The 576,716-nt window shown below is 29.5% G+C and overlaps 1 protein-coding gene across 2 annotated transcripts; it reads right to left on the bottom strand.

Moving 5' to 3' along the window:
- Positions 1–320,208: 320,208 nt before the first annotated feature.
- LOC129972200 (thyrotropin-releasing hormone receptor-like) lies at positions 320,209–565,946 on the bottom strand. Of its 2 annotated transcripts, none has more exons than XM_056086233.1 (4): positions 565,713–565,946; positions 497,753–498,724; positions 331,480–331,668; positions 320,209–320,519 (listed from the first exon to the last, which is right to left on the bottom strand). In XM_056086233.1, the coding sequence occupies exons 2-4, from the start codon at positions 498,611–498,613 to the stop codon at positions 320,361–320,363; spliced, it is 1,209 nt and encodes a 402-aa protein (XP_055942208.1). In that variant the 5' UTR covers positions 498,614–498,724; positions 565,713–565,946; the 3' UTR covers positions 320,209–320,360. The 2 variants fall into 2 exon arrangements, with proteins under 2 accessions (XP_055942208.1, XP_055942209.1); XM_056086234.1 differs by lacking the exon at positions 565,713–565,946 and adding an exon at positions 539,536–539,750.
- Between the last annotated feature and the right edge of the window lie 10,770 nt (positions 565,947–576,716).

Here is a 576,716-nt window from a genome sequence, read left to right as displayed (position 1 = left end):
AGTTTTGGCATTCAATTTCATTCAAAACATTTGAAACTAGGACGTGAAGAGATGCCATGAGTAATAATAATATTTGATATTTTGTATCAATATATATGCAAAATAGAATTTTATCAGAATTCTTACGAAATGGTAGCTTGTTTACTCAAAATATATATGCATTTTAAGTAATAACATTAATTATTTTAGGACTTAATTTTATGTAAATAAAATGGCAGGAAATTATTTCAAAAAGTAATTTCTTGATTATCTTTGCAAAATTTTGTTTCTGTTGGTAAAACGGAACATAATAACATAACAATCGTTTTTTGTTGTTTCTTATGGCACTTGCCACGGACAAGCCCGCTGTTTAAAGACAGCCGATTTAAGCCTAAAGGGAAGCGCCTCTTGTTTTTATTGTAGAGCCATCTTGGGCCAAGAGTACGACTTGACTACTCACGCATCATTCATTCGCTTGCACAACTCCTTTTGACAGGAGGGCACATTCACACATCTCACAGATAGAACAGGAAGAACAACCATGCCCAAACCGGGACGCCCAAATTACGGGGAAGATGCGCTACCCCTATGCCAGGACGCCGACTAACAATCGTTGAGTGTTAATAATTAACTTCGTGAAATATATAGATTGATAGGTAACAAATTAAATTGAAAGTTAAGAACAATTATTATTTGTTCATTGGATAGTTACTACACTGTTCAAGCAGTACAGTTTCATTATGATAAAGAAAGTACTTAAATCGTTAAAAGTTTCAAGCTGAAAATTTTATTGAGTATCAACATTTTCGATTCTCACAAAGTGTAAGCCCTAAGAAAAAGCCCACTTAAAATTATGACTGTATTTTTTGTCGATGTATATGTCTTATTATTTCAGTAAAACGAGCTAGATTAACAAATTTAACTATGTGAGCGAGAAAGTACACTTGTGAACTATGCTACGTTTCGAACCATATATCTAAAAATTCATTGCACAAATCATTTTTCCATTCTTTTCACTGTAATATGAAGTTAATAAAATAAAAGAAGCATATTGAATTCTTTCAAGTCAAGTTTTGCTTTTTCTATTAAAAACACATTAAGTCGATTTATATTGATTGCATTTATTTACTTACAAGAGCAGTGGTGGTTCGACAACTCAAAATCCAGTAATGCTGCAAAAGATATAAAACTGAAACTTAAAACTTCTTAAAAACTGAAAACTGAACTTCTTAAAACTTAAACTTCTTAAAAACTGAAACTTAACTTCTTAAAAACTGAAATACACTGCCTATTCAAATAAATGGATCTATTAAAATTTTAAGATAACGAAAATTTTCTATCCCACCTCCCACCCTTATAAAATACAATAAAAGCCCATGTCCTGAAGGAATTGATATACAAAAGAGGAAAAAGATGAACCTGCTTAGCTGATGGCTATTAAAATATAAATTATCTGATAATTTTTGAAATTTCTTAGTAAACTCCTCTATTCTCCAAAAACATCTGAGAAAGTGTATTTAACGAGCAAATCACGCAGTTCGGACATTCAATCAATCACACTTAATGAAAGAGAGCGGAATCTTGCAATGATATCCAGGCGTCTCGGGTGGCCACCGTAATTTCGTTGAATGGACATCAGGTGTCTTTAAGTACTGAGAGACATTATATATAGAGGATTTTATTTTTTTCGACAGAAAAAGATATAGCGACCAGGTTCCAATATTTCTTAACAGAGTGATATTTTTAATTTCACATGCATGAAGTACAAAAAGAGAAAATAGTGTCATCGTCAAAAAATTCGATCTAGGTTTTGACGAAATTCCACATTTCAACCCACCTGAATCCGAAAAACACGTTTTTGGAATTAATATCTGCTTGTGAACATAGTAACTAAAAAGCGGGTTGGGATAGAGCAGTGACCCAGGTAGCACTGCATGTTGCACAATGTTGTACAATATTTCTTGAGTTTATATTATATTATTCTATATTCAATAATATTATTCAATATCGCGAATATTATCTAATATTATATAATATATGTGAGCTACTGAGGGATATTTGGTATTGTATTCTTAAAACCATTTGAATTTTGAGATTCAAACTGATTTTTATTGAAGTTTGTACTAAACCCTAAGAGGGCCGCGGTGACCTGGTGGTAAGGTATCGACTAGCGAACCGTAGGGTTTCAGGTTCGAGACCGATTCCGCCGAAGAACCGTCGTGTAAGGATATCTGTTGCACATTAAATCAGTCAGAGCCAAACATCCTCCCTCTGATGTGGTGTGGAAGTTTGCAGGGAGGAGTGCCAGCTCAGGTGTCATCCTCGTCATCTGACCGCTGTTCAAAATGACGAGGCCTGCCCGAAAATAGTCCTAGTGTTGCTTTGAAACGGGACGTTAATATAACTATAACTAAAACTGAAAACTAAACCCTAAGGAATGAAGTCTGTCTATCTGTTTATTAGTATATCTGTGACACAGAACAATTGAAAAATTCACACAGGTATATCGATTGAGATGGTATCGTATGCATATTTATAATTAGAATTCTAGATTTGTGTAAAATCTTGTGCATTTTGTTTAGGCGGATGCGATAGCTGAAAAAAGAACTATGACTTCCATAAAAAAACATGACGTATCTTTATAAGGCTGGAACTGCAGATTCGTATCGAAATTTGGATCTAATTCTGTGGAAAGGAAGTCGACGAAAACGCATATTCAGTTTTCTTCATTATTTTGGGAAAAACAAAACGCACTATTTTGCTTCTGGGATGCTTACAGATTACTGTGACTTTCAAGAATGCACTGGTACTCTATAACCTGTAGTATGTTCAAGGAATGATGAGGAAGATAGGAGACCATAAAAGAAGATATTGATGCAAGTACGTAGGAGAATAGATGGTGGGATACATTCTATAAAAAAACTTGACGTATCTTTATAAGGCTGGAACTGCAGATTCGTATCGAAATTTGGATCTAATTCTGTGGAAAGGAAGTCGACGAAAACGCATATTCAGTTTTCTTCATTATTTTGGGAAAAACAAAACGCACTATTTTGCTTCTGGGATGCTTACAGATTACTGTGACTTTCAAGAATGCACTGGTACTCTATAACCTGTAGTATGTTCAAGGAATGATGGGGAAGATAGGAGACCATAAAAGAAGATATTGATGCAAGTACGTAGGAGAATAGATGGTGGGATACATTCTATAAAAAAACTTGACGTATCTTTATAAGGCTGGAACTGCAGATTCGTATCGAAATTTGGATCTAATTCTGTGGAAAGGAAGTCGACGAAAACGCATATTCAGTTTTCTTCATTATTTTGGGAAAAACAAAACGCACTATTTTGCTTCTGGGATGCTTACAGATTACTGTGACTTTCAAGAATGCACTGGTACTCTATAACCTTCAGTACGTTCAAGGAATGATGAGGAAGATAGGAGACCATAAAAGAAGATATTGATGCAAGTACGTAGGAGAATAGATGGTGGGATACATTCTATAAAAAAACTTGACGTATCTTTATAAGGCTGGAACTGCAGATTCGTATCGAAATTTGGATCTAATTCTGTGGAAAGGAAGTCGACGAAAACGCATATTCAGTTTTCTTCATTATTTTGGGAAAAACAAAACGCACTATTTTGCTTCTGGGATGCTTACAGATTACTGTGACTTTCAAGAATGCACTGGTACTCTATAACCTGTAGTATGTTCAAGGAATGATGAGGAAGATAGGAGACCATAAAAGAAGATATTGATGCAAGTACGTAGGAGAATAGATGGTGGGATACATTCTATAAAAAAACTTGACGTATCTTTATAAGGCTGGAACTGCAGATTCGTATCGAAATTTGGATCTAATTCTGTGGAAAGGAAGTCGACGAAAACGCATATTCAGTTTTCTTCATTATTTTGGGAAAAACAAAACGCACTATTTTGCTTCTGGGATGCTTACAGATTACTGTGACTTTCAAGAATGCACTGGTACTCTATAACCTTCAGTACGTTCAAGGAATGATGAGGAAGATAGGAGACCATAAAAGAAGATATTGATGCAAGTACGTAGGAGAATAGATGGTGGGATACATTCTATAAAAAAACTTGACGTATCTTTATAAGGCTGGAACTGCAGATTCGTATCGAAATTTGGATCTAATTCTGTGGAAAGGAAGTCGACGAAAACGCATATTCAGTTTTCTTCATTATTTTGGGAAAAACAAAACGCACTATTTTGCTTCTGGGATGCTTACAGATTACTGTGACTTTCAAGAATGCACTGGTACTCTATAACCTTCAGTACGTTCAAGGAATGATGAGGAAGATAGGAGACCATAAAAGAAGATATTGATGCAAGTACGTAGGAGAATAGATGGTGGGATACATTCTATAAAAAAACTTGACGTATCTTTATAAGGCTGGAACTGCAGATTCGTATCGAAATTTGGATCTAATTCTGTGGAAAGGAAGTCGACGAAAACGCATATTCAGTTTTCTTCATTATTTTGGGAAAAACAAAACGCACTATTTTGCTTCTGGGATGCTTACAGATTACTGTGACTTTCAAGAATGCACTGGTACTCTATAACCTTCAGTACGTTCAAGGAATGATGAGGAAGATAGGAGACCATAAAAGAAGATATTGATGCAAGTACGTAGGAGAATAGATGGTGGGATACATTCTATAAAAAAACTTGACGTATCTTTATAAGGCTGGAACTGCAGATTCGTATCGAAATTTGGATCTAATTCTGTGGAAAGGAAGTCGACGAAAACGCATATTCAGTTTTCTTCATTATTTTGGGAAAAACAAAACGCACTATTTTGCTTCTGGGATGCTTACAGATTACTGTGACTTTCAAGAATGCACTGGTACTCTATAACCTTCAGTACGTTCAAGGAATGATGAGGAAGATAGGAGACCATAAAAGAAGATATTGATGCAAGTACGTAGGAGAATAGATGGTGGGATACATTCTATAAAAAAACTTGACGTATCTTTATAAGGCTGGAACTGCAGATTCGTATCGAAATTTGGATCTAATTCTGTGGAAAGGAAGTCGACGAAAACGCATATTCAGTTTTCTTCATTATTTTGGGAAAAACAAAACGCACTATTTTGCTTCTGGGATGCTTACAGATTACTGTGACTTTCAAGAATGCACTGGTACTCTATAACCTTCAGTACGTTCAAGGAATGATGAGGAAGATATATTATTAACATCGGTAATTTAATTATATATTATATAACAGTCAACATCAATTTCGGATTCGAATTCTTTTTCTTCACAATAAACAAAAATTGTATACAAAATCTGATTAGGAATTGAAAATACATTAGGATAAAATTTAATGCCTTCAGAAGAAAGAAAGCATTAATTGCAAGAAACATTTTCTTAAAATCTTTCCAGTAAAAAAATATTAAAAATAATGAATGAATCAATTTCAATGAATTTCTTTCTAAGATTAGACTCTTTTTATGTTATTTCAAACAACACTTAATAGCATACAAATACGTTCTTTATTTGCATTAACAAGTCTGTCGCAGTTTTAGGACCTTTAATATCACAAATAGATTGATTTTTTTTCAGTTGATTTATTGAAGTTCTTTTTTTGCTATCTACAATTAATTCTCTTAAGGAATTTAATACTGCTCTATGTCGAATGATTAAATGAATGAAATTTTAACTGAAGTATTACCTTAATTTCTAAGATTAAGAATTTTTCTGTTAAAAATGAGTAATTTCTTATGGCTTCTTAAATAGTGATGAGCTTTTAATGGATTTCTCTACTTGAAAGACTTTTAATGCTTTTTGAAAGTATTTTCGCTCAAGGCTTGTATGTTTAATGAGATAGCAAGTCTTATTTACTGCAGTGAGAATGTGACGATTTCATTAAGTCCAGGGAAATTAATTTTTGGTCCCTGGTGAGGTAGTTAAATCAATGCAACAAAAATTATCTTCAGTTTAGCAAAAGAATTCTAAGTTTGTATTTGTACGTTTGAAATGTAGCTATGTTGCATAAATTCTTGTGATGATGATGTCGTGTCCACGTTACCACGGAGAATGAAATGCAGTTGTTCCTGAGGGTAAAGATTCCTGAGCACCCGAAGACAGAAGTCTGACTTCTAGCTTATATGAAGATGACGCTCACACACTTGCTTGCACAACCCCTTTTTCCGGGGGGGGGGGGGCTCCTTCACACACCTCACAAATGGTGCTCGAAACTGGTGCTCGCAGATCACGGGGAAGACGCGCTACCCCTAGGTCAGGACGCCGGGGCTTAAATTCTCGTAATAATTTTTAATATTTATAGAAGAAAGTACAGTTGCTAAATCTGCATTTGAAATGTTTATTTGTTTTAAATGGTCTCTTGCAGAATATCAAATTAACTCCACCGAAAATAAAAATAAAAATTTAAAAAATGCTCTAAAAAATTGAATAAATATTTTTTCCCATATAGAGAATAGAGATAGGAAAAAAATTGTTCTAGTAAATAATTACAATTTTACTTGGAAAAAGTTACAATCTGAATAAATCTTTTGGTGAGCAGAAGTTTGGTATAAATACCAAACCTGTTCTGTACGCTTAGATTCATGTTAAGTATAATCATATCAAATGGCATAGAAAACAATCAGTTACATAATAATCACAGTTCAAAATCATAAAAATCCGGCAGAGTGAAACAGAAATTTGTCATACGATTACAATAGTAATCATGAGATCGCATACCAAATTTCATTTAAATAAAGAGTTGCATTTTTGAGTTAACGCGTTTACATTTATTACAACGCATTGACTAACAGATGGCAGATTCTTTGTAGGATTCGGTACAAAAATTTGTAAAAATTTATGTTTTTGTGGCTGTATCTCTGTACTATATGTTTTTTAAATCTATCTGTTTTTGTTCTGTAGTCGTTGTATTTACATGTGCGCTGATAGCCTGACAGACGACATGCAGTTTGGTCAAAAATTGATAGTAATCTATAAATTTAATAGAAAATATGTACGCAAAATTTCATTCTTCTAGTTATCAAGTTCAGAGAAAAGCATAATATCGAAAATGTGTATTTTTCGAACTCAGGAAGTTTTGAAATGTGGAGATTCCTCAAAATCTTGAGTTCGAATTTTTTGAGTATTGCAATACTTTTTCGTCACTTATTTTGTATACACGAAAATCAGAGTGCTGGACAGCCTGGTTTGTAGGGCACTGGATTCGCTTCCCTTCGGTTTTGAGAGTCCTCCGGTCGAAGACTCTCCGTGTGTGTGGTGGCTGGCTCACGTATAAATCTGTCGTAGCCGTGATGTCCTCTAAGTCGAAACAATACCACTGTGGGTACTGGAACACAAGGGAACGTTCTGAAATTCTAAGAAACGTGAATGAAATGTATGAATGAAGTCCGTTCCGTGAGGAGAGCTGTGAAGCATGAGTAGCTAATACCAATGAGTAGCTCTTGACTCTAGATGGCGCTACTGAAACAAGAGACGCTAAAACTTGGCTTAAAAGTGCTCACTTCGTCAGCGGGCTTGATTATGACAAGTGCCATAAGCAGCAACAGAAACAACAACTAGAAAGTGAAGGAGAGCGGTAAGGAATCATTTTATAGTATGAACGCATGTAGTTGACAATAAGATCCATATTAATTTGATGGCATTTTTTGCTGTTATGTGAAATTGTTTGCATAAAATGACATTTCATCTTTCGTAGACGCGGGGAAATTTCTTTTTAGTGCATACTTCAGGGAAGTTTTATTAAAAATTTAGTATTTATTCCAGGAATATTTATGTCAGAATTGATGACTGCGTAAATAACGTCTACTGACAGTTTTGCTGAAGTTACCTCACATGTTTGACTTATATGTTTTTCAGGAAAACAATTCTCAACTTCCTAATCATTCGACGTTTCAGATGACAAGTTTATTTGAAAAAATAAAAACTGGTTGAAGCTATAATCAAATTAAAAGGTGAAAATTAAACAATAATGAATCCATTTTTATTTGCATTCATTTATTTTTCAAATTTATTCCGAAAATTGCGAGTCCAATTTCTTTTTATTCGTGTTAATATTACACAGATTTCTATGAATATTATTAGGGTACCCCAAAAGTTTATTTCCCATCGGGCTATGAATAGCCTTATCTGGCTCTGCTTGAGAAAACATACAGGCTTGTATATTAGTAATCTATGCCAACGGGTTTCCGTCGTAGCAGAGCTCTATTTCATGCCAAGCCGGGACTACATCCCAAAAAAGTTCTTTTGTTCATTTGGTGGGATTGGAAAGGCGTAATTTTCTAAGAGTTCCTTTCTCAAGGCTAAACAATTAATTCTACTAAATGCTGTCATTAATTGGGTCAATTAAAAGCTGCCATAGCAAAAAAAAAAAAAAAAAAGCAAGATTTAATGAACCAACGAGGTGTTGACAACGAGTACCATCGTGACAACGCGAGATCACATATTGCATTAGTCTTAAGAGAAAAGCTCTAACAGTTTGATTGGGATGTGTTTACCACACCCTGCTTACTCTCCAGAATCTCGCTCCATCTGATTATTACTTCTTTCTGTCCTTAAAAAATTCTCTTCACAAAAATCACTTTAAATCCATCAATGAAATAAAAGCCCATTTCGAGGATTATTTCTTTTCGAGGACATAGAGGTAGCACGTCTTTTCCATGATATGGGCGTCCCGAGTTCGAATTTTGATTCGAGCATGGTTGTTGTTGTTCTTCTTCTATGTTCTATATGTGGGAATGTGGATCCCGAAAAAACGGGTTGTGCAAGCGAATGTGACGCATGAGTAGCTGAGTCGTACTCTTGACCCTAGATGGCGCTACTTAAAAAACAAGAGACGCTCACTCGGCTTAAAAATGAACCCCCAGCTGTTTTGCATGAAGTGACTTTATAAAAAATTCGAGAATCTCTCTTTTCTATCTCGTTTTATGAAAAATGAAAGAATTGTAACTGTAAACGTGTGATTTAATGGATATTTAATCCTCATATCCCTTCCCCCAGATACATAACACATTTTGCAATACCGGCCTTTTGAATTTCATTTAAGAAAAGGAGAAAAATAAAATAAATTATAAGAAAAAACTAAAAGCTTAATGTCAAGAATAATTAAGTTAATTACCGATAATAAATCAAGCTTGATTCAAATTCATCTTATTCCCCACTTAAACAAAAGTGTAAAGTGAAAATCGTGTAATTCGTATGCGACGTAAAGACAATAATATAATTGATGTACTTATTTTTATTTGAGATGTTTCATTTTCAGCATTAGGTGGTGGCAAATTGGAGATTGATCCTTCTAATTAAAGTTCTATCATATGATCACTCAGAGTCATGTACAGAAAAGACCGAAGGGCTTAAAGCTAAATTGATCTGATTATCAAATCAGTAATATATCTTCTTTTTCTCCTAGAATAGCGTCGGTGACTAATTATGATTTTCGAATTTCATGTCCCTATCCTCCTGGTTTGATTATTAAGTGTTGAATGCTATCGAAAAGGGAAGGCATTATTCAAGGCAAAAAGAAAAAAAAAAAATGAATGCTGTACTCAAATGAAATTTGAACACAAAATGCTTTTATAGGAAATAACTTAGCATTCTCATGCATTTTTCTACAAACTGAAATAAAATAACCGAAATACGAATTTACAGATATTCAATATATTTTTTTCATCCCACTTTTTAATGGTTTTCTCAAATTCATAATAAAAGAAAATATTTATTTGAATTTATTACAAATATTAATATTATCTAATTCAAAAGAATATGTCGATAAAATTTCATTTCATAGAAAGGCATCGACATTTTCGACATTTTATTATAAATCTAGTTTCAAATAATTTAACTGAAATAGAAACCAGATCTTGCTATGTATACTAAAAATAAAATTCTTTCTATTTCCTATGGACATACGTTGTATTCCTATAGGAAATCTGAGTACATGTCTGCAGACATTACAAATTATTTACATCTTTTTATTGAAATAGTTTTAAAATTCTTGGAGATTTTTTTTTACATTAGATTCATTCGATTTTTAAAAAAAGCTTGAAATATATTATTGATTTAAGCTAAAAAAACTAACCATGAACAAGTTTGTTCTTGCAAAACTTTCCTCAAAAGATTGTTTCTTCCTATATAATTTTTAACTTTATACCCAACTTTATTATTAAGATTATAGTTAAAGTTTCAGTTCTCATATAATAAAATGTAAATATATTTTATACTAATATAGTTAGGCTGAAACAAATGAAGAATATTCTGAAAGGCAAAATCTCACATAATATAATAAAAGTCAATGTAAATATATATTACTTATTAAAAGATCGCAAGTAAACAAAAATTATAATATTCTCTTCTATCCTCTTTATGGTGTTTTTTCACCTTTCACTTTGTAGACGTTTTCTAATAAACTACAATATTAAAATATGTAGATTGGTAATTTCAGCACCAGGATTTCTTATTGTTAGTTTGTTTTTCACATTAATTATTCTTTTGATATCGAGTTGTCTGAATAAAAGGTTTTGTCAACTCGCTAATCTCAGATTAAATACCAAACTTCACTCTGTACGATTTTTTCCCCTTTTTTTTTCTTTCTGAAAATGTAATGTTTGTTGTACGACAAGTTGAATGGTTAACACAATAACAGCATTGTTGTGATTGGATTCGGATAATGTCGTTCGGATAAAGTATCCGCATTCCGATAATGTCATATATCTCACAAAATTTTGAGGTACCAATGGTTATGGCAAGAATGCAAGTAACAAAAAAAAATTACGAAATAGCGCTATATGACATTGTCTGCATGAGAGCAGATATAAAAAGGCTCTAATATTTAGTTTAAAAAAAATTGTGTGTGTAAAATTCCGTTTATTTAGGTAAGACGACTATGTAGATAAACTTAAAATCAAAACCTTATCTAAATATGAAATGTGACTCAAATCGTTAGATCTGTGTCTGAGATACACGAAATAAATTTATATATATACAAAAATTGCTCGTTTAAAGTTATAAGATTTTACTTGTTTTATGTTAGTACTAACTTTTTTTGGTGACAAGCCAATTTGATTACTAGCTGTCAACATTGGATATGTTTATTTTCAACTAAATCTCTTGTGAATGCCTTAATACTTATAATTCCTTCCGAAAACGTGTTTTAGATTGTGATAAGTATTAATACCAGTTTAATTACATAAAGTTATATCGATTATATTGATTGTGTATATGAATTTCCTTTTGGAGACGAGACAGACGATGTCATCATGCCTTTAAAAATGCAATTGTCCGAATAATCTATCTTCTAAATGCATGTTGTCTTTTCCTGTGTCGTAACTTCACTTTCTTATTACTCACGTAACCCACGAAAAAACAAACAATATTTTTCTTTAGTTTTCAGCAAATAAAAGGAAATCAAAAGATTCAATATTTCGGGGCACAATGAAAATGATTCAAATCTCACTATTAAAATGAAATCTCATGATGAAAATTATGCAGAAAAAATTAAAAACTATCACACTGAAAGGAAAATTACACAATAATGGAAATATTTATTTTTAAATCCTAAACTTTCTAGAATATATTTTTAAGCGATCATATTTCTGTAACTTATCAAAGAAAACGCCAAAATCTAATTTATTGTTTATTATTTAAAATTATAATTAACTTCTTAAAAGAGTGGAAATTCCTATAATCCTAAATATATTTGTACCAACCTGACCTGTAGAGTTTTACACTCGTATATAAGCATTTCCGTTTATTATTATTAACAGAAGTTAAACAGATTTTAAAAGAATTTTTCCAATTAGCTAATGTAAAAAAAATAATAATGTGCTTTCATCAAAGGCAAAGTCAATTCATTTCCTGCTCTCAAAATCATTTCAGATTTTTTTAGAACACACTCTCTTACCTTATTTCATTTTTTTGTATTATTTTAACAGCATAAAAACATAAATATTCGGTCGCTGTTTCTAATGCTCTGTTACAAACGATATTTACTTCATTACCCGGAATTCAATTACCAAGTATATTAATAAATTACTTCAGCAAACATAAGTACAAATAATATTCTTCCAGAATGTGAAACACTATTGTTTCTTTGAATTTAATATCTGTATATTATCCTAATGTCCCTGAGAGTATTGTATAAAACCCGCGATGAATAGTTTCCATATGGCTTATTATTTTAACCATCACAGTTTTCTCTTGTAACACGTGAGGGTTACATTTGCATCTTAATAAGAAAGAGGGCATTCAAAAAACATGAGTTTTCTACTTCACTTGTTCGATAGAATATCGTAAGAAAGAAGTATGTATGATTCACAAAGAAAAATAATAAAAATGCATACGGCTAAGATTATAAAAGAAAATGCATAGTTCCGTTAGCTTTTCATTACGTTTCTCTTATGAAATGTCATATTTATTCTGAATAATTAAAAATGTTCTCATTAATTGTTGTGTAACATTTAATGAATATTTTGTTCTCGAATTCTCTTTACTAATACAATACGGTTCATTTTTGTTAACCTTGCAGTACAGTGTAGTAACCTTGCAGTATTACTATTTTTACTTGGCCTTATAGTATAGTGTAGATTTTTAATACGCGATGGATCTTTCCCCATTACATCCAATATTTTACAAAAATCTACATTTTCAATAACTATATATCTTTATTTTATAAATACCAAGTTGTTGAGCATTTATCAGATCAGAATATAAACATAAAATAGATAGATCGTTTTGTTTAAAAAATTGTGGTTTGATATTAAACACAAATTTATAATTTTATGTGTAAAGATCACAAGATAAAATTCATATGCCCAGCTTGTTGCATTTTCGAATTTCATTTTTCATATACAAACTTACATGACCATGACGTGTTGACTATTTGCTGATTACAGATATATCAGCAAATAGCCAACATGTCAATGAATTCAGTTGACAATCTGATACCCATTTGAAACTCTAGTAATAAAATCGCATAATAAATTTGATCTATTAGATCTGTATCGTTTGTGCGATCATCTTCCCATTTTTGGGACAGAATTTTATTTCGCACATTTCTTTCCAAATTTATCCATTTATTCATTTCATTCCTCAAACTGATTAAAATTTAGAATTATTATTTCAACAGACAGAAAGAAAGCCATAATTTGAAAAAAAAGTCTCTCACCCCCAGAAATCTAGCTTTTGATAGTTTCATTTAATTCCAAACTCTTAGTTGTAAGAATTTTTCCTTAGTTAAAAGCCTTTATTTGCTTCCAAGAAAGTGAACTTAATTAACAAACAATACATAGTTCCATGTAACAATGATTTGATTACTTCCGCCTTTTAATCTTATGCAGCATTCATTTAATTTTTTCCGCCTTTATACATTATTTCATAACACGCATATTTTATTTTTCCATCGTTCCTAGAGCACTTAAGAGGAAAGCTATAATTAGAAAATGAATATTTATCCACATTTTACATTACTTTATCTATGAAATGCCACGAAACCTATAGATTCGTCAAAAACTTGAATGAGAATCTTTTGAGAATTCCAGTGCTACCTTGGCTTAGTAGATACGTACTTGGCTGCGGATCTTCAGGTTGGCGGTTCGAACCTGAACCGAGGCTTTTGAATATTGGTGTGTTTTTACGTTTAATTGCCGTCATATGCAAATTAAATGTATGTAAATTTAATTTCATTATGTGTGAAAATAAACTTAATTTGAATATTTAATTCTTCAGTAGTATACAAGGAGCTGCTATCAAGCTGTTGATGGCAATTTAGTTAGCTGAACGCGTATTACTACCATCGAGCGTGAATAACGGCTTCTTCCTATTCCAATTTGGCCTAATTTGAATTGTGCATAATTCAATATTGATGTATTATTGAATGATTTCATTGATCATAATTATTTACGAAGTGGCTTATTAAGCAACTAACTAGCAGTTGAGCTGTTGAATCAGTAGTTTAAATAGATTATCTGATATAAAAGAACCGTAACGAAATGAAAAGGGCTAGAAACATCTAGATAAATTCATCATTGCTGCTAAATAAGCCGATTGTGTTTGATCGATCCCAGGTACAGTGTTTCTTTGTTCATTCATTCTTTTGTTTATATTTTCTGTTATCGATATATTTTATCGGAAGATTTTAAAAAAATAGAAGACCAACTTAAATGTACATAGAAATTTTCAATAATCTAATGTTGCCATGTTAAAATAAAACACTTAAATCTAAAATTTTCAATATTCTAGGCCTAATTCTAGATTTAAAAAAATCTTAAGATTTTTTCTTTGCAAAAAGAACGGAGAAATTTTGTCTAAGCAAAATTTATGCTTATGAATGAATAAAAATACTTCAAGATTATTTATTGAAATGTTTTGATTAAGGAATTAATATATTTCCTGGAAAATTCTCCTGACAAGTAAATAAGAGCTTAATATTTTCGGTTTTTGTTTAAAGAAAATTCCCACAGGTATTTGTACTTCATATAAGGTCTAAACATCAACAATACATAGCAGTTTAAGAAATCGCTATGCATTAAAGCAAGGATTTTTCCAATATTTTCGATTCCTAATTCTATTAAAAAAAATCAAAAGCATCCACATGCGAATTTCAAAATTTCATTTATTTCAAATGTGTATCAACTTACTGATTGAAATATTTATTTTAAAAATAAAATAATATTCAAATTATTTTTCTAGCCAATATAAAGCAAATCTAGGAGTCAATGGAGTTTCTCATATCAAAATGTTTAATTTGTTTAGATGATTTTAAAAATTATAGTTTTTTTAACATAAATGTATGAATATTCATTTGATGGAATGGATGAACTATGAGAGCCGTCAGTGCGATACCTTGTTATGTCCGGGATACTTTTGTGGCAACTTGTGCTTTCCTCCGTTTAGCTTCGGTCTATACAGAAATCAATTATTAAAATATCGAAATGGATGTCTTAATTACTTTTTCAGAATAATAGTGAAGAATATAAACAGAATTTGCGGCATCATTTACTAAACAGCCAAGCAAGTAGGAAAAATTGGAAATAGGAAAAGCAAGTTTCTGAAGAATCAATAAAACCATTTTTATGAAGTCTTTTTATTAATTACTTTTTTCATAATAATATTAAAGACCATAAATCAACATTGAAGAATCGATTTTTAAACAAAGGATACATTAAAAGTATATTTGGGGAGTATCAATGAATCATTGAGTAGAAAGGCAGTTCATTGGGACTGTAGACCCCACCACTCTTATAAATTGCACTTGAGAACTTGGTTGAGATGCAGTTAAGTGTATTACTTGTGAAAACAGAAAAAGAGAAAAATAGCTCTGCAATGCTTTAAAATGGCGAAGCATGGCAGATATCTGGAGAGATGTGAAGACGTAGATTTTGGTCCATATTGCCGATATGACTGGGAGAGGATATGGGTCTCTGGACAATTCAGTTCGAGGATGGCAGCGGGAAGTTTTTTGATCAAATTAGAGTCAGTACATGAACTGGAGGCGTGCATTCTGAGGAAAGAGATACACAGGGCAACGGTCAAGAGACAAAGAGAAGTAAACAAAAGGCAAGTGTCAATGACTTATTTCATATCCAGATACATTATTTTAATTATTCTCTTTTATTATTGTAATAAGCTGACAGAAGTATAAGCTCATTGTAGTTTGACGGCAAATCTACCATTTAGGAATTAAAATCCTATTGAATTGAGACTGATGTATGTTAAAGACTGCATATTAGTACATTATTAAAAGTGTTAAATGCTAACTCGAGAGCTGGGATGTTGAATTAGGATCTTCGTTTGAAAACGGTGGAATGGTGATAAAATCTCAAATTGGAGAAGGGATGATTCCTTCCCCAAACGTTCAAAATGCCAATGTCTCACCAATGAAGGAACTATGTAAATGGACTTGGCTCATATTCAGTTCATTCAAATTAATACTGTTTTCATTGGAAATGTGGGCTGGTAGGTGTCGGCTCAAATATCGTCCTCATTATGTGTCCACTGTTCAAAATTACGAGGTACATTCTAAATAGATCTGTGATTCCTTTGTAGTGGAACGTAAATATAGCTAAATTAAACAGTTCTCTCCTTATCTGATTACAATTAAAAGCAAGTAAATTAACCACAAAATTTTTCTTGAGTAGATGCAGATAGGTCGCTGATAAATTGACGGAAATAATTACCTTAATTGATTTCTGTATGTCAGGAAAAAGTACTTCATCTATATGGGTATTGCCAGAAAGGAAATGTCAAGGAAAAAAAAAGATGCTTTAGGATTTCGATTTTAACAAGCAATTTCTTCATCATAATAATTGTATATATGTATACATTGCAGGCACATATTCTGCAATAAATTAAATAACAATATAATTAAAGTTTAATTATATTGTTACTAATATATTACGTTAACAATATAATTAAAGTTTAATTATATTGTTACTAATATATTACGTTAAAAATATAATTAAAGTTTTCATTTTCACCAAGATGATGTCTCGAAGATACAAAGCTCTAAGGAATAGAGCTTATCGAATATGGAAATTTGTTATTTTGGAGCAAATCGTGGCTCACAGCGTATTCTTAGTATTTATGAATTAAAGGAAAATTCCAGGATCGCTCATCTAGAATTTTAAAGAAAAATCTAGACTACTCAATATGCTGAAATAAATAATTATCTCTATTAACACTAAATGCCTAAGAATGTTGTCAAAAACTTTATTTAAAATGTAACATTCAGAATATTGAGCAATAGAGTGAGATATCGTTTACTGTTTAGGCCTGATAATAATAAAATACTGAAATAAATTACAGTACTGAATAAAACAACTATGGTTCCTTTTAGAATTGGTGATCAGCAGTTTCTCAGTCAAGCCATTTTTATATTAGTCAAGATGACAGCTGATAAGGCGTACTTGTGTGAAAACATTATTATTTTTAACTGAAATTTTCTTTAAAATGTCAGAAATATATTTTTTCTTTCCGTTTGAAAATAAATTTGCTTTTATAAATTCAAATCAACTATAAATCTACTTAAAGAAGCAGTCTTAAATTCGTGCGATGTGTTGTTTAAATTTTACTGTTGCCAGTTGACAATAAGTAATAAGAGCAATTTCTATGCTAAGTAGGTTAGCGTTTTATATATACAAATTTTCATATACTGCAAATGTGTGAGAATTTGACCTAGATGGTTTACGATACATTAGGGATACGTACATAGTGGATATTGAATAAAATTGAATCTATGATCATATGTTTGTGACACCCATTTAGTAAATTAAGGCAAAATCGGAAATTGCATTTTTTGAAGATAAAAAATAAGCAACAATCCATGCGTAGATTAATGCACTAAAATCTGATAATACCCATTGCAATAATTATAAAAAAAATAACTAACTATTTGAAAATGTAATTTTTTTTAAAAACAGATAAACAGATTTTACCTGGAGATTTCTGTAATAAAAATAAATTCAAGACGTCACTGGAATCATCTTATTTCTCAAAGACGTTTACTTTTTGAACCACATAGTAGTTTTTGAATTAATGGACCAGCTCTTTAAACAAAGCAACGGACTGAATAATGGAATTTCTTATATTTTATTAGAGACATAATTTCATTCAATTAAGCAAAGAACCTTTCCGTCACGAAAAGAAGGGAAATTTTATTACTCTTAATATTCAAGTCATTTTCTGCCTTCATCCCACGAGCCTGTCCAAACCAGCCGAATTAAAAACGATTTCTATGTATTTGGAAAATAGAAAAAATAACGCATGGCAATTGAATTAGTTTTTGGATAAACGAATGGCATAAACTGTATAAGAAAAAGGAACAATATTTTTAAATTTATAAATAGAAAAGTTAAAAATTCTACTTTAGTAAGCCATATTGTTTTATTAAAATATTCTTCAAAGAAAAATGTCAATTTTATGAGAAGAAATTTTATTAAAATATTCGTAAAAGAATGTAAAGTCTATTTTTTATATTTTTATAGTATGGAAATTTTCAAAACTAATATTTTGAAAGTAATTTTAATAACATGAAACTAAAATATATTTTTTAATTTATGAGTTTATATAAGGTTTGAATTTAAATTTAATCAAATATTTTGATTAACAATATTTCTTTTTTTAATTTTGAAACTTTATGAGAGTTTTTATTTAGTTCGAATCGCTAACATAAATAGTCAAAAAATGAAACTAAACTTCCGATTTCATTTAACTTATATATATTTATGATCTGAATATGTTTACGATTTTCAATGAAATTTCCTTATTAAAAAGCCATACATAAATACTCAATGTAGTACTGGAGCATTTTCTTTCATTCATTAACATAAGTATAGCATATAAGAAAGTTAATGCTATTGTTAATTAACTTTCTTAATGCTATATTAACCTTTAAAATTTAATTTGCACAAATGTAAATAAGAAAAAAATTATTTCAATATCATTATTTTTTACCGTGTTCAAATTCTTAATTCTTTTAACGTATTCAAATCATTGTTTTCAAAATTTTTCGATACTTAACCTAGGGAGCCTTTTTAATCGCGTTTTAACTTTGGAATCATAACACAAACTATCATCATATTTATAAATATTTTATGAAAACATGAAAAAATTTGAAGAAAACAAAATGAATAAAAATAATCTTTATCTTATCCTTCCCTTTTCTTTATTAATTTGACTCAATCGAAAATCTATTGAGCAGCTTAAAGAATTTGCTACACATAAGCAACCCAGTAAAAAGTCCCAATTAATTGAAGCAATTATCTAAATAGATTATCACATAATAAGCTGTGAAACTGAAACAACTAGTGAAAATCTTGGAACTGCATTGCAAGACGGAATTCATAATAAAGATTGCCCAATTGAGCAGTAATTGCCATAAGTGAAATTCTTTTATTTTTGCTATTATTTTTGTTTCATTTTTTTTTTCGAAAAATATCATGAAAAAGATTATTTATTAAATTTTTGATTAAATTACCTTAAAATACTTTATAATAAAATCATATTTCTCTAAAAAATACTATTTTGTGCTATCAAATTTTTAAAAAGAGGCATTTTTCCCATAAAATTTCCATGATGTCGGTCCCTATTGCATTTATATGTATAGTATATAAAAGTTGTTCACAAAAATCTTTCTACATCCATTTACCTTGAGAATGGGGATAACTATTGCCACAAACTTGACATTTAAATATAGTAAAATAACCATGCGCTATATGGCGAGATAGGTTATAGCGCCACCTGGCGACACACAACCGAGTTAATCATCTTATCTTTAAAATGCACAAAAGATACCAGAAACAGTCAATTACAAAATTGTTGAACATATTTGAATATTTGATTTAATACAAAGCCGCACACTCAGCGAAATAATACAAAAAAAATCTAAAATCTGCATATGTTTGATTGTGATTTTCAACACCCTTATGCCAGTAAAATGTTAGAAATACAAGCATAGAATTTGTTTTTAACATAGACTTTCATTTTCGGAGTACCGAATGCTTTCTGTCAGTTCTGCCATCGTCAAATTGCTTATTGCTGAATAGGTAATTTTTTTCTCCAGCATGAAGAGTTATGTCACAGGTTTGGAAAATGTCTACCAACAAATGCACTTTTTTTTGATTTTAGATCATTGTGATTTAGATATCTTTTCACGCTTAATAGGAGACCCTCTATAATTTTTTAAACTGATATTTTTCCTCTCTTTCTTTTATTATATATATATATATATATATATATATATATATATATATATATATATATATATATATATATATATATATATATATATGTGTGTGTGTGTGTGTGTGTGTGTGTGTTTATTTGTTCTCATTTTATTCCAGATTCTAATTTATTCCCAAATTGCTTTATTATATTTATTAGGAATGTATATTTGTTTTTACTAGAATTTATTAATAGATTTAAACATTACAAATGGGCTAAACGATAAACAAATTTTAAAAAAATAATAAAATAATATCGTAACTAGAAACGCCCAACTTTTTAAAAAAATTCAAAACTACACCACACGAGGAAGTGCATTGAAAATCCAATAATAGGGGTTCAAAAGTGGAAAAAGTTTATAAAATCATATCAGGTTTTGATATAACCTTATTTTATTTTGATTCACTAAGAAAAGAGAGATAAAGTTGTATCGCTTCAAATTTTAGTAGCTAAATTGAACTTTAGCAACCTATTGCCACTAATTCACATTTTCTGTAGTTCAACTTTTCTCATAAATTTTAAATTCGATTTTCTCTAAGTACCTTTCGAAACAATTGTCTATCATTTTATATAAATTTCTAGGATTCGATGTATTTCCAGCCTCCTATAGCAAAATTGCCAAAAATATTTTCAGAAGATTAACCAATAAACTTCTCAAAAATACAGCTCGATCTACGGTAAGAATCGTTATTAAGAAACAAGATTCAATCACAGTTTTTGGTGCTATTTAATTTATTTTGGAAAGACTGAAAAGTTCCTCCAGATTATTGAATTTCTTTTACAATCTATTGCCAAAGGAAATTTGATTCTTCTAACGTATAGATAAACAGTTAAAAAGAATTGGAAGTAAGCTTATACCTTATTTGTCTATAGCAGCCTTTCGATTGCAGCAATTTTTCTTTGAATTCACTTGGAGCCAAAAGTCTTTTTATGTTTTGTTTTTTTAAAGAGTTACGTTCTCTACATTTTGAGTAACAATTCAACCTTGTTCCCTGGGTTCTTTTTTTTCAAATTATTTCACATTTTGTACAAATGTCATTGCATTATTATTATTTTATTTTGAATAAAATTGGTAATATTACAATGGAATTAATCTTTTAAGTAATATGTATCCCTTTATGTGTACCTATTTTAATCATTTTATTCTAAAAAAAGTTTTTTTTAAAAAATAATCAGGTGACAGTTAAAAAATAAACTTCATCTTTAACTTGTATTTTCATGAAGATCATTTTGGAAAAAAAACTTTAAATGTTTTGGATATCGTTTTTTGTTTAAGAAAAATTTATTAACATTTTTGAAAATATTAATAAAACTTAAGTATTATGGCTAATTTAGTATAAAGTAAAATCTCAGAAAGAAGTGATGTGTAGAGTAAAATAAATATCCAAAAACTTCTGCTACAAAATTACTTGAAGGTGAATGTTTTCTTAAATATCTAAAATCACCTGAGCACAATTCAGCATGTTCATAACTGTTTTATATTGCTGAAAAAACGATCATCTCCTAAACAAAAGATTCTTTAAAAAAGTGGATTTTCTGTCACATCTAGTCAAAATGAATTAAAAAATAACTTCATGGAATTTAAAGAATTTTTACAGTTGTTAAATTTATGTTAGCTAATCATGCTTCGTACAAATGTGAGTATATTATTTTTTAGAAAAAAAAAATATTATGATTGGATTATTTTTTTCCCAATAATGTTCATCATTTTATGTGTTTCTAGTTTGAATCACTTTATTCCATAAAAGTGGAAAAAATGTTCTGTGACAGTAAAAAAATAACAATCATTTTTAAACGAAATTGCATAATCATGAAGGCTATTTTGCAATAAATTTTTAAAAAGTTTCGAATGCACTTGATTTCCAAAGAAAAGTCTATTAAGGATTTTGAAAGTATTAATAAAACCCATAAATATTAACAAAACTGTATAAAGAAAAATAGCAGTAAAATGTGATGAGTAAAGTAAAACAAATAATCAAAAAGAGCTGCTACAGAAATACTTGAATGTGTTTTCTTAGTTAAGTGCAATTTATTTCTTTTGCAATATTTTGATACTATTAAGAAATTTGGTACTACATTATGATAGCAAAAGTAAAATTACTCATATTAATAGCGTTCGGCTCATTTTCTTCGGAATTCGTGATTTGCAGCAAAATTATAATGATACATAAAATAAATTAATTATAAATTTAGTTAAATAATAATACAACTGATCATTTAAAAATGATTCCCAGATATCAGTGTAATTCAAATGAAGAAATAATTTGCATGCATAATCATTAAGTTATAACACTAAAAAGACTTTGCTAAAAGCTCAATTATCTACAGATCACTTTTTAACCTCATTAATAGTAGCCTCGAAATATGATTTTTCTTCTAATCGTTTTTCGAAATCCTATTATACACTGAAAAATATGGAAAAAAAAATCATTAGCAAAGACAAAAAGTGGATTATAATTTGAAATATTAGAATGACATATCTGATTCAAGAATTTTCTGCTTTCAATATGAAATCGTCAGGTACAACGATATTGCTCATTAGCGTTGTATTGTTATAGGGCAGGGACACACACGATGAATAATTTAGAATATAGGTAAGATTATCTAAATTTATATCAACACATCGTTATTAAGCAGAAATAATATTGCAGAAATGCAATTATAAAATTGAAAAGTTTTAAAAATTACTTTGAACAAATAATAATATCGTATAGCAACTGATGTTTGAACGGATAGGATTTCTTTAATAATAAAAAAAAAGTGTAACTTAAAAAGTAATTTGATAAAGAGAAGAATGTATTTAAATTTTAGAAAAAGAAAGTTTTTAATAAAATGAAGAATTAGGATAATTTTGATTCCTGATGGTGTCTTATTTCATGTTAAAAATTCATTCAAGAAACTACTTTTGGATAATTTCAATTAAAAATGTGTGCTAAATTGTATACGCCGATTAATTATTTCTCTTTGATATCGATCAAATTCAACCAATTTGACTGCGTTTAATTTTAGGCTGCTTTTTTATTCAAAATCTATTCATTAGTTAAAGATTTTGCTATTTCCCCTTATGCTTATGAAACTTGATACCATTTTGAAGAGCACAAATAAATTTAGTAAAAAAAAAATAATGCAACTGATCTTTCAAAAATATTCTCCTAGTACCACTCAATATAAGTGAAAAAAATAATTTGGAAGTATAGAAATAAATTTGCAACATTAAAATAATATTCATAATCACGCGATTATCTGAAGAACATTTTTAACGCACCTTAGCAATTGACTCAAAACACAATTTTTCTTCATTTATAAAGCGCCTTGAAGAATCAGAATACTTTTGACATGGGATGGTACTTCGCTCCTATTATTATCCGAGATTCTTATTATTCGACTTATATTATTCACCTAGAAATGTTTCATCTTTATATCAACATATTGATATGAAACGAATGGATTATGCCCTAATGGTCATAATCCATTAGGGCAGCGTTTCTCAACCTTTCAGTATTCGCGGCCCAGTGTTTAATTCTAATTTCCATAGCCCTCCCGCTTACAATAAAATGTATACAACAATAATGTATATTGAGTATTTTGGATTCTGTTTTTAAATTATTTTTAACTGCCAAAATAAGAGTAAAAGCGAGCCAACATTGGCGAGAAACCACATCTTGCATTTGGGACAAGCGGGCGGTGAATAGATGAAGGGAAGGAAAGAGGGGAAAATATAAATATTATATTTGAAATGAAAACCAAACAGGGAGATAACGTTAAAAGAATATGAAAGTAGAAAAATTCATTAATGAAAGTCAACCTAGACGGGGTGAGCTAAATTTTGAAACTGGGAATACATTTTTTCTAATAATAAAAGAAATAAAACAGAAGCGTGACTAAACAAAAGAGAGAGAGAGAGAGAAAAAAAAAAGTAATGTTTGTGGAAGAAAATCCACACGACCGATGCCGTCTCGAGCATGCGCAGATGTTTTCTCATAGGAAGAAGGAAAATGTTCGACAACGCAAGTTTCAATTCCAGCCAGTCTCATTCGAGTCGATCCTTTTATCGCTATCGAATCTATCTTGAATGTGTTTTTTATATATGTTTTCGTGTTAATTGCAATTCACCAAATTAAATATTCACCGCAGGAGATTTATGCAGACTCATGGATAAAATTTTTAAGGGGAAGTAAGCAAGCATTAGACGATAGTCAAGCACAGACGAGCGTGGTTCCGAAAATAAAATCAAGAATATAGTCTCAAGAATACTTAAATTGTGGGTTTACCAGTACTGAAGTAAATTAAGAAGAAAGGCCCCTGTGTATCCTTTTCTCAAAAATGTTGGCTGCAGACAGCATGAAACCTAACAAACTTAAACGACATTTGGAAACGCTTCATGGTACGTCAACAAACCCAGATAATTTTTCGAATTAAAATCATATAAAAACCAAAAATCATTTTTAAAGAAACTTTGTCTGTGAATAAAAAAGCTTTAATTGCATCTTACAAAGTTCATATAAAATATTCAGATGTAAAAACCTAACACCATTGGTGAAGAGCTTATTTTGCCAGCAGTAATTGAGATTGTAGAAACTATGTTTGGAGATAATTTTTCAAAACAATTGCAATCCATACCTCTTTCAAACGATACTGTTGCTCGTCGAATTGGCGATATAGCTGAAGATGTACAGTGCCAACTTTTCTCGAAGTTGCGTAACAAATTGTTTTCATTACAGCTTGACGAAGCAACAGATAGTAATAAAGATGCTCATTTAATTACCTATGTTCGAATTTGTGATAATATGCAAGTAGTAGAAGAGCTACTTTTCTGCAAACCAATAGAACTCAAAACAACAGTGCTCGCATTATTTGATATTTTAAATGATTTTATGAATGAGGCAAACATAGAATGGAAAAATTGCCTCCGAATATGCACCAATGGTGCTCGTTCAATGTCCGAAAGATTCCAAGGTATACAAGCACTTGTAAAACAAAAATCGCCTCAGTGCATGATACACAGAGAAGCTTTGGCTTCGAAAAAAATGAGTTCTGGTCTGAATATTTTGTTAACTATGTTTGTAACCGTAGTAAATTATATAAAAATGAGACCCCTGAAATCGAGAACCTTTTCGCACTTTGTAAAGACATTGTAAAGTACATTCAGCGTTACTATTTTATTGCTAGGCAAGATGGTCATCACGTGGGCAATTTTTGTAACGTGTTTATGAATTAAGAGAAGAAATCGCCATTTTCCTACAAGAAGAAAACAGACCGGAGGCCGAGAATTTTAGCGATGGTTTATTTGTGATGAAATTGAGGTACTTGATCGAGAAATTAAATAACTTGAATCTTCACCTCCAAGGAGCAAATACACATATGTTGGATACGAGTGATAAAATAATGCTTTTTGTGGAAAATTGGAATTGTGGAGCAGAGATTTAAAGCACAAAACCTAACAATGTTTGCAAATGTGGATGATTGTACTAAAACTTACAAGGCTGAAGCAGAACATGCAAAAGTTTTTTTTGTAATCATTAAAAATCATTTAGCCATGCTGGCAAAGAATTTTAAATAGTATTTTCACGTTGACGAGAAACTGATAGCAAGTTACGAATGGGTTAGGGATCCATTTCATAAGACTCCCGAAACACTCTCAATTGATGAGGAAGAAAAATTCATAGACTTCACGACAAGTGGCGAAACAAAAAGGCAATTTAGTAATAAATCACTATTTGAATTTTGGGCAGGAGTAAGGATGATTTTTCTGCTATAAAAACAAGGGCATTTCACATTCTATTACCATTCAACATCCTACCTTTGTGAAACAGTATTTTCTGCTGTGTCTTCTTTGAAGACAAAATATAGAAACAGAACTGAGAGTGGCTATTTCTAATATTAAGCTTTCCGTCGAAAAACTTTGCTCTGCAAGACAGGCCCAAAGAAGTCACTAATAATTATTAAATTTATTTTTAATTTAGTAAGTTTTGATTTTGTAAGTTTTTCTTACTTTAATAAGTTATTAAACATGTTGAAATGTATTTTGTTTTCTATGTGTATATGTGCTTTCCTTTCAGTCAGTTAAGTAATTTTATAATTTTTAAAAATAATATTTTCTCTTGGATATTCTTGCGCCCCCCTCTAGTATCCTAGCGCCCCACAGGTTGATAATCGCTGCATTGGGGAATAAACCACTCAAAATGTCACATATATTATGACTCGATTTTTTAGTTATATCATGTGATGAGGATCATGTTAAATAATTGTTATTAATATAAATCAGTGCGATGCTGCTTTGACAGCCCTTCCTAAGATAACTTGGGATATAATAACGGGAGTTATTTTCCTAAAAAACTATCCGGTTATTTTATTGAGCAAATTATTTCAAACCTAAATTTTTAAGATCATTTTGATTTTTTGAAATGAAATCTAAATGTTTTTATTATTAGAAAATTATGTAGAAAATTTCTAAAGATAATAAATACTCTGTAATGGGGGAAAATATAGATATGAGGATAATTCATCATTAACATTTAATTCATCATCGATATTTTTTATGTCTTTCAGAATTAATTAATTAAGAATATTTCCTCTAATTCAAACTTAGTGACCATTAGCGCAAAAAGTTTTCTTAAAATGTATCTACAGCAAAATAATGTAAAAATTTTTTAATATGGAACCTACCAGAATTGGAACTAAAGATTTATAAACGATCTGCCATACATTTTTCTTATATCTTTGAAAATTTTCTAGAAAGAAACGCGATAATTCAAACTTCAAGAGGATAAATACATATTATTTAGCTTTTATTACGAATTTAATCCAGTTTTTCAAAAGTTCAAGCCAGTTTCCAGTTTCAAGCTTTATGATTAAATTTCATTGCAACTAAGCTACTGGATTTTCAACTAAATTATATGATTTATAGAAAAAAATTGAGAATGTAATACAATGTATATGTCGAAATAATACTTTCTTATGATTCACTTAACATCCATTATATTATTACCTAAGAATTCCTTTCACAAAATTTGAAATAAAGGAATTCTGAATATTTCTGGAATAATACAATGTTTCCAAAAGTATCTCTCAAGACCAAGACTCGTACAACATTTCAACAGAAACGGCACGAAAGACCAACTAACTGGCACAAGTTAATCCCAAAGGGACCCAAATGACAGAGCAAAACAGAATTCTTCTATCTACGGAAGCTCTGGTATTAGATCTGGAGCTTTTTTTAGCGTCTTTAAGACCTTATAGACTCGTCACGTTTAGATGCGAGTTTTTTCCTTATTCCTGTATTCTTGTCTTACTTTAGCTTCGTTGATAAAATTATTGCTTTCATTCTTGCGTTTTATTGCCTTATTTGTGCTTCTAAAAGATAGACAAATGTTGTTTTTTTATTTAATTCTAATTGTTAAAACCTTTTAATGTGTTTAGCGCTATTTTTATTAAAATTTAAAAATGTGAAATTTTTTAATAAATTTAATTTTGGGTATTTATAAAAAATTAATAATATTAAATCATTTTAATCAGTTGACATGTTGTTAGTAAATTTTATTAATAATAGTTTTATTTAATGTTTTTTTATAAAAATTCAATTGCATTGCCACATTTAAAAAAGAAATGAAATAATTAATGGGAAAAACTTCTACGCTTACTTCCATTTTTCTGAAGTGACTAAATGCACATAGATTAAAATTTAACAGTTTAAAGAAGGCTAGTCAAATAAATTAAATAATATTAAAGAAATAGAATCATTTGCTGGCAGTATTATGCGAAAATGATGAAGTAAAATCTGCGCATGCTATATCTTTTTTTACTTATATATTTAATCTTTATCTACTATATGACATGATGAATGTTTTTGGAGGTATTTTTTCTTTCATTTTACCTTTAGAAATAATTCATATTTTCTGAAATTGATTTTCGTTCCTCGATAATTAATAATTTTTAATACCCTTAATGTATTAGCGGCTAACATTTTTCTCATTATTTATGCACACATGAAGATTATCGAATGGCAAATGAGTTTTTAGTTTTATTTATATTAACTTCCCGTTGTAAAGCAACATTAGGGTTATTTTGGAACGGACCTCACAATTTTGAACCGCGGTCAGATGACGAGGACGATACCTGAGCTGGCACCCCCTCTCCACGCCACACCAGCGGGAGGACGTTTGGCATGACTAATTTAACATGCAACATACCTCCCTACACTACGGTTCTTCGGTGGAATCGGGCCTCGAACCTGAAACCCTACGGCTCACAAGCTGAGACCTTACCACCAGGCTACCGCGGCCCACAACGGCAAATGGGAGGCTACAACATAAACATAAATCCTTTTAAAAATGAAACAGTCGCATGGAAAGTAAAACATTTGAAGCATATGAATGATTTTTAAGAATGTGGGCCTTTAGAATTTTGAAATTAAATAATACAAACATTAAAATATTTTTTTAAAAAAATCTAAATTTTTATTACAAAAGTACATATGTTTTTGAATTGCATTGAAAAAATTCATTTCCTGAAAAATTTCTAAAATTTATGGAAATACTGTAATAAATAAGATGATGCAAATTATTTGGTTAAGGTTTAATATACAGTCATTTGGCGCCTTTCTAGGTTGACAATTTTTCGATGGCGTTTTGTTTGGGGTTACATTGCAGCCATTTTTCTTTTCTATTCTACGTTTACTACATTTTGCTTTTTGTCGCTCTTCTACTGTTACTACGTTTTCACGTTTATCCGATTACTATATATTATCAAATATTTATATGTGTTACTTTTAAAATGGAATATTTAAATAATATTATTGCCAAATACCAGTTTCAAATTACCTTACCATTGGTTCAGAACTTTACAATCAGAAACCCTATTTCTTCCGTTCGCGCCACATCCGGGCATTTCGTTAAAATTTGGCGACAAACAATTTTTTGGCGAAAATATATCAAAGTTGTTCCAATTATTCTTCTATTAAACAATACGATTTGAACTTTCTAATGGTAACAATAAGATTTTTATAGTTAATTCTTTTTTATTTTGGAGAAAACTGTTGCATACTGACAGCAATAGTGATTTTAAAAAAAAACTTATGTCGATGAATATATTTTCATAATAAAATCTTGAAATAGTTTGGAATTTTTAATAATGTTTTAAACATCATTTGTGTTCGTTTATTTCGTATAGCTAGTTATAAATAGTTGTGCTTGTGTCTTTGTTATTTGAAAGTCTAATTTTGCTGTGGATTTTAGTGGAAAGCAACAGATACGCGCTACGCTCATTTACTAGATTTTCTAACCAAACGACTATTCCTATATAGGAATTTCTACTATACAATGCCTGCTCTGATATCGTATGAAATTAAAGTTTTCAGATTATTATTTTTAGAAAAAACGTGTTACTCTATCAGAAAGAAAAGTATCATTATATCTATCATATTCTAAAGTTTATTAATATTGTAATTTTTTTTGGTATGTTTTCGTTCATATCGCTCCTACATGAATCAATTTACATTCAGCCATTTATCACATAATTCAATATTCATTATGGCAGAATTACAATTTTCTGGAATTTTATTTAAAATCTGATTAAGAATTTCAATCCTCCTAGTTATTTTTTGCCAATAATCTATATCATTTAAAGAGAAATAAACAGAAAAAATTTCAGAGTAATTTAATTAAATTTTTATCTAAGTTTAAAATAAAGTCAACCCTATTGTAAAATTACGTTGTAATCACTATTGCTGAATAGATGTTTTTTATAACTCTCTTCAGGTATAATTTTTACCTTAATCAAAATAATTAAATTGAAATAGAAGAATAATTCAATAGAATAATTCAATTTATTTGATGAATATTTATCACATGGAAAAAAGATTTTCAACCAAAATTTTTTTATCTAAACTTTATAGGATTTTTATAAATAGAATATGATTAAAAATTAAGTTTAAATTAAGATTTTCTACCATTAATTAATATTATTCAGACATAAATAAAGAAAATAAATTCGAGACAACTTAATCACAATTTTTAATGAAATTTTTAAATCCCGTCACCCATATTTATACATTTTTATTACAGCTACTATTGCTAATAAAATAGTTCTTGTAACACTCTTTAATTGCGTTTTTTTCCTCTCCATAAAAACCAATTTAAATAATTAAATATTCAATTAATAAAATAATTTTATTAATGAATTTTAACTTCATGAAAAAAAGGTTTTCGATTAAGAAATTTTATCAAAAATTATTGTATTTTTAGTAATACATTATAAATAAAAGTTGTTTAAATTAAGATGCTTAATTGTTTTTCTCACATTAATATCATTCAAGAATTTAAAAAAATACATAATTAAGATTGTAAAACATGCATGAATTCATACCATGTTGACATTATTCATAAACTTTAGATTTCATTTAGTTTGATTTTTCTTCAAATATTGTAGTCTCATATAAAAAAAATATTTATTATAAACATAATAAATTATCTTATATCTTAAATAAATAAAAATTAATCTTTCTTCAATCCATTAAGATGCTATTTATCATCATCCTTACACAAATTTATTTCTCACATGACTCATATTTTGCAATCACCAGCATTTTGAAAAACGAGAGGGTTTGACCATCTGGATTTATTTATTTATTTTGTAATGTGCAATCGTTAACTTTTAGAAAAGCTGTCTGAAAATTGTTCGAGCTCCAAAACTTTTATTGCCAGCAAAAGAATTGATATTAAAAAAAAATATACAAGCTCATTCTCATTTTCTTCTCTGTGCTTTTTCGGGCAATAACGTTTTACGCCCCTTAATTTTATTGGCCAGACAGGAGAATCAGGTACATGGTGGACATTCGTTTCAAGTTGCAACCTTTTGTTTGCGGTAAGTAACCAAATGTGGAAACTTTCTATATCATTTTCTAATAACTCTAAAGGTGAAAAATTGATGCCTCAAAAGCGATAAATCGCCAATTTTTTGTCCATGCGTTTTAGGGCTTCCAAAATTCTAAATTAAAATAATATCATGCTCACACATAATAACAAATTTATGAAACTAGTTCTAGAAAAATTCAGATAACTTTTGATCATCCACTTTCTTATCTTATTAAAAATTATTAAATACTTTTAATCACAGTTAAAAAAGAATTATTTTCAAGCCTGCAAATACACATATGAACTACTGAGCAATTTGTTTATATAAAAGTAACTTGTGAAACAGAAATCTAATTTCTTAAGTCATTAAGTTTTTTAATGCAAATAAAAATTGTTTAGAAGAATTTCTTAATAGAAATTCAAATTTTTGTCATCATTTTATCCAGTATTTGATCGTATGATTTTCTTTCAATATTGTTAGTCAAGAAAGAATAATTCTTTTATAATATGCGCGATTTATATGAGAAATAATAAAAGGAAATTAGAGAAGTACAAAAGGTATAATGTAATTAGAAATTAAATTACCTGCATAGTTAGGTTTTGAGTGACAATATGATATTATAGGCTTCATTTGTAAAGTTCATCAGCACATTAAACAGAAGAAGTGTAAGGCTGTTACAATAAAATATTTGTACATCAGTCGGAATTTGATGCTTGAAAATGCTTTGTTGCCTGAACCGTGATATTTCAATTGTTGATTGAAACTAGGCAATGTCAATATTCCTAGATTACCTGTTAGTTGCCAAGGGTGGTTGGTTTTAGATATAATTAAGACAGGTCCAGTGTGAATCGAAAATAAACTTTGACATTATTTTATAATTTGTATATTTTTTATACTATAGAATAACAATTAATCCTCAAAAATAGAGCTTTATGGATTCCAAGTAAGCGATTTCCTCCGATAATCGAAAACATAGTTCGGAAAGTTCACTATTCCTGTTTTATGACGTCATCTGTATGAACTGGAAAATACGAACATCTTCCATCAATCGGACTCAATGAAATCCATCGTATTAAAATAAAAATGAAAACTCATAAATGCCATTTTATATTTCTAAAAAATAAATCAAACTTTTAGTTAAATATACATATTATAACATAATAGTTCTGCATTTCTTGGGATCCTGACTTTGCATTATTTTAAATGCATATTCTTCCAATAAAATTTCAGTTGTCTTAATAACCTATTCCATTTTCTTTATTGACTGATTTGATCATTTTGCAACATTAGGCAGTGTATATGATAAGGTCGCACTTTTAAAGAAATGATAAATTTAGTTTCAGATTTCAGTACATGTTTAACATCTTAATGATTTATTTTAGTTAGAGCATGTATTTACTTATATTTATCTGTTGTGATTTCAAAGTACCTTGTATTTAAGTTTATACACCATATTATTGAAGCACATGTTCAATTTTACAAATGCTGAAAAGAAAAAACTAAGTGAAACATATATATTTCATAAAGTCTTAATGTTATCTAAACATTTTATCACCCATGAAATTTGTATTTTTACAAAATTTTGATTCAAAAACTGGAAAATGCAGTTTTTTAATATGCGCTCAGCGACCAGCGAGATACTTTGTGTGAACTCAGGATAACAGACAGCATAGCTTTAAATAATAATCTGAATTTTTTTATGCGTCTGATTGTAATAATTTTTGGTAGCATTTTTATTTTAAAACGTTTTGCATTGGCTTTGCATTTTTTAAATAAATTAAGGGAAGACTACAAAAAGTGACTAATGCACTTTTATATTTGCAAATTTGTAGGAGAAGAGACAACAGTGGTGATTTTCCTTAACTTTAAATGATAATTTGAAATTTTTAAACATTAATTTGCAATTAATGTCGTAACATTTTATAGTTTTTTTTTTTTTTTTTTGAAAACGTAATGCATTGACTTTTTGTTTTCCTTAAATAAAGAAAGAAAAGACTGGAAAATGAATCGTTATTGAACTATGTCACTTCAAATTTATATTTTTTTATTATTGCCCCAATTTCTCTTCCAAAACGTTTTATCGTTTATAAAGACTATATATTAGTAATCCGATGTTAGTTAATTTTTATTCTAACCGCTTTAGTCTATTAGCTGTTCGCATAAAATATTGATTGAATCTCAAATAATATCTTATAAATAACTTTACAATTCTTTCCTTTCTATAAAGTATTTTATTAAAATTTACAAAGTACCACAAATTATTTAATTATCAAATTATGACAATAAAATTTATGCTATTTTGTTTGCTCAAGATATACTCTGTTTATTGTGTACAAACCTTTCTTATGAAGTCGAGTCCCATGATGAAAAATATTGAAACTTAAAAACTGCAAGTGTCTTAGCAATCTGTTCGAAATTTTACGTTGATTTAAGACAATCTAACTTAACTTTCTGGTTTCTCATGCCAACTATGCAGATATTTAAAAGCATTCTTCTTCCAAAGTTTTAAAAGTAGAAGAACATCTTGCGATTAAATTTGTGATAAATCTATGAAAATAATTTAATTCCATTGCAACAATCAAATCTATTATTCAAAGTTTTATAAAAATTGTTTCTTAAATATTGTCAAATTAAAAAAAAAAAAAGAACTCCGCAATTCAATTAACAATATTAAAAAAACAATTTTCAAATTTGAAATTGGTGATAATTTTTTTTCAGCAATAAAAGTATCAAGAGTTACCGTATACAAATCCCTAATTTTCATTTAATCATCAATTGAATTTCAAAAACTCACTCCTAGTTACACAATCTTATATTATATCCGTACTAATTTGACAGATCTAGATCAACGATCTGATCTGATGAACAACAACTCACAGATTATTATATAGCAGAAATTTTATTAAATTTAAAACGATGTGAATGTTATTTATATACATATTTTGATTTTAGAAGTGAAATTGTTTGCAAAGAATGTAAAAAATTTTGCTGGTAAATGCAACAAGATCTTCTTTATGATTATGAAACTTGTCCATTCTGTAAACCATTTTCGGAAATCATCTCCTAATTAATGTCTGGAATAGCAAGTAAGCACAAGAAAGATTTTTTTCATGATGAAAATTTTCAAATAATTGTCAACTTTTGACGCTGTGCAGGATTTAGCTACAATTTATTATCCAACAGAGGCATTTATTTTCCTCGAAGGACAATTTATTATCAACATGGACTTCAACAATAAAATTTCGAAGAAAATTTAACGGATTATTCTAAATAACATAAAAGGATTTTTTTAAAAAAAAATAACTGATGCTTAGAAAGTTCTAACGAATTGTGAAACTTTAATAAAATGAGATCAAAATATAATTTCATCAATAACAGAATTTTGGAATCCAAAGGTTTTTATAGATAGATCTTCTAGTTGAAACCATTACATGATAATACAACGCTACTTATCTGTCACTATAGTAATGTATAGTTATAAAAAGCAGGGAATTGAAAAAAAAAATCATTAATCTAAGTATTTCAAAATAACTGCTAATATAAAAATCTCTAACAAACTTCATATAATTTTTGAAGAATTCATAAATACATTTTTGAATTACTTAAATAAGTCTTACACCGTGCAATTGGAAAAAACAACCAAGTATATTTAATTATCTGAGAATATTTTATTATTTATCTCTAAAATAATGTGTGTTTACAGAAAATATCATTATTTTTGCTTTCTGAACATAAAGAATTTTCAAATCGGTCTCAACTAAAATAAAATGTAAATTATTATCTTTCCATGCCATTTTTATTTATTTGTGCTTATTTGCCTAGCTTTATTTGTATATTTTTACTAGCTATTTTATTTGCCTAGAATTTGGCAAAACAGGAACTTTATGCTTTCTTCATTTATTGTAGTAAATGGAGATATCATTGGCAATAAAATAATAAATATAAGATGTGATTTCAAAAGTTCAAAATGGATCAGAAAATACAATAAATGTTTGGAAATTTATAACAATTTTTCTAAAATTAAAAAAAAAAAAAACCCGAAAGCAAGATATATTTATTCTTTCAAATAATATGTTTCTGCCATAAAATAGATTCATTCATTTATGAATTAACTGAAACAATCAGTCAAAAATATAGCACAATGAATCATGTTAAGATAAGAAAACATTTGATCTAAGAACCAAGGGGATTGTTTGTCAATCTATTTTCTCAAATATTTGGCCAATCAGTCCCTTCTTTTCTGTTCTTCTTCCACCCTTCTCTGCATCTCCTGAAGGCATAGCAGAAATTGGGGCAGAGAAGAGAGGGAGATGGTAAACCCTCGTAAATCTCAGCAGTTCGTAAGCGCGAATAGCTCTCCATCGATTACCGCCTATAGGGAAGTGGTATCATTCATTTTCAACTTCCTACTACAATGCAGAATCATATTGTTACTCACACCTCCATTTTTGTTCTTCCAATTTCGTCTGCTTTTCTTGGAGATATAGCGAGTTAGGGGTAGTGCAGGGTGTTGGGTTGCAAACCGTCGAAGTTACATCAGTCTATAAATATAAATGCCCCTCCTACGACTTCCGTTTGTGGTAAGTGACACGGCTTGATGCATTTTGCATGGAGCAGTCTTCTATATAATAAACACTTTTTTTATTTATTCTTTCAACTTTGTCAACGTCCTTTGGAAGAGTAGTCAGCTATAGGGTAATATAGGGAGAAAAGCAGCAATCCTCGAAGTTCACAGTATTCCATAAAATGAATGATACTTCCCCTACATCCACCTACAGTGACACAGTAAAATAAATTTTGAGATTATTAAAGAACTGTTAAATAATAAGGGATTAATTAAAAGACTAAATAATACAGTATTTAATGTAAAGAAATATTTAGCAAAGGAAGTTCATTCGTATGGAATCATGTTCACAAGACGAATATCCTTTTGCATGGCATCTAATACCTGGAAGATCTATCATAGCTTCAAAATAGTTTGTTACACTTTGATACTATGTTATGTCTTGTTTTGTTTTAAATAGGCGTAAAAAGACCAAAATATAACTGATGCCGTTGATTTAATCTGTATGATGTTATTATAAAATGATATTATTAGTAATAAATGTGGCATATTTGTTGCATAAGAAATAAATGCACGGTAATATTATGATGTATGGAATAAAGAATGTCATGTAAACATAAATATTAGCATTTTGATGAAAAAGGTGAGAAAAATTAGAACTCATTAGAATTACTGTTCATCCTGGGATTCTGAACTCCCCAGCATTTTTGCGCATTCCTCTGGAAGAATTCATTTAGTCAAAAAAGGGATGAGAGGAAAATTTCAAGGAGATGTTTATATTTAGCAATAGGGTGAATTCAGATTATTCGCAGCAGTAGAAGGCGTCATTACCGCTTAACTTTCTGCGAACTACCACTTCTTAGCGAAGTGCTAATGTCTAAAAGAGGTAGTCTTGGAATCCTGACTAGCACTTTAATTAAATTAAAGCTCATTCATTGCACAAAATAAAATCAATGAGGGATATTTTTTTTATATTCTATAGCAGAATGTATTTTAAATATGAACTTATTATGCTGCTTCTAAAGGAAATAGATATGTCGCCTTTTAAGGATATTTCTTTTTCTTCTTTTTATAATTTTTTCTGAGGCTTTTTGACTTTTCCTATTTCTTTTTTGTTAATTTCCTATTCTAAGTCTAACATTACTTAAAAATTTGTTTTGTAATTTGTATACGAAATCTTTTTAATTCCAAACATGTTTTCGAAATTTTAAATGTCCAGTTAATTTAAGAATTAAAAAATCTAATTAGTCGCGAATCAAAGAAAATTATCTTTACTCTTTATAGCATTATTAAAATTTATTTAATATGGCTTAAATTTATTAAAATTTATTTAATATGGCTTAAATTTTTTTAATGATTCAAATAAATAAAATAAATTTTTATCTAGTTATTTTTTTAAAGAATTTTATACTTATATACATATAGAAGCTATTAGGCCATTGTAAATATTAAAACTCTTATATATATATATATATATATATATATATATATATATATATATATATATATATATATATATATATATATATATATATATATATATATATATATATATATATATATATATATATATATATATATAATATAAATGAAACTTATCGTCAATTAAATAGTGCGGTCATCGACATATTTACTTTTTTTGAAATTTTCACTTCAGATATTTGCACTTATTACTTTCAAAAGATTTTAATATAAAATAAATAATTATGATAAAGGCATTGAAAAAATAATAAGAATATTTTGTAGTCCGAGAATAAGAACAGATGTTCGAAAAACAATAAAATTTTCTTTTACTTGAATGCTCACTTTTTTTTCTTCCATTAATTTAGTTTATGCATTTTACATTATGAATAAGATATGGATCTTTCATTTTATAATTTATAAAAAAATACTTAAGACATATTTATAGATATCAAAATTTTTTTAATCGAATTATAACGTATCTGAATGATTTATGGTAAATGGTTGAACATGTGGTACTCGGGTCAATCATTAATTAGTCAATAGCAGAAATTCAGCTACGATTTCCTTCCTGATGGAAAATTCACAATCAAAGCAGGAAATTTCTGACTAATGTGCCCTGTTTCAGGCATCGACACATTTCTAGCTTGGAACTACAAGTGTGAGGTGCAGAATATTTTAATTTAAAGCATCTTTCGCTGTCTTTCTTCTTCAGAAAAATCCTGGCATACACCCCTCAAGTGTTAGAGTATTGATTCCAGGCTCTTTCAAGATAAATTTATTCCGCAAAGCACTTCAGACACCAGTTTCAACTGGGGAGAAAATATTCCCGCCAAGTACCTTAGCAAGCGATATGATATCCAAAACTGGCACGGATTCGAAATTAGGAATTATGAGTAGACCCCACACTCAGCATTTCACCCTTCGTGCATTCGAATCCGGTGATGGGAAAGCAAAGATATCTTCGAGGAAAATATTTATACATATAAATATGTGATGTGTGGAAAATATGCAAGTTGAAGATGAATGCGGGATAGCTAAAGAAAGAAAATATTTTGCAAATTCATTATTATTGATTTAAAGGATCAAGCGATAAGTTATAAAAATATTTTGATAGTCGCGAAAATATTTTCAAATTATTTTATAAAATCAAAGGGAAACAACTGTAAAGAATAGAACATTTTTATTGGAAGTAGATTATAAAAAAGCCTCTTCTACTTAAAAAAATTTTCAATATCTTAAATAAATAAATGATTCAAAACCTCGGAAATATGATATTAACCCTGGTCATAATATAGTAAAATATTTTTAGGAATGAGACTGACTTAAGGAAAGTGATTCATTTAACTTATCAGATAAATTTAATTTGATTAATTCATTTATTGTGTTAATTAATAATTAAGTAACAAATCAAGACACCATTTTGTGTAAGACAAGGAACTGTGGCACCTAAGTTTCTGTCTTATTGAAAAATTTGTCAGAACTTAAGCCAATCTACATCATTTCACCCAAAGATAGATGAATTTGGTGGGAAGCATACTTCCCATTGCTTTACAAAGGGTTAATACTTTATAGTGTACTATTTATGCCATAAGTATGGAGAATCTGATAAATTTTTAGCGATTTTCCATTCTTTTTTTTAGCTTGTTTGTAATTTAGCTTGCTTTGTAGGTTATTTCTCTAATCCATCTATACCCATTATTTTGAATATCTTGATGTGATAAAGAATTTTAAAGAACACGTTCTTGAATTTTACGTTTTATGATATACGAAAGATATAAATTTTCAAAAATAATATTTGTTGTTTCTAATGGCACTTGCCATGGACAAGCTCGCTGACGAAGTCAGCGATTTTAAGCCGAGGATGCTTCTCTTGTTTTTTAGTAGAGCCAACTAGGGCCAAGAGTACGTCTTAGCTACTCACGCATCACATTTGCTTGCACAGCCCCTTTTTACGAGGGGCGCATTCATACATCTCACAGATGAAGAATAACCACGCCCGAACAGGGACTCGAACACAGGACGCTCAGATCACAGGGAAGACGCGCTACCCCTATACCAGGACGCCGGTTCAAAGGTGATAAGTGCTGTAAGTAGCATTTTCTTTGTTGTAACTTTTTTTATAATCTTCCTATACACCTGAAAATAAGGTGCAGTTGGCATCACAAGAGTCAAGGATACTAATAAATGAATAAAATGTTACCTTGAATACTTGACAACTCTGTTGCTTAATAATTTCATGTAAGACTTTCATGCAGTAGAAGCTCTTAAAAGGATGTTTTGCATCATACGCAGAACCCGTGTTATTATTGGCTGTTGCTCTAACAAAAGAACTCAATGAATCTATCATAAGATGCTCTTTACAGTTTGTTAACCTGTGCATAACATTACCAAGTTTGTTAAAAATCATCATTTATATATGTATGCATCAAAATAATACGATATAATGATGTAAGGATGAAACTTTTGATTCCTTAGGAGAATGAGGAAATGTAATACAATTAAATTAGTCTATTTAAATTAAATTCCTCAATAGTTATTGCTGTATCATGTTTTACTTCAGGATAAGTGTTGGAATATACACTACAAGTGTTTCAACCTGGGCTTGGCTTTTAATCGTCTCATCATAACATTATGATAATACTTTCATTATATGATTGTGAGTCCTAAATGAAGCATACTTACTCATATGCAATACATATAGGTGAAAATTTTCGATTATATTTCTTTTCTTTTAGCAAAACTACTGGAATGCAGATCTTTGGCTCTTCGGACAAGTTTCGTCTACAAATGCTCTTATTGAACGTCCGTGTACACGAGATACATTTCGGCACTATATTTGTCACATAACTGTGAATACTAGATAAAATTTTAATGAAGTTCCTGTCTGGGAAGTGGGTATTTTAATAAGTTCAATCAATAATATCGTCAACTTTTCTTTTGGGAAATGTAATGGAGTGGAGGTATATGCTCTCCTAATTAGGGTTTGTTTAAAAATTTGTCATCAACATTCTATGTATGTATTATACATTCCAGCTCTCCAGCATATATATCTTATAAGCACATAGATACTAGATAAAGCATTTTTATGATATTTTCTCTGTAGATATTGCATTAAATTAAAAATCTAATGCCTTTTCATTCAGAAAATTATTGCATTAGAAATTGCATCCTCTGTCAAGTATAAACTCGACCTATAATCGTACTCAACGACGATTCATTTACACTATATTTTTAATCGGGGCTTTGCTTTCAAATGAAATTTTAAGGTAAATGGAAGTGAGATTTAACAATGTAATGGCTTTTAAAATAGAATTGAGGATAAATATTTAAGTATTTATCTTCAGGCAAATTACTGAAAAAATCCATTTAAGAGTTTCATTTGAGGAAAGAAACAAACTTTCAGAATAACATTCGGAACATGTGTTCCCAATTAGAGCTATTTTCATAAGACTTTGCAGAAAAGTTCTTACTTCTGTATTTTCCTAAAATAAGTTACAACGTTATTAATAGTCTGCTGCGCAATGCTTTGAATTGATTCAGTTTTCAACTATACACACATAGTTATTTAAATAGTAGTTAATTCCACTTAAAGATTGTTTCCCAATTATGAAGCACTTTAAAATCTTGTATTATTATTGTCTAAATAATCCCGAATCTTTTGAGAATTCTCCGTCACATTTTCTGGAAAAAATGTTGCGATAAATGAAATGAAGATGAAATTCAGTAATGAATTATGATATTCTACTGTCTTGTTTACTTTTAAAGCATTAACTTGAAGTACATAATTAATTTGAATCTTCTCCATTTTTTTTCCAAGAAAGTTAAACTGCATAATTTTCTTTAAGCCAGAAGTACTGGTAGAAAACAAATTAGTAGCTTTTAACAATGTTGAATTATTTAAGTCGCTTGAATTTTGATTTATGGTTTTTTTTATAAAAAAAATTCCAAAACATTTTTAATTTGTTGCATTAACAACTAATTTGAAAGATTCGCTATGATGTCCAGGGATATATGTATCTTGTGAATTATTATCTTATTGGAAATCTGAGGCGTGGTAGGTTCCTCCAAACCTTTCATAACATAGAATCGAAGGTGTTCGACCTATAAAGCAAATTTAAATTTTACGATGAACCTACCTGTGCATGGAATATATTGAGTAGCATAGGTAATCGACTTGAATTTCTGCTCATGCGGAACTGCTTGTGGATTACCTTGCAATTTTACTCCTTATCATAGATATTTAAGGCGAAAGTTCTTTTACAACAATTTTTGCCTTCAAAGCGTTCGACCAATGAATGCAGATTTAACCTTAAGCAATGAAATATGTATGTACTGAACTACATCGCTTAAAAAATGCCTAAATATCTGCTGCTGTGGTATTGCTTTAAGACATACATTGTAATTAGAATCATTGTCAAAAAAAAGATATCTGGTACACAATTCTCCTCTCGAGTCTTGCCTGTTAGTAGATGATATTATATTAAATAAATTTATTTAAATAACAAAAATGTTTCAGATAGTTGAAAATTTCCACAAAAAAAGAATGGAATGAAAATGTTCTGGAAATGTTGGCCTTTGACGTCAAATAGCGAGAAATACTAAATTTCGAAAATATTTCTTGTAAGTATATTTGAAAATATTTCTTGTAAGTATATTTGAAAATATTTCTTGTAAGTATATTTGAAAATATTTCTTGTAAATATATTTGAAAATATTTCTTGTAAGTATATTTGAAAATATTTCTACTAAAACATTTCTTGTAAACTTCTGTGAACTTACTAAAGAAAAGCAGAAATATCCCATTTAATTTCTAATTAACTGAATGATAAATTAACCTTTGAATTTCAGATAATTTCCAGCAATCTTCCTCTTGTCTTAAAGAATAAGTATTCAATGTTCAAATACAATTGATTCAGTATTTTAAGTGGAGAAATAGAATGTATATATATCACACATAGTGACAATGATTTTTATTCATACTAAGCTATGTAATTAGTTGACCGTTTCATTTTAATTGAAGCATATATCTCATTAAATAAGACTCTTCATATAATGTCTTAAAGAAACTTGCCCATGCATTTATTTTAGCAAGAATTCACCTCATTTCTCGCGAACTTTAGCTCCATTAATTCATTAATATCACACGTCAATAGACAGGAGGGATCTAATAACTTCCTAATACCATTAGAGGCTTGCTGCAGTTAATATTGGAACATAGCAGAGGCTCTAATTCACGACTCATGCCCATGTTTACCTCTCCGTTATTTTAGATTTGTAACGGATTAACATAACTTCAGGTTTATCTAAATCCCATATTCTGAGTTACTTTATTTCGTCGTCTTATAAAGCAAATTACAACAGTCGATATAAATGTGGTACTAAAATGAACTTTTATTTGTGGAATTTAAATAGATCTGTTCGCTTTATATATGAAAAGATTGTGTCTCAAATATGGTTTATTTGGGTGTATTTTATTTCAAAATTGACAGACCAATTTAAGAAAGCTATTGGAATTTAGTTGTAAAGATATGAGTATATATTTAATTTTCAATTAAAGTTTATGGGAAGTATATTTACTTTCAAGAATTTTTTTTCATTCTACTATCGTTTTGAAACTGCATATAATGGATGTTTTTGAGACATAATAAAGCCTTGATGAAGAGATAGATGCGTGAATCAGTATTCTTACTGCCACAATCACACACTAATTAAGATAAAACAATATAAAATAATAAAATGAGGAAATGTATCGAGGGTTGACAGATTTATCTGGTAATTACCTATATTGTATACATTGAAACTTACATGGTAGGGGTTTTTTTAAGTGGAACGTTCTTAAACCTAGATCATTTCATTTTCTTGAATATCCATCTCCAGGCCAAATATGTACTAAAAGATATATTTTAATGTGATATTTTTTCATATAATTGTTTTTCTAAAATCTCATTTTGTAATTTTATTCATCAAAAATAAACCAAACGTAACTTAGAAACTGATAATGCGATTCACGTAAGGGAAGAAGCTGTGTGAATCTTATTGGTCTTCTCAATTTTAAAAATGGTAATAGTTAAACTACAAAACATTTGGACAAACAAAATAACGTCTTCAAACTCTCAAGGCAACATTAAAAAGCATCAAGTTCTTTAAAACTTTATATAAGAGTATCGAAAAATGACTATTTAAATATATTATCGATTTCAGAAAAGGAATTCGTGTTTTATTAGAAATTATCTTCTAATCGCGGCCAAGCATTCTAATCTACTCCGTAAAAGAAGTTCTATATCCCCCTGTATAATTAAATCATGGACAAGGCTGCCAATTCCTTGCATGGTGAACAATAGTAAAAAAATATAGATGATCTTTGTTGTAAATCTAAAATTTTTATTGAATTTTTAGAGATTAATCCCAGGCATATACATAATAAGCAAGTACGTATTCTAAACACATTTCCCCTTTCTACTGAAAACAAACTTTGATTTAGAATTATAGTTGTATTCATAAAATCACATACGAAATGCCATCAATTTAAAATATTGCATTTTTGCAAGTACAGACCAACAGACTATCATCTTTCGAAGATTTGGTTCAATCTTTTATAATAATCTGCCATTTAAATTCCAAGCCTATGTATTAAACTTTCTCTAATTAGCCTTTTAAGTTTTATAGTTAACGAAATTACTTGTTGAGTCTACAGATTTTCTTCGAATTGATTTCATTTAAATCTATGCATTTCATGTAAAGGCTACATGTTCAAATTTCATCCGTTTTGCTCAAAGCGATCTCTGGTTATGTTAATCAGAACAAACATACTGACAAAATTACAAAAATGTATTTTTCGAATTCAGAAAGGTCTGAAAAGCGGTGATTCTTAGAACTCCAGAGTTCGAAATTTTTGACGATTATAATACTTCCTCCGTACTCCGCATACAAGAAAGTAAAACGAAATAACTTTAAGCGCATATTTTATTCTAACATGAGACGCCTTTGTTCCACTCCATATCTAAACAAACAGTATTCTTCATTTAAGTTTCAACATCCAATTTATTCAAAAGTTCCATTACTTCCATCCATAACAATTTGTCACGTCACAGTTAATTTAATTAACAACTATTGTTTAATAATTACTTCAACATGTCAAGGTAAATTTAAAATTCTTCTGTAAAATGGCTTTGCACTAATGTCTCATTAGCATTCTTGATTCTACCTTGTTTGAAGTGATTATACGTGCTGCTGCTACTAATACTACCACCGTGTACGTGGACTTATTAGCAGTTTCCCAAAAACGGTTGCTTAAGCAATTCTTTCATAATGCTTCTCTCAACTTATTATAATGCATATTTAACAGAAATCCATTTGCATTTGGATTATCCTTAAAGTACAAATTTATCTTATATCTGAAAATATTTTAAACCAAATTGGTCTTGAAATGGTATTCGTTATCATAAAATATATTATTTATTAATCCCAGTTTCTTGCAGTCTTTTATTATAGAAAAGTTGCTTATATCCTACAAAATAGAATGTATAACAAGTTTTGAAACTTTTAAAAGTTATTACAATATTTTAAACAGCCATTATTCTCTCTGGCAATCAAATTATTGCTACCTATTTATTGATAGCGGAAACATTCATTGCAAGGCCAATAGACTTTTAGGAGTATCTGAAAAATACAAGAATGGATGCATGAAGGAATACATCGGATTACCAAGGAAAAACTGATAGATTTTTTTTATGTAAAATACCTTTTATTTAATAAAATCCTTTCTTGATAAATATTAAGTATATCCGGTTACCTTACTAACAAAGTAAAGGGGCTCTTAAGTAATAAAACTAAGAGGAGGATAAAAAAAGAAAATAATCGTTCTTTCATTTTGATTATTATAAAGCTGCGATTATAAAAAATTTTACAGTTATTTTGTAAATTTAATAACTGAATATTTTTCAAAGATTATTTAAATAACATATTTAAACTTTAAAACGTAAAATTATATATGCTATAATCAACATAATTAATTTTCATATTTAACTTATTTTTAAAAAAATACAATCTACTTTAGAATGTAATACATTGATATTGCAATAGTAAAAATAGAAAAACTAAGAAGAGACTGCAGTTTCCTAAAACTTATTTCTCTGTAATCATAACGATTTCTGATGTTCTATTCTGTTATTTTTTGATCGGCTTTTTCCTTGTACTTACAGTTTAGGATTTTTATACTAAAATGGTTCCCAAAATTTTCTATCAAACATGTTTGAGCAGTATTGTATTTATTTTTTAGATTTTGCATGCTTTAATGACAGATAAATTGTCTTTCCAAATAAATGAGAAAATCTACCTAGATTTTTTTTTTAAAACCTTGAATCCGTAACATTCATTCAAAGTCCTGTTGAATTATTACGTAATGTAAACAAATCTAAGCTATTAATTAAAATCCCATACTGAAAATTACTGGAAAACGAGCAATGGCAATAATTTGTGGTTGATGATGTATCAAATTCCTAATAGTTTCCACTACAAGAAAAACAATTTAGAGAATACCATATGCTCCAAAATCTAATAAATCCACTTTCGTAACCCCAAAATAATAGATAAATATTATTACATGAGAATATTTTTAACCAAAGTTCAAATAGCTAAAAATATTTATTCGTCTTTAAAAGTTTAAATAAAGTATTTAATTCAAATGCCAAAGATGTTTCTTCTTTTTTTTCTATTTCTAGAAAAGAATAAAATAGAATTCCTCTTCAAGATCATTTAAATTATAGATTTGAATATAATAATTGAATAAGATTATGTATATTGTGTACACATTAAACTGTGCTAAACATATATTTCAAATTTTAATTAGATGTGTAATTAAAATAAATTTGCATAAAATAACTTCATTTAAGTAATATGGAATATAAATTTTAGATTTCACGACAGAAAGCCTGTGTTGAAACAAATTAAAACAAATCCAGTGCAATACCATTGCTTTAGTATTGACAGTTAAAATGTCTACTTAAAAACCCTTCATTAAGATATTTTTTAAAATTATATCTGAAGAGCAATTTTTTTCTTATAACAAAAATGCACATTAATAAGTTCCTTACCATCTTTAGTTTTCCTAAGTAACTATAACTGCCGTCTTACGGCTTAGTATGTAGTGAAAAAAAAGTACGCCTCACCGTCAAAAGTAACTGAATTAGGAAACTTTCTGAATGTGGTATTTCATGCAAGTCCCTGAACTTACTATCAGATGTTTCTCGTTTGCCATTGGGCATAAAGTATTAATTAAAAAAATATATGGAAAACCAAACTTCGCTCAATAGTTTTTTTTTTTTTTTGGAAAATTGCGGATTTTTTCAGATAAAATATTTAGATACGAATCACATAATGATTACTTATGAATATATTTTAATCTTACCTTTATATAAATTAGTTGTTTAAATACAAAAAGAAAAGAAGGAATGATCTTTTCGTTCAACATTTTATTCGAAACAATCTTATATTATAGTATTTAATTTACAGTTTATTTATCGTTACTCATATTTTTGAACTTACGTTCAATTTTACCAAGAGTTCAAGAGGGCAAATAGGACACTTTCAGCATGAGATCATATTGAAAAAGTCTTTAATAGTTAATTATAAAAAAATGTGCATGTGTGTGTGTAAAATCATTTTTTTTTCAGAAAAGACGCCTATAAAGATAAACTTAAAAAATAAAAATATTAAATAGTAATACATAAATAAAAACAATAAAGCAAAAAGCACGACTCGAACCGAGAAGCCGCAATACACGCATCATTCATGTTGTCCTGACTGTAAAATCGTGTTTTTGAGAAAAGAAACCTATATAGATAAACTTAAAAAGCAAAAAATTATCTAAACCTAAAATTTTATTCGAATAATTAGAACCGTTTCAGAGATACACGAAATAAATTTAAATGGACAAGAATTGCGCTATAAAAGCTATAAGATTAGCCTATATGAATAAAGAAGAAAGATACTGCTTCAGTTTTATTCGGATATTTCTTTGTTAATAAAAGTAGTTTGTCATTTTATTCAATTTATTTTAATAAAGAGCAGATTTAGACTTTTTACAATTCTATTCAGCGTACAGTGTAAGACTCTCCTTTTAATAAACTGGTCAGTTTTTTTTTCATTTCAGTAACTATATAATTTACCATAATATTAATAGTTTGCTTTAGGTTAATTGTTCTACTTTAGTAATATTTTTACTATGGTTTTACTTATTTATTTTGGCTCGCTGAATGTGGGAAATCTTTGTTCATACATGTTATTATTTAAACAGAGCTCTATGTTTATAAGCACAGTATATTGTTTATAAAGTATACGGTATTTAAAACTACAGTACCCAAGTAAATAGAACCAAACAGACGAGAACATAAAAATTATAATAATAATTTTAGACAAAGAGTCAATATTATCCTAGTGTTTTCTATAACGTGTATTCAAAATTTTATTATTTGAACAATTAGGCCAATAATATATTTTTAATTGACTTGCATACGACTCTTCTCAGTCCAACGTATCTAGATACCTAGTGATAGTGATCATGCTGTTTTAAAAGCAAAAAGGTTTTTTATTGAACAACGCATTTTCCATTTATATTAGTAAAGAAAATGCTTCAGAAAATCAATATACACTAAATTACAATAAACACTACTAGGAGAAAGAACCAAGAATTCACAATTAATTTGCAAATTCTTAAATTAATCTTCAAATTTGCTACTATCTATGAGCATTGCAGTGTAATATTTGCCGTACATAAACCTTAAAAATTCTTTAGTATAGCTATCCAATAAATGTTAAATGAAATGAAGCCGCCAATAGAACACACTCATACTGGAAAAAAACTTGACGTTCAGAAACCGACGAATGGTAAACCGCCTTATGATGAATCACCTTAATCTACAGTTGATATACATGAGTTGGTTAGCTATCAGGGTTTATCAAACTGTCTGTCATGTTACAGGCGATATAACTAGTACGATAATTAATCAAATGCTGAATTTAATTCAACAGAATTCCATTAATTATCCATGTATGTATAACATAGACATATTAATCAGTGTCATAATTATTAATGTAGTACTATTTGAAGTAAACATTTCATTTTTAAATTTGGTATAGCTCGAAAACATGTGAGGGTATTTGTTTTATCAACCATTTGATGAAAACTGAAGGTTAGAGGATATAATTCATAAGTTCATATATAATTAAACTAGAAATCATAGAATGCAGGGTGTTTATAAATGAATATTCCTACTTTTAAGGTCTGGTAAAAGAAAACAAAATGGAATATCCTCTTGTTATTTATCAATAATCAATAATAATTGTTTGAAATGTAAATTCAATACAGTTATAAATGCTGATTGTTCAGGTCCTCCTCTAGAAATTCGAAAATAATATTGAATCAATAAGATAGCGCATCCCACAATTTTTTCTGTATGTCTGGTGTGAAGCTTTAAACGATTCAGATAAGGTGTACGGCATTATTTGACTTTTTTTTTCTTTGTGGCTACTTCAAACAGTAGATGTTTGTTCTACCGTTATCAATTACTACATCAAATAGTAGATGTTTGTTCTACCGTTATCAATTACTACATCAAATAGTAGATGTTTGTTCTACCGTTATCAATTACTACATCAAACAGTAGATGTTTGTTCTACCGTTATCAATTACTACATCAAACAGTAGATGTTTTTTCTACCGTTATCAATTACTACATCAAATAGTAGATGTTTGTTCTACCGTTATCCATTGCTGTATCAAACAGTAGATGTTTGTTCTACCGTTATCAATTACTACATCAAACAGTAGATGTTTGTTCTACCGTTATCAATTACTACATCAAACAATATATGTTTGTTCTACCGTTATCAATTACTACATCAAACAATATATGTTTTTTCTACCGTTATCAATTACTACATCAAACTATAGAAGTTTTACCGTTACCAATTGCTACATCAAACAGTAGATGTTTGTTCCACTGTTATCAATTAACGTCGACAAACTTAGCAGGCTTTCAAATCAACACTTCAGAGATGCTGAAAATGTATTGGATGAATTATCGTATCACCTTGTTGTCATTAATATTTTATGTTGTATTTATAATGAATACTTATAACTGTGTTGAACTTAAATTTTCAACTGTTATTTGTAATTTACAATGAAGAACAAGGTTACACTTTTCTTTTGTTTTCTTTTAATAGCTTTGGTATATCATTTATAATCACCTTTTTATATATCTCAAAAAGAAATGAGTTTAAAAAAAATCGCAAAAGAATATTTTATAATAATTTAATTAATGCAGTAAATACTAAATAGCATTGTAATTGGATTCTTCAATTTTTTTTTATATTAGACAAAAAAAAAACTTTTCAAAAAAAATAGTAGGCTTCAAAATTATTTTTTAAATGATGATAAACATCTTTAGTTAATATAAATAAGTTTCTAAAGTTATTTTCACTATAGGAAAAATAACTTTATTTCTCAAAAGTATTCAGAAATATTCGAACCCATTTTTCCAAATTTTACTGAATTTTCTGAAGGCTGAAAGAATTATTTTTAAACTTCAACCACGTAAAAAATTATTTTTCGACGCTCAGTTTACCGTACTGATTTAGTGAATCGACTGAAATTAATGAAGAGAAATCAACTATATTCAATAGAGTAGAGTTTCATATAAAAATATTGCTGGTTTAAAAACTTTATGAACTTTCAAGAATGGTTTAATTTTCTTTAAATATATGCTTATATGTATTTTCATAATAACACTACATAAATTCGGACAAATATAAAGAATTTTGCGAAAAAAGCTCAAATTTCTCCGAAAATGTTTTCTTGTATGTTTATCTACATAACATTCTTTAAAGTAGATGTAAAAATGTCTGGATAATTTAAATTATATTGTAAGTCAACATGGTATTATAAATGTAGTGATTGTGCAAATAATAATTAATAATATAATAATTTTCCATTATTTATAATGTTTCTTTTGCTACAATTTATATTGCATACTATTTTTTAAAAATGAAAAGACATTTAGTTTATTTTAAATCTTTTATAGAATTCAGTATAACTATTTAAGGATTCATTTTAAAGAATACCAATTTGTCAGATTCCTCAGCAACTGGCTTTTCTCGGTGATCACATGAAATTCAAATCGCTCCAATGTACTATTTTTGTATTTTAATGGTATCCAGTTTGAACATTTATATAAGTTGTTCTATGTATATTTGGTTTTGGAATAAAAAATATGGCATATTTTGAGCATGTGCAGCTAAGTATTATTTTCTAAAACACTCATATTTCTTAAATATTTATATGATGCACTTTTAATTTTAATATAATGCCTTAAAAATGCATTGATGCATGCTATGTTTGTATAATGATTAGAATGTCATATATTATATGAAAAAACAGAAATAAACGGTCAGGGTATTAAAATTAGATTATAATGAAGACATGAACATTTAAAAATAGTTAATCAGTTTAAACAAACGAACAGATTAGTTGAATATTAATATGTTAGCCTAATATCGAAGTAAATAAGATATATTTTTCGAAAAGAAAAAGAATTTGTAATCCATAAACACATTATGCTATTCCTAATTCAAATGTCTCTAAAAGTACATTATTTTTCGCTTTTGCATATAAAAAGTATAAAGAAAGTATTGTAATTGTAAAAAAAGAAAAAAGAAAAAAATCTAATTCGAGAATTTGAGAAATTTCAGCGCTTTAGCCTTCCATTAGTCCAAAAAAACAAATTTTTGGCATTATGTCTCTTTGACTATCCGTGATTACGATAAATCAAAAATGCTTTGAACTAAACTGATGAAATTGGTATATGACCTCATTATCAAATTTATAGATTTCTATTAAATTTTGAACGAAATCCATTTTTAGGAAATCTGGCTGTTCGCGTACAAGAGAATTCACTAACTTCAAATGCAAAGAGCTAAAATTATAATATTTAGTATACAAGCTTAACGTATAAAACGTATACGTTACCAGAACCAGATAACGTATATATAAACCAGATAACGTATCATCTGTTATCTGGTTCAAAATTTTTTTATAAAATTTTGAATCAGATAACAGATGATCAGCCGTTTGATAGATTCGTATATGTGTAAACGAAATAATTCAGAAACTCAAAGAATTAATTCTGCAAATTCGATATGCTATCTTATGACTACAATTGAAGTTTGGCGCCAAATTTCAGTTTCAATTGGTTGGCATAAAGGAATCCAAAATTCATATTTTCACGTTAGCTAAAATGCTATATTCCTGCCAAAGATCCATAAATTATAAGTTACGTTCATTAGTATTATAAAAGGTATTCATGCCTTTACCCAAGGACCATAACTTTATGCAGAGAAAAAGGAGAAAAATTTATTGAATAATATGAAAAGAAGTATCGGGAAGACAACTCCATATAGTTTCTTTCATAAGGGAAGGTATACGAAGCAACATTCTAGTACCGGTCGGTATTATTAAGACAGTTGCATATATATATATATGTATGTATGTATGTATGTATAATGTAATGATATTTTAATGCTAAGTTCAATTTAATTAATTTCTAAGATTTTATCTTAATTTAGCCCATAGTAAATTCATTCTAAAAATATTCTCTTATTTCGTGATCTAATTCCACAGTCGGTTTAAAGAATCCCTTTGTAAAAATAATGCGCCATCAGTACTACGTATCCAATGTAAGTGATGCCTTCGCTGCTCTTGAAAAGGTGTCAAAGGTCACCACGTGTATTGAATTGGCTCGTGGCCAGAAATCCTATTTTATATAAGACTAGTGATTTTTGTTTCGCGCTCTTCTTTCTTACTTCTGCTTTTGTGCCGTTCTGCGTCTGCTTGTAAATAATTATGCTTTCCTGGATGGTGGTAGAGAGAGAATAAAACGAAATTGAAAATGCAACGTCTCGTCTATGTCTTCAAACCTGCCTCCTGCTGCAAACAAAATAATGTTATATATAATTTTTTGCCGACAGGATTCGAAATCCATTACACATATATATAGGATTTAATATTATCTCAGTATATTTATTTTATAAAAAAGCAACTATACATTTATTTATATCTTAAATAACTAAAGTAGCTTATTTTTCGTTCGTCACTTTTCATTTCTCCTTTTATAATAAATCCAATTCATTTTATCGTCTTTGTTTCCCGGAAAGGGTATTAAAATACTATGTAAATAATTTTGCGAATAAAATTACAAACTGTCAAGAAGCGGCTTTTTCTTCAGCTTCAGTTACTCTATTTAATTTGCATGGAAATGAATCTGTTTCAGTACTAATTAATGCTGCAAAGTGTAATGAACCAATTCAAAATAAATCGGTAAATCGAGAAACTTCTTCAACAGTATGAGAAAATCTCAATTAAATGTTGTCAACAACAAGTATTTAATGAATTATTTCAAAACTTAGTGAGATTAAATGCGTTCGCATGAATGCGATGAAAGCAATGAATCAGTAAATAATAATTAAATATTCTGGGAGTAATAAAGAAAGAGTGAAATCTGATTTTGACATTTTTCAACTATAAATCCCCCTGTTTTTCGACGTGAATTTGAAGAAACTTTTGCATTTAAACAGGTAAGTGATACTACTAAAACAAATGCAAAAATATTTTATAAAACCTTTGAGTTAAAAACGTAGCAATTTGTCGGTTTTATCTATAAGAAACATTAATTGATTTAGTTAAAAACTTTTAAAGCAATTTTTTTTCTTTCTATTTTTTTTAAATCTTAAATTTTTGTTTCCATAAAATCTTTTTCCAAAAAATATTGAAAAAAAATGTTGTTACAAACCTGTAATATTGCTTCCCAGCACGGTTGGTTCAATCACTGGAAAGACCGTTTAACAATCAGCTTTGTTAGGTGCTGATAGGGTGCCGCGTCAGTTAAAATGAGCTCCGCGGCAAACTTGGTGATCATTTGCAACTTAGGCGATAAAATAGATAATACTGGAAACTTCCAGAATTTTAGCAATTCAGCCAATAGGAGTTGAGATACGCCTAATCGGTCCATAACCTTCTCTGCCCGTCTCCCGTGAACTATAAAAGACCAACAGTCTCAAGCTGCAATCCGTCGTAATCGTGTATCGAGTCGTCGGAAGGATAACGAAGGAATATCTTCGCGGAATATCCAGCGAAGAACAAGCGTTGTCTGGATCTCAAGTGATTGCCGAACTGAGCTGTGTTGCCGAGACCTGGGGTTTATCGTAAAAACAGCATCGAGTCCTTTGTGGAGCAGCCAGTCATGTAGTATTGAATCGACAATTGGGTACAGCTAAATGGAGGGGGCAGTGCAGAATTGCAGATGCTTGGAGAGGTCGTAGAGAAGCTACGTGAATTCCCTTCTTCTACTGAATTCTGTCTAGCCATTTTGTGTGTTGTGCTTATTATTGCCTCCGATTACTACTTGTGGGCTACTGTTTGTTGTAGTGTGTTGCCTGTGTTCGTCTCGACTGTATATTTGTCACCTTTGTATTAGTGTCTTCGTGTTTAATAAAAGTCGTCGTTTTTTTCTACTGAGGCCTGTCGATTTTGCTTATTTAATTGATCAACAAATTGGAAAAGAACCCCGATCTGTAACATAATCTATCTGTAACATAATCTGTAACAATATTACAGACAATTAAGCTATTCTTTAACATATCCTTTCGAGGCTGAAGGAATCTGCTGGTAACATCTCGACTACCACTCCAAATAGTTCTAAGCTCGAAGTGAGATCCTATAGAATATGACCCATGTAAACAGGCTTGCTAAAAACGAATTTTGTCGCTGTCAAATGTTGACTCAAGTGCATGTGTGTGTGCAGTGGCATGACAACACAAATCCAATTCTCGTTATCTGCCCATGGCTCAAACTTACGAAGTGTGGTAACACTGGAGGCCAACGGGTCTCTATAATACATAATGTTGCTTTTTACTATTTGAGAGACATAAAGACAATCGCTGGACTAGATAATTGTTGAAAACTTCAAATAGAAATATTTAGAGCTCCAAATGTGCAGCTAGTGAATTTTCATCACGTTGCTATCATCCGAATGTGTAAAATGGGGATAGTTAAACGACAGGAAATCAGCAGATCACCACTACCCAAAGATTAGCTTTATGAAAAGCGAGTTTTCTGAAAAAGAAATGATAAAAAGAGAATAATTCAGAACTAAATTAACAGAGGGATTGTCAGAAAGGAATCAGCAGAGAAATGATCATTGTTTCTTAAGAGATTTGAAACAAACGAGTGATTACAATACTTGTTCAAACTAATGCTATCGACGAATGAGATAGAAATTTGTCCAACAGCCTAAGTAGTGAATTACTAATAACTAAATAGAGGTTACTATTTGTAATAAATAAGCTTTCATCTCCACTGAACGGAGAGCAGGTGGCATATATAACTCAAAAAGTCGAAGAAAAACACCTCTTCACTATTCCTGAATGGTTGGAAATTGGCGGATGTAGCTTTATGTTTTCAAGAAGCGTTTCTGCACCATATTTTGAGTGCATTCATCATCAAATCCATGCACACATCGATTTTTTGCAGATCATATATACTAATATTTGGGTAATTTTTCTGGATCGGATGGAAATGATTACCAATTGAAAGTTACCAATTACCATCTAGCAAGAAGACTATAAAATGTGTTATTTTGCTAACATTATATGTGAATGGTTTAAAGAACACGCAGGAAAAATAATTATACTTCAACAATCCACAATTCAATTTCCGCATACTTTATCCCCAATCCAGACAGTGCAGAACTTTGTTGGTTATTTTGTTCATTCACTAGATCATCGACATCTAACTTGTACTACTGCAGTTTCAAAATTATTATTGTGTATTAACTGGGTAAGTCCAGTTATTGAATGATCCGTAGATGTATTTGGAGTAATTCCTTTCATTTCCTTGGAATATTTCATTTTACTTTGAATATGCTAATGATTTTTTTTTCCAGAAAATATTTGTTATTTTAATAGTGTTGAAGGGAGATTATTCATATATTATTAAGTTTATCATTTATATAAATGGTAAAACTGGGGCTCATTTGTATTGAAGAATTTCTATTATCATTGCATAATGAATGTGGAAAACATAAAATTTAAAAACACACTAAAAATAAAAATACTTAAAAAAATTTCTGCCATACTCTTATTAATATTTTTTCCTTTAAAATATTCCCCTTTTGATTGCATTCGTTCTCAATGCTATATTATTTTTTTTTATATCTGTCATTTTTTTTATTGCTGATGTAACTCTTTAGATAATTATTCTTTTTATTCCATTCATATTCACATTTTAATTAATTTTTTATCTTACTGTTCCATTTTATTTAGAAATTCATATTTTAATTCATCCCTTTTATATTCAAATTAATAAGAATATGGAATGTAAAAAAATTGATAGGCATGAATTTTTTCCCACTATTTAATTTAAATAAGCAATTCCCCAATTTATTATTCATGGTTCAAAAAATCACCTTTTCTCCAGTCATAAATGGTTTTACTTGAATTCAATCAACGTTATCAGTTAATATTCATTAAGTTACTGTTTATTGAAAGCTATTATTAATTTCATTGATTTACCACTTGGAAAATTAATTTCTTAATTTTTCTTGCTGTCTCACGTGATAAATAAAAAATATTCCAAAAACAAAAAAGTATAACATGTATGATTATTCTACAGTTTCATTTAACTCCGGATATTATGTACTGATCAAAATATTACATTTTTTCCAATCAAAACATTTCCACTAGAATAATTTTCCACATAAACTTTTCACTTAAACTATATTATCATCATATTGATTTAAAAAATGTCGTCATTTTTATTAATTTACCTTTTTGGAAACAAATTTCTTAATATTTAAACAAAAAACATAGTTCGTTATAGTAATTAAAAAGATCTAAAAAAAGCATTGTAAAACATTTTTTTTCTTGATTTTTTTTGATCTTTTGAATTCAGATGATTATTTAATTATGTTATTATTTTTATTCTTAATATTTTAGTAAGTATAACAAAAAGTAAACGAATGATTTTATACTTTACATAACATTTTCAACGAGGATGAAGCTTTGAATTTTAATTGGTATCAAGCAAAAATGATTTTCTTTGCAATAATTATTTTTCAAATGGGTACTTATTAAATAAGATAGTTTTTAAGAGATTACTTTTAAATGTTATTTTGAAATAGCTTGTTGATGTCTGATACGAATTCATTCATGGAATTTAAATAAAAAATAATTTAAATGTATGTTTTTCTTTATCTTTGATAATTAATGCTTATCAAAATGATTCTTTTTTTACGAAATAATATTTAATTTAAAGAAATATTAATTAATCAATCTATTTTTAACTATTTAAAGGGCCCAATTTTTTTACTTCTATTTCATATTTGCATATATATAGAATATTTGATCCAATCGCTGCACTATTGTTATTTTTTAAAACATCCAAGTTTGGCATGCGGTTCTAAATAGAAGTTTTTCTGTGAGGGGACAGTGGACTTTGAAATACCCGAAAATATAAACTTTATTTTTATTGTTTTATCATCAAAATATATATTTATATTCAACTAAAATGACGCTATAAAATGTGTTATTGAATGAAATTAATATCTGAAAGATCCAGAAAAAAAAGTATATTTTAATAATTTTTCTCAAAACGATCTTGTAATTGGATTGAAATATCTTTAAAATATTCTAGGGTCTTAATTTTTGTGGAAATTAAATAAAATTAATATTAAAGATTTCGGCTAAACATTGAACAAACACAAGATATGTTTTTATTTTTCAAGTTTTTTTAGACAGTTAAAATTCTATTTTATGTCATAAAAGTATAAAACTCTTAAGAAAATGCAGTGAGTGTGCATGGAAAAACTTTTAAAAAAATTAACTTTTAATTGAAATTATAAAATTATGCACATTATTGTTCTAAATAAATTTTTAAAGGGTAATAGTAAATAGAAAACAAATTAATAGAAAAAAATTAAATATTAAGTCGCCTAGCGTATTCTGAAATATTTAAAAATTATACATCTTCTTCTGATTTTTAAAAAATAGTGAATTTCTTTTTAAAGGTTTTTTTTAAATATTTGATTTTTATTTTATATATGTGTTATGTATTTATATTTTAATACATGTGCCTAAAGAGTTCATAAACTTAATTGAATAATTCATAAAAGAGCATATTTGAATTTTTCAGAAATGGTTGTCCTGCAGGAAAGAATTACGATAGCTACCCTATTGTACAGTCCTAGGAACCAATTAATCACATATAGTTAATATTCTTGATCCACTAACATTTTAAACAAAAACAAATCTTTCCATCTTCAACGATCAAGAATTTTCTGTTATGAAGTTTTGTATTTCATTACTTTAGACTAATCATTGATCTTTTGAAGGAAGTGAACTTTTCCCACTGGATGGCCTTTATGAGACAGAGTTAATATGGTCTAAAACTGTTTAAAATAATCCTATTCAAAGCTTCATAATTTGATTGGTTTTAGTTGTTGAAGAATAAAATTACTTTTGCTTAATATATGAATGCGTCAAAACATTTTTACTAGATTCGATAAAAGACATCCGAATCGCACAGGGGATTGTAAAAACTTAGTTATTCAACTGTGCATCCATTTACGGAAAAGGCATAAAATACAATTCTTTAAGTCATTTAAAACATATTTCGATCCGAAACAATATATCTATCTGTCATGTCTCTAACCTCCATGTAGCTGTTCCGGCCCCACTGCTTTAAAGAGATGAAGTGAAGAAGAAAGGAAGAGGAAATCGCTATAATGTGTGGCAAATACCGGTAAGAGTGTGTGTTGGTAGTAGCTCCAAGAAATGAGCTTAAATTTAAATTGAATTGCATATATGTAAGTAGTTATCGACAATTTAATCCTTAAAATATAATAAACTTGTGTTGCCAAGAAAAGTGCCATCATTTGTATGAAGGCATGCGACACTATTTTCGTCAGCTTTGAAGCATTGTAACAAACCACAGTTTGAAGGGATGTCTTGTATAAAGCACATCAAGAGAAATCCTTCCTATAGCGAAAAAAATTCGCCCCCATTATCTGAATTCAGCTCCGCAATGCAGATGACTTTAAGTCCGAAGAACATATTTTTGAAATATCGTTTCTTTGTTTTTCCATCTATTAATATAATGACTAAAAGCGGAAGAAGCCAGAAGAATAAAATTTGGCGATATTTTAAAACACAATTTCAACATACACACTTAATTTGAATCTAAATCTCCACATGAAAAATGTATGTCAATATTTTCGTCTCTGAATATATGTGAACACGATAACCGAAAACAAAACTAAGTAGAAGAATGAAATTCGGGATGTAGATTCATTCCTCGAAAATTGATTATCTCTAGCGATTTGGATTACATTTAAGCGAAATCTGCTTGTGTATATCTGAATTCATAATTGATGTATGTGTACCATATCACACTTCATATCACACTTCTTTTATTACAAGAAATCTGGATTCAAATAAAATGCGGGTGAGCCGGAGTTTAACCCCCTTATTCGCCAAGTTGCGATAACGCGCCAATAATGGCAACCTCCAGACTGGCAAACATTATCTTTCGACTTTATTATGCGCTCTGATTGGAGATCTGCTCCCTCGCTTTTGAACATTTCGCAAAACAGGGCGCAAGACCGTTGTTGGCGAGTTGGCGATTTTTTAAAATTGTGCCAAGCAGGGGGTTAAACTCCGGTCGTACCTAAAATACCTAGGTAGTAGTGTTATGGCGATGTAAACATTGAAAGTAAAGTTCTATTGGGCAATTGCCTATGGTTTCCTTGTTTCAGATTCCATAACCGTTTGTATGAACAGTGATGTAAGAAAATTACAAGTTGCCAAGAAACTACTTGAAATGTTGTACTTCAACTTCAGTTCCTGTTTAATTTGCATTGAAAAGAATTTATTTGCATCAATAACAAGCTAGATGCAAGAATTATTCTATATTAGTCGGTACAAACCAGAATATATTGGTAAGTACTTAAATTTTGTTTGATGTGTGTGTGTGTCTTTTTTGTTATGCATTGTAGATATACAAACAAAGAAATATTGTTTCAACGTGCATAATCGATTCTATTCCCCAAACTATGAAGCTAAATCGAAAATATATTTACGAACAGTACTTCAACTTCAGATACCCTGTTTAATTTGCATTGAAAAGTATTTATTTACATAAGTGACAAGCTAAATGCAAGAATTTTTGTATATTAATCGGTACAAAAGACAATCTATTGGTAAGTACTTACTTTTCCTGCCGGCGTCCTGACATAGTGTTAGCGCGTCTTCCCCATGATCTGGGCGCCTTGGGTTCGAGTCCCGGTTGCATTGTTGTTCATCTTCAGTCTTCTATCTGTGAGGTTTGTGAATGTGCCCCCCCCCTGTAAAAAGGGGTTGTTCAAAAAAAATAAAAAAGGTGAAAAGGGCTCTTGGTCACAGTTGCAGTTACTGAAAAACAAGAGACGCCCACTCGGCTTAAATCGCTGACAGATAACTGTCAGCGGGCCTGTAAAGTGCCATAAGTCACAACAACTTGAATGTTCCTTGGAGTGTGTGTGTTTGGTTATGCATTGTTGACATAGTAGCAAAGAAATAGTGTTTCAACGTTCATAATCGATACTATTCACTAAACTAACCGAAAATATATTTCCGAAATATATAAGGGAAAACGTATCCATTTTTTTTTTATGTCTGCCATTCTAATAATAATTTCTTAATATTGTAACATCCCATTTCTTTAACCATTAATATAATAGAAGTCCTTCATTCATGACTAGCTGTTATACTTCTGATAATCGCTTTATTCGGCTCTTTGTGTGATTGCAAGCACTTTAATTCTGAGGTTTCAAGTGCTCTTGTATCCCAGAGGGACTGACAACACATACCAGAGTCGTATCCCCAGGCGACCTTGGCGATATCTTTTTCCTCTCATTTCTCTGTCATTTATTTTTTATGTTTATTTTTTTCACAACTAAGCCAAAGAATTAAGGCGAATGTTTACTGTTGTGTGTTGTTTATTGTGAGCCCACCGACTTTGGCGGTATGCATGGTCTTGTTTTATGTGCAATGGCTTATCTTGGAGAAACTTGTTTTTGATTGCAAGCGAGTTTTTTGGAAAGATACATAAGGTTTGCTTAATTTTAATAAAATCTCTTATCTAATGCACAATTTTAATGATTCCTCATTATTCTTTTAATGTTTCTCCATGAATTCATGTCTTTGACCTAACTAAAATATGAGTATTAATTTTAAATCATTATTAAAACTGATGAAAGTTTAATAAACCAACATATTTACGAATTAAAACATTATATATAAATATATACTATATATATACACACACATTTTAGGATCGGAATTAAGTATATATTCATATATAGGATATAAATATACGATTCAGAACAAATTAAATATATTATAATAAAAGAACAAAATTTCAAGCTGAAGAGTTGATTTTATGTTTTTGTATATCAAATTGTAATGAAGGAAAAAAATTAAATATTTAGAGATGGATAAAGTATAAAACTTCGAAATGTGTATATATGAAATAGAAGTTTATATCAATAAAGATTATGAAGCAATAGAAATAAATCCATCTAAACATGCCATAACAGCGTGCATCAAAAAATATCTGCCCAAGATATGATAGCATTTATTGTTGAATATCTTTTCAGAATCTTCATAAAAATGTGAGATAATTTGAGAGTAAAAATTTAAGCGATAACAAATACCATCGAAATTAGTGAATTTTGGTTCTGCTAAATTTTATGCAAGTTCCAAGTTGTAACAAAGTCTTTGCTTAAAATCGTATTTGAAGATTTTAGGATATTGATGCCTATCAAATGATCATAAACTGTGTTGATATAATTGAACATAACTGTAAATATTCTGTGTTTCATAAATTTAAGTAGGGTTTCTCAGAAGAAGTGTAATTATATTATCAGCGATAGAAAAAGATAAAAAAAAAATCATAAATTTTTAATATAATCTATGTGGTAAAATTTCTCAACTTTATTGACGATTTTATTCTTTATTGGTTCTATAGCCGGCGTCCTGGCATAGGGCTAGCGCATCTTCCCCTTTATCTGGGCGTCCCGGGTTCGAATCTCGGTTCGAGCATGGTTGTTCTTCATCTGTGCTCTTTCTATGTGTGAATGTGCTCCCCTGTAAAAGGGGCTTGTGTAAGCGAATGTGTCAGTTTCCTCTTCATATGAGCTAGAAGTCAGACTTCTGCCCTCGGGTGCTCAGGGGTCTTTACCCTCAGAAGCTACTGCACCCCCTTTCAGTGGTAACGCGGACACGCCGACATCATCATCATCATTGGTTCTATATCCTAAGTATCTACGCTTTTTGGAAATTTAAATGCCATTGAAGGAGTTAAGGTTGCAATATTATATATATGAAGAATTACATCACATGATTTAATATCATGCGCGATTCTTGTATTTCTCAAAATTCAAAGAAAGCATTCGTTTTGAAATAATTGAACTTATTATAACAATCTTATTTAGCAAAAATACTGGTGAAGTTCTTACTGGCTACTTCCTGTGGCTTATTTTTACGCAGAATGCTTTTAGTTTATCACTACTTGGGACAATTATAAGACACTAGAGAATAATTTTATAATTTTTTACAATACAACACAATCAAATAAATTAATATTTTTTTATATTATATTGTCTTAGATGTGATAAATATTAATATTTGTTTCTAGAAGACTAATCTTCTCATTAATAATTCTTTGACATTCTAATAATGGCATCTAAAGATATTGATTTAGACAGGTTTTATCTCAGTTTTTCTATAGTTTTGAACACATTTATTATTTATTTCACCAGGATCACGATATATAAATGCAAACCAGAGTCAGGGTGGATTTCATAGCAGTAATAATTTCAGACTGGTGCTGGTCACTCCACATCTTTTCCGATTTTTTTAAAATCTGTTATAGTACCTTTATAAAACATTCCTTAAACCTTACTTTCATTATTAAAAATCGTGATATATATATATATATATATATATATATATATATATATATATATATATATATATATATATATATATATATATATATATATATATATATGAGATTTTTCGAATCCTGTCGGCTAAATAATATGTAATATTTTTGGTTAAAGCAGAAAGCACGTTCAAAGCAGTGAAGAGACTTTGTAGTTTTAATTTCGTTTTTATTCTCTCTCTTCTCTCCCAGGAGACAAAAATGATTATTTACGAGAAGGCAAAAAGAGAAAAAAGGACGAACGAATGATCACTATTCTTATATAACATTGGATTTCTGGCCAGGCGCCAATTCAATACACGTGGGTGAGCTTTGACACCTTTTCAAGGGCAACCGAAGATATCACTTTCTCTTGATACGTAGTACTGATGGCGCATTATTATTACAGAGGAATTAGTTAAACCGAAAGTGGAATTGGATCACGAAATAAGATAATATTTTAGAATGAAGTTACAATGGGCTAAATTAAGATAAAATCTTGAAAATTAATTTCGATTAAATTAAGAGTTTAAAATATCATTACACACACACACACACACATATATATATATTGCAGCAACTTGACTCACAATATGGAATGTTGTTAAACGACAAGGGATTATTTGTTACTTAAGTAACGTTACGATAATATGTCAGCAATATGAATTTTATTCATTATATACTTGATTTCATAAGCTATTCTGATCGGCAATCTTTATAATTTTTGCCTGAATTGCAGATTTTACATAAATGAATTTTTTCAAACTTAGTTTTATGGTTGTGAACAAATTTTAAATACAACATTAAAACCAGATTACATTTTAGAAGGGTTCAAAAAACGTTATGCAGCCTAAATTGTCATCTTCTCCATCCTAAGATAGTTATTAAAAAATCTTTTTCCTTCGCTTATTCGTCGGATTAGATGATTTATTTCTTACCAAAAGTAGTAGTTTTCTCTTCATAGTTTGCTGACTTGCAAAGCACTTTTCACTGATTGATCTGTTAAAATGGAACTCATTATCAGTTTTCACCTTGACAATTTTCCTGCTGGTATTTTCCTGCTAGCTCCTGGAAATAAACTTATTTCCTGCTGACTGAAATGTAGTTCCTCTTTCTTTCAATCGGTACCTCCTATCGAAGTACCTTGAATAGCATTTTTGACCTCCCACATATGCATATCTGTATTTTCACCAACGATTTTATTAAGACCTTACCGTTTAATTAAAAATAATTTTCTCTTCATAGTTTGCTGACTTGCAAAGCACTTTTCACTGATTGATCTGTTAAAATGGAACTCATTATCAGTTTTCACTTTGACAACTTTTCTGCTGGGATTTTTCTGCTAGCTCCTGGAAATAAACTTATTTCTTGCGGAATGAAATGTAGTTCCTCTTTCTTTCAATCGGTACCTCCTATCGAAGTACCTTGAATAGCATTTTTGACCTCCCACATATGCATATCTGTATTTTCACCAACGATTTTATTAAGACCTTACCGTTTAATTAAAAATAATTTTCTCTTCATAGTTTGCTGACTTGCAAAGCACTTTTCACTGATTGATCTGTTAAAATGGAACTCATTATCAGTTTTCACTTTGACAACTTTTCTGCTGGGATTTTCCTGCTAGCTCCTGGAAATAAACTTATTTCCTGCGGAATGAAATGTAGTTCCTCTTTCTTTCAATCGGTACCTCCTATCGAAGTACCTTGAATAGCATTTTTGACCTCCCACATATGCATATCTGTATTTTCACCAACGATTTTATTAAGACCTTACCGTTTAATTAAAAATAATTTTCTCTTCATAGTTTGCTGACTTGCAAAGCACTTTTCAATGATTGATCTGTTAAAATGGAACTCATTATCAGTTTTCACTTTGACAACTTTTCTGCTGGGATTTTCCTGCTAGCTCCTGGAAATAAACTTATTTCCTGCGGAATGAAATGTAGTTCCTCTTTCTTTCAATCGGTACCTCCTATCGCATTACCTTGAATAGCATTTTTGACCTCCCACATATGCATATCTGTATTTTCACCAACGATTTTATTAAGACCTTACCGTTTAATTAAAAATAGTTTTCATTGTATTTTTTTAAAAAAATTATTTTTTTCACATTTATTTGCTCCTTTTATTTTTTGTTATTGTTGTTGAGGAAAAATATCTGTGGAGTGATTCTCTCCATGCAGGACTTGCATTCATTCCACCCAAAGTATAGTCATAGTCATGTCACTGATTCTCCGACTCACCCGAAAGCACACGAATAAAAAAAAACTGAATGACCGGACCGCTGCAATAGCAACACTGGTGGGAACTGTGGTTCAGTCCTAAGGGCCATCACCGACCACGGTACAACCCTTTCAGAAGAAAGTACGTCCCGTCATCGATGGGAGGAGCCAGATCCCCCACCTTTTTGTGTATCCTCCAGGGTGGCGAGATCCAACAACCATACCAGAAGCATCTCATCCTCTTTTTGAGATGCCCTCCGGGGGTCCCAACCGATAGCAGTCGGCCACAACAAATCCTGTCGATACTGCTACGTTCAGTGGTGGCGGGGTGGTCGGCTGTACGCAAGGCGCAAGAAGAAGGGGGTCCCACCCTAAGGAGCATTTTATGCCGACTAATAAGATACAGGGCAAATTTGGCGTAATCAAATGAATAAATCAGATTTAAAAAATTGATCTCAAATTTGGGTTATCTCACTTTTGTTATGAATCATTGGTTATGACCCTGCTCTGTTCAATGCAAATATCTGAAAAGTCATTGGCTATGGTCATTAACTATTGTTATGGGGTTCTCTTAAAGAATGCTCAAAGCTCATGCATATATGAACGACATCTACCTCGTTCGGAAAGCCTTTCCGACCAAGCATTGTGCTTCCATGTCGTCCAAGTATACCTTATCACTCCTAGAAGTTTGAAACCCTGGATTTAAGGCAACAAGCATTATAAAACATGCTAAATTTTAAAAAGCAAGATATTAAACAAATAGATATTCTAAGGAAAATATATTCCGAAATACTGTCAATGCAATTCAATCAAAAATGCATAAAACGGTTTAGTTATACGATTACTCTTGGTTCCAATAACTAAATGTTGGGTTTTCAAAAAATAGCAATTGTGATATAATAATTCTTTTTTTCACAGATGCACTTCATATCTCAAAACTTAAGAAAGGCTTAGACGAAACTTTTCTATAGATATCAAAATTTCTTTTTCGTGACGCACAAAACTTAAAATAAATGTCCGAAGAAAAAGGACTTTGATTTTATCTATTATAAAATTTCTAAAAAATAAATTGATTCTATTAAGTCGTATTCAAGCATTTCAAAAACTCCTTCTTAATGGATTTAATAAATAAATAAATAAATAAAATGAAAACGGCAGAAACGAAATAAATGTTCCACTTTGACTATCAAGATAAAAAAAAAAAAAACAAGCCTAAAGTTTTCAATTGAATCGAAATACTTGAATGTTCCTTTTATAAATTTAATTAAAATTTATTTTTACTGAATATTTGTTATTCAAATTCTGAGATACGTTCTTCCACTTTTTTCGACATCTGCCATATATCTCACACATAGATTATCTCTAACATTTAATAAATAGTTCACAAGAAGAATATTTATGAATGCCATCTCATAATAAAAAAGTTCTATTGTATTATATTTCAAAACTTTGATTACTATTTTGACAAAATATTAAATGAAATAGTTCAATTGAAAAACTAATAAAGTTGACTTAAAATTGATTTAAACTTATTTGGAAGTTTCGAAATAACGAAGTAATTACAGTCTTAAAATGAGCATTTGAAATCCTTTTGAAATGTTTTATTTTTTAATATGATCAAACAAAATGAGTTTTATATGATGAAAAAAGCAAATTAGTGTAGATTAATAATGTGTTATTTTTTAAAAAAACGTTTGGATAATGTTTAATGGGGTAAATTACACCAGAGGAAATTATTTCAAATATCTTGAACGGAAGAAGGAAGTTTCAATTGTTCAAGATTGGATAGCAGCGCTTGTATCAAAGCTAAATTTATAAAATATAGCGCCTAGCTCAATTTGAGAGAAAATTAAAGGTTCATCTATTTTTTTCTCAACACATAAGCATAAGATAATTAAATATTGAATCTTTGTTGTGTTTCATATAAATGAACAAATTGTCTGATTATTTGATAGCTTACTGCTAAATTATAAACTTAAAATATATGCGATGATTTTATTTTCATGAAGTGCTAATTGTGCTCTGTTATTGATGTGGAATCTCATATTAGGATACGACAGCATCGAAATAAAAAATTCCATTTTTTTTTTTTGAAAACTATTTTTAATCTCTTGTATATACAAAGAGAAAGTACTGGGATTACGAATGTGCGTCTTGCGCATTTTTATAATGATGCCTGTCTATCTTTGTGTTAAATGGAAGAACATTTTGTTCTTACAAAATGGTAGGGCCAGGTTGGTAGGGCGTTGGACTCGCATCCCTTAGGTTGTGCCGGCCAAAGACTCTCCGTGTGTGTGGTGGCTGGCGCACATATAATTATGTCGTGGTCACAATGTCCTCCATGTAGAGAGTAATACCACTGGGGATATTGGTTCAGAGGTGACCGTTCTCTGTTTCAGGTCTACATTACGATATGGGAATGAAATGCATGAATGAGGTCCGTCTCGTGGAAAAGGTTGTGACGCGTGAGTAGCTAAGTCGTATTCTTGGCCCTAGTTGGCGCTACTGTAAAAACAAGAGACGCTCACTTGGCTTAAATCTCTGACAGATAACTGTCAGCGGGCTTGTAAAGAGCCATAAGTCACAACACAACAACAGCAAAATGGTAGAAAAATTAAATTTGTAGATTTCTATCACATTTTGGAACAAAATACAATTAGAAGACTTTTGCATGTCTGTATATTTGAAAGAAATGAATATGATAGTAACAAAATATAAAATGCTAGATAGATAAATTTTGGTACATGGTTAAAGTACTTTTCAAGTGTAGATCTTTGTCAAATTTTCAATTACATTTATCAAAGGAATAACTCTCAGTGGATCTATGCATTAGAATGCTTGTAAACGCGATAAGTTAAGTAATTGTGCCTAAGTAAATTGAACTTGATAAGTAACATCGTTAATGAAATTGCAGTTATGTGTTAAATTTTGGCTTCATGCGGTGAAAAAAAGGCATTCATGGTTTTGTTTATTATGCTATGGCGAATGAAACGCTAGTAAACGTTTATTAAATTCAGATTAGTATTTTGAAAATAAAAATCTGAGCATTCCTGACAATAGTCTTGTCCAAGATCCGCAACTTCCATGTGAGGGAGTGAGATAACAGTTTTATCAGAAAAATATGAAAGAAAGTTTCGGAAATACCACTCCCGTTTGCTCTTCTACTAAGTGATTACAAGGATGTGCAAAAGTATGCAAAGATATCCAGAGAATTTACAATTAATTACTAAATTTTCAAAGTTAAAATTTTATATTTAATGTTTTCTTGTTAGTAAACAGGTGTATATTAACTTATAGAAATGTTCAATTATGGGAACAAAATAAATAATAAAAATATTTAATAAAAACAAAAAAATATCAACATAATGAAAGGTTTATTAAATAATGTTAGATGAAAAAAAAAATTGAGACAAATGCCATTGCCTCTTTTTCTATAAAAAAATAAATATTACTGCTGATAAAATTTTCAGAATAAGAAAAGAACTTTTATCAAATTTGAAAGTTAAAAATTGCGCATACTTAATTGTCAAGAAAAGGATTTCATCTTTTTTACGATTAATAAAATTCATATGAGTTTATAAATAATTGTATTCACTTGTTATTCATAATTTACAAATATTACATGCTTAATTGTAATAAACAGGAGGCCTTCTTTTCTCCGACAGATAAATTCCAATCAAGTTTATATAAATTATTTATATTATATATATATATATATATATATATATATATATATATATATATATATATATATATATATATATATATATATATATATTATATTACATTAATAAAGAGATATCATCATTAATAGCGGAAAAGCAAAAAAAAATCGTTTCGAATTTCATTATTTTTTTCTTAAACGCTAAAATATATTTTTTCTTGAAGAATTCATAACTATTTTTTTTCAGCATTTCTTTCATCGTAATAGATTATGAAGCATTAATTTCTACACATTTATGCATTAAAAAGTTTATAAGTTCAAATTCCTTAAATAGATATGCTTATATAAATAGACTCCATTAAAAACAATATATGAATAGTAATATGTAAATCTTAAAAAGCGTTTATTTTTTAATTTAAGAATTTTGAATTAATAAAAATTTATTTATGCATATATTTATAGAAATTAAAATGTTTCGTGATATTTTACGATAAAAGAAATATGTATGAATTCTTCAAAAATAATAAAGTAAATAAATAATTTTTTGCGATTAAAGAAAAGATAATGAATGCGAAGAAAAAAAAATGTAAATAAAAAGAAAATAAAATTAAAAATTTCGAAGTTAAGAAAGTTTATTAAATTTATGAGCAAGTATGTTGTCTATTAATTAAAATTATATACTCACGCTTCAATAGAAATTAACACAACGAGTAATACCACTTGAGCACAAAACATATAAACATTAAAAATTAATACCTCTTACTCAACATGTAAATAAATAAGAGAATGAATATGAGATTTTGTGTTTGGAGGATGCTGATAATGAATATGTGGATTTATAGCTTCCAAACGTCTTTCTTATCTATCTCAAGAACTAAAAAATAAAAATATCATCGTCTCTTTGTAAGAAAATCCAACGTTCTATTTTATTAACGAAAGAAAGCTACTTTCAATGAAACCAAAGAAGAAATCTGAATTCTTTTGATCAAAAATCAGTAACAATCTCGCCATGTTTGTTTGGCCAGAAACTCTTTGCCTTTTTTTATCAGATATTTCATCAGAGATGGTGGCAACAGTGATCAATAGTTTTCTGATTTCTGAAGACGTGTTCTATGCTGTTGAATAGAGGAAATTTATTGTTTGATCTTTGATTTCGAGAAGAGTAAATAATGAACAGATTTCCTCTTTTATTAGGGTTTTGGAATGAAAGGATCTCTCCACTATAAATACATTAAATCTTTCTTGGGGCTTAAAAAAAATCTAAATCTTACCATTGTTGTACTAGAACATATTTCGGAAGTATCGAAAGGAATATATCATTAAATCCTTACTAAAAGTAGTATTTATTTCCTTGCACAAGTTTCATACGAAATATGTTTAAGGATTTGTCGAAAGTTAATCATTGTAGGAAAATGGTCGCTTGTGATAATACATTGAAAATGTCTAACGCTTCTACTCGATATACTTAGGGAACAAAATATATACTTTTAAAAATTAATAAACCAAATTGATAAACCCTAATTATTTGATTAAAATTTTAAGCTACTATTATTTTTGAGCTGCACTAGAATGTTTTATGTTTAGTTTAATTAATTAAAATCTCTAAAAATGATTTATTCTAGGCTTTTATATCGTTATCACCGAATTTATCGAATAATCACACCACAATTTTGATAAAATTGAGAAATATATTGAAATTTAATTAACTATTATTTCTAACTATTAACTATTAATTCTTTTTTGCAAGTTGACTTTCTGTGAGTATGAGTGAATATAAAAACATCAAAATATAATTAAATTTCGTTTTATGCTTATTTTAATTGAGTAAAACTCCAAAAATGGTTTTATTTTAGCCTTTGACATATTATCACGTAATTTCTTGAATTACCACATCAACGTTTTGCTAAAAATTAGAAGTGTTCAATTAATTAATTCTTCTAGTTTCATAATTAAAATTAACTATTTTAATTGTGAATTTAGAAGTACTCTACTGATAACATGCTGATATCAAAATGTTCTATTATATAAGCAATTTACTATTCGAGGGAATATGGTTTTTCATATAATTTGCATGTTCATAAAAAAAAAATTTGAAACTTCAATTTTTAATTTTCGTAGCTAGCTTCTACTAGATTTGACATTTAGCTATTTTTCCGTTTAAATTTAATCAATCATTTTCTTCAAGAAAAAAAGAAACTCTTATCAATAGAATCTTAAATTATATTAATATCGTAGATAATAAACATAAGAAAATTGGGTGTTTTGCTAAAAATAGAAAACTTCAATCATCTTCTTGAATTAGTCAAAATTAAGGAAATAAGCAATATGACAGACTCTTCCATAAATTATGCACCCATACCTACTTATTCCCTAACTCTCTTCAGTAATAAATTTCCAATCAAAATACACTTCAAAACCTTCCGCTTACACAGAAACATCATGCCTCCATTATTGTTGGTTTTTACTCAAGCCCATATTATAGCATGATCTATAACCGTCCCTCAAAACCCACAACCTTCACGTCATACCATACCTAACCCACGTCATACCATACCAGGATTCGCAAACTTCAGACGACTAAGATCTGTCAACCTTCAATCGCAACTCATACCATACGATACCACACCACGATCCTCAGCCTTGACTTGTAATCCACGCCGCAACATACCAAGATCCTCAATTTTCACTCATAACCCAGGCCGTACTATAACTTGAATCCGCAAACTTCACTCAAAACCCACACCATGCCCCACCAGGATCCACAACTTTCAGTCATAACCCACGCCATACCACACAACGATTCGCAACCTTCAGTTGCAACCCACACTAAGATCCGCAATCTTCACTCGTAACCCAAAACATACGATACCAGACCACGATCCGCAACCTTGATTTGTAATCCACGCCGCAACATACCAAGATCCTCAATTTTCACTCATAACCCAGGCCGTACTATAACTTGGATCCGCAACCTTCACTCAAAACCCACACCATGCCCCACCAGGATCCACAACTTTCAGTCATAATCCACGCCATACCACACTACGATTCGCAACATTCAGTTGTAACCACGACCTTCGTAATACAAAGCCTCACAACTCCCAACGCGTTCAGCACGTGACGTCACGAGTTTGGATGAATTTTCTAGAAAATTCTAAAGGCAGCTGGTGTAAAAGAGTGCGGTTACTCACGGTAGATGTTGGCGTAGCGAAGTGCGGGTAATGTGTTACTGGTTTTATTTAAAAGTTTTCTGATCTTTTTTTCATATTAATTTTAATTTATTGTAATAAAGATGCCTAGTGCGTGCTGTGTTCCTAATTGTAAAAGTAATTACACGAAAAATAGCCCCAAAGTTTCAGTATTTTCGTTTCCAAGAGATGAAAGCACTAGAAGAGCATGGATCTCTGCAATAAAGCGGGACAATTTCGTGCTAACTAAATATAGTAAGGTAAGTTTGATTCTTTTTTGTACAGTTTTTAGTTAATTGATTCTCTTGAACTGTGAAACATTTAAAATTATATATAACTTCCATTTATCTTCTGTCATTTTGTTTTCTCTACATTTAGTTGCTTATGCTTCCAATTACTTTGGTATTGTTTGCTTGAGCTCAATAAAATTTTCTTTGTTTTATTGTTACTTCTCATAGTCTTTTTTTATTTGTTCTTAATATTTAAAATGTTTTGTTTCTGTATCTTTTTAATTATACTTCATATATATATTTTAAAATTTGACTTAGGCCTAATATTTGTTTCATATATGTAAGTCTGTGCTAAACATTTTCCAGAAAATCAGTTTTTAACTGTTAGAGAAGCGTTTAATATCAGTACAGGAGAACTTATTCAAGTACCAATGGAGTGTAAAAGGTAAGTGTTTTTTAGAAATATGTAATAATTATCACCAAAATCTTACAAAGTACGATTTACTGGTATTATACTCTTATAAAAAAGTTTAAAATCATCTAATGAATAATAAAACTTAATTTTTAATTATATATATCATGACTATAGATTGTAGCAAATTAAATTTATATTTTGTTCTAAAATATTATGTAAAAAAGTTAGATATAGTTGTAAAACAATATGACTTGCATGCTCATATAGGTTTAGAAAATGTAGTTTTTATTTGTTTATCTATAAATCCTCAGATTATATATAAAACAATTAATATTTATTATTTTTAAATATCATTAGTTATACACAATCTTTAATTATAAATGAATGCAACTTTTACAAAATATCTTAAACTTTTTTAAAAAAGTAATGAAAAGTTACTGTTTTTAAATCAATTTTTCATACCTTGTAAAATCAATTGATTAATTCATGTAGAATATTGTATTACTTGAATGGTAGTATAAATAATGATTTTAGACATTCCAACACAATATTGAACTATTTATTTTGGATGAATGAATGTTTCTGTTGATTTTAAATTTTATTATTTAATAGTATGATTTTATTTAATACCAACATACGTTAGCTTTCAGTTTATGCATTATAAAATTACTAATTTTTTTATCTAATGAATTCCACTTTTTTTTCTAGGCTTGTACCTGGTTCTGTACCTTCAATTTTCCCTAATTTACCCTCATATTTTTCCTCGGAATGAAAAGCAAGAAGAGAAACTCCAATGGATAGGGCAACACGTAAGGATATGGAAAACTAAAAAGCAGCTTTAAATAGCAGTCTCCAGGACATAGCAAAAAAAAAGGAGTTAGAAAAAATCAACACTTTTTCTGATTTAATTTTAAAATTTAAAAACTTTGAATCAAATATATGGAGTGTAATTCAAAAAGCTAATGAAATAATTTTTATTTGTCTAGGCACTTCTCAAGCTCCTAAGGTAAGTCATTCTTTATTAATTTCTTCCAAATTAGAAGCCCATTCATATGTTGCAGATCATGAGGTTAGAAGATTAGGCAATTTTTCTTTTCCATTAGTCATAAGTAAATCAGGTACAATTATAGAAATTCTAGATCATTTAGAAAATTTTATGTATGAGTTAAAAGGGAAAATTGAAGTAAAAGATACAGTCCAGTTAATATGCGACTTATTAAAGGCCCTTTCGGAAAATTCTGAAGTTAGCTCGCAAGCAATTAATTTTTTGATGGAGCAAGTTTCTTTTCTTGGAAATAATAAATATGCACGCAGATATTCATCTGATATAATGATGTTTTTATCTTTACTGTATACTATAGCACCATCTGCATATAAATTCCTAAGACAAAGTGGATATTTGGTTCTGCCTCATCCAAATACTATAAATCATATGTGCTCATAGTGTAAGCCCACAATTAGAACAGCTAGATTCATATTTTTTGTTGTACATAAAACAGAAATTTAAATATTTGCAGGAGAAAGATAAAATTGTGACTTTATTGCTAGATGAAGTTCACATAAAAGAATATTTTGAGTATAAAGGTGGTTGTGTAACGGGCATGTCGTGTGATTCTGAAGCTTCTGCTTCTAGTGCCCAAGTTTTTATGGTCAAAAGCATTGCATCCCAGTATAAAGATGTTGTTCATGTTCTGCCAGTGCATTCCATATCAGGGGAAATTTTGCATGAATTTATTAAGAAAATCATTATTGGATTGGAAGGTTTTGGGTTTACAGTTATTGGTATTATTACTGACAATAATTCAGTTAATAGGAAAGCTGTTGGACTTTTTATTGATCCGCCAGAATTATCTTATTGTTATTCTCATCCAGTTAATAAACAAAGACCTCTGTTCTATGTTGTAGACCCTGTTCATTTGTTCAAGTGTATGAGAAACAATTGGTTAAATAAAAAAAAATGATGGCAAATGCTTCTTCTATCCTAATTTTGATTTGGTTCCTGAGGTAAAAGATATAGCTAACTTTAAAACAGCTCGATTTTCAACTATAAGAGATTTGTACAACTTAGAATCGGATAGCTTAGTTAAATATGGTTTTAAATTAAGTCTTAAAGCACTTGCTCCATCAAACATGGAAAGGCAAAATTTCAGTTGGTTTTGAGTATTTTTAATGAACATGTTGCAGAAGCTCTTGTTGAATTAGGAGAAAGGAAAAATTTAATCTATTCTAAGGATACGTCTGAGTTTTTAAAAATCATTATTACATGGTGGCAAATTGTTAATGTTAAAACACCGAATAAAGGTAAACGCTTAAACAATAGGTATCAGGAGCCATTCACTTTTGATAAAAAAGACATTAAGATATTATTTTTAGAGAATTTTTTAAAATGGCTTGATAATTGGGAAGACATGAAATTTAATACTGGGACATTTACAAAAGAAACAAGGACTGCTTTAGTTTTAACTACCAAAGCTGTAATTGAAATTTCATCTTATTATAAAGATAATTTTAAAATGAGTTTATATTCTCCCTGGCAAGCTTCAAACAGATGACTTGGAAAGTAGGTTTGGCTGCTATCGCAGATTAGCAGGTTGCCAATACAACATTTCAACCCAGCAACTCTTTGAATGTGAAAAAAAATTAAGAATTCAGTCTTTGTTGAAACTGTCTGTTCCCAGCAAATCTTTCGGCACCTTTAAAATTACAAATTTTGAAACAGATGATATCTTTCCGGATTATAATCCAAGCTCTTCAATTGCTTTCATCGACCTTAAAGTAGAACCAACAGACATTTTGAATTTGAAAGAAAGCCTTCCTGTTTTAATGTATCTTGCAGGATATTGCATTTTTTCTGTTTCAAAAAAGTCTAAGTGTACTGCCTGCAAATATTTACATCAATTAGATAAAGAGATAGAATTATCCCCAGAACATGAATATTTAAAAAATTTGGATAGGGGTAAACTTTCTTTCCCGCAGGAACATATTTTAAATGCAGTGCTCTATAATTTTACACTATTTAAAAATATGCGACGAATACGAGTCTGAATTCCTAAAACTTCGCGATCAAAGAAAAATACTTTCTTGCCTTACATATTCTATTCTAGAAGAAAATGAATTTTGAGATAGTGGCGCATGTGATGAAGGTCATTTGTTTAATTCCATTATCTGGAAAGTTGTTTGGTGCTCCACAAATATATTTTTAAAAAATTATGTTAAGAAAAAAAATGATAATTTAGCTAAAGCTTTAGTTCAGAAAAAAAACCTAGCTGTAAAGAAAGCAGAAAAAAGAAAGGAAAAAAATTAAAAATTACTAACTTGAAAAAGAGGAGGGATGATAAAAATATTTAATATTAAACTTTCAAGCATAACAAGTAATATCAGTTTAAATTGTTAATTGACTTTTATCACAATTGCTTCCTTTAATATTGTTATTAACTTTTATTTATAAATTTGTATTTTAACTTTATTTAATATTATAATTATTTTCATTTGTCTGTGTGAAATTTATAATAAAGTTAGGAAACAAAATGTATTTTGTTATTGTCTCTCTGAAAATAAAATGTTACGATTCAAATAGTGTGTGATTTTTTTTTATTTGTGTTATCCTTTACTGTTACTTCAGATTAAGTATAAATGCATTGAAATGTGAAATCAGATATAATAAAAGCTAGTTTATTAAATTGTATGAATTACTAATATATTAAATGAAAACAATTCTTAATGTGAAAAAACAAGGTGTGAAAGTAATTCTTTTTTATCAACAGAATTAGTTGGTGTAAAATTTAAATCTTATATTAAATACATTAATATTTTATTTGAAAGTTCATAAGTAATTTGAGAAGTAAACAATTATATGTTAATTTATGAAATACATGTATGACCTGTCACTACAATAAAAAATTCATCTAAAGCTTTAAAAAGTCTTAATGATTAATTTAATTTCAAGCTTTAAAAAATATTTTCAAAGAAAAAATAAAACGATTTTTAACAGCTTTTAATAAAATAAAAAACTCCATTAAAACAAGGAAACTAACAATACCTCAATGTATATATCTAATAAATTTACATCTTCGAAAGTTTGAATGTTATTAAATGGTCAATACGCTATGGAGGACTTTTAAGATTTTCTATCATGCCGTTTCTTTTATTCACACGGGAAAAAATAAATCTTGAATTTTATGTAAGATTAATGTCTTTATATTTGGAATAGTAAGTTTTTTTAAAGTGAATTTAAAATATACCTAAACATCAAGGAAGAAAGCAGGCTTCTGCTCACGGCAGGCAATCATCCTACTCGTGTGAAGTCACAAACTAGTTGTGAGGCCTTGTATTACGGAGGTCGTGGTTGTAACGCACACTATGATCCGCAACCTTCATTTCAACCTTCACTATCGCCGATACCGAAATTAGCCGGAGGCTTGGCTTAACGGTAGCGCATCTTCCCCGTTTTCTGGGCGTCTCGTGTTCGAGTCCTGGTTCCGACATGGTTGTTCTTTACCCTGTGTTCTATTTGTGAGGCGTGTGAAAGAGTCTCCTGTAAAAAGGGGTTGTGTAAGTGAGTGTCGTCATCATATGAACTAAAATCAGACTTCTGACCCCGGGTGTTCAGGGGTATTTATCCTCAGAAGCTACTGCCCCTCACTCTCTCCGATAGCTTTGAATTGGTGTTCAGTCCAAAGGGGATAAGCAGCAACAACAACATATCGAAATTATACCAAATTTCACTCTTAGTACATACTTTAATGAATAGTATTCAATAGAATTTACTTTCATAATGCAGATGTTTGAAATTTAGTCTAAAGTCTTTGGTCCTAAACATCGTAACAGATTGTTAAAGCATATAAAATATATATTGAGAGTTTTATTTTTTATTGAATAGTTAAGTATATTCTTCATTATATGTTTATAACAAGGCATCCTTAATGTCAAACAATTACTGTTTCATCAAAGATCTCTTTTTACATTCATATCGTCTGTGACAAAATTATGATGTCCTCCAAGAATTTTACTAAATGCTTAAAAAAACGTGAAAATTACTCCAGGCATCCTCGTGTACATGGAGCTATGTACTATTTATACATGGAGCTATAATTCGCACTTGAATCTTCTGAAGTATATTGTGTGCTTGAAGAAATATGCGCATAAAATGTATGCTAAACAATTAAAACGTGGATTATATAATCATCCTATTAACTGTTGCAAAGTAGAAACATTTATAATGGCTTGGAACATTAACCTTCTCTTTTCAGCCTATTACGGGAAAAGAATTTTAAATTTCTACTATAAATATAATCAAATAAAAATAAAGTGTAATTTTGTGACAAGAGAAAAAATATGAAATTAAAATAAGATGAACCTAAGTTAAAAAAGTATCTAACAGAAGAATTATTTTCTTTCAAAACAAGACGAAGAAAAATATGTGTCATTTGAATGCATTTTGTTACTGAATGTTTCGTCTATATTTACTTTATATTCTATTTAAAAATATCAAGATATGAGAGAGAAAAATAAAGTTCTGCCTTCAAGGTGTTTACGAGTTTTAAGAAAATAATAGTAGTTCGGCAAAATTCGAGGAAAACTATGCACAAAGTCGAAAAATTATGATTCTCAAACTGACAATCTCCCTCAGCAATCACGGCAGGTTTAAAAAATTAGCCATATATATATTGTTACGAATCTGTAATTCGGCTTCCCAGCATAGTTGGTTCCATAGGAGGTTCCAGAGCTTGGCGACGAATTTGGCGTCTTTGGCGCCAAAATAGATTATACCCGAAACATCGAGAATTTTCCCGATCCGTCCAGTATAAACGGAGATACGCCTCGAACGTTCCTGATTGGTTGAGAGGCTTCTAACCCCGCCTCCTGAGACCTATAAAAGGAAGCACCTGCAATTGCCGGGCGGTCGTGAATTGAGTCGTGGACCAGTGGAGTCGAAGAGTAGTCGGAAGCGACGGTGAAGAACTCGTCTTCCAGGGACTAGCGGAGCAACGACGGAGTAGAGCTGCTGTGTATACTGTTGTATGCTTCACGTCTGGGCTAAAGATAATCGTCTTTTGTACTGTATATAGTTGTCGTCTTAGTGCTGTCCTGTGTGTCTTCGTGTAAATAAACGTCGTTGTTTTATTTTCTACTGCCGGCTGGTGATTGAGCGTTCTTCACACCATATAACCCCACTATCCAAACGAACCCGGAAATTTTGTAACAATATGTATTTTCATTCGTACACAAAATACAATAAAACTACTTTCAAAGACATATATTTTAGGAATATGTGAAGATGCAGCAGTTGCAATAAGAATATTTTGCTCCCGTCTGAGTAAAGATTGTACTACAACCCGTCTGAGTAAATAAATACTACAACATTTAAAGATATGCATTTTGATTTGAAAATCAAACGTAGAATTGCTTATGTACATAATATATAAATCATTACGTTTTGCAAATATCAAAACCCATCAGCGTTTAGGAGGAGCGAAAATAAAATTGTATCGTATTCTACATAAGACAGAAAAATGCAACTGTTTAAAAATATGTGTATCACTGTACAATAGAGTGGAACGAAAATGGCCTTAAATTTTTCTTTTAGATTTTAGTTCGGTAATAGTGTGGAAAAGCTGCCTTTTAGGTTCAAAAACATTTTTTTTACAAATTTGGTTGCAATATTACATTATCTTGAGGTGCCACAAAGAGCTTAAAATATGTAAAAAATTTTAAAAAATAGAAATTTTTAAAAACTTATTATTATTATTTTTTTAGATTTTAGTTTGGTAATAGTGAAGAAAAATTAACTTTTAGGTCCAAAAAGAATTTTTAAAAATTCTGGTTGCAATGCAACAATATCTCGAAGTACCGCAAAGAGCTTAATATTTGTAAAAAAAAAAAAAAATTGAAAAATTATAAACTTTGAAAAACTATTTTTATGAATTTTTCGCTCATATAATATTACAAAAGATGATTTTAAATGCATATATAAGCATTAGAATTGCAAAATATTATTAATTACAAAGTATAATGATAAAAAAATAGTTTTTATGTCAAATTTTGCGTTTCTTACTTCAGTATCCGTAATGATTACAAATGTTACAGCTGCAAAATATTTGTTTCTACGTCATTGCCACATTTAACTGTTTTTTGAATTAAATTTCGGCATATTCACACGTGATTCAATTTATCTCTTATGTATCCTTCTCTTGCGATTGAACCTCAGACATTTTGAGCCAATTCGGTCACCAGTTTCATAGATTTTTCTACTGCTTGCAAGTGACAAGGAAGGCTCTGAAAGTCTAAAACTGAGTCCCCTATACTACTTTGTTCAACTTCAGATGCCTTCTGTATAATGTCTTTGAGAGAGTCAATGGAAAAAATGTTTTAACAAAGAGGATTCAGTTACGTCTTTTTCAAGCCATGAGACCATATCGATGTAATCCTTTGCATCGAAGTTTATCTTTGGAACTTTAAACTACCTGAAGCTGTCTTTACTTTCTGTTCTTGCTTTTAAAACACATCATACATCAAGTTCTCTTTGAATGTTACGTTTATTATGTTTATTACTTAGCATGGACAAAATGATATTTCCTGGAAATTACCCTTTTCTTTTGAATAATCTGATCTATAACGTTTTTGGGATCGTCAGAGAAATAGCGTGGATATGAGATAAGATTAAAAATATGTTTGGAACCATAAGTACATGAAAGATAACTTAAAGTTAAATTAATATTAAATCACACAGGCACTAGTAGTTTCTTCTTGTCTATTTGATGGATCTGGTTGATTTGGCTCTTGTAAAGAACACTTTTGTTCTTCAGCGTTGTCATTGTCGCCAGTAATCTTTTCTGATGCACTAGTATTTTTTGTCCGTTTTTGATTAAACTTAACGATTCTCTGTAGTTCTTCCTCAAAGTTCATGTGTTGTAGTTATGTCAATATTACCTATAGCAATTTTCCTATTAGACCGTTGGTCGTTTAGAACCTTTTATTCCATAACTGGCACTTATTTTTCTTTTATAGAAGTCAGCAATATCAAATAAGCGTCTAGTTTCTCTCTAAATTCTGTGAGGTTGGAATGTAACTTATTTGATCATTTTCTGCTTTTAGACTTTAATAAATTCCTGTATTTAGCATGATAAGCTCATATCACTTGTAAAATTCTTTTGCTAGGAGCAACGGGAACAGAAGCTCTTGACCATATTTGTTCTATAATGGGAAATAAAGTCTCACATATTTCGCTTACAGAAGGATCCTTCTCTGAAGCAATTTTGAGTTTATGTCTAATATAACAGTAGCACTAGATTCATCTGTAGTGAGTTCAACTTCAAGTAAAACACTAAATTTCTCAAAAATAGAACACTCCGATATTTGTCTTATCTTCACTAACTTAGACTGAGCCATTTTTATTCACAGCAAAGCACACAAGAGCAGAAACTAACAAATCTGTTACACCATAGACGGAGCGGAAACGCCAACTCAACTCGACACAGCTACTGACTTGAAACCATTGAAACTGTGATTGCCACCGGACGCAGACAAACTCTGCCTTACATCAATAACAACCACTCCGGCGACGACTCAGTGCCATGCCAGTGCAATAGTAAAAATGTTTTTATACTTTTATTCATATGATAAAGCCTATTTGAAGATTTTTATTTCATATTCAAGGCACATTTAAAAAGTTGTAAAAAGTGTGTTTTTATGAAACTAATGTCCTTGCGGCACCTCCAAATGTACTCTTGTATTTTTTATAATTTTTATTTATCTTATCTATATCAAAAAGTAACTTTTCCGCGCTATTACAAATAAAAAATCAAAAGTAGATTATTTCGTAAACTTTAATACGTAGCAAAAATTTCAATTTTATAAAACTTTAATTACTTGCGGCACCTCAAGACCTACGCCAATATTTTTCATATTTATAATTTATTTTATCTACAACACAAGGCAACTTTTCCTCGATATTATAAGTTAAAAATCAAAAATTGATTTTTTCATTTCGCCCTACTGTATAATTCTGTTATGATACAGAAGAGAAGTCTAATCAATGGGGACAACAAACCAAGAAAGGAATCTTAAAGCAGCAAGAAGAATTGCGCTATATTCTTCTAGCCGTGACTAGATTTTAAATTGTCTCACAATACGCAATTGAAAATTTTCCCCAATGTTTATAAGATGTTTTCCTTTTATCAACATCGACAACCCCACATTCACAACTATTGAATTATTGATTGATAAAATGTGTCACTCAATTGTACGAAAATTTTCCAAAAAAATTAGACACCTAGGGGTGGTTGATTATAATATTATTGTTGAATAAATGACAGGAAAGTTATAACTTGATAGTTTTTATTAACGCATCATGTTCACAACTCACTTTCGAGGACGCAAATTTTCAGTAACAGTACATTTTTAATGCACTTCAGCCTCATGTTGGAACTTTCTGATTATATTCGGGATCACAAATGGGAAAGTCCTTTCATCCTCAAGCTATTCCCATTTCTGACTTTTTTCAACCATATTTTGATTAATAAATTTAATCATATTTATTTATGTAAATAATTTCAATAGCAGTAAGTAAACCAAAAACAATCTTAAACTTCTTTCTAAACTATGGGCTTTAAATGTACACTTTTGTTAATATAAGAAACATTGCGAAATCGTATTCTGTGTGATAGGAAAAATAACAATGATTATTTAAAAGACATCGTTAATTTTGGAATATTTTATTTAATTCCATTCTATAAATTCCATGTCCTTTCGCCGTTGTGTTGTGGCGGGGAGAGGGGGAGTGCCAGTTCAGGTGTCGTCCTCGTTATCTGACCGTGGTTCAAAGTTACGAGGACCGTCCCTAAATAGCCCTAGTGTTGCTTTACAACGGGACGTTAATATAACTAAACTAAACTATCAATTCCATAAAGAAACATAAAGCAAAGATAACTGTTTTATGAAACGGCTTTCTATCAGAAACATATTAAAACATTTATACTTTTTAATTTACTTCATTCTCCGTTTTTAATTATTTTTTTCTGGAACTAATGCTTTTAATGCATCAAAATGAGGTATTAAAAAAAAACTCCTTTAAAATGGTATTAGAATAAAGTTTGAAAATTCTCTTTAACTCGTCGGACATATATATTTTTTTCAATTAAAACAAAGGGATAGTCGTCAGGTTTTGAAATAAACGGAATAAACCCTGTCACGAACAGAAATATATATATTTTTTTAAATTATCTTTCTTTCGACCCAATTATTATTGCATTAACATTTTTATTTTTTTATTTTCTAATTTTTCTTCAGTTGTCAAGAGAATAATTAAATAAGGAAATTAATGCAATTCGTCTTAAATAATTGAGAAATTTATATATAAATATGATCGCACAGCTGCATTTTCGGTTTATCGATAAAATTCAAAATAAAACTTGCTATATGTGTAGAAATATTTATTTTTTCATAAAATAATATTTTAATAAACTCAGAAACAAATATTCATTAATTTTAATGCTAATAAATATTTTTAAGAATACGTAACCATGAAGATTATAAAATGATGAATAAGATTATTATATTTTTAACTATATTTATTGACTTATTTTTTATGAAATTCCAACTAAGAAACTCAGATCTGTCAAGTAACATTTCAGAAAGTTATTATTGTTCTTGGGGAGAAAAATAGTTAATAAATACACCTATTGCAAATGTTAATTATTTTTAATCCAATCAATACCATTTATTCTAATTTGTTTGATGAATTTTTGAAGATAAATACTGTATTAATTAAAATGCTTGTGTTTATAAATTGAAACTTTACAATCAAGTTTATAAAAAGACTTTTAGATGTATTCAATTAAAAATGCTATGGGAAATTTCATTGCTGTAGCATCCGAAGCTTAAGATTTAGATGAGGGAAGATAGAAATTTTTTTCCTTCAATATGGCTTTGATTTTTTTTATTCGACGAAATATCTTTCTTCCATATCATGAAAGAAAAAGAAATGATATGGCTTTTCCTTTTCATCATGATTTCTCGTATACGAAGTCCTCGAAGAGAAAGTACTGTAATGGTTCAAAAATTCGAAGAGAACTTTACAAATCTTCACATTTCAGGTAACCATGAGTCCAAAAAATAACATTTTGGAATTATGATTATTTTGCCTGCCTCTGAACACGAGAATTTAAGAAGGCTTTGGACTATACCTAAGAATTAACGCCAAATTTGTTGACTTCTTGATAGAGTTTCAAAAAGAAATGAACTAAATGGATAAAATATTAGGCCTCAGTAGAAAACAACGTTTATTTACACGAAGACACTAATACAAAGACGACGAGTACACGGAAGACAACTATTTACAGCAGAGACGAACACAGTAGACAACAGTAGCACACTTCAGTAGACAGCAGCACACGAAGCGGATAGACAGAACCCAGCAGGAGAGGGGTTCCTGGGAACTTCGCTCTACGGTCTCTACAACGGCTGAACTTCTCGCTTTAGCTGCCGACTCCCTACTTCCCACAACTGGTATCCGACAATATCCAATACAGATGCTTGGATATTAGTCTTTCTTGTGATAAAGCGGTCCCTTGATATAAAACGGTCTTTCTTGTGATGACACTATTCGTACTGGGAAGCATAATTACAGGTTTGCAACAACATATATATATATATATATATATATATATATATATATATATATATATATATATATATATATATATATATATATATATATATATATATATATATATATATATATATATATATATATATATATATATATATATATATATATATATATATATATATATGACTTATTATAGGTTGAAATATTATATGCACAAAATACAATATATGAATCCCTTCTTCTCATAAATAAAACTAGAAAAGTAAAGTAATGGAAAATAAATGATATTTTTCTAGCTATCCTAGAATGTATATTATATAAATGAATTCTGGAAAGAAAAGGGAAGAATAATTAAATAGAATTTTAGATTAAATAAACAAAGAAAGAAGAAGAATTGATGCTTTAACAGAAATAATTTCTATTTAATAATTTCTAAATGTCTATTTTTTTAAAAGAAAATAGACATTTTAAGTAACAAGCATTAATTTTAAAAACCTATATAAGAACTCCCTCTTAAGTCATTTCCAACCAGTTTTGATCCTCTCCTTCACTTTGATAAGTATTGCCACTACATAATCATTAAACTTGAAAAAGGAGACATAATAATCCTTTTTCCGCCAATGAAATGACTTTATAATTCAGTCATTATTTCTTTTGAATCACTCCTGTGCTTTAGATGGGATAAAATGTTTCAAACTGTAAATCCCTGGAGAAACAGAAATAATCCTATATAAATTTATTTCTCTGAATCAAATTTCTCTCACAGAAGAAAAGGAAACCTAAAGAGCAGAGGGACTTTTAGAAGACTTAGAGGTGTTCTTTATACAAATATGGTAAAAGTGAAACTTATTTAATTTGAGTAAATTTACTTTGGATTTTATTTCTTGTCATAAATGACTTCCTTTTGCAAAAGGGAACCACGATGGGTTAGTGGTATAGTATAGATTATATTACAGAAATGCTGCAAGTGAGATTAATTGTGAAATATGATATAACCGAACATTCGTCGTATTTGAGAATCTATTACTCTCTTAAAATTGCTGTTCTGAAGTGAGCATTTGTGACACACTGAGTGATGTCACTATACACCATTCTATTTTTCATTTGTTCATTTAAGATATGCATGAAAAATTTAGGTCATGCCAATGATTTACACAGTCACTGACTTACAATAAATAAGATAAAAGCATAGTAAAAGTTTTACTAAAATAAAATAAATTAAAAAAAAATCAAATCTGCTATCGCAAATTTCAAGTTATCATTTGAGAACATAATTTTTTTTTTGTGACGTGACGTCATTCCGACAGAAAAACATCATATGACTCATGTCATGTTCTCACATGACTCATATTTCTCAAGCACCAACATTTAGAAAAGCGATGGTTTTTGACCATCTCAATATCATTTTTTTTTCGAGGCTAGAATATTTTTCGTGAGAAACCAGTTTAAAATAATCACGTGACTATCAGATTACCCATGCGTCAATATTTAGAAAATGATGCTAATTTTTTCCCACCTTAAAATCATTCGAGCTCCAAAATTTTATGTTGACGTCAGATTTTTTTTTCACGTGATCGCCATTTCATTCATTTCGCCTCATTTTCTTCTCTGTGCTTCTTTGGGCGGTAACTTTTTACTAACCAGCCCTTTTTTGACCAGACAGGAGAATCGGGTACATGACGGACATTCGCTCCAAGTTGTAACTTTTTGCTGGCGATAAGTCGAATAACCCTAGAAGTGAAAAGTTGATACATCAATAGCGATAAATCTCCAGTTTTCTGCCCTTGCATTTTGTGGCTTCATAAACTCCAAACCAAGACAACATCATGTTCTCACGTGATAATATAAAACACATTATTAATATAATGATGAGTTAAAAATTTGCTGAAATTTAAAACAAAACTGACCAGTTTGTTTAAAGAGGGGGCTCATTTTGTGCATTGCCTAGAGCCCAAAAAGACCTAAATCTGCCACTGACCACATTACATCCAATGATATGATAGACTAAGTTTATTAACAAAGAAACATCTACATGAAATTGGGAGAAACAATTTGTTTCTTTATTTAAACAGAAGAATTTTATCATATACGCTATATAGCCAATAGCGTATAGACAGTTAAGCCAATAGTAGTAATAAGCCAATTATAGCCAATAGCGTAAATACAGTTAATAATTAGTTCAGAGACTTGTATGAAGACAATAACATTTGAAAAATTTCATAATTTGAGTGAATTTTTTTTTTTTTTTTTTTTTTTTTACTAAGTACCGAAAAATGCGACTATTATAAAAGAAATGGGAAGAGCTGAGAAATTGTCTTTGATAAAGATTTTATTGATGTAAGAATTTTCTTCTTTTTGAAGAGAAGAAAATGAAAAAAATGTCAACGAAAAAATGAAATATACTTCCCAAACAGTTACATCAAAATCTCTACGTTATATATAAAAATATTTAAACTAAGGGAAAAATTGATTTGTAGATAAATTTTTGCATTAACTTTTGATTTTTCAATACTATTGGAGTGATATTTTGCAGGCTTTGTTTTAAGTTGATTTATGCATTCAGTTGCGAATGAAAAAATTAATTTTTCACATTAACAAACGGGAAATAATTTAAATAAACTTGATCTTATTTCGTAAAAGTAGTTTTTTCATGTGAAAGATTGTGTGACAATGGAATTAATTAAGAACATATTTTATAATTACGAATAACATTTCTATATAATTTATTATTTAAAATATTTTCATATTCAAGACCAGGTTGAACTGCAAAGGTAATCCCCAATCAAGTGGATTTCAGCTAAATATGTATTCTAATAAGTCGAGAGAAACATTATGAAATACATGCTTAAAATAGTTATTTTTGGAAAACTTCTAGTGAGCCCACGAACAATTTATTGATCCAAGAATTAGTGGCAACATCATGTAAAATCACTTGAAACAAAGTAAACTGAGGGATGCTAATGACACATTAGCGGAATGTCAATTCACGCTAGAAGAATTTCAAAATTACCTAAGCATATTAAGGTAATTCTGAAACAAGAATATGTGAAACTAAATTAACAATAATGTGAGAAATTAATATTAGAAGTAGAATAAATTTTCTAAGATCTTCCATAATTTTGTTTTCAAGAAATAATGGAGAAACTAGTAGAGACAGTTTTAACAAATTAGTTATTGATCTTGTAGAAAGCAATTTACTCATATATGAAATAAAAATAAACATCTCAGTTTTTATTAAAAAATTTTTTTAATAAGAGATGACTTCCACTTCTTATATGAGCTCTTTATTTCATCCCTTAAAAAATGCGCTTAATTCTATCTCTTTTTTCTAGTAAAAATTGAATGTTTTTTTTTCTGAAATTGATTTCAAGAAATATTTATTTTATTATTTTATTTCAGGACATATTTATATTCAAAAGAAATTTCAAAATCGAATTATTCTCGGAAAGTTTTTTTACAAATGTTAAATTGACTTCATTAAATAGGTTTAAAATTAATTTTTATGCAATAACATTTTTGGAATTTATTAACGGTTAATTCTTAGTTCTTTGAGTGTCACAACACTTAGCAGCTACTCTGTAGAGGATTCGATAAATATGTTTGATTTATGCCAGACACTGCTTCCGTGACTAAACCAATTATCGTGGAAAATTTAAAAGGCTGATAAAACACAAAAATGTAACCATGCTATGCAGAAATACTTCGAAACTTAGTGGTGATACTGACGATAAATCTACATTTCAAGATCAAAATTTTGATATAAGTAAATGCGAATTTAATCAAATGGAAAAAAAGCATGGAAATCCGCTATTACATTATTATAATATAAAGGCTGTCACTTTAATACTATGGAAACAAAATGTGAATAAACTTTTATAAGTTAGCTAAATTCTCTGATGATACAAAAACACTATTACCCATGTAAAAATTCTGTACAGAAAGCTCATTCTCTATTTTTTTTGTCTTGTAACTAGAATACGCTCATAAAAGTCTATTATCACAAAAACTGAGAATCTATTTTTCAATTGAGGCAAGATCTACTTTCAAATTTCTAATTATAATATTTACTTTCTACTATCTGAGGTGAGAGTTTCTATTTTTCCATTTTGCTTCTGTATCCTTATAAGCTCATCGATTGTCAATTATCTGTTGTACGAGTCGAATAATGACTTGGATCATTGTTTTTATTTTCCAAATTGATAAGACCGGCCAGATTCACAGCTTGCTTCATCACGTGAGCAACTTTATCAGTTTCAGAAGTTACATTTGATTAATATTTGTAAAATAAAATAAATCAAATTATAAATTGAAATTTGAGATCAAGAATTGGATGAAAAAATATATCCCCATGAATATATATCCCTAGATCCCTATTTGCCCTGTAAATGGAGATTCAAGAAAAGGAAATATTTTCGGTTTATGAACTTATTCCGCTGAAAACAAAGTTTAGATGCAGATAATATAAGTGAATGCGAGAAAAATTAATCAACCTTGAAAAAATGTCCTCACTATATTATATAACATTTTTATAATTATTTAAGGGGAAGGTGAGCTCTATTAGACACTTTTTTTTGGAATTATTCAGTTAGGGCTATGAAATTTTTTTATGCATACGCATTAAAATTACGTCAAATTTCTTTAAAAACATTTTAAAATAAAATATATTATTTTTAAAAAGTTTAAAAGTTATATATTTTTTTAAAAATTAAAAATATTCCAGCGTCTTCATTTTTAATTTTTCTATTATTTTTTTTATTATCAATTGTAAATTTATTTGGAACAAAATTACGTATGATTTTATAATTCCAATTAAATGCTAATGTTTTAGAAATATTTTAAGAACAGAATTTTTATAGAAATTTTATATTTTTCCCAACTAAAATTGACTTTTAACTATCTAAAAAAACTCAAAACATAAAATGCATACCCTATTTTCTTTTAATGTTTGACTGAAATATTTATTATCAATTTCATTTAATTTCTTCAAAAATTAAGACACCTGGAACATTTCGAAGATATTTAAATCTAAATAAAATATCATTTTGAGAAAAGTCATTAAGATGTACTTTTTGTCTTCTTAACATTTCAAATATTTATTTTACTGAACAATACATTTTGAAACACTGTTTTAGTTGAATATAAATATATATTTTGGTAATGAAGCAATAAAAATAAAATAGCACGTTTTCGTCCATTTTTGCTTATTTCAAAGTCCATTGTCCTCATAAAATTATATTTAAACTGGGATTTTAAGTATGGCTTTCCTATATTTGTTGGTTTTATGAGGTTTGTCTGAAAACAACCATTATATAGCTTTAAAACGTAAATATAGCAAAACAAATACTTGAAAGTGAATATTTCCCACGCATTTTATTTTTTAGCTGAAATCGATGTACGCAGTTTTACAACAAAGTGTCAACTGACTTCTTAAATTAATCTCTGATTCTTGAAATAAAATACACTCTAATAAACCAGATGTGGATATAATTTTAATAGAGAAAATATTCATAGTTAGATCGAGTAAGTTGAATTAAATTCTAGAATCCCAACTCGTTTTAGATTTATATTTATGTCGTCTATTGTAGTTTTCAATAAGAGAAGACATTAAAATAAGATTACTGTGATATAAATAATACACGCTGTTGCACAATGAACTCAGAATACTAGATCCAAATAAACCTGACCTACGTTTATCCATTGGAAATCTAAAATCACCGAGGGATAAACATGGCATAATACGTAATTTAGAGCCTTTGCCGCATTGCAATATTAACTACCACACATCTCTAATGACATTAAGAATTTATTAGATCAGTCCTTTCCATTGGCATCTGATATTAATGGATTAATGGGGCCGTAGCTCTCAACGAAAGGTGATAATTCCTGTTAGCACAAGTCAGTGAGTGATAATGCTTCCGTACGACTTTATTTTAAGAATCTTACTTCGGTTTACTTCAGTAAAAGAGTCAACAAATTGTAATAAATATAAATAAAAATCATAGAGCCTATATATGTCTATGAATATCCCCTGCTAAACGACTTGGCCGATTTGAACTAAACATTGTTCATTTATTTTTTAAGACAATATAAAGAATACTGTGATTTTTTTTCAAAAAGCAAAAGTTAGTTAAATATTTAGTTAATTAGAAATTAACCGAAATTTTTCCGTTTTTCTCGTAGATACTGAGAAACAAAATATCTTATGAGGAAAGCTTAATGACTTCGTAAATTTAAAAAAAAAATTATATTTTCAAATTACTAAATTTTTTAAGAGTAATTTTTTACTTCTATAATTATTTATTCTTTTTATAATTTAAGGGCAGATGAGTTCGAAATAAGATAACAATAAAACTTTGACCTACTATACCAATATTTTTTTGAAATATATGTTTCATATATTTTCAAAATTTGTTTGTAGTTTATAGTTGCTTAGGGATGTATATGTCTAAAAGTATTGAAAGAATGATATAACATTCAATTTCAAGAGATCACAAGTGATAAATATTTAAAAGTAACCAATCAAGTGGTGTGCTCTAATAAGTATACTGGGCGTGTTATAGCAATTTATTTATAAATACATTATGTTTAAATGCATTTTATATATGACCAACATTAGATACATTAACTTACACTTTCGTAAATGTCATATTGATAGTATTTTTTTAAATATTACCATAATCTACCATTAGATTTAAAGTATTTTTGAAAGAGAAACTAAACAGTTGACAATTATAAATAATGTATAACATTCAAATAGTTCATTCTAATATAGACTCAAAAAATAATGCCATTCAGAAAAACATTATAGAAATTATAAAATGGAAATTTTTAAAACTTTATTTAAATGTATTTCAATAAAATTTCTTTTTAACGTGGAAAACAGTTTTCTTGTTGCAATTCAATCTAACAGTCCAGAGCGCTTCTCCACAGTACGCAACTGTTCATTACTTGATATGCAAAAAAGTGGTTCTTCTCCTGAGCTGCACGGATTATGCATAAAAACAAAAAGAAAACTGTGTTTTCAAATGTTTCCCTTTATAACAAATATTTTTGCTTTACTAAATTAATGTGTTAAAGGCAACTGCAATTGTTTTTCGAACAATAATTACAAAACGACAATGAAAAAATTATTTGATTTAGGAGACAATAAGAGAGGAAGATAATAATGCAGTCAGTGTAACTGCAAGCTTAAAATATATGTTCAAACAATTTATTTAAACCTTTAGAAATGGATCGCCTTTCTTTACCGCTTAATACTAGGTATCAGATTGCCCAAAATTGTTTTAACTATCAGTATAGTCTTAATGGTTTGCTAACTATGTGTAAATGTTGCAAGCAATAGTTATTTTTTAATTAATCTTTCATTTGGGAATAAAAAACACTTCAGGCACAATAGCAAGTCAGCATCACTGCCATTCATGTAGTAGGAACTGATAATGAACTCATTTTTTCCCTAATTTCTGATTGATTTTCATTCACAATCTAATAATTCACATGTATTTTTCTTTATATTACCTAAATGTCTAACTGTAACCTGTAGTGACTACTTTAGTTACGTTTGTTTAGTTTAAAAAAATTTCTAGTATACGTAATACGAACAGAGAAAATATTAGAATAGCAAAAAAATTAGCCATGATATTTGGGTGAATTTACTTTACTTTTTTCCAGACTTTTCTTGTATTTTAAAACTGACTTTATCTAATGATTCCTATGCATATATGTAGTTATTACATGCAAGTGCGAACACGTAAAAACCTAAGCATATAAAAGCAATCTAAAATTTTATAGGAGTTTTAAAATTAAATTGCAGATTTTTACAAAATTTTGAATGAAATCTGTGAAATAAAATATGCTCTTTCCTTGGATTAGTTAGCTCCTTCCTGAAATGAAAATATATGAGGTTACTTTCTTTAACATGCAGGTTGTATGTTAATAACATGCATCATTGTACTGAAGTGGAGGTAAGATTTCATATGAATTTTTGATTAATGACAAAACTGTTACTTGCATCCAAGACAAAATTACACTCATTTTTAATTATCTCATTTATTTGTCCTGAAAATTCCATCCAGTGAGAAGATTAAATACATTTATTTCTATTCAAAATCATAACAAATCTTATTGAAGATTTGTGGAAACGTGGGAAAAATTACACGAAAATCAAACTGTTATCAATAAGTCCCAGTTCATCTAGCCCTGATATCTGGATTCATTTCAATGATTGTTGTCCTGACATTAATATTGCAGTTCAGGTCAGAGTTTCTAAAAGTCACTTTCACACCCTCTCGCAAGAGATAACTTTCCTGATAAAACAAACGAGAATACCTTGCATACATATCTGGTAATTTCTCATCATTATTCGCAAGGGGTTCCAGTCCCTTTTCCGGCATGGCGACATCATTGTACTCATAAATTTCGTAAAAGTTGTTTTTTTTCAGTTAAAAGTTTCCGAAAATCTTCATTCGAAAACATCAGATACATAAAACCAAAAAATAAATGGGCAAAACTCTTTCTATAGAGGCACAACTGTTTCGAAAATATTTGAAATGGCTTTAGGGAATTACTATAGGAAACAATTCAGATAAATAGATTCAACAACTCGCAGGTTCAATCTTTATTACTATCGTAGCTTATAAGTGAGATTAAAATCTATGAGTTCACAAAAATGTGAATGGTAAACGTTTCTGACTTAATATATTATACATGATAATTTTTTTTTAAATGAAGAAAAGTCTGAGAGTTTATTCATAACAAATGAGTTCATTCTTCTCCCTGTTTAATATGGATTAAGAACAGAACAATACGCATTCCCAGATTTAATTTACTAAGATGAGCCCTTCTTCTGCTGGAGGCTAATTAAAGACTAACAATATTAGATACAACCATTTATTCAGGCTTATCATCAATACCAAAGTAGCCAATCACATGGTATTTTCACAATGTTCCCAAAAGTGTGTTTATTGCTATTAGTTTTATAAATCCCTTAAGAAAAGCAGTATAAAAGTGCTTATAAAAAGGTTTGGTAGCTGAAGAGTATAATTTCAAAATGTTATTTGAAAAATAAGGCAAAATTTATATATTAAATATTCGAAAGGGAAATATTTTTTTAGTTTGTTTATTTATTTATTTTTTCGTTATTTTTGATTTCCATGAAAATTCCCAATGATTTTTTTTCTAGAACTTGCCAATTTTTTAAATCATTTTGGATTTAAATACATATTTTAATGCAATTGAGTCTACTAAAAGATATTTTCACTTTTTTTGTTATAATGAGACGTTTCTCTTAATGTTATAAAATTGAGAAAATATTTGTTGATTGCTCTGACAAAATCGAATTAGCGTAATAAATCCATATAAATTCCTCTAAAATTCAGTTACGAATTTTTCTTTTCTTTGCGAATTATTTAGGGTTTAAATATTCTTTCTCGGAAATATTACTAATTGGAGACCTAGAAGGTAATCCAATAAGAATTTAATATGAAATGAGAACTTTCAGTAAGCTCAGATTATATATACTCAAATTCTAGATTAGCACTCCTTTTAGATTATCACTCAATCGAGTTTCTGCATTAGAATCCCTCAGTGGAATTGTTAGGAACATTAATAAAACTCTTTAAAATTCGATAAACATGAAAGAATTTTTTAAAAAATATTTTTTAAAAAGAATTTTATTATTTTTTTTCTGAGTTTTTATTGAATGAAAAATATAAGGGATTAACATACATTTCTTTTCGGAAATATTACTAATTAGAGACCTAGAAGCTTATCCAATTAGAATTTAAATATGAAATGAGAACTTTCAGTAAGCTCAGATTATATATACTCAAATTCTAGATTAGCACTCCTTTTAGATTATCACTCATTCGAGTTTCTGCATTAGAATCCCTCAGTGGAATTCTTAGGAACATTAATAAAACTCTTTAAAATTCGATAAACATGAAAGAATAAAAAAAATATTTTTTAAAGAATTTCTTTATTTTATTTCTGAGTTTTTATTGAATGAAAAATTTAAGGGATTAACATTCATTCCTTTGTTCGATTTCAGGCAATAAACAGTTAAATTATTCCATGTTTCAAAATATGCAATATATAGGTCCATTGTATCAATTTGAATTCACAGGACCTCGTTAATTCTCTATCATACAAGGGTTTGTAGAAGAGAATTTGGTCTCAGATGTCTTATTTGACAATGAATCTAATTACAAATCATAGCAGAACAATGATTCAGGTATTTAATTATTTGATACTATCCAACATATAGATGGCTAAATTTAGAATTAAATCTGCTTTCACTTTCTCTGTAAGGAAATAACTTTGTGAGGTAAATTTTCCTTCAGATATCCTCTATGACAAGGATTATAATTTCAAGATAAAAGAACCTTAACATTCTCGCATAAGCATTTATTCATTCTTAATTATCTAATGATGTGTTGAATTTTTCATGCACAGATTTTGAACCCTAAAACTGCCTTAATGGGTCAAGTATCTTTAATTATTTATTACACAAAAGTTCCGAAAAAAGTGTCTTGCCTAAAATTTCTTGAGGGATAATTTCATGATATGTCCCAAGCCATCGTCACTTACTTCAAAACAAATTGTTAATACAGCAAATTAAAAATGCTTCGAATATTGTTTCATAAAAAATGCCCGTTAGAATTCAGATTTAAATAAATCAGTATTTTTAAAAGATGGTAAAAATAGAGAATTTTTTTCCTATTCGATTACTACCAGCATTTGGGGTTATATATATAAAAGAAAATGGAGAAAAACTTCCTTCCTTCCGTTTTCCTAAAAATTAAAAATAATATATAAAATCATTCTGGTGAATGCTAAAAAGGAATTGAAGATGCAAAATATATTTATTGACTACTATACATATTTATTTAATCTTTCGAGCAATTTTTCCCTCAAAAAATTTCCGAACTGAGGAAATTCTTGAAAAAGTTGAGATTCATTAGAGAAAGCCAAATGTTGGAAGATTTCAAAATGCTTTAGAGAAGGTAAAAAAATTGCAGACTTGAGTTAAATAAAGTTTTATTGATTTGGAGTTCAATATTTCACAAATAACTATGTATACATATTTTTAAAAATTGATTCATTTTCAGACCGTTACACAGCAGACTCTTAATAACTAGTAACTTGTTTTAGAAAAATGCAGAAGTATTAATATCTGTATAAAATATTATGAAAATAGCTCTGTTTTAAAATATGTTTCAGACGTGATTCCCACGGTTTAGCTCTTGTTTGTATTTTCTTATAAATATGTTTTAAAAATATTTAATTATGGAAAGTTAAACAGTGAAAATTCTCGTTTTCTGAAATGAAGTAAAACAAGTGGTTTTTCTTAGCAAGTGGCTCAAAAATTAAATAAATATTTATTATCAATTCTATTCTAAGAGCTATCCTGTAGTTAAATCTCGCTTTCATTCATTTTTAAATTTCATTTGAAGTACAAAATTTCGATAGGAATGAATGTAGTGTAAATGAACAGTCGGTGACTTTATTTTTAGGCTGATTCTTCATGTAAATAAAAGTTCAATTTTGACTCCAGTTATTTTCTGAATGAAAAAAGATTACACATAGCAGGTTTTATTTAATGCAAATTCTGCCAAGAAAATGCCATTAAAACTTTATCTTATATTCATGCACATATTGGAAATATAGTGCTGGTATACATACCATGTACAAATAATATTAATGAGAAATCTGCAAGTAGAGCCTGGATGGAAGAGCTTATATTTACATTCAATTGTTTTTTTTGTTTTTTTTTCTGAAAGAAATGTCTATGACATAATTGACTGAACTTATTGAAATGTCTTCTGATGATCTTCTTTAAACTTCTGTCAAGTGTTCACTCGTACGTAATGAATAAACAGTGGCTCCCAAAAGTGTTCGTACACTAAAGAAATTTGCAGAAATTGTGTTCTATACTTCTTAATAAAGCATTTTATTAGTTGGTTTTTTTAATTAGCATCTTTAAATAGTTCTTAATAAAACTGAACAAATATTTTTATAAAAAATTAAGTAGTATTGTTCTAAAAAATAAATAAATAAAAAATGTCACAAAATTAGAACACAAAAGTCTTCGTACATTCAAACATTATTTAAATTCATCATAAAAATATCTTTTGCGGCTTATTTTTCTTCTAATTGAAAAATACACTAAAATCGTTTGATTTCAGTATTTAATATCACAATTATTTATTCTACTTACTTTATTCTTAGATATGACGCGCATTCGTGAAGAAACGAGTTTAGACGTACGAAAATTAATTATATTTCATTTTAAAGCTGGAAAATCAATTAGAGGCATTGCAACTATAACTTATCTACCTCATTCAATGATGCAAAGCATAATAAAACGTTACAGAGAGAGAAAAAGGATTGCAAACAAGCCTCGTAATCGTCGCCCTCAAATTCCGTCAGCTAGAAGTCAAAGAAATATTGTGAGTAAATTTCTAAAAAATCCACGTCTGAGTGCAATAAAGTTTACTTCACAATATAATGAATCAAATGGAACTTCTATTTCCAGTGAAACTATTCGTAGAATTCTTCGGAATGCTGGTATACATGGCCGCTCTGCACGAAGAAAATTCTTTGTAAGTCAGAAGAACAGAATTGCTAGGCTTAAATTTGCCAAATCTAAGATAAACCAGCCAGAGAGCTATTGGAATCGTGTCTTATTTGCAGATGAAAGTAAATTTAACATCTTTGGGTCGGATGGGAGAATCATTGTATGGGAAAAAAAAAACGAAGAACTTAATCCCATGAATTTAGTTGGAACAGTAAAACATGGCGGTGGAGGTGTCATGGTTTGGGGGTGTATGTCAGCGGCTGGAGTAGGCAATTTAGTATTCATTGATGGTATAATGGATCATAGAGTTTATATAAATATTCTCAATAATAATTTAAAAGTGTCAGCACAAAAATTGGGCATTTTAAACAACTTTGTGTATTACCAAGACCACGATCCTAAGCACACGGCCATGAATGTTCGTCTTTGTTGCCTCTATCATTGCCCTCAAACCCTTAAAACACCAGCTCAATCACCGGATTTAAACCCTATAGAACATATTTGGAAAGAATTAGAGGTGCGAATAAAAAGTCACGACATTAAATCGAAAATTCAACTGAAAGCAGTAATGATCGAAGAATGGAACAAGATCGGTGCAGAAGTAACCGACCGTTTAGTTAAATCTATGCCCAAACGTTTAAAAGCTGCTATAAAGAATAAAGGATATCCTACTAAATACTAAACATTTATAAAAATTTAGAAAATTTCATATTTAGTGATGCTTTTTTAAAGTTTTTTAAAGTGTATGATCACTTTTGTGTCCTATTTTTGTGCAATTTTATTTATTGTCATTTTTAGAAAAATAATTTGCATCGTAATTAAAATTTATTCTTCACTGCTTTATTAAGAACTGTAAAAATATGCTATGAAAAAATTTTCATGTAAAAATAAGAATATATAATGGTAAATAATGAGGTTTTTAATTGATTCTTGTTGGTGTACGAACACTTTTGAGAGCCACTGTAGTTCCAAAATGCATATTTTTACACGTACGATAGCTAAGAGCATTTGTAAGTGAACCTAAGCTGAAGAGCCTATGGTCTTCATTACGATACTTTTTCAGTAGTTACACTTAATGTATGAAAAGAAATATTACCCAAAACTTACACCTAATGCTTACTATGAGCAAATATATTTTAGTAGGATTTTTTAAAGATTTTTACTCGTTTAATGAATATAATAAATGATATGTATAGTCGCAAGATAATTGTACGAAAAGCCCATATTGAAGAACTTGTTATTTCTATTACATCAATTATGCTGAAACTAATCATAATACGTACAACAAAAATTAAAGTATGCACTTAATTAAAATACTTTAATTAAAATATATCTGTTTTTCTCATATGAACAGAGAATTTTCATCAATATAGCATTATATATTATTGATATGAATATGTAAATATTAATTATGATAGTCATGAATTTAATAATACTATATATAAGAAATAATACGGGAATTACGAATGATGCGTAATAGAACCTAATATGAACTTCTACAGCATGCAAATCATTCAGCGGGAATGTTCATTATCGGTAGAAACGCCATTAAAAAGCAACAATGTTTTTATGCAATCAAAGGGATGATATATTTTATTAGCTTACTTGATGAATTACTTGAAATGAATTTTTCAGTGGAATAAAACCTTTGCAATTTCTTTTGAAGAAATATTATATTTACTTTTCGTTTTATATTGATAGCAGGTGAAGTGTTAAACAGGATGTCACGTCTTGAAATGACGATTAGAAAGAAAAAAAATGTAAAGTATTACAAAAAAAATGCAAAATGTTTTTTAAAATTATCGAATTTTATGCTTTGATTGGGTAAATAGTAACATTATTTGTCACTATAAATTATTATTTTCCTTTTTCAAGGATTTGAACTAATATTTTATTTGTAGAATCGAAAGATTTTTTTTTTCAAACGTTCACTCAAAGAATTATTTTTTATAATTTATTTTCACAAAAATTTTCTTCTTTATAGTTGTTCTGCTTTACGTTTTAAAAAAAAAAAATATGGAAAATATTCACTTTACAATCAAAATTTTCTTGTAACGTATCTCTTGCAATCTGCAATCTATAGTAATATATTTGCAAAATATTTTCTTTCTTTATCCAGCCTGAATTCAAATAAAAAATTTTATTTGAATCGTCAATTTTCATATTTTCTTCACATCACATTTATACTTATATAGATTTTACACTCGAAAACGATGTCAGATTTTGCATCAGGCAATTCGAATCCGTGAAGGTGAGATACTGTGTGTGGGGTCTGCTCATAAATTCTAATTTAGAACTCCTGCCAGTTTCCAGCATCATATCTCTTGTCAAAGGAGTCTTAGAAAGTCTTGGGAGTATTTTCTCCCAAGTGCAAACTGGTGTCTGAAGTGCTTTGTGGAATAAATTAATCCTGAGAGAGCCAGGAATCGATATTCTGACACTAATAAGGTGAATGTCAGGATTTTTTAGTAGACAAAAACCGACGAAAGAGGCTTTTAATTAAAATCATTTGAACCTCATACATGTGGTTACGAACTAAAAATGCTTTTATCCTAGAAACAGGATACAAAAGTCAGTAATCTTCTGCTTTTGTTTGTAAATGTTGAAAGAAATATGAGAAGAATTTCTGTGATTAACCAATTAATGATTTATTAGAATGCGCATGTTAATTTATTTATTAGAAGTATTAAATTTTTATACTACAATATATCAGTAACAAATTACATGATATCTATAAATATGAAACAATATACTTTGGACTCTATACTGAAAGAGCTAGAGATTATTTACGAAATAAAAAAATGAATATATAGTAGAAAAAATTAGCACTTAAGAAAATTTTTACTGTTTTTTAACTATTCTTTATTTTGTTTTTTTGGCAGTAAAAATAGTTATATCAAAATTAATTGTGCCAAAACGCTCATATCATTTAAAAATATTTTAAAATTAAAAAGTAAAAATTTCTAAAGAAAAATTTTTAAAAGAAATAAATGTGTCAATGACAATTAAAAAATATTATTGTCATTTTATTGTTTTAATAAAAAAGCATGTAGTTATTGGTTATTTTATTTTATATATCTCATCTTTCCGTTATTTTTAATTAATATATTTAATACAAAAATTGACATTTAAGGCATCTTAAATATTTAATGGACTCATTATTTAAGAGAAACGAATTGATTTATTAATGCAAAAAAATATCTTGTTTTAGATTTTATAAAAGGTTCTAGAAATATATTATTTAAATCATCGTTACAGAACCACTAAACAAATATTTATTCTTATATGTTGATCATTTTGAGACAATAGTTGAATATCTCTTTTGTAAAAGATTTGAACCGAATTAAATAAACTATAATAATTCCATAAAGAGTAAAGGTGTTTCTTCTTGATTCCCACCTAATTGATTTAATTGATTCTAAAATTAATTTGATGGTTAGAATTCCTAGGAAATGTTCGCAATGAAAAGATAAATTCGAAACAGGCAAATTCGAAAAAGAAAATGCATTTTGAATCAGTCTGAGAATTCCAACAAAAAACTAACAGAAACAAATAAGGAATATTCAAATTTCTAAAAAGAAATTTATAAACAGAACTTAGGACTTAAAGGAAAAAAAATGTCATTAAAAAGCCACAAATATTAATTTCAATTGGGATTAGCTCAATATATCCTTATTTTTGCATACTGAGTATTAGATATTACGGCATAGATTCTATTTTATGCGGAAAATGAGAATTTAATTCTAAAGTATTATAATTTTGCTCATACTTAAAATGCCTGTATTTGAGTTCAAATGATATTCTATATTTCATAAATCGTTGATAGTTTTATATTACATTTGTTTCTTAAGCATTAAATATTTTACTTTTAAAATGAATATTATTATTTCATACTAACACAATATTATTTAAATTTGTGATTCGGGATAAATTTTGTATTCCTGACGCATTTTATTAAAACTAAAATGACACATCATCGATATTGATAAATTAATCAGCAATTTATCTGCAAAAAAATGAAAATACCTCTAAAAAATAAATCTTAATTTATTTCAGAAGAAAGTTTTCTGAAAGTGCTTCACGTTAAAAAATCAATAATTATGAAATTTTCATTGAAATATCCATTGACTTAGAAATAAGTGTTCAATTATATTAGGAGTATTATACGTGAGTATTTTGTATTCAGTTGAATAAGGTTTAATTAAAATAATTCGAAAATGCATTTATGTTTAATGCAAATGCATGTTAATGTATTAATGCATGTTAAATGTATTAATGTTGTGAATTACTATTACACTCCTTTACTAATTTAAATTATGAGTTGTTTTTAATTATTTAAACAGCAGTGTTTATTTGATTTTTTTCAATAATCATTAATTTCTTATAATATTTAAGTATGGTAACGAAATCAACAATCTTACATTTTCATGCCATAACTTCAACTTGATGAAACAGTTTATATTGCAAAAGCTTGTTAGAAAAAGAAATTATATTTTTTAACCGTATTATATTGAAATTGTATGCTTTGTTATAATTTTCCAAATATCCACGCATTTTAAATTCCTTTTATATTATTTAGGATAATCCGTATACTATTTTGAGATACTGTCATTGAAATAAGTAAAAAAATGAAATAACTTTCCCATCGTTTTAGAGCTTATGTTGATGATAAATTATCTTTCGAGGAAATAACTGCTTCTCTAGAATAATAAATTGCAGTTTAATTCTATACAATGTCAAAAGTTGACAATATATTTGAAAACTTTGCATGATGAGAAAGACATTTCTTACACCCATTTGATATTCCAGTCATAATTAGGGTTTGTATTCCAAAAATGGTTTACAGAATGGATTATTTACATCGATGTAAACAAGATCTTATGTTATAGATCGGCAATGAATTTTAGTGCATTTCGGAAAAAAATTACTTTTAAAATTGAAATATTTATAGTAAAAGCTAATCTTTAATTAAACCCATGAATTTTAAATCATGGCGCATTTAAATTTCCATTAATATGAACATGCGTATGTTTTGACACTCAACAGAGCAAATCATATCATATAAATTTAAAAAAATATCATTTATAATAGATATAAGATTTAATATAATTTAATAGATATAAGATATTTATAGATATATTTAGAGATATAAGATTTGATATAATTTAAAGATGAGAATACGCACAAAGGTGTATTTTTTAAATTTAATTTATTATTTTTTGAAATTTTATTTAATTAGAATTGAGATAACTCACGACAGTATTAATATTTAATATTAAACCATTGCACCTAACTTACATAAACAGATGACCAGAAATTTCAAATCATTGAAAGAGTTTTGAGATGAATTTGAATTTTATGCTAGCATTCCAATACATTAATAACGCAGGAATATAAAATGTGAAATAAAATAATAAAAAATTATATTTCAGAAAAAAGTTGGAAGTGACAAGATGATATGTATGACAGATATACAAAATCCTGCAGATGATAAAATAAAACAAAGATCTACTGGGAATTCCCGTTCGAAGAATGGTTCTGTTGTCTTCTGTCATCTCGATATTAACCATTGCCACATGGCTGGTTTTTTTCCCAACGTTTTTTAGAAAGACTTGACTTTTCTTTCAGATTCTTATTCTCGAGAGAAGCTTTTACACAGATGACATTTTTTGACTTACTACCTGCAGTACTTCTTTTGGTTAAAATTTGTGTCAGGATAATGATGAGCAATATCTTAATGGATTGGATAAAAATTATTTTTCGTATATTTAACTTAAAAGATGTTATTTCTATATTAAATAATTTATTGTATGAAACAACAATGCTTATAGAAAATTATCTTAAACTGAAAAAAAAAACAAAGTTTATGAATGAAGTCAATAGTGTATGAATTCATGCATGGTTGATATTATTAATTCTTAATTGTGCAGTTTAAAAAAATCTTCAGAGTTGTTAATCTAAGAAAATCAATTAAGTGACTTAATTTAAACAACTTTTATTTATCATCCATTGCTAATAATGCAATAATTTTTCAATAAAATTTCTTAATTGAAAACATTTCTTCGTAAAATAAAAATTCATTGATTAAATTGTTTTATTAATTTACTATTTAATTCTTCAGATCAATTTTTTTAGGGAAGAGCAAAAATATAATTCAAGAGTATTATAAAATTCATCTTATCAGTATTAGTTGTTGTAATGAAAGTTCATAAGTACTTTTGACGGGATTTCAAAATTTGATAAAAAATTTCGATTAAGTTTCCCCGAATTTATTTTTTTTATTTCTATTTGAATAATATTAATTAACGTCAGGAAGTACTTAGTATGATTAAAATTCTTATAAAGTTTTTAATTAACATTACTGAAAATTACAATTCCGTCATGAAGAAAAATTAATCTACTTAATTAGATAAGGATTAATTTTGGAACGACATAAACGGAAATTTACTTTAAAAAAATTAGAATACTAAATAAAATAAATAATAAACACATTATAGTAAACTAATACAATATGATAAAATAATAAATAATAAATAAAAATAATCTCTTTATAAATTTTTCACAGCCTCTCAGAAATTTTTTAAAACTAATTCGAAACTATCGTCTCGTCTTATAATAAAAAATTATATATTTTATTATTTGATTATTTTTATTATATTTACTAGTTTTTTTATAAAAAGACATTTATGCTGAAAACTCATTTATATGTGCCATACGTTTGCTTTCCCAAGATATTTATATTTATATTGTCACATTTATATTTATGTTCCCTCACATTTTTAGACCGATAAATATTAATTAATGTGCACATTAATAATACGAAAAAATAAAATTTTATCAAAAATAAATTCAACTCAATAAAATAAAATAGAATTAATTATCATGAAGAAAATAAATTTTAGAAAATATGAATTATTTAAAAGCTAAAAGAAAGAAATGTTGTTCCCAAGACGAAGATTAAATACATAATTAAAATAATTACAGAACGTGCAGGTTCTGTAATTTTCAAATAATTTTTATATAATATTTGCAATAAATGTTTTTTTCTTATTATTTAATTTATCTGACTAATTTTTTTCAAACTATTAAACTTTAGTCTACGTGCATTTAATGATTCTTGAGAAAACAGAAAACAAACGTAGAAGTTTTATTAATTATTTAATTTTTTAATGTGACAATATTATAAAAATAAACGTAAAGAGGTTGATACTAAAAAAATTAGCAAAAAATATTCAAAGCATTACAATTATTTAATAATATTAAATTTTAATAAAAAGAACATCAAATACCTTTAAAAGACTTAGCATTATTAAATTTATTAGAAAAGACATAACGCAGTAAAAAGTTTCAGGATTATTAAACTTTAGTAAAAGAAAGGTACTTTAAGGATATCTTTTAGAATTCTTTACAAATAAAGCAATAAAACTTAAGAACGAAAGCGACAATCTTAGCAACGAAGTGACAGTAAGAAAAGAATACAGGAATGGGGAAAAAAAGCTCACAGCAATACGTGACGGGTCTACAAGGTCTTAAGGACACTAAAAGAAGGCATAGATCTAATACTCGGAGTTGCCGTAGATAGGAAGGTTTTCTTTTTTCTCTGTCATTTGGATTCTGCTGGGATTAACTTGTGCCAGTTGGATGTTCTTTCGTATCAGTTATGCTGAAATGCTGCACGATTCTTCCCGTCCATGTGAAATACTTTAAAAAAGATGGCGTCATTCCAGAAAACAATAATAATTCCCGCTCAAATTTTGTGAAATGTATCTTTAGGTAATATTTTAATGGGTAATAACTCCAAACTCATTTTTAAAAATGAAAATTATTTTAAAAATTGTGTTTTGTGCTCGAGAGAATTAGTGTATTTGAGTGTTTTATAAGTCCTTCCTATTTCGCAATTTTTTTTAAAGGATCTCCTAGTCATTAACAAGGCAAAGTAGTTTTACACTCATTTTTCTTAATATTAATTATTCAGTTTTATCTATATCACATATTATAACCCAAGTCATAAAACCTATGACATTTAAACTATTTATTTTCAAATTTATTAAACCAATATTTTTTAAAATAGCATTGAGTTCCCTCAAGATAGCAGAAGAGTATTTGTATTCGAGCGATCTTTAATAAACACACAGTCTCAAATCTAGAGGAGTTAAATCCTGTGAATGAAAAGACCATTTCATTTTTACTAAATGTGTCCAACAGAATTTTTTTTACTGGGTGAATAAATATCTCATATCAAAGTTATTTAAGTTTGCGCAGCTTATTTAATATTTCTTTATCAGCAATTGTTCCAGTCCATTCATTTAAAAACAATAAGCAATGAATAAAGAAACCTGGACATTCAAAATACTTTTAAAAAAAAGTCCGATTTGCCTCAAATTTGATTTCATAGTCTTTTATGGATTATTTTTTACGTAAATATTTTTTTACTGGAGAAAATTTAATTGTCTTTTGATTCCATTCGTTAATGCATCCATTGCATTACTTTTAATTGCCCATTATAAAGGACTTTTAGAGTTTTAACGAGCACGTGTTAAACTTATATTTGGGCAATATTATTTTTGTTTGATATGTATGAATGTATTAATAAGAATTTAATTAATCTTTGTTTATACTGCAACTTAATCAACATTAGTGTTTCAGTTCTATAACAAAACTGAGCTAGGGAGAAATGTTGGCCAATGTTGAGAATTTCATAATGAAGAAAAGAAATGTTGGGATCTGACATGTTATTCTAATATTTCAAAATATAACCAATGTTTTCTTTTACTAATAAATCCTAGATTTAGTGAAAACTTTCTCAGAATATAACAGGAATTTAAACAGCGAATAGAAGAAAAAACACATTTCAAAGCTACAATTAATGAGTTTTAAAAATGGATCATTAGGTACTTGCGCAATTAGCAATATTTTTTTTAGAGTTGTAACTTAGTTTTTATGCATGCAAATTATTTATTTATTTGCATTACACTGATACCTGAAAATAATTTTTAAATGATCAATTGTATCAATCTTAAACTAAATTTAGAATTATCTTGTTTGACGTCTCATTATTATTTTACTGCAAATCGCTAATTCCATAACATGTGCCGAACACTATTAATGCAATTAAACGTACACTTAATATTATAAAGATGTAATAAATTTCTTAATAGTATTAAACGGTTGCAAAAGAAATAAATTGCCATTCATTGTCTACTTTGAATAACTTTATGGTTATCATTATTTATTTCATTCACATTTCTAAATTAATTTCCTTGATTTTTTCGTAAAATTGTGGACGAAGAAAGCAATGAATCATTTGAAAAAGAACTCACATGACCTATGGTCAGCAATGCCAACTATTTTTGCTTCTCTTCCTCTTAAGAATGGGAAGAGGGTTCAGCATTCCTTTCATTCCCCAAACAGTGAAACTATGCGTCAGTAGCACCTATTCAACAACCTCTCCCCCCCCCCACAATCTATGAATCAAGCACTGTAAAAAAAGTCACGGATTACTTTTGGGCAAACAATAGAGCTCCTGTAATATTTAAAAAAGCATAACATTTAAACTCTTTATTATTCATTTTATTTAAATGCTAAAAATAATAAATATTTTTATTGCTTTTCGCGGCACGAAAAATACGTATATTTAAGCATTTGAAAATTTTAAGTGCAAATTAAAAATTGAGAAATTAAGTATGAATTCATTTCGCATTGTGTTACAATGCTTCAAAGGAGTCTATAAAATCTGTGAAGTATCAAATACTTTGAAAAAATTGTTTCTCTTACTGTCATATGTCACAAACGCATTAGACTCTTTGTAAAAATACCTTCAGTTCTTTGCTCTTTTTATATTAAAAGCAAAGTATGATTCTTACAGTCATATCCTCATATAATTAATAGTATGTTTCTTAAAATGACTTCATTAAACAGTTATTATTCAATAAAATATTTTAATTCTTTTGACTGATATAGAGAAACAAAATCTCGATTTCAGATTCTGCTAACAAGAATTTAAGATAGAGAGAAAAATCAACCATCAAATTATGGTGTGTGTGTTTTTTTTATATATAAAATTTAGAACTTATTTTTTAAGAAACAAAATTGTTTATTCTTTTATGTAATAAGACTCAGAATAAAATAATAATAGAACAATTTTAAAAATAAATACTTCCGCCGTTCTAATAAAACAATTAACTAGTTGTAACTAGTTTAAAATATGTTTAAACAGTTAATTAGGTTGGCAAACAATTTTCAATTAAATGTCAAATTGCAAGCTTGCAAACGGTATTACTTATTAAATCAGAATAATATCTAATATATTTTTTTTTACTACAATCGAGAAAAAGTTGCACAGCTTTTAATTAATTAAAGATCTCTCTAAACATTTGAAACTACCAACAAATGTAAAAAAGATTTAAAATTTTGAAAGTGCATCATTCTTTACTAAAATAATAGAAGTGTTATGCAATTAAAAGAAAATTTTGACCGTAATACGCATTTGATTTAAATAATGAATAGAAATTCCTGATAATAAATAATATCTAGTGCAATTTAAATAATTATGTTCCTATTTTCTATGCGAACATTGGCAAATTTCTTTAAATATTGTTTCAGCTAGAAATTAAAATTTCTTTATAAAATAAAAAAGAATTTCTTGAGTTGCTATTGGACCGCGGTGGCATGATTGTAAGGTCTCGGCTCGGCTAGGATTTCAAGTACGAGACCCGATTCCACCGAAGAACCGTCGTGTAAGGGGGTCTGTTGCACGTTAAATCCGTCATGTCCAAACGCTCTTCCGGTGGTGTGGCGTGGTGTGGTGAGGGGGACTCCACATTTCAACCTCTCTGAATCCATCCAGCTCAGATGTCGCCCTCGTCATCTGACCATGGTTTAAAGTTATTAGGTCCGTCCCAAAATAGCCCTAGTGTTGCTTAAAAAGGGAAGTTAATACAACTAAAAACTAAAAAAAAACTTTAGATGCTATTGAATGTACAAAGAAAACTTAAATTCCTAAATTGTAATTAGTTTATTCTTATGAGGATAATAATTATTTATTAAAATTAGTTTAAATTGTCTTTGCAAAGAGTGATTATGATAAAGTACACAGAATGCTTCTGATAAAGAAATTTGACTTTCGGGAGGATTAAAATTACAGGGATGCAAACCTCTTTTTTTCTTTGTTATCAAGAGCTTAAAACATTTAAAAAATATTGTATTATAATACTACACGAGTATAGAAAATGTTAAAATGTAATCATTTTAAGAACTAAATTTATTATAGAGTTTGAACAGAATTGAATTCGTCCATTTTGGCTATAATTTTAAACTTAACATTTTTTAATGTCATCAATACTTCTCTAACTTTAACTTGCCTATATATTACATATGCTTTCAATTATTTACCGCCTAAATTGAAGAATACAAGACAATTCACGTATTAATAAAAATGATAGAAATCAATCATGCAACATACGTTATATAATTATTTAATCCTTTTCTATTAAAAATAAAAATGGCGAATTTCTTTTCTTTAATTCTTTGCCTTCTTTGTGTTACTAGAAATGGAAATATGTAGTATAATAAAAAATTTGCATTTTTTTTCCGAATTTTATATTAAATTATTTTGTAATTTTTAATGGCAAGAAAAATTTATTCTTTTCATTCTCTCAATCTTATTTAAACTAATATAATCCTCATTATCTTCATTAAAAAGCAAAAAAATATTTAAAAACTGTTTTTCTCTATTAAGATCATAACTCCGTATATTAAAATATTGATTTTACGATTGAAAATCCATATAAAATAATGAAGCATAAAGAATCTTATTTCTTAAATGAAATTGAATCAGAAAGTAGGAAAAAATTACAAAATTTCTTCTCAAGAATTCGAAATAATTATTGCCGAATTACTATTTGTCGGTATTATTATTATTTGGTAATTATTATATAATTATGATTGAAATATTTATGTAATCAAAATGTAATGTATCCATGTGCAATAATTATTTACAATCCAATGTAAAACAATTCATTTAACTTCGAAAAACTTCACTATATAAGATGTTTTTAAACACTTTTTGAGGCCAGGATAGCTTGGTTAGTATGGCGTTGGATTCGCGTCCCTTGGATATCGAGTTCGAATCAAACTGACCGAAGACTCTTCGTATGTGTGGTGGCTGACGCGCGTATAAATATGTCGTGGTCACAAAGTTCTCCATGCCGACAGAAATATCACTGGGGGTACTGGATCAGAGGGTATCGCTCTCTGATTCAAATCTAAATTAAGGATAAGTGAATGAAATGCATGAATGAAGTCCGCCCCGTAAAAAGGACCCTGACGTATGTGTAACTAAGTCGTTCTCTTGGTCCTAGTTGCCACTACTGAAAAAACAAGAGATGTATCCTTTGCTTAAACTCCAATTGACTTCTTTAAGTCAGTGGGCTTGTCCTGATAAGAGCCATTAAAAACAACAACAACACTTTTTGAGTAATTCAAACTACATTTTGTATAAAAATGTATTCTGAATTCTCCTATTATATTATTATAGTAATAGTATTGAACATTCTTGATTTCAGAAAATGTACTATTTCTAATTATTCACTACTTTGCAGTTTAAACAGCACACTTAGTAAATCATTGTTGATATTAAATCAATTCATGGATTCTAGGTATTTTCACCGGAGATTCTACCAACAAATCAAGTCCTTTGCTTTCCAAACGCATAGTAATTGGTCTTTAAGAGTGATCTGAATGAGACGACGACATCTGTACAACTACTTCACTGAATGCAGAAGTGAGATTCAATGCCTTCCGAAATCTTTGAATCATCGATTTTGAATTTTAATCGAATAGCTTTAGAAACTTTATATGCGCATACATTTGGAAGAATAGTTTCACTCTTTTTTATTCTTTTTTTTTAAATCTCTAAATTATAATATTTGTTTTGGTTTCCGGACTCTGCAATTTCGAGGGACAAACATTTTTAAATGAAGTGAGAATCTGTAAAAGCAATCTTTGCTCCGAGTACCTTCGAATAAAATAGAAGTCCAGAAAAATGCCCCCCTTTTTTTTTTCTCTAGCAGCAACAGCAGTTCAAATAAACAACATTATCAGGGCATGATCGGATATTACATGAATTAATAGATTTTACTAGACTTATCTGCTGAGCACAATTAGCAATTGGGGTTCAACACCTCACTTCGTTCAAATTGCTTCATCCAATTTGATAAGGTTTCAATTATGAAGACATGAATTATAATTATCGTGCTTCAAATAAAGCAGTTTTAAAATGAACTGAATATGAATAATGTATTTTTTTATGTCCAATTAGAATTCGACGGGCATGATTCTCAAATAACTTTCGGCCTCTGTCTCCTGGTGGTAAGGTCTCGGTTTCGGAACCGGAGGGTTTCAGGTACGAGACTCAATTCCACGGAAGAATCTGCCATGTAAGCGGATCTGTTGCATTTTAAATCCACTGGGTCCAAACGTCCACCAGGTGGTGTGGTGTGGAAGTTTGGAGAAGGGTCCAGCTCAAGTGTCATCTGAAAGCAGTTCAAAATTACGATTGCTTTGAAACGGGACATAATTATAATTAAACTCGAATAATTTTCTGAGAATGAGTAATCGTGTTGCACTGAGTTAATACTCTAAATAATGGAAATCCCAAATGTTTGCATTTCTGAAAAAGCAGAAATTGGGGAAATTTTGCCCCTTATTTAGATTTTGGGACGAACCTCGTAATTTGGAACCGCGGTCAGATGACGAGGACGACACCTGAGCTGGCACCCCCCTCTCCACACCACACCACTCCAGCGGGAGGACATTTGGTCATAACGGATTTAACGTGCAACAGACCCCCTTACACGACGGTTCTTCGGTGGAATCGGGTTACGAACCTGGAACCCACCAGTTCCGAAGCCGAGACCTTACCACCAGGCCACCGCGGCCCCATTAACTACTTATGAGAAATATGGGAAGACACACCAGTGAATAAAATTGTGTCGTGTAATTCCAAAATTGACCATTTTCATTTTTAAACAAAAGGTTTTCTTCAAAAATTTTAGGTTTAGTTGATAACTTTTACCACTTGGGCGACAAAAACTGTTAAAATATCAGACATATACAAGCTTAAAAATGTGCTTGGAAATCAAGGAATGCTACAGAATGAGTCATCTCAACTAAAGGATGTGGATTCAAAACCGGCCATTTCCGTTTCCATGAGTAGCGCAACTATAGCCTCTCGAAATTTTTCCAAACTCAGGATTAGAGATGGTAATGAGGGTGTTACAATAAATTCGACTTCTGTTTTCTTGAATAAGTTTCGAAGAACATAGACGAAAAAGAAAATGAAGAAGTTCTTCCTCTTCAGGTGCTGAAATGTAAAAGTGATTCGCCTGTATAGCAAAATAATAATGGTAAGTTCTATTCCTAATAATATATCTAATTTTACATCCACATAATGGTGGATATGAAAGATAAATGCAGGACATGACGTGGAAAAATACCATGGAGGTGTTCGATGTACATCTGAATTAAAAACAGAAGTTAGAATTATTCTTTCTTTCTTCTTCTACGACTTCTTCTTTACCTTTCAGTTTTTGATTAAATTGCACAGTTTTCAAAAAAAGAAAAAGAGAAAAAAAAGAAGTAATGTGTGCAGATTCTGTAAGAAATCAGATATTCCACTGTGTAAAAATCCTCTTTGTCCATAAAACAAAATTATTACACAATAAATAATTTTAAGAAATTTAAATAAAAGCAGACAATAGTGATATACAGGGGACACTTTGAAACAGATGGAAAATGCTGAAGAAATATATATAATATTAAGAAACTAACAAGTTTTTTAGTAAAAAAGAAATTATTAATTTATTTAATAATTTAATATCAAATTTAACAGAAATGACAACAATATTCTTCACAACGAATTCTTCCTATTGTTTATTTTCTCCTCGGCTCCGTTACCGAGTATCCTATTACCACCAATATTTTTCTGTATTTTCCCCTACTTATTTTCTCATATTTTTTCTGTCCTTATTTTCTTTATAACGAAATAACTAGTACTAGAAATCTCAATAAAACAGTAATTAATACGAACAATTACCAAGACATATCAATGCATCAAGATAATGAAATAAATAGTATTAGAAAAATAAATAGTATTAGAAATCTCAATAAAACAGTAATTAATACGAACAATTACCAAGACATATCAATGCATCAAGATAATGAAATAAATAGTATTAGAAAAATAAATAGTACTAGAAATCTCAATAAAACAGTAATTAATACGAACAATTACCAAGACATATCAATGCATCAAGATAATGAAATAAATAGTATTAGAAAAATAAATAGTATTAGAAATCTCAATAAAACAGTAATTAATACGAACAATTAACAAGACATATCAATGCATCAAGACATATCAATGCATCAAGATAATGAAATAAATAGTATTAGAAAAATAAATAGTACTAGAAATCTCAATAAAACAGTAATTAATACGAACAATTACCAAAGACATATCATTGCATCAAGATAATGAAATAAATAGTATTAGAAAAATAAATAGTACTAGAAATCTCAATAAAACAGTAATTAATACGAACAATTACCAAGACATATCAATGCATCAAGATAATGAAATAAATAGTATTAGAAAAATAAATAGTACTAGAAATCTCAATAAAACAGTAATTAATACGAACAATTACCAAGACATATCAATCATCAAGATAATGAAATAAATAGTATTAGAAATATAAATAGTATTAGAAATCTCAATAAAACAGTAATTAATACGATCAATTACCAAAGACATATCAATGCATCAAGATAATGAAATAAATAGTATTAGAAAAATAAATAGTATTAGAAATCTCAATAAAACAGTAATTAATACGAACAATTACCAAGACATATCAATGCATCAAGATAATGAAATAAATAGTATTAGAAATATAAATAGTATTAGAAATCTCAATAAAACAGAAATTAATACGATCAATTACCAAAGACATATCAATGCATCAAGATAATGAAATAAATAGTATTAGAAAAATAAATAGTATTAGAAATCTCAATAAAACAGTAATTAATACGAACAATTACCAAAGACATATCAATGCATCAAGATAATGAAATAAATAGTATTAGAAAAATAAATAGTATTAGAAATCTCAATAAAACAGTAATTAATACGAACAATTACCAAGACATATCAATGCATCAAGATAATGAAATAAATAGTATTAGTAAAATAAATAGTATTAGAAATCTCAATAAAACAGTAATTAATACGAACAATTACCAAAGACATATCAATGCATCAAGATAATGAAATAAATAGTATTAGAAATATAAATAGTATTAGAAATCTCAATAAAACAGTAATTAATACGAACAATTACCAAAGACATATCATTGCATCAAGATAATGAAATAAATAGTATTAGAAAAATAAATAGTACTAGAAATCTCAATAAAACAGTAATTAATACGAACAATTACCAAGACATATCAATGCATCAAGATAATGAAATAAATAGTATTAGAAAAATAAATAGTACTAGAAATCACAATAAAACAGTAATTAATACGAACAATTACCAAGACATATCAATCATCAAGATAATGAAATAAATAGTATTAGAAATATAAATAGTATTAGAAATCTCAATAAAACAGTAATTAATACGATCAATTACCAAAGACATATCAATGCATCAAGATAATGAAATAAATAGTATTAGAAAAATAAATAGTATTAGAAATCTCAATAAAACAGTAATTAATACGAACAATTACCAAGACATATCAATGCATCAAGATAATGAAATAAATAGTATTAGAAAAATAAATAGTATTAGAAATCTCAATAAAATGTAATTAATACGAACAATTACCAAAGACATATCAATGCATCAGGATAATGAAATAAATAGTATTAGAAAAATAAATAGTATTAGAAATCTCAATAAAACAGAAATTAATACGAACAATTACCAAAGACATATCAATGCACTTCCTTCAGTATGAATGTCTAAAACTCGTTTCAGAAAGAGTTTTAAATTCATTATGGCCAACCAAAGCAAAGTGGCATATATACTCAAATGCATCGAGTTGTAAACTTGTAATTGTCATCTGACTACTAAAGAAAGTCGTGAGCAAACTTTGATGAGCTTGAAGAACAAAATAAGATGAAATATAAAAGTATCGAATATCCCTACATTTTTCTGAGTATGTGGGTGTCAAACACTATTTTTGTTTCGAATGCCTTTTTCGGCGTAAAAGGAGGTTGCTGGAAGTCATGCCATCCCTAAACATTTGCGTTTTTTATGCTCATTTTCTAGGCATTATTGTGTTCAAGGTTTTTCTTGTACTAAAACAAAGACATCCTTCTACAATTCTGCGATGGATTATTTCCGTTATCTCGTACTATTTACGAGATAAGAAAACTAACTCATTTGTTTTCAGCCAGGTAACGCTATAAAATACTTCACTGCATATCACATGGTTACTTTACTATACCTAAACACTAGGTTTGTGGCAATAGTTGGCATTGTTCTTAAGTTAATTCATAGAGGGCCTTTATCGCAGAAGCAAGTTAATTAAGAAGGCGTTAATATTTTATAAATATTTTCCTATTATTTTCGGAAATGCGACAGAATGTCAAAAATATTAGGAAAATAAGGGAATAGGCACAACTAGAAATTCTTCCCTACGTTTGAAACAATGCTTTTTATCAGAGCTATCAAATTTTTGCATACTTTTATAAATATTGTATTGCCCTGCTTTATTTCGTCTTGATTGATCCTTGTAGTTTTATTCTTGGATTGACTGTATTTATATCAATTGGCCCAATATGTCCTATCGATCCTATCTTGCTTATACTCTGAATTTTATTTCTTAGTTATAGGAAATCGATTTTCTTATTCTGCTTCTACTACAAGTCAATGTGCATATTCTTTTATGCATTTTATCTTATCAAGTTCAGACTTTACTAAGATTTATTTATATTTTACAAACTTAAAAATCATAATGATGACAAAGAAAAAGGTTGAAATATAACAAAGTTTTATTTCATTTTGTAAAAAAAAAAAAAAAAAAAAAAAAAATCGTGTTTTGAGAAAATTGTTATAAATATGATTATATTTTGTATTATGATCGTTCGTATCAAAAAGCGAATAAAAGGATGTTTATTATAGAAATTAAATATCGAAAACTATTACTTGAATACGTTAAAAGAATTAAGAATTTGAAGCCTTTAATAGATATTGTTATCGAAATACAAATTTTCCCAAGATATATTTGTGCAAATTTAACTAAAATTATCTTCATTTTCTTATATGCTATGCTTTTGTTAATGATTGAAGGAAAATGCTCCAGTAATATATTGAAAACTAACTATGCCTCCATTTTCAATAAAGTTAAAAGCATTAAATAGTAAAAATATATTGGGAGGGGGGGGGGGAGGAATGAGAGCGAAAGTTCAGTTTTACTTTTTGAATACGTATACTTACAATTGGAACAAAATAATTTTTCTCAGAAAGTGGCCAAAATTTAAAAAAAAATATTAGAAATAAAATAAAATTTAAAAATTTGATTTAAAAATAAGATTCAAATACAAATCATATATAAATTCCCAAAATTATGCATTTTTATATACACAATAAAATTTCATTAAAAACCTCCAATTAAAATCAAACCATTTATAAACTCATAAAATAAAACCATATTTATTTTCATTTTAATATTGTTATTTCTAAAATATTAATTCAAGTATGGGAATATACAAAAAAATATTTTATATTCATTCAATAAAATTTTATAAAAAAATTTCTTAATGCCGTTTTAAAATTAAGTAATTTTTTTTGAAAGATATTTTGATAAAACAAAATAGACTAACTGCAGTAAAATTTATAAAGTATTTCATTATTTATGAAATAGAAAGCATTTTTATGCGATTTTTTCATCTTAAAAACAATTCCATTTCAGAGCATTATTTTTTCTATTTCGAAAATACATAAAAATCGTTTTAAACTTGCTTATTTTGGGCAGGCCCATGGGATCAAAGAAAAAAAAAATGGTTCGTATATTACGAGCAATAAAAGTTCATTTCTCTTCATAACGGAACGTTTCTTTGCCTAATTGAGTGAAATTGCATCTCTTGTAAAGCTAAACAAATTTATTACTCACTCATTTGTTTTGCTTGGAGAGCTGGTTCATTAATTCAAAAATTCCTAAGTGGTTCAAAAGATAAACGTCTTTGGGGAACTGATTCCACTGATGCAATAGATTTATTTTTATTACAAAAGTCTGCAAGGAAAAAAAAATGATTTTTTTTTCTAGAGGAGAAAAATTGTTTTATAGCATAATAGCATTTTAATGGATTTCAACCTCTTCGGAAACTTCAGAAGCATCAGATCAGTCTCATTCCACCGTTCACCAGGTTTTCATTTTTCATTTCAATACATAATTAAGTTCCGAAAAGGGTACAATATTCAAAAGTCTATTAAGGGGCACATCAAGGGAAATCACAAATGACTAACTACTCCGACGAGCCGGAAGGCACACGGAAAAACTTGAATAACCCTTGTGTTTTAGTCCTAATGGCCATCACCGGCCACGACACAACCCTTCCCTAAGGAACCATCGTCATACCATCGATGGGAGGAGCCAGGCCCTCACCTTTTCGTGTACCCATAGGGGTGGCGAGAATCAATCACTTCACCGGAAGCTTCTCATTCTAAATAACGAGGTGTCCTCCAGTGGGATGCAATGTCAATGGAAAAATCACTTGAAATGATCACCACTCACAACTGAAAATTATCTAAAAGGGAAAGAAATATAACATTTGTTTTGAATACATTCAGTAATCCATATATGATATATCGGAAGAAACCGGATAAGATTTCAAAAGCTGCAAATATTAGAAAACTGAAAGACGCATTCGGATTTATCGAGATAATGAACAAAATTTTATTAAAAAAGAAAGGAATGAAAAACTAACATATGGTTTTGTATTTTATTATTTATTTACCACTTGTTATATATCTTACCATTTTATTTTACCAAATCAGTTTAAATAATCAATATCCTTTTTTTTTTATAAATATATCCGAACTTCTAATGATATAATTTATGTAAAATACTTTCATCCTGTTGCATTAAAAGTTTTATAATCACACAAAGCTACTCCGCCCTGCCTAATTATCGATATTCGGATTAAATCTGAATGACCGGACCACCACGACAGCATTGGCGGGAACTAAGTTTGAGTCCTAAGAGCCATCATCGGCAACGATACATCCCATCCATTGGGAATCAAATCGCGTCATCCAAAGGAGGTGGTCGATCCCCGTCATTTCTGTACCCATTCGGGTGGCGAGAACCGACCACCATGGCAGAAAATTATCATCTTTATATCTCAGATGCCGATGAGCGTTACCGATGATGCTTTATACCGATGAGCGTTGAAGGTTATATCAATAAATTAATCTAAATTGATAATAACGTTCATTGAAAACTAAACTCAGCTTCTCCACAAATTAACATGCTACCCATTCCTGATCTACTAAACTTTGAGGGGCAATAGGATAAATTTTTCAAATTTTTTTCTCGATTCCTGCAATTGGTGAGGAAATTGCATTTTTGATGAGTTAATTTGTTTTTAGTGTATTGATTGAATCACAAAAATTTCTTTTGTAGTGAATATTTATTTAAAATTCCATTTCTGTACACTACAAATACAAACGAATTTCATGATCTGAAAAAGACATGAATTTGAATTATCGTTGAGACATTCTAATTGATTTAGAGTGTTACAATTTGTTTTTAAATAACAGAAAGTTTTGTGGTAAAAATGCTTATTATTAGTTTAATGAAAATATACTATAAAAGGTGTTAAAAAGACTAAATTTATAGGCCGCCCGCCCCTCAAAATGTTAACAGCAACTCCTCAGAAGCTTGAAATGCTAAAAAAAGTGCGATAATGATTTTGCAATCAATCTATTTCCCCTTCTTGTCATAAATGTTTATCTACGGATTGATGGATTGCAGTAGAACAAGCTTTTGCTTTTGGAAAAGTTTGAATAATTAGTAACTTCAGATATTTAGGTACATTCTGTTTCTCTATAAAGAAAATCGCATTTTCGTGTTTTGATTTATGAGATAAAGGAATATAAATGCTTAATATACCTAAATATTTATTCCACAATTACAGATTTCATCCTATATGCACCAAAAAACAAAGAAAAATAAAGTATGGAAAATGATGATAAAGTGTGAATTTGATGAATATTGTATGAAGGAAATTACTTGATGAATAATGTAAGGATAAAAAAAGATGATGATAATCACATGCGACAACATGCAGTCTGTTGTCTAAGATTAAAAACAAAAGCAAAATAATTTCTTCTATCTCAAGAAAAGAACTTGAAATTAAATGAAGCAATAAAGATACTTTTAGCTATACTAGATACCAAAAAGAGGTTTCTTTAATTCTTCAATTAAGTAGAAATAATGTCTTCCATAAAAATAATAATAATGCAGAAAAAGCATTTAAATATAAACAAAGACAAGATCCTTTCATATTTACAGGTTGCCCATTTTAAATCATGACCCATGGCTAATGTCTAAACTGTTAAAGGTAGGTATTTTTAGACATTTTTCTTATAGAAACTTATTATTATTTTTATAGAAATAGGATAAATTTTTATAGAAACTTCTTCTTTGAAAAATGATCTAAATGACTTGCAGGATTATATTCTATATTATCTGAGTAAATAAATGTACTGCAGAAAAAGAAATGAACATTTCGAAATTTTTGTACAATCTTTCGATCAATATTTTTGGGGCATTACCATTTTAAGCGAAAATGGTTTGAGTTTTTAAGTTTGTATTTCTTTGTTATTAGACCATCTCGAGAAACTCCTATAAACCAGTTTATGACGTTTCTTCGAAATGACCTTTAATTGACCTTAGATGATTTTAAGAGTATACAGTATTAAAGCAAGCAAATAAGTAAGTAAGTGATAATTGAGTATTAAAGTAATTGAGCATTTATAAAATTGATTTTATTTTTATCTGGTCAGTTATTCCGCCACATGAGGTAGATTAAATAGAAATCTAACGTATAGTCAATTCTATATTTTCTACATAATAGTTCCTTTTTCTCAATAATTATTTGTGCAGTTGCAGTCATTATAGTGCTATATGTTCTTATAATTTTTTTTTCAATTCTAAATCAACTTCTGTAGATAACCAATGAAGTATATATTTTTCTATTTTTTCCCTTAAGGGCAAGTTCATTATTCTTAATACAAGAAATCGGGACATGAAAACAATACATCTAGAAATAAAATAAGTAAAATTGAATCTAATATATAATTAATATTTAAAAACGTTGCAATTTATTGACAAAAGAAATGCAAAAAAGTATATACCATTGAAATCAATGTTTCAAATGGAAGATGTTTTTATTTTAACTATATCACTCTTTTTCACATTAACCCTTAACTGGGGACATGCGGTCTGTGAGACCGCTAGCGATGGATTTCCGGTCACCCTTATTCTATTTTTAGCTAAATTGAATGGTTTGACCCGGTAGTTTCCTGTTTTGTGACCTTCAATACACGTGCACTTTTTCAACCGATTTCAGCGGATGCTTTTTAAAATAATTCAGTTATTTCTTCGTGCGCGGTCTGTAAGACCGCATCTCCCTATTAGTGCCCCAGTCATAAACAAGGCTTAACAGATGGCGCTAAAACTTGGGCCCCGAAATATCATCCAGTTTGTTGATTCTATTATGAAGCAGTGCTCCAGACACTTTTAAATGAAACAGAAAGTGACTTTAGTGATAAGGATAGTTGTACAGAAGAGCTTTTCCATGAGAGTTCGCATTCAACTGATTTTGATATGTATGCTCAAACATAATTAATTTTTCTAGTGATAATGTATTTTGAAAAATTTATAAAATATATTAATATACAAAAAGATATATATACAGAATTTACAGGTCGATTTTTATACTAGTTCTTAACCTATATATTTAAAATGCTCTAGAAAACCGTGCTATGAAAGTCACACAAGCTGATAAAAAAAGGACCAATTTTACCTACTGTCATTTTTTTTATTTTTCATATAATTGTTGAATTTTATATTATATTGTCTTCTATATACCTTCATATACTGTAAAAATAAATATGATTTAAAAAGTAAAAAGTAATATGTTTTTTCAAGAATATTATTTATTATAACATGCAATTTGAGAAGAAAATGTATGTTCCAACTCATTTACTTTTTCAATGATAATATATTTTGAAAAATTTCTAAAACATATCTATATATTAAGAAAAATATCTGCAAAATATATTGGCAGTTTTTCATACTAATACATTCATTAGAAAATTTAATTTGAGTATAAATGAAATACGGTCTCGTAGACCGCACCTCCCCAGTTAAGTCCTAAAATTTCACCTCCCAAGTTAAGAGTTAATACAAAAAAAATGCTTCAGAGGAATCTGTTTTTCTGTACATGTACAATATAAGGAAATGCAAAACATTTGTATCGGCAACGAAATTCTTTCTTCATAAATGAAAGAAATTACTTTTGTAGAAAAAAAAAAGGGCCATTCATTATACATAAAATAATACACAAAATAAAACTAATTATACAATCTACAGAATATATAACTTGCAAGCAATAAATTATCAGCTTCCATAAATTTTCAAAACGAATTTTCACTATTTGAGAACTGAAACAATGTAAAAAGTATAGAAAAGCATTTTAGGTTAATTACATGTTATTAACTAAGCGTCCTTGGAAAAAAATTAATAGAAAATCTTCATAAAAATTATCCATCATATTTTTAATTTCTAAATATCTTGGGAAAATATGTTAACCATTTTCTTTAAACATAATCTGCTTATGTATAAAAAGTCCAACACACTTAAGAACAGGAAAGAAGATTTTAAATGCAAGAGATTATTTACTATGTTAGGAAACGTCAAGGCCAGACTTCGCAACATTCTTGTTATGTCAAGAAACTTAATTACTGTTTACTGCTTATTATTTTTAACACATTTACTAGAGTGCGATTAATCCTATTATATTTAAGAGTGTTTAATTAAATATTTTTTCTCTTTCATTTTGTGCAAAGGCACTTCTGTTGAAATCCGACTTCCTAATTCATTTATTTACTTGAAACAGCGTTTGCCTAGTAAAAAAATGCGATATTTATTACTTGTAATAGAAATATTCCTTCGGTACATAAATTAAATGGAGTAAGAGAAGCAAAAATAAATAAATTGGATACTGTTATTTAGTAGGCATTTTTTTGTGTGCTTATAATAGTAACAGCTGTTGCCTCAAAAAGATTGATGTTGTGTAATATGAAATATTTAAAACAATGTGCACATAATTTTACCCCCTCTAATTAATTGTATTGCATCAATGCCTCTATTAAGGAATTTTTTTTTATCGCACCGTTTATTGTAAACTTAGAAAACATGGTTTTAGCCATTGAAGCCATTTTTTTCAAAGAAATGTATGAAATCCAAACATTAGGCAAAATCAAAACACTAATTAGTTTAAACAAACTAACTAGGTAACCAATATTAAGACATGATGCATTAAAATCTCAATAAGATAATAATTTATTTATTATATTATAATATCTCCATTTCTGGAATCTACTTGCAATAGCTTTGCGTTTTCTGACAACTGTAATCTCATCAACTTCTTATCGAGGTAAAAAAAAATGTATAAGTAAAAAAAAAAAAGAAAGAAAGAAATGGTATAAATAATTATGATTTCGATTGTATTAACAGATTTATTTAAAATCAAAGCTGGCATTAAATAAAAAGTCATGAGTATTGAAAGTGAAACACATTAAGAAAATCAGTTTGAGAACAAATCAATTATAGGATGAATATAATTCATTTCATGCCAGTAAAAATTAAGCAATGAATTATCATCTATTTTCTATTTTTATACATATATCATAACTCAATATGTATAACTCAAAGTATTTTAATTTTAATTTGCAAATTTGAGGTACTAATTTTAAATGCGTTAAAAATTTAATTACAAGCTAATAATTTTGAAAACTTCCGGCAGGAAAACATACAAAAGGTATGTATGTAGAGTTAAAATAAGTCCAGTATAATGCGTTTCATACATCATAAACACAAACATTTCATACATGTGACTTCCGTTTTATCCACATAAAATTAAATTAAAAGTAACTTCCGTTATACGATTTTTTTTTCAATTTCGATCTCTTGCAAGCATCTTTCGTAGAAATTTCTCTTAGTGATGGTCATAAATAGGGATCCAACGATATTTAGCTCAATGGGAGAAAAGTTATTCTTTATTTGTTCGAGAATCCACCGGGTATCACCTCGAAATGAGGATGAGAAGCTTCCGGCATGGTGGTTGGTTCACGCCACCCTGGAGGGTACACGGAAAGGTGGGTGTATGCTCCTCTCATCGATTCCTTAGGGAAGGGTTATACCGTGGCTGGTGATGTCCTTTAGGACTCAACCACAGGTTCCCGCTAATGTTGCTGTTGCGGCGGTCCAGCCATTCAATATTATTTATCCGTGTGCTTTCGGGCAGATCAGAGAGTAAGTCATATGACCTTATTTTCTGCGAGCATTGAAATTGAATGGTATAGATATCAAGAAATCGAGCAGCGAAGTGAGATAAATTCTCCTCGATTTATTATTTTTAAAATGATTTGATTTAGTAATCATGTAAGGAAGTATTTAAAAAATAATGGCTTGATTAAGTCATATTAAGGCCCCAAATATGGGCCTTAATGGATCAGAGAGTAAGTCATATAACTTATCTTCTGCGAGCATTGAAATTGAATGGTATAGATATCAAGAAATCGAGCAAAGAGTGAGATAAATTCTTCGCGATTTATCATTTTTAAAATGATTTGATTTAGTAATCATTAAGGAAGTATTTAAAAAATAAAAATATGGCTTGATTAAGTCATATTAAGGCCCCACATATGGGCCTTAATGTGGGATATAAACAAACAAATTTAAAGCCCATATGTAGGGCACATACAAATAAACAAAAATAGTTACATTTCATTAGTTTTGTTCGCACGTTTGAATCCCGATTAGATGGTAAGGTTAATATCTGAGTTGTTAGACTTTTTCTAAACTAAAAATACATGTACCAGAGCGGAAGCGTCTGTTCAAGGTCAGCCTTAATGTGTATCATGTACGCATACATGCATCATCTTTCCATTGCATTGCCTTGCACTTTTGGATTATTTGGATTAACATAGTTACATTACTTTAACATAACTTTAATTGGATTACATCATTACGTTGGATTTTGAAGCATGGAGCTCTTTTCTCTCAAAACCATCTTGCCATGTGACCAAAGAAAATCAATATAAATTTAAGAACATGGCAGATGATGAACAAAGTAATCTGACAATCGTTGTCTCAAATTAAAAATTATTCATAAAATTTCTACGTATATTTGAATTTTCATCGGTCATGAATATGAATTATGAATTGGTGGAAAATTATCCAGAAATAATGAAAAGGGCGTTTTAATTTATAAATGTTTTGAGATCATATATACAAATATAATATAAATAAGTATATTTCTTAAAATGAAATATAAACCCATATAGTTAGAACTTCTCATATTAATTCTAAATGACATACTATTTAAAGAAATCCTCATAAATTCCATTGGGAAAAACAACTTCGAAAACATCTTAATAATAATGAAAAATGTAAACATCTTAATAATAATGAAAAATGTAAACATCTTAATAATAATGAATAATGTAAACATCTTAATAATAATGAATAATGAATAACTTAATAATAATCTTAGTAACTAAATGCCCTGAAAATCTTTCAAATGCGTGACTAGATAATGAAGTAAGAGATAAAATAAATCTCTTTTTTTTAAGCCTTTTTACTACTTTTTCTTCAGGTTTTGGCTCTCGTTTAAATTAAAAGAAGAGTAAATTCTGTTTTCATAAATTCAACAAATTTTACACGAGCTCATTGTATTTAAATGGCCTGCTTTCTCAGGCAGTTAAGATATTAAAAACACTATTTTTTACATGAGTACTGTTATGAATGAAAAATAAAATCTTACGGACATATCGGAAAATATTTCAATGATCCATCGGCGCTCCATTTCCATTTTTTTTTCAAAGCGAAAACACAAATAAATTAAAAATGCACAAATGGATAAGAAGAATGTGTGACATCCATTTTAGGATTCAGTTACAAATAGCATGAAATTTAAAAAACGTTGCAGATTTTTATTTATTATTAATGAATTATTTATGTCATCACTTCATCATCCTATGAATTATTTGGGAAATGAATGTTAAAGCGTTTGAAATATTCCTTTAATAATCACATCCGAGACCTGTTTCCTTTATTTTTCTGTAGCTGACGAACGTGCTCAATTATGAAATCCGGAGATCAAGTCATTATCCTCTTGTTTTGATTCTTAAGTGCAAACTAATGTCAAGAGGGGAAAATGTGCTCAATTATGATTTCCGGAGATCAGGTCATGATCCTTCCGTTAGCAAACACATTGGTTAAGTGCAAACTAATGTTGAGAGAAGAAGTAATTATGGAGACCAAAGTATTAATCAGAGAGTACGATTGTTGTTCGTCTTGTTTATGAATACTTATATTCATGAAATCCGTACCTTTTTGCTATCTGCTAAAATTTGAAAGAGGTTTGTCCTAATCGAATACTTATATTTTTCATTCCTAACCTAAATATCCATTTAATAAATAGCATTAGTGATACTACTTGTCCACAAATAGTAAGGGAATGTTGTATTTGAAAAGTTGGAAAATAATCATCATAATCAATAAAATAATTCATTTTTTGACATATATATGTAATAATACTTCAAAATCTAATTAAATCCTAATTAATTTCCTTTTTTTAAAAAATTAACCAATGCTAACTTCATTCTAAAATAGTCCCTTATTTCCTGATCTAGATCTAATTCCGTTTCTTTTATTTAATCAATGCTACATACGTTCTATAAAGCTGCAAGTCTCAGCAGGTTCTCACCTCAAGAGAGAAGAGATGAAAATCATTTTCCCTTTCCTATGACTATACGTGTCAATGAAATCTCTATCAAAATCTCATGGTAAAACAATTGAAGAGAAATATTTTGATCCATAAAAATGGATCAAATGGAAAGAAGAGAAAACTCTTCTGCTCTTGTAACGCGATGTAGACTGGCGTATTTCTTACCACTTATTCTTAGTCTGTAAATTATGCCTCCCATGGTGAAATAAATCAGAGTTCTAAAATTTCAAAACTTTCTTCTTCTCCACCACACTACTCTTAAAATATGTTTTACAGATATTTGTGTGTGTGTGTGTGTGTAAACATAATGTTGCAAATGCGTAACCGAAAAATTTTTTTAACTACGACTTATTTCTGCATAAGATACTACATAATTTGTACAAGAAAGTGGCGATAATAAAATAAAATGTGTTTACATCGCAACACAAGAGCAAAGTGTCCGATATTTATCTATTCACTGATTTTACTATAAAATTCTGATATAAGTATTACTTTCCCACGTGTCGATCTTAGTGTGAGGCAAAAGAATCTTAGATATCTTTTTATAAAGATGGACAGATATTAAGGACTTTTATCGCTTTTTTCCTAGCGAGGGAACGACGGAGTCAGCATTTTTGCTGATGGCGTGTAAGAAATATTTGAATAAATGAAACGGGAATTGCATCAGGATTAAGAGAACATTTTAGAATTAAGTTAATATCACACACACACACACATACGGACACGCACACTGTAGAGCTGGTTGTGTGTATTTAAGCCAAGGAAAGATGCCTTCTTGTCTCTTTTCTTATTTATTTTGCACACACACACATATAACAACACATGGACGATGACTTCACATATATAAGGTAACACATAATACTATATACAATTAAAGTAGAAATTGCCGCTAACAAAGAGCGAACGAATACTTTTTGCCGCTAACAAAAGAGCGAGCGGTGCCTACTTGCACCAGTTTCACACCAACTCTCAGGGAGAAGTGTTTACAAAAACAGCTTAAGTGCGCCTCCCCCACATTCCAAACATACATATGGGTTAGCGCATACTGCGCCATCTATGTTCAGTATTAATCTTTACTGTATAAATAAATATACAAAGAATAAAAAATACAAATAAAGTAATTAAATAAAAACAAAATATTATAAATAATAAAATCACATAAACACACACGCACACGCACACGCACACACACACACACACACACACATAATTTCATCTGGAACAAACGCATGTGTCGAGAAAATTTAAAATGATAACTGTATTTCATTAATTCAGATTAATATATTAATATAAAATGTACTTACTATCTTTATTTAATTTTATATGTTTATTACTTATTATACAAAGCTAACACAAAAATTAAGGCCCAGCAAAGTATAGAATCTTTTGTATTAGTAACATGTGTCTTGCAAACTATCCTATTATTACAAGTAATTCTATTCCTGAAGAAAATACGAGTAAATTTCACTAGACATTATAAATTGACTGCATTATTTAAACGAAATAGTTATAAAAGTCCTTCCAGACTTTATTTTCCTCTAGCTTTGTGAGACAAGAAAGAGGTTGTTTGCTTGATTGAAGTAAAAATCAAGCAAAGAAAGATCATCCTTTCAAAAATTTCTAGAAAAAAATTGTTTGCAGGTTTATAAATCTTTAATTTTATTTAATTTAAGCAGTAAGGCTGAGATTAAAGCTGGGATTCTAATATAAAATGTATGAAAGCAAGTTTCATTCGTATAACTGGAATGAAATTTAAATTAAATAAACTAATATTCTTGAGTACTGCACCTTTTATATCATAGTTGGAATCACTGAAGATATGAATTTTGTATGAAAATACTACGCATAATCAGAAAATTGATATTTTTCAATGTGAATCAACTATATATAATTTTTACATTTTTATTTGTAAAGGATAAATAAGTAATTTGAAAATTATATTGTGCAATTTTTAGATGTTTATCCGCGTTAATGTGAACGTATTCTTTTTTCGTTTCATATTGCTTATTCCATTTCAATTTCAAATTGATAATTTGTAGGTGTTATATCAACCAACGACACTATTTGTATCCTCAATGTCAGTGCTCTTTCAGGAGGAATTGTTCTGATGGGTACTTTTTGCAATATAATTCATTCATAGAATAGACTGAATTAAAACAGAATCCTAATTAATAAAAGATTCAATTTTCATTTTTTTGGTTTGCAACTAAAAAGTGTGAGGATGATTACATGGTTTACCTTTTCGCTGCTGTAGGGAAAGACTGGAGACTGAATCAATAACAGATATTGCTGTGTACTTGAATTTGCGCTTGAAAACTTGCCGTCTCTTATATTAGGTCATTTGAGAGGGCTACAGTAATTAGGTAGGGCGATATGACGACGCAATAATTTCTTTTTATACATGAAATAATTAAATGTAATAATATTTTGCGTGATTTTGAATACATCTTCAGAACCCTATGATGTTTTTGGTAGACATTAATTGGTTCTAGGTGTTGGTTTTTCTTTAATATAATTTAGTTTGCTGGAGTTAATATATTTAGAAAATTATGCCTATAATTTTCAAATAAAATAATTAAATTTCCAATTCTGACTGTCCCTTTAGCATAAGCGATTTCCACAGTCTTTATCATGGAATTTTAAAGAACCCTTTCCATGTATTAATTATCCAAAATTTGGAGTTAAATATTTTAATCATTCCTTTGATAATATAAAAAGAATCATCAGAAAAATTTGGAATTAATTATTAACAAAAATTCAGCTTTCGTTAGAGAAAAATAAAGATATGAATTTCCTGTACTCTCTGGATATAAAATAAGATTAGCTCAGTAAGCAAAGGCTAGTGTTCTAGAAAGCGTATTTAGGGTTCTCCTCCGACTGTGTATGCTACTTATTCTTCCTATCTGCTGCATTTTTAAAATAAAAATTCGGATTTTTAAAAAGCTTTGATTTAACTTGACTTTTTGCATCTTTGTATAGATTGTATTTTGTAATCTCTCACTTCCTAGTGCATAGAAAAAAAATCCATGAATTTATGTTTTCTTAGTACATGAATACTGCTTTAATATTTTAAAATTTTATTATCTTTTAATTTTTAATAAAAATTTGATTCCATAGTAATAGTTTTAGCTCTAGTAAGCTTAAAAAACAATAGGACATAACTAACAATAACAGAGGTCGAAAGAATAAAAAGCTGAATATAATTAAAATAAAATATCGGCTGCTTTGTACACTAAAAAAGAGAGTTTTTGGAAATATTCTTTTATTAGTGCACTAAGCAGCTTTAAACAAAGCTTTTATTGTATTAAACATTTTGTTTAAAAAAATGTTTAACTGCAAAATTAAATATTTCACTTGGTGTCTACTGCTTTCTTCTAAAAACGAAATTGAGCATTTAGACTATCTATAATCTTTGTTTTATTTAATATCTTAAATTTGTCAAAATTAATATGATTATTATAGAATTTTTATCGAGCGATCAATACGGCTTCTTAATATATATATATATATATATATATATATATATATATATATATATATATATATATATATATATATATATATATATATATATATATATATATATATATATATATATATATATATATATATATATATATATATATATATATATATATATATAATTATATAATTTAATAATATTATAAATATACTTATTATATATATAATAAATTGTTCTTTATAAATTTCATTCATCCAAAATAAGCAGGCTGCCGCATCAAATTCACAATAGTTTCATTCTTTTTCTAATTTTAGCTTAGTTTAATAGTAATTCAAAATAATTCAATTTTTTATTTCCTTACTCTCTTAGTTACAAATATACGAAATTGAAATGTATGAATATTCATTTTTAGGACCTTTAAATTACACCATATGTAAAAAATTAACTATATTTTTAATGAATTTAAAATCTTAAAAAGTTTTATGCCACGGTACCACTTGGAAATAATAATTTGTTTCTCTATAGATACAATATTTGAAACAGCCTTCAATATCTTCAAATGAAACTATCTTTTATATTAGAATTTATTTTATTGCATAGCAATTTATCGAGAACTTTTTAATTATAATTATTTATATGAAAATTAATTTGCATTCTTATTCTTTGTAAAAGAAGCATTGAGTTCTTATAATCCGCTAATTTTATTTTTTCGATGAAATAATAAAATTATCATATAATATAAATAATATTTTACAGGAATTTTAATCTTACTATTAATTATTTCACTTCTAAATAATTTATTGTTTAAAAAGAAAATCTGTTTCACTTTTGAAAATGAAAACAACATTTTGCAATTTGAATAAGTATTGTTTTTTGAAGACAAAAGAGCTTAATTCAAAAGCCATTACTTAGTCGAAAACTTTGATGAAAATTTTACAAATAAGAAATCGTTTGGTGAAATATATAAGCTAATATGAAAAGAAATTTTGTCGTTTGGTGAAATATATAAGCTAATATGAAAAGAAATTTTATCCAGCCAAAGATTGTTATTTTTATTACATATTTTATAAGATTAACCAAATCTACGATGGATGCTCTGAGAACTGTACAGTGTCAACTTTCTTCATTTTTAAAGAAAATTTCTATACGGTAGTAATAATCTGAGTTTTATTTCTAAAATTTTGAAATATTACTACATCTTTGATGTTTCTAATATTTCGTTGTAATTTAAGTGAAATTATTTCGTGATTCAAAATTAAATAAGAAGATTCTTCTGGGAATGAAGATGAAGAAAATAACCACTTATAATGAGAAAACATTGAGATTTTGTTGAAGCTAATATCAACATGTTGCTCCAGAGACCTTCAAAGTGATGTATAAAATCTGTAACAAGAAATTCCTGCATGGTTTATTATACTAAACCTCACAGTTTTTTATTGCAACGCATGAAGGCTGCATTTGCATCTTAATAGAAAAGAGAACATTTAGAAACATGAGGTGTTTTTCTTGTCTTTTGAGATAGGAAACTAAAGATAGTAAAAAAAAATAGAAATGATGACAAAGTGATATATAGTTGCTTTAGATATTCGTACAAGTTCCATTAAGAAGTTTGAATATTTATTTAAAAAAAAGTAAAGATATAAACAAATACTAAAATATCTCATAATTTAAAAATATATAATTTTTCATTAAAAGAGTAATGGAATGGTACGATGAATTATTATGAAAACTATTTAAATCAATTGACTTCAAATATTACTGAAATAATAATATTCAAAAATCAAAACCTGATTTAAAAATGTAACTAACCCATTTTAAATTCGTAGTCTTAGAAACATTTTAGACGATGTAATCGACTAAATTATAAATTAATAATAATATTTAATAAAATTCATGCCACATATAACTAAGTCGCTTATCCTCTCATATTGTACCCAGTTTACAAAGTTTAAAGAAATAACAATTTAATTGAATTCTGGTGAGTTCTAATCGTTTTAATCTTAAAATATCATGTTTCTACTTTTTTATATACGTAATATAGAGATAATATTGGAATCAACAAAAAATTCGAACTCGAAATTTTGACGATTCCTCACATTATAGACTTCCCTGAGTTTGTAAAACAAAATATTTTTTTGAAAATATCGAACTCTCTATCTGTCTGTGACAAAGATAACCTAAAAACGCTTCGAGCTGGATGAATGAAATTTGGTACGTTGCTTTACTCCACATTTGTAGATTTCTATTAAATTTTGAGCAAAATCCATTCAGAGGAAGTTTGTCTGCAAGCCTGTTGGAATAAAAGTTAACACAATTACTACAAAACGAAGAGAGCTAGATGGACAAAATTCAATACATATGTTTAGAATCCATAGTGCAGAAGCCTAGCATAATTTGGGCTAAATCCAACGAGGTGTTGATCGTCTGTCGGTCTTTACTTTCAGAAGCATGTATACGCTATAATTTAAAAACTCAAAAACTTAAATATATCAAATGTGGTATGGGATTTTTGTGACAACAATTATAATTCTGTGTCAAATTTTGATTTCAGTAGGAATGAGAAAAATTCATCTATAGCGCTGTTATACCATTTTCAAATACTGTTAACTGCTGGCAATTATTAATCATCAATATCTGTCATCAATTATTATCGTCAAGGATCACAGGATAGATTCAATAGAAATGCTAAATTCATGCCAAAAGTTAATATTTTGTAACTATTGTTCGCCAATACCATGTAAGGCAATCTCTGGGATAACACCTATATTATAGACTAAGCGATAAAGCTTGGAGGAGACCTTTCCTGTTGGTTTATACATAGAACAAGTGGAATATGAAAATGTAAAGGAAAAATTACGGTATAACTTGTCGAGTTTCATTTTTAAGAAATGAAAAATCATGAATAAATATGAGAAAAATATCAGTTTGTGGAGGAAGACATAAGACGACAGTATGAAAATTTAATGAAATCTAATTATTAAGGTATTGGCTTCCAAACTGGAGAAAAATATTATTAAACTTTTTGACTAATCGTATCGAAACACGTTTTTAAAATGTACTACTATTTATTTTATAATATTGTTAATTCGATCATGTAAAATCATTCGAAAATTGATATGAAATCGCCAGTAAATCTTAAAGAAATCAATTTCCCACATTGCAAATAAGAAATAACTTTTATAATTTAATACAAGACATTCATATAACAATATGAATATGCATGTTTGTGTGTGCTTGCGTGCGTGCTTCGTGTGCGGTTAATAATTTTAGTTTGTTCATTCTTTGAAATTAATTATTTTCTAATAACTCGAATTCATGCTTGATTTCAACTTTTGTTTAGCACTAGCTTTTATTTTCCACGTTTCTCGAACAGAACTTTTGAAATATGGCTCGGTAGCAACAAAGAATGGCAGTCTTTGATTCTGCTTTAACCGATGGATTCATAACATATTCAATGCACCACTTTTCGTTGAATTCGAATTTGATACAAATGACTTTTTATTACTAATTGATGGATTAGTATAACTTGGAAATTTAACTCATCTTCAGTTCCTTTGAACAAGATGTGTAATTTTTAAAAATATTTTAATATATTTTTTGCATGATTAAAAAAAGGAAAGAAATGAAACTCATAGTTGTGTTTCATTATCTTTACCTTAAAACTCAGACACAAACTAAAGAATCATGAAAAAATTAATTCACGTAAAATTCTTTTAATATATAAAAATAAAATATTGGTTGGAAAAAGAAACTAAAGCTTAAATCTTAATCTAAAATGGCTTAAAATAATTTATTTTAACGAAAAGGCTGAAAATACTTATTTAAATGAAGTACCAAGATTTAATTTTCAGACTTTCATTGTAATTCTAATGTTTTAAAAATTCCCATTTTACAACAGAATAATAAAATTTCCAAAAAAATTCAGCAAAACATTAATGTTTGAGAAAACCATTTTATTTACAAATGGAAAATTATGGTGAAAGCTTATAAGCCAATTAACAGCGACGCTATCCGAGTAATTGCTTTTGTATCTTGGTCATGTTACTAAGCTGCAAACCAAAAGGTCCCAGGTTCTATTTTCACTCTTCCCTATACGCCACATTGGTGACCTCGGAAGATGAACCTTCAACCTTCATACAGCTGTTGTGGCGCAATCTATCCGCAACCAAAGTCGTCAGCCTCGTTTGATGCAGCAATCCAAAGTCGGCAGACTCACTTGACGCAACAATAGCAACCACTCACCCACACACGCTCGCCATAACGCTTGGCGCTACTCAAATAGGTACAGGTGCATTAGACTCAACAGCTAATAAACAATACATCACCACTCAACAGCCATATCGTTCGTCTCACCTCCGACTCACTGGAGGGAGAGTCTGTGGTGAAAGTGTTAAGCCAGTTAACAGCTACGCTACCCGATCAGTTGCTTTTGTATCGTGGTCATGTTACTAGGCTGCAAACCCCAAGGTCCTAGGTTCCATACCGCAATTTGAAAGAACACCACTTAACTGATGGCTATAGCAAATGTATGTATGAACATACGAGCGAATATTGAGCGTGTTCTTCAAAAAACTCCCTGTCTAATAAATTCACCTGCATGAGCGATTTTAATCAACAAAGTACGTACCTCAATTGTTCAATCAAAAATACCTAACAAAAGGGTTAAGAAATTTCTCAGGGACAATCGGAAGTTTCGGGCGTCAACCATAGTTTCTTTTAGCTGGCATTTGAGACCTTTCAGTATTCATAAACACTAAAGTAAAATTTTCATACCTTATAGTTATTTTTAATCATATTTTCAACTTAAAATACACTTAAATACAAATGAAAATTCGATTTAATAACAGTGAATAACATTGAATATTAGATTTCATTTTATAACAGCATGATTTAATTTAAAAATGCATATCTTCTTACATTTTCATGTTATTTATTTCGCGTCATTCAAAACATATAAAAATGCTTTATTCTTTTTCAATATAAATTTCAGATTATACTTTTGGTATACATTAAAAATTAAATTGAGACTATTATGTTTGAGGAACAAATTAAGTCTTTAACTTACCCTTAAAGTTAAAAACTCAATTTTGTCGATAAAAAAACACACCATACTCTTAATTAAATAATCCGACTAATAATTTCTGTGGACTAAATAACATGCTTAGATAAGTTATTTCTTTCCGAGAATTTTCTTAATAGATTTTCACTATTTGAAGTCTGAAGCCGAGATAAACATTTTAGCTTAATTACGTATTACCTACATGTGTTCTTTAAGCAAAATCAATAAGAATTTTTCATAAAAAATTAAGCTTTATAATCTCTAAAATCTTAGGAAAACACATTACACTACTTCCTTAAAGTATAATCTGATTAAATATTGTAGTTTCGGCACATCGACTGGTGAAAAAGAGGGTTTTAAATAAAGGAGATTATTAACATTGTTGGAAAATGTCATATCCAGATTTCACTCTTTCTTAACTATGCTCAGAAACTAATTATTATTTACTGCTTTGTTGCTTTGAATGTATGTACAGGAACTCGATTAATTCTGTTGTATTTCAGAGCATTAATTAAATATTTTTTTTTACCACAATGCACAAAAGTATGTACTGAAATATGTTTCTAATATGCATATTTAATTGAAAATAACTTTTGGTTAATGAAAGCTGCAATATTAATTATATGTAATGACAGCAGAGTTATTCGCGAGAAAAATGAACTTAATTGAATAGTTTTAAAAAGTAATAACATTGTTTTAGATATTTCTTATTGAAAGATATTTTTCTCATTCCAATAGTGATACTAATTGCTTGATTAAGTTTAATATTGTAAGACACATACTCATAAAATCTGGCATTAAAGTTAAATTATATGAAGGTCACAAGTTAAAATGAAGCAAAAGTCTGAAATATATGAGGAAAGGTCATTGTGGGGAGTAGTTTCCCTTCCTAACCCCATACGACAGTGCATTCCCGTTGCTTTGAAAGTCATGCAGAAAATATTTCTTATTTGCTTGGCAGTCAAAAAAAAGTTGACGTCCACGTGGAGTGTGAGCGATGAGTAGCTTGCGAGGAAAAGTAGAGGAAATTTATTTCAACTATCAGACGGATAACCAGCTAGTTTCTTGTGAAATTAGTGGTTTATGAAAAAAAAAATATAGTCTTAAAGAAATATTCGTAACCGCGACATGGAATTGCTTATCGAAAATTGCATAAAAATAAGGAGTGGATCGATGTGTCAATAAAACCGTTTCCTAATTTTTGTTGCTTAAAATCTTATATGCTTTGCAAACAAGAGCATAAGGTGTGTGCTCACGAACTGTGCAGATATACTTCGTAAGGAAATGTCCTCTTTATTCGACAGTCATTTTTATGAAAGAATTTCAAAAGAAACTGGTACACATTTATATTTACTTGTGAAGGCACATTCTAGCAGCCAGTAGAGCCACAGTTAGCATTTCATTGCTGAAGCTCTCATTCTAGTAGTTTATGAGCAACGACAACTAACAAATAGCTGTCATTATTCATACTGTACTTCCAATAATTCATAGTCTTCTGTCATGTCTTAACAAGCTACATTATTAACTAACACTTGCATCTTTATTATTACTATATGTAATCAGTATTTTTAAAATAGGCGACGAAACACCTTCATATTTGGAGGATATACATTTCAGGCAGTGGGAAATTCAATAAAATAAATTAGTTAAAAAAGGGCTCCTAGTTGAAATGTGACGCTGCGATCGGTTTAAAATAATAAATATGAAACATGGCACCAACAATAAAGGACAGAATACGAGGTAAAAATGTAATAAACTTTACTGCACAACACAAATTTTCGTTACTACAGAACTTTCAGATAGTAACAAACGAAAGACAGCAGAAATAGCAAACAAATGTTTCACAGGCGATTTTCAATGTACCCATTTTCCTTTAGGGTTAATATGTTATACTGTGTTAAAACATATTATAATGTTATACTGTGTTATAACATATAACTGTGTTATAATTTGTTATACTGTGTTATAATTTGTTATACTGTGTATAACATATTATAATGTTATACTGTGTTATAATATGTTATACTGTGTTATAACATATTATAATGTTATACTGTGTTATAATATGTTATACTGTGTTATAACATATTATAATGTTATACTGTTTTATAACATATTATAATGTTATACTGTGTTATAACATATTATAATGTTATACTGTGTTATAATATGTTATACTGTGTTATAACATATTATAATGTTATACTGTGTTATAATATGTTATATTGTGTTATAACAAATTATGGTCATTCAAACAATGGTTTATTCAGTAAAGTTATCTTGGCAATATAACGTTTCAATATTTTCCAATGAAATTTATGTTATAGTGCTCTGAATTTCATTGTTTTTGGAAAATCAATAAATTATTTTAGATAAAATCTCAGGGAAAGTCCTTGGGTTGATTGACATATTTTCTTGAAGACAGTCGATAAAGAGGTCTAAAATCGAGCATTTTTATAGAACAGAGACATTAAAATTTACATAAAAATCAGTTTTAATTTCAAAGGAGCGGAATATTTTTTTTATTTAAAATTTTAGTGTCTCAAGAATACTTTATTAAATAGGACTCGCATCAGGGAATCTGTAAGTCATATTTAAAATTACTAAAAATTCAAAATTTGTAATTCTCAGACTACTTATTGAATGAAGTTGCATAAAATGCAATTATTTCTTTCATTTAGGTTACTTTTTATTAGATATATATGTCGAATAATGAAGTTTTAGAAATTGACTTTTGGACTTCAAACAGAATTTAACTATATATGTCTTAACTAAAACTGAATTATTAAGTTTATAATATAGCTACTTTAAAACTTCACAGAAAAATTTTCCCGGGTACATTTTTTAAAGATAATAATATATTTTGCATTTATTTCATTCCATTCAGATATGTGTTGAACATTACACTTTCCTAGGTTTAGTTTGCAACAAGATATAACTAATTAAGGTATTAGTGCAAAAGAAATTGAGAAACTGAATATTTGATGAGTATATTTTAAACTATCCAGATTCATAATGGCATTCCATACACTAAACATAATGGGAATCTATGAGTCTTATTTTATCATTTTCGTCGTATACGTCTTATGAATCTTTTCTTTATGAATCATACATACTTCTTTCTTAGATTTTCTGTCGAACAAGTGAAGTAGAGAACTCATGTTTTTTGAATGCCCTCTTTCCTATTATGATGCAAATGTGACTTTCATGCGCTACAACAGAAAACTGTGAAGGTTAAGATAATAAACCAAGTGGAAACTATTCCCCCTCAAGTTTTATACAATACTCTCAGGAAATCAGGGATGTTATATAGAAATTAGATTCAAGATTCCTTTTCCACAAAGTTATTGTTTTCACCAAAGTTTCCAGAAATACTTTATTTATATTCTTTGTATAATTGAATCTTGAATAATAGAACAAATTATGGTTGGTAACATATTGTTATAAACACTATTCGAATTATACTATTGCGTCTGTTAAAATAACATATAAATTGTATTTCATAATAAGAATTCTGAAATAATTTACAGAATAGTTTATGAAATGTTTTTCTCATATTTCGAAAGACTTGTTCATCATTTCTTGAAAGCATGCAATTTCCTATTTCTTTATATAAAAAAAATCTTTTAAAATCTGTTTAATATCTACTAATAATAAGGGACAGAGTATTTTTTAATTCTTTACAAGAAAGTTTGACCTTGAGATACCAAATTTAATACAAATATAATATGGAAGGTAAAAATGTCACATCTCTTGAAATTTCAGTTTTATTTTTAATTAATAATAATATTAATCGAGAGTTTGGCATTTTGCTGGGGTAACTTACGAAAATATTATGAAATACATTTCTACGCCGTTCTAAAAGTTTTATAAAATACATCTTTATATTTGGTGTGTAGTGTTTCTTTAATTGCTAAATTTACTTTTTGCTTAATAATAAATAATATATTGCATTGTTATATTGAGATTTAAACCGTTCTCTCTGTTTCATGATATATTGAACTGCTTAATTTTCTTCTTTTGTAGTAAAATTTAAAAAAAAAATCGTTTATAATTTCTACAGGTTACACGAAAAATAAGAAAATAATGTTACAGTACAGGTAAGGACAACGTGCAATTAAAAAATTGATAATTCAGATAATTACATTTTTAAAGGCATTATGCTATCATTGGTCTAGTATTCATAAGAACTATTCATAGATACAATCAAATGAATATGTAACCATAACCATGATCGGCTTCTCCGTCCCACCCTAAATCTGAATGACTGCACCACCGCGACAACAACAATTGTGGGAACTGCGGTTTCAGTCCTAAGGACAGTCACTGGCTACAGTACGACCCTTCCTTGAGGAAGTACGTCTCATCATCATTAGGAGGTAGCCGACCCAGACCATTTCTGTACCTACCATCGTACCGGAAGCTCCTCATCCTCATTTCTTAGGTGCCCCCCCCCGGTGGGAACAAAAGAAAATTATTAAAATAATTATCTAAACATTAATGCTTACCGTAGTCAAATGCTTAAAAATACTTTTTTTGAAAAAAATCATGGACAAAATTATCCCTTAAAGATTTAATTGGAAATAATCTTAACCACATTTTTTGTCTAAAATCAGATTGGTATCAAAGAAGCAAGTATATTTTGTTTGCTCCTGAAACTTTCTCTCACACTCTCTGATTAAGAAATTTTCCTTGTCGAGGCATAAAACTGCGAAACTTGGGCATGTCCATGAACATCGCATGGGCATAGATCTTCATTTCCAATTCCGAAAATTTTGTGATTCGTAATACAGTAAGGAAAATCAGTACTTGTGAATTAATTACATGTCATTGGTGTACAATAATTAAGAAGGACTCTTCTTTGGCTGAATTCAGCATTTTTACTGAACCTAATGTGCTATTTTTTAAATCTTTGATAAAGATTCCAAAAATCGAAAATGTATTTTCAACTATTTTTTTCCTCACCAAGTAAAGGCAAAATTTGATCTGGAATTGTCATTGTAGTTACAAGAAGCACTTATCAAATATTATTTGCTTTGTCATCATCACGTCTTTGAATTGCCGCGTCTACATTTATGTGAAAGCGCAAATTGACAGGCGGTCAAACCCTTGACAAATTTTGTTCTGAATTTTGTGCGAATCTACAATTTAGATGATAAATTTGTATACCAAATTTTATTCATTTAATATTTTGAAATTTATATTTATCATGATTAGTTGTACTCAGACGTTCGGACATACAGACTTTCCTTGAATAAATTTCGTTCAAAATTAGATAGTAATCTACAAATTTATTTTAAAATCCATATATCAAATTTCAACTATCTAACTCAATGTATATTTGAGCTATCGTGTTTCCAAACAGACAGATAGAGAGACATGAAAAAATGTTTCTTTTTTCGGACTCATTGAAGTCTAAAATGCGAAGATTCGCCGAAATCTAGAATTATTTTTCTACGATTACTATAATTACCCTTGGATATTTCGTATACTAGAAGGTAGCAAGTAAAACAATATAAATTACTCTGAGATTCAGGCGGGAGAAGAGAATCAAAAGAACAACTGATATAAAACTTACTATCTATAACTGAATACTAATGAAGAAACACTTTGAAAAAGTATACGCTTGAAAGGCAAATATACTGTAAACATCTAAGACCCTGATAATTTATTTAAAATATCTACAAAATGAAGTTTTTCGTAACAAAAAACGAGTTTTGCTCTCTTTGTTTACGTATGGTCTTATAATAAAAAAATTATATCTTCATTGACTTTTGTTTTATTATGGGTGACTTTTCTCTTTTAGAATGTATTTAATTTAATTTGCTCGAACATAACTGTGTCAGTATAAATCTCGCCTTATATTTTACTATATGAGAAATACAATATTTATAATTTTAATGGTAAGAAAAAGTAATTTGGATAGAGTTAAAAATTTATATAAGAAGGAATAATCTCGTAATTTATGTTTTGTACAAGAAGGAATAGTCCCTAATTTGTTTTTAGTTCAATTCAGCAACATGTCCCATGTCTTTCTAAAACTAAATAAGTCTAATCTAAAAGGTATTCTCCAAGGATTTAAAAACTAATTTAATAAAATGGTTCTACTAATTTGTTATGTCTGCAGATACATACTCGGATTTCCTACAGGAATAGAACATATGTGCACTAAGAATTATAGTAAATAGAAACTATTTCATTTTTATTATATGTGGCAAGTTCTGACTTCTTATTCAGTTTAATTATTTGAAACATAATTTATAAAGAATAATGTACCTTCATGCTATTAAATTAAATTTTGTTGACATATTCTTTCGATTTAGATTGCATTTGTAGAAATTCCAACAAAATGGTTTTTTTTACTCTTTTGAGGAAATCACAAAAACGTTAGATGAAAAACTTATTGAATATCTGGAAGTTCAAACTTCTACATTATATTTCATTTTTATTTTTATGAGGATGTATTGGAATGCTTGTTTATTTTATGATACGCTTTTCATATGTGTTATTAAAGTTGAGTTTCAATTGAACTACTACATTCAAAAGTCTCTGGAACTTTTTTTATTATGGAAATAATGTTGACAGGACCATTTATTTAGAGTTAATCCTGCCTATTTAGAATTTCTATGTTGTAAATAGTTTATGAAATTAGGTATTTTAGACATTCCTGAAAAGATATAAATGTAGAAATTAGGATTCCTTTCTCCACTTCTAATTGCATCTTCACATTAGTGCAACAACAAAGTGTTCAAAGTTTCACCTTAATTATGAAACATGAATTGAATTATTTTGCACGTTTATCATTATGAACATTTAACACTTTCTTTTTTATAATTTTTCGTCTGCATATAAAGGTGTCCAATAAAGTTCTTGTCATATCATATTAACTCACGATAACTCTTGCCATAAACTCGATGTTCGAGGGATAGTAAAGGGATCATGTGAGATGCATAACATCATGAGATCGGTTACAGTATTACCTAGCAGCACAAAATGTTGGAACATTTCCAACATTCTTATAACAGTAAAGTGTCAATAACAAAAGAGAAGAATTAATGATGAGTAGATACTTTTATTTCGATGTTCTAAAGCTCTACATCATTGAACCAGCATTTTTTTTTTCAAAAAAGGATCTCTTGTCCTGTTGTTTTGAATTATTTCGTCAAAGGTTTGGAAAATTGCAAAAAATAAATGTGCGTTCTATGCGTTTTGTTCTTGTCATTACTACTCTTACGATATCTTTTAGAAGTAAATCGAAGACACTTTGCAATTTTGTAATTTACCTTTTTTGTATGTGTCATATTGTTTTCTGGATAGGTGGGACCACAGAGACCTGTGATAAGGTTGGGCCTCGGTGGTTTGGTGGTAAGGTCTGGGCTCGTGAGTCGTAGTGTTTCAGGTTCCACCGAAGAACCGTCGTGTAAGGAGATCTGTTGCACATTAAATCCATCAGGGCCAAACGTCCTGCCGCAGATGGTGTGGTGTGGAGTGGAGAGGGGGTGCCAATACGGGTGTTGCCCTCGTCATCTGACCATGGTTCAAAATTACGAGGTCCATCCCAAAATAGCCCTATGTTGCTTTACGACGGGATGTTAATATAACTAAACTAAACTTCTAGATAGGAATGCTAACTCCGTTCTTTAGCACCAGGTGGCACTTTAAGTGACAAATTAAGAATGACTATAATATATCTGGATACTAAGTTTGTGCCAGTAGATATCGCCGTTTTCAAGTCGGGTAAATAAGTTAAGTGTGATAAAAGGTTAAATAAATAACTCGTCTGTACAAGATATATATAGTGGACACCCTATATATATCTTGTACATATGATATTTAAATTCGATGTTGTAAAATCTCGTTTTACTTCATATTATAGAAATAAGTAAATAGGGAATTTTCATGAAAAAAGTATTACAAAAATTTTGATTCTTATCAAAGCTGATTTCCTAAGCGCTGACAAAATCTTCGGTTTATTACCGTGTTGCAATCATCAATCCTTCTCTCATTTTCAATTACTTTACAATCATGAGCTGAATAATTGTGCCTTTTGGCGTGTTTTTCATTATTTACTTATAAATATAATTACTATTATGTTAAGAAATAAATTAGTTGAGAAATTACCATTCCATAGGAAAGTAGTTTTTTTACTCAAAAGTTGAAATCTGTAATGCATCATGTCAAGAATTCATATTGAGTTCGCAAATGTAATGAAATAATAAACATTAAAATACTTGTATAAATGTGTGATATTATAATTATAGCGATGCTATATTAATCCAATTATAAATATCTTTCTAAAACAAGTTCTTGTTATTGATGTTGATAGAGATAAATGATATGGGATTATATTTAGAGGTCTACGATTCTATTTTTAAGAAATATTAGAAATTAAAAAATATATATATTCGACACAAACTTACGTAAATTACTCTAAACCGTATAATTAATTGAGACAACAATTTGAAGAAAAGAGAAAATGGAAATACAAACTTTTTGGAAGGTTTTGAAATGGAAATACAAAAGGTTCTATTTTTAAGAAATATTAGAAATTAAAAAATATATATATTCGACACAAACTTACGTAAATTACTCTAAACCGTATAATTAATTGAGACAACAATTTGAAGAAAAGAGAAAATGGAAATACAAACTTTTGGAAAGGTATTGAAATGGAAATACAAAAGGTTCTATTTTTAAGAAATATTAGAAATTAAAAAATATATATATTCGACACAAACTTACGTAAATTACTCTAAACCGTATAATTAATTGAGACAACAATTTGAAGAAAAGATAAAATGGAAATACAAACTTTTGGAAAGGTTTTGAAATGGAAATACAAAAGGTTCTATTTTTAAGAAATATTAGAAATTAAAAAATATATATATTCGACACAAACTTACGTAAATTACTCTAAACCGTATAATTAATTGAGACAACAATTTGAAGAAAAGAGAAAATGGAAATACAAACTTTTGGAAAGGTTTTGTAATGGAAATACAAAAGGTTCTATTTTCAAGAAATATTAGAAATTAAAAAATATATATATTCGACACAAACTTACGTAAATTACTCTAAACCGTATAATTAATTGAGACAACAATTTGAAGAAAAGAGAAAATGGAAATACAAACTTTTGGAAAGGTTTTGTAATGGAAATACAAAAGGTTCTATTTTCAAGAAATATTAGAAATTAAAAAATATATATATTCGACACAAACTTACGTAAATTACTCTAAACCGTATAATTAATTGAGACAACAATTTGAAGAAAAGAGAAAATGGAAATACAAACTTTTGGAAAGGTTTTGAAATGGAAATACAAAAGGTTCTATTTTTAAGAAATATTAGAAATTAAAAAATATATATATTCGACACAAACTTACGTAAATTACTCTAAACCGTATAATTAATTGAGACAACAATTTGAAGAAAAGAGAAAATGGAAATACAAACTTTTGGAAAGGTTTTGTAATGGAAATACAAAAGGTTCTATTTTCAAGAAATATTAGAAATTAAAAAATATATATATTCGACACAAACTTACGTAAATTACTCTAAACCGTATAATTAATTGAGACAACAATTTGAAGAAAAGAGAAAATGGAAATACAAACTTTTGGAAAGGTTTTGTAATGGAAATACAAAAGGTTCTATTTTCAAGAAATATTAGAAATTAAAAAATATATATATTCGACACAAACTTACGTAAATTACTCTAAACCGTATAATTAATTGAGACAACAATTTGAAGAAAAGAGAACGGAAATAATGCAGGGAAAGAATTTGAAAGGTTTTGAAATGGAAATACAAACCATCCTGCAATATTTTGAAATATATTCGAGTGCTATCGGGTTTTATTATAAACAAAAAGTCTTTGATGACTAGTTAGCTTGCTTGAAATATTTGATGTATTTACATCCAATTGTATCTGTTATGGATAATATAATTCTCATGATTGCTCTAAGAAAATATTTTAAAGCCTTAAATTGTAATACTCATCAAAATCATGCTATTTTAATAGTCTTACACCAGTTTGTTGTGCATATGAAATATCAAATAGAATCCAGTACCTTAATTTCATTGAATTATTAAAATCGTAACTGATTACTGGGTATTTTCATATTATTGTAACTTTCTCTTCTTGTAAATTATATGAATATTAAATAGAATCCTTCTTCTATAGTTTACAACAACAGAAGGAAATCATAGTTTATATAGTTGACGGATGAATGAAAAAGGTTTTAATTAGAATTCAGCAATGGAATTTATTGTAAAATTTTCGAATTTTTTTTTTTTTTTTAACATGCCAAAACTTAGAGAAAAAAATTGCATGGCAATTAATTTTATATCATTTCAAAAACGCATTTTCAATTTTAAAATGGAATAAAAAACAGTCACAATAGAAAAATTTCATTTATTTTTTAATCAATTAAATTATAATTTTTTTTAAAATTCAAATTGCGCATTTAATTTCTTTACTTTCTTAAATATATCAATTGCAGAGTTCTGGTTCAAATGATCTGTTCGTAGAGCGCTAAGCCCCTACACATTTATCTTTATTATTAGTAAAGATAAGAAAAATTAAATTTATATAATAACAATAATGCATATAATTAAATAAAAAAATTCTTATTGATTGAAAAAAAGATTTATTAATTAAATTAATTAAATTTTTATAATCTGACTCACTTGAAAAATTGAAATTTTTTCCCTTGTTGTTGTACATGTTGGCGATAATACGCCTTTTTATATACTTCATTAATCCCTTATTTGCATATTCATACCATTTTGAGTAATATAAACACGGATGTAAAGAAATTGTACAAATAATATACCAAATAAATTTTAAAATTAATAAATGCAAAATGCAATTAATTACTGTTATAATGCTACATGTTAGCTTTATTACAGCTTCAATTGATTTTTATTTCTTCTAAGAAATTTCTCGTCTGAAATTCTGTTTGATTAAGAAGTTTGAAAATGTTTGTCTGTGAAACATGTGACGCATATGAAGAAACGTCCAGTAAACCTGTCAGAGAGTAATAAATAAATCAAACCTGTTAGAGAGTCAATCTGAGTAAATATCAGCAAACTTGCTATTTACTCAGATATCAATTTTGGCATCAATATTTCTGGAATAAGTATCAAATATGTAATAAAATTTCTTCACGGTATAAAGGACTAGAGAAAAACTAAAACAGAAATTTCTCTACATTTACGAAATATAGAGAGATAATTCTCGTATGCTAAATGACATAACATTCAAACCTGTAATTAAATTAATAAAGAAGTCATCTTCACCTGCTTATGGGATGCTTACTTACATCCTGTAAAATAAATATTTGCCGTTCGTCTTTTCTTTCTCATATAGGAAGCATACAAAGACATGTACTGTAATTGTCAAAAAATACGAATTTTGCTCATTTCAAACCCCTGAGAGTACAAAAACACATACTTGGATTGTTTCGTCTGTCTGTGTGTCTATGAAGAAGATATCTAAAATGTTTTGAGTTAAACGGAATAAATTTGTTATATAGATTTAATACCAGTTATAAATTTCTATCAATTATTTTCAATTTGAAACGAAATCCAATCAGAGAAAGTCTTTCTGTCTAACTGGAACAGGATAACTACAAAATGTAAAAATTAACTAAATATTGATACGTGGGTTTACCGGTTTACCATCTAAAATATAGATTCGTAAAAAATTGTGAAATTAATCTCTCAAATGATTGCTATTATCTTGGTCAATATTTTAGCATGCATGCAGACGCAATAACTGAAAACCACAATATAGTAAATGAATTAGTCACTTGATCCTATGTTAATTGTAGTTCTGTGTTAAGTTTTATCACAATATTTAACACAGAGTCAATAGTTGCGGCCTGTTGAAACACAAAGTTAGTTTCAATTGATCTGAAGAAAGACTTATATGATAACAAAAATGAAATAAAATAAAAAGTAAAATTCTGGATAGATAGTACTTTACACAGTTTAATCCTTCAGAATATAATTCCTTTTAAAAATTTAAATCAGATCAATCAGTAGATTTACAGTCTAACGGTCTGGGCATAGAAATGCATACAAAAACTCAAAAATTGAGTATTTATAATTACTAAAGTAAATGAAATTTGTTATGTGATTATGTAAAAATATAGTTGCGTTTTTAATTTTGGCTTCAATCGATAAAAAAGGATATCCAAAATGAATACACGGTTTTCTATATTATGCAGTTTTTCATACATGAATATCTCAACTTTGCAGGGTTATAAAAAGAAAAGAAAGTAAAATATAACCTTATTGTTATGTTAAATTTAAAACAACAGTTGAAAATTTAAATTCAACCAAGCTATAAGTTTCCAGAATTTCAGAAATACAAGGGAAATCAGGTTGTTCAATATTTCATCCCAAGCTTATTTCCGTTATCTGTTTACAACCATTTAGAAAGAAATTTCTTAACAGAAAATAAATTAAATCTCAAAGCTAATCTTTATTACTGGGATAAACCTATTTGAAGAAAACGGATTGTAACAAATGGAGTAATCCTTTAATGGACTTTTTCTACTTTTTTTTAAGTAATTGTTAGACCTTTCTACTGTGTTACGAAATGCATTTCATTTCTTAAAACAAAACAAGCAATATTCAAGCAGATTACTTTAATCACTATTTACGAAATATCTTGGTATTGAAAAATAAATTAAGGATGACTTAACCATTCTATAGTTTGACCGAAAATTTTCCTATAGAAATATTTATTTTTTTTAGTTACTCATGCATTAGTAATTGATTCAAGCATATAAAAATGGATAAATTATAAAAATAAGTTACGAAAATATTAAGGTAATTGTTCACCTGTTTGGTTAATTTTCAATTTTTATAGCTTGACTGAAAAATTCTTCTGAAGTAGTATTTAAATTTCGTTTAGTTCCATGTACTTTATAAATCAATCCAAACATATAAAAATGAATAAGTTATGAAAATAAGTTACGAAAATGTTAGGTTAATTGTTAATTTGTATGGTTAACTTTCAATTTTTACTATGAAACATTTATAAAAATATTGTTATTCTTTTCAGATGTTACAGTCTGTGCATAAATCTAATTAATTTGTATAAATTTTCCTAAACGAATGTATTTCACTATATCTACGAAAAGCTCGTTTTTAAAGTTTATATATTTCATATTTTTTATTAACATCATTCCTATAGCTACAAGCTTTTATTAACATCATTCCTATAGCTACCAGCTTTTATTAACATCATTCCTATAGCGTTTTATTAACATCATTCCTATTCCTATAGTATGGAAGAAATTCATGTTCTCAGATGCAATCAATTGTTTACAGAACAATCATTCATGAATTAATCTTTAGCTAAAAATAATTTTATTCACTGTTATTAAATAATCAAAAATAATTTAAAGGAAACTTGAATCTATAGTAAAGAACATGAAAGCATGATGATGTTTTTGTGTTGACACTTCCATCTTAATTTTTTTAATAAATTAATCTTAATTACGCAACAGTGATAACAAGCTTACAAAATATTTTACATTGTTAAGGAAAATCCAATTTTTGGTGAGCGAATATACAGTGAAAAAATTTCATCTGGCTCAATGACGGATGAACATGTTTTATATTGCACGAATTCATAGAAGCAAATACAAACAGGGCTTAAACAAAACATTAAATATTAGTACAGCATTAAATATTAGTACAATTAAATATTAGCAGCAATGTAGACATGCAGCATATTCGTAATAAACAAACGTAAAGAAATAAAGCTTTAGAGAGAACTCGTCAAATTATTTGTTGGAATTCAACTAACTAATTAACTGCTTTCAGCTCTGCCTCTTGGCTATTTTAACAGCTGCCATTATAGAGGAAAGAATCATTTAGAGCAAACTCCTCAACTGAAATCCTAATGGAGCTATCGTTGATATTTTCGAATATTCTTGGCTCTTTTATTATGTCACCAAAGTCGCCAAATGGTCATCGAGTCTGTCACTACATAAGGTAGGTAAAAACTGATCTTGCTTCCATTCAGTATCCATTAGAGCTATTGTAAAACTATTTTCCTTATGAGAAGACTTATATATATATATATATACTTACTTATATACTTATAAGACTTATATATATACTTATATATATATATATATATATATATATATATATATATATATATATATAGTTAATTTTTATTAACTAGAAGTTAAAAGTGAAGCAAAAATGATTTTTGACAAAAGATATGCCCCAAAATTAAGGAAAAAATATAACATTTGGATTAAATTCAAAATATAAAACTTCGAAAAATCATTGCTCACTGAGCATTCAACCACAGTAATGTGCTTTGCAGAGTGTTTTGCACTATTTTTTTTATTACAGAATTTAGAGATACTATCCAGCCTATAAATTTTATAATGTTAAAAAGAATCTTAAGCGCCTTATGATTTTGAAATGCGATCATCATGAAATTGATTACGCTAATTGTTTTGACTAGCCATTAAGCTACGCATGCAGAATTCCGTTTGACATGTGTGTGCATAAGGATCATGATTCATGTTCACCAAGAACATCATCAAGTTGTAACTTCTGCAAAGCATATTTAAGAAGATGTATTAGAATTAAAAAAATTTCCATCTCTATCACTTATATAGCAAAGAATATTTGACTATTCTAAGTGTATCTTTAAAGGCGCATTTGATCTTTTAGTTTCTTATGGCACTTGCCATAGACAAGCCCGCTGACAAAGCCAACGACTTTAAACCGAGATTTTTATCTTCCCTTGTTTCAGTAGGGTCATTTAGGGGCAAGAGTACGACTTAGCTACTCATGCGTCACAACCCATTTTAAGGAGCGTATTTCATTCACTCATCCACAGATCGTAATTTAGGCCTGAATCAGAGAACGATCACCTCTGAACCAGTAGCATCAGTGATATTGTCTCGACTAGTAGAACTTTGTGCCGATTTGTACGTGCACCAGCCTACTTATATACGGTGAGTCTTCTGCCGGTGGGATTGGAACTCACTCTCCAAGGAATGCAAGTACAACGCCCTACCAAGCAAGTTATCCTGGTCTCCAAAATAAGTGCAAGAAAAAGGCATTCGAAAAGTGGAGATCAAACCTCGCTCACTGGTTGGCAGCTTTGCACTCGGACCACAAGACAACGTACGAGTCTTAGTCAGCGATTTTAAGCCGAGTTGTGCAGTAGCTTCTGAGGGTAAAGGCCCCTGAGCTCACGAGGGCAGAATTCTGACTTGTAGCTCATATGAAGATGGCACTCGCATACTCGATTGCACAACCCCTTTTTACGGGGGGGGGCTCTTTCATACATCTCACAGATATAATACAGGATATAGAATACAGGAACCCAGGGCGTCCAAAACAAGTGGAAAATACGCTACCCTTAAGCCAGGATGCGGATCATTTAAAAGCCAACAGCTTGCGGTGGTCTTTGCCCTTATGCCATAAAAAATGTAAGACAAATGAGCAGTTCACATGAAGATTAGATAACTGTGGATGTTTTTCCCCTATAAGCATTAAAAATTATTGCAACAATTTCAGAAATTCTACTGTATTCTATTGCAAAAATTCTATTTATATTTTCAAATAGAAATAGCCGTGAAATCACAATTCCCAATTCCATTTGTTTAATTACATACTAACCAGTTCATTTGCTATAATAAACGCATATTCCATTACAGCTAATTAGAGTCTGAATGTTATGATTTAATGTTTATGAATGCTTTGTTTAAGATTTAATTGTTTAAAATGTAACTTTCCATACATTACAACAATTTTATCTTTTGCATTTTCATTTAATTTTTTACCAATGCTGCGATTTTATAATCAAGAATCATAAAATTTCCCTAGAAATAATGAAAACGCCATTTTCTCAGGGCAGTAAATAAAACTAAGTTCTTGCATCAAATAAACAAGAATCGATCTGAATTACTTTCAGAAAGATTAACTATTTTTAAGGAAAATAAATCCATTAACAATTTATCAGCACGTAATAAGTTTTAAGAAACTATTTGCTTTTATCAAAAAAAATCTCAATCCTAGTGATTAAATAAATATTTACAGGTTTATTCAGTTAATCAGTCAACAGAGAATACTATTTAATTTCCTGTGTTCTGTTATGTGCATTAATTATAGCTAACAAAAAAAAGTTTAATATATCAGCTGACAAATTTTAATCTGCTTTATGTCATTAAAGGCCCTAAAACAGCGACAAAGCTGTTAAAATAAATAAATAAAGTATTTGTATGCTGATAAATGTTATCTGAAATAAGAGTGATTAAAAAATCTTATCTTAGAAAGAAATGTATTGAAATTTTTATTTTCAATGCATTTTATTGGAAAGATTACATGGATTTTTTCTTCCTTAAAAAGTTAAACATTCTTAGCAAATAGCAAACAATTGAGCGGATGCGGGTGTTCCATATACAGAAACTCTTGGCTTCGTAAATATATTAATTACCTCTGTGACTTATTTTATCTTTTGATATATTTGAAATAATATATACTCTTAGAAATGTATATGTAGTTTATCGTATCTTCTTAAACTAGTTTAAATATAAGAGGTTAAATTTATCAAGACAATCTTTCGAATATCGTCTTATATAAAGAAGTAGACGAAAGCTTTCGAATATTTTGTTTTAAATAATAAATTAACTAATTTTCGAATTTTCATATTTTAAAGTGAAATGAACATGAATATAAATATTAAGTAGCAAGGATTAAATTAAATTTTCTATTACATTTTTTTGTGTGTGTATCGGTCTTTATTTCCTACAACAGTACATAATGATAAAAAAAAACTGTGCTATTTTTTTTCTTTCGTTTTTTTAAATTGTTTCGATCGCTTATAAAACTTTTCTTTACTTTTTTAACTAAACTTAAGGGGTCAGTGGACTCTCTATTAGACACTTTTGGGATTTATTCAGTTAGCGTTATGAAATTTTTATGTAGATATATTAAAATATAAACACGTCAAATTTCTTTAAAAAAACATTTTAAAACGAAATATATTATTTAAAAAAAAATTTTAAGCTATAATTTTTTTTAAAATTTTAAAATATTCTAGGCGACTTAATTTTTAATTTTCCTCATGTATTTTTTTCTTATTACCCAATGTATTTTTATTTGGAACAAAACTACACATAATTTTATAATTCCAATTAAATGCTAATTTTTTTAGAAATAATTTTATGTAGTTACTGAATTTTCATAGGAATTTTATGTTTTTCTGAACTAAAACCGACTTTTAACTAGCTGAAAAAAACAGGAAACATAAAATGCATACCCTATTTTCTTTTAATGTTTGACTGAAATCTTTGCTATCGATTTCATTTAATTTCTTCAAAAATTAAGACACCTGGGACATTTCCGATATTTAAATCTAATTACAATATCATTTTGATAAAAGTCATCAAGGTGTACTTTTTTCCCTCTTAAATCTTCAAATATTTATTTTGTTGGACAATACATTTTATAGCATTATTTTAGTTGAATATAAATATATATTTTGGTAATGAAATGATAAAAATAAAATTGCATTTTTTGTCCATTTTTGCTTATTTCACAGAACTCTTAAGTAGTAATTAATGTAATCGAAAGAGAGGTACCACCGAAATGCTATAGTTTTCACAATGCAACAATGACTATCGCCACGGCAGCAGGGAGTGTGGAAATCAAGGTTGTTCATCACTGCTCATGATGCAACTTTTCACGTAAGAGGTACGCCCCATCATTTAAATGTAGGGTACTCGACTTCACAACTTTAATATGCGCACTCAGGAAGCGAGAACCAATCACCCTATTGGTTCTCCAAGTGAGAAGAGACGTGGTTTCCCATTATTTGAACTTATAACTTGGTTTTCGTTACTATTCCTATGGTCACTAGGAAAATGGGAAAGGAGGATGGTATTGCAATTTAAAATAAAACTAGCTTTCTTCACTACTAGTTTCAATTTAGTAATTGTTCCTAGAAATGACATTTGTCCTGTATTTGAGAAGCCATTTTCTCCTCGACACTTTTGAAATATTCATAAAACATAAGAGACATTGACAATTTGACAGCATCGATTTCTTTTTGGAGTTCAAACCTAGTATATTATGAGTATAAAATGTGAATTGAAATGATATGTTTATTCAGGGAAGATATGCGTACTGAAATGCAAGAAGGTCCCATTTGAAGTGAAGTTCCCATTGAACATCATTATCATTTGTTATAGAACTCTTAGAATATCAGCAAGGTTATGCTTTTATGTCCATTTCTCGAAGAAACACTCAAAGGTTTCTTAGTTAAGAATATGGGAATAAAGTTCAAGTAAAGCAAGATTTTTCTTCTGAATTTTTTTTGATAAACTGATTTAGTATATATATACAATTTTCTTTATTTTTAAAAACTTGATAGATACAGATAAGTATAAAGATATAATTTAGGAAAGATAAAAATAGGTATAACAGTTGCTTTATTATATAAAATTTGCCTAAAAAATAATCTTTAACAGAGGATAAGTAAATTAGGAATATGAGAAATAGTTATCATTATTGATTCATATTAATAAGTCCTGAATATTATTCGTCTTATATATCTTACTTTAAATAATTTAAATAACATGTCACTAAAAAAAAACCTAAACACTGATTTATTTTGAAACTATATGATAATGATATTGTTTTATTCACCACTTTGTACAAGGTGGGGCAGAAAATAGCGGACAAACAATTTTTAATATAACTTTATTAAAAATAAATTAATAAACAAAATAATAAGAGTAGACTTTTAACAATCAATAAATTGAATTGGTTTCAAAGTGCCCGTCTTTTGCAGCGATGCAGAGGCGCAAACGCTTATTGAAATTTTCAGCAATGGGCCGCAGGTCTTCTGCCTTTAATCTATCCCATTCCCACCGAAGCTATTGCTTTAGAGAGTCCAAACTTTTGTGTGGTTTAACGCAAGTCCTAGACTCCAAAATGGAACATGCACTGTAATCCATGGGATTGAGATTCGGCGAGAATTGTGCTCACCCTCCAGAAGATATCATGTCAGGAAAATGCACCTTGCACCAATCTTGTGTCTTTTTGGCCTTGTGAGCTGGTGGGGAGTCTTATTGAAACTTCTAGTTTACATTATCAAAGTGCTTTTGGGCCCACAGAAGTACAATAGCTTCTAGAACGTACAGCTAATACATTTTTTATTTATTTTACACCCCCTCACTCACAAAAACCAGAGGAGGTTTGCCACTTGCCCAAATTCCCATGTCCCAAACCATGAGCGACTTTGGATGTTTCGGTGTTCGACAATTGACGAGGTACTTGGAGCGTCTACAGACCAGATTCTATTGTTTCTATTGTTCTGTGAGTTATGAGCTTGTTGGACGGTCAAGAGCTTCTCGTTAGAGAACAGGAATCTCTCCCAGTGCTGACTTGCGGCCTGTCTCAAACGTTTTTGACATCTTTGGAACAGCAGAGTTTCTTTTCTTCAGTGAGACGCTGAACTTTTTGGAACTTGTAAGGCTTTAGTCCAAGCTCTGTTTTTGCCATTCGCTGCACTGATCGGTCACTTATTCTCATTCACGAGTTATCTTTCTCATGGAATTTCTCAGACTTCGTTGAACTCGCTTTTTGATGGTCTTACAGTTATTTAAAACATTCACCATACGCTTTCGTTCATTTCCAGGACGTCGACCATCATTTCCAAGCTTTTTGAAAAGATAGATTACATCAGACACTGTTTGCCGAGGGACATGACATAAACGAACGATTTCACACTGTCGTTTTAATTGCTTAAACAGTTCTAAGTAGCAGATGTTTTATTTGACATTGTAAAAAAGTCAAGAAACAATGCTAAACTAACAGATACATTATAAAACATATCTTATAATTGATTAGATACATTTCTTATAACTGAAATGGTAAATAAATAGAAATTAACACAAATTAAAAAGAAATTTTAACTTCTATTCTATGATACAATAACTTTGTCCGTGTCTTTTGCTACACCCTGCATATTCCGTGTCATGTGTCATTTGATTTTATTTAACTCCAGACATTTTTTTCGATTCATAAAGTAAACTACTGATAAGATAATGGAAGTTAAAGTTTGCACGATTATAGAATAATAAGCACATAATAAAAATAAAATTTCAGTAGTTGGAATTTGAATACATCAAACGAAAAACTGGAAGATACTTTAAATTTTGTGAAAGTAAGATATAGTTATATGTGAATGTAAGTTAACTATAGCTATATGTGCATATATGTAGAAGTAAGATAAGAAATAGTTACTTCCAAATTTATAGTTGGACCACTGGGACTGGACCATATGGTTATGTAAAGATAAGTAAGCAAAGCTGGGATAAGTAGATTTTGATGTAACAGAAAGATAAAGGAAAGAGAGATTTGCAATCCTTATTTCTTATCTTCACCTAATCATATCTTTAACCTTTGTATTCTATTAAAAATGTAAAATATCTAAAAATACAGTTATCTCTAACCAGAATGTGATTTCTAAATATCGTTAACATTTCAGATCTCTGTGCTGATGTTAAATGGCAATTTGGCTTCATATATATTGTATTTTTAAAGTAGCTATTGCATTCTCTTTGTATTTTTTTATTAGGATTTGCGCGTTTTTAACAAATATCAAATGTTTGGGTAAATTTTTATTTAAGTCTAATTTAGTTTATCTAAAATATTTTTATATAACAAATTCTTAATTTTTTAATCCAGTTGCATTTTAAAACTTCACCCAATAGATTATTTTACAAAATACCATTTTCAAGAATAAACACTTTTTCATAAAGTTACTTATGATATATAGAAGGAAAGTTTATTTATTATATTATATTTCATTCTATTTGTTTATTTTACCATTAGCTGTAAATTCTTGTAGTTTATCTAAACTCTCTTTGACAGAGTACAAAAGTAAACACAGAGTTCTTTTAAAGCCCTTAAGTAGATTTAATTGCATTTTCAGGTAACAAATATTTTATTATTATAAAAAATAGTAAATTATAGAGGCAACAAATATTGTATCATTATAGAAAATAGTAGACTATAGAGGCAACAAATATTTTATTATTATAGAAAATAGTTGATTATAGAGACAACAAATAATTTGTTATTATAGAAAATAGTAGATTATAAAGGCAAAAAATATTTTATTATTATAGAAAATAGTAGAATATAGAGACAACAATTATTCTATTATTATAGAAAATAGGGGATTACAGAGGCAACAAATATTTTATTATTATAGAAAATTGTAGATTATAGAGGTAACAATTATTTTATTATTGTAGAAATCAGTAGAATATAGAAGCAACAAATATTTTATTATTATAGAAAATAGTGGATTATAAGTATGACACATATTTTCAATTTGATTTGGTTTTATATTTTAAAGATTATCTGTATCAAACAGAAAAAATCTCATATCTTTCTTTTTCAAATAATCAACTCTAAATCTTCGATTCATAATCTTAGGTAAATAGAGTCATTCATTTCCAAATATCTTTTTTCCTAGCCTCCAAATTCTCTATCTGATTTTTTTTAACATACTTATCAGTTAATGAAAGTTTTCAATCTATTTATTCTGTGTAGAACTTCAAAAACAGTGATTCCTCAGGAAACACTCTCTAGATACCGTTTTTCCATTATCTCTCCTCAAATTCTGACAGCTCTATTTTGTAAAATTCTAGAAACCAAATCTGTTACATAAAACATATAAAAAAATAAAGCAAAAAAAAAACCCTTTGCTTTTGTTAGTAAATAGGTTTTTCCGAGACAGTGATGTTTAATTTTATTTTTGAAATATGTTTATATTTAGAATGCAGATTGCTGTTGACAGGCACTTAAAATTCCATCGAACAAAAATCGATCCTGTACCCGAAAATAATACAGGTAACACAAGTTATTTCCGTTTTCTTTTTCAAGAAGTTTTGACAAGATTTAGATTAAATTCTAAATAAATACATAACTAATATAGTTATAAATATCTGCATCCTGATTTTTCTTTAGAAAATAGCTGCTTTCAGATATTCCTTTAATATGAAATATATATTTTAAATATGATGTCGAGTTATATTTTTGTTGAAATTATTTCTGTTTTATTGCTCAACCTATATCTAATAAATCAAGTTTAAGGTTAAGCCAAATGATTTGTCTTTTTATCATAAATGGGAAGAACAGCCAAATGTAAGAAAAAAAATCAAGAAACCTAGGGGAAAAAAACCGTATAAAAACCAGCTACATGGTGTTCCTTAAGCAGATGTTATGCTCAATAAAAATCGCAGATACGCAAAGGGAAGTTTTTACAAAAATGCAGGGTGTTATAATTACACTTTCCCTATAAACAGCATCCTACAATACAAACGGGTCAACTGATTGCAACGAAATTTGGTATGCAAACTATACATGAGATACGCTCACGGAAATTCGAAAAAAATTTTTTAGTGCTAAAATGTTCATCAGAGGATGATTTTTTCCGGAAAAAATATTAAATTTAACACAATAAACGACCGAAACGGAATACAGAAACAGTATTGACATTTATTGACTAGTCTCTGATTACCTTGTCATCGAACCACATTAAGTAAATATAAGGAAAAAATAACAGTACGCTGTTTGAGTGGGGAAAAAAATTCAGTTTGGAAAAACAAGACCAAAGTAGGACGAAATTGCACAAGAGGAGAAGTTGATAATCGCGTCGATGAAAGGAAACATGCTTGTGGCCACCCTCATTTGCCTGCAAAATTTGTGCGGCAATTGCTGTCTTGACGGAATCAATAAGTACATGTGTGGCAGGTTTACAGCCTCTTCCAAGTTGAACTCCTACTGTCCCTGTCGCTTCAAATTTCTTAATAATGGCCTGGATACCTTTAGTAGGTATTGGTCCACCCCGTAGATTCTTTACACGACGAAATTCACTAACTGCAGCAGAAGCATTCCCCATGTTTTCGTAAAACAACTTCACCAATAACGCATGTTCAGCTAAAAATACCGTCATCATTATAGCCGGAAACATCGACAAAAAACATGACAACTACTGCAAACGTTTCTTACCCTAATCCGTTTTGCATAAAGCTTCCTCTTTGCAAGCATGCAAATCTCGGCATTTTTTTCCCCTAGAACTAACAGCTTTTCTCGGTTTTACATTCTTGTTCCGGAATGTTAATATCGTTTCTGTACTCCGTTTTGGTCTTTATTGTGTTAAATTTAATGTTATACCGGAAAAGGCGCCTTCTGGTGGACATTTTAGAACTAAAAATATTTTTTCGAAATTCCGTGAGATTTCGTGTTTAGACTTTATACCATATTTCGTTGCAATGCGTTCAACCTATTTGCGTTGCAGGATGCTGTTTATAGGGGAAGTTTAATTATAACCACACAGTATATTTTGCCAGGAGACCTTTAAACTATTTCAGAGATATAAGTATAGAAAAAGCGATGGAAAACTACAACGGCATAAAAAAATTTAAGCTATTTAAAGCTTTTAAAAAAAGAATGTCATATTGTTATGCTGACTTGCTTATTTTAACTGGGCAAACTTAAATAAGGGTAAAGACATGGAGCAGTAGAAATAATTCATAATGTAACCAACAAAATAAATCCTTCTCTAATATGCATGTAAACGTTAAAAGAGTTTCAAATAAAAACTTGATATCTCATAGAGATTCTATTTCTAGATGAGATCTAAGACTCTCAACAAGAATGTGATGATATATTTTTATTCCATATGTTCAAATTTTATGTTTATTCAAATAATGACATTTTTCAAAAACTGACCCACTACCAACTTTCAAAAAATGTATGTATTTAATTTCCTAATGAAGAAAGCATTCCATTTTTTTACATTTTATGCATAGATTTTCAAATTATATACGCTTATACGCTTGTGAAATCTTATTTCACATTATTCTAAATCTCTAATTAACTTTCAAACAATTTATTTCGAATTTAAATTCTCCACTGGTTTCAAATTTTTAAGAAGCGTTTTCCATGGTTTTATGATTAATATTTACTAAAAGCATTAAAAGAAGAAAATAATTTATATAATATTAAATTTCAAGAACATTACAAATTTTAGCTTTATATCAACTTCATAACAGCTTCTAACTAGAGTTAAATTTCTATAGTTGATATCAACATTTAATGACACGTCGTATATTTTTTTCATAATTCCCCATTGCAAACTGGTTTATTTTGAATGTAACATTATTTTCAGATTTTCATTATTTTTCTTAGTTTATATATCTCGGATTGAAATTTGATTTCAAGATTTTATTAGATGTTTTTCTCGAAATTCTTATGTCAAAACTTGTGACACTATGGAGTATTAAATAGCATTCCTTTAACCTTTCGGAATCACTTTTTATAAATAAAACATCTAAAAAACGTATTGAGTTACCATTTTCTCAAAACTCAAAACACACATAAGAATTTTTCATTCCTCTAGTCGAAATATCCGAACACAACCAATAACAAATTTTTCCCCGCTACATTTTCTTCGGTGGATTTTGAACTAAAAGATAACGTATAAATCTTCGGGTTTACTTCCATTCGAGAATAATTCGTGTCTTCGGATTTTCCACTCCGGTTCAGGTGATTTTGAACTGAACTGAAAAGCATGTTCTCCACCTGTCCTGATATTTCCTTTCGTCATCAATCAATGCATAAGGCAAAGAAGGTGGATTCGGAAGTTACAAATCTGGCCATGCGGAAGTTACAAATCTGGAAATGCTTCTATTTTCTAAAATAAGAGATAATATTTGATAGAAAAACAGCTGGATGTATGAAAGACTTGTTTGTAAGTGTCTAAGAGCTCATGCGAGTGTAATTTACAGTTATGCTGTTTGTTAACTGCAACTTTGAATTTGATTATATTGAATTATGATATAACTTATTGGAGAGTATATATTTATTTAAATGGGCAATTTATTTCTATTTATACTAATAACAAAGATAAAGGTGTGTGTTTGAAGGCGCTATACAAGCCTTTTGATCAATAGTTACAAAATTTGGCACATGTATACCGTGGAGGGGGAGAATGTTCAATTTGAAGCGATTTTTTTAATTAATTAGAATTTTAATTAAGAATTAAGCTAAATTTAGGCGTTTCTATGCAATCATTTCTGAAAATATTACCGCAAAAAAGTAAATTTAACATTGTTTGAAAATTTTTAAAAAAAATTATCTTTTTCATTTTACCAATTTAGTTGTAGTGGAAATTTTTGTTGAATTTGGCAATTTTATAAAATTAATATTTTGTCTGATTTCCAACTGCAGATTACATTCTTGTCCTTAAGTTGAAGCCATTTTCTTTGTTTTATCAACTTTCTTATCTCAGGAGTTTTCTTTATATTGCTAAGAACTAAAGAAAAAGGTTTCTATTTAATACCTGAGTTATTTTTTTAGATGTGTCAGAAAATTATGTTATAACATATCAGAAGACATATGAGCCGAATATTTCGATTTTAAACAGCAGCATGATGACATGAGATCGATTTCCATAACAAAGTACCATGTCCAAAAAAATGGAACACATGTATGAAACTTTTAAAATAACATGACTTTAATGTCTGATAATTTGGTGAAATTATTGATATAAAATTATATTTACAAAACTATTATTAAAAAATTAAATACAACCAATATTCCCAGCGAATCTCCATCCGGTGACCATACCATCTCGTAACCGAAAGCGAGTAACTTTAATTAAAAAGAAAAATCTACTGGATTGCGATTAAAACTGTGTAATATATGAAAATTTGGTTGTTGTATCGTATAGAAACGTTCAATTTTAGAACATTCCATTGATTACACCCAAAAAGATACCCAAATAACGTCCAGAATTTCCCCACGGTTGAAAGACTTACGATGATGAAAATGTTGAATTTCCTAAAATTAAAATATTTAAAACTTCATTTTTCGGTCAGATTCAATCGCAGAAGATAGAAAAACATTTTACTATTATTATTAATTAAAAGTTGAAATGCCATTTATATTTCACAGAATATAATTCTTTTGGACCAATGGATGGTATAAATTCAGACCATAATTTTCGTGCACATCATAATCTTGGAAAATTGTGATAACTTTATTTTTGTACTTGTTTGCTAAAAATGTTCACAATTTTAAAATATATAATTAATTTGGAAAGAATAGGAACGATTATAACTGAGGAAGCGCATGATTCATTCATTTTTATTTAAATTTTACTTCTTATTAACCCTTTCTAGGGCCGTGGGAAGTATGCTTCTCACCAACTTTATCAATCTTTGTATGAATTTATGTAGGTTGGCATCAGTTCTGACAAATTTATTTAGAAAGACAGAAACTTATAAGCTTTAGTTCTTTATTTTACACAAAATGATGTGTCTTGATTTGTTACTTAATTATTAATGAACCAAATTAATTAATTAATCAGATTAAATTTATCTAATAAACTAAATCAATCCCTTTTTTTATTCTAATTTCAAGCCTAAAAATATTTAAACATAATATGACTAGAAAAAAAATGGCCCTTTAAAGGGTTAAACAAATAAAATTGCATTTCGATTTGTGGGCCTCTACTATGCTTCTATCTCTATATTTATGTGTGTGCGTACGTGTCTGTTTCTTTTAATGTTTTGCCTTTATTTAATGCAATTTTTTAAACCTGTACATAAGGAAATTATTTTATTATACGAATTAAATGTTTTGGTGTACTTAATTTCTATAATCTGAGTGCTTTATATTTGCGGTGAACAATAAGTAGATAATATTGAGGTGCTAAAATATAAAACAAATAAAAGTTGTAAGGCAGGAAACCACAAAAATAGGAAAAATTTGTACTCGTCTTTACGTTTAGCTGTGTTTGAAAACTTTCTTTTTTCACAACAAATCAGTTTAAGTCTACGCGTCTGTAAAACTCACTAGATTTCCCATTTTCAAGGGCTGTTCCAAGATAACTGTGACGCTTATGCTGTTCCTTTTGGCTTTAATTACTTATCTACGAAGCCTGCATAGATCGAAGGACAATTTATTAAAAGAATTTCCTATTATGATATGATAATGAGGCTCTTTCATCATAATTTCATCTTGATTATTCAAATTTAGAAAACAATGCCTAAGAAATAGTCATGGAAATTAATTGTAACATTGTAAAAAAAGAAGAGTTCTAGTTAAAGATTTCCTTTCAAGATAATCACATTTGAAGCTTAATCAGGTAATTATTTTCTCGATATTTTCAAATTTGAATCCTGTTTGGAATTAATGGGGGAAAAAACACTTGCACAGTTCTACTCTTACATTCAATGTTCAGATCTAAATTATCGAACTGATTCATAAAAAAAAAATTTAAAAAAAACCCTTCGGAATTGTCTTGCTTGTTTTCACACCATTTTAATTGATTTGCATTTATTTTACTCTCCTACGCATTTTCGAGTTCTAATGAGATTTTTTTTTCAATTTCTGTTCATTCTCAAGAAAGAGAATTCTAATTAAATCTGAATCTGTAAGATAGAATACAACGGAATCTTGCTTTTCTTGGAACTCGTTTGTTGAGAGATTATAATTAATCAGTAGATTGCAATTATTTAAAAGGTAATTTTACATATTTCTCTTGGGTCTAGAAAAGTGTTAGCATGAATTTTATTTTGTTGTTCTAAATAGAATTGACTTTACGCTACATTCAATGTGGAAAAATTTTAAATGAAGAAAAGTCCAGAATAATTTTGAATTTCTTGCACTCCATTTTAATATTTAAAGTGCGTCTATATGAAAAGAGGAATTCTGCTTTAGTGTCATTGTATCAAATCACAGTGGATTAATGTACTGAATGTATTAAATAAAGTCTTGTTATTTTATCCTTTCACATCTTAAAATCAGGGTGAGAGTGTTTATTTTAGATTCCCATGCATATTTAAATAATTAATACTCTCATTTTCGTTTTCTTTCTGTTTTTCTCATCCCTCCTTGATCTTAGACTGGGGTTTATAGCAAGGCGGTGCTTTCTATAACATCACAATAATCTGCAAGCTTGTAGAATGGCACATTTTGTTCTTCTTAAAATAATGACAACTGAATATGCTTTTGGTCACCTTTCTATCCTCCGACTGGATATGAAACCTCAAACGGATCTACAATTTTGACCTCATGTCAAATTTTATTTATTAAAACCTTTTACTCCCGAGGGGCACCTCGAAATGAGGATGAGATGCTTCCGGCATGATGTTTGGATCTCGCCACCCTGGAGGGTACACAAAAAGGTGAGGGATCTGACTCCTCCCATTGATGACGGGACATACTTCCTACGGGGAGGGTTGTACTGTGACCAGTGATGGCCCTTAGGACTCAACCACAGTTCCCGCCAATGTTGCTGTTGCGGAACTGTTCAGTTTTATGGTTTAAATCCGTGTGCTTTCGCGGCGGGTCGGAGAGTCATATGGCTGACTTATTGAAACCTTTCCTTTTTTCAATTTTTGCATTCAAATTCATACGAATATTGTGTGCCTACTGTGGTTTGACTGTATGCTGATTATCTAATACATTAAATTATCATTATTTCTCATCATTACTATCAGAAAAATAGTTTATTGAAGATTCTTGGAAAACTTCTTTCTTGGAAAATGATAACTGAAATATGATTCTACGAAATTTTTCTTGAAATATCATTATTTTTCATCGGTACAATCACAAAAGTGGTTTTGCCAAGATTCTTGGAAAATTTCTTTTTGAAATGATTTAAATTGCTTAATTTTGAAATTTTGCTATTTCGTACGAAATTACAACAAAAAATGGTCAGTATTATTTCTTAGAAATGACAGTCTTTTGAGTAAAGGTATTATCAGTACCATAAAAGTCATAAACTTCTATCTAGTAGATATTTTGTAAAAAAATATCAAACGTGAATATCATTTATGAATCTATTCACATCCTAGCTTGCAGTGTTTTGAATGAAATCAAATTTGAATTCTTTACAGTGAGTACATGCAATTTATTTTTGGTCGTGAATAAATTTGTTTACTTCTCGATGTTTCTTGATTGTAGCTTATGGTGGACGAGATTAAGGTTTCGAGATAGATTTCACAGTTCTTCTCGTCGAATTAAATATAAAAAAAATATTTTTCTGAAGTGCTAGCTGTGAACGCAGTTTTTCAGGTGTATGATACTGAAATTTGCACCAAAAGAAGACTTTTCGATTATCTCAAAATAAATCAAACAGTTATGAAAAAAAGATGTAAATGCTAAATAATATTTTAGGTATTTTATAAAAGTGAAATTGTAGGTATTTACATAATATTCAAATGGACATTAATAACTATAACTGTGTTATTGTCAATGCATTAAAAATACTATACGCTTTATAACAAAATACATTATACAATATTTTATCTTTTACTATATTTTATCATTAATTCTATTCTATTCATTATTTTGTCATTAATTATATTTTGTCATCATTTTATCATACACTTTCTTATACTAATTTTAATAACTGTAGGCTCGTGCTTTATAGGTTTTCTTTTTAATTCTATAGTTTGTCTCAATATATATTATTTTATATAATATTATAAAATTATATATATATGGTTACAAACCTGTAGTTTTGCCTTCCCAGTACGAATAGTGTCATCGTAAGAAAAACCGTTGTACGATCTGTCCTGTGCCTGCTGAGCGGGTGCCGCGTCAATAACCTCTGAGCTTGGCGACGATCATGGCGACCATTTGGCGACTTGGCGACGAATTTGGCGACAAAAATAATAATGCTGGAAAGTTCGAGAATTTTCAGGATCCATCCACTAGGAACCGAGATATACCCAGATACGCCCTGATTGGTCTGGAAGATTCTAGCCCTGCCTCCCGGAACTATAAAAGACAGGCACTCTCAAGCTGTGGAAGCCGTGTGAGTGAGTAGTCGGAGTTGCAGAAGTAGTGAGTAGTCACCCAAAGCGAAAAGAAGACAGCGAGAAGTTCAGCGGTTGGAGAAACCATAGAGCGAAGTTTATAAAAAATCAGTTTTTAAATATATTTAAACACGTAATATTAAAGCAATCGAATGTAACAAATATGTACAACTAAGTGAAATCTAACCATATTAAGCAATTGAAAATTTTATTCCATAGATGTAATTTAAAAACTATAATCTTTGTATGTTAGATTCTGTTTAACCACGAAAAAATCTAACGTCAAATAAGAATTAATATTTACTAACATATATGTAACTTTAAAAAAATCGAGAGGAAAATGGTAGGCGTTTCGTTGTTTATAATTATTGCTTTATTTTCATTTTTAAGTTAAAAAAATGTATAATATATAACTACTGCAATTAGTGTAAAATAGGTATATCATCATAAATATATTACATTTTGCATATATTTGCATTAAGATGTTTACTAACCATGATAATTTATTTTTTTTGATTTTTCGATTTTTATTTGCACAGAAGATTAAGTCGCAACTACTAATTTATAGAATCGTGTCTTCAATTTAGATGCAAGAGGAATATTCGATGATATTAATAAAATGGGACAAAGTTTATCTATTACTTATTTTTAAAGAATTTTATAGCTTTTATTGAAACTGTAAATGAATTGATCATTTGAATCGGCTGTATAGTTTTTTTTTTTTTTTTTTTTTTTTTTTTGCCATGAGCAAGGTAATTTGCATCTAAATGTTGGATCAGCAGGTATCTTTTTAAAGTCAATAAATATTTTTTATGCTTTATTCAATGTGCACATCTCTGACACCATTAATAAGGGCCGCGGTGGCCTTGTGGTAAGGTCTCGGCTTCGGAACCGGAGGATTTCAGGTTCGAGACCCGATTCCACCGAAGAACCGTCGTGTAAGGGGGTCAGTTGCACGTTAAATTCGTCCTGACCAAACGTCCTCCCGCTGGTGTGGTGTGGTGTGGGGAGGGGGTGCCAGCTCAGGTGTCGTCCTCGTTATCTGACCACGGTTCAAAATTACGAGGTCCGTCCCAAAATAGCCCCAGTGTTGCTTTGAACGGGACGTTAATATAACTAAACCTAAACCTAACCTAACCTGACACCATTGATTGCGAACATTTAATTTTACTATGGAATGCTGAATTGAAGATGCTCTTAAAATCCCGAGTATGTGCAACGCCTTCTATTGTATCTAGGAAGCGTTTCCGACACAACATTACTACGCGATCTCGAGCCCAGATAATTTACTTCTCATTCTAGAAGTATGTAACCCCGTTTCTGCATTTTACTTCTAATGTTCAAGTAAAAAAAGTTTGCATATATCATTATTTGTCGATTCGAATAAAACACGACGTTCCAAATGATTTTTATATTTGTATGAAATCTTGCAATAAAATTATATGAATGGCCAAACTGAAATCTTATTTTAAATATATGACTGTTTATTAAATTTTATTTCCATCAATCAACCACTCCTTTCAGTTGAACCGTATATTATTCATAAATCTCGATTTGGCATTCAACACGCATATGCATTAGGATGTCGCAATATCTCTAGTGGGATATTATAATGATTGCATAAATGTAACATACTAAAAGCATTTTCAGACATGTAAACCTGGTACATGTAAGCATGATGATATGCATTATTTATCAATCTGACGTCTTTCATAACTTTGTGATGCAAAAATATTTTCAGATGGAAAGATTTTGATTGCAGAAAGTTGAATGAAGAAGCAGTTCAAATATACAGAATGAGAATTGAAGAACATTTTTATATCCATCCCTTTTGATTTAATTGATTTCACATATTAGTTAACAAATAAATAAAAGAATCTCGTTTGACATAGCAGGAACAAAATAAAACCATAGATATCATATGGAAAGATATAAATGCTCAAGCTTTATTTCTGCAGTATAAAGGATTTTTTTAAACATTTTCTTTATTACTCTTAAGATTTGTTTTGTAAATTATGATGATAATTGTTGAATTTTACTTTTTTATTTTATTTTTTTTATTTTTGAAATATATAAAGAGAAAAATTTTGTAACCGTCAAAAATATTCGGAATCGACATTCTGAAGCAATTTCCTCCGAGACCAAAAAACACATTTTTGAAATTATATATATCCGTATGTATGTCTTCTAACTCGATAACTCAAATATACTTTGAATTAAATGGATGAAATGTAGTATGTGATCTGTGCAGAAAACTTGATAAGTTGATTTTTCATTAAATTTTGAATGGAATTCATTCATAGGAAATCTACATGTCTGATTGGCCGAATAAAAGTGAACACTATAACTACAAAATGAAAAGACAAACGTGGATAAAATTTACTACACATATAATACACATGTAAAGGTATCAGTCAACCATCTAACTCTCCGACCCCCCACGAAGGCACACAGATTTAAACCATAAAAACTGAATGACCGGACCGCCGCAACAGCAACATTGGCGGGAACTGTGGTTGAGTCCTAAGGGCCGTCACCGGCCACGGTACAACCCTCCCCGAAGGAAGTACGTCCCGTCATCGATGGGAGGAGTCAGATCCCCCACCTATGAATGTACTCTCCAGGGTGGCGAGATCCAACCACCATGCCGGAAGCAACTCATCCTCATTTCGAGGTGCCCCTCGGGGGTAAAGTAAAGGTATAAAAAAAATTTGAAATATATCATTGAAAAGTATGACCGTCCAAGCTTCTGGATTTTCGCATGTATGTAAATATGGTAACTAAGAACCGCAAAAATGTAAATGAAATTTCTTACAAAGTTTTGTTCGAAAGAACAGATCAATATCTTTTACCAAATCTGTTAAAGAATCGGACATTTTCACTGTGCACTTTCACATGCTTTAATGTAAGGTGACTCAATAACTCATCTATTTAAATAAAATGAGTTTAATATGTAATCTTGTTGTCAAAATTTATTCTGTATCACATTTTGGTTTCAATCGATTGAAAAAGAAAGATGTGCTTAATATCTATTCAGTTTCCTTTTTTATTTTACGAAGAGTAAAACATTCACGTTTTGTAATCTCAAAATCGAAATCTAAGTGCTTATAGTCTTGTCAAAGTTCTACAAAGAATGGGAGGTTACATATTTATTAAAATATGCGAGAATGTTTCAGGGAGATTACTCTCTCTATCAGTATTCTATCAGAATGGATTTACGTCATTCATCTCTTCTAAATTTATTCAAGTGCATATCGCTTATTAGAATTTGTAGAATTGTTTTTATATTACTTGCAATGACTTGACCCTATCAATCTGTTCCGCATATTGTAAAGTTTACTGTCGCATTATGCGGTGCAAGATAGAGAATAAGTTCAAAATTCAGTGAGAAACTGGCAGAATTCATAGAAACAAGTTTCTAAGAGATTTACATTGTTACGAATCAGTAATATTGCTACCTTGGGCAACTGATTTCCCAGCTAGAAAAGTGATTTACAAATACCTTAATAGATTCTGAGTGGATAGAAGGACTGTAAATCCTTGGCGACGAATCCGGCACCTTTAGAGGTAAAAATGGAAGTTGCATAATATACAAGGAATAAGATGATATCTGTATTAGAAGCTGTTATTCGGAATTCAGTAATTTTCTTGCAATGAAGTCTTTATGAGTGTAGGTTCGTACATGATTGGGAGATCTCTCTGTGAAGTGTTGATCGCAGAGTGAGCTTTCTAGTTGCCCTCTGAGCACTTATTGCTGTTTTTTGTTAGTTCGTGCAGCGAATCTTTACAAGCAACTGTCTATGCTTTATAAATTCTGTGTGTCACAGTTTTTGTAGAATATAGCGTTGTTTCACATTATGCAGACTGTCAAACTTCTTTCGTCGCACACCTAACTGGAGTTTTTTGTAGCAATATTTAAAGTCAGAAATATGGAAAATGTCCTATTAAGCCACGAATTTAGAAGAAAATTATGTATATAATATGGATTTAACAATCCATTTTTGAATGCAATATACAGTTATGTTTATATTGCAGAATATAAACATAAACATATTGCAGAATATAAACATAAACATATATAAACATATTGAATATAAACATTTATATTGCAGAATATAAACATAAACGCTAACGTTTTGTTAGTGTTTATGTTATTTTATTTGAAAAAAACGAGATGCTGATTGACATTTAATAAAAGTAAAAATATATCAGCTCCTCAAAAATATCAAAAGTCATAATCATATGCTACATCTTCCTTTCATTAATAACATTTTAAATAATTTTTTTTTAAAAAAAAGGCAGTTTAGTTGCAACTGAAGAGGCAGAAAAATTATTTTTCAAATGAAAATGTGTCAATAGGATAGCAATTTATATTTTTGAAATGAAACATAAAAATGTAAAAGAAGAAATTGGCACACTCTTCGGTAATATGCTTTTTTCACTTGGTTGAAATTGTTATCCGAAAGCTAAATTTCCTATAACAAATGGTATGTTGAAGACAACAAATTTTTCATCGGTGGATTCAAATATAAATAAATTTTGAATATCTACTCGAAAGAAAAATATGAGTTATCTCAGAAAGAAAATATGATGATACTTATGCTCGGGTTTTACTAAAAGTCTTGCTCCATAATAAGTAATCTGATACACACTGGATTGAAGTCGATTCACTTTTTTATTGCAGTAAGTTAGCAATAAATTCTGCGCAGGTTAAAAATTTTGGCACAGTTTTCTATAATCTTCAGTGATGAATCCAAAATTCTTGTAACAATTAATTAGTTTCAGAATGCATAATTTCTTCGAGTTTCAACTCATAACTGATTAACTCATTTTGTATTAGTTCAACTTATCTAATATTCTGAAAAGAAAATGTGTACTTTTTAATTTTTAAAAATATTACATAATAAAATGGAAATGCATTTAAGAATGAAACATATTATCTGCGCCATCATATTTAAATACTTGGACAGAGACGTTTTTATTCCATTTTTCTGCTTACTTGGAGTAAACACAATTTCAACAAAACACAAAAAAAGACATATTTCAGATTTTATTTCAACTTTAAGGTTTATTTCCAACTTAAAACCATAAATATCTTCATGGAAATCTAAGAATGTCGAATGTTTCTTTCCATGAAAAAGACAAAACGAAAAAAAAAAGATATGCAAATATCTGAGAAACATCTGTTTCCTCGAGATACTCGGATTTCATTCCTGGGATCTTCGAGCTCCGACGCTATGCAGAGGAGAGATCAGAAAGTGCAGATCCTTTAGTTTCGATGCGGAAAACTTACACCAACATTTCATTTTTACTTGTAAACAAAAGAGAATGTTTTAAGTTTTGTGTTTGACTTTCTGAAAAAACAAGACGGGAAAAATCATTTGCATATTTTTAAGGGTATTGAGTTTTTCTACTTTCTTTTTTCGAAAAATATGCAATGAGTTACTTTATTCGAAAAAAAAAATATTTAATCTCTGATTAGAATATATTTTAAAAGATAATAATTTCAAAATCATTGATAATAAAATTTCTGATAATTTATGAAGAAATGATTTCTTATGTTATACTGAGATACATTATCGCTGAAATGACTTCTGAACTTCATTAAAGGATTCTCAACAGCACGTTCTTAATAAAATTCTTAACAAAGCCTTCCGGTTCTGAAATTTTATGAATAATATATTCATGTTTCAGAGACTTCGAAAGATTATATTCATCTCCCTCTAATTTCTAGGACATTTAAATTTAAAGAAATTTGAAAACAACGGCATTTTTCAATCAATTCAGAAGATTCAGTTTTTGTGTAGTAGATATTTATATTTGTAATTTTCCACATTAGAAACTGTATCTTTAAAGTTTAAGCATTTAAATTTAACCTTCAAAGCTTGCATAATAAATGATAATGGATACTTATTTAACTTAAAAGTCTTTTTAGGAAGATATACATATATGGATAAAGAAAAAAATGCGAAAACTCTCCGAGCTTTTTCACATGAGCTAAATGGCTTTAATTTCACCAATATATGTGAGATTAAAGATGGAAGAGTGTATACTTATATTTACAATACAGGAATTTAAACAGTTATCAACATAAATAAAAAAAAACATAAATTCACGCAAAATCTGCAAGATTGAATAGCCATTCTCTATTACTAATAAATGCGAAAGTATGTGTTCATGCCTTTTCATATCTGTATGTGTGTGTTTGGTTTGGTTTTTGGCACAAGGGTCATAGATGTGGGCATGCTGCGCCAGAGTACGTAAAATTCTTTCAAGTTAAAATTTCGAAATTCTTTCTATATGTGTGTATGTATAAGCGCTTTAAAGGACAGACTATTTGATTTAGAAGTACCATATTTGTGTATATATAAGATATTTGCTGTATAATGTTTTTAAATAATATTTACAATATTTTAAGCTTATTTTGCAGCGATATTTTTCATTGCTGAAGTGAAATTGAATTTATTTTTGTTACCGCCTCGTTGGCGCTCTTTGTTAAAGAATGTAGCAACCATGCGCTGACTTGGCTTCAGCTATTAAATTTATTGTAACCCTGCTGACATGGGATCAGCTCTTAAAACAGTCTCGTACTGAATCGTCGCGGGGTCGGTTGAACCTCGATGAAATAAAAAGTTGGCTTTCGAATTGTCGTTTGATTTTAAATAAGATTACAGTCCACTTATTAAAAAATTGAAATGAACCAGCTTAAACTTATGATAAATTCGTACCAATTTTCATTTTTATTACTTCATTTTATTTTTTTACCCACTGTTGATAATCAGATCCGGAGATTCGGCGTATTTTTCAATATTGAGTTTTCAGAATAAGGTATACTCTTAATACAAAGTTTCATTATTTTTCTTTCTTTTTTTTACATTTAAAGTTCAGCCTCAGATCCAAACAATGTTGGAAATTTTCTTTCTTAAGTGCATCCATTTTTAAATGTTACTAATCTTTACAATTTTATAATTGGATGTATAAAGATTTATATAAAATTTAGGAAAATGCATAACACTGCAAAACACGATGAACAGAATGGAGTAAGATTTCAAATAAAGTGTAAGCTATTTATTTCTGAGAATTTGATATTTAAAAATATTCTGTTGAAGAAACCAATATTTGATTAAAATCTTTTGCAATCATTAATCCCGGCGATCTATATGGTAGCTAAATGCGGCTAGAAAATAATCTATAACTCTAGAAATAATCTAGAAAATAATCTAGATATAATCTAGAAAATAATCTGGGCTATTTATCTCTGTAAATGTGATATTTAAAAATATTTTGTTCAAGAAACTAATATTTGATTAAAATCTCTTGCAATCATTAATCCCGGCGATCTATATGGTAGCTAAATGCGGCTAGAAAATAATCTATAACTCTAGAAATAATCTAGAAAATAATCTAGATATAATCTAGAAAATAATCTGGGCTATTTATCTCTGAAAATTTGATATTTAAAAATATTTTGTTGAAGAAACCAATATTTGATTAAAATCTTTTGCAATCATTAATCCCGGCGATCTATATGGTAGCTAAATGCGGCTAGAAAATAATCTATAACTCTAGAAATAATCTAGAAAATAATCTAGATATAATCTAGAAAATAATCTGGGCTATTTATCTCTGAAAATTTGATATTTAAAAATATTTTATTGAAGAAACCAATATTTGATTAAAATCTTTTGCAATCATTAATCCCGGCGATCTATATGGTAGCTAAATGCGGCTAGAAAATAATCTATAACTCTAGAAATAATCTAGAAAATAATCTAGATATAATCTAGAAAATAATCTGGGCTATTTATCTCTGAAAATTTGATATTTAAAAATATTTTATTGAAGAAACCAATATTTGATTAAAATCTCTTGCAATCATTAATCCCGGCGATCTATATTGTAGCTAAATGCGGCTAGAAAATAATCTATAACTCTAGAAATAATCTAGAAAATAATCTGGGCTATTTATCTCTGAAAATTTGATATTTAAAAATATTTTATTGAAGAAACCAATATTTGATTAAAATCTTTTGCAATCATTAATCCCGGCGATCTATATGGTATCTAAATGTCTCTAGAAAATAACAAGTACACAATTATGAATTAAAATAAAACAGTGCTGATTGCTCAAAGAAAACAAAACGAATGTAAGAGCTGAAAAAGTTGCACTTAATGGGACAAAAATGCAGTCATCTCTGGAAATTCGCTTATCTGATTACGTGCCACCTATCTACGGTGTAAAATCGCCGAAAAGCAATCATCTCAGGTTCATGAAAAGGGAAATATCATTTTTTCAGTCACTAAAATGTAATATTTGCCCAGACATTTTCTTCATTCATAGAAAATCCAATTAGCATTCAGATGACAATCTCAAACTAAAATTCTTTCAAAGATCTTTCATGAAGGATTTAAAAGATGAGTTTTGCACCTGAAGTATCCTTTAGAAAGGTCAGTGTAGTGAATTAGGCAGCTTCTTAGGTGCCCCACAACTTCGTAGGGCCTCCAGTTATTTTTAAGAGTAATTTGATTACAGTACAGTATTTAATTACAGTATTTTTAAAAGTAATTTAAGTTTATACATCCAATGGATTTACAAAAAAAAAAAAAAAAAAATGCACTAGGATTCGCTGAGATTAAATTTAGAATGTTTTAAAAAGTCTTTTTTTGTTTACTATGATTCATAAAATTATTTAATGCTTATTCTGTATTTTTTTCCCGCAATATAATGAAACCAACTCTGTTGAAAATGATGCAGAATATAATCTTTTACTATTTCACTTTTTCAAAATGCACTATTTAAAGCTGTTTATATGGAGATTAAACTAAAATCAAAGAAATAAGTCTAGTTTTGAAAGTTAAAGAGAGTAAGAGGGGCTTCGATATATACAGTGTCTAATATCCCCTACTGAGCTTAATCGGGCCGTAGTCACAATCAAGGAGACCAACAAAGAGGTTTAAAAAGAAGCCCTGTCACGACAACACTGTTCAAAAATAACTGAGCGACTTTTAATGCTTGGAACGACTTTTGTTGCCCTATTCATGTAACTGAGATGTTAAATATCTGTCTGTGTTGTTGTCATTTTGTGATGACATTATTTAATTCTGCTCATCATGTTGTCTATCACATAAACTGCGCTGTGCTTTATTTTATCCATTTATTTATTTTGTATTTGCGTACAATCTGAATTTCTGTGTTTACGCTTTTTTGTTGAATATTTAAACCAATATAAAATTTGCAATGCTACTTAAAATTTCGTCTAAACATTTTGCAACTGAACATTTTGTCTAAACATTCATGTAACTGAGATGTTAAATATCTGTCTATGTTGCTGTGATTCATGTAACGGATATTTAGACTAATGTAATTGTGGTGTTGTGATTCATGTAACTGTGATGTCGTGACTCATGTAATTATGTTGTTATGTGTGATGGTACGATTCATGTAACTATGTTGTTATGTGTGATGGTACGATTCATGTAACTATGTTGTTATGTGTGATGGTACGATTCATGTAACTATGTTGTTATGTGTGATGGAACGATTCATGTAACTATGTTGTTATGTGTGATGGTACGATTCATGTAACTATGTTGTTATGTGTGATGGTACGATTCATGTAACTATGTTGTTATGTGTGATGGTACGATTCATGTAACTATGTTATGAATCATGCATGAACTTTGATACTGTCATGTATCCGTAATGTTGTGATTCGTGTAACTATGATGTTGTTATTCATACATCTGTGATGTAGCTAATTTTAAAACCATTGAGATATGCATAAATAACCAGATAAAAAATACTTAAAATCAAACACAGAATTACAAATTTTGTTGGTACAATCAATACATGTAGTGCTGAAAAAATTATAAAATATAAATTTTTATACAGTCGCATTATTAAAAATTTAATATCATAACGTTTATAATTAAGTATATTCCATTGCTTCCTAACTAAAGTTGATTACCAATTATAAAAATATATGGGGATCGTATACGAAATTATTTCAGGAAATAATTATAAGGTTTGTAAAAATTCAAAATGTTTAGAAAAAATTAGCATTGCAAATTTTATACTGGTTTAAATATTCAACAAAAAAAGCGGGCCGCTGTGGCCTGGTGGTAAAGTCTCGGATTCGGAACCTGAGGGTTTCAGGTTTGTGACCCGATTCCACCGAAGAACCGTCGTGTAAGCGGGTCAGTTGCCCGATAAATCCGTCATGACCAAACGTCCTCCCGCTGGTGTGGTGTGGTGTGGATAGGGGGTGCCAGCTCAGGTGTCGTCCTCGTCATCTGACTGCGGTTGAAAATTACGAGGTCCGTCCTAAAATAGCCCTAGTTTGATTCAAACGGGACGTTAATATAACCAAACCAAACCAAACCATCAACAAAAAAGCGTAAACACAGAAATTCAGATTGCACGCAAATACAAAATAAATAAATAAATAAATAAAATAAAGCATAGCACAGTTTGTGTGATAAACAACATGATGAGCAGAATAAAATAATGCCATCACAAAATAAAATATTATTTAATATATAATTATAACGAAAAAGTATATAATTTGCGATAAAATTTACTTTTTATAATATTTTGTCAAAATGATTTCTTTCAACTAAAATACCGAAATGCACTCACTGGAAGAAAAAAAAAATATTATCTCAAAATAATGTATTATTTAAAATATAATTATAACGAAAAGATATATAATTTGAGATAAAATTTACTTTATATAATATTTTGTCAAAATGATTTCTTTCAACTAAAATACCGAAATGCACTCACAGGAAAAAAAAATATTATATGACTAGAAAGAAAGACGGCAAGTCCAAATGTATGTTAGTAGAATAAGGTATATCCTCAACACCGAAAATGGAAAATAGCCTATTTCTGCAGTTGTTCAAGTATAAACACGAATATCTTGATGTCGAAATAAACTCTCCGCTTTATACTTGACTTCAATCAACTTTTCAAAAGAGCTCATGTTTGGGTCATGAGGTATAAAAAAAAATTCAGACAAAACAACAATAGATGCAAGTTTCATATTTACATACATTTTCCTTTCGCTTTTGAAATAAATATATGTACAGGGCTAGGATAAATTTTAAATCAGGAATATATTTTTCTTATTTATCCTTTTGGGCGGTTTTTTTCTCCATTAAGAAATTGCATCTGTTGTATTAAAAATGCATGAAAATTCATTTGAATTCCAATGATTTCATTGGCATATTAAGGATAGTTGTGATAAAATAATTATTTAAAAAAATCCCCCACTGCATTTCTCGAATGTCTGTGACTTTTATGAGGATATTAAAAAAAAACAAGTGTTTTAGTGATCAATTAAACGTTTTCCCTTTTTAATGAACTCAAAAAGCATTTATATCCAACTTTTAAATTTAACATATTTTTAAAAATATCCCATTCTGAATTATTAATTGCTTCATAATTCGGTAATCAAAAGGATTTAAAGGAGAAAAAATGTACTGTTTATCATTTTGTTTGCCTATCATAAAACATTCTTCAAAACATTGAAAAGCAGGGACATAACATTTGCACATAAACAATAAGATGTCTATTTCATTATTAAAAATGTGTTAAATTCAACTTTGAAAATAAATTATTTATATTAAATAACAAAAATTATGCGAAGCTTTGAAATTTCCTTCTCTGCTTTTTATGAATAACCTTTGAAATAATTATTTAAAATGATTTATATATAATTTTAATGCAAAAGCGATCATTTTTTAATGACGTCAAATTAAATAAAATAAATTATTTTCTAAATTTTAATACATTTTATCAAAATTAATTCTAAGCAGAATTTCAAAAATTGCTCATTTTATCTTATTAAAATCAAAACAATATTATTGTTTTGATTATACAATATTTGATTTGATTATACAATATTGATTTGATTATACAATCAAATCACGTTCTGATGTTAATTTAATTATTATCCAACATTGTGTTTAATTTTCTTTTTTTCTTTTTTAAATTTTAAAATTTGATGCATCTTAAGCAGCTTGTAATTGAAACTGCAAAATGATACAGACCTAGATTTTCAATGAGCAGAAAATAAAAAAATAATAATGATAAGATTTGCAGGAAATTGAAAATCATAATTTAAAACATCAAAGTCGTTGCCAAGAAAGAATCCAAGAAAATTTTAATACACATCTATATTCTCTTTCTAATTTATATTACTGAATATTGTAGATGTGAGTTATATCTGAAAAGCTATTTAGGTATATTTCTAATGAACTACTATAAGATAAGTAAGTGCTTAAGATTTTAATCGTTTAGCAGATCCATAAGATATATCCCAAATCAATTCTTTTCAAATTTACATTTATTTTTAAAATCAGTAAAACTGAAACCTTTTATTGTGTTTTTGGTAGGATTTCTTACAAGCTTATGGAAAATGTTTGATGTATTTATTAACAAAAGACCCTTTCATTCCAAAATTTCCTTTTTTTCCGAAAACTAATAGTAGAAGAAATATGTTCATTATTTGCTATCCTTCAAATAAAAGAATCAAACAACTATTTGCTTGTATTCCGTAGCGTAGAAAAATTTTCAAAAACCAGAAAATTGTGGATTATCGTCGCTTGCGGCCGTTATGAAATTCCTTCGTCAAAAAAGAGGAAGATCTCTAGACTGAAGAAACTCTGTAAAATATTTACAAATTTTTGATTAAACGAATGCATAGATTTTTCTTGGTTTATTGAAAGTAGTAGCTTTCCATTAATAAAGGTTTAGTTTTGAAGATTTTAACCGAAGCATACGGATATTTGTTTGACTTTGTTTGTGTTACATAAAAATAAATCATTTTCATTTTCAATAAATCATTTCAATCATTATTAATTCATCATTTGAACATAGACTTTTTTATTACTAAGTTACAAACATCGAGATCATACAATCCTGTTTTTATATTTATTTTTATTATCGGTCTGGAAACAGATATTCTTTAAGATATGTTTGGTATTCAGCTATTGTTATACATTCTGATTAATATTGTCCTCCTGATTATTATTTTCTTTTAATCTTAAGAAAAAAAAGACATTGATTCATACATTTGATAATTTAAATATTGTTTAATCCTTAAGAAGAATTACTTTTTTCTTTATCTTGCGAATAGTAAATGATAAATAATGTTTATAAATTCTGAAGTGAAATTGAGATCATGATAGCAGGATAGGAAGTTCTCAGCTTTAATTTTTGCTGTATTCTGTTATCAGATATCGAATCTATGCGAAACATTGTCTCAAAAGCTGAGAGAAATGATCGCAAAAGGAGTGAATCAAATTTATTCTAGTCAAATGAAGTGTGGTGAGGCAGGGTAAGGGGTTAATTAACTGTTATTTTTAACATTTTATTGTAATTTAAAATTATGGTGTCCGTCCCAAAACAATCCTTGTGTTACTTCTAAATGTAATGTAACTACAAATAATTTAAATCGAAATGACGAATTAGCTTTATTGTTTAAAATACAGTTAGCTTGAAATGGATATAAAAAAACTGAATACTGAATACTGAATTTGTCATAATAGGTGAAAGATAAATATCATCTTTTTTCTCATTGGTATCGTGTGAGGATTTGAAAAAAGTTTTATTTTCCTACCTAATTTTGTTATGAAAATTTAAATAAATATTATCTTCATAGCAATAGTTATCTTTCTTTACTTCTTTTTGTAGTTGGATAATATTTTTAAAGTAAAACAAAGGCCATAGAAGAAAGTTCAGTGTGTGGCCTGAGTCTTAGAGACAAATAAGGTCTCAAATTACATGCAATGTTCCGTCACTCTTTTGAAGGGAACTATCAATTCATAGTCACCTACAGAACTTAAAGAAAGGCATTCTCAACACATTTGAACAAAATGCCATAAACTTATAGGAATGTGTATAGAAAGAAATTGAACACCGATTGGAAGTGTACATGTTAATAGGAGTATCTACCTTGTACTATATGTCTGAGAAACAAAACATTATAAATTGCCTTGTCATATATTGAAAACTGTTTTTTATTATCTAGAAATATTTTAAAGTTATTAAAGTCTAAATTTGTAACGATAATTTATAATTACCTAGTAATTTTTATTGTTTTAAACTCTAAAAAGAGGAAATGAAGTCTTAAAATTTAATAGAATTCTTTCTCATTAAAATATTTGAAATATCTTAGAATAATAAGCTTTCGAATTTTCGAATAATGTGGAGATAGGAAACTATGAAAACAGATGGGTAGCTTTCCTGTGAAAATATGTGCAATCGATTATTTATTCTTTGATCCAACATATTTATTATTCGATCTGAAGTGTTTTGAAAGAATTTTCTTTATACAGAACCCTTTTAAAGGATTATAAGGAATTCAAGATCTCTAAAAGCGCTTCCTTATTTATTCTGAAAAGATATTCTGAATATATTGAGCAAATCTTATCTCACGTATGTTGTGGAAATTTTGTCATGATTAAATAAGCTTCGTTTTAAAAGCATCGGCTTACACTAACCAAATTATACAGTATACCCTTCCCAGTTTTTAAAATTTAATGGAACGAGTTGAGTCAATTAGAAATGCTTACTTTCGCAAAATATTAAATGATTTGAGCTCTTGGCGGGAAACTTAAATATCATATGACTTGTTTTAACATTTTTCTCGCGATAATCCTTCAGAATATTATATTTATAAACATTTATTTAAAAAAAAACGTTTTTATTTAGTATGTATATATCTATGATTTCCAAATAAATTTATTGCACTGGCATTGACATAATTTGGCACATATGTAATCGTAATAATATCTTCATGCATTCGAAGCTAAAATTTTAAATTATTAAAAAAAAATCTTATTTAACATTTTTTGTGTGTTTAGAGATATTTCACAGGTGTTTTCTTACGTAGTAGGGTTTCTAAATTTTGTAGAAAACAATTTTTTGTACCGTGAAAAATAGCAGTTAACTGCCATTCTAAAAGTGTTTTTTTGCACTTTGACAAAACTTGATAAATTTTTCTTTAATTGCAAAATTTAATAAGTTAAACTATTTCGAAAAAATTATGAATAAAAAAACTCTTCTATTAATTATAAATACAGGGTGTCCCGCACTGTATGCAACATATAATATTTGCATATATTCGGATAGAACACATCGAGAGGAGTATTTTTATATATAACACGTGGGGTCCCCGAATATGGCGTTGTGGTGAAAGCTTATAAGCCAGTTAACAGCTACACTGCACGGGCAATTGATTTTGTATTGTGGTCATGTTACTGAGCTGCGAACCAAAAGGTTCCAGATTCTATCCTCTATCAATTCAATCCGCCACAGTGTCATAGTCTAATTGCATGAAGAACGTTAGTCAAGAATCCGACAGTTTATATTCCAAATTACGATGTATACGACGATTGCATAACATGGAAGTTTCCCTACGTGACTATGTAAATTTGTGGCAACCAACTAGAGGAAAAGTGAGTGTGTAAATGAATATTCAAATTCTTATGCGACTCTGTCTCCTTTCAAAATTCAAATCAATCTCCATTTACCGATTTGGATGGAAGGAGGTTTGATTTTGCAGGCATCATGATTAATAGGTCAACCATCTAACTCTCCGACCCGCCCTAAGGCACACGGATTTAAACCATAAAACTGAATGACCGGACCGCCGCAACAGCAATTGGCGGGAACTGTGGTTGAGTCCTAAGGGCCGTCACCGGCCACGGTACAACCCTCCCCGAAGGAAGTACATCCCGTCATCGATGGGAGGAGCCAGATCCCCCACCTATTAGTGTACCCTCCAGGGTGGCGAGATCCAACCACCATGCCGGAAGCATCTCATCCTCATTTCGAGGTGCCCCCCCCGAGGGTCATCATGATTAATAAGATTGAATGTCTAGAAATTGATTTGAAATTGATTGAGACGCGTTTCCATCTCCAAGGATATGTTAATATATACATCTGGATCACTGACAATCTTCATTATGCAATTGTTCAGCCTCTACACCCACTTAGGCTCATAGTTTGATGTGCGCTATCTGCCGAAGGCGACATTATACCAGTCTTTTTATATCGAAAATGTCCCCGGTGAAGCTTATTTTTAACGTGTTGAATGATGGTGTCATCCTATTCTTGCATGATATAAACAAGATAATCGATTATTGGTTTATGTAAGATGATGCTAGACCTGACCACCCTCAACGAAACGTCGATCTTTTCGCGGAACATTTTCACGATAGACTGATCGGGTTGTATTCCTTTATGAGAATAGGAAATGGTATAGAGTGGCCACCTTACTCGCCAGATCTTAACCCTTGCTACTTTTTTTATTGGAATGCCTGAAAGACACAGTGTATCTTACATAGCCCTTATATTTGGACGACTTGAGAGCAACAGTTGAAACCAAGGTCAAGGAAATTGGAACAGATGTTTTGCAGAAAGCAGTTCCAAACTATTCCAGACTACACCATGTCATTTGTTCGAAAGGCAGACATTTTGAAAATCTGTTGTATTGAAAGTTCTCACTAAACATTGATTTTCACTTTTTTTTCTCACTCATTTCTTGAGGTTTTTATGACACAGGATTCACACTTTAATTAGACTATGACGCTATATTCATGGACCCCACATGTTATGCATCAAAATCTTCATCTTGAACGCATTCTATCCGAATCTGTAAATATTAGACGTTGAATACCTTGTAAGACCCCCTGTGCTTAAAAAAATCATTCTTATGCTTATGCAAGAAATTAACACTACGAGTAACAATACTTGAATTTATTATATATAATATTATACAAATTATTAAATAAATACAATTTTGTACAAATTATTATATGAATACAATATTATACAAATGATTATAGAAATACAATATTATGCAAATGATTATAGAAATACAATATTATGCAAATGATTATAGAAATACAATATTATACAAATAAATTATATATAATAATATTCTAATTATCTCTACACTTGCAAAAACTTTTAAATCTTAAAAAGTTTGTAACATTATTAGTCTATTATGCAAGATATAAGACAAGTAACAAGGAAATGAAATTGGAAACTTCGTAGTTCGGAGTTTACTGATGAAAAATATATTAGCTCCTGTCGTCATAAGATATTCAATACCTTTGCTAGCATATCTCAAAAACTAATAAAAATAATCATATTTATTTGTAATAAAACGCAACACTGAACATGATTAATGAAAGTAAATCACTTCCTACGAAAACAAGAACGAATCTGAATTCTTTTGATCAAAAAGCGGTAACAATTCCCCTGGGTTTGTTTGACCTGAAACTCTTTGCTATTTTCATCAAAGAAATTTCATTAGGGGCGATGGCAACAGTCATCACTAGCTTTGTGATTTCTAAAGGCATTTTCTACACTGCTGAATTGAAGTAATTAGTTGTTTGGCTCTTTGATCCGAAAAAGAGTAAACTATGAACATATTCTTTCTCTTATTAATATTTGGAAAAAAAATTCAATAAAGTCATCCCTTGTTCATAAATGTATCAAATACTTTCTTTAAGTTTATTGAAAAAAAAAAAAAAAAAAAACTTGCGATTTTTTTTTTTTTTTTGTATGACATTTTTCAAAAGGTATCGAAAGAAAATTTCTAACAAGCTGAAAACTTTTTAAAAAAATATACCTTATTTGTCTGAACAAGCTTCATGTGGACTACATTTCATGGTTTTGACGAAAAAAGTTTAAATTATGCAAAATCTGTTGCTATGACAACATACAGAAAATCCCTGAGATTCTTATTTGGTATACTTGTGGAATAGAAATGTGGTAGCTAAGATAAAGGGACTAAATCGAGATATATTGCATTTATTTTATAAAATCTTTAATTAAAGTATTAAGTTTTATACATTGAACTTTTATTTTTGATTAGCATCAAAATGTCCTCTTGAGAACATGAAAGGTTAAAATCCCTTTCATGCATTGCCACATAATTACTTTAATTTCAATTTTTTCTAAAAAAAATATCGCGTTTAAAAATATTTTTGTTATTACATATTCAGCAGAAATTCTTGTCTTATTAAATTCATAACTATGTAACTATGGCATTTGAAAGTTATAGTTTGAATTTTCATATAATCTGCATGTTCATAAAGAATTTTACAAATGACAATTAAATAATTTCTAACTTTCTGAATTCTTTATTAACTCTTAATAATCCATACTTTATTTGAAGATTACTCCGGAAATATTTTATACTTACTTGAGTAAGTTAGAAGTTAAAAAATTTAATAATTTTTCCGCCATTTATTGATTGAATCGTTTTCTTGAGAATTCGTGAAATCATTTTCTTAATTCTGTTGATTATTCTGCAACTAATAAAAATTCAAATTGTACAAGACTCATTAAAATTAAGAAAAGCTTCCATTATTTTCAAGAATTTGTCAAAAGAAGCGAAAATACAGCCTTAAGGAGGGCAATGGATTTCAAAATTCTAATGTAAATCAACTTTTGTGTGAGTTAGAATATAAATATATCAAACCAATTTAAATATATTTAAAATTATATTTTAGCAAATCTTTTAAAAATATTTTTTAAATCTTCTGAAATTTAATTTTTAAATTAAATTTCAGAGAATCCCCGGGGTGGTCTAATTTTTTTCATTTCTCCATTTTTAAATAAAAATGCATTTAAAACCGATGGGTAATATTCGGTATTTTATCTAAAGATTACTCTGGAAATATTTTATAAATACTTACCGATCCTTTTTTCTTTCTTTTGTCAAAACCTAAAGTGAATGTTAATTATTTTTCAGCTAAACTGCTGGTCACAATAAAGAAAATAAATTTGATATTTATGTTGGGTAAACATTTTGAAGACAGTCATTAAATATATTAAGAGTATAAATGATTTATCATCGCATTTTGTGGATTTAAAATTTTTAAATTGTTTGATTCATATATTAAAATTTAATTGTCATGAGGCAATATGTATGAATGGAGTAATGAATTTAATGAAAAATGTATTAAACAACTGTACAGACCCCACAAATTTCTGCGAACGACATGAAAAATTCTTATTTAAGTCTGACTGAAATACACACGGAAAAAATAAATTAATTTAATTTTTCAAGCCAGTGCTTTTTGTGGCTGTCTGCTAAATCTGATTTCCTATCTGAAATTCAACATTAGGAATTATTTTATATATATAAAATAGGAAAAAATAAATTTATTTTGTAGAGACAAAAAAATAGAGTTCTGTTTCAATTTTTTAAAAAAGAAAGACAACTAACGCTTTTCTTATTAACTTAAAACCATTTCCCTTGATGGTAATTGTCATATGAAAATTTAAATTAAATGACAAAAGATAGTTCAGTGTCTTTAGAATAACAATGTTTCATTTTTCAAAATGGATCTCGTTTTAGAATACAAAATAAAAGCCAAATATAATTTTTATTTTTTCATTTTCTGCTTGAAATAATGTCTTCTAAAATAAACTTGATGTCAAAATAATATAATCTTTGTTGCCTTCTTTCGTTTCTATAAATAAAAGCAATACAGTAATATGTAAATAGCCTCCACGGCAGCTGCTTTTTGAATACTTTCGAGTTTCATTCCCCGATCTATTTATAAATGCGATGTCAGCGGTAAAAGCCGATTTCAAAGCAGCTGTTCTTTTCTTTTGTTGAGAAAAAAGAAACCATATTGATATTTGAATTTTTACAGAGACAATGACAATGGAAGTATGGATTACGAATTGAGCGTTTTACACAATGCAGCAGAAAATCAATGTGAAAATGTTGAATTTTACAACTTCTGACACACTCATGTATTTTCTGAGTAACATTTATCTGAATACAATCAAGATTTCTAGTTTCAACATGAAAAACGAAATTCAATTTTATTTATAGATAAATTTATAAAATGTAAAGTAAATTGAAACATAATATTAAATTTCGACAAACCTTTCAGTTGGAAATTATGCTAATCATAATTGCATTTGAATGATATAAATCAAACCTTATAGAAATTGCAAATTGTACAAATAAACTGTGAGAGCATATATAGCACTGCATTGTGCCAAATTAATATTGAAATCCTTTTCGGAATTTTTTTTTCCTTTCTTTTACCATTAAATAGTTGCAAAATATGACAATGGAAAGAATTTGAAAATTCAATTCCTTAGAAACGAAAATTGAATTTCTTTAAATTATTCTTTTTACAAAATATATGTAATATTTCATTGCTACGCATCGAAGACCAAAAATGAAAAGGTTACAGACAACTACGAATCATTGAAAAAATGTTTGAGTTTAGTTTAGATATATTAACGTGAAGTTTGAAAGCAACACTAGGAGTATTAAAGGACGGACCTCGTGTTTTTGAACCACGGTCAGATGACGAGGACGGTACTGGCACCCACTCTCAAAACTTCCACACCACACCAGAGGGAGGACGTTTGACCCCGACGGATTTAACGTGCATCAGACCCGCTAACACAATGGTTCTTCAATGGAATCGGGTCTCGAATCTGAAACCCTCTGGTTCTTAAGCTTACCTTACCAACAGACCACCATGGCCCTGAAAAATGTTTGAAATAAAAACTCAATAGAAAAAATTTCTGAATATTAACCTCTTTTTTGGTCAGAAATGAAAAATCATAAACTAATATTATTTTCTAAGATATATATATACATAAATTGAACCTAAATTATGATGGGAATAGGTCATATCTGGAAATAAGTTGCGAGATAATAAATATTAATGAGCCGATATTAACCCTTTGCACTCAGATGGTGCCTCTCACTCACCATTCAAGACAGTGCATCATTTGAAGTTTTATTTATTTATTTTTCAATTTTGTTTATTAAAAACTCCTACAAAATGGTAAAACGATGTAGATTAATTTTTCAGGGAGATTCAACTTAAAACAATTATATGTATGAGGATTGGAACTATGATAGTGGCAACTATTTATTTACATGGAATACAAAAATGATTCATGTCACCATGTTTCACAGTCCTTCAATATAGTCGTCAGCATTGTGTACAACCCGTTTCCAATGACGTGGACGTCGCAGAACACCTGTAACAGCGCCTGTTCTGTGGATAGTTCGAATGGACCGTCAATTGCCGAAAGAATCTCTGGAATAGTTTTGAAGCGAATGCCACGAAGTGGTTCCTTTTTCTTAGGAATAAAGATAAAGTCACAAGGGCTTAGATCTGGGGAGTATGGTGGATGGTAAAGTACTTCCTAGCCCTACCGACCACAGCTTGCTCTGCATGCGGCCGAGCATTGTCGTGCAAAATAATAGGGACGTTCTGCAGAAAGTGTCGCCGTTTTTTCCTCAAAGCTGGTTCGAGATGGTGCTCCAAAAATGAACAGGAATACTACGCATTTACGGTCTGCTGTTCGGGAACGGTATGCGTTAGAATGACACCATCACAGTCGTACACGGGAATCGCATAACTTTCACATTGCAGGGGTTCTGAAGAAATTTCGAACTTCGTGATGACCTGTAATGAAGCCATTCGTTTGATTTGCTTTTAAGTTTTGGCTGGTACGATTTGGCCCAAGTCTCATCCAGCGTCATCATACGGCGTAAAAAATCCTTTCCTTCACGCTCATAGCGCTCCAATTGGGTTGGGATCGTAGTCATTTCTGCATTTCCGTCAAATGATGTGGAATGCATCGTGAAGCAATTTTTCTCATGCCCAGGCGTTCCTTCAGAATGTGCAGCACAGTCGTATGCGCAAATTCTGTCTGTCGGCTCAACTCACGAATGTTTTGGCATCATCACTGTCCATTAGTGCGGCAACAGCATGCACTTCTGCTTCACTGACATTAGGACGACCTGGCCGATGCCTGTCTGCCACATTTTGGCGTCCTTCATTGAAGGGTTTTACCCATCTTGCAACAGTTCTGTGAGGCAAAGCAAATTCCTCGCAAGCCTCCTGATGCCTCACATGACATTTCCATGATGTACGACGTCTGACACATTCCATTTTTATCCAACTTCGTTGTTCTTGTTTTGAAAACATCCTGACAACACTTACTTTAGACCGCAAACTAATACACGGATCAGTTCTTCGCGTCACTCCGCATGCGCGTATCGTAGGAAGGACGAGTCTTTTTGCTGAGAGGTAAGGTAGGTATGTAGCTAACGTGTGGTATACGTGACATTCTTTGGTTTTGTTGCGTGGTGTTTTTACAGCAGTGTTACCACTATTAAAGTTCCAATCTCCGTATTTATTTTTCGGAGTAATAAAGAAGCCCTTGTATTAGGTGAGTAAAGATGCATCGAATTACTCTTCCGAGTGCAAAGGCTTAAATGTCGAAATACTTATTATCTGAGTAATTTGGATCAACAATTATATTTTATTACTTTTTCACATTAAACGTCATTCAAATATATATTTGAAAGTAAAATAGTTTAGAAAAATGGCAAATATTTGTTACACCACTATAATTTCGATTTATTTCTGTATTTAGTTTCAAATGATGCTTTATTACTTATTGAACAAATATAATAATTATTGAATTAATATAACAAATATAATTCTTAGATGTCGTGATATGTGTCGTAGGCTGAAAAATACTGTTCTGTCGATGGCAAGTAATTGTCCCGATGGGACAACTACAAGCCGCTGTATTTAACTTTTTCTTACTGCGCATGCGTTTGTAGAATTTGGCAGATTTTTTGGCGTGAAAAAATTGATAACTTACCATAGATTAATTCTTATATTTTTTGCTCGTTTTGATGCGAGGTTGTGTTCTTTTTTCATTTTATTTGCCACTTCTTCTCTATAGTTTTCCGAATTTAGGTATGTTGATCCTTTTTTTTTTATTTTACCATGTTTATTTGTGTAAATATCCATCATTTTAATACGATAAGCAGTGAAGAAGAAAAATTCAGGGACGCCAAAACGGCAATTTATATCCAGGCATGGAATGCCTGAATCTATCTTATGAAATTGTGGCAAACATAAATCAGTTCCCTTCTACGCATGCGCTGTCTACTGGCCGAGTGTAAACCAGGCATTATTTAATCCTTTTTTGTGCCATTTTTTTGTTACTGAATAATGGTGTTGTGAAAAGTAAATGCGACTTTTGTATTTTAAAAAAGAATTCCGATTCGTTTGGAATCTTTTACTTTGTTTTCAAGAAGAAATATGCAATGGACATCAAAAGTAAATCAACAGCTAGAAAAAATAAAGGTACGTCCTTTTTAATTATATTAATAAGTAACTCTTTTGAAATCTGGCGGATGAGTTATCTTAAAAAATCTTTGATATTTTCTTTCAGCAATCTCTTAAAATAAAATATTTTCTTTTTCTTGAACCATTTTTTAGAACTCCATTTCCCAAGATTTCCGAAATGTTTAAAAATGTAAATAATATAATCTCTAATTTTTTTTTCGCATTTCATTTAAAGTGAATCATTTTTTCTCACTTTTGAATCAGATTGCTGATATAATTATTTTTATAATTATACTTTTATATTTTCCTTCTGTAATGTTTTCTGAATATTTTATAAAATATCAGCTGATATTAAAATGACAAAAATGGATTATAAATTAGACTAATGGTAACTGGATTTCTTGCAACCATTTAAGAAACTTGGTGCGCTAATTGCTTTGTGTTTTTCTTGAAATTTTATGCCATGTAACTTCTGAGGGTCTCAGACATAGAATTTTAAATGCCTCTGGGATAGTTACACTTTTATGACATGCTTTTATAAATTGTCACATGGACAAATGTTTTAGCTCCTATTGGAAGAAGTAATCGTTCGATCTTCATGAGTATCAAACTAATGCATGTGAACAAATGGCTGATATATGAAATTCGTAATTTAAAAATTTCCATGTTTCCTAGTTTTGGACTCAATATATTGATTCAAATCGAGAATCTTGAACAGTTATATTGTAATTCATAATTATGCATTAATGTATTGTTTCCTATATACATGGACATTTTGTATTGCATTTTTTTAATTCTGAGTCAAATATTGAAGTTTTGCTAAGTAATCTTATATGTCTTATAATGGATATTTAATATCAATAGAAACGTTCCCGCTGCTAATCCAAGTTAACATCAATCGTGTTTCATTCAATTTAAAAATTAACCAATTTATAACAATATAAAGGATTCATCTCTGCAGGTTTTGTTTCTGTTTACAAGATGCAGGTGTTGTTTATGTTATTGAGATTACGGAGATGAATGTATTCCAGATTATTAAGTAGCTAACCTTATGATAACAGTTATTATTTCATAAGTTCAGCATGAATCGGGTAAAAATTTTGCATAAGATCCCAAGCATGAAGTTTACTCGCCCCTCAAGATTATGCATCAGTTTGAGGTTTTATTATATTTTCAATTTTGATTGTTAAAAACGCCTACAGAATGGTAAAATGCTGCAGATTAAATTTTCAAAGAACTTTGATTTAAATCAATTATCTATATTTATTTTCTGGAGCATTAAACAAATCTTTCTATTAGGTGAATAATTATGCATCGAATTACTCCTCCGAGTGCAAGGAGTTAAACTTGCCTGACAGCTCTTTTGGAATGGTAGTGGTAATTTCGATTTATCGCCTCTTCCAAGGGCAGTTGTCGACCAAACAACATGTTTTTGAATACTAAGAGATAATAATAGATATCTTCCTGAATAATAAAAGTTTTGAGCCTTTAACAAAAAAAAAGCATTTATTAGATGCAAGACAAGTATAAATAAATGCTGCAAAATTAATATTTAGCTAATGTTTGTATTGCTTGACATACGATTTTATTTAACTTCCGAATTAGATAACGCATCCTATTTCAGATATTTATAGTTATTTTTATTCTTATACTAATATAAGGGGCATTTAGATATTGAAATGATTCTAAGTGATGATTTTTCATTTTTAAATGCTTATTTCTGTCGCTTAATTCCAGAGTGAAAACTAAAAATTCAGTTATTCATTGCACGTCAAGGGGTTAATATAATAAAGACTTAAGGTATTTAAATACTCTGTTTGAGATAATATTGCGAATATCCCACAATGACCTTTCTGTTCAGACATCATTGTAGGGGTGGGTACAGTTTCATTATAAATGTGTCTTGGTTTTTCCTTACAAGCCTTACAATATTTGCAAATACATACATACATTTGCATGGATACCAGAACTTAAAATTTGCCATAGACTGATTACCGTCGACGTTATCGGCTCCGCCTCGTAGACCTAAAAGGTACAAATTGTATCAAGTACTATCTTTTTGTTTATACCTAGATCGAATCTTTTACCTTTTGGAAACATAACTGTAAAATTGCTAAATACTTTAATTTCCATTTTTTTTTCTTTCAACATCCTTATCCAAGGGAACATTTAGTAGAGAAATATTACTAAGAGATGTCAGCATTCAGACAACAACGCAGCGAATTAAATTTAAACGTTTCTAAGCAATACTTAAATTGAATATAACTAATAAAGTTTTAACAAATTGAGCAATAAAGATTGAGATTAATTAAATTTATTAAATATTTGTTCTGCTATATATTACGGAGAAAAAAGATTTTTAAATGTATTATATTCATATATTTCATCTTATCAACGCATGCTTATACATTTATGATCTATTTATGCTCATATTCATGCTAAGATAAATAGTGTTATTTTTAAAAAATTAGCGAACCATAGCGAACAGTTATGAATGCTTTAAAATACAGTAATTAAAAATGTTTAATGTTTTAGAGTGCATCTCACAAAAGATATACTCTAGTTTACTTATTAATAAATTTGACTTATTTATATGCATACTTATTAATAATACTTATGCATACAATGCTTATGCTATATTGTATGCTTAATTATTAATAATTTCAGATAAAAAATAATTCACTAGCGTTGTTAAATCGTTACTTTTTTAGATAATGCATAAGCTTTTCGATGAAGCAGATAACATAGGCTCCATTAATGTATAATCAAACAAGACAAAATATTTTCCCCTAGAATATCTCATTTAACACAGGAAATTAAATTTCTGAAAACGTAATTCTTAAAAGGGAATATTCTTTACGTTAATCTTCTTTTCTCAATTTTTAGGTGTCATCCTTTGTTTATGCATTAAATTGTTTATCGAAATTTTATTGATCTATTCCTGTTTCAAAATTTTTTTAATGAATATAATTTTTAACAAGAATGGGAAAGTTACACATTTTTCTTTTATAAAATGTTGAAATATTTTCGAATTCCCTTAAAATCGAATTTTAAATCGCATCTTTTCATAGTAAAATACAAATAACAGGAAAACTCTCATTTAATAATATATAGATAAGATCATGGTTATCAATAAAATATAGCATATTGGAAAATATTTTTTAAGTTAGTTTTATTAATATTACTTTATGTATATTATAGTATCCTAGTAAATTTTATATATTTATTACTTATATCGTATTTGTAAAGGTGGAGTTTTTAAAATTGATGCTTTACTCACTGTTCGATTTTTTTAAAATTTTAGAAGAGTTTCTCGATGATAATATACTATTTCAATATTTCTAGAACAGCTAATCGATAAATTTGATAAAATTTTAATTTTTTAAGATGCCATCTGGTTGTGAATTTGAGATAAAAATTTATATAAAAGTTAATTATATTAAAAACTATTCACTTTAGACGACTATCCTGTTCACCAACTCATATTTGTTTTCAGACATATCTTTTTGATCTAATTCCATATTCATGATTCGGACAAATTGCCATTCTTTAAAGCAGTATTATTTTAATTGTCTTAATTAAGTTCTGTTTATTTCTAAAGGAATATCAAATATTTTTCCAAAGGGGATAGCCCAGTAACATCAAAGCGATATTAAAACTGGAATTGTGGGATTCGTCTATATTTTAAATTTCGCGATATTATAATTTTTATTTTTATTTGTCATGTAAACTGCACAGATTTTCAACAATGGAAGAAAATCATACAATTAATTATTTAATGAAGTAATAAAAACGTTTCGAATTTCTGAGTCATAATGAATGTATTGTTGGAAATTTGCAAAGAAAATATATTTAGAAAAACATCAGAGTCAGCTTAATTTTTGATTAATTAAAATTTCAAAGAAATTCCTGCGCAGTACACATTCCTACTCTCCAAAGTATGTATGTTTCAAATTTCTTAACTGTAGGTCAAACAGTCTGGCCTGTAGAGCGTTAACACATACGCACATTCATCTTTAGTATTAGTAGAGATAGCGGATTATAAAATTAACCCTTATGTTCATTTTGTATAGTATACTATACATACAACTTTATAAAAATATACTACCACTATAAAATAAAAATATATAATATATATATATATATAAAATATAAAATAAGCTACCTATATACATTTTTTTTTTGCTTTTCTTTAAAAAAGCAATCTTGCCACGATAAGGGTTAAATAAACTTGGAATATAATTAAAATAAATAAGAATTCCAAAATTATAGCCCAGAATATTGCAGTCTGATAAACGGGTATAAACTGATATTCAAAGGTCAACTCGTCTAAACTAAAAATTGCATTACTCTAATCTTTATTGCATCGTCTGAAATTTTCTCTTAATTATGCAGCAGTGATAACATGTACTCAAAAAAAATAATTTAATATCGTTTGATCTCGTGCTTTTATGCACGCAATTATTAAAGAAACGAAAAATAATTTAAAATGTAACAATTTAAACTTGAAAATTTTGGCAACTCTGTATCTAACAGTCTTCGTTATAGAGCATTTAAGACGCTGTGTGCATCATGCATATTATATTCCATAGTTTACATTATAATAAAATATAAATTTAAAAAATATGTTTAAATCTTGAAGGTTTGATTTTAGTTGTTTTGATCTAACTTTTGCATAATTTTTAAATTTCTTGTAAAAATGTTTTTTTTTCTTGTAAAAAAATATTTCGTTCTTTAAAAATGTCTTTTTGCAATAACCCACACAAACGTAAGATTTATTTAGAAAGAAGTGTGATCTCCAGGACATAAATGCTCATTAGGGCCGAAAGGGTTAAAAACTGTTTTTACTAAATATAGATCATATTCTCGCCGTAAAATATTTTTTGGTTCCTCTTCAATCTTATTTATTTTTAATCTTCGAATTTCTTCCCTCGATTATAATTTTTTAAACTTTTATATTTTTTTTAAACATGAAGAAATAATTCCACCTAGTTACTCATTATTTAAACATTCATATTTCTAAAACAAATTAAAAGAAACTTTAAATAATATATCCTATAAAAAACTATGTTAAATGTTGCAAATTCACTGTAAAACAAAGCTAAAATAAGATGAAAATTTAAAATTTTCAGTCATATATTGCGAAATAATTTTTGGAAATATGATGCATTTTTAAAAATATACAAATATAAAATATAAAAACAGCTCCCAAAACATTTGTTTCCATCTGAGTGTGGCAAAGTTATTTCATGGTATGTTAGCCAATACATGAAATCGACTGCCAAAAGCAAATAAAGCCTATAAATTTGCCTTTTTTGTTTCATTTTTATCAGTAATTTCAGTTATTTCGTCATCCACAACTTTCTTTTGCCAAACATATTCTTCTTAATATATCAAAGGTAACTCTATAAAAGATTTTTTTAAACCGATATATTTACTACTTTCTTTACTAAAGTTTATGCAATCACTGTTACGACACAAATATTTCGAAATCATGATGCTGATGCTAAATGGATATCTGTTTATGATTTGTAGAAAATGCAATTTAGCTGAAAGAGCGTTTCAATGGTTGGGGCAAAATTTCATAGCTTAAATTTTTATAAAATGAAGAACTATAATCTTTTGATCTTCTATTTCAAATAATTTTATTGTATGAATTCATGTATAAGATTTCATATTTAGATTTATATTGTGTCGAAAGTTTTGTTGTATTATGTTTGGTATATTTTAAATAGTTAAGATTTCACAAACTATTCTGAACATTTGCGTGCAAAGGATTTTAGTAATTATTAGTATTTTATTCATATTTTACAATAAAATATAAATTTTGGCAAACTAAAACTTCTGCAAAACTCTTTATTATTTATTTTTTTAATTATTTAAATTATTTTTGATTTTATAATCCTTTAGGATAATGTTGCTGTAACTGCACTTTTACTGAAATTTAGTGTATTCGTTAATTCAAGCATTTTCAAATTAAAATTACAAGTATGGAATTTACAAAGATTGCGAGTTTGAATCAATATTTGATATTTATTAAACAGTGTTAGAAATCTAATGTAATTTTTTTATGAATTTAAATATTTTTTGAGTTTATATTTTTGTTTAACCTGAATTATTTCTTGTTTGCAAAAAAGAAATTTCGTAATCGATTTGTTACTTAGTTCTTGGGGATTTTAACCTTTAAAATTTAAAAATGAGCGTTTATTCCGAACTTGTGGCTCTAGTTGAGTATGAGAAAATAATTGAATACAAGATACCTTAATATTTATAATAATTAATTATAATCTAAATTATAAAATAAGGGGGAGGGGGAGAGAGAGGGGGAGGGAGAGAGAGGGGGAGGGGGAGAGAGGGGGAGGGAGAGAGAGGGGGAGGGGGAGAGAGGGGGAGAGAGAGAGAGAGGGAGGGAGAGGGAGGGGGAGAGAGAGAGGGAGGGAGATGACTCTGTATATGGAAGAAATAGTACTTACCATTTTAAGTTCTTATCGGGGAATTCATCTACCATTCTTTTATAAAATATTGTCGATGTAGACAAATCTGAAATAATTTTAGATGAAATTGGGAATTAGGGGCCACAGTGGTCTGGTGGTAAGGTATCGGTTTGTGAGCCGTAGGGTTTCATGTTCGAGACCCGATTCCACCGTAAGGGGGTCTGTTGCACGTGAAAATTCATCAGGGACAAAGGTCCTCCAGCTGGTGTTGTGTTGTGTTGTGTGGTGTGGAGAGGGGGGTTCCAGCTCAGGTGTTGTCCTCGTCATCTGACCATGGTTCAAAATTACGAGGTTCGTCCCAAAATATCTCTAGTGTTGCTTTAAAACAAGACGTTGATATAACTAATCTAAATTTAAGAAATCAGATATAATTATATAGGTTATTAATTGCGGCTATTTTTTATTAATAAGACATTTTTCAAAAATTAAAACCAAATTATTTTCAATAAGCAAAAATTTGTAACAATCACATTTTCTTTACATTGTAAAATTATTGAAAATCTTTAGATGAGTAATATAAAAAAATGTGCCGTGGAAAAGGCAACACTTTCTTTTGATTAAAGTATCGAAAAGCTTGTGCGAATATTTCTTTATCATACCTTATGATTATCCTTATTATTTACGTCTATACATATGTTTGAGATAGAAAAAATTGCAGAATGAAAATATAAAATCAAAGCTTATAAATTATTTCTACGTATTTGATTTAAAATTTCAATTTTTATGAAAATTTCATAAAAACATTCTTTTTTATGATAACAAAAATGTATCTCGCTACATAAACTTATATTTTCCACCAGAAACTTTAGCCAACTATTGCTATGCGGAAATAAACATTTTGAGTCTCATCGAAAAATATTTTGCAGTCTGGAGTAGTCAATACTTCCGTTTCAGTAGTTTACATAAAATTTCCTTCAGAATACTTGACCTTGAGAAAGGTCTGCATGCAATAATCCCTCTGGATTTATTTTTTTTCACCAAAATATTTACATTTTACAACTACATTTTAGAATCGTGAGATGATTGAAAAAACATGTTTTGATTGGAAACTAAAGCAAAACGACATGTTTTTCAAATTCTGTAAAGCTAAACTGGGTCGAAAGATTTATTTGAAAAAGTTTTAGAAAAAACTATTCTTCATATAGCTTCTTATATTACTAATGATGATACATAATAAAATCAAATCAAAAGTATCTTTAAAATAAATACAAAACAAATATCAATTTATTTATACTTTCACCTACAATATATTCGTTCGGGAACTGTGCTATTTGCATTTTTAGATGTTTCCATGATGCAATCCATATTTCATAATGGGAAATGAAGAGCAAGAGATGAGATTCAGTAGATAGAACACGAATGTATGTAACAGGGGATTCCGAGATTTCTACAGATATTCCTAGAACTGGTTTGGATTAGAATTCATCAGATTGATTCCGAGAGAACGCCGTTAAGAGACTATATCCATCCTCAGGCCTAAGACATTCTGATCGTAATTCCTAAATATGAAGAGTTTGTAAATTAATAATTTATAAGATTATTATTTACATATAACTATATTATTATATATTTAATTTTTTTTTTATTTTAAGGACAATTATTATATATGATAAATAATCCTGTTATTAAAATGAAATAAATAAATATTTACTCCATGTAACTGCACTGATCGCACTCAGTATTTACTTTGTGATCCTGATTATGCTGTATATCTAAGAATATTACACATAGAAAAGTGTTGCGAGACATCTTCATTTTTTTCTTGAATTTCAATGCTTTAATTGGGAATTTCTGAAAAAAAAATTATTTTTAGTTCCTTGAGAAAGAATGATTTTTCCAATTCAATTTGTACGACTGTTTAAATGCATGTGGATATTATAATTCAAAAATAAATAATAAAAAAAAACATGGAAGAAATTCAGCATGTAGTCGTAATTAGTTAAGGCTATTCAAACTAGAGTATATTTTCAGAGAAAACGAAATTGAAAAGAATTTAATTACAAGCAATTTTACCTTTCGCTTTTGTCACTTTGGCAAAGAGCAAATTTTGAAACTTTGGGATACTGTGGGGAATTCTGCCCCCATCCTATTTTCTCTTTATTCATTATCTGTCTTTCTAAATAGTTTTACTTGTATAATTTTCAATAGCTTTGTTTAGTAATCAATTTTTTTAAGCTTTGAAATACTGGTCAGAATTTAGCCCAATTCTATTTCCTCTTAATTCATTTTCTGCTTCCTTCCTTCATTATTTTCGTTGATCATTGAATTTCCAATATGGAAAGCAATCAAATAATATTAAATAAGAAAATAAATTTTAAAATTATTCCAGGGTGTGCTTCAGTTATGTATTGCTAATAAATGAACCATTCCTGGTATCTATACCAAAGAGGCCTATTTGATAACTTTTTTGACTGACTTAAAGAAGATGTACTTTTCCTAAATATAATAAAATAAATGTGTGGGCAATTTTGAAAAGATACTTCAATTTCCTTTATTCGTCGACTTTCACAATCTAATATTTTTAATTTGATTATCTTGACTCATTTTTCCAAACCACCCAACATCAATCGCATTAAAACTCTTGAACTAATACTTCTGTAGTTTAACACTTCGAAAAAAGTAAACTTCCTTGCGAGTCGATAAACGCCTAAAAGGCGAGGTCAACTACTTATTTCTCTGATTTATGTTCACTAACACACAGGTGCGCTTCTTTTTACCGCAATAGTGATTATTCAAATTCCCTTTAAATGCTATTACAATTGTTTTAATTCATATTTATTTAAAAAAAATATGCATTTGATTAAAATAAACTGATTTATAAATTCCAGAGACTACTAATTCCTTTAGCAGGTGGCTCTATTAGAAAATGAACCTACTTTTTCCATTTAGATTGTGTGTGTGTGTGTGTGTGTGTGTGTGTGTGTGTGTGTGTGTGTGTGTGTGTGTGTGTGTGTGTGTGTGTGTGTGTGTGTGTGTGTGTGTGTGTGTGTGTGTGTGTGTGTGTGTGTGTGTGTGTGTGTGTGTGTGTGTGTGTGTGTGTGTGTGTGTGTGTGTGTGTGTGTGTGTGTGTGTGTGTGTGTGTGTGTGTGTGTGTGTGTGTGTGTGTGTGTGTGTGTGTGTGTGTGTGTGTGTGTGTGTGTGTGTGTGTGTGTGTGTGTGTGTGTGTGTGTGTGTGTGTGTGTGTGTGTGTGTGTGTGTGTGTGTGTGTGTGTGTGTGTGTGTGTGTGTGTGTGTGTGTGTGTGTGTGTGTGTGTGTGTGTGTGTGTGTGTGTGTGTGTGTGTGTGTGTGTGTGTGTGTGTGTGTGTGTGTGTGTGTGTGTGTGTGTGATTAATTTCCATATAATGCATTCCAAGAAACAAAAAAAATCACCGATATCAGAAACAAAAGTGATCATATTTGTTGGTATAATAATTTTAATTATTTTTAAAGAATATACAAATAGTAAAAACATAATAAACGAAAATACTTTTTGAAAAAGAAAACGCTTTGATTAATGTATTGAAAAGGGAAAAAACATAATCAAAAATTGCAACATTAAAGAAAAAATCGTAAAAGAAATTGTAATTTCAAAAAGAAAATTGTTCAATATATTTAAATTTTTTATACACTTAAGAATATTTAGGATTTTTTTACCCCTTCAATTGATTTTCGCTCCAAATATATTTTATAATTCTTAACATTCCCAAGGTTGCCCCAAAATTCTTCTTTCTTAATTTATAAAGGTGATTTTTAAATACATTTTAATATTTATTAGCTTTCAGTTTAACCTATTTTTCCTGTCGTATTCATTAAGGCTTGTGGAATGCAAAAAACCTATGTGAGAAACAAACGCAATCGCGTTGATGATGCACCGCATTATACAATCCACTGAACCGCATCTAGCGAATATTTTAAGTTTACTTCTAAATAGACCTATAACATTTCTTCGCGGAGACGATTATTTTTAATTAAACTAGATTTCTAAGAATAAATAAACTAACAATATTCTTTACACAGTCCATGAATTTGATATTGATTTAGAATAGTAACTGTTCTGGTTTATATTAATAATATTGGTATAAGATTTTTTTTCCTTTTTATATCACTTTGTTTTTTTTACTTTAATTTTTTAACAAAAATATATATGGCGAAGCAAAGAATTAGATGAATGGGGTTATTAAAAATATTCTAGTTAAACTGGAATTTTAGTCAAATTTATGCTGCATCTTAATTTTTAATGAATATACAATTTTTTTAAAAATTGCATTATAATTATAAAATATGGCTTGATTTTCGAAAAATATATATATATTTTTATTAGAATAATAAGATGGTGAATAACCCTTTTAGTTTTAAAATTTTCTATTTTTAATTTTTAGCATTTAAAATAATTCATTATTAAATAAATTATAGAATCTAAAATTCGATATTTTTTAAATTAATTTTTAAACTGTGCCACTTCTATAAAATCAATTTTTTCTTAATATATTAATTGATAATATTCAGCTGTCACAGAGAACCAATAATTGCACAAAGTTTTGAAAGTCTAGCACATGAGAAAAGGAGAAAAAGAAATATGTTGTGCAGTATTCCATTCTTCCAAGCATAAAATTTGCAAGCATTCCGAGCTAAAAAATAATTTTAAAATATTAAACTTTGTAATATAAGTGATTGTTCAAAAATATGGGAAGAATTAGGAATAAAATGACAATTATAATATTTCTTATAATATTGTTACGAATTTGTAATGCGGCTTCCCAGCATAGTTGGTTCCATAGGAGGTCCCAGAGCTTGGCGACAAACTTGACGATCATTTGGCGACTTGGCAACGAATTTGGCGACTTTGGCGCCAAAATAGATTATACCCGAAACATCGAGAATTTTCCAGATCCGTTCAGTAGGAACGGAGATACGCCTCGAACGTTCCTGATTGGTTGAGAGGCTTCTAGCCCCGCCTCCTCAGACCTATAAAAGGAGGCACCCGCAGCTGCCGAGTAGTGGAGAATTGAGGAGAAGTCGGAAGCTACAGATCAGAGCAGAGTAGTGGTGAGTCGAGTGGTGAACCGGCGGTGAATTGAGTAGTAGTCGAAAGTCGTCGGGATCGACGGGGAAGAACGAGTCTTCCAGGGTGAGTAGCTGTGGACCAGTGGAGTCGTCGTAGTTGTGAACCGGAGGGTGAATTGAGTCGTGGACCAGTGGAGTCGAAGAATAGTCGGAAGCGACGGTGAAGAACTCGTCTTCCAGGGACTAGCGGAGCAGCGACGGAGTAGAGCTGCTGTGTATACTGTTGTATGCTGCACGTCTCGACTGAAGATAATTGTGTGCTGTATATAGTTGTCGTCCTTGTGCTGTCCTGTGTGTCTTCGTGTAAATAAACGTCGTTGTTTCATTTTCTACTGCCGCCTGCTGATTGAGTGTTCTCCACACCATATAACTCCCACTATCCAAACGAACCCCGGAAATTTCGCAACAATATATTTCTTTTGGGTATTGAATAATGTCAGTTCTAGTGCAAAATCAAAATAAAAGATTTATACTTTTGTAGCAAGAATTACGTTTGTGATGAAAATATTTTTTAATGAAATAATCTTTTAATAAAAGTAATGGGTATAACATTGCATTACAGAATTCAAATCAATTGGGAGATTCAAATTTGAAATTAATTCCAATTCTTCAGTACGAAAAAGAAAGTGGGAAAATCAATTTTCAGAAATCGGAAATACATTAGAAAGAAATTATGGTAATTTATTCAATTAATAGAAGAAAAACTAAATATTTTTTGTTTCTGTTTCGGAATCGTTTTTGTCCTTTGGATTGTGAAAAAATGATGTTTTGATGGGAAAAGATCATTATCATAACGTAATTGAAAAATAGATGTATAAGTTTCATTATTTTTATGTATTTATTTAATAAGAATGTAATAAGAGATGAATGAAAAAATATAAAAGTGTCATTTGTCCAAAAAATATTAAATATACCAAAAACGTTTAAGAAGATAAAATAGTTTATGGTAACTAATTTTAAATACTTATATGGCACAGTTAAATGTCGTTTTTTAATGTGTTTTAAATAAAATAATTCTAATTGTTGTAGTTTTCAATTTCGTAACATTTGGAACTATAGGCAATCTCTCTAAATGTTCGAGCACAAGATAGCAAGATAACTACAAAACGCAATAATCTAGATAGATAAAAAAAATATACGAATTTAACATTTAAAAGGAGATCTATATCAAATTTGGAACCACATTTACCAAAGAATTGTACTGTAATTGGTCTGTACTTGCGCATGCGTATAAATGCGATAACTTTAAAAAAAGTTATTTAAATAAATGATTTTGTTGGTTTATATATATATATATAACATAATATGGGTTTTGTAATATTCTGTCAAATTATTTTTTGTTAATTTTGTATTAACCGCATACTAACGATTAATCGCTAAACAATAATCGCCCAAGATCGCTCTCTGATATCAGTAAAAACGCCAGACTCAAGTCAAACATATATTTTCGTTAAAGATTGTTTGCTATCACTATGCATTAATATAGAAGTAATGGCTTTTTTGCAATACTAAGAAATACACCACTCTCATGTATGCTCAAAATATATCTGCATTTATATTATTTATGAACTTGTCCAATTTTTACAATTTTATGTGAAGGTGGCATAATTCCTTTATTAAGAAATTCGAAAATGGTTTGAAGAGACGCTGTTTTTCGGTGATACCATTATTTATATTTTATATGAAATTTCCCATTTAAAACATTACGTATCATAATATGTACAGAACATCTACTCTAATCATGGCTTAATAGATCATTGCTATTCATAGTTAATAGATAATTGCCATATATCTGGAAATGAGAATGCTTCTTTTTCGATCTAAGGTATCAGGTTCGTGACCCGATTCCGCCGAAGAACAATCGTGTAAGCGGGTTTGGTATACGTTAAAACCGTCCGGGCCAAACGTCCTCCCGCTGGTGTGGTTTGTTGGTGAGAGGGGGGTACCAGCTCAAGTGTCGTTCTCTTCATCTGACCACTGTTCAAAATTATGAGGTCCGTCTCAAAATAGCCCTAGTGTTGCTTTAAAACTGGATGTTAATATAACTAAAATAAACTCTATGACTATACTATTTGACATACTCTGACATACCATTTGTAATGTCATTCTGATTTGTTTTTGATACGGATGAAATCGAAAGTTTAGGTGTTTTATTTGTAACAAAGACTATATCTTCAGAAGGAAATTGACTATATCAGAGTTGACTGTATCAGAAATCTAAGGCATCAAATAAGGCACTTTTTACTTTCTCGTAAACGCAGTATAGATAAAGTGTAGTTATCGTCAAAAAATTCGAAATCGAGATTCTAACGAATCCCCACGTTTTAGACCTCCCTGAGTTCGAAAAACACATTTTTGGAAAATGTCTGTCTGTCTGTCTGTGACAAAGATAACTCAAAAGTGCTATGAGTTATGAAATTTGGTAGGTAGACTTTTTATACCAATTTGTAGATTTGTTACATTTTGAGCAAACTGCGCTAAGAGTTTCAATCCGCACAGATCCTCAGTGTCGGTTCGAATATAATTTAACACGATAACTCCAAAACAAAGAGAGCTTCATAGATAAAATTCGATGCACAAAATTAGCATCTAAATTATAGATAGTTTCCAAATTTTGAGTCAAATTTAACAAGGAATTGATCATCTGTTGGTCTGTACTTTCAGAAACATGCAAATGAAATAACCCAAAAACGCAATGTCTCAAATATATCAAATTTGATATGGGATTTTGTGACTACAAGTGTAGCTCTGTGTCAGATTTCTGTTTCACGCGGTTGGGAAAAACGCGTCTAAAATACAAATTCGATTTTCGGATACTATTAATTACATTCCAAGGAATAATCGCGGAATAATTTGGCAATGATGATACGATAGATTCAGTAAAAATTCTGAATTCGTTAAATATTTCGTAACCATTGTGCGCCAATGTCAATTAAGGCGTTCTCTGGGATAACACTTTTATTAGAGAATATGCAAGAAAATTTCGGGGAGACAACTCCAGCTGGAATGATTAAATTATGAACTATGTTAAGTGCAGGTTATCTACAAACTCTTCATTTTCCTTTGAAAAAGAGCTTGTAACCCTACAATTTTCTCCTATACATTTTTGAAAAGTTTTTTTTTAACAAGTGTTATCCTCCCCCCGCTCAGCATAAAATTGTAGACATAGGTCAAGGCCGTGAATGCTTGCTTGGAATATGCGAAACATAGTCTCGAAATATTGACATCGGAGTGAATCTAACATTATTAATGAATCTATCATAAAATATATGAAGATTTTTTTGGCGATTAATCTATGGCATACGATTAATGTTCAAGAATCCCAAAAGAAAATATGTATATTGGACATCTTTTTTTCCTATATATTTAAACCAAAATTTACATGAAGCAGCAACTGTAGTCACAAGATCTTTTAGCGAATTGAGATGCGCGAGGATAGAACCTGGGACCTCGGGGTTCGCAGTCCAGTAACATAACCACAATACAAAAGCAATTGCTCGGGTAGCGTAGCTGTTAACTGGCTTATAAGCTTTCACCACAGACTCTCCCTCCAGTGTGTCGGAGATGAGACGAGCGATATGGCTGGTGAATGGTGTTGTATTAGCTGTTGATTCTAATGCGCCTGTACCCATTTGAATAGCCCTCAAACTTGCACAATCTAACATCAAATTCCGTTTATATAAATTAATTACTCTTTTGAATGATCACGTGTACTTGCATGCCAAAGAAAATACCAATAGAGGGTTAACCTCTCGTTTAACATTCGATGAAGATTTATACTTCAGATGTAAACATGAGTACCAAATATTATTCAACTAGTCTTTAACGCTTTGTAATTATAGCGATTGCTAGAACTCTGGCAACAGATTTTCTCTGATTGAATTTCATTCAAAATTTGATAAAAGTCTGCATATTTGAGGTTCACTCCATGTACTAAATTTCATCCATCTGACTCCGAGTTTTATAGTTATCGTATTTACAGTCAGATATAGATAGAGATACAGATAGAGGCGGCCGGGATAGCCTGGTTGGTAGAGCGTTGGATTCGTGTCCCTTAGGTAGAGAGTTCGAACCCCGCCGGCCGTAGATTCCCCGCGTTCTTGGTGGCTGACGCGCGTATAAATCTGTCGTGATCACAAAGCCCTCCATGTCGAGTCCATGCCATGTCGAGTCAAAGCCCTCCATGTACTGGATCTGGGGTGATTGTTCTGATTCAGGTCTAAATTACGATCTGTAGATGAGTGAATGAAGTCCGTCCCGTAAAAAGGGTTGTGACGTGTATGTAGCGAAGTCGTTCTCTTGGCACTAGATGGCGCTACTGTAGAAACAAGAGACGTTCCCCCCACCGGCTTAAAATAGCTGTCTTCGTAACAGCGGGCTTGTCCATGGCAAGTGCCATAAGAAACAACATCAATCAGATATAATTCCAAAATTGTGTTTTTCAGATTCATGTAGACCTAAAATGTAAAGATTAATCAAGATAGAAATTTTTATAGTTATTTTTTTCTTTTTATATAATTCGTATACGTGAAAGTAACAATTTATTGCAGATTCAAGCTTTTTATATTGTATTTCTGGCATTATAGATCTATCAATGTCCACGGTTTTATGGCAAAAAAACCTTCTATCTTTTTAATAATTTTCCAGTTGCAGTATATTTTTGGTCTATATTTAATATATATCGGTTGCTTCATAAAACGCGAATTGAATGTTAATGTTATTGATTAACATATTTATTAAATTTTAAGGCAATATTTACATTACAATAAAAACATGACATTTTTCAATTTTTTTGGAAAAAAAGTATATTTAAGTTAAGGATATTATTTTGAAGCCATTGCATTATATTTTTGAATGGGATTCAAAAACCGTTACACAGCAATTTGTAAGCCAAGTATGAATCATTTATTAAGTAAATCTAAACATTCGCAAGTTCACAAAACTATATTTGCTGGAAGAAATAGATTTTTTTTTATAATTGACTTGCATACTTTTATTTAATGGATTTGACTTCTAGTATTTCTCGAAATGGGGCTGTCAGAAGTTTTGAAGAGAGAAAATGGAAAAATGACATCTGGGGAGTGTTTCTTGAGGAATCACTTCCTTCGAAGTTCTGCCCAGAATAAATTGAAAACTTCCATTAACTGAAACATAATGCCAAAAAATTCAGATACAGAATTGTAAGCATATGCGACATTTGAAAAGAAAATGTCTGTTTTTTTCAAAGATTTATGAAGTAGCTTTGTTTTATTTTTACTATTTTTCCAAATGAAAGGATTATATTTTTTCAGTGTGATATTACTGATATTTTGTGAATTGAAAAAAAAAATGCGCTTTTAATGAAATTAAATATAACGCTGATTCCATAATATTCTATATTTAATTGAAAAATATTTGGTGAATGGAAGTTACAGTTACATCAACATAAGTTTGCTGGAAAACATAAGTTATTTACTGGGTCAGAAGCATTGGTCAATTTTTGAACCACGTCTTATTTCTAAATTGTATTAAAGAGAAAATGGATAAACTGCAAGATGCACAAAAATATCAAATTAAAACTTCTATGAGAAGCAAAAAAAATTAAAATATATACATCATATTTATCTGTGCAATTATGTCATCCTTTGTCAAGTGGAAGTTTACGATGAAATTAAATTTAAAAAAAAATCCAAATTCTGATACCAATGCAGATTGCAGAATTTTGTTTAAGTTACAGTTTAACAAAGACTTGTACAAACTTTTCACACTTATTGTTAAGATATACTTCATGAAAAGAAAATCATATCGCTATTGCTTTTTTTTCCATCTGTCTGTCGACAGCTGAAACTTTGAATCAGTCATCCTTTAACATCCATATCAAGAACAGAAATATTACTTCCAATTAAAAACGTCAACGTATTTCTGGATAACAGAATGCTACTATACGTTTCACACGTTAAATTCCTTGTTTGTTAACGTTTCACACGTGAAACGTAAAATTGATTGCTAAATTTGATAATACATCATCAAACTTGTCAATAATCGGCACTGAATTTATTCATGACCCACGATTATTCGGTTGACTAGGGATGGGTGACTCAGGATATATAATTAATTACTAATCACAAAATCGTGGTTAAATAGCCCAAATCTCACAACTTATTTCTTTAAAAAATCATTACTTTACAATCACTAAATACCATTTGTGCTATTTTCTTTCTCTCCCATCATTTTCAACATAACATTCTTATCTTCGTTGAACTATTATAATTTCGATCTTGTTCAATTACATCAGCTTGTACAAGATTATGATTAGCACCAATCAAATTGTGGACAAACGAGCTGCAAAAACGCATTTGGGCAGTAGAAACAATTTAATCAAGAATAAAAAAAGTTAATTATAATATATTTACAACCTGATCCCCAAGTCAGTAACATCGAATTAAAAATTTGAACTAGACACAATGTTAAAGTTCGATGACCAAAGTAGAATCATTATGAGGCGATTTCTCTCGACTCCTGTCGAATTTTTATTGCAACCATATAAGCCGTTTGCTACCATTTCTTAAAACAATCCTACAAATCAATCTTTCGATGTGTGTTTGGCATGTCCTGCAAGCGAGAAAATGGGCGCAGATCTTCAGTCTTGAAAAAATGTGCTTGTAATTTTTAATTACAAAATGCAACAAGTACCAAAACTTAAACATACGACAGAAATGAATAATTCAATTCATGATACATTTTCATCAGCAATTAGAGTAAAATTAATAGATCAGTGAGCGTATAAGTCATCTTGCATTTATAACAATTCATCTAAGACCGTTGTTCTTGATGCCCCTGTTAATGCCATGCCAGACAAAAATTAAGTAATAATAGATTACTATGCTTATCATATCAGCATAATATTTTTATCCTGAATAGCAACGGAAATTTTAAGACTTATAAGACGTTAATATTTAGCAGGCTATTGATATTCTACTGTTGATGTTGAATGTTTACTGTTAACAATTATTTACCCTCCTAGTTTGAAAATTTTCAAATTTTCATACGACATTATCTTCCTGTTTAGCTCCACATAAATTGGAGCAAACCATTATGTGTTTTTATGATATAATACTGTTACGAACCTGTGAGGCGGCTTCCCAGCATAGTGGGTTCCATAGGAGATCCCAGAGCTTGGCGACAAACTTGGCGACCATTTGGCGACTTGGCAACTAATTTGGCGACTTTGGCGCCAAAATAGATTATACCCGAAACATCGAGAATTTTCCTGATCCGTCCAGTATGAACGGAGATACGCCTCGAACGTTCCTGATTGGTTGAGAGGCTTCTAACCCCTCCTCCTGAGACCTATAAAAGGAGCTGCAGCTGTCGGGGAGTCGACGGTGAATTGGGACGTGAACCAGATCGGAGAGTAGTCGGAAGCGACAGAGAAGAGTAGTCTGGATCGACGGTGAAGAGTGGCCTTCCAGTGAGAAGCGGAGCAGCGACGGAGTCAAGCCAGTGCTGAACTAAGCTGTGCGCTACTGTCTGTCAGTCTTATTATATGTTGCTGTGTATATAATAAGAGGTCTGTCTGTTTTCTGTGCTGTCGTCTTTGTGCTGTCCTGTGTGTCTTCGTGTAAATAAACGTCGTTGTTTTATTTTCTACTGCCACCTGGTGATTGAGCGTTCCTTACACCATATAACTTCCACTATCCAAATGAACCCCGGAAATTTCGTAACAATATTTATTCTATTAGATAAAACAATACCGAGATTCGCATTTGGATAGTTTTTAAAATCATCTTCTCCAAAATTCTCCGAAGTATATTCTTCGAAATAGGAAAGATGGAGGAAGAAAAGGGATGTTAGGTGCCAGGCAGATAATATATATTATCTTTACCGTCCTCTTTTCATTCTGATAGATTCCTGTAGGAAGACTACCTGTTGCAATGTTTCTCATGACAAGATTTTAGGAAAATTTCTTCAGTGCTTCACCGATCATGATTCCTTGAACTCGGCAACCTTTCGTTCAAATGTTATATAATATATGCATATAACGCTTTGCCCATGTTATCTTATAAACTGGATAACTAGAGTAATTTTGGTTTTATTTTAACTGGTTGGAAAATGTTGTTAGAAATGTAAAAATCTCGAACGAGTTCATAAATGGACCATCTAGCTTTAGAAGGGTGGAAATAGTGGGGGTTGGAATTTTCATTTCGCTATTAGCTTTATTAATATTGAAGATAGAAAAACAAATCCAATAAGCAAAATTAGTGTCTCATTAAGGCGAACAACTTTTATATTTGAAGCTTCTCGATAACTGCAACATTTTAGAGGTTAGGGGCTGAAAAGGGAATTTCAAGTCATAATATTGTTTCTTATAGCAAAAATTGATGATGCTAGATAATAATTCTTGTCTTCCAGCTTGCCCAGAGGAATTTTTTATATTGGATTTTTAAAATAAATATACATTTCCATAATTTTTTCGGCCGTCATAAACGTATAATTTATTTATTTGTTATGTGCTAGCATTTGAATTTGATATATTTGGTCTTGAGCAGTAATTAAATCAACAGAAGGACATATACGTTGATTCTTTTATAAAAAGTGCATATTCAGGAGGGAAAAAAGAAAAATTCAGCTACAAGGTTTCTTTAAAAAAGCAAGAATAAGATTTATTCAAATAGAAATAGAAAATGCATGCAAAATTTCAAATAAAGAAAGTATACAAATGCGGATGATCTGATGCTGACGGAGTTTCTATATTACCCCCAAGAACATACCAAATAATCAAACGTCCTCCAGCTGGTGTGGTGCGGAAATTTGGAGAAGGAAAGGGTGCTCGTTCAGGTTTCGTCCACCTCATATGATAAAGGTTCAAAATTATGAGGTCCGTTCAAAAACAGTCCTAGCTTTACTTTAAAACGGGATGTTAATATATTAATCAAAATATCGTAAGCTGTTAGCAATCTTCGGACCAAATTTCTTGGTTCTTCGTGCCATAAATATGCCTCAGTATTGAAAATGAACATAAATATTTTCTTCTGTAACTATAAATATCCGTATTTCATGTCCCTGTAGTCTGTAGAATAATATATTTTTACACATATTTATTAGAAAAACGAAAACATAAAACCGCATTTTATTCCTTTTGTAAAGTTAAGTATTTGAACTGATAAATATTCTTTAATTTATCAGTTACAAAATATTTCAAATTATATCATAGAAAATAAAAAAATTCAGAGAGGTTTTTCATAGTCTAGACAATTGAAATCCTACTTATTTATGAAAGAACTGACATTGAAGCACAAAAGCTAAGGCTTTTAGACAGTCTAGATGACAAATGATGGTGTCGCAATTCTTTAGATGCTGTTTACAATTTAAGAGAAGAAAACTCTTATTTCAGTATTATATATCCCTGCCGAAATAAAATGTCTCGATTGCGTAATTTACACTCGCTGCGTGGGATATCGTTTCGAAAAAATATCGATATTATTAAATAGTAAATGCATTATGATTTTATCTATGTGTATTTCGAAAGCGCTTTGAAGAAATTTTATACATGCGAGTTTCGAAAGATGCTTGAAGAAAAATGCATTTACGTTTCTTTCTAAAAAATAATATTGGACATATTTACTGTCTAAAAATCAATAATGTTAAGTAAGAAATCAAAGAAACCCAATTTTATATTTCATATTAATATTGTCAAGATTGAAAGATAAATATGATTTTAAGTAATAAAATATGCCCAAGGAAAAAATTCATCTGATATTATTTTAATCGCTGCAAGTCAATAGTCAGCACACATTTTAACTAGTTCGATGGCCTCAAAACATGTTTTATTTAATACATATTTTCACATTTTTTTTAATCAAATTCATAATTTTGTACATATACATAAAATGAAATGCTAGACATAATTTTGATTATGTCTTAAAAGCAGTAAGAAATTTTATTTTGTGTAATAATGAAATTAATCGTTGCTTAGAAGAATGACGTAAAAAAACCTTCTATAGAGTTGCGCAATTAGAAAGAAAAGCTTTAATTTTAAAATGAAATTGCGCTAAGTAAATATCTAAGATTTGATTCCCAGCTATGCTAAAACAACGTTAGTGTGAAATTGAATAGTCGGTACAAAGTAATTGCCTATAATTATCTTAATTCTTTAAGCCTTATTCCCAGTCCTTTTTTCATACTTTATAAAATTTAATTATACTTTCATTACGCATTCTGATTTTTTAAAAGCCACTTCGATTTCCAATTGCATTATATTAATTATGCCTCTTCTGATCCATTATAATTTCCGAAATTTAGGAGCCTTTGAGTTTTAGAACTTCATTAACTAATTGTATAATTGTAGGTAAACCCTTTAAAAATTATTCTAATCAAATATATAAACAATCTAATCATATATATAATATAATCAATATAATCAAATATATATCTAATTATTATAATCTAAATTAAATCTCACAGTGTGTGTTTGTTGACGCTATAGAGGTGAGACAGTCCAACCTAGATCAACCAAATTTGGCATTTAGACATATACGATATTAAAGGATAATAAGAAGCATTTCTGAATGAGTTTTTGAAATTTTAATTTTAAATTTTGGCATTTTCTCTAGAAATCTTCAGAAAACTCATCTTGATTTAAAGTTGACTGTTCGTAAATTCTCAATATGACAAATGTTAAAACATTTTAAATAATAATTTTTTACTAAAAATATTCCTAAAATGGTTACAAAGACTTTAATAAGCCATTATCAATTTACATGCGGACGTCAAGAAATGTTGTACTAGAAGTCTTTTTTTCTTGTATATTGATTATCAGCAATATATCTTTGGAATTCTTGCCCTTCTTGAAACGAAGATTTGTGCAATCATGTTCATGATCAACATGATAATTCGTGCTATCGAATATTTCTCTGTATGTTGTTACAGTACATTAAATAGTTAAAAATGTTTATTCTGAAAGATCTGCAATGGATTTAGAAATCAAAACGGAGTATCGCAGTTTATAGAATCATTGAATTATTAGAAACAGTATGAGATTCAGTCTATCAGAATCAATATTAAAAAATCGTTTTATTGGTATTGAAGATTTAATTTATCATAACTACTACTAAAGAATCACTTTATTAAATAAAATATCTGTTGAAGAATTGATTTATTAAAATATCTGTCGAAGAATGGCTTTATTAAAATATCTGTCGAAGAATGGCTTTATTAAAATATCTGTCGAAGAATGGCTTTATTAAAATATCTGTCGAAGAATGGCTTTATTAAAATATCTGTCGAAGAATGGCTTTATTAAAATATATGTCGAAGAATGGCTTTATTAAAATATCTATCGAAGAATGGCTTTATTAAAATATCTGTCGAAGAATGGCTTTATCGAAATTTCTATTGATGAATCAGTTTATCATAATTTTTCTTGAAAACTCAATATTGAGAATTATATTATAATGAGTATTTCTAGTTTATTTGTAGATCAGTATCAGTCGTTAAGCAGAATCACTATTGAAGAATCAGCTTATCAGAATCACTATTGAAGAATTGGTTTATATAAAAATGGAGCTCGTTCTTTTTTTTTATGTTCTAAAAGAATGTAATATAATAGATCTTCAATCTGAAAAAAAATCTATTGAATTTTAATATTCAAATTCAGCTCGTTTATTGCTAACTGTAACAGCCGTAACTTTTACTATAAGTTTTGTATCATTAAAAGCGGTTAGGGCAAGGAGCAATAATTATTTAAATTATCAAATAGAGCTAATTATTGATGGTATTGGGAAATGCCAAATGAAATGGAATTAACAAAATGGAAATAAAGAGGTTAAATAAAATTTTCTAGCATTTATTTCAACTTGTTAAGACAAAACCGCGCCTTTCCAGCACCATTAAACTCAAAAGTCTATATTTAAAGAAGCCAATGAAATAATTGTGTATTTTAACTCCATAAGATCGGTTTCAAGCATAACCACTACATCAAATTGGCGAGTGATCCTACTAATTAGAACTCATCGCCAAGAATCATTTGCAGAAAGGGTAGAAAGGCTTAGAGAGAGATTCCGCTTCTAATCGCACTGTGAATCTCTTTTCTTCCTCGAGTGGCGAGCGTGTCCAATTATGATTTCCGGAGATTGGATCCTGATTCTCCAGTCTTTATTCTTAAGTGCCAACTAATGTCGCGAAGAGAAGGTGTTATGCAGATGCTTGCCTTAATCACGGCGGCGTAATTGGTGCGTTGCATCCTGTTCCACTTATGGCTATTTAAGTGGAATTGATTTTTCTATTTTATTTGTCTATTGGCAAAAAATAATAATAATAATAATAATAATAATTCACGCTTACACGCTAATTATCCTTTTCTACTATATATGATAATATAATTCTAGTTATATAATTTCAATTAAAATTTGTTTGTTTTTATATCCGTGTGTATTTTAACAATCCTAGATGTTTAATCATTTTATGAGCATTATTAAAGAAAATAATAAATTGAGAGTTGAAAATTTCGTTTTGTAATTTTCTAGATGACATCAATAAAAAAATATGTATATAAAGTATTTAAAATTATATTTTAATTCCTACTTAGCAAATTTTGGGCTTTTAAATATAACCACAATAGCGTATATTCAAATAATTTTTTTTTTTTTATTCTGACTGGTGACTGGCGGCGTCCTGGATAGGGATATCACGTCTTCCCTGTGATCTGGTCGTCCCGGGTTCGAGTTCCGGTTCTTGCATGGTTGTTCCTCATCTGTTCTGTGAGATGTGTGAATGTGCCCTTCTGTAAAAAGGGGCTGTGCAAGCGAATGTGATGCTTGAGTAGCTAAGACATACTCTTGGCCCTAATTGGCGCTACTAAAACAAGAGACGCTCTCTCGGCTTAAAATCGCTGACTTTGCCATCGGGCTTGTCTATGACAAGTGCCATTAGAAACAACAACATTTTTCTGACTGGAAGATTTTAAACGAACAAAACCATAAACTAAATTTAATTGTATTTTCTCATATTCTCAAAAACGAGTTGTCATAACTTGACTGATGTATCCCAGATTTTGATGAAAATTTATAATAATAATGCAAAAACAAAATAATGAATTACACCCATATAGGTCTTTGCGATTTTTAATTACTGTGTTCAAATATTCAAATTTATCTCTAATGATATAATGATTGAAAAAGATTTTAAACATGCATAATTGATTCATCTGAACCTGCATAGAAGCGATTTAAGTATTGCAGGGTGACTACTAAATGACAAATAATGAGTGATTTTATTTTGCAAATAAAAAAATTGGAAAGTTTTATTTGTCTATTAAAACCAGGCCATTTTAATTTTTTTTAAAATTTCAACTGAAGAAAAAAGCTCTTTGACTATTATTCTTTGGGTTTCCATGTTTTAATATAGTTGTATAATTTTTACTTTCCGCAAAAAATTGTTTGAATTTGGAGAAAAAGTAGCTAATTATGGAACTAAAGAAAAAAAATATTTTTAATAGAATTTGTTTTGTTTCTTATGGCACTTGCCACGGACAAGCCCGCTGTTATCAGCGATTTTAAGCCGGAAGGGGAGCGTCTCTTTGTTTTTTATAGTAGCGCCAACTAGAGCCAAGAGTACGACTTTGCCACTCACGCATCACTCATTCACTTGCACAACCCCTTTTTACAGGAGGGCACATTCACACATCTCACAGATAGAACAGGAAGAAAAACCATGCCCGAACCGGGACTCGAACCCAGGACGCCCAGGTCATGGGGAAGACGCGCTACCCCTATGCCAGGACGTCGGCTTAATAGAATTACAATGCTTACAAGCAACCCTGTATAAACTTGATATTTTAATTCGTAAATCGAATAACTGAGATATCAAATGTGATTCATGCATCGAGTAGCTCTATTTTTTTTATTTAAAAGGCTAAAATTAAAGCGCTCATAAACGTTAAAGTTCTATACATAAATTATGTGGAATCAGTAAACATTTCCAGTGAAGGCATGAAAGAGCATCAAAAAATCATAATAAAATATCATATTTTAATTAGCAATTGGAAGATGGAAACGAATTTAAAGATTATATTCCGATAAAAACAAAACTGGAAAAAAAAACTCTATATTTTTATTTTCTAGTATAGAAAGAGATAAATTATTTTAATCATCAAATCGACACCGTGGCAATCTTCTCGTTTCGGATCTCTCTAAGTCAGAAACAATTTTTTTTTTTAAATTATGTCTTTCTGTTAATAAAACAATTCTAAAAACCTACTCAGATAGGTGAAGGAAAATAAGTATAAGATCTCCACATTAAAAGTCTAGATTTCTGCCAAATTTCGAAAGGAATCTATTTGCAGGAAATCTATCTGTCCGGATGCTCAAATAGAAGGTTACACTATAACTATAAAACGAAAACTTATAACAATAAAATTTAATACACTATTCTATATATAAGATTTATATATGTAATGATATTTTAAACTCTTCCCGATCCCCTTTCACTTTCTATTTAATTCAACTGAAGCTATGTAAAAATTACTGCGTCATCAGTTGCCCTTGCCAAGGTGAACACGAGTATTCAATTGACACGTATCAGGAAATCCCATGTTATATAAGGTTAGTGATCATTTGTTTCGTCCCTTCCTAACTTCAGCTTTTGTGTCGCACTGAGGCGGGCGTACCTTGTCCGCGTGTCTGCTTGTAAATAATTATGCTTTCCCGGGATGGATTAAAATGAATTATAAAATGTCTCGTCTATGTCTTCGAACCTGAATTCTGCTTCAAACAAAATAAAGCTTGCATATATGGTATAAAATTTAGAATCAAATCCGTTAAGGTATCAATTGCGTGTCGGTCTTTTTTTTCATAAGAATGTAGAAGTGATTACTTAAAATGTAATGACTTAAATTTATGAAATTGATTACGCCATGTTGTGATTACAATTGTAGTTTTATACCAGATTTTGCTTTCAATCAGTGGCAAAATGGGCATCCAAAACAAGTGACGGATATTTTTACAGATGGATCCAAAATCGAGGGAAAAACCGGTTTTACCTACTGCGTATTCCAAAACGAACAAATTACTCATCAGTGGCTCGGCAAACTGAACGAAAATAATGCTGCTGGCCATTAAGGAAGCACATGTAGGCCACAACGGAAACGAGGTTCCGTTATGTGTTGCAGATTCCCTAGCCAAACAGGCCATTTCTGCAGGTACGCCCGTTCAATACCCAGCTCCTAAAAGCCATCTGAAAAGTATTGTAAATGAATTGAGCCTACAGCGATGGCAAGAAGAATGGGACAATGGCTCAACTGGCAGAAACATCCATCAAATCATCTCGAAAGTGTCCTCTAACCCATCATCTTGGAATAGGCTTGACATTATCTTTGCAACTGGCCATGGCCCTTTCCCTTTATATTTCAGGAGATTCAATATTCAAGGATCGGATCAATGTGGCTGCGGCGAAGTAGGCGATCCCCTTCATTATGCCACTAGCTGCAATCTCACCACCTTTTTTCATCTCAAAAAACCCACCCACGACCTAGAAAATATCTGGTGGACCAACGTTATGATAAACAAGATGTCCAAGGTTAAAATTAGAAATCTTGTGCGGTTCCTACAAGAGAACAAGGAATTGATTTCTCCAGACCCAAGCCCAGTATAAATTTTCGTTTCATTTCTCAACCAAGCTCTTCTCCAGAATATATTACCTTCAATAGATTTCATCTACTCATACTCCCCACCGAACACCTCCTTCATCATTATAATATTGTATATAATTACTTTTTATGTGTATTGATGATTTTTTATGTCTTTTTATGTGTATTGATGATTTTTTATGTCTTTTTATCTGAATATTGATATTTTATGTCTTTTTTTTTGTGCATATTGATATTATGTCTTTTTTTTTGTGCATATTGATATTTTGTCTTTTTTTTGTGCATATTGATATTTTATGTCCTTTTTTTTGTGCATATTGATATTTTATGTCCTTTTTTTTGTGCATATTGATATTTTATGTCTTTTTTTTGTGCATATTGATATTTTATGTCTTTTTTTTGTGCATATTGATATTTTATGTCTTTTTTTTGTGCATATTGATATTTTATGTCTTTTTTTTGTGCATATTGATATTTTATGTCTTTTTTTTGTGCATATTGATATTTTATGTCTTTTTTTTGTGCATATTGATATTTTATGCCTTTTTTTTGTGCATATTGATATTTTATGCCTTTCTTTTGTGCATATTGATATTTTATGCCTTTTTTTTTGTGCATATTGATATTTTATGCCTTTTTTTTTGTGCATATTGATATTTTATGCCATTTTATGTGTGTTTCTTTTATCTTAATAAATACTCCCACGTATATCCTTTCAACCGACAGGGAATCCTAGGGATTCCAAGTTCGGGGATATTCTGTGGCGAAAGAACGCATTCCGGTATTTCAGTATGAATCGCATCTCAGCGATAATCGTTAACGATCACATGCTAACAAGCTGTTTCATAATAGTTTCAAAATAGCATGTAGTTAATAATACCATAAACATTCCATTTATTAGAGTATAGTGGGAAATTTTGAGAAAACCATTCCTACTGATTTTCATTTGTTTTGCTTTGACAACCTAACTTTATATGAGATGTTTTACTTTGGTAATTTGAGATGTTTTTTTTTATATTTAACAATATGTATATTTATTATACGCTTGGTGAAAGAAAATGAGTTTCTATATATTTTCTCTTTCTTCAAATTTCTGATTCAAGTATGTCCCAGAAAAAAAAAACGGAGATAAAACTTTTACAAGTCTCGAAATTTAGCAGGAGAAAAATATATTCAAAGCTGTTGATCTAAGCAATACCATTTTGAACATTTTTAGAGAGAAAGAACTGTAGAAGATAATGACAATTTAATGATGTGTTAATTAATTTCCAAAGAATTTTCGAATCCAGTTTCCGGACTACGATAATTAAGAAATTTTTGTCAAATTTAGTCTGTGGAATGACACAGCTATTTTGAATGCCAAACAATTATTAACGGAAAAGTTTCAAATTCAAATATGATAAATATGAATTCAGGTACGTATGAAAGATTGAAGTGTGTTTTAGTTAGTTCTTCTGTCAACAAAGTATTTATTATCCAACTTGAAAGACAATATTGATTTTCTTTCAAGTTGGATAGTTCAATTCCATGTAAAAGAAATAATAATTCTCTCTTGAAATTGTATTCTATAAGTGCTTCTATATTTAGTTACATAGGATCTTACATGGCAAATGAGCAATTCCAGTAACGCCCAAATATTTATTTTTTACTTTGGACTCCCTAAAAAATCGCAATCGTCAAATTTCCTAAGAGAAGGGAATTTAGATTCAATAATATCAATACTAAAAACATTCTCAAATAAATATTTATTTTAAACAAATTATCATAAATAAAAGCAATTGCATGTTCTTTTTTTTTTCTTTTCGAAATAAAATAAATTATGCTTTGAGAAGTTGGTATCTATGAATAAAATTTTATAATATATTAAACTAATCTAAAAAATTCCTTTGCTTCTGATAAACTGAAGTCATTTTTATAGTGTCTAAAATATCGACAATACAAAAAAAAGAAAGAAAAACCCTTAGAAAATAAAAGAACTTACTACTTTTATTTAACTATATTAATGTCACGTTTTTTAAAATGGTATGAGTAGTATTTTGCGATGGACTTGGTAATTTCAAACCATTGATAGATGATGATAACGACCTCTGAACTGGAAATTATCTATTTAAATTTGCATCCCAGGTAGGGATCAACTTATCCTGACTGATTTAATTTGCACTAAAGAAAATTAACAAGTGAGTTTCGATGGAATATGGTTAGGAACATGAAACTGTTTGATTCCAAAGTAGAAGCCATACGCCCGCCAATTTATGAAAAAATAACATTTACAATCCTTGAGTGAAAAAGAATTTCGATTATTTTTAAAGACTTTTAATTTCTCATGATTTCATGCTTCAAATTGCCACTTTATGAAAAGTTGAAATAAATATTTAATTGAAAACACTTAATGCGCCGTCAAAATTATCGAAAAATTTCCCCTAACCCCATGCGGATAGTTCTAAAAATTTATTCCGATAGTTCTAAGAAATTGTGATTGTGAGTTGCATGTAACTAGAAGAAATTATTTTATACTTATTAGGACTTTAAAAATGTGGTATATTGAAAAGATTTAAATTATTATTTTCTGTTCAGTCTTGCGTATACGAAACTGTGTAATTAATTTTAAATTAACTTCACGGTTAGTTATGCAAGATGACAAAATTTATAATGAGCATAAAGAAAATGAATTATTATTTCATTGTTATCCATTACTGAGCCTTGTTTGAGGATTTCAATCTCTAGCTCGTAAAGAAGTCAGTTTACAATCGATTGAACAGTTTGTACTGAATAGATAAACAAACATTCGGACAAGAAAATGAGTTAAATTATTGTGTTTTTATTAGTTCGAAAACATTCCGTTAAAACAATTAAATCGAAATCATGCATTTTCCAATTCAAAAACAATTTTTAAGACTTAGTAAGACACAATCCATTACTATAAAATAGACCGTACAATGATTGTTGTATAGCTATTTTTAAAAAAATCCGATATTTGCACAAAACAATATACGTTTGTTAGGCTTTTTGAAACATATTTCATGACAGGAATGATGGCATGAAAAAATACCAGATGATATCGCGATAAATTAAAAAGAAAACCTGTCGTAAAGATGACAAAATCAATAATGAACACCCATCCATAATACTCCAAAACGTATGAAATTTTGAAGTTGTTTCTTTAAAAAATATTCTAAGAGTCTTTTCATAATAAGGCGCAATACAATACCACGCGTGAGACAAGAAACAGCCATTGTGGAACTATTCTAGACGTAAAAAAAAAGTGTAAACAAAATTGTATACATTTTTAAAGCTTTTCAAAACATCTTTAATGGTAGAAATAATGTCTTCCTCGAAAAATGACGGTTAGTAAAAAATAGAAAGCGTCGGCCATAAAAGTAACAAAATAAACAAAACATATACACCTATGGAAGATTTATAAGCGGATAGAATTCAGGAGTTGCCTCTTTTAAAAACGGATGCTGTAACATAACGGCGTCTTACTCCCTCAAATTGCGTTCAGTGAAGAGTAAAATGAGAATAAAAAAGAATAAAAATGAAATGCGTTGTTTATATATGGCCTTCGTTTCGCACGATGATGATATCGGATTACAATTTAAGATGAGATTTACATCTTTTCCAACAATATAGTTTCTTTCAAATCGTATAAATTCTGAATCTGGAGAATTTAGTTGTTTTAAAATATCCTTTGGAGAAATGGAATTCAAAGTCATCTCGTAAATGCGCCAATTTGACTCCAAAATATTGTCCTGTTTGTTTTGATTCATTTTCCAATAAATGTAACGATAGAGACTGTGTATCAAGTAATGAGGCAGTAGAACTTGAGAGATGGGTGAAATGCTTTCTATTAAATTGTATAAAATTATAAATTTATCTGTAAAAGAGTCATTAATGCCTTGCATTATTTTAAGTTATTTTAGATCCGAGGGATTTATCTTATAATTGCTTGACTTCGTATATAAAATAATTTAAAATCTAAATAATCAAAAAATGTCAAAACGTAAAAAAAACAGTTATGTTTGGTAGCAATGTAGTAATTTAAGTTATTCTGTCTCTAAATTCCATTTTTTATTTTTTTAAAATTATTTGTTTAATGAATGATTCGTCCTTGGAGGAATGACTATAATCTTAACATTGATACTATAAGATCATAAGTTTGAGACCAATAGATACCTATAGGATCAAAAGTTCGAGACATAGATGCCTATAGGATCAAAAGTTCGAGATATAGATGCCTATAGGATCAAAAGCTCGAGACCAATAGATGCCTATAGGATCAAAAGCTCGAGACCAATAGATGCCTATAGGATCAAAGGCTCGAGACCAATAGATGCCTATAGGATCAAAGGCTCGAGACCAATAATGGATGCCTATAGGATCAAAGGCTCGAGACCAATAATGGATGCCTATAGGATCGAAGGCTCGAGACCAATAATGGATGCCTATAGGATCGAAGGCTCGATACCAATAATGGATGCCTATAGGATCGAAGGCTCGATACCAATAATGGATGCCTATAGGATCGAAGGCTCGATACCAATAATGGATGCCAATAGGATCGGAGGCTCGAGACCAATAATGGATGCCAATAGGATCGGAGGCTCGAGACCAATAATGGATGCCAATAGGATCGGAGGCTCGAGACCAATAGATGCCAATAGGATCGGAGGCTCGAGACCAATAGATGTCAATAGGATCAAAAGCTCGAGACCAATAATAGATGCCAATAGGATCAAAAGCTCGAGACCAATATATGCCAATAGGATCATACTGTTGTATTCTCGTGGACAAAATGCAATACTGTAGCTCGGAACCTTTATATAGGCCATTGTGAAGAATTTTCATAACCAGAATCAGAGAATTACGATCCAAGTCCTAGTTTCAAAAACGATAACTTTATATAAATATGCTTATTAACAAAGATTCCAAATTGGAGACATGGTTTCTAAGACAATTTCAACAAATATGTAGGGGACGTAAAAACAATATTAGCAATGAAATCGACATATCACAGGTTCGAGATGTGGTTTGTTTCTATGATACGCTGTATACTGGAATCTTGTGCACATTAAATCCATCAGGGCACAATTTTGAGAAGAGAAATCGGTATCGTAGTCAATTGAAGATAGTTCAAATTGATAAGGTCAATCCTAAAATAGCTCCAATTTAGCTTCCAATTATTAATCCAATAAAATTACATTAATAAAAAGGCTATTGTTTCCAGTTGATGAGTCGGATGGTATTTCGTCACTTATATTAGTATGAGTTGTACTTTACTTCTTATGTAAACGCCATTTCCAATGTATATCAATCACTAACTTGTTATAAAGACAACAAATAAATTTACTTCCATATAATAATAATTATTCAAAACGATTGCAAATGGCTATAAAATTTATTACCGATGTTGGGAGGAAAAAATTTAAACACATTACAGAAGCAAGTTAAAAAGTTTACTTGTATTCTTAGAAATTAACTTACATGGTTTACATTGATAAAAAGGATGACATTCATTGAATAGTTTATTTCAAGCCAGACATTAATAGACATAATCACGGACAATGCAAATTTAATAGTCATATGCATGTGCTACATGTAGCTAGCTATCAAAATCTAAAATGTCATGCAATGTTCTTTATATTCTTTAACACCTGCTAGGCACACAACAGTGGTCGAATTGAAGAAGCGCATCAAAAAGGCTTCATATGGAAGTGTTCAAGCGCTTTTCTTCTCGTTTGTAAGTGGAAGAAGAAAAGAGTGGGTATTTTTTTTATCAGTGCAATTGTTTTGAATAAGTTTGTACTATGCAACAATTCACATCAATTTTGCGAATTGCAGTTGTTGCTGCTGTATTCATAGCTGCGAATTATAATTATAATGTTCAATAATAAAAAAAGTATGAAAGGATTTGTTTGTAAATTTTTTCATGTTCAAAATAAATGCTAATAACTGTATTGCCCGTCGTGCAGGTGCAAGCAATAAATTAACCAAGTTGTATCACAATCAGTTGAATGGTACGGCAGCGCATAAAATACGGATAAACCTTCCTTTTTATATATTAGATGACTATCATGAAATACCTGGGTTAAAAATAACTACTATGTTTTCAGAATTTAAAATATGGAAACACATATATCAATGTATGTGTTTGCATGACACTGTTTACTAGCATCAAACATCTGCTAAATGGTTCTTTTTTTTTCAAAAAGCATAATTTTAATTTTTATGTTTATGAAAAATCGACGAATGATAGAGAAATAAGATGGCAACCATACCAATTATAAAGAAACAGCATTTTTATAAATATTTTCACGAAAAGATTCTGAAAGTTTTCCTATTTAAAAAGAATTCATCTTTTCATTTACCTCTTTTCGATTTAAAAATTATGAGGGATCTCTTGTATTCTGCGATATCAAGAGAAAAATGTTTCCCACGTGCCTTTTACATCTTTTAGCATGGAATTCATTGAAAGTGCTGAACAAAGAATGCGAACAAAAGATAACGAGTATTAAATTATTTATCCTCTTTCCTAATTAATATATTTTGATTGAAACCACTGTAATTAAAAAGGCAATTAATTTCTCTTAACCTACATTTTATTCAGATAAACAAAAGCGAAGAAGAGAAAACGTTTCTTTTCCTTTAAACAGTGAATATCAAATATAATTCAAAAGAATAACCAACTCCTTAGAGAATCAATTACAAAGATTCATTAGAAAAATTCATTTTTTAAATTAGAAATGGGTATCGAAAGACAAAGAACTCATTAAGATTTTTAGCGAAAGTTGGGGATGAGTAAACGAATGAATAAAGGAAGGCGATAAACCTTGAATTAATATTAAACTCATTTTAAAAAGTCGGTAAACTAAAGCTAGTTATGTATTTGAATTATCTAGAATTAAAATTGTATTTGCACATGTTAGTTTTAAAAGGCAAAATTTCTATATAACAGAATATGCCAATTTTAATAAAGTGTAGTATCGCCTGTTTGCGAAAATGAATAAGATAAAGAAAAGTTATTGGATTGAAATGATTAATTAAAACTGCATTTTTAGATGTTAATTTTAAAGTGCAAAATCTTCTATATAATAGAGTATATCTATCCATTATATTAAGGTATGGTATATTGTCACATAGATGCTACAGTATAGAACTGAATGGCACACACAAGAGGTAGAGCTAAACCAATTTATTAACTGAACTCTGGACTGAGAATACAGTAACTGACAAATCCTCTGCTTTTATATTAGCAGGGAAAGTTCCAGAATACTATTCTGGAGACAGTAAGAAAGGTCCAGAACACTTGTCTGGTAAACTAAAGAAATGTCCAGTATCTTCTGGAACATGAAATAAAGGAAAACATAAAATCGAGGAATTAAATATTCGCATTGTCTCTAGCGGGATTAGAGCCCTGGTCTCTTGATCATGAGACCAGTGCCATGACCATTCGGCCATGGAGATTCAACTGTCTTTCTTCAATGTGGCAATATATCTGAGGAAATGAATAGAAGTTATATAGGTAAAAATTCTGTCCTCTGTATCTACTCTTAATTAACTTTATTCAATTAATGGTAAACTCGTATGCTGTTTGACAATGAATCGCTCTTTAATGGTGTACTCATAGCTGTAGACTTTCCGAGTTATTACAGAATTTTATATGCGTCTTCAAAGTTAATGATGAAACCTCATATTACATTTCTTTTATCTATATGGCTTTACTCTTGATTTTTATTTAGACTAAGACATCTTGACAGATAGTCCTTTATGCTTTATTCTAATATTTAATTCAAATTTACAATTCTGGCTACAAAATTATTTATCCATCTATATAGCTTCGATTTTGAATTACCATATTCATATTTATATAGAGACGAGCCGATAGATGATATATTTTGCATTTGTTGGATTATTGACAAAATTTGGAACGTAATTACAAATTTTATTACTATTATACCAATATGAATTATTCTAAAATGCAGACATTATTCTAATAAATTTAATAAAAGAGCTCCCGTTATAATTATTAGTTGCTATTTACTGGTAATAATTATTACTTTTAGTAATAATCAAATTATTTCTAAAAATTATTTTTATTTCCATCTTCAAATGTACTTTTTCTCAAATTCAGAGTCAGGTGGCGCCAGTGGTACGAAAGCAAAATTTAGTTACATTTAATTAATAATAAATTAATAATTGAGTGCTGAAAATAATTAGATATTTTGTATACGGTGCATACAAAAATTCACAAGTTCTCAAAATTCCAACTTATCAGAAAGTTATTGAAAAATATATTTTTAAAAATTCAATTTTTGCAAATGTATTGTAAAAGTTAAACATCTCAAAATATTGATATAGTTTTCATACGAGAAAGAAAATGAATAAACGATCCGAAATCAAGCTAGTTCTTCAATGACTTAAATAAAGAAAAGAAACAAATGCGCATTTAATTCGAATATGAAAATATGGGATATGTACTCAAAAGGAAAAATAAACTGCCATTGTATGATATTGAAATTAAGATTTGCATTGTTTGTAAAGCAGATATTAAGAATGAAATTGATAAAACGATGAAACGGGACAATTTTCCTCGGTAAATGTAAGCTTTGTGTATGGATTATTTATCTGGAGCTGTAAGCCGTATATTTGAATCTACTATGTTTGAACTAAAACCAATTTTTGAACAAGCAGGAAAACATTTTCATGCTTGAAATCTTCCAAAGTCAGCATAAACTTTCAATATCACCTACACTTCTTTTCTGTGTTGGTTTTATATGAAAGAAAGGAAAGCATATTAAATGAAAAAAAATATTCTCTGTAAATCTTTTGTCTGAAACCGAACATCATTTCAGATTATCAAAATTTGGAATCTATAGATACTGCTATTTGTATTATTGCGTCTTGAAAGAGAATTTTTCTTTATTTTATTTCACAAATGATTCGCATTTGGTTAACTGTAAAATCATACTTGTATCCCATAAGGATATTGAAATTTTAATATTATTGTTATATGCTTAATCGAGTTATTTCCGTTAATTTGACAAAAATGATGAATACTTATTTTAGTTATACAAAATACTTCATCAAAACAATTTTTTAAAAAACTGCTAATAACTACTCCATTATGAAAAACCTCAAATTCAGGTTTTATAATATGTCTTCTAATAGAATCTAACTTTTATCACAGTCATATAAAACTCGAGATCTTAGTTCATATTTTGCTATTGTCTTAAATATTTTTATATTTTGATTTTTTTTCTTTGTTAATTTAATAGTTTTTTCAAACAATTTTGAAAAATACTGATAACAAGGGATGAGATATTGCAGCCGTTGTTTACGTTTTTTAAAGTCGAAGGAAGTGGGAGTAAGTAAGGAAGATTTCACTCCTAATTTCAAAATAAATAAAAATAAAAAAAATAAGGCCTACTAGGCCTGATTATTTGTTTACAGCTGTGGGGAGCCTAAAAACCACTCCCAGTGTTAAAATTTTATAAGCATCTAGTTGATATACTCAACACAAATAGGAATTTGAATTCTTTCATTTATAAAATTTTAATGTAAATACTAATTTTGTATAAATTGTCACAATGTATGCAGTCCTTTTATTACAGTTACATGATTGACTGCTATTGAACGTAGATCATTTGTAATCTCTTGGAAATGAAAGGTATATTAAGGGTACCTTTCAGTTCTTTTAGGCGCAATTAATCAATAAAAAAATTCCTAAAAATTTTTTAACTAAACTTTAAATTAATAAAAAAAAGTTCCACATGATATCAAACAGGAGTTTCAAAAAAGAATAGCAGAATACATCAGCCTTACTGTTACTATATTTCAAAAAATTTTCTCTGCTAAATTTCTACTAAATGAACAACACAAATTGTTTAAAAAAATTGCATAGAAAGAAAGTTGACATTTATTAAAAATATAAAATTTTGAATTTTTTGATAATATTAAACTATTTCTAGTAAATTATTGAAACTCTGCAGCTGTAAAACTATGCCAGTTATTTCAATGTTAATTTTAGTTAATTACATATTTTATTGATTAGGAATTAAATTTTACACTTTAAAGAAATACTTTATATATAATTTAAACGTTTAGTTGAAATTGACCCAATCATATAGAAGAAGATATGGACTTGCATATATACATAGCCAAAATGACTTTTATTTATATAAAGATGCCCTTGGGACATATCCGAATAAATTTTGTGGGCGTTATACTACGATACTCTGATGTTTCGAATAGAAACACGTCAATAGTTTGCTGCTTTAAGAATTAATTCATGAAGTAAGGCATTTTAAATACATCTACCAAGAATTATCAGGAGGTAATTAAAGGTGGTAAGCTTCTTTATTACTGAAATTTAAGAGTAAAAATATATTTAAAGCATAAGTAAATATATTCCACTTTATTTTAAGGAAACTTAAATGATTAACTTAAAGTTGTTAGTATAAAGGCATGAAATCTCTTCAAATAGTTTAAAAAAATTTTAATTAAGCTGATTTTTAAGTTCATTTTGAATTTCATGGGATGTCTAGGGGTGTTGCAATGTTGCATGAAGATAATATTGTAAGAACCTAGTATAATTTTGCTTAATGGCACCTTAACCACTTTTTGTGAAGAGAAAAAAAAACAAGTATAAACTACAGAACTTAAACATTCAATACGCCGAAAATCAAGTCGACATATTCAAAAGATCTAACAGAGGTATCTCGAATTATGCGAACACCTACTGCATCAACGTTTTTATTAAGTTTTGATAGCTAAAAACTGAATTGAAATTAAATAAATTCAAGAAAAGTTACTGATAATTAAATGGAGGAAATTTATCATAAGGGACAAAATACGAAATTCTTTCATTTCTGAGGAAGTATTCTTAAGTTGAAATTGATTAACAAACGCTGAAAATCCCTCTCAAGCGAAAGCATTCAAGCCGTAATCGCTAAATGGTAAGCATATTCATCATTTTTGAATTTAATTAAGTTGAAACAAAAGCATATTATTTTCCTAGGATGTTATTGCAGCTTAGTCGAATGCTAAGCATTCAATCAGACTTATCATTTTACTATATTTTTTGCGACATCTGTACAAATCTCTCATCGATTGTAACTACATATAATAAAGATGTATAATAATAGATTAAGGTTAAAGAACGCGAACATTTTCAATGCCAGTGTCATCTGTAATGCCAGGATGTAATCATATTAACCTATTTACTTCTCGAAGATGAGGATAAGTCGAGAGCTGCCGAAGATCTGAAAACTTTTTTAAAGCTGGAAAAAAAATTAACTTCCACATTATTCATTAACTGGTAGTTAAGGTTTCTATAGTAGGGCGGACAAAGAAAAACTTTTTCATGTAAGAATACCACGGAAAAGCTGCTACGAATTCGCGACATGAACCTGGAAAGTGAATGTCAAATAAAGCTAATATATTTTTATACCTATATAAACTTCTGCTATATAAATACAATTAACTTGTTGCTGTTCATCGATAAGATAATGCTAGAAGATTATGTCGATGATAATACCCCAAAATTTTGTTCTGAAGAAATTTTATATATTTTGCCAATGTTGGAAGGAATGCACAATTTTGAAAAAAAAAAAAAAAGAAATCTTTTTAGTTTTAAACAAACGAGTACTCAAAAAACTATTATAAACAGATAGAGCAAAATTTTTAAATCATTGAAAAAAAATTTTTTTACTGTTTTTTCTGTTTCCTTATTCTGACCCTCCCTCCACACCTAAACAGAAGATATTAATCAATTTTATTACCCTCTTTCTCAGTTTATTTCTCAATAATTCGTCACTTTCCTTTGATGTATTGGATCTGTGTGGTGTAGTTAAAAGATAAATTTCATTTTCCTTTGACTCACACTATTTTGTAGCTTAGACAACAGTTTTATAACATGCTCCAGATAATGGGAAATGTCACTTTCATAAAGTATGTGCTGTTCAACTACGAAGCTATGCTTTATTTAAGTAAAATTTTTATTAGCTAAATTTAAAATAATACAAGTATGTTGAAGAGACCATTTTGGTCTACAGCCGACTGCTAGAGAATTTGCTTAAATATGATGATTAGTTATGTTCAGATATGCTGAATTAAGGAACCCCATTGAATGCGCATTTTCTTTAAAGAATATTTTATCAAATAAAATTTATTCAGACCGAAAATGCTTTGATTTCATAATTATCTAATTATATATATTTAATAAAGAACTCGATGCATTTTTATTTTCTACCGCTATTTTAAGTTATCGAAGGAGCCTAAAATAAAATTTTATCTGCAGTTATAGAACCTATCCCCTCTTGATGCTCAGAAGCTTTGGTCTTATCTCTATTCGCGGCCATTTTAAATTTGAAAATCTTCCGGCGGCTCGCGGGACAATACAGAATAATACGTTGAGCGTCACGGGCAATAAAAGAGTACTTCGTTTCAATCTGATGGTTTATTCGTCATTTTTGTTTTCTGTGGAAGAAAATTACTTCACTTTTGAAGCTGAAAAAGTTTGCTGATACTTACCGCCAGTTTATTTTAGAAAGCTGGATTAAAATATCCAAGTCCTTTCTTCACTATTTATTTTTTACCATATGGCAGAAAATTTAATGCCAAATAAATATTACTAGGATACACTTTTCAATCTTTCCGATTTTATGTCGTACACGGTAAGGCTAAAGTATAAAACCTACATATGACTTTAAATTCTTCTGTATCGCTATTGGGAAATTTGTTCAGCATTTACACTGAATGTTGTTTACTTAAAAATGAAAATGCTTTAAAAGTTTGTCCTTGCAAATATATACATACATTGGTATTTTTAACTACTCGTAAGTGTTGTAGTATTAAATATAAAGATTTGAATTTTCAGGAGGAACCTTAACAACCTTTCAGGAGCTATCTTTGGCGTGTTATGGATTGGTTCTCAGATTTTAAGGAGCATCATTAAAATCATTTGACGTCTATTTTTAGCACTTTTTAGGGAATTCTCATGAAGCCAAGTATAGAAAGTAGTTTTCAATAAATATAAACCATTCATACTCAATGTTATTTAAAGGGTCATCGTTTAATCAGAGTTCGATTTTATGGTACACAATTTTAAAAAGTCATTTGCAAACTTTAAGAAAGTGACATTTTTTTGCCACAGAAATTGCAATTGGACGTTCAAAAAAGGAGCAGCTATATGGGTTTCTTTTATTGGTGTATTAAGTATAAAAGCAGTGTACCGGGTAAAATGCACACAGTAATACATTTGGATAAATGAAAACAATGCAACATCGCATGCAGCATGGTAGATACGATAGTGTCAGAAAAAAAAAAAAACCTAATACCACAAAAACAAACCATAGTGAACTTAAGTATTCAAAGCACTTACTATTTGATGCGATGCACGCTTCCCACATTGTAATTCGTTCGATTGTATAATGCTATTTATTATAACTATTTATTTTATTATATGTATTTTACCTAATGCATTTTTTTTCTTCCAAACCGCCCTTGATATCTTAAACGCCAATTTCAGGGCATTTTCACATTCGTTGAGGCCACGGTGGCCTGGTGGTAAGGTCTCGGCTTCGGAACCGCAGGGTTTCAGGTTCGAGACCCGATTCCACAGAAGAACCGTCGTGTAAGGAGGTCTGTTGCACGTTAAATCCGTCATGACCAAACGTCCTCCCGCTGGTGTGGTGCGGTGTGGAGAGGGGGGTGCCAGCTCAGGTGTCGTCCTCGTCCTCTGACCGCGGTTCAAAATGACGAGGTCCGTCCCAAAATAGCCCTAGTGTTGCGTCAAAAGGGACGTTAATATAACTAAACTAAACTAAACTAAAATTTCATATTCGTTGACGAGAAACGTGAAAAATAGATATAAAATTATGTAAATTCTTGCCACATTATTAAAAAAATATCTTACTTGGTTTTTATGTTTAGAAACGTTTTTGATGTTTGACTACTTTTAAATCCTCTCGTATCTGCTTTTCTTAGTACAAACCAATGAAAGTAATTACATAAATACTTATAAAGCTAGGAGAACAGTATAATTCACTTATTTGAAAATGATATTAATTCCACTAAAATACGTAATTTGTAATCATCTTATCTCTCACTATGCCATTAAAAAATATTATTCATTTTGGAATATTAATTATATATTATAAAATTTTCTGAATTTATATATAATATAGGAATTTTAAAAATATGAACATTTCAAAAATGAGTAAATATTTTCGAAATGAACAAATTCTTATGAGTTTTTAAGAATTTATATTCTTTGTATTTATTATTTCTTTAAATTTAAATTAAGGTCTAAATAGATCAGATGAACAAAAGAATAAAATATTAAATATTTACATTTTCTAAATTAATGCCTTTCTAATGTTGACATTTTCATTAATTTCTTAACTCCCTGAAATCGCATTAAATTAAGGATCTAACTTTAAATAGAACTTTAAATTGTTAAAGAGCGTTTTGATAAAAACAAAACTAAACAATGCTTTCATATATATGAAACGTGAAAGTCTCATACAAGTGAATTAAATTTATCAGTTGTTTAAAAATCGAATGAATTAGAAAATTTCAAAGGGAATTCATGAAAAGAAAAGAGGTCACTGTAAATAACTTTCATGAAAAGGGGGAAAAAGGAATTGTAAAGAAAATAAGAACATAAATTAGCTTTAAATCAAAGTAACAAATTAACCTTTCAAAGAGCTACAAATTAAAGCTGATAGAAAAAATTTTAATTATTTTTTTAGATATACTGCTGCCAAACTAAAACTAATTTGTGTACATTTGTTAGAATTGAAACAAAATATTATAAGGTTACATGTCTTAACTAATAAAGACGGGTGGCACGACTCTAACTTTTTGTATAATCGTAAATTCATAGATGATTAACGGTAAAGTCACTGTATATTATAAGCATTTATTCGAGCAGAATTTTTTTATGGATTCTTTTTTAAATTTAAAGAAAATATTTGGAGATAGTTAACTAATTTTGAAGTTCATGGAATCACCATGAAAGTTTAAATTGTACAAAAATTCGAGTGCAGAATCTAAAAGAGTATAAAAAAAAAAGTCAAGAATATATTTTAACATTTTGAATTTAAAATTAACAATTATTTAAGTATTAATTAAACATTTTATGAATAATAAATGATTTTATAAAATAAAGCTAAATGTATTAGATTTGAAATTTCTTAATAATTTTAAACATGCACATTTCAATATGTAAGTAATTTATTTTAATGAGCCATCAGAAAAGTGACATCCCTGGGCTCCGTATCAACTGCGGGAAATATCCACCCCTTCAATATCCATTTTATTTTAATGCAGAATAGTTGTGAATTATAAAATATATAATATAAGGTATGACTAGTAAATTTATTTTGCAATGGATTTTCATTAAAATTTGGAATTGCTCTTATTTCAAGTAATCAATACCTTCGTGGTTCAATGTTTGTGTGCCGGCGTCCTGTCATAGGGGTAGCGCGTCTTCCCTGTGATCTGGGTGTCCTGGGTTCGAGTTCGGGGTTCTGGGTGTCCTGGGTTCGGGCATGGTTGTTGTTCGATCTGTGAGATTTGTGAATGTGCCCTCCTGTAAAAAAGGGTTGTGCAAGCGAATGAGTGATGCGTGAGTAGCAAAGTCGTACTCTTGGCCCTAGTTGGCACTACTATAAAAACAAGAGACGCTCCCCTACCGGTTTAAATCGCTGTCTTCGTAACAGCGGGCTTGTCCATGACAAATGCCATAAGAAACAACAACAACAACAACATGTTTGTGATGCTTGATAACTTAATATGTCATGGAAAATTTTTGAACAGGCATGATTTTAACAATCATTAAATGACTGCAGAATTCAGGGGGAGTGCTCTCTTCAAAATTTTCTATCATGTTCTCTTATAAATGTTTTATCCTTCAGCCTTGGAAAAAAATTGTCTTTGTATAAGAGAGAGAACCCCATATTAGTGTACTATAGTTAAAAATATAAATCTTTAGCATTTTTATAAAATTGATTTTCTGATGATCAGTTTTTGGTGATTAATAAGTGGAATGCGATTACTAGCATTCGAAAACCAAATTTAGCTTTTCCTTCTGATTGAACTACTATTGTGGCCGCCAAATCACTTATAAAATATATCAAATTTGGTATCTTTGAGTTTTTGAGTTATCACATTTATATGCTTTTGAAAGTACAGATCGACAAATGGATAAATATCTACACTGTAGATGTTAAATATATCAAATTTGGTGCCTTTTGAGTTTTTGAGTTATCACATTTATATGCTTTTGAAAGTATAGATCGAGAAATGGATAAATATCTACACTATAGATGTTAAATATATCAAATTTGGTGCCTTTGAGTTATCACATTTATATGCTTTGAAAGTATAAATCGACAAATGGATAAATATCTACACTGTAGATGTTAAATATATCAAATTTGGTGCCTTTGAGTTATCACATTTATATGCTTTTGAAAGTATAGATCGACAAACGGATAAATATCTACACTGTAGATGTTAAATATATCAAATTTGGTGCCTTTTGAGTTTTTGAGTTATCACATTTATATGCTTTTGAAAGTATAGATCGACAAATGGATAAATATCTACACTGTAGATGTTAAATATATCAAATTTGGTGCCTTTGAGTTTTTGAGTTATCACATTTATATGCTTTTGAAAGTATAGATCGACAAATGGATAAATATCTACACTGTAGATGTTAAATATATCAAATTTGGTGCCTTTTGAGTTTTTGAGTTATCACATTTATATGCTTTTGAAAGTATAGATCGACAAACGGATAAATATCTACACTGTAGATGTTAAATATATCAAGTTTGGTGCCTTTGAGTTTTTGAGTTATCACATTTATATGCTTTTGAAAGTATAGATCGACAAACGGATAAATATCTACACTGTAGATGTTAAATATATCAAATTTGGTGCCTTTTGAGTTATCACATTTATAGGCTTTTGAAAGTACATATCGGCAAATGGATAAATATCTACACTGCAGATGTTAAATATATCAAATTTGGTGCCTTTGAGTTATCACATTTATATGCTTTTGAAAGTATAGATCGACAAATGGATAAATATCTACACTGTAGATGTTAAATATATCAAATTTGGTGCCTTTTGAGTTATCACATTTATAGGCTTTTGAAAGTATAGATCGACAAACGGATAAATATCTACACTGTAGATGTTAAATATATCAAATTTGGTGCCTTTTGAGTTTTTGAGTTATCACATTTATATGCTTTTGAAAGTATAGATCGACAAATGGATAAATATCTACACTGTAGATGTTAAATATATCAAATTTGGTGCCTTTGAGTTATCACATTTATATGCTTTTGAAAGTATAGATCGACAAACGGATAAATAGCTGCACTGTAGATGTTAAATGTGTGTACTAAATCTTATCCATCTAGCTCTCTTCGTTTTGCAGTTATAGTGTTAACTTATATTCGAACATCCGTGCAGACACGCTATCTCCGAATGGAGTTTACTCTAAATTTGATAAATATTTACGAATTAGATGACAAGAACATGCCCCAAATTTTGTTTGTCTAGCTTAAAGAGTATTTGAATTGTATCTATCAGAAATAGACAGATAAACATAATGCTAAGCATGTTTTTTTCCTAACTCAGTGAGATCTAAAACGTGGAGATTTGTCAAAATCTCGAGTTCGAATTTTTTGACGATTGCAATTTTTTCTCTATACTTCATATACTAGAAAATAAAAATACAAATAATGAAAATTAAGAATGATGTACAATTTTGAATAGTTTTTAAACAATGATATATCGTAAACAATAAGACAGTATTATTAAAAGTACCTTTTTTAAAACTCCTTTTATATTATCATTTCCTTAAATTCTTTTTTATCCCAGTTTAAATCCAAAATGCAAGAACTCACAGCTCAGGCCACAACTTTTCAAAAACAAAAATTTTGAAAAGAAGCGAGCTAGAGAACTATATATGCAGCGAAAGGATTATTTATTTCTGGAGCTAGTGGACGAAAATATAAATAACTTTAGCCATGAAACCCTCTCAAAGATCTATGAAAAATTCAGAATGCTTAAAAGCACTATATTGTTTACTCTACATAAATAATATCAGTAAAGGAAGAATATTCAGCGTAAATCTTACGCCTAGAACTAAACAACACCTCAGATCTGTCAAAATTTTTCATCCGTTTTGAAATGCATGCACACTTTATAAATCATTGTATACGAAGACATGCAATTTTAGCTAAATTTAATTTTTCTGTGTTGAATTTAAAATGCTGACACATTTTTTTTTTATTTCTCAAATACGAAAAATACAAAAATTATTGTAATTGTCAAAAAATTTAATGCATTTCTGAGCTTTCACCTCCCCGCATTAGAGAAAATAGTTTTAAAAACTATCTTTCTGTACACATGATAAAGATATGAGATAGAGTTACAAGAATTAATTTAAAATGCGGTGTTTCTACTAAAATTATACAAAATATATGACGAAATCTGTCTAGGTTAAGTATGTTAATCTGACCATCTTTAATCATTATCTGTCCATTATAAAAAAAAACTATCCCTATATATGAGACTATAACTACAAAACCCTTCTCAGAAATGGAATAATATTTTTCTTCAAGGTATTTTAATATGTTCGCTTAAGAATCATATTAAAAAAACGACCGTTAAACACTAACATTTACGGTTACAGTGACAAAATTTTCTAATGGCAACACCAATATTTTTTATTGGAATGAGTTCTCCATATCGAAAAACCACAAACAGTATTAGAATGGTACCTATAGCACGAAAATCACCAGCGGTGGCAGACTAAAAAGAAAAGAGAAAACAACCAATAAGGGCAGAGAAGCAATAGAAACTAAAACATTTATTTGTGTTTCACAAATTATCTTCTTGACATCCTTCAACTACTATGACTCTTTGCATATGGCAGGTAGTGCCTAATACCAAAGCATGTACCATAGCGAAAGGAATTTGTTGAGTTTTACATCTCTGGTAGGCACATCACAGTTGGTTTCCCTTTTCTCCTTACTCTGTATAGCACTGGTGATTTTCAGGCTACAGAACCGTTCCAAAGCTATTTATTGTTTTTTTTTCTATGGAGAATACATTCCATAAAATGTACTCATTCCATAAATTTTGAAATTTTGTACTGTAACCCTAACCGTTAGTTTAGCGGTTGTTTTTCATATTGCATAGCGCATACCTCAAAATATCTTGAACAAAAATTTTATTTCATTTTTTTTAACAGTATGATAGTTACGGACTCATATATCAGGATAGTTTATTTTATAATCATCAGAACAGATCTAGCCATATGCCAGATTTTGTGATAGTTGAGAGGTTTGGTTTGGTTTAGTTATATTAACGTCCCGTTTGAAGCAACACTAGAGCTATTTTGGGACGGACTTCGTCATTTTGAACCACGGTCAGATGACGAGGACGACACCTGAGTTGGCACCCCCCCCCCCCTCTCCAAACCACGCCACACCAGCAGGAGGACGTTTGGTCATGACGGATTTAACGTGCAACAGACCCCCTTACGCGACGGTTCTTCGGTGGAATCGGATCTCGAACCTGAAACCCTCCGGTTCCGAGGCCGAGACCTCACCACCAGGCCACCGTGGCCGTGATAGTTGAGAGAGGCAAAGATCTAGATAATGAAACTGAGCGTAAGATTTAATCATCCGAATTGTATATATGTATCAAAATGTGGTCGAAATATATTAACATATGGACCAGCTATCAAAAGCTTTTTCTTGTGTTTTTGTTAGTGTGCAAACTTAAAAGAGCAACGATGAATGACATTTAATATGTCGATTTGTTATGAAAAGTGAAAACCAGCAGGCTTCAGAGCTATCTTGCTTACTCTCTAGTGAAGATGTGTTTTTTTTTTTTTTTCCCTTCACTCCCCGCACAAGAATTGTGGATTTGATTAATATATAATTTTATTCAACATTATAAGCTGTTTCTAACCAACACAAATATAATTCCATACTTATTTTTTTTGTAAATATTATGAAAGACTACTTTGTAATAAAAACTTAAATCTTTATTGTATCGCTTTCTAAGGTTTATAGAAAAAAATTTCAAACGGAAATTTTTTGCTATAAAATTCTTATTCTATCTAGATGCTCCTGATATTTTAATTCATATAAAAACTGTTTTAAATTTAAGATTCTTAGCTCATCTCGTGGGACAGTGACGAATAATAGTTTGAAACTTACAATCAATAAAGTGGCATCTGTTTATTTTTCTGTTAAGAAGAAAGAAGTTATGGTAAGGTGGGATAAATGGATACCTATTTTATGATAAACATTCCAAAGTGACTTTGAGTTTGAATTCTTTTTCTATAATTTTCTCCTCTAATCTCCCGTATAGAGTGTAAAGAGATAGTTTTGTAATTGTCGAAACATTCGAACTCAAGATTTTGTCAACTCTCCATGTTATAGTTTCCCTGGGATCAAAAACCACATATTTGGCATTATATCTGTCTGTATGTCCATATGTCCATTTTTGTCTAGCTCAAAAAATCTTTGAGCTAGATAGACGAAATGTGGCATATGAACTTTACATCAAATTTTGAGCGAAATCTGAATGAACGAAAAGCGTCTCTCTGGTTAAGCAAATACAACTGAATTTGGTGACTTCAAAATCTGAAAAACTAGATAAATAACTTTAGTACACAAATGTAGGATACTAAAATGTAGAAGCATGTTAAATTTTTATCAATCTTAGTCAAAATTTTGACCGTCTGTAGGTAGAAGCAGAAGCATATTAAATATCTGTATATAGCATATTAAATAGTCTGTAGAAGCATATTAAATTTTTATCAATCTTAGTCAAAATTTCGACCGTCTGTAGGTAGAAGCAGAAGCATATTAAATATCTGTATATAGCATATTAAATAGTCTGTAGAAGCATATTAAATTTTTATCAATCTTAGTCAAAATTTTGACCGTCTGTAGGTAGAAGCAGAAGCATATTAAATATCTGTATATAGCATATTAAATACTCTGTAGAAGCACATTAAATTTTTATCAATCTTAGTCAAAATTTCGACCATCTCTAGGTAGAAGCAGAAGCATATTAAATATCTGTATATAGCATATTAAATACTCTGTAGAAGCATATTAAATTTTTATCAATCTTAGTCAAAATTTTGACCGTCTCTAGGTAGAAGCAGAAGCATATTAAATATCTGTATATAGCATATTAAATACTCTGTAGAAGCATATTAAATTTTTATCAATCTTAGTCAAAATTTTGACCGTCTCTAGGTAGAAGCATATTAAATATCTGTAGAAGCATATTAAATTTTTATCAATCTTAGTCAAAATTTTGACCGTCTCTAGGTAGAAGCATATTAAATATCTGTATATAGCATATTAAATACTCTGTAGAAGCATATTAAATTTTTATCAATCTTAGTCAAAATTTTGACCGTCTCTAGGTAGAAGCATATTAAATATCTGTAGAAGCATATTAAATTTTTATCAATCTTAGTCAAAATTTTGACCGTCTCTAGGTAGAAGCATATTAAATATCTGTAGAAGCATATTAAATTTTTATCAATCTTAGTCAAAATTTTGACCGTCTGTAGGTTCGTAGTTTCGCATGTATGTAAGCACAATAACTAATGTATCTTTATACGTCTTTAATCCTTCTGCTCTGGATGCTACTTAAAGCAGTTACAAATATATATATATATAATATGTAAGCATTATTTTATGTGAAGCAGGATCCAGTTTTGAAGACAATGAAAAGACTTTTTTACGTTTTTAAATTCTTTTTAATATCCATCCGGGAAAGCATAATTATTTGCAAGCAAAGACGCGGACATTGCAACGTCCGCCACAGCGCGGCACAAAGCAGAAGTGGGGAAAAAAGGGCCGACAAAAATTATCCCTTGTCTTATGTAACATGAGGTATGGATAGGGAAAATATTTCTTCATATTGCTAATATATTAATAAGATTCTGGTGGGGATTTCTGACGCATGTCAATCACAAGTAAAGGAAACACAGGGATCTCTTAAAAAGAATGTGCGTACTGGACAATTTCCTATCGCTTCAACGGAGTGTGGGAAAGTGTCGGCGTTTAGCCGATTCAGCAATTTTATAAAGCTTCTCTTGAATTTATTAAGTAGAGAAAGTGGGATCACGAAATAAGAGAATGAACTTACTATGCGCTAAATTAAGATAAAATCTTAGAAATTAATTAAATTGAAGTTAGAGTTAAAATATCATTACATATATATATAATATGTGTGTAAGGTTTTTGGAATCCTGTCGGCTAAATAATATGTAATATTATTTTGGTGAAGCAGAAGGCAGGTTTGAAGACATAGACGAGACGTAGTATTTTTAATTTCGTTTTTATTCTCTCTCGAGAAGCAAATATGATTATTTACAAGACGCAGCGCGGCACAAAAGCTAAAGGCAAAAAAAAAAAAAAAAAAAAAAAACCGGCCGAACAAATGATTACTAGTCTTATATACATAGGATTTCTGGCCAGGCGCCAATTCAATACACGTGGTCACCTTTACAAGGGCAACCGAAGATATCACTTTCTCTTAATACGTAGCACTGATGACGCATTATTTTACAGAGGAATTAACTAAACCGAAAGTGGAATTGGATCACGAAATAAGAGAATATTTTAAAATGAAGTTACGATGGGCTAAATTAAGATAAAATCTTGTAAATTAATTTGGGTTAAATTAAGATTTTAAAGTATCATTTATATATAAAAATTTTTAAAAGTTATAAAACATATTAGCAAAAATAAACATGAGCTCAGAATATTTTAAATAAATGAAACTGTGTGGCATATCTTGTTGCAGTTTTACGAAACCATCTCATTCAGTGATTGAATGAGAACATTATTCTCCAACAAAATTTTATTCATTGTAGCATAAAATGAAAAAGTGGATTGAAACGTATTGTTTATATATTTCATCCTTCCGCTTGGCATTGACATAAGCTTTAGATTGGATATACATTTTGTCGAAATTCTGAGTAAATAGTCTCATTTCAAAACATATGAATTTCGCATCAGGGGAATTTGGATGTCTCGGAAATGTCCTGCGGAAAAATGCAATTCAAATGTTTTTCCTCAATGCAGCGATTTATCTGGACAGCATATATCCTGTTTGTCTCCGTTGACGTAATAAGAAATATAAATGTATCTGAAATAGTATGACTTTCAGGTACGTTGATATGTTTTCTACTATTTTCCTACAGATAGTAAATACTTTTAACAAGGCATATATTGCCATCGTGTGTTTATTTTGAAGTATTACAAAATCTCGAAATATTATGATACATCTATATCTATTTAATTTATCAATTTTTGAAATCTCGCAACCTGGTATGATTTTAATTCACATTTGTTTTCCAAAACTAACAATGATGGTTTGAATTTCTTGGTGAAATTCCGATTCTCTCAAACAAGTTCCAAAACAAGATGCCTCAGTTTCGAGCAAGATGAATATATTTCAGAGTCTAAATTGTCTGTTGAGTCCATTAGGTTTCGTAAGTGAAATACAAGCTATAATGATATTTTTCTGCTTTGCAACAATTGGTTGTAATGTTTTATCGTAACCCAGTTCCAAATATTTCGCTTCTAAGGAATCTCTAAACAAATCTTTTAGGTTATTGTGGGCCGTAATAGTTTATTGGTAAGGTCTCGGCTTCGAACCGGTAGGGTTTCAGGCTCGAGACTCTATTTTAATGAATAACCGTCATGTAAGCGAGTATAGTGCACATTAAATACATCGGGGTCCAAACCACCCACTGGTATGGTGTGGTGTGGAAATTTTGAGAGAGGGGTGCTAGCTCAGGTGTCGTCCTCGTCATCTAACTGGGGTTCAAAATTACGAGGTCGGTCCCAAAATAGCCTTAGTGTTGCTTAGAAAACAGGATGTTAATATAGCTGATATGAACTGAATTGTACTCATAGGTTATTTCTCATCTTATAGTGAAATATTGATATTGTGTTTCGAAAGACTGGTAGATTGCTTAAAACAACACTTTGTTTAGGGGCATGTGCATCTATTTGTCATTTGGCTGCAATGTACCGTAACTGATATCACTAAAAATTTAGTTTGTTTTTCATTTCTTTAAAAATTCTGATGAAAATATTATTCATTTTGAGTGTCATATTACAATATAAATAAAATTTAAAGAAAATGTAAGAGTTGGCCTATTTCTTAATAAATATACTTTTGATAACTTTATATAATTTTCATGTCATTGGTTTAAAACATACGAAAGTAGAAGAAAAAAGAAATAATTTTTGTTAGTGTTTTCATATTTAAATTTTGATTGGCTCCATAATGTACAAACATGCATTTCATGTCTTTTTAAATAATATATTCAAATAAGTGATGAAAAATATAAGTTTTCATGATATTTTTCCGTAATAAAAGATTTTATTTAAAAGAATTTAAACAATACATTTATTTTAAAAATGTACATCGGGGCAAACAAAAAAATTATAAATTGATTTTAAAAATCCATTTGTTTTTTGTAAACTTGTCAAAGTTTTCAATGAAAACCAAATAAACTAATATTAATAATCTTAAGGAAAAAAAGTTTTTAAATTATAAAGAAAAAAAAAATTTTGAAATTAAATCTTTAAACAGAAATAATAATAATTTTTAATAAATTAAATACTGAAATTGAAAAAATATAACAAAATATAACTATATTTGATTAGCATGAGATTTTTGAAAATTAAAACCAAAACCAAAATTTAAAGAAAAATGTATTTGTTTAGTTCCTTAAAAATTGAAGACAATATTGTTATGAATTCGAGGTTATTTCGGTTTGCTTTTCGATGAAGAAATGCAATCAACAGGGCTTAGTAACAAACGACGGCTTTTATTAGCACGAAGACGAGAATACGCAGACAACAAATTCACAGCCCAGACATCCTCAAACAACACACTACAACAAACAGTAGCCCACAAGTAGTAATCGGTAGTAATAACAACCACAGTATACAAAGCGACGACACAGAATTCAGCAGGAGGAGGGAATCTACGTAACTATACTCTACGGTTTATCCAAATGTCAAAAATTCTCCACTGCCGACTCACTACTACGCGACTACCTACTTCACACACGACACGATGCGGCTTCTATAATAAACTCCAGGACTCGGCACACAGCTCAATTGAGCAATCGCTTGATCTACATACAACGCCTGCTCGTCGCTGGACTGATCCAACTAATCGCCGTTGACTGTCCACGACTCAACACAAGACTTAATACACGACTGTCTTCGGCTTCAGACCTCCGGCCGTTTGTAGTTTCCCGAGCCGTGCAAAGAACGTTCTGGAACAATCAGGCATGACTCGCTTCCTATTGGCTCTATCATCAAAATTCCGGAAGATTTCAGTATTCTGTTTTTTCGCCAAAGTCGCTGAATTCGTCAACAATGATCGCCAAGCCCTGAGATCACTGATTTTCCATGCGATCAGTACCCAACAGAGCTGATCATAAAACGGTCTTTCCAGTGATTGAACTAACCGTGCTGGGAAGCAACATTGCAGATTTGTTACAATATTTATGGAATATAATCTTTTCGTAATTAAATACATAACTTAATCCTAATTATTTGTGAAGTCTATCATTCCACTTCTGAATAGAGCTTTTATTTATGAGCGTTTAAACATATTCACGCTCATGCTTAATGGAAGACTTTCATCTAATTTCTAAATTCTTAGTTACTTTTGTCCGCATCTTTTCCCTCTTCTCTTTAAAATTAGTAGTTGGCATTTTAAGTCAAGCAGAAGATTATTTTATAAATAAATCAATTTTTAGTTCCAAATAGGAAAAATAAAGATACTTTTTTTTTTCCTTTTAAATAACAGTTTTGAATAAGGATATGAACAAAATCACAGATTAACGATCAGAAAAAAATTTCAAAATTGAAATTAATCGGTTTTCTAAATTGCAATTATTTAGTAATCTTATTTAAAGGAATAAATCAGATTTTATATCACGATTGTGTAAAAAATCATCAGAAGAGAGCACTTGAGAAAAATCCATCACAAGATAAATATACATGCAATGAACGCAATATTTGGAATTAACTGATTTTTTTTATTTGTCCCACGAAAACTGAACTATCTTTATGCATGAAAACCTTTCAAGTAGCATGAAAAATTCAAGAGATTTAAAAGCAGCTCTGCATTTATTCTACGTAAATAAAAGTAAATCTAATCACTAAAGGAAGAATATTCCGCTCAAAAGTTTGGTACTCAGCAACAGTTTAGGCATGCAGTAATCTCCCATAAGTTTGTGAACTTGTATATGCTTTATAAATTATTCTTCAAAAACTGTTTTGTTAAAAAAAGCATTTATTTTGCATAAGATTTTTGTTTTATTGAATGTAATGAATCCATGTTCAGGTGTTTACATTTTTCATTATGAATTTTCTAATCTGTTGTGATTTCTTTTAATTGATGTTTCCAATGTTAGGACACATGCTGCATGCTAAAATGTACAATTATTTGCTAATTGAATTGAAGCTTTATTATGTGTTAAAATATAATAATATAGTACTTTATGTGAATTGAATTCATATGAGTGAGATAATGAATGAATATGTAAAAAATGTTTTGTTTAATAATGCCACAACTTTAATTGAAACAAAATAATAATGAATTATCTATTAATAATAAAGGAGAATGTATGTGTGCGTAATGACCATTTAAAGGGCAGCTAATTTATTTTGGCATAATCATACGCGGAGGAGGGAGGGAATGTGCACTTCGGATAGTTTTTAATATTAGTAGAAATAAAAAAAAATCAACCGGGATTCTTGTATTTTTCTGCAAAAGAATTAGAGCATCTATAACGATTTTTGTACAATTTTAAGTTGAAAAAATTGGTAGGAATTTAATTGCTGAACAAGGTTTTTCCTGGATTTTGGCTAGTGTTTAAGAATACTTTTCGCAAATAATAATTTTCATTATTGCATTGAAATTCAACTCATTTTCCTTGTTTCATCAAATATGTAATCGCATGATTTTCATTTATTGTTGAAAGTGAAGGATTCTTTGAGTTATTTGTACTGTGCTACACTATCATGTCAATTTTATCTTTATAAACATATTAAGCCTTAAAAAAATACATTTAAGAAAATAAAAGTCTTTGTTTTCCATCAAATATCATTGGCAGAGTTTCCTACACAAACTGTCAATTCTGACTTTATAAGCATCTCAGGCATTTAAAAAAACATTTAGAAAGAGAATTTTTCGCTTTGCAATAAACATCAGTGATGCAACTTTATACACAAATGGAGACAGAAACTAATCTCAAATTCTTCTTTCAATTCATTTTATTTGCGCGATATTCACTTAAAAGATAATTAAAACTGCAATATAGTCGTGAAGAGGTGCAATTCCTTTAACCTGTCGTTCTAACTTGAATTTTAAACAGCCCAACTTAGCAGATAATTACCGATGCTAATTTAATTTCTGGAACACGGTTGACAAGTTGTCTGCTAACAGCTACGAAGTCGCTTTTCAATAATCGATCTTCTACAGACGATTGAATTGGCTGATGACGACAATTTTATTAATTGGAAAATTAACTGCATTTTTAATGTTCTTATCGATAGAAAACTTCGTTATCGATATTTTAGTGTAATTGAATGAATGTCCTGTTTTGCGTGAGGCTAAATTCTTGTGGTAATTTAGTCCGTGCTGACATCTAACTTTAGGTTCAATGAATATGTCATTAGTTCTTATTTGAATTGGTGCAGATAAATTTATCCGAAAGTTTATAAATCGGGATTTGATATTTAATATTTCTGTGTTACATTATCATATGTATGTGAACTTTATAACTTTAAACGAGCTCTTCTTTTATATATAGCATGCTCTATAATATAATATTTCGTGTATTTCGGAAACCGTTATAACGATTTGGATAACATTTTATATTAGGAAAGTTTTTCTTTGTTTTAATTTTATCTATACAGATGTCTTTCCAAAAAACCCCTACGATTTTGCAAAAAACAAACAAACATGCAATTTTTTATAACTAAATATTGACATGTGGTTATACATGACCTGAATAAGCGAATCAGAGATGGAGTAGTGGTTATGTCAATCAAATTTCAATCAGATTTCACTTATCTTAACTTTAAACGAACAATACTTATATATATATATATATATATATATATATATATATATATATATATATATATATATATATATATATATATAATAAATTTGGTTGAAACAGGAGGCAGGTTTGAAGACATATACGAGACGTTGTATTTTTAATTTCGTTTTATTCCCCTGGGAGACAGGCATGATTATTTACAAGACGCAGTGTGACACAAAAGCAGAAGTAAGAAAAAGCGCGAAAAGGGTAAAAGGGCAGAAACAAATGATCACTAGTCTTATACAACAGGGGATTTCCGGCCACGCACCAATTCAATACACGTGGTGACATTTGATACATTGGCAAGGGCACCGAAGGGATCAATTTCATTTGATACGTACATTGATGGCGCAATACTTTTTAGACAGCTTCAGTTGAATTAATTAAACCAAAAGTGGAATTGGATCAAGAAATAAGAGAATGAAATTGCTATGGGCTAAATTAAGAGAAAATCTTGGAAATTAATTAAATTGAAATTAGAATTAAAATATCATATATAATATAATATTGTGTATCTCGGAAAGGGCTCCAATGATATGGATCAAATTTTATATTTAGATCAGATCATTCTTTTTAAATTTATCTATATTAGATAAATAGAAAATAATATAGATATATTATTATCTAATAAAACATTTTATATAACTAACAATTGGAGCTTTTTTCTGTCTGCTCTCATGCTGGCAATGTCATATAGCGCCATCTCGTAATTTACATTCTTGCCATAGGATGATAACCCACAGGTAGCTCAAAATTTTGTGAGATGGCATTGAGATTGGGTGTGAGATAAGAATGGAAAAAATATTGGTATGTAATCCATATGCGACTTGTATATAGCTATTTTCTCCGAAAAAACACAATTTTACAAAAAAAAAAAAAAAAAAAAAAAAAAAAAATGCCGAGCGAACTTTGGTCTCTCAGATATTTTCTATACATATACTTATGATAAAGATCTGTGTGTGTGTGTGTGTGTTGCGCTCTACATGCCAGACCATTTGACCTACGGCTATCAAATTTGTCACATGTATACTTTGGCGGTCAAAAATGTGCACTTAGGAGAATTTTTTTTAATTTTAATTAATTAAAAAATTAAGGGACATTTTGGCTTTTTCAGCGATAGCTTTTGAAATATTATAGCACAAAATAATTTTTACATCAATTTGCAATTCAAAAAAATATTTTTTATGATACTATTAAAAGACCAAGGCGCATTAATATTTAATTGAAAATTTTACAGTTAATTTTAAAAAAATTTAATTAGTCGTTAAATCAGCTGGTTACCAAAGGCAACTAGTTTATAATAAAGATAAAGGTGTGTATATATGTTGTTCATGCTTTACCGGTTTGACCCAAGCTACTATATTTCGCACATGTTCTGAAGAAATATATCAAATAACCCTGTTTCTTCTTTTTCTATAGTTATATTGCAGTTCTCATAAGAAATATATCTCATAGCGTTTTAAGAATTTATTTAATACATTCTATAGTTATTATTTCTGAGCAATTGTGAGAGAAAGTTACTGTAATTCTTACTAATCTGTCATAACATTTAATGAAATAATAACGAATATATTATGTATTATTACTATTGTTACCAGGGATTATAAAAGCAATGCCTCTTAAAATCCAGAAAATTATAAATGAAAATATGACACTTCAGGAAATAAAGCATAGAAATAGATCTACTTTAAGTCAAATTAAAAGAAATATTTATTATAATCTAAAATACAAATAAAGAAGCGATTTATTTTCGCTATTTAACAGAAAATAGAGTAAGATTTCGCTACACTTATTAAACCATCTAATTAAAATCTTTGTCTTGCCTATTTCATTCGCTTATGCATAATTTTTAACTTAAGATTCTTATGTAAAAGAACCCAAATAAATCTTCGTAACGTAACAAGTTCCAATACAGCTAATCTTCAAAAGATAAATTCTGTTGTGATTAGCAAAGTTCTTCCAAGAACTCGTATGAATATTGCAAATATCTTTATTAGGAAAAATATGAAACGAATGTATAATTAATGAGAGAGGTTCTTGATTTAAAGGGTTCACTGTTTAATTAAAAACTGCTTTCCAGTACAGGTCACTAAATAAATCGAAAATGGATGCATGATTCTTTCTGTCGTAGTTAATGAATTTATTAATCCGAAATGCATATAACTATTAAGATAAGGGGATCTTAAGTTCAGGAAAACGAATAAATACTTGAATTTTAAGGAAACAATTGTTTTGAAATTTTAAAGTAGTTCCTTATATGTATAATTATTAAAAAGTTTGAAGAATGTGAAAAGTTTCGTTCTCCTGGTTAAAGTTAAGGTTTGTAATTTTTATTCAAATTAATGCAAGAAATAAAGACTTTGGGAACTCCAATATATATATTACTTCCTTGTACTAATAGCTTATCACTAAATCTCTAAAGACATGTAAATGCTAGTTTATTTTCGGTATTTAGGACATTCTGATATAAACAGCTAAAAATAAAAAAAAAATTCTAAGCACGAGCTGAAAGTAAAAATAAAATAAAATAGAACACTAACAATAATTGTAAGTAAAATTAAAATGAAATCTGCGATCACAAATTTCAAGTTATCATGTAAGAACATTATTATTTTTAAGTCATTATTTGCCTTAATTAATTTAAGTCATTAACCAGTTTAAAGCGGTTTGAAACAATCACGGGACTTCTCTATTTCTCATTAGATAATATAATTTTTTTTTAACTTTCATTTTCAATTTTTCTAGCTGGCAATGTTTTGCAGCTCGACGGATTTTGAGATGAAATAACAGCTACGATGTCATTATTAGTTCTAATCAACCTTTCAAAAACGCATCTGCTGTCAAAGAACCATATGTAATAATAAAGCAATACTGGTAAAAGCGGGTCAATCTTTTCAAAATGCATCTGCTTTCAAAGAAGCATACTTAATAATAATGCAATACTGGTAAAAGTAGGTAAAAAAATATATGCGATTCAAAGATGATGATGAAAATTGCCATTTATGCTTTATTCATTGCCTACGCGATTTAGAGCTTCAATATTCATTGCCTACGCAATTGTGAGCTTCAAATACCCCTAACCAAAACAACATCATATTCTCACATGATAATAAATATCGATAAAAATTCAAAATATGGATCTACTTTTTACTTTCTCGTATATGTAATATAGAGAAAGTACAGTAATCGTCAAAAAATTCGAACTCGAGATTTTGACGAAGCTCAAAACGCTATCAACTACCCGATTGAAATTTGGTAAACATTCTTTATACGAAATTTACAGATTTCTATCAAATTTTGAATAAAATCTGTACTGAGGAAATCCATCTGTCCGACTGTTCATATATAAGTTACCACGATAATTACAAAAAGAAGAGAGCTAGACAGATAAAATTCGAAACACATATTTAGCATCTTTATATAGACATCTCATAAATTTTAGCAAATCCAACTAGGGGTTAATTCTCTACCTGACTATGCTTTCAGGAATATGAAAACGCAACAAATCAAAAAAGTGTCACTATGACGAGGATGATACTTGAACAGGCACCCCCGCTTCAAACTTCCGTACCATATCATCGGGAGGACGTTTGACCCCTACGGATTTAACATGCACTAGATCTGCTTACACGACGGTTCTTAGTTGGAATCGGTCTCGAGTCTGAAACCCACTGATACCGAAGCCGACACCTTGCCACTAAGGCAACCACGGTTCAGTCAGTCTGCTCAGATTTCATCGACAGTGAATATATCTGATATACTGTCAAAAGTCATCCTTTTATTTAAACTTCTTGATCAATATACCAGAAAGAGTTGTCTCCTTGAAACTTTCTAATCTGTTGTTCTTCTGAAGAGAAAATATTTCGTTCCAGAAACATTTATTTTGGTGTGATATATTAAGATATTTTTATCGTCCCCTCATAGATTGATTCAGATGAACAGAACAAAAGAAATGAATGTCCTCTGTTTCTATGACAACATTACACCATTGAATTTGTTAAGTTGAATACAACTCCCTAGAGGGCGCTGGTATAGCTCAATTTCAAATAGCCAGATGCAATACATTTTGAATTAAAACATTTTGATCAGTATGCATACGTCATTCGTGTGAATTTCTTGTGCGAAGATTATATTAATAATTTAAACTGACGTTACGCGATGCGACGAGCGCATTCTAACATTGGGTTCTGAATAGTTTGCAGCACTGGTGAAGGGACATCACCAAAAAAGATTTCTAATGTCAAATGTCGAATATTCATATATCATTAGTCTTCAGCAAGAAAAATTGATACCTGATTCAAAGAAATTGACTCGAGCCAAAAGAAAACATGAAAACATGTGGGTTGAAAATATTTTATGAGCTAATCGTTGGACATGCGCCAATCGTATTTATTTTGTGAGCGAAACTCAGTAGTAATAGTTTAAAGTGATATTACAAGATGCGATTAAAGCCTTCCAAATCGGAGTTTGGATAATTTGTGAAAGAACTTTGACCTACCAGCTTTTGATGTTAGATGTAGAATATTCATAAGACAAGTTGATCCGATGGTTATTAGTCTACAACAAAAACTCCAATACCTAAAGCAAAGAAACCGACCTGAGTTGACCCTTTCTAGGGCCGTGGGAAGTATGCTTCCCACCAAATTTATCAATCTTTGTATGAAATTATGTAGGTTGGCATAAGTTCTGACAATTTTTTTAGAAAGACAGAAACTTAGATGCTTTAGTTCTTTATTTTACACAAAATGATGTGTCTTGATTTGACACTCAATTATTAATTAACCAAATTAATTAATGAATCAAATTAAATTTATCCAATAAGATAAATGAATCCCTTTTCTTATTCTAATTTCAAGTCTAAAAATATTTTAATATAATATTACTAGAAAACAATGGCCCTTTAAAGGGTTAAAAGAAGTCTTGAACAATGCGTAATGACTTGAAAGTATTTTGTGCACTGATTAATGGGCATAATGCCAATCGTGTGGATTTTTTGTGAGAAGATCAATATTATGGTTTAAGCTTACGCTACAAGACAAAATGAATGCCAACATTGAAGTCTGGGTAATTTGTAGTACTGTGTAAAAGAACTTTGACCTACGAGCCTCCGATATCAAATATCGAATATTCGGTCCGATAGTTATTAATCTACAAAAGGAAAATCGATACCGAGTCAGTGAACATTAATCTGCGTCAAAGTAAGACACGAATAGTTGGGTAAAGCCATTTTTTATATGAATACGTGTAGCTGCACTACATTTTCATTTTGCTTCCATTGATTTGGTAAATAATATTTGAAAGTCTTTAACTATCAAATCGTAAGAAGACAATTTTACCCTGAGGGTGCAACTACTGCAACAATGTCGCTATTAGATGGCTCATTCAATCCGTCCAACGTTGAGTTAGTATTCACCACACTGTGTAGCAAATACTTTTGACTCAACTGATGAGTCAGTCACCAGACTTAAACGTTGGTTCAGAAGTGGAGTTTCGACTCATCCTGTAGTATCGCCTTTAAATTGCATGTTATATATTTAGTTTGTTTTTTTAAGGTTAACTAATTAAACATTCAAAAGACAAACTACAATCTTATGTGTGGACCTATCAAAAACTATTTACATTTAAAAGAAAATGATGCTCTCTAAAATTCAAATACATGAGTTTTCCCAAGGGAATATCTATATTTCGATACAACTAACTATTCCAATATTTAGCAGACAGAATGTATAAGCTTCATGGAAATTTAAATATGTATTATTGTACCTTGGTCATAAAATATTTCATTGAATTTAAAGCATATTCATAATAAGGTTTTACATCATAGTGTATATGTATATAATATGATCTGAAGAATAGAGCAGACAGTTTAAATATTGAATTAGAAGCTGCTTCTAGATCCACTTAAATACGCTTTCTCAAAGTCACTGTATATTTCTGAGAGGCTTTTACATCTGAAATTTGGAAAATCTAATTTTTACTGTGTAAATTTATTTGAAATAAGGGAGACCAATGCTTGAAATGGCAAATATTCAATTCCATTACTCAGTTAATGTGCTAAATGAAACGGTGTAATTTTCCATAACAATCTGAAATATAGACGTCTGCTATATCCTATCATCATAAATTATGTACAACTTATGATGAAAGGATTCATTTTTAGAAAACGTCCCTTGAAACAAAACCCACGGCATTCTTTAATATGTCTCATACAAAAATTATATATGTTTGAAGTCTCATTGAAGGTGATTCTAATTTAGTTTGTTATAAGTCCTCAAGCCTAATGTTTCAAATTGATTTAATTATTAAACAAGCAGTTCATTCGTAATTGATATATAGATCTTTAGAATATATATTGAACATCATGTTCTGATAGATAGTTAAGAATATCTGGTAGATTCGGGGATTAATTTTACTTCAGATAAAGATACAAAAAGCAAACATTTTTTTATTGCATTCTTGAAGAATGGAATTATTAATTTCTGATCCTTCTTTTAAGTAACCTTTAAAACCTATTGCGATATTTATAATTTTAATTTATATATTTTTTAAATGCCTCTTTCATTGATTCAAAATCAATGGACGTATTAAATTTTTTAAGTATCCCCAAATAATAGTATTGTATGGATGACTCAAACTTTGAAGTTTATACTTTATTACTTTAGTTATACTAATGTTCGGTTTTGGAGCAAAATGAAAATTATTTAGGGATGAATCTCATAATTTTCAGGTACTAATACCAATATCGCTTTCAATTTCCAAATAATTTCACCTTACCGATGTTTATATTCTTAAACGCTATGCTTTTCTTTATCTAATTAGATATTACTTCTTTTTTATCGGGAATGTGTCGTTTTGCTGATTTTAGTGATTTTAGTGCTGATTTTTGCTCTTAGTCGCTGTGTCCCGGCATCATACAGACACCAATTTTCTTTTCTTAAACTTAAAAGTTTGGATTAATTCCTTCTAAATCCCTATAATTCAATACAAAATTCGTGTACTATCTATAAACACCTCAATTATTCTATAGATTCTTAATTAAATCAATGATAAAGAACATCCCTAAGCGGAACGTGCCTTTTAATTAGATAATATATCTAAAATAGTTAAGAGATTAAACATCCATAGAATTCTTGAGGTGTTTATGGATTATGTGTAGTTATAAGATCAAAATATAGTGGCTTTTAATGACTTCATTACCAATTATTATGTTTGAGAACCTCTAATTCGATACCCATATGATACCTGAATATGATGATTAAAAGGTTAATCTAAGATGTCAGATTTAAATTGCACTAAGCTAAATCTACAAAAAAAAATCATTAACGAAATAGTTTTTAGAATCTTCAGGAAGAGAATCAATATTTTACTTACAGTGTGCCTATAACTAAATTTAATAAGATCATGGTGAAATTTTGAGTTTTTAAAGAAAAGCTTCTAATGATTCAAGAATTTTTGATATTTATGTGTATTGCAGTTTTCTAAAGAATGTATTAAATAAATAGTTAATGTCCCAATTTCATTAATATTTTCATATAGTTAATCAATCGTAAAATACCATCAATTTATTGAATCGAACACATTATTATTATATTTTTTAATTTAATGCAATTTATTTTGAGAAAATGAACCAGCTTCATTTTGATACCAAATAAATTAATTACAACGTAAGAAACAATCACTCATTTTCTGCGGGAGGTCCGACTTTCGTCCAAAGTATTGACCTCTAGTGACTCGAAAATCCCAAAAAATTATGGTTTGTGATAAGAATTGGAATCATAAAATCAAATGCAGTAAATATACACAATAATAAGCAAAATATTATTTCAAAATTTTAAATCTAAGCAAGAACACAGCAAAAATGAATCAAACCAAACTACAAAAGGACAATTTAATCATAAAACCTCAAACCTTGCAGCTTTAAAAGCTGGAAATTTGAATTTAGTTTAATGTTCTGGGTCTGTTCTGATGGGTTTATTTTCTACGCAAAGTTTTTCAGGAATGTATTTGCTTTTATAGTTTAAGTTTTATGATTAAACTATCTTTTTGTAGTTTGGTTTCATTCATATTTACTGTGGTTTTGCTTAGATTTAAAATTTTGAAATAATATTTTGCTTATTATTGCGCATTTTATTGTCTTTAATTTTATGATATTAATTCTTATCACCAAAACCTCAATTTCTTGGTATTTTCGGGTCACAACGGGTTAATATTTTAGACTAAAATCAGACCCCTCACAGAAAAAATCCCTGATTTGAATCCCTGTATGAGGGTAGTCCTTAAAAAAAGCTTTCGGAATGGATTAATAATTTCTTTTTGGTTCCATTTTTACATTTAACTTAATATTTATCTATTTCTAATTTTGTTAATTACAATGTCGTAATTTTTGCCAAAATATAGAATTTGATTTTCTATTTAAACACTTTCTTAATGCATTACTGTTTCCAAATTCGATAATTGAAAAAGGGCAAAAGCAGACAGACAAACCAGTAAAACGAATTCTATTCGGCGCCGATGAATCTCCTAAGATTCTGATTATCTCTACTAAGAAAATCAAAACAAACATTCTATTTCTATATCTTTATCCCTTGGGAATAAATGCCCTCATTAAATCAAATATGATTAGAAGTTTCTTAAAGTTAAAGAACTTTTTTCAGTGAGATCAGCTGCATAAGACAGATAGTAACGCGATTTTGATTGGAAACGTCTTGCTTCTATTCGTAGCTGTTTCTAAAGATGCAGAACTGCTATCTGCTGCCCAAACGAGATATGCAAATGGGACATTTTTGCTGGAGTTCTTTCCCGATCCAAATCTCGATTTTGTTTTATCATGGACGTACTTTTAAAACCGCGATGGTTTTATTATTTTCTGAGCAAAATAATGCATATAAACGTTTTTGAAAAACATTTTTACTTCATAATATTCAAATGTTTTTTTTAAAAAAAAGAATTTTTATCTACATTTCTTTTCCTCTGTTTGTGTCTTTTAATGATCTATAAGTAAGATCGATCGAATTTATGTCTTAAATTTACCATATTTGGAAGAGATATTCTTTAGAAAATAGGTATAGACACTTGGGATTTTTAAAATTTTTTAATTAGATTTTAATTTAAAATTGTCAGATAGTGATGATTTATCTTTAATTTTCAAAAATAAAATGAACTAAAAATTGTTTTTCACCATCTTAACACTAAAATTATTTCCTGTTTCATTACACCAATTAATTACCATGCAAATTTCACCTAAATTTTGTATTTTTTGAAAAATTATAAATAATTTAATTAAATAATTTTCAACAATAGTTTTTCTGTTGTCTCCATGACATTCGAATCATTTTCACTTTTTTCACTAAATATGTAATCAAGTGACTTTTTATTCAGTGTTGAAAGCCATGGAAATAGTTGCTTATTATCTGTAGATCACATACAGAATCAAAAAATGAAACTACATTACCATAAGAGACGACATACAATTATATCCTTCTTCCCTTGATTCGGTTAAATAGGTTCATGTAAACATTAAAAAGAGTAGGTGTAAGACTATTGAAAGACTAATGCTTGTCATACTAGGATGTTCAAAAATACTTTTTGAGGGAATTATAAGCTTCCATATACTCTCATAGATATTTAAATTAAATTAACTTATTAATACCCCTGGACCCACCTGGCAAAGACAGCTATTAAACAATATGAAATTCGTAGTAAATCGTGGAAACGTGGGATAATGATTGAAATATTGAATAATCATAAGATCACTCGAATTCAGGGATCTAAGAATAATGGAACGTTCGAGTGATTCGTTCCATATATAAGAAAAAATTATCTACTCCTCTCAAAAACCGTAATTACAGCCCATATTCTTAAGGGTTGATATTTAAAAAAAATAAAAGACTACTCCACTTAGCTAATCGCTATGTAATGTTTGCTTTGGACATTCTTTGATATATCTCAGAAAATATATCTGTTCTGTCCCGCAAAGCTATCTTAAAGACAATTTCTAAAAACACTAAGAACGCACTTTCAAAGAATCAAACTTTACGAAATTTGGAGTCAATTTCTCAGCGATAGCTAGACATCTCGGGCGTCCTCCATAACGACTTGAACGGCCTAATGGAGCCTTTCAATATATTAGATTTATGTAGATTGTGATTTTTATGATATTCATGATGCATTGTAATTTGTTAAACAATATAAAGGAACATTTCATTGTGTGTTAAAAAACATTTAATTGCCAGATTTAAAGATACATTTTAGGAGTTTTTTCTTTTACACAACATTGAATATGACTTTTTGAGCCCAACGATTTTAAATTTTTGATTTGACACTGACAAATTTTTATGATAATATATATTTCCTAATTTTAATAAATGAATTACAGAGTTTTTTTTTCTCTTTATTTTTAAATTTTTCTTATCATTAATACATTTATAATTTATTGCAATATATTTTTTGAAAACTCATGTTCAATAATTTTCAAATTCACTGCTAGATTTCGTCCTTGATATGTAACTAAAATTAAGATAAGATCGAGTGAATAATTGATTTGTGAATTTTAAACTTTTATATTATTGTATTGGTAAAGGGAAAGCACAGTTGTAAATAATTTCTTACCTCTAACACCAGGAAGTGTATGGAAAACTGAATACAAAATTCCATCATTAGAAACATGAAACAAGTCAATTAAAAAAAAGCAATGTGAAAGCATGTAAGCGTGACGTTTATAAATATAATAGAAATTACTTGTACTAGATTATAATTGCTAAAATAACCTATATTCTTTTCTAAAAGTATAATTTTTAAATTAAAAAAAATTTCTTCTAAAGATTATTTTTGAAATTAGAAATCAAACCAAATAAAAATCAGAGTGTTTGACCATAATAATCCTGATGATTTAAAATTTATTTTGATCTGAAGTTGTCCAAGGTAATCCACTCCTAAAATTGAAGTAAAGTAATTATCATCAACTTTTAATGCGAATTAAGTAAGCATTTTCTGATTTAAAATGCTTGAAGAAACATTTTATACAAATATTAGCCAACAATATTTACGTGTATACTTTCTTTACAGATAAAATCTTTCTGCTAAAATGAATTATTCGAATAAAGTCCTCAGACAAGTGTTGACGATAAGAACTTATGTTCCATGCCTAATGAGGGTTAATCTGCTTTAATGCACCCCCCCCCCCGGAAAAGACACCCATAAAAGACATTTCCAGCATAATAATTGCACAATCCAAAATTGGAACACATAATCTCATTTAGGCTCCAGTATCATTTTGGGTAAGTACACTCATTCGTAAAGATTGAATATGTCTGGCGGAAAAATGTATAGTATCTTTATGAACGAGTAATATATACCCCGAGTAAAAATTTATTCATAAATTATAAATAATTTTGAAAATAATCATTGCTTTGATACTATACATCCTGTATTTTCTGATTTCAAAGAATTAAGAAATAATGTTGTAATCTATACTTATAATAAAGCTCAATGTGTGTGTGTGTGTGTGTGTGTGTGTGTGTGTGTGTGTGTGTGTGTGTGTGTGTGTGTGTGTTGGCGCTCTACAGGCCAGGTCATTCGACATACAGCTATCAAATTTGGTACATGTATACCTTAGAGGTCGGGAATGTGCACCTGGGGTCCTTTTTTTTGAAATTCTAATTAGAATTTTAATTATTAATTAAAAACTAACTTTCCCGCCAAAAAAATCTTCCATTTTCCCCACCGTCAACTTTTCCGCCAAAAAAATCTTCGATTTTCGCCACCGCCAAATGAGCAAGGTTTCAGTTTTTTTTTCTCCCAACAGTAATGAGGCTAGGGTTAACATTTTTCGGCGGATTATTTCAAACGATTCTGTTTATTTTCTTAATGCTTGATGCATTTAAAATTAAACATTGTTAATGAATCGATCTTTCAGATTTATTCTGAAGAACTTTTGAATTAAAATAAAACTGAATAAAGGAAATTAAAAATGTATAATCTGCATAGCATTACTCCAACCGGCGTAGAAAAATTCACGCATTTGCGTTACGTAACTGGCAAAGAAAATTCACGCATGCTCATTCTGTTCTGACTGTTGTCATGGCAACCATTATCAGCAGATGATTTAAATTATTTTTAGGTTAGTTGCATGCTTTTGTAATTAAAGTGTATTTATGTTAGTTATATATTTTTTGTATATGCTTTTAATTTTAAGTACATCGTTTTTTAAGTAATTTTTTTAAACCTGTTTTAGGCCGATTAATTTAAATGATCCATTTTATTTTCTTAGTGTTTGATGCATTTAAAGTTAAACATTGTTAATGAATCGATCTGTTCATGATTAATCTGAGAAAATTTTGTTGACAAATTCTTGAGATATTACATAAATTAAAAAAGTTATTCTTTAGTGCCCATAAAGTTTAAACGCTGAGTGACTCTATTTTCATTAATCAGTTTATAAAAAAAATGCTTTGTTTCAGTAAAAAATATTATTCTATTAATTGCAGATTAATTCTTTCCACTTTAATTTATAGCATAAATTCTACGCGTGCTAACAGAAAATTAGAGAGATACATATTACGTTATGACTGTAGGCCTTTATAATATTATGAATGAATTATATGGCAATCAAAATTTGAAGTTTTAAAATATTTTGATGAAGAAGCTATTAAAGTAGGAATTGCATAAAATATTCAAATATAAAAATTTTAACGAACATTAAGATTGGCGAACCGGCTGGTCGACAAATTCTTGAGATATTACATAAATTAAGAAATATTTTTTAGTTCCCATAATGTTTAAATGCTCAGTGACTCTGTTTTCGTTAATCATGTTATTAAAAAAATTAACATTTATTGACAAACACAAACACACTGATATTCACCGTTACTCTGATTAGATATTACAAAATCTGAATAGATAAACATAAACGTGTAAACAGTTGTGCGCCGGTTTCTATGGCAACACAGCTGGAAAGGGAAAAGAAATGTCTAAGACAGAACATCTGCTTTACCTAATTTTATAGAATAACTTTTCCCCTTTTTCGTTTCATTTTTTTAAAAAAATTACTTATTTAGTAAGAACACCTGCTTTACCCAATTTTTTAGAATAATTTTTTCCCTTCTTCGCTTGCTTTAAAAAAACATCTATACTTATATATAAAGTTCAATGTGTGTGTGTGTGTGGTGTGTGTTGGCGCTACACAGAAAAGACCATTTGACCTACAGCTACCAAATTTGGTACATGTATACCTTAGAGGTTGGGAATGTGCACCTGGGGTCCCTTTTTTGAATTTTTAATTAGAATTTTAATTATTAATTAAAAGCTAACTTTCTCGACAAAAAAATATTCATTTTCCCTACCGCCAAATGAGTAAGAGTTCAGTTTTTTTTTTCCCAACAGTAATGATGCTAGGCTTAAGATTTTTCGGCTGATTATTTCAAAGGATTCTGTTTATTTTCGTAATGTTTGATGCATTTAAAATTAAACATTGTTAATTAATCGATCTTTCAGATTCATTCTGAAGTACTTTTGAATTAAAATAAAACAGAATAAAGGAAATAAAAATTTCTAATCTGCATAGCGGTACCCCAACTGGCTTAGAAAAACTCATGCACTTGCGTTACCGTAACTAGCATTGTAAATTCACGCATGCGATTTGTGTTCTGATTGTTGACATGACAATCAATATCAACGGACGATTTAAATTATTTTTAGATTAGTTGCATGCTTTTGTAATTAAAGTGTATTTATATTAGTTATATATTTTTGTATATGCTTATAGTTTTAAGACCATCGTATTTTAAGTAGTTTTTTTTAACCTGTTTTCAACCGATTATTTTAAACGATTCATTTTTTTTTTTTAGTGTTTGATGCATTTAAAATTAAACATTGTTAATGAATCGATCTGGTCATGATGGATCTGGTCATGAGAAAATTTTGTTGACAAATTCTTGAAATATTACATAAATTAAGAAAGATATTCTTTAGTGCCCATAAAGTTTAAACGCTCAGTGACTGTTTTCAATAATCATATTACAAAAAAAAAAAAAAAATACTTTGTTTCAGTAAAAAATATTATTATATTAATTGCAGATTAATCCTTTCCACTTTCATTTAAAGTATAAATTCTATGGGAGCCAACTGAAAATTAGAGAGATACGTATTACGTTATGACTGAAGGCGTTTATAATATTATGAGTGAATTATATGCCTATCAAAATTTGAAGTTTTAAAATATTTTGATGAAGAAGCTATTAAAGTAGGAATTGCATAAAATATTTAATTATTAAAATTTTAACGAACATTAAGATTGGAGAACCGGCTGGTCGCCAAAGGCGGCTAGTCTTTAAATAAAATTATCCTAAATATTCTGAAGAATTTACATTTCAGACTCCACTGAATCTGAAGAACAAACAGTTTTGAATTGAAGTCTGCATGCATGTCAATACGATAACTCAAAGCATGTATATCTTTCAGTTCGCGTGTTCATGAAAACAATATTTTACGAACATAAACAGCAAGATTAACGAGCATTTAACATATACGTTAGAGTATCAATTCAATGAATTTGAATTTAATAAAGTTTTAAATTGAATGGATATTTCAATAGAAACTTCGATATACTATATACTCTTCAAGTTATAAATTTAATAAAGTTTATCCGTCAAATGTTTTAGCAATATTTTATCACTTCTAGTATTTCGAAATTTCAGCAAAATCAACCAAATCGGTTGCCATAAAATTGATAACTTTTAAAAGACATGGAAGACGTAAAAAAAGATATATTCTGATATATTTAAACACTATGACGCTGAATATCCTAGAGAGCGTGGCATTTTATAATATACAGCAATAGGTACAGAAATAATAAATATGGCATGATTATTGTACAGAAAGAGCTGATCAAAATGTTGATTGTACTTGTACTGCTGATAGGTTCGATTTCATCCAATAGAAATGTTGATTGTACTTGTTAGCAGATCAAAATGTTAATTGTACAGAATTAATAAATATGACATGCATATGGCGTATGAATGCCAATTCGACATTGATATGCTATATACCTTTTTAATTTTAATCGTAAAAAAATCCTTAAAATGTTTTTGAAATGTTTTGCTACATCTGGTATGCAGAAATTCTGACCAAATCGGCCAAATCATTTTCTATGAATAATAACTTTTGAAAGACGGAAGATGTAAAAAAAGATATATATCCTGATATCTTTAGACACTATGACGCTGAATATCCTCCAGAGCATGATATTTTACAAATTATTACAGAATGCAATATAGGCAAAAAAATGAGCAATGCAGATGGTAACAAAAAGATTATCAAAAAATAAATAACAAGACGAAATGGCAAAATTATTTGATACAATACAGAAGGAATTACAACCTTAAAAATAGGTTGCACATGATGTGTTTCAATCTTAAGAATATGGAAAAAGTGTTTATGAAAAAAAAAAATATTCCTTATTATGTAAATATTTTTTCATTCCTGGATATGAGGTAAAGTGAATTAAGTGCGAAGGATTTTATGTATTTTTCCTACATCTTCTATTTATTAATTTCTATTTTAAAAAAATTTTCATAGTGAAATATCCAGCAAGAACAATGAAATACCATTAAACAGAATTTCTATGAATGATTTATAGATTTGTGAAAAAGCTTGAACGAAATTTCTTAGATTTTGTTTATGTATCTGCCTATTCGTACATACATAATATTCTATGCAATAGAAGAAAAAATAACATTACAGTATTTAAAGATAATATTTTTAAAATAATCATCTCATCAACAGCTATGTCACTAAGTTCAAAATGTGGAGTATAAGTGTATCAAAGACTGCTATAGGAGAATAAGGGAAAGTTTGGAGAAGTACGCTTCCAGAATAAAAACAAAAGATTTTTTGGGGAAAAAATGTATTATTGAAACGATATTTGAAAAAGAAATTCGAATTTGAAAGGACATAAAATACCTGGATAACATACAATTCCATGAATTCCAAGCCTACCTTTTTTCAGACATTCCAGAAATTTCGAGACACTTTTTGTATGCATTCCAGGAATTCCAAGACGCTTTTCGCAGACATCTGAGGAATTCTAGACACATAATTCTCAGAAGATTATTTTTATTTCCGTCTCACAGATGTGTCAAATGAGGAAATTCATCCAAATCTCGAGACGAAATGTTTATACAGTTACAATACTACCTGTCGGAAGATCTTTTTTTATGCAAGAAAGTAAAACAGAAATACAAAGTATAAATGTAACAAATAATTTAAGTTGGGATTATTTAATCTGGGAATTGTGTTTGTTAATTTCTATCTTGTATACTTTTTACCTAGAGTGCTAAAGTTAGAAATTTTCTAGAAAGGATAGAGACAGAAATAATTTTCATCGCCCCACTTTCTTTATGCATGAAAGTAACAAAGAAATTCCTTCTCCCATGTGTATCTACTCTCCGTCATGTTACGAGTGTTCGGTATACAAGCAGCATTCGTTTATGTTTTGAATTTTTGCATAACAAAGAATTTCATATTTCACGGTCTCAGGGGGACGATAGAAAGGAACAAAAATGGTAAAGGAATCCCTAGAATCGGTCTCAAAGATATTGTTTTCAAAAGATTTTCTTCTTTAAAAGATATTCGAATGAATTTCAGCAAGACATTTTATTTTATATTATATTTTGTCATCATACGTTGTTGTTGAGGAATTTAGTTTATAAAAATTCACGTTAAATTATTTTAATCCTGGTAATTCTTAAAGTGTACGTACACACTAGAAATTTTTTTTAAAATTTTAACTTTAAAAATCCATTTTTTTCACAGTAGTTCATTAATATATGTTTAAACTCATTTCAGTGAGAAAAAACCATATTACACTAATTATTAATTAATTAAATAATATTTAATGAGCTAATTAGCCTATTTTTTGAAACATGATATCTAATATGTGCAGACACACATTTCTAGTTGGAAATGATTCCTAATATTAGTCTTCATATTGTCTGCCTCAATCCAGTTATAAAAATATATAGTTTTTTTAAAACAATTTTTTCATCAACGATGAATAGAAAAAGCGAGATTTGTTATGTAATTTTAACTTTTAAATAGCTATTAAAAATTTATTTCTATAAATATAACTGATTGAGGCACAAAACATCCGCTATTTCATACAGATTATTTTGATATATAAATAACTGTATTTGGTTAATTTCTTGTTGAGTTATGATTGTTTGAATGAAGCAACATAGTGGGAAAATATCATTCTTCATAAAATCAGTTTTAAAAACACCGTAACTAGAGTTTTGAATGAAATCATCTCAAGAAAAATAGTTGTAACTTGAGAAATATTTCGAATATTGACAACATCTTGGTACCGTTTGAAAGCTAAAGGACCAGAGAACATTATTAAGCAATAAAAAATCGATATTTCGAACGATTTTCGAAGTTTCAAGTGTGTACATACACCTTAATACAAGTATTTTAAATGTAAATATTACTAAAACGCAATTTCACTATAGAAGATTCCAAGTGCATATTCAACAAAACCATAGTGGTAGCCAGGCGTCTGGATTTGGATGTCATTGTAAAATTCCATTCCATTGTGATTCATTGAATACTGGGGACGCTTTTTTTGTACGCTATATATGCTTGTCTAGATAGGTTTTAGGACAGGGAAGGTGTCTTAGATCTTTCAAAGGATATCCGAGAACATAAATCTCTATTAATATTTCAAAATTAATGGTATAATATTAAAAGATTTTACAAGTTAATATTATAACTTTCTACTAGTTAAGTTTCTACACATTTATAAAATAGGAAAATAGCAATATTCAATATGCGAGCATTAACGACACTGGGGTTTTAAAAAAATAGTCTAACTTAAATTTACTTTAGAGAGAAATTATATTAAGCAAAATAATCTTCTTCTTTAGATTTCTAACGCTTTGTGAACGAGAGGGAATAGCGAATACAAGTAGGAAATGCAAGATACGGGAAAACTATAAATTTCCATCCCAATAATATTTTGATAAATACATTTCGGTTTTCAGCGTAGTTATTTATTTATTAATGACTCAATCCAACGATTCGTGCAACAGAAATAAAATGACCGGGATTTAATAGAAAAAAATTATGATCTTTTATTTAATTCAAGGATACAAAGGTGTTTCAAATTTTATATTCGGTGCATTTTTATGAATATATCATTCAATAAATAACAAAATTAGGCATTATTAGGCAAAAGAGGTAGTATCCAAAATTTCTACATCATTTTTTCGAAAGAGATAAGAGAAGTTTACCCCCTCTTATTTTGTTAGAAATCTGCCACAGATAAAGAATGTAGAAACAACTTTTAGGACTTTTTAGAAGCAAAAAGAAAATTTTGCAGCAAAAGAGATTCCAAAATTATAATCTCTGATTCAAACTAAAATGGAATCACTCAGTCGAATACAATGAAGAATAGATGATGCATTCCACTATTAGTCGAGGTGCTATGTTAAAAACGACTTTGCCTTTCAGTAAAGCAGTCGTTGTTGACCATTGAAATCATTTCCTGTTGAACCGTTATTGACCGGAAATTCACAGAAATATGGAATATTTGTCAGGATTTGCCAGATATTACCATAATGTGGGTAATCGTTTGCTGCATAGATAATTTAAATTAAGAAATGAGCTGTTCTCTTCAGAAATTCTCTTAAGATGAGTTACAAAATAGCTTCTAATGCACTTTCATAATATTTTGAGAACTTAAATTGAAAAATAACTTTTGGCGACGGAATTCTCTTAAGATGAGTTAAAAATAGCTTCGAATGCAATTTCATAATAGTTTGAGAACTTAAATTGAAAAATAACTTTTGGTGACGAAATTCTCTTAAGATGAGTTAAAAATAGCTTCGAATGCAATTTCATAATAGTTTGTGAATTTAAATTGAGAAATACGTTTTGGTGACGAAATTCTCTTAAGATGAGTTTCAAAATAGCTTCAAATACAATTTCATAACAGTTTGCGAATTTAAATTGAGAAATACGTTTTGGTGACGAAATTCTCTTAAGATGAGTTTCAAAATAGCTTCAAATACAATTTCATAACAGTTTGCGAATTTAAATTGAGAAATACGTTTTGGTGACGAAATTCACTTAAGATGAGTTTCAAAATAGCTTCAAATACAATTTCATAACAGTTTGCGAATTTAAATTGAGAAATACGTTTTGGTGACGAAATTCTCTTAAGATGAGTTTCAAAATAGCTTCAAATACAATTTCATAACAGTTTGCGAATTTAAATTGAGAAATACGTTTTGGTGACGAAATTCTCTTAAGATGAGTTAAAAATAGCTTCGAATGCAATTCCATAATAGTTTGTGAATTTAAATTGAGAAATACGTTTTGGTGACGAAATTCTCTTAAGATGAGTTTCAAAATAGCTTCAAATACAATTTCATAACAGTTTGTGAAATGGAGAAATACGTTTTGGTGACGAAATTCTCTTAAGATGAGTTTCAAAATAGCTTCAAATACAATTTCACAACAGTTTGTGAATTTAAATTGAGAAATACGTTTTGGTGACGAAATTATCTTAATATGAGTTACAAAATAGTTAATGCAGTTTCATAATAGTTTGTGAAATTATCACTAAAAAATTCGACATTTAAAAAATTTTTAAAAAAATAAATTCGTCTAAAATTAATAATTCATCTAGCTTAAATGTATATTTCTACAATGTAAAAATATTATTGCATTTTAACAATTATTTTAGTACCTAAAAAGATTATTTTTTGAAAACGCACTCTAATAGTGTGATAAAAAATACTTTTAAAAATTTTAATTTTATTTTACTTTTTGGTTTTTGATTCATAACATATTATTATGAATATAAAGTATTCAACTCGTTTGTTTCGTCAGTTCTTGGTTAGGTAACACCACAAATGAAAATTAAAATTTAGTTCATTAAACGAAGATTAAATGTTAAAATTATTAAAATAGTGTATTATCATAAAACTAAGCAGTAGCAAAATATTTGGAAACACACTGGAAAATAAACACAAAAAATATGTCGATTCGAAAATTTCGTCTTTTTATATATGAAACTACTCAAGTTAAAGCGTTTTAAAATACAACGAAACGTCTTTATTTATATTTATGGGATGGATTTCTATGGAAACGACAGCCATACTTATGTGGACGAGAAACATCAATAACAACCCATGATCTTCTAGTTTCTTAATTAATAAGTGACCAATATAGAAAAATTTCAAAGAAAAATCATGTCACAATAATATTATTTTTTCCTTAACGTTAAAAAAAATTCTTATATTAAATAGAATGGCAAATAATAAAAGGAAATAATGCTAAACAGACACAAAACTTAAACCATCATCCATATACAGAAATATAAAATCTTAATAAGAATCAAGACCTTATATATATTTAAGAAATTAGCATTTTTTCAGTACACAAATATATGATTCTAAACTTTAAATTAATATTCTATAATTGAATCTAATGAATATCCAAAAATTTATTTATATTTATGGCATTTTTAATTGCATAGTATGTAAAAAATCCAAAGATTTAAAAAAAAAATCCTTTTTCAAAAAGAAAGTTTAACTTATTGGGTATGTTGATTTTTTTTAATTCCATTCAGTAAATTATTTAAATAATGAAATCAATAAGTCATTAATTTAAGTAATTTGGATAATTAGAGATATTGATTGCATTCCATTTTAGAAAGGCATTTTTATATTCGATTTATAAAAAGCCTCTATGAATGTTTCAAATTCAATCATATGAGTTTGCCACAAAACATTCGAATTAAAAATAGAATAAAAAATTAATATTTAATCTCAGATTTGAATATTTCATAACATTTCTTTGTGCGCCATTTTCAAGAAGGTAGAAAATAAATCATTAATATTTTGGTACAATGTTCGTAAAAAACTTTGATTTTTTTATGAATATTTGCTATTTATGAATCTTTTTGTATCTTTCTCAATTATGTAAATTTAAACAAAAAGATGCCTTTTATTATTTATGCCATTAATTTTATAAAACATTTCTAATTTTAAATCCAAAGGCAGATGTTTTACACCAGAAAGAAATATTTTTAATTATTTAAGATCGTAAAAAACGATAATTTTTTATTCCTTATATCATATATCATTGTACAAAAGACCTCTCAAGCATTATAATGTATTATGCAGTGACGGTTAAAACTTTAAGTGTTATAGTAAAAATCGTCTGCAAAGGTGTAATTGCTGCTTTTTTTAAAATTATGAGTTTTTCTCCCTTATTTCTGTCTGTGCTGTCTTTTAGAGGATTTCGGTATATACATCTTTTCATTGATATTTATAATGTTGTATTGTTAGTTTCTTTGTTTTAGAATGGGAACTAATAAATGAAATGGGATAAATATTGAATTTTTATAAATTATTTCTTAATTTGACCAAACTAGATAATATAGCGAATTAATAACTTACTAACTTTCGGTAGAGTATATAACCTCGATTCAGATGAGAAACTAATGATATGTTTAATGATTTAGAAACTAGTTTTCAGTACGAACTAGATCCCGCAAGAATTTATTCTCCCATAGCACGAGACATCCATTCTATTACAATGAAGTATCGATGATAAACTGGAAGATTTATCTCGAGAAGACATCAAAACTGCAGTTAAACTTCCGATCCATAAAACTGTCGTTATCACCCAATGAAAGTCTCTCTCTAGATGATCGATTATAACATCTCTAAATTGCAACATCTAAGCTGTCAGCGATGTCCCAGAAATTGAATTAGCATCGGCAATTATTTGACGGATTCGCTATTTAAATTTCAAAGGAAGTGACAGGTTAAATGCATTCAGAACTTCTCAAATCAATTTCTCTTCTTTAATTATATTTATGAGTATCAAAACGACAGAATAAATTCAATGAAAATTTGAGAAAATCAGTATCTCAGTTTGTGAAAACAACTATAATGTTTATATATCTTTATATTACGTTTTAATTTTTTGGTATTTTCAAAGTTTTTCATTTAAGGTTAGGAACCATAGTTGTAATGAGATACAAGTGTGTCCAAAAGCTCAACGGAATAAAAACAATGATTGTTTTTCACTTTCCCGAATACCTATAAAGAAAAAGTGTTGTAACGTCAAACGTTTTTGAACTCCAATTTTTGACTGACATATCAAATAACGTTCACCTTCCTGATTCTGAAATATCGCATTTTTAAAACGATATCAGTCTGTGACCACAATAAGTCAAAACTAGTTTGAGCTAGACGAATGAAATCTGATATACAGACTTTACCTCATATTTGAAAATTTCCATAAAATTTTAAACAAAATTCATCCAATGGTTGTTTTTCACGAGTGCACACGAGAGCTAGAAAATGACAAGAGATAGACTGATAAAAATCTGTACACCAGTTTAACATCTATACATAGTATAAAATGATATCTCCTGAAAGCGTTTGTATGTTGAAGCCCTAGAAACTCGAGAAATACTAAACTAATTTTGGAGATATGTGTATCATTTTGTAGAGAATTTATCGGGGAAGGTTTTAGTACATTGAAGTCATATTAAAATAAAAAAAGGATTTCTATAAGTGCGATTTTAATTATTTTCCTACTACAATTCGCGCATGCGTAAAGCAGCAGTATCTTAGCTTTGCACTTATCCGCGCGTGAGCGCAAATCTCAAATTTCGCATGTTTAAATAGCAAGATCTGTGGTATTCATATGCGATACATTTCTTTGTTTACGTTACAGCCTTACAGCGTTTCAAATCTCATTATCTCCAAAAGAAGGAAATTCAACCGGAGCACATTAAATGCCAAAACTCTTCGTTTGTTGCGCGATAATAAAAATGTAGACAAAACAAACGTTAGGTTAGCGAATATCAGAGAAAGAATGTCCACACTTTCTTCAAAGGAGGTCTTCTGCTGAACGAAGTAACAATCTCTCTTTTAAATCGCACTGCAATTGAATGGAATGTCGCCTGTCTGCTGACAGAGAAAGACATTTAAATTTGAGACACAGGAGAAGTGAAAGAACAAACGTTCCTGATATTTGGTCCAAAAAGGAGTACACCACTCTGAATTTCGATCCATGTGTGGATTACAGAAATGATGCCTCAGTTTCAATAGGAACAATGTCTATAGTCTGTCCACATTGTTCAACTGTAGGAACAGCTTTGATATACAGTCATTTTCGCCAAAAAATAATTTATACCCAAATTTCAGCGAAATGACCGAATGTGGCGAGAACAGCAGCAATAGGGTAACGGTAGCAAAAGTGACAGCGAAAATTGCCAACCTCGCAAGGCGCAAAATGACTGCATATCAAAGATCAGCCAAGCTTTAAAATGAAAAGATGAATCAAAAGGCATGTGTTGTTCACAAGGGAAAATTGAAATCATTTTAAGTCTAAATATGGAACAGCATTGATATACAGTCATTTTCACCCAAAAAGTTTATCGCCAAATTTTAGCGAAATGGCTGAATGTTGGCGCGAACGGCAGCAATAGCGTTTTTAATCTAAAGGTTCTGCAGCAAATTAACGGAAATATAGAAAAAAAGTCAATAAATGCAGTAAAATGAAATGCATGCAAACAAATTTAATCGAAAAAAAATGAAAGTAAGTAGAAGTATGCGTAGTAAGAAAAAAATCAAAGGAAATGAACAGGGAAGATCAAAATACAGTAGCCTTCAGCAACATAAAAAAAATGGCGGCCATGTAACACCAAACAAAGCGTCACCGAAAAATTGCCAACCTCGCAAGGCGCCAAATGACTGTTTATGAAAGCTTAGCCCTAAATATTTCTGAATATGTGCTATAAAAAATTGTTTTATAGTTATTTTTGATGATTTCTAAATAACTTTTTGATCCCGCATGACATTCCCATGTTATATCGGGTGAGGTTAGACTTAAGTCTAAAGCTATTTTTTCCTCTTGGATGTTATGTAACGGGCAACGTTGTGTAGGTACTGCTAGTGTAAATATATTTCAAGGATGAAACCAAATCCCTTCCAGATGTTGACAGTCAATCGGATTGTAGTTTTACAAGCATTTAATAATGTAATAATTGTTGATTATTACACAATATTAATAATTAATTATTACGATAATTCAAAAAATAATTACTTAAGAATAAAATTTGGTATGTGTTCTTGTGGCTTCAGTTATAGTTTTATTATAAATATTAACTTCAGTCAGACAAAAAGCGGACAAAATACATATTTGATTTTTTTTTAATTTTTGATATATTAACCCCATCCAAGCAATCAGTCACCAAAGAAATCTTCAAGCATACCACACTATTAAGCTCTTCCATAATTATTGTCTTCCAATGTCATGTTGGAAAGTTTCCATGAGGACTTGATTTTTTAAGTACTTTTTTTTAAAATTCTCTTTATTATTCAATTTAAGCGAAATAAATAAAAGGCACGAGTACTCTTGCAAAATGAAACAACGATTTGTAAATTGACATCGAAATGGATGCGATATTTCCCTTTAACATAAGAGCGTTTTATTCTCAGCTTAAAACCAGCATAGCATAAATAATTATCTAGAACATACAATACAATATTATGAAACAAATTTGTCTTGAAAATATTTTTTCTGTTTCTTATTTTTGAAGAGATTTTTTTTATAATGCTTAACTCAGTTTAAAGGGAATAATATTGTTTTAAATAGACGAAATATAAAATGGGTGCAACAGTATAGTGTATATCTTTAAAACACATGTGCTATAACTGTTTCTCTAAAACATACTAAAAACTTCCCGATTTTACATATCTTTATATTGAATCATTGTACTTTGATGAAGAATTTTCAAGGAGAAACTGGTCCACATTACTACTTTGCTTCGCGGTAAATAAGAAAAAAAAGCATTTAACAGGTATTTAGACAGTACTGAACAGCTGAATGTTGAAATAAATATCATTATAAGAGTTTTAAAATAATTCTTGTTAGAAACATAGTAAATATATAGAATCCAAAAGTTTAATCTTCAAACTTGTGCTCCTCATATAATCATAAATGAGGAACATGAACCTAGGAAAGAAACTTTTAGTCTGAGAATCCTGAAAGATTCATTTTAATTCTCTAGACCATCGGTGTGAATATATGGTGCGTAATATTTTGTTACGAATCTGTGATGCGGCTTCCCAGCATAGTGGGTTCCCAAGGAGGTCCCAGACCTTGGTGACAAACTTGGCGACTTTGGCGCCAAAATAGATTATACCCGAAACATCGAGAATTTTCCCCATCCGTCCAGTAGGAACCGAGTTACGCCTCGAACGTTATTGATTGGTTGAGAGGCTTCTAGCCCCGCCTCCTGAGACCTATAAAAGGAGCTGCAGCTGCCGGGGAGTGGACGGTGAATTGAGTCGCAAGCCAGTGGAGTCGAAGAGTAGTCGGAATCGACAGCAAGAACTGGCCTTCCAGAGATTAGCGGAGCAGCGACGGAGTCAAGTGAGTGCTGAATTAAGTTGTGCGCTACGGTCTGCATTAGAGTCTGTTGTGTGCTGTTGTCAGCACGTCTCGGCTGAAGATAATTGTGTGCTGTATATAGTTGTCGTCTTTGTGTTGTCCTGTGTGTCATCGTGTAAATAAACGTCGTTGTTTCATTTTCTACTGCCGCCTGCTGATTGAGTGTTCTCCACACCATATAACTCCCACTATCCAAACGAACCCCGGAAATTTCGTAACAATTTATATTGGTTGTATATGGTTGATGATATATTGTATATGGTGTAAGATAGCATAATATTTATAATGGTACAGAACATTTAACCAATTTAGAATTATATTAGTTGCTAATAATTAAGAAAATTCTGGAAATTTCCTTGTGAATACTATGGTGTTATATTGTGCAAATAAGTTGCAGTATGAATTGAAACAAACACAGTAATATGACGGTCAATCGCACCACTTTTAAAAATACTTATAAGCTTTATTTTTCTAAATGGTATTTCAAAATAGCTATATTGCCCCCAAGCAGAATTTGTGTAATTCGAATTAATATATTTTGATCAGAATGGTTGTAAAATGCATTTCATGTGTCAAATGTATATCGGTGATAATATCGATAATCTCTTATCAAAATGTATGGATGTCAAAACATTAAAAACGATAAGATTCTGTTACAACTAATAACTAATAATTAGAAATTATTTATTAATTTTATTTTTTGATAAATATCCATGACTTTTTTGCATCATTTCTTTGTGTATTAATTTCTTTACAATATTAATTGCTTTTCGATTAAAACAGGGATTTTATTTACCTACTTATTACCATACTAATAAAGCAACTTTGAAAATTTATTATTATTTTCCACTTTTTAATCTTTAATGTATTTCATTATTCATAACTCAAAATATTATGAAATCTAAAAATAAGCATTCCTCAAATTAATCTCCAGATGACGCCATTTCTTTGAAATGCATTTTTAGCTAAATATTATATTATCTGATAAGAGCACGAAATTATTTTATTTTCTCTTTTTGAAAGAAATCAATAATTATACAAGATTTCTGAACTCGAACACATTAGGTAAGTAAGCGTAATATGAAAAATAAAATTCCCTCTTTAAAAACGTGAAACATGGCAAGTTAATTCAATCTTTTGATGAAACAGATGCGTAAAATGTTGCATTATATAGGAAAAAAAGAATTTCAAGTTTTAGCAAACATTGACAAAATTTCTCAAAATAAGATTTTTAATTTTAAGTAAATCAAATAAATTGATGTTTCCATTACCTGAAGGGACTGTTCCAAAATTATTACATTATTAAGTTCCCAATTTGTGTAAAAAATAACTAGTGATTTGAGTCTCAAAAATAATTTATAAACAATGTACATTTCCTTTCTTTAAAATGCGATGACGAATTCTATTTAAGATGCTTTTAGCTGCTAAGAAATGAGGAAAATTCTGTTTGGATTAGACGAGCATGTATTTAATTAATTTCAATAAAAATTATGACCTTGAGAGAGAAGAAGATTTGGAAATTTAATTCAAAATATTTATAGAAGCTATAACTGATGTCTTCTTGAATTAGTGAAAGATTTATTCAATCGAAAATTGGGAAAATTTAAAAGAAGTGGAAATAACTTGTGTATATACATGATGCATAGATGCAATTTCAATTACAAAATTACACTTGCTTGAAGAAAGTTACCTTTTATGAAAATCCCTTTTTTAAATTTATATTCGGTTTTGTCATACTGGCAACAAAATTCTTAGTAATTGATTTTGATAGTTAAATATTTTACATGAAAATTTACAGCAGGTAACAAAGATTCAGAAATGTAATGCATCAGTGAATTATTAAAAATTGCACTGTGTAGATGCCATAAAATTTATAGATAGATGGAATTCCAATATATTTTCGTTTCGAATTTGTAAAAATCTAAATTATATGATTTCAGAGATATTATTCTGTCGAATAATTTTTTTATACTACTTCTTAAATATCAAAGTTTTAAACTTTTATTAGTAACATTAAAAATCGAAATTCAAAACAATTACAGTAGTAATTTCCATCAATAATTCATTGGTTTTTTCTAAAAATCATACAATTTCAACTCCGTTTAACTTATGAACTATTGTGTTCCAACAGATAGTTTCTTTCTGCTAATTTATATCAAAGCAAATTCATCTGATTGGATGAAAAATATAATAATATAAATCACTGTTATTCTAAGAATGAAAAATGAAATATTAATAAATTATCCACGCATTATTAAAACATTCAATGCCATTATTGAAATTCAAAATACTTTTTATTGAATGTGGCAAAATTGTTCGAATAAACAGTAGAAACAAAAGCCATTTTGTAAAATGCATGGGAAAAGTTCTCCAGTTTTGTTTGCAGAATGTTTATTAACTTTTCATTGATAAAAAAATATGTAATTCAGAAATAAATATTTAAATTATATTTTAAAAAATCAGCATATCATATAATCATCTCAGTCACACTTCCCTAAATATCATTATGCAATACTACTTGATGATAAATATCTTCCTCTTAATTTTCTGGTACTATCGAGTTCAGCTGACCACACCTCAAATTAGCCAGTACTTGTAGTATCTCGATATTTTCCGGAATTGATGCATGAAAAGTCCCTGTACTTCAGCTGAGGACCGACTGTTATTGATTCCTGGAGCATCCCTCTCTGGAATTTGAGGAATGGCATCCCTTCTTCGATAGAACGTAAGTTAAGACAGAAACTTCTCGCGTGACTGATAGCAGGTAATCCATTACAAGAGGCTTTTGGTGAATATTTCGGAATTAAATACCGAATAGTTTTCTGAAACATGGTCAATATTCGATGAATTAACTTTAAATTAACCTATTTTAAATGCCACTTGCAATTTCTAATGTACAAATAGGAAGATGTTTGGCTATGATTACAAACATTCGCTCAGAAACCATCAATAATTTCTACAAATAATGAAATCTCATGTATATTTAATATCCTACAGGGCATGCCATTTGACTTATAAGTATCAAATTTGGTACGTTATCTTAGTGTGGAAAGACATAAACGTTTTTTACATTTTGGAGTTAGTATTAATTAAATGTTATGCAATACTTTTAGTGTTTTTCGCCAAAAATACAATCACACAAAAGTGATTTGACTTATAAATGCCAAATTTGGTACATTATATTAAAAGGGAGGAAGGCATAAACTTTTTTTTTACATTTTAGAGTTAATACTAATTAAAATTTATACAATACTAAGTGATATGACTTATAAATATCAAATTTGGTATAATATATTAAAGGATAGGAAGGGATAAATATTTTTTTTTTATTTTTTGAGTTAATACTAATTAAAAATTATATTATACTTTTAATATGGCTCGCCAAAAGTATAATCAGACAAGTTTATTTGTTTTATAATTTTTAATATAAAAATAATCTTTAGAATTATCCATATGCTGTTGGCGTTCAGTGTTTTTTTTTTCTTTTTTTTAAAGTAACTATGCACTGTTATCAATAATATTTTCCCTTTTTGAAATGAAAATTTAGCAATTCTCAGTAGTTTTACGTGCATTTTATCAAATAATTTCCTTCCATTGTTGACATCTGGGAGATAAATATCTTTTTTTTTATCTGTTGTTATATGAGTAAAAAAGTCATATTTCAGTACTGTAAAATGCTATATGGTGTTAGAAAATACATCGCTGGCTAAAACTGTTGGAGTTTGTTCTGTGTATTGGCAGTTCATGCTGAAAAGCACATAATTCAGTCAGCTTAGTTTTATGTCATGATGATGCCTCAAAATTTTATTTTATTTGAAATTTTCATGTATGCGATGAACCGAACAAATATATTACAAGATATAACTAAAGCCATCTGCGCATAGGTTGTATATGATTCCTTGGGGGGGGGGGGGTCTTCTATAGCTCCGTAGGATTACCATGGTGAAAACTCCATGTCTCTAATATTTATAGTTTACGAGATATAACGAAAACCATCTGCGCATGTGCGGTAGATGACTCCATGGGGGGGGGGTCTTCTATAGCCCCATAGGATTACTATGGTGAAAACCCCATGTCTCTAACATATATAGTTTACGAAATATAACGAAAGCCATCTGCGCATGAGCAGCAGATGAATGGGGGGATCTTCTTTAGTCTCGTAAGATTACTTTGGTAAAAACCCCATGTCTCTAGCTCATATAGTTTACAAGATGTAACGAAAACCATCTGCGCATGTGTAGTAGATGACTCCATGGGGGGGGGGGTCTTTTATAAATCCATAGGACTTCTATGGTGCTTTGTAGGGCTTCATCGGGAGGATAAAAGCGATAATCCGCCAATTTGTTGCCTACGCATTTTGAGGCTTCAACAATCTGTAGCCTTCGCAAAAACCTCAAGCCAAAACCTCATGTTCTCACGTGATAAAAGAAATGCGCATCTGTTATATTCTGAATGCATGCATGAAAGGATTTTAATTCTGAGCAACGCCAAGAATATCAATTAGTTATGAATAAAACTATTAATGATTAAATTCGTTGATTTGATAAGTTTTGTTATTCTGATTTTTGTTTACCTTTATTGCATAAAAAGGGGAGAATTTCGATGGTACTTCGTGTTAGTACTTTATAACTAACACGACCTAATTACCTGAACTTTAATCTACGACATTCTAAGAAGTAACATTAGTAATGGCTGAAGAGGAAACGGGTTTAGATTTTGAAGTTGGATTGTAAAAAATAAATATAAAAAACACCTTTAAGAAATTGTAAAAAAAAGAAGGAAAGAAAGAAATCAAGATACACCAAGGATATATTTATAATATCTTTTTAATGTTTTTATATGAACTTTATAAAGAGAAAACATAATAGTCCAAAAATTCGATATTAAGATTTCATTTTATATTCAGATATTATACTACTTAGAATTGTTGACATTCCACAATTTTTAAGCTTTCAACATTTTGACAATCCTAGATCTGTCCAAAAATAAGTGTTTATTTGTATATTCAATCTGGTGATTGTTTTTAAAACAACAAAAGTCAAATTCAATGCTAAGCTGGTTACTTTTGAAATATATCAGGCATGTAACATTATTTGAATTAATTTTTTTCAATTATCACACTGAAACAAAGAAGCTGCTGGTATAGAACTTTTACAATTTAACTGTTTTGTTAAAAAGACAAAAGAGGCTGCATTTTCCGTTTGATTCCAAATGAAATTTTTAATAATTATTTTTAATGTCTACCAGATTCATCGAAATATTTTTCAGGAGCATGCATTTTTTATAATCTTGAGAAGAAAATAAAGACTTTGAAAAAATTGTTCAAAGTAAACAGTTTAAAAATTGTCATTCCTGTAATAACGACACTTATGTCTGCAACATTTATAAATGTATTTGGAAAAGGAAGTAAAAACTCTACAAAAGCTTTGTCAAAAACTGTTGCGTTAAGTCACATCTTCCTATTGAAATTTCATAATATTCTCCATTTCGTCTTGTTTTAACCTTATTTAATTTATCTAGAAAACCAGAAAATAGACTGTCTGGACAACGAAATTCCATTTGGAGACAAAGATGGCGCTAGTGCTTTTTAAAAGTCCTTTTCAAAGAAACACAAACTAGTCTGTTTGTGTGCAACTAGCTAAAATTTAAAACATGTTTACATTTTTTGGACAAGACCACGTACTAAATCTGCCTTTGAGTACATGTGACTAGATAGATAAATCTGAAGTAGAATGTTATTAACAGAATATGAGAAAAATATCAAATTTTCGATCAGTTTCGGAAACGAATTGATTGTTTGTTGATCGATATGTCTGCATGATTCGGAAGCAAAATTAAAAACACAATGATTAGGATAAATAAATTTTCTATAAGAATTTATAACAAAAGGTATAAATTAGTTTTAAATTTTGGTTTCAATCGGTCATGAAAAATAAGTCCAAAAAATGCACTGCTTTCTACATTTGCTACATACTACGAAACATATACTGGGTTATGCTGTGTCTGTTTTCAACAAATGCTGCATGAGTGGGATGCGAAAGAGTGGAAAATATTCCTACTTGCCTACTTTGCAAGTAGGAATATTTCCTTCATGTGTTTGCCATTTCTTTCCCTATCCTTTCTGATACATTCCGAAAATTAGAATGATGTTGTATTATTTAATACATTCGCTAACATGATTTATATCTGCGATTTGATTTCACTTATATAATTAGATAACCTTTTCTTTCGTATCTGAGACTCGTTTGAGAAAGAGTCATCTAATTAGACAAAAAGTGTGAGTTACTTAGACAGCAATTGCGAATCATGGGCAAATCATGCGGCAAACAAAGTGCTATGGGCAAACAAAGAAAATTGAGGCCAGTTTACTTCTCTTGACTCAGAATTGCGAAAATTACCCGTATTTGAATTAAAGGTCAGAGGCAACCCTCTCTTATTATTTTCCAATTATAAGTATTTCGTAAAATATGTACTTATTGTTAATGAGTAATTGATTCGCAAAATATGTGTTGATTGTTAATGTGTAATTACTTTGCAAACTATGTTCTGATTGCTAATGAGTAATTCCCAAATTATGTTCTGTTTGCCAATTAATAATCATTTCGCAAAATTTGTTCTAATTGGTAATGAGAAATTAGTTCATAAAATATTTATTGCTTGCTAATAATAATATTAAACAGTAAAATATGTTGTAATTGTATGTAAAATATGTTTTAGTTTGTAAATAAGTCGTAAAATATGTATTGAATGTTGAGGAGCAATTATTCTTTTTTAATTTCCATTATTTTCAGAATTCCCAAATCAAATAAAGAAACAATTAAAGAAGCTTCGTAGTCTGATAGTGATTTAGGTTTGATTCCTTTGTCTTGATTGGAACAACTGTTAATTAATTGCTCATTTATTTTTACAACACGCTATATATAGAAAGAAAATCAATCTTAAAGCCTTATGGAATTAATTAAAGCAAAAATGAAATTTTTTCTTTAAGGTTAGTGTTAAAAAAAGTCGATTTTTTTTTCATTGCAGTAACATCGGCAAAAGCCCAAAAGTAAAAATACTATCTACGAAATAATGATATTAATTTGAATTTTCTTACAGCTATAAGTTTCTTGAAATAGTTTGCTTATTAATTAATATTTAAAGAACGCTTTAAAATTGAAGGAAATTAGTGCAAGAAATAAATTTGTAATCAGCGAATATTCTATTTTTTCAAATCTTAAAATGGTGTTAAATTTGATTTATAGACTAAAATGCCAGCTTGTTATTCAGGAAATAGTTTAATATATAGACAGATTTTAATGAATTAAAAAACTCGTAAATGTTTAAAAATCCAATTTTAGTGATTATCTATAGTTTATTAAGTAACTACGTGCCAAATTTGGGAACTCTAGACCTGCATTATAAACACTATTAACAATTATGAGCCATTTAGGAATCATTTATCAAATAATGCATAAAATAAATAATGCCATCCATTTAGTGCATATTTACTTTAAAGTCGAGAGCATTTTTCTGTACCTTGCAGTCCATTTTGTCCATAAACATCTTCCAATTACATTTTTAAAATTTATTTTAATAATTCTAAAGATTTCTCTATCATCTATTTTTTCCAAGAGAAAGTATTTTAGAAACAATCTAATAAAATATAATTTTTGTTTTGGCCAAAACTTTTGAAATACAATTCGTGAATAATTGCAACATATCAGATTATTTCACCATTTCGATGTTTCCGAGTATTGAAACTCAACTCTAGAATTTGTTTCACAATCTTTAAAAGAACATTTCGAGAACAAAAAAGAATTATTTCTCTGCCTAGACATTCCGGATAAAAAAATATAGTATTATTGCAAAAAGCAAACTTCCGATATACATGCATATGCAATTTTTAAAAAATATATCTAGCTGCTTTCTTTTTGTTTTGCTCATTTAAGCTGCTTGCAGTTTTCTCTTCTTCAAGTAGCATTGTTAAAAATGAACATTTATTGATTTTTTTTTTATTTTAGTTCCAAAGATATTGCTGATGATATGATGCTAATTTTTTTAAAAATAATTTTTTTACTTACTCGTAAAATGATTTTTTTTTTTATCTGTCAAAAAAACTCGGCCTTGGAATTTAAAAAAAAACTTTTAACTGAAACATTTTTTTGAAAATCCGAAAAACAATTTTTTATAGAATTACATCTGCCCGTATATTTATGGACATAATAACTCGGAGCCGCTTTGAGAAAAACAAATCAAATTCGTTATGCGATTTTTTTTACGCCAAATTTTCAGATTTTTATTTATTAAATTTTGAACAAAAGTCTTTCAGAGGAAGTCCGAATGACTGAATGCAAGTGCTATTACTACAAAACATTAAAAGCTAGATGGGAAAAATTTGGCAAACAAAATTCAGCATTTGTATCACAGATTCGTATCCGATCATGGGCCAAATCCATCTATAGGTGAACCATCCGTCTATCTGTACATTTTCAAGCATATAAACACTATAGTAAAAAACACAATTACTTGCCCGAATAATATTTGGTGCGGGAACTTACATGCACAAAATATTGTAGTAAAAAAAATGATTATCTAAAAAATTTTGATAAGTATCAATGCTTTTGAAAATTTATATACCCTACGTCTTAGAATCATTTAATGAATTGTGATTATTTGAATATATGTCGACGTGCTTGGGATAATATCGATTGACAATTGCAATGCACCAAATGGAGTAAATATGGTATAAAGATTTTATACAACTTGTACTAGATATCAATTTAAGGGAATACAGCCATTTTTGAAAAAAAAAATGTTTTATTTAATACGCGTCATGTTAATTACAGGGAATGAAAACATAACATTTATTTTTAACTAGTTGACTTTCGTAGGCAAAAAGTTCATGGAGAACATCGTATACAAACAATGCAATTAAATGTTTAGCGCATAACTAGAAGTCCATGGTTTGTTTCAACAAAATTTGTGTCAACAAAATAAATTTAAGTAACAAATTTTGAACTTTGAAGCCTTACTCTTTTAATGTGGTTATACTTTTCAGTTTAATGTATATTTGAACTTTCCTAATGGAAACGAATCCCATTACATTATAGAACCATTAAAAATTTAAATGTCTCTGTACTTTCTTAGAAACTACAAATTGCCTTGTTCCGTAATGTAATCTCACTTTTTTCCACCTCTTACAAACTGCATTTCTATTCGAATTATTTTTATTCGTTATATTTCTATTTCAAAGAAGGGCAATTAATTGTGCAGAGAACTGAAAATAAAATACTAACAGCTGATATTGCAAATAATACTGTCATGTTATTAAACTTAGATATTTTAATGAGCACCATTTAATGTACACAAAATGAAAATAACAAACAAAGATATTTCCTTTATATTTTAATGAAAAATATTCTTTTCCTTTTCTTTTTCAATGAATAAGCGAAATATTGAAAATATGTAAATAACTTTCACGACAACTATCTGATCCTCAGTGCTTGCAAAATTTATTCCCTATTGCACTTAAAAAAGCAATGTCAACGACAAATGATTATTTCACTACAGTTTTGCCATTGTTTTGGTATGGAAAAACGATACTGATATTTGATTTCTCTTAGGGGAACAATGAAAACAGGGAAACGGGGACATTTCTCTAGTTACATAATATAACAGAAAATCAATGCAATAATTTGAATGTCAAAAGTTTTATTTGGTTATTTTGTGGATTATACCTAAGGGAAAACAGAAAGATGACTGCATTTACAGAACTAAGTTTATTTGTTCTCGCAACTCGTAAACTAGATATACATTTGATTAGATTTCGAAAAACCATATCGTAGTGCTCTATTTAAAAACATTGCAACTGTGAATTCATGGTCAAATGGCCATATAAGAGCAATAGAACCGTACCTTCGACGTTTGATTTTATTATATACATTTATACAAGTTAAATTTATGGAAGAAAATCGCCTCTCACTGAGGTGACATAGTTAATTGGTAAGGGATTGAAGGTCCCAAAACAGGTCAAGTGTATTTCAAAAACAGAACATGTACTAAACTAATCATGAATTTACTAGCTACACAATGCTATTTATTATTTAGGAAATATATATTAAGAGAAGCGAATTTGAAATGAAATAATAACGAAACAAGTAGCCTTCATGTAAATAAAATACATGTAAACGGCTATTCAATTGGTTATGCTGTCATGCATTTCAAACATCTTTTTGTACTATTCTTTTGTACTTTGAAACATCTTTTTATTCATGTTGGTCTTGGAGTACATCTGTTACATAATTACAGAGCAGAAATTACCGAGATTATCGTTTCTTTTAAATATCATCTGTATATATGTATGTGTCTAGTGTGTTAACTCAAGATAAATTCCATCGACAGAAGCATGACGTGAACTTTTGGGACGTTTTTTTGACGTGAATCCATCCTTTGTTGTTCCAACCTCTGACCGCTGTGGTTAAATTCATGCTTAGTTGTGAAATAACCCTTGTATAATTTCTAAACCAGAAGGATATCCAAAAGCCACATACTGTTACTATAAGCATAAGCTTTTGTAAAAACAACCTATTTAATGTATAAATTCACTTCCGGTTCCTTTTTTGTTATTGTGATTATCTAAAGAACCTGACTGATTCTGTCTACTTTTTTGTATGTTTCGAATAAGAGAAAGTAAAGAACATTAAGAAGGCAATAAATAAATATTTTTGAAAGGAACAACACATCATTATGATTATTAAACGGATTCCTAAGATTCGAGTACGCTTGTTAGCCATTTGGATGGTATACTCATACTACTTACTACCCATTGTAATTCACATTTTTAACCCTTTCTAGGGCAGTGGGAAGTATGCTTCCCACCAAATTTATCAATATTTGTATGAAATTATGTAGGTTGGCATAAGTTATGACAAATTTTTTTAGTAAGTCAGAAACTTAGATGCTTCAGTTCTTTATCTCACACAAAATGATGTCTTGCTTTGTTACTTAATTATTAATTAACCAAATGAATTAATTAATCAAATAAAATTTATCTAATAAGTTAAATGGACCCATTTTCTTATTCTAATTTCAAGCCTAAAAATATTTTAACATAATGACTAGAAAAAAATGGCCCTTTAAAGGCTTAAAGAAAGACGACAAGAAAGTATTTGCTTTCTCAGAAAAAGACAAATGTATAAAATTATGTTTATATGTGACCTTCAAAGTATACTATAGCAATACATGTTAATAAAAAAAAACAAATCTTATGATAATTAGATAGACCGACAGATGGAGGAATTTCGGAAACCAATTAAAATTCACTTTTTTTTTCACACTCGGTACTAACTTGTATTAAAATTAATACACATAACAATTAAAAGCACATTCAAAATTAGCAGAATATTACTTCTAGTCCTTTCACATACAGAAAACTTGACGTAAATACTAATTATTACGTAACTCAAAATCAATGTTTTCTGATTAACAAAGGAATAAAAAGAAACTGAAATACACAAAAGCTTCAGCGATCAAAATGATACAAGAATAAAATGCAGGAACAAAAGACTTATGTAATACATTGCAATTTCTTTCTCTGGCATAGTTTCTTAATTGACGTTTGCACAATGCCGCTTAAAGCACATTAAACGTCGCTCACGCACTCATTCTGTTTCGCCTCAAAAACTAAAATAAAGACGCTGATATTTTGTCTTCATAATGCCCTCCGTGACCTGTCTCCAGGGTATTTGGACTTCCCCCCCCACCTCCGCAGCTGCGTAACTGAATGTATTTCTAAGATTACTTTTTGCAACGTTATCCTAACAATGCATTGATTTTGAAACGCGTCTTTCGTTTCTTTCAGTATTGCAATTTGATTTTCATCGCCTTAATTAAAATACAAGAAAATGCAAATAAGTAACCTCAAATACAAATCAGCAGTTTCCACAAAACACTGATTTTTGCCGTACTCTAATTACACTCAACAAAGAAAGCTTATCGAGAAAGATGCAACTGGTTATTATTAGAGTCCCATAAAATAGATATATAAAAAAGCAGAACAAAAGAAAACGTAAGAAGAGTTACAGAATCAAATGGTATAGTTAATTTTTAAAAAAATAATAATCAGCAAAATTAGACAAGAAATTGCTCCACATGTTTTATAACAAGTGAATATTATATTCTTAGAAGCTGTTTAGTTGAAATTGAAATCAGATTCGAACATTGTTCCTGACTTTATTATCGAGTAAAATAGGCGACGTTTCAAGCATTTCTCAGAGAAACAAACCTGTCAAAGTCACATGGTGAAAGTTCGAGGCTCTATAGTTAGTGGTCCAACACTGCTCACTTAAACTTATTTGACTTGGTATTTCCAGGAAGCAAAACCGCTCCAGAAGATTTGAAAACGACTGTACCAGTCCTGCACAACTCAACGAATGACAGTAAATGTTCTCAGTACAATGTCTATCTACATTTGATGATGCTCTTCTCGAAATGCAAAACCATTTGCCACTAAAATGTGAATAACAATACCACATTGCCCGTACATTAATCTCAAATATGATGCAAGTTTGATATGATAAGACAATCTTTTGCTTGCCGATTGATACTGTTAGCAGGCCGCGACCCGTATATTGCGTCATTCAATCGCGATTATCTAAATCAAGTCCATTTTAAGATAGAGGTTGTATTTTTCCCCTCCAGTTTTATCTATATACATATTAATTTTTTTGAAGGGGGGGGGGTAGGTAATGTCAATCTCAGGTAACCTAATTTGAGTTTTACAAATTTTAAGTATCAATTTTTGACAAAATGAAATAGCAAAACTTTTAGTTACAAATCACTTTCTGAAAAGTTGCTTTTAATCTATAAAAAAAATGCCAAGATGAATTTGAAAATTTTAAATAAAATAGATAAAAATATAAAACTATTTTAACTTAGTCTAGATATTATTTAATAATAGGATTGGACATATTAAGAATAACAAACTGCCACATTTATTTATTTAGGATTATAAAATAGCAATATAAAGCTTGCAATTAGTATTTAATGAAGAATGCTTCTAATGCTCCAAAATTAATTAAAACAATATTTGTTTCTTAATAAATAAATTGGTATGATTGTTATAATTAGTTTAAAACACAAGTAAAATTAGTTTTAGCACAAAATCAAATAATTTTCAAAAATGCCACAAAAAAATTTCGAGGGCTAGGGACCTCCTTAAATATTGAGGCATCTACGTAATTGCTTTCTTTTCCTATTCAATAAACCATCCCTAAGACTATTCCATTTTCAATTGATCTGCCCTTATAAGTGTAACTATAAAAATGTCAATAATAAGAATGCCGACGTTAACGAATGACAGTATGAATACGATTGGATAATTTAAATTGTAAGATGGCTTATCACAAATAGATGAAATGTTTTGTTTGGTTCCTTTGCAAAACTTTTAACTCCGAATACTGGGCCAGATTTTTAAAGTATGCAAAGTAAATGATGAGATCCAAGCTCTCAAAAGTTTTTGTAAAGTTTTCAGAATTTTATATTTTTTTTTATTTCGTTTAATTATGAAGGCTGTATAATCGAATTCATTGAAATAAATTTCAAACATTGTTTAAAGTAATTTTGGAACAGTATTCTAGTTATATTCGTAATTAATTGTCACTTGCAAATTTTATGTTTTTGTATTTCATGATTCTAAAATTTGTAGTATTATACAAATTTTAAAAAAGGCTCGATCTTATCATTCAATATTATTTAGATTGTGTTATGAAATTTATTATCAAATTTTTGTTTTTACTATTCATTTTCAAATTAATTTTAAATCATTTTTGTTCATGGTATACTAAAACCAACTTTTTAGAAAGTGACTTTCAGCAAAGCGTTTTGCTGTTTCAATTTGCCAAAAATTGGACCTTAAAACCATTTATACTATTAGGATTTAATTAAAACCATAAAAAAATGATTTTCAAATTTTGGTGGTTTTAGAGAGGAAAAAGGTCCCGAGATTTGTATCGACTAAATGCCCATACAAGGCTTAATCGGCCCTTTTCATATGAAATGCATGATCATCTGACGTAAACAGAAATGCAATTTCTGCCAAGAGAATGACCGAAATGAGTGGTTACAATTCTTGTGAATTGGGAACAGGAGATAATATGAGTTTAGGGTTGGACACATAAATGAAGAACATCATGAGGAAACACTGACTAAACGATAATCAGATCAAATAGTTCGGAAGATGCTCTGTTGACATTGTTCACACCCATTACATAGAGAATTTGCAAAAGATAATCTCCTATTTTCTGGGTATCGCAAATTATGCTTTCAGATTATTTGGTAGATAAAAAAAAAAACTTTTTTTGAGATGACAACGATTTTGATCGAATGTTGACATCACGGAGTTATTAAACGGTTCGTAGGAGACGTCACGGAATTTTATCAGAATGGTATAATATACTTGATATTTAATCCAATTAGAGGGATAAATAATTTCCACAAAATAAAAATATTTCTGTTAGAGTAATTTTTTAACTATTCCAACTCAATTTATCCGTTTCTTAAAAGAAGCGTTAATAGGAATTTGTAGGAAAAGAATTCAACTAGCCATTAAGCCAATAATAAAAAGTGAAATTTTATGCACATAAATAAAAAAAAATTCCAAATAATTAAAATTTATTTAATTACAATTAAAATTTCCCTGCATCAAAACATTTAAAAATGGCATGAAATAAAGCATAAGAACTATGAAAAAAATAAAGGAAAAATAAGCTGCTGTGACAATTTTTCAGTTAAAGTCCGATTGAGCCAAACTTTTGTTTCTGTCAAACGAAAATTACTGCATTATACCGTAGCTTAACAAATAATGCCAACTATCTGAATTTTTTACAAAATTCCTGGCGATTAAGAAAAATTAAATTTCCTTACAATCAATAACGAATAGTTCGGACTTCTTTGATTCACAATAGGTATAAATCAATAGTACGTTATCTCGCATTCCTTTCTGAAATAAAAAAAAATATTTCAACTATTCTTCCTTGATTGACAAGTATTCAGTATTTTTCCCTTTTTTTTCCCCCCTTCAGAAAATTGAGCGGTGCTACTGCTTGTAAAATGTCATATGTTATAACACATTCTATTATGCTCTGTTTCATTTTGCATCAGAAAAAATGTGCGCTTATTAAGTTCAAAGACTACTAGTTTCACTGTAACAGAAGATAGATAGAAGTGGTGTTAAAGATTCTAGGTATGTGACAATGTTCGGGATATACTTGAAATATTCAATGTTTTTCACATTGTGAAACACTAAAATAACTATAAAATATTTCTAAATGAATAGATTACTTATTTTCTATTTCAGGAACTGCAGAACATTGAGAAATTATTATACCAAATTTAAACACATAATATGTATTAGATTTTAATTTATAAGATTTTTCATAAGAAAATTCTATCGCAGATTCAAATTTGAGAAATATCATCTAAAGATGCAAAATAGTAATAAAATATACGTTGATTTTTATATTTTCATTTATATAACTTCTACAAAAAAACATATTTAGAAACAAAATTCTAATGGTTTTATAAAGAATTATGTTCAAACATTAAGAATATTATACAGAAAATTTATAATTTCTCAAAAATTAAATGTAGTCACCTAATTTAGAAGTTCATAATCAAATTTAATTCCATTTGGAACTTCCAACTAGGATATTTTTGCTATCTGGATTCAAATACTAACACTTTCTTATCTTTACTTCTTTCATTAGAATCTATTATGTAGATATTTTGAAATTTAAAGGAATATCGCTTTCGAACTATTCGATAATAAAAATACAAATCGATTGCTACTACTACTATGCAGAATCGATTCATAAACGAGAAATAAATCTCCATTTTGAGTTATTTCGTGTTTTTGAATGTGTATTTGGAAAAGGATTATTCTGCTTTCATCAGATATTACAATCTTTTATTATTTTACTAACTAAAATATATTTGTGTACAAAATAAAATAAGTTTCCACTGAATTTGCAACACGAAAGCTCGCTTAGAAAATTGGTGGATTATCAGCTAATTGTAACTACTGGGCTTAGTTACAATTAACTGATGTATTAGAAATCTGCTTTGCTTTAGTCATATAGATAATGCATATTTGTCTTGAATAAAAACTCGTGTACCTAACATATTCAAAAATCTTCGTTGTAATAACTCATTGGAAATAAGAAAAGAAGAAAATATTTAAAAATATTTGCATTGAATTTTATTAGACTAGCTAAATTCTATTTTTTTTCTTGGGATGAAATTTTGATATCTTTACTTTGTCTGTAAGAAATAAATAAACAAAAAAATTTATTCTTCAACAAATCCAGCCTGCAGCTTTTAATAAAACTACTGGTTATATTTATTGAAAATCCATAACGCAAAAACACATTTTTGGAATTATGAGCATGTTTCTGTAAATACGATAGATCAAAAATGTTTTGACCTCCGAAAATGAAATTTGATATGTAATCTTTACATGAAAACAGTGGATTCCTCACACATTTTGAAGTAAATCTGTATTCTGGGTATCTGTCTGTTTCTCCAAGTACGAAAGAACATCGTAACTATAAATCGCAAAAAATCGATAGGCAGTAAGCTATATCACAAAGAGCTGGATAGATAAAACAATTTTATTATCTATAGGTAGATCCATACTACATTTAAAATCAAATCCGTCAATGGGCGTATATCAATCCGTGCCTTGGTTTTCCTTGTATGTAAGAATGAAAACTGAAAAATGCAACCACTGATTTACAAGAAATTTATTATGTAATCTGTCGTTTGAAATCGTAATTCTGTGCAAATTTTTGTTTCAATCTGTCAAAAAAAGTTGTCCAAGGTGTGACTACAAAACACTCATTGGGTGTCGGAAAATAAAAATCTCAACATTTGTGAGGTTCATAACTTGACCAAATTGTACAAAATAGAAAGTGTAATAACATTTGTATTAAGAAGTGTCTAGGAAAGGTTCCTCCGCTTGTTTAATAATGAAAAAATTACATTTAATGGATTCAAACCGATCTCATTTTCATACAGTAAAACAAACGTATTTATATGTTATTCAGAAAATTGAAAAGCGAATCCGTAAGTTGATACTTGGTAACAGCTTACATAAATGTATGGAAATTATGTTACGTTTTAACGAATCAATTAACATTTTACGCAAAGGTTCTGATCAGAAATTTATCCATTATCTCATAAGATAAGAAGCAATGTAGAATCGATTATTTAATATTACGATAAAAATCCGATTTATATCAATGCCAACAATAATCGATAACTGGACTCAACATTTTATTTAAAATTTATATTGTAAAAAGTAATTAACCTTTTGTGCAAATATGCTTTTGTAAACTTTGCCTACCAGTAATAACTCCTCCACCACAAATTATGCAACAAGAAGCCTCTAACAACTATCTATTAGTAGGATGAGTTTCCATTATATAATTAAAGGTATGTGTTTCCCACGGAGACCGTCAACCACAATTGATTGCCAAGCAGTCTCATTACTGGTCAGATTACAAGATGAAACCACTGTTTAAACATATAATCGCCTTCAACTAACAAGGCTCCAATGCCTCGTTCAGTTGAAGCACGCGCGTTTAAAAGGAATAATAGGATAGTAGAAATGACTTATCGTAATTTTATGAGCCCAAAAAACTATTCCCAAACTAAACATTATTAGGTTAATGACGCGTAGTATAAATACAATCAACAACTGGTGCTTAAAGATTTTTTTTCAATTGTAGCATATAATAAAAGAGAAGAAAGAAATAACAAGTTAAATGAGCATTTGAAGCGATTCGATATCGTGTGATTCTTGTCATTTAATTCTATTCAAACTGAAAGCAATTTTTATATTTCATATATTGAAAAATGTTACTTTAGATATTTAATACTATTACTTACGTTTTATAATATTTCATCTATTGAGCACTGTTTAATCTAATTTTAGGTATTATGATGATCTGTATTTCTTAAATATAAAATTTGAAGAGAGTTTTATTTTTATTGATATGCTTAAAATGATGAGTAATTCAAAGATAACAGTTGAGATAATTCTTAGTCCAGTATTTTCCACTTTCATAACTTTTGCATCTCACAAAAATCAAAAACATTTTTATTTTGTTTTTCTGCACCACTTGTATTCAAAGAGCGCACTTTAATCGTGGTCCCTTAATTAAGTTCTAAATTGTTAGAGAAAATAAGATAGTTAAATGTACTTTTAATTAGAGAAATGTTTTAATATACCTTAAGAAATAAACGTACTTTACTTTATTAAAGACAGTAAATGTAAAGTTAAAAACTACCTAATTTTATTTTTATATAGCCTCTACAGTCCTACTAATTATATTTAGCAAAATATTTTGATACATTAACATTTTAAACAGGGCCACCGCGTGGGTATTAGGCGAACTTGTTCAAATGGAAATTTTGCGCCCCTTTATGGGGTTCTGTTGCACTGCTGCAAATTATATGTGCTGCATCATATGATTTTCTCTCTATATACTATTTGAAAGTCGAAAGGCCCATTTATGTCCTTTGCTACTAAATAAAGATTCATATAACGAAACTAATTTAACTAAAATTTTAGAAACAATTTTTTTTTTTTTTTTTACGAAAAATTTATTTCTGAGAATTTAATGTTACATTTTTTCTTCTTTCTGCTGATTCAAAATATTTAAACAAATTAAACCAATATTCATACAAATTACTAAAAAGCATTTGTTATAAGCAATTGAATTATTGAAAACATCTCGGGTACATTATAAACTTTTAATGAAAAAAAGCTATAATTATTAGTAATTTTTTAGAATTTTTCTTTCGATTATTTGGAAATTGTAATTGTATATCAGAGATAGATAAATCAAATTCTGCCCAATTAAGGGTAAGATTTATCTGGGTTTTATAGAGATAAGTAAAAAGTTGCTTCTTGAATTATTTTGTTAATTTCAAAGACAAAAGTTTTTCTTAATGAATTGTTTCTTTTTATGAATTTTTACTGCTATGAAAATAATACTAATAATATATTTAGATTGTTCATTTACCTCTAAATAATAATCTTATTTTTTAGAGTAATTATAAACAAAAAACGATTTGAAAACAATTAATAACAGTACTTTGCATCCGAAGCAATGCACAGAATGTACACACTTTATGAGCAGCGACTACGCATATGATTAAAAATAAAGGTATTCCCTGTAAAATCAAGGGCACACATCACAAAAAAAAGGAAACTAAACAACGACGTTGAGCCGCAACAGCTTCATAGCACGTAAAGAATAAATATATGCCGATACAAAACATTCCCAATTTCTGTTGTTACATGATACAAATTCTTAGATTTTTAACACGTTCCGTGTGGTAGCGCGAACTCCACACGGAACGTATTTTTTATTGTTTGTATCGGCAATCAAATTTGGTTTTACACAAACGAAAACAGCTCGCAGAAAGGAAAACAAAAGTAAAATAATATTAAAATATAAAATAAAATCTCATTTTATTGCTTAGAAAATATAAAGCATGCAAAATTGCAAGCGTATAATTAACAACTTTATTTTAAGTAACATTAAATTAAAAAAACTGTAAGTACTATAAATTTTGACGCCCCCCTGGCCCAGGCGCCCTTGTGCGGTGAACAATTTTGCCACCTCCCCGCGGCGGCCCTGATTTTAAACAAAGGTTGTTGCACTTTCATCACTAAAATTTATCCAGTTATGAAGCTTTGGATTTCATTACTTTAAATTAATTAATGAGTGCCTCGAAAAAGCCTCATCTATTGATTGAAGGGTCATTTCAGAGGTGGCCGTTGAAATATTTTTAAATCGTCTGAAATATAATTAGTTACATAACTCGATTTTCATAGATGAAAAATTTTGACGTTTTTATTTTCTCGTGTACAAAGAGAAAGGATTGTAAAAGTCGAACATAAAATTCGAATTCGTGATTTCGACGAAACTCCACCTTTTAGACCTCTCTGAGTCCCTAAAAAATATTTTCTGGAATTATGTCTGTCTGTCTTGGCAATTACGGAAATTATAAAAAAAGATATATAAGCTAGGTGGAGGAGATTTGATAAATAATCTCTACTCAAAGTTTGTAAATTTCTAACAATTTTAGAACCAAATCTATCCGAAAAAAATCTTCCGAATTGTTTGTCCGGCTGTCTGAACACAAACGAATATGATAACTACAATAGAAATATGATTATATGGATTAAACTTGGTGCACAAATTTAATATCAACATTGCAGATATACATCCAATTTAGAAATACATCCTTCAGTAAGTTGACCATGTGTCAATCTCTGTTTCTTCAAACACATTAACTAAAATCTGTGATTTTATATGTAATTATGTGATTGCAATTGTCAAATTTGGGTTTAATCGATCTGATAAAGACTTAAAAACACTCATTCGGTATTTCGGTGCTTATTAATACCATGTTCCAACGAATCGCCAAAAAATCACCAAAGATCACACGCCAAGAGTCTCCTTTCTAACTATTTTTTGACAATGGCACAAAGTTAATAATACATAAATACATTTATAAGAGAATATGCGAGCAAATTTCTGGGTTCAGTTCAGTTCAGTTATATTAACGTCTCGTTTAAAGCAACACTAGGGCTATTTTGGGACGGACGTCGTAATTTTGTATCTCTGTCAGATGACGAGGACGACACCTGAGCTGGCATCTCCCTCTCCACAACACGCCACCCCAACGGAAGGACGTTTGGTCATGACGAATTTAACGTGTAACAGACCCCCTTACAAGACGGTTCTTCGGTGGAATAGGGACATGAACCTGAAACCCTCCGGTTCCGAACCCGAGACCTTACCACAAGGCCACCGCGGCCCTATATCAAATTTCTGGGAGGCTATTCCTATTTATTTTTTTAACTTGAGAGTAAAAAATATTTTACTAAATATATCTAATGAGATTTGGGGATAGTATAAAAATTAAAATCATTTTTAACATGCAGATCATTTTTAACATTTTTAGAATGGCATTTATTTATTCCATTTATTTTATTTACTACATTTATTTATGTACATTTAATTTTATACGTCATTCAAAACATTTTTTTTTTCAAATTGAAGTGCAGGCCTATCTTTTAAAGTTTAGAAGTTAACTATTGTGCCATCATTAGAGTTAATACCTTGTCTAACATATAAATATTTTCCTTTATTGCCAATGGCCATGCTCAAAGCAGACCTTCTATCTAATTCATGAAACACTGCGCATATTTTAAACATTCATTTTATTATTGAATACGATAACTGATATTAATTTTATTTACAATTCCTAGTAAATCCTTTTTTTTTTAATTTTTTTTTTATATTGAATAGAATTATTTTCTTTACAAGGTTTTCGTTGACTTTTTATCCGCTTTTCTTTAGATTCTAAATACTTAAAGATGGTAAACCTGCGTACTGGAGTAAAGTTTATATAGAGGCTTTTCCTTCGATTCATGCGGGATTGGATACCAAAAGACCAGCTGATGATGATGTCGCCTTAGGTAAGAGGTATTTTGAACTCTTAAAAATATTCTTCCAAGGAGTTTTCGAGGAAAATGGGCATTTAAGACTCGCCTTGAATTATTATTTCAAAGAAAAAAAATTTAATCTAAAGAACTTGATTAGTTGAATATAACCAAACTCCAAAAAGGTGTAAAGATTTTAAGCCATAAATATTTATAATATTTATTTGATAATATATTTTTAATATTTACTTATAACATTTTTAATATTTAGTAGCCGTTTCAGCTTTTCACTTATTATAAAAGGATCATTAATTTAATCACTTCTCCCAATTTTAATGTATTACATCATTTCAAATTAAAACAATATTTTGCACTTTTGTAATATTTTGTACAAAATAAATAAGGAGATTTTAGTTTATTATCTATGGAAGCAGTATCGAATATAATTAGCAAATAATATTGCTGCAGCCAATCAAGGTCTTGAGACTCGAATCTCTTTTACAATATTTCTCAAAAAAGGAGGGCACAGATAAGCTAATTAACCATTGAAACTGATTTAGACGTGAGTTTTCATATCAAATAAAAATTGGTGAAATGGTTCAGTGTTGAGGCTGAGGGGGCGATTATACCGTGTTTTCTTTTTAACAGAGAAATAATAGCAAAGTATTATTTTTGAGATTATTCTAAAATGGGAGATGATGGAGAACAGACAACAATCTATGGTATCATGAGCTTTCTTATGAAATAAAAATTGTGGAGTCAATACAATTACTGTTTCTGGCGTTTTTTAATTTTGCAAATTTTTTAATGAGATTAGAGAGATGATGAGACGGATTTTTTAATACTTTAGTCCATAAATTTTAAAAAATATATAATCACTCAAAAGCAAAGGAAGATAGTACTAATAAACTGACTAAATAATCGTTAACTGTGGTTATATGAAAACATATGATCATTCAAAGTATCTTTCGAAAATGTATTCAAAGTTATAGCGTTTATAAGCTCCTCATTGAGTGATTCACAATATATAGCCTATTATCCCTAAAATATTGTTATAAAAAAAAATCCGTCCGTTTTGGAGAAAATTTCAACAGGCTTAGCAACTGATAGCAACACTTTATTCTACACAAAAGCACAGAAAATGCGTACATAAAAAACAATGGTAAATCAGTAACACAAGCAGCAAATAATTACTAAAAATTGCAAGAGTACAAAAGGAATCAAAGAGAAGTTGTTGAAGATCAATACTTTAAAGAGATCAATACTCAAGCTTCTCTACTCGATTACTTTTTTTATAGCTCCCGTGACAGGACATAAAATGTTCAGGAACAAATGCCAGAATTCGAGTCTTAATTGACATAGTGTCAAAGTTCTCGAATGTTCTTAATTTTTTTTGAGAGAGAGTGTCGGGATTTATTGACGAGATATACATTCAATAGTCATTAAAATATCTGTAAAACTCTCTTACGCATTGAAGCAACAGTTAAACTTCGTAAAAACGTTGTTTTTAAAAATATGAAAATGATTTTAATTTCAGAAATAGGTTATTAAATTAATTAAAGCAGTTATAAAACTCCAATTTTTTCATCCAAAAGATGCTTATACGACGACTTGGGTTTTTTGTTCCACTAACTGTCATATATGACTTAATTCCAATTTTTTTAAATTTCTATGCTCTGGGTAAGGAAAAGGAATCTTTCTTACTATCTATTTTAAATGTATCTCTATTTTTAAATGTATAAGTGAACCACGGTGGTTCAATATTATAATACAAAATAAATTAATAAGTAACTAAATAAGTTAATAACCTTAAGAATCTTAATTTGCATAGAGTAAAGAAAACAAACTATCATCCTGAAAGTGGCAATCAATCTACGTTTACTCACATATAGTATTCAAACACATTAAAAACAGTCACATTTTGATATGTTTCACTGCAGTTGATTCTCCATTATTAACTTATTTCTGAAGTAATTTTCATTATAGAACATTTAAATAATATTTTGAAAAATGAATTTGTAAAGACTCAAGACATTATATCATGAAGTAAAAAGACATTTTGTCATTAATCAGTTACCGAGACATCTTGTCTCAAAGGATGAAATTCTCTATGCTTGAGATTATTAAGCAGTTAATAAATATTTCATCCCATAGTGCCACAGCTGGTGTTGCCAAAGATTGCAATCAAGAGACCGATGATACTGTTAAATTTAATCTCCCATAGTCATAGTAGACTCATCTAAGAAGAAAAAGGATAGTTAGCGAATCATCATTTATTTTCCAATAATTATAATGATAAATTTTCCCTGCATACTATAGAACTGGGAAGAACTGATGACTATTCTGAAAGTTAAATTTTCGCTATATCATTATGCCTGTAAGCCGTTGGTTTAATGACCAATTATTTTCAAGGTTATTTGATAAAATGCCTCATTATTGCTAGCATGGCCATGTATTCTCATCTGAAATAAATTAAATACTGCTTTATTAAGTTACTTGCCTTCACTGATCTATTAAATAATTTTTCATATCAATAATGTAACAAAATGCCTCGGAAATATGATTCTTTCGTATCTAATGGTCATCAGTGGTTTAAAAAAAAGTAAATAACACATAATTATATTACTTTTAAGTCTTTATAAAAATCTTCCATAAAAAGTAACAATAATGTGTTAAAGCTTTTTTCCCATTGTGTATCTTATAGTGGCCATCCCTGCACTTTCTTACCCTTAGGACCTCGGTCGTTGAACTACTACTAATTAAATTTCTTTTCTTTAGAAAATTTTCAGAAACGCAGTTCTCTTTATTAATGAGCTACAAAACAGGTTATTATTAAGCTACTCTTTCCTTCAGTTTATTTGACTTTCCAGGCGATCTTGGGAGCAAAATAAAAGGTGCGTGTTTAAAGTGAGAAGATGATTCTCACTTCATCTCGCCACATCACTATATGCTCCGTCTTGTTCAATGCGATTATTTTTTTTCCGCTCTCACCGCTTGATTGTTCTAAATAGGAGTGGAGAATACATTTACGCTCAGAGAATGATAAAAACTATGAAGTGAAATTTTTCATAATTGATTCCTTTTTTATGGGATGATGTCTCCATTACTTGTGATTGACATGCGTCAGAAATCCATATCAGAATCTTAATAATATATTAGCACTGTGAAAAAATATTTTCCCTATCAATATCTCATGTTATGTAAGACGAGGGATAATTTATTTCTCTTTTCTTCCCGACTTCTGCTCTTGTAACGCACGTGTTTTGTTCGCACCTGCTTGTAATATAAGTAATCATGCCTGCCACCCGGGAGAGAATAAATCGAATTTAACAATGCAAAGATTCTTCACTGCTTGTCGCAACTGCATTCTGCGTCAAATAAAATAATGCTTATATATATATATATATATATATATATATATATATATATATATATATTATTGAAACAGAATCGTAGCCGAAGAGAGAGGAGATACTTTGAATTTTTAAACTTTGCTTCTATTCCAATCCGGGGTGCATAACCTATGTACAAGCAAGAATCGACGAGGTACGTCACTTCACAGAACGACACAAGAGCGAAAAGAGAAACAGCGAATGAAATACTTATCCCTACGATTATATATTGTGAGATTCTGCAAGGGATTTCTTTGCTCGGGTCAATTTTGATAAAGGATTTAGAGGGATCTTTTCAAAGAATTTGTTTAGATCGATACATTTCTATCCCTTCACTAGGAGTGTGGGAACTTGTCAATTTCAACAATTTTACAGACTTATATTGCATTAATTAACCTCTTCGTCATCCGAAACGTGTCTAGCGCGTTCAAATTAAATTTTTGCAGGGCGGCCACAACGCGCTTCAAGTGTTACTCTACATTTTAAAACATTTAAACATTTAAAGCGCTTTGTAAATGTTTACTTGTTTCAGTTTTTATTTTTGTTCTAATGCGGCGAAAAACAGAGGAAAAATATAAATTTTCGCGTTAACAAATTTATTTGTTAACGGCGAAAGCGTTAAACAAAAAAAGTGGAATTGGATCAGAAAATAAGAGAACGTTTTAGAATGGCCTACATTAAGATAAAAATTAATAAATTAAGTAGGATTTAATTTAGATTTATATAATATATATCAAGTATAGTAGTTCTGGCATGTTCTGTAGGGTGACAATACACTTCCATACATATTTTATTAGAAGTAGAGAGATCAGGAAAATTAACTATTAGCCATCTATTCCTGAAAACACACACAAAAAAATACTGTGCGTTGGATTTTAATAAATTTTATATGAAAAAGGATTCCAAAATTAAAATGATCTTTAGTAACATTCGGTAAGAACAAATTAACAAATTATTCTTGAAGTACGCATAAACTAAATAAATTGCTCTACAAGTACAGATAACACGACAGAGGTTCTAAAATAGACATGTTGCCAAAGAAGGGAAACTCATCTTTAACAACATAATGACAGCCATCTGTTGAAATGTATTCTCCCAAGAGCCGCATTAGGAGCTACGATTACAGCACAAACCGCCGCACTCTAAACACGTAATCTCATTTAACCCAATGCGATCTAGTGCCTCATTTTGTTGTTGCACACTCATTTTCAGAGCTACGGATTCTTAACTGGTATGGGATGTCATATTTCCGTGAGTGCAGCAAAATGCGCTCCGAGTAAAAGAGTAGAGAATTGATGATAAGTTATAAGACATTATAAAATGGGGAATTTTAAGAGTGTTGAAACTTTCAAAAAGAGAGGAGAGCTAATAATAAATGAATGAATTAATTTTTAATGGAACTAAGTTTCATTTTTCAACATTGTCATTTTCGCCAAATCCTATGCTTGAATTCCTTGAGTTTTAGTTTATACTTTTTATCTATTTTCGCTCATAGTTATGGCTGTAGTTTTCTTATTTCCTGTAGAATGTATTTATTTAATCAGAATAATTTGATTGATATATTATAAATTTCTATATTTATAACATGGAAAAGAAAAAAAAATGTTTTTATCAATAATAAAGAAATATTTATTAATCGATTAATTTCTATTAATTCATTATAGACTTTCTAAACTAGATAATTATAGATTTTTGTATTGTATTTCATTCAATAGATTGATCCTTATAGGAAGACTACCTATTATAAGGGTTCTCATGACAAGACTTCAGGAAAAAAATTTCAGTTCTTTACCGATCAAGGTCCCTAGACCCTAGAACCTAAAACCGCTCTTCCTTTAAAATTTTATATATATAATATTCTTATAACGCTTTTCCCGTGTTCGTATATGATCCAACTACTTCAAAGGGGGTAGGAATGGTGGGAGGCTGAAATATTAATTTCGCTATAACTTTCCTAATATTAAAGATAGAAAAGTAAATCTAATTATCCAAATTAGTGTCTCATTAAGACAAACAACTTTTGTGTTTGACGATTTTCGATAACTGCAATATCTCAGAAGTTAGAGGCTGAAAAGAGATTTTCAAGCCTTAATTTTAACTGTCTCTAACGACAACAATTTATGTTACCAGATAGTAACTTAGATGTAAAAAATCTACTTTTGCCATCCATCTTTCTGAGAGATATTTTTTCAGTATGTATGTTTTTAGTAACTCAAACCTTAATGAAAGTTTACATAATCCATTTTCTATCCTTCTTTGTGACCCATTACGGTTCGGACAGCACCAAAATTCTCTAAAATTGTTTATTTTTATCTAAATTATTTTACAGAATTTAAGACAACGTTATTCTTTCATAGATCTGCATATAAACTTTAGTTTCATTCCGTTCATTATTTTTAGCTAAAGCTGGGGTAGATCCTAGCACAGCCCACCTCTTGGCGTCTTTTTGAATTCTTGCCAAACGAGTGGCGATAACGTCGCCAATGTGGCAACCTAGACAGATTTTTTTTATTTATTTTTTATTATATTTATTTCATTTTATTTATTTATTTTATTTTTAATTTTATTATTTATTTATTATTTTATTATTTATTTATTATTTTATTATTTATTTATTATTTATTATTTTTTTATTTATTTATTATATTTATTATTATTTCTGGCCTTCAAATATGGCTTTTAATTGAAAAAAATAATAATAACAAATATTCAATTAGTACTCAACTTGTCGAGATTTCAAATAAGACGCCAAGAGGTGGGCCCATCTAGGATTTTACCTAAAACTGTCTAAAAGCAGGGAGAGCCAATTAATGGTTAGTGCTGAAATCAGTTAACTGCTTTAAACAATTAACTAAGTGCTAAAGTGCAGAAAGCAGTTGATCTACAGATTAACTAGCTAATTTGCACATTAATGCGGTAATGCGTTAAAGTGCAAAAAATTGTTTCATTTCTAAAATTTCCTAGGTAATCTACAAATTACCTAGATAATCTGCACATAACTTACTAGGCACTCGTGAAAATGAAAATAAGATCTTTGCTGGAACTACAGCAATGTTTCTGTACGCTTAAATTAAATATGTTTTATTTATTTTTCGATATCTAAAGACTCACGTTAATATAATCAAGCGAACGATAAATTAGTTGATAGAATCAATCATAAATCAATTGAAAAACTATAATACAAAAAATCAAAAGGTTTAACATATTAATATTATTAAGGAAATGAATCAGCTAAACGTATGACAAAATTATGATTGCTTATTAGGGCAATTTAAATATTGTTGGCACACTGAATTGCATAGCAAATGTTTTTTGCGACATGCCCAATTATTTGCGGTACATTTAGATTTGCAGTCACTTATTTTTTGAAATTACAGCGCTCTTACAACTAGAAATGAATTTGAATATAGAATTAACTATGACATGCGCTGGCAACAGATGCAAATTATAAGCATTTAAAGCAACCGGCGACGATCAAACACTGGTGAAGCCAAAATAAAAGTGGCGGGAGAGGGGGAAGGAGTAGGGAAAGGAAATAAGAGAAATGAACTTTTATACGTAAACTAACTTTTGTATAGATATTTATGTTAATGTGCACATTACCTAGTTAAAATGCAAAAAAAAAAACCCTTGATTTCGCATTTTAATGCATCAATTCAATTGATCTGTATATTAGTTAGGTAATCTACGCATTATCAGCCTTTGAGCTTTAACGGTAACAATTATTCTGTTCTTAATTTTTGAATACTTACTTCATAAAGGAAAGAAAAAATATATAAACTTTAAGCAATTATGAATTTTTTCAAAAATTTACATTTTTCTTTTTAAAAATAAATTAAATGAAAAATTTTCGGAGGCACTTATTCGCCAAAAAGCATTTTCTCTGCGATCCAAGACAAAACTGGGCATTTCCTTACAAAACGAAAGTGTTAAATTATCAGATTGATTCCCCAACCAAATTTATGCGCATACGAAAAGGATGCATTCAATCGATGACGATGAACCATCGATGAAGCAGTCCTCTCTCCGAAACTATATTAAAAATGGCTTTACCTTGAAACAAAATGATCGATACAAAGTAATGTGAATCGTATTCGTGAAATCTATTATTGTAACTGAAAGACGTCACCTTTGATGGTCGGAGAGGAAGATTTTACTGTCAGGATGTCATAGAAATTAAATTAGCGCCAGCAATTATTCGTCCTGTGGGGTATTTCAATTACGGTGCAGCCGACAGGTGAGGAGGCCTTCGAGTGCTGTGTATATAGATGTTAATTAATTTCTAGAAACATGAAGATAAATCAAATGCATTTCCGCGGAAATTTGCGGGGAGTTTTCTCTTAAAGCAACCAATAATTATAAAATAATGTGAAGTTTTTGATAGTTCGATCATGAAGAAATGAAACAAAATTCAATGCATCAGATGTAGTAACAATTTGCGAGCAAGAAATTTGAATTTATACAAAATGGAAAGAAAAGAAAAAAGGAAATGGCTTAAATCTTCAACTTGGTACTGTATATTGTTACCAGAATTGGTTCTGTTGAGTAAATTATGCAAGAGCTCTACCTAGAAAATCTACGGTAGTGCCACAAGAAAACACGAAACACAGGAGCCAAGACTTATACAAAGACAGCACTTGCAGAAATCAGAAACACGCTCTGTAACAGCATATCGTTAACTCATTAAGAACACGAAGTGGTTGGTGTACCCACTATTAATGCGATAACACTCCAAAGAGAGGAATGACTTAACAGGTGAATGTTAAGTTTCCTTATAATCACTCATCAGATATGAATTTGTCTAGAAGACTCTCTAGATCTCTGCTCCTAACGCACATAGAGCCATAATTTTAGCATTTTCTTGTCTTGTAAATGAGAAGATTACTAGCAAGAGAAAAATTTTAAATAGAACATAAAAACAATTTTTTGAATTTTATTTCGGCATCGTTAATACTTCTGCGTCGATTCAATGAGAATTCAGAATCAGATGATGTACAGGATGTACACAAAGTCTTACACAAATAAAGAAATTTACTTAAAAAAACGTTTCGGATATAGACATACTTCTTTTTTATTTTCATCCTTATTTCAAACAATTTTTTTCTTCTATATTCTACAGATAGTCCTTTTCTTATAAATCAGCGCTTTATATCTTATAGTTCAATGAAGAAAACCGAATATGCCTTTTTCATGCCTTTTTTCTCGATCAAATGAAACTACAATTTGATATAGAGGAACAATATTATGCTAAATGTCGGTGGATGACATGCTAAATTTTATTTGTCTAAGTCGGTGCGTTTTAAATTTTTGGCGTCTACCATGCTTGCAGCTATATAATCCAGCACAGGGCCAACCATTTAACAGATTTGGTTTAGGATTCGATAATAATAGAAACTTAAGTTCCTAAAAACTGTGAAACAAAGTTTATGCATTTAATTTATTGTGATTTACTCAATTATCGATTTCATTTGTATTTGTACGCACAAGCAAATTATATATTAATGTATTCCTTCCAAAATTTGACAGACATTTATAAATTTAATATAAGATATTACACGAAATTGAATTCCTATAAGTCAAAGAATTTTTTGCATGCTTTCTAGAAAACTACCTGTTTTCTTAAGCTTCAAAATATAGCTTGCAGAGAGCATCTAAAATTCTTAAAACTAAAACAATACTCCAAGCAATTTAGAATTCCATCGGCTTGTTTATTCTTTCAACATAACAGCGTATCTTACAAACATTGCCAGATTAAAGAAGGTTTACAATTGATCATCAGTTATTTTACAAAAAATAAACGAAATAATATTAACAAAATATGTTTATCAAAGAAAAAATCGTTTGCTTTACTTTTTAATAATATTTTAACAAAATAAAAATAATAGCAGTTATAAAATGTCTGAAAAGGAATCGTCTGCTAAATGTGTATTAACAGATTTAGATTATGATATTTACCTAACACATTTTATCGACAGACCGATATACAGACATAATTCGAACTTGTGTTTTTCGGAGGCATGGAGGTCTGAATTATCTCGTTTTGAAATTTTTTGACGATTATAATACTTTCTTCTTGTATACTTTTAAAAAGTTGGTTTTTTTTTAAAATGAAGTTTTCAAGTTACCTACTCGCTGTATGTATGTATTCTATTAAGTCGTAGTGACTGAAAAATCTTAATATAAGTAAAAGCCATTGTGGCTATGTATGTGTGTCACACATGTACACCTAAACAATGGGGCATAATTCAACCAAATTATGCACATTTATTATTTAGGATATGAGAGACAATGTCAATTTTTCGAAGTAAAAAATAATTGATTATAATTTTGAAAAAAAAAATAATTTTAAAATAAATTTTTAGAAATTAATAAAACTCTTGCATTTTTTAAAATTTTGAATTATTCTGCATTTTTTTTTAAATTCCTCTTTTATTTATTCTAGAGTAGTTTTTTAATCATGTTTAAAAAGTAAGTTTAAGTGAAATTAAGGAAAAAGTGTCTTATATTTCAACATTTGATGAAAAATTTAGTTATTCAAATTTCAGTACTAATAATTACTTAAGGAGAAAATCAGCGATCGGCGTTTTTAAAAACAGTCTAGTTTAATTGATATAGCCATTTTAATTTTAAAAAAACGTTAGAGACGATAAAATCATTTTATACATTATAATATTTTGCATAAAATTAATTCTTACTTTAAAAATACTATACAAGAATGGGTCTTAATCATGAGAAAATCAACACTACTTCAAGAACAAGGCAGTTTGCAAAAACTGCTTGAATATAAGCCATAAATCTGCAACAATATTATCTCTCTACAATATTATCTCTCAATATTATCCTCCATAATTTGCAACACACGAGCTCTGATAAACTGATACACTGATACGCTTAGCTATTAAAGTAATATGAGTAATAAGTTATATGAGTAAGCTACCAAAAAAAAATGTTTGAAAATTGTAGCAAGTAAGTGAGGCAACTGAATTTTCTATTCTTTTTTTTTTTTTTTTGTAATTAAAAGAACTTAAAATTATATAATAAACACTAAATTGAAACATTATATTTTCTAACACCTTAAAATAAATCCAATTATTCTACACTTTTATAATTGCAGGTAATCAATCTTAATTTTTAAATAAGTCCAATTATTTTTAAATGAACCTTTATTGTATTTCACAACCTTCAAAATAATTTAAAACATGCTATATACATCCATGCCATCACAAGGTTAATGACATAATATTTATTTTACTTTCAGATTAATTCATTAATTATTTCCACTTTTAATATTTTACCGCGAAAGTTTCCCTATCAATATAAGGCTTTTAAAATAAATGACGATCCGTTGGCTCCACTTGTTCCTCTCTTAACTATTTAATACTGCCTTATATTGATTTTTCACGTGGACTACCAATTTTTGGCTGCAGCCATTGCGATATTAACTCTGACACTATGGAATGAATTATATATCGTCTGCTTAATTACCGTTTCCAGCTGGGTACTTGTAGTATAGCCACTTTTGTTTCAAGGTACCTTCTAAATCCATTAAATCCGAAAACCGTCTTTATATTTAAGGATAAAAGGATTTCTAATCTATAAAATAAGATTTGATTAATATTATTAGATAATGAAAATGGCTATAGAATAATAAGCTCTACTAATAATAAAGGAAAATACATGAAAGGTTTTATATGTTGGTGCTCTTCTGAGTAGATAATTCGGCTTTGAGCTGCTAAATTCGGTACAAATATATTTGGAAAGGTGAAAGTGTGTATCTTCGAGCGAGGTTTTAAAATTGTAATTAGTGCAATTTGTAATTAAATTCTAAGTTACAAGCGCTAAATTTTTCCTTGATAAATTCTAAAAGTATTGTTACACATAATTCATTTTTACAGTGTTACAAAACTGCAATGATTTTTAGTTTTGGTAATTTAATTATTCTGTAATATTTTTTTCTAAATATTGACTAGTTTTTAAAGGTATTTTTTAAGTGATTTAAAACATTTTATTTCATTGTTGCAATGAAATACAAAAATTTATTTTTCCATTATTTCAAAATTTAAAAGATTTTAATGATTCTAATTTATTGGCACCGTATTTTTTTTTCTAAATATTGACTGTTTTTTTTTTTTAATTTTTTTAATTTTTTTTTTTTTTTTTTTTGCAATTTTTAACGATTTATTTCATTGCTGCTACGAAATACAAACTTTTTAATTACTTATCACATGTTTAATCACGTGACTTTCTACTACCTTTGAAAGTTAAAAAACGATTGTTTATTATTTTTGTATTTTACATGAGGAATCAAAAAGTGTAGTTTCTGAAATGTGATAAATGACGTGCAGTTAGAAGATAAATTATCTGAGCAATCATGGAACTTCACTTCAAGAGACTATTCCATGTATTCAATAATGGGACAAATATGAAGCTATGAAACTAATCAAAAAGTGTAGTTTCCGAAATGTGATAAATGACGTGCAGTTAGAAGATAAATTATCTGAGCAATCATGGAACTTCACTTCAAGAGACTATTCCATGTATTCAATAATGGGACAAATATGAAGCTATGAAAATAATCAAAAAGTGTAGTTTCCGAAATGTGATAAATGACGTGCAGTTAGAAGATAAATTATCTGAGCAATCATGGAACTTCACTTCAAGAGACTATTCCATGTACTCAATAATGGGACAAATATAAAGCTATGAAAATAATCAAAAAATGTAGTTTCCGAAAGCCGATAAATGACGTGCAGTTAGAAGTTAAATTCTCTGAGCAATCATGGAACTTCAATTCAAGAGACTATTCCATGTACTCAATAATGGGACAAATATGAAGCTATGAAAATAATCAAAAAGTGTAGTTTCCGAAATGCGATAAATGACGTGCAGTTAGAAGATAAATTATCTGAGCAATCATGGAACTTCACTTCACGAGACTATACCATGTATTCAATAATGGGGCAAGTATTAAGCTACGAAAATAACTCATTTCTTATATTATTTAATGCCCAAAGTTATTTTTTCAAAGAATAATAAATAGTAAAGTTGTACATAAAAGATTTTTGGAAAATAAACACAATAAATTTCCCTGATAAACCAATTGATTACCACAAACAGCAAGTGTCATACAATTTTGTTTTTCCCGAATAAAAAATCTATTTTCATTCGTAGCACAGCTTATAAATGACTCTTCGATCTAAATTAATATGAGGTTCATAATCAGCCATTCCTTTTATAAGAGATTAAAGTAGATTTTTGTATTTTAAATATTATACTGGGTATTCATAATTGAATATCCAACTTTACATGGATAATGAAAAAGAACATAGACTTATCATTCATTTGAAATCAAAAATAATAGCTGAAGGTATAAATTCCTCATAAATTATACGCCTTGAAGTTGATCCTATCCAGAAATGCGAACGATACCGAGACTATACAGTAACTCCTTATACACTTCTTTTTAACAGAGCTAGTGTGAGGCTTAGAAAGATTTCGCAAGTTCGTAAACATCAATAGGTAGCTATAGAATAAACGCCTATTGCTTAATATAGCTCTAGAAAAAGAAGTGGACTATCTCTGTATACACCAGTCGACAATCTTTCAAAACTTCTTGAATTTAAACTTTCAATTACTGTCTTTTATTTCAGATAAATAATAGCCTCGTTTCTTAAAAAGAGAATGGGACGTTAGTAAACTAAACTATACCAAAATTCCGATAAATAATAAGGTTATTTTTTCCTTTTTTTCTCTCTTTGCATGAATTGGTATAACATGTCTAAAATTCTTGTCTTTAAAAAAATTGAATCGTAATTTGTTTAATCTCTAATATCCTTGTAATAGTTTTAATCACCTATCCAACGGTACCGCTTTATTTATGACTAGCCGCCTTTGGCAACCCCAGCCGGTTCGCCAATCTTAATATTCGTTTAAATTTTAATAATTAAATAGGTTGAACCGGAGTTTAACCCCCTTCTTCGCCAAGTTGCGATAATGTACCAAAGCTGGCAATCTTTATTATGCACTATAATTGAACATCTGCTATTTTGCTTTTGAACATTTCGCAAGTCCGTTGTTGGTGATTTTTAAAAATTGTGCCAAGCAGGGGATTAAACTCCGGTCGTACCATTAAATATTTTACTCAATTCCAGCTTTAATAGATTCTTCATCAAAATATTTTAAAACTTCACATTTTGAGAGTCATATAATTCACTCATAATATTATAAAGGCCTTCAATCATAACGTAATATGTATCTCTCTAATTTTCTGTTACCTCCCGTAGAATTTATGCTTTAAATTAAAGTGTAAATGATTAATCTGCAATTAATATAATAATATTTTTTACTGAAACAAAGCATTTTTTTTAATAATATGATTACTGATAACAGAGTCACTGAGAGTTTAAACTTTATGGGCACTAAAGAATATCTTTCTTATGTAATATCTCAAGAATTTGTCAACAAAATTTTCTCAGATTCTTCATGAACAAATCGATTAATTAACAATGTTTAATTTTAAATGCATCAAACACTAAGAAAATAAAATGAATCGTTTAAAATAATCGGTCAAAAACAGGTTTAAAAAAACTACTTAAAAAACGATGTACTTAAAACTATAAGCATATACAAAAAATATATATAACTAACATAAATACAATTTAATTACAAAAGCATGCAACTAACCTAAAAATAATTGAAATCATTGAAAACTGGTTAAAAAAACTACTTAAAAAACTATGTACTTAAAACTATAAGCATATACAAAAAATATATATAACTAACATAAATACAATTTACTTACAAAAGCATGCAACTAACCTAAAAATAATTTAAATCATCCGTTGATAACGGTTATCATGGCAACAATCAGAATGCGCATGCGTGAATTTTCTTCGCCAGTTACGGTAACGCAAATGCGTGAATTTTTCTACGCCAGTTGGGGTAACGCTATGCAGATTAGACATTTTTAATTTCCTTTATTCTGTGTTATTTTAATTCAAAAGTATTTCAGAATGAATCTGAAACATGGATTAATTAACAATGTTTAATTTTAAATGCATAAACATTAAGAAAATAAACAGAATCGTTTGAAATAATCGGCCGAAAAATGTTAACCCTAGCCTCATGACTGTTGGGAGAAAAAAAAACTGAAGCCTTACTCATTTGGCGGTGGGGAAAATGGAAGATTTTTTTGGCGGGAAAGTTAGTTTTTAATTAATAATTAAAATTCTAATTCAAAATTCAAAAAAGGGACCCCAGGTGCACATTGCCGACCTCTAAGGTATATATGTACCAAATTTGGTAGCTGTATGTCAAATAACCTGGCCTGTAGAGCGCCAACACACACACACACACACACACACACACACACATTGAGCTTTATTAAAAGTATAGATAATATTAAGGAAGAATGGAGGGCTGGGGGTAAGAATAGCATTTCGAAAATGGATAAAATCTCGAGATCCGCTCGAAATGTCTTTTCCGCTGAAATTACTATTTTATGAAATTACTAGATATATTCATGTTTTCCTTTTTTTAAAAATCAAATACATTACGTTGTTTTATTAATTGGAATGAGAAAATAAAACGTTGCTTTTCGATATCTTTCAAAATTATTCAAAAGAAATGCAATAATTTGATTAATAATTTTACATGAATTTTTTTATATAATATGTGTAAATACTGCTTATTTAATCCCCTTGATTTGTTGCTTTTACTGGAATTATAAAGCATTTATTGCTCTTCTTATGATAAAAGTGTGCCGAAACAAAAGTGAATTCGGAAATTTATTCAGACATTCTAGCATTTCTTTGAATTAAGCTCTTGTATCTAGTACAAATACATCAGATTTCATTTTTTTAAGTATAAAAAGAGTTTTAAAGAATTCAGAATTCAAACTTTTTTTTTGACAAGGGAAATATTATTCTTCAAATTCTCTTACAGCGATTTTTTTTATTCATTTTCTGAAAAAAATTCAATTTTAAGAAATAATATTATCTTTTCCGCAAAAGGAAAAGGAAATAAAATATTTTTTCTCCAATAAAATGCTTTTCATATAATTTTGAATATGTATTTCATAAAAAAAAAAATATCTTATCTTGAATAAACTAAACGCATTTAAAAAGTACCTAGAGAATTTTTTGACAGCTATGACATGAATTTCTTTTTACGTTTCTGTGTTTTATTTAATAATAAAATATTTAACTTTCTTTCAGTCTTTCTTGTTTCATCAATTCCCGATTTCTGTTCTGAAAAAGTTCGGAATCGTTGATAGTTGAAACTGTAGAATTATAATATTAGTTTAATGTTTCGTTAAAAAGAACTAAATGCTTTTTTTATTTATTTTTAATTTTTATTCACCGAAATTTAGCTTCTTTTTTACATATTTCTTGAAAGCAAAAGATTTTGAAAACTTTTCGGGAAACTAAAATGTTTCTATAAACGTTTTTCAAAGTAAAAACTTTTATTAGGGTTGTGGGTAATATAATTAACTCGATAATGTTTTTATCAGTTAAAATGGTACTTTGAAAATTTAAATAAAAACATTTTATCACTTTAATATATTAAATAAATATTATATTCCTTAATTTAATATATTATTGATTAAATTGCATAGTAATAAGGATGGATAATTAGAAAAAAAAACTGATTGGTAAAATTTTTTAACACATCGTTTTAAATTATTAATAATAATTTTAATTGTCGAAATAATTTTGCAAAAAGAGTTAAAATTTTTATTTGAAAAAAAAAATAAGTAATCTAGTTATTATCTATTCTTAATACATAATAAAATCTCGAGTACCTGGGCTGATTTGGTCAGTGCTAATTTCGTATAATCGGAAACTGGATTGTTAGAGAATAAATATGAAAATAAATTTCTTTTCGACAGGTTTAAAATATTGCTTAAATGAAATCATGAAAATAAATCTGTAAATACTTTCACATACAGGGTGGCCATAATTAAACTGACAGTGCTCACAGTGTTCTGTAGCGCGATCTATTTGCGAGAATGACGCCACATTTTGTAGGAAGATTAAACAAGACGGGGGACAAAGGATTCCGCGAAAAAAAAATCAGTTCTAAAAGTCACAGCTAGGGGAAAATGTGGCGCTGTGTAATAGAAAATAGTGTTAACAAATGCAAATCAATACGGAAATAAAATTACCTTTTATTTTGCACATTTGCTTATTTAGTTCAAGTACAATATGACACTTTTAAAAAAGCGAAAAATTTACATAAACACCGATAAAGTCTCTTTATCTGCAATTACACTTACTGGGTAACAGAGAACGCTGAGCGACTTCTGGCTATGGGGTTACCTTAAGTCCAAGGTCTATCAAGGAGTTGTCCAGGATCTGGCTAAGTTGAAGAATAACATATCAAGGACTGTACGGGAGATTCCTGTAGACATGTTACTTTCTGCTGTTGTGAATACTGTGCACAGAATGCAATATGTGGTCCACAAACACGGCAGCCACATGGAACATGATTTGAATGTGCAAAATAAAAGGTTAATTAATTTGATTTGCATTTGTTAACACTCTATTTTCTATTACACAGCGCCATATATTCCCCTAGCGGTGACCTTTGGAAACAAATTTTTTTTTCGCGGAATCCTTTGTCCCCCGTCTTTTTTAATCTTCCTACAAAATGTGGCGTCATTCTCGCGAATAGATAGCGCTACAGAACACTGTGAGCGCTGTCAGTTTAATTATGGCCACCCTGTATTTACAATTCAATAATCTCTCTTATTTATTATGAAATATCTTCCGTGCTTATTTTTGTAACTTTAATCAGTTTTGACTGGAAAATTTGTCAGTGTTACTAGTTATGTCGATAATTATCATTGTTACTTTGCTATTAATTATCCTATGTATTTCTCTAATGATTATTTAAGGGTGTTCTCAAAAATATGCTTTCCTTCGCTCTGCAATCGACATAGTGGCACATTTACATAGAATAGCACTTTCAAAAGAAATGCATGGAATTTGTTCACTCCTCTCCTGGAATGCTAATGAATGAAATTGAAATTTTGTTTATTTATTTATTTACTTGTAATTCAAGAATTTATTTGGAAATATATCGCATCATATTCTGTCTGTTGATGTATCTATGTCTGTTTGATTATCTCTTATGAAAAATTCGTTTATTTCTTTAATTGCTATGGTATATTATAGTGCACCAACGTCTGCAACGCTCAGCGGAGTTAAAACTATTCCCGCTGCAATATATTCATTTGATAATAATGCATATCAAATTAATATATTAATTTATTATGAATTGTTATCGAATGCGAGATCCCAACTTCTGTTTTGGCATTTCGTATATGAAACAAGCTTTTCTTATATTTAAATTGACTGATTGATCGGCGCGAATGAAACTAAGCAGGAATAAATAGCAATATTCGGTGAGCTGTGGTATGCACTTTTTATTATATTAGATTCACTATATTCACTCTTTGTAGATCGAATTAAAAATTATTACTAATATTTTCTCTTAATTTTTTTTCTTCTTTTTGTAATGGGTATTTCATTTTTTTTCTTTTAGTGGATCACTATTTCTTTCAATCGATTTTTGTGATTAGTTTTGATTTGAGTAACCATGAGCCTTATAGACAGACATCTCATTGGAACAAAACAAAATTTACATCGTTATTATACATTTAATATATATCTAAAGTGTAGTGCAAATAATGTATAGAAACATACACACACATATATGTAACATATTTTAGTTGAAGTAGAATGTATAACAAGCAGTGAATAAACTTTGTATGTTTAATTTCGTTTTATTCTCTCTCAGGAGACAGGCATGTTTTTTTTACAAGAAGCCACAGTACGGCACAAAAGCAGAAGTAAAGAAAAAGCGTGAAACAAATGATCACTAGTCTTATGTAACATAGGATTTCCGTCCACGTGCCGATGGAATACATGTGTTGACCTTTGACAAGGGCAACGGAAGTATCACTTTCATTTGATACGTAACACTGATGGCGCATTATTTTTACAAAGGAATTAATTAAACCGAAAGTGAAATTAGATCAGGAAATAAAGCAATATTTTACTATGGGCTAAATTAAGAGTTTAAAATATAATAAAGAAATATGCATGCCTATATGCAGACCATGATGCATATATATAATATGCATCATGGACATAAAATTTTCTACTACAGCATTCTTTAGTTAATTTGTAGCAAACATGTCTATTTTAAGAGGATAACAGCCTGTCTAGACGGTCACATCGTCTATCAAAATAATAAAATTCCTATAGCAGAAAATTCGATTTTCTTGTACCAGTTATCTTAAAAGAATCCACGAGGCTCGACTTTGTAAGAAAACAACCTTGAAGTATGTAATGCTGTTTTAGTCATTTCATTCCATATAAGGATATATATTTATATTTCTGAAGGAAGTATGTGTCAACTATCCAGATAAATCTATCGCAATAATAACAGAACAATTTGGCGCCAAGATAATCGCAATGGTTACTCACTGTACCTAGAAGCTCGAATTTTAAAATTAACTGTCAAATATTTTTTATTTAATATTTCGTGTTTATTTTTCTTTCTATTGGTTCGTAATACTTTTTTCTACTATATGTAGAAACTAGCAGGTGTCTTCCCGAAACTTTCTTGCACATTCTACTAGAAGATTTTTAAACCCCTCTCCCAGCATAAAATTGTAGACCTTAGGTATGGCCTTGACTACCTCCTATGGCATTAATCAGTGATAGTTGCAATTTATATATTTTTGTTATGAATCCAGCGGTTTTTCTGAACTTATCGCGAGAAAATGTATTTTGGAGCCCTTTATGCGAACTGATTGACAACAAAATTTGAGAAGGAATTACAGTTGTAGTTACAAGACAATATACTGAATTTCATTGATGTAAGTAATTGTGATTACATTCATGCGTTTATGTATTTTTGCTTTACATTACAGACCAATAAATGGTCAATTGTTTAAAAGATTTGGTTCAAAATTTCATAAAAAATCTATATTATAGATTATAAATTCTAAATCTTGAACCCAAATTTTATCTACTTAATATTTTGCATTTTGCTGTAACTGAATCTGTAGTTATTTAATTACCACGTACTCGAAAAGACAGATTTTCTGTGGAGGAATTTCATAGAAAATTTAACAGAATTCTACAAATTTTGGGGAAAGCCCATCTATCCAATTTCATTCGTCAGATTCAACGTTTCGTACAGACGAACATAATGCCAAGAATGTGTTTTTTGGACTCGAGTAAGTTCTGAAATGTGTAGGTCCTTCGAAATTTTGAGTTCGAATTTTTTGAGGATAACAATGTTTTCTTTTTTCTTCGCTTACAAGAAAATAAAATATCAGTATTTCATCGAAGTAAACATTAGTAGTTCTAAAGAAATGTGTTTAGAAACTTTGATAAAGTTTATTAAAGATTGAAAAACTTCCAAAGAGTTTTAAGGTACAGAATCAAAATTGTTGCATCCGATTTTCTAATACCATTAACGTTTTCAACTTTAATCAAACACTTTTCTCTAATTTTGAAACATGAAAAATCAAATACAAGTTTAAACATTAATTCCTAACTAATTGTTTAGAGTGAGTTGAAAGATAGCGGAACATAATGTTTTAAGCTTATGTCATTATTTACATTATCCGTTACATTCTGTGTACAGCGATTTTTACATCCCCAGACATGACTAAATAATGTCAAATTTAAAATATTGTCATGTCAGTTAAAAGATAAATGAAGAAAATTATTTATAAAAAAAGTAAAAAGCAATAAAAAAAATAATTTCTTTTATCTGTGCCTCAAAGTTGCCAATGCACGAAAGTGAAATATTATGAATCATAGAAATGGTTTAAGTTTCATTACAACAATATCCCTAATAATAAGTGGTATCCCTAAAACATTCTCAATAAAGCTGTTAAATTCCCCATTTCCTGCATACAATTTTGAATCTTGGTTAAAACCGCAAATGCTTTTTTTGGCATTGTCTAACAATACATATGAAATATAGATATTTGGAGTGAATCTTCAATATTTATTAATCTGTCGATCGAACTTTGGTGTGTTTTTTTGGGGGGCAATTAATATTTGGTTATAGATTAATACACAAGCACCAGAAAATCGAATAGTATTTTTAGATCCCTATCATCTTGTTTTTATATTCTAAAAGGATTTTTAAAAAATCTATATATTTTACATAAAAGTTCACAGGAAGAAAATTTCCTCCTTTTAATTATACACATTTTATTGGGAGAGAAGCTGTAATAAAAAAAATTAAAAACCAAACGATTTCCATGAAGTGCAGAAACAGAATATTTCTACTTTATCCTCAGAGAACTTAATATGCTGCAGATGATTCGGACAGAGTGAAACCATAATTTGATGCAGACTAACAATTGTGAGGGCCGGGATAGCCTTGTTGTTAGAGCGTTGGATTCGCGTCCCTTGGGTTGCGAGTTCGAACTCCGCCGGCCGAAGATTCCCCGCGTGCTTGGTGGCTGATGCGCGTATAAATCTGTCGTGGTCACAAAGTCCTCCATGTGGAGAGTAATACCTACTGGGGTACTGGATCAGGGGTGATCGTTCTCTGATTCAGGTCGAAATTACGATCTGTGGATGAGTGAATGAAGTCCGCTCCGTAAAAAGGGTTGTGACGTGTGTGTAGTTAAGTCATTCTCTTGGCCCTAGATGGCGCTACTATAGAAACAAGAGGCGCTCCCCCTCAGGCTTAAATCCGTTGTCTTCGAACAGCGGGCTTGTCCATGGCAAGTGCCAGAAGAAACAACAACATAACAATTGTAACCGCACGATTTCATCAAATAACATCTATTTATACTATCGAGTTATTGAGTTATTATAATTCCATATGTGCTAAAATACTGACAAACAAATGGCCAACCGTTAAAAAGATGAGAAACTACGGTTTATATTCTGAAACTGTGGATGAAATTTTATTCGCCTATTTCTTTTTGTTTTGTAGCAATCACGTGAATTTTTATTCGGGCAGACGAGCTTCTTCTGAATGAATTTTATGAAAAATTTTATAGAAATATGGCATAAAGTCTCTATATAAAATTTCGCAATCTGAAAACATTTCTTAGTTATCTTGTTCGAAGACAGACAGATGTGCCGCGGTGGCCTGGTGGTAAGGTCTCGGCTTCGGAACCGGAGGGTTCAAGGTTCGTGATCCGATTCCACCGAAAAACCGTCGTGTAAGGGGGTCTGTTGTACGTTAAATCCGTCATGACCAAACGTCCTCCCGCTTGTGTGATGTGTCAGCTCAGGTGTCGTCCTCGTCATCTGACCGCGGTTCAAAATAACGAGGTCCGTCCCAAAATAGCCCTAGTGTTGCTTCAAACGGGACGTTAATATAACCAAACCAAACCAAACCAACCGAAGACAGATAGACATAATTCCAAAAATATGTTATTTCGAATTCATTGAGGTCTGAAATGTAAAGATATTCAAAAATTCGAGTCCAGAATTTTTGACCACCACAATAATGCATTTTTTTTGCATTCTTTATATGTAAGAATGTAAAAAGTACTGTTACAAATTTTTCTAATTAACTTTAACACATTTACTGAATTTTAAGAAGTGGAAATTGCATCTAAATAAAATCTTTACAATAAAAAAGTTGAATATTAAAGTAGAATTTCATGCAGTAATATACTAAATAGCTACTGAAGAAAAAAGGTTTCTGAATTTTTAATTAATTAAAATTTTAAATCAAATATTACAAACAAGTAATTAAGTATCAAATTTGATTATTCTGGTTCAATAGTGCAGCGTACGGAACATTACATTCTGTGCGTTGTGACTTTTGTATCACTCGAAATAGGCCAATCTAAAAATGCTAATATGTTAAAGGCAGTTTTGTGATCATGCCAAAAAAAAAAGACATCTAAGACATAATTTTTTTTAAACATAGAACAGCCACTAAAAACCTTCCACACTAATTAAATCTGTCTACTCATTAATTTTATGCCCTTTTAAGAAACAAACTACGGCGTGAAACAAAACACCAGACCAGCCAAGATTCACTCCAACCAAATAATTAACACGGAGAACGAAATAACTAGAGCCCATAATCATTTCAAGAAAATCCAGTAAAACATTAATTATCTCTTCCTATTACCAGTGATAATGATCTCTATGGCACCATAATGAAACCGGCCCGACTTCAGTAAAAATAAATGAGTCGTTCCGTAATGAATATCAATCCTGAGCGAGAAGTCTACTCTTTAAACTAATGATGACTGATCGCCTTCAGAAAACCCATTGTCTTAATCTAATTGAAAGGCATCTGCTTTGTTTTGCCTTCGCCAAAAAGGACGTTAATTGCATACTTGGCGATGAAGGAATCGGTGGAATGTGCAAGAAAACAATGTAAGTGAAAGGAGGTTTTTCTAGTAGGTTGAAGTAGCAATTTTTGGTGAAAAAATTTATGATATATTATAATATTAAGTAATAAGCCGCCTCTGACGACCAGTTCGTTTGCCTAGTTTATCGACTGTTTAGGTTGTTAAATAATTAATTTGTTATTTGAAACAACTGAAAAACAGGAATTCAATCAGTTTACTACAAATTAACAAAGTATATATACTACGAAATAAAAACCGAAGTGAAAATCCTACTATTCAGATAATGACTGGTAAAAACACGCGATTGAATATTTTGATGTATAGTTTGAATTCCTTCATAGCATTTAAAAACATATTTTTTCCAAATAATGTATCAAATTGAATTAAACATATTTCTTTTAAGGAAAATATTGTGCAGAAATGAAAATGATATCTTTAAAAAGATAATTTTCTGATAATTATCTTAATAAAAGGATCATTTTTTATAAGATAATTGTTTTATAAAATAAGAATATCAATTTCCCAAAGAAAATCATAACGATACGGGTAGACTTAATATTAATATACGGTGGCCAAAATTGAAATATTTTGAAGCGATTTGTCTCCAATTGGTTTGCAATTTCTAAAAGCCATTTGTTACCATTTCTGGTATCCATCCAGAATAGTAGTTTTTAGGCAAGTTTTTGGACTATTGGTACGATTTTGATGTCCTTGTCGAGAAACCGTTAATTACTTTGAAACCTTAACACGATTACTTATCTCGAGATGGTTAAGTCTATTTTTGCGTTCGATTAAACTTTGTGTTTGAAGTTATTTCTTTATTTCATTTATATCTTCTCTCCTCTAATTGAATGTACTTTCTTGGTGAAACGTCAAAACACCTCCAGAATATTTTTTATAATATTTTGCAGCTCCATTAATTAACTGAGCGAAGCATTGGATTTACTGCGCCTGTAAAAATATTCAACGAATGAAGTAGTCTGAAATTCCTGTGATGATGTGTTGATGTTTGAATGTTGCCATTTTACGGTAAATAATAAGTGCGATTTCTGTACCACGTATATTAATTGGGTTTTATTTATAGAGATTTTTTAAAGATATTGTTAAGAGCAAACTTCAACATAATGATTCTGAAGAAAAATTTATTTTTTAGTCATCCATACACCACTTTTTAAAATCCTGTACAATAAAACTACAAAGTAAGCAACTCTAATGCAAAATCAATACTCAATGGCCTGTTATAAGAACTCTGCTTATTGGTGCGAATCTGTAATATTGCTTTCCTACGTAGAAAGATTCTTAATAAGGAAAATAATTTTATAGATTTAACAATGATTACTGAATGGATACCGAGTCAATGATCTCCGGATTTGGCAACAAAAATTACTGACCCAGAATATTCGAGAATCTTGGCGATAACTGTATTAGGACTCGAGTTCAAAGTTGCTACAAAGCATTTTTTGTTCTGTCATGGCGGCTATAAGATAAAGATTGAGGCAGAACCGTTAGATAAGTCGAGAGACATAGATGTATTATTGGAGTGTGTCTTTAGAAGGCTGATCTGAGTTTTGTATGAGTATTTTGTCCTGTAGTGACTGTTCAGTAGTGGGTTGCTACTGTTTAATGAAACTTCTATATTTTGTCACTGTGTATTAGTGTAGAATAAAGGGTCCTTATCTATGATTGAGTCTGTTGGAGTTTGCGTCGTACACCCACCAGATAGGTTCTTCTGTAACAGAATTAATTATAATGTTTCGAATGTGACGCTACCTATTTGCAAATGAATTAGTTTTGATTTGTGTAGTGACCATAGTCAGGAAGTTTTCTTTAATTTACTATTATACTTTGGTAGTGTGGGATAAATATAATTTATCATTCTTTTCAAATATGTATATATTACCTGTAAAAGTAATTAATTTATTCTTCTCAATGATCCTTTAGTTTGAATTACTACAGGTAAAATTGATTTATTTATCATATTGAACGGTTTTCGTTAGTAATACTTTTAATAATAACCTATTAATGTGATATATTTGTAATGTATCGCATTTATTTGTTTAGAACTTAAATTCAAATTTTAAAAAATGTTTCTACTTTCACTTTTGAATTATAGTGGAGTTCAGTTTTTGCCATGTTTCTCACTATTGTAACTTTAAATGTTTAATGACGAAGTAAAAGTTTAATGTAACTATATAAACAGTTTGAATTTCTTCTCAACCATAAATGTCACTGTTAGAAATTATCTTTCAAAACTGAAATAAAATTCTATTCTAGAAAAGCTATTTTTTTTAATTTAAAAATGATGCAATAACTGTTTTTGTGAAATTATATGATAGACTTTAAAATATCGGTTAATTTTTGATTAATTAAAAATGAAATTATTATTTTGTAAAACTTTCTCTTAACTTTTCTCACTTCTTTATTTAGTCTGACTACTGTTGAGCAGGATGCATCGCTTTCACATTCCTGTTGGATAATGAATATTATAAATGCTACGTCAAAGCAAAAACTTCAGCACTGAATTTTAAACATTATAGCAAGCTGCATGCATTTCTGAGATTTCTTTGCACTAAAAGGAACCCCTATAATCATACATGTGTAAGAATGCGTTTCATTAATTTCGCAGTGTAAAGTCTTAGCATTATAATGACGTTTTGGGCAGATTTAGATGATTAAATACTGACAATTCAAATTCGACGGGGAAAAAAAACCCAGTTTTGTTACTAAAAGGTTAATGAACAACCAATTACTCAAAAAGAATCTCGTAACAAATTAATATCAAGTTTCCAAATTTGATAATTATAGAACATATGGTATGAAAAATAGTATTGGCATTTTGTGTTTATTATATTTATATCGAAGCATTAACAGCATGCTATACTAAAAAAAAATAAACTTAACATTTTATGGCTCAAATCATTCGAAAATATTATAGTACTCGACGAAACCAGTAAAATAACTTAGTTTTAACATGATCTTGAAGTTTTTTAACAATACATATATATATATATATATATATATATATATATATATATATATATTCGTTTTACGTAAGTTGTGTTTTGGTATTGGAATAGTATATTGTTTCTAAAAAATAATCTAAGTCTATGGTAAAAAATTAAGTTATATCAAAAAGCGAGATATAAAGTTTGGGAAATTCAGTATTAAAATACATTTTCATGCTATTGCCATTATAATTTAATTCTCATGCCACTGAATGAATGCAATGCAAAAAATGATTTTTTTGTCTCGCAATATATTTCTTTCATAATAATGCATGGAAAAAGATGCTTTGTGTTGATTACCTTCTCTTTCCCGAGCAATGACTTTTTATTAAAATGCAATCATATTAACGGAATTTCTTAATATAATGTCACATGAACAAACATGTCTGTGCATGCCATTTAAAATCTGCCTATTGTTTTACGTTATAGAATGATATTACATTCTACTTCACAGTACAGTGTAAGTAAACATTTTCCAAACATGTCACGAATTCATTTGTGTTTTTTAATGTTTTTCAATTACCTTGTGAAAAAAAAAATAATCGGAAATAAACTAGATAAGTTATAAAAATCTAAGTATGTGAAATAATAAAATATAGGATTTGAATCTTTTTTAAAATTTAGTTGTTTAACTTGTGTCTGCTATTTTTGCTCATCCCACAAAATTTGAATTATTCTTTCATATTTATTAATTTAAAACTTATTAGTTCTGTAAAGTTAAAATTAAAAATGCATAGAAAAAAATGAAATGTCCTCGTTTTTAAGACTACTGCAATTCCTTCAATTTTTAGTAAAATGAATGGGGGTTTTTTAAATGTGCTCTTATCAATAATGTAATCAATCCACTAATATTTTGTAACATCTTATTAATTAATAATGTAAAATATTAAATATCATCCTATTAAGCACTTTTTTGGTTCAAAATCTTGATATTTTTTTCAATTAAAGTTCTACATTTTCAAAGATTTTGCGTTTCTGTCTGTATATTCTAAACAATCGAGAGAGAGCTTTATGAGAAACCGTTAAAAAAATAACAAACTATTTGTGCTAACTACTTTTATTTACACATTTTACATGCATAATTGAGAAAAATAAATATACATATTGTGCTAAAATTACACAGGTAAATCATGTAAATTACACTCAGAAACAGTTATAAATATTGATAAATTGCATTTAAGGAAAATTCAGTCAACAGGTTTTAAGGAAAACATGGTATATTGTCTTAAGTTTTAACAATATAGGTTAAATGTCATTTTAATCTCAGGAAAAAAAGCAGGAATTCAATTTTCATCTTAAAATATGTTATAAAACCTTTTTATACAAAGTATGGAATAAATACATTGATTTATATCCTTCTGTTTCAAATCTATTTAGTAATTTAATACCTGATAATAGCGATAATCATTGAAAATAATTAGTTGAAACTTTTGTCTCTAATGCTAAAATGTTCATTTTCAAATGTTCAATGCTATTTCATTTTCTAATTCAGGTATGAATAAATTTGAAATGGATAAATATAATCTATGAGCAATAAAAATAAAATGTTTCCTTTTTAGGTAAAATATATTCTTAACTAGAATTTAGCTAATTTTTTTAAAGAAAAATCTGGTAAATATTTTTGTCTTATCAAGCAAGAATTAAATTTTAGAAAAAACATTCATGTTCTTTCCTTTCGTTTTTGAAATAAATATTGAGTATTCTAGTCTCATAATCTTTGAATTTAAAATTACAAAGTGACAAAGTAAAAAAGTTTTAAACCTGTTTTCAAGTTTTTCCAACATGTAAAAAATCCTATGCATGCGATTATGTTAATACTTGATTGAACAATTACATTGATATATTTGAATACAGTTCTGTAACAAAAATATGCGACACATTTCTCACAAATTACAACTTTTTTGTTGAAACATAAATTTAAAATTAATTTTTATCGTGTAAAATTTTCTACAATTCTCAAAAATATAAAATTTTTATGTTTCATACTTTTATAATTTTCTTTTAGTTTTATTATGATACGTAATTCAAAATTTATGCAAAAACCATGCTAACTGTTTAGTAGCCTGAAATAAATTTATTACACATGGAAAAACTCTGGAGGAAATATATTTCTAACACATTTGCTATCAAGGTCAACTACATACAGAAAAACACAACATTTCAATTGTATTCATTTTTGATATCAAAGATACATGAAGCTTCATCAAAGAGCACTACTGCTGAGATTCAAGGTGATCCCTAAAGTATACATTGAAAATGATAATGAGAATCACCGGTGATTCGCATAGCAACCAACGTATTAAGCAAACATTTCTTAGAATATTTTTGTATTTAATTAAAATATATCTAGCTTACGACAGAATTTTATTCTAGTTAAGGCTTAAATTAATATGAAATTGTAATTTTTTTAAATTTAGATAAATAAAAATGCGTGCAATTAATAATATAAAGTTTTATATTCGCTGTTACACATAATTTAATAATTAATAAAATGTTATTCAAATTTGTATTTGCTACAATTATTTTTATGTTGTTACGGAAAATAAATATTGATTTTTCGTATGATTAAACTGAATAGTAAAATAATAAAAAAAGCAAAAATGAATACGATGAATAATTAATAAAATAAAATAAAGCTCTTTTGTTTAAAATAATAATAAAAATAACAGTTTTTGTACTCTTTAGTGCAATTCCATCTTTTAAACAACTGCGCATTTTTTGCTGCTGGATTACAAGTGCATTGTTAACAAGTTTCACACACACGCACACACATATATATATAGATAGATAGATAGATACCCATACTTGGTTGCAGATAAAGAACTCTTAAATATTTTAAAGAATTCGTTAAGAATCACATTTCACAAAAATATTAAATAAACTTTTAAAACCATGACAAAGCAAACAAACTTAAAAATATTTGTGCATGAATTACATATTCAAAATACATTTACGAATCTTACAGACACTTATACAACATTTAGAACATCAAAATACTGAAAATGGATTTAAACAGTCTTAGTAAGGGATTATATTTTACTTTACTGAAATACTCATTTTTATGACTTTTATACAATAATACTGATAAATGCTCATTGTTTCCAAATAAGTAAATAAAATCATTCATATTTTTGCAAAAAAAAAAAAAAAAAATTAAAAATAACAATTATAAAATTTATAATTTTTTTTCAACCAAATCAGGAGTTAATTTACAAATTATTCACAACTGAATTCATAGCTAAACATTTTGAAAATTTGTTAAATCAATCAATAAAACAACTTGCCCATGAATTTCCAATTTCGTTATCGATTAATATTTTTAATAATATATTAAACTGTCCCCTCAAATTCATGAGAGATTTTTTTTTTTTAATTTGGTGAGCAAAAATTAAAAAAATAAAAGCAAGCGATTGGCTGACATCATTTTTAATATTATTGCAAAGAAAATAAAAATGTGAATAAATGCTTTATATTTAATCTGAATCTATTTATAAATAGTTACAATTTACATTTTTCCCTTCAATAAAATAAATAGCTGTTGAACTGCTTGTAATCTACATGTGATAATACGTGCTTTTTAACAAGTCGTAAAATTTCGGGTAATCTAATCTATTAGATTATTTCGCCTGTACTTAGTTTAAAGGACATATTTTTATAACATTTTTCTATTGATAAGGCAGATAGCTTTATGTTCAACAAATATCCAAATAAAAAATAAAGGAAAAATAGCGATAGAAATAAAGCGGCAATTATAACTGCAAGCACTTTGTTTCAAAGGTCTATAGAGAAAAAAATTCCAGTCATTAAAATGAATAAGTGCCACAGAAATGTTTATATTAATCTAAATTTGCGCTAAGCATCTAAAGTGGATGCATTTCACAATTGATAATTGGCTTATTTCTATTTTTTCCTGTCTTCCTCTTTTTATTTGTTCTCATTCTCTTTATCCCTATTTTTTAACCATTTTAATACTTTCCCAGTGAGGGAACATCGAGATATTTTGATTTTAAATCACGAATTCAGATATATAGTCAATTTTCTATAGATAAACGCCATTGAAGAAAAGATAAACCACTACTATTAATGACAAATAAAATAAAATTTTAATACAATACACTCCCGAGTATGAGTATTCGGTGTAATGTGGCGGAAGTACCGGGCGGATAACAAAAAAAGTCGACAGGTTGGAGTTCTAAGATATCATTTTTTGCCCACCAATACCTGAAGACAATGTTTTTATAACAAAACTCACTGTTATAATAAGTATTTTCTCATTTCTTATTGAGTACTAAGCCCTAAGCCCTCCATTTGTCTCAATGTGAACGCAACCATGGACCGGTGAATGATAGAAGGAATTGTTGTAACGTGTCCAGTTAAAATAGAAGGCTCTGTACTGGTAGTTTATATATGTTTATATACTTTCTTTCTTTTGCCACAGAATATCCCCGAACTTGGAATCTTTAGGATTCCCTTAATATGTTCATATACTGCAATGCACGTTTCTAGAATTTATTAGAGAAAAATTCAGTTAAAGGATATAAACTGTTCACATTTTAACATAAATTCTGTAATGCCCAACTTAAATGCAGAAAACATGAACAGAACATTTACCTAAATCGTAAAACTAATTCTTAAGAAAATTTGCTCAAACTGATTTTATTTTTCACTGATAAATGATTACAGAGGTATGAAAAGGTAGTCCTAAGAGGCAAAACTTATCGTTTTTAGGTTTTGAAAAAATCCTTAATAGATGTCTTTCCTTCCTCATTTAATTACGATAAAAGAAAACTAGTTCGGATAGTACGGAAACTGGATAGTCACGGACCGGATGCTCGAGAGAGTACTGTATTTCTGAAAAAAAGAAATGTTTATTTAATGCTTCAAGTTGGGGTGACTCGTGCATGGGCACTGAAAAACTGCACCACCCCCAACTCGTTTCAGTATATAAATAAAATCGCCAATTTAATTTTGCGCTATCAATTATTCAACGAAACTTCTTTTTAATACTTTCAATCTTAAGAGAGACAGAGGCAAAAACTTGACGAGAAATTTAATTATTTATGAAAATATTCCCTTCTCTTCATAGAATTAATTTTTTTATTGGAAAACCTTTTTCCCCGTTTCGCAATTTCATTCTCTTGTGTATGCTTCGTAACAAAGAATAGCTTTTTTGCCTATCAAGATTTTTCGGTGAAAAAGACAGCAGAAGAGGGTCCAGAAATGTTAGGTTTGAAACATTTTTTAGATTTTAAACTAGATTTCCTCTCCACCAGTTGTGGCTTGAAAATTCTATTATTTTTCCGTAATTCATATGAAAATAATCAATAAAAAAGAACCTGTTTTGATAATTTCTCCTTATAAAAAGTATCCCAAAATGATGATTGAAAATTAAGATTTGAATTTGCCACCATGCGTGCAGTAAAGTGTGGACAACCCTTTTAAAAAACAATTTGACAGCTGATATTTTAGGGTTAGTAAAATTAGACTATTATACGATAGAACAACGTGTTAACGCAAGACTTGAATTAAATTTTTAAAAAATCTTGTTTTTTTTCCCTTTAAATTGTTATATTTTTATTAAATCATAAAATACATAGAATAGAGTTATGTATGGAACAAGAAATGGGGCAAATGACCATCATGGCTTTGCTGGTATGTATGCACTCCTTTGTCGTAATTTTCCTTAATCATGTTGCATAAATGGGATAGAATTTCATTGATGCAGCGTTGAATTTCCTTCTTCAATCCACACGTGCTTATAGGCTTGTTGGTATAGACTTTGACTTCAAATAATCCTGTAAAAAGAAATCCAATGGTGTTAATCACACGATCTAAGGAGCCAATTCTCAAAATTTCGAGCTAGGGCCGTGAGAATTTTATTATTTTTGAAATACTCTTCAATAATGAAAACACGTTGTTCTATTGTGTAATGCTTCATTTTTATTGACACTAAACTATTAGCAGTCAAACGATCTTTTTTAAAAGGTTTGTCAACACGTTACTGCACGAATGGGTGTAAATTGAAATCTTATATTAATTTTGGGGCACTCACTATAAAAAAATGTCAGCAGTTGCAAATTTGAGTAATATTAGGGAAGAAGTAAAAATCAATTTCTTTTCCTTTATAGGACCAAAGCAATATTATCTCTAATATAGGGATGATAAAGCTCGATTGAAATACTATCAAAAGTGATAATTTAATCAAATTAAAATGTAAAAAGGTGAATTTTAAAATGAAACCTTTTATTTAAAAAAAACCGATTTCTTCAATTTTTGAGTAATGTTTTTATTATAGTGCTTTTTATTTAACTGAAGAGCTATCACTGCTAAAAGTATAATTTTTTTAAATGAGCAAAAATATTTTCTAAGGAATGATTTAGAAAAATATTGAAATTATCAAGATTCAGTATGTTTTTTTTTTAATTTTCTTATAAATAAGAGCTGTTACCATCCAATATTTCATATGATTAGCATTTTTGGCATATAATGTCTAACACTGTAAATGTCAACTGCTCATTTACTAAAAACCTGAAGAAAAATTATTTGATGATTCAAAACTGCAGAACTACAAAGGAAAAATTTCGATCTTATATCCAAACGATTTTTTTAAATATCAGAACAAATTTTAAAATATTAATTTAAAAAATATTATAATATTTATAAGCAATGTCAAATAATTTTAAGCAAATAGAAGTTTAAGAAAAATATTTAATTTGAATAAATATGACAATAAAACTGATAAATTTTTCAGCTATTTTAATTTAATTTAGGACATGGCAATTATGATCATGGGCAATAAAATAGTATTCCGTTGTGACAATTAATAATAATGTATCTGCAGTTAAGAGAAGTAACATGAAATGTGCATTTCTAATTGAAAATCCCATCAAGTAGAATAGAAACCACCACTTAAACACATTTGACACAGTAAAAGAGGTTGCCATAGACACCAATTTCTGAATTAAAGTGTTTTATCCGGATTGCAGTGAATCGCATCACATCACAGAATTTGCATTTGTTCCACTGTGCATGACGTAATTTGTGACGTCACAGTTTGATGCTGACGTCGAACGAGGGATCCAGCAACGCTGATGTACGGTCCCCGAAATTTTCGCTTGGTTTTCCCGCAGGAGAGCATTATTTTAAATGCTCGCCGGAACTGAAAAAAACAAACACATAAAAGCTTTTAAAATGTAGGTGCAAAAATGATAAAGATAAAACTTTGTTATTAGTAAATAAATTAAACATAATGAATAAAGTAATAGGTAACAAAAAAGCGGTAACTAATTGCTTTATGTTATTTTGCACTTTCTTATGTATTAACACACCAATTGAATCCAAAATTAGATGCAACTCTTAAATTTTGATCACTACTGAAATCAGAGTAATTAATTCTTTAACAAATTGGGTATATATGGAAGTGGCTCGAAGAATGCAATGGAGAGGAATATATGTCCTCTTCGGAAAGTCCAGGATATGCTCGGCAGAGGATTGCTGACCGCAACTTTCTGCCCTCTAGAAAGGAGAGACTTTTAGTGAGGAGAGGCGCTTGCCAATCTGGATATTGTCGTTCGAGAAGCTCTGTCACAACTGAAAGCAAACGAAGAACCCGGCTCTTTGCCCACATACCAATAATAATATTTAAGTGCATTTATTAAACAAAAGGCGTGTATTTTGAATAACCATTTCATTTGGCTCGAAAGGAGCATCATGGATATCAGGTTATTCATAAAAAATTTAGCTGAAACTAAACACAAACAAAATTTTCAGTAAAACAGCTGGCAGTTAGTAATAATATAAGAAATGATCAGTAAAACCATAGAGAATGTAGCGCAAAACTTCGATTTATTGTTGTTTTCGCGTGAGCCTAAAAAATGACAATGCTTGTTTGCGATCTCTCAGTTATTTTGGAATGTTTTTTACAATATGTGAGTAGAAACTTACAATATCGAGGATATGCAGAATTGCTAAGTCGACCTCAGAGAGACATGCCAGTGAAGAGACGACTTTAATCTCTCTTCATCATAAATTAAAAATTTTCTCTCTTGTGAGAATGAATCTTGTGAGTTACTAGTCTTGCAAGGCATTTATCTTAAACTGTAATATTGCCGCATTAAAAAGAGACAGTCGACTCCCCATGGCCGAATGGTCATAGCACTGGTCTCATAATCAAGGGATCGTAAGTTCGAATCCCGCTGGAGACAATGCGACTCACTGTTTGTGTAAATATTTAATTCCTTGATTTTATGTTTTCCTTTCTTTCATGTTCCAACAGATTCTGTACCTTTCTTTAATTTACCAGATAAGTGTTCTGGACTTTTCTCACTGTCTCCAGAAAAGTATTCTGGAACTTTCCCTGTTAGTATAAAAGCAAAACATCTGTCACTCACTGTGTTCTCAGTTCAGAGTTAATAAATTGGTTTAGCTCTACTTCTTGTGTGTGTCATTCAGTTCCACAATGAAATCACCTACGGGACAATACTATAAAAATACATTGTCTGACGTAATATAATTATGGAAATCAGACTACATATCATATTTTAATGAGTCGTTTTGGTTTGAGTTATCAAATTCACATGCAAGAAAATATACAAACAAGTGGACGGTCAACACTTTCATCAAATGAATCCGAAATCTGATATACAATTATTATTCTACTGGTAAAATTATAAGTTAAACTTAACCCACCTATTTGAATTTGTGAATTATCGTGTCCTTATAGACATATATGAGCGAACAGTGTTCCTTTTAAAGGTTTTCATGTAAAATGAGATGGATAACTGAATTTTTGGTAATATTTCGACACATAAAATTTCTTTGCAAATTTTAGATGTTATAATCGCAGATAGACATAATTCCAAAAGATGTTTTTTAATACGCAGGAAGTCCTGAAACATGGAGAGTCATCAAAATTCTGAAGTCAAAATTTTACATTTACAGTAACTTTACTTGTAAATTTCATTAATTAAAGAGAAAGTAAAATACAAATTATAAATAACGTCTCGAATATAGACTTTTATAAATCCGGCTTTTTTGTTTCCAATTATCTATTCCGCTTTCCGAAAAATCGACATTTTGTGAAAAGTATAATATCTGAAAAAATATTACCATTTTTCCAGTCATTCTCAACATACATTCAAGATTTTTACCGCTTCAGGAACAATTCTTCTTATTTGAATTTTTTTATTTGTAATTCTTCTCAGATTTATACGATCTTTTTTTCTTTCGAGACACTCAAGCAAATTCCGATATTACCGACCACTTAGCGATTCAAAATAAAATAGAACCTGACAAAGTTTTATCATTATCTGTTATAACATCCATCCTAACACACTATAAAGGAATGGCCTACTATTTAAAGAAATACTACAGCAAAAGCCCATAGATACAAATGCATATTTTAAAAGCACTCTTTGCAACAAGTTTCCTAAAATAATGATGCCCCTGGGAAAAATTCAAAATTGGTCTTTATAACTCAGAAATATATTATTCAAATAATGTTCCATAGAATCCGGAAACGGTGCCTTTAATATATCCTGGAACAGCAATCCTCAGCAGCCAAATGTATATTCATACCCTGACTTTTAAAACATATTTCCATAAAATACAGCAAGTGAATGCTTGAACTAGGATTGCTTTTCCTCTTCATTTGAACTTAGTAAAAGATGAAAAGACTGTATATGCATAAATAATTGGAAAGTATAATATTCGCATGTCATTGTTGCTATTTGCATTTAACTTTCGCTTGCTCCATTGGTATTTTGCTAAAATAGTGTAAATTTGTTTCATATGGAGCCTTACCCGAGTTTAGCATACATTTTTAATAAATCCTTTCCGGGAATTATATCAGGTAATAACTTTAGCTGCATCTGAAACTTCAAGTTTCTCTTTATGTTACTTTAAAGCAACCAACTATAATCATCTCAGTATAAGCCTTCTAATATGTCTTTTAATTTACCGCTTGAAAACAAAAATGTCATATTTAGATTATTTCTTGTGGGTGTTTTGTCTCATGGGATTTCAACTTGGTTAAAATGAAGGAAGCTATATTTTTATACAATGATCGTGAAAGATAAGTTTTGTATCTAATACAGTTTTTGAAGACCTAAGAAATATTTATTTGGAAGTTATATTTTATTTATCTATTTTGAAAGCACTATAGATACAAAAAAAACAACAACAATGTAAGGTACCATATATCATAACACAAAAAAATGATGAATAACCAAAAGACAAAAGAGAGCGAGTTATAAATATATATCAACTTTGAATTCAAATAACTTTTAAGCGCTGTAGATAATATTATAAACATTTTATATTGAAAAGAATATGGCAAAAGAATTTGTGAAATACGTTTCGAAAAAGAATTTTCAGATGTTACATAATATTGTAATTTCGTCTGAGAATCGTTAAATAAATGATAGAAAGTTTTTTTGTTATGGCTCTATAACACTATTAAGTTTTTTTTTCAGTTTGTTTTAAACTATATACTTCATATGGCCAGAAGATTAGAAATCTCATGGTTAAATATAAGGTGAATACAATGGAAAATATAGCGTATCAACATAACAATAGGAGTATTTACAGAAGAAAAGGAGTGGGCCTGTAGTGAAGTAATTTCTTTTTATATCCTCTCTCATTGTATTCTTTCGTAGAGACATCTATTGAGAACTCAAGAAGTTATTTCAGTTTGAATTTATAATTTATTGAAATGCATGCTTTATTAAAAAACATTAGTGATTTAGTTGTACAAAAGATATAAACAATTGGCATAAACGTCTAAATGCAAATTAATATCTAATATAATTTGTGTATAATGAAATCTCTAAATCTAAATTAAATCCTAATTTATACCTTAATTAACCCATATTAATTTCATTCTAAAATACTTTATTTCCTGATCCATTCCACCTTTTTTATTTAATTAATGTTATACGAGCTCTATGAAAATGCCTTAAATTAGCGGTTTTCACGCTCCGAGTGAAAAGATAAAAATCTGTCATGTAAGCAAATTCTTTTAGAAATACCTGGATTCCCCAATCCTAAAACTACATTGCAAAGAAATCCCTGACAGACCCTAGTATAAAACCACAAGGAACAATATTTCTGGCCTCTTTCGCTCTTTTGGTTTTGTAACGCTGGTGAACGGACATCAGTTTTGTCCGCGCTTTACATACATAATTATGCCTCCTGGGATGGAATAAAACGAATTTTAAAAATTCAAGAGTGTTTTTCCCCTCACCCACAAAACTATTCAAATATATATATATACTAGCAGACCCGGCCACTCGTTGCTGTGGCTAAGGTTTTTGTAATATTATATAGTAGTAAACTATTCAAGGGAAACGGTAGGAGAACACCAGTCATGGGGACCACCATGCTTTTTTACACAGATGCCATTTGTAAAAAAAAACATGGGGACCTCCATGATTGATTTTCTACTACCGTTGATATTGAGCAAAAATCAATACAAAAAAAATAAATTTAAATTTCTTTATTTTTTGTTTTCAAGTTTGTAACAAATGAGTACATTACAAAGTTGTTAGTAAAAAAACACATAACACTTAAACTTATAAATGAGGTAGGTAGGGCAGATAGTTTTAAATCTTTTATTAATGTTTATTAATAAAAGATTTAAAACTATCTTAATGTTTATTATTTTGAATTATAAATACTTTTAATTTCAATTTAATTTAGCCCTAATCGGTGCACAATATTTTTGGTTAACCTGTCTTTAGCTAACTCAAATAGATTTGACGGTTTTCCTACACGTGAACATTCAACATATAGTTGCCCATGAAAAAAACATGGATTTTCCAAATCTAAACCACAAATGGACATTGTTTGGCCTTGAGACTTATTTATAGACATGGCAAAAGCTAAACGAATTGGAAACTGTAACCTTTTGAAGGGTATCGTAGATTCTGGTGGTATCATCGGAACACGTGGCAACAGGACCACTTCTCCTTTAAACTTTCCAGTTAAAATGGTAGCTTCAAGTATATTTCCGGTGATCTTTTTGATGACTAAACGCGTACCGTTGCATAATCGAGATGGATTGAAATTACGCAGGAGAATAATAGGTGAACCAATCTTTAATCGAAGGTTATATGGTTAATTTCGTCAACATCAACATTTTTGGCTGCCAAAATAGCCCGATAACTGAGCCAGTTATGATTCAAGTAATTACTCTGTATATCCGGAAAAATACTCTGAATCAATTCATTTTTCCCTCAAGAACAGTGCAGAAATTGTCTGGCAGTTTAATGCATTGCGTATTTGGTTGCAGTTCTATTTTACCGTTCCCAATATCTAGTAATTATTCAGAAAATATTTGTGCAGATGGATCATTTTGCAATTGTACGCGCATGTTTATGGCCAATCGAAGTGTTTCAACACTTCGCCATAAGAATGATTGTTTTAGACATGCATTTTAATTAAAGATTGTTGAACAATGAAGCACTAATAATTAAAAATCAAGAAGAATTGCACTGTATTACTTTTACTATAATATGAATTCAATTTATACTTCAGTCTAAATAACACGTGGTCGGCTATGCTAATACCAAAAATTGAAAAAGTAAGAACAATTGAATTTCATTGTATTGCGTTTACTACGAAATAAATTTAACTTATACTTTAGCCTCAGCAACACGTGGTGGTTATGCCATTAAATTGTAGCTTATGTGAAACGTTGGTACTTTTAACACAGCGCCATCTGTTAGAATACTTACTCAATCCAGTCAACAGATACCGCCATCTGTTAGAATCGCTTGGAGCTAACAGATAATTGTGACTGTCAAATAATGAACAAATAATTTGTTCCTTCTTAAAACCTTCCTTCTTAGTATAAACCCTTTATGATGTATAATAAATCCTCTAACTTCAGTGATACCGATTCTGGCTTCCTCAGCTTAAAGGAAAGATTTTTTTTAAAAAAAAGTTCTATATTCCACACATGAAGTTGCCATGAGATTTATTCCGTCATTGATACATTTGTCTGTTGCAATAATTCAGAATTCATTTACAAAATGAAATCAGTTTCAGAAACATTTATTAAATAATGATAAGCATTGTAGCTGAAGTGAATGATAGCTGAGTTGATAATAGCTGACATAACTTGATACGTACATGCAGTTTATTAGTAAAGAAATGAAAAACTGAAACGATTATTGTAACCATTTTTTATTATCATATCTTCAATAATTTATATAAAAAAGATTAAATTTCATTTAGCATACAAATGATTTAATATTTTTTTATTATCCGATTAGAGGAACTTATTATTGGCTCGTTCACTTACCTTTTTTACGATATGCTTAACAAAAGAAATAAAATCATTTAATTGAAAATTCAATGAAGGTAACAATTGTTATTGCCGTACAACATTTTTCTTAGTAAACAGTCAAATAAAGAATCGGAATTCATTCAAAACGAAAAGTAATAATTATCCGTGTGCACCTCCAAGTATTTTTCCAAACTTCTTTAAAATTAAAAAAAAGCAGAATTTTAGTATGTTATATTAATCAGTGATCCGTTAAAACGTTTGTAATTAATCATTTTCAAATAAAATATCTTATTTCTGAGAATTGCCACCGTGCACAGTAATACAAAATTCAAACATAAGATCGTGATACTTTATCCGTTGCAACGTATCAAATTTATTGTATGCATTAAAAAATAATTGTGGAAAATGATATCTTATTCCTGAGAAACGTTTTCGGATAGGATCATAAATAATTCGAACATTCGGATTCGAAACGTAACGCAAATGCGTGAGTTTTTCTACACCAGTTGGGGTAACGCTATGCAGATTCGAAATTTTTAATTTCCTTTATTCTGTTTTATATTAATTCAAAAGTACTTAAGAATGAACATTAAAAAAATAAATAGAATCGTTTCAAATAATCAGCCGAAAAATCTTAAGCCTAGCCTCATGACTGTTGGGAAGAAGAAAAAAAACTGAAGCCGTACTCATTTGGCGGTGGGGAAAATGAAACGATTTTTTTGGCGGGAAAGTTAGTTTTTAATTAATAATTAAAATTCTAATTAAAAATTCAAAAAAGGGCTATCCTATCTTTTAAGTTAGATCAAACTGCACACGGTGTGCAAATTTGATTAAAATCGGTTAAGTAGTTTAGGAGTCCATCGCGGACAAACAACGTGACACGTAATTTATATATATTAAGATAAGATTGGCGGTGGGGAAAATGAAACGATTTTTTTGGCGGGAAAGTTAGTTTTTAATTAATAATTAAAATTCTAATTAAAAATTCAAAAAAGGGCTATCCTATCTTTTAAGTTAGATCAAACTGCACACGGTGTGCAAATTTGATTAAAATCGGTTAAGTAGTTTAGGAGTCCATCGCGGACAAACAACGTGACACGTAATTTATATATATTAAGATAAGATTGGCGGTGGGGAAAATGAAACGATTTTTTTGGCGGGAAAGTTAGTTTTTAATTAATAATTAAAATTCTAATTAAAAATTCAAAAAAAGGGCTATCCTATCTTTTAAGTTAGATCAAACTGCACACGGTGTGCAAATTTGATTAAAATCGGTTAAGTAGTTTAGGAGTCCATCGCGGACAAACAACGTGACACGTAATTTATATATATTAAGATATATAATATGAAGGGTGATTATAATTAAAGTTCCCCTATAAATAGCATCCTACAACGCAAACGGATGAATTCATTGCAGCAAAATTTGGTATATAGACAATACACGAGATGTGCTCACGGAATTTCGAGAAAAAAAAAACTAGTTCCAAAATGTCCACCAGAGGGCACTTTTTCCGGAAAAACATTAAATTTAACACAATAACCGACCGAAACGGAATACAGAAACAATATTAACTATCCAGAACAAGAATTATGAGTAATAAAATGTAAAACAGGGAAAAACTGTTAGTTCTAGGAAAAAATGTCGAGATTTGCAGAAGAGGAAGCTTTACAGGTTAGAGTTAGAAACAATTGCAGTCGTTGTCATGTTTCTGTCGATCTTTCCGGCTGTTATGATGACGGTATCTTGTTGCGACGGTGCTGCGATTTTGAATGACTTAACACTTTAAAGGGCCATTTTTTTTTCTAGTCATATTACGTTAAAATATTTTTAGGCTTGAAATTAGAATAAGAAAAGGGATTCATTTAGCTTATTAGATAAATTTAATTTGATTGATTAATTAATTAATTTGGTTCATTAATAATTAAGTAACAAGTCAAGACACATCATTTGTCTGAGATAAAGAACTGAAGCATCTAAGTTTCTGACTTACTAAAAAAATGTGTCAGAACTGATGCCAACCTACATAATTCCATACAAAGATTGAAATATTTGGTGGGAAGCATACTTCCCACGGTCCTAGAAAGGATTAAAAAAGTCCATAACGCTTCATGTGCGAAGCATCACAACTGATCAGTTACGATCTGCTGTTGAACACACTGTCCATCGACTTGAAATCTTGCTCGTAAATGAGGGTGGTCACACGGAGCACCTTTTCCTACATCATACTCGACACGATTAACAACTGCTCCTTTTGTGTCGTCCTCATATGTTCTTGTTTCTGCAAATTGAACTGTTTTTTTTCCCCATCAATATTAACACAGTGCACTTACTTAATGTGGTTCGATGACAAGGTGATCAGAAACTAGTCAATAAATGTTAACACTTTATTTACCGAATTATGTTGCCATCAATTTTTCAACTTCATTTTTGCACCAGTAGTTAAGTTTTCTTGCAGAATAATCCCAGGGAACCCAAGAAAAATAGTTTAATAGAAATATCTTAATTAATTTAATCATTAATTAAATATTTTCAATTCCTACTTTTAGCTTATATTAACTTCTTGCTATTTGGGTTACATTCACCGTGTTCTTTAGAGTACAATCTGCAAAAATTGTCATATTACGAAGAAATTAGCCAGATTTAAATGGTACTTTTAAGTACCATCAGTAAATAAAGGGTTAATACTGTTTCTGTATTCCGTTTTGGCAGCTTATTGTGTTAAAATTAACGTTTTTTCGGAAAATGCGCCCTCTGGGGGACATTTTGGTACTAAAAATGTTTTTTCGAAATTCCGTTAGTGCATCTCGTGTTTAGACTTTATACCAAATTTCGTTGCAATCCGTTCTCCCGTTTGCGTTATATGATGCTGTTTATAGGGGAAGTTTAATTATAACCACCCAGTATTTATATATATATATATAATAATTTCCTTTCTTTCCCTCTTATTCCTATACATTTCCTCTGCCACTAATATCGTAAACCATTTACCAAACTGTTCACAACTTTGATTACTCACATCATTGCATTACTTTGAATAGGATTAAATAAATTAAGCGCCTTTATAAGAATTCACTAATCTGCTTTGTGCAAGACTTAATAAAAGAAGACTATTATTATTTCTGCGGTACTTTTCTAACAAATAAATTTAATTTTTGAAATAGGCGGGAAAATAGGATGCAAATAAACTCTACTAAAATAGAAAATGAGATATTGTTTATGTATTGGCACTCGATAAAGCAGATCATTAGACTTACAGCAACTAAACATGGCGCGTATATAATTTGAAAAATGGAAATATGCAGTTCAGAGAGAATTTTGAAATTTCAATTGATGAGATTGAAGTGTTTTTCTGCGATAAAATTCAAAAATATTATTGTACAAAGTTTATTTTTAAAAGTCAAAAAATTATCATTTTTATAGTACTAATTTAGTTGCTATGCAATGTTTTCTTGAATTTCAGAACTTAAAAAAAATATTTTCTCGCCAGTTTTAATAATAGATTTAGCTGTTGTAGGAAATTCAAATTCGTTTCATTGTTTCATCAAAATACTGTTATTTTCTACCATTAGGGATGGGAGAAAGATTCTATTACTAATATTTGCGCAGTCTGCATGCCAAATGATAAAATGAAATTACGTAATCACAATATAAGAAGTTCGATTTTAAATAGATTACTCAGACATTTAAGGTTTTAATAGCATTGTGATGTCATGGGACTGAATTTTATAAGTTCACATACAGAATATCATAACAGGAGTAAAGCTATCCAAATAATGATTCTTAATATCTATCCCATGTTGATTCTTCGATATTATTTGTTCAGGAAATTATGAGCATCAAGTTTTGCATAAAAGATTTAATTGATATTAAATGCAACCAATATTTCCGAAGGACCAATTGATGACTAAAGGTGATAAGTTTCTATAAAAGTTATTTTCATAAAATCTCTTAACTTCTATAAGATCGTTGAAATTGTAGGATTATTATTTTACAGATTTAAATTCTATGAAATATATCTTTTGAACTCAAATGCGAAACATATATACAGCAACAAATAATCTCGTCATTGCTGGGTATAACAATTAATAGTTTTCCGCAATGCAAACACATTTACAAAATAAAATAATGTTCATATCCTGCATAAAATTTATTGCAAATAATTTTCCATAACAGTTGTTTAAAACTAAATTCTATTCAAATACAGAATCATACTAAGATTATTTAATTTGATGTTTTAATATCACTCTTTACTTTCCTCTAATTAATTCCAAATTTTTTTTTAGATTTTAAATGATTTTAGTGAATGCTGATTTTGTCAAATGTGCCCTATATATTTCCAAGTATTTATTTTTTTGCAAAACATTGATTTTTCTTTATTTTTAAGTAAAAATAAACAAAAGGCATTTTAAGGCTTATAAAAATTTGTTGAACCAACTTTAATAATAATTTATCAATGGAACGAATTACCCGGTTAATCATAAAATATTTTGTCAAATCATGGAATTAAACTGGACCCAGTGAGAACAACTACCCAGACGGAGGGCAACTGCCAAAAAATCCAGCTTTACGCTATTAAGTAGCAAATAAAATTAAAATATTCTTTTAAGAAGAGATATTTGTCATTTTTAAAATGTAATACTCAGTCTCAATAATAAGATGTGGTAAATGTTCTACAAAATTACTGCGATGCAACTGATAAAATAATTTAGATAAAATATGAAATTTACATCTCGTTGCATTTTTTAGAATACTTTGAGTCGCAATAACCACTTCTCTAATTAGCAATAAGGGCTGTCATTGATCGTTATCTATAGTGAGTAAAATTCTCACCTTGATGGACATGACATTGTAGAGAATTGGATTTATGGCGCTGTTGATGAAGATCATGGTCTTGCAGAACATGAGAAACCAGAGCTCCATATATCGGTGAATAGCAAACGAGTTGTACACGACCAGAACTCGGTACGGGAGCCACAGGGTAGCGAAGACGGCAACCACCACTGCCAACATTTTCACCACCTAAGAAAAAAAACAGAAGAAATTCTGAACAATTGAAAAATAACAAAGACAAACAATGTTAAATTAGACTTGGTTACCAGTTATTTCATGCTAGAAAGGCACAGAGAAAGTTCTGTACAACTGAAAAATAACAAAGAGCAAAAAATATTAAGTTAGAATCAGTTTCGAGTTATTTTATGCATCTTCACGGAATATTCAAACTTTAACGTCATATATACATATTTTAACATTAACGTTTGTATTAACATTTATTAATTACACCATATTTATATGCAGGAAGCTTCAACGGGATGGACTATCAAATGGGTGATCATTCCATTTCAATGTAGATGCCATACCACAAAAATGAGCAGCCTCGAGAATAGACTTGAATATATTAATTTTATACCATAAAATAATATATATTTAAAAGAATAGAAATTGCTTTAAAAATTATCTTATGCTTCCAAGCAATATTAGAAATTCGAAAATTAATGAAAATAGATAAAACATCGTGTTTTCCCCTTGAACATAATGCCATAAAGACTGGATATAAAAAAAAGTTTTTTCTTCAGTGGATTTTAGTTTTTACGTTCAAACACTTTTGTTAGCAAAAAATAACCAGCAGGAGTATTCTCCCAGAAATTGTTTCGCATATTCTCCAATCCTTATCTCCTTTACTGTCAAATAAAATAATAAGGACAAATACCTTGCATGGCAATAGAGTCGCTAAATACATACGTATCCCTATGGCATTATTAAACGAGAATCGCTCAATACATACGTATTCCTATGGCATTAGTAAACGAGAATCGCTCAATACATACGTATCCCTATGGCATTAGTAAACGAGAATCGCTCAATACATACGTATCCCTATGGCATTAGAAAACGAGAATCGCTAAATACATACGTATCCCTATGGCGTTAGTAAACGAGAATCGCTAAATACATACGTAACGCTATGGCATTAGTAAACGAGAATCGCTAAATACATACGTATCCTATGACATTAGTAGACGAGAATCACTAAATACATACGTATCCCTATGGCATTAGAAAACGAGAATCGCTCAATACATACGTATCCCTATGGCATTAGTAAACGAGAATCGCTCAATACATACGTATCCCTATGGCATTAGAAAACGAGAATCGCTCAATACATACGTATCCCTATGGCATTAGAAAACGAGAATCGCTAAATACATACGTATCCCTATGGCATTAATAAACGAGAATCGCTCAATACATACGTATCCCTATGGCATTAGTAAACGAGAATCGCTAAATACATACGTAACGCTATGGCATTAGTAAACGAGAATCACTAAATACATACGTATCCCTATGGCATTAGTAAACGAGAATCGCTCAATACATACGTATCCCTATGGCATTAGAAAACGAGAATCGCTAAATACATACGTATCCCTATGGCGTTAGTAAACGAGAATCGCTAAATACATACGTAACGCTATGGCATTAGTAAACGAGAATCGTTAATTACATACGTATCCCTGGCTTGAACGTAGCATTTTTATTAAATCTATCACGAGAATGTATCTGACCTCATTTTGATGGTCCATTGACTTCAAAATATGATACGAAATTTCAATTGTACTCGCAAGATATCATGCCGTATTTCATCGATTTAATCAATGCATTTATGAGTCATTGCATTTATATGCCTGCGAAAGTACACACCAACACAAGTCAACCATTTCATGGATTGTTTTAAAATTTAATAAATATATTTTTAAATGCTAAACCCGTGTGTCAAATTTCATTTTTCTAGGTCTTTGTGTTTTGTAGTTATTGAGTTCATTAGTAATCAAACAGTCACACATACAGATTTCCTGTGAATGGATTTTGTCATAATTCCATATACCTAATTTCAACCGTCTGGTTCAAAGCGTTTTAGAGTTATTGTGTTCTCAGACTGACAGTGAGACATAATCTTAAAAAAATATGATTCAGGAAAATATGAAATTTGAAGATTAATCAAAATCTTAAGTTCGAATTTTTTTGACGATTTTATTATTTCCTCTATACTTCATATATGAGAAGATAGGAAGGTATATTTACAGATCCCCATTTATTCCTTCTATTCAAGGATATCCCCTAAATAATTCCTGTGGAAATGTAGTTTTTATATCAGAGTGCATAAATAGAGCAAGTAATCTATTTAATCTCGCATGCGATGTCTAAATCCATCAACAATCTAATACCATTCCTTTCAGAGTTATCCTATTAGTAAAAATACAGGGAAAAACGACTTACTTCCCTTCATAGGAATATAAAATTTCATAAAGAGTATTACGATTCCGAATAGCGCCGATTTAATAAAATCCAGTATTTCAAAGAAAATAAATAAGGATTACAAATTGAAATTACGAAATATATCCCATAAAAAATATAAAGTTAGATATACAGATATCCCTCAAAAAGTATTTTATTTAATGATATAAACTACTTGAAAATAAATTTATATGTAAAATAACAAAATATGTATAAATAGAAATATGCAACCCCAAAAAGGATTCGAGTACAATAGAATTTATTTATTACGCTTTGTATTCGAATTCCAGACCGACGCGATAACAAAGAAAATCGTGAATCTGAAAGTATTGACGTGGGATATTCGTAGAAATTTTAAAATTTCTGTCTAGACGAAAACTCATTTTTCCACCTGTCGTATAGATCCAAGCCAAATATTCCAAACGGAATTAAGTTTTCTTTTCAATTATGTCTCCTTGAAGATGTTTTTGTATATCTAAATATCAGCTAAATTCCATAAACGTCCTTTTGGCTTTTGTAAAATTTAAAAAGTTGATCAAACAAAAATACTCTTGGGATATGGAGTTGCATCATTGTTATTTAAGCAGAGTTTGTCAAAAAGATAGTAGTTAGAATTACAGGTTCGGATTCAACCGATAAACGTCTAAGGATGATCCTACTTGAAAAAAAAATAGCTTTTGCCATAAAAAAAATGTGTTGTAAACTCAAAGATGGATCTCTATAGGTGGCTCAAGGTATAGGAATTAAGTAAACTAAAGGAATGTAATGGATAAAAAATATGATTCAAATCGATGGGATACAAAGTCACAAGAGAACAGCAAGACTTCTATATGATCAACGGCAAAGAAATGTGAATCGGTTCAAACTGAAAGTCTACTATGCCCTTTATTTTTTGGATATAGTATGCAGAATTACGACGGAGGCAGAAGAATCTAAATATAATTCAACATCACCCACCACACAATATCTAACAACATGAATTCACTCAGGGCTTGTATGGTGATGGGATACCGACAACATGGGTATCATAGCTGACTTCTCCGATACGCCTTAAGGCACATGGAAAAATCTGAATGATCATAGGCCATGATAGCATTGGCGGGAACTGAGATTAATTTCGAAGAGCTATCACCGGCCAAGGTACAACCTGTCCTAGGGGAGACATATTCCATCATCAGTAAGAGGTAGTCACCTCACATCATTTTAGGACGGCGAGAACCAATCATCATTCAGGAAATTTCGATAGACGATAATGCCAGAATTAAATTACTCTAAATGTCTGTTGTTGATATGACGTACTGTTTGCCATTATATTTGTCGAATTTTGATGATGTTGCTAATGCAAGATTACAGTAGCAAATCAAGCATTCTCATTTTGACGCGGCTTAGAAGTTTGGAGGCTGTGGCGAAACCGAGGATATTGTAATATGATAGCGTGGATTATTCCAAAGAAACAGTCCGATTTTAAAACCGAATTGGTTTATTTCTTTTTTGAAACATAGGAACAATTACTACATTACACAAATTTACAAAGACTAACATTTAAACATGAAACATTTTAAATTTTAATAAACTATTCCTTCCGGTGTTCCCTTTTCACGCACACCACATCATTCCGCTCCACGCTTCTTTCTCCACGTTGCCACTCGGCACCAACTAAATTTAGTTTTTGTCGCCATCTCACCAAAGTGTCTAGTCCTTCAGTACTTTACAATATCATCATCTAAATATGAGGTCTACTAGTAAGTATGAGATCTGTTTCAAATAAGTTTCAGTATCTTTTATCAAATAGATATGAAAAATAGTTGTAGGTAAATATTGTAATAAAGACAGGATGAAACTTTCACACACAATTTTCTTTAATCAACTAGTTTAGACATGAAAAGAAGCAAATCTCCTATTTAAAAAAAAGCTATGTACTCTTCTTTCTGACCTAACTTACTATTTTCCATAGCGTGATACCCCTTCGCAGAAATTATTTTAGTGCATTATTTTTCATAGTGTCCTTATATTTTGACAATGTATTTTTTTGTAAATAATGACGTATGCAAAACAATAAAAGTAAATTTTCATTTTTGATTATATATTGGTCTACGATTGATTGGTCTTTGATTATATATTGATTGATAATCGGCATTTGTGAATAGAATCTAAAAACCTCTTTTTTTCTTTCTGCACTTTTTTTTCGATTCATTTATTCAAGAAAAAAATTAAACGTGAGATCATGCATTTTACTTTTTATGTAAATTTTAGTTGCAATTTTCTAATTGATAAATTCCATTTGGATTGGGAAAAGAAATAAGATAACATAACTATATAATTTAACTTCTGATCCTATTTGGTATAATCCACAAACATCCAAATATTTAAATAATGTTGTTTTTTTAAAAAATAAATCATGGCTTTTTTTATATGTATTTGCCATGATAAAATTTTCAAATCTTATTTACGACGTGCGCTTATGCGAGTTTATCTAAACAAAAAATAAGCCCGTAATTGTCCCGTAATCATTTCTAAAAGCAGATTATGGTTAAATGCATTTTTAGTGTATATTTCATTACTAAACCTAAACATCCATCCATTTTTATTAGCATATGGCATTTTCGTTACATATTTATCTGAGATAAAATGGGATTCCTTGTTTGCGGCTGTTGCTGGAAGAATGCAATAAAAATATTTCAGTTTAAAAAGAAATTAGTAATTTCTAACGAATATTTTAAATCTGAGCACGGAAGTTGGTAAAAATGATGTTTCTAAATTTATATCATATGTAAAATGTTTCTAATAATCTTTATAGTCTCGTTATATCTACAACTCGGAAAATATTCCAAAATTCTTCTAATATAATTGCGAGTTATTTGACCAAATGTCGGATTACTGGTATATATTCATTCTATGAAAGTCAGTAGCATTGCAAATTGGATTACCGTTTGAAATCGGAAAAATTGATCCAAAAATAATCTAAGATCCTGCCTAGAATCTGGATTCTTGCTGAGTCAGAAAGTAGTTGTGGGAATAGTTAGTAAATAATGACCAAAACCATTCTGGGACAAAATGTTGGACAAAAAGAAATAGTATTTGTGGAAAAGGAAATCTAGTATATGAAATTCTGTATAGTGATCCACCATTATTTCAAAAATAAAACATTTTAGTTTTGGCCGGTATTGGTAGATTTGGGTACAGCTGAAGAAGATGAATCAGATATATAAAGTCTACCTTCTGGTAATACACTTCATTAATATTATTCAAAAATTGGAAGACTGAGTGTTGAAGCATCAATTGTTTCAATCAGATTGGATGTGTATTTCCACCTGAGCTGAAATATTGAGGCTATTAAATCTATTAATCACCAATAGGCATATTAATAAATTTATAATTAAATATACATATATTTTTTTTTCAAATCTTATGCAATTTTCATTTTTGCCATTATCTATTTATTAGTTTCGTTTGAAATAAATACTGAAATGCAAATATAAATATTTTGTTTTTATTTCATCTAAAACTTAGTGTTGTAAAAAAAGGGTTGTTATTGTTGATGTGTGTGTGCGTTTAGTTCTGTTTTTTTTTTTTCTGTTTTTGTTTTCTTTTCTGCCACCTTGTTTCAGTTGCGTTAAACAATTTTTTTACAAGCAAAATTTATGTAAAATCCATTAATCGTTTGCAGAGTTTTATTATTGTTTCTAGCGATTTGAGTTTGTCATTTTCTTTTTTGTTTGCATTTTTAAAATTGAAAAAATTCGGTCTGTATATAAACGTTGTTATTCTTTTATATTATTGATGGTTAATTGATAATCACATTTTTTCATTTTGTTATATTCACCTTGCGAAATTAATGTAATTTTTACAATGTCTTTATATTTGATGCCAATTTTTTCCACCTTGTCTTCTGTACCACCACTAATGCTTATTAATCTTCTTCCATTCTGGAGTATTCTTTAGCAGGTGGGTTGGTTAATTTGTTTAATCTAAAGAGTTCAGAAGGCTTTTGTTACTGCCAAGTGAATGAATGGAAATTTTCCAATTTTTTTCTGAGAGAAAACGCAAATGTGGATCAGTTTCCCTGGAATGACTTCCCAAAAAAACAGCTAACTACTAAATACTGGAGTTGTCAGAATTACATTTTAAGTATAACCTAAGTGTTCCAAAATCACTGTTACTTGCAGAAGATCAAAATATTCCCTTTGTCTTGATTTTTTTTGCTTACGAATTTTTAGATATGTTAGACAAAGTGGGATTAGAAAAATATTAGCGATTTTTTTTGTCTAAACACGGGGATGATACAAATGCTATAACATTCAAACAATGGGATTTCTCTTACTATTATCAGCTAATATGCCTTTTATCTAAGCATCCTATAAATAGTTTTGTTTTCCTTGCACAATTTTAATAATCCCTGAAAGGCGGTTTGATTATTTGGTGTAATAGGAGAAAAACTAGTAGATTTCAGATAAACAATTGGATTACATATATTGTTAATAAATGACTGAAGAAGAAGAGAAAGTAATTATTTTGTTTCTTTACAAGATTTCTTATTTTAAAAGGGTATTTTTTTTTTAATTTGTTGCACAGATTTAATATCTATAGTATAGATACTTGCCAAATTTTGAACCAAATCCAACTACGGATTAACTGTTTGTAGGTCTGTCCTTTCAGAAGCATGTAAACGCTATATTCAAAAATGCAATGACTGAAATATACCAAATTTGGTATGGGATTCTGTGACTACAAATGCCTACTACAAGTCAAATTATGGTTCTAATCAATGAGAAAAATGTGTCTAGGCATCCAGAGTGCAAATTTGATTTTCGGGCACTTGTGTATTAACTGCATGTAATGGATTAATTGCCAAAAATCATTACGACAGATTCAGTAAAAATGCTAGATTCATGCAAACTATTTATATTAGTGTTATTTATCAAGGCCATACAAGGCATTAGCGATCTTACTAAAATCCAACCATTTTATGAATATTTATTACAGATTATATAAGAAAGTGTTGGGAGGTTTTAGTTAGTTATATTAACGTCCCGTTTTGAAGCAACACTTGGGCTATTTTGGGACGGACCGCGTCATTTTGAACCGTGGTCAGATGACGAGGACGACACCTGAGTTGGCACTCCCCTCTCCACACCACACCAGCGGGAGGACGTTTGGTCAGGACGGATTTAACGTGCAACCCTTGCACGACGGTTCTTCGGTGGAATCGGGTCTCGAACATGAAACCCTCCGGTTCCGAAGCCGAGACCTTACCACCAGGCCACAGCGGCCCCCGAAAGTGTTGGGAGAGTTCACTCTTTGTTTTTGCATCGTTTAAACCATCCACTTGATCTTTATTAAAATGGTTGTTAACAAATCGGATGAAACTATGCATAACTGAAAATTTATGATTGATATTTTAAGGTGACACAGAAGCATCTAAATATTTTTTTTAATTTTAATGTTTGGAGTTATATTTTTAATGCATTTTATGTAGAATAGTACTCTATAATTATCTTCAACAAAAATTGTTGAATTATTTCTAAATGTGTATAAAATTATTATTTTTAAAAATTTTTAAAAAAGTTAAAAAATTTAAATTTTTAAAATTTTTAAGATTTTGTTTAAAAAAAATGCTTATTTTTCTGCAAAAATTTTTCCAGGTAGCTAATAATATACAACTTCCTCTTGCTAATGATATTTTAGCTTTTATAAATTTTTTTTATTATGAAATACAAGAAATTCTGAAAAGGTCATTAATTTTGACTTGAAAACTTTTTAAAGGAAGTACGACACATCTTAATTTCGAAAAACAGTATGTAAGCAAAAACACACCAAGGTTTAATATGAATTTAAAATTTTCATTCGTCGACATCATGATATAAAATTTATCCAATTTGCCTGTAAGTTCTATAAAATGTTAATTCATTTATTCTAAATTATTTAAAATATAATGTCGTAAAACATTTATTGAAATAAAATTCTATACCTGTATAATGAATATACAAAGAAAGAAATCTACAAATGATTAATATTTTTCAAATCTTAATCATAACTTTAAAAAAATAAATACGTATCTTTGAGTTGATTAAATGTATGTTTCTGCTACTGACATAAATTAACATCTTATACAAAAACAGAAACACATTAATTTTCATTGCTTTAAAGCCTTTGTGTGTCAAAAATTATAAACAAACAAAAACTAAAAAAAAAAAAAAACCTTGAATTTAAAACTGATAAGCAAAATTGTGTGTCGACAAAACTGGCTTATTTCATTTCAGTTTAACTATGTGAATTTGCAAATGGTGGAAAAAAATAAAGATTAATTTATTTTTTTTTATTCGGCTCTAGCAGATGATCTGAGAAATGGGCGTGGCGATATTGTTCTCTCTCCCGTCATGTATCAACAAATCTTTATACTTCAAACACTAACAAATGGCCCAGTAACCGCTTTAATTACTTATTATCGACTGGCAACAGTGAAATGTAAATAAAATATCGTACGAATTTCAGATTGTTTCATTGATTATATTTACAGTTTCATTGAGTTGAGCACTTCACTAAGTTTATTGATGGTGCTGAAAAATATTATTAAATGTTTTGGAAAGAATTCGCCATGTCATCAAAAAAGTTCATTTAATTAGAAGAAAGAAGCGTCACACAGAAAGATTAATCGAGTGCAAAAATAGGCTTCATCGCATCGGTTGGGTAATTGTTGACTTGCATTTAGAAATTGTTGTTCATATCTTCCTAAACAATTATCGTACAAAAAATGTCTTTGTATCATTTTAAGATAAAAAAAAATTAAGGAAATGAAATTGATTTCTTTAAATAAGTAAAATTTTTAACTGTTAATTTTAATATTGTTTAATTCAGTTTGATACACTATGTATTTAAATATTATACTGGAATTTAAACTTATGAATTAAAACATTCGATCGCTTGCTTTTTCCAATCATTTCATTTTCTCTTTTATTTCACTAATATATATATTAATCTGCAGTAAATTTATTGAAATGAATTTCTTTTTCAGTTCATATTAAATATCAAGGCGATTTGTTTAAAAAAATACGTTCTATTTCAGATAAAAAAGTCAAAAATCTAGACAAACAAGTTGGTCGCCAAAGGCAGCTAGTTTTCAATAACTTAATAAAAAATACAGAGACAGCTTTAAAATTTTGCAGACACATTAAGAATGATTCAATTTATCATAGCCAATAATTTTTTTTTTTCGATTTTTGTATGATGTTTACATGATTACGATTTAATACATTAAAGAACTGTATTGCCCCAATGTATTCAAAAACGATATAGATAATTTTTTTTTTTACTTTTAGGAAAACACACACTTTCTTTAAAATAAGAATTTCATACTAATGATCTTAATAACTAACCAGCAATTAAAATAACTCAGTAAATGAAACTCTCCATCAATATTTGCATTCCATGTAGGAGTCTAAGATTTCACTCCGAAAATGCAACTATAGAAGAAAATCTTCCCATACATAATGCTAGGGCAGAAAATTTATGAAGTTGGTAAAGATGGAATTAAGCTTCATAATTAAAGCACTTCAAACACAAGAGCAAAAAGAAAATATATAAAGAATCTAGACTACATTTTTTAAAAATTAATTAGAAGAAAGCTAATACCCAGTTTCTTTGTAAAGGAATTCGCTTCATTAGCGAGGAGGGGTAATCTTTCTTTAGGTTTTTGAAACAAAGTCTCAAGTTAAACATTCTCGGTCTGGCCATGTTTGAAAAAGCATTAAATGCTTTTTTGGATTTATTTTGTGTTTGCTTATTTTATATTTTTAATTAAAAAGCATTCTGATAGGGTCTTAATGAGGCGTTGTCTTAATTTTGCTGTGATTGTTAACTTTGAGTTAATTTATTTAATTCATGATATTTAATTATTAATTGAAATATACAGAATGCCTATTTATATTTTTCTCGTTTATCATTAGATTCGTCACAATCCTTGATTCATTAATAATCATTGCAATGATAAAATATTTGTTTTATACAATTCAAAGGAAAAATAAATTCTTCGTTTCCCCCTTCCTTTAAAGATATAAGAGCCTTCATTAAAAATTCTAAAATTTTTATTTGTCGGAACTCTAGTAAAAATTATATTCAATGCATTCACTTCGATTCATAATGGTGTATTTAATACTCAAAAACTGCAGGTCAAATAACTATTAATGTTCCTTAATTAAATACCTAATTGCATGTGCATAAATAGTATAAAATAAAAAATGTTTAATTAGTACTCAAGATGTGCAATAAAAGTAAGGATTTTCTTACTTTTACGATAAGTTTTTTATTTTAAAATTTAATTGTTATTTCCAATATTATGTAACAACATATCTTTGAAAAATTCTAAATAAAATTTAATTTTTTTTAAATAAATAAAATTTAAACTTTTAAATGAATTTGTATTAGTTGCATTAAATTTGATTATTAAAAGAATTTTGATTCTCTTGAAAGATCTATAAAAGGCATTTCACTGTATTGAAATATTTCGCATTGAATATATTGATTATCGTTTTCTTTTTGAGATCAAAAATTGTACGAAAAAGTATTAAAATGTGTCCAAGAATTACCGCAAGATTTGAATTTGCCATTATTCGCACAGCAAAGTATTGACAACCTTATTTTTTTTATAAAACCATTTGATATCTGATAGTTTTTAGGTTTTGTAAAAATGGAGCGTTACAAGATAGAACAACGTATTAACGCAAGATTTGAATAAAATAAAAAGAACAGTTTTTTCTTTAAATTGTTATATTTTTGTTGAATCTTAAAATACACAGGATATGGTTATACGGAATAACACACAGGCTAAATGGCCTCCACGATTTTGCTGGCATATACGCACTCTTTTGTCGAAATGTTCCATGGCCTTTTTGCATAAATGTGGCTGAATTTCGTTGATGCAGCATTGAATTTCCACCTCCAATTTACGCGTGCTTGTGGGATTGTTGCCATAGACCGCTGACCACAAATAACCCCATAATATGAAATCCAATGATGTTAATGATCACATGATCTAGGGGGCCAATTCTCAAATTTTCGAATTGCGGTTGCCAGACTTTCATTATTTTTGAAATTTTGTTCCACAATGAAAACACGTTATTCTATCGTGTAACACTTCATTTTTACTAACCCTAAACTATCAGCTATCAAATGGTTTCTTTAATAGTGTTGCTAATATTTTACTTGCACGAATGGTGGCAAATTCAAATCTTGCGTTACTTTTAGGACACCTTTTAGTAAAAGGAATATCTTTTGAAGAATATAAATTAAATATTAAAAAAAAAGAGTTAGGCATTCTGTTCTGAAGATAATAAAAATGCCACTGAACTTAATTTATTAAATATCAATCATAATTAAAGAAATTACTGTTTCAGTATTAAAACTGAGCACAGAAAATATCCCAAAATTTATTACATATTGATATTTTTGTTGAAAATCTAATTGATATACCAGCATTTTCGTGACTAAAATTTTTCTTATATAATATTCTTAACGTAGAGACAACTTATGAATAAAATGCTGTAATATACAAAAAAAAACTTTTCTAAGAAATATTTAAAATAAAATGGATATAAAATTAGTTATAGAATAGTTCAAAATCTTAAGTTGCACAGCATAAAATTACCTATAAATATCCACATTTCAAGAACACAGATTTAGTGTTAAATTTTCTAAAAAATTTATAAGAAATGAAAGAAAAGTTGCACAAAAATGAAATTAAATAAAACTAGTATTGACGAAAGGTTAAAATTTTTTTAATTTTAAGACAGAGGAAATTTTTATTCGTAATAAATTCCTCAGAAGCTTCTGTGGAGAAAAAGTAAAAATATAGTTTACTTATCATAGCCTGTAGATGTTTCATTTGCTCGCGTTTTCTTGTTCCCATTTGAGCGATTGATTTTTACCTCCTTTTAGTCATTGTTAAAGTACTAATCAAAAACAAATTAAATTCTCATAAAATGATATGCAATAAAATAAAATAGAAATTTATAATAATAGTGGTAGAGTAGATCAAAGTTAAAACTAATTTTAATGCTACAGTTTTTTTCAAGAAATTATAACAATTGAAAGAAATACTGTACAGAAAAAAATTAATATCATTGAAATGGTAAAATTTTGAATCTTAAAATTGCTTTAAAATATGTCTTATGGAATAATTTACCCTGAAATGACTCTGGACAAAACATGAAATTTTTGCCAATTTCTAATTTACTGAATATTTAATCTATTTTTTTTAAATTGAAAAATTTTGTATTATTTTTTCTTGTGATTTAAATACTAAGTGTGCAAAATTTGTTTGAATTGTCCGTCATTATTTAAAAGGAGAAGAGGAGCATATATTCATATATTTATGCTGAGTCACAAATATTTTCATTTATATTAAGATTTTTCTTTGCTTCAAATGTAATCATGTGGGAAATCATTTGCTTATTAGCATCATAAATAATTTTATTAACCTTTGTTGCTGCCTGATAATGTATTTTTGATTTTTGTACTTTTATGGATTATACTTTTAATCTGTATTTCAAATTCTCTTATGAAATAACGCTAAGCCTTCGTTATCGAGCAGGTTCGCATTTTTGTACCGTACATCTACCAGACGAATTTATTAACGCTCCAATGAAGAAAGAAACTATGATAGGAAATATTGCTTTTTTAATGCATTCGTTCATAAACTTTCTGCAATTATAATTCCATTTATTATCTTTCTCTTTAAAATATTTAATTTTTTTTTTCACTTGAAATATTTTCAAACATTCTGATGGGGAAAAAATTTATTTTTTTTACATGCTTTTTAACAAAGCATAATACTGATAAAAAATCTTAATTCTTTCGCTTTTTTAAAATAATAATTTTGAATTAAAATCACTAAATAATGTCTTTTTTATTTGTTCAAAGTGTCTTAATCCGAAAAGAATTAACATAAAGAATAATCACCAATGCCTCCCGGAAAAGTTCAAAACTTTCACTACATTGCCGAAAAGAACTTGCGTAAAATTCATTTTCAGACAAGATATTATTTTTAGAGCAACAGTTTGTGACAGCGCCATCTTGCGGCTGGCAAGATACTGCTAATGAAAACATTTATTGTTTTTCATCTTATTCGAAGAGCAAATTAGTTTTCTGTCCAAGTCTTCAAAAATCCAAAACTGGTTTTGCTGACAACAGCTTCTGGCGAATTTTTAATTGATTGAAAAATCTTTGGTGGTTAATATACGTTGTTTATCCTGTTTCGAATCAACGCATGTGTATAAAATTAGAATAGAATGATTTTTTCTTATGAAAAATCTTAAAGAATTAATAAAGTTATTTTCCAAGTTGTTGGGTTTTTCCGTTCCTGTTAAATGATGTTTGATTAAATAGCATTAAAATATTTTTTTGACTAAACACCTTCGTTTGTTAATATTTACTTAATTTCAAGAAACACTAAAATTGCTAGTACAGTAGCAGAAACTTCTATAACGATGGAAATTACTAAGCGAATTTAAATGGGCTTTTATAAATTAAGATTTTAAAGAATTACAATAAGTAAGTGCTAATTTTTTTTAATAGCTAATACTCTTGAACAAAGAATTTCATGAAATATCAACATACACAGGGTGATTCAAATTTAAGTATCCCTATTTGGGACGCCCTAGCGAGAGAACAGTCAAAGTATCGCCTTCATATTTGGAAGGTATACATTTCAGGCCATGGGAAATTGACTGGTGCAATAAAAAATTAATTCATAAAAAGTTCACTAGATGAAATATGGTTCTGCGATTGGTTTAAGGTGTACGTACACACTAGAAGATTTTTCTTTAAATTTTAACTTTAAAAGTCCAGTTTTTTCACAGTAGGTCATTAATATATGTTTAAACTCATTTCAGTGAAAATAAACCATATTACACTAATTATTAATTAATTAAATTATATTTAATGAGCTAATTAGCCTATTTTTTGAAACATGATATCTTAAATTCTAATTTATACAGACACACAATTCTAGTTGGAAATTATGCCTAATATTAGTCTTCATGTTATTTGCCTCAATCAAATTATAAAAATATATAGTTTTTTTTAAACAATTTTTTCATCAGCGATAAATAGAAAAGGCCAGATTTTTTCTGTAATTTTAACTTTTAAATACCTATTAAAAATTTATTTCTAAAAATATAATTTTGATTGAAGCACAAAACATCCGCTATTTCCTACATTTTATTTTGATATATGAATAATTGTATTTGGTTCATTTCTTGTTGTGTTATGATTGTTTGAATGAAGCAACATAGTGGAAAAATATCATTCTTCATAAAATGAGTTTAAAAAAAACCGTAACTAGAGTTTTTAATGGAAGCACCTCAAGAAAAATAATTATAACTCGAGAAATATTTCGAATATCGACAACCTTGATATTGTTTGAAAGCTAAAGCACCAGAGAACATTATTAAGAAATTAAAAAATATTCGATATTTAGAACGATTTTCGAAGTTTCAAGTGTGTACATACACCTTAAGATAATGAATATGAAACCTGACACCAAGAATAAAAGTCAGAATACGAGGTAAAAATGTAATAAACTTTACTACACAACACAAACTTTCGTTAAATGTTCTGTTCCACCTCTATCCGTGCCAAGAAAGTTAAAGCGAACGTTTCATGCGTATCGTTGTCGATTGGTTTTAACCCTTGCAAGCGATGGATCTTATACGGATAGGCTTCAAGTGTTATCCGTAAGCACCTTCAAACTTAGTGTATAGAAACTCCAGTTGATACGACGTGAGCACTAGATGTCCCTGGTATTTAAAAATTAACTTGCTTAACGACAATCATTTGCGGTATCCGTGTTTTACGTAAATGGCCTGCTTTAACAACAAAGCTGCCTGTTTCCTCGAAATGCTTGACCATTCGCAGCAGAACTCAATGTGTTATTGGACCCGTACGTAAAGATTTCTGCCCTCGGTATAAGCAAAATGCTTTGGCAGTGTTATTACTGTTTTGGTAAAATAACTTAAGTAGCACTCTCCGGCAAAGAGAGAACAATCGTCCTAGCCTAAGAATGTTCGGAAGACCTTTTGTTCACCTATTATGCAGATTTTGTTTTCCAGTTCAGCTCGCAATGTCGAATATTCGAATTTTCATCTAGCTAGCGATGTTTGTGTATTAGCAATGCAATAATGGAGTTTACTATAGATACCTCGTCATTTTTCGTTTATTTTTGGTATCATATTTCGTATTTATTACCTTAAATCAATAGCTGCGCTACATTTCATCCAATAGGCTTTCTTTAGACTAATTATTTTATTGTACCAAACAATTTTCCAAGACCCGAAATGCCTATCCATCAAATATGAAGGCGTTATGTTGACTGGTTCTCTAGCCAAGGCGTCCCAAACAGAGATACTTTATTTTGAATAACCCTGTACTTTACCAAAATGACCCTTTTTAAAGCAAAATATTAAATTGGGTTGTTTTCTTTAGGCCTAAGACAGTTACTTGGTGTAAGCTCTCATCTTCAGTCTTGGTTAGTTCCAGGCTCGAATTTTGATTTCAACAAATATCAGCCTATGAATATGAGTTTGGTACTATGTCATGGAGTATCAAATTTGACTTAGAGGGTTAAACTTCCTTCCAAAATTTTGGTATGAAAATTTAGAAATATAAAGCAAATTACATTAGCTTTTGAACCAAAATGGTGTCAAATATATGTCTATTTAAAATAAATTTTGTTTTATATTTTATATACCGGTGTTTACATTTTAATACACATATCATTGGACTGTTTTCTTTAAGTCTAAGAAAATGACTTAGGGTCTCAGTTTATACCTTGCATGGTTCTAGGTTCGAATGCTGATTTGATAAAATATCATAGTGCGAATATGTGTTTGGTGCTATGTCATGGAATATCAAATTTGACTCTGGAAGTTCAAACTAACTTTCGCAAGACTAATTAAACACATTTTATGCACATTGTATTACAGTCTGATAACTTATGAAAATTGGTGCCATATATATATATATATATATATATATATATATATATATATATATATATATATATATATATATGAAGGAGCGTGAGAAGGTGTCGGCGTTTAGCCGCTTCAGCAATTTTATAAAGCTTCTCTTGAATTAATTAAGTAGAGAAAGTGGAATTGGATCACGAAATAAGAGAATGAACTTACTATGGGCTAAATTAAGATAAAACTTTGTAAATTAATTAGAATTGAAATCATTTAAACTAACATATATATAAATCCTGTTTTCGTTTATATATTTATACACAGGTGCCAACATATTCTTACATTTTTATACACATATATTTTATATTTTTAACACTATCATATATTTATTTTCATGTAATACTGTAATCCAGATTACAGCATTACATGATGTGGTACTCATGTGTACATGATGTGTACTTTTATAATGAATAACTGTGTGGTTCATTATAAAAGTATTTAAGTCTATTTGCTAGTGTTGCATGTTAAAATGTATTTAGGAGTCTACTTCAAAATATCATAAACCAATTTTAATAAAATTCTCCACCATTCTCAGAAACCACGACATTGTTTTTCCTAATCTAATTTTAAAATGTCTGAAAAGGACTGCTAGATTTTCTTACGCGCTAAGTTTCTTAAAAAAGATTTATTACTTAAACTCTTCCTTCAGTAGTTTAGACATTTCCTATACCCAAATTTCACCATCCCCAAAATCTGTATTGTGAAATATATGCGTCAGAAGTCGGGGGTTTTGATATTATTAGCATACAGCTCACGATTCGACTCCTGATTTTTGCATTTTTTTTTATCTCCCTACAACCAAATGGCGACTGGTGCCCGATATAGTTTTGCGGGCTGATTTAATATTAAATTCTGAGTTCTTGATGCGGAATTTAAACCAATAAGTTTGTCAGTGGGGGTTCATTTTTCGCAAGGGAGATTATTTGTTGAATTTCTTGGGGAAAGAATTTCCCATGCGAGTTTTTTTTTTCCAGTTTATATATTTTCTTTGGCTTAGAATAAGGCGAGGGGGAATGGGCATTAGACGGAAAATGACGTCTTCTTATTATTTTTAAGAGAAGAGTTATTTTGTTTCAATCTCTTGAACTGTGAAAATGGAAGCGAATTGCTTCTGAATCGAAATTATGGAAAAGTCAAATATTAACGAACGGGAAACTGAAGAAACTTTCTCGCATATTTCTTAATATAGATGCTATACCCCCCCCCCTCCAATCTCCTTGCATGAAAACTGTGGGCTTTGGTAAAAGCCAAATAAATTTTTTGGAGCATTTCAAGTTAGATTCTTATTATATTTTGAACCAAATACATAAATGGATTGACTTTGATGTGTGTTTTCACATGCGCTTAAATGCTATCATTTAAATGCGCTGCTGCTGCTCATGATGATATCGTGTCCGCGTTACCACTGAAAGGGGGTGCAGTAGCTTGTCAGGGTAAATACCCCTGAGCACCCGACGGCAGAAGTCTGACTTCTAGCTCATATGAAGATGACACTCTCACAGATAGAACACAGATGAAGAACAACCATGCCCGAATCGGGATTCGAACCCGGGACGCCATGTATGGCATTGGCGAGTATAGTTACGAAATACAGATATTTGGCGTAAGGCGTGCGATATTTGGCGATTAACCCCTTGGCATGTAGTTAATACACAAATAAGCGAAAATCGGACATGCATTTTCGACATCTTTTCTCCAAAAGATTGAAATGAAAATTTGACTTAAAATTACAAGTGTAATCGCAAGATCACACACCAAATTTCATAGAAATAAATTATTGCGGTTTTGAGCTTTTGTGTTGATATGTATGAGAAAATATAAAACGACAGACGGTTACCGGTTTGACAGATTTTCCAAAATTTAATAAATATCTAAATTTTGAATGCTAAATCTGTATACCAAATATTATCTATCTTGCCCTTTAAGTTTTCTAGTTATCAAGTTCATAAGTTCATTAGTTGACTAATTTACTGTTACTTTGACAGTTGGACCAATAAACTACTTTTGAATGGATTTTGTTCAAAATTCCACAGTATCTATAAATAGGGTTGAAAGAGCCCAGCCCAAAGTTCAACCATTTAGCTAAAAGCGTAAAACCTGTAGTGTTATCAAAGCAGGCAGAGCGAAAAACATAAAATTCCAAAAATGTATTTTTCGGTCGTAAAAAGGTCAAAAGGGATTAGGGAGGGGTGTTCTTCGAAAGTTCGAATTCTATTTTTTCCCCCTTTCTTTCTTTCTTTCTTTTTATGATACCACTACTTTCTTTTTGTGTATCTCGCATAAAAGATATTAAAAATTGCTGTGTAGATGCATATTACACAAGGATCTCTAGAAGAAATAATCAAGTATTTATTCGGCTCTTGATTGTTTAACACTTTATAGGGAAATTTTTTTGTATCATATGTTAAAATATTTTTAGGCTTGAAATTAGAATAAGAAAAGGGATTCATTTAGCTTATTAGATAAATTTAATTTGATTAATTAATTAATTTGGTTAATTAATAATTAAGTAACAAATCAAGACACATCATTTTGTGTGAGATAAAGAACTGAAGCTTCTAAGTTTCTGCCTTTCTAAAAAAAAATTATCAGAACTTATGCCAACCTATATAATTTCATACAAATATTGATAAATTTGATGGGAAGCATACTTCCCACGGCCTTAGAAAGGGTTAATAGAGATATGACCTTGTTCATCACCATGGGAGCGTGAAAAGATAAATATGCTAACGCATTTATTTCGTCTGCATAAAAGTATTAGAGAATTAATAGAGTTTAGTTGTCTCAATTTGTTTTCATTTCCTGATAATAATAAAGAAAAGAAGTAGATTATTTTCTTTATAGCTTTTTTCTGAGCCAAAGAAGATGACTGTATATGAATTCCCAAGGAAATTAAAAAGTGGAGGAAATAAAAAAAAGGAATAATTCGTAAAAAAAGAACAGAAAATAAAAATAGAATTTATTTTCTTCCTGAAACCAATATTTGTGTATACTTTACATTTAAATTACTTGATGTATCCTTTTGTAACTGGTGGAGTACTATGTTTACCTACAAAAAGATAGTGAGTAAAATAACACTACTTACAAACTGAAATATATTATTTCCTATCTAGAAAATCAGTACTTTGTAAGATCAAAATGCACCACACTGCATAAAACTATTGAACAGACCTTTGGATCTAGAGCTATTAAATTTGGCTAATAGTTATATCTACAATAATAAGTGCTTATTAAAAATTTTCTTTTTAGAATTGTAATAAGACTTTTTACTAATTAAAAATCAACAAAATTATAAGGCTTTTAGCAATAACTCCAAAGCATATTCTTCCGCAGTATATATTACAAAACATAATTTTTTCACATTTAAATGTTTGAATCAAATTATTTTTGATGATTTTCAAATTTGGTTAGGGAAAAAATTTGAAGAAAATTTTAATATTCTTATTAAACCTAAAACCCCATTGTTAGAATACTTAGCTAATTTCACAAAAGAACAATTAAAAAAACATTAAGCCTTTAGTAAAATTAATTACAAAACAAATATTTACACTAATTAAGACATTAATAAAATAAACACTAAAATTCGATGATTCATTCTAAAATATAATGAAACATCACTATCCAAATAAATATATTCAGGAATAAATTCATATTTAAATGAAAATTCAAAAAGTGATTTTTTTTAAACGAAATGAAATGAATTGCTTAGAAATTTTTTATTGAAATACTAATAAAACTTTATATTAATAATTGTAAACTACAGTACACTCCCGATTATCCGCGGAATTGGGTGGCGCGGCCGCCGCGGATAACAAAAATCGCGGATAATCCGAAAAAAGCTAAAAATAGGTATAGCAAAAGAGAAAACAGTCATTCCAACTTTGAAAAATCGTTTTATGTACAATAAAACGTAAAATAAACAGCAGGAAATGTTTAACTAATGCTTAATATTTTAGTATATCAATCAAAACTAACCTAAAATGCATTTTGTGAATGAAAACAGAAGAGTGCTTTGTACTTACGAGAGGCATCAAGGATACACAGAAAAATTAATACATATGTACTGTTTTAATACTGTAATGTACTATGTAATTACAAAAGCATAACTGTAAAACTACACCTTTTTGAAGAAATCAGTCATTTGTGTTTGCTTCTTGATTTCGAAGTAGTTTCTCTTTGCTTAGAAGCAAAAAAAAAAAAAAAAAAAAAAAAAAAAAGCTTAGCGCGGCAGGCGCGGATAACCCGCCCGCGGATAATCGGGAGTCTACTGTATTTCAATTACAGCTATTAGTAATTACAATAAATACATACTTGCAACTGCTAGAAATTTCAATACGTTTTTAATTACAATCATTTTTAATTGCCAAATATCAACAGGGTTTTAGTAATTTATAGAGAAAAATATACATTAATACAAATTAAAACGTTGTTAAGTGTAACAAGGTTTCTTAAATTATGCTTATTCATTATATTAGATTGAGTATTATTATACGTAATTATTCTGGGATTAATTAAATAGATATATTTTTGAAGGTTTCCTTTTAAATTCTTCTGAATACCTATTGTATTTCGATTTGGAATATGTAACTAGATAAAGGTGTGACGTAAAAACTAACTATTATCTGACGAATCTATTTTGAATAGTTCACAAAATGGACATGAATCAACATTTGCTTCATTTTACTATCTTTCGCTCCTTCATAAAATGCATTTAAAGATATATCAATAATAAAAAATAACTCTTAATATTGTATGCAGTGCAACTCAGTTGCATTTGTTATGGCTCTGATTCCTTTGCGATCAGCCTCGCATTTCATTCTTTTCTTCGTATCAACAAATGCACTTATAAACAATAAAAAAATTTGTTTAATTTATTGCTGAAAAAAAGATATTTAGTTCGCAGATGATAATTGCAGATTAAAATAAATTCTTATAAATTATTTTTCAGAAAGGAAAAAAAAATACATACATAAAAAAATGCCATAAGTATTAACTTTAAATACTTTATTTATGAACAAATTTATTTCATAAATAATTATATATTTAAATATAATTAAATATTATTTATTAAATAAACCATAATAATAATTATTTATTCATCAATTTAAATATATTATTATATAATTAAATATGTATTATGCTTTATTCAAAAATATATTTTCTAAAGAAATAAAAATTTTGGTAAAACTCATTAGTTAAGCAAAAAGTGCATATTAGTGGAATTTATCTTTTGCTTTTTTTTTAATTCTAACAATATTAGAATTTTTTTTTTTTTGTTATTTAAATAAATATAAAAATATTACTCTCTTTACAACAAAATTTCCACCCATTATTAAATCTTGTAGAATACAATTTCAAAAAAACTTAAAGACTCAGAAAAACGTTCTTCTTCTTTTTTTTTAATTTTGAAGATATATGAAAACTAAATAATTTTAAAATTATATATAATAACCATCTATTGGAAATTTAATTCCGATAGAAATAAATTTATATGTATTAAAATTTTCTTAATAAATAATAATTTTAATTATTATTTAAAATGTTACGAAAGCTAATGTTTTAAATAATAATATCAAAAGAGAGGCAACCTAACTTATAATATTTTGATAATTTTGTCATCTGATAGCCTTTCTGCAAAAGTGTCTTTACTAACTTTTCAAAGAAAAACTAAGAAATATTTACTAAAACTATAGAATTTCAATCAACACTTCTCAGAAGTATTTTTTCTGAAAAAGTGTTCCTGACACATTATCTCTAAAAAAATCAATCTGATTGCTTTCTGCCACGAAAGCAAAAATTAAATAGCTTACTATCTTATAGAAGTACTTTCTTGAAACAAGTATTGACTTACAGCGGGCTGGATTTTTTTATTGGATGACAACTAACATTCAGACTTGCGAGCAATCGATTGAAATCTTCTCTTACAGTCCGAATAAAGGCTTAGTTAAAAGTTTTCAATTGATTTTTTTTTTCTATATGTTTTTTCCCATATGTTGAATTCTCAAATACAATTCACCTGTTTTAAAAGACTGAAAAAATGTTTTTTTAAATGTTTCCGACGTTTTTCGATTCATTTTCATAATAATAATTGTTATTATTATTTAATAAATAATGAAATACTTATTTGAAAATTGAAACAAGTTTTTTTTTTTCAATGAAATATCTTAATACCAATTTCAACTATTAGTCGTTATTTTCGTAACTTTAAATTTAAAAATATTTGGATAAATAAACAGGTTGGTAAAATTATTTGTATTATTTGAAAGAGAATTTAAAGCTCTAAGAGATAGTGTATTTTTATTTTATTAATTTTCAGTTCATTAAACTGGGATGTCAAGTAGATAAAAATAAGTATTTCTAATACCATTTTTTTTTTTTTTTTTTTGCATTTTAAAGACAACTAAGAGATTTGTTTCATTTAAATAAAAAAGAATTAAGCATAGAGTCGGAACAACAAAAGTATTATTAAAAAAAAAGTAAGTAAAATCTAAAATTAAAAAAAGTAAAAATTAAAGTGTGATACATTTGAAAAAAAAAGAAAAGAATGATTCATATATTGAATTCAAATAATATTAAAAATTCCAACAAAAACGTTCTCATTTAAAAATAAATATGCTGAATAGGATTATGCAATGGAACATTTTGGATTGAATAATTATTTATTAAGAGTTTTTCAATTTTTTTATTTTTTATTTTTGAGGCTTTTTGGCAAAGAAGACCGCTTTTAGTTTATAATAGTTTATTTAAATGAAACAAATCTCTTAGTTGTAAAAAAAAAGATTTATTGAGATATTTATAAACATGGAAAATATGAAATATATTGTATGGATTAAAAACATGGGTGGCGCGTTTCATGAGTCAGCTGCTCTCTGTTCATGACACGGCAAATTGCGTCATGACTCAAATGGCGTTTGTTAACCTAAACAACTAACTTCTTCCCAAAATTTATAGTTTATTGTCATGATTAATAAAAAGTGCAATGGCATTAGTTTTCTTTAAAATCAATATTAATTTTATGACTCATTTCCATCTGTTAAATCATATAATACATTATGAATTTTATTAAATGATAATATAAAAATAGAAAATATTGTACAAAATGCTAATAGTACACAGAAAAAAAAGGCCTATTCAATGGAATCCTCAAATAAAAAGATGCAGTTTTAGTTAATTTCTTAATGTTAAAAAAATCTATTAGCGTAATTAGAGAAGATGATGAATAATCTTTTTTACCAGTTACAGCTTCTAGTAAATTTGCAGTAGATAAATTAAGAGCTTGGAGTCTACTGAAAGCTGAGGCTGTAGATTTTATCATAAAAAATACACAAAAGCGTTTACAGAATTTTATAAAAACTGTGATTTTCACAATCCAAATGTAATTAAGCTTAATTACCGTACAATTAAATATTTGTTCCAAGCAAAAAAATGAATAGTTGTAAATGAGATGTTAGATGGATATGCCTATCATTTACCATGTAAATTATTTTGTTCAAAAGATTCTTTTGCTAATTATATTAAAAATGGAGAAAAATATAAAATTACTGAACACTAAAAAAAGTACTGAATACAGACAACGTAAAAAACTTTATTGATAGCTATTTCTTCACGAAAAATTTATCCTGCAATACATCATATGCACATAAATGAGGTAGAGTATTCCAAATTTTGCTCGCATTTTTGTATAAATTACTGAACAAGAAAAATAACCAAATTCAAAAAAAACCAATGACTTTCTTCTAAGAATCTATTAAAAATGATTTATCGGAAGAGCTTAGTGAAGAATGTGTTAATTTTGTATAATTAGCCCTATCATTCGAATTAAAAGAAAAAAATTCGATTGTTTATTGGAAATTCTTAAGCCTAATTTTTAAAAATCAATTAGATTATCCTTTTTGCCAATTATTAATACATTTGGAGACAGATCTTCAGAAGAATAAACAGTTTCCGAGAATCTCTTTACTAGAAAATAGACTTTTGATTTCGGCTTGCATTGTTGTTTTTTTTTAATTCTGAGCCTATTCAAGTTGTTGAATTTAATGATATGATTCAAGATTTCGCTACTTCAAAGACATATCAAGTTGACATACATCGAACTCTGTAATTATTTATTTAAAATATAAGGAATTATTAATTAGTCATTTATATGATTATTTTATATGTCACATGTGAAATCCTGCTAAATAATAATTTTTAATATTACATTTTTGAAAATTATATTTACGTTAATTTTCAAGACATTTTATAACTTAATATTAAGATTAATAATATTATATAATATAATTAAGATGAAAATATAATATTAAGATGAATAAGTAGATGAAATAAAATATACATTATCTGAAAGTTATTATGGCAAAAGAATAATCTAAAATTTAAATGTTGATTAAGTTAAAAATATATTTAAACGGAAATAAAATTGTTGAAATAAAGCATCGCCATTTTTCTAAATATGTTTACTCCGGTGCCGACTATGAAAATCGGGTGAATGAAAGTGATTCCATACATGATATTGCAACTAATTGCCCACTTAACGATGCAGTAACTAAAGTATGAAATTAAGATCAAAATCAGAGAAACTTATTTATTTCAACATGAAAAAAATGCAGTGATGAATATTTATATATTAAAAACCTGCATGTGTACAGGTGACAAGCAGAACAACTACTGCGCATGATGTTAAAAAATAATCTTTTGAATGATTAAAATAATTAATTGCTAAATTGTTCATCAATAAAGTAACTGTAGTTAACATATTCAAATGAAGTGTATGGGAGACACAATTTGGTAGATACGTGCCCCAGAAGATGACACTTTTGGAATTTAACTTTGATTTATTTTTACACTGCAAGCATAACTTGTAGACTTGAAATAAGACAAAGACAAAGGTGGAATGCTCCGTTCGCACCAGCAGACAAGAAAGACCAAAGTGACAGAAACTTCTCACCCTAGTGATTTCGCTAAGAGATTCTGATAAAAATTTCTTTGGCACGTGTCAACTTAAGACATCTTTGAAAGAAATACGTAGATTTAAAGATTTTTATCACTTCGATAGGAGAGGGAGAAACTAAAGACAAAGCAATTTTTTAGAGCGCGTTTTAATGTGTGTGTGTGTGTGTGTGTGTGTGTGTGTGTGTGTGTGTGTGTGTGTGTGTGTGTGTGTGTGTGTGTGTGTGTGTGTGTGTGTGTGTGTGTTTTCTATGCATATATATAGAGAGAGGGGGGGGGAGAAGTTGGGAGTTAAATAAGAAAAGATATTTGGGTCAGGAAATAAGACAAATTCTAGAATAAAGTAACATAGACTAATTTAAGATAATCCAATTTAAATCTTAATTAATTTGTAAGAGATCATGACACATATGTGTGTGTGTGAGTTATAGTTAATGTGATTAATAATTTATAGCCAATTCCATTATCTCTAAAGTATATATAGTATTTTTATTAGTTAATTTTAAACATTTTATAGACTATAGCTTTAGATTTATAACAAAATTGACCGTTTTAGATAGTGTTATTAGTGAAAATCTGAATATATATTAATACTTTTTAGCGTTTATAAATTCTATTTCATTAATTTTGCTTAAATTATTCAGAATATTACATTTTTCTCAAGATTTATTATTAAATTTGCATATTAATCTGTTGATTATATTGTTGGAGTTAGACCTGAAAAATCACAGAACATAGTCTGATATATTCTTAAGATTTTTTTTTTTTGGACATTTCTGAGTCTATATTTTTCTGTAATAATTCAGATTGGTTAAATTCGTGTAGCCATAGTCTTTCACTTTATAACAACAATTTCTTTTTTCTATTCAAAAAAAAATGTTTTAAATTGAGACAAATATAGGTTTGTCTTGTGACTGAGACATCCTTTAAGTTATTTAATTACCCCATCTATTATAAAACATCTGAGCAAAGTTTTCCACCCAACTACTACTCGCATCACAAGGATTCAACATTTTTATTAGGGTAAATGGCAACATTATTTATAAAAAATAGGAACAGTCCCATTTTCTTCTACATAGCATATTTAAAAATCCATTATAAAAAACCATTTAAAATTTCTCCGTGTAGAAATGTTAATTCACCTTATTCATATTTTTAAAAATTCAACAATTAACCAAATATAATTATTATTTGATAACAGAATCATTAATTCGCTCTATTATAAGGTGTATGTTGTTAAAAAATCGGAACGAATTATCTTGAAAAATGTATCATATTATATATATTCTAATAAATTATATAGATGTATTATATTATATATACACTTATTTCTTTCATTTTTGAATAAAATGGGTTGATAAATTTATGCAAAAAGGAAAATAATGGGTTATATCAATTAAAAAATAAAAGTGCTTAGAAACATGAAAGAAAAAATATGGTTTAGCTAACAGCTGATATAAAGGGAAGGCCTTTTCGTTTGGAAGTTTACCAAAAAAAATTCCAAATTCTGTTAATAAGAAATAATAACCTACTTAAAATATAAAAAATAATCTGTGATTTTATCCAGTCTTAAATAAGTGTTCTTCTGATAAATAAAAAGAAATTTTGAATTATTTTTAGCATTATAAAACATTAAAAAATTGGCAGTTGTTTCGAAATGAATAGATTTCTTGTTTTGTTGTTCAGAAATTACTGAACATATTGAGAATCACTGTACTATACCAAATTCGAACAAAAGAATGTATTATTCTGTGAGACTTTCGTTAGATCTTACCGAAATTTAGAGTTTGAGGACACAGAATTTAAAAATGTGGAACAACATTTAAATATATGCAATACAAGAATAAAAGTAATTGCAACTTTCCAAAGAATAATCAGCTTTTAGAAAAGAAATTCAATAAGCTTCATAAAGAAAGCTATTCATACGTTAAGAATATTGAATGAACATTTTCGACATTCTCTCCAAAAAATCGACCTTAATCATGAAATCAGACAAATAATTTTTCTACTATCAAAAATGTTTCGAAAGTCAGATGGAAAAAAAAAGCTACAACACATTACTTCTTTCGTTACAAACTCAGAAGAAAAATCTCACTTACTCGGCAATTTAATACAGTTTCGATAATTTTGATATCTGATATGTGACGATGTTTTATTGGAAAAAATGAAACTTCTTAGAGTGAGATATATATATAACACACGAATTAATATCAAAACATAAGTTTTCAAACAGCAGCTTCGCAGACATTTTTTTTTCGAACAAACGAATTCATAGCCCAATAACGCTGTTCAAAAGAATAAAATTGATTGTCGTCTGCTACGAAAGCAAAAATTAAATAGCTTACTGTTTTACGAAAAATAGTTCTCGAAACAAGTATTGACTTACATCTAGCTGTCTGGATTCTTTTTTACCAAATAATAAGATTGAAACTTGCAAGGCAATCGATTGGAGGCTTTTATTACAAACCGTATAAAAGATTAGATACTGGTTTTCAACGGATTTTTCTAAGATGCGTTGGTCACATATGTCGAATTCTCAAATGGAATTCACCGCTTTAAGTTTGAAGGAATGAAAAGGAAAAAAAATACAAAAAAGAACGCTTTTTCAGCATTTTGCAAGAGTTCTTTTAGAAATGTTATTAATATTGGAAATCTGTAGCAACAGTGTTATCTTTTTCTGTAACAAAATTGTATTTATTAATTTGTTTTTTATTCTTCACGAATATTTCGGATAAAAGTATATAAATTATAAAGTTCTCTTTTGGAATTATTGTGTTTTTATTCTATTTTCTAGAAAATTCTTTTGCTTTTTAATATACTTCGAAATTTTCAAAAATATCGAAGTCGAGAGAATTTTAGAAAATACTTTATTTTAAAAGTAAAGGCATTGTTTAAAAATATCAAAAATGAAACAAAAATTATTAAGAATAAGGTATCTTGTAAATAGAGCATTTACTATTAAAAGACGATATATTATATAAAGAATTAAATAAATTTTGATGCCCCAGCTATCTTATTCTAATTTTGACCTAACAGCTTTCTTAAGCATCAGAGATGGCCTTATACATAGACTTGGAAAAATATTTTAAATCATGTAAAAAAATATTTTTCAGATTGTTTAATCAATGAATGCATTTCTAAAATATTAAATTATCTAAATTTTATAAGTCTTCCGCCGGGATTATTCTAGTTTAGTAAAATATTCTTGAACATAAATAGATTAAACAAAAGGAGTTCTATACTGCTGCGACTAAAACTGATAGAGCTGTAAAAGAAAACTTTCTTTTCTCTAAGCCAATTAACAATGAGCTTAAGAAAGTAAAATGTGTTGAAAAGCAGATATCTTTTGAAGAGGGCATTTAAATAGGCTGAAGTATTAATATTGAAAGCTTCAGAAATCTTGAAGTGTCAGAGCAGTTTAGTTTTAGAAATTTCTTTTATACGTTTTAAAAAAATGGATATTATAATATGCAGGAATTCTTTTCTATCTGGAATTATAAAGAACTTTAATAATACTCGTTGCATTTTTATGTCACAAATTGCCAATTATTTCTCAGAGATATATGATACAAACATTAAAAAATTGCATAATAAAATTATATACGTTTTACTATTGTCTTATTATACTGATGCTTAAACTTAAGATTTTTCTCTGTGGCTATATATTCTATGTCTGTGCAAACTAGCGCAAATACATTGTTACGAATTTACAATATTGCTTTTCTGTGCATTACGCTTTCTAGTAAGGAAGGTAGTTTTAACAGATAGCACGAACAAATGCTAAATATATGCCGGATCAATGATTCTCTGTCTTGGCGACGAATTTGGTGGCAAAAATGAACAAATTATTTGAGAATTGTGAATTTCCATTAGAATTCAAGTTTCTGCTCTAGAAGCTGTTACAGAAACTATAAACAAACAGCCGAGAGTCATTAATCAAGAGGCATAGTCAGTTGAGTTGAGTTTAGAAGAGTAGTTGAGTGAAATCTCTCCAGTAAGATCGTTTGAGAGTTTTCTACTGTTGTAGTTGAAAAATAGGGATTTATTTCTTAAATATTGTTAATTTCTACAAGTGTTATTTTATATATGCTTTTCTGTGTTTGGTTGCCTTGGTTTCAGTTAGAATAAAGTATCGTTTTCCTTTACTGAACCTGTTGGAGTTTTCATAGTACATCTCGGTCGAATATATTCCCGAACGTTATGGGCTCATAAAATAATATAAGTTCGTTGGCTCATTTCTAAAAATTCCTTTATATCATGAATAACGAAATCTCCAGCATGTATTGTTACCTTTCGATGTCTGTAAAAAATTAGTATTAATTCTGTTAGTTAGTAAAAAATTAATGTTTGATTTTTAATTCAAACATCAAGTAGTAACGAACCAAAGTAGCAAAATCAAGTAATAGCAAGTCCGATGTTGTAGAGGGAGTTTTTGCTATCATTTGCAATACTCGCTATATTAGTTGACTACCAAGACAATTAGTTTACAGGAGTTTTAATTTTCACTTCAAATTTTTATTTCATCATCGTTAATGTATGCGATTCCTGCTAGTGTTGTTTCATATACGCTTTATCAGTGTTTGGTTAACTGTGTTTCGTGTTTTTATCTAGAATAAATTGTCGTTATATGTTACTGAGCTTATTGAAAATTCACACTACACCTACTGGTTTTGAATTTTTCCGAAACATTGAAGTCAGAAATAGGATCTTTTAAAGAGAATATTTTAGTGCGAGATTCTTTTTCTATACTGTACATTTCCGAAAATAAAGGGATTTCTTTTTCTCCTGTCCATATCACGTTCTTCTTCAGATCTACAACAGAATTAAATTTTTGAAGTCCAAGTTCAGAATATAGGAATCGATATTATCAGTCGCATAGATTCTGTGTTGAAATTTACCGGTTTCACATTCAATTTCTGCATCCAATTATACTTTTTCATCAACGGCAGTCTTTGAGGATGATATGTTAGGAGGCGTTCAAAAAAGTTTTCATTTCCTCACATACTAAGTATAGATAAAGTTCTGCAACCGTCAAAAACTTCGAATTCACGATTTTAACGAACTTCCTCGTTTTAGACCTTCCACAGATCGAAAAATACATTTCTGGAAAATGTCTGTTTGTCTGTCTGTCACAAAGATAACTCAAAAATTCTTCGATTTGGACTAATGAAGTTTAATATATGATCTATGCACCGAATTTGTGATTTGAATCAAATTATGATGAAAAATCCATTCAGAAAAAGTATGTCTGACCAGTTGTTCGAACATAAGCTAACTCGATAATTATAAAACTGAAAAGAGCTAGATAGATAAAATTCTATGCACATATTTAACATCTATAATATGGACATTTATTAAATTCTAAGCCAAGTCCAACAAGTAGTTGACCATCTGTCTTTTTGTACCTTCAGAAACATGCAAGCGCAATAAATAAAAAACGCAATGATTTAAATATATCAAATTTGGTATGGGATTTTTTTTACTACAAGTATAGTTATGTGACAAATTTTTATTTTAATAGGTAAGTAAAAACACGTTTAAAGCAAAAATTAGATGTTTTGATATTATTAATCACATGTCAGAGATTTATCGCCAAAAAAAACTCGCCAAGGATCACATAACAGATTGAGTAAAATTGTTAAATTCACACCAAACTTTAATATTTCGTGCACATCATTGCCATCCAAGATATTCTTTGGAGAATTGCACCTTTATAAGAGAGTATGCGAGAAATTTTTGAGTTAATCAATCAAATTTTCTATTAACGATTTTTTTTTTAATTTTATAGAACTTCAGTGTCACAAATTCAATCAGTTTACATAATTCTCAAAATAATAATCTTTTTAAATGTTGTTTTTAGTTTTAAGATTAATGTGTTTTTAAATTATATCTCTTAAACCTATATTTATAAACTAGCATCTTTGGCGGCTAGCTGTTCGCCAGAATGGCTGCATTTCAATTAAATCTTTTGTACGTAATCTAATGCTTATAATTCTCTCCATGAAGAATTTTTAAACATCGAATAATGAAAGGCATTGTTAATTTAATAGATTTACTCTTGTTTAGTTTATTATGTACGAAATCCTTGTCATGAAATCAAGATTTATGATATCGTGATACAGTTAAAACATAATACAGCCGTTCAAGTGCGTGGGTAATTTATATTTAAGCTGCACTCTTTCTTTAGCGGTAATATAATTTCACTTTCTAATTTCGCATATAAACAGGCGCAAGTAATTAAAAGAATCTTTCTTCCTAAGTTATTAAAAATGGAAGGAAGTAAAAGGATTAAATATTTAATGAAACGGTGGAAATGGTTTGAATTTTATAGAAATAATGAAATATAATATTGATATTAAACGTAAACGAATGCAATTAATCAAAAATCGAAATTAATGAAACGTTATTAAAAAAATTTCAAAATTCAGGAAAACAATTAAGCAGCAATTGAATTAATACTGATAAAAAGACATTTTTTTATAGATAAAAAAGTGGTTGCAATTTTATATGATGTATTTTCGGTATTTACAGAGAAAAAACGTCAAAATCTCGAAAAAGTTTTATTAATTAGAATTTAAATTGAAATCTAAGTAATTTGCTTAGAAAATCTCTCCAATGTACTATTTCTAAACTCCAAAGTATATCTGTGCCAAATTTGGTAACTTTAATTCGAGCTTTCAACCTATAGAATGGCAATATGTTCTCCCTTATTATTATTAGAGATTAGTTCAGTCATTTATAAAATTAAGCATCAAGTCATCCATTATTTTTAGTTGAAATTTAACTTTTCCCCATTATTCGAAATATAAGTTTGGTTTGGTTTCGTTATATTAACGTCCCGTTTTAAAGCAACGCTAGGGCTATTTTGGGACGGACCTCGTCATTTTGAACCGCGGTCAACTGACGAAGACGACACCTGAGCTGGCACCCCCCTCTCCACACCAGCGGGAGGACGTTTGGTCATGACGGATTTAACGTGCAACAGACCCCCTTACAAGACGGTTCTTCGGTGGAATCGGGTCACGAACCTGAAACCCTCCGGTTCTGAAGCCGAGACCTTACCACCAGGCCACCGCGGCCAAAATATAAGATATAAATCCTTATACATTTTCTCGTTACTAATCCGTTAAGCATATCAATCCTACATAAACATTCCTTTCATCAGCATAACTACAGAATTCCAGGTGATGACACCATTTCTTGTTCTGCACAGAATAAATGGGGTTTTTTCACAAGTGAGTCTTTCTTATTCAAGGTAATTAAAAAACTGAATTTAATTAACGCCACTTAACTCAACTTTCGAAAAATTCCTGTTGTATGCAATAAATAATTGACAAGCAATTCCTTTCATTTGGTGTCTTAATTAGCTTACATTTCCTTTGTTATGCTATGTTATGTTATCTTATCTTATCTTATTCATCTTTCATTTGGAATGATCCATTCGTAAATACCCGATTTATACCATTATATGGTTAGTTTAGTCATAGATCTGTATTTTATTTTAAAATCTAACAAGGGCTTTACTGTATTGTAAATTATAATTATGAACCATTTCTTGAAGACTAGGAGGTGTTGCTGCGGCTTTGTGATAATGCTATATCATCGTGGCAGGAGGGCGTCTGGTTCGAATCTCAATTTCACTTAATATCAGTTATGTATGTGGATTAAAGTCAGCTGAGTATGTAAATCAGATTTAGGGAGCCAAATGCCCTCTCACTGACGCCATGCAGAAATTTGAAAAGGGGGTTCAAAATTATGAGATCCATCTCAAAATAGTTCTAGTGTTGCTCCCAAGCGGCGATGCATTTTTACAATTAAATTAAATTTAAAGACGAAGAGAATGTATGACACGATATTTTCATCTCTAAATTTCTATGCCATACCAGTATAAGGATATTAGACCTTGGATGATTTAACGTATACTGACCAGCACGCTTAGTGGTTTGAGGTCAGGAAATTGAGTCTCAATTTTCGTAAAAAAATATTAATTTGAGAGTTCAAATTATTTATTACAATAAAATGAATTCAAAGTCAATTATATGTTTCTGTCTTGGAATCCAGTTTCTTTCTAATAAGAAAATTGGCTTAATAGCATAGCAAAACGAAACACAACCTCGTTTTGATTTTGCGGAAGGTGTACAATTATATTCTCTTTTATTTTACTCGTCTAGCTCTTTTAGTCTGATTTTATATTTTGTTTTTGCCCCCAAAACTAGAATTCCGATTTTCGAAAACTTCAGAGACTCCTTTATTTATTAATTTATTGCGAAACGTATAGGAGCAGACGAAACTAAACTCATATAAAATAATTGGATAAAAAACAATGTCCTAGTATTAACCCCAGATTCGCCTATTTTCATTTCATATAAAAGAGGTTAAAATAACACACTACTGGATGTGTCAGAAATAGTCTTTTGTCCACATGTTGTTCATTTTGGAAAGAAATTTCAAAAACACTACTGCACTGTACATTCTCAATGGAAAAAAAAACTTGAAGCAATAGTCTTTCTATTAATCTGTCAATTTTTATTCCATATAAAAACTCGTGATATTTATATACGTTATCAATTTATCGTTTGTTTCGAAAAATATTACAATATTTAATTTTGCCGGAGTTCCAACCTCAACAATTAAAGAGATTTCATTACTTAATTTCGTAAGCATAGTTGGCCAATCAGAAATCTATATACTTATTTGTCAAATATAATTAAAAGTATAGTTTCTTTTCCTGTGATAAGATATAGTTACTCAAAATGGGTGGGTATAATTAAATTAATACTATCATTTCTTGTATGAACAGCCGTTCATCAAAAATGGTTAGTCGGTTGTATTTTGCATGTTAAACATACTGATCACTTTTTGACTACGGTATGTTATGTTTTTGACACCTGATTCCTGAAGGTAATTCATCTTCCCCCTTATCGGATATACTTTCTGGAATAATTCTTAATAACCTTTTTTTTTCACTTCGTTCATCTCAGCCTTACTTAACTGATCAGAAATTAACATATTAATTGAAAATTATTCAAATAAAATTATATCTTGCTTATAATAAAAATGTAAATAAAAATTTTAATATTAATTTTTTATAACTATAATGAATATTAATTATACTATATTATATGCACATCTTAATATTTTAAAATTCATTGTACTTGTAAGTCTTTAATAATTTCATTTTATTTAATTTCCTTTTAGCTTTTAATATTTTTCTTGATAATTTTCGTTTGGTTTTATATACAGATATCTGTTCCATATAAGGAGAGTTAAAGAACAAAACTATTATCTTTGTATCCGATAGCAGTGTTTGGAATTGAACGAAAATTTCTTAGCGAAATTTTTCACTGAACTTTGTGAAAGACTTATTGTTGTTATTCCACATGCTATGTAAACATCTTTTATTTTTCAATAATTAACTTGATCAATGACTAATCAATAACTTTTGTAAGAACTTAATCAAAGTTCTTACAAACCATTTTTATTTATTTTGTTATTGTTTTTTTATTGAAACTGGGCAATATGGGTGATTTTTCTGATAAATTAATTCCTTTGTACAATATTTACTTATTGCATTAACTTTTATAATTTCCGGGACTCTGTACATGCATTTGCTCTGAAACAATGAAAAAAAATTATTATTTCTAATTGCATAAGATATCCAAAATTAATGACAATAAGCAATATAATTTGCAGAATGTAAACAACTTGAACATAATCAAATTAAATTATCTGTAAATCAAAATTATGCAAAGAAATAATTTTCAAATGTGCTTAAAACTATAATAAATAACTGAATAAGAATTGATATTATGTTTAAAAAGTAAACTGCATATTTGATTTGATTTTATTTGATTGTTTTCAAATGAAATCAAATATGCAGTTTACTTTTTAAACATAATATCAATTATTATAATTATATAATAATATAAAATAATATATATATAATAATAATATATAATATTATTATTATTATCATATAATTATAATAATATTTTTATGCAGTAAATTGCTTAATCACATACTGTATATTTAAGAGCAAAGAAACTGCTGTTTAGATACATCGTCAATATTTTTATAGCTTAGTTTAGGTTTTCAAAATTTCGTTTCCAGTTTATTATTTTGACAATTACCTGGGATAAAACTAATGGATTAAAAACAGCAAATCATTTTTCAAATCTTAAATATAAAATCCTTCATAAAAAAATTAAGAAGTTCAGAAAATGTTATGAAAATGGTGGTTTGTGGGTATGCCCCTATCTTAAATTTAAATTGATAGCTAATAATATTCTAATAGTTTTCAATGTAAACATACTTCAATTCTCACTCATCCATTACTGGCACGTTTTTTATATTACTCTGATGTGGAAATCGTATACACTTCTTACATTATTTTGAGTTGGGATCCGATTCAGGAAGTCACACGAATCAAAACTTCATAATTCTCAAAAAACTACAACCTTTTCTAAGATAGAAGAAAATATACTTCTCTAAAATTAATCAATTATTGATTCCCCCTTCGTCAGATTTATTGCCTCTTCAAATTAGAGGTATCATTTTTTAATGATATAAGAAACTACAAAAAATATTAAAACTTTAAATACAAAATATGACTTCATTTTAATAAATGAATTGTTTTTCGATTAATTATTATTATGATTTTTAGAAAACGATCTAGCAACGCCTAATATTCAAAAGAAAAATGGAACAAAGTCTCAGAACATTTTTACTGAATCGAAAGCTTAGATATTTGAATTTCTAACCTCAAAACAGAAAGAAATGTTTTGATTTTTTTATTAAAATTAACAAATTAAATTAATTTTTTTTATTAAATTCAATTAATTTATTTCCATAAATCAATCTCAAGAATATTTTAATATGTTGCTATTAGAAAAATGCTCTTTAAAATGTTAATGTAACTATCAAGCTGAGCTAATCACGGTGATTTTGCATATAAATAATATCTCATTATCAGCTAATTTTTTTCCATCATATTAATTCAAAATATTAATTAATACTCTGAATACAAAATATGACTTCATTTTAATGAGTGGATTGTTTGTCTATTTATTATTATCATAATTTAAAAATAGCAATTTGACAACACTCAGCATTCAAAACAAAAATAAAGCAACTTCTCATAACAGTTTTCAATCAATCAAAAGCTTAGATACTTGAGTTTCTTACCTCAAAATATAAACAAAAATAAAAATGTTTGAATTTTATATTAAAAGTCAACAAATCAAACTAATTTTATTTAATTTATAATAAATAAATATCTTTCCTCAAATCGATCTATATTCAAAAATATTTTAATATTTTGTTATTAAAGAAATTACTCTTTAAAATTTTAATTAACTACCGACCTTGCAATTGCATATAAATAACTATTTGATAATGATATTTTAATTCGTTTTTTCAGTCATTCATTTATTTATCTGAAATTCCATTATGATAATTAAAAACCTAAAAATAATAATGCAAGTGATAAGTGTGCTGCTCGTTAAATTAAAAATATCAGAAATTTTAGATAATGCAGTTTGCGGCATTTTTAAAATGTCGTTGTGTAATGCAATTAAAAAAATCTTATATATAAATAAGAAAATTCGCAGGAAAAAAACTTATTTTTATAATAAGGTATTTATTTCCAATTAAATAAAAAAATCATTATTATAATATATATTTAAAAATCAGAATTATACTTTATTTAATTACAAATTTTCGACTCTTTTCATTTCAGAATAAAATAGATTACACTCTGAATAATTTCGCAAAGTTATTAGAGAATTGCTAATGAAGTTTATAAAATTTATTTCTGCTTCGTCTACTGCATGACCAGGTTATCCAGGTACCAGAAATTTCCAACATTTTCTTTTCTTTGTTTAATGAAAATTATTTTATGAGTAAATTAACTGAATAACTTGAAGTAGATAAAATTACTTGTTAGAAACTGATCATAAATAATTTGTTTTTTAAATAGTTAATTGGAAATATATAACTGACTTGTTTGATATAAAAACAAAGATATGGAACTTGCTATTTTATTCCCCGTTCGTGGAGGACTTAACCATAATTTTTAATATGTAATATATTTCAGTTTTTGTTTCAACGTTATTTATATTCTTAAGTTATATTTATGTATCACTAGCTACCTTTGGCGACCAGCTTGTTCGTCAGAATTAATGGTCGCTAAAATTTTTAATTCAATATTTTAAGTAAGTTGGTCTCTTAATAGCTTCTTCAACAAAACATTTTTAAGATTCAATTGTTAATAGATATATCATTTTAAACGCCTTACACGGTTCTATTCATTTATATTATGCAATTACTTTATTTTTCTCACCTTCCCAAAAATTTTTAAAAAAGGATACATTCTACTATTTTTATAGCAGTGCTAATTTCGAACCTAAAACAATGTAAAATTTTACAATTTAACATCATTTTAAATATAAATAGATGTATCTTTAGCTTTCTTGAAATAAGCTTTGCCAATAATGGTTCGTGGTAAAGATAGGATAGTGATTCGTATTGTAAAATAAAATAGAAAAAATGAGCAAGAAAAATTACTAAAAACAAAGAAGACAGAAAATGAATTAATAAGACGAAAGTACACATATCGGGGCTGTTCGAATAACAGTCTAAGAGAATATGAAATTCACTCACTAAGTAACAGCTACATAGTAGTGAGAGACAAAAATCAAAGATACTTTTTCATTAAATTTGTTAACACTTGGGCTGCTCTAGTCACAAGCAAGATTTGGCACACGGCCAACTATGCTATGTTTCCCTTTTTTTTTCCGCATGCAAAGCTCCACTTAGCTTTCTTAATGTATTCTTCTTCGGTTTTTATTGTTATCATTTAGATTTGGTTTCACTTTTACTAGTTCCCGGCTGCTTTGTTTCATATATAACACAGACTCTTCGGCCTTTTATACATATTCATTTGCTTATTGTTAGATATCACTCATTAAAAAAAATGTCGATAATTTTCTAAAATAATAATCAGAGCGTTGATAATCTTCTAAATAATTGAGATAGTTACAATTAATAAATTCTGGGCATTTAGTGGTGAAGCAGCCTTTTCTTTAAAAAAAATGTATTCTAATTGTATTTTCTTGTAAAATATTTTCGCAGTAATGTTAAGTTTAAAATGATAAACCAGCACTGTAACTGTAAAAGTCGGACGATAGCATTTCGCAATTCTATTTGAGTTGAAATACATTAAAAAGAAAATACTGAATGCTCCATTTAATAAAAATAGAAACGGGGAAAATATTTCTTCATATTTAAAATCAGGTAATGGGAAAACTTTATTTAAATAAGTCTTGCGAAACTTTCATATCATCGACGAAAACAACTGCGGATAATAATATAAAGATTGTAATATTAAATTTCCTAATCCAAACTAAAACTTATTTAATGGAAACTGAACGCCTACTCACAATATATTATAATAAAGTCTTTTCCATCATAATATTTGTTCTAAATCTGTAACTATACAGATATTAAAAGATTCCAATTGCATTCATATTTATAAAATAAGAAAAGATTCTAATTATGTGCTTATTTCTAAATCTAAAGTGTATTTGATTCGAAATATTTATATTATATATGCGTCCTTAAAACTCAATTTCTCTCTCAGAATATGCATATAAAGGATTATCTATTCAGACATTAAAATGTCTTTCTTATTCGATTTTGGATCGATTCAGTTAAATTTTTAAAACAATTCCAGTTCATGAAATTTCTACTAAGTTTTCGCAAAGATATGAAATATTTCTGAAGTGTAGGCGGATTCTTCGAAAACATGCAATTATGTAATGTATTTTTGTCCAAAGTTTTTATTAATTGCCTCATTAAATAGTTTTCTGATACATCATTTCGGAAGAATGTCATCTTTTGTTTTCAAATAATCCCTCTTTTTCAATCTAATATTCTTTAACTAATGATCCTGTCTTCAATATGCTGAACTCTTTAGATTTTGTTATTTTTTACTGATAATTGTCAGCAGTTTTCGAAATATTTTTGGAAATATGTATTCTTGTTTATTTGGTAAATGCATTTTGAAAATTGGTGCAAATGGGAAAATTTGAAATTTTATGGAATTGTATATATTTCCTTCATACTACGTTTTATGGATTCGATTATTTTAGTAGCTATCTAATCTTTTGTACTAAATAGATTTCTGTATTGGGAAATATTTTGTTTCCTTCAAAAGAATATCTCAACAGTATTGATTTGTATGAAACAATTTTTTATAAATTATGAAATCATTCGCAAAATGAGCGTACAAATGTATGTGTTACTCCAGCAATATTCCATTTAATTACGAGAATTATTTAAATAAATAAGATTGTATAATTATAACAAAATAAATTCAATATTAAGAAATATAGGGGGGAGGGGTTCTTTGCTCAATTTAGCAGAAAATAAATACAGAAAACTTTATACATAAAAAGCTAAAAATATATGGTAAAGCTAATGTCATAATTTTTTCATTTCAGTTTTTGCTACCTCGTGAATTGAGTTAAATGAAAAAATTATATTAAAGCATATTATAAAGCTTATTAAAAGACTGATTTTTCTAACATTCTTCCCATGTTTTGGGGTGGCAGTTAAATTTGCTCATATTAATATTAGTGTAGCTAAGAAAGTGTGTAGAATGTGATGATAGCTTAATTGTTTTATCTTAAAACATCATTTATCCGAGTTAGCTAACCATAACTTCGTCTATTTCGTCAACACACTGGATATAAGCACATAGGCATATACCTGACTTTCGTAATCTGACGACTCTAAGAAACGGACCATTTCCTCGATCTACCTTATAGCAAACATATCTCACTGTAAATAATTACGGATTTGCCCAGGGCTGTTTCTGTTCCAACGAGTCGGACGAGATGACATCACCGCCAGACAGTCATCAAGACGCATTAGTTCCAGTCGAACCACGCTGGGAAAAAACAGGGTCTTTTCATTTATCCGATCCAGACACAAATAACAAAGTGGTGTTGATTTTTTCTCTTAAGTAATTTCTCTGACTGAGCAAATACTTTTTGCGACTTTCTCTTTACTGTCTCCCCGCGATTATCAGTCCGATCGGCCTCGAAGGAATAACTCCGAGAGGACTGAAACAAAGGAGGAAAAAGATTGAAAGTGATTCCCTTGAAAACAAAGTGTGAGAATTTCGGTGGTTTCCATAGACTCTGACATTGCTTAATAAGGTGAGAGAATTAATTGAGAATTTTTTTTTCTGAATTATCAGAGAAGGAAATTTTGTAATTCTTATAAGTTTAGAAATGGAATAAAATAAAAAAGACGTTGAAATAGAATTTGATTTTATTTGCTTTACAATATATTGCTACGGTAAAATTGCCAGTATTCATCCGAGGATTGTGAGATGAAAAAATCCAGTAGGCTTCGTTACGGACATCTATGTTTTATTCAGCATGAAACCAGATACAAAGCATAGTTGAACTGTATACAAAAAAGCACTTGTAATAAACATCAGCACAGAAGCAATAAATCGGTAATAAATAACCGCAACAGCACAAAGTTCTCTGAGATAATACACAGCAGATCAATACTCGCATAGTCACGTCTCTCAACTAGATCGCTGATCGACTTTCGCCTGCGAGTCCTGTAATTATAGTTCTCTTTTAAGGATAGGACTCAATATTCTAGAAAACTATTGTATCTTTTCTCCTATCGTTGCATTGCCAAAACTCCGGCAGTTTTAGGAACTTTCGTTTTTATCGTCAAGTCTGGAAAATCATTCAGGTTCTGTTAGAGCTATCTTTAAAATTGTATTCTTTACCTGAACCTAACTCGGCAGGAAAGCACAATTACAAATTCGTAGCAATATTTTCAATGACCATTTCAGAATGTTTCTTTATTTGTGATGTTTACTAATACATAATTACCAAAGAGCATTGTTTTCATCTCTTAATGTTTTTATGATTACTTTTTAAACTCCAGATTTTTTTCTGGATTAGTTTTTATTTTATTGATACTTTTATTTTACAAATAAAATCAAGACTGAAGAATTTTTTATTTACATTTTTAACCCTTTGTATTATAATATTCATTATTTTAAATATTATAGAATTTTATAATATATATATTTTTAATTTTTTATAAGATAATATCGTACTCATGAAATCAGAATTTTATCAAATTAATCACTAAATTAACTGTCGAATTGTAAAATAATAAAAATAAGCAACTGCCTCCAAAGAAACTTTTTCTTTATTTTTAATGCATTAATAAAAGCGCGGTTTTTTTTTTTCTATTTCTATCAATTTTATGATTTAAATGATTTTTTAATCAAAATTAATCGAAACGAGGTTCATGCTACAGTGAATTCTTAAAATATTCTGGTATCCCATTTCATTTGGATTAAAATAATCGTTTTGTTCCTCATGTCAAATATTTTTCAATACAAATATATAATTCGAAATTATGAAATTCGTTTTAATTAGCTGGATTTTTACGTTACCGTTGGACGTTATATAGAACATCAATGAAAATTTATTAGCCAATAATTTCACTTCACTTCTTCAAGATTCTGTATATCGATATATTTGAGCAAATCTAACTTTCGCAGCGAGATTACTCCAGGGAATTGACCATTCCTTCTTTCTCAAATCACTAACAATGTGAAACACGTCTATATTTTACAGCAAACTGTTTTCCATCCAACGAATCAGATTGAACGACGTCACACCACAGCTCATATTTCCTCATTATGTCTTGATAAAATAGAGTATACGGCGTTTCATTTCTTCGACTCAGAGGCAACCAAGCATGTTGTATTGATTTTTTTTTCTTTTAAGTAATTTTTCTTTTGGTGAATATTTTTGTGACCTCTTTTATCATTTCACTCTTGAAGTCAATCTGAATTATTTCCGGATTTGTTTCTCAAATAGTTCTTGACGAAATGGATCCATGTAATTTCAGGCAAATAAAATAAATGCCGAAACTGAAGTGTAATAATTTCAGTTTTAGTCAGAAAAAAATGGCATCAGAAATGGAGTTATTTGGACATATAATTTTTCTCTTTGTCATCTAAGCTGAAGAATTTTCTAATCCTTGCAAAATACTGAATTTCCATTCAAATCGTGGACCAACAGCTGATTTTTCTGAATAGTTAGTGATAGATATTTAGTTCTTTCTTGGTTCAAAGAATTATTAAGACAGAAATATTGATTATAATACTGTAAGATATTGAAGAATAGTCGTGTTCTTAATTTAATCCAATGGAATGCAAAAACATTTTGTTAGCAATCAAATAGAAAATCACTAACACCAACGAAGGAAAAATTCAATACTATCCTTTGACTCCATGAATTACCTTTCAGTGTCAGTTTTCGTTTGGTTTGGTTTGGTTATATTAACGTCCCGTTTGAAGCATCACTAGGGCTATTTTGGGACGGACCTCGTCATTTTGAACCGCAGTCAGATGACGAGGACGACACCTGAACTGGCACCCCCCTCTCCACACCACACCACACCACACTAGCGGGAGGACGTTTGGTCATGACGGATTTAAAGTGCAACAGACTCCCTTACACAACGGTTTTTCGGTGGAATCAGGTCACGAACCTGAAACCCTCCGGTTCCGAAGCCGAGACATTACCACCAGGCCACCGCGGCCCCCATCAGTTTTCTTGTTACATAAAAGGCAAAGTCTTAGCAACGCTAAATGAAGCTATTGATATAGTACTTAAAGTCAGGATTACATATGCTGTGTCTAATGAAACAGCAGAAATGTTGGACAATACTTTGCAAGAATTGGAATGCGGCCTTGATATGCTTCGAGCTGCCAGAAGTGCTCACATTGAAATCTACTAACGTTAAATGTTTTAATTTTTTTTAAAATTATAAACACCTTTACAATACTAATAAACATCTTTATAATAGTCTACTTTTTCTGGAATCAGGGAGAAGATTTATGAGTACTTTGTATTTTATATTTTAAATGCAGCAGTACTTTATTGGTCAATTAAAGTACTGTTGAAAAATTAAAATTTAACCCGTTTAGGACCATGATTACGTGTACATGATCACGCGAATCTCCCTTCACGGCCCTCGGTATCATATATGCGACGAACTTTTCCGTCTCTATGGGCTGGCAAGATTTCTATTTGGAAATTAGAAATTTATATTATTATTTAAATTTTTAAACAACACTAGATGGCGGTTGAAGTCCGTTATAACTTTGAAGTATATCTCACAGAGTGCTGATGAACTTCAACATGCGCTTTCGTTTTTGAGCATATATATATATATATATATATATATATATATATATATATATATATATATATATATATATATATATATATATATATACTCATGTCCAAAATTAAGGTCACAAACATAAAATCTGAGAAAAATGAAAAATTATTCACTGTGTTGCCACGAAATTTGGCACAGAGGCACACTACAATCGAAGAAAGAACACATAACAACATGGACAAGATTTTAATTGAGAATTAGGAAACAGGGTATATCAAAAAGTGTTACATTATGAATCAGAGATAAAGCATTTATCTCGGGAAAAACCTGTCTAATATGGAGAGTGACCACCGTGCACTGCTATACAGGCTTTACAACGAGCTTTCATATTGTTTATGAGGGTTTCAATAAATGCTTAGGGCAACAAAGCCCATTCTTCCAAAAGCGCGGCTTTTAACTTTTGGAGGGTATTAGGAGGGGGGGGTGCGCAGTGCAATGGCTCTTCCGAGACCATCCCAAACATGTTCAATAGGATTGTGATCCGGAAACCTCGAGGGCCAGTCCATACGTCGAATATCCTATTCCTTAGGAAAATCATCAGCGATCTGGGCTCTGTGTGGACGCGCGTTATCGTCCATAAATATGAAGTCTCGGCCAAAAGAACTGCGGAACAACCTCACATAGGCTTCAAGGATCTCATCCCTATAGCGATGTGCATTGACAGTACCCGCATCGAAGACGTGCAGTGGTGTATGACTTCCCAATATTATGATACCCCAGACAAGGATTCCTCTGTCATCAAATCTGTCGATTTCTTTTACGTAGGAGGGATGATAGTGAGCTCCTCGCTCTCTCCAGATGAAGATTCGACGAGTGTCACTCTGTGTGGTAAATCTCGACTCATCACTGAAAAGAACACGCCCCCATTCTTGCTGTGCCCAAGACTGCTGTGTTAGGCACCACAAGAACCGGGATTTTCTGTTGGATACAGTCAAAGGGATGCACTCAACTGGTCGTCGGGCATAAAGGACCCCTCTCTTCTAGACGTCTGTATACTGTTTGTCTAGAAATTCTTATTCCAGACGCAGCAGCAAGGTTAAGAGCAAGTTGAGGAGCCGTTGTCAGCCTATGCCGTCGTACGCTTAATGCCAAATAGCGATCCTGTGCAGGCGTCTTTGTTCTGTGACGGGCTTGGACGACCTTCCTGGTTACAGTACCACTTGTTTGGAATTGATTCCACAACCTAGATACCCCTTTCGGCGCCACTTGTAATGATCGAGCCACCTCCGCTTGAGACTGCCCAGCTTCAAACCTGCCAACGGCTCTCCATCTCAATGAATCGTCTAAACGATTATGAGAACTCATTCTCACTGGAAACATGTTAAATTTTTTGTTTTGATTCAATATTCACAAAATTGCAGGCAAAAATCCCAGATGCCTAAATGGTCTAATTTCAGTAGTTCCTCAAAAACTAATGCTAAACAACATTTTTTTCCCACAACAAAGGTTAATATTGTGTTGCCGGTCCTTCACAATATACAAAATATAATTTGTTTAAATTTTACTGGTAGCCATTTAAAATTACTTTGAAAAACATTTTTGTGACCTTAATTTTGGACATGAGTGTATATATATATACTTGATCTGGGGTATTTAAACTTATAAGCAATTTGCGCGCGTTCGGCTCTTTCGAGATGATTGGACATTTAAAAGGCCATGACTTATTTTGCTCTAGGGTTTTGAGTGATTGGAGGAAAGAATGGAATGCTTATTGGCTTATGTAGGGGGAATAGATTTGTTTGCAGTTTCGGGATCGCTACACAATATTTTGTGTTTTTCATTAGTTCTGTTTTGCTTTCCCATTATGAAAAGTGTTGAATATTTAACAGTCCAATTGTATGACATTTAACCTTCATATGCGAGCAGGTATTGGCTTCTGTTCTGCGTTTTTAGATTTGATAGATTTATTGGTGTAAACAAACTGCTCTTTGAAAGACTGTGTGATTTAAAGGGACTCCGGGGTTCTTGTTGATTGCTTTTTTTTTTCGTTAGGAGAATATGGGAAGGTGTGTTCAGATGACAATTGCTGGGATGAGAGTGAAATATTATGCAATTTTCATATTTATAACTTTGTTTTGATGCGTTTAATGTTTGTTTTCGTGGGTATAATTAAAAGTTAAGTGTTTTGCTTATTTCATTCATTTCTATTCATGTTATAATCTTTATATTAATACATATACTTTAGACAAAGAATTCCTACATCAACAAAAAAAATCAGATCATTATATGAATATTACCATTCCAAATCCTTTTAAGCCACGATGTTTTTTCGAGGAAATTGATGATTCACCTTAAATGATGAAATTAGAAGCACAACAAAGTTTTCATAAACTTTTTAAATTTTAATTACGGAATTTGGAAAACATTTTGTCGAAAATATTAATATGACTAATAGAATCGGAGTAGTATATGAAAATTTAGAATTCATTACTTTCTCCAGCAGTTTGTTTTTTGACTCACTAACAAATTATAGTATTTTACGCCATTCAGAGCATTTCATAATTCAAATTAACTGTTTATGAATTGGCTGTTGAATCATAAGTAGAATCAATCTGTATGTTTTTCTTGCACTATATATTATATTTTCTATCTCTTTGCTGTTTTTAATTGTTTCTGAAGTGATTATATATGAATGAATATTAATTGCATATAGAATTATCGTAACTAAGATTAATAATAAAAATGACTTTTAGAGATTCGGTTTTGCTTATAAGTAAAAAAGAGGACAAAATTTTGGTCGAAAAGGGTTTTTTTATAACCATGAGCGATTGAAAATAGCATTATAATAAATTCAACCGCATTAAATTAACAAAAAAGCATTCGTGAAAAACTAAAAATATAATATGACTGTCAATAAAATTCAATTTGCTTAGATATTTCAAACAAAGTCTCTAACCTTTGCGTTTTTCACAACCGTTTTTTTTTTCAATAAAACATTTTTAATTTATGGCGCACTAACATTAATGTATTGTTTTCATTTAAAAAACTTTTTCTATTAAAATAGTTTATAAAAATTAAATTTTACATAATCGAATTCTATAAAAGACTATATAAATCGAAAGTGCACTAATAATAATATCGATTGTGGTGCTTATTATCATATGAGAACATGGTGTTTTCGTTACGGGGTTTTGAATAATTGAAACTCGAAATCACGTAGGCAATGAATAAAGCATAAATGGCAATATTCATCTTTATCTGCTTCACCTGCTTTTACCAGTATTGCATTATTATTATGTCTGCTTCTTTGAAAGCAGATGCGTTTAAAAAGATTGACATGCTGTGTTAGAGACATGGGGTTTTCACCACAGTAATCGTACGGGGCTATAGAAGACCCCCCCCCCATGAAGTCATTTACTGCGCATGCGCAGATGATTTTTGTTATATCTCTTAAACTACATCTGTTAGAGACATGGGATTTTCACTTTGAAGTACCCCCGGGGGTCCTCTAAGCCCCCAAAATTTACGCATGTGCAGTATGAATTTTGTTTAATATTTGTCAAATCAATGTCGGATCGATACCATAGAGTTCTTATGGGTTTCGGTTTCGGTTAGACCGGAAGTTGTTATATCTCGGCTTCTATGCAACATAGAGACGAGTGTGACTAGTCTAAACACGCATCTCGATGAATAGAGTCAAATGACATTTTTACCGAAACTCCGGTCTTGATAGGGTCTCGAAAATTACAAATTCGAATTACATTACATTTGTTCGTATCGTTGGATAGTACTCACCGAAATGCACGTAACGATAGAAGTTTCACGTTGGTACTCCGAGTGATTCGCGAGTTACGGGCTCACAAAGTTGTAAGAATTTGAATTTTCGAGCCAGGTTTTCGACCTCGTTTTTGCAGAAGCTCTCTTTATGAGTGGCATCGATACACTCTACTCGCTGTTCTCTATCGAACGATACCATTTACGTCGCTTAGATTATTAGAAGCCGAGAAACGGAAAAAGAACATGATGTTGTTTTGGTTGGCGGGGAGGGGGGGGGGGTTGAAGCTCGAAATCACGTAGGCAATGAATAAATCATAAACGGGGCGTCCTAAGCTATCTCCCGAGAAAGCCTTGCAAAGAAAAAACGAAAAGGAACGAAAGAGCAAACAGAGGCCGGAATAAAACCTTCGAAGACAAAACCTGCAATCAACAAAAACGAATGATGAAAATTTAAAATTAGAAGCTGATCGAATTAAACATGAACGTAAAATAGCTTTACTACGGGAACGAAGAAAGCGTAAACATATATAGTGTGTTGCAGATTCTCAATCGCAACACTCAACTTCAAACACAGAACGTGTCCATTTGAATTCTGAATCACAATCGTCAACGTTCAACGCAAAACGTCTCCGTTTCGATTCTGAGCTTCAAATATCGCTTTCTAGTTCTAACTAATTCATCGAAAAAAAAAAAAAATGTTCTCACATGGTAACTTGAAATTTGCGATAGCAGATTTCAATTTTATTATTATTATTATTTATTTATTTATTTATAGCTTTGTTGCACTTTAAAACGTTTGCTGCCACGATTCACGACTTGATCCGGACCATCTAACTAATTAGATGTCCCCCTCTTTGCCATCTTTTAACTGTAGTAGAGAAGATGCCATATAATAATATAGATGGTTTGGTACAACTACATATTATCTGTAACGTACAGGTGCGTTTGCGGTATCCAATGTGTTAAATTAATAACTATAGCATTATAAAATATGTAACAATTCAAGATTTCATTTCATATTCTTTTTAATAGCCATTTTGATCTTTATCCTTTTTAAATCATAAATGCAATTATAAATAATTATATTCATAACTGATTTTCTATGATATTATTAAACGCCACATGCAATATCATTGAAAACCTTCTCATCTGATTAGTTTATCGCATTTTTGTCTATTTTTTCCAAACATATTCAAAATATTGGCAGTTGGCATATTTGCATAAATCTGACCTTCACAACCAGACAGTCACAAGAAATTGACCATTCCTCTGTTCATGAAATGACAAATAAAACCCACTGTAAATAATTACAAATTTCGAAGGGACCTCTGATAAGATGACTTCACTTCTAGACATTCATCATGTCGAATAAACTCTGTTCGAATCTTACAGGGAAAACTGGACCTTTACGTTCATCAGCCCAGACGAAAACAAAGTGATGTTGATTCTTTTTATTAAGTAATTTTCCTGACTCGGCAGAAACTTTTTCTTGGCTGTTTTATTGTTTCCGCTCGCCAAACCAACACGATCGTTCTCGGAGAAATGACTCCTTGAGGGCTGAGCCCAAATAAGTGGAAAACAGAAAGCAAAGTGTGACAATTTTGTGTGTTGTCAAGGATTTCGAAATGGGAGTTAGAATTATTCGGGTGTATTTTCTTCTCTACGACCTCTGAGAGAAAGAGAATTTCATAAATTCTATAGTTGATAATTTCTCTCGTACTTTCTCTGTCACTTTCTTTCTACATGTCTTATATTTTTATTTCTGTTTTTAATGTTGTTTTCGCAGTGTTTCAAGCAATAATGCAGTTGAGAGGGTATTTTAATATTAAACTTTGATACTCTTGTAAAGATGGTTAATAATCAAAACTAGTCACTTTCAACAATCAGTTCAATAATTAGTTTCAGTAATAATAGCTTCAGAATAGAATACGTAAAAGAATAGCTATCCACGTCCGCAGGAAAATTCACATTTTTGCAATCATATTTTAATGGTCCTAAGAAAATAATTTTTTAAAGGAAATAATAATAAAAAAGTTACTCTAAACATCAATATATTTTATCGTTTGGTAAATCTAGTTTCAAATAAATCTGAGCAACATATTCAGAAAATATTACATCCATTTTTTGAATGAATGAAAATTATTTTCGATCCCTTTCCCTCCCACCCAAAAAAACATATTTATAGTGAGAATCAAAATTGAAAGTCCTTATAAAAACATCTTCCTAAAGTAAAAACTAGGAACATGTTATTCTCAAAAATGAATGATCAGAATTTTTATGCAGAAATGTAATTATTGAAGAATGCAAAAATTTTGGTAAAAATGGCAGCAGAAATATATTATCCTATTATTGTTGAAACTGATTGTTGAAACTGACTGTCAGTTCAAAAATTAATGGAATTAACAGACAAATAAACCCGTTTTAAAGGTCTATACATCCTTTCCTCTAATAAGAATAAAGATTAATGTGTGTATGAATGCGTGCGTGCGCGTGCATGTTCTGCATATATTAGGGTTAGATATATTTATTTTGGCTTTGGGGTGTGGGAATATATGCCTTAAAACATTCTGTTTGAAATATCAATAAAAATGTTAATTAAAATTTTTTAAAAAGTTTAAAGTTTTTTTCGCCATAACTTCCGAACGTATTGCAGCACTAAAGTAATTTGCTCATAGTCTTAAAATTCTTTGCAATATATGTGCAATGTATCTAATATATGAGCAAATATTTTTTTTTTAAATTTTTCAATAATTGATTACATAGTTACCCTGAAATTCAAACTGTTTTCATTACTCATTATATTCGCCTGATTTTCTCCATTTATAAAATCTAAAGAAGAAAAACAATTGTTTAATATCTATATAGTTTAGAAGACGTAATAAAAAAGTAATGTCACAATACCACGAAAATTAAAAGATTGATCAAACTGACAATTACGTTATAAATAGCACTATGATGCTATAAGGCTGATTTCCTTTAGAAAGGTTTATGTATATAATGAATAGAACGTAGTAAGACAATTTGATCCTTAAAAATAGTTTGTTGACGAAGTCATAGACATGAAGTTATGTATTAGAAATTTCATTGAAATTAAGTGCAACTAATATCTCTGGTGAAGTAGCTGGTCTTCAAAGGCGGATAGTAATGAGAATAATTTTTAATATCATGTTTGTACAGTAGTTGCATACATTTTAAATTATTAGCTTTGTTTGGGACATGGTCAAATCTTTATAATTATTCAAATTTTGAGGAGAGGATTTTGCCACGGTTTTACTTTACAATATTTCTTGAAACCTGAATAATGGTGAGAGATATGCAATCATTTATTACGCATCTGATGGTAATGAACATTCATATGGCATATCAACCGGCACAATGGTAAAAATGAAACCAAAACAGTGGTTTTAACTTTTTCGTAGCTTTTTTGTCCCTTACAGAATGTATACCGAAACATTGTTTGTGAAACTTTTCTCAAATATAGAGGGAGAATGCAGATGATCATTGATGACGTATTCTCCGTTCGTTGGGTTTACGAGTTTACAATGAACAGACTCCAACACGGTCAATAATAGATGAAAGCAATTTTTTTCTACAAAGTCGAACAAAATCACTGTAACAAAACACAGACAAATCGAACACAAAACAGCAATTGCAGTAAATAACAGCTACAAACATACCGGCATTTTATAGCTTCCGTTTCAGGGCACAGAAGGTTCTGGAACAATCAAGCATAATTTGCCTCTTACTGGTCTTATTACGAAAATTCCTGAAGATTCCTGTATCATCCATTTTACCTCAAAAGTCGCCAAATTCCTCGACAGGTCGCCAAATGGTGTCAAATTTGCCGCCAAGCCTGGGGATCAATGATCCGGCATCCTATCATCATCCAGTAGAGCTATCAGTAAAACTATCCTTTCTGAGAGGGAACCATCCGTACTAGGAAGCAACATTACAGATTTGTAACAATATATTCTTCGTATATACAGCTGTGTTATAGCTCTAAAGCGCATTGAATCTGCCCATTAGTCAATCCTACTCAATTTGATTATATGAGGAGGAAAGGTGAGTGAGACTACAGCTCAGTTGTTTCATTAAAAAAAAATGGCTAAAAGTCAGAAAAGTTTTTTCCGAAAATCATTCCTTTTGGTTAGGCAATTCGACTCATTCTTCAAGACGCTGGATATTGGCACATCTGTTTGCCTGCTTTTCGTAACCAAACTACCCCCCCCCCCAGGAAATTGACCATTTCCTGTATCTACCAATAACAAGCAGGACCGACTGTAAATAATTACGATTCGCCGTGGGCTGTTTTCTACCCGAAGATTCGGACAAGATGATATCACTGCCAGACGGTCATCGTGCCGAATTACTTCCGGTTGAATCACGAGGAGGGAAACAAGGCCGTTCATTTCTTTGATGCAGACGCAAACAACAAACTAGTGTTGATTCTTTCTCTTAAGTAATTTTTCCCGTCTGAGCAAATACTTTTCGTAGTATTTTTATTGTCCCGGTCTTGGAGACAGCCCAATAGTTCTCGGAGGAATGACTCTGTGAGAGCTGAAGCAAATAAGGGGAAAGATCGAAAACAAAATGTGATAATTTCTGTTGTCACAGACTCTGACAACATAAGGATATAAGTGCTGTTTGGGTGCAAATATTCTCTTGCTTACCTTGGCGGAAGAGTTTCCTAACATTTATTTTGCATGATTATATTGTATTGCCTTGATTCTCATCTCTCTACTTTAATATTGTCTTTTTCATTTCCGTTTCATTTTCTTGCCTTTTTAATTCAAATAATTATATATATAAGAAAAAATATAATTTGATTAATTTTTTTTTTTTTTTTTTTTTTTTTTTTTTTGTAATTTACTATATGATAGAGCTTAATTTTATCCGACACTTTAATACAATGAACCTTATGTTTGAAACAGCCATTTTCCTTTTTATTAAAAAGATATGCTCTTTTCCTAATTCAGTATATGATTATAAAATATTTCAAAAAATTAATTATATTTTTATCATAATTTACGATTCAAAACAATTTCTTGATTTTATCAAATATTTTATTATTACATATTTTTTATGAGATATTGTATGATGCAATCGATTCTTTTTTAAAACAACAAGAACACTTCTTCGTTAAATCTGTTTTTATTTATTTATTAAATATCCTATATACTCCATTTTTGGTACATACCAGATAATCATTAGAACGCCGGTGTAACGCCACTATTGGTACGCATCTGATCATCTTCAGAATAGATTTAGAATACAAATGCAAAAACAATAAAGAAATTTTACATAGCATCGGATGCCTGAGAACTTTAACACTTTTTCCATTGATATTAATTATGAATGGCTCAATTCGTGCAAACTCTTAAAAATACAATTTTTTTTAATGAGATACTTTAAAACACATTCATTGAGTATTAAACAGTATTATCAATGGGCATCACATTTCTACAAAATTTATGACATCCATTGGGGATTTCAAAAACGAAAGTTTTCTTCTTAAGGTGTACGTACACACTTGAACTTCGAAAGTTGCTCAAACTATCGATTTTTATTATTATTATTATTATTGCTTGAAAATATTCTCTGATCCTTTTGCTTTCAAAAGATACTAAAATGTTGTCGATATTCGAAATATTACACTAGTTATAATTATTTTTCTTGAGTTACTTTCACTAAAAGCTCTAATTTCGGTTTTTTAAAACTCGTTTTATGAAGAATGATATTTTTCCACTATGTTGCTTCATTCAAACAATCATAACTCAACAAGAAATTAACCAAATACAATTATTTATATATCAAAATAATCTGCATAATACAGTGGATATTTTGTGCCTCAATCAAAGTTATATTTATAGAAATAAATTTTTAATAGCTATTTAAAAGTTAAAATTACAGAAAAAAATCTCGCTTTTTCTATTCATTGTTGATGAAAAAATTGTTTAAAAAAACCATGTGTTTTTGTAACTTGATTGAGGCAGACAACATGAAGACTAATATTAGGTATCATTTCCAACCAGAATTGAGTGTCTGTACAAATTAGAATTTAAGATATCACGTTTCAAAAAATATGCTTATTAGCTCATTAAATATTAATTGAATAATTAATAATTAGTATAATATGGTTTTTTTCTGAGTGAAATGAGTTTAAAAATATATTTATGACCTACTGTAAAGAAACTGGATTTTTAAAGTTAAAATTTTTAAAAATTCTTCTAGTGTGTACGTACACCTTAAAAGTCGTAATCCATAAGATTTAAAATTTTTCCCCGTCTTATAGGGCATCAAGTTACAAATAAAAGGTTATGTTAAAAGAAATGTAACATTCGGATCTTCCTAACCAACTGATTAATAGAAAATGCAACTAATTATACCAAATACTATCTTTTATTATTATTATTCGGCAATTAATGAATGATTTGTAATGCCTTAAAATAAAATAGTTCTTCATATTCTTATTACCAAAACTGCAACAGAATCAGATTTTTGAAAAATCAATTTTTTTACATTAATATAGTGCGAATTACAGATCCGTTTTACTGTGAGTACCATTTTGATTATTAGAGTTTCCCAGAGTGAGTTTAGTTTGAAATGAATATTCCACGATGAAAAAAGAACACATATCTTTAATCAATACATGAAACTCTAGAGCATTACTAAAATAAGTAATATGATTACCACAACTATCTTGATGATAAATTCAGTTTTTGATTTTAATTACCAATGCACAGCATAAAGTATGATTCCACATTACAACAGGTATCGAAACCTGACTGTGCAAAACTCCAGAGAGAGAAAATGAATTCTTGTGATAAGATAGAATTCAAGTTTGACCTCTCTTCATCACTGATCTTTGTCTATCTGTCTCAAACAAATAGCATAACCAGATATATCAACAAAGAGGGTAGGATTGAATCATTTCGCTTGACTTTAAAATGTGAGAAAAAGCATTACCCAAATGATTAACATTGTTTATTTGAATCGAAATAATTGCACACCATGGAGGCTGGATGAGATAAATCAATTAACTGAACATTGGCTCATTGAAAATACATGTAAATAGTAAAATCTAACAGGAATTGTTTCTTCACAAAATATATCACCACAGAATTTCAGAACAAAGGTAGTTTTTTCAAAGCAATTTATTGAATAAAATGCAGGAATCCCTAAATCTATTGGCATAAAAATATTGTCCAGTGTTCATAAGGATTTAGTAATATTTTAATACATTGGATGAAAAGTTTTGGTATTCATTTATCAGATAAATAGATTTTGTTTATAAACAGGTTAGAATCACAATTTTACTAATGTAAAGCATTCAACTGGCCCTTCGGAAGTCATTTCTTGCTTCAAGTTAACCAAGATATTTTTGTCTATTTGCCAAAGTTATTCTTAAAAAATAATTTTGATATTTTTAGAAACATTTAAAATCCGACGCCATAAGTTTTTTTAGAAATTGCCTTGTTTGCCAAATACAATATTCTTTTCACTGTTAATGCTGTTTTACTGCCCTTTCTCACTCTTAAATCATAATTCTTGCCAAATATCGTATTTATGCCCACATACATTTCGCAATATTCCTTTGCTATTTTTATAGTTTTAATTAATGTTTTGGTCTGCTTTTCTTGCTATATTTTTGGTTTATTAATAAGAAATCGTCAACAAACGCATAAAAAAAAATGAAAATGTATTGGTTATTGCGAAAGTAATATTTTCTAAAAATTTAAAAAATAGAACTGTTGCAAGTTTTTTTTTTTAATTCGGATTATGTAGCTTATTGAGAATTAAAAGTTTTTAATATCTGTTTTTCACCCTTCATCGTCGTTTCCTTTGTCGAATTTTGACTGTAAAATACTGAAATAATAATTTGAAGAAAAAAAATTGATTTTATAAAAAAAAAGATCTCAGTCCAGCTAGTTAGTACAAGATATTGCAACATCTCCACGATATTTTCGATATTCTAAATGCCATATAGATATTGTAACCATATGGTAGGATATCTTATGCTATTAGGGTATTCTCCTCTCTTTACGCCATCTTGGATTATGCGCATAATATTGTAAATTGCTTATTAGGGAAAATGAAATGTTTAAAATGCAAATTCCGATCGTTTTTTCATCTCATTTAACAAGCTGAAAATAATTTGAGGCAACTGTCTGATACTAAAAATATTCCTATTTCTTAAAGCCCTTTAGTTTAATTTTTTGTTGGCAACATTTCATAAGTAAAAACCCTTGCCAACTTTTAATCTGCTTTAACCTAGATAAAACTTTAACAAAGTTGAAACTGTCATCCGCAGAAAACAACATAACCTGAGCGAAGAAATTTAAGCACCTGCCACACTCAAATCACTATCCAATCTTGTCACTTCCGACTCGATAGGGGAGTGGCAGATGCTGAACACCCTCTCCCCCATACCTAACCCTACTCAAAAGTTCTAAATATAGACCGCGGGCTGTCATTTTCATTGTGATTAGAATTTCTTGGCGGCATGTGGCAACGGCTTTCCCCAATCATTTTTCCAGAAGAGAGTTTTAAAAATTGTTTACCAGCGTTTCCTCGAGAGAGTCATTTGCATAATTGAGACTTTTTTTTTTCTGTGTCTCTAATGAGTCACATTCGTTTTCTAGGAAGATATGCGTTAGTTGGAGTGATTAATTAAAAGTGTCCGATTTTAAGATTGGAAACACTTCAAAACGGTGGATGATTGTGACATCCCACTTCGATTAAGGCAATGAGAGGAATTTGTAACAGTTTTATTTCAGGAATGTTATTACTTTTTTTAATAAAATGCTTTGGAATTCCTTTTTTTATTTATTTTGTTCTGGAAGTGGGAAAGGGGTGTTTTTATTTGAACATTTAATTTTATTCGGACGAATGATTTCCACTTAAAATTATCCCTTAAAATAGAAATACATCTGCAAAAAAATATTTATAGTAAATAAACTTTTGGATACAGGGATTTAACTAAAATATTTCTGGATTTCAATCATAACAAAAATCTGGATGTTCTAAATTATCTTACAACAAAGGTGCTTTCGATATCACTTTTTTTTAATTCCGTTTCCAATGATGTCCCTTGATAATCTCTACTAATAATAAAGGTGTGTGTGTGCGCGCGCGTTCGTGCGTGTGTGCTTGGGTGCACTCTACAGACCAGTCCGTTTCACTTAAAGCTATCAAATTTAGCACCTATATGCCTCTGAGGATAAAAATATAGAATTTTTAAAAACTGTAATTAGAATTTTAATTAATTACTAATTAAGCTGCAAATTGCCGTTCTTCCAAGAAAATTTCCAAAAGCATTATTCCATAAAAAGTAATTTTTTACCGTTTCAAAATTCGTCTTTTTAACAATACCAACACAATAACTATATCAATTTTTTCTCATTTTGACAAATTATAAAAATATCTGAATAATTTGGAGGGAAAAAATAAATTCAAAAGTTTGATTTCATTGTTCTTCTGGAGTTCAAAGCGTTTTCACTGTTAAATCAAATATACAGTGTGTCCCAAAAAAATGTATACACACTTTAAATAATTGTAAATTTGGGGTTTATTATAATTCGAATAATTTTCAATATGTAAAAGATTCTACAAATATCATTCTATTGTCTTGTTATCGCATGTTCTCAAACTGATGTCCGTTCTGCTCCAGACACTGCTGACAACGCGAAGCGATGGAATAGCACACATGATGGAACAATTCCCTTGGGATATTCGTACATTCATGTTCAATGGTTGCCCTCAATTGAACAACTGTTGCAGTTTTATGGACGTCCTGAACAGTTCCATCAGCTTCAAACTTATCTCTAATTCGAGTGATGGTAACTCGTGTAGGTGGTTCTTTGTTAAACTCCCTCTTAAATTGTCTTTGCACTTCTACTGCATTTTCATACTTCCTGTAGCATTTTAGAACAAATTTCCTTTCTTCAAATTTAAGTCTGTCTGCCATCACTCGGTTCAATGGGTTCAGTAAGTAAAGAAAGAAGAAATAACTTAGTTATCAGCTGCTAAAATGTGTATACATTTTTTTGGGACACTCTGTATAATCTTGTGATTTTCTTCAGTTATTGAGAGCTAAAGATGTAATATGTATAACTTCTTTGCAGTATGCAAGACTAATAAAAAAAATTGAAATCACAATACCAATAAATTTAGAAGATAGATAAACCGATTAATTAATGTTTTAATAGCGCTATGACATTATGGTAATGGTTTCATTTAGAAACGTTTTTGTACATTATTAAAAGAACCTATGTAAGACAAAATAGCACGGCTTTAGTATCAGACAGTTTTGAGTAAACATAGATATGAAATTACATCTAAAAGATTTATATGAAATCAAATAAAACTATTATATCCGGCTAACCCTTTGATCGCTAGAAGAGACTAGTAGTGAAATAAAACAACAGTTAATCTTATAGAAATGAGAATTATCTTTTAAAATTACTAAATGTTACATTAAGATTTGACGGTCACATAATACTATTTAAATACCATTAAATATTTAAATTATTTATTAATTATCCTTTTTATTTTTATTTTAAAAGTTTTAGGTAATATTCATTAGCTCATACCTTACTTCAATTGTCTCGTCATAGTTCATTTCCCCCAGTGGTATTGTTCTTGCTGATAGGTGTATTCGTTTGTTCCGGGTGTGTTATAAACTCGTCAGTTACATTATAAATTTACCCACAATTAATATTTCCGTTTAAACTTACAAAACATAAATTCAAGAGCTTTTACAAACCAAATATTCCCTAGATGGTCTAATGCATTTGATCCAGGCTAATTTATCAACCGTAAGGATAAACATAGATCTATTTCCAGCTAGAAAAATATTATAAATGAATTTTTTTTAAAAAGGGTTCTAACGACGTTTGTATTGATTAATAAATTTCTAAAAAAAAATTATATCTAATTTTTATACAGTTTCCACTTCCAATTAATCATTAATAATAAGTTATGATTACTACAACTAACTGAATTCCAAAGATTTTGATATCACTATCTTAACAGCTACCACAATAAAACTCGACCGATTCTTTGAGCAGCCGTTGAATAAATTTACAGTTTGATTAGAATTTTAACCCCTTAAATGTTTTATTTTCTTTACTATCTAATAAGATGACACCTTCTATATTGGAAATATTTTCTTATTTTGATTCAAATGGAAATCCATTGAATACTTGACTTATCTATGTATTCGAAGTAATTTTAATATTGAATTATAATCGTTATGAATGCTTTATTTTTTGCTTACAACTATCAAAATTCGATAACTCAATGCATGTTTGGCACTCGGGAGAAACAGTTAAGCGGTTAATGGGAAAATTAATATTTTTATTCAATTTTTTTAAAAAAATATTAATAAAAAATAACATTTATTAATTTCAGAATGTATTGTTAACCAGAAAAGACTATTAATCTAATTAACAGTTTGAAAAATATGCTTTTTATTGACGCCAATTTTTTTTCTATATATTGCTTTTAATAATTTCAACATAAAAACTTTTTTAAGCACATTTTACAAAAACTTTCATTGCTTTTGTTAGAGTGTCATTAGATATGCGTATTGCGAAAAAATTAATTTTTCGCTAAAAGCATAAAGTAATTTTCGATTACATGCTATATTTAGGAACATAATTTTTAAAAATAGTACCATTTTAACATTAATGTGTTATTTTTAACAAGAAGTTTGAATTTATTTTACATTTTAATCTGATTATAATTTCGTTACTTAATAAGTTTCATAATCGATTAATTAAATTCCGATTTTATTATTATTTCTTCTTTGACATATTATGATTCGAAACTGATCTAATAATACTTGTTTCATACATATTGTACAACAATCTTTATTCTTTGGTACTTAATATTCTACGCTGTACTGATCTAGACATCCTGTTTTGAAATATAGTACCATACATGTTTCCAGCTGTATTTGAAATCTTATGAAAACGATCTTACCCTTTGTAGAATAAAGTTTACCTTGCGCAAAAGCAAAAGTTCTTTTTATAAATCGTTTCTTTGTCGATATTTCCGCTCCTGTCGTTTAAATTTATACATTACATCTTCTAGGATTTGTATCTTCTGTATTCTGTATTTTTGAAAATCCGTATCTTCCCACGATTCCACAGTTTGCATTTGAAATCTTGTTTATATATAAATCCGAAACGAAAACCTAGAGTATCAACAAAGAATTTTGTTTTTTCAGAAAAAGAAGGAAGATCTAAGGCGGCTTTTCTTCTCCAAATTGGTAATGCCGCTTTTGTAGGAAAGGAAATAAAACCATCTTTACCTTCTTATACTTTGAAAACAATTGTTGCATACATTTTGGGGTATAATTTTAGATAAAGAGTAAAAAAGCAAATAACGATACTTATAATTGAGTGAAATGTATGTGTATGTGTGTCAATAAGTGAAATAGAGCTCTACAGGACAGACAGTTTGGTCTAAAGCTACTAAATTTGAAAACAGAAAATATATTTTATAGGCCCAGAATGTCCGCCGTAGAGTGATTTATTCCAAATTTTTATTAACTAAAAATTAAGCGAAATTTCAAAGTTTTCTGTAATACACAAAATAACTATTACAGGGAAAATAATGCATTTTCAATTTTAGAATGTCATCTATAGAGAACCGGTTCTTTTGCACATGATACATATAGCGTTTCGTTGTAGGTTACGGCTATGCAATAGTTCTAACTTCACTCATCTGATCAGAAACTTTTCTTCACTGTGAACGTTCAATTCAGCTTGCGTAAGCGTTCTTTCCGAAAAGTATATTGAAAAAATTTAAAATAGTTAAATAAAAAAAAATTCAATTATTTCTTGGCTCATAAAAACATTGCTGTTCGTATTAGAAGAAATCTAATGCATTGAAAATGAAACATTTCGCTATAAATTCGATTTTTAAAAAGTGGTTTGCAATGTTTAAATGTTGGGAATCCTAATCCAATCCCTAGCCAATATAAAATAGAAGATAAAGAGGGAAGAGAATTTTCTTCATAACTGAAGGAATATTCTTCCTGTTACGAACAAAACCTTTCCAATCCAACAAAAAGAAACAAGTCATAAAAATTAATAGATAAAAAGAAAGATAACAAGCTTTGTTTATCATTATTAATAGGATAATCATTTTTTTTACGTACAAACAGCTTTCTTGTATATTGCTATATATAAATCTAGCCCCGATTGATATTAGAAACATTTTTCTGGCTGAAATCATTTTTTTAATCTCTAAGCGTGTGATTAGCAAAAGAAACATTATCGACAATCATACTATTCTATAAAGAATAGAACGAATCGGAAGAACACATTTCAAGTCAGAACATTCTTTCGATCATTATCAGTTTTCTGTACAACTTATTAAAATGAATCTAGAAACACGTAAATTAAAAGCAGATAACTGCCCATCAAAAGATGTACAGCCTTTCAGAAAATTCTTTCATTTCTTCACTTTCATGCTGCAAAATATTTCTTAGAAACCTTTCTATTTTCTAAGAAAGGTTATTTTTAAGAATTTTTTTACAATTATTTTTAATGAAAAAAAAAAATATCCCTTGAAATTTTCTTTATCTTTAGGAATTTTCATTATGGTATTTTTTATATATTTATATGTTTAGTATTCTTATTTTTTCAGCTTCTACCATATTATTATTATCATATTATTTCTTTCTTTCTTTTCTTATTTTCATTTCGTTTATTTTTAAGGAAAGTTCAGCAAAATCATTCTATTGAAAATATAATATACACGAAATAGTGACACAGTTTAAAAAGACACAGTTTAAGCTTAAATACCTTACACTGAAAAAGAATTTTTTTAAATCAAAAAACTGTTTTCTTAAATAGATTATTGTCATTGATATTCCTGTGATTTTAAACTGTTTCCATAGTGTTGATTTCAAATTCATCATATTTTTGACAAGATTAGCATCAGTTTTCGATGTACAGAGAAAAATATATTTCGATAGTAATATGTACAAAGCACTTAAATCATGTTCAAACTGTTTCACATTTCAATTTCTACAAATAATAAACAATGTATATATGACCCTATATATTGGAGCTTACCACCTATTAATATCTATTCTGATTTCTCTGTCCGAAAAATGATTCTAACATATTTTTTTAAGTACAATAATTTTGTATTAATAATTTGTTGTAATAATTTGTACAATAATTTTGTATTCTTTAATAATTTTTGAACGATAAATATAATAAGGCACTTAATATGAAATTCCAACTTATTGATGCTTTGTATAGACTTTTAATTCAATGAAATTACTTTTAAAGTGCTTTACTATATAAACAAAAAGTATACCAATTACACATTAATTTCCATTATATATAAATTCAGGTTTTTCAGTCTTTTTAACTAACAATTAGAAAATGCTGAATAGTTATACATTACGTATTAATGCTTTAAAAGCCAGAAAAATCAAGGTTTTTAATTAGGAAAGGTATTTTTGAAAGGCAGTTTGGTTTTCGTTAGAAAAAAGTTTTAAGTTTTATTATAAAATTATATTTATACTTGCTTTTATAAACTTTTTTTGGGTACAAAATTATTTTCTCATCTGAAACTACAAATAAAAATAATAAAAGTATAATTTTTAAATCCAAATTAAACATGAGTATTAAAAAAAATAATTTATTGGTGGTTGGTATATAATATAAAAATTACTTAATAATGTATGCTATTAGAAACCTGTAAAACATTTTTCTGCTTTAAAACGTTTCATTTTTAATGCTATTTTATTACGAAGCATAAGCTTTCTACATTACGACGTTTTAGAAAATGCTTTTTTTTTATTTCATTTGTTTATTTTTTCCCCTTATTCAGATATTTAAAACAAATGGCTATGAATTCTATTCATTACCTAGAGAGTTCCCTTTAATAGTAACAATATTTTACAAGCTCATTTCACCTTTTTCTTATTTAGCATTTCGTTTTTCTGCATTTATTTCTCAATTGAAATCATAAATCGGGCCAAATGATCAAAACTGGAATTTTTGAATGCCGCAACCAAACACGACCTCGCCAAAGTTATCCTTTAAATTAAAACAAAAAGGCATATTCTTAAAAAAACCGATCCTTGTTATAAAATATGAAAATTCGGAAATATTGAAAGTAGTTAAAGCATAAGTTGAAAGTTTCTTCTTTTTATACTTTTTTAATTTTTAGCATTTTTTTTCTCTTAGGTAAGTTAGAGAAGTAATTTACAGATGCAAACCACTTCAAATTAGGCTATTAGCATAATAGCTGAAACATTACTAAGCTAAAGCGGAAAAAAAAAGAATAGCTTCAGGATAGAATACGTAAAAGAATAGCTATCCACGTCCGCAGGAAAATTCACATTTTTGCAATCATATTTTAATGGTCCTAAGAAAATAATTTTTTAAAGGAAATAATAATAAAAAAGTTACTCTAAACATCAATATATTTTATCGTTTGGTAAATCTAGTTTCAAATAAATCTGAGCAACATATTCAGAAAATATTACATCCATTTTTTGAATGAATGAAAATTATTTTCGATCCCTTTCCCTCCCACCCAAAAAAACATATTTATAGTGAGAATCAAAATTGAAAGTCCTTATAAAAACATCTTTCTAAAGTAAAAACTAGGAACATGTTATTCTCAAAAATGAATGATCAGAATTTTGATGCAGAAATGTAATTATTGAAGAATGCAAAAATTTTGGTAAAAATGGCAGCAGAAATATATTATCCTATTATTGTTGGTGAAGAGAAAATTTTCTCGTTGTTACATAAATGTAGTAATGATATTTTTCAGAACTATGAAAATTCTAGTAAAAGCGTACTATCATTTAGCTTTTACTATGCAGAAAAACGTTTACAATTTTGTAAGTGTAGGAATTTATTAAAATGTCCTTGTTTTAGTTTGCTATTAAAAATAGAGCATAAATAATAAATTTTGAAAAATATAACTTAAAAATGTATCATAAATCCTAATAAAAAGATATTAAAGGCATTACCTTCACTATGCATAGTCTTTCTTCAAAACTGCAAGATTTCCATGAAAAAGAACTGCAGAAGTGAAGTTCCAAACTTCATAGCTTCTTCAGTTTAGTTAAATTCTAACTGTTCCTCAACCCGTAACTGGAGACCTGAATTTCCTCACGCGACCAGAGTCAAAATGACTCCATTGCTATTTTGCTTTTTTTTCTCTTGTAAAAAGCTTTGGAATTTATTTTGGAAACTCAATAAATTCTAGAAATCATGTAGTAACTACAAATATTAATATTAAAAATGTTAAATTTTATAATATTAAATCTTGTCAAAATGTTATAAGAAAAAAATTTAATCTATAGATTAAAGAATCTTTTAATGAGTATTTACTTCTTTTAGATATTACGGAATTGCACTACAGGGGTGTTTGTGGGACCCCAAAAAATCCCCGGAAACTTTTACGGACTTACTACCGACATTTTGGAGTTTCGAGAAGGGGGGGGGGAGAAATAAAAAATTACGATTATGAAGTATTGAATGACCTAATTATAAAAGTTCAATGAATTACTTTTTTTGCAAAATTAAGACCTTTGAACCCAGGTCACGTGATCGCACATCTGGTCGAACGAAGTCTCTCCCTTTTTTTTTCTGCCGCGCCTACTTGCCGAAAAGAATCCAGAAGAGAATGTCCGAGAACAGGGGGAATGAGTCATAACTCGCAATAAGGAAAGAACAAAAAAGAAGTTTTTTCCCCCTTTTCACGCATTATCACTGCCTTTGGAGAAAGAAAGGAAAAGTTTTCACCACACACACTGACCTTGCGTTTTCTGCTTTCAAAGCAAACAAAATTACCCAGATCAAAATAAATAATTCATTATTATTCCTACTTCCTTTTGAACGACGATCCCCGGAATTTCCGGGTATCGAAGTTCAAAATCCCCGGAATTCCGGGGTTTCCCCGGAGCACAAACACCCCTGCTAATATTAATCATTGTTAGAATTTAACAAGCAAAAATGAAGAATATAATACAGGGTGTTTATAAAGTCCCGGAACCATTTTGATGTTTAATAACTCATAAAATAATAAAGATAGATTTAAATTAATAACATAAATGGTTAAATAGACTCAAAAAGTTTCATGACCCTTGTCAATGAACTTCCACGTGTGCCCCCTTTGTCGCACGGAGAATATCAAGTCGATAGTCAATTTCACGCAAGGTAGCGACAAGCATGTCGGCATCCACAGAGCCATTTGCGCACTTTATGGCGATTAACAATGCCAGAAACATGAAAGGATGCTTCATCGGAGAACATTATGCTCTTCAGAAAATCAGCAGCATCTTCTATCCTCCTTAGCATATCTGTTGCAAAGGCCATCCTCCTAGGTCTATCGTTCGGTTCCAAAACTTGAACAATTTGAACTGTGTATGCATGCAGTCTTAATTTTTTCTTAATAACCTTGTACACCGTCGAAATTGGCATATCCAATTCTGTTGCCGCTGATCTCACAGATATTCTAGGATTGTGTAAAAATGTCTCTCTGACACGCTCAACATCAAAATCACTTGTGCAAGGACGTCTGGAACGTTTCTTATCTTCGATACTTCCAATTTCTAGAAAATTCTTTTTCCACTGCAAGATGCTGTTTTTGGATGGAGGATCTTTTTGGTAAATTCTTCTGAAATTTCTCTGCGCTTGCACCATCGATTTCATTTCTATGAACCACCATAAAATCTGTGCTTTCTCTTGTGGTGTATGCATTCTCCTTAATATCCGCTCGAATAAAACATCACATACAAAAGTACTACATAGAACAAACACATCAAAAGTAAACATAACATTGCAATAGTTGACAAAAACAAAAGAGAGAGAAATGCAATTAATAAGCAGACAATATTTAGAAAAGTACAGATATTTAGACTGGAAAATGAAATTATCTGAAATTAACCACACGCGCAGACGATATTTACAAAAGTAAAAATATTCAAACCTGAAAAGGAAAATATATGAGTTATTCCATCAATAAATGTCATAAGTGTGTTTATATCTTTATTATTTTATGAGTTATTAAACATCAAAATGGGTCCGGGACTTTATAAACACCCTGTATTTTAAAGTATTATTTTTAAAATATTTCTTTATTCCTTTTGAATTATTCAAATTAAAAGCAGTTTCAGAGACGTGGAATCAATAACACCATAAATAACAACAAAAACTTAGAAAAAAATAACTCCGTTATATGCACGTGTTCAGACTCAGACTTTTGCCAACATACTACTGAAAGAACAACTTTGAGGCACTGAGATGATTGTATTCAAGGATAAAATACCAAAATACTTTTGATTCTCTTTCCAGTTACTGGTTAAGAACTTAACTTTTTTTTTAGTTGATTTCGCTCTTCGTTGGAATTTTTTTTTGTATATTTTCTTTAATTAAAATATGTTCATTTTTTTTAATTAGAATTTTATTTTTGCTTTTGTTGTTCATTAAAATTTCCGGTTGATACTAAAAATAATTTCATGATTTTAGCATCGAACATTTTCATTGTAAACAATTCTGCAACCATCATTCTGTTAAAAAAATGATATTCTTAAATTAACGATCTTTTATTTTAATTTAGTGAAAGATCAATATTTTAAACCTCGGAAAGAAAGTAAAGCAAACAAAAGAAAATTAATCCATTTTTGTTCTTCAAAGCATTGTTATGTCTTAAAATTATTTGGATTCCTAATATAATCCAAGTCGAACTATTTTTGTACTGTCCATTAGCAAAATAATCGTGAATTCAAAAAAAAAATTTTTTTGATGACTTGTACAGAACATTTAAATTTATTTCCTATAAAAAAATAAGATTATCTTTTCCTTTTTTCATAATCCGTTTAGAGTGAAGACTTTTTTTAAAAATACGGAAATAAGAAGCAAAACATATTCAAAATGTATCGGTTTTGAGAATTTCGATTTCAAAGGCATGGATAATTTTTTTTCTGGAATAATGCTAGCATTAACTCGACATACCTTTTTACGTCATTTATTAAAAAAAAAATATTTTAAATCCTCTTGGATTAAAATGAAATGATAATTAATCTAAGTGGTTTTCAACATGTTCATCCCCCCCCCTTTTCCCTACTATTCTGCTAGTTTTTCAAGTATAAAACAAAGGCAATATTGTGCATACAAAATTATTTTGATATTTAATGGAAGATATCTTTTGCCTCCAAATTTATATCTTATAACAGCGAAATATTAAGGAAAGTGATTGCAAAATAAAAACTGACAATTTATTTTTTATAAAAGAAAAAAATGGATGGTGAAATTACTAGACATGGAAATTAAAATGAATAAATTAAGTGTTATAGTGACTAAATAATCGAAAGATAATTTTTAAACATGTGCTTAATTTATTCTCGATTAAATACTTCATCTTTAAAATAGAATACACATTTACAATAATACATTAAAGAAATTACTTTAGAAACATTTCTGCGCATCTGTACTAAGCATTTTAGTCTCAAAAACATATAAAAAATATTGTATTGTATATATAATATTGCATAAAAATAAATATTTTTTATTTCATCAAATTCATTTCCTTTGCCATTGAAATAAAAACGGATATTTTTAGCAGACGACATTTTTGTCCGATTTTATTAAAATCTTGACAATTACTATTTTGCTTTTGAAAAATAAGAAATCATATTTTTAATAATAAAAAGACGGGAGCAAGCAAGACTAACAGATAATAATCTTGTCTGAATTTATAAGACTTCTTCTAAATAATAATAAAAAAGTGATTAAATGAAACGAAAGGGCAAAAAATATAGTCATTCAATCAAAGAAGGCAATGTTTTTAATCCGATGTCTCTCAAAGTCAAGATTTCTAAAGATACTTTTCTTTAAAATTAAGCTAGTAATATTCTCATAATATATTGATATTAAAAGCTTTTTTCTTATTTTTAATTAATTTTTTCACCAAAGTCAGAAAGAGTTTATGAAACATATGAATTATTCTACAGGAAATGGAACAAAGCGAGTACGAAATTTCTTTTATCTAAATATATACTTTTCATTTATAAATTTTTAATAAAATTGATTTTCAAAAAAATTAATAAGTTCGGTTCAATGAATAGAAACTATACATTAAAATAAGAATCGAAATAAAATAAGAACAATGAGAAATTGCGGAAAAAAAAAAATTCATAAATCCGAAGTTTTAAGAAATGCTTTCATGTTTTCCCTTTCATGTTCCTAAAAAGATACCTACCTCAAAGCCCATCAATTACAAAGAAAATCATATTGAGGATTATTTTGCATAGGACTTATTTTTTTTTTAATTGAGTAAAAGGTTTTCTTATTCGAGAAAAGTTTTCTTTCTCTCTCTCTTTTTTATAGAATAGCTTTGTTACGATTTTTTTTAGACCTGAAAGTTTCCTATTACTTTGCATCAGAATAATGCTACTAAAAATCGATATCAAAATCCTTTTTATTTTGAAGATCAGGATGTTCAAATATATAGATAGAAAGTTAGGAAAATTCATGGAAAAATAAAGGAAATAGTTCAAGGCCTCTAATTAGTATGAGTTATTTACATATTAACATTTAAAGTTTAAAAATGTTTTGCTCATGAAGTCATTAGCACATAATTTGAGAAAGCATTTAATTTAAATTTTTAGCAACCATTATTTCAGGCGAACGAAGCGGTTAATTAACAATAAATATATTTATGTGGAAAATCATACATCATTTTCTTTCTTTAAATAAATTTACTGATAGTTGACACATGCAAGAAAAGAGTGAAAGCTTGGTAAATCAGAGATTAAACATTTTCTTAAATCTGTGCGACTTAAGAGAAAATTTATCGTAATTATTTTTAAAAAAATTATACGTCACAATTTATTATTTGTTTATTTTTATTTTGAATGGTAGCAATCATATTATTCAGCATATTTTAATTATATTTAACAATTTACCGTTTGTTTGTTTTTATTTTGAATGATAGCAATCATATTATTCAGCATATTTTAATTATATTTAACAATTTATCGTTTGTTTGTTTTTATTTTGAATGGCAACAATCATATTATTCAGCATATTTAATTATATTTAACAATTCATCATTTGTTTATTTTTATTTTGAATGGCAAAAATCTTATTATTCAGCATATTCTAATTATAATTAACAATTTATCCTTTATTTTTATTTTGAATGGCAACAATCTTATTATTCAACATATTCTAATCATACCTAACAATTTAGCGTTTGCTTCTTTTTTGTTACTTTTGTTATAAACATTCATATTATTCAAAATTTTACTATACAGTACATTCTAATTATACCCTGACAGTTTATCGTTTGCTTATTTTTGTTATTTTAAATGGCAAAATTCTTATTATTTAAAATTTTATTATTAATCACATTCTAATGACAATAATCCATAGCTTTATGCTTCAAACTTTTAACAATCATCGCACTCTTGGAAATATTTGATTTTCTAGATGAAATCTAAATTCTTCTTCAAAAATATATGCAATTTGTAAATATTGGTAGTTATGAGAATAAATAAAAAAAAATGCATCTGAATTTTATCATTATAATGATATTTTTTATCTATTTAATAACTGCATAATTCGAATAGCTGGTATTACTAACTCTTAAATCTGCTTGCTATTTATGCTCAAAAGAAATTTAACCTTTTGGATTTTATTTGCCGCCGCATTTCGTATTCGGCATTAAGTTTGTTCAGATATTTGATTTTATTCCACATATGTGTAAAATGACTATTCCCATTATGTTATTCTAAATGGCATCAAGGTAGTAATGTCTGTGGTGGCAACTTCTAGGTTTTTTTGTATAAATTGCAATGATAAATTTAGAAGATGCATTTTGTGGAATTTGGATTTCAACTTTATATCGAAATTTCGATAAGCTGTCCCTTTCCTACATGGGAAATCTTCTGGCTTATCATATTGCACAAATGGTTTTTTTTATACATTCATAGACAAAGCTAAACTGATAGCAAACATTCTGGGTTGCAGCCTTGTTCAAACGAATTTTCGCTTACGTCTTCTTTTTTAAAGAAAAAAAAATTAACGAATGAAAAAAAAAAAATTCAATGAAACGCAGAGTAAAATAAACTGTAAGTGTATTTTACTTTTTTTATGAACAGTTACACGGAATAAAAATGATAAAAAGATTTTTCAGTTAAAAACAAAAATAATTGTTATTAGTTTCTTCGTTATTCTATGAAAGGGATGAATTTCCGAGTAGAAACATTTACATTAAACTTTCACTTCCTGTGTTAGTAGCAAATTTCTTCTTTTTTTTTCTTTCCTTTTCTTCCCCCTCCCCCTTAGGATCAGTACTTCCGTTATTGAAGGGATTCTGTTTTCTCACTCGTGGCATCTAATTTGAAAAGCACTAATAATATAGATAGATTTCATTAATTCATTAGTTTTTAGCTATCAATCATAGATTTGGTTCGCAAACAATTAATACGATTGCATTTATTTTCCTTTAATTCTATAATTTTTATTAAATCCTGCTAATATTCGGTTATTATGCTAATGCCTTTTCTAAACAATATATATATATATATATGTAATGATATTTTAAACTCTTAATTTAATTCAAATTAATTTCCAAAACTTTACCTTAATTTAGCCCTTCCTAACTTCATTCTAAAATATTTTCTTATTTCGTGATCCAATTCCACTTTCGGTTTAATTATTCCCTTTGTAAAAATAATGCGCCATCAGTACTACGTATTAAATGAAAGTGATACTTTTACCCTTCAAAAGGTGTCAAAGGTCGCACGTGTATTGAATTGGCGCCTGGCCAGAAATCCAATATTATATAAGGCTAGTGATCATCTGTTTGGCCCTTTTTTCCCCTTTTCTTACTTCTGTGTGTGCCGCGCTGCGTTTTCTTGTATATAATCATGCCTGCCAACTCGGAATAAAATAAAAAGATAACTAACCTGAATTCTACTTCAATCAAAATATGTTACATATTATTTAGCCGACAGGATTAAAAATATATTATATATATATATATATACACCACAATAATGCAAATGAAAACGTTTCTGGGAAAAATGCTGCAATATTATGCGTGTAACAGAATTTAGAAATCATTCATTGAGTCATCAAGCCATTATTTTCACGATAACGATTTAAAATATTTTGTTTTAAATCGTTATCCTGAAAATATCGATTACATCCAGTTAAACAAAGGCTCGTTAATATTAATTTTAATTAAATATTTTGTTCTGAAACGAGAAAGAATATTTATTGTTTCAAAGTAAATAAATAAAAAATAGAATTTGCAACGAAAAAATAGCTAAAAATAAAAAAAAAATTCTTTCTATTATTACCAAGTATTTACTCGGTAACTCGAACCAAACCGTTTCTGAAAATGCCATTAAGGATAAAACAAGATAAATTTTCTAGAAATCAAATACTTTCTAAGAACAGGAACGTGGAATACTCATTTTTTAAGGGTATAGTATTTAATAAATAAATTGATATTTTTATTCCATAAAAATATTTTTATTTTTAATTCTCATCTGATGGCTCTAGTTTCAAAAATATATAGTAACTTTTAATTGATTATATATTATCAGTATTTTCTTCAATTTCTTATTAAAAATCTTTTTTGGTATTTATAATTTTCAGTTTAGAATCTCAAAAAAAAAAAAAAAAAAAAAAAAAGGAATAAACTATCTGAAAGTCATATTTTAGAATATTTTATTTAAAAAATAGTTCTGTGGATGCAGGGGCCGAAAATTTACAAAAGAGAAAACAATTAGGTAAAGTACTAAAACAAAAACATTAATTTTATCATAAGGAAAGTTAGTAACGAAGGAAACAATTGAAGTTTGAATTATATTAAATCTGAAAGGGTAGAAAATACTTAAAAACTCATATGATCTTTCTGAATATATATAATATTCAACATTCGTCATAATTTCTATCTTCTTATTAATAATTTTAATTCATGCAGAATTAATTTCTATTGCAATTTAAAACAGAAGAATCATGTAAAAATACCAATTTCAAATTATACTTTGATTTCTAAATTGTAAATGAATCACAGAAACCAAATAAAGAAAATCATATTGAATAGCACAGCAACTTCAGTTGTTCCTAACATAAATATGATCTGAAATAAATGATTTTCAATAACCAACATCATTTTCATCCTCAAAAAAAAATGAAAAAAAAATTATTATTTATCTAACCGCAATGGATTTCCGTCAAGTTTTTTAAATTGCGATGAAAGGCGAGAATTCGAATTACTTCGCACTAAGCTTTTCAAATCTAAAGGCTGAATTTCATTTCAAAAATGTGCTTCAAAGATAGGGTACAATTGTTGTAACTTGTAAAAAAATTCTATGTAGTTTTTATTTTTTAAAGGAAGAAAAAATGATAAGAGCTGAAAATAAAATAGATAAGAATAGTTTCGTCGATTCAAAAAAATTTTACTTCATTTATTCTTTCATGCTAGATTGAGAAAATTCTTTAAAATAGCTCAATATCTGAAAGAATGAATTGCTATGGCGTTGACGCTTCGACGGTGAAAAGAAAAAAAGGTTTAGCAAGATAATTTAATGAATTCTTGGTTAATGGATCATTTTTCATATTAATGGAACGATGTTTTATATTACTAAAACACACTGAACACAACCGAAACATACACAAAGAATTAAGCCATTTCAAAAATCAGCAACTCACATTCAAGCTGAATATCATTATTAAATGACAACGACAACGCCAAGTGCATAGGACGTAATTAGAGAACTCTCTCCAACCAACATTCGTCAAATAAACTTATTAAGAATCTCTGTTTCAATAGTCTAGACAGGATGTGGAATTTTCTAGAAGGATCTCTAGATCTCGTCTCCTAATAAAGTTATTGCTTCATTCGCGTATTTTCTCAAAAATTTTTTATTTCTACTGAAAATCGTCAAGTTAATGGCAAAATTTTTAAAGTCAATGATCTGCAGTCTATTCAACATCCAATGAAAATATTTGTAATTTTTTTCCTTGCTATGCTAATTCAGATGGGAAATAATATTATAGATTCTTTACTAAGTGTGTATAATAATACTTTGCCTATGCTGTACCATGAACGCCATAAAAAACAATTTTGATTCACTTTCAACTAGCGAGGATATACGTTATAGAGAGGATGAAAGTCTCGTTTGAGTTCGTAAATGGGCCATTTAAATTAAAAGTAGAAATGCAGGGAGGAGGGTGAAATTTTACTTCTACTCTAACTTCTTTATAGTTTAAGGTAGAAATATATTTCAATTTAGTGAGAAGTGAATTATTGTTCCTTTCCGAACGAACAACTTTGGTATTGAAAGTTTTAGATGACTGCAATTGCTTAGAAGTTAAGGAATGAAAAATAATCTTTATCCTCAAACTTTTATTCCCTTTTAACTATGCTTGTGACATCTTGAAGGAAATCTTTCATCCGTTTTTATTCTCTTTCATCCCTTAACCCTCTGACTGCGAAATTCTTTTAAAATCACTATTTAGATGCGATGTTTGCAAATAAGTTCAAATATTTTCCAAACAAAGAGAACTGATACTTTATGTTACACGATACTAATATGATATAGTAAAAATATTTGCAAATAATTTATTCAGAAGTTATGGCGGAAAAATCGTAAACATTTTAACCCGTTTTATCCTTTTTGAAAGGCTTAGAAACTTTCTGATAGCACAGTTAACATTTCTAAGTGCTAATGAGATATGCGTGATAAATGATGTTTAAATCCCTCAGTTGGTGTGGAATTGTATGAAGTTCAAAAAAACAAAAGGGCATTCAGTTGAATGTATATAAATAAATGCAAAGAGAAAAACATAAGTGGGAATGATGATTCAATATAATTTTCAGATGATGATGATGTTGTTGTGTCCGTGCTACCACGGAAAGGGGGTGCAGTAGCTCCTGAGGGTAAAGACCCCTGAGCACCCGAGGGCAGAAGTCAGACTTCTAGCTCATGAAACTGTCACACACATTCAATTACACAACCCCTTTTTACAGGGGGGCGCATTCACACATCTCACAGATAGAACAGATGAAGAACAACCATGCCCGAACCGGGATTCGAACCCAGGACACCCAGATCACGAGGAAGACGCACTACCCCTATGCCAGGACGCCGGCTAGTTATCAGATGACAATTATTAAAGATGTGACAGTAGTTGCTTTACTTGTTTTTCCACATTTGCCAAGACATCTATAAATCTCTCAAATGGTTGAAGAACTTATGAATTATCATTGAAATCATGTCGGTGTGCAGTCATTTAATTTCCTCATTTTTCCAATAAATTCTGGAATGACTTCCTCAAAATGTTGTAAGAATTTATTTCTCAATTACACCTGCCTAATGTTCGAGTACGGATTGTCACATAGCCGCTTTTGTTTTCTACTAATTGAAATTAATACTGTCTTAATTTCAACAAAAGAAATTAAACTTAGTATTTGATCCCACTTTCTATCGGTACAGCTATCGCTTTCACTTGTTGTTCTTGTGTCTTCTCCGATTCTATATACATTTTTAAAAAATTGCAAAACAGCAAGTAAAATATACATTAACAAGATGATGAAAGACAGAGGGGTTGAGAACAGATATTAACACCTTTATCGTCATGATTCATGCCTTGATTCGAACCTTATATAATGAGATGCTTACTTTGCTATCTTTTAACTATATTAGAGAATAGAATATCTAATTGGATAGTAAATGTTAATCACAAAAGATTCACACGGTGAACAACATGTTAATGCTAGGAGATTTAAACTAAACATAGGCTTGTTCTACTGCATCAAATTCTGCACTGAATAAGAAAATGTTATGTCATTCAAATATGGCTGATACTGTAATCAATATGTTAAACTGGTATTTCATGTTCGAACGCAACTAAATCGGATGATGAATGGCTTCGTTTGCGACTAATAGGATACTTTAAGTCTAATGCCCTAGCATGTTTCAAGACGATTAAAAATCACCTGTGCTATTACCAGCTCAGCTAATAAACTGCAAATGATTATAAAATTGATATTATTTTACTACTAATCGTGGGCGGCTAATAGATTCAATTAAATTTAATTCCATGATACAAATTAATCAGTGTAACCAGCTGGGTAAGGCTAAAGTCGACCTAAGGTTAAGGATTAAGGTTAATAAATTAAGCCTAAGATACTAATATAACTATTTTTCCCTCTATATGCCATTTAGTCTTGCTCAGTCATTGATTTCTTTCGATAAACTTTGCACTACAGTAAACTTAATCACCATAACTAGTGCAACAATTGCTGCATATTGCAAATAGCTATAGATAGGATGTGATTCTTATTTGAGGTTTAAAGTTTCAATTGCTTAAGAATATCTACATCCCTATTTGCAAAGGTCATCAAGGTTAAAAGAATAAAAAAGTTTCTGAAATACTCGTAAGTTCGGTGCATGTAATGCTCTCAATGGTCAAGTTACCCATTTTGCCATTTTAAAAAAATTATTTCTTCATAATAATTGTACAGATTTACTATTACTGATGATGATTTTCAAATGCAAAAAATTAAAATGAACTATATTTCAGTTTTTTTTATTAAGTGAAATCGCAGCAAACAAATAAAAAACATAAATAAAGCATATTTATTATATTTTTTTTTTCGACACGAATGACAGCAACAATTTTAAAATAACTTTATAAAATATGGCTTATATATTTTTTTTATTACACAATGGCAATCATAAGAAATTACCCTTTCTCTTTTACAGTTTAATTTCAATATTTAATAAAAGTTTAAAATTTGTTGCTTCTGTATACCGCGGCCCACCAAGGGACGTCTCAGATATGGAGATAAAAAGCTTCCAGTATGGTGGCTGGTAGAAATAGTAATCGTGTGAGTCAAATTACCGCCTGACTATGGAAAGGATTTCACCGCGTCTAGTGATGACAGAAATCAACTATAGTTTTTATCTATGCTGTCGTGGCGTCCTAATACTTCCATTGAATCATATATTTTCAAGAACTCTGAAGACCTATGTGCAAGAATGAATACAAAACTGCTGGGATGAAGCGAGCGGACTATTTTTCTCGCGTAGGAATATCTGTGTGACTCCGCTTCTGGCGCTTCGTTCCGGCACCATTCCTCCCGCGAACAAGATGCTGTGTGCGTAATTGTCAATACCTGTGTTCTTTTCGTTTTCTATGTCCAATAAATGTGCTGCCTTCAAAAACCATGCTGAGATTATTGAAAAGTAACAACAAAAACGCTTCAAAAAATAGCATTTCAAAAGTCTGAGTACTAAATTAAACCATTAAAAAAAGAATTAAGATAGTGGACAAAACAATTCATAATGTAAGATTACGAGTAATCAGTCAGTTATCAATTATTAATTACATCAAACAAGTTAAATTTAAGAACAAATTTTATAAATATATTAATAAAAATAAGAACGCGTCTATAAATATTTAAAAGATTTAGCAATAACATTTAATGTAAGAAAGCTAAATGAAAATGAAACTTCTTATTCAAACTGAAAATGAGGTTAAATAACAGACAGTTAATGATTTCAATCATTTACTAAATTTTAAAAAATAATCAGACATTATAAATAAATTTTTGCAAATAACAATCATATAAGCATAATAAATATTTAAAATTACTATCATGTAATAAACAAAAGCCGATTATTCATTTGGAGAAAGAAATTGATAAATATCCTTAATGCACTTTTACTATTGAGATTGTAAACAGCATTAATTGGGCAATTTACAATTAAAGTGTCATAAGTTAATTTTCCAATTTAAAAAAGTTCAGTTTAAGATTCTAACTAATAAGCAGATTAAAATTCAATAATTATGTAAACTGGATATTATAGACTTTAAAAATAATAATTACAATAGTTTTGATTTCGAATAATACAATATCTTTTACAATGCGTTAACAACCGGGGAAAGAAAGAAAATGTGACTTACGCCACTGCGAATTTAAGTCGCCAATTATTTGAAAGATAATTAATAAGGATTTGTTAAATTTGTATAAAGAATAGAATATGTAAAGAGGAGTTTACGAAGCTATATCGATTAATTCTTTCTCACAACAATTGTTTCGTAGTTTATGCCTTTTAAGCATGATATGAGATTAAAAATTTCAATTCACCCAACTCTTAAACCTGATTTAATATGAAACAGATGGAAATTTCATTGACATTAAAAGCAATAAACCGTAATTATTAACTTTTAAGATCTAGAGAATTTTAAAGACTTCAACTTAGAAAATTAAATAAAAAAAGGCATTATTAAATAAAGTACTTTAGTAAGAATTTCGATTATATTGGATCTAATAACACAAAATAAAATTCATAAATTGCAAAAATGATTGCATAATATTTATTCTAGACAATCATTGAAACAATATGCAATATTGTACCATTTAAAAACAAAAAAAGTATTTTTTTAAAAAATTAATAGCAAAATGTAATACTCCCATTGTCAGATGAAATACAATTTTTTTTTTTCAAAATTTACATTTAAACACTATTACACAACATTTAAAAATAAAATCATGTGTCATCAAAGTCACACTACAAATGAGATAATCTTATTTGTGTTGTGACATACTATTTTATTCTTTGTGCAATAAGTTCAATGGATTTCAAAATGAAACCATTACGTGTATTCGACTTGTGTCATACAAGCATGTAACTAAATGTATTATGAAAGCTTAGATATATCATTAATATTATATCAAAATGTCTTATGTCATATGTGCTCCAAAAAATGTTACTGACACAAAATACATACACTCTATATTGGTTTTTATATTCTTATTAGTATTAGGAACAGAGAAACTCGAATAACAGATCAAAAACAAAATGCCATATAACGCCAGCTGTTACATCAAAATATTATATGTGATTTGTATATAATGTTCACATACATTTTGATACAATAGACATTACATTGCGTGTCAAAAAGTGATAAATTATCTTACATAATATGAATTGAATTAAATTATTATGTGCCGATATAAAAATACCTTATTTCTGTATTTGTCGTTTAGGAAGTATTTGAAGTCGTGAAAAAACTATAAGCCAATTGTAACTTAAACTATCATTTTAAGTAAATAACTAATGAATTAAAACAATTTTGTTTATTTCTATAAAATGGTAATATAGTCATTCTAATTTTATAGTATCATTTCATTAAGGTAATTTATAAAGTTAATAAGTTTATTAACTTAAGTAAATTAATCGAATTCGGCAATTGGCTATTCGTCCATTATTTCATGATCTTAATTTAGTTATATTATCTAAATCTGATGAGCTACATTTTCTCGCAACAAAAAATTCTGTTTTGAATTCTACTTGCACAGAACATTCGGACTATGTTTGTAAAAATGCGAAATCGATTGGAGAAAAATGTTCAGTTGTTGAAGCTACAGTCTCTGTCAGTTTTATTTTGCGATATCTCTCAAAAATAAAAAGCAATAGGAGCAGGAGATAATTGTTGATGTATCTGCGAGTCATGAGAATTCATGTTTAGTAAAAATGTATGAATTGATAGAGAGGCTGTGGTTGAAAGACTGTGTCAAGTTATTATCCCATAATAGAATGTACAATACAATGGAAGGTAGTGGCAGGCGAACGACCATTTGATGACGTAACTCAAATTCATGAGCTTTCACATTCTTGAAAATAAAAATTATGGAATCGAACAGGTGGTTGTCACTGGAGGGTTAATTAATTCTATAGTTTATCAGATATCTTAAATATATATAACAGATATTCCAACATTATAATAATACTTATATTGTAATTGTTTTTAATATTGTTAGAATTCGATAATCATTAAAATATAAGCTTAATTTACATTTCTTTATATTTTAGTTCTTTATGAAGTAAAATAAAATTCTTTGGAAAAGTTAGAATTGAGGCCACACTATATCATTTAGGACTGACTGCACAGCAGTTAACAATTATGTTTTTAAATTAATAATTTTAGTTAAAGTTAGTTTATTTAGTTAGTTTCATTAAAATTCTGAAAAAATTAACAGCAATGAATTTTTTTTTAAAATTATAGCAAATATTGACATGAAATGATTTAAAGGCATTACTTTACATTTTTATTTTTTATGATATCCTTTTTTTTAACCACTGATTTCTCATCAAATATAGTTTTACTATTTCATCTGTTTAAAAATATTACATTTCTGAGATTTTATAACTCAGGTATGGCGACTTATAAGTAATCATTAGTTACCATTTCAAAAATACAAATTAAGTTACCGGTGTATGTCGCTGATCCCTATATAAAAAAAGCTATAATCTCCATTTTTATAGCCAATCTTTCAATCTTCTATTTGACCTAATTTTTAAGATAAAATCTTTAACTACTAAGATTTGCCAACAAGGGAGCTGACATTTATTCAGGATATGACATTTATCCAAATATCAAGGATCAGATACAAAACTCCAGATCCCTTCTCTCTTCGTTCGAAATCTGGATACTTAAAAGTTTAAACCTGTAATTTTTATTATATAACATTCCTAAAAGATGCATATTTTATCTCAAAACTTTTCAAACAAAGTAATCAGTAAAATTAATCGAGCAGAAAATGGTGCATAATTAGCTAACAAACATATGACTAAATTAAGTATTAGTATAATAAAAAAGATGAGGGATTCGATTTTAATAAAAAAGAAAGATTGTTTAACATCTAGCTAAAACCTAAATAAAAAAAGGATCGTTCAACGAAACAGAAGAAAAAGAAAGATATAATAACAATTTCACAAATCTAATTAAAAAAATTGAAATTTTTTTGTATTGAATATTATCTTATACAACCTAAATAAACTGATAATCTGCGAAAAATCTAAACATTTCTAAGCTTAAATGCGACTGACTCAGTTTCATGATAAATCGATTTCAACAATTTTCTCCCTTACTTTATGAACCCAAATTCCACTTCCATAACAGAACGAACTTTCCGCCGTTTAATACGCAATAAAATCCTATCCATACCGGATGATTAAATCATGAACGAGGATAATCTATTGACTAGCAGCTATTTCGCCGATGACTGCCAAGGGGGTTTTCAGAAAAGGATTTGACAGAGCTTTCCTCCCGGGGCTAGTTCTCCTTATGGGGCAGCGCGGCGTGGCAAAGCTCTGGAACTGTAACTGCCAAATGACTTTCCGGCCTGCACAGACATCTAAAGATGAAATGTTACTCACAAATGACTGATTCAAATGGAAACCGCGTCATGACAGCCCAGTTACTAGTTATACGAGTTAGAACGGTCTTTGTTCAGTTAACGTTTGGTCAATTTGTGGAGGACGACTAGGGGGTAGTTGGGTATTATGGTTTGGGATTTGGAAATGACCTGTGTATATTGTACATTTCATGGCAATGTATGAAGTTCAACTATTATTGTAATAAGGAAAGTTACATAGTCTTAGTTATCCGTAAGCTTACTTACCCAACATATGCTTAATTATATCTAAGCCTATATTACATATATTTTTAAGTAAATGTTATGAGGTTAAATGCGCATTTAACAGAAATAAATTTATTAGACTTCATAAAGAACAAACATGATAAAAACAATAATTAATAATGTTATTAAATTCCTAACAACATTTAAATTATTAACAATTTATTAGCTTATATCATATGCATTATTTTAAAATAGAAAGGCGTTTATATGAGTGAAAATTCATATTTTTATAATAAAACTTTATGAAAATTGAATTGTTTTCGTTTGATTTAAAGTACTCAAAGAAAATTAATAGATAGTATTTAAGATAAATTTATAACATTCGCAATATCATATAGCAAAGCGACAACGCAAGTACGAGTAATTTAGTTGCAACATAATACAAATTTTAAAAAATATATATTTATTTCAAATTCCAAATAGCTTAAACTCACTTGCACTATAGCTCACTTGCGCGTGCTGTTCGGTATTTTAGTATCATTTTAGACTGAAAAGCCTATATTATTAGCATAAGCAAATCCTTTTGTTGCATGAAATGTGCAATGAGAATCCAAATTAATCGTTGCAATACATTTGACATATATCTCGTCACAAGAATTGAATTTCATTCGTATTAAACGATAAATAGTTTAATAGTTCTCTTTTCATAAAGCAAATTCTTTCTCCATTTAGTGTTTTATTTGCCAACATTTTAGCAAAATAGTGTTGGAAAGTTCATTTTTAATTTGAGTGACATTTTGGATTAATAGCGAACTTTTTTGAAATTTTAAGGAGTATATTGTTACAAACCTATAATATTGCTACCCGGCACGAATAGAGTCATCGTAAGAAAGACCGTTGTACGATCGGTCCTGTACGTGCTGAGATCAATGAACTTAGAGCTTGGCGACAGACTTGGCGAGCATTTGGCGGCTTGGCGATAAATTTGGCGAGTTTGGCGACTAAATGGATAATACCAGAAAGTTCGAGAACTTTCACGATCCATCCACTGAGACCCGAGATACAGCCAGGTACGCCCTGATTGGTCTGAAGACTCTAGCCCCGCCTCCCGGAACTATAAAAGACGGGCACTCAGAAGCTACGTGGAAGTTGTTGTGTGGATATCGGAAGTCGTCGTGTCGTGTGTATCGGAAGAAGTCGTGTGGATCGTCAAAAGTTGTGTGTGTGTGTGAGAGGAGTCGGAGTCGCCGACACGTAGAGGTCTTGGAGAATTAGACAGCAAGAAAGCTGCTGAACTAATGAACTATTAGAGATTAAATGCGCTGCGTCATTACGATTTACTGCCGGTATTTGCAGTAGAAAAATAATTTTGTAACAATATAATGATATTTTCTAAGCTTATGTTTTTTAATAGATTTCACCAAGTTGTTGTTCGTAAAAACTAAATCTTTCAGAAGTTTCATTTCTAATATTGGCAACAAAAACCAATGGAATTTCAGCCTCATTAACAATATTTATCGAATTTAAAAAAACATTCTTAAAAAATTCTTTATTCTTAAGAATAATAGTAACGTCAAAACTAATTAGAACTGTGAAATAAAAAAAAATGTTTAAGAGAAGATAATTATTTCCTTTTACTTTACATATTAATATCTCCAGTAGCCAGTTCCAATGTTTATAAGAAACTCAAACTAACAGTTAAAACTATTTTGAATTAACCATTACCATGATAATGGAATCATTATTTAGCAAAAAGTAATTTTTTAATAAATAATGCATTATATTCACAAATAAAAGTTTAATAAAATGGGGAGCTCTATTTTGTTACAGATGAATAAGAGGGGAAAAAATAATTTGGATAGAAATAATAAAAACTAATTTATATTTAAATTTTCTCTTTGTCTTTTCCAATATTGGGCACGTTGTTTACAAATGAAATCTATGCATTTTTTTAACGAAATATATTAAATATGTTTCATTTCAGATTTAATGACTGTTTTCGGGGCTTATGTGACTTTTTTTTTCGAATTTATTTTTATTTTTAGAATTCATTAAAAACTAAGTGCACATATTTTATCAAGAGAATAATTTTATACAAAAGAAAATTTTATCAAAGAAAAATTATTCGATGCAAATGAAATTAGTTAATATATATATAAATAAGTTAAAAATGAAAAATAAAATTCTTATTCTAAATAGAAATAAAAATACTTTTCTGCTATTGGTTCTGGTAAAGCAGGTTAGAAAGTTGCAAATTAGTGTTTAATTTGAAAAATGTACGAAAGTAATTAAAAGCAGCCTAGCATTTAAAATTGTTACCATCATACCTAAAATTTTTCACATTTTTTTTTCATGCATTGAAACAATTTTTCTTCATTATAAAATAAATCAAAAAATGACTACTCTTATATTTTATTTATATTAATTTTAAGATAATATTTTCCAAAATAGTAACAATTAAAGATCATCAGAAGTGATATCCCAAAACTTTCTAGCACACTCTCAATTAAACCTGTCATGCCAAAAAACATCTTGTATGGCATTGGCGTACAATAGTTACGAAATATTCAGTTTTGGCGTGAATTTAGCATTGTTATCGAATCTATCGCGTCATCCTTGGCGAGTTCTTTTGGCGATTAATCCCAGACATTAACATTAACCGAAAATCGAATTTATGCTTTACATACATTTTTTCAACCAACTGAAACAAATATTTGACCCAAAACTGCACTGGTAGTCATAAATTCCCATACAGAATTTTATATATTTACGTCACTGCGTTTTTGAATTATCGCGTTTACCGGTTTCTAAAAGTACAGACCTCCAGACAAACAACTCTTTGTTGGATACGCCTCAAAATTTGACAGGTGTTTACAATATAGGTGTTAAATCAGTGTACCGAATTTTATCTATCTAGATCTCTTCGTTTTGTAGTTACCGTGTTAACTTATATTCGAACAGCCGGACGGACAGACAGACTTCCTCGAAACGTATTTTGCTCAAATTTTGATAGAAAGCTGCAAATTTGGTGTAATGACTGTATACCAAATTCCAACCGTCTAGTACAAAGTGTTTTTGAGTTTATCATTATTACAGACAGACGGACGGACATTTTCCAAAAATGTGTTTTTAGAACTCTGGGAAGTCTGAAATGCGTATGTTCGTCTAAATCTTGAGTTCGAATATTTTAAACGATTACTATACTTTCTCTATTCAACATATTCGAAAAAGTAAAACGAACTCTATAATGATGAATTGCTTTGAAAATTTAGAAATTTATATTAATTTCAAAAACATAATACCCTCACATAAACATATTCAACAAACAATTTCCAAAAAATATAAAAACATTTTTATTTTTTATTTTGAATTAAAATAATTTTATAACCAATACTAAAAAAACAGAATATCAGAATTTTTAAAGCACTAAACTCTTTATGAAAAACTGATTTTAATTCTACAATAGAACAGTTCGCCTTTTGATACATGAGACAAGTCCTGCCCGAGTCGGATGATTAACTATGAGGGGAATTTATTACCGGCTAACCATTCCGTAGCCTACTGCAAAGCCGTTTGCTGTAAAGGATTTGACAGGCTTATCTCTTGGGGCTGGTTTCTCTTATGGGACGGCGCCTCAACCCCTGGGATTGCGCCTCCCAAATGACCTTCCGGCCTGCACAGAGATGAAATGTTGTGGACAAATGACTTATTCAAATGGAAACGCGTCACAATGGCCTTGTATCAGTTATACAAGTTTTACTCAGATTCCGATTGGTTAATTTCTGAAAAGATATTATGGGTGTGGATTTGTGTTTTGGATTGAGATTTAGGATATGTATTGTATACATTGTATAAATTTTGGATCTGTTATGGCATGTGATGTGTGAAATGATAGGAGAATTTACTGTAAAGCAATATTTCTTGAAACTTACCATCCTTTTGAATAAATTTCTCATTATTAAATGCATTTATAACTTAAATATTTTTTGATAAATCATTGTATTTAGTCTGTAATTTGATTATTTTGTGAAAGATGCATAAATTTATTTTTCACATTTTTTTTAAAGATTATTCAATTGCAGTCAAATTCCATTATGAAGGAGGATTTTAATTAATCTCCCGGTGTAAAAAAAAAGTTTGGAAAACCCATTTTTTTTTTTGGCAATTTATAAAATAAAATTCATATTTCTCAGCAAGTTAATGACAGAAGTAATGCTAAACCAATTACTTTTGCGAAATTTTAAATCTAATAATAATGAAGTATTGTAAAAGAAGGAAAATAAATTCATAAAATATAAAAATTTAATTAAATTATAAGCAAATTTCTTTAAATGTTTCATTTTATTCACTTTGATTTTTCTCTGGCTGGCCACAACATCCAATCAATCAAAAGATATCGAAAGAATAAAAGAAAAAAAATAAAGGAATCAAACTTTCCTATTTCCTATTATGACCATTATTTAAAATAAGTTTAATGTGTTTATTTTCATTTTATTCTTAAAGTAGTTTCTTATTTATGATATAGCAGCGAGAGATAATGCATTTTTAATATCTTTGCAATATGCGAGAAAATATAACCGATGGTTCAAACAGTAAAAAAGGGCTATAAATTGTACTTAAAACGTATTTTAATTTTCAAAAAGAAAAGTTAGGGGCAAAAGACTTAATTATTTCTAAAGGAGTAAAATAGTATACTTTTTTGTATATTCATTAATATATATACTTATATATTATTAATTACGTGCCGTTGGCGAAGAAAAGTTATTGAAAAGCCTATCAGTTCGCGATATTTGGCGATTTTTTTTAGCCGATAATCACTGAAATTCAGTTATTACACAAACATCAGAACCACAAATGTGTATTTTTACTGCTTTTTTTTCTGACTGATTGTGAACAAAATGACCCAGATTGTAACCGAAATGACCCAGAACTACAATAGTCACAAAATTATGTAACAGATTTCATAATTTTAAGTCATTTTATTTTTGGAATATGCCATTTATGTGTTTGTGAAAACAAAAATCGACATATAGTCAATCCCTGGATAGATTTGGCTCCAAATTAGACTGGCGAGTCAACATTTTATATGCTAAACCTACGAACCAAATTTTATCTATCTAGCTGTCTCCATTTTGTATTTATTGTATTCATTTTTAGTCCTGCAGCTAGACAGACTGAATTTTTCTGAGAGGATTGGGTCCAGAATTTGGTAAAAGGCTGCAAATGTGGTGAAAGGCCATGCAAATTTTATACATTTGTGACAAAGTGATTTTGATATATTGTGTTCACAGACAGACAGATATAATTCCAAAAATGTATTTTTCGGATTTAGGGAAATCCCAAATGTACAGATTCACCAGAATTCCGAGTTGGATGATTTTAATACTTTCTGTTTGCATAATACGTAGATAAAAAAAATTAGAAATGTTAAATCTTCTGATTAATTTTTAATTAAAAATATCTTTAAACATCTTCTGCCTTAAAAAATCTGGCTTTAAATATAATATGCAAAAAAACTTAATCCATTTGAAACTTTTTTTTTTCAACTCGAACGTCAGATAATTCAATTAGCATACCCACACTTAAGAAGATGGCGGACTTTAATAGGTATTTTTACGAATTATTCTTTAAGATAAAACTTTTTTATGCATATGCATTTAAATATAAATACTTCAAATATCTTTAAAACACTCCTTAAAAATAAATACATTTTTTTTTGAAATTTTAATATAAAATTTTCAATGAATTTACAATATTCCAGATGATTTAACATTAATTTTTTCTGTTATTTTTTCCTTATTATGCTATAAAGATTTATTTCGTATAAAGCTAAGTATGGTTTTGTAATTCGAATTAAAAATTAATTTTAAAAATATTTTTAGGCATATGAACTGAAATTTCATAAGATATTTCTTTTTGCTTTGCTGAACCAAAAGTGATTTCTACCTAACTAAAATAACTCGAAATATAAGTTGCTTAAATCGTTTTCTTTTAATATTCAATCAAAATTTTCCTTGTAATTTTAAGTAAGGGCTTCAAACATTAAGACTCTTGGAGCATTTGAAAAATATTTAAATCTACTTGGAACATCATTTTGAGAAGAAGTCCTTCAATATATAATTTATTCTTTTCAGATCTTCAAATATTCATTTTATTGAATAATACATTTTTAATGCATAATTTGATATAAGTAAAAATATCAAACAAGAAAAGTTTGGTAATAAAACAATCAAAAAAACTTTTTTTTGCTTATTTTAAAGTCTATAGCCCTTTAAAAGAATGAGCTGCTGATTATTAGTGATATCTAAAAGAGAGTGATCCTAAGGCCTGTAGAAACAAGAACAAAGTTATTCTAACGTGAAACTCCTTACAGCCTTTTCCGTATTTTCAAGTTGGCCTGTCTTAGATATAATCCATGCATGTCTTCTATACCAACATTTGATCGCGGATAACATCAATATGTTTAAATAGTAAATGCAAGAAAAATAACTCACCTAAACTAATGATGGCATTGGATCTGTGACAATTTCATCCGTACAACTGGATGAACGTGACAGATAATTTGAGGAATCAATTTTTTCTCACAGCATTAGAAATAAATTCAATGCATTCTTGTCTCATCCTTATTAAATATTAAATCCTTGTCCTTAAATATTAAAACAAACCTTTTTTTATCATTAAAACGTTTTTTTTTATGGTTGTAAAAATAGCATCGATTCTAAATATCTTGCGAATTTTTTAAATTAAGATAAAAAAAAATTAAGATACTTAAAATGAGAGAAGTATAAGATAAAAGAAAAACCAAGGATCACACAATATGAACCCAATTTTCGGATGTTTTTCAACATATGAGCAAAAGATAAAAATAATTTTTTAAAAAATGAAACACTGCTGATGGAAAAAAAATTAAATTATGAAAATGAGAAAGAAAATTAAACAATTTTTAATGTGTGTTATTTTAATTGAAATTATGTTAGTTTAGTTGATTTTTCAAATAAGCTGGCATAGAGCTGTTTTTAATAAATATTAAGTTCTATCATATACCTATGGCATTTAAAATTTGAATTTTATGCATAAAAACTATGATTTATCTGAGAAATAACATGGAAATATGTCTGCTTCTCAATGGTGAGGCCGAGATGACTCGGTCATAGATTTCGATTTAAGGATCTAAGGATCTCAGGTTCAAAATCTGATTACTTTAAAAATCAGTCTACACATTAAATATGAATTACTGAGTCAAACCTCCACCCGTTATTCAATGTGTTAAAGAACATTATATAAAAGCGATTCAGATTAGATCTTTATTATATGACCGCGGTGTAAAATTTAAAAATACGTCCTGAAATTGCACTCTTATTCCTTCAAAGTGGAATGCTAATATAGCAAAAATAAATTCAAAATTTCAGAATTCTCATAATTAAAAATTCAAATACATATTGGGTTGATTGAAATTATATTATAATATGATAATTTATAATCATAATTCAAATGAAAAAAATTTGATAGAAAATATTCATAAAAATAAATAACATTGAAAAAAAAACCTAGAATATACACAGCAGTTTTCCTTCTATTCCGCGAATTCTTCAATTTCTAAGACAAACATAAAAACCAAATCTACTATATGCCTTTTTTACCCATACCATGAACTTTTGCACTCCCAAATATAATAATCCCTGAAGCAGACAAAAAAAATCAGTAAATAAAAACACATCCAAAGTCCTAAAAGATGATTGAGGAAACAGGTAACAAACAAAAACAAATGTACGCGAAATATTTCTTTTAACAGGAAAAGGTGAAAATACGAAAAAGAAAAAAAAATATGGGTCCATTATTTTCTTTTCTAGAATGTCGAGATGTCTTTTAGTTTCTCAGATGCCTCTTCAAACGAGTGAAGTCCACAAGCAAAGTGGTAAGGAAATATATGTTTCCATGGGAATAAATAAATCTCGAATGGCAACAAAATGTGGTGGAATGATGCTTCTTGCTAGCATACATTCCTCTTCATTAATCAACTTAATATGGTACAAATGATGACGTCGTCTGGAGAATTGATTTATGGGAAATATTTTGTCTTGTCTAACTTTTATTATTATTATTATATCGGATTTTAGTGAGTGTTATTCAGTTTCGTAGGAGTTTTCGGTTATTGCCTGTATTACCAAGAAACGGCATCATATGTATTTGCCCTCGTGGACTAATTTTTTTTCTTCTTTTCTATAATCCGATTAGGAATTTCTATTCACTGACTGGCAACGAGTCAATTATCAATGCAGCTCATATTCATACAAAAAAAATTTTTTTGGAACTCTATATTTTTATTATTTTATTATATTAGTATTTTCACTTTGTATTTTTATTATTTCATTACATCATTATTTTAACTTTGTATTTTTAGTTTTTAAAGATGTTTATTTTAGTTTCATGTTTGACATCTATTAATAATAAATAAATTAATTATAATTATTATGCTAATATAGAATCTATAGTTTCTTATTAAAGATTTTCAAAAAGACTATTTGATTCAAATTAAAATATTTACGTGGTTCCTGAGGACTGAGCAATGTCATCTCACAGACCTCAATAACTGATTCAAACACATTATAAATATTATGTTCCGACTATACTAGCGATAATATTGAATAAGCCTATTATAAAAAAATAATATAGCTATTTGTTATGTTAAAGATAGATCGCATTTTTTTTCTTACTTTATCTCAAAAATACACTTTTCTGTTTCGATCTGGTGCTGAACAACTTAATACTTGTCATGAAATAATAATCTCGAGAACTGGTGAAATGAATTTAAAGAACTAAATTGAAAGTCGAATTTTCACAAATGAATATTCAAAATATTTAAGAAAAAAATCATGAAACCACATTTGCATCAGCAACTAACCAAAGTGGTCGACTCTATAAGCAAGTGACTAAGATAAGAACAAATTCTAATCTTACTTTGGGGTTAACCTTTTTTTATCGGTAGGAATTACCGATGATTCACATCTTTCTTTTCAATAAGGAAATCATCTTTAAAAATAAAGCTTTAGCCACTTTTACACACTTTCTCTTTTAAAAAAAATTGGTAGTTTTTTTTAAAAATTTATATTTCATTTTTTAAAACTGTGATAAAGAAACACCTTAGTACAGAAAATTGAAAAGTGCTGAAAAAATGGATAATAAATTAAAAATACAATATATTACATTGTGATCTAAATCGTAGTTAAACATTTGGAGTGTCGTAAATTTCATTCAGATTTTATTTTATTGTAACAACTAAAAAAAAAAAAAAAAAAAAAAAAACAGGAATGGTCTCCTAGAAACTTTCCGGCTTATTCTAAAAAAAGGATTTATCTAATGCATTCCGAGTAAAAATTAAAGACTTGGGACAAAGCTATGAACGTCAAACCTGTATAGACTTTTAATTTCAGGATTTCGCACATGAATCTGTGCTTATAATATATTGAAGAACACCAATAATATAAATTTTGGGTGCCTTTTTTCCTTCCAAATTGAAATAAAAATTTTGAACAGAACTTTAATTTTAGTTGCGCACATCACACACTAAATATCATTTCTCAAAGTCATTCCGTTTTTCAGTTATTATGTTTACACGTATGCAAATACAAGGACCAACAGATGCTAAACTCTTTTCTGAATTCCGTCTTCATCATTTGACACCCATCTATAATTTTGATAATAAATAGGCGCATTGCATTTCAGTTATGTAGTTGTTTGTGTATTTGAATTATTGTGTTCATTTGCAGTCTATCAGACAGGCAGACTTCCTTTTAGTATTTTTGATTCAAATTTTTATTAGAAATCTATATATGTGATATTCACATAATTCAAATACATGGGGATGGATTCAACAAAATCTCGAGCTCGAATTTGCAGACGATTATTATACTTTCGCTTTGTACAATTCATTTAAGATAAAATAAAAATAAATAAAAAATGAAATCTGCGATTGCAAATTTCAAATTATCGTGTGAGAACATTATTATTTTAAGTCATTATATATCTTAATTAATTTAAGTCATTAACTAATTTTAAACCGGTTTGAAACAATCACGAGACTTTTCTATCGATCTCTCTCTCTCTCTCTCTAATGATATTTTAAACTCTTAATTTAACGAAATTAATTTCCAAAACTTCATCTTAATTTAGCCCATAGTAAAATATTCTCTTATTTCCTGATACTATTCCACGCATGAAGCTGTGTAAAAATTAGTGTGCAATCAATTCTACGTATCAAGTGAAAATGATCTCTCCGTTGCCCTTGTCAAAGGTCAACACATGTATTCAATCGACACGTGGCCGGAAGTACCATGTTATATAAGATTAGTGATCATTTGTTCCCTCCCTTCTTTACTTCTGCTTTTGTGTCGCGCTGCGCCTTCTTGTAAATAAATCATGCCTGTCTCCCGGGAGAGAATAAAACGAAATAAAAAAATACAAAGTCACTGCAAGCACGCGCACGCACGCACGCACGCACACACACACACACACACACACACACACATAATGACGATTTTTTAAACTTTCATTTCGAATTGTTCTAGTTGGCAAACAAAGTTTTGGAGCTCGACGGATTTTGAGATGAAATAACAGCTATGATGTCCTAGTAATAGGTCAATCTTTTAAAAACGCATCTGCCGTGAAAGAAACATACGTAATAATAATGCAACATTTGTAAAAGCAGGTAAAATTAATATGCGATTAAAAGATGATGATGAAAATTGCCATTTATGCTTTATTCATTACCTACGCGATTTCGAGCTTCAAAAGCCGCTAACCAAAACAACATCATGTTCTCAAATGATAATATGTTTAAATCGCAATCAATAAAACTGCAAACAAATGCAATTTAAAATTAAAAAATTCAGGATTTTCATTTATTAAAAAAATATTTGACATAAAATCCAATGTTGCCTTATTCTTTATGCTTATTTCTATATAAATTATTTTCTTTCTTTACATATTTTTCATGAAGATCGCAAATATACAGAGCAGGACAAAACTACTCCCAGAATTAGAAGACATTTATACCTTATGAAAACTTAGCATAACTGAGGATCAATCTACTTCAGCTGTACTCTTTTTAGAATTCTTCAACTCCAGAGAAAAGAATAAAAGCAAACTCGATGTCTCTCTTTACTCATACCTTTAACTGTTGCATTCAAACCAAAAACAACATCAGCAGATACGATAAAAAAAGAACCTTCGTCTTCCTAGATGATTGAGGAAACAGGTAACAAAACCAGCAAAACAAAACACCACCGGAAACATTTTCTTTCACAGGAAAAAAGTGAAAACTCGGGGAAAATATTTCTGCCCCCATTTTACTTTCCAAACTGTCCGGCAGTCTTTTATTTTTTGATTTAACTCTTCAAGCGGTTGTAGGGAAAGTGAATGAAAGAATTCACGTTTCCCAACGAATATATCAATCTTGACAGGCAACAAAATGCTGTGGAATAGGACTTTTCTGTATTCATACATTCCTCTTCATTAGTCAATTTAACACGTCGCTACTGGTGGCGTCCCTTGATACGATATTCCTCTATAAAATATTTTGTCTTATTCTTATCTAATCTTAGTTCTGAATTGTTTTTATTAGAAAATGGTTAGGTCTGTTATGTCTTCATATTATGCAAGAAATTTTAAGAGTTGTCTTTTTTTTTTTTTTTTACTTTGCACTCGATAACAGTATAGTCAGCATAGAAATAAAATAAAACTTTTATAACCAGAATTAATTTTTTTAATATGTTAGCAAAGATTATAATTAAATTTCGTTTTCTTAATTCAGTACTAGATAATAATAAGTAAATAATTTAAGACTTTATACAATTTTTATTTATGAAATATATACCATAAAGTCAAGTGAAGATATGCAACTGATATTTTAAATTTGCAATTAAAGATACAATCTGTTTATATCCGATTATAAAAGAGTAAATTTTGAAGCATTTTTTAGTAAATGTTTGTATCAGTATCCCTTATACCATCATCAGACAACTCCTTATCAGTACTTGTAGAAAATCATGCAATGAGCAAATATTTCATTATTATTTATGACTTTAAAAAGAGACTACCATGAAATAATAACAGAATAGACATATCTACGCAATATTTTATTTTTACTAATAATGGGAAGTCAAATTTGTATTCAATTATAATTAAATACCATGGATGTAATTTGGTGAGAAAAAATAAAGAAAGTTTTCTTCAATATGATGATTAAAAAGCGATAAAAATTGCAAAACTTTTTAAAACCGAACCAGAGGGTAGTAGATGTATTTCACTCTTAACATAGTCAATTTGTTAAAATCTATTCATTTAATTTTAGTTAAATTCACTTTTATTTAATTTGCGAAGAAAGAGATTGCATGCTTTCGTACTAGGCGTATTTATGGTATGACATTCCATTTAAATTATAGTAACTAAAGAGTTTATTTAAATTTTTATTTTTACAAGCTTTTTCAGAAACCTTCCCTTTCCAAAAAAGTTTGAAGAATTTTTCAGATTTTACTTTCATTCTCATCATGTAAAAGATAATTCTAGAAATTGCACGACATTCTTCTACTTTTTGTGCATTATCGTTCTGTACAGAGTGAATATAATGGCAAAAATATTACAAATTTTAATTATTTTAGTTTGAACAAGCGACAAATAAAGTTTCTTTCTTATTATGTCTTCATTATTTTATTACTCAATTTTGTTATCATAATTTTTTCAAATTATGATAACAAAAACAGATGAATCTATCGTCTGCTCAAAACCATCCGTTTGCTCACTTTTCTCTAAGATGTAACAGAAATCATTGTCTAATCAACAGAATTAATTTTTTTAAAAATGAATTAGTTTTTTATAATTTGTAGGTACAAAGTTAAAATTTGGGAAATCCAGATCTGATCATTTTTATTGCGTGTGATATTATTGTCGATCGATATATTTTTATAACATATCGATATTTTTATAATATATAAACCGCTTTTAACTGTTCAATTACAATAAAGAAACTGAGTAATAAGAAAGTTATTTAATATTTCATCTTCTTAAAAACCTGTTACTTTCAGAATTCAAAATATGAGAATAAACTAAGAACATATTTGCATGAAATCATGTTCTTTTATACATTTTTCTTTCAATAATTTTAAATAAAAAAATATGTTCTTAAATTTAACTGGAATACATTCTTAAAAAAAGTAATGTTTATTTCAAAAACAGTCATTAAATTCAAAAAGAATACTGAATGTGTTTCCATAAAATGTGCCACAAATTTAGCTGAAAAATTTTTTCCAAAACTGAAAATAAAATGAGTAAATTTCCAATATTTCCTGAATTTTCCTTAACAGCACTTTGCGCATTAAAACTTTTCCATCCTTTCATTGAATTGTGATATAATAAGTAAAGTGCTTCCCCCCATTTTTTCCCAGGAAAATCATTTGTGAAGCGTTGTTTCCTCCTAAAAATGTTTTTTGTAGGTTAATTTCACTTACTTCGATGAAGAGTAATTTAAAAATAATTCGTTTCTTGTGTGATTACATCAAAAGTTGCTTAACTACTTTCAAGTGAATTTAAAAAGTTTTAAAAAAATGCAGATTTAGAAACAGCAAAAACGCCATATTTATGTTTTTGGCACTCTTTTTTTTACCATTCTCTAAACGTTTTTTCACTTTCTTATTTTCTAAAAATAAAGAATTATTAAGAATATTCTCCAAATTCAAAATATTTTTGATGTTTATGTATATGGCCGAATATAATCAAAATTTTTATTGTTAACGGAAATAATTCCTTTTCTGTTGGCAACATTTAATGGTAATTTTTATGGCATAAGAAAATTCACAAATAATTTTAAAGGGAAAGAATATAAAAAAAATAATGATTATACAACGATAAATTTAAGCTCTACTTAGAAAAACTAGAGCAAAGAAGTCATCATCTTTACTGCTCATTTATCTGGGTCCTTCGTTCATCATCATTATCGCCCTTTATAATTAGGTAATTACAAACTGGCAAAATATAGAGGAGCAATTAAGAAACTTGTAGCAATGTGTATACATAGTTGCAATGTACATGTACATATTTTTCGAATATAGATAATATGATTTGCATTTTTTCAAAGTAAACGAAAAATAAATTTTCACAATAGAATTGGCAAAATATGGAGGAATAATTAAGAAACTTGTTGCAATGTGTATACATAGTTGCAATGTACCTGTACATATTTTTCGAATATAGATAATATGATTTGCATTCTTTCAAAGTAAACGAAAAATAAATTTTCACAATAGAATTCACAAAATATGGAGGAATAATTAAGAAACTTGTTGCAATGTGTATATATAGTTGCAATGTACCGGTACATATTTTTCGAATATAGATAATATGATTTACCTTCTTTCAAAGCAAAGGAAAAATAAATTTTCACAGTAGAATTGATACATAGTTCTCATTTTATGATATATTTCAACAAAGTTTTAAACAAAAAAAAAAGAAAGAAAGTTTTGAAGTGGTTTCTGTTTATCTACAAAAGGTTACACAAAAACCACTCTAAAATGATTGCTGTAAAACGTTCAGGGGGAAAACATTTAAACAACCGGAGTGTTTGTATTTGAAAATGAAATAGGTTCAAATAATTTACAATATATAATGAATTATAAACCAGAAATGTTACAAGTTTTATTTTAATCTATAATAACACATCAGGGATATGCAATTTTGAGTTTATAATACCCACATTTGTCAATATTTAATATCCAAGATCAAATTATTTATAAAAAAAACGTTGAAATAAATTTTCAAATACAAGCATTTTATATAAAGTTACAAATGATGATTAAAATTCATAATTTGGTTCAGTGTACTATGGTCATATTTAACCCTTTGATCTCGGATGGTGCCTCTCACTCACCATTCAAGACGGTGCATTATTTATTTATTTATTTTTCAATTTTCTTTGTTAAAAACTCCTACAGAGTGGTAAAAAATTGTAGATTAATTTTTCAGGGAAATTGAATCTAAAACAATTATATATATTAATTTTTTTAGCAATAAGCAATCCCTTGTATTAAGTGAATAATTATGCATCTAATTATTTTTTCGAGTGTAAAGGGTTAAAACCCTGTTTGAGGATAAAGTTTGAGTTATTTCCGTATTATAAGAATAATATAATTGTAAATGACAAATTTTCTAATTCATAAGTACATTTAACAATCCATTTTTTAAAATTTCAATTTAACTCTTAAAATTGATTGTATACTATCATTTATATTACAAATTATAACATATTTCATGAAATATATTTCATACATTGCGTATAGCTCATTCGTACCATAATACAAGGCCTTTCTGCAAAGTGATCAATAACTAAAATAAGCCTGTCTAGTTAGCAGAGCTAGTATCTAACTCCCATGACACACTTTCCATCTGAATAAGTCATCTGCAAGTTACATTTCATCGCTAAATGCCTGTGTAGGCCGGAAAGTCATTTGAAAGGTGCAATCCCAGGGCTTTTACGCGCCGCCCCACAAGAGAAACTTGTCCCATGCGGAAACTTCTGTCAACTCCTTTCCTGGAAACCCCTTGACAGTTGACGATGGAATAGTTAAACTGGCAATAAATTAGTACCCTTCATAGCTTAATCATCGAGCATCATGGTTAGGACTTTTCGAGTGCATCATTTGGGAAAAGTTCCGTTTTGGAATTAAAATCGTCTGCTTAATGAATTAAAATATTCTATTTTTAGTATTGGAAGTCAAATTTCTCTGGGAATTCATTTGAATTATATTTCAATTATGGTAAATTAGTTGATAACTTAAATAAAAGGCAAGCAAATTTCATATGAATTGTTGAACATGACAGGCAAAATGATAAATATTGGTTATTTTTATTCTTATTGATTTAATAATGCCATAAATTCAGTTTTGCAAAAACTATCTATTTTTCAAAGATGTATTCTTATTTTTTTAAGTAACATGTTGTCAGGAATAACCTGAATTAAATTTTCTAAAACTACAATTGAAAGGAATATATAATATCGGGAAAAATAAAATACTTTAGTTATAACAATTGAATTTATTCGCTTACATGGTCACCTTTGTTTTTTTGTTTGTTTTTTTTACTTATTTTTACTGGTTCTTTTCATTTGTTCAAAATGCATTCTGTGCAAAATATTTTTAAATTTTATATTTTTTTTAGACATAGAACGCGTACTATTTAAGAAGTCTTACATCTTTCTGTTCCTTATGTTAAATGAAGGATAAAATATTTTCACTTTTTCGGTCATCTGTCGCCAAAAAAGTTGAGCTTTAATTGGAATTGGAATAATATTTCAACTACTTTCTAAACTTAATTAATAAGTTTAGTAGAATTTTTAGAATGCATTTGTTATTTAATTTTTTGTAAATTTATGCCTTACACTGAAACCTACTCCACGTGGGAATCTTCATATCTTTACCATAAACTTTGGAGGGAATATTGAAGCCATATTAGTAATATTAACAATATCTAGCTAGCTAGTAACAATGAAATGTATTTGAGTTTTACTTCAACAATCAATTGTATTGTATAAAAATATTTTTTTTAATTAATTCAAGAAAAAAAATTATACGTAAAAAAAACTGGATATCAATAAACAAATAAATTGTAGAATTAATATATAAAATCATTTTCATTTCAAATCATTTTTGTTCAATAATATTTTAGAAGTTACAATGAAAATAATTGCTAAATTTTTAGTTAATTAAAATTGCAATAAATATTTTAAAGCTCGCTCTAAAATGCACATAGCTCGTGTGTGTGTGTGTGTGTGTGTGTGTGTGTGTGTGTGTGTGTGTGTGTGTGTGTGTGTGTGTGTGTGTGTGTGTGTTGTCAAATTTGGTAAGTCAAACGGTTTGTACTGTTGAATGCCGACACATACATTCATCTTTATTATTATTAGAGATAGAAATTTGTGCGAATTCTTGATATAAATATTTTTTCCAGCAAATAAATATATAATTTTCCCCTTTTATTGAAATTTTCTTTATAATAAAAATTCAGATATAAAAACTCTTCTTATTAGTGGCAATTATTCGAATTCAAGAACATCATTCTTCAGCAATTATAATTCTGCGAACAGATTGCGATCACGGTGACTTCTTAGACCAATCATATTTATATGATAATTTCTTTAAATATTCATTTTTTCAAGATGATTTTTCTTTTAATTGAAGCAACCATCAAGAATTAAGAATGCAGCAAAAGTAATCATTTTTTTTTATTTCATAAGAATAATTTGAAGACATCAAACAACTCTTTTGAGAAGTAATTAACCCTGACCTTTTGAAGGCATTTGCTAATTAGCCCTTCCAAGAATCGAGTTGTGATTTGTTTGAAGCAATTCGCATCTAATGAGCTGAAACTGTTAAACTTTACACAAATAAATCACACTTGATTTATTTAACCTTAACCTAAAAATTACATTTAGAGCTTTTAGAAATGTTTATGAGTTTTGGCACTTTACAGTAAAGTAGATTTGAATAAAATCCACATTTCTTTTCTAAAATTAAAAAAAAAAATGTTTTGTCCGGTTTTTCATCATTGTTGAAATATTCCTATTCATAGATTATTTCTTTAACAAAGTCTAAAACAATAAACTTCTGAATTAATCTTTTTATTTAGAAAACGAACTTATTTTCTAAAAATATCTCTACTTTTAAATATTCCTCTTTTAAAAATTTCTATGCCGGCGTCCTGGCATAGGGGTAGCGCGTCTTCCCTGTGATCTGGGCGTCCCGGGTTCGAGTCCCGGTTTGGGCATGGTTGTTCTTCTGTTGTTCTATCTGTAAGATGTGTGAATGTGCCCTCCTGTAAAAAGGGGGTTGTGCAAGCGAATGAATGATGCGTGAGTGGCAAAGTCGTACTCTTGGCCCTAGTTGGCGCTGCTATAAAAAATAAGAGACGTTCCCCTCAGGCTTAAATCGCTGTCTTCGTAACAGCGGGCTTGTCAGTGGCAAGTGCCATAAGAAAACAAACAAACAAACAAAAATTTCTATAATGTTGCATCATAATTTTAGATTTCCCGCTTCAACTGAACTAGATAAACTTTGTACCATAAATTTTCTCAAAAATGGAATTTTTTATCGAAATATCAGGAGATGCAGCGTTATTTGTTTTTGTTATGAATATAGAGGCCAACAAAGTGTACCATTCATACAAAGAAAAATATATTTAAAAGTAATATAATTTAATGCTATGCTATTTTACAGTGGTATACATAGGAGTATATCTCTTAAAGTTTAATATAGTGCGTAAATACATTATACCGCTCCATACCTTAGCATTTGGAATCAGAGTGGACGATTCTTTACGAAATTTATAGAAATGGAAATGTGCTTTGTTATTTTTATGCCATAAAAAAGAATGAGAGGAAGAGAAGAAATGTAGGGTTTAGCAGAATAATGAATGAATTTGAAAATACAACGCGAAATACAAATATATTGATAGCAATAAATAACGAATATAAAATAAAAACGGACGCCTCGCATTAATATGTGAATATGCATGAAGGACACAGAATGTCCATTTATTTGAAAAAGGAGTTTTCAGAAATATTCGATGAAGGCTTACCAAATTTTTTCATATCTTTTCTTCTCTGGCTTCATTTTTTTTCCTGCCGGCGTCCTGGCCTAAGGGTAACGGTTCTTCCCCGTGATCTAGGCGTCCCGGTTTCGGGTACAGGTTCAAGCATGGTTGTTCTTCACCCTATATTCTATCCGTGAGGTGTGTGAAAGAGCAGCCCCCCCCCCCCTGTAAAAAGGAGTTGTGCAATCGAGTGTGTGAGTGTCATCTTCGTATGAGCTAAAGTCAGACTTCTGCCCTCGGGTGCTCAGGGGTCTTTACCCTCAGAAGCTACTTCACCCTTCTCTCCCTGATCTCTTGGACTTGGTTTGAATTGATGTTCAATCCAAGGTGGATAAGCAACAACAACTTTTTTCCTAAAAATTCTTGGCTGTAATTTGATCGAATGGAAACAGAAAAACAACTGTACTTTCTTTACTTTTAAAATTAAAATGAATTCTGGAGATGCTAGTAATGCGTACATATAGAGGGATTCATTTTCTAAAGGTAAGCTTACAGTTCTATCCTTCAAGAGGCTAGAAATGACGGCAAATAAATTGTTAAGGATGTCTGCTTTTTTTAATAGACCCATAACAACAGGCCACCAAGCATTATCAAAATCCCCTTTAATATCCAAGAAAACCAGGATTGTATGAAAGCTTCTCTATTTTCCTTTTAAAACAAATTCATTAAGGTGTAACAAAACATCCTCACCACATTTTTACAACATGAAACCAAACTGATTTTTATTGAAATAATTATCTTTGTGCAACGCCAAGCCAATCTGTTAAGCCAGTCTTTCAAAACATTTATCCTAAATTGACAGTAAACTGATGCACCTTAGGTTGTCTAAATGGGGGATACAGATATCGTTATTTTGGAGAATCATAACAACTCTAAGCTTTCTTCCGACAGCGAGGAAAGATATTGAGAAGAAGACATAAATTAAAAAACATTTAGAAAAAAATAGAAACCCTAACAGTATAATAATCCTCATTTTTATAAATAAGTTGTTATTTTAGAATTTTATTACTGCTTTTAATACTATGAAGTAATATGCTAACATTTTTTTAAATATCTGATATTATTACTTATAAATGCATTTGCATCAGCATCATTGAGTTTATAATAATCAAATTTGTGTATTAAAATTTCAGTTATTGTCTTTTAATTTATACGACATTTTATGTCAATTCCTTGAAAAACCTATAAAAGAGATGTTCATTATAATTCTAAACAGATTGGATGAACCACCCCAACTAGTTTCTGACATAAACTAAATAAAGAAGATAGATTAGATAATTCTCTCTCACAAAACAAGTCTCAAGTGACAAATAGCGTCACCAGTGGCATCGTGTTAAGTTGAGTAATTGCTCGGTACACATGCGACCAAGAATCACCATTCCACCACATTTTGTTGCCATTCAAGATTTATTTATTCCCGGGGAAATATACAACCTTTTACTCACTTCGCTTGTTACCTTCGTCCGCCTGAGGAACCGAACCTAAAAGTGAAAAACGCTGGACATTCAATAAAAAGAAATAAGGGGACGATATTTTTCCTGTTTTCACTTTTCTCGGTAAAAAGAAAAAATATTTCTAGCATTTTTTTTCTGTTACCTGTTTCCTCCGTTATCATCGAAAATGGAGACTCTCTCTCACTTTTTTTTTGTTGTTTATCTTTCGCACGTGTCTGTTGATACGCTTTTGTATAATATGTTGTAATCCCAAAGTATGGGTAAAAAATATTACTCTTTGCAAGCTGGTAGGTAAAGGTAGATTCCTTTTCATTTAAGCTAATATTTCATGAATCTACTTTTATAGCAGTTGCTTCTCTATCTTCTCTTTTGGATAATAGATGGCGATACCTAATTATATACGCATCCCACAGTGCATTGCGAATGTATTAAAAGAAAATGAGATGATGTTCTGTTAAAATGTGCGCGCTTGAATGTCTTGTATTCGTGATTTGTGTTTGTTTTGTGTGAAATGTGATCATTAAAGAAATGTTCTCGAAAACTTCCTCTTCCTCTTGCTTCTTGAAAACTTCATCTTTGCTTCCACTGCACGGATCATTGAGATCTTCATTCCACCATAATCTCAGGTAAAATTAGGGCTTGAAAATTATTTCTTAACTCCTAACATCTCAGATATTGCAATTATCGAAAAATGGTAAATACAAAAGTTGTTTGTTTTAATGAGGCACTAATTTTGCTACTTGGATTTATTTTTCTATCTATAATATTAAGTAAGTTATAGCGAAATGAAAATGTCCACTCTCCACCATTTCCACTCCCTTTGAGTTAGATTGCCCATTTAGGAACTCACTCTAGGTTTCTACATTTCTAACGCCATATTCCGAGTCGGTTAAAATCCAAACGAAATTACTGCAGTTATATTCACACGATAACATGGGGAAAACGTTACACTCATATTACATATAATTTTTTGAACGGAGGGTGGTTTTGGGTTCTAGGAACCATGATCGGTGAAGACCTGCAGAAATTTTCGTAAAGTTGTATCATGAGCACCATTGTGATATGTAGTTCTCCTGTAGGAATCTGCCTAAAATACCGTCCATATACACTTTTCTCTATTTTAAGAATTGAAAAATCCCTCCCAAAAAATATACTGGAGGGGAACCAATATGAGTAAACTAAAGAACCAAAATCCTACCTCTGTATATTTGGATTTGCTTAACCAATATGATAAAGTGGAAACACATTTTTATATTCTTAAAAATATTCGCTTTGGATTAAAAACTCAAAAATAGACTATAGAATTCAAGTCATTATAAGATTTAAACTTCTTAAGGTGTATGTACACACTTGAAACTTCGGAAATCGTTCAAAATATCGAATATTTTTTATTGCTTAATAATGTTCTTTGATCTTTTAGCTTTCAAACGATACCAAGATGATGTCGATATTCGAAATATTTCTTGAGTTATAATTATTTTTCTTGAGGTGCTTTCATTAAAAACTATAGTTAGGGATGTCTTAAAACTCATTTTAGGAAGAATGAAATTTTTCCACTATGTTACTTCATTCGAACAATCATAACTCAACAAGAAACTAAACAAATACAGTTACTTATATATCAAAATAATCTGTATGAAATAGCGAATGTTTTGTGCCTCAATCAAAGTTATATTTATAGAAACCAATTTTTAATAGCTATTTAAGAGTTAAAATTACAGAAAAAAATCTAGCTTTTTCTATTCATCGTTAATGAAAAAATTGTTAAAAAAAACTATATATTTTTATAACTTGATTGAGGCATACAACATGAAGACTAATATTAAGCATAATTTCCAACTAGAATTGTGTGTCTGTACAAATTAGAATTTAAGATATCTTTCAAAAAATAGGCTAATTAGCTCATTAAATATCATTTATTTAATTAATAATTAGTGAAATATAGTTTTTTCTCACCTGCAATGAGTAAACATATATTAATGACCTACTGTGAAAAAACTGGATTTTTAAAGTTAAAATTTAAAAAAAAAAATCTTCTAGTGTGTACGTACACCTTAATATATTAATTTTAAATTTACATTTATATAAATACTAGTCGTCTTTGGCGACCAGTTTTCCCCATGGATATAGATTATATGTCCTTCTAGTTAAACATTTGGATGTTATTTTCATATCCGTGACCCCAAACTGTCAGGCATTAAACCATTTTATTTTAATTGTCTTACATTTCCTCTCTTTATTATATGCATGAATCTTTCTATTGTAGATCATTCCCATGATCTCATAGTGATATTTAAAAAGTAATGTAATAAAGTAAATATATAGTTCATCTATCTTTTAAATTCCATGGTATTATAGCTTCACTTTTTAATTCGTTTCTTTATTCATCTTTTAAATTACACAGATATTGAACAAAATTCTTCTTTAACTTTAAAAAAAATCAAGCAATCAAAATAAATATTACTATTATTTCATAAAAAAATAAAAATAAAATAATCTCAGAGCAATAATCTACTGTTAAAAATGAGAAAAAAAATATATATTTTTTTTAAATTGCTAACATTTAGAAAAAGTTTTCACAATTATTAAATTGGTATCATTAAAAACACAATTTTTTAACTATAAAAAAATAAGAAAATTCCATTTTGTGGTGTAATAATTTCTGAAGTTCTCTCGGAAAACGATAATATTTGACTTAATTTTTAATTAACTAAACTTTTAATTAAAACTTCTAACAAATACTCCGAAGTATATTGTACCAAACTTGGCAACTCTAAGTTTAGTGGTCTGTCATGTATAGCACCACATAAACATATACAAACATTCATCATTATTAGAAATTGGACATACTTTTTTTATATAGATTCGTGGAGATTTAAAGCTAAAGATTTCATTTAATTTTTATTTAATTGTATTTCTCAAGAGATGATCAAATAATTAATTTTCTTAGGGGTTTTTTGTAAATAATCATATAGTTGATATATGTATAATAAAATACACAACATTTTGGTATTCTTAATTAATCTAAGAAATAAATCAACCTAACTGTTCATGAAATAATAAAAACTCTTGACGTGGAAATTTTTTCTGCACGTTTTATGTGTAATGCAGTAGAGAATATTTAAATTTTTTTCACAGAGATCCATTTTATTCCTGAAACATCAAACATTTTTGGATCATAACTACCCTATTTAATCTAGTTAGTTATTAAATTTATAAAGTCTTCTTTTCTAATTTGTTCTTCTTAGAATTTTAATGAAATACGTAATTAATTTTACTTACGGCATTTTCATAAGAGCAATCTTATTAAAATTGTATTTTATGTCCTTTTATTACCGTTCCATACGGATGACAGTATAAAAGCAAATTTTATAAGAATTTTAAGATGCATGAATAGTTTGAAAAAACGTTCTGAGAAAAGATATTCATTTTTATTAACTAATTAACTGACTTAATAAAAAAACGCCAGAGCTTTATGTGTTTATTTTGAATAATTTATAGCTGCATTAAACTTTTTTTTCCATTTCACTGGAGACTAATTAGTAAGAGAGACTTAAAAATCTGAAAACTTAAAAAAAAAGTATTCTTTTTTATAGTTTGAAGAAATGCATTGCATTTCGATTATAATTTTCGTGTAGCATGAAATACATAAACACATTAATGATTTCGGGGGGAAAAAATTACTTTTAATTTATTTAAGTTTGTGGAGTCATAATTTTGTGAATTTATCTTTATACAACCATTGTAGATAACGCATCTAAGAGTAAAGACAAAACGTTGGGAACTACTTACGAGATTTTTGTGTCTGTTTCGTATTAAATTGACTCTGAAGGACTGAATTCATAATTGATAAAAATATATATATATAACTTTAATAAACATAAAAATGTAACATTAATAATAATAGAACTAACTTTAGGAACATAGGATTGGTCATGTGTCCAAAAATGAGTGAACAATTGGCTTTCGAAAATGTATGTTTTTATATTATTATGTATAGTGTAGGCGTAAAATAGCAGCAACTCGCGATTAGCACTTGTCAAAAGTTATGTTTATATTCTACTTCATAAAATATTAGGGCTAAAGTGGGATGAACTTCGCAATTTTCATCCTATGACCAAGACATCTAAGCTGTTTATCATATGACCAAGACATCTAAGCTGTTTATCATATGACCAAGACATCAAAGCTGTTTATCATATGACCAAGAACATCTAAGCTGTTTATCATATGACCAAGACATCTAAGCTGTTTATCATATGACCAAGACATCAAAGCTGTTTATCATATGACCAAGAACATCTAAGCTGTTTATCATATGACCAAGACATCTAAGCTGTTTATCATATGACCAAGAACATCTAAGCTGTTTATCATATGACCAAGACATCAAAGCTGTTTATCATATGACCAAGAACATCTAAGCAGTTTATCATATGACCAAGAACATCTAAGCTGTTTATCATATGACCAAGACATCTAAGCTGTTTATCATATGACCAAGAACATCTAAGCTGTTTATCATATGACCAAGAACATCTAAGCTGTTTATCATATGACCAAGAACATCTAAGCTGTTTATCATATGACCAAGACATCTAAGCTGTTAATCATCTCCAAACTTTTCAGCTAAACCTACGGAAGGATATTTGGTACGGATTTAGAATACACCAGACCCGTGTTCCGATGGAATCAAGTTTCGAAGTCGGAACTCTCCGATTCCAAAGTAGAAGTCTTTTTTTAATTTTTTAAAAAATTTAATTGCTCTACAAAAGTTTTAAAAAGAAATCAAGCAATTAAAATCAAAACACATTCCATAATACAATGTTTTAAAAAAATTCAAATTTTTAAAACATTTTCCAAAAACAAATTATGACGTTTCATAAAAACCGAAGAGAATCATGTGACCAATTAATCAAAAACGGGTTGCAAAAAAAAACACCGCATAGCACATGCGTCTACTGTTCATTTCAGGATATTGAGAACTACCAGTTTTCCACACTTGCACTTCGTAAAGGGGTATAAGCAGAAAGATGGGCCTCCTAATTCCATGATTAATCTGAATTCAACCTATTGCTAAATGTAAACGTTTCCTACCTTCATCTTTTGTTTGACCCCTTTTTCGATGAACGCCTCCTGAAGCATGCGCAAAAGCGCAGAGGGTTCCGAATCCCAGAATGAAGAGTAGCTTCCAATTGCAAGCATTCGAAATTTCCCATTGTGGAGATGGGAAACAATTCTCTAATTCTGAGGAGGTGATTTATGATATTCAAAAGGGTAGCAAAAGAACACTTGTCAAACACTTCTGCAATTAAAAAAAACCCATAGTGATAATGCATAATAGCCCAGAGTAACTACTATTTTGAAAAAAAATCCAAAAGAAGCAGATTCTAACTGTATTCATTCCTCTGTTATAAAATAAGTTTCGAAATTTTTTTAAGGCGACATCCATGAAGACTTCTCTGTTCTTCAGACCCATAAAGGCAAGCGTATATAACGAAAAAAGCATGTCCTTTAGATTTTCAATTCATCACATTTAAAGAAAGGAGGAGGAAATTCACAATGAAACTCGATCATATCGGGCATCTGCAGTAATTTTATGGAACGTACGCTTGGGGCCTTTCAGTATAAATGGTATCTAAATATTCAGCATTTTAATATTTTACAGAATTTCTTTAAAAAATATTGCTTGGAAAATTTAAATATACTTAAAATTGAAAAGATTGTTCTTCACGGGAATTTTTCGTATATTCTCAATAAATTGTGTAACATTTTTGTACTTGTATACATTTATGTATATCTGAATTCTAACACAACATCTGCTACATATTATTTTAATGCAATATCTCAACTGAAAGATCACCCCAAAATTGGTACACCTCGTCAAACGAAAAGCAATAATATGAAATACGGGTTCACTAACAATTTTGTATTGGAATTTTCAGAACTCGCATGCTGCAAAAACCTTTTATTTCATATTTTTAATCACTTCCCTTGTTTTCTATTCGCAAACATCAAATAAAATACGCTTCAGAGTTTCCCTTTCTCCTCATAATCTTCCCAAAAAAATTCTCAGGAAATGTGACATGGCGTAGTATACATCACTATATATTTCATATTTTGTATTTTGTTTGAATATGAAAAATTATCATATTGCCTCACTAATCAGAATAAGTTGAAATCGCCTTTGGTTCAATCGACAGAGCATCTCATTTCTGATTGATAGGTCCATGGTTCGAATCCCACCTACGAGATTTTATTCAAAGACTGGTATTCATTCATTTAAAATGTTATCTGTTGTTTATCTACGATCTGGAAGGTTCTAGATCTTTCTTAAATATTCAAATTAGAATGTTCGCAAACATTCTCTATATGTATAACAGCTGAGTCCCTTCAGTGATGGATAAGTTCTCAGGCTCGTGCTGTTGTAAATTACTTCGTTCTAATAAATGTAATTGTTTGCTTAAGCTTCAGCGTAGTTCTTTTCAACTTCGTCACAATATATTAAAAGGAATCACGAATGCATTTATAATGCTTTTATAATTAACAGAATGATTCCAAAATTTTGCGTTAATAATAAATAATTATTAAATAATTATCACGAAATAAATTTTATAAATTTAATTTATTTCGCTCATTCCAATATTGAGTTAACTCCTTTTTTTTTATTATCAAAATAGAAAACTATATTTTTTGTTAGTGATTCAATAAAGAATCCATAGAACACTTGAAATGTTTATGGAATATATATACTTTTTCATCGAATTATAGCATCTTAGAATGATTTCATTTCAATTTATAAGTCTGAGAAGCGAATATAGCACACAGAACGACAGATATGGGGTTAAAATAAAGTGACAACACATCCGCATCCGAGTGAATAATCAATTAATCAGATGATGAAAAGACTCCCATACATATTGCTGTTTCATTACACAACGAAGCGAAATCATTTTTGTTTTATAATATATTTTGAACCTATTGGCAGAAAACAAAAAGAAATTGCTTTTGAAATGCTAAAATACCAAATATATTGTTACGAATCTGTAATGCTGCTTCCCAGCATAGTTGGTTCCATCATCAGAAAGACTGTTTTACAGTCATCGGTATTGGACGGAGTCCGGATGTCTCGTCGGAGGTCCCAGAGCTTGGCGACAAACTTGGCGACTTGGCGAAGAGTTTGGCGACTTTGGCGCAAAAATAGATTATACCCGAAACATCGAGAATTTCCCGATCCGTCCATTAGGAACCAAGATACGCCTCGAAAGCTCCCGATTGGTTGAGAGGCTTCTAGCCCCGCCTCCTGACACCTATAAAAGGAGACAGTCTGCAGCTGCCGGGTAGTAGTCGGAATCAACGGTGAAGAAAGAATCTTCCAGAGATTAGCAGAGCGGCGACGGAGTTAAGCTAGTGCTGAACCAAGCTGTGCGCTACTGTCTGCAGTAGAGTCTTGTTGTGTGCACGTCTCGGCTGAAGATAATTGTCTTCTCTGTGCTGTCCTGTCCTGTCTTCGTGTAAATAAACGTTTTTTTTTATTGCCGCCTGCTGATTGAGCGTTCTCCACACCATATCACTTCCACTATCCAAACGAACCCGGAAATTTCGTAACAATATATAAATATAGCTGTATTGTAGACGGAAAGTGTATATATAGACTCAAATGTGCATTCCATCATTGAAATTCAATATGAATATTATGGCTTTAAGCTAAACTGTGTACTTGCTGGGCACCTGAAGCTAGATAGACAGAAAAGCACAGAGTCGCATTAATACTAGAGATGACATACGACAACCTCGAGGTTCGAAATTGGTCTTTCCTTTCGGTACTTTGAAATGGAAAATACGCACTTTTTTTATTTTTTTACGAGATTTAAGAAACTTAATATCCAACCGAAAGTCAAAGAACCTTTTTGAAACCTCATGCTTTTGTGAGAATATTGTAAACTTTCTTCCATTTTCTGCACTCTGACTTTCGTTTTTATTTCAATAATAAGCCTTTTATATAACGTCACTTGATTCAAAAATAGCATTTTCTAAAATGATTCCTTTTTTCTTCTGTTTTCAAAATGTTTTTTTTTAAAGAAAACTGAGTTTATAAATTCTTAAAAATACGTTTTAGCATTAAAAATTCAAAAAAAAAAAAAAAAAAAAAAAAAATATTCGCTGAAGGCGAAATTTAGACTGAAATTTATATCTGAGTCACTGCTCCTAAATATCATCTTTTCCTTTAGGAATAAAATTTCTGTTATAAAAGCCATTTCTATGGCCCTTGAGAAATCTCGCATGCTATATAAAAATATTATCCGCAAAAATATATATTCACCACGTATATGGAAGCATTTATTTGTAAAATATTGTTGCAATTCATCGCATGGGATCATATTTTACAGCGAAAGAATAGCTGCTTCCTTATTTATTTTAAAGTTTATACATATTTGTGACAGAATAATTCAAAATTTAATAAAATATGTTCTTACTTATTTTTAAAAATATTTGATATTTTAAAAGGAAACAAATTCACTCGATGTTTAGATTCCAGCAATGAAATTTCTTGGAGGTATATGAGATATTGTTGGGGGGGAGGGGGGGTCCTCTTTCTAATGGATCATAAAATTTTAAAAATGGAAATATTTATCAAACACAATTTCTATTTTAAAAATATAACGATTAAATCGTTTCATACAAAGATTTAACGGCTGCAATAGGTGTAATTTATTTGCTAAACAAACTGAATCTTATTTATAAATACAGTCGCATTTCACTGATTCCAAGAGATTCTAGATGATTCAATAAGAAAATTTATAATTATAGTATCAGCTTGCGTTTTAGAAAAAAAACTATGTATATAAAATAATTAGCAAAATCAAAAACACAGTCCACCCCAGATCCAACTACTGGTTCGATTTCGCCAATTTTTGAATACTCATAGCCCATAGGTGATTTATCAATGATCACTTATTCTCTCCCCCCATTTTCGAAAAAAATTTAAAAATATGTTACTTTACAGTGCCTCCATCCGCTATGGAAAGAACACGACAAAACTACACCCCTAGGTCCAAGTATTATACTGATTTCTTCAATTTTTATTTAATATAAAAACTTATGTTTCTTTTAATAAGTCGTCAATAGTCATATGTTTTCCATCATCCACCATTTCAGAGAAGAGTTTTAAACAGCGTGCTTCCCTGTGCATTTTCTATGTGGAAACTTTGATAGAGCTGGCTTCCCCCCTCCCTCCCAACTATAGTTTTAAGAAAACAGTTTTTCCAGTTTTTATTTTATATGTTTAGATGATGATCCTGTTATATATTTCAACCTTCTTCATGCCTTGAGAGATACTTGAGATCTGAGCCTCAATAATTAGTGGGATTTCGCCAATTAATTTCACATGTTCGTTCGTATGATTAACTAATCAGAATGATCTATGTTCATGGGGGAAGTATTATTTAAAATAATACTTTTTTATTGTGGTAAAATATAAGTCATGAAAGTTGGTTGGATATAATTAATTAGCTTTTTAATATTATGGGCGTATAGTTGGTCGCCTTAAGAGCCTTATAATTTTAATATTTTCACAAAAAAACATTAATACACATGATATGTAAGTATTGACTTCATCAGAAAATTATTAACAAAGGTTTTTGACCTGAAGATCTAGACATATAATCAAATAAAATGGAAGAAATTTCTTAAAAATTCCTCTAGGCAAGCTAGAAGGTTAAGGTAGATTCCTTTACATCCAAGTTATTAACATTGTCGATGTTAGAAACAATCAAAATTGGGGCGCGAAATCACTTTTCTGCCCTTAACTTCCAAGATATTGCAATTATCGAAAAACTTCCGCTACAAAAATGGTTCGTCCTAATGAGGCGCTAATTTGGTTAATTTGATTTATTTTTCTATTTTCAATATTAAGAAAGTTATAGCGAAATGAAAATTTCAACCTCATTATTTCCACACCCTTTGAGCTAGATAGGCCATTTACAAACTCGTCCGAAATTTTTACATTTCTAACACTATATTCCTAGCCAGTTAAAATCCATGCAAAATTACTGTTTCCTGTTTATAAATAATATGTGCACAGCGTTATAAGTATATTATATATATATATATATATATATATATGTATATAGTTACGAACCTGTGATTCGGCTTCCCAGCATAGTTGGTTCCGTAGGAGGTCCCAGAGCTTGGCGACAGACTTTGTGACCATTTGGTTACGAATTTGGCGACTTTGGCGCCAAAATAGATTATACCCGAAACATCAAGAATTTTCCTGATCCGTCCAGTAGGAACCGAGTTACGCCTCGAACGTTCCTGATTGGTTGAGAGGCTCCTACCCCCGCCTCCTGAGACCTATAAAAGGAGCTGCAGCTGCCGGGGAATGCAATTCGTGAACCAGATCGGAGAGTAGTCAGAAGCGAAAGGGTAGTCGTAGTCGTGGACCAGTGAAGTCGGAAAGTAGTCGGAATCGATAGTAAAGAACTGGCCTTCCAGAGATAAGTGGAGCAGCAACGGAGTGAAGCTAGTGCTGAACTAAGCTGTGCGCTACTGTCTGACTGTCTTGTTATATGCTGCTGTGTATGCTGTTGTTGCTGCACGTCTCGGCTGATGATAATCGTCTTCTGTGCTGTATATAGTTGTCGTCTTTGTGCTGTCCTGTGTGTCTTCGTGTAAATAAACGTCGTTGTTTTATTTTCTACTGCCGCCTGGTGATTGAGCGTTCTTCACACCATATAACATCCACTATCCAAACGAACCCGGAAATTTCGTAACAATATATATATATTGAACGAAGGGTGGTATGGGGTTCTAAGGACCATGACGGTTAAGAACTGAAGGCATTTTCCAGAAGTCTAGTCATGACAGCCATTACAATAGGTAGTCTTCCTATAGGAGTCTACCTAATAGGCATTCAATATCTGCATTGGACATAAAATTAATTCCAATTTACAATTTAACCACGACATGGAGAATTATTAAATGACAAGAGAAAATTAATATTCTCTTATAATCAAATAGGATCGCATACATAGACTTGAATTCCACTAGGTGTCGAACATTTACAACCCTTATTCCTCATTATAGCGACTTCAAGTGATGCAGTTGAGCAAAGATTAAACGATGCAACCAACTTAAATTGAGGACTGATGACATGACATGACATGACTTGTTGAATATCTTTCTTTGAACATACTCTTATCCTCTCCAGATAAGCGCTGTTTCATTTCGGCGATCTTAAGCTTGTTCGACACTTACAATCTTGTCAGCGAAGCTTTATCATTTAATGAATAAACTGTCAGAGGAAATTTTAAGCTCTATTAACCCCTTCTAAATCTGAAGTTTCTTGAAATTTATTCAAATAAAGCCATTGGAGTGCTTGCATGAAATTTTAATCTTGAATTTTATTAATCTTCAGAAATTTGTTTCAGTTTACTTTGATCAAAGCAGTCGTATATCCCACTGGTCAGACGTTTAGCATAAAATATCTATCATAATTTAATTTCGTTATGAACTGAATTAATTTTGTATACATTGACATGCAAATGTATATTTAATAAAGCTCATTTCGAAGGATAAAATATGCAGCAAATATGCAAAGCATACCCTATTTTTAACAAAAATGTAGCTTTCTTTTTCATGAATAAATATTGCTTTTGCGTCATATAAAGTATTATATGTAAATGCTTGTAACAATAAAGTCTCGTGATAATAAATTCATTACTGCTTTATACTGACTAATTTATTGATAATAAATATTGATTAAGATAACTAAGAATATTTTTTAACATTTGTTAATATTTCGGTATTACACAGATATAAGTATTTAAAAAATTAACTTTTGACATCGGTAACATGCACACAAATTATTTATTCATTCGTATATTATTTATATTTATTTTGTTATTTATAATTATAATTATTTATTTATATTTATTATTTTTACTGCAAATTTACTTAAAATTTCAATGCCATGTAATAATGACATTTCTAGAATGATTGTAGCAAAACAATTTTAATAATTTGTGCAACTATTACAAAAAAAATTCAGTAACTCGAACACACATATTTAAAACAAATAGCAAAACCAAAGCAGATGTTGCCCAATCATATCTACTTGACCAATTTCATCAATTTTTACTTCATATGGAAGCTCATGAACTTTATGTATGCCATCAATTCCCAGGTCCCCTCGACCATTTTCGAGAGAAATCTCAAAATCACTGTGTATCTTCATTAGGTAGAAATACATAACAGGGTCCCGCAACTACGTCACTGATGTCGTCCACTTTCATTTCATAGAAAATCTTTACATTTGAGTATGGATCTTAAAATCGTTTATTAATTATTTATAAAATAGTTATTGAAAGATATTGTTATTGTTATTGAAAGTTTTTTTTTGTGATAAGTGAAACTTTCCACGTAATGTATTTTCCTCAAATTAGATCATTCAAGCAAGTTAAAAATTATCTTCATGTACATGCCACGTTTTGTACTTACCTTAAAAATTTAGCAAGAATTCTTATATGCCTTCCGGAATATTTTTTCCTATTTAAGGATTCATTTCAACATTAAATGTACATTTTTTTTTTAAAAAATGCATTCTAATTACGAGCATGTAGATAATTGCGGTTTCGAATTATCGTGTTCACATTCAGAAAATCTAACTTTTCTCCTGTCTAAAGCGCGGACATATGTCAAAATATTAGGATCGATATTTTGCAGCTACGATATTAACACCGTGCTTATTTCACGTACAACAAACTAGTGATTACCAATACACTTTGTGCCGTTCTTATTTTCAGAACCTTTTACTCGCAGCTCTTTTTCACTCTCAAATGACCGAGAGCATTGACTTTTAAATTAAATTTAGTTCCGTTGGGACAGGAAAGAACAATCTCATAACCTTGGACAATGACAGAAACAGCTTTTCAGTTATTTGCTATTTCCTCAGTTTTTTTTTATTCGCCTTTTAGTTCTCTTTCAATCTATATCGTGTTCTAAATTGATATTAAGTAAGGCCCTTTATTGCGCTCAGCAAAAGATAGAAACTCTTACTCATTAGATGACACTTTTTGTTTTCAGCTGCTATCAACAATCATTTTTCCAAACGATTAGGTTTGAAATCTCAATAGATTTACTCCTTTATATGATTTCAACCAAAGCTAAGAGACAATATACTACAAACAAATTAATCTATAAATTCAAACAGGAAATGTATGTGTTTATCTGTCCGTTCGTTACTATAAATCCTCCTAGACGGCGATATGTAGCTAGTGTACACCATTCAAGAGTCTGTAAGTCAATTGTTTTTTATAACTTAAAATTTATCATTTCTTAACGCTTAATGGCATGAATTTTTATTTTTAATAAATAAAATTTGAAATTGACTGGGTAGTTAATGGACAAAATACAAAACATAAGAATTTTGATTTTTTTCTACAGTATGAACAATCACTTCTTGAATTATACAAACCCGCTGCGTACAATAATATTATATTTCAAACGTAAATAATACATCTCATTACATTAAAAAACATAAAAATTCATGAAACAATTATTTTTTGCCATTTTAACATAAATGAGCATTGCATTTGCTACATTTATCAATGTGTGGTGCCTTTACATAATGGAATTTTACACCTCAATATGTTTGAAATTATAGGTCTGTGACTAACGCAGTCATTTCGTACATCCATAGACGGTAAAGGATACGACTCTCTAGGTTTAGTGAACTTATTGTTACGAAATTTCCGGGGTTCGTTTGGATAGTGGAAGTTATATGGTGTGAAGAACGCTCAATCACCAGGCGGCAGTAGAAAATAAAACAACGACATTTATTTACACGAAGACACACAGGACAGCACAAAGACGACAACTATACACTATACAACGACAACTATACAGCAAAGAAGACGATTATCTTCAGCCGAGACGTGCAGCATACAACAGATTCTACTGCAGACAGTAGCACACAGCTTAGTTCAGCACTAGCTTCACTCCGTCGCTGCTCCGCTTATCTCTGGAAGGCCAGTTCTTTGTCGTCGGTTCCGACTACCACGACTCCACTGGTCCCCGACCACTCTTCTCTGTCGCTTCCGACTACTCAATTCACCACTGGTTCACAACTCCAATTCACAGTCCTCCCCGGCAGAGGCAGGACTGCATCCTTTTATAGGGATCAGGAGGCTAGGCTAGAAGCCTCTCAACCAATCAGGAACGTTCGAGGCGTATCTCCGTTCCTACTGAACTGATCGGGAAAATTCTCGATGTTTCGGGTATATCTATTTTGGCGCCAAAGTCACCAAATTCGTCGTCAAGTCGCCAAATGATCGCCAAGTTTGTCGCCAAGCTCTGGGACCTCCCATGGAACCAACTATGCTGGAAAGCCCCATCGGAGATTCGTAACATTATATAGAACCGATTTTGCATTTTAATATATTTTTACATTATAAAAAAAGTTACATTTTTACGTGATAAAATTTTTTTTTAGTATAATCAAAAATATAAATATTATTCATTATTTTTACCTTGTTTCTATCCAAAAAGAATTTTTCCCGTATGTTTTTTTTTTTTTTTTTTTTTTTTTTACTTTTTGCATAAATAATTGTGATTTATAATACCCGCTGAAAGGAAATTGTTCTCAGATAGCATGCCAATAATAATAATCGCAACATATAAATAAATAAACTATCAAAGATTCTAGTTGCGTTCGTTAACGATAAAATAGTTTTAATAAAATTAAAATAAAAAAAACTACAACGCAAAGATTTTACATAAAGAAATATGTGGACTTAAATATACGATACAGATCTACCTCGCTATGCAGTTAAGGGTTAAAATATTTAAAAAAATCATAGTATTTAATCCAAGATTCAATATGTTTGCTTCATTTTCTGTTTGTTTCTAAAATAAGTATAGCATAAAAAATTTTATACGATCTTAAAAAAGAAAATTATTTTAATGTTATGAAATTAATTGCCATGCAATTTGTTCTTATAATTTAATAATTTTTTTTTCAAAAGTAGATTTAAGCACAGTCTATAACAATTTTATTTGATAATTAAATTGAAACCAAATTTATTATTTCATTTATTTTTACTCGCATTGTTTTGTGACTTAAAATTAAAATAAAAACACTGTTGTCAATGAATAATAACAGAAATATAATTTTTTGTAGTACTTCCATTTCGTGGCAAAAACACATTTTAACACACACACACATGTGGCAATCCAATGATTTTAGTTTAATTACAGTAGCAAGTTTTTCAAGGATTTAACCCTTTCTAGGGACGTGGGAAGTATGCTTCCCACCAAATTTTTCAATCTTTGTATGAATTTATGTAGGTTGGCATAAGTTCTGACACATTTTTTTAGAAAGACAGAAACTTAGATGCTTTAGTTCTTTATCTCACACAAAATGATGTGTCTTGATTTGTTATTTAATTATTAATTAACCAAATTAATTAATTAATCAAGTTAAATTTATCTAATAAGCTAAATGAATCCCTTTTCTTATTCTAATTTCAAGTCTAAAAATATTTTAACATAATATGACTAGAAAAAAATGGCCGTTTAAAGGGTTAAGTTAGTGTGTAAACTCATTCAAGATTACTGCGTGTCGTTCCTACAAAATGAAAGGCTTTAAGATAGAAAAGCAGATACATTATGTGGTATTTTCTGTTCATAAAACATCAAAAGCAAGAGAGTGGAAATTTATGGTTTAAAGGAAATTCGATTGTCACCATAGCAATGATGGAGAGAGAAAAATGGAATCTCAAGAGTTGTTAGAATTCTGGCCAGTAACATAAAATACGAAGAAGAGAAGGACTTAGCTCAGATGATGCAGAGAAGGCGAATACGAGTGAAAATTAACCAGAGATGTTGCTTCAGGACTGAATTATAATAACATAAAAACCCAAAAATCCAGTTATCTAGTTCCTTTGATTTGATTCATAAAATTTGGTAATTAAACCATGAAATTCTTAATTTATATGAGGCAATAAAGTTAGAAACTGTATTGTTAAGAAAATAATTTTGAATAATCCAGAAAATACCAAATATCGGTGACAGATACACAACAATGATATATTTAAAAAACAGCACTTATAGAAACCAACAACTCTAAAAAGAGCGAGAAGTTTTTTTTTTTTAGTTCTTTGAATTTAGCCAGTTTGAATTTGGCTTCTCAACAAAGAGTAACCTCACATGGAATTCTCTAGAAGAAATCCTGGATCTTGGTTCTCAATAGAGAAAGGACCATAAATCTTGCTTTTTGCAGACACTTCATTTTAGCTGTCAAAGTCGATAAATTTGACACTAAATAATTACCTTAATGTCCAAGATTATTGGCCAGCTGTCCATTAAGAACATTTATAAATCATCTATCTTTTCAACTATGAAACAAATATAATAGAAAAACTTTAATATAGATTCGTATCAGTGAAATCTTTTTTCTACAATTTTCAAGGTATCATATGGAAAGCATTAAAGACAAACATAAATGTGGGATAATATTATTCATATAAATAAGTATCATATAATACATGAAAAATAAATATACCATACATTTCTTGCTTGAAATAAAATTTTATTTTTAGGTGAAAAGTGAATTCTTTGTCATAAACTTTGCCAAAGTATTCATTGCTAAGAACTTCAATCAACAACATCTGGCGAATGTCAGCATATTAAATGTTAAGTTCTACAAATTGAAATAAACAAAATATATTGCTTAGAACCAAAAGATAACAAAAACTCTGTATTGTAAATTCTGTCAGACTATTTATGCCCTAGACCTTCAATCAGCGCCATCTGACATTTTTAAGCTTAACATTTCTGCTCTAAAATACGTACTCTAGAGGATTTAAGTAGAAAGTCCAAACATTTTAAAACGGCCGAGCATTTAAGACTTGCCAAACAAGTCAGGCTACTACGGTGCCAGCTGGAGGATATGACAAGTATGAAAGTTGCAATTTTGAAAACTTTTTTTTCCGTTTCGAATCCAGCTTAAATCCTGCGAGAAAAAGTCTTCGAAAAATACAACTTTTTTTACCATCCAAATTGTAGATCTTGACTATTCCCTCGGGGCAGGAGTTTCTGTTAAGTTACATAAAAAAAAAAGTTTTTGAAAACTTTTAGACACTTTTGTTAGAATTGCGATTTTTAGGAATAGGACAAAAATCTCTGAAAGGTTTGCAGATTTCTCTCAAACTATTTCCTAAATGGTATTCAGCAAATATTTGCTTACTTTCCGATTTAAATTGTTTCTTGTTTCTGCTATCCTTTCGTAGAATTCTTTGACTTGTGAATAAATAATATTTTTCCAAAGGATTAAAAATATACACATTTCTAAACTACAAATAATATACACACTTTTATATCCGTCATATTTACACGTCACGTGCTGGGCTTGTCAACGTTTTGATCAGACCCGTAAGTCAGATCTTTAATAGTGATGGATTCAGTTATTTCGGGGGCATATGCAGCGCATGTTATGAGACTTTTTTTTATAAACTTGTCTTTTCAGTTTCACATTTGAACACTTTCTTAGTTCAATAAATATTAATTATTTATTTTATATCAAACTTTTATTTAAATAATTTTGAGAAAATATTGTGTTATTTATTTATTTATTATGACTGATGAATGTGCAGAATCAACATTTATACATAATTATATTTAACCCTTAACTGGGGAGGGGCGGTCTACGAGACCGCATTTCATTTGTACTCAAATTAAATTTTCTAATGAATGCATTAGTATGGAAAACTGCCAACATATTTCGCAGATATTTTTCTTGATATATAGATATGTTTTAGAAATTTTTCAAAATATATTATCATTGAAAAAAGTAAATGCGTTGGAACATACATTTTCTTCTGAAATTACATGTTGCAATAAATAATATTCTTGAAAAAGCACATTACTTTTTACTTTTTAAATCATATTTATTTTTACAATATATGAAGGCATATAGAAGACAATATAATTTAAAATTCAACAATTATATGAAAAATAAAAAATAAATGACAATGGGTAAAATTGGCCCTTTTTTTATCGGCTTGTGTGACTTTCATCGCACGGTTTTCTAGGGCATTTTAAACATAGAGGTTAAGAACTAGTATTAAAATAAACCTATAAATTATGTATATATATCATGGTATATTAATATATTTTATAAATTTTTCAAAATACGTTATCATTAGAAATATTAATTATATTTGAACATACATATCAAAATCAGTTAAATGCGAACTTTCATCGAAAAACTCTTCTGTACAATTATCCTTATCACTAAAATCACTTTCTGCTTCATTTAAAAGTGTCTGGAGCACTGCTTCATAAAAGGATCAGTAAACTGGATGATATTTCGGGGTCCAAATTTTAGCGCCATCTGCTAAGCCTTGTTTATCATTGGGGCACTAACAGGGAGATGCAGTCTTAGAAACCGCGCTCGAAGAAACAGCTGAATTATTTTAAAAAACAGCTGCTGAAATCGGTTGAAAAAGTGCACGTGTATTGAAGGTCACAAAACAGGAAGCTACTGGGTCAATCCATTTAATTGAGCTAAAAATAGAATAAGGGTGACAGAAAATCCATCGCTAGCGGTCTCATAGACCGCACGTCCCCAGTTAAGGGTTAAACAGATATTCGATGTATAATAACATTGTAATAAAAAAGGAACATAATGAAGCATCAGGAATCACACCAAATATATTTATTCAAGTTTTAATTTTATCCTAATATTTTATAATCCATATAATTTGCATTTTTTACAGATACAAATTACAATTTAATATTATAGCAAATCGTATGAAGTAGTATGACAGATACCATAATGGCAAGTAGGACGTGGCAACAACAAGAAAACTTTGAAACAATACAAGCTTCGTATGTTGTTGAATGATTTTAGAAAAACCCTGTGAAAGAAAACTTAAATTTACTGAAAGTAATGCATTATGACATTTGTTCAAGAAATTTGTGGGATTGAAAAATATACATTCACTAAATTAGATCGCCTTTGAGAAATTATATTGATGAAGTCTAAACCAGATGATCAAGGGAAAACGGTACCACTGAGTTTCGGTGTTCCTTATTGTATTTCGCCCAGAATAAGGGACATTAAGGGAATATATGGAAATATTTTTGCAACTCAGAATAGCTGAATCGGAGTTGAAAACTGTAATTGATGTAATATTGGCCCAAATACTAATATATATTATAACGAATCTTTAATATTGCTTGCTAACATAGTTATTCTTATAGTAAGAAAGGGAGTTTTATAAATATTTTAATGGGTGCTGCGTCAACGTCCCTCGGTCAACGAGATAAAAATGAAGGTTGTAGAATATAGAAGAATTGTGGCGATATCTATATTAAAAGCTAATATCCTTCTAAAGAATTTGATATCTTGTTTTGGAGACTATATAAACGGAATATACTAAAGGAAGTCAATCGAGAGTCCACATTGATCGTGAAGCGAGCTCTCTAGCAGCAGTTTTGCAGTAGTCTAATGAAGATTTGTTATTAACGCATTCACATATATACCAATAAACAAGCTGCTAGATGATTGTTCCATCGACGGTTTTATTCCAAAATTGATGATGAAGTTTGATCAGGTCATTGAAATTTATTATATCAATTTCATTGACCTAGTCAAATTTCATTTGTACGAGCTACTGTTTTCTTATAAATATGGACAAACAGACTATTCTTCAAAGGATTTTGGCTAAAATTTGATTGAAATCTATAACTTTATATTCATCATCATCATATTTGGCTAGACAGCCTAGGGTAGGCCAATGCTTTCCTCTGAATTCTGTTCCACCGCATTCTGTTTTTGACACTTGTGCGCCAGTTTCTTTCCTGGATAGCCAGGAAGTCTGTCCCTACTGACTCCATCCATCTCATTTTGGATCTACCCCTTTTCCTACTTGTTAGAGGTTTATATAAAAAGAATTTTTTTTGAATTTTTTTTAAATATGGAATCATCATCCATTCTAAATATATGAGCTGCTCAGTTCATCTTATTTATTTTTATGAATTTTACAATATCTGGTTCTCTATAGATTTTATATAGATCAAAGTTATATCTTCTCATCCAAACATTGTTGATTTCTATCCTACCAAGAATGGCTCGCAGAGTTTTTCTTTCGAAAATGGCTATTTTATTTTCTCCAGCATTGGTCAGGGTCCAGGTCTCTGAGCCATAGGTAAGTATTGGTCTAATTAAGGTTTTATAAAGTAAAAATTTTGCATTCTTGATAGTAGTGAAGATTTAAAAAATCGTTTTAACTCATAAAAGGTTTTATTTGCACTCATTAGACTCCTTGACTTTGCTATTGTCATCAGTAACTATAGAACCAAGATGAGTAAAACTTTGGACAACCTGAAATTTGTGAGAACAATTTTCTAGATGGGATTCATGGGAGGTTCCATTAATTAGTACAGGCATATATTTGGTCTTTTCACAACTTAATATTAGTATCACATTTTTTTTCTATTCAATATCTTTTGAATTATCTGTTTACAGATAGACAAATATGATTCCAAAATGCATTTATAGAAATCGTGAATATTTAGTATGTCAGGAAATTATTAGTCGAAACCCTTATGTCAATATTTTTTTCTTTACGTTGTTTCAATCATTTTGTATATTTTGCATTTGTTACAGCTTCACGCCGATAGATGGCGCATCTGTCAAGTAAGAAGTTTTTTTTAAAATTGTTATTGTATCAAAAAGTTTAATGTAAGAACGATTCCATGACTTAGACGTGGTACCTAACTGTCAGAGGTGTCCTAATTTGTAACAGTCTACCTGAAGGGGCACAAAAAATGTGCCCAAAAATAAAATGGTTAGTCATAAATGAGTTTTATTTGAAGAGAATCACAGCATTCTAAGAAATAAAACTCGAAATTTAAGGTAAGTAATAAGAAATTGCATTTAAATATAGAATTTCAAAACTACGTATTTAATACATTGTAATATTGAAACAAATCACACGATATCGTCTAACAACATGGAAAAATTTACTTGAAAAGGCAATAATGAAATCAATTTTTATTATTATTTTCTAGGACATCTTAGAAAGTGCGGAGGGAATGAGGCCTCCCAAAATCTTTTTTCCCATTTCACAGCCCTCAGTTAAAACACAAAGACAAGATGGTCCTATCCGAAAATTATAAGTGCTGATGCTGTAAAAATCTCAAATATTTGATTACGTTTCCGAAAAGTTTTGGCGCGGGAAAAAAAAGTATTTCCTCCTGCCCTTTTAGTGTCTTCTTACCCGCAATCATCGCCAATCCCTCCCCCTTTGCCCTTCGGGAGAGATAAAAAAGAGGAAAAGTATTCACTTTGAAATCTGCCTAAATTGCTTTTGTTCGCATATTGATCTAGGAAGAAATGCAGATTTAAAAGATAAGTTTCGGAGAAGGTTTCGATTCAAATTAAACATTCGGGTTCAGTACTTAAAGCTTCCTTCTTTTCAGTAGCTATCAAAATCTTAAAGAACTGTTTGTTCTGGGAGAACACTGTTAATGAAAGATTTCTGATAAAATATTCAGCATCTGTTATTAACCTCTCTAAGTTTGAACACTTTGGTTAAGCCTGTCTTTCACCAGACATTTGTTTCGAGAAAGGAAAGAATGGGTATTAAAACATCGGAGAAAGGAAAATTGCTGGAAATCCAAATAATGGCAATTCAACGAGAAAGTTATTTAAATTGTGGAAAACTAATTTCACACATGTTCTTTTCCTTAAAGTAGAGTATTTTTTAAAAATTATTTTCTTCCTTTTTAGAGAAGTTTATTATCCGATGCTTAAATTCTTATTTTGTTTGGTATATATTGTTCATTAACACTAATGATATATTTCTTCCTAGAAAATATATTATTAATGTTGACTGTCGTACCATTTCATTGTTTAAGGCATCGGTCTGTTTAAAAGGCAGTTTTTAGTCAAAATTCACAAAAAATGTATTGTTTTTATTAACCATTTATTTGGGTTTCCAAATCTGTGTTTGTTTTAATTCTACGATAAATAGAAACCGAGATATGTGATTTTTTTATAAATAACAACCATTGTAGCTGAAAACGAAACCGGAAGTGAATGTTTTTTAGTATTTTATCGAATATATGTCTCTCTGAATTATAATTTATTTTTTAATATGTTCTATCAGCAAAGTACTCGTATTAAACGCGTTTTGAGAATTTTTATGCCGAAAGAATTCGTTATTACATCCGCTTTTTAGCATTGTTTATGTTTACAAAGCATTTTTAGTACAAGACAAATGAAAACTTTAAATGAATTTTTTGAAACACTTGGATTTCATAAAAATTTTCAAGCGCAAAACTTGATATCTTAAACTTATTAATATATTACCTTGAAATTTTGCATTTCGTTGTTGAAAATTATATTGGGCAGCTTTAAAACAAAAACTATTCAGTTCAAAGTTAAATCTCAAATTCATTGCTTTCACATATTTCTTAGATTTTACTTCATTCCTTTCACCATAGCTGTAAGTATGTTGTGTATAAAAATAATTGGAATATGTAGAATATTTTGTAGAATACCTTGCTATTTGTTGCTGGAATATGTGGAATTTTTTGTAGAATGCCTTGCTATTTGTTGCTGGAATATGTGGAATTTTTTGTAGAATGCCTTGCTATTTGTTGCTGGAATATGTGGAATTTTTTGTAGAATGCCTTGCTATTTGTTGCTGGAATATGTGGAATTTTTTGTAGAATGCCTTGCTATTTGTTGCAGTTTTCACTATTTTTACCCAAATTAACATATTTTACAGAATCACAATTGGCACAGAATTTCCTGATCAATATTTTTCATTATTAGCAATCACATTGATCTAGAAAAGGAACTGAAATCGCTAAATAGAGAGATTTTTTCAAAAATTTGTCTCCGTAGGTAGACAGATATTAGACAGGACTGCGTTGAAAAATTTATTTTTTGTGAAATTATGATTTTTTAAAAAAATTAATATTCTTAAATGTTTCAACAAATTTCTTTATAAATCTTTAGAATTTTGTTTCTAAATCTATTTTTCGGAAGTTACATTTTTATACTTACCTTTACATACGGTTTAATGCTCTTTTATATCTTTAGATGCTATTTTCTCAAATTCTAATCGTTAGTAGAAATCTTTTACGAGAAATTTTAGTTCAAATTTGATATAATAATTTCTTAATACGTTTTGAACTAGAAAATAAGTAATCTATTCATTAAGAAATATTTTATAGTTGTTTTATTACTTCACAATGTGAAAAAAAATTAAAAATTTTGAACCCCGGTATTTAAAGAATGGATAAAAACACAGCTTATTTTTAATTCAGGAACTAGATAATATATTACATAACCCATCTGCCAAATTGTAAGAAAAATCATTTGATAAACTTCTAATCTAGAAGATTTTTACTTTATACCTCTTTTTAGCCAAGAAAATAATTTTTTTTCTCATTTTAAAATAAATTTTGCCACTTATCGGATATAATTCGGTTTCATAGGTGTTTTTTCAAACTTTTTTTATACAAATATTCAAAATATAACTATATTTGGACACTTTTAAAAAAATTCACCCCATACGTAGTCACATACCATAAGCATTTTAACATAACCTGTTTCGTATTTGAAAAGGTAAGATTTTGGTATCAATTTTCAGTCACTTCCTACTGCTTTAAAAAACTGGGATTTTGTGTAACACTTTATTTCCGATAAATTTATGCTCTTTTCATACGCTCTGAATTGAATTATCAGTTAATCATTGATTCATTTTTATTTCTACCAGTAACCTTGTCTGGCAGTGAGTTTCAGACATTAAAAGTGGAAAACAGTCAGAATAAATAAATAAAAGTGAAGATGCTTTCTAATTCATTCTAAAAAGGAGAAATTTTTGTTTGCTTTCTTCGCAATTCTCACCGTCTGTACTGACTCTATTTGTTCTATGCCATGATTTCCCCTCCCTCTTTTTCCTCAATTTAAGAGCTTACCCGTTGACAAGCATTGTTGTGCTTGGAGGAAGTCGAAAAATAAGTGTTCTTGTTTTGTTTTGTCCTTCAAGAAGAAAAACCTCATTGTTTTGTAAATTCAAAGTAAACGATGCTCTATCGTACTCGAATACTATAAATAATTTTAGCGTGATAACGTCTATAAGTTGCCATACTACCGGCAAATTGAGCGAAGGAAAATTCGTTTACAATTTTCATAGGGCATATTGCTATACCTACAGCTACAAAATTAAGCATTTAGTTACTTCTTAGACTATGAGTGTCACCAAGAAAGATAGAAATTGTAACGTTTTTCTCAATATCATTGCTTTTGTAATTAGAATTATTATTTTTAGAGATTTTTATAAAGCAATTTTTCATTTCATAATTTTTTGACAATTTTTGCAAGCATGCAACTTTAGATATTTTCCATATTATATTATTGTATTTTTTTATTAATATGCATCCATTTTAGTACACAGTATGATTTAACTAACAATGTTGAACCGAAAAGCGATAATAGAGGTTTCTTAGAAGCCAGCAAGATATCACTAGAAATCAATTCAATTAGAGAGACTACAAAAGAAAACTGTATAACAACATTTCCAAACCTTTTTAATGTTATTTTAATTTGATTTTTAATATAACTTTATAAGGTTTAATTAGCCAAAAACCCTGAATGTAAAAGTGATAATAGTGATTTCTCAGAAACTTGCTAGATGTCGCTAGAAATCAATACAAAAAGTGAGAGCACAAAAGAAAATTGCTTAACAATATTTCTAGTTCCTTTTAATATACTTCCTATTCAATTAAAGCATCATATTCAATTGAAAATCATATTTTACACTTAAAAATTGATGTTTATATGAAGAAAAGTAACATTTTTTAGGGTGGTGATCTTCAAAATTACAAAACAAAACAGACATTAGCCTCCATTATAGAAAATTTCTATTATTGCCATTATAGGAAATTTGCCATTGTTCTATAATGGCAAATTTTCAAATAAGAAGAATTGAAATTTTAGATATGCTCCAGAAAATAACAAGAAAATACAATTTTATTTTTTATGGTTTTATATCTAAAAATCTCTTAATTATATCTCTTCTTTTGGAAATATTTTCTAATAATTTTCTTTTCTTTGCCCTTTCCAATAAGTACATATTGTAGTTCTGTCTGCAACCACTCAAAAATCATTTTAATTTAATTTGTAGGCTAATTAAATGGTTATAAAAACATTTCTTACCATTGAAAAGGAATTCATTTAAATAGTCGGTATTTCATAAAAACAATTGTTTTTAATTTTCTAAAAATAACAAAATACTAGGTACATTAGACTTATAGATCCCATTCAGTAAAAGAAATTTTACAACTTCGTAATTTATACGGAAAGAATTTCGAACTCGTAAGTAGACCAATCTTTTTTCTTTTTTCCAGAAGAAGAATAAAAATAACAAAATACGATCTCAGGAAAAGCAAGAACTATTTAAGGGGAATTGATTCTACAGTTTCTTTCAAACATGGCGGAAGAATTCCCGTTTGGTGTGGAACTTAGCTAAAGAAAAAAGAAATCAGAAGTTATTATCAGCCGAGAACTCTTTGCTGTAAAATTAGACTTGAAATAGGATTGAGAGAAATTGAAAAAAAAAATTTAGGGAATTAGAAATAAGTGTTTTTATTTTATGACTGCAAACTTTTCAAGTAAAGTGAGAAAATTGAAAAATCTACTTTTTGTTATGGGATTTTTTTACTTGTAATATACAAGAAGTTTTTCAGTTATATAAGAAGTTTTTCATCAAATGTTATATTCAAAAGCATAAAATATTTTTCTGTTCCTGTTATTTTTTATAACAAGAACAGAATATTGTTCTATATAAATATTGTTTCTGCTCAATAATAGTTTAATTTTAAGATATTTTTAGATGACTTTTTCCGATATGAAAAAAAAATAGTTTTAAAAATAGGTAGATTAATACATGAAATAAATTGTATCTCATTTAGATAATTTTTCAGGCTTATTTTTACTTAGTATCTGGAATTAATTTGTTGAAAGATATATTAGATGTATAATGCAACACAAATTTATTTTTCTATTAATTACAAAATGATGGCCTTTTATCACATAAAAATTCTGCTAGTCTATCACTTACCCAAAACTATGGTCATCTCAAATGTAAAGACTAGATTATGCTTTAAAAAATAAGATGATTCTTGATTTCTTCTTAAGAGTTTTTGTTGGAGCAGTGATGTTACTGGAATTCCTTGATGGCTTTGAAATTGCTGTTGGAGCAGTGATATCAACGCAGTTCCTTGGTGGTTTAAGAAATGTTGTCGGAGCAATGATATCAATAGAGTTTCTTGATGGCTTACGAATTGTTGTCGGATCAATGATATAAATAGTCCCTAAATGGCTTAGGAATTGTTGTCGGAGCGATTATATCAATAGTTCCTTCAAGACTTAAGAATTGTTGTCGGAGCAATGATATCTAGTTCATTGGTGGCTTAGGAATTGTTGTCGGAGCAGTGATATCAATAATTCATTGATGGCTTAGGAATTGTTGTCGAAGCAGTGATATTAATGGAGTTCCTTGGTGGCTTAGGAATTGTAGTCGAAGCAGTGATATTAATGGAGTTCCTTGGTGGCTTAGGAATTGTTGTCGGAGCAGTGACATCAATGGACTTCCTTGGTGGTTTAGGAATTGTTGTCGGAGCAGTGATATCAATGGACTTCCTTGGTGGTTTAGGAATTGTTGTCGGAGCAGTGATATCAATGGACTTCCTTGGTGGTTTAGGAATTGTTGTCGGAGCAGTGATATCAATGGACTTCCTTGGTGGTTTAGGAATTGTTGTCGGGCAGTGATATCAATGGACTTCCTTGGTGGTTTAGGAATTGTTGTCGGAGCAGTGATATCAATGGACTTCCTTGGTAGCTTAAGAAATGTTGTCGGAGCAGTGATATTAATGGAGTTCCTTGGTGGCTTAGGAATTGTTGTCGGAGAAGTGATATCAGTGGAGTTCCTTGGTGGCTTAGGAATTGTTGTCGGAGAAGTGATATCAGTGGAGTTCCTTGGTGGCTTAGGAATTGTTGTCGGAGAAGTGATATCAGTGGAGTTCCTTGGTGGCTTAGGAATTGTTGTCGGAGAAGTGATATCAGTGGAGTTCCTTGGTGGCTTAGGAATTGTTGTCGGAGAAGTGATATCAGTGGAGTTCCTTGGTGGCTTAGGAATTGTTGTCGGAGAAGTGATATCAGTGGAGTTCCTTGGTGGCTTAGGAATTGTTGTCGGAGCAGTGATATCGATGGAGTTCCTTGATGGCTTAGGAATTGTTGTTGGAGTAGTGACATCACTGGAGAGGATATTATCATCGTATTGGAGTTGTAAAATCATAAGTAGGATTCTTCTTTAGATTGCTTTTAAATGCTTTGAACTTTATGCATTTATTTGTTTGATAAAGAAGGAAGACAAAAGAATTTTGAACATCTTCTATAATCCACAGAACTCAGACGAATTAGCCCTATTCATGAACTTTCTAGAACACTCCTTTCCTCTGCCTTCTTGAATTTTGTATTCTCATTTGGAATTAGTTATTCCACTCACCTTATCAATCAAAGATGTCAATTATGATTGGCTGAGCAGACAGGGGCTATTATGGGGAAAGGGGCTAAGTAGATTTGTAAACATAAATAAGCTGATCGAAGAATGAAGGAAAAATGATTGATCAAGAAGAAACACTCTAGAGGTTGGGTTTTTGATCGACTTGAGAATGTAATTGTCCCCATATCGGCTACAGAAGCATCGTAATTATCCGTTTGTATTTAATTGAAGAGTGTCTTATTAAATGATTAAATATCGGACAAAGATCGATTATGAGTTGTAATGGAAACTCCTAAAAAATATTTTTTTTAAATATTTACCAATCATGCAGTAAAATAGGCGACAAGGCGTCGCTTAATAAATGGACTCGTTGAAAAAGTAATACCATTACGAATCTGAGGAAAAAATTCTTTAGAAATAAAGTTTTGGTTTCATTTTTTATGAAAAATATTGCTTTTAATAATAACTTCTTGAAAACGGCACACAAATGGAACTATCCTACTTCAAAACACTTCAATTTTTTAACCGTTTGTAAAATGATTCAATACCATTCTATATTATATATAGTATATTGAAATTGTTGCAGCAAATCTTTAGTTAAAATTTATTTTGAGTATTAATTTTTTTTAACTTATTGATGATGCTATTTAAAAACTATTTGTCCTTAACACTTTGACTGCCGGTGCCCGGTGGGCCCATATCAAATATATTGTATGAAATTCAGCACGGAGGTCAACATGCTAAATAATTTGCTCCCAACGCATCCAGTTCTATTCAATAATGAAAACGGATTTCAGTAAAAAAAACCCACAATTATTCGTTCTATATTAAGACAAATATGGCTGAACGGCACGAAACTCGATTCTTGAAATGGAATTCAGGGAATAACAAGGAATAATTCAGGGAGTAACACAGACAGGACGACCCCTTTTGACATGACTGAGATTGATGAATCACCTAGACATATCAAACGAATAAGATGGATCTTCTAAAACTCTCTAGTTTATCTGCTGTAATGTTGTTTTGGCACACAATCTAATGATAAAGAATTGTTATTTATGAATCAGTGGAAAATGTATTGTCATTTTATATCATGAGAATTTACAGAATATCTAAAGATAAAATAAAAATAAATTTCGCAACTAAAGAAAAATATAATTTCAGAGTCAGTGGTCCTGAAAGTGAATTATTATTTTCAATCTGAAGAGCATTCCATTTCTTTCAACGAAAAATCCCTAAATGTCCGAAACAAATATTTTTCATACATATAAAACTATGACATTCAATAAAATTACAGAAAATTTTAAATAGTTTTTTAATTATAAGTGAATAAAGTCATTTCAAACCCAACAAGCAAAATGCATCATATGCCCCAATGGTAAAAACCAATTTCATATGATTCAAATACACCTGTATATTGCATTCGCATGGGTCGTGATTACGAGCATTTAAAATTTCACGTCACACTGAAAATCAAGCTGTGGATGATCTAGCATTGCTGTTCAATTGCTGTTCAATTTAATTATATTTATGGTCCTATTTCGAAGCAGGACGATTGTTACTCCAGGAAGGATTTGGTAATTTTGAAATGTTGTCAAATGATCAGGAGGATTCACACTTCCTCTTTCTTCCTATACCTTCACTCCACATTAATGGTAAGACATTTAGTGTTGGCAGATTTCATCAGACCCATTTACATGATGGTTCTTTGTTGGAATTGCGGTTGGTTAAATTATCTATCAAAGTATCTTATTTCAATGTTTTCGCAACTATTTTATTACCCATAACTTGTCCCAGGACACTTTTTTCCTCAGAAGCAGAATTTTCTTAAAGGGCAACAGTTTTCAAGTTCCGAAGAAGTGCAATGATGAAGTTGCAAAGATAGAGAATATTGTTTCAAAGAAAGTAATTATCCACATTGACTTCTTTGTATGAACAATGACCAACACTGTTTAAGTGTTTATTTTTCTTAACAATGTAACAGAAACAGCATCATTCAACAGCAATATAAGAAATATATGTATAATTTCTGTAATCACACAAGAATAAATGAACTAAAAGAGAAATAGATCAATGGGAAATTTGGTCAATAATTCTAATTTTAGTTCCCAGTAATATTGCCAAAGAATCTGTGAATTTAAAAAACAATGATTTTTTTTTATATTATAAAGTGAGCTAATGTGATATATTAACAAATATTTAAATATAAAGTTATATGGATTAAAAAAATTCCTAACAAAAATTGTTTAAAAATAATATGTCTATTTAGTATTTATTTTTCCCTTCAACAAACATTTTTCCATTGCTGGAGTTGTATTATTTAAAACTATTTCTTACTTTTCCTGAATATCTATTATTGAAAAAAATTTTAAGCACTACTATTTCTTCTCAAGCAAATATCTTTGATAAATATAGTAAACATTTGAGGATTATTTACTAGTCAAATGAAAGATGGAGCATGAAAATTAAAATAAATTTTATTTTGTTAAAATTATTTTATCTATTCTGTTAATAATGAAATATAAAAAAAAATGAAAAATTTATTCAGAAAAAAAAATTTTCGAAAAAAATTTTTTTATTGCATTTTAAAATTACTTTTTGAGATATAAATAACTTATCTATGAAAGCATGTTTTTTTTTTTATAAAATATTTTATGCTTTCATGCTTCTTACATGAAATTTGATACTCAGAAAAACATGTTTTTAAATTCTAGGAAGAATGAAGGAAAAAAAAGGGGGGGGGGTTTGCAGCAATTATTTCGAAATATTTTATTTTTGCTTTATAAAATGTCCCAAAAGTAATTTTATAAAACATTTTTATATCTTTTTAAATCTTTTTTTTTTTACCAACCAATCATTTTTACTTTAAAAAGTTGTCGTGGACTTTAAAAATAATTTTGTATAACGTCCTTATATCTTTTCAACCCATTTCACTTCTGAAAGATGAATAATGCTTTCGTTCAAATAAAAATTAAATTCTGATAAATATGTATGCACTGACTTCTTCACATATATTTAAATTTAATTATAGAAACTAAAATTTTGTTCGCATGATATGCATATCCTTAGAAGTGAATTCATCGTAAACAACTCAACTCATGTACAAATCTGAATCGTTTGTTTAAATAAAAAAAAATGCGATGTTTGTGCGCTTCTATTTTGTTTCTGGGAATACCTAAGCAATCGCGCAGTCATTAATAAAATCAGTCAACAACAGTAATACTTAATTTTATTGGCTGGACTTCAATATGCGGTACGTTCCAGCATACTGATGTGAAATTTGCGACACTTTCGTCAAACGTTTGTCTTAACTATATTAAATTCAATACCCAACTTTTAGAGCTATCATTTGAAAATCTCCAGTTTAGAGAAGTCGTCGATTTGAGAGAAGTTTCAAGGAGTTCTTGAACTCAAGGTTCTTAACCTCCAAAATACGCGAGTGATATGGGAATTAACAGGGCATTGGGATTACTTAGTAAATGGTTCTGCTTAGTTAAGTGAAAGTTTTTCATAGAATAGTAAGCTGATTTTAACTTATATTTCTGAAGAAAAAAAATTAATAAGACAAGAATTTCACAAATGTTTTTCTGTAAAATCAGTCCAGAGTCAAATCTGTGTTTTAAAACTATGATGAAAACTTCGGGATGAAGGAGATGGTGAGGTCACTAAAAGATGTTTGGGAGCGTTGGGACGTAAATTTCAATTTCTTTTATGGCGATGTTGTCACTTTTATTCCCTTTTCGAAGAATCTTGTAGAGGGTTTCTTTAGAAATTCTTGCAATGATGCAAAACTAAGATCCTTTTGGATGTCTTTGTTCCGAAATAACCAGGGTACGTTACTGATTTGCAATCATTCTAGCGTAAGTGATGCGAGTTTCAGAAACAGTTGCCCAAGCAGGTGATGCATATGAGATTAGGGGCCAGAGCTTGATCTTATAGATAAAAAGCTTGTATTTTTTCAGAAAATTTTGACTTGAAATTTAGAACGTGCATTTTTAAATCTCATTTCTTCATTATACATTTATAATTTTAAAAAGCAAATGATAATGTAACAAAATAATAAAGAGAATAATACATTATTAGTGAAATCGCAGAAATTTGAAATAAAAAATTTTAAAAAAAATATCTGAAAAAAGTTTAAATTCAATTACTGATACATGTTCCCGTTGCGACATATAAGAGTCAGTAAAATGTCAAGATTGTTTCTTATATATTTTTGCTGTAATCCCTCGCGAACTGTTTTCATGTGCTATTTGTGTAAATATAAGCAAACGATTAAAAGAATTTTGTAGTGCGCATGCGTAGAAAACTTTCTTCGAAGAAAACTCTTTATTATTTACAAATTATGACGTAATCAGGGCAAATCATTTCCTATAAAACTTTTTATAAGCTATTATTTCACTTGGCTTGCTTCATCTTTACAAAGATAAAATTTTGTTTTAGATTATTTTACATATGTATTTCTTCGTATACTTCATAATTCTAAAACTTATTATCCACTTGTATGCTCCAGATGACAATGAAATATTTTTTTATATATATCTTGAGAATTTAATTATAAGTAAATCGACTGAGGTATTAAATTTTAATTGCATATGCATGATACTATCTTTGGGTGAAAGAAACTAATTGCAAGAATTCATAAAAATATTCTAATAAAAACATTTAAAGGCTAAAAAGTAAAAAAGGGTAAAAATGAATATATTTTTAAAATACTGTCATTTTATTAACTTTCTGATTAAACTCATAGCTTTTTGAATTAAAATTGTAAATTATTGTAGTTTTAAATACATGAAGCTTTACAAACAGATTTATATAGAAATGTAAAGATGTGCCTGTCTAAACGGGATGTTATTCCGTTAAAAATATTTCATTTACGATTGTCACAAATTAATTAACTATAGTTGTAGAAAATCTCATGCATATTAGCAGAGTATTTAAAAGCATAAAAAAGTATTATTTGTAATTCACTTTACATATAAATATATACGGATATTAAAAGTTTTTTTTCTTGCAACGGGATAGTCTATCTGTAAATATCCCAATTATTCAAACCAAACACTAAAGATGATTTGAAAGAAATAATGGGCCACTAATAGGACAAAATAAATTGGTAAATTCAAAATAAAAAACTGCTGAATAAAAGAAAAGAAGGACCATATGCGCGTTCATAAATACGTCATTTGTTTGGCTGCATTTCTGGAATCATTATTCGCTCACATAAACAAAAAAAAATAGAACCAGACGCCAAAACAGAAGTTGGTTAGACGCCAAAAAAGCTTTAACGTTAGTTCTAGATAATTCTTATATAAAGAGATATAGTTATAATAGAGAAAAAATTCCTGGGGATAGGAAAGGAAATTCCTGGATATTTATTTTAACTATAATATAAATACGAATAAAGATCAAATTCACTTAGAATATTTCTAAAAGTACCTCCCATTTACATAATGTTGTTTTAATGCGCATATTTTTACTATGAAAATTTTCTATATTTTAATACTCAAATAAAAGCGAGTTTTTAAAAATTCAAATGCAAAAATATATGTTTATTAATTAAATATTAATAATAAATGTATAAATTATTTATTATTTTCTCTAAAATGAAAGTTCATACTTATTTTTATTAACATTATTTTTTAGAAATTCTAACAATTAAAAGTACTTTCAAATTCAAAATAAATTTACATTAGCACTGTTTGAAACCAATGAAATGCTTATAAAAGTGTCAAAATTCAATGATTTTTTTCAATGGAGTTATTTTGAGATTCTATAATGATCGTGTTTATGTAATAAATACTTTAACAACTATGTAACATATTAATGTTTAGATAAAAAATATTTCAATAATATCTAGTGTTTATAAATTAAATGAAAAGCCTTTGGAAGATAATATTATTTGAAATTCAAATTCACTTAATGTAAACTTTTATCAATAGTTTATTGTATATTGACTAATAATCACTAAAAGTGCTTTTATATCTCTACAATTGGCAGCAAATTCTATGAATATTCATAAAATAATGCATTACTTATAAACAGATATTAATATTGAACGTAAATAACGCTTTTAATATTATTTTTAATGATATTAAATTTATCATCTGTTGTAAAGAATTAAAATTGAGGTCTATATAAATCTAATTGATTTGATTTAAATGATTAATGAGTTAAATTATGTTAAATCATGTATTTAATGTCCACCAAATTATTTTCTTCTTCAGGTATCCGCCGTCATCGTTGAGGTTCAACTGTATTCAACCTTCCGTACTAATGGAAAGCAGAGCTCGTGTCAGATATCACGTTTATATTCCCCCCTAACGTTTTTACACTATTTTCGTTCTCTCCACTATACCAGATTGCACACCTGATAATTATACGACGTTATAAAAATACTATCTGCCTTCGACGACCAGCTCAATATATTAATATTATTGCATAGTCATGTCAACCAAATTGATAAACTGCATCTTATCAAAACATATAAAATTTTTATTTTAAATTGTACTAAAACAGTTTACACAATTCTACGTATTCTGTTTGGTTAATAATGCTTACAAAATTAAGAAATTAATTGATGAAATCGTTCAAATCGTTGGAGCCGGAGAGACATTTTGCCAAAAATAAATTGGTTCCCAAAAATAGAAGGTGATGAAAGCAAATAACCGTTAATAAGGTATCTAGAGGTATCTAGATATCTTAATTTTCATATAAAACAAAAAGTTCCGGACTGTTTTGATGCGGAAATGGTTCTTCAAACTAATTATTTGAAATATATGGATTTTACGATGTATTGCACTGTGTTCAATATCTGATTGCTTTCTTCAACATCTGGACAGTCCAAACTACCATTTTTAAACATTTTTAAAAGATTATATTATATTAAGTTTTAGAATTTGAAATCCACTATTTCATAATATAACTTGATATTTTAGGAACTGAATGATAAATTATGATCAGTAATATCATGAAATAACTAGGAATTCTATGAAATAACAGAATTATATATATATTAATGTTACCATTAGCATTTTAAATATTTTGCTTTAGTATTTCTGCTACCTCCGTTTCTTCAGAGAGAAAAATAACCTATTGTAGAGAATTTAAAAACCAATACAATAAATAGCGGCAATAAAAATCAAAGAACTGAGAAGATACAAATAAATGGATATTAAAGTTTGGTCATATAAAAAAAATTTTTAAATCCAGAAAAAAAAATGTGTTTCCGACTCTCAATATAAAGTTTTAGTCCAACTTGATAGCAACGTTCTGAACATCTTTTGTAGCATTGAATTCTGAATAGACAGAGCCACTATTGATCTAAATGCTCATTGTCTTATGCTGTGAACGGCATTATATACTTGTCTTCTCCTGATAAGGGCTTAAAAGTTTAATTCTGAAACTACTTTCATCACCATTAAATATTGAGCAGCTATATCTGATCCGCCATCACAGGGTAAATGGATTCTAAAATTAACACGGCGTACACAAAACATATGAAGTGAAACAATTAAGGATGACTGCGTGGAATGAAGGGTTTAAGTCATTACATTGTAATAAACAGTGAAAATAAATTATTGCAGTCATACATTTCACGGGGGGAGGAGTAGCTAAGGTATGAGGATGAGAAGTTTCTAGCATAGTGGTTGGTTCTAGGCCCTCAGAGGCTTACAGAAGTGGAGAAGAGTCGCCTATTCCTTACCAATGAAGTGTCTTGCCTCCTACGGGAGGAATCTTATCGTGGCTGGTGTTAAGGTTTAGAACCCAAATCCTGTTCCCGCTAATGCTTACGCGACGATCCGGTCATTTAAATTTATCAGTATGTCTTAGGGAGGGCTAGCGTAGTCAATTTGCGATTATTTACAAAAAACATTAAATGTTTGCAAAATACTGCTTTAAAAAAAATCACACCTGCAATGCACACTTGCCAATGACGAAACATTTTTTTAGTCAGTGAATATTAAAACAAACCCAGATATTTCAAAGTAAGATAAATATTTGAAAGAAATAATGGGATAAAATAAGCAGTTGCATAAAATATATCAATCGCTTAATAACAAAACTCTGTACTGTATAAATAGACACTGCTCTGAACTGATTGACTCAATCATCTCATCAGTCACTTGAATTAAAAGTTATGCAATAATAAAAAAAGAAAAGAAATAGCTGTAAATTCTTTGTTATTTATACGATGTTGTATTACTTATACAAGTATATAAATAAACATTCAGTATTACTTTTTTTTCTAGCACCATCTGAATTTGAAATCAAAAGGCGGTAAAAAATTAACGGAAAAATAGAGGATGATATACAGTATCATTCGACTAAAACTAGTAAATATTATGCAACATTTTGTTCTTTAAATCATAATGCCCCCTTGGATGAAAAATCTAAAAAGTCAATGGATTTTCGAACTTTATTCAACAGCTTTTAAATGCTTTACAGCACAATATTAAAATCTTGACATTCCAATAGAATTACAATAAAATACAATTAATTCCGAGCACCTAATAAGTTTATAGTTAGATTTTAATACATAGTTAGATTTTATACTTAGATTTTAATATGTGTGTTAGGTTCTAACACCTAATATATGTGCGAAAAATTTGGAATCTTAATACGATGCATTCCATAAAAATGTAGTAAATTTCTGTGTATCTTCTTATATAAAACATTAATTGAATTTGTAAAAATGAATTTGAATATTAAAATACTTTATAATTTGCTTACTAATGTTACATAAAAATATGATTCATTCTGAGTACATAATGAGTTTATAGTTAAGTTATAATACACCTAATATGTATGTTAGGTTCTAACACCTAACATATGTGCGAAGAATTTGGATTCTTAGCACGATACATTTCATAAAAACAATTTCTGCGTGTCTTTTTTATATAAAAAATTAACTGAATTTGTAAAAAAAAAAAATTAATAGCAAAATGTTTTTTTTTTTTTAATTTGCTTAAATACCGTTTAAAACAACTCACATATAAAAAAAATCAATATGATACATATCAATATCCAAATTTATCTTTTATGAAGAAATAATATTAATTCCAAACAACGAAAAACTTTAATAAAATGCTTAACTGAAAAACAGAAAGCTGAGAATAAGAGAACCCATTATCCTAAATTCTAAGCTTCAACTAAATTTAAAGTAGTAACTGAATAAAAGAGATTGGGAGCTTTCAAAATGCGGTTATGAAGTGAAGATTAGATTTAAAACATGAAATTCAGCGAAATTTATGCTCGTTCCCATTTTAAGCCTCAAATTGTTTAAAAGCTTTTGGTTAAGCACACTTCTAAAATTCCGTAACTGAATTCCGTAAATGTTTTTAAGTGGCACTTAACACAAAGTAAATTCTGATAAATATCATTCAAATTCAGTTTAAAGTATTAAAAGTCGTTGTCTATTTTCTTCCTTATAGCAAAAAGTACTCTTTTTGAGCTAATGGAATATGTTAGATTTTTTGTGGTTGATTCTTAAGCTTTTAATTACATATCAACGACTATAATCCTTAAAAAATTTATAAATAACTATAAAATTGCTATAAAAAATTAATGAAAACATTATTTTATTATCAATAAGTGCTACTTGCATTTAAATATAAATTATTTCACAAGCGTAAAATATATTTCAAAATAAAAAGAAAAATAAATGTATGTAACAAGAGTAATCAACTGAGCTTAAAGGTAATTGTTACTGCGTCAACGCATAAACAAAAATTGTTGGAAATAAATTTCTTATTAGTAATTTTATTTTAATTTTTATTATCACTGACTTATTTATTAGATTGTGTCGCCGGCGCCCTGGCGTAGGTGTAGCGCGTCAAGGTTTCGAGTCCTGGTTCGGGCATATTTGTTCTTCACCCTATGTTCTATCTATGAGGTGTGTGAAAGAGCCCCCTTGTAAAAAGGGGTTGTGCAAGCGAGTGTGTGAGTGTTGTCTTCATATGAACTAAAAGTCAGACTTCTGCCCTCGAGTGCTCATGGGTCTTTACCCTCAGAAGCTACTGCGACCCCTTTTCCATGGTAACGCGAACACGGCATTATCATCATCATTAGATGTCTCGGGAGCTTCAGGAAGGTAAATGTTCAAGTATTTTTTCATGCATTTTTTTTTTTAGAAATGTATAAATTCCTTATTTTTATAGATATTCGAATCAGCCAAGATCTCGTAGTGATCAGTGCAGTTGAAAGTCCCATTACCAGGTTCAACAGCTGATATTGCGAAATTTATCACTGATTTATTTTCGATTCGGATGATTGTGTGCGTGTGTGCGTGTGTGTGTGTGTGTGTGTGTGTGTGTGTGTGTGTGTGTGTGTGTGTGTGTGTGTGTGTTGGTAGTTACCAAAATTATTTGTATGTCTTTTATTTCTGAAATATGTAGTTAATATATAACTAAAGCATATATAGTTATATATATTCTTTATTCAACGTATAGAATTTCCCGTCATTTTTTTTTACTTGTTCCTAACAAATTTTACAATTTGTTTCTGATTTTTGAAACACCTTTTTTTTTTTTTTGCACCAATATGCATAAGATTTAAATATTTTATACTTGTACAACAGAATTTCAAGCATAATGTATACACTTTCCGTAATCCTGCTGAGACTTAGTGGATTACGATTTCACGGATCATTTTCTATTGGAATCAATCCATTAATAGGAAGGATTGCTATATTTAAAGATTTCAGGATAGAGAAAAGTCGGAACACAGCATTGAAAGTTTCTTTGAGTTTTTTGGCATGTTGTGCACTTGAAATTCTACTGAAATGCTCACAAGACTTCGAATATTTTATACAACGCAAGAAAACTTAACAAATTTACTTCGACAACAAAATCTACAAAATTGCAAAACATAAGATATTTTTTTTTTCTTTTATCCATCAGATTAGAAAATAAGCAATTACAAAATAAAACATTTTTAAAATTGTTTAACTTTTTTTTATCTATCACTATATGGTTTTTCATCTTGTCCCAGTTTGTCCACCATAAGCTTGGCGCAGTTTAGCCAAACATGTTTCTTGTTATTAAAACCTAACCAACCAGCATCGGTAACTAATTCTAGAATTCTGATCTAGAATAATTTTGCGTAGAATAATCAGCGTAACTGTGTGCCGTAATTGGGTACCTGTTGCACATATTTTTTAATATTTTTTTTTTAATTTTCTACTGTTAATAAAAACAGTAACTAACAATTTTATACTTAGAATGTGTAGGATAGATATTATTGTATATAAAATGATGCAATGAAATAATTCTACAAGTTTAGTTCGCTCACATCATAATCAATATAAAAATATTCTAAATAATTACATTACACTTTGTACAGTATAATATTTTACTAATTGTCTAATATAATAAAAAATATTCTTTAATAAAACGCTTTCTAGTATGATTAAAGAACTAAATCTGATGAACAGATGAAACATTTTTAATGGAGTTTCAGATTTATCATTGGTGATAATGATGACTTCTGTCAAACGTATCATTTAGAATTTTTCCCATCATGTCATGAAGTGAATATTTCTCTAATTTATAAATATGTTTATGAAACATTACAAAATCAACAATTATCTAGTTGGAAACTCAAATTGTATTTTAATATATTTTAAATATAAATATATAACATTTTAGATTCAAAATCAATAACATTGGAGCAATGACAACTTAGCCATTTGTATAATGATGGCACGGTGTCTGAATAAACTTTAAAATTTCACTTTTTAAAAATTCAAATAATATAATTTTAAATACAGTTGTAGTAGGTTAGTTAGAAAAAAAACAGGAAAATATTAAAAATTATGATCGCGTCTAAAAATAAATAGGGCAATATATATTATTTTGTGTAATTTTTAATGAATTAGTGATTACGATTTTAATTAACTAATGATAAACGAATTAATGATTTTAATTTCAATTATGTAATTTTTAACTAAGAAAGTAATATTAATAATTGGATTAAAAAATAACTTCAGTTATAATTTATAAACTTTAATAAACAAATCGTATGTAAGATTTTGCCTACACTAGTTTCGAAATTAGTCAAAATAAGCAAAACAGTTTACACTGGTTCTATATCTATAAAAAGTTCTTTATTGCCTTTCTGATTGAATCATAGAACAATATAGTTTAAAGAAATAAGAATTTCAGAAATCCCTTATTGAATCCTTATCAGCGAAATCACAAGATGTAAATACATTTAAATAATTAAAAACAATTTATACATAAAATGCAGTATTTCTCTTGGCTTCTAATTTATCCAAAATAAAGAAGAAAAGAAATTTTTCATGATTATGATAATGTAGAAATGAAGGAAGTTAAGTAAAAATTCAATGTTCCTCTTTAATTACTTTTACATAATATATTAGTATGCATTTCATTGTTTTCTTCACCAGAATATGTTAAGAATATCATCCAAATATTTTTTTATCAATTCTCAAATTTGTAAATTTACATCATCTAATGTAAGATTTCATTTTTTTTTTTTTTTCAAAATTTTTAAAAATAGAATCGGTGAATAATATTTCCATCGCAGATCTCAAAACTCATTCATTAAAAAGAGAGCGACCTCTATACCAATAAATTATCACTCAAACATAGAACAACTCATTAGAAATGCCCAACTTTTCGAAGAAATCTCCAATTTATGAAATTCGCATGCTTAAGCAGTAAAATATATATCACTCGGAATACAATTAAGTCTTTTCAATTTACGACCCTCTTAAACTACTGCTGAACAAGCAGAAAAATTGAGCCACCGCTTCTTGGAATAAAATATGTAAAACTGCCATTGTCAAAGGCAGTCGGTACATATTTATGTGACGCTTTCTGCACGATAGGCTGCTGCTAATCATTCCTTTGACTCGTAAGTCCTCGGGTGGGTTCGTTAGTTTTCGAAGTGTTAAGGCACATAAATATTGATAGCCCGATGCCAGGCGATATATTACGAATGAAATGAGACGTTCGGTCTTTTAAGAGGGTCTTGCAGAGATGGGAAATGGGTTTATGTAAACCACGATGGTATATAAATGACGATGGGCTACTTCAGACGTTTATTGAGGGAAAATCGTAAAAGTGACCACCCGTAGTCAATTGTTTCGGTTGGTCACACAAATGAGTAAAGAAAATATATTACTGAATTAGAAGCTTTATTTATTATAGCTTTTTATATGGAACTTTGTGATAGATTCTTCTTTCACTTTCATATTGGTTAGTTTAGAATTACTGAAATGTTGGATGATCCAAATGATAATATAACAGCTCAATGTTATCGAAAATTAATTATCAGTTGAGGACTAAAAGTGATAAACTTTGTAAATATCGAAACTAAAACTGTTAGAAAATCAGGGGAAGAAATGTCCGATTAGACATTAGGACACGTCTTCCACTTATATATATGATATATTGAATTAATAACAGGATTATATGGAACTTGTTTACCATATTATAAAGCGCTGCATATTTTAAAATTTATCATGATAAACGAAATTCAAATTTTATTTAAAACGTACATCAGTTTAACACTTTTAGTTCTCGTCATTTAATTTTTATTAGCTTCCATATAAGTGTAACCATCAGCAGTAAATTTGGGGGAAAATGGCTACAAAATATCAGAATAATTGTAGTAAAGAATTATAATTTTATGCTTCAAATTAAAAATAAAAAATAATAAAAATAAAGGAAATTTCAAAAACATTTACTATGCAATAAGATAGAAAACAATATTTTTACTAAAAATAACGTTAAAAACTGTAAAATACGGAAACTAGGCCACAATAAATAAACAAATAATTTTAATTATACAATACTAATTAAAACATATTATGAATTCGATAAAAAAAAATACCAGTCAAAAAATATTAATTGACATCTGAGATTTTCACAGTTTTTGTTTTGACTTCTAGATTTCTGATAAAATCAAGTATATATTTTTATATAAGTATATATTTTTTTAGTATATATTCAAGTGTATAGTATATAGTCAAGTATATATATTTTTTCAGCACTTACAAAGAGAATTTTCTTAATATCTGTTTTATTTTTAATTTAATGGTGATATCTTTTTATCAACCACCAACTTGCTTCATGAATAAATCGACTGTTTAGAAACATAAGGCAATAAAGGCAATATAAACCTTAATTTTGACAAAAAAAACAAGATTCTACAAATAACTATTTCCTACAAGGTTGCTGATTTAGAAGGGACATCAAAGAACTATTTTTTTGATAAAAAAAATATTGTTAAATACCTAAGTTAAAACGTTTTAAATATTTTCTATTCATTACAATAAATTTTCCATTTATTGGCTGGAGAAAATTATTCTATTTGTTACAAAAAAAGTTTTCTTTTATAGAAATATAAATTTAAAAAATTTGTTAGAAGATGTAATATTCAGAAACAATAGTTAAGAAATAAATGTACTGAAAATATATTTCAAGAAATATTTATTTTGAACCTAAAGAAAAAATATAAATAATAATAAAAAAACGTTAATGACAGCAATAGATTAAAAATATTTACTTCCTCTCTAAAGTCAGAAAATAAGTAACAGTTCAAGAAAGAATAAATAAATATATTGGTCAATGTTTAAAAAAAACTGAATTAAAAGCATTTTATTCAGAATTTTATGAAGACATTTGAATCAAAACTTTTCTATTCTTTTTATTATTATTATCATTATTTTGCAAATTGAGAAATTTGAAAGAAAAGTCTTTAGTAAAGATGTATTACCTTAAACTATTTTTTACGTGTCCCCCTTTTGGAAAGCTAAACACAAAGAAGGATTTCAATATTTTAAAATGTTTTAATTTGCTCATTCAAAGAAATAAAAAAACATTTCCGATAATATAAAGTTATTGTGTTGAAGTATTAAACTTCAAACATCAAATAAATTAACCCATTATGCTCGGTTCATTTAAAATATTCAAAAACCTTTCATATAACTCAGAAGTACCTTGCATTCCATTGAAAGTAAATCTATCCATATATTTCAGATACCTTTCTAATGACTTAAAGTAATTACAGTTACACAGTTTAATCTCTTAACTGTTATTTATGATTATGAACAGAATTTATAATTTACCTATTGTAATAACCCGATACAAGCTATTGAGAAATCCAGTACCTCGGAGATAACAAGATGGCGATGATGGGAAATTATGTGCCGGAAGTCTTGTCAGCTTTAACTCTTGTGGGCTGATTAAACGTCGCCCTTACTTAATTACAATCCGAGTTTAATCTTCAGTTATCGGATTTCACATATCGTGTTGTTATAAAGTGTAATAAGAATGATTTAGAGAGTGATACTCGTAGATTGGGAGTGAAATAATAATAAATGAAGCATTACAACATAATATATTTGTTTTCCTTGCATTTTCTAGCTTTGGGCCAAAATTCTTCAATATTAATATATTAAAAAAATCAACAGTTTTGACATACAAATAAATTTATAAGTCATTGGCCTAAACATGAATGGATGAATATTTTTAGATTTAAATCAAAAAAGAAAGAATATAAACGAAACCCGATAGACGAATATAATTTATTACATTTAATCAGATCGAAAAAAATGAAAGGAAATTTTATTCTCTAGTCTGAAACATCGAGATATAATACTGTTTTATGATTGATTCAACTTTGTGTTTTATAATTACTCTTAATTATATAGCCGAGCAATAATAAATGTACACAACTATCAGACGTTTTCTCCCCAAAACTTTCTAGCATATATAAACTTCTCACGCCAGAGAACGCCTTACATGACAATGACGCATAATAATTAAAAAATATTAACTTTTGGCTAGAATTTAGCATTTTTATTGAATCTATTGTGTCATCCTTGGCGATTTTTTTGGTGATAGTTCCTAGCATGCGGTTAATAGTATCCGAAAATCGAATTTATGCTTTAAACCCGTTTTTCTCAATAGATGGAAACAAAGATTTGACCCAAAGTCCCTCTTGTAGTCACCAAATCCCCAAACATATTTGATATACACTCATGTCCATAAATTAAGGGTAATTCAGAGTCACACAGAAATCGAACTCTAAAATAAATATATCACTCATAAAATGACTACACACATCTTCAAAAATCATATGCAAATTGCAGGAAGTTACCAGATGACACCAATAGAACGTCACAATGACGAGAGTGTCAGAGAGTGATGTATCAGGAATACAGGCAAAGAAGTAAAATTGTTCACAAGCGCTTTATAAGCCTTTCAGTGTAATAACCACATAATTATGATACAAAGGGCGCATTCGGATGATTTTTTACGTGGTAAAATTACGTTCGACTGGAATGTGGGCGTACCCAGTTGGAAGTATCCGAGGAACTTGGAATCGCCCAGAGTGGTAATGTGAGTAGACGTTACAGCACAGGTCGCCCCCGAGTTACAACGCCGAATGAGGACCGGTATTTGGCAGTTACTGCCAAAAGAAACAGACGGAGCACAGCATCAGACCTGTCTCGTCAGCTCATTCAGCCACTGGTATGACAGTTTAAAGTTATACCGTGTACAGACGTTTAGGGCAGATTAGTCTATATGCTCGTAGGCCTGTCAGATGAGTTCCAATTATTATAACTCACTGTCGCCTGCGATTAGCCTGGAGTAGAGAGCATGCATTGTGGACACCGCAACAGTGGACTTGTGTGATGTTTTCCGACGAGTCCAGGTTTAGCTTTCAGTCTGATTCTCACCTGACTTTCATATTTGAGAGCGCCAGGTACTCGTTACCACTAAGACAACATCAATGAACGACACCGTTACAGTGGTGCAGGATTGCTCGTATGGGTAGGAATTATTCTGGGTTCCAGAACTGACCTGCATGTTCAAATTGGAACTATGACAGGCCAAATCTATCGGGACGTCATTCTGGAACAACATGTACTTTTGTTTCGGAGCGCCATGGGCGCAGAATTCATGTTTATGGATGACAACGCCTGTCCTCACCGTACAAACATCGTAAACGAATGCCTTCGATCGGAGGATATCCCCCGTATGGACTTGCCAGCATTCTCACCGGACTTGAATCCAGTAGAGCATGTGTGGGACATGCTTGGGCGACGAGTTGCAGCCCGTCAACCGCCTCCTATATGTCTACCGGAACTTCGGAGAGCACTGCTTGATGAGTGGTGTAATATTCCCCAAGATCAGATAGATAATTTGATACTCAGCATGCCTAGGCGTTGTATGAACTGTATTGAATCGTCTGGGAGACATTATGTATTAACCCTCATACCAACTATATAATATTGGGTTTTGTAAGTAGTTTTTTTTAATTCGCTCTAGGAAGCAAAAAATTATAATTTTTATTAATGATATCAAATATATAGCATCTTTTTTTGCTCTTTACCTTTTGCTTAATAAGTAGGCTTTACAAATAAGTCACATTTGTTTTGCTTCTGACTCTTTCTTTTCCTGAATTTGCATTATCCTTAATTTAAGGACATAACTGTATCTGTCATTGCGTTTTTTTAGTTATGGCATTTATATGGCTCGAAAGCACAGACCGACAGACGGTCAACCCGTGGTTGGGTTGTATAATCCCTATCAAATTTTGATATGTGGCTGCACTATATATGTTAAATTTGTGCACCGAATCTTATCTATCAAGCTCTCTTCGTCTTATAGTTAACACGATAACTTATATTCGAGGGGATGAATTTCCTCTGAAGAAAATTTAGTCAAAGTGTGATAAAAATCTCCAAATTTGGTATAAAGACCATATACCAAATTTCAACTATTTAGATGAAAGCGTTTTTGAATAATCTTTGTCACAGACAGACATACAGATATTTTCCAAAAATACGTTTTTTGCACTCAGAGAGATCAAAAGTGTGGAGAGTCGTCAAAATCTCTAGTTCGATTTTTTTTTTTTTAATGATTATTATACTTTCTGCCTACTACAAATATGAGAAAGTAAAAAAAAATGCATTTAATATGGACTAACTATCTATACTTATAATAAAGCTCAGTGTGTGTGTGTGTGTGTGTGTGTGTGTGTGTGTGTGTGTGTGTGTGTGTGTGTGTTGGCGCTCTACAGGCCAGACCGTTTGACCTACAGCTACCAAATTTGGTACATGTATACCTTGGAGGTTGGGAATGTGCACCTGGGGTTCCTTTTTTCGAATTTTTAATTAGAATTTTAATTATTAATTAAAAACTAACTTTCCTGCCAAAAAAATCTTCCATTTTCCCCACCGCCAAATGAGTAAGACTTCAGATTTGTTTTTTTTTTTTCCTCCTAACAGTAATGAGGCTAGGGTTAGCATTTTTCGGAGGATTATTTCAAACGATTCTGTTCATTTTCTTAATGTTTGATGCATTTAAAATTAAACATTGTTAATTATCGGTCTTTCAGATTCATTCTGAAGTACTTTTGAATTAAAATAAAACAGAATAAAGGAAATTAAAAATTTCTAATCCGCATAGCGTTACCCCAACTGGCGTAGAAAAAATCACGTATTTGCGTTACGTAACTGGCGTTGAAAATTCACGCATGCGCTTTGTGTTCTGATTGTTGACAATATTATCAGCGGATGATTCTTGATTTGAATTATTTTTAGGTTAGTTGCATGCTTTTGTAATTAAATTCTATTTATGTTAGTTATATATTTTTTTGTATATGCTTATAGTTTTAAGTACATCGTTTTTTAAGTAGTTTTTTTTAAACCTGTTTTCGACCGATTATTTTAAACGATTCATTTTATTTTCTTAGTGTTTGATGCCTTTAAAATTAAACATTGTTAATTAATCGATCTGTTCATGATGAATCTAAGAAAATTTTGTTGACAAATTCTTGAGATATTACATAAATTAAAAAAGATATTCTTTAGTGCCCATAAAGTTTAAACGCTGAGTGACTATTTTCAGTAACCAGATTATTAAAAAAATGCTTTGTTTCAGTAAAAAATATTATTATATTAATTGAAGATTAATTCTTTCCACTTTAATTTAAAGCATAAATTCTATGGGTGCTAACAGAAAATTAGAGAGATACATATTACGTTATAACTGAAGGCCTTTATAATATTATGAATGAATTATATGACAATCAAAACTTGAAGTTTTAAAATATTTTGATGAAGAAGCTATTAAAGTAGGAATTGCATAAAATATTTAATTATTAAAATTTTAGTGAACATTAAGATTGGCGAACCGGCTGGTCGCCAAAGGCGGCTAGTATATCAATAAAGAGAAAGTAACTAAAACAATGAAAAGTATTGTTGTAATATATACTTAAAGATTTTTTTTTAAATTTATTAAAGTTAGAGGAAAACTAATTATACAGGGATGAAATTTCATAACCTTTTGAAAAAATTATTTTTTGAATATTAAAGTTTGTAGAAAATAATTCAATGCTATGCTACAATTAATGCGATGAATGAATCTGCGACTGATTTTTTAAGTATTATTTAATTCAGACTTATCAATTTTAAAGTATTATTATATTAACCTTCCCAATTAATTCCCATTTTAAAGTGTTATATTATTTTTAAATGTTTATTTCTATAAATGAATGTTTAGTAAATTTAAAAAGTGCTTGGTATTTGTGCTGAAAAATTTTTGAAACTTTTGCTTTTACCATGTTTTTTTTTTTTTTTTTTTTTTTATTCGATATATACTAAAAACCAGTTCTTTTGAAAGGGATTCAAAAATGAATGTTTTTACCAATATGTAAGAATTTGTTACTTAAAAATTACTCATATAAAGAAATTTAAAATCGAAATAAAAACTTAGAAACAAAAATGGCCATTCCTATAACTGAATATCGCTAGGTTAAAAAGTGTTTGGCATTTGTATGATTTTCTTTTTTTTTTCTTTTTTTTTTTTTTTAATTTTTGCTTTTACTATTTTGCTTCAAATTTCTTTATTTTTTCTTTTTTATTCAAGCTGTACAGAAATTAACTTTTTTGAATGTGATCCACAAATGATTGTTTTGCCAATTTAAGAATTTGTTACTTAAAATTACTTATGCAAAGATAAAACCGATAAAAATATATTTGATTTTAAAAAAATGGGAAGGAAAAAGGGCTTTCTAGATTTGCATCGCCTGAAAGCGCCTAAAAGCCTTAATCACCCTCTGAATCTCCTAAATCAATTGAAGTTAAGAAAAAACATTTGATTCATATCATCAATCTTGTGGAATCATTCATATTTATTAAGGTCAGATAATCTTCACATTAAAAACGTTATCAGATAAATCTTTTGATCTTGGTTAACGAAGATAAGTCACAGAAAATGATCCCCCCCTCTCCGATTGGGGTTTTTCGATGCAAGATATTATTGGCCACAAATTCGGAACATTAGCTCTGTCTCGACGAAACAACCCTAGTTCGATGTATTGTCTTTATTAAATGCAAATACCTTAGAGAAGGCAATATCCGGGCGTAGGAACGGATATCCATTTCCGGTAAATTCGATCCAGCAAGAAAGCAAGCGGTCATGTGTTATTACCAGCTTTTTGTTTCTACTCGCTGCATCTTCTTACTTTTTCGCATTAGTAGTTGATATATTTTATGTGGGAATATTAATAACCTTGCATTTAATAATATTAGCAGATTTGTATTTTAAACTTGAAATTAGCAATAAAAAAACGGATAAACAAATAGGACGTCATAAGTAAGAAATAAAAAAAATAACATTTGTTTTTTTAATTCTTTTAACTAATTATTGATACTTCAATTTTTTCAAATTTTATTTTTGATATTTTTCTATATCCGGAACGATTTCTCTTTCTTTTAATTTTAAAGGTCAACTCGTCTATGAAATTAAATAAATAACGACATCGACTTAGAGAAAGTTATGAAGTTTCAAGAAATATTATTTGAAAAATGACAAAGGTTGTCTCCATTTGTTAATAAGTAAATAACATTTCAATGCATCACTTTAAGAATAAATTAATTTTATATAGAAAATCATAAAAAATTGAAAAATATTTAAAAATAAATTTTATGTAGAAAATTATAAAAAAAAACTGCAAATATTTAAAAATATAATAACTTTATATAGGAAATAAAAAAAAATTGCAAATATTTAAAAAAAATATTGATTTTTGCCAGGAGTTTGAAACTATGTATAAAATGAAAATATTTTATTAAAACAAATTGGTTTCTAAATTAAATTATGTAGCAAACATAACTATAAGCATAACCTGCAGGAAGTTCAAAATTAATTTTATTCTTTTTTTTTTTTTTTAATCAAAGGCAGTATATATTTTCTTTAATTTTAAAATTCTCTTTTAAATATTCGTCTATATTTAGAATATGTTTTTCTTTTTAAGTAGAGCAACATTTTGAATAAAACATTTTTTTAAATACACTAAATAAATATTTTAATAAGTATAAAAACAGTCTGCAACAATTTAAAAAGTAATGTCAATGTAGAAATTTAATTATATATATTATTATTCATTAAGCACTAAATATTATTTTCGTTTATTTACCTGCAAATGTTATTTTTCCGTTTAACATTAAAAATAAATTAATTTCATTTTGCAAACGATAAAAAAAAAAAGAAATAAAAGTGGCCTTAGTTAATGTTTAAAATAATTTGAAAATAATAATGCTTCAGTCATAAGAATTTTCTTTGCGCTTATGGCAACTAAAAAAAAAGTCGCAAGCAAAGTATAAAATTCTTTGGAATTCTAGGAAGTATAAAATTAATTACTTTCTATTAATATTTAGTTAAAAGCAGCACATTCTTTTATATGTGAAACTTTGTTTAAAATATTCATCCATATTTGGAATGCAAATTTTTAAATATATGTGTAGAATTATCTGAAACACACTAAAAAGAGATATCGATTTATTAAAATTTCATGATGGTTAAGAGAAATATATTCGTTAAACAATAAATGTTATTTTTCGCACATTTTCTGGCAGACGTTATTTCTTCATTTAACAGAGAGAATATACTAACTTCAAGTAACACATCATTAAAAAAAAAAAGAAGTACAACTAAAATGATAAATAATTTTATATATATTTAAAATACTGTGCAAACAATAATATTTCAGCGATAGAACAACTGTAAGTAAAATAAATGAAAATGTGCATCATGGAAACAAAAAATAATAATAATAATTTCTCTTTTATATATTTTTTTAATGGATTATTGCAGTTTTCATCTTGAAATTCTATTTCAAATGTTCCATCAAAAGAAAAAGGAATTTCAATACTTAGTAAAAAAATACTGCTTAAGTATATTATATCTAGGCTTGCCTATGAGACAAACTAAATTATGGAAATATAGTAGATACCTGTTATTAATTATTCCATGATAATTAATAACTTTTTTGTTAATACTAAGATTAATTTCATTTTGTTTAGTAAAAAAAAAAATTAATTTCATTTTGTGTTATAAAAAATTAAAAAAATTAAAATGTAATAAAGTAAAAATGATAAATAACATTTCATAGATTTAAAATAATTCACAAACGATAATATAGTTAATTAAATAAAAATTCACTTTTTTGCATTTATTATCTACAATAAATTGTAATACGTGCATACTGAATATTCTTTATGCCTTACAATAATGTAAAAAGATCTATGAAAAACAATTAACACATTATTTAAAATATGATTAAATTTATTTTATCTAAGCATGCAAAATATTTTCAAGTATATATAAGTTCCAATGAATTATTTATAAAAAGGGTAAGCCATTTTGCATATAAATCACTAAAAATTTATGGAAAATGCAAAGTAGTGAAACTTTATGCACATTTTTCAGGACAGATTTTCTTTATTATTTCTATAACTCCTTTTCTATCATATAGGTAATACCATGTGTGAAAGGAAAAGGAAATTTTCTCTCGTATTTCTGTCTTCAGTATAGGCATGAAAAAACATACCTTAAACATTTCGATCGTTTCTTGTGGCTTTCATTGAAAAAAAATAATAATAAACTCTTCATTCTTCAACATAGAAAAATTTTGTAAATATTCTACTTTCAAATTTTATGCTTTTTTTTGCATATAAAATATATTGATTATGCTGTGAATGTTTATGTTCAGAATGTTTATGTTCAGAATGTTTATGTTCAGAATGTTTGAAATCAAAAATGTTTATGTTCAGGTGTAATATAAACACACACACTCAACAGTCATCGATAAAAATGCGTTAAAATCTACCGTTATTACCTTTTCTGTTTATGATTTTTAATTATGATTATATACTCGTTTATTTTTCAGTTTTGTTATGAATTTCAGATAGATTTGAAAAGTATTAGAATATAATTTTTGGGGCATTTAAACTCAAACGAATTATTTTTTAAAGATGCTTATTTGAATGCCATGCTGTTTGCCCTATGATTTATAAAACTTTTTGAATGCAATTTTTAATTATAACAATGATAACTTGTATATAATTAAATGCAAACTATATATATATATATTTGATTGAGGAAATATATATTTGTTAGTAAACGTAATTATAAAAAAGTATCAAACATGTTATTTCTTTTAGCAGCCCTTTTTACTCAACTATTATGAAACATACAGGAGCAAATAAAGTAAATATTGTTTATTTTTTTTACAGATAAATATACTCATTTTACTTTATAACACAATATTTAACATTTAACACAACAAAAACTAGGAATATGCCGTTATAATGATCAATTATAAATTGTAGGAACAACACATCCACTAGTTGAAATATACTAATTACCGTATATTCTACAAAGTTCCAATATTTCTGTATCAATTACTGAAAATGATAAAGAAACCAAGTTGACTGCTTTCTTGACACAAAATATTATGAATTCACAATGGAGTATTGTCTATACGTTCATTTAGATAAACAGTCTTGAGTATTTGATTCGAACAACTAACAAAAGATAATCATTTTCTTTGGTAACGGGGGGGCGGGGGGCGGGAATGGAAAATTAAAGAATTTTGCAAGGTTACTCATTATTATTACCATTTTTTCCACGTTTCATAACCATGATTTTTGACAACATTATATTTTCTTTACATCAAATGCAAATTAGACAATTCCCTAAGGCTAACTATAAGAAACTACAATCCTGTAGTTACATTGGTTTTGTGATTATTATTACGATGACAATATTTGATTTATTTGTTTTATGTTGTCATTTTAGGAATCTTCGTTTTTCCTCTGACGCTAAAATCATGATTTTAGAAATTTTAACGAATTTCTTATTAAAGATCATAAGTAATTGAAAAACATTATTCGTCTATATTCAATAAATTCAAATATTAATTCCAGCTCATGAAATAAATATTCCAGCTCAATTCAATATCAATTAGTAAATATTGAATTTAAATTAAATAAAAAATTAATAATTTAAAATTTAAAAAGCAGAAAAATGCTTTCGATTTAAAATTATTTATTCCACATTAATCAGGTAAGTGCCTTCAAATTAAATAAATTAACCATTCACTATTCGTTTGTATCTAAAACGTGTTGCCATCTAAGCCCACGAAACACTCTCCAATCTAAATTAAAATAAATTACCTAAATGCCAGTTGGCATCACTGAACTGGAAAAGAGTTAAGAATAAATAGTTTCTTATTCATCAAATATTTCAAAATTAGCAAACTAAAATTTCAACCAAATACAACTCTGTTGAAACTCATTTGAAATCCTTAATTACTTGTGCAATTGATTTTCCTCCACTCATTTCCTATTGAAATCCTTTTCCAAATTTTTATTTAAAAGACGAACAGCTGAACAGTTCCACAAATATTTCCCATCATTTCAGAGTTGTGGAAATCACTTAATACTTAGTTGAAAATGCGTCTCGAACCTTGGCATATAGTATACATACTTAGAGGGGTTTTTTGACAAAATGTATACAAAAGGACTTTGACATTTGTAGAATTTCAATCTATATTTAGAACATAATAAGCAGGAATCTATTAATAACTCGGCATGAATAGAATGTCTAGTTAAAATTTCAACGAAAGGATAATAGATCAACTAGATGCTATTTTTACAATTCTCAAATCATAAGAGAAAACTATTAAATTTTAACTATTATTCCTATTATTCTCTTTCTAACATTTTTTCTAAAAGTTCTTTTGTTCAATTAATTGAAAAACAATGGAAGTGGAACATTTTTAGTCTTCAAAAGATGCCCAAAAGCTTTAAAAAAGTAAGAGAAAAAACAAATTAAGTTTCTTGTTTACATTTTCAAATTCTGAAGCCAGATTTATGAAATAAAATCCTTGGTAAAAATTATTTTGCCAAATAAAAAACAATAGCTAATAGAAAGAAAATACTATATAATCTATCATTTAAAATCTTATATTATCTTTTAATCATTGCTGATTTCAAGGCTTGGTTAATTTTTATGATCTGTTTTCAAACTAAAATTAAAATACAAATATAAGGCGCTGAAAGGAAGAATATGACATTTTATGTTTTTCTCTAATCTAAATTGGCATCATACTTTATAATAATTGCACGAAAATTTTTAATAAATGCTTCTATTTATTTTTAAGTAGGTTAAACTGTTTTGATCCATGCTGAACGAAATGATAAACATACTTCAATAGAACTCTGCATGGTTTATAGAAAATTTTGGTTGCTTTCAAATTGAGCCCATAAGTTTTTAACGCTTCAAATAAAAATCATATTATAATAACATAATAACAAAGCAACTGAAATAAAAAAAAACAAAATAACTAACGATCATTTGTAGCGCTATCCACAACAGTCTACCACAAAATTATAATTTTGTCAGAATATAATAAATATTGCATTAACACAAATTACAATCATGTCCATAAATTAAGGATAATTCAGAGTCACGCAGAAATCGAACACTAAAATACATATATCACCCTTAAAATCACTACATACATCTTCAAAAATCATATGCAAATTGCAGGATTTTTGTACCAATAATACGTCATAATGACGAAAGTGTCAAAGATAGTGATGTATAAGCAATACAGGCAAAGAAGTAAAATTGTTCGCAAGCGCTTTATAAGCCTTGCAGTGCAATACCCACATAGTTATAACACGAAGGACGCATTTGGATGATTTTTTACGTGGTAGAATTATCGGCCGTCTGGAATGTGGGCGTACCCAGCTGGAAGTATCCGAGAAAATTGGAATCACCCAGAGTGACATCTCCAGGCTTTGAGAACGATTCCAAGATGATGGTAATGTGAGTAGGCGTTACAGCCCAGGTCGGCCCCGATGTTACAACGCCGAATGAGGACCGGTATTTGGCAGTTACTGCTAAAAGAAACAGACGGACCACAGCATCACACCTGTCTCGTCAGCTCTCTTCAGCCACTGGTATGGCAGTTTCAAGGCAGACCGTGTACAGACGCTTAGGGCAGATTGGTCTATATGCTCGTAGGCCTGTGAGATGTGTTCCATCTATTGCAACTCACTGTCGCCTGCGATTAGCCTGGAGTAGAGAGCATGCATTGTGGACACCGCAACAGCGCACTTGTGTGATGTTTTCCGACGAGTCCAGGTTTAGCTTGCAAGCTGATTCTCGCCGGACTTTCATATGGAGAGCGTCAGGTACCCGTTACCACCAATAGAACATCATTGAACGACACCGTTACGGTGGTGCAAGATTGCTCGTTTGGGGAGGAATTATTCTGGGTTCCAAAACTAACATGTATGTTGAAATTGGAACCATGACAGGCCAAATCTATCGGGACGTCATTCTGGAACAACATGTACGTTTGTTTCGGAGCGCCATGTGCGCTGAATTCGTGTTTATAGATGATAACGCCCGTCCTCACCGCAAATGAATGCCTTCGATCGGAAGATATTACCCGTATGGACTTGCCAGATTTCTCAGCGGACTTCAATCCAGTAAAGCATGTGTGGGACATACTTGGCCGACGAGTTGCAGCCCATCAACCACCTCCTACATGTCTACCGGAACTTCGGAAAACATTGCTTGATGAGTGGTGTAATATTCCCCAATATCAGATCGATAATTTGATACTCAACATGCCTAGGCTTTGTGCGGACTGTATTGCATCGTCTGGGAGACATACTATATATTAACCATCATAACAACCATTTGTTTTTGTAAGTAGGTTTTTTTATTTTTTTTAATTTGCTCCAGGGTGCAAAAAAATCGCAATTTTTATTAATGATATCAAACATACAGCATCTTTTTTGCTCTTTACCTTTTGTTTAATAAATAGGCTTTACAAATAAATCACATTGTTTTGGTTCTTACTCTTTTGTTTCTTGAACTTGCATTATCCTTAATTTACGGACATAAGTGTATTTCAAATTTGTCTAATTTAAAATGTAAAAATAATTTATTAATTTTTTTAAGAACTGTTCGAACGGCAAAATATGGCATAACTTTTAAAAAATGAGAAATTAAATTCTCTATGGTCAAAATAACTATATCATGACTGCTTTAATAATAGAATTCCTTTTCAACAACAAACATTTCGGACACTTTTCTCTAGAGAATTCCTTTCCACATAATATAAAAACCACCTTCGTTAAATTTAATGCATTCACATTTAACTGAAAACAATATAAACAAGTGATAACAAATGGATCAAATGTTTTTTAATGAAACAAAGCAAAATTTCACTTAAGCATTCTTCGATTAAAACACGCTTGAAATATTTAAATAAATACAGAATTAAATCTTCATCGCTTATTTCCAATTCAAAATTCCTTTGGCAAATTTTATTCAAGTTTAGAACATATTCTCAGTTCAAAAATGTTCTCTAAATATTATTTCAGAAAGAAGTGCAATTAATCATTACTTCCAAATTATTCATCAAAATTTAGCATTTTAAATTAAAGACAATTCCATGTAAAATATTTGCAGTAGAATCATGCCATTTTCAAAATTTTAATCACTGGAGAGTTGCCAAAAGTTAAAACTAAAATCAATTTAAATCAAACAAAATCAAAGATTTCTAGTTGAATGAAATGATTCATTTAAATTTCTTTTTTTAACTGGATTCAACAATATATAATGGTTTTGTTACACATCACAAAAAAAAACTGATAATTCTTAGATATTTTTAGAAAATTGACCATTAATATTTTTTTAAATATTTCAAACTACGAAACATGGAAACGGGAGTTTATAAGAAGAGAAGAACTTTCTCTCTGGAATTCTTTCTAAACAGAATCTTTGCTATTGTGCAATTTTTCATAAGTTATTGAAGTAGTTTTTAATGTGTGAGCAATTTTTTTCTTCCTTTTCTTGTATTTATCAATTCTAAAACTAGATTAGAAATAAAATGGCTTGTTTGCCATTTTTAAACTAGCAGGAATTGTCTCCCCAAAACTTTCTTGCATTCTTTTTAATAAACATGTCATAACAGAGAGTGCTTTACATGGCATTGGCGTAAAATAGTTACCCAATATAAACATTTTTCGTGAATTTGACATTATTACTAAATCAATGTGTCATCCTCGGTGAGTAATTGGGCTATGAATCCCTGGTATGCATTAATAGTATCGAAAAACTGAATTTGAATTTTAAACAATTTTTTCTCAATTGTTTGACACAAAAAAAAATTGACAAAATTTTATTTGTAGTCACAAAATCTCAAACCAAATTTGATATATTTTAGTTACTGCGTTTTTTAATAGCCGTGTTTGCATGTTTCTGAAAATATAGACCAACAGATAATCCACGTCTGGTTAGATTTGGCTCAAAATTCGATAGGTGTATCGACTACAGATGGTAATTCTATGTATTGAAATTTATTAATCGAGATTTCTTCGTTTCGTAATTACCATGTTAAATTATATTGGAAAAGATACAGATTATAAAGATTATACAGCAGATTATACAGAACAGCCAGACAGATGAACTTCCTCTGATCAGTTTTACTCAAAATTTTATAGATATCTGCAAATCTGGTGTGAAGAGAGCACACCAAACTTCAATCGTCTAGCTCAAAGCGTTTGAGTTACCTCTGTCACACACAGGCAGATGGACACTTCCCAAAAATGTCTTTTGCGAAATCAGGGAGGTCTAAAATGTAGAAATTCGGTAAAATCTCGAGTTTGAATTTTTTGACGATTATTATATTTTTTTACTCTCTTGTATATTATTTGTACGAGAAAGTAACACGGTATTAATTTGGTAAAAAAGCGAATTGTTCTATTTTGCGTTTACTCTATGACACTTACTAATTTCAAAACTATAGAAATTTGTGGTTATAGATTCTAACTTAAATTCAAGTCACTGCTTACCTTAAATTATTATAATATTAGCTAATATATCCAGCATTCCTCAGGATAAAATTATTTCCTGTTTATTTAATCAAATTTTAATTATTTGATACAAAAAAATCATTAAAACCCTTCTTATACTTCAATATATATCAAAATACTAATATTTTAGATACTAATATTTAGAAATTTAAAATACTAATAAAAAGTATTTCTAGTAAGTTGCAGTCATCAAATTAAAGACTAATTAATACAAATTTTTGTCATCAAAAAGTAACAATATATTAAATATACAATTTATTCGCTAAAATTCCAACGGTCCTGGAGACAAACGCTTTTATTATATATAATATTTTAATATAAAAATTCTTTGATAAAATAATTTAATACAAAATATATGCAATAATACTCTTTTTATCTGCTTCTTCATTTTTAACTGAAGTGATAAAAATTTGTTTCTCCAAAAACTGTTAGTTTTCATCGCTTTTTGAAAAATTAGATTCTTCCAATTAAAAACAATATAAAGCTATTTTTTTCTCAATAAGTCATTAACAATTTTTAAAAAGGATACAGAATTTTATGAAATATGGAGAATATATAGAGAAAGTATAAAAATATTGTATATTTTTAAATAATTATATTCATTTTATTCTCAGTTGGCATTTGAAATGCTTCTATAAATTTTGTATCATTATTAAAAAATATTAATACAAATGTTCAAAACTACGATACAAGAATTATTAATCGAAAAAATTAACTTTTGGCCCTTTCTAAAAATTCTTTGTTAAAGTAAAGACTATTTAGAGAATTAACGTGTTTTAAAAATTATTTCGCACTACTCCTAATTTTAAAAGTTTTAAAATAATAAAAGCACTTAGAGTATTCTAATATTTTATATAAAAGTAATTTTAATATCAAAAATAGTATATAGAGATTTATAGAATGAGTTTATTTGCATGCGCATTGGTATTCATTTGAGTACTAACTATAAATATAATTTTATATTACTAGATATGACGCTTTCAGGTAAAAGATGTTTTTCAGCTCTAGTGATATTAGCTAAAAATAGAATATTTTGATATTTCTTTATTTGCTGTAATTCCAATATAAAAAAGATAAAAACATTTATACAATAGGTCACTAATTTTAATATGATCTCTGGAGATGAAATATATTTATTAGATATTCATCAAAGTCTTATTTTAGGAAAAAAAAATTTACACTTTCACTGTACATGTATTTTTAATTGATGAAAATGAATATTAAATAAAAGAAAATAATACATAGTGGGGAAAAAATTGATTGAATGCGAATTACGATTAAATAAATTTCATTAAAAAAAACAAAGAAACTTAATCCTTTAATTTTATTCATTTTTTATCCTATTTATTTATCTTTAGATTAGAACAAGCGAATGATTTTTTACCAGGGGTAGCATGTGTTGAAAGAGCATTTTTTCCCTTTACATTTCTACCTAATCTTACAGTTAATGCTAGCAATTGGAGGATTATAAAATACTTATCCGTTCTTATGATTTTTGTTTCTATATTTTTATATGAAATAAATACCTGTATGAAAAAAAAAACCATGCTCAACATTGCATTGAAAAAGAACTGCTACTTTGTTTTATTTATTTTTTTTTCTTTATGCTATTTACTTTATGTCATTGCTTTACTTTTACTTTATATTATTTTCTTTCTTTTCCTTATTTAAGATGCTTTAAAAATTTTTTAATTGGAAATCGATTTATTTAAGAAATTTAAAATATTTTATAATAACAAGCAATATTAAAAATTAATTCTTCAATAAAACATCTAAAACAAAATAGCGCTAAGTATCATGAAATTAATTTATTTTCTGCACTTGAAAATAGAATAGCGCACAAAGTTATTTCATTTTTATTTCAATTTATTATTCAAGTTTATTTCTTTAATAATAATAAATTTAATTAATATAAATTAATTAATAATAATAAAAAAATAAAATAATAGTAAAAATAAAAATAATAATAATAAATTTATTTTCAAATTATTATTTTATTATTCAAAATTATTTCAATTTCAACTGCTTTCAATATTTACGGAAATATTTTTTTTTAATTGAATACGTTAAATATTTTATAAACGAAATAAACACATTTACAACAAAAGTAAATATACTAAATGCATAAAATTGAAATAAAGCACATAATTTGAAATAAGAATTATTATTATAATCTTATTTTGATTCATATTACATATTAACATTTGTTCAAATTTAACTTTTCAAATCCCGTTATTAAGTTTATCATTACATTTAAATATTCCTTCAACCAACCTTTTATCCAAAATATTTTAATCCGATAACTTTCTAAATAGTTATTTAAAATTAAATTCCAAGTACATAATTGTATCTCTTCTCTGAAAGCACTAAATTAAATAAACCTTTTGTCCAAAAGCAGACTGAAAAGAACAAATTTTGAGATCAATCTTAATTATTCAAAATCTTACAGAATACATACTTAGTTGAAAAAGTATTTTAGCATTAATTCCAAAATAAGTAGTTCAACTTTCCAATTAAATATTCAAAGAGCTTGTAAAGATTCCAATTGCGGGCTCGCCAAATTATTCAAGAATTCCAATGCAAGAATGGAACTCTGACTACATTCTTGGAGGAGAATCAATGGAACCCATTCATCGAAGAATTAGTCTTCCATAAATTCCGTTGAATTCAATTAAATATTTAATTCAACACAACTGAGATCTTGGAATTCTTAATCTTCGAAACCATATGTGGAACAATAACTTATTCTTCCAGGGCGTTTCATGTACTTTTGCCAAACTTTCAACCGTGAAATATTCTGTTGTTTGGGAAGAAACAACATTATATTTCATTCATGGACTCAAGTTATTGCATCATAATTCAAGAGTTGAATTAAATATGCCTCCGCATGCATAACTATAATATAAAATGTTGTTTCTACAGATCTTCATTTTGAAATTTGCAACTGATACTCCAGATAAAAATAAATTGAATTTATTGTTTTATGACGTTTGTATTTATTTGTATAAATTTCGAACGAACAGAAATAAATTCTATTCAAAATAATATATGTCAAATCCGTGATGGTGATTCCTTTTGATCTCCATCGCGCATTTTGAATGGGAATCAGAATGTAACTTGCAACATATAATAAGACAATTTGTAGTTAGATGACAAACGAGTATTTTCATTGATTATGCATAGACTTTATAATAAAAACAAAAAAATTTGAAAGCAATATAGAGTCAATAAGAAACTTTCTGATTATTTTATTTCTTTAATGTCTAAATTAAAATTTATGCATTGTAATTTGTAAATGGTTTGTGTGTTCTTCGAAATGTTTGATTTCATAGGATTAATTTTATAATTAATAAAACTTTAATAACTAAACAATATTTCATTTTTCTAAAATGAAGTATATGAATACATTTGTATATTCAAAGCTCCATTAGCGCTTGTGGAAAATAACATAGCTAAAAACATTAGCATGGAAAAACGTCAGAATCTAGCTAAATTTTTAATAAATTCAAATTCCAATTAGAATTTAAAAAATTCTTTCTACCTTTTTATATATTCATATTTCTATCTTTCTAAGTATATTTGTGTGCTTTATTATTGATATTTCATTAAGTGATTATTATAAAATATTCTTATGTATTTTAAAATTATGTGGGGTTTTATACTTAAAAAAATAAATGACTGTATTGTACTTTGAGTTTATAAAAAAATATTATAATTGCATAGGAAAGAATTATTGCTACAATATATTTGAATAATAAATTTGATAAGAAAAGCTTTTAAAAACCCACTTACTATGAATTTTTATATCAATTATTTCAACAATTCAGTCCTTACAATTTTTTAAATAAAATCATTATAGAATCGATTGTTTTTCAATAGCGTCACTAATGTGAAATCAAACTTTGATTAAATTAATCAATTAACTGATAATTAAATTCTAAAAATACTTAAAATATATTCTCATGGAGAGCATTAAAGTGCACACATCTTCAAAACTTAAGAAAAAGAAATTGAAAAATCAGCTACAAAATTTCCTTTTTGCAAATACTAAACAAATCAGGTTGAAACTGTTAGAAATCTCGAATTCTTCAATTTATTTAAAAGAAGTATCTCAGATCGAAGTTGTAGCAAATCAATGCACTGACAATTATTAATGTATTATATTTAGTGCAATGCGCTGATAAGTAAATTTCATAGTTGTAAAGATTGCAATACAAAAATGAATGTAACGGCCATGCTAAAAAATATTTCGGGAATATGGTCCCTTTCTCACTTAATGTCACAATAAAATTATACAGATTATTGAGAGTATGTTTACGGGAAATTCTTTTTAGTAAACATTGTTTTTTTAGATTATTTTTAAGTGAAATTCGAATACCATTAACACAAAAGTAAAATTTTGATAAATTTATTAAAATCTTAATTTCATCTACCCAATGCATTGCAATTATTTTTCGTGATCAAAGCAATTAAAACCATGAAAATTCATTAAAATTTTAGAATTATTTTACTTTTACTATTTTACCTATGACAAAGTAAATCTAATCAGAAATTAAGTATTATGCATTGATATAGAGCAGTTAATTTTTTGAATAAGTCAAATAGAAATCGTCACATTCCTGTATGATGATTTTTGCTTAATTCCGCCTTTCTACTTACTTATATACACAATATGATTCGTATTAGATTTACTTTCGTATTCAATGAAAAAAAATGTATTTTGAACCAGCGGGAACACATCTCCCCAAAACTTTCTTGCATATTGTCTAATGAAGGTGTTATCCCAGAGAATGTCTTGTATGATATTGGTGTATAACAGATACGAAAAATTAACCTTTAACGTTAATTTGGCATCTTTATTAAATCTGTCGTATCATCTTTGTCAAGCTATTTGGCGGTTAATAGTATGCAAAAATGGAATTTTGGTTTTAGGTACGTTCTTACCAACCAGTGAAATAAAAGTTCGTCACAAAATAACACTTGTAGACACGAAATTCCACCAATATGTGTAAACCATAGCCATTTAATTTATCGCTTTTACATGTTTCTAAAATTACAGACCGACAGATGGTCAACCCCTCGTTGGATTTGTCTCAAAATTTGTTAAGCGTTTAGAATAAATATGTTAATTTTGTGCATCGAATTTTGTCCATCTAGCTTTCTTTGTTTTTCAGTTATCGTGTTAAAATATATTCGGACAGCCGGACAGACAGACATCCTCTGAGCATATTTTACTCAAGATAGAAATCTAAAATATTGATAGAAATCAAGATCAATTTTTAATCATCAAAACCAAAGAGTTTTTTAGTTATCTTTGTCACAGAAAGACAAACGATCATTTTCCAAAAATATGTTTTTCGAGCTCAGAGAAGTTTAAACCGTGAAGATTCGCCAAAACGAAGAGTTCGAATTTTTTTGACGATTATTACACTTTTTCTGCACAATTTTACAATTTCAGTAAAAAATCCAGCTGCGAAGCCAACAATTCTAAAACTCTGCCGGCGTCTTATTTAAAAAGACACAGATTAGAGCTATAGCTGAAGGTTACAGTCGTTCTTTTAACATTAACTGTGACTGACTTAACCCCGGGCAGTTAAAGCAGCGCCCTTTGGAGCTATGAAGATTTATTTAGTTAGCCAAGCAAGTAAACCACGCTGCGTAACCAATACGAGTATTTCTTTTTACTTTTTTTTTTTAATATTTCTGAAATGAATGTTATAAACTTTTCAGTGAACAATGCAAATTTTTTTTAACTGATTGGACAGTTCCATGAATCCGAAACGATCACTACAATTTAGCGAATTTCACCAATCAAATTCATTGCATTCTTTAGCTATCTTACTCAGAGACAAATCGAAAGATAAACATCATTTCAAAAATGGTTACTTAGGGCTAAGAGTTCAAAAACGTAAAAATTCTTGAAAATCTCGAGATCGATTCCCCTGTAGTCTTTTTTTTATAACAAAAAATCATTCTTTCTCTCACTTTTTTTATATACTTTGTGCATGAGAAAATAACAGAACACCAAAAAAAGGACCAATTACAAGAGATGTTAGTTAGAAAATTAGATTTATAAAAAAGAATTTTAGAAAAAACGTTATCTCAAAAAAACTTCGACACCTGTAATCCAGGAGAAAAAAATAAATTGAGTTGCAATTAATGAGGAAAGTGTAAAAAAATTATCGCTGTTGCGGCATTTATTTAAGAACGTAAGGGGCAAATATAATTGCAGAAATTTCGGTGTTTTTTCCCCTCATCAAATGTTAAAAAATGCGGGTGTAAAGACTTGGAACAACAAAAAAAAATGTGTCTAAAGATTTGAAAGTGCAATTTTAATTTTGCTTTGGATTTAAAGTCAATCAAACTGCGTGTGTTTAATTAAGAGATTGCGATTTTCTTGATTGGTTACGTTTCGTTTTACAGCTGTATTTGTTCTATAGTTCTGTTCTTGTTTACGATGTGTTATTATAAATATTACGATGACGTGACCAAACAAAACACGGAATTTTTGGTTAACAAAAATAATCAGCAATTAGATTCACGATTTAAAATTATTTAGAGCAAAATAATAATTAATTTTAAAAATTCCTGAAGGCGAATTTAAATTCCTCTCAGGAACATAATACAAAAGAGAAAAAAATATATTCCATCCTCCCTCTTACATTCTGTCTTCTTATTTCATAAAGATTGTAATTAAAAGAATGAAAAGAATTTCTCAGTAATCTCAACAATTACAATTATTGAAAACTCTTCAATACAAAAGTCTTTTGCAACGGGGAGGCAATAATTAACCAACTTTGAATTTTCTTTCTATCGTCAATAGTAAGAGAGTAATAGGGAAAAGAAAATTTCAACCTACAGTCACTATGTAAATCCGCTTTTAGTTGGATTACCGAAACCAAGGTTTTCCCCTCTTTTTGCAACATATCATTCACAGATTCAAATCCCATGATAATAATGATGGGATATTTGATTTTTGTTTTTTAATTCATGTCCACTCCTGATGGATGACGTATTTATCTCTATATATAATTTCCATACTACCGATTCCTGTAAAACCTTGCACCCTAAATAAAAACTATTAAATAAAAAATTATCTTAATCACATTGTTCTATTAACACATGATGAATCATACAACTCATTATACTACTACAATGACATCACTTTACCCACGAAATTATGTAGATTGATTAATAACATGCTGTTTTTGTAATATTACCAAAAACAATGAAGAAAAAGTATTGAAACAGACATTGTATCATGTTTATCAAAAATTCAATAAAGCTTCCGAAGAAGAAGAATAACCAAATTGAAATTTAAAGCAACGAATTAAAAGTCTTTATAATGCAAGTATTAAGTAGTAATTCACAAGTATTTTAGCGTAGGAAGCAGAATTGCTAGAAAAACAAACTACGAATGGGCACGCACGTTTAATGGACTTGAAGAAGTAAAGCTGAAAATAAGAAAAAACGACTTTTTAGAAACTTAATTGCATCTCTATAACCGTATTTACTTTAAATTAAATCATCTGAATTGATAATGAATTTTGGTCCCAGGGAATTCACTGCTGTAATTTTCACAGCAACAAATAAAGGTTTAAGTGGATAATGAAAGTCTCAATTCAATAAAGTTTCTTTTCTTTTTTTTAGCAAATAAAAACTTTGGAATGAAATATTTCATAATATACTATGCTATTTAATTTGTTAAAAGCTACAGATGGATTTAGTAATGAATAAATTTTTGAAAGCAGGTGAATATTTTCATATGATGTCCTGCAGTAAAATTTTCAAAAAAGCCTGAAATACCAAAATTGAAAAAAAAATACATTTTTCGAAATAAGATTTTAAAGAAAATAAAAGATAAAACAGTTATTTTTTAATCTCTTTTAAATCAATTTCGTGTAACTTTTTTTAAATTAGCAACGTTAAAATTGAATTTTTTACTACTGAAAAGCAGGATCTCCTAAGAAAATCTTACACATGAACTTATTTAAATGATCCTCTGCTTTGTTTTCACATCTAAAATAAATAATAATACCACTATGCATGCAATGAAAGGATTATTACGAAAATTATTCAGTTAACTCTTTCTCTGAGACAATACATGAAAAGGAGCTTCAACTCTCTATTAGCTCCTGATATTAAAATCATGCATAAATGAATACACATCTAAAGACACTAGATGCAAAATCTTTGAAGATCCAAGACGAAGAATGAGAATCTTTGAGACCCACACGAAAAGCTGCTTACCATTCTTTTTATCTCTTTATGTATGAATCAGCTGAGATCAAAAGAGTATAAAAGTATTTGACAAAGAGTGTATTGAGTCATCTTCTCATATTAGTCATTCAGTTTACATAAGATTCTTTGAAACATCCTATGAGAATGACTTTGCTCATCCGTTCAGCCGGTTTTAAATTCTTATGATGCCAATTAATACAGGAATTCTCTATAAATCTCTCAGGTGCCTTATAATCAAATACGTGACTTTGTATTTGAATCTTTCAAACTCCTCTTCTAGGGTGTGAATCTTTATGGACTAAAAGGCTTCTAATACCAACCTTCCCACAATAAAGAAATACTTGTCCTTCTGCTAAAGCGTTCTTTATCAGTTTTTTTATGTTTGAATAAAGAATACATCAAAATAACCAGCACCGATCATTGTGAAGTGCTGTAAATGTCGTCATTCCTCTTACACATTCGTGTAATAAGGAAACGGTATATTACAATTTGCATTTGATAATTTCAGTCAGAAACACTTGCCCTCTCTAGTTCAAGTAGCTGTTTTTTACCTTTCTTTTTCTTGAATATTTAAGATAGATTTATAAGGAAATATAGAAACATTGCCGTTCCTTGCACATATTTCTTAATTCTTCTTTCATAAGTTAAGAAACTTCAAGAGCTCCATTATTAATATTTCGTTTATCCCATAAAACCGCTTCCCTTTTTATTACCTTTTGATTAACCTTCTGGTAATGAGGGGGTCATTAGATCAATTCTATAAAAGAGTTAATATGATGACCTACCACCACCACAAAAAAAAACTGTTTGGTTAGACAGACACTTACATTAAGGTCATTTGGTAATGAAAGAGACATGAGATCCACCACCAAAAAAAGACCCATCACCACCACCACTACCAAAAAAGGCATGTTTGGTTTGGCAGACATTAAGACCTTTTGGTAATGAGAGGGACATTAGATTTACTACCAAATAAGATTATTTGGTTAGACAGACCCTTACATTAAGATCTTTGGTAATGAATGGGATATTAGATCAATTCTATAAAAGGGATGACCTAATGACCCGTCATCACTACCAAAAAAGAATGTTTTGTTATAGCTTTTTAGTTAAAGTTTTGTTATAGCAGGTCTTAAAAATTTTTTAAATAATGATCCATATTATACAATCTGAAATTTGCAAAAGGAAACAAAATTTCTTCTAAAGATAAAATAAATAATCTTTAACAAACATGTTTTCACTTACCTGAGCTCTTGCACTGGTTCCATTAGATGAATTCTTCTTGGACTCCTGAGGCGACACCATGCCGTTGGATTTTCCATTGGAATTCTTCTGGATATCTCTGGTGAAGAGGACTCTCGCAATCAACCCATAGAGGACGCAGGATAAAAGAAGAGGGAAGATGTAGAACAGAATAAAATCAGCAAAGAAGTAGCCCAGGTAATTCTTTCGGGACAAAGCAAAAGTGCATGTCTCCCTGTCTTCCAAACCTTTATACTGCAGTGGTTTAATCTTGGTGAGGAACAGCCAAGGACTGCAATACAGACATGCAAAGATCCACAACCCGATTATGATCTTCTTGGCTCTGCTCACTGTACAGACTATCTGGGCTTTCATCGGATGGCAGATAGCGATGTACCGTTCTATCGTAAATGCCGTTATCGACAGTGACGATACGTTTATGCCAAGATACTGGAGAAAGATGAATATGGCGCAGCCAACTTGTCCCCAAATCCATTCGTCGCCCAGAAGATAATACGCCAATATCTCGTTCGGTACTGAAGCTATGAGGGTCATGAAATCGGCAATGGATAAACTGACAAGGTAGCAGTTGGTGGGGGTGTGCATGCTTCTAGTGCGAGTGACTACAATGACCACCATGATGTTCCCCAAAATTCCGACAAGAAAGACAATGCCCTGGAAAACAGTTCCAACGATCTGGTATTTGAGGGAGTAATACGATGGATCTTTAGGTCCCCTGGGATCAGGGTACAAACTTTCGTACCAACAACTGTAATTGGCGTCAGATTCATTGGAGTTAAGATAGCAGTCCCAGTCCAAGTCTGTGATATAAGGAGGTGGAAATGTTGACCCCGACATATTCATGTTATAGTCTTTCTTTTAATATTAAATTCAGACCTCACACATGAGTCCTCTTCAAAAATTGATGCAACTTCAGAATTCTTCAAACTTCTATCCTCTGATAAGTCTTCCACTCTGCAGTAAAAGAAAAAAAAATATTAGAATTAGCTTTAAAAATCTTTTATTTAGCAACAAAATATATTGATCCAATTTATTTTTACTAGTTAAGATGATACATTATTTCTATCCTTAAACAAAAAATTAGCAGCTTTTTCAATTTCTGGGTTTTTCTCACTTTTAATCGTTTGTTTTTACTCAAATTATACTTTATTATTTACTAAATAAAATATAGGGAGGGGGTGTCAAAACCTTTATCTGAATACAAAAAATATGACAAATATTTTATATTGCATATAAAAAAATACAACTTTCATTATGAAACAGTCATGTTTTTAATTTTTTTATTCCAACAGACAGCGCAATTAATATCGAAACATTATGTTATAAAAATGGCATCAAGGTGAAAATAGCATCGGAAAAAATAACGCCGAATTCACTCGATATTACTCCACTAGATTATTTTCCCTTTTGAAGTTACGAAAAGAACAGAGTGTTTGCAACGCCACTTGATACACTAAAAGTTAAGATAAAAAATATTCTATCTAGTGTGACAGCAGAAATGTGAGATTATAGTTGATGAGAATTAGATTACTATCATTTTAGCTGTATTTGTAATTAAACTCATTGGCATAATTTGTTTATTAAAAACTTTATAACAGTCTTTATCCTATATCTAAATAACTATATGTCATACTGTAATGTTTTTTACAATAATTTTTAAATCAGTACAAATCTTTGTGGCTGCCCTGCATTTTATTTTAAAAAAATCATGTAATGAAAATGTAATGTAGAAAGATATTAAATTAGTACATATAAATATGTGATGCCACTCTTAAATGACAAATTTAACTGTGCCATGTCATTTAACAACCGATCATATTTTCTCTGACCGATAATTACATTAAGCCCACTTTCTTAAAGTAAGTTGCACAATTGATTCCAAAATCTTGATTGATTGTATCTACGTGCGAACACATACATATATATTAAATGAGCATTAATTACCAGCATTTTTTTAATCTTTATAAATGGTTATATATAAAATCATAATTCTTCAAGTTTTGTAAAAAAAAAAAAAAAAAAAAAAAAAAAAAAAAAACATTTAGCTTTACTTTTTGCCTTTTTAATATTATTTAAATTAAATTAATTAGACTTCCTGGTATACATTATCAAAATTAGACTATATTCATAGAAAGAAGACAGGACAAAAAGCATCAAATTTCTAAAATCTACTATTACATTAAATGTATCAACCTATTACTTAAAAGCTAATAAAAACACTTATCCTATCGAAAGAGCTAATGATAAATAAACCATATTGCTAAAAGAACTGTACTTATGTTCAAATAACTTTACATCAGACAAAGAGAGCTTAGGAACATTTAAAATATTTACTTTACTCTTTCAGCATTCATATAAGATTATAAACTTTTTTTTTTCATGATGACAATGTCTCGATCATATATTCGACAGAACTGTGATAAGGAAATAGAATATTCCTTATACCATTCTCTCAAATTTATGCAAACGAGTCGATGAGGCATTTTTTTCCTTCAAAGTTTGCATAAAAGTGGTGAATTGAGAGGAGATGTATGGCCTAATTTTCTTTGCGGTCGCCTCGCAAATTCATCGAATACGCTTAGAATAAATTGCATGCCATCACCATTCAACGAACCCATTCCTGTGCTTGAAACAGGTTCGGAGGCAATTTAGTAGAGATATAGTATTGATTACGCTTAGAACTTACCACAAGCATATTGCCCAATATGCTTGTGATACGCATTGATGACTTGATTCAAAATTTAAGAATTATATAATACTATTCGAAAATAGCGATTTTATTCAAGATATTTAACATTGCGAAATAAAGTGTGTCTATATCCTTTATTTAAAAAGATTGTCTCAACGTACGCGATGCATAATGTCAACGATAAAAACGGGAAGTTTCAAAAACTGTATCTGCATTGATAATAATTATATTACATAAATTAATTATGTATTACACAAATTAATTAGATCAAGACAGATTAAGTTATACAAAAGTAAAATTTTATCAGTTCAGGAAAAGTTCGATTCATATTAACGTTCCACTTTAAAGCAATACTAGGGATATTTTAGGAGTCACCTCATAATTTTGATTGATTTGGTTTAGTTATATTAACGTCCCGTTGTAAATCAACACTAGGGCTATTTTGGGACGGACCTCGTCATTTTGAACCGCTGTCAGGTGACGAGGATGACACCTGAGCTGGCATACCCCCTCTCCACTCCACACCACACCACACCAGCGGGAGGACGTTCGGCATGACGGATTTAACGAGCAACAGACACCCTTACACGACGGTTCTTCGGTGGAATCGGGTCTCGAACTTGAAACCCTACGGTTCACAAGCCGAGACCTTACCAGCAGGCCACCACGGCCATCCTCGTAATTTTGAACCGTTTTTAGATGACGAGGACGACACCTAAGCTGGCAATCTCCCTATAAACCACACCAGACCCATTGATTCTTCAGTAAAATCGGGTCTTGAACCTAAAATCCTCCTGTTCCGAAGCCCAGGCCATTACTTTTAAAATCAATTCATCGTTTCGCTTTTTTAATTGATCCCGCCATAAGAAATTAATGTACATCCCAATTTTTATGGTGAATGAAATACGTTGTTTATCTTTTTTATAAGCCGTCTTTGGTGAGAAACGAACATCATAAGGGCATTTTTAGCCAATAAATTATCGATGTTTATAAAAAAGGAATAATTTTATTTTCAGGTACAAACTATTGCTAATCGAAGATTTATTAAATTTCAGAGGAGTATTTTATTATAATAGAAATATTATATGCATGCGTTTGACATAAAAATACTTCAATTATTTAACTGCCCTAAGCAAACGTTAAATTTTATCTGCTAACACTATAATTATAAAATTTAAAATTACCAAAATATTACGAGAAAATTAATTAGCGGAATGAAATTCCACTTAGATGGTTATAGAGCATGACACAGCATGAAGGCAATAGTTTTTATAATGGTGAACCAGTATTTGAAACAAATATTTTATTTTTTACTTGTTTGTATATTATTTAAACAGGTTAAGGAGCTGTAGTCTTCAAATAAATTCGCAGTTAGATTTCAACGAATCTTCATATTTCAGGCAATTCTGAATCCGAAAAGAAAAGCATACTTGAATTACATCCGTCTGTCTGCAAGAATGCTAACTTAAAAATGGATCTCTTATAAGGATGAAATTTGTTAAACATTTTTTTATATCAAAATGATTCATTTGAATGAAGTTTTAAACTATCTTGCCAAATACATCTGTATGAACATAATAAATAAAAAAAGACTAGAGGAATGAAATTTCGAGCTGGCTTAATCATCAAACTTGGATATATGTATTACATTTTAAAATTTCAGTTTTAGTTGAAGATTATTAAATTAATTAATACACCTAAACTCTTCTTTGTCGAATTTTGATTCGATCAATCGAAGAGATGAGACAGAACGGAAATCCTAGATTGAATGCAACAAAGCTTAAAAGAAACATTTTTATAACATTCGAATAAATTGTGAAGTTTAATATAATGAGATCGTTGAAACTTTTGATCCACTTCTTCCTACTTTAAATCTTTTTTAACGTAATAACATTTAAGGATAAGTATGTCTGTAAATTGCATTGATGAGACTTGCAGAAACAACTAATTGAAATACGAGGGAAAAACTAATACTATAAAGAGCTGATAATGATGTTGAAAGGATGATAGACATTCTTTCTATTTAGCAATGGCTGATACAATCAAGACAAATAAATACAAACGAATGGAGTCAAGCACATGATCCTGCGACAGTTTCTCGAAACAGAAGGTCGAAGTTGTGTTTTTTCATAGAAGCTATTGAAAAGAGTAGAATATTTCGTAACTCTGATAGAATCATTTACGAATATTTTGAAAATATCTTCCACCTAATTAAAGAAATTTACAAATGAATGCTTAACATTAAACCATTGAGTACAAGTATTAGGAGTTAAATGATTTCCTTATGTTAGCGTTAAGCAATTTACTGAATCATAAAGAAATGGTGCGGACTTCCTTGAATTTCTATTTCATTTATTGGCAAACGATTAATAAGTATTAATTAATTAAACATTCCTACACTCAATCTGTCTTGAAATCAAATTTTTTTATTCAGAAAAAATAGAAAAAAAAACACTCATTTTTTTGGTAAGAAAGCAAAATTTATGTTAAATAAAAATCGTCTGATCTGAAAATAATTTTTTATATACTAAATATATGTAAGCCTTATTTTGTTTGAATCAGAATGCATTTCGAAGACAGAAAGACTCATTGAAGTTTTAAAGTTCAGCTTTATTTTCTCTCTAATCCATACTGAGAAGGCATATTTATTTACAAGAAGGCGCGGACAAAGCACGTCCGCTCACAGCAATAGATTAGGCAAGAAGTGGCGTAAAAAGAGAGAAACAAATTTTCTCTGTCTTATATACTGTGATGTTTTTATAGGAATTTCCATGGCATGTCAATTAAAAAGCAAGGGAAACACAGGGATCTTTTAGAAGAATTTGTAAAGTCGGTGGTATTTTGTCCCTTCACTCGGAGTATGGGAACGTTTAGGCTTTAAGCCGATTCAGCAATTTTACAAAGCTTTTCTTAATTAATTAAGTAGATAAAGTGGATTTGGATCAGGAAATAAGAGAATGAAATTACTATGGGCTAAATTAAAATAAAGCGTTGGAAATTAATTTAGATTAAATTAAGGATTTAAAATATTATTACATATATATATATATATATATATATATATATATATATATATATATATATATATATATATATTTACATACTATTTTATATATTTTTACTGCGATATTATAATGGTCATTAAAGTTCGTGCTTTATGAAGAATAGATCTATAAATACAAATAAATTTAATATGTGGTCCCTCAAAGTTGGACATTGAAATTCAACTGTGGGAATTCTGCAATTTTTATGAATATTTCAAAAATTATTTGGGGTATGCGCTCGATATTTTTTAATTTCGGCATTTTGGCATGTCAGCTTTGCTTCCATGTAATTTTATCATATTATAATTCATTCTTTTCCCACATTCATGTTTAAAAATTTCTTTAAAAAACGTTACACATACTTTATGTATTTATTTCGTGATTTTATGAAATATTATAATTTTTTTAATACGAATGAAAAAAAATTGAGAAATATATTATAGTTTACTTAGTATATATAGTTATATAGTTATGCTGAAACTTCATAAAACTAATTTAACATTGGAAATATTTTTCAAATCCATGCAACTCTCAAAATTAAGAACTTAACTTTCCCGAATTTCTTCTAACTATTTCTTAACATGAAAAATAGATCTGCACTTTAAAAAAAACGTATATTTGACATAGTTTCAAATTACAAATTTGACGAAAGCGGTCAATAATTGGCAATTTTCAAGTTTCATCTAAATTGGACTGAACTTAAAACTACCTTAAGAAGACAAACACTAAGAAAACAAAGTTAGAGACTCTAATCTAAGAAGTGGGATCTAGAATTTCGGAATTAAAAAAATAAAAGCAAAACATTTCAGCTGAAGTACTAAAAATTTAACCAAAGGAATATTCTACGCCAGAGAAGTTTTATTTGCTAAGAAATATTTGTCACTTCTTCCTTCCATCAAAAATATTAGATTACTTTGAAAGATTAGAAAGAACAGACGCTTCAGTACGATCTGAGTGAAAAAATGAAACATTTAGTAGAGAAAAAAGCAATTTTCATATTTTGACTCAATCGGGAGATTAATATTTTTGTGAAACGAACTCATGCAATACTCTAAAGATGTTTCTGGCAAAACGTTTGGCTGCCAAGAGTTTTACGCAATATTTTATATTTACAGAACAAAAAGTTATTTGGCTTTTTTTTTGGGGGGGGGGGTATTTCTGCTAGATGTGCAATGCAATATATAATGGACAATTAGTTTAAAATAAAGACTACAATAGACCAACTATTATTTACGTGGTTCTGACTAATTTTGGACAGCCTGCAGAAATTCAAATTTAATATATAAAATTTTCTATATGAATAACAAAATTATTAAATCTTATTTATGAATAACAAAATTAAATTTCTCTTCATAAACCTATGTTGTTTTTATATGTTAAATTCGAAATTTCAAAAGTATTAGTAACAAAATTGGAAAAAACAGAAATCCAAAGAAATTTATTTGGGTTAACATGGTAAATGTTAAGTAACCTTCAGTAATTCAAATCTTGAATCTACTACATATTATACAATTATTATTCTTAATGATAAAATCAAATCTTTAGTAACTAAAATTAATTAATTTGAGTTATATATTTTTAAGAATATCATTCTATTTCAAGAATGCAGAAAATACTAATTTGACATATATGCTTCTGAAAATTTGAGTAAATATATGAAACCACATATAGTATCAAAAATATATGCAAATTTTGGTTGAATATGAATTTGGTTGAAATCAAGTTTAGGGTACTCTTTCACTTCGATAAGGATACCAATATTGCAAAATCGTTAAATTTAAAAATCAAGACGGTTGACAATTATTTCATAGTATTGTTTATCTGGTCAGGCATCTTATTTGGCGAATTGGCATTGTTACCATCTTGGCGAGGTAAAAGTGTACCCTAAACAAGATTTCAACTCAAATTTTGATATAGTCATATCTAATCAATAAATGACATTCGCGAAACTTCCCAGTCCTAAATATTCAATACAAATACAAAAAATTTTCAGCTATTGAATGGTTTGGAATTATTAACAGTTCTTGTTAATATTTCAGAAATTTGCCTGCAAAGAAAATGGAGCTTTATTTTAACTGCAATAAGACAAAATATTATATGATAGCCCACTTATTTGCCCAAAGTACGGAAATTCTTAATTTTCTTCTGATTTTATAGTTGTACCAGCTCCTAAGTTGCTGCAAAAGATCTACTAGTACAGCATCTTTATTCCTCGCTCAAGGAAATAGTTAATCAAAATCAATCAATCAAATTAGAAAGCAAGTGCATCAAAAATATATTTTGATCAACAAACTGAATATTTTAATTCCATCAAATACACAGTTTTGGATTGGTCATCTTCTGTTCTTAATGAATTCGATTAATGGACCACAAAATGGACTCTACGTGACAAGCCTGTTTAATGATGGTTCATTCATTTATCGTAGCGGTAAATGTACCGGAATGGAGTAGAGATTTTGTTTATCCGCCATTGCTCACGTTCTTCGGCTTCATTGGCTCCGTTTCTAGTGGATTATCTAAATGGATCGGCAGTGGCTGTTTATTTTCCTTTCTTTTTTACCTTATTGGAGCAAAGAATGGCCATAGATATTCATTATCGCGTCATACACTTCCGTGTGGTTTGATTTGTATGAATCGACGATTGATTATGATGTTTCAGAGGTATCCTATTCAGCATTGTCTAACTATAAAAGGCAAAAAAAAATGATTTTGATTAAGAGTAATAAAATGTTAATGTAAAAATAATTTTTTAACTTTTAAAACAATGATTCCATTAACTTTTATTTCAAGACTTCTTATTTATCACTATTCAAGGATAAATTAAAAATTTTCAGCATTGATTTCGTGAAAATGAAATTAGAATGATATAATCTCTTGAAATATTTAAAAATAAATTTACCAATGATCCAAAAATTGATAAATTGATAAATTTTTCAAGTATACGAATCTTAAATTTTTACAGAACCCGCACAATCGATAGATAAAATAAATGCATTGATCATCTGTTCAAAATATAAATGCTCATAGAAATTTTCTAGATTTTTGTTGTTGTTGACACATTGTTGTTCAAATTTACTGAAATGCGATAAAATCAAACCTATTTAGTACGTTGTTTTAATGAACACAAAATACAATATATTAATGAGAATGTTGTATTACTAATTCTTGATTCAAAATGAGACTGCAACATCAGCGCCATCTACCGATTAAAATATGCTGCTACAAAGCTGCAGTAGAAGTAATAATGTGAATGTGGCCAATGTGGGATGATGTCTGGCATTCGCCATGCAGTTTTCCTTATATATATATATATATTTTTTTCACTCAGGTTAGTATGTCAACTCGTATTTTAAAGTTCTTATCTATGTCTCTGTGAATCTGTTAATGTAAGCTGTTCATATGCGTTGTCTGCATCCTTGTAGAATAAAAAATTTTAAAGCCCAGGGAGATTCCTTGATGTTCTTCTATGACTAAGATAAATAATTTATCCCATTTATCCCTCACAACATAATAGTATATATCTATTTACAAGAGGATTTCAGAATTATTTAAAAAATATATTACTATATACTCTTATCTAAATTAATTTGTTTTATATTTGTTAAGAAGGAATTTTGCAATCATTTTGTCTTTTTATTTCCTATTCACTTTATTAAATACTGTACTCTTTTTGTATTGCCAATAACATTTTCATATTATTTTATTATTTGGTGATTATTTTAACATTTTTTAAAAATTAACTATTAGTAAATTAATTAACAGTAAACAAAATTATTTTAATTAACTCTTGAGAGCAGACGAGCATTGAGCCACTAGCACTTAACAGGAAAAGAAATTACAAGATTCCAAAACACTTATACTAATGAATTAAAAGTTGATGCAAGATTCTCATATTAATAATACTTATATTATTAATAGAGTATTTTCAAATATTGTTTTTATTCAATTTTTTATATTGTAGTATCAGGTAATATGCATTTTAAAATATTCAAAATTTTAATAATTGCAAACTTTAATTAAATGGAAAACACTTGATAATAAGTGTAATATTTTTAATGTAATAACATCTGAAGTAATCAGACATATATAATTCTTATTTCTAGATTTTTTTTTCCCTCAAAATATGTAATAATAAAATGCAGTTCTCTAATTATCGAATTTATTAATTCTTCGTTATTTGATCCTTTCCAATCTAATATTATTGCCACATTTTTTAAATATTTTAATTTTGCCTCTTGCTGAGAATGTTATTCATTTTGAGGGCATCTCTTTCTTAAGTTAGAACGAAGCACGAATCAGAAATGAAACATCTGATGAAACTCTTTATGTCTGTGACAATTGAAAAATAATTTTTTTCGCTCTCTACTCTTGTTGCTTGCAAAAAAAAAAAAAAACAGGCCAATAATAATTTACATCATTTAAAGCATATTTCCAAATGATAAAGTGCATACCCATATAAAACAATTTCGAAATAAGTTAGCGATTAAGTAATTAGTGTTGGCATTTTGTGAAAAAAAGACTCAGATATTTTAATGTTTCTATATGTTAATCGGTTGTTCTATGAAAGAATTTTAATTCAAAAAGGAGCGATAAATGGTGGCTCAAAGTGGAGCATTTTATTACACCTACGGTGCTATAAAAACACAGCAACATTCAAATAAAATCCAGCGGAAAGCAAATAAAATCAACTCTAAACTTTCTCACACAGTCTCTAATAAAAAATACATGTGTTTTATTAAGCACGTGATGTTGGCTAACAATAGTTACGAAAGTGTATATTAGAGTACGATCTTGGCATTTTTTTTTTTGACAAGGAATCACTGTTATGAGGTTAATATAAATGTACCAAAAATCCGAATACATATTTTGGATGCCTTCTTCCCGACTATTGAAAAACAACATTTGACAATAAACTATAAAAACTATAAACTATAGGTCACAAAATTACATACAAATTTTCGTAGATTTAAATCGTTTTTTTAGTTCGTTTTAAAAGTTAAAAATGAAAGAACGGCCAACTCTTTGACCTATTTAATAGATATACAACCTATTGACCTATTATACATTTCAGAATTTTAATAGATATACAAAATTTTATCCATTTAGTTTTCTTCATTTTGTAGTTATCGTACTAATTTATATTCGGATAGGCAGGCTCTCTGTGATTGGACTTTGTTCAAAATTTGATAGAAATATAGAAATTTGAAGTATATTCCATATACTATATTTCATCCAACTAGTTTTTTGAGTTATCCTTTTCACAAAAATAGAGACTTAATTCCAATATGTTTTTCGAATTCTGAGAAGTCTAAAAAGCAGAGATTCGGTAAAAAGTCCTGCTCGAAATTGTTTTCGATTAAAATACTTTCTTTTTGTAAATTTCGTATCCAAAAAAGTAAAAATAAAAAGGGACAAAAACAAAAGGACGTACTAAAAAAATCAATTTTTTTATTGAAATTGTATGCTTGCACCAGTATTCATATTACATATTCTGAAAATATACATGTTATTTTTTCGATCAAGCCACTAAAAAAACCGAAAATATTTGCAACACTGCATCGAGTACTGATGCATACATTTTAGACAAAAATACACTGCAGAAATTCGTAACTTAAAAAAAGTCTACGACTATTTAGAAGTATATATATTTACCCACTATATCATTCAGAATAGTTATTGTGATGAAACGAGCAATCCAGCAAATAGCAAGCTTAAATAATAAATCTGCCAGCAACACAAACGCCTCGAGACTTAGAACAAATGAACTCACATCAGAGATATCGCTAGCATTTTCATCGGCTGCTACTGATGTTGGCATTCATCTTTCGAAGTTAAAACAACATTCAATTGATTCGATGCGAAACCCTTTATTTTCTCTCTCTTTGCACGAACCTTTAACGCCATTTGTCAGTTCATTTAGTAAATCGACTATTTAAAGGACGATACTGAAGGACATTTAGAAATATAAACTCAACAAGAGAGCGTTGAAACATAGTTTGTGAAATTCCTCGTGGCATTTAGAGATCAATAGAATACATGTGATAAATGGTGTAAATTAAATTGATTTTTAAATTCTATTCTAAACAATCGCCTGGCATATTTTTATTACCTTGCTGAATTTAGGTTTATAGATGCAACTCTAACACTTACAAAAAGATGATTCCAAAATCTCATAAGGGAGAAGGCGATGTAATAAAATATTAAACTTAAAAGAAACTTAATAAATCTTCTCTATATTATGTCCGTTGATAAACAAAATATTCTTACTGATATAACAGGGTCGGCTCTGGTTCCCAGAAAATATAAAATGAGTATCACCATTTTCAGTTTCGGTGCATATTTAATTCGCCGATTATAAATATAAGTGCAATTGTTTTCCTAACAAAACGAAATAAATAATTTATTTTTCATAGCATATTTTTTCCCATTATATAATTCCAGTTCGTACATTAGAAATTAAATTTGACGTCATATCAGTTTTTGGCTTCATAAAATTTATTTAATATTGCTTTTGTTTAAATTACAACTATTTGTCTCCTTAAATATCATTAATTTTAAGCCTTCCAAAAATTCAGGATATTGTTACAAGATTCTTAATACATGTTGAATAGTAATCCATGGGTCTCCAATCTTGACGACAAACTTGGCGACAATGGGATCAAAAAAGTACATTCTGTAAAATACAAGAATTAAGCCTATATCTCTATTAAGACACGAAATCTGGAGGCTCGTCTGGAATTCTTGCGTAGATGAATTCTTCTACAAATGCCCAATGTACCACGCATAGGTGGGAAAGATCATTTAAACAACATCGACTGTCCCTCTTCAGGTAATATAAACTCCTTCTCCATCATTGAATTCGGAATTGTAAAGATCCTCATAATCATCTTTGTTAATCATCAAGAAATAAAACGATTAAGTTAATCCAAGTGAACTGCTGCATTAAACCTGTCACACCCACATGTATAATCGCATATGGATGTCTTTTATCCAATAGATAGAAGGCAGATTTTGTTAGAGCTGCAATTGTGGTCACATATCATATTTCATTTATTTAAAATATTGTTGGTTTTGCGTTATTTCGATTACATACAGACTGGCATGTGGCTAAGTCATCGACGTAATTTCATCCCAGATTTGCGGATTTACATTATAGATGCTAAACATGTGAGTTGGCTAGCCAACTCACTTTTTGCAGTACCCGTGCTTACTTATAATTAGATAGACACTTACTCTGAATAGATTTCATACAAAGTTTGATAGAAAACTAAAAAATTTGTGTGAAAGGCATATACCAGATTTCCACCACATAGCTCAAAGAAATTTTGATATATTGTATTCACAGACATCAAGCATGGTTCAAGTTTAGTTTAGTTTGATTTAGTTATGTTAACGTCCCGTTGTAAAGCAACACGAGGGCTATTTTGGGACGGACCTCGTCATTTTGAACCGCGGTCAGATGACGAGGACGACACCTGAGCTCGCACCCTCCTCTCCTCTCCACACCACACCGGCGGGAGGACATTTGGCATGACGGATTTAACGTGCAACAGACCCCCTTACACGACTGTTCTTCGGTGGAATCGGGTCTCGAATCTGAAACCCTACGGTTCACAAGCCGAGAACTTACCACCAGGCCACCGCGGCCCCAAGCATGGTTCAAAAAATGCATTCAGGAGATGTCTGAAACGTAAAGATTCGTCAAAATCCTGAGTTCAAATATTTTTACGATTACATTACTTTCTCTTCGTCAACAAGAAAATATTATATATATATATATATATATATATATATATATATATATATATATATATATATATATATATATGTAATTAGTTTTGATTCCTAGCCGCAATTCGTTTCACAACAAAAATACACTCACAAACAAAATATAAAAAATCTTATCTTCCTCATATCCCTTACAAAATTCATTAATATATACTTGCTATCTATTAACCCTTTCTAGGACCATGGGAAGTATGCTTCCCACCAAATTTATCAATCTTTGTATGAAATTTTGTAGGTTGGCATAAATTCTGACAAATTTTTTTAGTAAGTCAGAAATTTAGATGTTTCAGTTCTTTATTTTACACAAAATGATGTGTCTTGATTTGTTACTTATTAATTAACCAAACTAATTAATTAATCAAGTTGAATTTATCTAATAAGCTAAATGAATCCCTTTTCTTATTCTAATTTCATGCCTACAAATATTTTCACATAATATGACTAGAAAAAATTGGCCCTTTAAAGAGTTAATATCGATTTAGTTGCTTAAATATAAATTTTCGATATTAGGGTAAAGTTTACCTTGGACTGATGCTTCAGACAAAGCGATTTCTGTTAGAGAATTTAAAGTTCCGGTGACATCGTCAGTATCAAAATTCTTCAGTTAATTAACGTTACAATGGAACATTCAAAGACATTTTAGCGCGAGCGCTAATGCATTGCGTCGCCAGAGGCCTGCCATCTCAGAGTACAAAGTAATATTAAATTCTCAGGAAGGTAATAAGAATTGTTCCGAAATGTAGCGAATTTCGTATCAAATTTCTAGTGCTTCATTTAAATAGCTCTTCACGCATTGTTTTAAAGATGTAAATGACTTCTATCTGTGCGGGTCTGAATATTCAAATATAGAATGAGCTTTAATTAACTAACAACTTTGAGTTAAAATAACTTTTCAGAACATCACTAGAAATTACTGTAAATGGATACAATGAAAGAGGGCATAACATGCATTTCAGGCAGTCGTTTTCTATCTTTTTCAATATATATTCAAAACCGTTATAAGCATCCCAAATTTAAAATTATACTATTAAAAATTTATTTTTGTGGAAAAAAGCAGTAGTATTTCGATGGACGAGATTTTGAACATTCAAACACCGAACAAAATCTATGGTAGACAGTATATATAATCTTCCATGGCTGTCTGTAACGCTCGACAGAGTTAAAAATATCTTCGTCTTTTTAATCTACTTTATTATCGGATTGCGAGATTCCAATTTATCATTTGGTGTTTAGCAACTGAGACAAGTTCCTTTTTATATTTAAATCGTCTGATTTATCGGCGTGTGAAAAAACTGAAGCATGAATAAATAGAAAAGAACAATGACTGAAGTTTGCGATTTTTATTATTTTATATTTATGTTGATTCATCCTATTCTTGCAAATTAAAAGCTATTGCTAATATTTTCTTTCGACATTTTTCTGTTGATAAACCACTATTTGTTTCAATCCGACTTTAGTGATTAATTTAGACTTCAGCGTTTTTAAAAATTACAGATAGATAAAATCTTATTGCAAGAAGACAAAGCTGCAAATATTAATATATAATTGCATCCAAATTGTACTGAAAAATAATATTTATGTCATTATGTTTTAGAGTTGCCGCGTTTAGGTGCTTGTGAAAATGTAAGACAGACGTCTAGGTCATCCCCAAGACAGATTTGGTTCACAATTTGATATAGATATAAATACACTTTAAAGGTTTATATCTGTACCAAATTTTATGGATGTTGAATTAGCCGCATTTGGAATCAATTTGCTCTACGAGAAATTTTTTGTGTGTGTGTGTTTAATTTCAATCAAATTTATTTTTACAAAACTTGATGTTTGTCATTTTTTTAAAGCATTAAATGTGACAAAAATATCAAAACTGTATTATTTCAATAACATTGCATTTGTTCTTCAATTGTGTCCATGAATCATTTAAATAGAGTCAAGTCCTATGGCATAATAGTAACATCAAAAACGTAATAGTATACGTCTCTTATTTACGTGTAATGGTAATTTCATTTCATTTCATTTCATTTTTCCCCACATTAGCAACAGATAATTGAACAAAATAAACCGCTTTTGCTTTTGGCAATGGGAGAAAATTATGTAATTAAATATTTAATGAAACAAAAATATTTACAATTTTATTGCATCAATGAATGTACTGCATAAAATTATGCAAACACATTTTATTAACTGTTAAAATTTAGAAATAAACTGCAAGATAACTAACTACATAGGTAACATTAAAAATGAAAATTTTTTTGGTTTTAAAACAGAATAAAAATAATTTTAAAGCAATGTTATTTTTAAAGTAATGGTGGAAAAATTTCAAAATCGTACTCCACTTTTTAATTAAGATTCTAATTAGAAAATCACTTGTATGTGCCCAATTTTCAAACTTCTGTGTACAAAATTAAAAAAACCTTTCAAAGGATCTGGTTCGGGCAATGCATATATTATTAACAAGGATTAAAGTGGATTATTTGTAGTTATTAAGTTAGTTAATATTAAATGGAAATTAAGTAGTTTTATTACACTCATCCAGGGTAAGATCGAATTTTAATAAAAAGATGCCCGTGTTCTAAATTTTAAAAATAGAAAAAGGAATATAAAAAATCTAGCAATTAATTCAGTTAGGCATAAATTTGGCTTACTATTCATTTTTCTTAAACGAAATTTTATCCGCAATTCTGGCGAAAAAACATTTCAGATAAAGCTATCCATTAATCATTTTATAAACGCTGTTTTTTTGCAGCAACATTTTGTTAAAAACCACTCAGTTTCGATAACGAAAGAATGTCAAATTTACACACGATAAAAAATGGCGTAATAACAGCAATAATTAAGTCAAAAGATTAATGATATTTATCTTCTAATAGTTTAGTAGGAAAAAATGTGCGGGTGTTGATAATCAGTGAATGCAAAAGCCGTGTACCTAATTTAACACGATCCGAAGCAAGCTTTTAAGAAAAGCCAGAAAAATAATCATTTTTTCATCGTGACTTAATTCCTGGCTTTCATTTTTTCAAGGCTTGTATCATAAAAATTAATATTTTTGTATTTAATCAAGACGTTTCTAATTATTGTTAAAGTAATACGAAGTATGAAGATATTAATAAGGAAAAATTTTAGCAGAAAACGAAGATGCGATATTCTAGTTTTTCAGCATTGTTCTAGTTTTTGTAAGATAATTGCTGTTCGTTGTAATAGATTTGTAAATTAATATTCATTACATGTAAATGATGACTGTGCAACATTTTGGTCAAAAACATTAGTTTAATTATCTGATATTCCTGTCAAATAAAAACTTAACTATGAATTTTCACCTTTTTATTATAAATAAATTTAATATTTTTTGAAAAAAAAACATTATGTAAATTAAATAAAAGAACAAGCGCATATCTCAATAATATTGTCACGTAGGTTCTTTAGTGTGGAACTCAATGACACACACAAGAAGTAGAGCTAAACCAATTTATTAACTGAACTCAGAACTGAGAACACAGTGACTGACAGATCTTCTGCTTTTATACTAGCAGGAAAGTTCCAGAATACTTTTCTGGAGACAGTAAGAAAAGTTCAGAACACTTGTCTGGTAAACTAAAGAAACGTCCAGCATCTTCTGGAACATGAAATAATAATAATAAAACATAAAATCAAGGAATTAAATATTTACACAGACTGAATTGCATTGTCTCCAGCGGGATTCGAACTTACGATCTCTTGATTAAGAGATCAGTGTTATGACCATTCGGCCATGGAGAGTCGATTGCCTCTTTTCAATGTGGCAATATCATGACAAGAATTAGATATTAATTAACTAAACCAAGCTAAGACTAAATTAATTACTGATTGAGATTAATTGAAATTTGGTAATCTGCCACACTCAAAGCATGAACTTTAATCGCACAGATTGCTATACTGAAGCACACTACAGAAATAAGAGACAAGTTTCCTTTCAAAATTAGAAGGAAATAAGTGAGAATTGTCTCCCAAAAACTTTCCCGCATACTCCTTAATAAACGTATCAAGCAAGAGATCGCCTTACATGCCATTGGCGTATAATAGTTAATGAAGATTAAATTTTGGTGAGAGTTTGGTATTTTTACTGAATCTAGTCTCATCATTGGCGAGTTATTTGGCGATTAATCCCTTGCATGCATTAAGAGTATCCAAAAATTAAATTTATGTTTTAGACACGTTATTTTCAACTGATTGAAACAAAACTTTGGTCTAAAAATGCACTCGTAGTCACAAAATTCCCTGCCAAACTTGTCAGTGTGTATTTGAATTATTGCGTTTACATGATTACATTTATGACCATTCTTGCATTTTTGAGGTATCATACACATATAAAAAAAAATACAAGCTAGACAGACATTCAATATTTAACTTATATATTTCGAAATTTGAAACAAATCACTAATTCTGGAGATTACTGAATCTACAGAATTGATTAGCTTGTCAATTCGCACACGGGCAGTCGCACAGACATAATTCCAAAAATATTTTTTGGTTTGTTTAGTTCAGTTTTATTATATACGAACTGAAAGTTTTTATTCAGTTTTATTTTCCATGTTTCAAAAAAAAAAAAAAAAAAACATGGGTTATTTTGAGACTGACTTCGTTACTTTCATCCGTTGGGAAAGTGGATGACATTTGAATCGATACCTCCCCCCTTCAATTTTCCACTCTGCTCCAACGAGATGACATTTCGCCTCGACGAATTTGTCATGCGTAAAATACATGGGCTAGATACGCTTTTTCGGAGGGAATGGGTTTCGAACCTGAAGCCCTCTTGGCTCAAAACCAAGATCTTAACAGCAGACCACAATGTCATATTGTCCCTCTGATTGAAATTTTAAATGTAAAAACTTCTAAACTTTCGAGGTGGGATTATTTGGGAATAACGACAATTTATCTTTGTATACTAAGGAATTAAAAGCTAAAAAATAATTATAATACTAAAGGGTGTCCCACCATTAACGCAAGATTTGAATTTGTCACCATTCGTGCATTAAAATGTTGACGACTCTAGTAATAAAAACATTTGACAACTGATAGTTAAGGATTAGTAAAAATGGAGCGTTGCACGATAGAACAACATGTTTTTATTGTTGAACAATATTTAAAAAATACTGAAATCCTGGAGGCCACAGTTCAAAAATTTGAGAATTGGCCCCCTAGATCGTGTGCTTTAACACCATTGGATTTCTTTTTATGGGATTTTTAACGTCAAAATCTATACTAACAAGCCCATAAGCAAGGGTGGATTGAAGAAGGAAATTCAACACTACATCAATGAAATTCAGCCACATTTATGCGAAATGGTCATGGAAAATTTCAACAAAAGAGTGCGTGTGCCAGGAAAGTCGTGGAGGCTGTTTGCCCTATGTATTGTTCCATACATAACCCTATCCTGCGTGCATTACAATTCAATAAAAATATAATAATTTAAAGGAAAAAAACTTATTTAATTCAAATCTTACGTTAACAAGTTGTTCTGTCGTGTAACGCTTCATTTTTATTAACCCTAAACTATCAACTGTCTTATGGCTCTTTAATAGAGTTGCCAACACTTTATGGAAGGAATGGTGACAAATTCAAATCTTCTTTTAATTTTGAGACACCCTTTGCATACATATCAAAAAATTACGTAGTGAAAATTACACTATAAATATTAAGTACCATTTTATATAAACATTTCTTGAATAGAAAATTCAATGCTTCGTATTAAAGAAAGTAAAAGCGAAAAAAAACTTATACATATACATAACATAAAACGCGAAAAATTTCAAAATATATATAGAATAGGGGAGAACGAAATGAGCAAAAAATTTCTAAAGATATAAAATTTACCTTTCAATGAAAAATAAAATATTTTAAGAGGAACTGCAGACGGAAGTCATTTTTCAAGATCTCTACTTAAAGTCCTTAAAATAGTTTCATAGGCATTTCCTTTCATCTCCAAAAAAAAAAAGCATGAAGGCAGGATTAAGGATATTTTTTTGGATACTCGAAAACCAATAGGATTAGAGTGGCAAAAGAAAATTCATTTGATGTTTCCCTGGATTCCTTACTTTTTTTTTTATTTCTGAAAAATTTCTTAACTTTCCACATTTATTTTATTTTAAGTAATTAACTTTTTTGCTTTCTGTAAGAGCAAATATTGAAATGGCATTAAATCTCATAATAGATTCATTATTTTCCTTGCAATGTGTGTCAAATTCCTACAAGAAAATAAAAATTGTTCCTTATTTTAAATTTCGTGCCTCATAAGATGAAAGCCAAGCGACTATTGAGCAAAATTAGAAATGCAATTGAAATTTGTCCTATGACTTTTCGAAGAGTTTTTTTTTCCCCATAAAAGATATGAAAAGGAAATCGATAAATTATTTTAATGGAGGAAACAATTGGATAAATCTATTTTTAAATCTACTTTTATTTCTATTATAGTTAATTTTTTCTATGATAACTCGTTTAAATAATAACAGAATATTCCTCATTTCTTTTATATGATTAAGAGTCTAATAATTAATTAGCTTGATTAAATTCAACCATATTTTAAAGCTAAAGCTTATATCAGATTGGTAATTTTGGGAGGGATAGCTTGATATTGAGTTGTGATCAGGCGACGAGGATTACGGCTGAGACATCAAGCCTTACTTCAAACTTCGACGTCGTACTAAAAGAGAAAGAATTCGACCTTTGATATCAGATATGATTTGCAACAGGCCTAGAAACAAGACAGAATTTTAGAGGAATTGGAATCTCGCAGCCTCAAAACTGAGACTAGACTGTTGCATAATCGAGTAATATCAGTTATTTAACAAAATATTACAATTGTTTCATTTCATTACACAACAAGCTGTCGTATATCGAACCCATTATTAACAAATAAAATTTAATAAATAGAAGCTTTTATACATTATTTATGCAAATGATTTCTGATATGGAAAGACAGCAAATAGCAAAGACAGAAAAATTAAAAGAAACAAGTTTGGAAACTTGTGAGAGTATCACCATACACAGGGTGTTTCAAAAGTTTGAAACCAAACTTTATGTCGTGGTTAATTGGATAATATTATAAAGATTTCGTTTAAGAAATTGTATTCAAAAAATGTGAATGAAAAGTTCTAGTCATTGGTAGCGGAGACTAACATTTCAGACAAGAGGTTTCCAACAAATAATGCTACAGGAATACAAAGCTGGTGTATATGAAATATGGGTACTATAATTGACTGTTTAGGTATATATGCATTTAACGTGTTCTCCTAATAGACATTTGCTAGGTCTCACCCTTTCTCTTAATTATCCTAATGTGGACATATACTCGAATTCTTAGTATACGACACCCATGAAATAGCTCAACCATATTGACACGGTCATTTGAAATAGCAGCACCAGTCATGCTTACAAGACGGTTCTTTGGTTGAATCGGGCCTCGAATCTGGAACCTTCCGGTCCCAAAAAGGAGACCGTACCACAAGGCCACCGCGACCCATGAATTATGAGGACTCTGACTGTTTATGTATGCATGCGTTTAACGTGTTTCCCTGATAGACAGTTGGAAAACTCCCCTTTCCCTTAATATCTTCCTATGGATCCTACTCGAATCCTTAGTATACGGACCCATGAAAGAGCTCAACTATATTAAAAGAGTCATTTTGAAAATGCAGCACTTGCCCATTATACTCAACTGAGCATGTTCAATAACCCACGAGTTGTCATTACGAAAGTAGCATTATGATTCATACACATAACTTTTAAATCAATTTAAAATTGCATTTTGTAGATTAGTTTAGTCCCCGTAAATAATTATAACAGTTTCTTCATTTTTAAGGAATATCTCTTCCGTCTCCGTAGCGCCTCAAGACAAATTTTATGTGGAAACTATTTGCCATAAAAAATCAAATATTACAGCAAATTTATATTAGAAATGAATCATTCTAAAACTTTTACACTTGAGAAATACGGAAATATAATAAACTCCAATAACTTATTTACAGAAACGTCAAAATAATACTTCAGATACAAAAGAAAAACATGATTCAAAAATGTATTATTCAATATCGGCAAATAGATTTTTCCAAACCAATAGCAATTTTTAACAAGAAAAAATTCTGACGATTGAAATAATACATCAACTTTCTTATTCAAGAGAAACTTTGATTTATTACATACGAAGAATTTTTATTTCATTCTCCACACAGTAGGAACTTTAGTTACAAGAAATTCCATTTTATATAAGTCAGTTTCACCTTGCTAGGGACAAGTACAATTTAGAAATTTTTCGCTATAAGGCAGTCAAAAATACTTCAAAAAAGATATAATTCATCCCATTTTGCAAGCATTTCACGCCTCAGGGTGGAAATGTGTCTTATAAATCCTTTTTAACGTGCTCCTTGACGTTCTATGAAATAAATCAGTCAGATGTCTGAAAAATGGGACACTGATTCAACTTTTGAAAGAGTGTATGGAATTTATTGGCACCTATAAAGAAAGGGGGGGAGAAGTCATGTATATTTCTTTTAAGAAGGGATTTTAAGAATATTCCTTCTTTTTAAAGAAAAAAATTTCTTTGAAATTCACATCTTCCAGAAGTTTTGGGAGATCTGACACTTTAACAACTAATTTAAGTTAAAGAAACTAGTATGAAGTTTTGAAATCTTTTCAGGGGAAAAAACAGCAAGAGCTTCTAGGAAAATTTGAAAAATGAGAAAAAGAAAGAAATTTTTGGACATGGTTTTTCACGTCATAATTTTTCAAAATAAAATTCATAACTTTAAAACGAAAAAAAAAATCGTAGTAATGTTTTTTTTTAACCACAATTCTCCAATTTTCATTTAAAGTATTTTTTGCGGTATTTTTTATACCAAAATATTTGTGGCATAATCTCAGTTTTAAAATAATTAACAAAACCCAAGAATCGTTCATGCCCCTTGTCCGATTTCGTTCATTTTTACTTTTATATAAAAGTTTATGTTCCCTAGATACGTCGTCTATAATCATCTATATCTCACTAGTCTCTATTTTCAAGAGATATAAAATCTTGTTAGAATCCCCACCCTTAACAATTGGATTGATTTCGCCACTATGAAGTCATAGCATATGTGTGTTTATTTATCAAGAGTAATTTATAATTGCACTTCCATTTATTACAATATGATAGAATTCAAAAAAGTAGATTGACTTGATAAATTAATATTATTAACACAATGGACAAAGGCTGGTCAACGAAGGCGGATTTTAATAAATCTACTTAAATATATTTTTGACCTCAAACATTGATTTCAGAGTTTTATGTAATCTCATAATTATATGTTTACAAAAAAAATGATTCGCATATTTATTAAATTAAACCGATTCGAATATTTATTCATTTCAAATGCAAAATCATTTAGCAGAGGCTGAAAGTCGATTAAAATTTAAAAAATTTTGTTATGAAGACATCATGGAAATAAATCCTTTAAAATGACAGATGCTTTATGACATGATTTATAAATAAAAAAAATCATTACTGTATGTATAATATAACAGTGTACAGTGTTTCCAATGCCCAGTTATAAACATATATGCGTGCATTTGTGTATGCATGCAAACATAATTTTGCAGATATGTGGCTGAAAGGAAGACACTTTTGAAATTTAATTTCGATTTTTTTTTCACCCCAAGGTTCTAATTTACACACGGTTTTGTTTTGGTTTGGTTTGGTTATATTAACGTCCCGTTTGAAGCAACACTAGGGCTATTTTGGGACGGACCTCGTAATTTTGAACCTCGGTCAGATGACGAGGACGACACCTGAGCTGGCAGCCCCCTCTCCACACGACACCAGCGGGAGGACGTTCGGTCAGGACGGATTTATAGTGCTACAGACCACCTTGTACCAGCTAACCAACTCCATTTTTGCAGTACCAGTGCTTACTTATAATTAGATAGACACTTACTCTGAATAGATTTCATACAAAGTTTGATAGAAAACTAAAAAATTTGTGTGAAAGACATATACCAGATTTCCACCACATAGCTCAAAGAAATTTTGATATATTGTATTCACAGACATCAAGCATGGTTCAAGCTTAGTTTAGTTTGATTTAGTTATGTTAACGTCCCGTTGTAAAGCAACACGAGGGCTATTTTGGGACGGACCTCATCATTTTGAACCGCGGTCAGATGACGAGGACGACACCTGAGCTCGCACCCTCCTCTCCCCTCCTCTCCACACCACACCACACCACACCACACCACACCAGACCAGACCAGACCAGACCAGACCAGCGGGAGGACATTTGGCATGACGGATTTAACGTGCAACAGACCCCCTTACACGACGGTTCTTCGGTGGAATTGGGTGATTTTACGAAGGCATTTATCTAGAGATTTCTTTGACTTGTGTAGACTTAAGGAAGGAAATCTTTAGTATCTCTATAGAGAATGTGTATGCATTAGGGATATTTATCCTTTCAATCGGAGCGTTAGAAATTCCGACAGTCAATTTTTTTGAGCGCGTGTTAGAAATAATTAAATAAAAAAAAGTGAGATTTGGATCAGGAAATAAGAGAACATTTTAGAATGACGTAATATGTGCTAATTTAATATAAAAATTAAGAAATAATTAAGATTTTTATTAGACTAAGAAACATCATTACGTGTGCGCGTGCGTGTGTGTAAAAACATACACTGATGGATGGGCAACTCCTAAAGGGATATGGCTCAAATTGTGAAAAGTGTACACACTATAGATATTAAATCTGTGTACCGAATTTTAACCATCTATTTTTCTTCGTTGTATAGTTTTCATGTTAACTTATATTCGAATAGGAGGACAAACAAATTCATCTGAATGATTTTCTCAAAATTTGTTCAAACTTTACAAATTTGGTGTTAAGTTCATATACCAAATTTCATCAATCTAGTTGAAAATACTTTTGAATTATCGAGTTCACAGACATATAACTGAAAGTGCGTAGAAGTTTGAAACGTATAACTTCCTCAAAATCTTGAGATCGAATTTTTTGACCATTATAATGCCTATTCATTACTTTATATAAGAGAAAATAAAAATGACGACTAACTGAAGCTTTGTGTTCTATAAATGAACTACTTGATAATTACAATGGTTATTAATGGGATAGGTTTAAACATATCAATGAATCTTAACGTATACAGTAATCCAAATAAATCTGATAAATTCAAAATGAAAGAACTAGACTCAAATTTCAAACTATATAACAGTAATCCCCTACTTTTCATAAATACAATATTATCTGACTGTAAACATATCTCCCTCAAACAATTTCAATTTTAAGAAATGGTGAGAGATTTGACGATTCAAATAAAATGTCAAAAACCGATTTGATTCTCTGTATAAATGAAACTTTGATATATTACTTCCAAAAGATTTTATTTCATTCTAAAATAGAAGTTATACATTTCTAAAAGATTCGATATCATATTTGTTCTGGATAAGTATAGAATAAGAGATTTGTTTTATATGATCATAGGAAATACCCTTCAAAAAAGATTTAATTCTTCACATTTCGCGAGGATTTCATACCGTTAGGTGAAATATGTGCCATATAAATCGCTTTTAAAGTGTCTGTTTTTTCCCTAAATCTTCCCTTAACATGTTTTTTTTTCCTAACTAAATCAGTCACATCTTTGAGAAACGAGGCACTGATTTAAATTGTGAATGGATGTTGGAAAAGTTAGTGGTCGTAAAAGAAGCCAGGGAGTGCTCGTATGTCCTTTTTAGAGAGAGGGGGGGGATTCGAATGATCTTTTTATAGAAAAATTTCTTCGTGAAGTCATGCTTGCTAGAGGGTTGGACTGATTACATTTTAATGAATAATTCATGAAAAAAAGTTTTAAAATTCTTAATTTAGAGGAAGAATGATTATAAGTGTTAAAAATGATAAAAATACACGAATATAATATTCTTAAGAATGATCAAAAAGATGAAAGTCAATAGTGGAAGATAAAATAAGATTTTTTACCGAAAATAATTACAATAATGATATCAGTATATCAGTTTTCAAGCAATATGTTCTTCACACATTCTTTAAGACAAAAAGGCAATATACGTAATTCATTTTGAGAAAATATCTGGAAAATAAGAAACATAAAATTTTGAGTTATGTAAGCATTCATAAAATGATGCCCATAATGCTTGTACCTTTCTTTCTATATATGTATCGCCAAAAATCCAAGAGTAAAATATCAAATTAACACAAAATACTAAAAACTGTTCTTGAAAACAATCGTACAATGAAATAAAATGATTTTTTTTATTTAGTTGCACTTTATTTTTTCTTTAAATTATAATTCATTATTATAAATAATACAAAATGTTGGAAATAAATTTTCTGAAATTCACTACTAGATGGCGCCACTGTTATGGATTCAAAATTTTATTTAATTAATCAATAAATTATAATTAAATTTTAATATTACTAAAATTGTGTATTTTCATTGAGAATATTCAAATTTACAAAATTTCAAAACTCTAATGCGCCAAACAGTCAATGAGAATTCGATTACAATATTCCACCTTTACAAATCTAAGATAAATTAAATAATCTATACTTATAATAAAGCTCAATGTGTGTGTGTGTGTGTTGGCGCTCTACAGGCCAGACCGTTTGACATACAGCTACCAAATTTGGTACATGTATACCTTGGAGGTTGGGAATGTGCACCTGGGGTTTCTTTTTTCGAATTTTTAATTAGAATTTTAATTATTAATTAAAAACTAACTTTCCCGCCAAAAAAATCATCCATTTTTCCAACCGCCAACTTTTCCGCCAAAAAAATCTTCCATTATATCCAGCGCCAAACGAGAAAGGCTTCAGTTTTTTTTTCTCCCAACAGTAATGAGGCTAGGGTTAAAATTTTTCGGCGGATTATTTCAATCGGTTCTGTTTATTTTCTTAATGTTTGATGCATTTAAAATTAAACATTGTTAATTATCGGTCTTTCAGATTCATTCTGAAGTACTTTTGAATTAAAATAAAACAGAATAAAGGAAATTAAAAATGTCTAATCCGCATAGCGTTATCCCAACTGGCGTAGAAAAAATCACGTATTTGCGTTACGTAACCGGCGAAGAAAATTCACGCATGCGCGTTCTGTTGCCATGACAACGTTATCAATGGATGATTTAAATTATTTTTGGGTTAGTTCCATGCTTTTGTAAGTAAATTGTATTTATGTTAGTTATATATTTTTTGTATATGCTTATAGTTTTAAGTACATCGTTTTTTAAGTAGTTTTTTTAAAACCTGTTTTCAACCGTTTATTTTAAACGATTCGTTTTATTTTCTTAGTGTTTGATGCATTTAAATTTAAACATTGTTAATGAATCGATCTGCTCATAATGAATCTAAGAAAATTTTGTTGACCAACTCTTGAGATATTACATAAATTAAAAAAGATATTCTTTAGTGCCCATAAAGTTTAAACGCTGAGTGACTCTATTTTCAGTAATCAGATTATAAAAAAATGCTTTGTTTCAGTAAAAAATATTATTATATTAATTGAAGATAAATTCTTTCCACTTTAATTTAAAGCATAAATTCTACGGGTGCTAACAGAAAATGAGAGAGATACATATTACGTTATGACTGAAGGCCTTTATAATATTATGAATGAATTATATGACAATCAAAATTTGAAGTTTTAAAATATTTTGATGAAGAAGCTATTAAAGTAGAAATTGCATAAAATATTTAATTATTAAAATTTTAACGAACATTAAGATTGGAGAACCGGCTGGTCGCCAAAGGCGGCTAGTATATAATAAAACATATATAAAGTCGAAGCATATAACTAACTTTTTCATTTCTTTGCACATAAAAATATTATTTATTGTATTAGATCACTGTGTCTTCAGTCAATATGCTAATCAACCTTACGCTCTCAACTAATATCATTAAAAGCACTCGATTTAGTTTAGTTATATTAACGTCCCATTGTAAAGCAACACGAGGGCTATTTTCGGACGGACCTCGTCATTTTGAACCGCGGTCAGATGACGAGGACGACACCTGAACTGGCACCCCCCTCTCCACACCACACCAGCGGGAGAACGTTTGGCATGACGGATTTAACGTGCAACAGACCCAATTACACGACGGTTCTTCGGTGGAATCGGGTCTCGAACCTGAAACCCTACGGTTCACAAGCCGAGACCTTACCACCAGACCACCGCGGCCGTTAAAAGCACTTGGAAAAATAGCTAAAATTGTTTTTGTCCAAAATATTAGCACTACTATTATTATTTTGTCATTTTCACTTCCTTTAATAATGAAAATTTGGTTGTCGAATTCTTTTCCATATTTAAAAATCATATCAATAATTTTAAAAATGTAACTTCATTCATTTTTCTCAAGGCTCGATAAATTAAAGAAAATAAATGTATTTCATATTGCCTTTGATGTTAGTATTATCGCACTTATAAATAATGGCAGTGTTTCGAAACTTAAACAACCTTTTACTTGGGGAAAATATTGTTTATAAAATAATATGTTTATAAATGTTATGCATTTTTCAGTATATTTGTTATATAAATGTTGTGGCGCAGAGAAAACATATGTTTCTTTAAATTGGAATGGAAATAAGTAGTTAAATAAATATAGTATTAAAAAGGGTAAATAATACTTCTATTTTAACTTCAAGTGCAGGATTCAGTGTAAAGCAACACTAGGGCTATTTTGGGACGGACCTCGTCATTTTGAAGCGCGGTCAGATGACGAGGACGACACCTGAGATGGCACCCCCCTCTCCACGTCGCACCATACCAGCGGGAGGACGTTTGGCATGACGGATTTAACGTGCAACAAACCCCCTTACACGACTGTTCTTCGGTGAAATCGGGTCTCGAACCTGAAACCCTACGGCTCACAAGCCGAGACTTTACCACCAGACCACCGCGGCCCCTTCAAGTGCGCGTGTCTATGTAAATATGGTCATTTTTTAAGAAGTCTTATAGTAAAATAGAAAAATGTTTCCGTATCATTATATAGAAGCATAGCATGAAAAATACATTTTCTGATTTACGGTTTCATTCTAAATTTCATCAGATCTACAATTTTTATGCAAGAACCACATGCTTACACGCATCTGATTAAATGTTCTTCGTGATGGCTGTAGTTTTATTTGGTGTTGCAAATCTAATATAGACAAGAATTCCTAATAAAGGAGAGTGAGAAATTTTCATTTTGCAAAAGCGACTTTGGTAACATTTGAAATACGAATCTGGATCAGTTCCAATATATATGGCAGATGCTTAGGGTTTCTGTAGAAATTTAAAGAAACTGGTCTGCATTTGTGTTTCATTATGAAAAACTAGGAAAACACCCATCAACTAATCAAATCGCAGCAAGCATTGCGGCGTGGAAGCAAATGTCATTCCAAAATGTAATTTCCACTAGTTGAACTAGAAAATACCTTTGGCCATTGGTTTAGGTGGGTGGAGGTGGGGGTTGAAAAGTCAATAAAAGGGTGTCACTCTATTTGCTAATAAATAATTTTACAAAGCATAAATTCTATAAATTGAAAATTATTAGAATAAAATTAACAGTATTCGGTATATTTATTCATGTTTTTAATCTGTTTCATTGTAAATATTATGATAAACATATGTACACATTGGACTTCCGCTTAAATATTATTGCATGCAAACATGGATGCATGCAGCTATAACTTATAATTATTAATTAAATGAAAACGCATTTTTTCACAAAATTACTAAAATAAAAATTAAATATAAATGAAACGCTAGTGGATTAAGTTAAGGATGCGTTAAAATGCAATAGTACGTTGGCCATTTTATCAAACAAATGACTTCCTAATGTGGATTGATTGGGGTTGCATAATGTCTAAATTTACCATTGATTGTTCTATAAGTTTTTGAATATTGTTAGTTAACATCAAATCCAAGATCAAGAACATATAATATTCTTGCACTGAATCATATTCCTAAGCCAAGCTATACCTAAACTCTCTAAGTCCCCAAGAGATTATTTGGTTATGCTTTTGTATTCAAACAATACATGGATAGAAAAACTAACATGCATATTTAACTCCAAAAAATTTTTTTTCTTTACTCAAAGGAAGTTTAAGTGGATCTTCATCAAAATTTATATATCGAATATTTGATGATACTTTTATCCAGAACATTCCATATACGAAAGTTTGAAACACTATACATATATGCATCAAAAATCAATCTTTTCTGATGGCGTATAGAAAGTTCCGTCAAAGGATAAAGATATTCCGGAAAACTTTAAAGAGCTTTAAAGAATCTGCAAAGATCAATGAAGCTATTATAAAAAGGAAATAGGAAGCTTCCTCTTTTTCCAAGGATAAATAAAAAGTCCGGGACGAATAAACTTGGAAACATCATAGCAATTACGTGAAGCAATATCCGATAGAATAGAAAGTATGGTAAAAGTTAAAAAAAATAAGTGGTTTAATCTTTGGAAAATCAAAGTTTACATCTTCGATGAAGAAAACAAATCGATTGGAAAATGAAAAACAAACGCAGAATATTTTCTACAGATCACTCGTCATCAGGAAAAGAAGTTCCTACTATAAAACAATTCGATTTCGAATTGTAGACCTAAGTTCAAAATTTCTTATTTCATTTGGTTAAACAGAAATCTCAATATACATGTATTTCAATATACATTAAAATATAGTTAATGAATGTAATATTAAATAGATATAAAGAATTAAAATAGTTATATATTGTCAAAAATCAATTTATTTAATAATTTTATTAATGGATCATAAAATTATTAAATTATGGAAATTTTTTAAGGTACGCAGTTCCATCATTTATTTTCATTCTTCAGAAATTAATCAGTATCATAATCGCATATTACTCTGCTTCCATATTAAATGTAATATCGATTAATCTTCATCAGGAATTCTGAAAAATGAAATGCTAAGAAGGGGGGGGGGAGGGGGAATCTGAAGATCGTATAATGAGATATTCATGGATTCTAGATGCAAACTACATAAATAATGCATGCAAGTATGATGCACTTTCTTCGTATATCAAATGTCTTTTCATTTTTACTTTCTCGTGTACGTAATCTAGAGAAAATATAGTAATCGTCAAAAAAATTCGAACTCGAGATTTTGACGAATCCCCATGTTTTAGACCCCGAGTTCCAAAAACACCTTTTTTGGAAAATGTTCGTCTGTCTGTATGTGACAAAGATAACTTCAAAAACGCTCTGAGCTAAAAGATTGAAACTAAGCTCACGGTTTTCACATTTGCAGATTTCTATCAAGTTTTGAATAAAATCTGTTTTTTTAACTCAATAACGAACAAAACAAAAAAGGCTAGATAGATAAGATTCGGTACACAGATTTAACATTTTTATTGTATATACTTTGTTACCGCTTCGTTGGCGCTCTTTGTTCAAGAATGTTGCAACCATGCGCTAACTTGGCTTCAGCGAAAAAATTTATTGCAACTCTGCTGACATGGGATCAGCTCTTAAAACAGTTTCGTACTGAATCGTTGCGGAGTCGGTGAACCTCGATGAAATAAAAAGTTGGCTTTTGAATTTTCGTTTGATTTTAAATAAGATTACAGTCTACTTATTAAAAAATTGAAATGAACCAGCTTAAACTTATGGTAAATTCGTACCAAACTTGTCAAATTTTGAATCAAATCCAATGGATGACTGCCATTTGATCTGTACTTTCAGAAACAAATAAACGGGATAATTCAAAAGCGCAATGACTTAAATATATCAAATTTGGTAAGAAATTTTGTGGTTACAAGTGCATTTTATGTCATTTTTGTTTTAATCGGTTGAGAAAAAGTATCTATGGCACAAATTTCATTTTCGAATATTATTAACGAATGACAGGGAATAATCTCTAAGGTTGACACGACAGTAAAAGTGCTAAATTCACGCCTTGATATTTCGTAAGCATTGTAAGCCTGTGCTATGTAAGTTGTTTTCTGGAATGACAAGTTTATTAAAAAGCATGCGAGAAAGTTTTTGGAAGATGGGGTTGCTGGTTGTATAATGGAAGATGGGGATGCTGCCTCAATGTCAGCTCTATTTATCCAATTATAAAATAAAATAACATCTGGCTATCGTTTGGCTTGCCCATAGGGACATGTAGAGATTGTTTGAGGCAATCCTCTTCTGCAGAGCCTGTAATGTGGAAAGTATCAGTCGAAGGTCACCTTTCAAGAAAGCAGATGATCAATCGCGCCATCTATATTTATTTAAGTGCAGTATTTCTCAGTGAGACATCTATTTAATAAACAGAATGGCTAAAGATACAGTGAGGTAGAATCTACTGTCTTTGAAAACTATGCATCAGAAAATTAAATCAGCAATTCACATAAAATTAGATACGTGATTTTTCCTCTAAAATTCGAGAAGGGTCGTGCGATAAACCGAAGGAATCTAATTTTTAATATTCATAATAAACATAATTTTATTTATATGTGATTAACAATACAAATATATAATACATATTTGGTGTTGCAAATGTATATATAGTCAATGAAAAAAAATTATTTCACAATTTTTCTTTCAATGCACTCAAGTACACATAACTCTATAATTGGGTGAAAAGTTATAGACTAGCATTTTAGTGGGATTTTGAGTAAGAATATAGTCTTGGTACAGAAATTTTCTGAAATGGTGTAGAACATCAATAAAAAGCCAAGAATAAAGCGTTTGGAACTAAACTGTGCCACTGTATGGCGCATGATTTTATTTTAAATTCAAAATTAGATCCAATATTTTCATTTTTAGTTGATGTTGTAGGAGCTATAAGTATTTAGAAAGCGCAATTCGTTATTTAAAATTTATCCGACTATCAGTATTAAATCTATCCGAAGCTTCGACTATATAATATGTAGATTATAAATATATTACACCTACCCCTTTGATAATTTATAACAGACACATCATCTTAACTCAACTATACAGAATGTGTTACGCCCAGTGTTCCCAAACGTTACTTTACATGAGAGGTGAATTGTCTGCTCATCAATGAAGTTTTTCTTTCAATTTTTTTTAAAAGATAATATTTAAAAACCACAAAAAAGTGGATTAAAAAGAGCACAATTTAATTCTTTTACCTAATCGGTTTCGTTCAAAGTCCTTTTTTCATCAAATAATCATATATGGCACAATGAACGTCTGCAAGTGCGAACAACAGTATATTTCTTTACAGTAATATTCTTACAGTATTCTATTCTTAAGTATAGTATTCTTATAGTAGTATTTCTTTCAGACTACAAAATTTTGGGGGTAGATCATGATCCCTCGTGTATCCATTCCCGATTCCACATCAGTTCTGTACAATTACGCGATTTGTCTAAGAAAGAGGAATATTAATTATCAAGCATTCAACAGAAGCAATAGAAAGACTGAATGTTAATAGGCAAAAGCACAAATACATTGCTGACTTTAAATAACGCATTAAAATATTCCTTTTTACATCACACCCATGATTATCTGGAAAGAAATAAAATACTAAATACCTTTTCTGTTCCAAATTTTTTTAGTCAGTACCGTGACTATCCAATTAGGCAGTAAGAGGAATAAATATCAATAAAAATGAAAGAACTGTGAATTCAACATGAGGTGAAATCGAACGTAATCGAAAAATTTTCGAACTTAAAGAATTTGCAGTGCACAGCAAGATTGCTTCACAACAAGAAAATTTGTTTGTTGAAGCTTGGTTTTATTCTATTCAGTTGAATGCAAATCCCTACAAATTTGTAGAGCAATATCAAATTTTTGATGAAATTCATCAAATGGAATTTTGACTTCCTTTCCAATCTGATGAATGCTGTAATTCAAGTATGTAACAATCTACATGGTAGGTAACATGGATAAAAATTTGGCATTCTATTTTACTATTAGAAATGCAAGTCCATGACAGACTTTAGACCAAATTCATAATTTTGATTTGAATATTCCTTGATCTGTCTAAGGGTGTGCATATGAACACCACATTTAAAAAAATCGACATTTGGCCTGAGATTTCCGAATTAAAATTATGAATTCTTATTAAATTTTGAATTCAGTTATTCTAAAATTGCAAGATCAGTGCTCCATTCTTTGTTGAAAAATAATCCAGCTCAAACAATCTCAAATTTTATTTTATTCAGTTTTTCTGGTTTTCCAACTGATTGTGGATGCGATGTAAAAATGTATGTTTAAAACGTTATTTACAGCAAGTTATTCATGATTCATCCTATCCAACCTTTGAGTTTGCGATCGTTGTTCATGCTCATGTTGTTCATGCTCTGTTGAGTTCATGCTCATTAGTGTTGTCCTTTTTTTCACACCGATCACGCATCTTTTCAGATCTTATGTAGACCGAATTAATTTATAGAATCATATATAACAAGAGCACAAAATATACCATGTTAAAATCGTACTGGAAAGTCCATGGCAGAATACTTCCTATAATATCAGCTTCCGTAAATAAAAGCTCAATAAAAAAAATTCAGACAAATAAAATTATTATATTCATAATTATTACACTCAGAAGATAAAAATATATTCCATGGTAAGGTATTTTCCCAGAATGTTCGCATGATTGAAAGAACATTTAAATTGTTCAGAAACATTCTGTAAATCCGAAAAGAATCACTCAACTCGAAAAGCAGCGAGGCAACTTCAAACATTTATTTAGCAAAATTCATATAACCGAAAATATTCTGAGCTAAGTCATTTTTCATTCAACTCTTTCTTCACAAATGTAGTACTTTATTCAGAAACTTTTAGGAAATTAAATATTTGGGGCCCTTCTGCTCTAATTTATCTTCTAGGATTTTACATCAAATTGTCGTATTTTATGGTAAAATAATAGCCTCTAATGGAGCGTTAACTGTATTCTGAAACGATCAACTGAAGGCGATTTCATGTATCGTAAATTAGCTGTTATATATGCAATATTGTTTGGGAAAATTTTTTCCTTTTTTTACTAATGAAAAAATTAATTATTTAATTATCACAAAACTTTCACTAGCCCCTTGCTTAATATGGAAAAAAATTTTAGTATTTATAACATAAAAAATATTATTAGTTATATTCGATTGCAAAAGTTAAAGCTGTAGAATTTCAAATCATTTGTTCAAAGATATGTGATGTAAATATCGTTGTGAATGGCAAATTAAATAGATATTTAGAATTCGGATTATGAAGATTATTTTTATGAAGACAATTTTTGTTAAGATCACTATGATTATCGACAGTGAATTTTAATTTCCAATGAGCGTTAAAATCAAACCATCAAATCTTGAATCAATTTCCAAAAAACAGAAATCATAAATAAATATTCGATTTAAAGGAATAATTTTAAATATTAATAAAATAAATTTTATTTAAACAACTCTTCTCCAAATTCTGATTATTTTAAATTCATTTTACTAAACAAATGTCGTACGAAACCATGTTATTAGCATAAACAATTCTGCGTATGTTAAATGCAACAGTTTTCAATTAATAAAAATTAATAATTGATTGGTTGATTGATTGTCCTGAAACTTCAATAAAATCTTCCTTTATATTTCATTGCATTTGCAAGAACAATTAGAAGAAAATTCACTCAGTTTACTAGATATTAAACAGCATAAATATGTAGTGTTCCGTTTTTATTAAAAAAAAAAAAAAAAAACATTTACTGATATATCGGGCATTATTGTGTAGATTATTTCATATACTAGGACTGTAAATTATCATAACGTTTTATATTAAGGATAAAAATTTAATTTTATAAAGTTTTCACAAAATTATCCTTGTGCTTCAATATGTATCAGCAAAATTTAAAATATTTATATCGTTTCCATATATAAAATAAGCGTAAATACATAAAAATAAATAAATATTATATATATATATATATATATATATATATATATATATATATATATATATATATATATATATTGAAGGTGATCACTCAAAATAATGCAAACCCGAGTGCAATATTTTTTGATAAAATATTAATAATCTTTATAAAATTATATAGGGTTTATTTAAGCATTGATAATTTGCAGGTAAATAAATAAATGACTTTTAATCGTATGCGGCTCATATGTGCATTATAAAGACCCTAAATATGTTTTAAAAGTTTTAGATTTGAGCATAGTTTTAGTATGTTAATTTTTTTATTACTAACTAATATTAATAAAAAATTATTTTTTATTTTAACTTTGTGCATACGAATTTTTTTATTTATTTATAATGCCTAATATTTGCATGGTAGTTTGTAACAACGTTTATAGATAGATTATTGAAGCAGATATTCAATTTTATGAAAACTAACTTACGAAAATAACTAAATGAACGATATTGGGATCTGAGCAATTATACTTGATAAATAAAGTTTTCATGTTATTTTAATATTTCATCATTCTCAGAGAGAGAATTTGCATTTTTTATAAACTTGTTTTTTACTATAAGAGAAAATAAAGTTTTTAAATTGATCTGATTATGGACCAGTCGCTGCTCAAGAACGTTAGGTAGCGGCCTAGTAGCCGCTAGTCTAAGTTGTTGGAAATCCGTCACTGAACGCAACGAAAGCGATCAATCATTCATTACCCACTAATGGGGGAAAGGGAGTGGAGGACTTTCTTTGGAAGTGTTTGATTTATAGATTCGTAGTAGGTTCGCATGGAAATCAAACTGTACTATAAAAATCAACATTTGAACGAATTTTTTTATATTCGCCAAAAAATTGGCTAGCTTAGCTTTGTGGTAATCGATTCACGAACAAGTTTCTGTGGACCATAAAAATAATCCATCTGCATCTACAAATCGCAAATAGTGAGCGGTTCGTGAACAATTCAGCGTGCCATTAGACAAGGTAGAGTTGAAATGACGTACATATTTTTATTTGTAATAAAACGCTGATGCCAAGAAAATTTGCTTCATCTTCTCTCTCTTATTAGTATCGACATTCGAAAATTTCAAACTTATCCCTTAAATGATTTTCCATGACAAGCACGTCAATTTATGTATGTGCATCTATATCCGTTAACAAATCTACAATGAAAAGGCATATCTAAACCTCGTTAAAGTGTGGTTTAGTTTAGTTATATTAGCTTCCCGCTTTAAAGCAACACTAAGGCAATTTTGGGACGGACCTCGTCATTTTGAATCCCGGTCAGATGACGAGTACGACACCTCAGCTGGCACCCACTTCTCCAAACTTCCATGCCCTACCAGCTGGAAGAGGTCTGGCCCCGACTGATTTAGCATGCACTACACTCGCTTACACAGTGGTTCTTAGGTAGAATAGGGTTTCGAACTTGAAGCCCTCCAGTTCCAAAGCCGAGATCTTACCACCGGACCACCGCGGCTCTCAGAAGCAAATGAAGAGAATGGTCTACATTTTGCATCACTTCGAAAGGAACAATTAAAATCCTAATTTTGTATTTATCTATAATTTTTTATAATATCCTAAAATTTGCATACTCAGGGGTGTTTGTGGGACCCCAAAAAATCCCCTGAAACTTTTACGGACTTACTACCGGCATTTTTGGAGTTTCGAGAAGGGGGGGGGGAGAGAAATTAAAAATTACAATTATGAAATATTGAATGACCTAATTATAAAAGTTCAATGAATTACTTTTTTTGCAAAATTAATAACCATAAATTTTCAAACATATAAACTACTACATTTTATGCAAATATTTTAAATTACCTGAATTAATTCTTTAAAAAAATTATCTAATTTCTGCTGCTTTTTTTTATTTTCTGATGTTTGTGGGCTTGTCTTTCTTTTGTGGTGAACTTCATAATTGCAGGAAGATTGACTTTTATTTTCCTCATTTACAGTTGAAGAAATTTCCTCGAGAACTGCACATGCAGAGGTAGAAGCAGTTTGCTTTTCTGCTAATGTAGAAGGTTTTTCAGAGACTTTTATAGGTGACTTTTATAGGTGTTCATATTCAGTAAGAGATCTTTGTGAATTGGATCAGTCATTGGATTTTTTGAGCCATATTTTTCACATGAGGTTTCTTTAGAAGCCATTAAATCATATTTAATAGTCTGCACTGCATCTAGGGAATCAATCTTATGAGAGGTTCTATAGTCAGTGACAAGTGTATCCATTAAGTTGAATGCACTTTCCACTAATGGGCCATGGAAGCAGCTAAGGCAGGCTTTGATCAATTTAGCCAATGTAGGATACTTATAATCATTTGTGAAATCATCTTTTAAATTAAAAACTTTAGACCAATATTTATCAATTGTACACTTGACTTGATTTCCACTTTCATCAGATGTGTAGAGCATTTCTTTGGTGATATCAATATCACTCTGGTATAACCTTATTTCAGCTTCTACTTTTGACTTTTCATTATCACTAAAAATATGGGACATAAAAGATGATAATTTTTCAAAAGCTAATATTATACTGGTTTTACCTCTTAGCTCTGAATCCAATGCTGTAAAACTAATTAGATATGAATTTTTAAGGGGTAATTTCTGTTTCATATGCTGAAATTTCAAAGTGAAATTCTCTTGCGTACATAAATAAAAAAATATTTCAATAAGAGAAACGAAAAATTTACACGTGCATCAATAAATGAAACGAAAATTTTACACAGCGGAGAAAAAAAAGTTGCGAAGCAATCAATGACAAATAGCTAATACGGCGAAAAATCCCCCTTCTCTACTTATTGGCGCCACGCCAGGAGAGATAAGACCTTTGAACCCAGAGTCACGTGATCGCACATCTGGTCGCTAAGTCTCTCCCTTTTTTTTCTGCCGCGCCTACTTGCCGAAAAGAATCCAGAAGAGAATGTCCGAGAAACGGGGGAATGAGTCATAACTCGCAATAAGGAAAGAACAAAAAAGAAGTTTTTTCCCCCTTTTCACGCATTACCACTGCCTTTGGAGAAAGAAAGGAAAAGTTTTCACCACACACGCTGACCTTGCGTTTTCTGCTTTCAAAGCAAACAAAATCGCCCAGATCAAAATAAATAATTTATTATTATTCCTACTTCCTTTTGAACGACGATCCCCGGAATTTCCGGGTATCGAAGTTCAAAATCCCCGGAATTCCGGGGTTTCCCCGGAGCACAAACACCCCTGCATACTTAAATTGGTTCCAAAATGAACTAGATCAACAATTTTGTATTGAAAATATTTAGCGAATTTCACCTATCTAGCATTTTGCGGTTTTTAACTATCAAGCTCATATATACACTAGCAGAACGGCAGTTAGTTCCCGTTCAGATCATTTGCTCTAACTTTTGATATAAAAACTATATAAATTTTATTCGTAAAGCGTTCTTTAACGTGTAAAGAATGCTTTACGAATGGAATTAGATAAGAACGATAAAAAAAAATACTCCCAAATAAATATTTTATAATTTCAAAAATTTTTAAATAGCGTATAATTTGTCCAACTCATTTTTAAATTCCAAAATCCGTTACTTTAAACCAAATGTAAAATTGTCTCACTTTATGTATTTTTCTTTTTTTATGCTCACATATGAGTGTACAGAAAAATTTCTCATGGATGTATTTCCTCTAAAATTTGAAAGGACTTTACATGTCTGATGTAAATATGATATACCAGATTTCGTTTTTGTAGCTCGTCATTTTTTAAATGCCGTAAATATCATCATGTCTTTCTGTGTTATTAGCGTTTGTTTCTAGGTACCTGTAGTTTCCTTTTTAGCTATAAAAATGTATACAAAAATCTGTATTTTTTATAATTTTTAATAAAAGTGACGTTTTTTTGCTCACTCAACCATTCAGTGGCAATAATAGTTGCATATAAGGCGATAGGAATTGATGTTCTACATTAACCGCATCCCGGCGATTAATCGCCAAAAATCCCATGCAAATAGATTCTTCCGTAATTGTTCACTAATGGCATGCAGTTCGTAACATCTAATTATTGTTTTTATGTGCTATGCAACAAAAAATGAAACACTCATGTGCGGATTCTGAAAATAAATATCTGAGCATTCATGCCTTTCAACGCGTCAAACAAGGTCTGCAATTTTACGCCGATGTGGTGAGAAACATAAAAGTATGTGAAAACAATAGTATATGGAGAGTATGCGAGAAAGTTTTGGGAAGACCACTAATTATTAATCTGATATATTCTACACTTCATATGTAAGGAAGAAAAAAAAAGATCGAATAAAAATATGAGTGAATTAAAAATTTATACAATTAAATATTATTGTCTAAATGTTAGATTCATTCGTTTGAAAGATGAGTGGATTTCATTATTTTCGGTATGATGAGAATTGATTAACCGAAAATTCTTTATCATCTTAACCTGTTAGCTGGATATGGCAAAATATTTCAATGCAAAATGAATTGAATACGAGTTAATTACCCAGTTAACAGATTAAAAAAGAAATGTTCATGATAAACTTCAAAGAATATTACAATTATACCAGAAAACGATTTATAAATTCAGCTAACAAAAATGAATCAATAAACTATTTAACATAACGTATAAAGATAAATTATTTTAAAACAGAAACTAGATAAAATAATCGTTACATATTTATTTCTATCATTTTTTTTCAGAAACATTTTCACAAACAAATTTTATATTAATCAGAACAAGAAAGAAAATAAATATTTTGCTGCTATCTCTTTTAAGCAAATAAAGAAAAATAACAAGAATCTGAATAAGAAATGCTTTTTCTATTATTACAATATATTGATAAAAGAATTCGAAATTTTTTTTTAAACTTCAGATGCGATTATAATTTGTTTAAATTAATCTTACCTGGATTCAAAAAACTTTAAACTATGCAGAAGGTTTAAGAAAAAGTGCGTTAGACAAATACATCTCAAAATAACACATAAAGTTACCGCACTTTTCCATCGTTTCTCAATAATTCCATTTAACTTAAACTGCAAAGAAACAAATACGTTCGTATTTAAAAGAATTTCTAAAAATGTTATGGTTATGCAAAAATAACATCTTTAATGATTCCATAAAAAAAATCATTTTTTTAGAGTAACAATTGTTTGTTCAGTGAGCCTTTTCGAAAAATAATAATTTTTATGAATCAAAAATAATTCTCTACCGATTACTCATAACATTAACTGTTTTAGACACCAATATCGTATAAGTTTTTCTAAAATCGAAATACGATTGATGCCTTGACACAAAATATATTTTTAAATAAAAATTTGAAGGAATTGGGTAAAATAATTATTTGTCCTCTTTTAAGATTAATTTAAAAGTATAAAAAAAATCATAATATGTTGAAAAAAACAGACTAAAAAATTAATACATTAAAATAGCATTGAATTTATATTAAGTAACCAATCCAAAGTAAGAAATATTTTGAAAACGAAACTAAAACGAAAACGAAACGAAATAGTTTCGGAATCGTAACTAAAAATTATTTCTTAATTATTATTGAATTTATATTAATATTATGAATCATTTTAAAAATAATTTTTTTACTATAGTAATTCTACATTATTTATAGTAATACTACATTAAAATTTGCAATCAATATAAACTTGGCATACAGTTGCAAAAAAATTAAAATTAATAAAAAGATTGCAATTACATGTTTGCAGTAATTTTCTTTTTATTTATCATAGAATTCGAATTTTTTTAGAAATTTCAAACGTTATGAATAATTGAATTATTCTCGTTATTTTTTTATAGTTGTGTGACATTTTACAAGTCCAAATGTTGGAAATTCTCTCTTTTAAAAAAAATACCATTATTTGTGGCAGTTAAAAAATGTCAAAGAAGGATTGGCTTTTTTTCTTTTATTTGTAAATTTAAAAATTTCGTAGTTTAAAAAATTTTGAAGCTTAAAGAATAGAGTCATAAAAAGAAATTTTGTTCGGTTATTTTTATATGAAATTATAAAGCAAGTATGTTATCAGATTTCACAATGTATATATTCCGCAAAAAATATCAGTTGCTTTGTCTTTATTTCTAATAAAAATTTTCAAAATACTCAAATAATTCAAACTTGCATGAAAAACAATTCTAAGAAGTATTAATATTGTTGGTATAATTTTGGCATCTATCATATTAAATCATTGCTTTAATTAATAATTAGAAAAAAATTACATTTTTAAAATTAAAACTTAATAAATAAATGAATGAAAGTTTCAAATTTTTGTCAAACTTATAAAACATTCAAAACTAAATTTAAATGCATGTTTAAATATTTTATCGGTAATTTGACTAAGATGGTGGAACAGACTTAAAACAAAAATTTCAATTTTTTTACTCACCGTTTTTATAAACAGCTTAACTTCGTTCTTTACATTTTTGCAGAGATATTCCGTTGATTAGATGTCATTAAAAGCAATATTTAAAATCAGAATTGTCCCTGACAGATTATCAAATCATAAAAAAATCGCATGACAAGTTCTTAACACCACAGCACAAAACGATCCCGAAAGTTCCGAAAAAGAATCTGCTCGCAGTAAAGTTTCGTTCGCAAACTTGAAAGCTTCGATAGCAGAACTGTTGATATCACAACTTGGAACGTCCAGTTATTGTGATGGGCGTCCCAGTCGCTTATCACGGCGGTGACGTAAGATCGGTGTTAACCAATCAGAAGCCAGATTCTCCAACAAATACCATCACCATGACAACGAAAGAAGGGAATAAAAATTGATGCATTTAGGATTCTATACTTTGGCGAAGGATATCGCCGCAAAAATGTTTTTATCAGAAAAATGCAGCTAACTTTTTTTTTATTAATCTTAAAATATCCAGAAAGTATTTTACAAGAATTCAGGGGAAATATTTCAGTGATATAATTTGCGAAGAATGATAAAATTAGGATGACTTCATAATGCTTAAATGAAGTGTGAATTATATAAAAATCCTAATGGCACATCTCTTTACTTAATGAAATATCGCGGAAAAAATATGTTGTGGTTCTGATTTATTTTCTTAAGACGAAATTAAGAGAGTATTCGGATTTATTTTGTAATAATGGATAGATCATAGATAAATTGAAAAAATCTCTCAGAGTTAGGGGAAAAAAACCAAATTAATATTCGAAATGCTGAAAATATTAGATTTTTTGTTTTAGAACAGTAATGCGGTAGTTATAGAACAATAACAGTTGATATTTAAATTAAGATTAAAATATTGTTATCGCAATTAATATAATTATACTTGACATTGAAACGAAATTCTTCTATTTTTATAAATCATTTCAATGTGAAAAGATGAGTTTTATAAAATAACTTTTGAAAAAATTTGAACTATTATTTCCCAATATTTATTTTAATAGTTATAATAAAATCGATTTTCCATGAATGAAGATACGATTTTTTTTTTTCATTTATTGTCTGCAAATGAATTGAAACTAAAAACTTAACTTTTCTGTTGCACTGCAAAAGATCTGAAATAAGGGGGAAAAATGCCTAGTTAGAATTTCTGTTTCATTCCCAAAAGTACTAAAACTAGCAACTTATTTTTTAACCAAAGGCCATAAGAATCCGATATCAAAATACGTTCAATAAATGGACTTAAAAAATTGATGATAAAATGAATTATATAATTAAAACATGTGAAAATTATATTTTTGCTGCTATGTAGGAATAAAAAACTAATGTAAAAACAGTTTTGGATTTTTTTTTTTTTTTTTTTTTGTAATTTTTAAGACTGATTTAAAACTATTTTTTTAAATTTCAAAGGAATTGAATTAAAATGAAATAAATTATGAAAAATAATTATATCAAAAATACATGTGTGGCGGGTTTAAAATAAGTCACAGTTTTTCCCCATGTAAACGTGACATATCTTGCATATTATTCAATACATTTTTTTTAAAAATCCCAGCTACAATTAATTTGACAGATTCTCTAAATTTAGAAAAGTTTGTTTTATTTAAAAAAATATTAAAATTTAAAATATGAATATCAGCAAAATCAATAACAGAAAATAAAATTTTGGAAATGAAGAAAAAAAAAATTCACATATCTAATTTTTTTTCTGATAATTATATCACAAAGAAAACTACAGACGAGAAAAATCAAAATTAATAAATAAACAAGATGTAGCAAAAAAACAATATTAATGAAATCAAAAGGTTTGCTACAAACACATATGCTACTAGAATTCAAGTTTATATATATATATAACACATTTTAGTAGCTGCGAGGCCGAATAAAAGAAACTTTTGAATTTTTAAACTTCGATTTATTACATCCCAGGAGCCCCAATTTGTAGAATGATAACGTGGTTGGAGATGTGCAAGTCTACATCGCGACGCAAATGCAAAAAAGAAGGAAATTTTTCTCTTCAGTGATTTTACTACGAGATTTTGATAGGGATTTCTTTGAACCGTGTCGATTTAGGAAAGGGAATATTAAGCCTCTTTAAAAGAATTTTGTAATCATTACGGATTTTTATTCCTTCGCTCAGAGAGTGAGAATATGTTTAATTCATCATTAGTTTCCCAGAGTGTGTCAAGAATTAAATGAAAAAAATGGGAATTGGATCAGGTAATAAGAGACCATTTTGAATGCAGTTAACATGGGCTAAATTGAGATAAAAATTAGAAAATTAATTAGGATTTAAATTAAGAAATATCTCGTTTTTTTTTTTTTTTTTTTTTTTTTTCACCACAGATTAAGCAACAGGTTCTTTGAACTCATCGGGAAACAATCAAGTTAATATCGATAGAACCAGCGAGAATGGGCTCTACGAAGACTGTGAAGCTTGTTTAGCGAATTGAGATGCGCGAGGATAGAACCTGTGACCTTCGGTGACCTTAGTTCGCAGTCCAGTAACATAACCAGGATACAAAAGCATATGCTCGTGTAGCGTAGTTGTTAACTGGCTTATACAAGTATGGTGAATAGCATAAAAGACTGTGAACGCTACAATTGCACAGAATTTTCATTTTCTATGTACCTCACATGGGAATTGTGTATCATAGTACAACGAGGGGGGGGGGGGGTTGTACATTTGAGACTATTTTGTTGATTAAATGAAATCAACATTTGACGCGGAGCTACAATTTTAGATAAGATTCCTATCGCAAATTACATTTATCTAAGCCTTTGCATTAGTTATATATCGCTTTTATACGCATTCGAATGCACTGACTGACAGATGGTCAATCCTTTGACGAATTTCATTCCAAACTTTGATTCGGGTTTATACTTGAATTGTGCACTAAATTGTATTCCTTTATTCTCTTCCGTTTAATGTATTAATGTATTAATTTTCCTATTTTCAGACAGATATATAAAGTTCCCATAAAAAGAATTTATTCAAAATTTGATAGAAATCAACAAATTTAATATAAAGACCAAATTTCAGCCATCTAGATCAAAGTGATTTTGAGTTACCATGCTCAAAGACAAACACAATTCCAAAAATATGTTTTACGGATTCAGGAAGGTCTGAAATTAGATAATTCGTCAAAATTTAGGAAATCGTATCTTTTTGATGACTACAGTATTTTCACTCTATTTCTTATACGAGAAATAAAAGGTATTATTGACTTTATTTAAAATAGAAATCTTGTAATAATTAAATAAAAAAAATTTTAAGCGAATAACGGAATTAGAATGCAAAATGCGTAATTTTCATTTTTTAATTTAAAAAAAATCTTTAAAAATTTCTCAAAATTATGTCATAGATCCAACACAAGTTTCTATAGAGCGACAATTGTTTATTCTCTTTAACAGTGCACTGACTTTTTCCTCTGAAATCCCAGAACCAATACAAAAGACAAATAGGTTTGAAAAATCTTCGAAAACAACACGAAAAATATTAAATAAAAATTCTTCTGTCTTAAATTTTAAGTGAATTCAGTCTCCTTTACGACTACACGTAGGGAAACTTTTATTATAGTAACAGCGATAGATTTGTCTCGACACCGCAGACCGCCCACAACGCTTTCTTATATATTTAATCTTACTTCACTTTTCCTCTTCCGTTTACCTTTTCAATCATTTCCGTTGTCAGTTTTTAGAATATTGCTTTAAAGCTGCAGACTACGTAGATAAAATCAAAGCGTCAGAATGTTGTCACGATTTATTCTAACTCTTTTGTTATTATAAGATATAAAACAAATTGAAAACAAATTTTCAGTTAATTTTTTTAATATTTATCGATGTTTATTCAGTTCTTAATTATTCTAAATTCATATTTTTATTGATCTAATTCGATGAATTTTTACATTTCGGGACTTATGTTTTTAATGATTCAAACGAAAATCCATAGGATACACCAAGGTTTTTTTGGATTATATGCACTTTTTCTACCGAATTATAGCGTCTTTGAGTGATATTATTTCTGCTTACAAGTTAGAGAAGCGATAATTCGCTATCTGTACGACACATGGGCAAAATGTTTAAGGTATTAAAATACAGACTTATTATCATGTGAAAACAATGTTGTTTTGGTTTGAGATTTTTGAAGCTACAAAATGCACGGACGGAAAATTAGCGATTTATCGCTTTTGAGACATCAATTTTTCGATTTTAAGTTTATAAAAAATGATAATGAAATTTGTCACATTTGGCGACTTATCGCCAACATAAAGTTACAACTTCGCTGGATAAGGTGCAGATAAAGTTACAATATCGTCCGGACAATAAAGGGCAGGGCTGTAAGAAATTATCATCCAAAGAAGCACAGAGAAGAAACTGGGAATGAACGCGAAACAGCGAGGTTGGATATCGGAAATTTATATTATATATAATTTTTATAATTTTTCTAACTGGCAAAAAAAGGAGCTTGAACGATTTGATGAAAAAAAACCATCGTTTTCTAAATATCGACTAATCTAAATATCGATTTTCTAAATATGCGTGATATAAGTCACGTGATTGTTTCAAATTGGTGTAAACAGGCTAATGACTTAAATTAAAAGAACAATGACTTAAAAAATAATAATGTTCTCACATGATAACAGGAAATTTGCTATAGCAGATTTCAATATATTGAATGATATAAAAACAAAGTATATCTGTGAGCAATGTAATTAATTTATTTTGATAATCAAATCTACTCGTGAAACTGCAGTTATTCAAGTTTCCGTAAATGTTCTATGTGCGTCTTTCCGGTGACACGAAAAATGTCTGTGTGGTATTCCAGTTCCTAACTATGGTGAAAAAACTATTTTTTGAGTCTAGAAAAGTTCATCTTGATGTCATACTCCAAAAGTACAACTGTATGGGGGTAATTAAGTGCTTTGAACAGTGGTCATATGAATTAAACTATGCTTTCTAAACTTCCTTATCATGATGTGGATTCTCTAGTTACCACAACGGATTTAACATACATCAAACCTGCATATGCGTCATTTTTTTTTTTTTTTTTTGGTTGGCCGTCATTTTAGTAGTCACAATCCTTAACATTCCATTTCCGAAACAATTGAATTAAATATTTTTGATCTTTAAAATTACGGTGCGAAGTTTGTTTATAGAAAAAAAATAATAATTTTCCAAGCTCTAAAAACGATTTCAAAATTGCTCATGTATTCTTTATATGTATGCATGTATGCATGTCTTTATATGTATGCATTAATTAACGCAATATGACTAATGCATTAAAACTGCATTTGTTACAAAAAAATAAATATTTAGATCTTCTTTATGCAAAAATAGATCCTTAAAGAGGTAGAATTTCTTTCTGTAAAATACAAAAAAATCTAATTTGTTTATAAATAGGCAAGTTATTACAAGGAGACATTCAAAATGTCAGTTAAATAAAAATAAAAAATTATTCTAGCCCAGTTGTTCCATACCTTGTTGGTTGTACAAAGCCCTAATTAAGTAAAAAAATATTTTGAATTTCATTAAATATGCAAGTAAAAAATGTACACTCATACACATACATACAAATAGGTAGATAGATATATAGAATTGAATGAAACAACAGAAGATATATAGAATTGAATAAAACAACAGAAGATATATAGAATTGAATAAAACAACAGAAGATATATAGAATTGAATAAAACAACAGAAGATATATATAATTGAATAAAACAACAGAAGATATATAGAATTGAATAAAACAACAGAAGATATATAGAATTGAATGAAATAAAACAGAAGATATATAGAATTGAATGAAATGAAACAGAATAGATATATAGAATAAAACAGAATAGACATAGAATAAAACAGAATAAAATTGAATAGAATAGAAATATAGAATGAAAAGAATAGAAATATAGAATGAAAAGAATAGAAATATAGAATGAAAAGAATAGAAATATAGAATGAAAAGAATAGAAATATAGAATTGAATGGAATAAAATAGAACAGAATAAAATAGAATAGAATAAAATAGAACAGAATAGAAATATAGAATTGAATGGAATAAAATAGAAGAAAATAGAACAGAATAGATATACAGAATTGAATGGAATGGAATGGAATAGAATAGAATAGAATAAAATAAAGCAGAATAGATATTAGAATTAAATAGAATAGTTTGAAAATATAAAAACTCAATGGAGTCTTTGATATTTGCCCCTCAGTAGAAAGTTAATACTTCGAATTAAATTTTTATTTTTGTTTAGTTTTTCTAGTTTAATATGTCATTTTCTGCATTCATTTTGTTCCTACAGCACGTTTAAACATGTTTTAAAAGCACATTTACTCATTTAAATTATCAGCAACTACATCAAATGGATCAAAGCACGTTTAGTAATTGCTGGACACTACAGTCAAACTTTCATTTAGAATGGCACAAATGATGCAGCTCCAGAAAGTGTTTTAGAATCTGGTCACATGATTATTCCACTAAGGTAGTACTAATATTCATGATACTAATATTTTCTTCTTCAAAAGGTTATACTTTGCTTTTTGAAAAGCAGCACCTAAAACAATCACAAAAAGGCCTTTCAGGGGCTCTCTAATATGCAATTCGTGACCCACAGTTTGGAAATTGCTGAGATAGAGACATGAATTTACTGTACCATTTAAGGTAAACGGAGACTTGTATGGCAATCCGGAGAATCCACGTGCGTTGTCCCATCAATCCTGATTTAAAGACAGTCAGGACTTCATGGCAGCCAGTCAGTTGGAATTTGGCTTAATCCAAATTGCAAACAATCCCGCCAAGAGGTTTAGCAAATATCAGCCAAACAGGCATATATATTATATGGACCTGAGCATTAGGAAATGAAATCTTTGAACGAAAGTAGATATTGAAAAAAATACAGGTTTTAATCACTTTAAAATACCTTAAGACTTTTTTAAAAATTAAAAAGTAATGAAATAAAAGCTGAAATCATCTGGAATAATTTTTGAATCAGAATAGGTCAAAATGAATTTTGGTTATGATCTTCCTATGAAGTTTGTAAACGGGTAAGACTATGTTTGAATTTTCATTCACGTGCATTATTAGCGTAAATTAACTGCCTAATTAAATCACATAAAAATATAAGTTTCTATTCCTAAACCATTGTACCTATTTAATAGATATTTCGATGTATTCCTAGATTAAAAAGGACATTATTTATTGTTCATATAGCTTTCTAAACATTTTCACATATCCAAAACATGTTGGTACAAGACAAAAACCTCATGTTGCAAATATTTTTAAGGAGAATAGTTCAGTAGATAATTATCTCAAGTTTATTAGCATTGGATCTTGCCTCATGAATAACAATTCAAAAAGATTGCATTCAAATTAAATTTTCGGAAAGGCTCCCCCCCACCACCATTTTTTTTAATGGTTCTGGAAATTTAGTCGTCAACTAATTGCCCAAACTCCATACTAGTATTTATTTTGAAGGAAATCATTTTTTTCCCCTGAATTTAAAAGAAAATCCTTCAATTTTTAATGCCTACTAGGTTTGATTTTTAATATTCTCACCATTTTTATTAAACGAAAATATCCTTTGAACTCTGTTTATCCCTTTTAATAATCAATAAACTAATAATTAAATACTAAAAATATTACATTATGTTTCATCATCCAGAAAACACATATGTACAAAGAGTACAAATTAGTACATTATTAAAATTAGTACACTTCCAAATGAGAGAACATTTATCACGATTAATCCAATCTCTACAAACAATTTTTTAAAAATCTGTTGGGATTTTTAAAAAATTGTAGCCTTAGGTAGTGTATGTTATAAAGCTTTAAATATACTGGCCAATTTATTTTCACATTTTAAGTTTAACAAACATATTGATGTTTTAATGTAAGCCTATTTTTATTTTAACAATCTTGCAAGAATATATGCTTTTATTAATATATGTATTACGACCCATAACCACGTTTTTCATGCTTTATAGAAAACTACCCGTTTTCCTAAGCTTCAAACTATAGCTTGCAGAGCATCTTAAATTCTTAAAAATTAAAATAATATTCCAAGCCTTTTAGAATTCCATTGGCTTGTTTATTCTTTCAACTTAACAGCATATATTACAAACATTGCCAGATTCCGAAAGGTTTACAATTGATCATCAACTATTATACAAAAAAAATAAATATTAATAAAATATGTTTATGAAAGAAAAAAATCGTTTGCTTTTACTTTTTAATAATATTTTAAATAAAAATAGTAGCAGTTATAAAATGTCTGAAAAGGAATCGTCTGCTAAATGTTAACAGATTTAGATTATGATATTTACCGAACACCAGGCTTGCGCACAACTTTATTTAAGCAGATTTCGGTATTCATAAATGAAATAATTTAATTAAATTAATTTTGTGATAGAATTATTTCACTCTCAACAATTATATTTCACGAAGTGTTCATCTCATCCCCAAATTCTATAAACAATAGTATTTGCATATTTTACAATTTTATTTATTCTGAAATTAAACTGCCTAAACTGTCTGGTCGAAAATCCGTCATTTTATAAACATAAAGGAAGTTAAAATAAATAAAAGCGTATATAATATGGGTTTAGTATTTTACCTTACTTCTTTAACTATCTGTTCTACTCAAGTTACTGTCATGCTTGAATTGTTGAAATCCGTCAATATTTTTTTCTCTTGAAACATCCAAATATCTAAACAAATTTTTAAAGACTATATATATTTGATGATAACTACAATATATTTGACTTTTAATATATTTGATGATAACTACAAAAAATGCTTACTACTAGTTGGTTAAGTTAGTAGTACTAGTTAGTAAGTCTCGAAATTACTAGGTAGTAACAGAATTACTATCTGATAACTTTCGAGAGGGGGGGGGTCAAAAATAATAAAAGGGATCAAGATTAATATCTGTTATACGTTATCCTGCAGTATTAGTCTCATAGTAAGAAAAAGATATATACAAAAATTATTATTTGACTCTAAGCTTATGGCTTCCGACCTTGATGACTACTTGGCCAAGGTCATAAAAATTTAAGAATTATGGTCCTATCATTATTAGCAATACATATCTGAAGACTCTTTGGAAAATACGTTTATAATTTGTTAGTCCGTTATCAATGTTCCCGCAGTAATTTAACCAACACAATTATAATTAGAAAAAAACATTTGATTTTTTTTTTTTTTTTTTTTTTTTTTTGCATATTTACCCGTTAATTCTTTTTTTTTTTTTTTTTACTTAACTACATACTATTAAGATAGATGAGTTTGCATTTTACATTTCAACAAGTTAAACAGCAGAATTCAAAAATTAAATACAAATATACAACTATTGTGCCAGGATCACATATTAACTTTCGTTTCCCTAGATTCTTGAATTTTCGAGAAACCGTGTTGGCATAAACAAAGTGGACCAACAGAAAGTCTACCTTTCGATGATTTAGTAGAAAATTATAAGCAGATATAAAGTTTTGTGTGATAATTATATACGGAAATTAACCCATTCAGCCAGCGAAACTCACAAGTCAAAAACTTGATACATAACTGCATTTCTCTTAATTAAACCGTATGCCGAATTTCCTACATATAGTTTCTCGAAAATTTGAATAATATTTTTTCCACAATGAGATAGACTTTCTAATAGTAGTAGTCCGATTTCTTCCAGAATGTGATAAGAATCTACAATTTTAATTTTAAGATCATACACCCAATTTCAACAGTCGAGCTCGTTTTCTTCCTTTTATTTACGTTATTATTTTCAATGGTAAATATAATTCCAGATTCTTTCTTTCTGTTTTACATTGTTGTCTAAAATGCGAAAGTTCACCGAAATTCTGTAGATGAACTTCTAAAGCGATTACAGTTTATCTAAATACTTTATACTAAATACTCAGATGATTTTAAAAACAACAAAAAAATTAGAGTAATAAAAATAAACCATAGGAGAATTACACGAATTTTATCTCAAAAGGGGTTCCAAAACGACAAGCATAACAAGTAAAAGATTCTTTTATAAAGGTCTTAATAAAAGAGTTTAAATAATATAAAGATTTTATCAGTTGTTTGTTTGCGCCAGATGATTTACAGGCATTTTTCGAAAAATAACTGATACACCCACGCAACAAGTCCAAAGGGTTTCCAGAAAATAATAAACATTTTAATTAAGTGCTGTTATGCAGTAAAGAACCAATTTTCAAAAACATATTTTGATAAATAGTTGTTTTTCGCAAGGCTTTCCAGGAAAAATCCATTTACTATATATTTCAAAATGATTTATTGCATTAATGGATGTTTTCATAATCTTTCATTTCCAATGAAATATGTAAATAATCGCTTGGTTTAAATGGTTTTTTTCGGTGATTATTTGTTCAGTCTTAATCTTATGATAATACAAATTTTTTCTAGTTACAAATTTATGTCTTATAAATAGAAATCTGTTTTGTGTTTTTTTAAACCGGTGGGAAAGGTCACCTCCAAAAATTAATAAACTTGTCTTACCAGAGAATGCCTTACATGGCCCCAAGAGTAATATTTTTTTATAATTATCCAAGAAATCAAAGTACCTGACTGAATAAGACGAAATAATGAAATAGAAAAAGATACTATACTATACTGACAGAGAGACACGAGAGACTCTATATACGGAAAATATGAGGCGAGAGAGTGAATAAAATGATAAATCTCAGCCAATAAATCAATATATCTAAATGCTAAGAATTTAGAATTATTAATAAGAAAGGATCAGACATAAAAATTATTAATCTATTGAAAAGGCAGGAATTTTACTTAAATCAAAATTCTTCAAGCAGCTTATTTATTAGCTCAATGTAGAATGGACTGTATTTCTTTGAATTTGAACAGCAGATGATATATATTTACAAAAGTAAAGGCTTTTCCAATGAAGAGCTCGAGATTCATAAAATCCTAGTCGATTGCTTAGCTACATTCAGTTTAATTTTGTCACTGCAGCCATTTTGACTAATCCGTTTGAAATCCGTTGCCATGGCAACAAGCTTCATTGTGTAACACTTCTGAGTAATATTTTCATTCAGTTGAGAAATATTTAAAATGCGGGTTTTCATCGATTTAGGGTGAATTTCCGTTACCAATAACAAATTTTAATACACATTAAAATTTCAATATTATTTCATTTAAACGGGTTATAAAAATTGTACATAACAAATGCGAAAATTACATATATTAAACGCATTTGGTATTTTAGTATATAGTGGGCTTTTGGCGAGCATTTGGACAATTGGCATAATATTGACGATCTTGGCAAGAAACTGCTCCTGAATTTTTTAATTCTTAATAAAATAAGTATATGTTACCATTAAAATGTATAATTCAGTAATTTTATAAAATTCTTAGTTATTTCATGAAATTACTGATAAATCACGATCAGTTATTCTATAAAATCTTTAGTTATTTCAGTAAATAACTTTCCGCAATGAGTAAAATAACGGGTATCATGATTATTTGTCTGGCGACGCTTAAGCATTATTTCGGGTTCAGTTAAATTTTCTATTTGGCACTATACCATTTGGATTTCTTCCCTTTGATTGAGTAGTACTTTCACCGATTTTAATATAAAAGTTCTTTTACTGAACATTTGTAACGATATTTTGCAGCCCCATTAATTAACTAAGCGAAGCGATGAATTCCAAATGGTAGGGGTCTCCCTAAAACTTTCTCGCATCCTTTCTAATGAAGATGCTATCCCAATAAACGCTTTGCATGGCACTGGCGTACAACAGTTACGAAATATTAGCCTTTGGCGTGAATATACCATCTTTACTGAATCTGTCGTTATTTTTGGCGATTAATACCCGTGTGGATTAAAAGTATTTAAAATAGAGTTTGTGTTTGGAGACGTTTTTCTTAACCCATCGAAACCATAATTTGGCACAAAACTCCACTTATGTCACAAAATCTCGTATCAAATTTGATATATTTAAGTTCTTACCGCATTTACATGTTTCTGAAAGTACAGACCGACAGACGGTCAATCCTTTGTTGGATTTGCCTCAAACTCTGATAGGTATCTACTCTATAGATGTTACATCTGTCTACTGAATTTTATATATCCAGCTCCTTTCGTTTTGCGGTTATTGAATTAGCTTTTATTCGAGTAGGAGGAATTCCTCTGTACTTATTTTGGGTGAGCCGGAGTGTAACCCCCTTCTTCGCCAAGTTGCGATAACGCGCCAAAGTTGGCAACCTCCAGACTGACAAATCTATTATCTTTTGCCTTTATTATGCGCTTTAATTCCACATCTGCTCCCTCGCTTTTGAACATTTCGCAAAACACTGCGCATGACTGTTGTTGGCGAGTTGGCGATTTTTGAAAATTGCGCCAAGCAGAGGGTTAAACTCCGGTCCTACCCTTATTTTACTCAAAATTTGAAAGAAAATTTGCAAATTTCGTGTGAAAGCCATATACCAAATTTCAGCCACCTGGTTCAAAGCGTTTTTGAATTATCTCTGTCATAGACAGATATTTTCAAAAAAATGTGGTTTTCGAACTCGGAGAAATTTAAAACGAGATGATTCATAAAAATTTCGAATTCGAATTTCTTGATGGTTTCAATATTTTCTCTACATTTCCTATACAAGAAAGGAAAACTTGAATTAATTAAGTTGAAACTTCTATAAGATAATTTGTTTACATCTGACTGTTGCCATTAGACGATAAGAAATGACGGATTTCTGAGCCACGAACATTAGCGTATTATATGTAAAGATATACATGTGGTGACGCTTTATAAGCCAGAAAACAGTTACGGTAAATGAGTAATTACTTTTGTTTGTGGTCTTGTTACTCGGTTACGAACCCAAACGTTATGAGTTGGGTCCGCGCTATCGCCAATAACAACATACATATAATTATTAAAAATAATGTGTAAAATATATGATACGTTTATTATACGTACTATAAAAAAAAATCATATCCCTTTATTATGCTATATTTCTATATTGCAAATTTATTCTCAACATTTTTAAGACCAGGTAGTCATAAGGTGAAAAGATGTCAATTATTTAAAAATGAAAGCAGCGTAGTTTGTTCAGAAAATTCAGTGTCACTTTATTGCTACATTTTGAAGGAGACTGTTTTAAAAAATTAAACAAAAGAAAATTTCACATGAAGCTTCGAATCGCTAACGTCAAAAAAAAAATATAAACAAAAAATACCCAATTTCAATCATAATTGACTTCTTCATTCAAATCATTTCGAGTAATCAGCCAAATCTTCTATGTTATTTGCAGGAATTAAGTGAATTAACTTGATTAAATTTATTCCATCATTCTAATGTCATTAGCTGTCACTAAAAATAATGCCAGGCACAATTTTAGCATTTTAATTTTGAACGACAAAAACAAAATATTAAACTAAAAAATCGAAACTAATTATAACTTTAAAAAAAAGTAATATTCCAATTATTATTATTTATTTATTTATTTATTAATGCAGCCGATTTCGGAAATCAGCTGGTTTGCCAGGAATGCAAATAGAGTTTAAATTAAACCTCTTGTTTTTTGCTTGAAGTTCATGATTCTTTCAGAAAAACTAGTTTTAAGCATCAAAATATTTAAAAAAAATTATAGCAGTGTTAATATTTAAAAAAATTATAGTATTTGCCCCAAAGTATGTAGATAAAAGTCAAACTCAGCTCACGAATGAGAATTTTTTTTTTAATTAAGAACAAATAACGAATGTATCAAAATTATTTTCACTAAAAGATTAACTACATTTAATCCAGTATGCAAAATCAGAAAATAATTCTAACATTATTCTCAATGGTGAAAAAAAAATGTAAAATTCTGGAGTAAGACCGAAACACCACAATGAAATTTATTGTTAAAGAATCATTTCGAAAAATTGACGAAATTGGAAAAGTAGATATTAAACAACTAAATTGATATTACCGAAAACTTTCTTGATCTTAATATAAAATAAATATACAATTTTAGAAATCATCAGGATAAATCACCAAAAGAGAACTTCACTTTTATTTAATTAAAACAAATTTGAAAAAAATTCCGAGGTGATCATTTTCTTTTTCTAAAGAATATTTATGTCGGAGCAGCGTCTCAGAAAATCCTCCTTTAACTGAACTTGAGCAGTGGTTACTCAGTTGCTCCCTAGATGGCGCATGTGGCATCAGGAAACACTGTTCGTTCCAGTATCTTGAAACGACTACTTTTCGACAATTCTATTTCCCTAAGGGGTGAGACGCGGTAGGATGAGCGCGTTTCCGTAATTCGTCATTCTTTGACCTTGATTTCCGCCCTATTAGATATTTTTTTCGTTCATTTTTTTTTTCATGTATTTGCGACTATTGTTTTCGTTTCCAACCATGTTATTTTATTTTAATTCAGTCCGCGAGTAATCCGAGTTTATTGTTAAATGTAAACATCTCCTCCTTTCAGCTTTCCACTTCTCTATTTTGATGAATTAAACCCATCCTAACGCAGGCGCAAAAGCGCGGAGGGTTTTGGAATATATTTGGTTTTATTAATAGCTGATATTACATAGAAATAGGAATAGAAAAACCACCCTGCATATATAAGCAATACTTTTCTACCAACATAATTTTAAATAGTAATCGCGAATGAATTACACATCGAACGAAGTTACACTTCATAGATTTTTCAAAGAAATTCGGGATATTAATCTATAATGTTTAACCCCCACCCCCCGTTTTAAAAGAAAAAATTGAAACTTTAATTCCAGGCGAAGACAATTGTTTGAAACGTTTTGAAACTAAGCATTTATTACAATAAAGCATTTCGGATTATTTAACTTCGTATTACGTTTTGTAAAATATTTCTCCTTTATTCAAATATTACATCTCAAATAGGTATTGCTTTCGCATACAAATACGGCAACAATGAAATACGATGAAACCTTGCAGCATCAAAATTCCATCTTTTATTGAATTTTATTTTGCGTCCAAATCCGAATGCAACTAAGTGATTTGGAAATTCTTCTAAGCTCGAGTTTAACCATGATTTAAAACTTTTTTATAAAAGATTTCGTTTTTGATAAATATAGAGCTGAAAGGAAGAGGAAAGATTCTATTTAGGTGATAAAAACGAATTGTCTGCAAAAAATATCGTTTGGTTTCGAATTTTATATAACCCCTAAACAATTTTGGGGGGAAAAAAGACTTGCTTCGATCTAAAGGTAGGAAAAAAATATTTAACCGAATTTATTTTGCTTTAAACAATTTAACAACCCCTAAATATAGGTGAGAATAAAACGAAATAAAAAGATGCGCATAGTACGTTTAAGAATATTATGATGTATAATATCAAATGTTTTTGTGCGCATTTTATAGCCACCGTCCGAAAGTCTGAGTATCCCCCCGCTCCTCAAACTTTCCACAATCTTAAATAATATGTTATTTTTTTCTATTTAGCTCTAAACTTGCTCTTATCGGAGCACCTTTGAAATGAAAATAGAATCTTCCGGTATGGTGGTTGGTTCTCGCCACCTGGCCGGGTATAGAAGGGGGGGGGGAGTCGGCTACCTTCTACCGACGAAAGGACGTGCTTATCACGGGGAGGGTTGTGCCATGACCGGTAATGACTCTTAGGACTCATAGTTCTCGCTAGTGTTGCTGTTGCGGCAGTTCGATCAATCATATTTATCCCTAATGGAGTTGTAATTTATGGTTATCATAAGAGTTAGATGAATTATCATATCAATCAAATCAAATTTAGCGCTTGAAGTATAAATCGATATAAAATTGTAAACTAGATTGGTTTGAGGATTAACCATCTATTGATCTGTGTTTTCACATTCATGTAACTATAATACATCAAAAACAGGACAATCTAAATAAATGTTGTTTCTTATGGCACTTAGCTTGGCGACCATTTGGCGACTTTGGCGCCAAAATAGATTATACACGAAACATCGATAATTTTCCTGATCCGTCCAGTAGGAACCGAGATATGCCTCGAACGTCCCTGATTGGTTGAGAGGCTTCTAGCCCCGCTCCCTGAGACCTATAAAAGGAGGCGGCCGCGGCTGCCAGGGTGGTCGTAGTCGGAACCGACGGTAAAGAACTGGCCTTCCAGAGATAAGCGGAGCAGCGACGGGGTGAAGCTAGTGCTGAACTAAGCTGTGTGCTACTGTCTGCAGTAGAATCTGTTGTATGCTGCTGTCTATGCTGTTTTGTATGCCGCTGTGTATGCTGTTGTATGCTGCACGTCTCGGCTGAAGATAATCGTCTTCTGAGCTGTATATAGTTGTCGTCTTTGTGCTGTCCTGTGTATCTTCGTGCAAATAAACGTCATTGTTTTATTTTCTATTGCCGCCTGGTGATTGAGCGTTCTTCACACCATATAACTTCCACTATCCAAAAGAACCCCGGAAATTTCGTAACAGTATGCAATAATTTTATTTAAGCACACTATATAAATAGTGCAGTAATTGAAATAAATAATAAACAAATAAGAATCTAACCAATTATATAAGACAACGTCTTGACATATTTCTAATATTTTATAATTTATAGAATTTATATTTTTTACAAATTTATATTTAATAACATTTTTGTAATCAACATGTTCACGTCCTTTAACCCATTAACCTGTCCTACATAGCTGCCTAATTTCTTTAGTCATAAATCCGCCATCATGCATAGCTGGTTCATCTTTACAACTCAGAAATTTCAGATCCATTTCAAAACATTCATCATAATGTAATCTGTTAATATTGTATAACTTTACATTATGAAGGTGTGAGATTTTTTATAAAAAATTGTACATATTAATATATAGGAGCATAAAATAAAAATTTTTAACAAATGGTTATAACTTTATTGCTTTGTATTTTTCTTTAACTTCTTGTCACCAATTTTCAGAAAAATTATTAACTTCCGGTATTATCGTCACGTGCAGTGTGAACAGACTCAGACGATAATGCATTACTGCTTTCATACTTCAACTTTCTTTTATCAATTTCCGTTATATAAGGATATAACTTATATATCATGCTCTCTGCAAGGTTTAGAGTACTCGTTTATAAAGATTTTTGTGAGAGGAAATCGATGATGCGCAAAAATATTTTTAAAAATCCATATTAAATGTATTTTACACTTTCCGATCTATCGATTTATTCCATTTAAAAAAAATATTACTAAATAAATCCATAGAGAAATATAAAAAGTTTGACATGAGATTTTCAATATTTCAAGATTCAGAAAATAAAATTAAAAAAACATACAGAAGTGTTTTAAAAAAATCTTAAAAGTTAGAGATATTCATGACTTTAAAAAGTGAAAAGAAAACATCTAAAAAATATATTTACATTAAGGTGTACGTACACACTTGAAGATTTTTTTAAAATTTTAACGTTAAAAATCCAGTTTTTTCACAGTAAGTTATTAATATATGTTTAAACTCATTTCAGTGAGAAAAAACATATTACACTCATTATTAATTAATTAAATAATATTTAATGAGCTAATTAGCCTATTTTTTGAAACATGATAACTTAAATTCTAATTTGTACAGACAAACAACACAGACTAGTTGGAAATGATGCCTAATATTAGTCTTCATGCTGTCTGCCTCAATCAAGTTATAAAAATTCATAGGTTTTTTTTTACAATTTTTTCATCAACGATGAATAGAAAAAGCGAGATTTTTTCTGTCATTTTAACATTTAAACAGCTATTAAAAATTTATTTCTATCAATATAACTTTGATTGAGGTACAAAACATCCGCTATTTCATGCAGATTATTTTGATATATAAATAACTGTATTTGGTTCATTTCTTGTTGAGTTATGATTGTTTGAATGAAGCAACAAAGTGGGAAAATATCATTCTTCATAAAATGAATTTTAAAAACACTGTAACTAGAGTTTTCAATGAAAGCACCTCAAGAAAAATAATTATAACTCGAGAAATATTTGTAATATTGGCAACATCTTGGTATCGTTTGAAAGCTAAAGAATCAGAGAACATTATTAAGCAATAAAAAAAAATTCGATATTTTGAGCGATTTTCGAAGTTTCAAGTGTGTACACCTTAAATATCCGTGTTTCAACCATAGCGATTCTCTAACAAATATGAGCTTTAACATTTAAGCGCAATTTTTTCTTCCAAAAAAATTGAATGTAAATAAAATAAAGCACCGTTTGTATATTTTTCAAGCGTCGGCGAAGAAATGAAAAGATGTATATTGTTTGACAACGGATTCTAAAACCCTCCGCACTTTTGCACATGCGTTAGGATGTTACCTAACGCATGTGCAAAAGTACTCCTTTCATCTTTCCTCTCACCCCTAATTCGTCAAAATAGGGGCGAGAGGAAAGACGAAGAGATATTTACATTTAACAATAAAATAAACTCGAACTACTCGCGGACTGAATTAAAATAATACGATGAGAAACGACGCGATACTTGCATACTCGTGAAAACAAATTGAACAAAAAAAGTATCTACTAAAGAGAAAATCAAGGTCAAAGAATGACGAAGAATTCTGGAAATGCGCTCATCCTTCCGCGTCTCACCCCTTCGTGAGATAAAATCGTCGAAATGTGGTCGTCTTAGAATATTGAAACGAACAGTAATCGAAATTCTAATAAACAACTTTGTTTATTACAAACTTAATGATAAAAATTCTTTTAAAGTTAATAATAATTTTAAATGTTTTTTTTTATAAAAATTAGAAAAAATGATTCCTATATTTCCCATCTTTACCAATTACACTTTTCTCCATAATATATAGATAAGAGTTGATGAACACGATAAGAGCCAAGCCTAATTTCACATCCTTTCTGTCTATCCCGCTATTTCCAATTTCTTTGATATGCTGCCAGCCACAGGTCTATATCAATAAGGCTGCATGCATTTAAGCGCATTACTTTGTGATCGCCAGATTAAAATTCATTATGCGAATGTAATATTTTATCATCAGTCAAAGCAACCTGAGCGATGATTATATTGTCAGTCAACAGTGACTGATATAGCCTGAACGAAAATCACCCTCGTCAGTGAGTGATGGGAAATGAAATTGAAGTATGCTGTCAGTCATAGACTGATGGGAAAACTCGGCATCAGTTTATGGTGACTAAATTGAGGCTTAACATGTTAATTAAAGAGATTTTAACCATCATTTGAAGCTCCGTATGTTTGTTTAATATTATATACAGCATTGTGAATAGAATTAAGTTCATCGAAGGATTTTTTTTTTTTTTTTTTTGTATTTTTAAAAATAAAATAAATTTGGAGTTATTTAATATATTCTATCTTAACTTTAAAGGCAAATTATATATAACTTTCGATTGCCTTTCATCATTTTTGAATTCTTCCTCTATCAATTCATCAATTTCGAATAATTCCCAAGTCACAATGTTGGTATCACGGTTCACATACTCCTCGAAAGGGATTTCTGCTTTCAAATGTCCCCTATTTTCAACACCAGAAACCGCGTATAACCGAAGCATTGTGACATATAAATGAAATAAAGGGTGTCGCAAAATTAACGGAAGATTTGAATTTGCCCCCATTTATACAGTAAAGTGCTGACAACCCTATTAAAAATCATTTGACAGCTGATTGTTAGAGTTTTGATTCCCTCCGGTGGAGAAAAGGGGAAATTCTGTTCCCCTATCCAGATGTATTCGAGACGCCGACGCGGCGACATGTACATACTCTCTCTCCCGTCCTTTGTGTTGTGTTTGTGCTGTGGCTTAGAAATGTCTGTGGCCATATATATGTGAAAATAAAACCTCTGAAAGTTTCAACTCTTGCTTCGTCATGAATGGAATTGTTATGCACTGACTGATCATCGTGGTGACCCGGACGTGATTTCTCACAAACTCCTTCCATCGCTTAAATCTATAATATAATACTCTCATCCAAGCTAATTAAATCCTTCAGTTTTTCAGTGAGCTGAGCTTTTAAACTCACAAGCTCATTAATTTTTCTTTCTTTCGTATATTCATTACAAATTTCTCTGCCTAAGGAATTTTTTTATTTTAGTTAAATGTTTCGTGAAGATATTACGTAGTCCTTTCCTTTTTTCCTTTAATCTATTAATATCCATTTTAAACTAAATAATTCGAAAAAAGCTTAAAACAAATAATAAATGTGCCCACCTCGGTTTTCAGCTCCTCACTGTGCTTCTTCCAAATTGTCGCGCTTTCTAAAAAAATTCCAATTTTCAAATTTCAACGTATCACGTCCAGGGTACACCACGATGTTCAGTCAGTGCATGACAATTCCATTAATGAAGAAGCAGGAGTTGAAACTTTCATAGGTTTTATTTTCACATATATATGGACACGGACATTTCTAAGCTACCACACAAACACATCACAACACAAAGGACGGGAGAGAGAGTATGTACATGTCGCCGCGTCGGCGTCTCGAATACATCTGGATAGGGGAACAGAATTTCCCCTTTTCTCCACCGGAGGGAATCAAAACTAACAATAGTTAAGGGTTAGTAAATATGGAGCATTACACGATAGGACTACGTGTTAACGCAAGATTTGAATTTAATAAAAAAAAAAACAGTTTTTCTTTAAATTGTTATATTTTTATTGAGTTGTAAAGTACACAGGATAGGATTATGTATGGGAATAACAAATAAGGCAAATGGCCTCCACGATTTTTCTGGCACATACGCACTTTTTTGCCGAATTTTTCTATGCCCATTTTGCATAAATGTGGCTGAATTTCGTTGATGCAACTTTGAATTCCTACCTTCAAAACTTTGAATTTCCTCTTGCTTGTCGGCTTATTGGCATAGAGGCCTTTGACTTCAAAGAACCCCATAAAATGAAATCCAGTGGTGTTAAATCACGCGGTCTAAGGGGCCATTTCTAAAATTTTTGAACTGTGGCCGCCAAACCTCCATTATTTTCAATATTTTTCAACAAAGAAAACATGTTGTTCTATCGTGTAACGCCCCATTTGTTCTAACTCTAAGCTATCAGATGTCAAATGGTTTTTTAATAGGGTTGCCAACACTTTACTGCATAAATGGGGGCAAATTCAAATTTTACGTTAATTTTAGGACACCCTTCACTTTGTTGTTACAATGTTTATGAATGTTTCGGGGCTGTGATGAAATAACGTATAATGAATATAAAATTATGTTTTACTGTGGTTTTAATTTACTTATTTATAAAATATTATTTCTTAAGATTCATTCTACTATGCATTTTGTATTTATTACAGTTTTTTTTATATATATTGTATTCTTTTTAAGTCTTGTATTTGAAATGACTGAGAAGTTTTTATTTTCATTTAGTTATTTATTATAGAAATTACTAGTTTAATAATTACATTTCCAAAACAGTTGTGTACACTTTTTAGAAAGTTTACAACAAATATTTTTTTTCTTTTTTAGAAATGCATTAATGCCTTTTCAGAGAGAAAGAAAATGCCGTCTCCCAAAGATTTAATTGGTTCGATTCAGAATGGTTTTTTCCCCCCTTCCTATAATGGAAGAAAAACATGAATCGTAAAAAGTAGGAATAGAAAGAAAATTGACTCGTATCTCTTAGTTGGAGATTTGGTTAGAAATTCTATCAGGCCCCATTCAGAGAAACTCTTCAAATGTATCAAAGTGTTTCCAGTGATCCGAGTTTCCTGTGAAAAAATAACTTTTTTTTTTTCCAATTCATGGAAAAAGGTAATTGATTTTCTTCGAATAAATATACGCAGTGTTGCATTCAGGGAAATGTTCATTCAAATTTTTCAGGGAACTTCGAATGCGTCTATTTTGTTTTCAATGAATTTTATAAAATACATTGGGTGAATGAATTGAATACTTCATTAACTCAATGAATCAATCAGTACAATTACTTGAGAGTAAGGAATTTTATAAAATACATATACTTCCATTTTTTTTAAATTTATATTTGTGAAATATTTTAGTCAAATTTAACCATTAAGTGTAAAAAGTGGGCTCTTATGCATCACAATTCGACCCAAATTCATCAAAAATTCGAAAAGTATGGCTCGAAAAAAATTACAAAAATCGTCACAAAATCTACCATGATATTTCAATGATCAATTTTTTGGCCGTCCCTGATTTCAAAAACAACAATATTGCACGTTTGGCTGTCGTAAGCAAGATAAATAAAAATAATGATATTAATAAGCTAGTTAGATGAAATTTGGCAGGCGATCTGGACACGAAGATTGTAGATGTATACATGGGAATATCTCAAAAAAAAAAAAAAAGCTAGATAGATAAATTATAGCGGGTAATTTTTTTAGTAAAAACTGTAGGAATATCAAATTTTGGATCAAATACCTCAGAACTGGGATTGCTTATATGTGAGAACTGATAAGTGCAGCAAGTTAATTAAATGATTCTTCAAATATAATTCTTCAAAACAATGAAATTATAGACCTGTAATCAAAATTTCCCCCAAATAAATCAAGGAGGAGAAGTCAAAGATGTAGGTTTAACCCCTTAATCGTCATGTACATATCAATTATTACTTCATAAATCTGTATAATGATAGTAAATTATTAAATGATATTGTAATTTGGAACAAGAATTGCACCTAATCTACTAATGCCTCAATATTCTATGGATCCTTAATTTAATCAGACGACACTTTTCCGAAATATATTCTTGATGTATATGGGAGAGTGAAAAGAGAAATTTCAGAAAAATATTCTTGAGTATTAAAGTGTTATATAATAGATAATAAAAAAGACAAAAACATAAAAAGACTGAAAAAAACTGCGAAGCTAAACACAAAATACCTACATATTCTTGATGTATACGGGAGAGTAAAAGGGACATCTAACTAGTTTACTATGGAACGGAATGTAATTGCTATAACTAAAAGAGTTTTTAGAAACTTATAATAAATATGCAACGTTTATTTAAAATTCAAGCTAAAATTTTTATATCATTAAAGGTTTTAAATCTATTTTCTGTGTAATTAAAATAATTTTAGTATTAAAAATGTATATAATATGAGGGTAGCTCCTTGCTTTTTTTTAGTTATCGTATTTATATGTATTTAGACAGCTAATCAGCCATTCAGTCAGCGCTTCTCAACCAGCCGGACCTTCAAATAGGATTTCATCCAAAATTCAATAGAAATTTACAAATTTAATGTAAAGATGTCATCGAATTTCAGTAATCTCATTCAGATCGTTTCTCAGTTATCGTGTTTCCAGACGAACTGACTCTATTCTAAAAATGGGCTTCTCGAGCTTGAGGTAGGGGGGGGGGCTAAAATGCCGTGATTCATTTCAAAATCTTTTGTTTGAAATTTTTGACGATAAGAGCACTATTTTAACATTTAGTTTAATTTAGTTATATTAATGTCTCCTTTAAAGCAATAGTAGAGCTATTTCGGGGTGGATCTCATAATTTTGAACCTTATTTAAATAACAAGAGCAACACCTTAGCTGACACTCTCTCTCCAAACTTCTATAACACACCAACTGTAGGGACTGTTGGTCCCAATGGATCTAATGATCATCCTACTCGCTTGCGAAACGTTTCTTTAAGGGGATTCTGGCTCCATTATATATTTCTATAAAGAAAAAAAAACCAAGCAAATTTCAAATTTTTTTAAAAATTTCTATTTGTTTCTGGTACCTTCTTTTCTTTCTTAATGTTGTTAAGAACTCATTAAAAGTTTTTAATGTCAAAATCTATCTTGATTTCAATATTGTTGCGTCAAATCAAAAATTCCGATGGTGTGTGTTTGATGCAAATCCCAATAAGAGGGAATAAAAATTGGATAGCAAATTGGTAATTTACTGCCATAAAAGCAAAAATGCTAAGAGTTCTCTAAAATGCTGCCAGGGGGGCAATAACTCCAAACGGAGACTTCGCTCAACTACTCATTAGAGCTCAACTCAAACACAGTTACTCATTATGGACTCTCGTCTAAGAGTTTCTGTGAATGCACTAGATGGATATCGTATATTCGCTCCTAATTGATAAATCGCCAAAATTCCAGCAGCTCCAGGAACTTACACTTTGTCACTAATGCATAGGGATGGACGGCTCATCACAAATTCGGCATCTATCGGAACTATCTGCAAATTATCTATCTTTCTCATCACAAAAATGACCATATAAGGAAGCAATATTACAAATTTGTAGCAATATCTATTTTTAATACTTATTCATCCGCGATTTGTTGTTGCCCTTGTAATCCTCTATTACATTCATGAACACTATGTTTCTGTTTTAAAAATATGTATTTCATTACAATTTTACTAAAATTCGAGCTAGCAATCAATTTGGGCATTTTGCTGCATATAAAATGCGCATAATGCAGCCTTCTTTTAACCCCATGCTGTCGTGGAATTTTTATTCGCATTTTTGCAATAAATCAAATGGTGACTTGTCACCTCTCGAATGCAAAGCTTAATACTCTAAAATCTTTATTATCTTTTGGAGATCAATCTATTTACTGCCATTTTCTTCGCTTTTCAAGGGCTAATTTGTTTAATTTTCACTAGCAGATCTGAATGATATAGCACTACTACGGGTGGCATATAATAACAGTTCTCTTTGTTTTAAAAATATTTGAACTTATTTGCAGGCATTGCATCTAAATACCGGTTTTAAAAGTACTCGCAATAAAAGTTAATAACTGATCGATTTCGTTTTCAAACAAATATTCAACTTCATCAACATGTTAATCTTTTTTTTTTTCACTTCAGTAACTCAATGAAAATTTTTAATTATTTTTAATACGCACAAGTTATTTTTTATTCAATTTTATAAGAAATAATTATTATTAAACACATAACATTAAATTTTGTTATTTATTATGTTCTCTGTCGATTGTGTTTGCCATTATTAATAAAATCTACTGAAAATGCTTGCATAGCAATTAGTAATAATTCTGGTGTTCATAATGTTACATTAGTATCCCCTTTAAATCGTTTCGATTGGGAAATTAAGTCTACTTTTGATGACAGTCTATAGTTCGCCGTTATGGCTTTGGTAGCTGACACAATCAAATGAGATCCTATAATACAACAATGAACGTGTTACAGTATCTATACCAATATAATTACCAAACAATATGAAGGAACTAGTTAATATTCATTATATCTATACTTAAAATATATAATAAATAACTATATTTTAATCTACTTAACTATCTTAATAATACGATGAAAGTAAACATTGCGGTCTTAAGAGGACAGTGGATTTTGAAATAAGCAAAAATGGACGAAAACGTGCAATTTTATTTTTATCGTTTCATCACCAAAATATATTTCTTTATTCAATTAAAATACTGTTATAAAATGTATTGTTCAATAGAAAAAAAATATTTCAAGGGTTAAGAGAAAAGAAACTACATCTTAATGACGTTTCCCTAAATGATATAGTAATTAGATTGAAATATCTTTGAAATGTTCCAGATGTCTTAATTTTTAAAAATTCAATTGATAACAAATATTTCATATTAAAGGTGGGCATTTTATTTTCGAGTTTTTTAGCAAGTTAAAAATCAATTTGAATTCAGAAAAAAAAATCCTATGAAAATTCCAGAAGAGTGCATAAAAACACTTCTAAAAAATTAGTATCTAATTGGAATTACAAAATCATTCTTAGTTTTGTTCCAAATAAATTTACTTTAGGTAATAAGAAAAAAAAAATACTAAAAAAAATTAAAAATTAAGACACCTGGAATATTTTAAAATTTTTAAAAATTATATCTTTTTAAATTTTTAAAAATATATTTTGTTTTAGAATGTATTTTTAAGAAATTTGACGTATTTATGTTTTAATACATATTTATAAAATATTTCATAATACTGACTGAATAATTTCCAAAAGTATCCGGTAGAGTCATAGTCCCCTTAACATTTCATAATTTGTATTTTTTTAATTAATTTTATTAATCTTAGTCTAATAATGATAAATTTGTTTATTATTATCAGCCTAAGAAAATTTTTAATTCGTCCGTCTTCGCTTCCTCTTAATTCAATGGCCATAGGCAGCTGCCTATTCTAGTCAGAAACTCGCCCTTGATTTGAAACAAAAACTCGATGAAATTGTTGTATAAAGCATTTATTTCCGCATTCGTCAATATTCGTTCAATACAATTATATTGATTTGCAAAGTATTAGAGATAACTTTCACAGTTATTATTAAATCAAAACTTACCTCATTAACTTTCAAAAAAATCACACAAAACTTATCCATTTTTAATCGTCGATATGGTTGCTGCGAAAATGGCGATGTCTTCCCAGCCTTGAACCCTCTTGGGTAATTTAATTTACTAGCGGTACTCTAAATCCTGGACTTGAAGTTGATTTACACATAATATCACTTAATTCCAGATTTCCAGTGTTTAAATACAAAAATAAAAGTTTTTCTTGAATAAAAAAAATATTTCGATGCTGGAGATATCATAATTCAATTAAATAGTACTGATTGAAAAGAAATAGTCTGCAACCAGAAATAGACTATAAATAGGGAACCATTGCCAACGTCTAACTCTAAAATTAAAAAGTCCAAAACCAAAATATTGATTTGAACCGGATCCTCTTCAAAGCTGATATAATTATTGCACAGTTCACAGAGAATCACAAAAGTGCCCAAAAATATTCCGAGCTCTTTCAAAAAACAGATTAAAATCCAGCTTATTACATACAAAAAGACAAGTATAGTGTTCTTGGGTCTTTATTTTTTATGCGGTTGCACAACAATTCCAGACAGTTAATTCATATATTAAAGGGGATTCGAACCACTAATCAGGCTAGCAAGAAGATTCAATCAAACAACGAAGAAATAAAAATAGCTGTATTACTTGCACAGACATTCTAGCTGACGAAAAAAAAATTAATTATCTACCTTGGGGGCCGATCCACAATCAATGTGGTCAGTTGGAAGATTTTCAAAACCTAATAACTTGAAAGAAGCCCAGTGACATAGTGGTCGCACTCCCAACGCACAGGTCCGAGGTTCGATCCTCGGGCTGGGCAAGGTCGACTTTCCTCATTTCAGTGGGTCGATAAACTGAGGGCCAAGCAAGCTTAGGAACTAAACACTGAGTTTTCCGCGTTAGGCTGACCACCTAACCGGGACATATGCCTTGCACCCCAGGGCCCTCAGTCAACTTGATATATAATAACTTGAAAAATAATAATCTATTTTAAAAAATACTTGCATATTCTTCCTTCTCTCGATGTCCTCTGTCCACTCACACAAACTGTTTAGTTCAATATGCAAAAATATTCTTGATTTAAATAGTTCAATTTAGGAGTTCGAACTTCAGACATATCCCTGGCATCCGACCCCAAAGACAATAGTAATTGAGCAGACATTTTAAATCTTGCAAAACAACGCCAGACATGACGGGAAGTGAAGACAAAAATACAAACATTTGATGATGATGTTGTCGTGTCAGCGTTACCACGAAAAGGGGGTGCAGTAGCTTCTGAGGGTAAAGACCCCTGAGCACCCGAAGGCAGAAGTCTGACTTCTAACTCATATGAAGATGAAACTCACACATTCGCTTGCACAATTCCTTTTCACATTCACACACCTCACAGATAGAACACAGATGAAGAACAACTATGCCCGAATCGGGATTCGAACCCGGGACGCCCCGACCACGGGGAAAATGCGCTACCCCTATGCAAGGACGCCACCAGTACAAGCATTTACAGTATGAAAGTGAAAACTGAATTCATAGGCGCTAATGCTGATGCCAAGACAACAACAACAACAAAAAAGAATTGCATTAGATGTTTAAAAAAATCAGGCAAACACACAAGGAACTAGAGACAAAGACCAATGGGCCAAAAAACACCACTTTGTACACAGCTTTCAAACAAAAACACTTATAATATACAATATCGCTCGACTTATGAGTACGAAATAATCAGTTATAGGTTTCCGACTATCAGCTATTTATAATCGTTAACTTCAGAAGGAGCCATAGGAAGATCAGTTAAAAAAAACTTATAATAATAAACTTATAATTAAAAAAGTACTAATAAATTGCCAAATATAATTCATGCGGTTCCTATAGGTTTCAATACGTTCACGTAGTTGTATAATTATAAGTATATTGCACTTGCCATAGAGATTGCCATTGACTCAAAGAGGTTGGATTTCTACATGTTGGTCCGTGGGAAGTATTTTATTTCTCTCCTACCACCTAATGCAGGAACCAAAGGAGGCATTCCCCGATCCGCCACCTGGGGACGCTCCCTCTAGAAATTGCAAGTTCCTCCGAGGGAAATCGAAAAAAATTCTCCCTGGCAAATCTAAATTATAAAAAAGACACCACAACCGCAATTGCAAGACTCAGAACAGGGCACCATGAGGATCATGCCTGATGGTTTCAGACTCTATGAAGAATGCAGACACTGTCCAGACGTGCAGCTGGATCCGGAGCATATTTTGAGCTACCGTTCCATTATTTCAGCCCTCTTCAAAATAGACATTGACTGCACCAGGGATATTTTTTATTCCGATAAAGCTGAAGATGTGGCCAGGGCTGTTCTGCATGCTTTCGGCCCAATCTAATTGTCCCCCTCTCCCTCCCTTTTTTTTCTTATTTTTTATTGCACTTGTTACATGGCAACAACAACAACAACATTATACGTATAAATGATCACCTTATTAAAAGCCGACATCTCTTAAAAATACAGTGTATAAACATGGATGCAGGCAGTTTGGAACCACAATAAATAAATGAAAAAAATATACTTTCACAAAGATAACACGATAAAAAAAATACCCAAAGTAAATTATCAATATACTGAGTGTGATAAGAATATGCTCAAACATAATACTAAGTTACCGATGCGGCATCATAATTGCACTGTCTAGAATCACAAAATGTCTATATCTGCAACTCAAAATATTTTTTAAAACGGTCAAAAGGAAATCTAATATAAAAATCAATTAAATTTCAACAAAAAAAGGAGACACTTTGCACTTCTCAATCATCAATGTTTGTTAAATCGATACTTACTGCAACACCAACCATACCAACATTATCTTGTGTAATGCGCTTGAAAGCAACAGCTATTTAAATACACGTTATCTCAATTCTACATTTATTTAATAAAGGTCTTTCATATTTATTAAACGAAGGAAATTTTACTTTCATCCTTGTATGAAACCATCCAGATATGAAAAGAAAATAAAGGGAGTAGTCTTTCCAAATCTTTTTCGCATACTCTCTAATTAAAGTTAAATATTCATCTCTTTTTCTACATAAAATTGTGAACCTTCAGCAAGTCCGCGAACGCTATGGGCGTTCAGATATTTATTTTTAGAATCCCGCATGCGATGTTGCTTCATAATACTGAACAGCGAAAATTAGTACCTGTTGATTATTAACTGTTTACTATTGGTGAAAGTCAGTAAGAAAAGAGCCTAACTGGTGATTACTCGCTTAGATGCTGTTAATACACAAGTCTAAGAAAATCGAATATACATTTTAGACAACTTTTTCTAACAGATTGAAATTAACCTGGAATTATACTTGTATTCTCAAGAATGCCAAATTCCATTCACCTAAACTATTATGTTTTTAAATTAGCGCATTCCCAAATATACAAATAACAGATCGATATATGGTAACTCCTTGGCGAATTTGGTTCCGATTTCGATACATACATTTTAGATGTTAAATGTGTTTACCAAATTTCATGTATCTAACTCGTCGTTTTTTAGCTATCGTGTTAACGGGTATTCGAACAGCCAGACATATTGACTTTCTCTGAATGAATCTCGTTCAAAATTTGAGGGAAATCTACAACTTTTATGTAACGACAACTTACCAAATTTCACTCATCTAGCTTAAAATATTCTTGAGTTATCATGTTTACAGACAGACAAATATAATTCCAGAAAAGTGTTTCTTGAATTCAAGAAATTCTGATATGTGCAGATTCGCCAAAACCCCCAAATCTAATTTTTTGACAGTTACATTATTTTCTCTTTTGTGTATCTCTTATTCAACCAGCGGGCGTGATCTTCCCAAAACTTTTTTGCATACTGTCTAATAACCTTCTCATAACAGAGAACGCCTTGAACGGCACTGTAATACAATAATTATGAAATATTTACTTTTGGCATGAATTCAGCATTTTTACTGAATCTATCGTGCCATCCTTGGCGAGTTTTTAGGCGATTAATTCCTGGAATGAGTTAATGGTATTCAAAAATCGGATTTGGATTTTAGACGCGTTTCTCCCAACCGATTGAGACGAAAATTTGACACAAAGCCACACTTCTAGTCACAAAATGCCGTACCAAATTTAATATATTTAACACATTGGGTTTTGAGTTATAGCATTGATATGTTTCTGAAAGTAAAGACCGACAAACGGTCAATCCCTTATAGGATTTAGCTCGAAATCTGATGGTTATCTGCACTATAAATGTAAAGTTGTGCATCAACTTTTATTTATCTAGTTCTTCGTTTTGTAGATATTGTTGCTATTGGCGATAAGCGAGGATCGAACTCGCAACCTTATGGTTCGTAGCCGAGTAACATGACCACAAGACAAAAGAAATTTCTCATGTCTCGTAGCTGTTATCTGGCTTATAAAGCGTCACCACATTACTCCCCCTTCAGTGCGTCGGAGGTGAGACGAAAGATTTTTTGTCCTGTTTTTGCTGTTATTAGTGGTGATATTGGCTGTTGCGCCTTATCCATTTTTTTTTATTATTATTATTAGCTGATTTTTTATCAGTTTCATTTATTTATTGCCTGATTATTTATCAGCTTCATTTTTTTTGGCTGATTATTTATCAGCTTCATTTTTTTATTGGCTGATTATTTATCAGCTTTGATTTTTTATTTATTTCTGGTAGAGGGCGCTACAACAATTGTATGAAAGTTTTTTGCGTATCACGTCATCGGGTCACCAATGTTGCTGTTGGCGATAGGACAGGATCGAACTCGCAACCTTATGGTTCGTAGCCGAGTAACATGACCACAAGACAAAAGAAATTTCTCATGTCTCGTAGCTGTTATCTGGCTTATAAAGCGTCACCACAATGTCATGTTAATTCGTATTCGAATAGTCAGACAGACTTTCTCTGAATGAATTTCGTTCAAAATTTGATAGAAATCTGCAACTTTTATGTAAAGACCACGTACCAAATTTCATTCACCTATCTCAAAACGTTTTCTTCAGTTATCATGTTTATAAACAAATATAATTCCAGAAATGCATTTTTCGGATTCAAGAAATTCTAAAATGTGGAGATCCGTCAAGATCCCCAACATTTTCTGATAATTATAAAGTTTCCTCCTTTGTATGTCTCGTATACAAAAAGGTATAAACGAAAAAAACTGGATGATCGTAAACTGAAGTCTTTTAAAATTGTTCAAGTAAGAGATTTAATATTTAAAAGTTACTTAGAAGAGACTCATAATAAAATAAATACGATTTAAAAACTTGCTTTTTGCAAGAAAAAGAAATTTGTTGAAAGCTTGTCTTTCACCTGAGAATCTACGAAAAAATATTTTTCAAATGGAAGGGTGAAAAAAAGGAAATGAGCCAAACAGATAATCTTTAATCAAACTCAAATTCGGTTTATCTTTTTTTTAAAACCTGAGCTAACAGTCGAGATATTTTCAAAATACATTACATTTCCTGTCAATGATTGGAATGGACTCGAAATTCTTCTACGCAATCAACCCCGAGGAAAAATTCGTTACTCAATTCAATGGAAGAAAAAAAGATGTGTGGGCCATCCATTTATTTATTCATCATTTTCTTTTTTACTTGTCTACGATTTCACAGACAGTTAAATTGAGTTGAGCCTAGGCAAATACTATTGCTTTGAGGCTGTTTCTCATAGTTTCTTTTTACTTTTCAATTTAATAGAAAGTAACAAATGTGTTCCAGTAACGTTTGCTTATGGATAAAATTGACGGACCAACCGATCTTCGAATCAATTTAAAAGTCTGAGTCTGATGAAAGAAGTGAAATTTGTAAAATCTACTTCATTAAAAGTTCTAAATATTTGTTGTGTTACTTACTCGTACACGAATTACAAAGAGAAAGTATTGTAATCGTTAAATAATTCGATGTCTGAAATTTTGTCAAATCTCCATGCTTCAAACTTAAAACTGACGAAGGTACAAGGCTGTACTTTTTTTTTCTTATAATAGCCCTGAATTCCACTGGGAGGAACTTCCCATATGGGGATAACAAGCTGTGATGGTGATGATAATGTCGTGTCCGCATTATCACTGAAAGGGGGTGCAGTAGCTTCTGTGGGTAAAGACCCCTGAGCACCCGAGGGCAGAAGTCAGACTTCTAGCTCAGATGAGGTTGAAACTCACACATTCGCTTGCACAACTCCTTTTTACAGGGGGACACATTCACACACCTCACAGATGAAGAACAATCATACCCGAACCGGGATTCCAACACGGATGCCCAGATCACGGAGAAGACATGCTACCCCTATGCCAGGACGGCGGCGATAAGAAGCTGTCTTTTAAGTAAAAAGTTATCACAGGTTGTCGCTTCGCAATTGGTATAGCAATGGTATGCCGCTAAGCTCATATGATATGTGAACTGCATCGTAATGGGATTTATTTTGTCTTTACCTCAGATTTTACTATGTTATCGTGGCAACCTGATCATCAAACTTTCCCTAATATTTTTATATAGCTAGGGAAGCTTAATTCTGGTTATAATAGACTTACAAAGTTGAGATATTCTTTTATTAACATCTTTCATTATTTAAAATTAACAGATAATGTAACAAACTACAAATGTTATCATTACAAAAATGGAAATTTGCTTTTCTTTCAATTTTTTTTAGAAAGCTAATTCCCTTAGACATTGTTTATTACTAAGAGATATCATAACCTTTTTTCTAAACTAAAACTCTGCTTTTACCAATACTGTTTATAATTGGATTTTAAATAAATGTTGCATGTCTATTGGAGTCCATGACATTAGTAAATATAGAGCATGAGAATCTTAGAAAGAGATCAAATAAGAACAGTAAAGAAATATATTCTAAGAATGCTATATCTAATCAAATAATTCTTTAATTTACTTTTTTCGTATCAGGGTTTTATTTCAGAATATATTATTGTTTCTTCTACTTAAATAAATACAGAGTTCCAAGTAAACAAGTTCCCATGGAAAATAATACTCTAAAGAGTTGGAAATAACATCAAACATCAATATATTTGTTGATATTTTTTTTTCTTCCTGCTATCCTGAACTTAATAAACAGTTAAATTGAGTTTTAGCTTTGGAATTGTTATTATTAGTTGTTTCCTGATCAGTGTTTAGTTTCCCTTCCTGTTTAACAGAAATTGAGAAATGTATTTGTTTAATGATTGGACGTATATGAAAGGATCAAATGAATTTTATTTAAATCCTATATTGTAGTGAAAATAATTTATTTTTTATAATCATGTTCATAGAAAAGAAAATGGGTATGCATATAAGACATTTTTAATTCAGTATTATTTTCATTATTTGAATGCTTTTTATTTATTATTTTCATGCTGATTTTTAATGATTTTTTTTTTCATTTGAAATTTGTTGATTTCATCTTAAAGTAATGAGTTTCCCAATTTCGCATGCGAAAAGTTGCATATGAAAACTATTTTAATCTTCAAAGTTTTCGACTTCATGATTACTTCTACTTAATTCCAAAACTATTTTTAGAATAATGTCTGACTGCTTGTGTAAATGTTGCATGATAAGTCAGTACCATAAAAGCTAGATTGATGAAGATAATAAAACCTAGTTGACTTAATTATGTACTCTAACTTCTAATGTAGGGATAAAAATACATTGTTTACATTGTTATTGAACATATACTTGAGACCTGACTACTATGAGACTACAATGAGTCTAGTTTATCTCGTTGTTACACTTACATAATGAGAAGAAATGCATATTTTCATTATTACTAGATTGCCAAAGCGTATCGCTATCTGTTGAATGTACTGCAAAACGTTTAACTAGCCCAGAAAGGGGTAAGTCAACCATCTAACTCTCCGACCCGCCCGAAGGCACACGGATTTAAACCATAAAACTGAATGACCGGACCGCCGCAACAGCAACATTGGCGGGAACTGTGGTTGAGTCCTAAGGGTCGTCACCGGCCACGGTACAACCCTCCCCGAAGGAAGTACGTCCCGTCATCGATGGGAGGAGCCAGATCCCCCACCTATTAGTGTACCCCCCAGGGTGGCGAGATCCAACCACCATGCCGGAAGCATCTCATCCTCATTTCGAGGTGCCCCCCGGGGGTTAGCCCAGAAAGGGGTAACGAAGCTTTGTTCCATAGAACATGAAACATAGGTAACACCCGCAAATGTATACAAATACAGCACTTACAGAAATCTACATACACACAAATAGATATTTAATTATCAGTAAACATTCAGTCTTCATTGGAAATATTTGTAAAAATTCTCTTACTTAATATGAGACTTACTGCGCAAGAAAGTAATATTACAGATTTATAAAAATATTGAAGATACTACTAATCTTTTGACTGGCATCATGCGCATTTGTTTTCTTATTACTCTAAATATGGTTCATGTGATCTATATGGTTCTTCATAACAATCTGTCTTTCTCTCTCTCTCTTTCTCTTGTGTGTGTGTGTGTGTGTGTGTGTGTGTGTGTGTGTGTGTGTGTGTGTGTGTGTGTGTGTGTGTGTGTGTGTGTGTGTGTGTGTGTGTGTGTGCATGCGAGCGCGTGTGTGTGTGCGCGCGTATGCGTTCATGTGTGTGTGTGCGTATGCGTACGTGTGTATATGTGTGTGAGAGAGAGAGAGAATGCGTTCGTGTATGAGTGAGAAAAGGGTGTGTGTATGAGAGAGAGAGAGAGATTTGATGGTATAACTGCATGATTTAGACCTACTGTGGAAGATGGGAATATGCATCTTGAAACTTTTTTTTATTTATAATCAATTCAAATTTACACAAGATTTCTACGCTTTTCAGAGATAATATACAAAAATAATTTGTAACAGATTTTAAGTTACAAAAAAATTACATAAAACAATATTTAACTGCCATATAATTTTTCCTAAATTAAAAAATATTTCATAATTTTTTTTAAAAAAATGTGAAATGATTATCAACAATATATTTTATGGTTGCTATGAATTTCAAACCATTTTCGTTCTTATATCAAATATTTAAACACATGAATGTTCTTCTGTCGTTAAAGGCTAAAGAGAGATTCGGTTTATATGAGGGCTAAGAAAGTGAAACTGGTGCACTAGGAAAGGACGGGACAATTAAAGGATAAATTATCCAGACAGTTACGTTACGTTATCCAGACATTTTTCTAATAGCACTGTGATATAGAATTTGATCCCATTGAGAAGCTACAAATACAACTAATGTATAAGAATAAAGTTATTAAAATAAGACGTCTCTGATATCTATAATAGTTTGATTCCTAAAAATATCTTTTTAAAAGAAGCGTGAAGATTCAACTGAATGCTTAAAAGACTTAAATGAATTGAATCAAAATCAATATTCCCGACGAATAGCTAATCGTTAAAAGTTCTAGTTTTCCAATAAAATCAAGATCTAACTTATATTAAACTCATATTGCAAAATATTAATGTGATGAGTTCCTAGTTGATTTTACAAACAAAAAAAAAAATGCGTTCATATTACGACAGAAAATATTCTGCAAACGGAATTCCTTAAAATTTCGTTCTCTGTAGTCGGTGCATCAGACAGTCAACAAACTTCAGTAACAAATAACGACGTTCATTAACACAAATAAACAGACGACAAAACACAGATGAGGCATACATAAGAAATACACAGCAGCACTTACAACAAATAACACCCCGCAAGTAGTAATCCATAGTAAACCATCAGAACAACAAACAAATCAGACAACACAGCGACCATAGAGAACTCAGCAAGGAGAGAAAATTGAAGTAAGTTTTTCCAGTGCCTACTATTCTCTACAAAGTTTCTCCAGTGCCTACTATTCTCTACTGTTTCCTCACTTTAGCTATGCTCAACTACCGACTCACTGCTCAATACATGACTCGATGCTGCTTCAATACTAGACTTCAAGACTCAGCGCGTGGCTTAGTTCTCAATTCACTATTCGCTTGAGCTCCATGCAGTACCTGCACTTCTCTGGACTGATCCAACTGATACGTCGCTGACTATTTATACAACTCAACACAGACTCCAGTTCTGTCTGCCATACTTTTATAGCATCCGGAGGAGGGCATAGAAACTTCTCGGAGAATCAGCTAATTCACCTCATATTGGTGCTATCACCGAAATTCCTGAAGATTCTAGTATCATCTATTTTATCGGCAAAGTCGCCAAGTTTGTCGCCAGGACTGAGTGTCATTGATCCGATATTTATTCAGCATCTAATAGAAGTTGTACTTAAAACTATGTTTCCAACGATTGAACTAACTGTCCTGAGAAGTAACCTTACAGCTTCGTAACAATATTTTATAGTGATAAGCATAGAGTCGACAAATGCAATACATAAAACAGTTATCCTATTGAAGTTCATAATTGATTTAAACTGATTATGAGCCAGCGTAATTAATTTTTAAATACTTTTGAATTAAAGAAAAGCAATATATACGTATTAATTTCATACAGATACAGAGGAAAATTATTTTTAGATGAAGATAAAAACCATAGAAACTCTTTAAATAATATGAAACAGAAAAAGAAAAAGAAAATTTAGACAACCAAAAAAATTTTCTATACTTTCTGCCGGTAGAAAATTATTACATAGTCTTAAACGATTCTTAAAACTGCCAATTTTAAAATCTGGACCGCTTTTATCGCATTTCGTTTCATTTTAAGATAGCTGTTTTTATTTTTCTTCACGTGATATTTTCAAAATCTCGTTTCTAAATGCACCTTCTTTTCTTAATGCAAACATCTAGAAGCAAATTTTTCTGAGAAAAAGAATGTTGGCGAGTAAATTTCGAGGAATATTTTTCAACAGGATTCGCTAAACTAGAAACGAATTCCCAAATATAAAATTAAAAGCAAACTTTGGTTATGTGGTTTTGAAATTGATCATCTCAAAACATTCTCTAATAAAGTTGGTATCTCCATCATTCATAAAACTGTCATTGTTGTTTCTTATGGCACTGTTACGAAGACAGCGATTTTAAGCCGGTGGAGAAGAGTCTCTTG

This window comes from Argiope bruennichi, chromosome 6, assembly GCF_947563725.1.
Source record: "Argiope bruennichi chromosome 6, qqArgBrue1.1, whole genome shotgun sequence".
NCBI classification, from domain to species: Eukaryota; Metazoa; Arthropoda; class Arachnida; order Araneae; family Araneidae; genus Argiope; species Argiope bruennichi.
Note: the sequence above shows the minus strand (reverse complement) of the source record. Positions and strands in the feature narration are given on the sequence as shown.

Excerpts from the sequence above, each read along its gene's own strand:
- LOC129972200 (XM_056086233.1), bottom strand. The coding sequence starts at position 498,613 with ATGAATATGTCGGGGTCAACATTTCCACCTCCTTATATCACAGACTTG. Across the intron at positions 331,669-497,752 it reads GAACCAGTGCAAGAGCTCAG|GTGGTGAAAATGTTGGCAGT; the intron begins GTAAGTGAAAAC and ends TTTTTTTCTTAG. Across the intron at positions 320,520-331,479 it reads ACAATGTCATGTCCATCAAG|TTCCGGCGAGCATTTAAAAT; the intron begins GTGAGAATTTTA and ends TGTTTTTTTCAG.